This window comes from Hypanus sabinus, chromosome 8 (assembly GCF_030144855.1).
Source record: "Hypanus sabinus isolate sHypSab1 chromosome 8, sHypSab1.hap1, whole genome shotgun sequence".
Classification (NCBI taxonomy): domain Eukaryota; kingdom Metazoa; phylum Chordata; class Chondrichthyes; order Myliobatiformes; family Dasyatidae; genus Hypanus; species Hypanus sabinus.
The window spans coordinates 99,533,225-100,109,940 of record NC_082713.1 but is presented as its reverse complement, the minus strand read 5'-3'; the positions used below and the strand labels follow the sequence as shown (position 1 = coordinate 100,109,940).

Below are 576,716 nucleotides of genomic sequence, written 5' to 3'. Positions count from 1 at the left end.
GAGATTGACCAGGATGCTGTCTGGATTAGGGAGTGTGCAGAGGAGATTGACCAGGATGCTGCCTGGATTAGAGAGGGCGCAGAGGAGATTTACCAGGATGCTGCCTGGATTAGTGAGGGCGCAGAGGAGATTTACCAGGATGCTGCCTGGATTAGTGAGGGCGCAGAGGAGATTTACCAGGATGATGCCTGGATTAGAGAGAGTGTAGATGAGATTGACCAAGATGCTGCCTGGATTAGAGAGGGTGCAGAGGAGATTTACCAGGATGCTGCCTGGATTAGTGAGGGCGCAGAGGAGATTTACCAGGATGATGCCTGGATTAGAGAGGGTGCAGAGGAGATTTCCCAGGATGCTGCCTGGAATAGAGAGGGTGCACAGGAGATTTACGAGGATGCTGCCTGGATTAGAGAGGGCGCAGAGGAGATTTGCCAGGATGCTGCCTGGATTAGAGAGGATGCAGAGGAGATTGACCAGGATGCAACCTGGATTAGAGAGGGTGCAGAGGAGATTTACCAGAATGCTGCCTGGATTAGAGAGGGTGCAGAGGAGATTTACCAGGATGCTGTCTGGATTAGAGAGGGTGCAGAGGAGATTTACCAGGATGCTACCTGGATTAGAGAGGGCACAAAAGAGATTGACCAGGATTCTGCCAAGATTAGAGAGGATGCAGAGAGATTGACCAGGATGATGCCTGGATCAGAGAGGGTGCAGCGGAGATTTCCCAGAATGCTGCCTGGAATAAAGAGTGTGCAGAGGAGATTGACCAGGATGCTGCCTGGATTAGAGAGTGCTCAAAGGAGATTGACCAGGATGCTGTCTGGATTAGGGAGTGTGCTGAGGAGATTGACCAGGATGCTGCCTGGATTAGAGAGGGCGCAGAGGAGATTTACCAGGATGCTGCCTGGATTAGTGAGGGCACAGAGGAGATTTACCAGGATGCTGCCTGGATTAGTGAGGGCGCAGAGGAGATTTACCAGGATGATGCCTGGATTAGAGAGAGTGCAGAGTAGATTTCCCAGGATGCTGCCTGGAATAAAGAGGGTGCAGAGGAGATTGACCAGGATGCTGCCTGGATTAGAGAGGGTGCAGAGGAGATTTACCAGGATGCTGACTAGATTATTGAGGGTGCCGAGGAGATTTACCAGGATGCTGCCTGGATTAGAGAGGGTGCAGAGGAGATTTCCCAGGATGATCCCTGGATTAGAGATGTTGCAGAGGAGATTTGCCAGGATGCTGCCTGGATTAGAGTGGATGCAGAGGAGATTGAACAGGATGCTTCCTGAATTAGAAAGGGCATAAAGGAGATTTACCAGGATGCTGCCAGGATTAGAGAGGGTGCAGAGAAGATTTACAAGGATGATGCGTGGAGTAGAGAGTTTGCAGAGGAGATTGACCAGGTTGCTGCCTGGATTAGAGAGGGTGCAGAGGAGATTTCCCAGGATGCTGCCTGCAATAGAGAGGGTGCACAGGAGATTGACGAGGATGCTGCCTGGATTAGAGAGGGCGCAGAGGAGATTGACCAGGATGCTGCCTGGATTAGTCAGGGCGCAGAGGAAAATTACCAGGATGATACCTGGATTAGAGAGGGTGCAGAGGAGAATTGACAGGCTGATGCCTGGATTAGAGAGGGTGCAGAGGAGATCTGCCAGGATGCTGCCTGGATTAGAGAGGATGCAGAGGAGATTGACCAGGATGCAACCTGGATTAGAGAGGGCACAAAAGAGATTGACCAGGTTTCTGCCAAGATTAGAGAGGATGCAGAGAGATTGACCAGGATGATGCCTGGATCAGAGAGGGTGCAGCGGAGATTTCCCAGAATGCTGCCTGGAATAAAGAGTATGCAGAGGAGATTGACCAGGATGCTGCCTGGATTAGAGAGTGCTCAAAGGAGATTGACCAGGATGCTGTCTGGATTAGGGAGTGTGCAGAGGAGATTGACCAGGGTGCTGCCTGGATTAGAGAGGGCGCAGAGGAGATTTAACAGGATGCTGCCTGGATTTGTGAGGGCGCAGAGGAGATTTACCAGGATGATGCCTGGATTAGAGAGAGTGCAGAGGAGATTTCCCAGGATGCTGCCTGGAATAAAGAGGGTGTAGAGGAGATTGACCAGGATGCTGCCTGGATTAGAGAGGGTGCAGAGGAGATTGACCAGGATGCTGCCTGGATTAGAGAGGGTGCAGAGGAGATTTACCAGGATTCTGTCTGGATTAGAGAGGGTGCAGAGGAGATTGACCAGGATGCTGCCTGGATTAGAGAGGGTGCAGAGGAGATTGACCAAAATGCTGCCTGGATTACCGAGGATGCAGAGGAGTTTTCCCAGGATGATCCCTCGATTAGAGATGTTGCAGAGGAGAGTTGCCAGGATGCTGCCTGGATTAGAGTGGATGCAGAGTAGATTGAACAGGATGCTTCCTGAATTAGAAAGGGCATAAAGGAGATTTACCAGGATGCTGCCAGGATTAGAGAGGGTGCAGAGAAGATTTACAAGGATGATGCGTGGAGTAGAGAGTTTGCAGAGGAGATTGACCAGGTTGCTGACTGGATTAGAGAGGGTGCAGAGGAGATTGACCAGGATGCTGCCTGGATTAGTGAGGGCGCAGAGGAGATTTACCAGGATGCTGCCTGGATTAGTGAGGGCGCATAGGAGATTTACCAGGATGCTGCCTGGATTAGTGAGGGCGCAGAGGAAAATTAACAGGATGATACCTGGATTAGAGAGGGTGCAGAGGAGAATTGATAGGCTGATGCCTGGATTAGAGAGGGTGCAGAGGAGATTTACCAGGATTCTGTCTGGATTAGAGAGGGTGCAGAGGAGATTGACCAGGATGCTGCCTGGATTAGAGAGGGTGCAGAGGAGATTTACCAGGATTCTGTCTGGATTAGAGAGGGTGCAGAGGAGATTGACCAGGATGCTGCCTGGATTAGAGAGGGTGCAGAGGAGATTGACCAAAATGCTGCCTGGATTACCGAGGATGCAGAGGAGTTTTCCCAGGATGATCCCTCGATTAGAGATGTTGCAGAGGAGAGTTGCCAGGATGCTGCCTGGATTAGAGTGGATGCAGAGGAGATTGAACAGGATGCTTCCTGAATTAGAAAGGGCATAAAGGAGATTTACCAGGATGCTGCCAGGATTAGAGAGGGTGCAGAGAAGATTTACAAGGATGATGCGTGGAGTAGAGAGTTTGCAGAGGAGATTGACCAGGTTGCTGCCTGGATTAGAGAGGGTGCAGAGGAGATTGACCAGGTTGCTGCCTGGATTAGAGAGGGTGCAGAGGAGATTTCCCAGGATGCTGCCTGGAATAGAGTGGGTGCACAGGAGATTGACGAGGATGCTGCCTGGATTAGAGAGGGCGCAGAGGAGATTGACCAGGATGCTGCCTGGATTAGTGAGGGCGCAGAGGAAAATTACCAGGATGATACCTGGATTAGAGAGGGTGCAGAGGAGAATTGACAGGCTGATGCCTGGATTAGAGAGGGTGCAGAGGAGATTTGCCAGGATGCTGCCTGGATTAGAGAGGATGCAGAGGAGATTGACCAGGATGCAACCTGGATTAGAGAGGGCACAAAAGAGATTGACCAGGTTTCTGCCAAGATTAGAGAGGATGCAGAAAGATTGACCAGGATGATGCCTGGATCAGAGAGGGTGCAGCGGAGATTTCCCAGAATGCTGCCTGGAATAAAGAGTGTGCAGAGGAGATTGACCAGGATGCTGCCTGGATTAGAGAGTGCTCAAAGGAGATTGACCAGGATGCTGTCTGGATTAGGGAGTGTGCAGAGGAGATTGACCAGGATGCTGCCTGGATTAGAGAGGGCGCAGAGGAGATTTACCAGGATGCTGCCTGGATTAGTGAGGGCGCAGAGGAGATTTACCAGGATGCTGCCTGGATTAGTGAGGGCGCAGAGGAGATTTACCAGGATGATGCCTGGATTAGAGAGAGTGTAGATGAGATTGACCAAGATGCTGCCTGGATTAGAGAGGGTGCAGAGGAGATTTACCAGGATGCTGCCTGGATTAGTGAGGGCGCAGAGGAGATTTACCAGGATGATGCCTGGATTAGAGAATGTGCAGAGGCGATTTACCTGCATGATGCCTGGATTAGAGAGGGTGTAGTGGAGATTGACCAGGATGCTGTCTGGATTAGAGAGGGCGCAGAAGCGATTTACCAGCATGCTGCCTGGATTAGAGAGAGTGCAGAGGAGATTTCCCAGTATGCTGCCTGGAATAAAGAGTGTGCAGAGGAGATTGACCAGGATGCTGCCTGGATTAGAGAGGGTGCAGAGGAGATTTACCAGGATGCTGACTGGATTATTGAGGGTGCCGAGGAGATTTACCAGGATGCTGCCTGGATTAGAGATGTTGCAGAGGAGATTTGCCAGGATGCTGCCTGGATTAGAGTGGATGCAGAGGAGATTGAACAGGATGCTTCCTGAATTAGGAAGGGCATAAAGGAGATTTACCAGGATGCTGCCAGGATTAGAGAGGGTGCAGAGAAGATTTACAAGGATGATGCGTGGAGTAGAGAGTTTGCAGAGGAGATTGACCAGGTTGCTGCCTGGATTAGAGAGGGTGCAGAGGAGATTTCCCAGGATGCTGCCTGGAATAGAGAGGGTGCACAGGAGATTGACGAGGATGCTGCCTGGATTAGAGAGGGCGCAGAGGAGATTGACCAGGATGCTGCCTGGATTAGTGAGGGCGCAGAGGAAAATTACCAGGATGATACCTGGATTAGAGAGGGTGCAGAGGAGAATTGACAGGCTGATGCCTGGATTAGAGAGGGTGCAGAGGAGATTTGCCAGGATGCTGCCTGGATTAGAGAGGATGCAGAGGAGATTGACCAGGATGCAACCTGGATTAGAGAGGGCACAAAAGAGATTGACCAGGTTTCTGCCAAGATTAGAGAGGATGCAGAGAGATTGACCAGGATGATGCCTGGATCAGAGAGGGTGCAGCGGAGATTTCCCAGAATGCTGCCTGGAATAAAGAGTGTGCAGAGGAGATTGACCAGGATGCTGCCTGGATTAGAGAGTGCTCAAAGGAGATTGACCAGGATGCTGTCTGGAGTAGGGAGTGTGCAGAGGAGATTGACCAGGATGCAACCTGGATTAGAGAGGGCACAAAAGAGATTGACCAGGTTTCTGCCAAGATTAGAGAGGATGCAGAGAGATTGACCAGGATGCTGCCTGGATTAGAGAGGGCGCTGAGGAGATTTACCAGGATGCTGACTGGATTATTGAGGGTGCCGAGGAGATTTGCCAGGATGCTGCCTGGATTAGAGAGGGTGCAGAGGAGATTTCCCCGGATGATCCCTGGATTAGAGATGTTGCAGAGGAGATTTGCCAGGATGTTGCCTGGATTAGAGTGGATGCAGAGGAGATTGAACAGGATGCTTCCTGAATTAGAAAGGGTATAAAGGAGATTTACCAGGATGCTGCCAGGATTAGAGAGGGTGCAGAGAAGATTTACAAGTATGATGCGTGGAGTAGAGAGTTTGCAGAGGAGATTGACCAGGTTGCTGCCTGTATTAGAGAGGGTGCAGAGGAGATTGACCAGGATGCAACCTGGATTAGAGAGGGCACAAAAGAGATTGACCAGGTTTCTGCCAAGATTAGAGAGGATGCAGAAAGATTGACCAGGATGATGCCTGGATCAGAGAGGGTGCAGCGGAGATTTCCCAGAATGCTGCCTGGAATAAAGAGTGTGCAGAGGAGATTGACCAGGATGCTGCCTGGATTAGAGAGTGCTCAAAGGAGATTGACCAGGATGCTGTCTGGATTAGGGAGTGTGCAGAGGAGATTGACCAGGATGCTGCCTGGATTAGAGAGGGCGCAGAGGAGATTTACCAGGATGCTGCCTGGATTAGTGAGGGCGCAGAGGAGATTTACCAGGATGCTGCCTGGATTAGTGAGGGCGCAGAGGAGATTTACCAGGATGATGCCTGGATTAGAGAGAGTGTAGATGAGATTGACCAAGATGCTGCCTGGATTAGAGAGGGTGCAGAGGAGATTTACCAGGATGCTGCCTGGATTAGTGAGGGCGCAGAGGAGATTTACCAGGATGATGCCTGGATTAGAGAATGTGCAGAGGCGATTTACCTGCATGATGCCTGGATTAGAGAGGGTGTAGTGGAGATTGACCAGGATGCTGTCTGGATTAGAGAGGGCGCAGAAGCGATTTACCAGCATGCTGCCTGGATTAGAGAGAGTGCAGAGGAGATTTCCCAGTATGCTGCCTGGAATAAAGAGTGTGCAGAGGAGATTGACCAGGATGCTGCCTGGATTAGAGAGGGCGCAGAGGAGATTTACCAGGATGCTGACTGGATTATTGAGGGTGCCGAGGAGATTTACCAGGATGCTGCCTGGATTAGAGAGGGCGCAGAGGAGATTTACCAGGATGATCCCTGGATTAGAGATGTTGCAGAGGAGATTTGCCAGGATGCTGCCTGGATTAGAGTGGATGCAGAGGAGATTGAACAGGATGCTTCCTGAATTAGGAAGGGCATAAAGGAGATTTACCAGGATGCTGCCAGGATTAGAGAGGGTGCAGAGAAGATTTACAAGGATGATGCGTGGAGTAGAGAGTTTGCAGAGGAGATTGACCAGGTTGCTGCCTGGATTAGAGAGGGTGCAAAGGAGATTTCCCAGGATGCTGCCTGGAATAGAGAGGGTGCACAGGAGATTGACGAGGATGCTGCCTGGATTAGAGAGGGCGCAGAGGAGATTGACCAGGATGCTGCCTGGATTAGTGAGGGCGCAGAGGAAAATTACCAGGATGATACCTGGATTAGAGAGGGTGCAGAGGAGAATTGACAGGCTGATGCCTGGATTAGAGAGGGTGCAGAGGAGATTTGCCAGGATGCTGCCTGGATTAGAGAGGATGCAGAGGAGATTGACCAGTATGCAACCTGGATTAGAGAGGGCACAAAAGAGATTGACCAGGTTTCTGCCAAGATTAGAGAGGATGCAGAGAGATAGACCAGGATGATGCCTGGATCAGAGAGGGTGCAGCGGAGATTTCCCAGAATGCTGCCTGGAATAAAGAGTGTGCAGAGGAGATTGACCAGGATGCTGCCTGGATTAGAGAGTGCTCAAAGGAGATTGACCAGGATGCTGTCTGGAGTAGGGAGTGTGCAGAGGAGATTGACCAGGATGCAACCTGGATTAGAGAGGGCACAAAAGAGATTGACCAGGTTTCTGCCAAGATTAGAGAGGATGCAGAGAGATTGACCAGGATGCTGCCTGGATTAGAGAGGGCGCTGAGGAGATTTACCAGGATGCTGACTGGATTATTGAGGGTGCCGAGGAGATTTGCCAGGATGCTGCCTGGATTAGAGAGGGTGCAGAGGAGATTTCCCCGGATGATCCCTGGATTAGAGATGTTGCAGAGGAGATTTGCCAGGATGTTGCCTGGATTAGAGTGGATGCAGAGGAGATTGAACAGGATGCTTCCTGAATTAGAAAGGGTATAAAGGAGATTTACCAGGATGCTGCCAGGATTAGAGAGGGTGCAGAGAAGATTTACAAGTATGATGCGTGGAGTAGAGAGTTTGCAGAGGAGATTGACCAGGTTGCTGCCTGTATTAGAGAGGGTGCAGAGGAGATTTCCCAGGATGCTGCCTGGAATAGAGAGGGTGCACAGGAGATTGACGAGGATGCTGCCTGGATTAGAGAGGGCGCAGAGGAGATTGACCAGGATGCTGCCTGGATTAGTGAGGGCGCAGAGGAAAATTACCAGGATGATACATGGATTAGAGAGGGTGCAGAGGAGAATTGACAGGCTGATGCCTGGATTAGGGAGGGTGCAGAGGAGATTGACCAAAATGCTGCCTGGATTACCGAGGATGCAGAGGAGTTTTCCCAGGATGATCCCTGGATTAGAGATGTTGCAGAGGAGATTTGCCAGGATGCTGCCTGGATTAGAGTGGATGCAGAGGAGATTGAACAGGATGCTTCCTGAATTAGAAAGGGCATAAAGGAGATTTACCAGGATGCTGCCAGGATTAGAGAGGGTGCAGAGAAGATTTACAAGGATGATGCGTGGAGTAGAGAGTTTGCAGAGGAGATTGACCAGGTTGCTGCCTGGATTAGAGAGGGTGCAGAGGAGATTTCCCAGGATGCTGCCTGGAATAGAGAGGGTGCACAGGAGATTGACGAGGATGCTGCCTGGATTAGAGAGGGCGCAGAGGAGATTTGCCAGGATGCTGCCTGGATTAGAGAGGATGCAGAGGAGATTGACCAGGATGCAACCTGGATTAGAGAGGGTGCAGAGGAGATTTACCAGAATGCTGCCTGGATTAGAGAGGGTGCAGAGGAGATTTACCAGGATGCTGTCTGAATTAGAGAGGGTGCAGAGGAGATTTACCAGAATGCTACCTGGATTAGAGAGGGCACAAAAGAGATTGACCAGGATTCTGCCAAGATTAGAGAGGATGCAGAGAGATTGACCAGGATGATGCCTGGATCAGAGAGGGTGCAGCGGAGATTTCCCAGAATGCTGCCTGGAATAAAGAGTGTGCAGAGGAGATTGACCAGGATGCTGCCTGGATTAGAGAGTGCTCAAAGGAGATTGACCAGGATGCTGTCTGGATTAGGGAGTGTGCAGAGGAGATTGACCAGGATGCTGCCTGGATTAGAGAGGGCGCAGAGGAGATTTACCAGGATGCTGCCTGGATTAGTGAGGGCACAGAGGAGATTTACCAGGATGCTGCCTGGATTAGTGAGGGCGCAGAGGAGATTTACCAGGATGATGCCTGGATTAGAGAGAGTGCAGAGTAGATTTCCCAGGATGCTGCCTGGAATAAAGAGGGTGCAGAGGAGATTGACCAGGATGCTGCCTGGATTAGAGAGGGTGCAGAGGAGATTTACCAGGATGCTGACTAGATTATTGAGGGTGCCGAGGAGATTTACCAGGATGCTGCCTGGATTAGAGAGGGTGCAGAGGAGATTTCCCAGGATGATCCCTGGATTAGAGATGTTGCAGAGGAGATTTGCCAGGATGCTGCCTGGATTAGAGTGGATGCAGAGGAGATTGAACAGGATGCTTCCTGAATTAGAAAGGGCATAAAGGAGATTTACCAGGATGCTGCCAGGATTAGAGAGGGTGCAGAGAAGATTTACAAGGATGATGCGTGGAGTAGAGAGTTTGGAGAGGAGATTGACCAGGTTGCTGCCTGGATTAGAGAGGGTGCAGAGGAGATTTCCCAGGATGCTGCCTGCAAGAGAGAGGGTGCACAGGAGATTGACGAGGATGCTGCCTGGATTAGAGAGGGCGCAGAGGAGATTGACCAGGATGCTGCCTGGATTAGTCAGGGCGCAGAGGAAAATTACCAGGATGATACCTGGATTAGAGAGGGTGCAGAGGAGAATTGACAGGCTGATGCCTGGATTAGAGAGGGTGCAGAGGAGATTTGCCAGGATGCAACCTGGATTAGAGAGGGCACAAAAGAGATTGACCAGGTTTCTGCCAAGATTAGAGAGGATGCAGAGAGATTGACCAGGATGATGCCTGGATCAGAGAGGGTGCAGCGGAGATTTCCCAGAATGCTGCCTGGAATAAAGAGTGTGCAGAGGAGATTGACCAGGATGCTGCCTGGATTAGAGAGTGCTCAAAGGAGATTGACCAGGATGCTGTCTGGATTAGGGAGTGTGCAGAGGAGATTGACCAGGGTGCTGCCTGGATTAGAGAGGGCGCAGAGGAGATTTAACAGGATGCTGCCTGGATTTGTGAGGGCGCAGAGGAGATTTACCAGGATGATGCCTGGATTAGAGAGAGTGCAGAGGAGATTTCCCAGGATGCTGCCTGGAATAAAGAGGGTGTAGAGGAGATTGACCAGGATGCTGCCTGGATTAGAGAGGGTGCAGAGGAGATTGACCAGGATGCTGCCTGGATTAGAGAGGGTGCAGAGGAGATTTACCAGGATTCTGTCTGGATTAGAGAGGGTGCAGAGGAGATTGACCAGGATGCTGCCTGGATTAGAGAGGGTGCAGAGGAGATTGACCAAAATGCTGCCTGGATTACCGAGGATGCAGAGGAGTTTTCCCAGGATGATCCCTCGATTAGAGATGTTGCAGAGGAGAGTTGCCAGGATGCTGCCTGGATTAGAGTGGATGCAGAGGAGATTGAACAGGATGCTTCCTGAATTAGAAAGGGCATAAAGGAGATTTACCAGGATGCTGCCAGGATTAGAGAGGGTGCAGAGAAGATTTACAAGGATGATGCGTGGAGTAGAGAGTTTGCAGAGGAGATTGACCAGGTTGCTGCCTGGATTAGAGAGGGTGCAGAGGAGATTGACCAGGATGCTGCCTGGATTAGTGAGGGCGCAGAGGAGATTTACCAGGATGCTGCCTGGATTAGTGAGGGCGCATAGGAGATTTACCAGGATGCTGCCTGGATTAGTGAGGGCGCAGAGGAAAATTAACAGGATGATACCTGGATTAGAGAGGGTGCAGAGGAGAATTGATAGGCTGATGCCTGGATTAGAGAGGGTGCAGAGGAGATTTACCAGGATTCTGTCTGGATTAGAGAGGTTGCAGAGGAGATTGACCAGGATGCTGCCTGGATTAGAGAGGGTGCAGAGGAGATTTACCAGGATTCTGTCTGGATTAGAGAGGGTGCAGAGGAGATTGACCAGGATGCTGCCTGGATTAGAGAGGGTGCAGAGGAGATTGACCAAAATGCTGCCTGGATTACCGAGGATGCAGAGGAGTTTTCCCAGGATGATCCCTCGATTAGAGATGTTGCAGAGGAGAGTTGCCAGGATGCTGCCTGGATTAGAGTGGATGCAGAGGAGATTGAACAGGATGCTTCCTGAATTAGAAAGGGCATAAAGGAGATTTACCAGGATGCTGCCAGGATTAGAGAGGGTGCAGAGCAGATTTACAAGGATGATGCGTGGAGTAGAGAGTTTGCAGAGGAGATTGACCAGTTTGCTGCCTGGATTAGAGAGGGTGCAGAGGAGATTGACCAGGTTGCTTCTGGATTAGAGAGGGTGCAGAGGAGATTTCCCAGGATGCTGCCTGGAATAGAGAGGGTGCACAGGAGATTGACGAGGATGCTGCCTGGATTAGAGAGGGCGCAGAGGAGATTGACCAGGATGCTGCCTGGATTAGTGAGGGCGCAGAGGGAAATTACCAGGATGATACCTGGATTAGAGAGGGTGCAGATGAGAATTGACAGGCTGATGCCTGGATTAGAGAGGGTGCAGAGGAGATTTGCCAGGATGCTGCCTGGATTAGAGAGGATGCAGAGGAGATTGACCAGGATGCAACCTGGATTAGAGAGGGCACAAAAGAGATTGACCAGGATTCTGCCAAGATTAGAGAGGATGCAGAGAGATTGACCAGGATGATGCCTGGATCAGAGAGGGTGCAGCGGAGATTTCCCAGAATGCTGCCTGGAATAAAGAGAGTGCAGAGGAGATTGACCAGGATGCTGCCTGGATTAGAGAGTGCTCAAAGGAGATTGACCAGGATGCTGTCTGGATTAGGGAGTGTGCAGAGGAGATTGACCAGGATGCTGCCTGGATTAGTGAGGGCGCAGAGGAGATTTACCAGGATGCTGCCTGGATTAGTGAGGGCGCAGAGGAGATTTACCAGGATGCTGCCTGGATTAGTGAGGGCGCAGAGGAAAATTAACAGGATGATACCTGGATTAGAGAGGGTGCAGAGGAGATTTACCAGGATTCTGTCTGGATTAGAGAGGGTGCAGAGGAGATTGACCAGGATGCTGCCTGGATTAGAGAGGGTGCAGAGGAGATTTACCAGGATTCTGTCTGGATTAGAGAGGGTGCAGAGGAGATTGACCAAAATGCTGCCTGGATTACCGAGGATGCAGAGGAGTTTTCCCAGGATGATCCCTCGATTAGAGATGTTGCAGAGGAGAGTTGCCAGGATGCTGCCTGGATTAGAGTGGATGCAGAGGAGATTGAACAGGATGCTTCCTGAATTAGAAAGGGCATAAAGGAGATTTACCAGGATGCTGCCAGGATTAGAGAGGGTGCAGAGAAGATTTACAAGGATGATGCGTGGAGTAGAGAGTTTGCAGAGGAGATTGACCAGGTTGCTGCCTGGATTAGAGAGGGTGCAGAGAAGATTTACAAGGATGATGCGTGGAGTAGAGAGTTTGCACAGGAGATTGACGAGGATGCTGCCTGGATTAGAGAGGGCGCAGAGGAGATTTGCCAGGATGCTGCCTGGATTAGAGAGGATGCAGAGGAGATTGACCAGGATGCAACCTGGATTAGAGAGGGTGCAGAGGAGATTTACCAGAATGCTGCCTGGATTAGAGAGGGTGCAGAGGAGATTTACCAGGATGCTGTCTGGATTAGAGAGGGTGCAGAGGAGATTTACCAGGATGTTACCTGGATTAGAGAGGGCACAAAAGAGATTGACCAGGATTCTGCCAAGATTAGAGAGGATGCAGAGAGATTGACCAGGATGATGCCTGGATCAGAGAGGGTGCAGCGGAGATTTCCCAGAATGCTGCCTGGAATAAAGAGTGTGCAGAGGAGATTGACCAGGATGCTGCCTGGATTAGAGAGTGCTCAAAGGAGATTGACCAGGATGCTGTCTGGATTAGGGAGTGTGCAGAGGAGATTTACCAGGATGCTGCCTGGATTAGAGAGGGCGCAGAGGAGATTTACCAGGATGCTGCCTGGATTAGTGAGGGCACAGAGGAGATTTACCAGGATGCTGCCTGGATTAGTGAGGGCGCAGAGGAGATTTACCAGGATGATGCCTGGATTAGAGAGAGTGCAGAGAAGATTTCCCAGGATGCTGCCTGGAATAAAGAGGGTGCAGAGGAGATTGACCAGGATGCTGCCTGGATTAGAGAGGGCGCAGAGGAGATTTACCAGGATGCTGACTGGATTATTGAGGGTGCCGAGGAGATTTACCAGGATGCTGCCTGGATTAGAGAGGGTGCAGAGGAGATTTCCCAGGATGATCCCTGGATTAGAGATGTTGCAGAGGAGATTTGCCAGGATGCTGCCTGGATTAGAGTGGATGCAGAGGAGATTGAACAGGATGCTTCCTGAATTAGAAAGGGCATAAAGGAGATTTACCAGGATGCTGCCAGGATTAGAGAGGGTGCAGAGAAGATTTACAAGGATGATGCGTGGAGTAGAGAGATTGCAGAGGAGATTGACCAGGTTGCTGCCTGGATTAGAGAGGGTGCAGAGGAGATTTCCCAGGATGCTGCCTGGAATAGAGAGGGTGCACAGGAGATTGACGAGGATGCTGCCTGTATTAGAGAGGGCGCAGAGGAGATTGACCAGGATGCTGCCTGGATTAGTCAGGGCGCAGAGGAAAATTACCAGGATGATACCTGGATTAGAGAGGGTGCAGAGGAGAATTGACAGGCTGATGCCTGGATTAGAGAGGGTGCAGAGGAGATTTGCCAGGATGCTGCCTGGATTAGAGAGGATGCAGAGGAGATTGACCAGGATGCAACCTGGATTAGAGAGGGCACAAAAGAGATTGACCAGGTTTCTGCCAAGATTAGAGAGGATGCAGAGAGATTGACCAGGATGATGCCTGGATCAGAGAGGGTGCAGCGGAGATTTCCCAGAATGCTGCCTGGAATAAAGAGTGTGCAGAGGAGATTGACCAGGATGCTGCCTGGATTAGAGAGTGCTCAACGGAGATTGACCAGGATGCTGTCTGGATTAGGGAGTGTGCAGAGGAGATTGACCAGGGTGCTGCCTGGATTAGAGAGGGCGCAGAGGAGATTTAACAGGATGCTGCCTGGATTTGTGAGGGCGCAGAGGAGATTTACCAGGATGATGCCTGGATTAGAGAGAGGGCAGAGGAGATTTCCCAGGATGCTGCCTGGAATAAAGAGGGTGTAGAGGAGATTGACCAGGATGCTGCCTGGATTAGAGAGGGCGCAGAGGAGATTTACCAGGATGCTGACTGGATTATTGAGGGTGCCGAGGAGATTTACCAGGATGCTGCCTGGATTAGAGAGGGTGCAGAGGAGATGTCCCAGGATGATCCCTGGATTAGAGATGTTGCAGAGGAGATTTGCCAGGATGCTGCCTGGATTAGAGTGGATGCAGAGGAGATTGAACAGGATGCTTCCTGAATTAGAAAGGGCATAAAGGAGATTTACCAGGATGCTGCCAGGATTAGAGAGGGTGCAGAGAAGATTTACAAGGATGATGTGTGGAGTAGAGAGTTTGCAGAGGAGATTGACCAGGTTGCTGCCTGGATTAGAGAGGGTGCAGAGGAGATTTCCCAGGATGCTGCCTGGAATAGAGAGGGTGCACAGGAGATTGACGAGGATGCTGCCTGGATTAGAGAGGGCGCAGAGGAGATTGACCAGGATGCTGCCTGGATTAGTGAGGGCGCAGAGGAAAATTACCAGGATGATACCTGGATTAGAGAGGGTGCAGATGAGAATTGACAGGCTGATGCCTGGATTAGAGAGGGTGCAGAGGAGATTTGCCAGGATGCTGCCTGGATTAGAGAGGATGCAGAGGAGATTGACCAGGATGCAAACTGGATTAGAGAGGGCACAAAAGAGATTGACCAGGATTCTGCCAAGATTAGAGAGGATGCAGAGAGATTGACCAGGATGATGCCTGGATCAGAGAGGGTGCAGCGGAGATTTCCCAGAATGCTGCCTGGAATAAAGAGAGTGCAGAGGAGATTGACCAGGATGCTGCCTGGATTAGAGAGTGCTCAAAGGAGATTGACCAGGATGCTGTCTGGATTAGAGAGGGCGCAGAGGAGATTTACCAGGATGCTGACTGGATTATTGAGGGTGCCGAGGAGATTTACCAGGATGCTGCCTGGATTAGAGAGGGTGCAGAGGAGATGTCCCAGGATGATCCCTGGATTAGAGATGTTGCAGAGGAGATTTGCCAGGATGCTGCCTGGATTAGAGTGGATGCAGAGGAGATTGAACAGGATGCTTCCTGAATTAGAAAGGGCATAAAGGAGATTTACCAGGATGCTGCCAGGATTAGAGAGGGTGCAGAGAAGATTTACAAGGATGATGTGTGGAGTAGAGAGTTTGCAGAGGAGATTGACCAGGTTGCTGCCTGGATTAGAGAGGGTGCAGAGGAGATTTCCCAGGATGCTGCCTGGAATAGAGAGGGTGCACAGGAGATTGACGAGGATGCTGCCTGGATTAGAGAGGGCGCAGAGGAGATTGACCAGGATGCTGCCTGGATTAGTGAGGGCGCAGAGGAAAATTACCAGGATGATACCTGGATTAGAGAGGGTGCAGATGAGAATTGACAGGCTGATGCCTGGATTAGAGAGGGTGCAGAGGAGATTTGCCAGGATGCTGCCTGGATTAGAGAGGATGCAGAGGAGATTGACCAGGATGCAAACTGGATTAGAGAGGGCACAAAAGAGATTGACCAGGATTCTGCCAAGATTAGAGAGGATGCAGAGAGATTGACCAGGATGATGCCTGGATCAGAGAGGGTGCAGCGGAGATTTCCCAGAATGCTGCCTGGAATAAAGAGAGTGCAGAGGAGATTGATCAGGATGCTCCCTGGATTAGAGAGTGCTCAAAGGAGATTGACCAGGATGCTGTCTGGATTAGGGAGTGTGCAGAGGAGATTGACCAGGATGCTGCCTGGATTAGTGAGGGCGCAGAGGAGATTTACCAGGATGCTGCCTGGATTAGTGAGGGCGCAGAGGAGATTTACCAGGATGCTGCCTGGATTAGTGAGGGCGCAGAGGAAAATTAACAGGATGATACCTGGATTAGAGAGGGTGCAGAGGAGATTTACCAGGATTCTGTCTGGATTAGAGAGGGTGCAGAGGAGATTGACCAGGATGCTGCCTGGATTAGAGAGGGTGCAGAGGAGATTTACCAGGATTCTGTCTGGATTAGAGAGGGTGCAGAGGAGATTGACCAGGATGCTGCCTGGATTAGAGAGGGTGCAGAGGAGATTGACCAAAATGCTGCCTGGATTACCGAGGATGCAGAGGAGTTTTCCCAGGATGATCCCTCGATTAGAGATGTTGCAGAGGAGAGTTGCCAGGATGCTGCCTGGATTAGAGTGGATGCAGAGGAGATTGAACAGGATGCTTCCTGAATTAGAAAGGGCATAAAGGAGATTTACCAGGATGCTGCCAGGATTAGAGAGGGTGCAGAGAAGATTTACAAGGATGATGCGTGGAGTAGAGAGTTTGCAGAGGAGATTGACCAGGTTGCTGCCTGGATTAGAGAGGGTGCAGAGGAGATTGACCAGGTTGCTGCCTGGATTAGAGAGGGTGCAGAGGAGATTTCCCAGGATGCTGCCTGGAATAGAGAGGGTGCACAGGAGATTGACGAGGATGCTGCCTGGATTAGAGAGGGCGCAGAGGAGATTTGCCAGGATGCTGCCTGGATTAGAGAGGATGCAGAGGAGATTGACCAGGATGCAACCTGGATTAGAGAGGGTGCAGAGGAGATTTACCAGAATGCTGCCTGGATTAGAGAGGGTGCAGAGGAGATTTACCAGGATGCTGTCTGGATTAGAGAGGGTGCAGAGGAGATTTACCAGGATGCTACCTGGATTAGAGAGGGCACAAAAGAGATTGACCAGGATTCTGCCAAGATTAGAGAGGATGCAGAGAGATTGACCAGGATGATGCCTGGATCAGAGAGGGTGCAGCGGAGATTTCCCAGAATGCTGCCTGGAATAAAGAGTGTGCAGAGGAGATTGACCAGGATGCTGCCTGGATTAGAGAGTGCTCAAAGGAGATTGACCAGGATGCTGTCTGGATTAGGGAGTGTGCAGAGGAGATTGACCAGGATGCTGCCTGGATTAGAGAGGGCGCAGAGGAGATTTACCAGGATGCTGCCTGGATTAGTGAGGGCACAGAGGAGATTTACCAGGATGCTGCCTGGATTAGAGAGGGCGCAGAGGAGATTTACCAGGATGCTGACTGGATTATTGAGGGTGCCGAGGAGATTTACCAGGATGCTGCCTGGATTAGAGAGGGTGCAGAGGAGATGTCCCAGGATGATCCCTGGATTAGAGATGTTGCAGAGGAGATTTGCCAGGATGCTGCCTGGATTAGAGTGGATGCAGAGGAGATTGAACAGGATGCTTCCTGAATTAGAAAGGGCATAAAGGAGATTTACCAGGATGCTGCCAGGATTAGAGAGGGTGCAGAGAAGATTTACAAGGATGATGTGTGGAGTAGAGAGTTTGCAGAGGAGATTGACCAGGTTGCTGCCTGGATTAGAGAGGGTGCAGAGGAGATTTCCCAGGATGCTGCCTGGAATAGAGAGGGTGCACAGGAGATTGACGAGGATGCTGCCTGGATTAGAGAGGGCGCAGAGGAGATTGACCAGGATGCTGCCTGGATTAGTGAGGGCGCAGAGGAAAATTACCAGGATGATACCTGGATTAGAGAGGGTGCAGATGAGAATTGACAGGCTGATGCCTGGATTAGAGAGGGTGCAGAGGAGATTTGCCAGGATGCTGCCTGGATTAGAGAGGATGCAGAGGAGATTGACCAGGATGCAAACTGGATTAGAGAGGGCACAAAAGAGATTGACCAGGATTCTGCCAAGATTAGAGAGGATGCAGAGAGATTGACCAGGATGATGCCTGGATCAGAGAGGGTGCAGCGGAGATTTCCCAGAATGCTGCCTGGAATAAAGAGAGTGCAGAGGAGATTGACCAGGATGCTGCCTGGATTAGAGAGTGCTCAAAGGAGATTGACCAGGATGCTGTCTGGATTAGGGAGTGTGCAGAGGAGATTGACCAGGATGCTGCCTGGATTAGTGAGGGCGCAGAGGAGATTTACCAGGATGCTGCCTGGATTAGTGAGGGCGCAGAGGAGATTTACCAGGATGCTGCCTGGATTAGTGAGGGCGCAGAGGAAAATTAACAGGATGATACCTGGATTAGAGAGGGTGCAGAGGAGATTTACCAGGATTCTGTCTGGATTAGAGAGGGTGCAGAGGAGATTGACCAGGATGCTGCCTGGATTAGAGAGGGTGCAGAGGAGATTTACCAGGATTCTGTCTGGATTAGAGAGGGTGCAGAGGAGATTGACCAGGATGCTGCCTGGATTAGAGAGGGTGCAGAGGAGATTGACCAAAATGCTGCCTGGATTACCGAGGATGCAGAGGAGTTTTCCCAGGATGATCCCTCGATTAGAGATGTTGCAGAGGAGAGTTGCCAGGATGCTGCCTGGATTAGAGTGGATGCAGAGGAGATTGAACAGGATGCTTCCTGAATTAGAAAGGGCATAAAGGAGATTTACCAGGATGCTGCCAGGATTAGAGAGGGTGCAGAGAAGATTTACAAGGATGATGCGTGGAGTAGAGAGTTTGCAGAGGAGATTGACCAGGTTGCTGCCTGGATTAGAGAGGGTGCAGAGGAGATTGACCAGGTTGCTGCCTGGATTAGAGAGGGTGCAGAGGAGATTTCCCAGGATGCTGCCTGGAATAGAGAGGGTGCACAGGAGATTGACGAGGATGCTGCCTGGATTAGAGAGGGCGCAGAGGAGATTTGCCAGGATGCTGCCTGGATTAGAGAGGATGCAGAGGAGATTGACCAGGATGCAACCTGGATTAGAGAGGGTGCAGAGGAGATTTACCAGAATGCTGCCTGGATTAGAGAGGGTGCAGAGGAGATTTACCAGGATGCTGTCTGGATTAGAGAGGGTGCAGAGGAGATTTACCAGGATGCTACCTGGATTAGAGAGGGCACAAAAGAGATTGACCAGGATTCTGCCAAGATTAGAGAGGATGCAGAGAGATTGACCAGGATGATGCCTGGATCAGAGAGGGTGCAGCGGAGATTTCCCAGAATGCTGCCTGGAATAAAGAGTGTGCAGAGGAGATTGACCAGGATGCTGCCTGGATTAGAGAGTGCTCAAAGGAGATTGACCAGGATGCTGTCTGGATTAGGGAGTGTGCAGAGGAGATTGACCAGGATGCTGCCTGGATTAGAGAGGGCGCAGAGGAGATTTACCAGGATGCTGCCTGGATTAGTGAGGGCACAGAGGAGATTTACCAGGATGCTGCCTGGATTAGTGAGGGCGCAGAGGAGATTTACCAGGATGATGCCTGGATTAGAGAGAGTGCAGAGTAGATTTCCCAGGATGCTGCCTGGAATAAAGAGGGTGCAGAGGAGATTGACCAGGATGCTGCCTGGATTAGAGAGGGCGCAGAGGAGATTTACCAGGATGCTGACTGGATTATTGAGGGTGCCGAGGAGATTTACCAGGATGCTGCCTGGATTAGAGAGGGTGCAGAGGAGATTTCCCAGGATGATCCCTGGATTAGAGATGTTGCAGAGGAGATTTGCCAGGATGCTGCCTGGATTAGAGTGGATGCAGAGGAGATTGAACAGGATGCTTCCTGAATTAGAAAGGGCATAAAGGAGATTTACCAGGATGCTGCCAGGATTAGAGAGGGTGCAGAGAAGATTTACAAGGATGATGCGTGGAGTAGAGAGTTTGCAGAGGAGATTGACCAGGTTGCTGCCTGGATTAGAGAGGGTGCAGAGGAGATTTCCCAGGATGCTGCCTGCAATAGAGAGGGTGCACAGGAGATTGACGAGGATGCTGCCTGTATTAGAGAGGGCGCAGAGGAGATTGACCAGGATGCTGCCTGGATTAGTCAGGGCGCAGAGGAAAATTACCAGGATGATACCTGGATTAGAGAGGGTGCAGAGGAGAATTGACAGGCTGATGCCTGGATTAGAGAGGGTGCAGAGGAGATTTGCCAGGATGCTGCCTGGATTAGAGAGGATGCAGAGGAGATTGACCAGGATGCAACCTGGATTAGAGAGGGCACAAAAGAGATTGACCAGGTTTCTGCCAAGATTAGAGAGGATGCAGAGAGATTGACCAGGATGATGCCTGGATCAGAGAGGGTGCAGCGGAGATTTCCCAGAATGCTGCCTGGAATAAAGAGTGTGCAGAGGAGATTGACCAGGATGCTGCCTGGATTAGAGAGTGCTCAAAGGAGATTGACCAGGATGCTGTCTGGATTAGGGAGTGTGCAGAGGAGATTGACCAGGGTGCTGCCTGGATTAGAGAGGGCGCAGAGGAGATTTAACAGGATGCTGCCTGGATTTGTGAGGGCGCAGAGGAGATTTACCAGGATGATGCCTGGATTAGAGAGAGTGCAGAGGAGATTTCCCAGGATGCTGCCTGGAATAAAGAGGGTGTAGAGGAGATTGACCAGGATGCTGCCTGGATTAGAGAGGGCGCAGAGGAGATTTACCAGGATGCTGACTGGATTATTGAGGGTGCCGAGGAGATTTACCAGGATGCTGCCTGGATTAGAGAGGGTGCAGAGGAGATGTCCCAGGATGATCCCTGGATTAGAGATGTTGCAGAGGAGATTTGCCAGGATGCTGCCTGGATTAGAGTGGATGCAGAGGAGATTGAACAGGATGCTTCCTGAATTAGAAACGGCATAAAGGAGATTTACCAGGATGCTGCCAGGATTAGAGAGGGTGCAGAGAAGATTTACAAGGATGATGCGTGGAGTAGAGAGTTTGCAGAGGAGATTGACCAGGTTGCTGCCTGGATTAGAGAGGGTGCAGAGGAGATTTCCCAGGATGCTGCCTGGAATAGAGAGGGTGCACAGGAGATTGACGAGGATGCTGCCTGGATTAGAGAGGGCGCAGAGGAGATTGACCAGGATGCTGCCTGGATTAGTGAGGGCGCAGAGGAAAATTACCAGGATGATATCTGGATTAGAGAGGGTGCAGAGGAGAATTGACAGGCTGATGCCTGGATTAGAGAGGGTGCAGAGGAGATTTGCCAGGATGCTGCCTGGATTAGAGAGGATGCAGAGGAGATTGACCAGGATGCAACCTGGATTAGAGAGGGCACAAAAGAGATTGACCAGGTTTCTGCCAAGATTAGAGAGGATGCAGAGAGATTGACCAGGATGCTGCCTGGATTAGAGAGAGCGCAGAGGAGATTTACCAGGATGCTGACTGGATTATTGAGGGTGCCGAGGAGATTTCCCAGGATGCTTCCTGGATTAGAGAGGGTGCAGAGGAGTTGTCCCAGGATGATCCCTGGATTAGAGATGTTGCAGAGGAGATTTGCCAGGATGCTGCCTGGATTAGAGTGGATGCAGAGGAGATTGAACAGGATGCTTCCTGAATTAGAAAGGGCATAAAGGAGATTTACCAGGATGCTGCCAGGATTAGAGAGGGTGCAGAGAAGATTTACAAGGATGATGCGTGGAGTAGAGAGTTTGCAGAGGAGATTGACCAGGTTGCTGCCTGGATTAGAGAGGGTGCAGAGGAGATTTCCCAGGATGCTGCCTGGAATAGAGAGGGTGCACAGGAGATTGACGAGGATGCTGCCTGGATTAGAGAGGGCGCAGAGGAGATTGACCAGGATGCTGCCTGGATTAGTGAGGGCGCAGAGGAAAATTACCAGGATGATACCTGGATTAGAGAGGGTGCAGATGAGAATTGACAGGCTGATGCCTGGATTAGAGAGGGTGCAGAGGAGATTTGCCAGGATGCTGCCTGGATTAGAGAGGATGCAGAGGAGATTGACCAGGATGCAACCTGGATTAGAGAGGGCACAAAAGAGATTGACCAGGATTCTGCCAAGATTAGAGAGGATGCAGAGAGATTGACCAGGATGATGCCTGGATCAGAGAGGGTGCAGCGGAGATTTCCCAGAATGCTGCCTGGAATAAAGAGAGTGCAGAGGAGATTGACCAGGATGCTGCCTGGATTAGAGAGTGCTCAAAGGAGATTGACCAGGATGCTGTCTGGATTAGGGAGTGTGCAGAGGAGATTGACCAGGATGCTGCCTGGATTAGAGAGAGCGCAGAGGAGATTTACCAGGATGCTGACTGGATTATTGAGGGTGCCGAGGAGATTTCCCAGGATGCTTCCTGGATTAGAGAGGGTGCAGAGGAGTTGTCCCAGGATGATCCCTGGATTAGAGATGTTGCAGAGGAGATTTGCCAGGATGCTGCCTGGATTAGAGTGGATGCAGAGGAGATTGAACAGGATGCTTCCTGAATTAGAAAGGGCATAAAGGAGATTTACCAGGATGCTGCCAGGATTAGAGAGGGTGCAGAGAAGATTTACAAGGATGATGCGTGGAGTAGAGAGTTTGCAGAGGAGATTGACCAGGTTGCTGCCTGGATTAGAGAGGGTGCAGAGGAGATTTCCCAGGATGCTGCCTGGAATAGAGAGGGTGCACAGGAGATTGACGAGGATGCTGCCTGGATTAGAGAGGGCGCAGAGGAGATTGACCAGGATGCTGCCTGGATTAGTGAGGGCGCAGAGGAAAATTACCAGGATGATACCTGGATTAGAGAGGGTGCAGATGAGAATTGACAGGCTGATGCCTGGATTAGAGAGGGTGCAGAGGAGATTTGCCAGGATGCTGCCTGGATTAGAGAGGATGCAGAGGAGATTGACCAGGATGCAACCTGGATTAGAGAGGGCACAAAAGAGATTGACCAGGATTCTGCCAAGATTAGAGAGGATGCAGAGAGATTGACCAGGATGATGCCTGGATCAGAGAGGGTGCAGCGGAGATTTCCCAGAATGCTGCCTGGAATAAAGAGAGTGCAGAGGAGATTGACCAGGATGCTGCCTGGATTAGAGAGTGCTCAAAGGAGATTGACCAGGATGCTGTCTGGATTAGGGAGTGTGCAGAGGAGATTGACCAGGATGCTGCCTGGATTAGAGAGGGCGCAGAGGAGATTTACCAGGATGCTGCCTGGATTACTGAGGGCGCAGAGGAGATTTACCAGGATGCTGCCTGGATTAGTGAGGGCGCAGAGGAGATTTACCAGGATGATGCCTGGATTAGAGAGAGTGCAGAGTAGATTTCCCAGGATGCTGCCTGGAATAAAGAGGGTGCAGAGGAGATTGACCAGGATGCTGCCTGGATTAGAGAGGGCGCAGAGGAGATTAACCAGGATGCTGACTGGATTATTGAGTTTGCCGAGGAGATTTACCAGGATGCTGCCTGGATTAGAGAGGGTGCAGATGAGATTGACCAGGATGCAACCTGGATTAGAGAGGGCACAAAAGAGATTGACCAGGATTCTGCCAAGATTAGAGAGGATGCAGAGAGATTTACCAGGATGCTGCCTGGATTAGAGAGGGTGCAGAGGAGATTTCCCAGGATGATCCCTGGATTAGAGATGTTGCAGAGGAGATTTGCCAGGATGCTGCCTGGATTAGAGTGTATGCAGAGGAGATTGAACAGGATGCTTCCTGAATTAGGAAGGGCATAAAGGAGATTTACCAGGATGCTGCCAGGATTAGAGAGGGTGCAGAGGAGATTTCCCAGGATGATCCCGGGATTAGAGATGTTGCAGAGGAGATTTGCCAGGATGCTGCCTGGATTAGAGTGGATGCAGAGGAGATTGAACAGGATGCTTCCTGAATTAGAAAGGGCATAAAGGAGATTTACCAGGATGCTGCCAGGATTAGAGAGGGTGCAGAGAAGATTTACAAGGATGATGCGTGGAGTAGAGAGTTTGCAGAGGAGATTGACCAGGTTGCTGCCTGGATTAGAGAGGGTGCAGAGGAGATTGACCAGGTTGCTGCCTGGATTAGTGAGGGCGCAGAGGAAAATTACCAGGATGATACCTGGATTAGAGAGGGTGCAAAGGAGAATTGACAGGCTGATGCCTGGATTAGAGAGGGTGCAGAGGAGATTTGCCAGGATGCTGCCTGGATTAGAGAGGATGCAGAGGAGATTGACCAGGATGCTGCCAGGATTAGAGAGGGCGCAGAGGAGATTTACCAGGATGCTGACTGGATTATTGAGGGTGCCGAGGAGATTTACCAGGATGCTGCCTGGAATAAAGAGGGTGCAGAGGAGATTGACCAGGATGCTGCCTGGATTAGAGAGGGCGCAGAGGAGATTTACCAGGATGCTGACTGGATTATTGAGGGTGCCGAGGAGATTTACCAGGATGCTGCCTGGATTAGAGAGGGTGCAGAGGAGATTTCCCAGGATGATCCCGGGATTAGAGATGTTGCAGAGGAGATTTGCCAGGATGCTGCCTGGATTAGAGTGGATGCAGAGGAGATTGAACAGGATGCTTCCTGAATTAGAAAGGGCATAAAGGAGATTTACCAGGATGCTGCCAGGATTAGAGAGGGTGCAGAGAAGATTTACAAGGATGATACGTGGAGTAGAGAGTTTGCAGAGGAGATTGACCAGGTTGCTGCCTGGATTAGAGAGGGTGCAGAGGAGATTTCCCAGGATGCTGCCTGCAATAGAGAGGGTGCACAGGAGATTGACGAGGATGCTGCCTGTATTAGAGAGGGCGCAGAGGAGATTGACCAGGATGCTGCCTGGATTAGTCAGGGCGCAGAGGAAAATTACCAGGATGATACCTGGATTAGAGAGGGTGCAGAGGAGAATTGACAGGCTGATGCCTGGATTAGAGAGGGTGCAGAGGAGATTTGCCAGGATGCTGCCTGGATTAGAGAGGATGCAGAGGAGATTGACCAGGATGCAACCTGTATTAAAGAGGGCACAAAAGAGATTGACCAGGTTTCTGCCAAGATTAGAGAGGATGCAGAGAGATTGACCAGGATGATGCCTGGATCAGAGAGGGTGCAGCGGAGATTTCCCAGAATGCTGCCTGGAATAAAGAGTGTGCAGAGGAGATTGACCAGGATGCTGCCTGGATTAGAGAGTGCTCAAAGGAGATTGACCAGGATGCTGTCTGGATTAGGGAGTGTGCAGAGGAGATTGACCAGGGTGCTGCCTGGATTAGAGAGGGCGCAGAGGAGATTTAACAGGATGCTGCCTGGATTTGTGAGGGCGCAGAGGAGATTTACCAGGATGATGCCTGGATTAGAGAGAGTGCAGAGGAGATTTCCCAGGATGCTGCCTGGAATAAAGAGGGTGTAGAGGAGATTGACCAGGATGCTGCCTGGATTAGAGAGGGCGCAGAGGAGATTTACCAGGATGCTGACTGGATTATTGAGGGTGCCGAGGAGATTTACCAGGATGCTGCCTGGATTAGAGAGGGTGCAGAGGAGATGTCCCAGGATGATCCCTGGATTAGAGATGTTGCAGAGGAGATTTGCCAGGATGCTGCCAGGATTAGAGAGGGTGCAGAGAAGATTTACAAGGATGATGCGTGGAGTAGAGAGTTTGCAGAGGTGATTGACCAGGTTGCTGCCTGGATTAGAGAGGGTGCAGAGGAGATTTCCCAGGATGCTGCCTGGAATAGAGAGGGTGCACAGGAGATTGACGAGGATGCTGCCTGGATTAGAGAGGGCGCAGAGGAGATTGACCAGGATGCTGCCTGGATTAGTGAGGGCGCAGAGGAAAATTACCAGGATGATACCTGGATTAGAGAGGGTGCAGAGGAGAATTGACAGGCTGATGCCTGGATTAGAGAGGGTGCAGAGGAGATTTGCCAGGATGCTGCCTGGATTAGAGAGGATGCAGAGGAGATTGACCAGGATGCAACCTGGATTAGAGAGGGCACAAAAGAGATTGACCAGGATGCTGTCTGGATTAGGGAGGGTGCAGAGGAGTTGTCCCAGGATGATCCCTGGATTAGAGATGTTGCACAGGAGATTTGCCAGGATGCTGCCTGTATTAGAGTGGATGCAGAGGAGATTGAACAGGATGCTTCCTGAATTAGAAAGGGCATAAAGGAGATTGACGAGGATGCTGCCTGGATTAGAGAGTGTGCAGAGGAGATTGACCAGGATGCTGTCTGGATTAGGGAGTGTGCAGAGGAGATTGACCAGGGTGCTGCCTGGATTAGAGAGGGCGCAGAGGAGATTTAACAGGATTCTGCCTGGATTTGTGAGGGCGCAGAGGAGATTTACCAGGATGATGCCTGGATTAGAGAGAGTGCAGAGGAGATTTCCCAGGATGCTGCCTGGAATAAAGAGGGTGTAGAGGAGATTGACCAGGATGCTGCCTGGATTAGAGAGAGCGCAGAGGAGATTTACCAGGATGCTGACTGGATTATTGAGGGTGCCGAGGAGATTTACCAGGATGCTGCCTGGATTAGAGAGGGTGCAGAGGAGTTGTCCCAGGATGATCCCTGGATTAGAGATGTTGCAGAGGAGATTTGCCAGGATGCTGCCTGGATTAGAGTGGATGCAGAGGAGATTGAACAGGATGCTTCCTGAATTAGAAAGGGCATAAAGGAGATTTACCAGGATGCTGCCAGGATTAGAGAGGGTGCAGAGAAGATTTACAAGGATGATGCGTGGAGTAGAGAGTTTGCAGAGGAGATTGACCAGGTTGCTGCCTGGATTAGAGAGGGTGCAGAGGAGATTTCCCAGGATGCTGCCTGGAATAGAGAGAGTGCACAGGAGATTGACGAGGATGCTGCCTGGATTAGAGAGGGCGCAGAGGAGATTGACCAGGATGCTGCCTGGATTAGTGAGGGCGCAGAGGAAAATTACCAGGATGATACCTGGATTAGAGAGGGTGCAGATGAGAATTGACAGGCTGATGCCTGGATTAGAGAGGGTGCAGAGGAGATTTGCCAGGATGCTGCCTGGATTAGAGAGGATGCAGAGGAGATTAACCAGGATGCAACCTGGATTAGAGAGGGCACAAAAGAGATTGACCAGGTTTCTGCCAAGATTAGAGAGGATGCAGAGAGATTGACCAGGATGATGCCTGGATCAGAGAGGGTGCAGCGGAGATTTCCCAGAATGCTGCCTGGAATAAAGAGTGTGCAGAGGAGATTGACCAGGATGCTGCCTGGATTAGAGAGTGCTCAAAGGAGATTGACCAGGATGCTGTCTGGATTAGGGAGTGTGCAGAGGAGATTGACCAGGATGCTGCCTGGATTAGAGAGGGCGCAGAGGAGATTTACCAGGATGCTGCCTGGATTACTGAGGGCGCAGAGGAGATTTACCAGGATGCTGCCTGGATTAGTGAGGGCGCAGAGGAGATTTACCAGGATGATGCCTGGATTAGAGAGAGTGCAGAGTAGATTTCCCAGGATGCTGCCTGGAATAAAGAGGGTGCAGAGGAGATTGACCAGGATGCTGCCTGGATTAGAGAGGGCGCAGAGGAGATTAACCAGGATGCTGACTGGATTATTGAGTTTGCCGAGGAGATTTACCAGGATGCTGCCTGGATTAGAGAGGGTGCAGATGAGATTGACCAGGATGCAACCTGGATTAGAGAGGGCACAAAAGAGATTGACCAGGATTCTGCCAAGATTAGAGAGGATGCAGAGAGATTTACCAGGATGCTGCCTGGATTAGAGAGGGTGCAGAGGAGATTTCCCAGGATGATCCCTGGATTAGAGATGTTGCAGAGGAGATTTGCCAGGATGCTGCCTGGATTAGAGTGTATGCAGAGGAGATTGAACAGGATGCTTCCTGAATTAGGAAGGGCATAAAGGAGATTTACCAGGATGCTGCCAGGATTAGAGAGGGTGCAGAGGAGATTTCCCAGGATGATCCCGGGATTAGAGATGTTGCAGAGGAGATTTGCCAGGATGCTGCCTGGATTAGAGTGGATGCAGAGGAGATTGAACAGGATGCTTCCTGAATTAGAAAGGGCATAAAGGAGATTTACCAGGATGCTGCCAGGATTAGAGAGGGTGCAGAGAAGATTTACAAGGATGATGCGTGGAGTAGAGAGTTTGCAGAGGAGATTGACCAGGTTGCTGCCTGGATTAGAGAGGGTGCAGAGGAGATTGACCAGGTTGCTGCCTGGATTAGTGAGGGCGCAGAGGAAAATTACCAGGATGATACCTGGATTAGAGAGGGTGCAAAGGAGAATTGACAGGCTGATGCCTGGATTAGAGAGGGTGCAGAGGAGATTTGCCAGGATGCTGCCTGGATTAGAGAGGATGCAGAGGAGATTGACCAGGATGCTGCCAGGATTAGAGAGGGCGCAGAGGAGATTTACCAGGATGCTGACTGGATTATTGAGGGTGCCGAGGAGATTTACCAGGATGCTGCCTGGAATAAAGAGGGTGCAGAGGAGATTGACCAGGATGCTGCCTGGATTAGAGAGGGCGCAGAGGAGATTTACCAGGATGCTGACTGGATTATTGAGGGTGCCGAGGAGATTTACCAGGATGCTGCCTGGATTAGAGAGGGCGCAGAGGAGATTTACCAGGATGCTGCCTGGATTACTGAGGGCGCAGAGGAGATTTACCAGGATGCTGCCTGGATTAGTGAGGGCGCAGAGGAGATTTACCAGGATGATGCCTGGATTAGAGAGAGTGCAGAGTAGATTTCCCAGGATGCTGCCTGGAATAAAGAGGGTGCAGAGGAGATTGACCAGGATGCTGCCTGGATTAGAGAGGGCGCAGAGGAGATTAACCAGGATGCTGACTGGATTATTGAGTTTGCCGAGGAGATTTACCAGGATGCTGCCTGGATTAGAGAGGGTGCAGATGAGATTGACCAGGATGCAACCTGGATTAGAGAGGGCACAAAAGAGATTGACCAGGATTCTGCCAAGATTAGAGAGGATGCAGAGAGATTTACCAGGATGCTGCCTGGATTAGAGAGGGTGCAGAGGAGATTTCCCAGGATGATCCCTGGATTAGAGATGTTGCAGAGGAGATTTGCCAGGATGCTGCCTGGATTAGAGTGTATGCAGAGGAGATTGAACAGGATGCTTCCTGAATTAGGAAGGGCATAAAGGAGATTTACCAGGATGCTGCCAGGATTAGAGAGGGTGCAGAGGAGATTTCCCAGGATGATCCCGGGATTAGAGATGTTGCAGAGGAGATTTGCCAGGATGCTGCCTGGATTAGAGTGGATGCAGAGGAGATTGAACAGGATGCTTCCTGAATTAGAAAGGGCATAAAGGAGATTTACCAGGATGCTGCCAGGATTAGAGAGGGTGCAGAGAAGATTTACAAGGATGATGCGTGGAGTAGAGAGTTTGCAGAGGAGATTGACCAGGTTGCTGCCTGGATTAGAGAGGGTGCAGAGGAGATTGACCAGGTTGCTGCCTGGATTAGTGAGGGCGCAGAGGAAAATTACCAGGATGATACCTGGATTAGAGAGGGTGCAAAGGAGAATTGACAGGCTGATGCCTGGATTAGAGAGGGTGCAGAGGAGATTTGCCAGGATGCTGCCTGGATTAGAGAGGATGCAGAGGAGATTGACCAGGATGCTGCCAGGATTAGAGAGGGCGCAGAGGAGATTTACCAGGATGCTGACTGGATTATTGAGGGTGCCGAGGAGATTTACCAGGATGCTGCCTGGAATAAAGAGGGTGCAGAGGAGATTGACCAGGATGCTGCCTGGATTAGAGAGGGCGCAGAGGAGATTTACCAGGATGCTGACTGGATTATTGAGGGTGCCGAGGAGATTTACCAGGATGCTGCCTGGATTAGAGAGGGTGCAGAGGAGATTTCCCAGGATGATCCCGGGATTAGAGATGTTGCAGAGGAGATTTGCCAGGATGCTGCCTGGATTAGAGTGGATGCAGAGGAGATTGAACAGGATGCTTCCTGAATTAGAAAGGGCATAAAGGAGATTTACCAGGATGCTGCCAGGATTAGAGAGGGTGCAGAGAAGATTTACAAGGATGATACGTGGAGTAGAGAGTTTGCAGAGGAGATTGACCAGGTTGCTGCCTGGATTAGAGAGGGTGCAGAGGAGATTTCCCAGGATGCTGCCTGCAATAGAGAGGGTGCACAGGAGATTGACGAGGATGCTGCCTGTATTAGAGAGGGCGCAGAGGAGATTGACCAGGATGCTGCCTGGATTAGTCAGGGCGCAGAGGAAAATTACCAGGATGATACCTGGATTAGAGAGGGTGCAGAGGAGAATTGACAGGCTGATGCCTGGATTAGAGAGGGTGCAGAGGAGATTTGCCAGGATGCTGCCTGGATTAGAGAGGATGCAGAGGAGATTGACCAGGATGCAACCTGTATTAAAGAGGGCACAAAAGAGATTGACCAGGTTTCTGCCAAGATTAGAGAGGATGCAGAGAGATTGACCAGGATGATGCCTGGATCAGAGAGGGTGCAGCGGAGATTTCCCAGAATGCTGCCTGGAATAAAGAGTGTGCAGAGGAGATTGACCAGGATGCTGCCTGGATTAGAGAGTGCTCAAAGGAGATTGACCAGGATGCTGTCTGGATTAGGGAGTGTGCAGAGGAGATTGACCAGGGTGCTGCCTGGATTAGAGAGGGCGCAGAGGAGATTTAACAGGATGCTGCCTGGATTTGTGAGGGCGCAGAGGAGATTTACCAGGATGATGCCTGGATTAGAGAGAGTGCAGAGGAGATTTCCCAGGATGCTGCCTGGAATAAAGAGGGTGTAGAGGAGATTGACCAGGATGCTGCCTGGATTAGAGAGGGCGCAGAGGAGATTTACCAGGATGCTGACTGGATTATTGAGGGTGCCGAGGAGATTTACCAGGATGCTGCCTGGATTAGAGAGGGTGCAGAGGAGATGTCCCAGGATGATCCCTGGATTAGAGATGTTGCAGAGGAGATTTGCCAGGATGCTTCCAGGATTAGAGAGGGTGCAGAGAAGATTTACAAGGATGATGCGTGGAGTAGAGAGTTTGCAGAGGTGATTGACCAGGTTGCTGCCTGGATTAGAGAGGGTGCAGAGGAGATTTCCCAGGATGCTGCCTGGAATAGAGAGGGTGCACAGGAGATTGACGAGGATGCTGCCTGGATTAGAGAGGGCGCAGAGGAGATTGACCAGGATGCTGCCTGGATTAGTGAGGGCGCAGAGGAAAATTACCAGGATGATACCTGGATTAGAGAGGGTGCAGAGGAGAATTGACAGGCTGATGCCTGGATTAGAGAGGGTGCAGAGGAGATTTGCCAGGATGCTGCCTGGATTAGAGAGGATGCAGAGGAGATTGACCAGGATGCAACCTGGATTAGAGAGGGCACAAAAGAGATTGACCAGGATGCTGTCTGGATTAGGGAGGGTGCAGAGGAGTTGTCCCAGGATGATCCCTGGATTAGAGATGTTGCACAGGAGATTTGCCAGGATGCTGCCTGTATTAGAGTGGATGCAGAGGAGATTGAACAGGATGCTTCCTGAATTAGAAAGGGCATAAAGGAGATTGACGAGGATGCTGCCTGGATTAGAGAGTGTGCAGAGGAGATTGACCAGGATGCTGTCTGGATTAGGGAGTGTGCAGAGGAGATTGACCAGGGTGCTGCCTGGATTAGAGAGGGCGCAGAGGAGATTTAACAGGATGCTGCCTGGATTTGTGAGGGCGCAGAGGAGATTTACCAGGATGATGCCTGGATTAGAGAGAGTGCAGAGGAGATTTCCCAGGATGCTGCCTGGAATAAAGAGGGTGTAGAGGAGATTGACCAGGATGCTGCCTGGATTAGAGAGAGCGCAGAGGAGATTTACCAGGATGCTGACTGGATTATTGAGGGTGCCGAGGAGATTTACCAGGATGCTGCCTGGATTAGAGAGGGTGCAGAGGAGTTGTCCCAGGATGATCCCTGGATTAGAGATGTTGCAGAGGAGATTTGCCAGGATGCTGCCTGGATTAGAGTGGATGCAGAGGAGATTGAACAGGATGCTTCCTGAATTAGAAAGGGCATAAAGGAGATTTACCAGGATGCTGCCAGGATTAGAGAGGGTGCAGAGAAGATTTACAAGGATGATGCGTGGAGTAGAGAGTTTGCAGAGGAGATTGACCAGGTTGCTGCCTGGATTAGAGAGGGTGCAGAGGAGATTTCCCAGGATGCTGCCTGGAATAGAGAGAGTGCACAGGAGATTGACGAGGATGCTGCCTGGATTAGAGAGGGCGCAGAGGAGATTGACCAGGATGCTGCCTGGATTAGTGAGGGCGCAGAGGAAAATTACCAGGATGATACCTGGATTAGAGAGGGTGCAGATGAGAATTGACAGGCTGATGCCTGGATTAGAGAGGGTGCAGAGGAGATTTGCCAGGATGCTGCCTGGATTAGAGAGGATGCAGAGGAGATTAACCAGGATGCAACCTGGATTAGAGAGGGCACAAAAGAGATTGACCAGGTTTCTGCCAAGATTAGAGAGGATGCAGAGAGATTGACCAGGATGATGCCTGGATCAGAGAGGGTGCAGCGGAGATTTCCCAGAATGCTGCCTGGAATAAAGAGTGTGCAGAGGAGATTGACCAGGATGCTGCCTGGATTAGAGAGTGCTCAAAGGAGATTGACCAGGATGCTGTCTGGATTAGGGAGTGTGCAGAGGAGATTGACCAGGGTGCTGCCTGGATTAGAGAGAGCGCAGAGGAGATTTAACAGGATGCTGCCTGGATTTGTGAGGGCGCAGAGGAGATTTACCAGGATGATGCCTGGATTAGAGAGAGTGCAGAGGAGATTTCCCAGGATGCTGCCTGGAATAAAGAGGGTGTAGAGGAGATTGACCAGGATGCTGCCTGGATTAGAGAGGGCGCAGAGGAGATTTACCAGGATGCTGACTGGATTATTGAGGGTGCCGAGGAGATTTACCAGGATGCTGCCTGGATTAGAGAGGGTGCAGAGGAGATGTCCCAGGATGATCCCTGGATTAGAGATGTTGCAGAGGAGATTTGCCAGGATGCTGCCTGGATTAGAGTGGATGCAGAGGAGATTGAACAGGATGCTTCCTGAATTAGAAACGGCATAAAGGAGATTTACCAGGATGCTGCCAGGATTAGAGAGGGTGCAGAGATGATTTACAAGGATGATGCGTGGAGTAGAGAGTTTGCATAGGAGATTGACCAGGTTGCTGCCTGGATTAGAGAGGGTGCAGAGGAGATTTCCCAGGATGCTGCCTGGAATAGAGAGGGTTCACAGGAGATTGACGAGGATGCTGCCTGGATTAGAGAGGGCGCAGAGGAGATTGACCAGGATGCTGCCTGGATTAGTGAGGGCGCAGAGGAAAATTACCAGGATGATACCTGGATTAGAGAGGGTGCAGAGGAGAATTGACAGGCTGATGCCTGGATTAGAGAGGGTGCAGAGGAGATTTGCCAGGATGCTGCCTGGATTAGAGAGGATGCAGAGGAGATTGACCAGGATGCAACCTGGATTAGAGAGGGCACAAAAGATATTGACCAGGTTTCTGCCAAGATTAGAGAGGATGCAGAGAGATTGACCAGGATGATGCCTGGATCAGAGAGGGTGCAGCGGAGATTTCCCAGAATGCTGCCTGGAATAAAGAGTGTGCAGAGGAGATTGACCAGGATGCTGCCTGGATTAGAGAGTGCTCAAAGGAGATTGACCAGGATGCTGTCTGGATTAGGGAGTGTGCAGAGGAGATTGACCAGGGTGCTGCCTGGATTAGAGAGGGCGCAGAGGAGATTTAACAGGATGCTGCCTGGATTTGTGAGGGCGCAGAGGAGATTTACCAGGATGATGCCTGGATTAGAGAGAGTGCAGAGGAGATTTCCCAGGATTCTGCCTGGAATAAAGAGGGTGTAGAGGAGATTGACCAGGATGCTGCCTGGATTAGAGAGAGCGCAGAGGAGATTTACCAGGATGCTGCCTGGATTAGAGAGGGTGCAGAGGAGTTGTCCGAGGATGATCCCTGGATTAGAGATGTTGCAGAGGAGATTTGCCAGGATGCTGCCTGGATTAGAGTGGATGCAGAGGAGATTGAACAGGATGCTTCCTGAATTAGAAAGGGCATAAAGGAGATTTACCAGGATGCTGCCAGGATTAGAGAGGGTGCAGAGAAGATTTACAAGGATGATGCGTGGAGTAGAGAGTTTGCAGAGGAGATTGACCAGGTTGCTGCCTGGATTAGAGAGGGTGCAGAGGAGATTTCCCAGGATGCTGCCTGGAATAGAGAGGGTGCACAGGAGATTGACGAGGATGCTGCCTGGATTAGAGAGGGCGCAGAGGAGATTGACCAGGATGCTGCCTGGATTAGTGAGGGCGCAGAGGAAAATTACCAGGATGATACCTGGATTAGAGAGGGTGCAGATGAGAATTGACAGGCTGATGCCTGGATTAGAGAGGGTGCAGAGGAGATTTGCCAGGATGCTGCCTGGATTAGAGAGGATGCAGAGGAGATTGACCAAGATGCAACCTGGATTAGAGAGGGCACAAAAGAGATTGACCAGGATTCTGCCAAGATTAGAGAGGATGCAGAGAGATTGACCAGGATGATGCCTGGATCAGAGAGGGTGCAGCGGAGATTTCCCAGAATGCTGCCTGGAATAAAGAGAGTGCAGAGGAGATTGACCAGGATGCTGCCTGGATTAGAGAGTGCTCAAAGGAGATTGACCAGGATGCTGTCTGGATTAGGGAGTGTGCAGAGGAGATTGACCAGGATGCTGCCTGGATTAGAGAGGGCGCAGAGGAGATTTACCAGGATGCTGCCTGGATTACTGAGGGCGCAGAGGAGATTTACCAGGATGCTGCCTGGATTAGTGAGGGCGCAGAGGAGATTTACCAGGATGATGCCTGGATTAGAGAGAGTGCAGAGTAGATTTCCCAGGATGCTGCCTGGAATAAAGAGGGTGCAGAGGAGATTGACCAGGATGCTGCCTGGATTAGAGAGGGCGCAGAGGAGATTAACCAGGATGCTGACTGGATTATTGAGGTTGCCGAGGAGATTTACCAGGATGCTGCCTGGATTAGAGAGGGTGCAGATGAGATTGACCAGGATGCAACCTGGATTAGAGAGGGCACAAAAGAGATTGACCAGGATTCTGCCAAGATTAGAGAGGATGCAGAGAGATTTACCAGGATGCTGCCTGGATTAGAGAGGGTGCAGAGGAGATTTCCCAGGATGATCCCTGGATTAGAGATGTTGCAGAGGAGATTTGCCAGGATGCTGCCTGGATTAGAGTGTATGCAGAGGAGATTGAACAGGATGCTTCCTGAATTAGGAAGGGCATAAAGGAGATTTACCAGGATGCTGCCAGGATTAGAGAGGGTGCAGAGAAGATTTACAAGGATGATGCGTGGAGTAGAGAGTTTGCAGAGGAGATTGACCAGGTTGCTGCCTGGATTAGAGAGGGTGCAGAGGAGATTTCCCAGGATGCTGCCTGGAATAGAGAGTGTGCACAGGAGATTGACGAGGATGCTGCCTGGATTAGAGAGGGCGCAGAGGAGATTGACCAGGATGCTGCCTGGATTAGTGAGGGCGCAGAGGAAAATTACCAGGATGATACCTGGATTAGAGAGGGTGCAGAGGAGAATTGACAGGCTGATGCCTGGATTAGAGAGGGTGCAGAGGAGATTTGCCAGGATGCTGCCTGGATTAGAGAGGATGCAGAGGAGATTGACCAGGATGCTGCCAGGATTAGAGAGGGCGCAGAGGAGATTTACCAGGATGCTGACTGGATTATTGAGGGTGCCGAGGAGATTTACCAGGATGCTGCCTGGATTAGAGAGGGTGCAGAGGAGATTTCCCAGGATGATCCCTGGATTAGAGATGTTGCAGAGGAGATTGACCAGGATGCTGCCTGGATTAGAGAGTGCACAAAGGAGATTGACCAGAATGCTGTCTGGATTAGGGAGTGTGCAGAGGAGATTGACCAGGATGCTGCCTGGATTAGAGAGGGCGCAGAGGAGATTTACCAGGATGCTGACTGGATTAGAGAGAGTGCAGAGGAGATTTACCAGGATGCTGACTGGATTATTGAGGGTGCCGAGGAGATTTACCAGGATGCTGCCTGGATTAGAGAGGGTGCAGAGGAGATTTCCCATGATGATCCCTGGATTAGAGATGTTGCAGAGGAGATTGACCAGGATGCTGCCTGGATTAGAGAGTGCACAAAGGAGATTGACCAGAATGCTGTCTGGATTAGGGAGTGTGCAGAGGAGATTGACCAGGATGCTGCCTGGATTAGAGAGGGCGCAGAGTAGATTTACCAGGATGCTGACTGGATTAGAGAGAGTGCAGAGGAGATTTGCCAGGATGATGCCTGGATTAGAGAATGTGCAGAGGCGATTTACCTGCATGATGCCTGAATTAGAGAGGGTGTAGTGGAGATTGACCAGGATGCTGTCTGGATTAGAGAGGGCGCAGAAGCGATTTACCAGGATGCTGCCTGGATTAGAGAGTGCAGAGGAGATTTCCCAGTATGCTGCCTGGAATAAAGAGGGTGCAGAGGAGATTGATGAGGATGCTGCCTGGATTAGAGAGGGTACAGAGGAGATTTTCCATGATGATGCCTGGATTAGAGAGTGCTCAAAGGAGATTGACCAGGATGCTGTCTGGATTAGGGAGTGTGCAGAGGAGATTGACCAGGATGCTGCCTGGATTAGAGAGGGCGCAGAGGAGATTTACCAGGATGCTGCCTGGAATAAAGAGGGTGCAGAGGAGATTGACCAGGATGCTGCCTGGATTAGAGAGGGCGCAGAGGAGATTTACCAGGATGCTGACTCGATTATTGTAGGTGCCGAGGAGATTTACCCGGATGCTGCCTGGATTAGAGAGGGTGCAGAGGAGATTTCCCAGGATGATCCCTGGATTAGAGATGTTGCAGAGGAGATTTGCCAGGATGCTGCCTGGATTAGAGTGGATGCAGAGGAGATTGAACAGGATGCTTCCTGAATTAGAAAGGGCATAAAGGAGATTTACCAGGATGCTGCCAGGATTAGAGAGGGTGCAGAGAAGATTTACACGGATGATGCGTGGAGTAGAGAGTTTGCAGAGGAGATTGACCAGGTTGCTGCCTGGATTAGAGAGGGTGCAGAGGAGAATTCCCAGGATGCTGCCTGGAATAGAGAGGGTGCACAGGAGATTGACGAGGATGCTGCCTGGATTAGAGAGGGCGCAGAGGAGATTGACCAGGATTCTGCCTGGATTAGTGAGGGCGCAGAGGAAAATTACCAGGATGCAACCTGGATTAGAGATGGCACAAAAGAGATTGACCAGGATTCTGCCAAGATTAGAGAGGATGCAGAGGAAAATTACCAGGATGATACCTGGATTAGAGAGGGTGCAGATGAGAATTGACAGGCTGATGCCTGGATTAGAGAGGGTGCAGAGGAGATTTGCCAGGATGCTGCCTGGATTAGAGAGGATGCAGAGGAGATTGACCAAGATGCAACCTGGATTAGAGAGGGCACAAAAGAGATTGACCAGGATTCTGCCAAGATTAGAGAGGATGCAGAGAGATTGACCAGGATGATGCCTGGATCAGAGAGGGTGCAGCGGAGATTTCCCAGAATGCTGCCTGGAATAAAGAGAGTGCAGAGGAGATTGACCAGGATGCTGCCTGGATTAGAGAGTGCTCAAAGGAGATTGACCAGGATGCTGTCTGGATTAGGGAGTGTGCAGAGGAGATTGACCAGGATGCTGCCTGGATTAGAGAGGGCGCAGAGGAGATTTACCAGGATGCTGCCTGGATTACTGAGGGCGCAGAGGAGATTTACCAGGATGCTGCCTGGATTAGTGAGGGCGCAGAGGAGATTTACCAGGATGATGCCTGGATTAGAGAGAGTGCAGAGTAGATTTCCCAGGATGCTGCCTGGAATAAAGAGGGTGCAGAGGAGATTGACCAGGATGCTGCCTGGATTAGAGAGGGCGCAGAGGAGATTAACCAGGATGCTGACTGGATTATTGAGGTTGCCGAGGAGATTTACCAGGATGCTGCCTGGATTAGAGAGGGTGCAGATGAGATTGACCAGGATGCAACCTGGATTAGAGAGGGCACAAAAGAGATTGACCAGGATTCTGCCAAGATTAGAGAGGATGCAGAGAGATTTAACAGGATGCTGCCTGGATTAGAGAGGGTGCAGAGGAGATTTCCCAGGATGATCCCTGGATTAGAGATGTTGCAGAGGAGATTTGCCAGGATGCTGCCTGGATTAGAGTGTATGCAGAGGAGATTGAACAGGATGCTTCCTGAATTAGGAAGGGCATAAAGGAGATTTACCAGGATGCTGCCAGGATTAGAGAGGGTGCAGAGAAGATTTACAAGGATGATGCGTGGAGTAGAGAGTTTGCAGAGGAGATTGACCAGGTTGCTGCCTGGATTAGAGAGGGTGCAGAGGAGATTTCCCAGGATGCTGCCTGGAATAGAGAGTGTGCACAGGAGATTGACGAGGATGCTGCCTGGATTAGAGAGGGCGCAGAGGAGATTGACCAGGATGCTGCCTGGATTAGTGAGGGCGCAGAGGAAAATTACCAGGATGATACCTGGATTAGAGAGGGTGCAGAGGAGAATTGACAGGCTGATGCCTGGATTAGAGAGGGTGCAGAGGAGATTTGCCAGGATGCTGCCTGGATTAGAGAGGATGCAGAGGAGATTGACCAGGATGCTGCCAGGATTAGAGAGGGCGCAGAGGAGATTTACCAGGATGCTGACTGGATTATTGAGGGTGCCGAGGAGATTTACCAGGATGCTGCCTGGATTAGAGAGGGTGCAGAGGAGATTTCCCAGGATGATCCCTGGATTAGAGATGTTGCAGAGGAGATTGACCAGGATGCTGCCTGGATTAGAGAGTGCACAAAGGAGATTGACCAGAATGCTGTCTGGATTAGGGAGTGTGCAGAGGAGATTGACCAGGATGCTGCCTGGATTAGAGAGGGCGCAGAGGAGATTTACCAGGATGCTGACTGGATTAGAGAGAGTGCAGAGGAGATTTGCCAGGATGATGCCTGGATTAGAGAATGTGCAGAGGCGATTTACCTGCATGATGCCTGGATTAGAGAGGGTGTAGTGGAGATTGACCAGGATGCTGTCTGGATTAGAGAGGGCGCAGAAGCTATTTACCAGGATGCTGCCTGGATTAGAGAGTGCAGAGGAGATTTCCCAGTATGCTGCCTGGAATAAAGAGGGTGCAGAGGAGATTGATGAGGATGCTGCCTGGATTAGAGAGGGTACAGAGGAGATTTTCCATGATGATGCCTGGATTAGACAGGGTGTCGATGAGATTGACCAGGATGATGCCTGGATTAGAGAGAGTGCAGAGTAGATTTCCCAGGAAGCTGCCTGGAATAAAGAGGGTGCAGAGGAGATTGACCAGGATGCTGCCTGGATTAGAGAGGGCGCAGAGGAGATTTACCAGGATGCTGACTCGATTATTGAAGGTGCCGAGGAGATTTACCAGGATGCTGCCTGGATTAGAGAGGGTGCAGAGGAGATTTCCCAGGATGATCCCTGGATTAGAGATGTTGCAGAGGAGATTTGCCAGGATGCTGCCTGGATTAGAGTGGATGCAGAGGAGATTGAACAGGATGCTTCCTGAATTAGAAAGGGCATAAAGGAGATTTACCAGGATGCTGCCAGGATTAGAGAGGGAGCAGAGAAGATTTACAAGGATGATGCGTGGAGTAGAGAGTTTGCAGAGGAGATTGACCAGGTTGCTGCCTGGATTAGTGAGGGCGCAGAGGAAAATTACCAGGATGCAACCTGGATTAGAGATGGCACAAAAGAGATTGACCAGGATTCTGCCAAGATTAGAGAAGATGCAGAGAGATTGACCAGGATGATGCCTGGATCAGAGAGGGTGCAGCGGAGATTTCCCAGAATGCTGCCTGGAATAAAGAGAGTGCAGAGGAGATTGACCAGGATGCTGCCTGGATTAGAGAGTGCTCAAAGGAGATTGACCAAGATGCTGTCTGGATTAGGGAGTGTGCAGAGGAGATTGACCAGTATGCTGCCTGGATTAGAGAGGGCGCAGAGGAGATTTACCAGGATGCTGCCTGGATTAGTGAGGGCGCAGAGGAGATTTACCAGGATGCTGCCTGGATTAGTGAGGGCGCAGAGGAGATTGACCAGGATGCTGCCTGGATTAGAGAGGGTGCAGAGGAGATTTCCCAGGATGCTGCCTGGAATAGAGAGTGTGCACAGGAGATTGACGAGGATGCTGCCTGGATTAGAGAGGGCGCAGAGGAGATTGTCCAGGATGCTGCCTGGATTAGTGAGGGTGCAGAGTAAAATTACCAGGATGATACCTGGATTAGAGAGGGTGCAGAGGAGATTTGCCAGGATGATGCCTCGATTAGAGAATGTGCAGAGGCGATTTACCTGCATGATGCCTGGATTAGAGAGGGTGTAGTGGAGATTGACCAGGATGCTGTCTGGTTTAGAGAGGGCGCAGAAGCGATTTACCAGGATGCTGCCTGGATTAGAGAGAGTGCAGAGGAGATTTCCCAGTATGCTGCCTGGAATAAAGAGGGTGCAGAGGAAAATTACCAGGATGCAACCTGGATTAGAGATGGCACAAAAGAGATTGACCAGGATTCTGCCAAGATTAGAGAGGATGCAGAGAGATTGACCAGGATGATGCCTGGATCATAGAGGGTGCAGCGGAGATTTCCCAGAATGCTGCCTGGAATAAAGAGAGTGCAGAGGAGATTGACCAGGATGCTGCCTGGATTAGAGAGTGCTCAAAGGAGATTGACCAGGATGCTGTCTGGATTAGGGAGTGTGCAGAGGAGATTGTCCAGTATGCTGCCTGGATTAGAGAGGGCGCAGAGGAGATTTACCAGGATGCTGCCTGGATTAGTGAGGGCGCAGAGGAGATTTACCAGGATGCTGCCTGGATTAGTGAGGGCGCAGAGGAGATTTACCAGGATGATGCCTGGATTAGAGAGAGTGCAGAGTAGATTTCCCAGGGTGCTGCCTGGAATAAAGAGGGTGCAGAGGAGATTGACCAGGATGCTGCCTGGATTAGAGAGGGCGCAGAGGAGATTTACCAGGATGCTGACTGGATTATTGAGGTTGCCGAGGAGATTTACCAGGATGCTGCCTGGATTAGAGAGGGTGCAGATGAGATTGACCAGGATGCAACCTGGATTAGAGAGGGCACAAAAGAGATTGACCAGGATTCTGCCAAGATTAGAGAGGATGCAGAGAGATTTACCAGGATGCTGCCTGGATTAGAGAGGGTGCAGAGGAGATTTCCCAGGATGATCCCTGGATTAGAGATGTTGCAGAGGAGATTTGCCAGGATGCTGCCTGGATTAGAGTGGATGCAGAGGAGATTGAACAGGATGCTTCCTGAATTAGGAAGGGCATAAAGGAGATTTACCAGGATGCTGCCAGGATTAGAGAGGGTGCAGAGAAGATTTACAAGAATGATGCGAGGAGTAGAGAGTTTGCAGAGGAGATTGACCAGGTTGCTGCCTGGATTAGAGAGGGTGCAGAGGAGATTTCCCAGGATGCTGCCTGGAATAGAGAGTGTGCACAGGAGATTGACGAGGATGCTGCCTGGATTAGAGAGGGCGCAGAGGAGATTGACCAGGATGCTGCCTGGATTAGTGAGGGCGCAGAGGAAAATTACCAGGATGATACCTGGATTACAGAGGGTGCAGAGGAGAATTGACAGGCTGATGCCTGGATTAGAGAGGGTGCAGAGGAGATTTGCCAGTATGCTGCCTGGATTAGAGAGGATGCAGAGGAGATTGACCAGGATGCAACCTGGATTAGAGAGGGCACAAAAGAGATTGACCAGGTTTCTGCCAAGATTAGAGAGGATGCAGAAAGATTGACCAGGATGATGCCTGGATCAGAGAGGGTGCAGCGGAGATTTCCCAGAATGCTGCCTGGAATAAAGAGTGTGCAGAGGAGATTGACCAGGATGCTTCCTGGATTAGAGAGTGCTCAAAGGAGATTGACCAGGATGCTGTCTGGATTAGGGAGTGTGCAGAGGAGATTGACCAGGATGCTGCCTGGATTAGAGAGGGCGCAGAGGAGATTTACCAGGATGCTGCCTGGATTAGTGAGGGCGCAGAGGAGATTTACCAGGATGCTGCCTGGATTAGTGAGGGCGCAGAGGAGATTTACCAGGATGATGCCTGGATTAGAGAGAGTGCAGAGTAGATTTCACAGGATGCTGCCTGGAATAAAGAGGGTGCAGAGGAGATTGACCAGGATGCTGCCTGGATTAGAGAGGGCGCAGAGGAGATTTACCAGGATGCTGACTGGATTATTGAGGTTGCAGAGGAGATTTACCAGGATGCTGCCTGGATTAGAGAGGGTGCAGATGAGATTGACCAGGATGCAACCTGGATTAGAGAGGGCACAAAAGAGATTGACCAGGATTCTGCCAAGATTAGAGAGGATGCAGAGAGATTTACCAGGATGCTGCCTGGATTAGAGAGGGCGCAGAGGAGATTGACCAGGATGCTGCCTGGATTAGTGAGGGCGCAGAGGAAAATTACCAGGATGATACCTGGATTAGAGAGGGTGCAGAGGAGAATTGACAGGCTGATGCCTGGATTAGAGAGGGTGCAGAGGAGATTTGCCAGGATGCTGCCTGGATTAGAGAGGATGCAGAGGAGATTGACCAGGATGCAACCTGGATTAGAGAGGGCACAAAAGAGATTGACCAGGTTTCTGCCAAGATTAGAGAGGATGCAGAAAGATTGACCAGGATGATGCCTGGATCAGAGAGGGTGCAGCGGAGATTTCCCAGAATGCTGCCTGGAATAAAGAGTGTGCAGAGGAGATTGACCAGGATGCTGCCTGGATTAGACAGTGCTCAAAGGAGATTGACCAGGATGCTGTCTGGATTAGGGAGTGTGCAGAGGAGATTGACCAGGATGCTGCCTGGATTAGAGAGGGCGCAGAGGAGATTTACCAGGATGCTGCCTGGATTAGTGAGGGCGCAGAGGAGATTTACCAGGATGCTGCCTGGATTAGTGAGGGCGCAGAGGAGATTTACCAGGATGATGCCTGGATTAGAGAGAGTGCAGAGTAGATTTCACAGGATGCTGCCTGGAATAAAGAGGGTGCAGAGGAGATTGACCAGGATGCTGCCTGGATTAGAGAGGGTGCAGAGGAGATTGACCAGGATGCTGCCTGGATTAGAGAGGGTGCAGATGAGATTGACCAGGATGCAACCTGGATTAGAGAGGGCACAAAAGAGATTGAGCAGGATTCTGCCAAGATTAGAGAGGATGCAGAGAGATTTACCAGGATGCTGCCTGGATTAGAGAGGGTGCAGAGGAGATTTCCCAGGATGATCCCTGGATTAGAGATGTTGCAGAGGAGAGTTGCCAGGATGCTGCCTGGATTAGAGTGGATGCAGAGGAGATTAAACAGGATGCTTCCTGAATTAGGAAGGGCATAAAGGAGATTTACCAGGATGCTGCCAGGATTAGAGAGGGTGCAGAGAAGATTTACAAGGATGATGCGTGGAGTAGAGAGTTTGCAGAGGAGATTGACCAGGTTGCTGCCTGGATTAGAGAGGGTGCAGAGGAGATTTCCCAGGATGCTGCCTGGAATAGAGAGTGTGCACAGGAGATTGACGAGGATGCTGCCTGGATTAGAGAGGGCGCAGAGGAGATTGACCAGGATGCTGCCTGGATTAGTGAGGGCGCAGAGGAAAATTACCAGGATGATACCTGGATTAGAGAGGGTGCAGAGGAGAATTGACAGGCTGATGCCTGGATTAGAGAGGGTGCAGAGGAGATTTGCCAGGATGCTGCCTGGATTAGAGAGGATGCAGAGGAGATTGACCAGGATGCTGCCTGGATTAGAGAGGGCGCAGAGGAGATTTACCAGGATGCTGACTGGATTATTGAGGGTGCCGAGGAGATTTACCAGGATGCTGCCTGGATTAGAGAGGGTGCAGAGGAGATTTCCCAGGATGATCCCTGGATTAGAGATGTTGCAGAGGAGATTGACCAGGATGCTGCCTGGATTAGAGAGGGCGCAGAGGAGATTTACCAGGATGCTGACTGGATTAGTGAGGGCGCAGAGGAGATTTAGCAGGATGCTGCCTGGATTAGAGAGGGCGCAGAGGAGATTGACCAGGATGCTGCCTGGATTAGTGAGGGCGCAGAGGAAAATTACCAGGATGATACCTGGATTAGAGAGGGTGCAGAGGAGAATTGACAGGCTGATGCCTGGATTAGAGAGGGTGCAGAGGAGATTTGCCAGGATGCTGCCTGGATTAGAGAGGATGCAGAGGAGATTGACAAGGATGCAACCTGGATTAGAGAGGGCACAAAAGAGATTGACCAGGTTTCTGCCAAGATTAGAGAGGATGCAGAAAGATTGACCAGGATGATGCCTGGATCAGAGAGGGTGCAGCGGAGATTTCCCAGAATGCTGCCTGGAATAAAGAGTGTGCAGAGGAGTTTGACCAGGATGCTGCCTGGATTAGAGAGTGCTCAAAGGAGATTGACCAGGATGCTGTCTGGATTAGGGAGTGTGCAGAGGAGATTGACCAGGATGCTGCCTGGATTAGAGAGGGCGCAGAGGAGATTTACCAGGATGCTGCCTGGATTAGTGAGGGCGCAGAGGAGATTTACCAGGATGCTGCCTGGATTAGTGAGGGCGCAGAGGAGATTTACCAGGATGATGCCTGGATTAGAGAGAGTGCAGAGTAGATTTCCCAGGAAGCTGCCTGGAATAAAGAGGGTGCAGAGGAGATTGACCAGGATGCTGCCTGGATTAGAGAGGGCGCAGAGGAGGTTTACCAGGATGCTGACTGGATTATTGAGGTTGCCGAGGAGATTTACCAGGATGCTGCCTGGATTAAAGAGGGTGCAGATGAGATTGACCAAGATTCTGCCAAGATTAGAGAGGATGCAGAGAGATTTACCAGGATGCTGCCTGGATTAGAGAGGGTGCAGAGGAGACTTCCCAGGATGATCCCTGGATTAGAGATGTTGCAGAGGAGATTTGCCAGGATGCTGCCTGGATTAGAGTGGATGCAGAGGAGATTGAACAGGATGCTTCCTGAATTAGGAAGGGCATAAAGGAGATTTACCAGGATGCTGCCAGGATTAGAGAGGGTGCAGAGAAGATTTACAAGGATGATGCGTGGAGTAGAGAGTTTGCAGAGGAGATTGACCAGGTTGCTGCCTGGATTAGAGAGTGTGCAGAGGAGATTTCAAAGGATGCTGCCGGGAATAGAGAGTGTGCACAGGAGATTGACGAGGATGCTGCCTGGATTAGAGAGGGCGCAGAGGAGATTGACCAGGATGCTGCCTGGATTAGTGAGGGCGCAGAGGAAAATTACCAGGATGATACCTGGATTAGAGAGGGTGCAGAGGAGAATTGACAGGCTGATGCCTGGATTAGAGAGGGTGCAGAGGAGATTTGCCAGGATGCTGCCTGGATTAGAGAGGATGCAGAGGAGATTGACCAGGATGCTGCCTGGATTAGAGAGGGCACAGAGGAGATTTACCAGGATGCTGACTGGATTATTGAGGGTGCCGAGGAGATTTACCAGGATGCTGCCTGGATTAGAGAGGGTGCAGAGGAGATTTCCCAGGATGATCCCTGGATTAGAGATGTTGCAGAGGAGATTGAACAGGATGCTGCCTGGATTAGAGAGTGCTCAAAGGAGATTGACCAGGATGCTGTCTGGATTAGGGAGTGTGCAGAGGAGATTGACCAGGATGCTGCCTGGATTAGAGAGGGCGCAGAGGAGATTTACCAGGATGCTGCCTGGATTAGTGAGGGCGCAGAGGAGATTTACCAGGATGCTGCCTGGATTAGTGAGGGCGCAGAGGAGATTTACCAGGATGATGCCTGGATTAGAGAGAGTGCAGAGTAGATTTCCCAGGAAGCTGCCTGGAATAAAGAGGGTGCAGAGGAGATTGACCAGGATGCTGCCTGGATTAGAGAGGGCGCAGAGGAGGTTTACCAGGATGCTGACTGGATTATTGAGGTTGCCGAGGAGATTTACCAGGATGCTGCCTGGATTAGAGAGGGTGCAGATGAGATTGACCAGGATTCTGCCAAGATTAGAGAGGATGCAGAGAGATTTACCAGGATGCTGCCTGGATTAGAGAGGGTGCAGAGGAGATTTCCCAGGATGATCCGTGGATTAGAGATGTTGCAGAGGAGATTTGCCAGGATGCTGCCTGGATTAGAGTGGATGCAGAGGAGATTGAACAGGATGCTTCCTGAATTAGGAAGGGCATAAAGGAGATTTACCAGGATGCTGCCAGGATTAGAGAGGGTGCAGAGAAGATTTACAAGGATGATGCGTGGAGTAGAGAGTTTGCAGAGGAGATTGACCAGGTTGCTGCCTGGATTAGAGAGTGTGCAGAGGAGATTTCAAAGGATGCTGCCGGGAATAGAGAGTGTGCACAGGAGATTGAAGAGGATGCTGCCTGGATTAGAGAGGGCGCAGAGGAGATTGACCAGGATGCTGCCTGGATTAGTGAGGGCGCAGAGGAAAATTACCAGGATGATACCTGGATTAGAGAGGGTGCAGAGGAGAATTGACAGGCTGATGCCTGGATTAGAGAGGGTGCAGAGGAGATTTGCCAGGATGCTGCCTGGATTAGAGAGGATGCAGAGGAGATTGACCAGGATGCTGCCTGGATTAGAGAGGGCACAGAGGAGATTTACCAGGATGCTGACTGGATTATTGAGGGTGCCGAGGAGATTTACCAGGATGCTGCCTGGATTAGAGAGGGTGCAGAGGAGATTTCCCAGGATGATCCCTGGATTAGAGATTTTGCAGAGGAGATTGACCAGGATGCTGCCTGGATTAGAGAGTGCTCAAAGGAGATTGACCAGGATGCTGTCTGGATTAGGGAGTGTGCAGAGGAGATTGACCAGGATGCTGCCTGGATTAGAGAGGGTGCAGCGGAGATTTCCCAGAATGCTGCCTGGAATAAAGAGTGTGCAGAGGAGATTGACCAGAATGCTGCCTGGATTAGAGAGTGCTCAAAGGAGATTGACCAGGATGCTGTCTGGATTAGGGAGTGTGCAGAGGAGATTGACCAGGATGCTGTCTGGATTTGAGAGGGCTCAGAGGAGATTTACCAGGATGCTGCCTGGATTAGTGAGGGCGCAGAGGAGATTTACCAGGATGCTGCCTGGATTAGTGAGGGCGCAGAGGAGATTTACCAGGATGATGCCTGGATTAGAGAGAGTGCAGAGTAGATTTCACAGGATGCTGCCTGGAATAAAGAGGGTGCAGAGGAGATTGACCAGGATGCTGCCTGGATTAGAGAGGGCGCAGAGGAGATTTACCAGGATGCTGACTGGATTATTGAGGTTGCAGAGGAGATTTACCAGGATGCTGCCTGGATTAGAGAGGGTGCAGATGAGATTGACCAGGATGCAACCTGGATTAGAGAGGGCACAAAAGAGATTGACCAGGATTCTGCCAAGATTAGAGAGGATGCAGAGAGATTTACCAGGATGCTGCCTGGATTAGAGAGGGTGCAGAGGAGATTTCCCAGGATGATCCCTGGATTAGAGATGTTGCAGAGGAGATTTGCCAGGATGCTGCCTGGATTAGAGTGGATGCAGAGGAGATTGAACAGGATGCTTCCTGAATTAGGAAGGGCATAAAGGAGATTTACCAGGATGCTGCCAGGATTAGAGAGGGTGCAGAGAAGATTTACAAGGATGATGCGTGGAGTAGAGAGTTTGCAGAGGAGATTGACCAGGTTGCTGCCTGGATTAGAGAGGGTGCAGAGGAGATTTCCCAGGATGCTGCCTGGAATAGAGAGTGTGCACAGGAGATTGACGAGGATGCTGCCTGGATTAGAGAGGGCGCAGAGGAGATTGACCAGGATGCTGCCTGGATTAGTGAGGGCGCAGAGGAAAATTACCAGGATGATACCTGGATTAGAGAGGGTGCAGAGGAGAATTGACAGGCTGATGCCTGGATTAGAGAGGGTGCAGAGGAGATTTGCCAGGATTCTGCCTGGATTAGAGAGGATGAGGAGGAGATTGACAAGGATGCAACCTGGATTAGAGAGGGCACAAAAGAGATTGACCAGGTTTCTGCCAAGATTAGAGAGGATGCAGAAAGATTGACCAGGATGATGCCTGGATCAGAGAGGGTGCAGCGGAGATTTCCCAGAATGCTGCCTGGAATAAAGAGTGTGCAGAGGAGATTGACCAGGATGCTGCCTGGATTAGAGAGTGCTCAAAGGAGATTGACCAGGATGCTGTCTGGATTAGGGAGTGTGCAGAGGAGATTGACCAGGATGCTGCCTGGATTAGAGAGGGCGCAGAGGAGATTTACCAGGATGCTGCCTGGATTAGTGAGGGCGCAGAGGAGATTTACCAGGATGCTGCCTGGATTAGTGAGGGCGCAGAGGAGATTTACCAGGATGATGCCTGGATTAGAGAGAGTGCAGAGCAGATTTCCCAGGAAGCTGCCTGGAATAAAGAGGGTGCAGAGGAGATTGACCAGGATGCTGCCTGGATTAGAGAGGGCGCAGAGGAGGTTTACCAGGATGCTGACTGGATTATTGAGGTTGCCGAGGAGATTTACCAGGATGCTGCCTGGATTAGAGAGGGTGCAGATGAGATTGACCAGGATTCTGCCAAGATTAGAGAGGATGCAGAGAGATTTACCAGGATGCTGCCTGGATTAGAGAGGGTGCAGAGGAGATTTCCCAGGATGATCCGTGGATTAGAGATGTTGCAGAGGAGATTTGCCAGGATGCTGCCTGGATTAGAGTGGATGCAGAGGAGATTGAACAGGATGCTTCCTGAATTAGGAAGGGCATAAAGGAGATTTACCAGGATGCTGCCTGGATTAGAGAGGGTGCAGATGAGATTGACCAGGATGCAACCTGGATTAGAGAGGGCACAAAAGAGATTGACCAGGATTCTGCCAAGATTAGAGAGGATGCAGAGAGATTTACCAGGATGCTGCCTGGATTAGAGAGGGTGCAGAGGAGATTTCCCAGGATGATCCCTGGATTAGAGATGTTGCAGAGGAGATTTGCCAGGATGCTGCCTGGATTAGAGTGGATGCAGAGGAGATTGAACAGGATGCTTCCTGAATTAGGAAGGGCATAAAGGAGATTTACCAGGATGCTGCCAGGATTAGAGAGGGTGCAGAGCAGATTTACAAGAATGATGCGAGGAGTAGAGAGTTTGCAGAGGAGATTGACCAGGTTGCTGCCTGGATTAGAGAGGGTGCAGAGGAGATTTCCCAGGATGCTGCCTGGAATAGAGAGTGTGCACAGGAGATTGACGAGGATGCTGCCTGGATTAGAGAGGGCGCAGAGGAGATTGACCAGGATGCTGCCTGGATTAGTGAGGGCGCAGAGGAAAATTACCAGGATGATACCTGGATTAGAGAGGGTGCAGAGGAGAATTGACAGGCTGATGCCTGGATTAGAGAGGGTGCAGAGGAGATTTGCCAGGATGCTGCCTGGATTAGAGAGGATGCAGAGGAGATTGACCAGGATGCAACCTGGATTAGAGAGGGCACAAAAGAGATTGACCAGGTTTCTGCCAAGATTAGAGAGGATGCAGAAAGATTGACCAGGATGATGCCTGGATCAGAGAGGGTGCAGCGGAGATTTCCCAGAATGCTGCCTGGAATAAAGAGTGTGCAGAGGAGATTGACCAGGATGCTGCCTGGATTAGAGAGTGCTCAAAGGAGATTGACCAGGATGCTGTCTGGATTAGGGAGTGTGCAGAGGAGATTGACCAGGATGCTGCCTGGATTAGAGAGGGCGCAGAGGAGATTTACCAGGATGCTGCCTGGATTAGTGAGGGCGCAGAGGAGATTTACCAGGATGCTGCCTGGATTAGTGAGGGCGCAGAGGAGATTTACCAGGATGATGCCTGGATTAGAGAGAGTGCAGAGTAGATTTCACAGGATGCTGCCTGGAATAAAGAGGGTGCAGAGGAGATTGACCAGAATGCTGCCTGGATTAGAGAGGGCGCAGAGGAGATTTACCAGGATGCTGACTGGATTATTGAGGTTGCAGAGGAGATTTACCAGGATGCTGCCTGGATTAGAGAGGGTGCAGATGAGATTGACCAGGATGCAACCTGGATTAGAGAGGGCACAAAAGAGATTGACCAGGATTCTGCCAAGATTAGAGAGGATGCAGAGAGATTTACCAGGATGCTGCCGGGATTAGAGAGGGTGCAGAGGAGATTTCCCAGGATGATCCCTGGATTAGAGATGTTGCATAGGAGATTTGCCAGGATGCTGCCTGGATTAGAGTGGATGCAGAGGAGATTGAACAGGATGCTTCCTGAATTAGGAAGGGCATAAAGGAGATTTACCAGGATGCTGCCAGGATTAGAGAGGGTGCAGAGAAGATTTACAAGGATGATGCGTGGAGTAGAGAGTTTGCAGAGGAGATTGACCAGGTTGCTGCCTGGAATAGAGAGGGTGCAGAGGAGATTTCCCAGGATGCTGCCTGGAATAGAGAGTGTGCACAGGAGATTGACGAGGATGCTGCCTGGATTAGAGAGGGCGCAGATGAGATTGACCAGGATGCTGCCTGGATTAGTGAGGGCGCAGAGGAAAATTACCAGGATGATACCTGGATTAGAGAGGGTGCAGAGGAGAATTGACAGGCTGATGCCTGGATTAGAGAGGGTGCAGAGGAGATTTGCCAGGATGCTGCCTGGATTAGAGAGGATGCAGAGGAGATTGACCAGGATGCAACCTGGATTAGAGAGGGCACAAAAGAGATTGACCAGGTTTCTGCCAAGATTAGAGAGGATGCAGAAAGATTGACCAGGATGATGCCTGGATCAGAGAGGGTGCAGCGGAGATTTCCCAGAATGCTGCCTGGAATAAAGAGTGTGCAGAGGAGATTGACCAGGATGCTGCCTGGATTAGAGAGTGCTCAAAGGAGATTGACCAGGATGCTGTCTGGATTAGGGAGTGTGCAGAGGAGATTGACCAGGATGCTGTCTGGATTAGAGAGGGCGCAGAGGAGATTTACCAGGATGCTGCCTGGATTAGTGAGGGCGCAGAGGAGATTTACCAGGATGCTGCCTGGATTAGTGAGGGCGCAGAGGAGATTTACCAGGATGATGCCTGGATTAGAGAGAGTGCAGAGTAGATTTCACAGGATGCTGCCTGGAATAAAGAGGGTGCAGAGGAGATTGACCAGGATGCTGCCTGGATTAGAGAGGGCGCAGAGGAGATTTACCAGGATGCTGACTGGATTATTGAGGTTGCAGAGGAGATTTACCAGGATGCTGCCTGGATTAGAGAGGGTGCAGATGAGATTGACCAGGATGCAACCTGGATTAGAGAGGGCACAAAAGAGATTGAGCAGGATTCTGCCAAGATTAGAGAGGATGCAGAGAGATTTACCAGGATGCTGCCTGGATTAGAGAGGGTGCAGAGGAGATTTCCCAGGATGATCCCTGGATTAGAGATGTTGCAGAGGAGATTTGCCAGGATGCTGCCTGGATTAGAGATGATGCAGAGGAGATTAAACAGGATGCTTCCTGAATTAGGATGGGCATAAAGGAGATTTACCAGGATGCTGCCAGGATTAGAGAGGGTGCAGAGAAGATTTACAAGGATGATGCGTGGAGTAGAGAGTTTGCAGAGGAGATTGACCAGGTTGCTGCCTGGATTAGAGAGGGTGCAGAGGAGATTTCCCAGGATGCTGCCTGCAATAGAGAGGGTGCACAGGAGATTGACGAGGATGCTGCCTGTATTAGAGAGGGCGCAGAGGAGATTGACCAGGATGCTGCCTGGATTAGTCAGGGCGCAGAGGAAAATTACCAGGATGATACCTGGATTAGAGAGGGTGCAGAGGAGAATTGACAGTCTGATGCCTGGATTAGAGAGGGTGCAGAGGAGATTTGCCAGGATGCTGCCTGGATTAGAGAGGATGCAGAGGAGATTGACCAGGATGCTGCCTGGATTAGAGAGGGCGCAGAGGAGATTTACCAGGATGCTGACTGGATTATTGAGGGTGCCGAGGAGATTTACCAGGATGCTGCCTGGATTAGAGAGGGTGCAGAGGAGATTTCCCAGGATGATCCCTGGATTAGAGATGTTGCAGAGGAGATTGACCAGGATGCTGCCTGGATTAGAGAGGGCGCAGAGGAGATTTACCAGGATGCTGACTGGATTAGTGAGGGCGCAGAGGAGATTTAGCAGGATGCTGCCTGGATTAGAGAGGGCGCAGAGGAGATTGACCAGGATGCTGCCTGGATTAGTGAGGGCGCAGAGGAAAATTACCAGGATGATACCTGGATTAGAGAGGGTGCAGAGGAGAATTGACAGGCTGATGCCTGGATTAGAGAGGGTGCAGAGGAGATTTGCCAGGATGCTGCCTGGATTAGAGAGGATGCAGAGGAGATTGACAAGGATGCAACCTGGATTAGAGAGGGCACAAAAGAGATTGACCAGGTTTCTGCCAAGATTAGAGAGGATGCAGAAAGATTGACCAGGATGATGCCTGGATCAGAGAGGGTGCAGCGGAGATTTCCCAGAATGCTGCCTGGAATAAAGAGTGTGCAGAGGAGTTTGACCAGGATGCTGCCTGGATTAGAGAGTGCTCAAAGGAGATTGACCAGGATGCTGTCTGGATTAGGGAGTGTGCAGAGGAGATTGACCAGGATGCTGCCTGGATTAGAGAGGGCGCAGAGGAGATTTACCAGGATGCTGCCTGGATTAGTGAGGGCGCAGAGGAGATTTACCAGGATGCTGCCTGGATTAGTGAGGGCGCAGAGGAGATTTACCAGGATGATGCCTGGATTAGAGAGAGTGCAGAGTAGATTTCCCAGGAAGCTGCCTGGAATAAAGAGGGTGCAGAGGAGATTGACCAGGATGCTGCCTGGATTAGAGAGGGCGCAGAGGAGGTTTACCAGGATGCTGACTGGATTATTGAGGTTGCCGAGGAGATTTACCAGGATGCTGCCTGGATTAGAGAGGGTGCAGATGAGATTGACCAGGATTCTGCCAAGATTAGAGAGGATGCAGAGAGATTTACCAGGATGCTGCCTGGATTAGAGAGGGTGCAGAGGAGATTTCCCAGGATGATCCGTGGATTAGAGATGTTGCAGAGGAGATTTGCCAGGATGCTGCCTGGATTAGAGTGGATGCAGAGGAGATTGAACAGGATGCTTCCTGAATTAGGAAGGGCATAAAGGAGATTTACCAGGATGCTGCCAGGATTAGAGAGGGTGCAGAGAAGATTTACAAGGATGATGCGTGGAGTAGAGAGTTTGCAGAGGAGATTGACCAGGTTGCTGCCTGGATTAGAGAGTGTGCAGAGGAGATTTCAAAGGATGCTGCCGGGAATAGAGAGTGTGCACAGGAGATTGACGAGGATGCTGCCTGGATTAGAGAGGGTGCAGAGGAGAATTGACAGGCTGATGCCTAGATTAGAGAGGGTGCAGAGGAGATTTGCCAGGATGCTGCTTGGATTAGAGAGGATGCAGAGGAGATTGACCAGGATGCTGCCTGGATTAGAGAGGGCACAGAGGAGATTTACCAGGATGCTGACTGGATTATTGAGGGTGCCGAGGAGATTTACCAGGATGCTGCCTGGATTAGAGAGGGTGCAGAGGAGATTTCCCAGGATGATCCCTGGATTAGAGATGTTGCAGAGGAGATTGACCAGGATGCTGCCTGGATTAGAGAGTGCTCAAAGGAGATTGACCAGGATGCTGTCTGGATTAGGGAGTGTGCAGAGGAGATTGACCAGGATGCTGCCTGGATTAGAGAGGGTGCAGCGGAGATTTCCCAGAATGCTGCCTGGAATAAAGAGTGTGCAGAGGAGATTGACCAGGATGCTGCCTGGATTAGAGAGTGCTCAAAGGAGATTGACCAGGATGCTGTCTGGATTAGGGAGTGTGCAGAGGAGATTGACCAGGATGCTGCCTGGATTAGAGAGGGCTCAGAGGAGATTTACCAGGATGCTGCCTGGATTAGTGAGGGCGCAGAGGAGATTTACCAGGATGCTGCCTGGATTAGTGAGGGCGCAGTGGAGATTTACCAGGATGATGCCTGGATTAGAGAGAGTGCAGAGTAGATTTCACAGGATGCTGCCTGGAATAAAGAGGGTGCAGAGGAGATTGACCAGGATGCTGCCTGGATTAGAGAGGGCGCAGAGGAGATTTACCAGGATGCTGACTGGATTATTGAGGTTGCAGAGGAGATTTACCAGGATGCTGCCTGGATTAGAGAGGGTGCAGATGAGATTGACCAGGATGCAACCTGGATTAGAGAGGGCACAAAAGAGATTGACCAGGATTCTGCCAAGATTAGAGAGGATGCAGAGAGATTTGCCAGGATGCTGCCTGGATTAGAGAGGGTGCAGAGGAGATTTCCCAGGATGATCCCTGGATTAGAGATGTTGCAGAGGAGATTTGCCAGGATGCTGCCTGGATTAGAGTGGATGCAGAGGAGATTGAACAGGATGCTTCCTGAATTAGGAAGGGCATAAAGGAGATTTACCAGGATGCTGCCAGGATTAGAGAGGGTGCAGAGAAGATTTACAAGGATGATGCGTGGAGTAGAGAGTTTGCAGAGGAGATTGACCAGGTTGCTGCCTGGATTAGAGAGGGTGCAGAGGAGATTTCCCAGGATGCTGCCTGGAATAGAGAGTGTGCACAGGAGATTGACGAGGATGCTGCCTGGATTAGAGAGGGCGCAGAGGAGATTGACCAGGATGCTGCCTGGATTAGTGAGGGCGCAGAGGAAAATTACCAGGATGATACCTGGATTAGAGAGGGTGCAGAGGAGAATTGACAGGCTGATGCCTGGATTAGAGAGGGTGCAGAGGAGATTTGCCAGGATGCTGCCTGGATTAGAGAGGATGCAGAGGAGATTGACAAGGATGCAACCTGGATTAGAGAGGGCACAAAAGAGATTGACCAGGTTTCTGCCAAGATTAGAGAGGATGCAGAAAGATTGACCAGGATGATGCCTGGATCAGAGAGGGTGCAGCGGAGATTTCCCAGAATGCTGCCTGGAATAAAGAGTGTGCAGAGGAGATTGACCAGGATGCTGCCTGGATTAGAGAGTGCTCAAAGGAGATTGACCAGGATGCTGTCTGGATTAGGGAGTGTGCAGAGGAGATTGACCAGGATGCTGCCTGGATTAGAGAGGGCGCAGAGGAGATTTACCAGGATGCTGCCTGGATTAGTGAGGGCGCAGAGGAGATTTACCAGGATGCTGCCTGGATTAGTGAGGGCGCAGAGGAGATTTACCAGGATGATGCCTGCATTAGAGAGAGTGCAGAGCAGATTTCCCAGGAAGCTGCCTGGAATAAAGAGGGTGCAGAGGAGATTGACCAGGATGCTGCCTGGATTAGAGAGGGCGCAGAGGAGGTTTACCAGGATGCTGACTGGATTATTGAGGTTGCCGAGGAGATTTACCAGGATGCTGCCTGGATTAGAGAGGGTGCAGATGAGATTGACCAGGATTCTGCCAAGATTAGAGAGGATGCAGAGAGATTTACCAGGATGCTGCCTGGATTAGAGAGGGTGCAGAGGAGATTTCCCAGGATGATCCGTGGATTAGAGATGTTGCAGAGGAGATTTGCCAGGATGCTGCCTGGATTAGAGTGGATGCAGAGGAGATTGAACAGGATGCTTCCTGAATTAGGAAGGGCATAAAGGAGATTTACCAGGATGCTGCCAGGATTAGAGAGGGTGCAGAGAAGATTTACAAGGATGATGCGTGGAGTAGAGAGTTTGCAGAGGAGATTTCAAAGGATGCTGCCGGGAATAGAGAGTGTGCACAGGAGATTGACGAGGATGCTGCCTGGATTAGAGAGGGCACAAAAGAGATTGACCAGGTTTCTGCCAAGATTAGAGAGGATGCAGAAAGATTGACCAGGATGATGCCTGGATCAGAGAGGGTGCAGCGGAGATTTCCCAGAATGCTGCCTGGAATAAAGAGTGTGCAGAGGAGATTGACCAGGATGCTGCCTGGATTAGAGAGTGCTCAAAGGAGATTGACCAGGATGCTGTCTGGATTAGGGAGTGTGCAGAGGAGATTGACCAGGATGCTGCCTGGATTAGAGAGGGCGCAGAGGAGATTTACCAGGATGCTGCCTGGATTAGTGAGGGCGCAGAGGAGATTTACCAGGATGCTGCCTGGATTAGTGAGGGCGCAGAGGAGATTTACCAGGATGATGCCTGGATTAGAGAGAGTGCAGAGTAGATTTCCCAGGAAGCTGCCTGGAATAAAGGGGGTGCAGAGGAGATTGACCAGGATGCTGCCTGGATTAGAGAGGGCACAGAGAAGATTTACCAGGATGCTGACTGGATTATTGAGGTTGCCGAGGAGATTTACCAGGATGCTGCCTGGATTAGAGAGGGTGCAGATGAGATTGACCAGGATGCAACCTGGATTAGAGAGGGCACAAAAGAGATTGACCAGGATTCTGCCAAGATTAGAGAGGATGCAGAGAGATTTACCAGGATGCTGCCTGGATTAGAGAGGGTGCAGAGGAGATTTCCCAGGATGATCCCTGGATTAGAGATGTTGCAGAGGAGATTTGCCAGGATGCTGCCTGGATTAGAGTGGATGCAGAGTAGATTGAACAGGATGCTTCCTGAATTAGGAAGGGCATAAAGGAGATTTACCAGGATGCTGCCAGGATTAGAGAGGGTGCAGAGAAGATTTACAAGGATGATGCGTGGAGTAGAGAGTTTGCAGAGGAGATTGACCAGGTTGCTGCCTGGATTAGAGAGGGTGCAGAGGAGATTTCAAAGGATGCTGCCTGGAATAGAGAGTGTGCACAGGAGATTGACGAGGATGCTGCCTGGATTAGAGAGGGCGCAGAGGAGATTGACCAGGATGCTGCCTGGATTAGTGAGGGCGCAGAGGAAAATTACCAGGATGATACCTGGATTAGAGAGGGTGCAGAGGAGAATTGACAGGCTGATGCCTGGATTAGAGAGGGTGCAGAGGAGATTTGCCAGGATGCTGCCTGGATTAGAGAGGATGCAGAGGAGATTGACCAGGATGCTGCCTGGATTAGAGAGGGCGCAGAGGAGATTTACCAGGATGCTGACTGGATTATTGAGGGTGCCGAGGAGATTTACCAGGATGCTGCCTGGATTAGAGAGGGTGCAGAGGAGATTTCCCAGGATGATCCCTGGATTAGAGATGTTGCAGAGGAGATTGACCACGACGCTGCCCGGATTAGAGAGTGCTCAAAGGAGATTGACCAGGATGCTGTCTGGATTAGGGAGTGTGCAGAGGAGATTGACCAGGATGCTGCCTGGATTAGAGAGGGCGCAGAGGAGATTTACCAGGATGCTGCCTGGATTAGTGAGGGCGCAGAGGAGATTTAGCAGGATGCTGCCTGGATTAGAGAGGGCGCAGAGGAGATTGACCAGGATGCTGCCTGGATTAGTGAGGGCGCAGAGGAAAATTACCAGGATGATACCTGGATTAGAGAGGGTGCAGAGCAGAATTGACAGGATGCTGCCTGGATTAGAGAGGATGCAGAGGAGATTGACCAGGATGCAACCTGGATTAGAGAGGGCACAAAAGAGATTGACCAGGTTTCTGCCAAGATTAGAGAGGATGCAGAAAGATTGACCAGGATGATGCCTGAATTAGAGAGAGTGCAGAGTAGATTTCACAGGATGCTGCCTGGAATAAAGAGGGTGCAGAGGAGATTGACCAGGATGCTGCCTGGATTAGAGAGGGCGCAGAGGAGATTTACCAGGATGCTGACTGGATTATTGAAGGTGCCGAGGAGATTTACCAGGATGCTGCCTGGATTAGAGAGGGTGCAGAGGAGATTTCCCAGGATGATCCCTGGATTAGAGATGTTGCAGAGGAGATTTGCCAGGATGCTGCCTGGATTAGAGTGGATGCAGAGGAGATTGAACAGGATGCTTCCTGAATTAGAAAGGGCATAAAGGAGATTTACCAGGATGCTGCCTGGATTAGAGAGTGCTCAAAGGAGATTGACCAGGATGCTGTCTGGATTAGGGAGTGTGCAGAGGAGATTGACCAGGATGCTGCCTGGATTAGAGAGGGCGCAGAGGAGATTTACCAGGATGCTGCCTGGATTAGTGAGGGCGCAGAGGAGATTTAGCAGGATGCTGCCTGGATTAGAGAGGGCGCAGAGGAGATTGACCAGGATGCTGCCTGGATTAGTGAGGGCGCAGAGGAAAATTACCAGGATGATACCTGGATTAGAGAGGGTGCAGAGGAGAATTGACAGGCTGATGCCTGGATTAGAGAGGGTGCAGAGGAGATTTACCAGGATGCTGCCTGGATTAGAGAGGGTGCAGAGGAGATTTCCCAGGATGATCCCTGGATTAGAGATGTTGCAGAGGAGATTTGCCAGGATGCTGCCTGGATTAGAGTGGATGCAGAGGAGATTGAACAGGATGCTTCCTGAATTAGAAAGGGCATAAAGGAGATTTACCAGGATGCTGCCAGGATAAGAGAGGGTGCAGAGAAGATTTACAAGGATGATGCGTGGAGTAGGGAGTTTGCAGAGGAGATTGACCAGGTTGCTGCCTGGATTAGAGAGGGTGCAGAGGAGATTTCGCAGAATGCTGCCTGGAATAGAGAGGGTGCACAGGAGATTGACGAGGATGCTGCCTGGATTAGAGAGGGCGCAGAGGAGATTGACCAGGATGCTGCCTGGATTAGCGAGGGCGCAGAGGAAAATTACCAGGATGATACCTGGATTAGAGAGGGTGCAGAGGAGAATTGACAGGCTGATGCCTGGATTAGAGAGGGTGCAGAGGAGATTTGCCAGGATGCTGCCTGGATTAGAGAGGATGCAGAGGAGATTAACCAGGATGCAACCTGGATTAGAGAGGGCACAAAAGAGATTGACCAGGTTTCTGCCAAGATTAGAGAGGATGCAGAGAGATTGACCAGGATGATGCCTGGATCAGAGAGGGTGCAGCGGAGATTTCCCAGAATACTGCCTGGAATAAAGAGTGTGCAGAGGAGATTGACCAGGATGCTGCCTGGATTAGAGAGTGCTCAAAGGAGATTGACCAGGATGCTGTCTGGATTAGGGAGTGTGCAGAGGAGATTGACCAGGATGCTGCCTGGATTAGAGAGGGCGCAGAGCAGATTTAACAGGATGCTGCCTGGATTTGTGAGGGCGCAGAGGAGATTTACCAGGATGATGCCTGGATTAGAGAGAGTGCAGAGGAGATTTCCCAGGATGCTGCCTGGAATAAAGAGGGTGCAGAGGAGATTGACCAGGATGCTGCCTGGATTAGAGAGGGCGCAGAGTAGATTTACCAGGATGCTGACTGGATTATTGAGGGTGCCGAGGAGATTTACCAGGATGCTGTCTGGATTAGAGAGGGTGCAGAGGAGATGTCCCAGGATTATCCCTGGATTAGAGATGTTGCAGAGGAGATTTGCCATGCAGCTGCCTGGATTAGAGTGGATGCAGAGGAGATTGAACAGGATGCTTCCTGAATTTGAAAGGGCATAAAGGAGATTTACCAGGATGCTGCCACGATTAGAGAGGGTGCAGAGAAGATTTACAAGGATGATGCGTGGAGTAGAGAGTTTGCAGAGGAGATTGACCAGGTTGCTGCCTGGATTAGAGAGGGTGCAGAGGAGATTTCCCAGGATACTGCCTGGAATAGAGAGGGTGCACAGGAGATTGACGAGGATGCTGCCTGGATTAGAGAGGGCGCAGAGGAGATTGACCAGGATGCTGCCTGGATTAGAGAGTGCTCCAAGGAGATTGAATAGGATCCTGTCTGGATTAGGGAGTGTGCAGTGGAGATTGACCAGGATGCTGCCTGGATTAGAGAGGGCGCAGAGGAGATTTAAAAGGATGCTGCCTGGATTAGTGAGGGCGCAGAGGAAAATTACCAGGATGATACCTGGATTAGAGAGGGTGCAGAGGAGAATTGACAGGCTGATGCCTGGATTAGAGAGGGTGCAGAGGAGATTTGCCAGGATGCTGCCTGGATTAGAGAGGATGCAGAGGAGATTGACCAGGATGCTGCCTGGATTAGAGAGGGCGCAGAGGAGATTTACCAGGATGCTGACTGGATTATTGAGGGTGCCGAGGAGATTTACCTGGATGCTGCCTGGATTAGAGAGGGTGCAGAGGAGATTTCCCAGGATGATCCCTGGATTAGAGATGTTGCAGAGGAGATTGACCAGGATGCTGCCTGGATTAGAGAGTGCTCAAAGGAGATTGACCAGGATGCTGTCTGGATTAGGGAGTGTGCAGAGGAGATTGACCAGGATGCTGCCTGGATTAGAGAGGGCGCTGAGGAGATTTACCAGGATGCTGCCTGGATTAGTGAGGGCGCAGAGGAGATTTAGCAGGATGCTGCCTGGATTAGAGAGGGCGCAGAGGAGATTGACCAGGATGCTGCCTGGATTAGTGAGGGCGCAGAGGAAAATTACCAGGATGATACCTGGATTAGAGAGGGTGCAGAGGAGAATTGACAGGCTGATGCCTGGATTAGAGAGGGTGCAGAGGAGATTTGCCAGGATGCTGCCTGGATTAGAGAGGATGCAGAGGAGATTGACCAGGATGCAACCTGGATTAGAGAGGGCACAAAAGAGATTGACCAGGTTTCTGCCAAGATTAGAGAGGATGCAGAAAGATTGACCAGGATGATGCCTGGATCAGAGAGGGTGCAGCGGAGATTTCCCAGAATGCTGCCTGGAATAAAGAGTGTGCAGAGGAGATTGACCAGGATGCTGCCTGGATTAGAGAGTGCTCAAAGGAGATTGACCAGGATGCTGTCTGGATTAGGGAGTGTGCAGAGGAGATTGACCAGGATGCTGCCTGGATTAGAGAGGGCGCAGAGGAGATTTCTCAGGATGCTGCCTGGAATAGAGAGTGTGCACAGGAGATTGACGAGGATGCTGCCTGGATTAGAGAGGGCGCAGAGGAGATTGACCAGGATGCTGCCTGGATTAGTGAGGGCGCAGAGGAAAATTACCAGGATGATACCTGGATTAGAGAGGGTGCAGAGGAGAATTGACAGGCAGATGCCTGGATTAGAGAGGGTGCAGAGGAGATTTGCCAGGATGCTGCCTAGATTAGAGAGGATGCGGAGGAGATTGATCAGGATGCTGCCTGGATTAGAGATGTTGCAGAGGAGATTTGCCAGGATGCTGCCTGGATTAGAGTGGATGCAGAGGAGATTGAACAGGATGCTTCCTGAATTAGAAAGGGCATAAAGGAGATTTACCAGGATGCTGCCAGGATTAGAGAGGGTGCAGAGAAGATTTACAAGGATGATGCGTGGAGTAGTGAGTTTGCAGAGGAGATTGACCAGGTTGCTGCCTGGATTAGAGAGGGTGCAGAGGAGATTTCCCAGAATGCTGCCTGGAATAGAGAGGGTGCACAGGAGATTGACGAGGATGCTGCCTGGATTAGAGAGGGCGCAGAGGAGATTGACCAGGATGCTGCCTGGATTAGCGAGGGCGCAGAGGAAAATTACCAGGATGATACCTGGATTAGAGAGGGTGCAGAGGAGAATTGACAGGCTGATGCCTGGATTAGAGAGGGTGCAGAGGAGATTTGCCAGGATGCTGCCTGGATTAGAGAGGATGCAGAGGAGATTAACCAGGATGCAACCTGGATTAGAGAGGGCACAAAAGAGATTGACCAGGTTTCTGCCAAGATTAGAGAGGATGCAGAGAGATTGACCAGGATGATGCCTGGATCAGAGAGGGTGCAGCGGAGATTTCCCAGAATACTGCCTGGAATAAAGAGTGTGCAGAGGAGATTGACCAGGATGCTGCCTGGATTAGAGAGTGCTCAAAGGAGATTGACCAGGATGCTGTCTGGATTAGGGAGTGTGCAGAGGAGATTGACCAGGATGCTGCCTGGATTAGAGAGGGCGCAGAGGAGATTTCCCAGGATGCTGCCTGGAATAGAGAGTGTGCACAGGAGATTGACGAGGATGCTGCCTGGATTAGAGAGGGCGCAGAGGAGATTGACCAGGATGCTGCCTGGATTAGTGAGGGCGCAGAGGAAAATTACCAGGATGATACCTGGATTAGAGAGGGTGCAGAGGAGAATTGACAGGCTGATGCCTGGATTAGAGAGGGTGCAGAGGAGATTTGCCAGGATGCTGCCTAGATTAGAGAGGATGCAGAGGAGATTGATCAGGATGCTGCCTGGATTAGAGATGTTGCAGAGGAGACTTGCCAGGATGCTGCCTGGATTAGAGTGGATGCAGAGGAGATTGAACAGGATGCTGTCTGGATTAGGGAGTGTGCAGAGGAGATTGACCAGGATGCTGCCTGGATTAGAGAGGGCGCAGAGGAGATTTCCCAGGATGCTGCCTGGAATAGAGAGTGTGCACAGGAGATTGACGAGGATGCTGCCTGGATTAGAGAGGGCGCAGAGGAGATTGACCAGGATGCTGCCTGGATTAGTGAGGGCGCAGAGGAAAATTACCAGGATGATACCTGGATTAGAGAGGGTGCAGAGGAGAATTGACAGGCTGATGCCTGGATTAGAGAGGGTGCAGAGGAGATTTGCCAGGATGCTGCCTAGATTAGAGAGGATGCAGAGGAGATTGATCAGGATGCTGCCTGGATTAGAGATGTTGCAGAGGAGACTTGCCAGGATGCTGCCTGGATTAGAGTGGATGCAGAGGAGATTGAACAGGATGCTTCCTGAATTAGAAAGGGCATAAAGGAGATTTACCAGGATGCTGCCAGGATTAGAGAGGGTGCAGAGAAGATTTACAAGGATGATGCGTGGAGTAGTGAGTTTGCAGAGGAGATTGACCAGGTTGCTGCCTGGATTAGAGAGGGTGCAGAGGAGATTTCCCAGAATGCTGCCTGGAATAGAGAGTGTGCAGAGGAGATTGACCAGGATGCTGCCTGGATTAGAGAGTGCTCAAAGGAGATTGACCAGGATGCTGTCTGGATTAGGGAGTGTGCAGAGGAGATTGACCAGGATGCTGCCTGGATTAGAGAGGGCGCAGAGGAGATTTCCCAGGATGCTGCCTGGAATAGAGAGTGTGCACAGGAGATTGACGAGGATGCTGCCTGGATTAGAGAGGGCGCAGAGGAGATTGACCAGGATGCTGCCTGGATTAGTGAGGGCGCAGAGGAAAATTACCAGGATGATACCTGGATTAGAGAGGGTGCAGAGGAGAATTGACAGGCTGATGCCTGGATTAGAGAGGGTGCAGAGGAGATTTGCCAGGATGCTGCCTAGATTAGAGAGGATGCAGAGGAGATTGATCAGGATGCTGCCTGGATTAGAGATGTTGCAGAGGAGACTTGCCAGGATGCTGCCTGGATTAGAGTGGATGCAGAGGAGATTGAACAGGATGCTGTCTGGATTAGGGAGTGTGCAGAGGAGATTGACCAGGATGCTGCCTGGATTAGAGAGGGCGCAGAGGAGATTTCCCAGGATGCTGCCTGGAATAGAGAGTGTGCACAGGAGATTGACGAGGATGCTGCCTGGATTAGAGAGGGCGCAGAGGAGATTGACCAGGATGCTGCCTGGATTAGTGAGGGCGCAGAGGAAAATTACCAGGATGATACCTGGATTAGAGAGGGTGCAGAGGAGAATTGACAGGCTGATGCCTGGATTAGAGAGGGTGCAGAGGAGATTTGCCAGGATGCTGCCTAGATTAGAGAGGATGCAGAGGAGATTGATCAGGATGCTGCCTGGATTAGAGATGTTGCAGAGGAGACTTGCCAGGATGCTGCCTGGATTAGAGTGGATGCAGAGGAGATTGAACAGGATGCTTCCTGAATTAGAAAGGGCATAAAGGAGATTTACCAGGATGCTGCCAGGATTAGAGAGGGTGCAGAGAAGATTTACAAGGATGATGCGTGGAGTAGTGAGTTTGCAGAGGAGATTGACCAGGTTGCTGACTGGATTAGAGAGGGTGCAGAGGAGATTTCCCAGAATGCTGCCTGGAATAGAGAGGGTGCACAGGAGATTGACGAGGATGCTGCCTGGATTAGAGAGGGCGCAGAGGAGATTGACCAGGATGCTGCCTGGATTAGTGAGGGCGCAGAGGAGATTTAGCAGGATGCTGCCTGGATTAGAGAGGGCGCAGAGGAGATTGACCAGGATGCTGCCTGGATTAGTGAGGGCGCAGAGGAAAATTACCAGGATGATACCTGGATTAGAGAGGGTGCAGAGGAGAATTGACAGGCTGATGCCTGGATTAGAGAGGGTGCAGAGGAGATTTGCCAGGATGCTGCCTGGATTAGAGAGGATGCAGAGGAGATTGACCAGGATGCAACCTGGATTAGAGAGGGCACAAAAGAGATTGACCAGGTTTCTGCCAAGATTAGAGAGGATGCAGAAAGATTGACCAGGATGATGCCTGGATCAGAGAGGGTGCAGCGGAGATTTCCCAGAATGCTGCCTGGAATAAAGAGTGTGCAGAGGAGATTGACCAGGATGCTGCCTGGATTAGAGAGTGCTCAAAGGAGATTGACCAGGATGCTGTCTGGATTAGGGAGTGTGCAGAGGAGATTGACCAGGATGCTGCCTGGATTAGAGAGGGCGCAGAGGAGATTTCCCAGGATGCTGCCTGGAATAGAGAGTGTGCACAGGAGATTGACGAGGATGCTGCCTGGATTAGAGAGGGCGCAGAGGAGATTGACCAGGATGCTGCCTGGATTAGTGAGGGCGCAGAGGAAAATTACCGGGATGATACCTGGATTAGAGAGGGTGCAGAGGAGAATTGACAGGCTGATGCCTGGATTAGAGAGGGTGCAGAGGAGATTTGCCAGGATGCTGCCTAGATTAGAGAGGATGCAGAGGAGATTGATCAGGATGCTGCCTGGATTAGAGATGTTGCAGAGGAGATTTGCCAGGATGCTGCCTGGATTAGAGTGGATGCAGAGGAGATTGAACAGGATGCTTCCTGAATTAGAAAGGGCATAAAGGAGATTTACCAGGATGCTGCCAGGATTAGAGAGGGTGCAGAGAAGATTTAGAAGGATGATGCGTGGAGTAGTGAGTTTGCAGAGGAGATTGACCAGGTTGCTGCCTGGATTAGAGAGGGTGCAGAGGAGATTTCCCAGAATGCTGCCTGGAATAGAGAGGGTGCACAGGAGATTGACGAGGATGCTGCCTGGATTAGAGAGGGCGCAGAGGAGATTGACCAGGATGCTGCCTGGATTAGCGAGGGCGCAGAGGAAAATTACCAGGATGATACCTGGATTAGAGAGGGTGCAGAGGAGAATTGACAGGCTGATGCCTGGATTAGAGAGGGTGCAGAGGAGATTTGCCAGGATGCTGCCTGGATTAGAGAGGATGCAGAGGAGATTAACCAGGATGCAACCTGGATTAGAGAGGGCACAAAAGAGATTGACCAGGTTTCTGCCAAGATTAGAGAGGATGCAGAGAGATTGACCAGGATGATGCCTGGATCAGAGAGGGTGCAGCGGAGATTTCCCAGAATACTGCCTGGAATAAAGAGTGTGCAGAGGAGATTGACCAGGATGCTGCCTGGATTAGAGAGTGCTCAAAGGAGATTGACCAGGATGCTGTCTGGATTAGGGAGTGTGCAGAGGAGATTGACCAGGATGCTGCCTGGATTAGAGAGGGCGCAGAGCAGATTTAACAGGATGCTGCCTGGATTTGTGAGGGCGCAGAGGAGATTTACCAGGATGATGCCTGGATTAGAGAGAGTGCAGAGGAGATTTCCCAGGATGCTGCCTGGAATAAAGAGGGTGCAGAGGAGATTGACCAGGATGCTGCCTGGATTAGAGAGGGCGCAGAGGAGATTTACCAGGATGCTGACTGGATTATTGAGGGTGCCGAGGAGATTTACCAGGATGCTGTCTGGATTAGAGAGGGTGCAGAGGAGATGTCCCAGGATTATCCCTGGATTAGAGATGTTGCAGAGGAGATTTGCCATGCAGCTGCCTGGATTAGAGTGGATGCAGAGGAGATGGAACTGGATGCTTCCTGAATTAGAAAGGGCATAAAGGAGATTTACCAGGATGCTGCCACGATTAGAGAGGGTGCAGAGAAGATTTACAAGGATGATGCGTGGAGCAGAGAGTTTGCAGAGGAGATTGACCAGGTTGCTGCCTGGATTAGAGAGGTGCAGAGGAGATTTCCCAGGATGCTGCCTGGAATAGAGAGGGTGCACAGGAGATTGACGAGGATGCTGCCTGGATTAGAGAGGGCGCAGAGGAGATTGACCAGGTTGCTGCCTGGATTAGAGAGGGTGCAGAGGAGATTTCCCAGGATGCTGCCTGGAATAGAGAGTGTGCACAGGAGATTGACGAGGATGCTGCCTGGATTAGAGAGGGCGCAGAGGAGATTGACCAGGATGCTGCCTGGATTAGTGAGGGCGCAGAGGAAAATTACCAGGATGATACCTGGATTAGAGAGGGTGCAGAGGAGAATTGACAGGCTGATGCCTGGATTAGAGAGGGTGCAGAGGAGATTTGCCAGGATGCTGCCTGGATTAGAGAGGATGCAGAGGAGATTGACCAGGATGCTGCCTGGATTAGAGAGGGCGCAGAGGAGATTTACCAGGATGCTGACTGGATTATTGAGGGTGCCGAGGAGATTTACCAGGATGCTGCCTGGATTAGAGAGGGTGCAGAGGAGATTTCCCAGGATGATCCCTGGATTAGAGATGTTGCAGAGGAGATTGACCAGGATGCTGCCTGGATTAGAGAGTGCTCAAAGGAGATTGACCAGGATGCTGTCTGGATTAGGGAGTGTGCAGAGGAGATTGACCAGGATGCTGCCTGGATTAGAGAGGGCGCAGAGCAGATTTAACAGGATGCTGCCTGGATTTGTGAGGGCGCAGAGGAGATTTACCAGGATGATGCCTGGATTAGAGAGAGTGCAGAGGAGATTTCCCAGGATGCTGCCTGGAATAAAGAGGGTGCAGAGGAGATTGACCAGGATGCTGCCTGGATTAGAGAGGGCGCAGAGGAGATTTACCAGGATGCTGACTGGATTATTGAGGGTGCCGAGGAGATTTACCAGGATGCTGTCTGGATTAGAGAGGGTGCAGAGGAGATGTCCCAGGATTATCCCTGGATTAGAGATGTTGCAGAGGAGATTTGCCATGCAGCTGCCTGGATTAGAGTGGATGCAGAGGAGATGGAACTGGATGCTTCCTGAATTAGAAAGGGCATAAAGGAGATTTACCAGGATGCTGCCACGATTAGAGAGGGTGCAGAGAAGATTTACAAGGATGATGCGTGGAGCAGAGAGTTTGCAGAGGAGATTGACCAGGTTGCTGCCTGGATTAGAGAGGTGCAGAGGAGATTTCCCAGGATGCTGCCTGGAATAGAGAGGGTGCACAGGAGATTGACGAGGATGCTGCCTGGATTAGAGAGGGCGCAGAGGAGATTGACCAGGTTGCTGCCTGGATTAGAGAGGGTGCAGAGGAGATTTCCCAGGATGCTCCCTGGAATAGAGAGTGTGCACAGGAGATTGACGAGGATGCTGCCTGGATTAGAGAGGGCGCAGAGGAGATTGACCAGGATGCTGCCTGGATTAGTGAGGGCGCAGAGGAAAATTACCAGGATGATACCTGGATTAGAGAGGGTGCAGAGGAGAATTGACAGGCTGATGCCTGGATTAGAGAGGGTGCAGAGGAGATATGCCAGGATGCTGCCTGGATTAGAGAGGATGCAGAGGAGATTGACCAGGATGCTGCCTGGATTAGAGAGGGCGCAGAGGAGATTTACCAGGATGCTGACTGGATTATTGAGGGTGCCGAGGAGATTTACCAGGATGCTGCCTGGATTAGAGAGGGTGCAGAGGAGATTTCCCAGGATGATCCCTGGATTAGAGATGTTGCAGAGGAGATTGACCAGGATGCTGCCTGGATTAGCGAGTGCTCAAAGGAGATTGACCAGGATGCTGTCTGGATTAGGGAGTGTGCAGAGGAGATTGACCAGGATGCTGCCTGGATTAGAGAGGGCGCAGAGGAGATTTACCAGGATGCTGCCTGGATTAGTGAGGGCGCAGAGGAGATTTAGCAGGATGCTGCCTGGATTAGAGTGGGCGCAGAGGAGATTGACCAGGATGCTGCCTGGATTAGTGAGGGCGCAGAGGAAAATTACCAGGATGATACCTGGATTAGAGAGGGTGCAGAGGAGAATTGACAGGCTGATGCCTGGATTAGAGAGGGTGCAGAGGAGATTTGCCAGGATGCTGCCTGGATTAGAGAGGATGCAGAGGAGATTGACCAGGATGCAACCTGGATTAGAGAGGGCACAAAAGAGATTGACCAGGTTTCTGCCAAGATTAGAGAGGATGCAGAAAGATTGACCAGGATGATGCCTGGATCAGAGAGGGTGCAGCGGAGATTTCCCAGAATGCTGCCTGGAATAAAGAGTGTGCAGAGGAGATTGACCAGGATGCTGTCTGGATTAGGGAGTGTGCAGAGGAGATTGACCAGGATGCTGCCTGGATTAGAGAGGGCGCAGAGGAGATTTACCAGGATGCTGCCTGCATTAGTGAGGGCGCAGAGGAGATTTACCAGGATGCTGCCTGGATTAGTGAGGGCGCAGAGGAGATTTACCAGGATGATGCCTGGATTAGAGAGAGTGCAGAGTAGATTTCCCAGGATGCTGCCTGGAATAAAGAGGGTGCAGAGGAGATTGACCAGGATGCTGCCTGGATTAGAGAGGGCGCAGAGGAGATTTACCAGGATGTTGACTGGATTATTGAGGGTGCCGAGGAGATTTACCAGGATGCTGTCTGGATTAGAGAGGGTGCAGAGGAGATTTACCAGGATGCTGCCTGGATTAGTGAGGGCGCAGAGGAGATTTAGCAGGATGCTGCCTGGATTAGAGAGGGCGCAGAGGAGATTGACCAGGATGCTGCCTGGATTAGCGAGGGCGCAGAGGAAAATTACCAGGATGATACCTGGATTAGAGAGTGTGCAGAGGAGAATTGACAGGCTGATGCCTGGATTAGAGAGGGTGCAGAGGAGATTTGCCAGGATGCTGCCTGGATTAGAGAGGATGCAGAGGAGATTAACCAGGATGCAACCTGGATTAGAGAGGGCACAAAAGAGATTGACCAGGTTTCTGCCAAGATTAGAGAGGATGCAGAGAGATTGACCAGGATGATGCCTGGATCAGAGAGGGTGCAGCGGAGATTTCCCAGAATACTGCCTGGAATAAAGAGTGTGCAGAGGAGATTGACCAGGATGCTGCCTGGATTAGAGAGTGCTCAAAGGAGATTGACCAGGATGCTGTCTGGATTAGGGAGTGTGCAGAGGAGATTGACCAGGATGCTGCCTGGATTAGAGAGGGCGCAGAGGAGATTTCCCAGGATGCTGCCTGGAATAGAGAGTGTGCACAGGAGATTGACGAGGATGCTGCCTGGATTAGAGAGGGCGCAGAGGAGATTGACCAGGATGCTGCCTGGATTAGTGAGGGCGCAGAGGAAAATTACCAGGATGATACCTGGATTAGAGAGGGTGCAGAGGAGAATTGACAGGCTGATGCCTGGATTAGAGAGGGTGCAGAGGAGATTTGCCAGGATGCTGCCTAGATTAGAGAGGATGCAGAGGAGATTGATCAGGATGCTGCCTGGATTAGAGATGTTGCAGAGGAGACTTGCCAGGATGCTGCCTGGATTAGAGTGGATGCAGAGGAGATTGAACAGGATGCTGTCTGGATTAGGGAGTGTGCAGAGGAGATTGACCAGGATGCTGCCTGGATTAGAGAGGGCGCAGAGGAGATTTCCCAGGATGCTGCCTGGAATAGAGAGTGTGCACAGGAGATTGACGAGGATGCTGCCTGGATTAGAGAGGGCGCAGAGGAGATTGACCAGGATGCTGCCTGGATTAGTGAGGGCGCAGAGGAAAATTACCAGGATGATACCTGGATTAGAGAGGGTGCAGAGGAGAATTGACAGGCTGATGCCTGGATTAGAGAGGGTGCAGAGGAGATTTGCCAGGATGCTGCCTAGATTAGAGAGGATGCAGAGGAGATTGATCAGGATGCTGCCTGGATTAGAGATGTTGCAGAGGAGACTTGCCAGGATGCTGCCTGGATTAGAGTGGATGCAGAGGAGATTGAACAGGATGCTTCCTGAATTAGAAAGGGCATAAAGGAGATTTACCAGGATGCTGCCAGGATTAGAGAGGGTGCAGAGAAGATTTACAAGGATGATGCGTGGAGTAGTGAGTTTGCAGAGGAGATTGACCAGGTTGCTGCCTGGATTAGAGAGGGTGCAGAGGAGATTTCCCAGAATGCTGCCTGGAATAGAGAGGGTGCACAGGAGATTGACGAGGATGCTGCCTGGATTAGAGAGGGCGCAGAGGAGATTGACCAGGATGCTGCCTGGATTAGTGAGGGCGCAGAGGAGATTTAGCAGGATGCTGCCTGGATTAGAGAGGGCGCAGAGGAGATTGACCAGGATGCTGCCTGGATTAGTGAGGGCGCAGAGGAAAATTACCAGGATGATACCTGGATTAGAGAGGGTGCAGAGGAGAATTGACAGGCTGATGCCTGGATTAGAGAGGGTGCAGAGGAGATTTGCCAGGATGCTGCCTGGATTAGAGAGGATGCAGAGGAGATTGACCAGGATGCAACCTGGATTAGAGAGGGCACAAAAGAGATTGACCAGGTTTCTGCCAAGATTAGAGAGGATGCAGAAAGATTGACCAGGATGATGCCTGGATCAGAGAGGGTGCAGCGGAGATTTCCCAGAATGCTGCCTGGAATAAAGAGTGTGCAGAGGAGATTGACCAGGATGCTGCCTGGATTAGAGAGTGCTCAAAGGAGATTGACCAGGATGCTGTCTGGATTAGGGAGTGTGCAGAGGAGATTGACCAGGATGCTGCCTGGATTAGAGAGGGCGCAGAGGAGATTTCCCAGGATGCTGCCTGGAATAGAGAGTGTGCACAGGAGATTGACGAGGATGCTGCCTGGATTAGAGAGGGCGCAGAGGAGATTGACCAGGATGCTGCCTGGATTAGTGAGGGCGCAGAGGAAAATTACCAGGATGATACCTGGATTAGAGAGGGTGCAGAGGAGAATTGACAGGCTGATGCCTGGATTAGAGAGGGTGCAGAGGAGATTTGCCAGGATGCTGCCTAGATTAGAGAGGATGCAGAGGAGATTGATCAGGATGCTGCCTGGATTAGAGATGTTGCAGAGGAGATTTGCCAGGATGCTGCCTGGATTAGAGTGGATGCAGAGGAGATTGAACAGGATGCTTCCTGAATTAGAAAGGGCATAAAGGAGATTTACCAGGATGCTGCCAGGATTAGAGAGGGTGCAGAGAAGATTTAGAAGGATGATGCGTGGAGTAGTGAGTTTGCAGAGGAGATTGACCAGGTTGCTGCCTGGATTAGAGAGGGTGCAGAGGAGATTTCCCAGAATGCTGCCTGGAATAGAGAGGGTGCACAGGAGATTGACGAGGATGCTGCCTGGATTAGAGAGGGCGCAGAGGAGATTGACCAGGATGCTGCCTGGATTAGCGAGGGCGCAGAGGAAAATTACCAGGATGATACCTGGATTAGAGAGGGTGCAGAGGAGAATTGACAGGCTGATGCCTGGATTAGAGAGGGTGCAGAGGAGATTTGCCAGGATGCTGCCTGGATTAGAGAGGATGCAGAGGAGATTAACCAGGATGCAACCTGGATTAGAGAGGGCACAAAAGAGATTGACCAGGTTTCTGCCAAGATTAGAGAGGATGCAGAGAGATTGACCAGGATGATGCCTGGATCAGAGAGGGTGCAGCGGAGATTTCCCAGAATACTGCCTGGAATAAAGAGTGTGCAGAGGAGATTGACCAGGATGCTGCCTGGATTAGAGAGTGCTCAAAGGAGATTGACCAGGATGCTGTCTGGATTAGGGAGTGTGTAGAGGAGATTGACCAGGATGCTGCCTGGATTAGAGAGGGCGCAGAGCAGATTTAACAGGATGCTGCCTGGATTTGTGAGGGCGCAGAGGAGATTTACCAGGATGATGCCTGGATTAGAGAGAGTGCAGAGGAGATTTCCCAGGATGCTGCCTGGAATAAAGAGGGTGCAGAGGAGATTGACCAGGATGCTGCCTGGATTAGAGAGGGCGCAGAGGAGATTTACCAGGATGCTGACTGGATTATTGAGGGTGCCGAGGAGATTTACCAGGATGCTGTCTGGATTAGAGAGGGTGCAGAGGAGATGTCCCAGGATTATCCCTGGATTAGAGATGTTGCAGAGGAGATTTGCCATGCAGCTGCCTGGATTAGAGTGGATGCAGAGGAGATGGAACTGGATGCTTCCTGAATTAGAAAGGGCATAAAGGAGATTTACCAGGATGCTGCCACGATTAGAGAGGGTGCAGAGAAGATTTACAAGGATGATGCGTGGAGCAGAGAGTTTGCAGAGGAGATTGACCAGGTTGCTGCCTGGATTAGAGAGGTGCAGAGGAGATTTCCCAGGATGCTGCCTGGAATAGAGAGGGTGCACAGGAGATTGACGAGGATGCTGCCTGGATTAGAGAGGGCGCAGAGGAGATTGACCAGGTTGCTGCCTGGATTAGAGAGGGTGCAGAGGAGATTTCCCAGGATGCTGCCTGGAATAGAGAGTGTGCACAGGAGATTGACGAGGATGCTGCCTGGATTAGAGAGGGCGCAGAGGAGATTGACCAGGATGCTGCCTGGATTAGTGAGGGCGCAGAGGAAAATTACCAGGATTATACCTGGATTAGAGAGGGTGCAGAGGAGAATTGACAGGCTGATGCCTGGATTAGAGAGGGTGCAGAGGAGATTTGCCAGGATGCTGCCTGGATTAGAGAGGATGCAGAGGAGATTGACCAGGATGCTGCCTGGATTAGAGAGGGCGCAGAGGAGATTTACCAGGATGCTGACTGGATTATTGAGGGTGCCGAGGAGATTTACCAGGATGCTGCCTGGATTAGAGAGGGTGCAGAGGAGATTTCCCAGGATGATCCCTGGATTAGAGATGTTGCAGAGGAGATTGACCAGGATGCTGCCTGGATTAGAGAGTGCTCAAAGGAGATTGACCAGGATGCTGTCTGGATTAGGGAGTGTGCAGAGGAGATTGACCAGGATGCTGCCTGGATTAGAGAGGGCGCAGAGCAGATTTAACAGGATGCTGCCTGGATTTGTGAGGGCGCAGAGGAGATTTACCAGGATGATGCCTGGATTAGAGAGAGTGCAGAGGAGATTTCCCAGGATGCTGCCTGGAATAAAGAGGGTGCAGAGGAGATTGACCAGGATGCTGCCTGGATTAGAGAGGGCGCAGAGGAGATTTACCAGGATGCTGACTGGATTATTGAGGGTGCCGAGGAGATTTACCAGGATGCTGTCTGGATTAGAGAGGGTGCAGAGGAGATGTCCCAGGATTATCCCTGGATTAGAGATGTTGCAGAGGAGATTTGCCATGCAGCTGCCTGGATTAGAGTGGATGCAGAGGAGATGGAACTGGATGCTTCCTGAATTAGAAAGGGCATAAAGGAGATTTACCAGGATGCTGCCACGATTAGAGAGGGTGCAGAGAAGATTTACAAGGATGATGCGTGGAGCAGAGAGTTTGCAGAGGAGATTGACCAGGTTGCTGCCTGGATTAGAGAGGTGCAGAGGAGATTTCCCAGGATGCTGCCTGGAATAGAGAGGGTGCACAGGAGATTGACGAGGATGCTGCCTGGATTAGAGAGGGCGCAGAGGAGATTGACCAGGTTGCTGCCTGGATTAGAGAGGGTGCAGAGGAGATTTCCCAGGATGCTGCCTGGAATAGAGAGTGTGCACAGGAGATTGACGAGGATGCTGCCTGGATTAGAGAGGGCGCAGAGGAGATTGACCAGGATGCTGCCTGGATTAGTGAGGGCGCAGAGGAAAATTACCAGGATGATACCTGGATTAGAGAGGGTGCAGAGGAGAATTGACAGGCTGATGCCTGGATTAGAGAGGGTGCAGAGGAGATTTGCCAGGATGCTGCCTGGATTAGAGAGGATGCAGAGGAGATTGACCAGGATGCTGCCTGGATTAGAGAGGGCGCAGAGGAGATTTACCAGGATGCTGACTGGATTATTGAGGGTGCCGAGGAGATTTACCAGGATGCTGCCTGGATTAGAGAGGGTGCAGAGGAGATTTCCCAGGATGATCCCTGGATTAGAGATGTTGCAGAGGAGATTGACCAGGATGCTGCCTGGATTAGCGAGTGCTCAAAGGAGATTGACCAGGATGCTGTCTGGATTAGGGAGTGTGCAGAGGAGATTGACCAGGATGCTGCCTGGATTAGAGAGGGCGCAGAGGAGATTTACCAGGATGCTGCCTGGATTAGTGAGGGCGCAGAGGAGATTTAGCAGGATGCTGCCTGGATTAGAGTGGGCGCAGAGGAGATTGACCAGGATGCTGCCTGGATTAGTGAGGGCGCAGAGGAAAATTACCAGGATGATACCTGGATTAGAGAGGGTGCAGAGGAGAATTGACAGGCTGATGCCTGGATTAGAGAGGGTGCAGAGGAGATTTGCCAGGATGCTGCCTGGATTAGAGAGGATGCAGAGGAGATTGACCAGGATGCAACCTGGATTAGAGAGGGCACAAAAGAGATTGACCAGGTTTCTGCCAAGATTAGAGAGGATGCAGAAAGATTGACCAGGATGATGCCTGGATCAGAGAGGGTGCAGCGGAGATTTCCCAGAATGCTGCCTGGAATAAAGAGTGTGCAGAGGAGATTGACCAGGATGCTGCCTGGATTAGAGAGTGCTCAAAGGAGATTGACCAGGATGCTGTCTGGATTAGGGAGTGTGCAGAGGAGATTGACCAGGATGCTGCCTGGATTAGAGAGGGCGCAGAGGAGATTTCCCAGGATGCTGCCTGGAATAGAGAGTGTGCACAGGAGATTGACGAGGATGCTGCCTGGATTAGAGAGGGCGCAGAGGAGATTGACCAGGATGCTGCCTGGATTAGTGAGGGCGCAGAGGAAAATTACCAGGATGATACCTGGATTAGAGAGGGTGCAGAGGAGAATTGACAGGCTGATGCCTGGATTAGAGAGGGTGCAGAGGAGATTTGCCAGGATGCTGCCTAGATTAGAGAGGATGCAGAGGAGATTGACCAGGATGCTGCCTGGATTAGAGAGTGTGCAGAGGAGATTTCCCAGGATGATCCCTGGATTAGAGATGTTGCAGAGGAGATTGACCAGGATGCTGCCTGGATTAGAGAGTGCTCAAAGGAGATTGACCAGGATGCTGCCTGGATTAGACAGTGCTCAAAGGAGATTGACCAGGATGCTGCCTGGATTACAGAGGGCGCAGAGGAGATTGACCAGGATGCTGCCTGGATTAGAGAGGGCGCAGAGCAGATTTACCAGGATGCTGCCTGGATTAGTGAGGGCGCAGAGGAGATTTACCAGGATGTTGCCTGGATTAGTGAGGGCGCAGAGGAGATTTACCAGGATGATGCCTGGATTAGAGAGAGTGCAGAGTAGATTTCCCAGGATGCTGCCTGGAATAAAGAGGGTGCAGAGGAGATTGACCAGGATGCTGCCTGGATTAGAGAGGGCGCAGAGGAGATTTACCAGGATGCTGACTGGATTATTGAAGGTGCCGAGGAGATTTACCAGGATTCTGCCTGGATTAGAGAGGGTGCAGAGGAGATTTCCCAGGATGATCCCTGGATTAGAGATGTTGCAGAGGAGATTTGCCAGGATGCTGCCTGGATTAGAGTGGATGCAGAGGAGATTGAACAGGATGCTTCCTGAATTAGAAAGGGCATAAAGGAGATTTACCAGGATGCTGCCAGGATTAGAGAGGGTGCAGAGAAGATTTACAAGGATGATGCGTGGAGTAGAGAGTTTGCAGAGGAGATTTCCCAGGATGCTGCCTGGAATAAAGAGGGTGCAGAGGAGATTGACCAGGATGCTGCCTGGATTAGAGAGGGCGCAGAGGAGATTTACCAGGATGCTGACTGGATTATTGAGGGTGCCGAGGAGATTTACCAGGATGCTGTCTGGATTAGAGAGGGTGCAGAGGAGATGTCCCAGGATTATCCCTGGATTAGAGATGTTGCAGAGGAGATTTGCCATGCAGCTGCCTGGATTAGAGTGGATGCAGAGGAGATTGAACTGGATGCTTGCTGAATTAGAAAGGGCATAAAGGAGATTTACCAGGATGCTGCCACGATTAGAGAGGGTGCAGAGAAGATTTACAAGGATGATGCGTGGAGCAGAGAGTTTGCAGAGGAGATTGACCAGGTTGCTGCCTGGATTAGAGAGGGTGCAGAGGAGATTTCCCAGGATGCTGCCTGGAATAGAGAGGGTGCACAGGAGATTGACGAGGATGCTGCCTGGATTAGAGAGGGCGCAGAGGAGATTGACCAGGATGCTGCCTGGATTAGAGAGTGCTCCAAGGAGATTGAATACTATCCTGTCTGGATTAGGGAGTGTGCAGAGGAGATTGACCAGGATGCTGCCTGGATTAGAGAGGGCGCAGAGGAGATTTAAAAGGATGCTGCCTGGATTAGTGAGGGCGCAGAGGAAAATTACCAGGATGATACCTGGATTAGAGAGGGTGCAGAGGAGAATTGACAGGCTGATGCCTGGATTAGAGAGGGTGCAGAGGAGATTTGCCAGGATGCTGCCTGGATTAGAGAGGATGCAGAGGAGATTGACCAGGATGCTGCCTGGATTAGAGAGGGCGCAGAGGAGATTTACCAGGATGCTGACTGGATTATTGAGGGTGCCGAGGAGATTTACCAGGATGCTGCCTGGATTAGAGAGGGTGCAGAGGAGATTTCCCAGGATGATCCCTGGATTAGAGATGTTGCAGAGGAGATTGACCAGGATGCTGCCTGGATTAGAGAGTGCTCAAAGGAGATTGACCAGGATGCTGTCTGGATTAGGGAGTGTGCAGAGGAGATTGACCAGGATGCTGCCTGGATTAGAGAGGGCGCAGAGGAGATTTACCAGGATGCTGCCTGGATTAGTGAGGGCGCAGAGGAGATTTAGCAGGATGCTGCCTGGATTAGAGTGGGCGCAGAGGAGATGGACCAGGATGCTGCCTGGATTAGTGAGGGCGCAGAGGAAAATTACCAGGATGATACCTGGATTAGAGAGGGTGCAGAGGAGAATTGACAGGCTGATGCCTGGATTAGAGAGGGTGCAGAGGAGATTTGCCAGGATGCTGCCTGGATTAGAGAGGATGCAGAGGAGATTGACCAGGATGCAACCTGGATTAGAGAGGGCACAAAAGAGATTGACCAGGTTTCTGCCAAGATTAGAGAGGATGCAGAAAGATTGACCAGGATGATGCCTGGATCAGAGAGGGTGCAGCGGAGATTTCCCAGAATGCTGCCTGGAATAAAGAGTGTGCAGAGGAGATTGACCAGGATGCTGCCTGGATTAGAGAGTGCTCAAAGGAGATTGACCAGGATGCTGTCTGGATTAGGGAGTGTGCAGAGGAGATTGACCAGGATGCTGCCTGGATTAGAGAGGGCGCAGAGGAGATTTCCCAGGATGCTGCCTGGAATAGAGAGTGTGCACAGGAGATTGACGAGGATGCTGCCTGGATTAGAGAGGGCGCAGAGGAGATTGACCAGGATGCTGCCTGGATTAGTGAGGGCGCAGAGGAAAATTACCAGGATGATACCTGGATTAGAGAGGGTGCAGAGGAGAATTGACAGGCTGATGCCTGGATTAGAGAGGGTGCAGAGGAGATTTGCCAGGATGCTGCCTAGATTAGAGAGGATGCAGAGGAGATTGACCAGGATGCTGCCTGGATTAGAGAGGGTGCAGAGGAGATTTCCCAGGATGATCCCTGGATTAGAGATGTTGCAGAGGAGATTGACCAGGATGCTGCCTGGATTAGAGAGTGCTCAAAGGAGATTGACCAGGATGCTGTCTGGATTAGGGAGTGTGCAGAGGAGATTGACCAGGATGCTGCCTGGATTAGAGAGGGCGCAGAGGAGATTTACCAGGATGCTGCCTGGATTAGTGAGGGCGCAGAGGAGATTTACCAGGATGTTGCCTGGATTAGTGAGGGCGCAGAGGAGATTTACCAGGATGATGCCTGGATTAGAGAGAGTGCAGAGTAGATTTCCCAGGATGCTGCCTGGAATAAAGAGGGTGCAGAGGAGATTGACCAGGATGCTGCCTGGATTAGAGAGGGTGCAGAGAAGATTTACAAGGATGATGCGTGGAGTAGAGAGTTTGCAGAGGAGATTGACCAGGTTGCTGCCTGGATTAGAGAGGGTGCAGAGGAGATTTCCCAGAATGCTGCCTGGAATACAGAGGGTGCACAGGAGATTGACCAGGATGCTGCCTGGATTAGAGAGGGCGCAGAGGAGATTGACCAGGATGCTGCCTGGATTAGTGAGGGCGCAGAGGAAAATTACCAGGATGATACCTGGATTAGAGAGGGTGCAGAGGAGAATTGACAGGCTGATGCCTGGATTAGAGAGGGTGCAGAGGAGATTTGCCAGGATGCTGCCTGGATTAGAGAGGATGCAGAGGAGATTGACCAGGATGCAACCTGGATTAGAGAGGGCACAAAAGAGATTGACCAGGTTTCTGCCAAGATTAGAGAGGATGCAGAGAGATTGACCAGGATGATGCCTGGATCAGAGAGGGTGCAGCGGAGATTTCCCAGAATGCTGTCTGGAATAAAGAGTGTGCAGAGGAGATTGACCAGGATGCTGCCTGGATTAGAGAGTGCTCAAAGGAGATTGACCAGGATGCTGTCTGGATTAGGGAGTGTGCAGAGGAGATTGACCAGGATGCTGCCTGGATTAGAGAGGGCGCAGAGGAGATTTAACAGGATGCTGCCTGGATTTGTGAGGGCGCAGAGGAGATTTACCAGGATGATGCCTGGATTAGAGAGAGTGCAGAGGAGATTTCCCAGGATGCTGCCTGGAATAAAGAGGGTGCAGAGGAGATTGACCAGGATGCTGCCTGGATTAGAGAGGGCGCAGAGGAGATTTACCAGGATGCTGACTGGATTATTGAGGGTGCCGAGGAGATTTACCAGGATGCTGTCTGGATTAGAGAGGGTGCAGAGGAGATGTCCCAGGATTATCCCTGGATTAGAGATGTTGCAGAGGAGATTTGCCATGAAGCTGCCTGGATTAGAGTGGATGCAGAGGAGATTGACCAGGATGCTGCCTGGATTAGAGAGTGCTCAAAGGAGATTGACCAGGATGCTGTCTGGATTAGGGAGTGTGCAGAGGAGATTGACCAGGATGCTGCCTGGATTAGAGAGGGCGCAGAGGAGATTTACCAGGATGCTGCCTGGATTAGTGAGGGCGCAGAGGAGATTTACCAGGATGTTGCCTGGATTAGTGAGGGCACAGAGGAGATTTACCAGGATGATGCCTGGATTAGAGAGAGTGCAGAGTAGATTTCCCAGGATGCTGCCTGGAATAAAGAGGGTGCAGAGGAGATTGACCAGGATGCTGCCTGGATTAGAGAGGGCGCAGAGGAGATTTACCAGGATGCTGACTGGATTATTGAAGGTGCCGAGGAGATTTACCAGGATTCTGCCTGGATTAGAGAGGGTGCAGAGGAGATTTCCCAGGATGATCCCTGGATTAGAGATGTTGCAGAGGAGATTTGCCAGGATGCTGCCTGGATTAGAGTGGATGCAGAGGAGATTGAACAGGATGCTTCCTGAATTAGAAAGGGCATAAAGGAGATTTACCAGGATGCTGCCAGGATTAGAGAGGGTGCAGAGAAGATTTACAAGGATGATGCGTGGAGTAGAGAGTTTGCAGAGGAGATTGACCAGGTTGCTGCCTGGATTAGAGAGGGTGCAGAGGAGATTTCCCAGAATGCTGCCTGGAATAGAGAGGGTGCACAGGAGATTGACGAGGATGCTGCCTGGATTAGAGAGGGCGCAGAGGAGATTGACCAGGATGCTGCCTGGATTAGTGAGGGCGCAGAGGAAAATTACCAGGATGATACCTGGATTAGAGAGGGTGCAGAGGAGAATTGACAGGCTGATGCCTGGATTAGATAGGGTGCAGAGGAGATTTGCCAGGATGCTGCCTGGATTAGAGAGGATGCAGAGGAGATTGACCAGGATGCAACCTGGATTAGAGAGGGCACAAAAGAGATTGACCAGGTTTCTGCCAAGATTAGAGAGGATGCAGAGAGATTGACCAGGATGATGCCTGGATCAGAGAGGGTGCAGCGGAGATTTCCCAGAATGCTGCCTGGAATAAAGAGTGTGCAGAGGAGATTGACCAGGATGCTGCCTGGATTATAGAGTGCTCAAAGGAGATTGACCAGGATGCTGTCTGGATTAGGGAGTGTGCAGAGGAGATTGACCAGGATGCTGCCTGGATTAGAGAGGGCGCAGAGGAGATTTAACAGGATGCTGCCTGGATTTGTGAGGGCGCAGAGGAGATTTACCAGGATGATGCCTGGATTAGAGAGAGTGCAGAGGAGATTTCCCAGGATGCTGCCTGGAATAAAGAGAGTGCAGAGGAGATTGACCAGGATGCTGCCTGGATTAGAGAGGGCGCAGAGGAGATTTACCAGGATGCTGACTGAATTATTGAGGGTGCCGAGGAGATTTACCAGGATGCTGTCTGGATTAGAGAGGGTGCAGAGGAGATGTCCCAGGATTATCCCTGGATTAGAGATGTTGCAGAGGAGATTTGCCATGAAGCTGCCTGGATTAGAGTGGATGCAGAGGAGATTGAACAGGATGCTTCCTGAATTAGAAAGGGCATAAAGGAGATTTACCAGGATGCTGCCACGCTTAGAGAGGGTGCAGAGAAGATTTACAAGGATGATGCGTGGAGTAGAGAGTTTGCAGAGGAGATTGACCAGGTTGCTGCCTGGATTAGAGAGGGTGCAGAGGAGATTTCCCAGGATGCTGCCTGGAATAGAGAGGGTGCACAGGAGATTGACGAGGATGCTCCCTGGATTAGAGAGTGCTCCAAGGAGATTGAATAGGATCCTGTCTGGATTAGGGAGTGTGCAGAGAAGATTGACCAGGATGCTGCCTGGATTAGAGAGGGCGCAGAGGAGTTTTAACAGGATGCTGCCTGGATTAGTGAGGGCGCAGAGGAAAATTACCAGGATGATACCTGGATTAGAGAGGGTGCAGAGGAGAATTGACAGGCTGATGCCTGGATTAGAGAGGGTGCAGAGGAGATTTGCCAGGATGCTGCCTGGATTAGAGAGGATGCAGAGGAGATTGACCAGGATGCTGCCTGGATTAGAGAGGGCGCAGAGGAGATTTACCAGGATTCTGACTGGATTATTGAGGGTGCCGAGGAGATTTACCAGGATGCTGCCTGGATTAGAGAGGGTGCAGAGGAGATTTCCCAGGATGATCCCTGGATTAGAGATGTTGCAGAGGAGATTGACCAGGATGCTGCCTGGATTACAGAGTGCTCAAAGGAGATTGACCAGGATGCTGTCTGGATTAGGGAGTGTGCAGAGGAGATTGACCAGGATGCTGCCTGGATTAGAGAGGGCGCAGAGGAGATTTACCAGGATGCTGCCTGGATTAGTGAGGGCGCAGAGGAGATTGACCAGGATGCTGCCTGGATTAGAGAGGGCGCAGAGGAGATTGACCAGGATGCTGCCTGGATTAGTGAGGGCGCAGAGGAAAATTACCAGGATGATACCTGGATTAGAGAGGGTGCAGAGGAGAATTGACAGGCTGATGCCTGGATTAGAGAGGGTGCAGAGGAGATTTGCCAGGATGCTGCCTAGATTAGAGAGGATGCAGAGGAGATTGACCAGGATGCAACCTGGATTAGAGAGGGCACAAAAGAGATTGACCAGGTTTCTGCCAAGATTAGAGAGGATGCAGAAAGATTGACCAGGATGATGCCTGGATCAGAGAGGGTGCAGCGGAGATTTCCCAGAATGCTGCCTGGAATAAAGAGTGTGCAGAGGAGATTGACCAGGATGCTGTCTGGATTAGGGAGTGTGCAGAGGAGATTGACCAGGATGCTGCCTGGATTAGAGAGGGCGCAGAGGAGATTTACCAGGATGCTGCCTGCATTAGTGAGGGCGCAGAGGAGATTTACCAGGATGCTGCCTGGATTAGTGAGGGCGCAGAGGAGATTTACCAGGATGATGCCTGGATTAGAGAGAGTGCAGAGTAGATTTCCCAGGATGCTGCCTGGAATAAAGAGGGTGCAGAGGAGATTGACCAGGATGCTGCCTGGATTAGAGAGGGCGCAGAGGAGATTTACCAGGATGTTGACTGGATTATTGAGGGTGCCGAGGAGATTTACCAGGATGCTGTCTGGATTAGAGAGGGTGCAGAGGAGATTTACCAGGATGCTGCCTGGATTAGTGAGGGCGCAGAGGAGATTTAGCAGGATGCTGCCTGGATTAGAGAGGGCGCAGAGGAGATTGACCAGGATGCTGCCTGGATTAGTGAGGGCGCAGAGGAAAATTACCAGGATGATACCTGGATTAGAGAGGGTGCAGAGGAGAATTGACAGGCTGATGCCTGGATTAGAGAGGGTGCAGAGGAGATTTGCCAGGATGCTGCCTGGATTAGAGAGGATGCAGAGGAGATTGACCAGGATGCAACCTGGATTAGAGAGGGCACAAAAGAGATTGACCAGGTTTCTGCCAAGATTAGAGAGGATGCAGAAAGATTGACCAGGATGATGCCTGGATCAGAGAGGGTGCAGCGGTGATTTCCCAGAATGCTGCCTGGAATAAAGAGAGTGCAGAGGAGATTGACCAGGATGCTGCCTGGATTAGAGAGTGCTCAAAGGAGATTGACCAGGATGCTGTCTGGATTAGGGAGTGTGCAGAGGAGATTGACCAGGATGCTGCCTGGATTAGAGAGGGCGCAGAGGAGATTTACCAGGATGCTGCCTGGATTAGTGAGGGCGCAGAGGAGATTTACCAGGATCCTGCCTGGATTAGTGAGGGCGCAGAGGAGATTTACCAGGATGATGCCTGGATTAGAGAGAGTGCAGAGTAGATTTCCCAGGATGCTGCCTGGAATAAAGAGGGTGCAGAGGAGATTGACCAGGATGCTGCCTGGATTAGAGAGGGCGCAGAGGAGATTTACCAGGATGCTGACTGGATTATTGAGGGTGCCGAGGAGATTTACCAGGATGCTGCCTGGATTAGAGAGGGTGCAGAGGAGATTTCCCAGGATGATCCCTGGATTAGAGATGTTGCAGAGGAGATTGACCAGGATGCTGCCTGGATTACAGAGTGCTCAAAGGAGATTGACCAGGATGCTGTCTGGATTAGGGAGTGTGCAGAGGAGATTGACCAGGATGCTGCCTGGATTAGAGAGGGCGCAGAGGAGATTTACCAGGATGCTGCCTGGATTAGTGAGGGCGCAGAGGAGATTGACCAGGATGCTGCCTGGATTAGAGAGGGCGCAGAGGAGATTGACCAGGATGCTGCCTGGATTAGTGAGGGCGCAGAGGAAAATTACCAGGATGATACCTGGATTAGAGAGGGTGCAGAGGAGAATTGACAGGCTGATGCCTGGATTAGAGAGGGTGCAGAGGAGATTTGCCAGGATGCTGCCTAGATTAGAGAGGATGCAGAGGAGATTGACCAGGATGCAACCTGGATTAGAGAGGGCACAAAAGAGATTGACCAGGTTTCTGCCAAGATTAGAGAGGATGCAGAAAGATTGACCAGGATGATGCCTGGATCAGAGAGGGTGCAGCGGAGATTTCCCAGAATGCTGCCTGGAATAAAGAGTGTGCAGAGGAGATTGACCAGGATGCTGTCTGGATTAGGGAGTGTGCAGAGGAGATTGACCAGGATGCTGCCTGGATTAGAGAGGGCGCAGAGGAGATTTACCAGGATGCTGCCTGCATTAGTGAGGGCGCAGAGGAGATTTACCAGGATGCTGCCTGGATTAGTGAGGGCGCAGAGGAGATTTACCAGGATGATGCCTGGATTAGAGAGAGTGCAGAGTAGATTTCCCAGGATGCTGCCTGGAATAAAGAGGGTGCAGAGGAGATTGACCAGGATGCTGCCTGGATTAGAGAGGGCGCAGAGGAGATTTACCAGGATGTTGACTGGATTATTGAGGGTGCCGAGGAGATTTACCAGGATGCTGTCTGGATTAGAGAGGGTGCAGAGGAGATTTACCAGGATGCTGCCTGGATTAGTGAGGGCGCAGAGGAGATTTAGCAGGATGCTGCCTGGATTAGAGAGGGCGCAGAGGAGATTGACCAGGATGCTGCCTGCATTAGTGAGGGCGCAGAGGAAAATTACCAGGATGATACCTGGATTAGAGAGGGTGCAGAGGAGAATTGACAGGCTGATGCCTGGATTAGAGAGGGTGCAGAGGAGATTTGCCAGGATGCTGCCTGGATTAGAGAGGATGCAGAGGAGATTGACCAGGATGCAACCTGGATTAGAGAGGGCACAAAAGAGATTGACCAGGTTTCTGCCAAGATTAGAGAGGATGCAGAAAGATTGACCAGGATGATGCCTGGATCAGAGAGGGTGCAGCGGTGATTTCCCAGAATGCTGCCTGGAATAAAGAGTGTGCAGAGGAGATTGACCAGGATGCTGCCTGGATTAGAGAGTGCTCAAAGGAGATTGACCAGGATGCTGTCTGGATTAGGGAGTGTGCAGAGGAGATTGACCAGGATGCTGCCTGGATTAGAGAGGGCGCAGAGGAGATTTACCAGGATGCTGCCTGGATTAGTGAGGGCGCAGAGGAGATTTACCAGGATCCTGCCTGGATTAGTGAGGGCTCAGAGGAGATTTACCAGGATGATGCCTGGATTAGAGAGAGTGCAGAGTAGATTTCCCAGGATGCTGCCTGGAATAAAGAGGGTGCAGAGGAGATTGACCAGGATGCTGCCTGGATTAGAGAGGGCGCAGAGGAGATTTACCAGGATGCTGACTGGATTATTGAGGGTGCCGAGGAGATTTACCAGGATGCTGCCTGGATTAGAGAGGGTGCAGAGGAGATTTCCCAGGATGATCCCTGGATTAGAGATGTTGCAGAGGAGATTGACCAGGATGCTGCCTGGATTACAGAGTGCTCAAAGGAGATTGACCAGGATGCTGTCTGGATTAGGGAGTGTGCAGAGGAGATTGACCAGGATGCTGCCTGGATTAGAGAGGGCGCAGAGGAGATTTACCAGGATGCTGCCTGGATTAGTGAGGGCGCAGAGGAGATTGACCAGGATGCTGCCTGGATTAGAGAGGGCGCAGAGGAGATTGACCAGGATGCTGCCTGGATTAGTGAGGGCGCAGAGGAAAATTACCAGGATGATACCTGGATTAGAGAGGGTGCAGAGGAGAATTGACAGGCTGATGCCTGGATTAGAGAGGGTGCAGAGGAGATTTGCCAGGATGCTGCCTAGATTAGAGAGGATGCAGAGGAGATTGACCAGGATGCAACCTGGATTAGAGAGGGCACAAAAGAGATTGACCAGGTTTCTGCCAAGATTAGAGAGGATGCAGAAAGATTGACCAGGATGATGCCTGGATCAGAGAGGGTGCAGCGGAGATTTCCCAGAATGCTGCCTGGAATAAAGAGTGTGCAGAGGAGATTGACCAGGATGCTGTCTGGATTAGGGAGTGTGCAGAGGAGATTGACCAGGATGCTGCCTGGATTAGAGAGGGCGCAGAGGAGATTTACCAGGATGCTGCCTGCATTAGTGAGGGCGCAGAGGAGATTTACCAGGATGCTGCCTGGATTAGTGAGGGCGCAGAGGAGATTTACCAGGATGATGCCTGGATTAGAGAGAGTGCAGAGTAGATTTCCCAGGATGCTGCCTGGAATAAAGAGGGTGCAGAGGAGATTGACCAGGATGCTGCCTGGATTAGAGAGTGCAGAGTAGATTTCCCAGGATGCTGCCTTGAATAAAGAGGGTGCAGAGGAGATTGACCAGGATGCTGCCTGGATTAGAGAGGGCGCAGAGGAGATTTACCAGGATGCTGACTGGATTATTGAGGATGCCGAGGAGATTTACCAGGATGCAGCCTGGATTAGAGAGGGTGCAGAGGAGCTTTCCCAGGATGATCCCTGGATTAGAGATGTTGCAGAGGAGATTGACCAGGATGCTGCCTGGATTAGAAAGTGCTCAAAGGAGATTGACCAGGATGCTGTCTGGATTAGGGAGTGTGCAGAGGAGATTGACCAGGATGCTGCCTGGATTAGAGAGGGCGCAGAGGAGATTTACCAGGATGCTGCCTGGATTAGTGAGGGCGCAGAGGAGATTGACCAGGATGCTGCCTGGATTAGAGAGGGCGCAGAGGAGATTGACCAGGATGCTGCCTGGATTAGTGAGGGCGCAGAGGAAAATTACCAGGATGATACCTGGATTAGAGAGGGTGCAGAGGAGAATTGACAGGCTGATGCCTGGATTAGAGAGGGTGCAGAGGAGATTTGCCAGGATGCTGCCTAGATTAGAGAGGATGCAGAGGAGATTGACCAGGATGCAACCTGGATTAGAGAGGGCACAAAAGAGATTGACCAGGTTTCTGCCAAGATTAGAGAGGATGCAGAAAGATTGACCAGGATGATGCCTGGATCAGAGAGGGTGCAGCGGAGATTTCCCAGAATGCTGCCTGGAATAAAGAGTGTGCAGAGGAGATTGACCAGGATGCTGTCTGGATTAGGGAGTGTGCAGAGGAGATTGACCAGGATGCTGCCTGGATTAGAGAGGGCGCAGAGGAGATTTACCAGGATGCTGCCTGCATTAGTGAGGGCGCAGAGGAGATTTACCAGGATGCTGCCTGGATTAGTGAGGGCGCAGAGGAGATTTACCAGGATGATGCCTGGATTAGAGAGAGTGCAGAGTAGATTTCCCAGGATGCTGCCTGGAATAAAGAGGGTGCAGAGGAGATTGACCAGGATGCTGCCTGGATTAGAGAGGGCGCAGAGGAGATTTACCAGGATGTTGACTGGATTATTGAGGGTGCCGAGGAGATTTACCAGGATGCTGTCTGGATTAGAGAGGGTGCAGAGGAGATTTACCAGGATGCTGCCTGGATTAGTGAGGGCGCAGAGGAGATTTAGCAGGATGCTGCCTGGATTAGAGAGGGCGCAGAGGAGATTGACCAGGATGCTGCCTGGATTAGTGAGGGCGCAGAGGATAATTACCAGGATGATACCTGGATTAGAGAGGGTGCAGAGGAGAATTGACAGGCTGATGCCTGGATTAGAGAGGGTGCAGAGGAGATTTGCCAGGATGCTGCCTGGATTAGAGAGGATGCAGAGGAGATTGACCAGGATGCAACCTGGATTAGAGAGGGCACAAAAGAGATTGACCAGGTTTCTGCCAAGATTAGAGAGGATGCAGAAAGATTGACCAGGATGATGCCTGGATCAGAGAGGGTGCAGCGGTGATTTCCCAGAATGCTGCCTGGAATAAAGAGTGTGCAGAGGAGATTGACCAGGATGCTGCCTGGATTAGAGAGTGCTCAAAGGAGATTGACCAGGATGCTGTCTGGATTAGGGAGTGTGCAGAGGAGATTGACCAGGATGCTGCCTGGATTAGAGAGGGCGCAGAGGAGATTTACCAGGATGCTGCCTGGATTAGTGAGGGCGCAGAGGAGATTTACCAGGATGCTGCCTGGATTAGTGAGGGCGCAGAGGAGATTTACCAGGATGATGCCTGGATTAGAGAGAGTGCAGAGTAGATTTCCCAGGATGCTGCCTGGAATAAAGAGGGTGCAGAGGAGATTGACCAGGATGCTGCCTGGATTAGAGAGGGCGCAGAGGAGATTTACCAGGATGCTGACTGGATTATTGAGGATGCCGAGGAGATTTACCAGGATGCTGCCTGGATTAGAGAGGGTGCAGAGGAGCTTTCCCAGGATGATCCCTGGATTAGAGATGTTGCAGAGGAGATTGACCAGGATGCTGCCTGGATTAGAGAGTGCTCAAAGGAGATTGACCAGGATGCTGTCTGGATTAGGGAGTGTGCAGAGGAGATTGACCAGGATGCTGCCTGGATTAGAGAGGGCGCAGAGGAGATTTACCAAGATGCTGCCTGGATTAGTGAGGGCGCAGAGGAGATTTACCAGGATGCTGCCTGGATTAGAGAGGGCGCAGAGGAGATTGACCAGGATGCTGCCTGGATTAGTGAGGGCGCAGAGGAAAATTACCAGGATGATACCTGGATTAGAGAAGGTGCAGAGGAGAATTGACAGGCTGATGCCTGGATTAGAGAGGGTGCAGAGGAGATTTGCCAGGATGCTGCCTGGATTAGAGAGGATGCAGAGGAGATTGACCAGGATGCAACCTGGATTAGAGAGGGCACAAAAGAGATTGACCAGGTTTCTGCCAAGATTAGAGAGGATGCATAAAGATTGTCCAGGATGATGCCTGGATCAGAGAGGGTGCAGCGGAGATTTCCCAGAATGCTGCCTGGAATAAAGAGTGTGCAGAGGAGATTGACCAGGATGCTGCCTGGATTAGAGAGTGCTCAAAGGAGATTGACCAGGATGCTGTCTGGATTAGGGAGTGTGCAGAGGAGATTGACCAGGATGCTGCCTGGATTAGAGAGGGCACAGAGGAGATTTACCAGGATGCTGCCTGGATTAGTGAGGGCGCAGAGGAGATTTACCAGAATGCTGCCTGGATTAGTGAGGGCGCAGAGTAGATTTACCAGGATGATGCCTGGATTAGAGAGAGTGCAGAGTAGATTTCCCAGGATGCTGCCTGGAATAAAGAGGGTGCAGAGGAGATTGACCAGGATGCTGCCTGGATTAGAGAGGGCGCAGAGGAGATTTACCAGGATGCTGACTGGATTATTGAGGGTGCCGAGGAGATTTACCAGGATGCTGCCTGGATTAGAGAGGGTGCAGAGGAGATTTCCCAGGATGATCCCTGGATTAGAGATGTTGCAGAGGAGATTGACCAGGATGCTGCCTGGATTAGAGAGTGCTCAAAGGAGATTGACCAGGATGCTGTCTGGATTAGGGAGTGTGCAGAGGAGATTGACCAGGATGCTGCCTGGATTAGAGAGGGCGCAGAGGAGATTTACCAGGATGCTGCCTGGATTAGTGAGGGCGCAGAGGAGATTTACCAGGATGCTGCCTGGATTAGAGAGGGCGCAGAGGAGATTGACCAGGATGCTGCCTGGATTAGTGAGGGCGCAGAGGAAAATTACCAGGATGATACCTGGATTAGAGAGGGTGCAGAGGAGAATTGACAGGCTGATGCCTGGATTAGAGAGGGTGCAGAGGAGATTTGCCAGGATGCTGCCTGGATTAGAGAGGATGCAGAGGAGATTGACCAGGATGCAACCTGGATTAGAGAGGGCACAAAAGAGATTGACCAGGTTTCTGCCAAGATTAGAGAGGATGCAGAAAGATTGACCAGGATGATGCCTGGATCAGAGAGGGTGCAGCGGAGATTTCCCAGAATGCTGCCTGGAATAAAGAGTGTGCAGAGGAGATTGACCAGGATGCTGCCTGGATTAGAGAGTGCTCAAAGGAGATTGACCAGGATGCTGTCTGGATTAGGGAGTGTGCAGAGGAGATTGACCAGGATGCTGCCTGGATTAGAGAGGGCGCAGAGGAGATTTACCAGGATGCTGCCTGGATTAGTGAGGGCGCAGAGGAGATTTACCAGGATGCGGCCTGGATTAGTGAGGGCGCATAGGAGATTTACCAGGATGATGCCTGGATTAGAGAGAGTGCAGAGGAGATTTCCCAGGATGCTGCCTGGAATAAAGAGGGTGCAGAGGAGATTGACCAGGATGCTGCCTGGATTAGAGAGGGCGCAGAGGAGATTTACCAGGATGCTGCCAGGATTAGAGAGGGTGCAGAGAAGATTTACAAGAATGATGCGTGGAGTAGAGAGTTTGCAGAGGAGATTGACCAGGTTGCTGCCTGGATTAGAGAGGGTGCAGAGGAGATTTCCCAGGATGCTGCCTGGAATAGAGAGTGTGCACAGGAGATTGACCAGGATGCTGCCTGGATTAGAGAGTGCTCAAAGGAGATTGACCAGGATTCTGTCTGGATTAGGGAGTGTGCAGAGGAGATTGACCAGGATGCTGCCTGGATTAGAGAGGGCGCAGAGGAGATTTACCAGGATGCTGCTTGGATTAGTGAGGGCGCAGAGGAGATTGACGAGGATGCTGCCTGGATTAGAGAGGGCGCAGAGGAGATTGACCAGGATGCTGCCTGGATTAGTCAGGGCGCAGAGGAAAATTACCAGGATGATACCTGGATTAGAGAGGGTGCAGAGGAGAATTGACAGGCTGATGCCTGGATTAGAGAGGGTGCAGAGGAGATTTGCCAGGATGCTGCCTGGATTAGAGAGGATGCAGAGGAGATTGACCAGGATGCAACCTGGATTAGAGAGGGCACAAAAGAGATTGACCAGGTTTCTGCCAAGATTAGAGAGGATGCAGAAAGATTGACCAGGATGATGCCTGGATCAGAGAGGGTGCAGCGGAGATTTCCCAGAATGCTGCCTGGAATAAAGAGTGTGCAGAGGAGATTGACCAGGATGCTGCCTGGATTAGAGAGGGCGCAGAGGAGATTGACCAGGATGCTGCCTGGATTAGTGAGGGCGCAGAGGAAAATTACCAGGATGATACCTGGATTAGAGAAGGTGCAGAGGAGAATTGACAGGCTGATGCCTGGATTAGAAAGGGTGCAGAGGAGATTTGCCAGGATGCTGCCTGGATTAGAGAGGATGCAGAGGAGATTGACCAGGATGCAACCTGGATTAGAGAGGGCACAAAAGAGATTGACCAGGTTTCTGCCAAGATTAGAGAGGATGCAGAAAGATTGACCAGGATGATGCCTGGATCAGAGAGGGTGCAGCGGAGATTTCCCAGAATGCTGCCTGGAATAAAGAGTGTGCAGAGGAGATTGACCAGGATGCTGCCTGGATTAGAGAGTGCTCAAAGGAGATTGACCAGGATGCTGTCTGGATTAGGGAGTGTGCAGAGGAGATTGACCAGGATGCTGCCTGGATTAGAGAGGGCGCAGAGGAGATTTACCAGGATGCTGCCTGGATTAGTGAGGGCGCAGAGGAGATTTACCAGGATGCTGCCTGGATTAGTGAGGGCGCAGAGGAGATTTACCAGGATGATGCCTGGATTAGAGAGAGTGCAGAGTAGATTTCCCAGGATGCTGCCTGGAATAAAAAGGGTGCAGAGGAGATTGACCAGGATGCTGCCTGGATTAGAGAGGGCGCAGAGGAGAATTGACAGGCTGATGCCTGGATTAGAGAGGGTGCAGAGGAGATTTGCCAGGATGCTGCCTAGATTAGAGAGGATGCAGAGGAGATTGACCAGGATGCAACCTGGATTAGAGAGGGCACAAAAGAGATTGACCAGGTTTCTGCCAAGATTAGAGAGGATGCAGAAAGATTGACCAGGATGATGCCTGGATCAGAGAGGGTGCAGCGGAGATTTCCCAGAATGCTGCCTGGAATAAAGAGTGTGCAGAGGACATTGACCAGGATGCTGTCTGGATTAGGGAGTGTGCAGAGGAGATTGACCAGGATGCTGCCTGGATTAGAGAGGGCGCAGAGGAGATTTACCAGGATGCTGCCTGCATTAGTGAGGGCGCAGAGGAGATTTACCAGGATGCTGCCTGGATTAGTGAGGGCGCAGAGGAGATTTACCAGGATGATGCCTGGATTAGAGAGAGTGCAGAGTAGATTTCCCAGGATGCTGCCTGGAATAAAGAGGGTGCAGAGGAGATTGACCAGGATGCTGCCTGGATTAGAGAGGGCGCAGAGGAGATTTACCAGGATGTTGACTGGATTATTGAGGGTGCCGAGGAGATTTACCAGGATGCTGTCTGGATTAGAGAGGGTGCAGAGGAGATTTACCAGGATGCTGCCTGGATTAGTGAGGGCGCAGAGGAGATTTAGCAGGATGCTGCCTGGATTAGAGAGGGCGCAGAGGAGATTGACCAGGATGCTGCCTGGATTAGTGAGGGCGCAGAGGATAATTACCAGGATGATACCTGGATTAGAGAGGGTGCAGAGGAGAATTGACAGGCTGATGCCTGGATTAGAGAGGGTGCAGAGGAGATTTGCCAGGATGCTGCCTGGATTAGAGAGGATGCAGAGGAGATTGACCAGGATGCAACCTGGATTAGAGAGGGCACAAAAGAGATTGACCAGGTTTCTGCCAAGATTAGAGAGGATGCAGAAAGATTGACCAGGATGATGCCTGGATCAGAGAGGGTGCAGCGGTGATTTCCCAGAATGCTGCCTGGAATAAAGAGTGTGCAGAGGAGATTGACCAGGATGCTGCCTGGATTAGAGAGTGCTCAAAGGAGATTGACCAGGATGCTGTCTGGATTAGGGAGTGTGCAGAGGAGATTGACCAGGATGCTGCCTGGATTAGAGAGGGCGCAGAGGAGATTTACCAGGATGCTGCCTGGATTAGTGAGGGCGCAGAGGAGATTTACCAGGATGCTGCCTGGATTAGTGAGGGCGCAGAGGAGATTTACCAGGATGATGCCTGGATTAGAGAGAGTGCAGAGTAGATTTCCCAGGATGCTGCCTGGAATAAAGAGGGTGCAGAGGAGATTGACCAGGATGCTGCCTGGATTAGAGAGGGCGCAGAGGAGATTTACCAGGATGCTGACTGGATTATTGAGGATGCCGAGGAGATTTACCAGGATGCTGCCTGGATTAGAGAGGGTGCAGAGGAGCTTTCCCAGGATGATCCCTGGATTAGAGATGTTGCAGAGGAGATTGACCAGGATGCTGCCTGGATTAGAGAGTGCTCAAAGGAGATTGACCAGGATGCTGTCTGGATTAGGGAGTGTGCAGAGGAGATTGACCAGGATGCTGCCTGGATTAGAGAGGGCGCAGAGGAGATTTACCAAGATGCTGCCTGGATTAGTGAGGGCGCAGAGGAGATTTACCAGGATGCTGCCTGGATTAGAGAGGGCGCAGAGGAGATTGACCAGGATGCTGCCTGGATTAGTGAGGGCGCAGAGGAAAATTACCAGGATGATACCTGGATTAGAGAAGGTGCAGAGGAGAATTGACAGGCTGATGCCTGGATTAGAGAGGGTGCAGAGGAGATTTGCCAGGATGCTGCCTGGATTAGAGAGGATGCAGAGGAGATTGACCAGGATGCAACCTGGATTAGAGAGGGCACAAAAGAGATTGACCAGGTTTCTGCCAAGATTAGAGAGGATGCATAAAGATTGTCCAGGATGATGCCTGGATCAGAGAGGGTGCAGCGGAGATTTCCCAGAATGCTGCCTGGAATAAAGAGTGTGCAGAGGAGATTGACCAGGATGCTGCCTGGATTAGAGAGTGCTCAAAGGAGATTGACCAGGATGCTGTCTGGATTAGGGAGTGTGCAGAGGAGATTGACCAGGATGCTGCCTGGATTAGAGAGGGCACAGAGGAGATTTACCAGGATGCTGCCTGGATTAGTGAGGGCGCAGAGGAGATTTACCAGAATGCTGCCTGGATTAGTGAGGGCGCAGAGTAGATTTACCAGGATGATGCCTGGATTAGAGAGAGTGCAGAGTAGATTTCCCAGGATGCTGCCTGGAATAAAGAGGGTGCAGAGGAGATTGACCAGGATGCTGCCTGGATTAGAGAGGGCGCAGAGGAGATTTACCAGGATGCTGACTGGATTATTGAGGGTGCCGAGGAGATTTACCAGGATGCTGCCTGGATTAGAGAGGGTGCAGAGGAGATTTCCCAGGATGATCCCTGGATTAGAGATGTTGCAGAGGAGATTGACCAGGATGCTGCCTGGATTAGAGAGTGCTCAAAGGAGATTGACCAGGATGCTGTCTGGATTAGGGAGTGTGCAGAGGAGATTGACCAGGATGCTGCCTGAATTAGAGAGGGCGCAGAGGAGATTTACCAGGATGCTGCCTGGATTAGTGAGGGCGCAGAGGAGATTTACCAGGATGCGGCCTGGATTAGTGAGGGCGCAGAGGAGATTTACCAGGATGATGCCTGGATTAGAGAGAGTGCAGAGGAGATTTCCCAGGATGCTGCCTGGAATAAAGAGGGTGCAGAGGAGATTGACCAGGATGCTGCCTGGATTAGAGAGGGCGCAGAGGAGATTTACCAGGATGCTGCCAGGATTAGAGAGGGTGCAGAGAAGATTTACAAGAATGATGCGTGGAGTAGAGAGTTTGCAGAGGAGATTGACCAGGTTGCTGCCTGGATTAGAGAGGGTGCAGAGGAGATTTCCCAGGATGCTGCCTGGAATAGAGAGTGTGCACAGGAGATTGACCAGGATGCTGCCTGGATTAGAGAGTGCTCAAAGGAGATTGACCAGGATTCTGTCTGGATTAGGGAGTGTGCAGAGGAGATTGACCAGGATGCTGCCTGGATTAGAGAGGGCGCAGAGGAGATTTACCAGGATGCTGCTTGGATTAGTGAGGGCGCAGAGGAGATTGACGAGGATGCTGCCTGGATTAGAGAGGGCGCAGAGGAGATTGACCAGGATGCTGCCTGGATTAGTCAGGGCGCAGAGGAAAATTACCAGGATGATACCTGGATTAGAGAGGGTGCAGAGGAGAATTGACAGGCTGATGCCTGGATTAGAGAGGGTGCAGAGGAGATTTGCCAGGATGCTGCCTGGATTAGAGAGGATGCAGAGGAGATTGACCAGGATGCAACCTGGATTAGAGAGGGCACAAAAGAGATTGACCAGGTTTCTGCCAAGATTAGAGAGGATGCAGAAAGATTGACCAGGATGATGCCTGGATCAGAGAGGGTGCAGCGGAGATTTCCCAGAATGCTGCCTGGAATAAAGAGTGTGCAGAGGAGATTGACCAGGATGCTGCCTGGATTAGAGAGGGCGCAGAGGAGATTGACCAGGATGCTGCCTGGATTAGTGAGGGCGCAGAGGAAAATTACCAGGATGATACCTGGATTAGAGAAGGTGCAGAGGAGAATTGACAGGCTGATGCCTGGATTAGAAAGGGTGCAGAGGAGATTTGCCAGGATGCTGCCTGGATTAGAGAGGATGCAGAGGAGATTGACCAGGATGCAACCTGGATTAGAGAGGGCACAAAAGAGATTGACCAGGTTTCTGCCAAGATTAGAGAGGATGCAGAAAGATTGACCAGGATGATGCCTGGATCAGAGAGGGTGCAGCGGAGATTTCCCAGAATGCTGCCTGGAATAAAGAGTGTGCAGAGGAGATTGACCAGGATGCTGCCTGGATTAGAGAGTGCTCAAAGGAGATTGACCAGGATGCTGTCTGGATTAGGGAGTGTGCAGAGGAGATTGACCAGGATGCTGCCTGGATTAGAGAGGGCGCAGAGGAGATTTACCAGGATGCTGCCTGGATTAGTGAGGGCGCAGAGGAGATTTACCAGGATGCTGCCTGGATTAGTGAGGGCGCAGAGGAGATTTACCAGGATGATGCCTGGATTAGAGAGAGTGCAGAGTAGATTTCCCAGGATGCTGCCTGGAATAAAGAGGGTGCAGAGGAGATTGACCAGGATGCTGCCTGGATTAGAGAGGGCGCAGAGGAGATTTACCAGGATGCTGACTGGATTATTGAGGGTGCCGAGGAGATTTACCAGGATGCTGCCTGGATTAGAGAGGGTGCAGAGGAGATTTCCCAGGATGATCCCTGGATTAGAGATGTTGCAGAGGAGATTGACCAGGATGCTGCCTGGATTAGAGAGTGCTCAAAGGAGATTGACCAGGATGCTGTCTGGATTAGGGAGTGTGCAGAGGAGATTGACCAGGATGCTGCCTGGATTAGAGAGGGCGCAGAGGAGATTTACCAGGATGCTGCCTGGATTAGTGAGGGCGCAGAGGAGATTTACCAGGATGCTGCCTGGATTAGAGAGGGCTCAGAGGAGATTGACCAGGATGCTGCCTGGATTAGTGAGGGCGCAGAGGAAAATTACCAGGATGATACCTGGATTAGAGAGGGTGCAGAGGAGAATTGACAGGCTGATGCCTGGATTAGAGAGGGTGCAGAGGAGATTTGCCAGGATGCTGCCTGGATTAGAGAGGATGCAGAGGAGATTGACCAGGATGCAACCTGGATTAGAGAGGGCACAAAAGAGATTGACCAGGTTTCTGCCAGGATTAGAGAGGATGCAGAGAGATTGACCAGGATGATGCCTGGATCAGAGAGGGTGCAGCGGAGATTTCCCAGAATGCTGCCTGGAATAAAGAGTGTGCAGAGGAGATTGACCAGGATGCTGCCTGGATTAGAGAGTGCTCAAAGGAGATTGACCAGGATGCTGTCTGGATTAGGGAGTGTGCAGAGGAGATTGACCAGGATGCTGCCGGGATTAGAGAGGGCGCAGAGGAGATTTACCAGGATGCTGCCTGGATTAGTGAGGGCGCAGAGGAGATTTACCAGGATGCGGCCTGGATTAGTGAGGGCGCAGAGGAGATTTACCAGGATGATGCCTGGATTAGAGAGAGTGCAGAGGAGATTTCCCAGGATGCTGCCTGGAATAAAGAGGGTGCAGAGGAGATTGACCAGGATGCTGCCTGGATTAGAGAGGGCGCAGAGGAGATTTACCAGGATGCTGCCAGGATTAGAGAGGGTGCAGAGAAGATTTACAAGAATGATGCGTGGAGTAGAGAGTTTGCAGAGGAGATTGACCAGGTTGCTGCCTGGATTAGAGAGGGTGCAGAGGAGATTTCCCAGGATGCTGCCTGGAATAGAGAGTGTGCACAGGAGATTGACCAGGATGCTGCCTGGATTAGAGAGTGCTCAAAGGAGATTGACCAGGATTCTGTCTGGATTAGGGAGTGTGCAGAGGAGATTGACCAGGATGCTGCCTGGATTAGAGAGGGCGCAGAGGAGATTTACCAGGATGCTGCTTGGATTAGTGAGGGCGCAGAGGAGATTTACCAGGATGCTGCCTGGATTAGAGAGGGCGCAGAGGAGATTGACCAGGATGCTGCCTGGATTAGTCAGGGCGCAGAGGAAAATTACCAGGATGATACCTGGATTAGAGAGGGTGCAGAGGAGAATTGACAGGCTGATGCCTGGATTAGAGAGGGTGCAGAGGAGATTTGCCAGGATGCTGCCTGGATTAGAGAGGATGCAGAGGAGATTGACCAGGATGCAACCTGGATTAGAGAGGGCACAAAAGAGATTGACCAGGTTTCTGCCAAGATTAGAGAGGATGCAGAAAGATTGACCAGGATGATGCCTGGATCAGAGAGGGTGCAGCGGAGATTTCCCAGAATGCTGCCTGGAATAAAGAGTGTGCAGAGGAGATTGACCAGGATGCTGCCTGGATTAGAGAGTGCTCAAAGGAGATTGACCAGGATGCTGTCTGGATTAGGGAGTGTGCAGAGGAGATTTACCAGGATGCTGCCTGGATTAGAGAGGGCGCAGAGGAGATTTCCCAGGATGCTGCCTGGAATAGAGAGTGTGCACAGGAGATTGACGAGGATGCTGCCTGGATTAGAGAGGGCGCAGATGAGATTGACCAGGATGCTGCCTGGATTAGTGAGGGCGCAGAGGAAAATTACCAGGATGATACCTGGATCAGAGAGGGTGCAGAGGAGAATTGACAGGCTGATGCCTGGATTAGAGAGGGTGCAGAGGAGATTTGCCAGGATGCTGCCTAGATTAGTCAGGGCGCAGAGGAAAATTACCAGGATGATACCTGGATTAGAGAGGGTGCAGAGGAGAATTGACAGGCTGATGCCTGGATTAGAGAGGGTGCAGAGGAGATTTGCCAGGATGCTGCCTGGATTAGAGAGGATGCAGAGGAGATTGACCAGGATGCAACCTGGATTAGAGAGGGCACAAAAGAGATTGACCAGGTTTCTGCCAAGATTAGAGAGGATGCAGAAAGATTGACCAGGATGATGCCTGGATCAGAGACGGTGCAGCGGAGATTTCCCAGAATGCTGCCTGGAATAAAGAGTGTGCAGAGGAGATTGACCAGGATGCTGCCTGGATTAGAGAGTGCTCAAAGGAGATTGACCAGGATTCTGTCTGGATTAGGGAGTGTGCAGAGGAGATTGACCAGGATGCTGCCTGGATTAGAGAGGGCGCAGAGGAGATTTACCAGGATGCTGCCTGGATTAGTGAGGGCGCAGAGGAGATTTACCAGGATGCTGCCTGGATTAGTGAAGGCGCAGAGGAGATTTACCAGGATGATGCCTTGATTAGAGAGAGTGCAGAGTAGATTTCCCAGGATGCTACCTGGAATAAAGAGGGTGCAGAGGAGATTGACCAGGATGCTGCCTGGATTAGAGAGGGCGCAGAGGAGATTTACCAGGATGCTGACTGGATTAGTGAGGGTGCCGAGGAGATTTACCAGGATGCTGCCTGGAATAAAGAGGGTGCAGAGGAGATTGACCAGGATGCTGCCTGGATTAGAGAGGGTGCAGAGGAGATTTCCCAGGATGATCCCTGGATTAGAGATGTTGCAGAGGAGATTTGCCAGGATGCTGCCTGGATTAGAGTGGATGCAGAGGAGATTGAACAGGATGCTTCCTGAATTAGAAAGGGCATAAATGAGATTTACCAGGATGCTGCCAGGATTAGAGAGGGTGCAGAGAAGATTTACAAGAATGATGCGTGGAGTAGAGAGTTTGCAGAGGAGATTGACCAGGTTGCTGCCTGGATTAGAGAGGGTGCAGAGGAGATTTCCCAGGATGCTGCCTGGAATAGAGAGTGTGCACAGGAGATTGACCAGGATGCTGCCTGGATTAGAGAGTGCTCAAAGGAGATTGACCAGGATGCTGTCTGGATTAGGGAGTGTGCAGAGGAGATTGACCAGGATGCTGCCTGGATTAGAGAGGGCGCAGAGGAGATTTACCAGGATGCTGCCTGGATTAGTGAGGGCGCAGAGGAGATTTACCAGGATGCTGCCTGGATTAGAGAGGGCGCAGAGGAGATTGACCAGGATGCTGCCTGGATTAGTGAGGGCGCAGAGGAAAATTACCAGGATGATACCTGTATTAGAGAGGGTGCAGGGGAGATTTCCCAGGATGATCCCTGAATTAGAGATGTTGCAAAGGAGATTTGCAAGGATGCTGCCTGGATGAGAATGGATGCAGAGGAGATTGAACAGGATGCTTCCTGAATTAGAAAAGGCATAAAGGAGATTGACCAGGATGCTGCCTGGATTAGAGAGGGTGCAGAGGAGATTTCCCAGGATGCTGCCTGGAATAGTGAGGGTGCATAGGAGATTGACCAGGATGCTGCCTGGATTAGAGAGGACGCACAGGACAATTACCAGGATGATACCTGGATTAGAGAGGGTGCAGAGAAGATTTGCCAGGATGATGCCTGGATTAGAGAGGGTGCAGAGGAGATTGAGCAGGATGATGCCTGGATTACAGAGGGCACAAAGGAGATTGACCAGGATGCTGTCTGGATTAGGGTGTGTGCAGAGGAGATAGACCAGGATGATTCCTGGATCAGAGAGGGCGCAGAGTAGATTTACCAGGATGATGCCTGGATTAGAGAGAGTACAGAGGAGATTTCCCAGGATGCTATCTGGAATAAAGAGGGTACAGAGGAGATTTGCCAGGATGCTGCCTGGATTAGAGAGGGTGCCGAGGAGATTTACCAGGATGCTGCCTGGATTAGAGAGGGTGCAGAGGAGATTTGCCAGGATGCTGCCTGGATTAGAGAGGGTGCCGAGGAGATTTGCCAGGATGCTGCCTGGATTAGAGAGGGTGCAGAGGAGATTTCCCAGGATGCTGCCTGGAATAAAGAGGGTACAGAGTAGATTTGCCAGGATGCTGCCTGGATTAGAGATGTTGCAGAGGAGATTTACCAGGATGCTGCCTGGATTAGAGAGGGTGCAGAGGAGATTTCCCAGGATGATCCCTGGATTAGAGATGTTGCAGAGGAGATTTGCCAGGATGCTGCCTGGATTAGAGAGGGTGCAGAGGTGATTTCCCAGGATGCTGCCTGGAATAGAGAGGGTGCACAGGAGATTGACGAGGATTCTGCCTGGATTAGAGAGGGCGCAGAGGAGATTGACCAGGATGCTGCCTGGATTAGTGAGGGCGCAGAGGAGATTTACCAGGATGATACCTGGATTAGAGAGGGTGCAGAGGAGAATTGACAGGCTGATGCCTGGATTAGAGAGGGTGCAGAGGAGATTTGCCAGGATGCTGCCTGGATTAGAGAGGATGCAGAGGAGATTGACCAGGATGCAACCTGGATTAGAGAGGGCGCAGAGGAGATTTACCAGGATGCTGCCTGGATTAGTGAGGGCGCAGAGGAGATTTACCAGGATGCTGCCTGGATTAGTGAGGGCGCAGAGGAGATTTGCCAGGATGCTGCCTGGATTAGAGAGGGTGCAGAGGAGATTTACCAGGATGCTGCCTGGATTAGAGAGGGTGCAGAGAAGATTTACAAGGATGATGCGTGGAGTAGAGAGTTTGCAGAGGAGATTGACCAGGTTGCTGCCTGGATTAGAGAGGGTGCAGAGGAGATTTCCCAGGATGCTGCCTGGAATAAAGAGGGTACAGAGTAGATTTGCCAGGATGCTGCCTGGATTAGAGATGTTGCAGAGGAGATTTACCAGGATGCTTCCTGAATTAGAAAGGGCATAAAGGGGATTTACCAGGATGCTGCCAGGATTAGAGAGGGTGCAGAGAAGATTTACAAGGATGATGCGTGGAGTAGAGAGTTTGCAGAGGAGATTGACCAGGATGCTGCCTGGATTAGAGAGGGTGCAGAGGAGATTTCCCAGGATGCTGCCTGGAATAAAGAGGGTACAGAGTAGATTTGCCAGGATGCTGCCTGGATTAGAGATGTTGCAGAGGAGATTTACCAGGATGCTGCCTGGATTAGAGAGGGTGCAGAGGAGATTTCCCAGGATGATCCCTGGATTAGAGATGTTGCAGAGGAGATTTGCCAGGATGCTGCCTGGATTAGAGAGGGTGCAGAGGTGATTTCCCAGGATGCTGCCTGGAATAGAGAGGGTGCACAGGAGATTGACGAGGATTCTGCCTGGATTAGAGAGGGCGCAGAGGAGATTGACCAGGATGCTGCCTGGATTAGTGAGGGCGCAGAGGAGATTTACCAGGATGATACCTGGATTAGAGAGGGTGCAGAGGAGAATTGACAGGCTAATGCCTGGATTAGAGAGGGTGCAGAGGAGATTTGCCAGGATGCTGCCTGGATTAGAGGGGATGCAGAGGAGATTGACCAGGATGCAACCTGGATTAGAGAGGGCGCAGAGGAGATTTACCAGGATGCTGCCTGGATTAGTGAGGGCGCAGAGGAGATTTACCAGGATGCTGCCTGGATTAGTGAGGGCGCAGAGGAGATTTGCCAGGATGCTGCCTGGATTAGAGATGTTGCAGAGGAGATTTACCAGGATGCTGCCTGGATTAGAGAGGGTGCAGAGAAGATTTACAAGGATGATGCGTGGAGTAGAGAGTTTGCAGAGGAGATTGACCAGGTTGCTGCCTGGATTAGAGAGGGTGCAGAGGTGATTTCCCAGGATGCTGCCTGGAATAGAGAGGGTGCACAGGAGATTGACGAGGATTCTGCCTGGATTAGAGAGGGTGCAGAGGAGAATTGACAGGCTGATGCCTGGATTAGAGAGGGTGCAGAGGAGATTTGCCAGGATGCTGCCTGGATTAGAGAGGATGCAGAGGAGATTGACCAGGATGCAACCTGGATTAGAGAGGGCGCAGAGGAGATTTACCAGGATGCTGCCTGGATTAGTGAGGGCGCAGAGGAGATTTACCAGGATGCTGCCTGGATTAGTGAGGGCGCAGAGGAGATTTACCAGGATACTCCCTGGATTAGAGAGGGTGCAGAGGAGATTTCCCAGGATGATCCCTGGATTAGAGATGTTGCAGAGGAGATTTGCCAGGATGCTGCCTGGATTAGAGTGGATGCAGAGGAGATTGAACAGGATGCTTCCTGAATTAGAAAGGGCATAAAGGGGATTTACCAGGATGCTGCCAGGATTAGAGAGGGTGCAGAGAAGATTTACAAGGATGATGCGTGGAGTAGAGAGTTTGCAGAGGAGATTGACCAGGTTGCTGCCTGGATTAGAGAGGGTGCAGAGGTGATTTCCCAGGATGCTGCCTGGAATAGAGAGGGTGCACAGGAGATTGACGAGGATGCTGCCTGGTTTAGAGAGGGCGCAGAGGAGATTGACCAGGATGCTGCCAGGATTAATGAGGGCGCAGAGGAAAATTACCAGGATGATACCTGGATTAGAGAGGGTGCAGAGGAGAATTGACAGGCTGATGTCTGGATTAGAGAGGGTGCAGAGGAGATTTGCCAGGATGCTGCCTGGATTAGAGAGGATGCAGAGGAGATTGACCAGGATGCAACCTGGATTAGAGAGGGCACAGAGGAGATTTACCAGGATGCTGCCTGGATTAGTGAGGGCGCAGAGGAGATTTACCAGGATGCTGCCTGGATTAGTGAGGGCGCAGAGGAGATTTACCAGGATGATGCCTGGATTAGAGAGAGTGCAGAGGAGATTTCCCAGGATGCTGCTTGGAATAAAGAGGGTGCAGAGGAGATTGACCAGGATGCTGCCTGGATTATTGAGGGTGCCGAGGAGATTTACCAGGATGATCCCTGGATTAGAGATGTTGCAGAGGAGATTTGCCAGGATGCTGCCTGGATTAGTGTGGATGCAGAGGAGATTGAACAGGATACTTCCTGAATTAGAAAGGGCATAAAGGAGATTTAACAGGATGCTGCCAGGATTAGAGAGGGTGCAGATAAGATTTGCAAGGATGATGCGTGGAGTAGAGAGTTTGCAGATGAGATTGACCAGGTTGCTGCCTGGATTAGAGAGGGTGCAGAAGAGATTTCCCAGGATGCTGCCTGGAATAGAGAGGGTGCACAGGAGATTGACGAGGATGCTGCCTGGATTAGAGAGGGCGCAGAGGAGATTGACCAGGATGCTGCCTGGATTAGTGAGGGCGCAGAGGAAAATTACCAGGATGATACCTGGAATAAAGAGTGAGCAGAGAAGATTGACCAGGATGCTACCTGGATTAGAGAGTGCACAAAGGAGATTGACCAGGATGCTGTCTGGAGTAGGGAGTGTGCAGAGGAGATTGACCAGGATGCTGCCTGGATTAGAGAGAGTGCAGAGGAGATTTCCCAGGATGCTGCCTGGAATAAAAAGGGTGCAGAGGAGATTTACCAGGATGCTGCCTGGATTAGAGAGGGCGCCGAGGAGATTGACCAGGATGCTGTCTGGATTAGTCAGGGCGCAGAGGAGATTTACCAGGATGCTGTCTGGATTAGAGACGGCGCCGAGGAGATTTACCAGGATGATGCCTGGATTAGAGAGGGTGCAGGGGAGATTTCCCAGGATGATCCCTGAATTAGAGATGTTGCAAAGGAGATTTGCAAGGATGCTGCCTGGATGAGAATGGATGCAGAGGAGATTGAACAGGATGCTTCCTGAATTAGAAAAGGCATAAAGGAGATTGACCAGGATGCTGCCTGGATTAGAGAGGGTGCAGAGGAGATTTCCCAGGATGCTGCCTGGAATAGTGAGGGTGCATAGGAGATTGACCAGGATGCTGCCTGGATTAGAGAGGGCGCACAGGAAAATTACCAGGATGATACCTGGATTAGAGAGGGTGCAGAGAAGATTTGCCAGGATGATGCCTGGATTAGAGAGGGTGCAGAGGAGATTGAGCAGGATGATGCCTGGATTACAGAGGGCACAAAGGAGATTGACCAGGATGCTGTCTGGATTAGGGTGTGTGCAGAGGAGATAGACCAGGATGATTCCTGGATCAGAGAGGGCGCAGAGTAGATTTACCAGGATGATGCCTGGATTAGAGAGAGTACAGAGGAGATTTCCCAGGATGCTATCTGGAATAAAGAGGGTACAGAGGAGATTTGCCAGGATGCTGCCTGGATTAGAGAGGGTGCCGAGGAGATTTACCAGGATGCTGCCTGGATTAGAGAGGGTGCAGAGGAGATTTGCCAGGATGCTGCCTGGATTAGAGAGGGTGCCGAGGAGATTTGCCAGGATGCTACTTGGATTAGAGAGGGTGCAGAGGAGATTTCCCAGGATGCTGCCTGGTATAAAGAGGGTACAGAGTAGATTTGCCAGGATGCTGCCTGGATTAGAGATGTTGCAGAGGAGATTTACCAGGATGCTGCCTGGATTAGAGAGGGTGCAGAGGAGATTTCCCAGGATGATCCCTGGATTAGAGATGTTGCAGAGGAGATTTGCCAGGATGCTGCCTGGATTAGAGTGGATGCAGAGGAGATTGAACAGGATGCTTCCTGAATTAGAAAGGGCATAAAGGGGATTTACCAGGATGCTGCCAGGATTAGAGAGGGTGCAGAGAAGATTTACAAGGATGATGCGTGGAGTAGAGAGTTTGCAGAGGAGATTGACCAGGTTGCTGCCTGGATTAGAGAGGGTGCAGAGGTGATTTCCCAGGATGCTGCCTGGAATAGAGAGGGTGCACAGGAGATTGACGAGGATGCTGCCTGGATTAGAGAGGGCGCAGAGGAGATTGACCCGGATGCTGCCAGGATTAATGAGGGCGCAGAGGAAAATTACCAGGATGATACCTGGATTAGAGAGGGTGCAGAGGAGAATTGACAGGCTGATGTCTGGATTAGAGAGGGTGCAGAGGAGATTTGCCAGGATGCTGCCTGGATTAGAGAGGATGCAGAGGAGATTGACCAGGATGCAACCTGGATTAGTGAGGGCGCAGAGGAGATTTACCAGGATGATGCCTGGATTAGAGAGAGTGCAGAGGAGATTTCCCAGGATGCTGCTTGGAATAAAGAGGGTGCAGAGGAGATTGACCAGGATGCTGCCTGGATTATTGAGGGTGCCGAGGAGATTAACCAGGATGATCCCTGGATTAGAGATGTTGCAGAGGAGATTTGCCAGGATGCTGCCTGGATTAGTGTGGATGCAGAGGAGATTGAACAGGATACTTCCTGAATTAGAAAGGGCATAAAGGAGATTTACCAGGATGCTGCCAGGATTAGAGAGGGTGCAGATAAGATTTGCAAGGATGATGCGTGGAGTAGAGAGTTTGCAGATGAGATTGACCAGGTTGCTGCCTGGATTAGAGAGGGTGCAGAAGAGATTTCCCAGGATGCTGCCTGGAATAGAGAGGGTGCACAGGAGATTGACGAGGATGCTGCCTGGATTAGAGAGGGCGCAGAGGAGATTGACCAGGATGCTGCCTGGATTAGTCAGGGCGCAGAGGAAAATTACCAGGATGATACCTGGAATAAAGAGTGAGCAGAGAAGATTGACCAGGATGCTACCTGGATTAGAGAGTGCACAAAGGAGATTGACCAGGATGCTGTCTGGAGTAGGGAGTGTGCAGAGGAGATTGACCAGGATGCTGCCTGGATTAGAGAGAGTGCAGAGGAGATTTCCCAGGATGCTGCCTGGAATAAAAAGGGTGCAGAGGAGATTTACCAGGATGCTGCCTGGATTAGAGAGGGCGCCGAGGAGATTGACCAGGATGCTGTCTGGATTAGTCAGGGCGCAGAGGAGATTTACCAGGATGCTGTCTGGATTAGAGACGGCGCCGAGGAGATTTACCAGGATGATGCCTGGATTAGAGAGGGTGCAGGGGAGATTTGCCAGGATGATCCCTGAATTAGAGATGTTGCAAAGGAGATTTGCAAGGATGCTGCCTGGATGAGAATGGATGCAGAGGAGATTGAACAGGATGCTTCCTGAATTAGAAAAGGCATAAAGGAGATTGACCAGGATGCTGCCTGGATTAGAGAGGGTGCAGAGGAGATTTCCCAGGATGCTGCCTGGAATAGTGAGGGTGCATAGGAGATTGACCAGGATGCTGCCTGGATTAGAGAGGGCGCACAGGAAAATTACCAGGATGATACCTGGATTAGAGAGGGTGCAGAGAAGATTTGCCAGGATGATGCCTGGATTAGAGAGGGTGCAGAGGAGATTGAGCAGGATGATGCCTGGATTACAGAGGGCACAAAGGAGATTGACCAGGATGCTGTCTGGATTAGGGTGTGTGCAGAGGAGATAGACCAGGATGATTCCTGGATCAGAGAGGGCGCAGAGTAGATTTACCAGGATGATGCCTGGATTAGAGAGAGTACAGAGGAGATTTCCCAGGATGCTATCTGGAATAAAGAGGGTACAGAGGAGATTTGCCAGGATGCTGCCTGGATTAGAGAGGGTGCCGAGGAGATTTACCAGGATGCTGCCTGGATTAGAGAGGGTGCAGAGGAGATTTGCCAGGATGCTGCCTGGATTAGAGAGGGTGCAGAGGAGATTTCCCAGGATGATCCCTGGATTAGAGATGTTGCAGAGGAGATTTGCCAGGATGCTGCCTGGATTAGAGAGGGTGCAGAGGAGATTTCCCAGGATGCTGCCTGGAATAGAGAGGGTGCACAGGAGATTGACGAGGATTCTGCCTGGAGTAGAGAGGGCGCAGAGGAGATTGACCAGGATGCTGCCTGGATTAGTGAGGGCGCAGAGGAGATTTACCAGGATGATACCTGGATTAGAGAGGGTGCAGAGGAGAATTGACAGGCTGATGCCTGGATTAGAGAGGGTGCAGAGGAGATTTGCCAGGATGCTGCCTGGATTAGAGAGGATGCAGAGGAGATTGACCAGGATGCAACCTGGATTAGAGAGGGCGCAGAGGAGATTTACCAGAATGCTGCCTGGATTAGTGAGGGCGCAGAGGAGATTTACCAGGATGCTGCCTGGATTAGTGAGGGCGCAGAGGAGATTTGCCAGGATGCTGCCTGGATTAGAGAGGGTGCAGAGGAGATTTAACAGGATGCTGCCTGGATTAGAGAGGGTGCAGAGAAGATTTACAAGGATGATGCGTGGAGTAGAGAGTTTGCAGAGGAGATTGACCAGGTTGCTGCCTGGATTAGAGAGGGTGCAGAGGAGATTTCCCAGGATGCTGCCTGGAATAAAGAGGGTACAGAGTAGATTTGCCAGGATGCTGCCTGGATTAGAGATGTTGCAGAGGAGATTTACCAGGATGCTTCCTGAATTAGAAAGGGCATAAAGGGGATTTACCAGGATGCTGCCAGGATTAGAGAGGGTGCAGAGAAGATTTACAAGGATGATGCGTGGAGTAGAGAGTTTGCAGAGGAGATTTCCCAGGATGCTGCCTGGAATAAAGAGGGTACAGAGTAGATTTGCCAGGATGCTGCCTGGATTAGAGATGTTGCAGAGGAGATTTACCAGGATGCTGCCTGGATTAGAGAGGGTGCAGAGGAGATTTCCCAGGATGATCCCTGGATTAGAGATGTTGCAGAGGAGATTTGCCAGGATGCTGCCTGGATTAGAGAGGGTGCAGAGGTGATTTCCCAGGATGCTGCCTGGAATAGAGAGGGTGCACAGGAGATTGACGAGGATTCTGCCTGGATTAGAGAGGGCGCAGAGGAGATTGACCAGGATGCTGCCTGGATTAGTGAGGGCGCAGAGGAGATTTACCAGGATGATACCTGGATTAGAGAGGGTGCAGAGGAGAATTGACAGGCTGATGCCTGGATTAGAGAGGGTGCAGAGGAGATTTGCCAGGATGCTGCCTGGATTAGAGAGGATGCAGAGGAGATTGACCAGGATGCAACCTGGATTAGAGAGGGCGCAGAGGAGATTTACCAGGATGCTGCCTGGATTAGTGAGGGCGCAGAGGAGATTTACCAGGATGCTGCCTGGATTAGTGAGGGCGCAGAGGAGATTTGCCAGGATGCTGCCTGGATTGGAGATGTTGCAGAGGAGATTTACCAGGATGCTGCCTGGATTAGAGAGGGTGCAGAGAAGATTTACAAGGATGATGCGTGGAGTAGAGAGTTTGCAGAGGAGATTGACCAGGTTGCTGCCTGGATTAGAGAGGGTGCAGAGGTGATTTCCCAGGATGCTGCCTGGAATAGAGAGGGTGCACAGGAGATTGACGAGGATTCTGCCTGGATTAGAGAGGGCGCAGAGGAGATTGACCAGGATGCTGCCTGGATTAGTGAGGGCGCAGAGGAGATTTACCAGGATGATACCTGGATTAGAGAGGGTGCAGAGGAGAATTGACAGGCTGATGCCTGGATTAGAGAGGGTGCAGAGGAGATTTGCCAGGATGCTGCCTGGATTAGAGAGGGTGCAGAGGAGATTTCCCAGGATGCTGCCTGGAATAGAGAGGGTGCACAGGAGATTGACGAGGATTCTGCCTGGAGTAGAGAGGGCGCAGAGAAGATTGACCAGGATGCTGCCTGGATTAGTGAGGGCGCAGAGGAGATTTACCAGGATGATACCTGGATTAGAGAGGGTGCAGAGGAGAATTGACAGGCTGATGCCTGGATTAGAGAGGGTGCAGAGGAGATTTGCCAGGATGCTGCCTGGATTAGAGAGGATGCAGAGGAGATTGACCAGGATGCAACCTGGATTAGAGAGGGCGCAGAGGAGATTTACCAGAATGCTGCCTGGATTAGTGAGGGCGCAGAGGAGATTTACCAGGATGCTGCCTGGATTAGTGAGGGCGCAGAGGAGATTTGCCAGGATGCTGCCTGGATTAGAGAGGGTGCAGAGGAGATTTACCAGGATGCTGCCTGGATTAGAGAGGGTGCAGAGAAGATTTACAAGGATGATGCGTGGAGTAGAGAGTTTGCAGAGGAGATTGACCAGGTTGCTGCCTGGATTAGAGAGGGTGCAGAGGAGATTTCCCAGGATGCTGCCTGGAATAAAGAGGGTACAGAGTAGATTTGCCAGGATGCTGCCTGGATTAGAGATGTTGCAGAGGAGATTTACCAGGATGCTTCCTGAATTAGAAAGGGCATAAAGGGGATTTACCAGGATGCTGCCAGGATTAGAGAGGGTGCAGAGAAGATTTACAAGGATGATGCGTGGAGTAGAGAGTTTGCAGAGGAGATTTCCCAGGATGCTGCCTGGAATAAAGAGGGTACAGAGTAGATTTGCCAGGATGCTGCCTGGATTAGAGATGTTGCAGAGGAGATTTACCAGGATGCTGCCTGGATTAGAGAGGGTGCAGAGGAGATTTCCCAGGATGATCCCTGGATTAGAGATGTTGCAGAGGAGATTTGCCAGGATGCTGCCTGGATTAGAGAGGGTGCAGAGGTGATTTCCCAGGATGCTGCCTGGAATAGAGAGGGTGCACAGGAGATTGACGAGGATTCTGCCTGGATTAGAGAGGGCGCAGAGGAGATTGACCAGGATGCTGCCTGGATTAGTGAGGGCGCAGAGGAGATTTACCAGGATGATACCTGGATTAGAGAGGGTGCAGAGGAGAATTGACAGGCTGATGCCTGGATTAGAGAGGGTGCAGAGGAGATTTGCCAGGATGCTGCCTGGATTAGAGAGGATGCAGAGGAGATTGACCAGGATGCAACCTGGATTAGAGAGGGCGCAGAGGAGATTTACCAGGATGCTGCCTGGATTAGTGAGGGCGCAGAGGAGATTTACCAGGATGCTGCCTGGATTAGTGAGGGCGCAGAGGAGATTTGCCAGGATGCTGCCTGGATTAGAGATGTTGCAGAGGAGATTTACCAGGATGCTGCCTGGATTAGAGAGGGTGCAGAGAAGATTTACAAGGATGATGCGTGGAGTAGAGAGTTTGCAGAGGAGATTGACGAGGATTCTGCCTGGATTAGAGAGGGCACAGAGGAGATTGACCAGGATGCTGCCTGGATTAGTGAGGGCGCAGAGGAGATTTACCAGGATGATACCTGGATTAGAGAGGGTGCAGAGGAGAATTGACAGGCTGATGCCTGGATTAGAGAGGGTGCAGAGGAGATTTGCCAGGATGCTGCCTGGATTAGAGAGGATGCAGAGGAGATTGACCAGGATGCAACCTGGATTAGAGAGGGCGCAGAGGATATTTACCAGGATGCTGCCTGGATTAGTGAGGGCGCAGAGGAGATTTACCAGGATGCTGCCTGGATTAGTGAGGGCGCAGAGGAGATTGACCAGGATTCTGCCAAGATTAGAGAGGATGCAGAGAGATTGACCAGGATGATGCCTGGATCAGAGAGGGTGCAGCGGAGATTTCCCAGAATGCTGCCTGGAATGAAGAGTGTGCAGAGGAGATTGACCAGGATGCTGCCTGGATTAGAGAGTGCTCAAAGGAGATTGACCAGGATGCTGTCTGGATTAGGGAGTGTGCAGAGGAGATTGACCAGGATGCTGCCTGGGTTAGAGAGGGCGCAGAGGAGATTTACCAGGATGCTGCCTGGATTAGTGAGGTCGCAGAGGAGATTTACCAGGATTCTGCCAAGATTAGAGAGGATGCAGAGAGATTGACCAGGATGATGCCTGGATCAGAGAGGGTGCAGCGGAGATTTCCCAGAATGCTGCCTGGAATGAAGAGTGTGCAGAGGAGATTGACCAGGATGCTGCCTGGATTAGAGAGTGCTCAAAGGAGATTGACCAGGATGCTGTCTGGATTAGGGAGTGTGCAGAGGAGATTGACCAGGATGCTGCCTGGGTTAGAGAGGGCGCAGAGGAGATTTACCAGGATGCTGCCTGGATTAGTGAGGTCGCAGAGGAGATTTACCAGGATTCTGCCAAGATTAGAGAGGATGCAGAGAGATTGACCAGGATGATGCCTGGATCAGAGAGGGTGCAGCGGAGATTTCCCAGAATGCTGCCTGGAATGAAGAGTGTGCAGAGGAGATTGACCAGGATGCTGCCTGGATTAGAGAGGGTGCAGCGGAGATTTCCCAGAATGCTGCCAGGATTAGAGAGTGCTCAAAGGAGATTGACCAGGATGCTGTCTGGATTAGGGAGTGTGCAGAGGAGATTGACCAGGATGCTGCCTGGGTTAGAGAGGGCACAGAGGAGATTTACCAGGATGCTGCCTGGATTAGTGAGGGCGCAGAGGAGATTTACCAGGACGCTGCCTGGATTAGTGAGGGCGCAGAGGAAATTTGCCAGGATGATGCCTGGATTAGAGAGAGTGCAGAGGAGATTTCCCAGGATGCTGCCTGGTATAAAGAGTGGTCAGAGAAGATTGACCAGGATGCTACCTGGATTAGAGAGTGTGCAGAGGAGATTGACCAGGATGCTGTCTGGAGTAGGGAGTGTGCAGAGGAGATTGACCAAGATGATGCCTGGATTAGAGACGGCATAGATGAGATTGTCCAGAATGCTGCCTGGATTAGAGAGAGTGCAGAGGAGATTTCCCGGGATGCTGCCTGGAATAAAGAGGGTGCAGAGGAGATTGACCATGATGATGCCTGGATTAGAGAGGGTGTAGATGAGATTGACCAGGATGCTGCCTGGATTAGTGAGGGCGCAGAGGAGATTTACCAGGATGATGCCTGGATTAGTGAGAATGCAGAGGAGATTTGCCAGGATGATGCCTGGATTAGAGAGGGTGCAGAGGCGATTTACCTGCATGATGCCTGGATTAGAGAGGGTGTAGTGGAGATTTTCCAGGATGCTGCCTGGATTAGAGAGAGTGCAGAGGAGATTTGCCAGGATGATGCCTGGATTAGAGAGGGTGCAGAGGCGATTTACCTGCATGATGCCTGGATTAGAGAGGGTGTAGTGGAGATTTTCCAGGATGCTGCCTGGATTAGAGAGAGTGCAGAGGAGATTTCCCAGGATGCTGCCTGGAATAAAGAGGGTGCAGAGGAGATTGACCAGGATGCTGCCTGGATTAGAGCGAGTGCAGAGGAGATTTACCAGGATGCTGCCTGGATTAGAGAGGGTGCAGAGGAGATTTACCAGGATGATGCCTGGATTACAGAGAGTGCAGAGGAGATTTCCCAGGATGCTGCCTGGAATAAAGAGGGTGCAGAGGAGATTGACCATGATGATACCTGGATTAGAGAGGGTGTAGATGAGATTGACCAGGATGCTGCCTGGATTAGAGAGGGTGCAGAGGAGATTTACCAGGATGATGCCTGGATTACAGAGAGTGCAGAGGAGATTTCCCAGGATGCTGCCTGGAATAAAGAGGGTGCAGAGGAGATTTACCAGGATGATGCCTGGATTACAGAGAGTGCAGAGGAGATTGACCAGGATGCTGCCTGGGTTAGAGAGGGCGCAGAGGAGATTTACCAGGATGATGCCTGGATTAGAGAGAATACAGAGGAGATTTCCCAGGATGCTGCCTGGAATAAAGAGGGTGCAGAGGAGATTTACCAGGATGCTGCCTGGATTAGTGAGGGCGCCGAGGAGATTGACCAGGATGCTGCCTGGAGTAGGGAGTGTGCAGAGGAGATTGACCATGATGATGCCTGGATTAGAGAGGGTGTAGATGAGATTGACCAGGATGCTACCTGGATTAGAGAGAGTGCAGAGGAGATTTCCCAGGATGCTGCCTGGAATAAAGAGGGTGCAGAGGAGATTGACCAGGATGCTGCCTGGATTAGAGAGGGCGCAGAGGAGATTTACCAGGATGATGCCTGGATTAGAGAGAGTGCAGAGGAGATTTCCCAGGATGCTGCCTGGAATAAAGTGTGTGCAGAGAAGATTGACCAGGATGCTGCCTGGATTAGAGAGTGCACAAAGGAGATTGACCAGGATGCTGTCTGGATTAGAGAGAGTGCAGAGGAGATTTCCCAGGATGCTGCCTGAAATAAAGAGGGTGCAGAGGAGATTTACCAGGATGCTGCCTGGATTAGTGAGGGCGCAGAGGAGATTTACCAGGATGATGCCTGGATTAGAGAGGGCGCAGAGGAGATTGACCAGGATGCTGCCTGGATTAGTGTGGGCGCTGAGGAGATTTACCAGGATGATGCCTGGATTAGTGAGAGGGCAGAGGAGATTTCCCAGGATGCTCCCTGGAATAAAGAGGGTGCAGAGGAGATTTACCAGGATGATGCCTGGATTAGTGAGGGCGCAGAGGAGATTTACCAGGATGATGCCTGGATTAGAGAGGGCGCAGAGGAGATTGACCAGGATGCTGCCTGGATTAGTGTGGGCGCTGAGGAGATTTACCAGGATGATGCCTGGATTAGTGAGAGGGCAGAGGAGATTTCCCAGGATGCTCCCTGGAATAAAGAGGGTGCAGAGGAGATTTACCAGGATGATGCCTGGATTAGAGAGGGCGCAGAGCAGATTTACCAGGATGCTGCCTTGATTAGTGAGGGCGCAGAGAAGATTGACCAGGATGCTGCCTGGATTAGTGAGGGTGTAGATGAGATTGACCAGGATGCTGCCTGGATTTGTGAGGGCATAGAGGAGATTTACCATGATGATGCCTGGATTAGAGAGAGTGCAGAGGAGATTTCCCAGTATTATGCCTGGAATAAAGTGGGTGCAGAGGAGATTGACGAGGATGCTGCCTGGATTAGAGAGGGCACAGAGGAGATTTACCAGTATGATGCCTGCATTAGAGAGGGTGCAGAGGAGATTTGCCAGGATGCTTCCTGGATTAGAGAGGGCACAGAGGAGATTTACCAGTATGATGCCTGCATTAGAGAGGGTGCAGAGGAGATTTCCCAAAATGCTGCCTGGATTAGAGAGGGTGCAGAGGAGATTTACCAGGATGATGCCTGGATTAGAGAGAGTGCAGAGGAGATTGACCAGGATGCTGCCTGGAATAAAGAGGGTGCAGAGGAGATTGACCAGGATGCTGCCTGGATTAGAGAGGGTACAGAGGAGATTTACTATGATGATGCCTGGATTAGAGAGGGTGTAGATGAGATTGACCGGGATGCTGCCTGGATTAGAGAGGGTGCAGAGGAGATTTGCCAGGCTGCTGCCTGGATTAGAGAGGGTGCAGAGGAGATTTGCCAGGATGATGCCTGGATTAGAGAGGGTGCAGAGGCGATTTACCTGCATGATGCCTGGATTAGAGAGGGTGCAGTGGAGATTTCCCAGTATGCTGCCTGGAATAAAGAGGGTGCAGAGGAGATTGATGAGGATGCTGCCTGGATTAGAGAGGGTACAGAGGAGATTTACCATGATGATGCCTGGATTAGAGAGGGTATAGATGCGATTGACCAGGATTCTGCCTGGATTAGAGAGGGTGCCGAGGAGATTTGCCAGGATGCTGCCTGGATTAGAGAGGGTGCAGAGGAGATTGACCAGGATGCTGCCTGGATTAGAGAGGATGCAGAGGAGATTTACCAGAATGATGCCTGGATTAGAGAGGCTGCAGAGGAGATTGACCAGGATGCTGTCTGGATTAGAGAGGGCACAAAGGAGATTGACCAGGATGCTGCCTGGATTAAAGAGGGTGCAGAAGAAATTTGCCAGGATGCTGCGTGGATTAGAGAGGGCACAAAGTAGATTGATCTGGATGCTGCCTGGATTCGAGAGGGTGCAGAGGAGATTTGCCAGGATTCTGCTTGGATTAGAGAGAGTGCAGAGAGATTGACCAGGATGCTGCCTGGATTAGAGAGGGTGCAGAGGAGATTTACCATGATTAATCCTGGATTAGGGAGCGTGCAAAGGAGATTTCCCGGGATGCTGCCTGGAGTAGAGAGGGTGCAGAGGAGATTGACGAGGATGCTGCCTGGATTAGAGAGGGCGCAGAAGAGATTTACCAGGATGATGCCTGGATTAGAGAGGGCGCAGAGGAGATTGACTAGGATGCTGCCTGGATTAGAGAGGGTGCAGAGGAGATTTACCAGGCTGATGCCTGGATTAGAGAGAGAGCAGAGGAGCTTTGCCAGGATGATGCCTGGATTAGAGAGGGCGCAGAGGAGATTGACCAGGATGATGCCTGGATTAGAGAGCATGTTTTATGAAGTTAGTTTTTCTCTTTGGAACGAAGGATGAGATGTGACTTGAGGGAAGTGTGCAAGGTGATTAGAGGGATAGATTGAGTGAATAGACATCACCTTTTTCCGAAAGAGCAATATCAGAGTTATTTTTTCTACACATAAAGTGGTGTGTGCTGGAACACACTGGCAGTCATACTACTGGAGAAAGATACATTAAATGCATTTAAGACAACCACAGACAAACTTATAGATGAAAGAAAATGGAGGGCTTTGTGAAAAGGGAGCATTTTATTGATCTTGTAGTTGGTTAAAAGGTCAGCAGACTTTGAGAGCCGAAGAGGCTGTTCTGTGTTGTAGTGTCCAATGTTCAATGCTCTTTGAGGTAGCTTGACTGAACACATTGTTTAAAGAGTTTAACTATTTATAGCAAAGAGGGGTGAGGCCAGTCTTTGGTTCTTATGCAGAATTGAGGTGATGGAGCCCAACTCAATGCCTAACAACTTGACCATTTGGATTTTCTATCAGGTTGTGGGCAAAATTTTCAGATCAGAAAAGCAAAACCACGGACTTCTGGCACCAGTTCTGTAAATAAGGCTGATTTGGTCATGCACAGACCTCAGATTTAGCACTGAAGATTCAACACCACCACCAGGCACTTCAGCATAAAAGTTCAAGACTAATGTTGTTAATTATTATCTTTAGTTAGATATTGATGGAGTGTTACACTTTCGCAGGTGCTACTTATCAGCTGAGATACTTCACCCTGGTTCAGCCTTCTTGATCAGAGAGTTACAGAAAGGCCTGGTGACAGCACTTTGAAGAAGAATAGAAATCTCTTCCTGGGACAATAGCTGAAAGAACCACAGACAATGTCTGAATTCGTCAGAAAATGTTGATGGAGAAAGAAAAACAAAGTCAATATGATGGGAGATTATCAGCCTAAAATATTACATTTGTTCCTATCTCCAAAATGAACTGCTGAGTAATCCCATCATTTTCCACCAATTTATATTTTCACATCACATGTGCAAAGTGGCTGCTGCATTCCCTAATTGAAATATTGACAACACTGAAAAAGATACGATAGATTATTTGACATGCACATCATGCCATCAAAATGCACCGTGTCATGTCAGTAACAAGTCGAAGGATGTGCTGGGGGCAGCCACAAGGGTCACCATCATTCTGGTGCCCTCAAATTCCCATCCCTATCTTGTGCATCTTTACAACGTGGGAGGGAACAGAGCAGCTGGGAAAATTCATGCGATCGTGGGGAGAACATACAAACCCCATACAGACACCAGCAAGAATTGAACCCAGGTCACTGCAGTTTTAAAGTGTTATGTTAACTGCTACGGGAGCTTATTCATATCATATCCATAGTGCTGAGGATGGTTATGTCTGCAGAGGAACAGATAAATTGCAGGAATGAGCAAAGAATTGGCAGATAAGGAAAAAAGTGTCTTGTCATGCACTTTGGCTGAAGGAATAAAGGTGTGGACTATTTTTCTAAATGGGTACAATGCTCAAAAACTTAGAGGTAAGACCACAAGACCATAAGACATAGGAGCAGAATTACAAGAATCAGCCCATCAAATACTCTCCACCATTTTATCATGGCTGATCCCAGATTCCATTCAATCATATAAACATGCCCTCTCACCATAAGCCTTGATGCCCTGACCAATCAGGAATCTATCAACTTCCACTTTGAATATACCCATGAACTTGGCCTCCACTGTAGTAGGTAGCTGAGTATTCCACAGATTCATCACTCTTTTGCTAAAAAAAAATCCTCCATTTTTCTGTTCTAAAAGGTCACCCTTCAATTTTGACACTGTGCCCGCTAGGTCTGGATACCCCACCAGAGTGAACATTCGCCCTGTCTAGTCCTTTCAACATTTGGTAGGTTTCAATGAGTTCCCCATACATTCTTCTAAGTTCCAGTTAGTGCAGGTCCAGAGCTGCCTAATACTCCTCATATGTTAAACCCTTCATATCTGGAATAATTCTCATGAACCTTCTCTGGACTCTCTCCAATGACAATAAATCCTTTCTGAGATATGGGGCTCAAAAATGTTGATAATACTCCAAGTGCAGCCTGGTTACTGTTTAGAACCATAGAACATTACAGCACAGAAATAGGCCTTTTGACCCTTCTTGGCTGTGCCAAACCGTTTTTCTGCATAGTCCCACTGACGTGCACCTGGGCCATATCCCTCCATACCCCTCTCATCCATATACCTGTCCAAGTTTTTCTTAAGTGTCAAAAGTGAGCCCGCATTCACCACTTCATCTGGAAGCTCATTCCACACCCCCAACACTCTCTGTGTGAAGAAGCACCCCCCCCCCCAATATTCCATTTATACTTTTCCCCCTTCACCCTTAACCCATGATCTGTTTTTTTCCTCCACTAGCCTCAGTGGAAAAAGTCTGCTTGCATTTACTCTATCTATACCCATCATAATATTATACACCTCTATCAAATCTCCCCTCATTCTCCTACGCCCCAGGGAATTAAGTCCTAACCTATTCAACCTTTGTATGTAACTCAGTTTCTCAAGTCCCGGCAACATCCTTGTAAACCTTCTCTGCACTCTTTCAACCTTGTTAATATCCTTCTTGTAATTAGGTGACCAAAACTGTACACAATACTCCAAATTCGGTCTCACCAATGTCTTATACAACCTCACCATTACATTCCTACTCTTATACTCAATACTTTGATTTATAAAGCCCAATTACCAAAAGCTCTCTTTACGACCCTATCTACTTGTGAAGCCACTTTTAGAGAATTATGTATCTGTACTCCAGATCCCTCTGTTCTACTGCACTCCTCAGTGTCCTACCATTTACCTTGTATGCTCTACCTTGGTTTGACCTTACAAAGTGCAATACCTCACTGTAGCATTCTTACTCGGGTGTAATGGAAACGCCGAATTAAACGCCGAGATAAACCACAGTCAATGAAACAAGGTCGCAGTAAGATTAACCATTTACTGTTCACTCTTCACATTAACATATGGTGAAAACTGTTGATAAAACAATACAAGATTGATACAGTATTTGTTCATTTCTTGATATCACATTTCCATTGTAACTACTTCTAAAAGTAACTATAACTACATTACATTAAGGTGCAGTATACGGGCAGAGTTTACCTACGCCATTGACTACTTTAAATACACTTCAATGCAAACTATCCGCAACTCTTTAACTAACAAAATCATAAACATTATCGACCATTGTTACTTTTAACAGGATCGGCGTTAACATTTTAATTCAACATATCGATTATCTATTAACTTACAGCGTTGCTCTCACTGTGATTTCTAATGCTTACAAAACAACTTCTGCTCGGGTCTGCCTCGTGGTGAGCCCCCACCCTCGAGTCGATCTCAAACCTGTATTTTCCCACAAAACGCGGCGAAACCGGATGTGACATCATCGCATGCCGATATATTTTACAGGCAATGAATATACTTTAAACACTTCTAATTCTAACTAGAAAATACTAACAAATGAATTACTAAGCGAAAATATTATAAACTAAATAACTGTCATAAAGACAACACATTCCCCGCCTGACCTTCGTAAGGTCACAATGAACATAATACAAAACTTAGACTCTAATCACTCATTAGGTAGAAGTAGAATAACTTCTGTAACTGGCCTTTGGTAAATTTTCACATGGCCTTGGTCGGCAGTCTTCAACTCGATCTTCCTGACATGTCCATCCCCACTAGGGAATGTAGCAGAGATTCTGGCCATTGGCCAGCTGTTGCGGGCGATTTGCTTGTCCCTGAGCAGGACTAAGTCTCCAACTTGAAGATTCCTGTGGGGTTCTGTCCACTTTTGTCTCTGTTGCAACAAAGGTAGATATTCCTGTCTCCAGCGAGACCAGAACCGATTTGCCAGAGCTTGGACTTGTCTCCATTGCTTTGTGTACAAATCCTTATCAGAGAAGTCTCCTGGTGGAGGGGGAGCTCCTGCCTTCTGCGTAAGGAGCATTGATGGCGAGAGTATGAAGGGGTTTTCCGGGTCAGAAGACACAGGTAGGAGTGGTCGTGCATTTATAATGGCTGTGACCTCTGCCATTAGGGTGCACAGTATCTCGTGGGTCAATCGGGTGCATTGCTGCATCTCAGGTTTCCTTTTCAGGGTTTTTTGTAAGGACGTAACCGCTTGATCACTTGCTCTTTGTTATTTGGCAAGCACTGGCGGGGTTCTCTGAAAGGCAATGGGGCGACCCCATTATTTGCTTTATCTCTGAAGACCTTGGTGTCTTTTGTTTATAGGAAAATGGCGTCTTGAGCTGATTGAGCGAGTTAATTACCGTGCTCATTTTGAACGAAGACTGACTGACCCAGCGTCTCGTCAGTTACTTTACGCTTGTTAACGTCTTGGTGTGCTTCCTTAATGCACGGGACACTTGTGCAGGGTTGAAAAATTGGATGGCGGCCACTCTCTAGCACATTGGTCTTGAGTGTGCTAACCATCGGTTTGTGTCCATTGCCAGGGCACACCTCTCCTATCACCACCCAGCCCAGATCCAGGCGTTGCGCAAAGGGGGCGTCGTGTGGTCCATTGACCTGCTGCCTAACCTTGTGCACCCGGATAACATCTCTTCCTAATAGCAGGAGTATTTCTGCTTTCGGATCCAGTTCTGGGATGTGTTTTGCAATGTGGTGGAGATGTGGCTGGTGTAGTACCGCACTTGGTGTCGGGATCTCAGTGTGGTTATTCATGATTTCATTGCACTCTAAGAGCGGAGGGAGACAGATGACGACTTTACCATCCAGGGACTCGATCTGGACGCCTTCTGCCTTCCTTCCTTGAGTTTCCACATTGCCTGAGCAAGTTCTGAGGTAGTATGGGAACTGCTCACTCTCAATGTTGAACAATTTAAAGAACTCTGGACTGACTAGTAAGCGATTGCTCTGATCATCCAGAATCACATAGGCTTTGATGGCCTTGTCTTTGGCTCCTTTAGGGTACACCTTAGTGAGGCAGATCTTTGAACAAGAACGGCTTGACTGAGCTTGACCGCAAACTTCTGTACAGCTCGAGCTGACAACTGTTGTCCTGGAGTGAGCCTCTCTCTCCCTGCCGTCCTGTTGTGGGGGTGAAGGAGTGTTGTTGGTTTGAGGTAACGGGCCGGGATGCATGGCCCCATCGTGATTAGTGCTATTACATTCCGGACACTTCACGGCGATCGTACACTCTCTGGCAAGGTGAGAGGTTGAGGAACAGCATTTAAAACATATTCTTTTCTCCTTGAGAAGGGCCATCCTCTCTTCAAGGGGTTTTTCCCTAAATGTTCTGCATCCTTTGAGGAGGTGAGGTTTGTTATGCAATAGACAATACTTGCTAGGGTCATTGTTAATTGTAAAGGTTTCAGTCTTGAGCACTGAGACGGGTTTATCAATGTTGAAAGTATTCAAAGAGGATCTACCTGGTGTAAATTGTACTGCTTCTGTGAGGCTAGGGTCATTTCGCTTCTTCGCCTCCCTGCACACAAACCTAGTGAGGTGCTTAAAGGGAGGAAATCGACCATCGTGGTCTTCCTTGTACTCTAAGGCAACAGACAGCCACCTGTCCTGCAGCCCAAATGGAAGTTTGTCCACGATTTGTCTAATTCCGGATGGAGTATCCAGGTATACTAGACCAGCTAAGTAGCCATCTTCTTTGGCGCCTTGGATCTCCATGAGTAAATCTCCGAGTTCTCTTAACTTAATGTGATCTTTGGCTGACACCTTAGTAAAGTTTTCCAGACGTCGATATAGCGCCGCTTCAATAATTTCTGGGGCCCCATAGACCTCCCGAAGTCTCTCCCATGCTTTGCTTAAGGCTAGCTCGGGTTTGTTGATGTACACTGAACATATGCGTCTCACCTGTTCGCATCATTCTTTTCCCAGCCATTTCGCCATAAGGTCCAACTCTTGGGTTGCTCTGAGCTGGACTCCGTCGATAGCGTTGGTGAATCTGGAGTACCATCCACGGTAATTTTCAGGTTTATTATCAAACCGGTACAGACCTGAAGTGACGAGATCCCGTCGTGCTAAATACTGCATCGTGGGATCAATTGTAAGCGGCATGCGGGCTGGGGAAATACGTTGGCGCGTATATGACTGAGGGCGTACATTTCTTATGGAATTTGCTGTCCTGAATTCGACCTCTGCATCTCTTCTCCCCAAATCTTGTAAGTTTGGTGTCAAGAAGTATTGGTTATCAGCTCTTTCATTCTCAACTTCATCACGGAGTTGCGAGGGTACATTGTCTTCCTCGTATGGATGTGATGCAATCGGGCCTCCCTGAGGTTCCTCATGACATGGGATGTTATCGAATACGTATGGAGGGGAAGGACAAGCCTGCCTGCCTATTTGAGATTGGATATAGTCGATTGTGCGTTCCAATCTGGTCCTTTCTGAAGTAGATCTTACTTCGGTCAGATCGTGCATTCTTCAGCTTCTTCAATGTACTCTGCTTCCGCCTTGGCAGCTTCTTCTTCTCCTTCTAGCTGCAGCACTTGCAACTTTGTCGATATCCTTGCCATTTCCTTCTGGATTTCGGCTTCTCTGGTGGCCGCTTCCATTTCTCTGGCGGCCTTTTCCTTCTGGATTTTGGCTTCTCTGGCAGCCCATCCATTTTCAAATCTGCTTCTTGTCTGGCGTAGCGCAGTCGCACCCTGGCGGCTTCTGCCTTGGCCCTTGCATGGGTGGACTTACTTGATGTCGCTATACTGCCCTTGTCGCTGGGCGGCATCGACTTGATGCTGGATCGAGATGACATTGCAGCACTTGAAATACCTGATAATGCCGTTTTTTCACTGTAGTGTTCTCACTCGGGTGTAATGGAAACGCCGAATTAAACGCCGAGATAAACCACAGTCAATGAAACAAGGTCACAGTAAGATTAACCATTTATTGTTCACTCTTCACATTAACATATGGTGAAAACTGTTGATAAAACAATACAAGATGATACAGTATTTGTTCCCTTCTTGATAAACATTTCCATTGTAACTACTTCTAAAAGTAACTATAACTACATTACATTACGGTGCAGTATACGGGCAGAGTTTACCTATGCCATTGACTACTTTAAATACACTTCAATGCAAACTATCCGCAACTCTTTAACTAACGAAAACATAAACATTATCGACCGTCGTTACTTTTAACAGGATCGGCGTTAACATTTTAATTCAACATATCGATTATCTATTAACTTACAGCGTTGCTCTCACTGTGATTTCTAATGCTTACAAAACAACTTCTGCTCGGGTCTGCCTCGTGGTGAGCCCCCACCCTCGTGTCGATCTCAAACCGGTATTTTCCCACAAGACGCGGCGAAACCGGATGTGACGTCATCGCATGCTGATATATTTTACAGGCAATGAATATACTTTAAACACTTCTAATTCTAACTAGAAAATACTAACAAATGAATTACTAAGCGAAAATATTATAAACTAAATAACTGCCATAAAGGCAACACATTCACACTTGTCCGCATTAAACTCCATCTGCCATTTTTCAGCCCATTCCTCCAACTGGTCCAAATCCCTCTGCAAGCTTTGAAAACCTTTCTCACCATCCACTACACCTCCAATCTTTGTATCATCAGCAAATTTGCTGATCCAATTTGCCACATTATCATCCAGATCATTGATATAGATGACAAATAACAATAGACCCAGCACTGATCCCTGTGGTACACCACTAGTCACAGGCCTCCACTCAGAGTAGCAATCCTCCACTACCACTCTCTGGCTTCTTCCACTGAGCCAATGTCTAATCCAATTTATTACCTCTCCATGCATATCTAGCAATTGAATCTTCCTAACTAACCTCCCATGTGGGACCTTGTCAAGGTCCTTACTGAAGTCCATGTATACAACATCCTCTGCTTTCCCTTCATCCACTTTCCTGGTAACTTCCTCGAAGAACTCTAATAGATTGTTTAAACATGACCTACCACGCACAATGCCATGCTGACTTTTTCTAATAAGTCCCTGTCTATTCAAATACTTGTAGATCCTATCTCTTAGTATTCCTTCCAATAATTTACCTACTATCGATGTCAAACTTACCGGCCTATAATTTCCCAGCTTACTTTTTGAGCCTTTTTTAAACAACAGAACTACATGAGCTATCCTCCAATCCTCCGGCACCTGACCCGTGGATATTGACATTTTAAATATTTCTGCCAGGGCCCCTGCAATTTCAACTCCTTCAAGGTCCGAAGGAATACCCTGTCAGGTCCTGGAGATTTATCTACTCCGATTTGCCTCAATACAGCAAGCACCTCCTCCTCTTTAACCTGTATAAGTTCCATGACCTCCCTACATGTTTGCCTTGTTTCCATGGACTCCATTCATTTCCTCAGTAAATACAGATGCAAAAAAAACATTTAATATCTCTCCTCTTTCTTTTGGTTCCATACATAGCCGACCACTGTGATCTTCAAGAGGACCAACTTTATCCCTGACTATCCTTTAGCTCTTAACATACCTGTAGAAGCTCTTAGGATTATCCTTCACCCTGACTGCCAAAGCAACCTCATGTCTTTTTTTTGCCTTCTGATTTCTTTCTTAAATATTTTCTTACTCTTTTTATACTCTTCAAGCATCTTATTTCCTCCCTGTTGCCTATACATGTTATACATTCTTCTCTTCTTCTTTATCAGAATTCCAATATCGCTCCAGAACCAAGGTTCCTTATTCTTATTCATTTTGCCTTTAACCTGGACAGGAACATACAAACTCTGCACTCTCAAAATTTCTCCTTTGAAGGCCTCCCACTTACCAATCACATCCTTGCCAGAGAACAACCTGTCCCAATCTATGCTTTCTCATTTTTTCAAATTTGGCCTTTTTCCAGTTTAGACCCTCAACCTGAGGACCAGATCTATCTTTGTCCATGATCAAATTGAAACTAATGACGTTATGGTCACTGGAACCAAAGTGCTCCCCTACACACACTTCCATCACCTGTCCTAACTCATTTCCTAATAGGAGATCTAATATTGCATCCTCCCTAGTTGGTACATCTATATATTGATTTAGAAAACTTCCCTGAACACATTTTACAAACTCTAACCCATCTAGACCTTTAACAGTATGGGAGTCCCAAACAATGAATGGAAAATTAAAATCCCCTACAATTACAACTTTCTGTCTCCTGCAGTTGTCTGTTATCTCTCTGCAGATTTGCTCCTCCAATTCTCGCTGACTATTGGGTGGTCTATAATACAACCCTATTAATGTGGTCATACCTTTCCTGCTTCTCAGCTCCACCCATATGGCCTCAGTAGACAAGCCCTCTAATCTGTCCTGCCTGAGCACGGCTGTAACATTTTCCCTGCCTAGCAATGCCACCCCCGCCCCCCCCCCCCCACACCCTTCATCCCCCTGCTTCTATCACGTCTGAAACATCAGAACCCTGGAGCATTAAGCTGCCAGTCCTGCCCCTCCTGTAGCCAAGTTTCAGTAATGGCTATGATGTCATAATTCCACGTGTCAATCCAGGCCCTCAGCTTGTCAGCCTTCCCCACAATACTTCTCATATATATACATACCTCAGAAGATTATTACCACCACACACAACATTATTATTTGTGACTTTGCATGAACTACTAACATCATTTATTTTTACCCCAGTTCCACTATCTACTCTGGCACTCTGGATCCCATTCCCCTGCAAATCTAGTTTAAACCCTCCCCAATAACACTAGCAAACCTCCCTGCAAGTATATTGGTCCCCTTGTAGTTCAGGTGTAACCTGTCTCTCTTGTACAGGTCCCACCTGCCCCAGAAGAGGTCCCAATGATCCTGAAATCTGAAACCCTGCCCCCTACACCAGTTCCTCAGCCACGTGTTCATCCTCCAGAGCATCCTACTCTTACCCTCACTGGCACATGGCACAGGCAGCAATCCTGAGATTACCACCCTCAAGGTCCTGTTATTCAACTTCCTATCAAGCTCTCTGTTACTCACTCTTCAGGACCTCCTGACTCTTTCTACCTATGTCATTGGTACCAATGTGTACCACAACATCTGGCTGATCACCATCCCACCTCAGAATGCTGTTCACGCGATCAGAGACATCCCTGACCCTGACACTCGGAAGCCAACAAACCATCTGCCACAACCACAGAATCTCCTGTCTGTACCCCTGACTATGGAGTCCCCTATCACTACCGTTCTCCTCCGCAACAATCCCAACCTTACCATCAAACCCGGTGATAAGTGGGGTGCTGTTGATGTCTGACGCACCGACCTGTACATAGCGGAGGCACAACGACAACTCGCTGACACCTCCTCTTACCTACCCCTGGACCATGACCCCACTAGGGAGCACCAGTCCATTGTCTCCCAAACCATTTCCGATCTCATCAGCTTGGGAGATCTCCCATCCACGGCCACCAAACTTATAGTTCCCACACTCCACACTTCTCGTTTCTACCTCCTACCTAAGATTCACAAACCTGCCTGTCCAGGCAGACCCATTGTCTCTGCTTGCGCCTGCCCCACTGAACTCATTTCTGCCTATCTCAACTCTGTTTTATCTCCTCTTGTTCAATCCCTTCCCACCTATGTCCGTGATACTTCCCATGCTTTACATCTTTTCAAAGATTTCAAGTTCCTTGGCCCCCACTATCTTATTTTCACCATGGACGTCCAGTCCCTATATACCTCTATCCCCCACCAGGAAGGTCTCCAAGCTCTCCGTTTCTTCCTGGATTCCAAACCCAGCCAGTCACCCTCTACCACCACTCTTCTCCACCTGGTTGAATTAGTCCTCAACCTTAACAATTTCTCCTTTGGTTCCTCCCACTTCCTCCAAACTAAAGGTGTAGCCATGGGCACCTGCATGGGTCCTAGCTACGCCTGCCTTTTTGTTGGCCATGTGGAGCAATCTATGTTCCAAGCCTGCACTGGTATCTGTTCTCCTCTTTGCTTACGTCGTATCGACGACTGCGTCAGCGCTGCTTCCTGCACACATGCTGAGCTCGTCGACTTCATTAACTTCGCCTCCAACTTTCACCACGCCCTCAAATTCACCTGGTCTATTTCTGACACCTCCCTCTCCTTTCTAGATCTTTCTGTTTCTGTCTCTGGAGACAGCCTATCCACCGATGTCTACTACAAACCTACAGACTCCCACAGCTACCTAGACTATTCCTCCTCCCACCCTGTCTCCTGCAAAAATGCTATCCCTTTCTCTCAATTCCTCCGCCTCTGCCGCATCTGCTCTCAGGATGAGGCCTTTCGTTCTAGGACAAAGGAGATGTCTTCCTTTTTTTAAAGAAAGGGGCTTCCCTTCGTCCACTATCAACTCTGCTCTCCATCGCATCTCCCGTATTTCACGCACCTCTGCCCTCACACCATCCCCCCGCCAGCCCACCAGGGATAGAGTCCCCCGGTCCTCACCTATCACCCTACCAGCCTACAGATCCAACGTATAATCCTCCATAACTTCTGCCACCTCCTACGGGATCCCAACACCAGACACATCTTCCCCTCCCCCCCACTCTCGGCTTTCTGCAAGGATCACTCGCTACACAACTCCTTTGTCCATTCATCACCCCGCACCCCTCCCCACTGACCTCCCTCCAGGCACTTATCCCCGCAAACAAGTGCTACACCTGCCCCCACACTTCTTCCCTCACCACCATCCCAGGCCCCAGACAGTCCTTTCAGGTGAGGCACCACTTCACCTGCGAGTCAACTGGGGAGATATACTGTATCCGGTGCTCCCGATGCGGCCATTTATAGATTGGGGAGACCCTCCGAAGACTGGGAGACCATTTCGCCGAACACTGGCGCTCAGTCCTCCAGCAGTGGCGGGATCTCCCTGTGGCCACACACTTCAATTCCACAGACCAGTCCCACTCCGACATGTCTGTTCATGGCCTCCTCTACTGTCAAGATAAGGCCACACACAGGTTGATGGAACAATACCTTATCTCCCACCTAGGTAGCCTCCTACCTGCCGGCATGAACATTCAACTCACAGACCTCCGTTGATACCCCTTCCCACTCCCCCACCTTTACCCCATCCCTATAATTTTAGTCTGGTTCTCTTTCTCTGTCTTTTCCCCCCTCACTATAATCTCCCCCCAGCCCTACCTTTCTTTCTCTTTTATTTCCCATAACTCTCCACCTTCCCCCAGCCCATTTCCCTTCAGCCTATCACTTCCCAGCTCTCTACTTTATCCCTCCCCCCACTTCTTATCCCCCCTCGACTATCCCATGTTACTTCACTCCTGATGAAGGGTTTCGACCCGAAATGTTGTCACTACCCCCTCCCATAGATGCTGTCTGGCCTGCTGAGTTCTGCCAGCATTTTTTGTTTTAATCCAAATCGGTATTCCTGTTTTGGAGGGGAATGGCCACAGGGGAACCCTGCACTACCTGCCCTTTCCTCTTCCCTCGCCTGATGGTAACCTAATTACCTGTGCCTTGTTCCTTAGGTGTAACTACCTCCTGGAAGCTACTATCTATAAACTGCTCAGTCTCCCGAATGATCCGGAGGTCATCCAGCTCCTGCTCCAGTTCCCTAACACGGTCTGTTAGGAGCTGCAGCTGGATGCACTTCTTGCAGGTATTGTCAGGGAGACCTCTCCCACATCCTGCAAGAGGAGCATTCCAACATCCTGCCTGGCATATTCTCTAGTTTGAACAAAAAAAAGAAGAAAACAGAAACTTACCGGAACCTACTCTCGCCTCTGCCTGTTTCTCGCCGAAGCCTGATTGAGCCAAAGCCGTCCCACTCCGACTCAGTCCACTCCAACAATAGCCTCTACAATGATTTTATAAAGCTTCAGCATTACCTCCTTGTTTTTATATTCTATTCCCCTTGAAATGCCAAGATTGCACTTCCCTTCTGTACTACAGACTCAATCTGTAAACTAACCTTCTGGGAGTCTTGCACGAGAACTCCTAAGTCCCTTTGCACTTCTGAAGTTTGAACCTTCCAGCCCCCCCACACTTCTCCAAGATACATTGTGATACATTTCCCAACACTGTACTTTATCTTCCAATTAGTCTAAATCCTGCTGCAATCATATTGCTTCCTCAGCACTATCTACCCCTCCACCTATCTTTGTATAATCCACACACTTTGCCACAAAGTCATCAATTCCATTATCTAAATCATTGACAAACAATGTGAAAACTAGCAGTTCCAATACTGACCCCCGAGGAACACTAGTAGTCATTGGTAGCCAACCAGAAAAGGCCCCATTTATTGCCACTCACTGTCTCCTGCCTATCAGCCATTCGTATATTCATACCAGTATATTTCCAGTAACACCTGAGGATTTTATCTTATTAAGCAGCCTTGTGTGAGGCACCTTATCAAATGCTTTCTGAAAATCCAAGTAAATGACACCCATTGCCTTTCCTTTTTCCACCCTGCTTGTTATTCCTTCAAAGAATTCTAACAGATTTGTCAAATGAGATTTCCCTTAACAGAAACCATGCTGACTTAGACTTACTTTATCATTATCAGAATCAGAATCAGAATCAGGTTTATTATCACTGGCATGTGACGTGAAATTTGTTAACTTAGCAGCAGCAATTCAATGCGATATATCATCTAGCGGAGAGAGAAATAATAATAATAATAATAAATAAAATAAAACATAATAATAAATAAACAAGTAAATTAATTATGTATATTGAATAGATTATTTAAAATGTGAAAAAAACAGAAATACTGTATATAAAAAAGTGAGGTAGTGTTAAAAGCTTCAAAGTCCATTCAGGAATTGGATGGCAGAAGGGTAGAAGTCTCCAAGTTGCCCAAAACCTCATCCCTTAATAATGGACTCCAACACTTTCCCAACCACTGAGGTTAGGTTAACTGGACTCTTTTGTCTTTCTCCCTTCTTAAAGAATGGAGAGGCATTTGCAATTTTCCAGTCCTCTGGGACCATGCTAGAATCAAGATCATGCTTGAAAGATCATAATCAATGTATCCATTATCTCTTCAGCAATTTCTTTCAGAACTCTAGGATGTAGTCCAACAGGTTCAGGTGACTTATCCACCTTAAGACCTTTAAGTTTGCCTAACACTTTTTTCCTTTGTAATAGCTATGGCACTCACTCCTACACCCTGACACACACAGACCTCTGGCATACAGCTAGTGTCATCCACAGTGAAGGCTAAAGCAAAGCACTTATTAAGTTCCTCTGCCATTTCTTTGTCCCCTATTACTACCTCACTAGCATCATTTCCCAGTGGTTCAATATCAACTCTCACTGCCTTTTATTCTTTATATAACTGAGGAAAAAAAACTTATAGCACCCTGCTTTATAGTATTGGCTAGTTTGCCCTCATATTTCATCTTTTCCCTTCTTATAGCTTTTCTGGTTGCCTTTTTGCTGGATTTTAAAATGATGCAGAGTGACTTGGGAGTCCCCAAAGTTTAACCGGCAGGTTGAAATGATTCTAAGGAAGGCAAACATAATGTTAGCATTCATTCTGGGAAGACTAGAATCACAAAATTTCCAAGAGGACCACAACCTTTTCCTAGGGTTTTGAGGTTTTCATATCTCAATAATGCAGAGAGCTATATTGGCTAGAGTTAGGGCTTTATGCTTTGGTAGGGTCACCCATGCCAAACAGGTCAAAGGTAGAAACTAGACTAGCAGTCCTCCAGATTCAGGGATTCAGCTCAGGGCTAACAACTCTGACTGGTAAAGCAAAATTGTTACAGAAACAGCAATGAAGAATCCCTCTACATCTGAGTGTGACGGTGTTCCTGAGTCTCCACCTGGGACTTGCATGACTGACAGTTGTGAAAACCGAGAGGAAGCTACAGACACGATGAAGGAAGTGCTGAACACAGCCAGAGATGGAGAACTTTCATTGCTGCCCTAAACACCAGAGGTAAGAATACTGTGGTGAACTATGTGCCTGTCGGGACACGCCCCCTGCTGACTGCTCCTGTGGCTCCTCCCACAGGCCCCTGTATAAAGGAGATCTGAGGCCTGACACTCGGCCTCAGTCTCCAGGACATTGTATGATAGACACTCACTCCTGGTTCCTTCTTCCAGTCAATAAAAGCCGATATCTCGCCTTACGTCTCAGTGTGAGTTATTGATGGTGCATCAATTTTATTGACTGGAAGTTTTAAAACATGGAACCCGTTTTGCGTCCGGACCGGTTGGATTTGGACCCTCAAGACCCTGACGCAGCTTTTGCTTTTGAACACTGGCTTGCATGCTTCCAATCGTACTTGGCGGAGCTTCGTGCGACTGAACCCGCCGTTATGCACAGAATCCTACTCTCGAGGGTCACCCCCAAAGTTTACTCCATTATCCGGGACCTGCCGACCTATGATGGGGCACTGGACGCCCTCAAAAGACAGTACCTGCGGCCGGTGAACACCGTCTACGCAAGACATCGTTTAGCTACCCGGCAACAGCGGCCTGGCGAATCGTGCGCTGAGTTTCTCCGAGCACTACAAACGCTCGTCCGAGCTTGTGACTGCAAGACGCTCACGGCAGAACAGCATGTGGAGCTGCTGGTGCGAGACGCCTTTGTGACAGGACTGAGGTCAGTGTACATGCGCCAGCGACTGCTGGAAAACTCAGACCTTACCTTAAGCTCGGCGATCGAGATGGCCAACGCTCTGGAAGCTGCGCTGCATAACGCCGACGCTGTCCAGTCGCACGATTCCCCGCCGGTTCCGTGGACACCTCAGACCCCGCCACTGCCGGCTCCCGGGAGCGAATTCGCCAACGCCGCCGCCAGTCGCGATTCCACGAGCTCCCCGACCCTGACCACGGCGGTGGCCCGTCAGAAGCCCGTGTGTTATTTCTGTGGCCATAAAAAACATCCTCGACAACGCTGTCCAGCGCGAGAAGCGACCTGCTCCAGCTGCGGAAAGCGGGGCCACTTCGCCAAGGTCTGTAAGTCTCAACCTCGAGCGGAGTGCAGCGCTGCGGGTGAAACGTGGGGGCCGCCATCTTGCATGCCCGGATGTGGGCGGCCACCTTTGTCGACGTCAGCACACCCCGCCCCCGACCCTCGGGTGCTGACCGGGTACCCCGACGGCGATTCAACTCTGGCCACTGTGACCCTCGACCAAAGCGCCCCACACCAGCTTGCAAGGTCTATGATGGACATCCGGGTGGAGGGGCACAGGACTAGATGCCTGTTTGACACGGGCAGCACTGGGAGTTTTATTCACCCAGACACAGTGCAACGCTGTGGACTCGCAACGCGGCCGGTCAGTCGGAGGTTCCATTTGGCTTCTGGGTCGCAGTCCACAGACATCCGGGCGGGTTGTGTAGCGACATTGGTGGTGCAAGGCACAGAATATCGGGACTTTGAGCTGCTGGTCATGCCTAATCTGTGCGCACCTGTGCTATTGGGGCTCGACTTCCAGAGCCACCTCGAAAGTGTGACTATGGTATACGACGGGCCCCTCCCACCACTCACTGTCCGGAATCCTCAGTTTTGTGGGACTTCTTCACATACCCCGCTACTGACCACACACACACACACGGGCACACACATCCCATCCAGCACCAGGCCGACAGCTGCGCTTCCGACACCACTTGCAGCCTCTCCACTCTCAAGGTCCCTCCCCCACCGCTGTTCGCCAACCTGACCCCCGACTGTAAACCTGTGGCAACCAAAAGCAGGAGGTACAGTGCGGGGGACAGGGCCTTCATTCAGTCGGAGGTGCAGCGGCTGCTCAGGGAGGGGATCATTGAGCCAAGCTCAAGCCCTTGGAGGGCCCAGGTAGTTGTTGTTCGGACTGGGCAGAAAAATAGGATGGTGGTGGACTATAGTCAAACCATCAATAGGTTTACGCAGCTTGACGCATACCCCCTACCCCGCATCGCGGATATGGTCAACCAGATTGCTCAGTATAAAGTGTACTCGACAATAGATCTGAAATCCGCTTATCACCAGCTCCCCATCTGCCCAGAGGACCGCCCCTACACCGCCTTCGAGGCGGGCGGCAGGCTCTATCACTTCCTGCGCGTCCCTTTCGGTGTCACGAATGGTGTCTCTGTCTTCCAGAGGGAAATGGACCGGATGGTGGACCAGTACCAACTGCAGGCCACATTTCCCTATCTGGATAACATCACCATCTGTGGTCACGACAGGCCAGATCACGACGCCAACCTCCAACGATTTCTCCAAGTGGCCGCAGCTCTGAACCTTACTTATAACAGGGACAAGTGTGTGTTTGGTACCACCCGCCTTGCTATACTTGGGTATGTCGTGGAAAACGGGGTTATTGGCCCTGATCCCGAACGTATGCGCCCCCTGTTAGAACTCCCTCTTCCCACCACTCTCAAGGCCCTCAGACGGTGCCTGGGTTTTTTTTCCTATTACGCCCAATGGGTCCCCCATTACGCAGACAAGGCTCGCCCCCTGGTCAAGTCTACCTCGTTTCCCCTCTCTGCTGAGGCCTGCGCGGCCTTCAACTGCATTAAAGCGGACATTGCCAAAGCTACGATGCATGCAGTGGACGAGACCGCTCCCTTCCAAGTGGAGTGTGATGCCTCCGATTTCGCTCTGGCTGCTACCCTTAATCAGGAAGGCAGACCAGTAGCATTCTTTTCTCGCACCCTCCAAGGCTCTGAAATTCGGCACTCCGCGGTGGAGAAAGAAGCCCAGGCCATAGTGGAGGCTGTTAGGCACTGGAGGCACTATCTTGCTGGCAAAAGGTTCACCGTGCTGACCAACCAGCGCTCGGTTGCGTTCCTGTTCAGCAACCAACAGCGGGGCAAAATCAAAAATTTTGCGGCGGAGGATAGAACTCTCCACCTACACCTATGATATCCTGTACCGGCCTGGCAGACTCAATGAGCCCCCTGATGCCCTATCCCGGGGAACATGTGCTAGCACACAGCTCGACCAGCTGTACGCCCTTCATGCACAACTTTGCCATCCGGGGGTCACCCGATTTTACCATTTTGTGAAAGCTCGGAACCTGCCATACTCCCTGGAGGACATCAGGACGATGACCAGGGACTGCCAAATTTGCGCTGAGTGCAAACCGCACTTCTACCGTCCTGACACGGCACAACTTGTCAAGACTTTAAGGGCCCCCTTCCCTCCACTGACTGCAATGTCTATTTTCTCAGTGTTATCGACGAGTACTCACGGTTCCCCTTTGCCATCCCCTGCCCCGACACCACTGCCACGTCCGTCATAAAAGCCCTGCGCCAGCTCTTCACTCTGTTCGGGTATCCCTGCTATATCCACAGTGATAGAGGGTCCTCCTTTATGAGTGAGGAGCTGCGCCAGTACTTGCTAGCTAGGGGCATTGCTACCAGTCGGACCACAAGTTATAATCCCCGGGGTAATGGCCAGGTGGAGCGGGAGAATGCCACAGTGTGGAAGGCCACACTTTTAGCCCTTAAGTCAAAAGGGTTGCCGGTCTCTCGATGGCAGGAGGTCCTCCCTGAGGCACTGCACTCTATCCGCTCTCTGTTATGTACGTCCACCAATGCCACCCCTCACGAACGCCTATTCTCTTTTCCCAGGAAGTCTGTCACTGGGACCACCCTACCAGTTTGGCTGACGTCCCCGGGGCCAGTGCTGCTCCGGAAACATGTGAGGAGCAATAAATACTCCCCGCTGGTAGAGAGGGTTCACCTTCTACATGCGAACCCCCAGTATGCTTACGTGGTCTTACCTGATGGGCGGGAGGACACGGTCTCCATCCGCGACCTGGCACCCGCAGGTGCAGCAGACCACTACCCTGAAGGCTCTCCGGTAACTATGAACCCTGCACCAGAGTTGACACCGTGCTCACCAGGCCCTACACAGACTCCTCACGACACTTGTATACCGGGCGTTTCGTACGCATTTATACCAGGCGCCTCGCACATGCATGAGGGATCACCGGCGGCTAGTGGGCAAGAACAAGCGCAACCGGCGCCTAGTGGGCAAGTACAAGCGCAACCGGCGCCTAGTGGGCAAGAACAAGCGCAACCGGCGCCTAGTGGGCAAGAACAAGCGCAACCAGCGCCTAGTGGGCAAGTACAAGCGCAACCGGCGCCTAGTGGGCAAGAACAAGCGCAACCGGCGCCTAGTGGGCAAGAACAAGCGCAACCGGTGCCTAGTGGGCTGGAACAAGCGCAACCTCCGTCCCCTGTGCAATCACCAATGTTGCCGGCACCTATGCGGTCACAGCCGGTGCTACGTAGATCGCAGCGACAGATTCGACCACCTGATAGACTTGACTTGTAAGAAACTTCGCCACATGAGGACTCTTTCAAACGAAGGGGGGGTGAATGTGGTGAACTATGTGCCTGTCGGGACACGCCCCCTGCTGACTGCTCCTGTGGCTCCTCCCACAGGCCCCTGTATAAAGGAGATCTGAGGCCTGACGCTCGGCCTCAGTCTCCAGGACATTGTATGATAGACACTCACTCCTGGTTCCTTCTTCCAGTCAATAAAAGCCGATATCTCGCCTTACGTCTCAGTGTGAGTTATTGATGGTGCATCAAATACAAAAGAAAGAAAATAATGCTGAGGATTTATAAGGCTTTAGTCAAACTACACTTGAAGTATTGTGAGCAGTTCTACGCACCTTATCTGAGAAAGGATATGTTGGCATTGAAGACAGTCCAGAGGAGGTTCACGCAAATGATCCCAGGAATGAAAGGATTATCATATGAGGAGCGTTCGATAACTCTGGGACTGTACTCACTGCAGTTTAGAAGAATAAGAGGGGATCTTATTGCAACCTACTGAATATTGAAAGGTCTGCATAACGGGGATATGGAGAGGATATTTCCTAGTGGGGGGGAGTCTACAACCAGAGGGCACAGCTTCAGAATAGCTGAACAGAATTCAGGACACCCCTCAGAGATGAGGAGGAATTTATTTAGCTAGTCAGTGGGTGAATCTGTGGAATTCTTTACCACAGATGGCTGTGGAGGCCAAGTCATTGTGTATATTTAAGGTGGATTTTGATAGATTTTTGATTAGTCAGGGTGTCAAAAGTTATGGGGAGAAGGCAGAAGAATGAAATTGAGAGAGATAATAAATCAGCCATGATAGAATGGCAGAGAAGTCTTGGTGGGCCACGTGGCCCAATTCTGAAACTATATCTTATGGACTTAGGGTGTTATGACATATGACTGTCCATAAGTTAGGTGTTTGAAACATGGATACACCCAACTGATTTGCAACAGCTGCCTTTATATTTTGCCCTCATCTTCTTGCAGCTATTGCGAGCTAGTACAAAGTGAGTCCAATATTGGATCATTACAAGTATCATTATCCTGTAAGGACAACGTGCGAAAATGACGGCAATTCCGGCAGCCCGATCAGAGGCAGGAGCAGGCCACAGAGACAAGGTTTCTCACAAGTCAGCAACGCTTGTTTAAAAGGAGAGCTTCATGGGCATACAAGTGTAGCCCTCAGGTTTGGCCAGCGGCGTCATAATAGAATAGAGGGGCTTCCATTTAAAACAGAGATGTGGAGCAATTTCTTTAGCCATAGGGTGGTGAATTTGTGTTACCACAGGCAGTTGTGGAGGCCACGTCATTGGGTGTATTTAAGGCAGAGTTTAATAGGTTCACGATTGGCCACAGCATTAAAGGTTAGGGAGAGAAGGTCGGGGAGTGGGGCCGAGGAGGGAAACATAGTTGAATGCCGGAGCAGACTCAAAGGGCTAAATGGCCTATTTCTGTTCCTATGTCTTATGGACTTATGGTCTAAAACTGCTGTGCAGTATGTGTCTGTGTGTTTACATTTTTATTTCATGGAAAGTGGTATATTGATGGCAAAGTTGGGATTTTTTGCCCATCCCTAATTGTGCTCTGTGCTGAATGGCTTTTAGCTGGCACTTATGATCCAACCTATTGCTAAGGGCCTAGGTTTACAGAGAGGCCTGACCCTGAACAATGTTTTAATTTTATTCCCTTGAAAATGCTGGTGAAGCAGATGGGTTTTGCAACAATCCAGAGGTTTCATGGGCAACTTTAATAATGGAAGTTTTTTAATTAACTGATTTTAAATTCCTCACCTGCTATGGTGGGATTTCAACTCTTGTCTCTAACTCAGGCTTCTGAACTCACTTGTCTACTAAGTCATCTAATGCTGCCGTATTGCATTTATTATAAGCAAAGAGCTGAAAGAAAGGAGAGATCCTGTGCTCAAAATTCTCTGCACAAGAATTCAAATCAAATCTCTTGTTAGGCATTTGCTACCCCTTGTCCCCAACATGTAACCGAGCAACTCTGCAGTGAAATAACTCTATCCCCACCTACAGTTTGAATTTATATGCTGCATTTAGTTTTGCAGAAGATTACATGAGCAAAAGCACAAGCATTAAACAAGGGTCTTAGTGTTCAATATCACTTAACATAGGTCTAAATTAACTTTTACTTTGTCCTTACCTTATGAATAAAATATTAGTCTTATTAGTTTATAGAATACTATTAGGCAGGTGAGGATTTGAACTGTAAGCCAATTAGTCCTTCAGCTCTGGAGCTAGAATGGAGGGTGAAGGAAGTGCTGGAAATACCAGTTCTACTTGAATTGTATCATCGAGATTCCTGTCCGAGCAGCGTACACTGCTCAATATACTGCAGAATTTCAATGAACAGTGCCCAGTTTAAATACAGTGAAAATAAATGGGCTACAGGCACTGATGCTAAACTCACTGGTAAACATGAATCTACTTTCTGTAAATGCTATTCAAATAAAGTACAGTTGGGAAGAGAGCCTGCAGAAAGAAAACCTGCTGAGCTGAATCAATATCCTGGCACAATCAGGCAGTGTGTCCCCATGTGTGTCATTGCTGCAACATAAGCCAGTAAGATTCAAACAACCTGTGAGGGGCTTATCATATCCTGGAGCGTGCTTGTGCTATTCATCTGCATGAGGAAGAAAGAATCCCTTTTTATCAGCCTGTATAGATGCAAATCAAATATCTACTCCTGGCATCTTGTTTATGTACATCTGGTTTTCCATTATGTTGCAAGTACTTGAAATTCATTTGTTGACTGTGGCTTGAAAAATAAGTATGCTTCCACTTGTTGGTTTATCTGTGTTTGAATAGAAATTCTTTTCTTTTCTGGTTGAACGGTGCTGTTTTGCAGAGAGCTTCGGAAGTATAATCATTGGGTGTCAGCTCTACTTGTGTAATCCCAAAACACTAGCTCAGGAGCAGTGAGGATCTCGCGACTTCTCAGCCAGTATTTATCAGAAAGTAGCTGTATAGATTAGCTGATCATTAATTTTGTCGGTCACTGTGTGCTCTCTTTGAGGCTACATTAACTCCCATGCTTGCTTGCACTGGAGCAGACCCTGTTCTTCAGAAGTCCACTGTCAGAGGGTTCTTTCTACCTGGAACCTTCAAAAGGCAACATCATCATTAAGGACCTCCACCACCCACGACAAGCCTACTTCTCACTTCTACCATTGAGGAGATGGTATAGGAGCCTGAAGACGCACACTCAAGATTTTAGAAATAGCTTCTTCCCTTCAACCATCAGATATTGGAATGAACAATGAACCTATGAACACTATCTCACTATTTCTTGCTCTCTTTTTGAACTACTTACTTATTACATTTCTTATTATAATTTATGGTGTATGTATATAAAACACTGTACTACTACCTCAAAGTAAAAAAATTCACGACATATGTCACTGATAATAATCCTGATTCTGATTCTGATTCTATCTAGGCTGATCCATATCCTGCAGGAAAGCCATTTTTCCGAAAACTGAAATTGGATTATGACCCATGACTTCGTAAAGCTGCACTACCCACCAATGAAATCATTCTGGCTCTGCTTTCCCACTTAGTGTCCATGTCCTTTCCATCCAAATCTATTGAAAGGATGAATGATTCACTGGACACAGATCATGATATACCTTTGATACAGAGTCTTGAAATGCTGCAACTTGGCTGTTGGTGTATTTTACCTTACATCATTCCCATATCTTAGTTGCATTTATACAGGTTACATAATGGATAAAGGAAGGAATTTAGACAACAATGAATGGGGAGAAAGAAAAAATATATACCTTTTAATTCATGTGTCAAGGTCCAATATGACATTTGGTTGACCCAAGGATCCACCTAAGAACATTCACCTAAAGTTGTGGTGTTATTACCCCTCCTCAAATATCCCTGAATGGTGTGTCTTTCTGGGTCATTTCAGAAGGCAGTTAAGAGATAACAATATTGTGGCACACCTGGATTCACAGATAGGCCAGAACAGGTAAACACTGGCAGCTCCCTGAAGGTCCATTTTTACAGCAACTTGGTAGCTTCAAGGTCAGGGTTTTTTTTTCATTCCCAATTTATCATCCAAGTCCTTGAATTTAAATTCCCCAGTTTCAATGGTAGAATGAAGATGCATGTCATCAGGTCAATGGGCCAGCTCTCTGGATATTAATCCAGTAACTTAATCACTATGTTACCATAGACTCCTGCATTGTCTCAAGTTTAAACAGTAATGCTGACTTTTCAGCATAATCCCATAAGAATGAATACAGTTCAAGTTTTTCATCATTAGGCATCTCATGTGGAAGCAGCGTAACCCCCAACGCACCACCCTCTTTTATTGTTCACACAAGGAGATAATTTCCCATTTGTTTGTGTGAAACGTGCCCAGAATTGACCTTATACTGTTACAAGAAAATACTGGAGACAGCACAAGAACACAAGGAAAAAGGGACAGAAGTACACCACAAACTCGTTCATCCATTTAATATGACCATAGCTCTTCTATACTGGCCAGAACTCTTCTGTGCCATTTCTCCACACTCCTCAGTTCCTCAATCTATCAAATATTTATCCATTTCATCTAATGATGAATGCTTCACTTTGAATGCTTCTAATGATCCAACTTCCATCACCCCCAGGGCAGAGATTTCTGCAAGAAAAATGTCTACCTACCTCATTTTTAAATGGCTATCCATTTACCTTATTATGTATGAAACTCTGCTGTGAGTGCAACCATCCCAAAATCTGCTCTGTCAAGTCACCTTTGGATCTTAGATGTTTGAAGAAGATCACCTCTCATTCTTCTAAACTCCAAGGAATACAAACCTAAACTATCTAACCTTTCTTGGTAGGACAAAGGTCTCATGCTGGGAATTGGCCTGGTGAAGCTTACCTCATACACTAAGAGCTGTTACTATTGCCCTAATGACTTGTCATCTTACCTTAAACTATGAGAGTGGGATCATGTCATCCATCAACGCATCTTATAATGACACAAGAGATTCTGTAGATGCTGGAAATCCAGGGCACAAAATGATGGAGGAACACAGCAGGTTAGGCAGTATCTTCAGAAAGGAATAAACAGCTGCAATTCTGGGCCAAAACCTTTCATCAACTGATTGATTTATAATGTATCTTTATCTTCTCTCAATCACATTAAGCAAAAAAAATTGCATTTGTTTTACAAACAGATATGAACTACACTTAATCAGCTTAGTGATTAAGTGTCTATAAAAGTGCTCAATTATCTTCTCATTTGGTTTAGAGAATAATTGATTCATTTCTTTTGAAATAATACATTCACAGAGGCACAAGAATTATTGTACTGTTAAGCATCCATGAGAGAAAAGGGAACTAGAAATGAGGGTGTTTTATAGCAAACATCCCCATATAAGCTCTTCTATCCCTATCTCAGGTATCTTCTTCAGCCTTATAATCTCCTATATCTGTTTTCTTCAACTTTGATTATCCTTAAATTTAATCAGGAGTTGCCAAGACCCCAATACTTTTCTAAAAGCTCTCCAACCCTGTTTCCTCTCACTTTCCTCTATAAGCACACTCTTTACTTGAATATCTTTAGGGATGTGGCTGAGGAGGTAAAGGACAGGCTAGAGTGTGTGCTTGAGGCTGAGTGGGGGTTTTCTGCTTTCTATGTGAAGTGTTGTAATTCATTTGCTGGGGGTGCTCCCACAATGAGATTAGATGAACGAGGTCCATGAGTTTAGCCCAGCAGAGCAGACAATTGCTCAGAGTCTCAGGCTAAGTTAACAGGAAAACAATAAAACATGTAGCATAAACATGTAAAATAAGCAAACAATTAAAACATGTAGAATCAAAATTGAAAAAGGAGAGTAACATTGATATTTTTAATGTTGGGTGACTTCTTCTTCCCTTCCTGCTTTTTTCCATTCCCTATCCTAGCTTCCCCCTCACTCTTTCTTTTCTCTGCACCTGCCCATCACCTCCCTCTGGTGCCTCTTCTCCTTCTCTTTTTTTCCCTTAGTCCACTCTCCTCTTATCAAATTTTTTCTTCTTCACCCCTTTACTGCCCCCCACCTACCTTGCCCCTCACCTGGGTTTACCTATCATCTCAACCAACACACACAAAATGCTGGAGGAACTCAGCAGGCCAGGCAGCATCTATGGAAAAGTTTGCAGTCAACGTTTCAGGCCAAGGCCCTTCAGCAGAACTGGAGAAAAAAAGCTGAGGAGTGGATTTTAAAGGTGGAGGGAGAGGAGAGAAAAACACAGGGTGATAGGTGAAACATACAGGGACGAAGGAAAGAGCTGCGAAGTTGATTGGTGAAGGAGAAACAGGGCTGGAGGAGGGGTAGTCTGATAGGAGAGGATGGAAGGCCATGGAAAAAAGAAAAGAGGGGAGGAGCAACAGAATGAAGTGATGGGAAGGCAAGGAGATGAAAAGGGGAAAAGTGGATGGGAATGGTGAACATGGGCATAGGGGTGATTACCTGACATTCGAGAAATCGATGTTCATGCCATCAGGCTGGACACTACCCAGATTGAATATAAGATGTCATTCCTCCAACCTAAGTGTGGCCTTATCCTGACAGCGGAGGAGGCCATGGACAGACATACTGGAATAGGAATGGGAAGTAGAATTAAAATGGGTGGCAACTTTACTTTCTTCCATGGCCTTCTGTCCTCTTCTATAAGACTCTCCCTTCTCCATCCCTGTATCTCTTTCACTGATCAACTTCCCAGCTCTTTACTTCATCCCTCTCCCTTCAGGTTTCACCTATCACCTTGTGTTTCTCCCTCTCCTCCCCCACCTTTCAAATCTACTCTTCAGCATTTTTTCTCCAGTCCTGTCGAAGGGTCTTGGCCTGAAAAATCGACGGTACTTTTTTCCATAAACACTGCAAGACCTGCTTATGTTCCTCTAGCACTTTGTGTGTTTTGCTCGGATTCCCAGCATCTGCAGTTTTTCTCTTGTTTGTGATTGACTTCACATTCAGATTCAGATTCAGTTTATTGTCATTACCATTTATTGTTATAAACCACAAATACAATGCAGTTAAAAAATGAGACAACATTCTCCGGAATGATATCACGAAAAAGCACAAAACAGACCACACAAGAAAAACCACATAACATTTGGTAATCCCCAATCCAGAGTCCGGAGAGGCTGCTGCGTGTTGATATCGCGCTACCGTCTTAGCATATAACCATATAACAATCACAGCAGGGAAACAGGCCATCTCGGTCCTCCTAGTCCGTGCCGAACTCTTAATCTCACCTAGTCCCACTCAGCCCATAACCCTCCACTCCTTTCCTGTCCATATACCTATCCAATTTTACCTTAAATGACACAACTGAACTGACCTCTACTACTTCTACAAGAAGTTCATTCCACACAGCTATCACTCTCTGTAAAGAAATACCTCCTCGTGTTTCCCTTAAACTTCTGCCCCCTAACTCTCAAATCATGTCCTCTCATTTGAATCTCCCCTACTCTCAATGGAAACAGCCTATTCACGTCAACTCTATCTATCCCTCTCAAAATTTTAAATACCTCGATCAAATCCCCCCTCAACCTTCTACGCTCCAATGAATAGAGACCTAACTTGGTCAACCTTTCTCTGTAACTTAAGTGCTGAAACCCAGGTAACATCCTAGTAAATCATCTCTGCACTCTCTCTAATTTATTGATATGTTTCCTATAATTCGATGACCAGAACTGTACATAATATTCCAAATTTGGCCTTACCAATGCCTTGTACAATTTTAACATTACATCCCAACTTCTGTACTCAATGCTCTGATTTATAAAGGCCAGCGTTCCAAAAGCCTTCTTCACCACCCTATCTACATGAGACTCCACCTTCAGGGAACTATGCACTGTTATTCCTAGATCTCTCTGTTCCGCTGCATTCCTCAATGCCCTACCATTTACCCTGTATGTTCTATTTGGATTATTCCTGCCAAAATGTAGAACCTCACACTTCTCAGCATTAAACTCCATCTGCCAACGTTCAGCCCATTCTTCTAACCGGCATAAATCTCTCTGCAAGCTTTGAAAACCCACCTCATTATCCACAACACCTCCTACCTTAGTATCATCGGCATATTTACTAATCCAATTTACCACCCCATCATCCAGATCATTTATGTATATTACAAACAACATTGGGCCCAAAACAGATCCCTGAGGCACCCCACTAGTCACCGGCCTCCATCCCGATAAACAATTATCCACCACTACTCTCTGGCATCTCCCATCTAGCCACTGTTGAATCCATTTTATTACTCCAGCATTAATACCTAATGACTGAACCTTCTTAACTAACCTTCCATGTGGAACTTTGTCAAAGGCCTTGCTGAAGTCCATATAGACTACATCCACTACCTTACCCTCGTCAACATTCCTCATAACTTCTTCAAAAAATTAATGTTCCCAGGAAAGGAACTACAAACCCATCAGACAAACCTAAAGCTACAAGACCTACACAAAACCACATAGTTACATATAGTTATAGTTAACATATAGTTTCAACAGTGCAGACAATACCATAATTGATAAAAGACTAACTGATAAAGACCACATAATTAAAACACATAGTTTTAACAGTGCAAAGCAAAACCATAATCTGATAAAGAGCAGTCCATGCACAGTTTAAAAGAAAGTCTCAAAGTCCCGACAGCCCGTCATCTCACGCAGACGGTAGAAGGAAGAAAAACTCTTCCTGCCATGAACCTCCAGCACCGCAGCTTGCCGATACAGCACTCTGGGAGCTCCGACCACAGCCAACTCCAAGTCCGTCCAAAAACTTCGAGCCTCCGACCAGCCCTCCAACACCGAGCACCGAGCACCATCTCTGCCGAGCGCTTCGACCCCGGCATCGGCCACCAAACAACAGGCAAAGCCGAGGATTCGGGGCCTATCATCTGCCAGCTTGGCTCCTTCCACTTCCCTCACTTCCTCACTTAGGTGCCTTCCCCCTTCCTTTTCAATTCTGATAAGGATCTGAGCCTGAAACATTGACTGCTTATTCCTTTCCTGAGATCCTGCTTAACCTGCTGTTCCTCCAGACTTCTCTGTGTGTGTGTGTGTGTGTGTGTGTGTTGTTTGTGTGTGTGTGTGTGTGTGTGTGTGTGTGTGTGTGTGTTGTGTGTGTGTGTGTGTTGTGTGTGTGTGAGTGAGTGTGTGTGTGTGTTGTTTGTGTGTGTGTGTGTGTGTGTGTTGTGTGTGTGTGTGTTGTGTGTGTGTGCACGTGTGTTGTCTGTGTGTGTTGTGTGTGTGCACGTGTGTTGTGTGTGTGCACGTGTGTTGTCTGTGTGTGCACGTGTGCTGTGTGTGTGTTGTGTGTGTGTGCTGTGTGTGTGTTGTGTGTGTGTGTTGTGTGTGTGTGTGTGTTTTGTGTGTGTGTGTGTTGTTTGTGTGTGTGTGTGTGTTGTGTGTGTGTGTGTGTTGTGTGTGTGTGTGTGTTGTGTGTGTGTGCACGTGTGTTGTCTGTGTGTGCACGTGTGTTGTGTGTGTGTTGTGTGTGTGCACGTGTGTTGTGTGTGTGTGTGCACGTGTGTTGTGTGTGTGCACGTGTGTTGTCTGTGTGTGCACGTGTGCTGTGTGTGTTGTGTGTGTGTTGTGTGTTTGTGTTGTGTGTGTGTGCACGTGCATGTGTGTTGTGTGTGTGTGCACGTGTGTGTGTGTGTGTGTGTGTGTGTGTGTGTGTGTGTGTGTGTGTGTAAACTTATTCATCTTCAGGTTTAAGTTGAACTGACTTTTAATATGTTTTCCTTTAGTTCTTCAAAAGCATCCAGTTATAATTCAACACTCTGAAATATTCTCCAAGGGTTTTGGCACGTTCAGGAATTGCTCCAGAATAAGGTAAGAATGCAATGCCAATACAGAGCTCAGACAGGTGTGCTGACATTAACACTTAAAAACTAACAAGGTTATGCTTAGCACTAAACTCATATTTGTGCTTAAGCTCCACTGAGATAAAAGTAACCAGGCTGAATTAACTGCTTCACTGCCTTTCAATCCAACAGCACTTGTGGTTAGGATTCCCAAATAATAAACTCCCATGGTACATGATAAGATTAAGAATGAAGTGGTGAAGTATTACGTGGTGTGGAAATATCAAGAAGAGATGGAAATATACCCAGAACAATCAGAGGAGAAAACAAATTAATCAATTATTTTAGGTGTTTTCTGGTTGTCTTAATGCCTGATTCAGTATTATCTTGCTAAGTCATCTCACCATCTGTTTAGAAGGAAAATACTACATATTGCTGAACAAGCTCTGTAAATAATTTACTGTATTGAGCAGAGGACAGGAATTGTAATTTTGTTAAAAAAATCTATCAGGTAACTAACTGAATTGAAAGTCACAGCCATGATGTAATGAATAAATAATAGAACACAGGGTAAAACAGCAGAAAGTTATATTGCAACCAGAAGCTGGCAATGCAATAGAGAATTCAAAAAATCACCAAGCACCCATCAAGTATTATTTCATCCTCTGCAATTATTTGAAATAAACAAGCCAAAGGCCAGTAGGAGATACAAGATTTCCCTCTCAAAGATCTTTAAATGGTGCATTTAAGTGCATTTCCAATGGAATCTCACTTCATTTTAATTTAGAATATAAAACATAGAGCATAGAAAAACACAGCACAGTACAGGCTCTTCAGTCCACAATGTTGTATAAACATGTATAAGCTTATTCGATGAATAAATCTAACCCTTCAAACAAATAGAACCTATAAACCTCCAATTTCCATATGCCCATGTGCCTATCTAAGTCCCTTAAATGTCCCTATTATATCAGCAGCTACCACCATCCCAAGCAGTGCATTCCAGGCACCCAAAACTCTCTATGTAAAAAGCCTATCTCCGACATTACCCTTAACTTTTCCTCCACAAGCCTTAAATGGATGTCCTCTGGCACTAGTCATTCCCAGCCAGGATAAAGGCATCAGCTGCTGTTCTGTCTGTGGATCTTATAAGGCAATATCAAGTCATCTCTCATCCTCCTTCACTCCAAAAAGAAAAGCCCTAGCTTGTACAACCTTTCCACATAAGCCACGCTTTCTAATCCAGAGAGCATCCTGATAAATTTTCCTGGCATTCTCTCTAAAACATCCATGTTCTTACTATCTTGAGGTGACCAGGACTGAACACAATACTTCATATGTGGTCGAACAAGAGTTTTGTAAAGGTGGTACGTCACCTTACAGGGCTTGAACCTAATCCCTCAGCTAACAAAGGCCACACACCACTCACCTTCTTAACCACCCTATCAACTTCCACAGCAACTTTGAGGGATTTATGGTTTTTCACCCGAAGGTCATCCCTTCCCTCACACTGTTAGGAATCCCGCCATTAACTTTGATCTCTGGCTTCAAGTGTGATATTCGAAAGCAATTCAGTTCATACTTTTCTGGATTGAACTCCACCTTCACTGCCCAGTTCTGCATCCTGTCTGACCAATGCCTTATAAAGCGTCAGCATTACATCCTTGCTTTCATAAATTAATGTGAACATTGCATTAGCCTTCCTTATCCTGGACTCAACCTGTAAGTTACCTTTAGGGAAACTTGTGTGAAAACTCCCAAATCCACCCGCAGCTCTAGATTTTTGAATTTTCTCCTTATTTACAAAATAGTCTGTGATTTATTGCTTTGCCAAAGTGCATGACATGCACTCCCCTATGTTATGTTCCATCTGCCACTTCTTTGTCCATTCCACCAATAAGTCTAAGTCCTTCTGCAGACACTTTGCTTCCTCAACACTACCTGCCCTTCTACCTATCTTTGTATCATCTGCAAACTTGGCTAAAAAATCAATAATTCCTACATCCAAATCATTGTCATAATGAAAAGAGGCACTGGCCTCTGTGGTACACCACTAATCACTGGCAGCCAGTCACGAAGAACTCTTTTATTCCCACTCTTTGCCACCTGCCATTCAGCCAATCTTCTATCCATTCTAGTACCTTTCCCTCTTATTTTGTTAAGCAGCCTCATATGTGGCACCTTGTCAAAGGCCTTCTGAAAATCCAAATAAACAATATCCACTGATTCTCCTTTGTCTATCCTGCTGTTATTTCCTCAAAGGATTCCAACAGATTTCCTCATTTAAGGTTTCCTTGAGGAAACCTTGCTGATTTTGGTTTATTTTATCATGTACCTCCAAGTACCTTGAAACCTCATACTTAATACAAACTACATCGTTCCAACCATTGAAGTCTAGTTAACTGCTCTATAATATCCTTTCTCTACCTCTCTCTCTTCTTAAAGAGTGGAGTAAGTGACATTTGCAATTTTCCAATCCTCAGGAACCATTCTAGAATCTAGTGATTGCTGAAAGATCATTACAAATGCCTCAACATCTCTTCATCCACCTCTTTTTAGAACACTGGGGTGTAGTCATTCTGGCCCAGGTGACTTATCTGCTTACAAACTATTCAGCTTCTCAGACATCTTCTCCTTAGTAATAGCAACTACATTCACTTCTACTCCCTGGCACTCTCAAATTTCTGGTATTCTGCTAGTGTCTTCCACAGTGAAGATGGATAAAATATTTAATAATTTCATCTGCCATATCTTTGTCCCCCATTACTACCTCTCCAGCATCATCTTCCAGCAATCCAATATCTATGAGTCCAGTCTCATCTCTTTTTTCACTCCTTATGTGTCTGAAAGATCTTTTGGTATCTTTTTTATATTATTGGCTGGCTTACCTTCAAATTTCATCTTTTCTTGTTTTGTGGCTTCTTAGGTGCTTTCTATTGTTTTTTAAAAGTTTCCCAAACCTCTACCTCCCCACTAATTTTTGTTCTATTATATGCCTTCCCATTTGCTTTTTGGCTGTCTTTGACTGGCCTTGTCAACTATGGTTGCCTCACCTTCCCTTTAGAAAACTTCTTCATTGTTGGAATGTACCTTTCTTGTTCCAAAAATACTGTCAGAAATATATTGCTGTTCTGCCATCATCCATGCTAGTGTTCCCTTCCAATCAGCTTTGGTCAGCTCCTCTCTCATGTCTCTGTTATTCCCTTTACTTCACTGTAATACTGATACATCCAATTTTACCTTCTACTTCTCAAACTACAGGGTGAATTCTGCATTATTATGATCACTTACTCCTAAGAATTTCATTACCTTAAGCTTCTTAATCAAATCTGGGTCACTATATAACACACAGAATTACTGATCTCCTAGTGGACTCAACCCCAAGCAGTTCTGAAAATTCACCTCTTAGGCATTCTACAAATTCCCTCTCTTGGATTCCAGCACCAACCTGATTTTCCCAGACTACCTGCATATTGAGATCTGCTTGATTATCACAACATTGCTCTTTTTACATGGCTGTTCTAAGAATTCTGTCCCTGATGCTCTGCATCCTGTAATGGATAAAATACTGACCTTATACACGGGACACACATCAAGATCCCACATCTCTAATCTCCTCAACCCTGCCTCATCTGTCTATTTCCAGACTGAGTTGCAGACACTATTCCTTAATTTCCAATGGTGTACGTACTGTATTGCTGACACAGGGACACTAGACAACTACGCTAAAGCAAGGGATGCAGGTGTGATTCCTGAGGGATCTTCTACCAGCAGGCATGGTTAGTGATCACCGGGAGACTCACCAGTCCATTTACAATATAGTATGTACAGGCATATCTGGTGGTAAGTATTTTTCAGATATAGAAGAGATTCTGCAGATGCTGGGAGTCTTGAGCAGCATTCACAAAATGCTAGAGGAGCTCTTTGCAAATCAGACAACACCTATGGAGGAGAATAAACAGTCAACTAGAAACACTGACCATTATTTCCATTATTGATATTGCCTGCTCTGCTGAATACCTCGGGTAAGTGTCACCCAGTGAAAGGTGAAAAGTTGGAGCTCAAGTTCAAGTTTAATTCTCATTCAACCATACCAGAATACCGATGAATACAGCCAAATAAAACAGTGTTACTGCAGGGCCAAGGTGCAAACCACAGTACCAAAATCATGCACAGCACCAGGCACATACAGCACATACAAGACAGCATTAACATACAGTCACATGAAAAAATCTGGTCCAGGTCCCTGAGTCCATCAACATTGCAGCAGTCTGCAACCAAACACAATACTTCTTTTCTTCTGCTGAGTGAACTCTGGGGGACAGCACCAGCTCCAACATGGACCTTGTGCCACACAGCCTCTCTCACTCCGGTGGATTGCCCGACTCCAATGCTCTGCCCCAGGTGGCATTGTGGCTTGAGGATACACAGCTCCCTCACAGTCGCCAATAAACAGCATTCCACATTACCAATGTCCAACTATGATCACAAGTAAGTTAATGAAGGTGATCACTTGCAGTTAGATGGCATATTGCGTCTGCGCACTGACTCTAAAGCCTCTCTGATGCAGGCAGCAGCACGATCCACACTGTCTAGCTCCTTCAGTTTCTTTGCCAATCAGCAACTCTTGATGGGCTACACCGGCAGTAATTTGTTTTACTGTCCAGCAGTATTATTGTAATCAATAATAAAACAATAACACTTTTGGTTGACCCCAAAGAAGCCATTAATTCCAAGCATACCACCTTCTTACTAGAAGGTAACTCAGAAAGATACAGCACGAATTCTGACCCATCAGATAACCAAATATAAATGGACCATCAGCTGTCCATTCACATGAATCCTACGTTAATCCCATTTTTATTCTTCCCACGTTCTCATCTACTCCTCTGAAATTCTACTATTCACCCAGCAATTTACACTGGCCAAATCTACGACCAACCCACAGATCTTTGAATAGAGAGAAGAAAAAGTTTGAAAGGATAGTTTATTATCAGAGTATGTTTGTCATATGCAACTTTGAGATTTGTTCTCAATAGATATCAATGAAGCAAGGAAAACCATGGTAGTCAGATCAAAGAGAAATAGAAAACCGTCCACCACGCTAAGAAAGAACGGTAACAAGAAAACCGACTCTCAAATCACACCCCCCGCACAAATACTAACAAAGAACATCAACCCCCAAACCCTTACCCCGCACAAAAAAATGAGAAAGAATGGGCGAAAACACAGAATATAAAAACCATAAGATTAAAAGAGACATAGTCCACAGTCCAAATCTATTAATGCAAAACCTTGGTAACATCCTCCAACACCATCAAAAGAGAGAGACAGCACTGAAATGTAAAGGCCTACCCCCAGACCTCAGCAAACCGCCACACAGTAGAGGGATCTCATCAGTGATCAGAAAACTAGTGGTTGGCACTAAATCCTCACTCACCTTCTGCATTCGCCTCGATGTTTCCATCTTCCTCGATGCTTTAATCGGTTCTTGTCTCAGAGTTTCTTCACTTCAATGCCTTTAGGGGGGAGCTCGAGCTCACGTTCACTTCCCAGACTCCTCTCAAAGACAGCAAAGTGCTGGTTCTCTCAGTCAATCTCCGAACAGTAAATCGCAGTCCCAGAAACAGGGCAGACAAACAATCAATGTGAGAAAGACAACAAACAAGAAGAGACTTAGACAAGGACTGAAAGATCATCGTCAATAGACATGTCTGTCAGGAGCTAGAAAACACGAGCAAACGTGCACTGATCACGATGATCTCCAACAGTATGATAGTAACTTAGGAACCTACATTTCTTTGCTTAAAATCTACAGAATGAATGCAAATCTGTGGAATTTGTTACCAAAGGTGGTTGTGGAGGCCAGGTCATTGAATGTATTTAAAGTCGAGGTTGATAGGTTCTTGATAAACCAGGGTGTGTGCAAGGTTATGGGAGAAAGCAGGAGAATGGGGTTGAGAGGGAAATGATTCATTGGCAGAGCAAACTCGATGGTCTAAATAAAAGTGCGAACAGGAAAGTGAAACATCTGAGAATAAGCTGAGAGGGAAAGAAAAACTTAAACTTAATCTTGCTGAAAAGTATTTCTGTTACTGTATTATGACTGGATTTCACATGCCTTGTTTGTTTTGTAACTGGAGATTTGATTGAAGCTAATATGTAAATCCAGTCTTTGAGCACATTCTAAATTCATTTTGACTTCTTGCATAAGTGTGATCTGAGTAATTTGCACACAAAAGTTTCCCTTAATCTAATAGAGGGAAAATTATACTTTAGTTGAGGTTTTTAGTGTCAACACCACAATCAGTATGACATCACTTGATGATAAAATACTGTTAATTATCAGCTCAAAACAGATAAAGATGAATCTGTAGGTAGTTTTGCAGGTAATTAGCAGGTCTGTAAAAGTCTTTGTGTGAAGAAATAGAGGTGAGGCTTCTAATCAAAGGTCAAAAAATTCAGTTCAAAGTTCAATGTAAATTTATTATCAAAGTACATCTATGTCCCTGGCATTCATTTTCTTGCAGACATACACAATAAATCCAAGAACCATAATAGAAGCAATGAAAGACCATACTCAACAGGGGGACAATCAACCAGTATGCAAAAGACAGCAAACTGTGCAAATACAAAAGTTCCAAAAAACATTAAGTAAATAAACAACAAATATCATGAACATGCGAAGAGAGTTCTTGAAAGTGAGTCCATATGTTGTGGGAACAGTTCAGTGATCAGGCAAGCGAGGTTGAGTAAAGGTATCCTTGCTGGTTGAGAGGTAATAACTGTTCCTGAGCCTGGTGATGTGTGTCCTGAGGCTCCAGTACTTCCTTCCTGATGGCAGCAGTGAGAAGAGAGCAGTGAAAACTATTTACCCTTTTCCATAGATGCTGCCTAACCTGCCGAGTTCCTCCAGCATTTTGTGTGTGTTGCTTGGATTCAGAGCTGTCCTTTTTTCACACCATTATTGTAATGAGTAATTATTTGAATTAATGTCACCTTCCTGTCATCTTGAACCAGCCTGATCATTCTTTTCTGACCTTTCTCATTAACAAGGCATTTTCGCCCACAGAACTGCCACTCACTGGATGTTTTTTTTTGCTTTTCGTACCATTTTCCATAAACTCTAGAGACGGTTGTGTGTGAAAATTCCAGGAACGCAGCAGTTTCTGAGATACTCAAACCACTTTGCCCGGCACCAACAATCGTTCCACAGCCAAAGTCACTCAGATCACAATTCTTCCCCATTCCTATATTTGGTCTGAACGACAACTGAACCTTTTGACCATGTCTGCATGCTTTTATTCATCATCTGCAGCGTCCTTGTAAATTTTAAGGATCAACTTTATTTTTAAATATTTTTTTCTGTCCTGAAGAAGGGTCTTGGCCCAATACATCGACTGTTTATTCAAGCCCATAGATGCTGCCTGACCTGCTGAGTTCCTCCAGCATTTTGCTCAGATTTCCAGATTCTGCAGAATCTCTTGTGTTTATTTTTATCAAATTTATTCACCATGTACACTGTCATGCATTAGGAATTTGTTGTTGCATGTGTTGGTGCAGCATGCAACAAAAACAACATTCAACAATTATAAAGAATAAAGAGTTATATAGAAAAGTAAAGTTAGAGGTTAAAGGACAGATATGGAATAAAATGTACATAATTACATAAATACCAGCATGTATTTACAGGGTAAACAGTGTTATAAACAGTGGTTCAAAGTGTGTACAGTGCTGAGCAGTGACTATTGAAATAGATCCAGGGGGGCTAACTAGAATGGTTGATCAGATTAGCTGCCTGTGAGAAGAAACTTTTAAGATGGTGCAAAACATTTGTTTTAATAGCCCTATAATGCTTTTCAGAAGGGAGGTTGTGGAAAAGGGCAGCTTGCAGGTTGGGTGTCCATCATAGTTTTATCTGCCCACTTTTTGTCCTGGATACATACCAGTCCAGCAGTCAATGACCTATTCTGTTTCTTTTCTAGGGCTTCCCTTCCTCCAAATGAGATGTCCTCCTTCGTCAAAGAAGGGGACTTCCCTTCCTTGACCATCAAAGCTGCCCTCATCTGCACCTCTTCCATTTTGGGCACGTCTTCCCTCACCCTGTCCTCCTGCCGCTATACCAGAGGAAGGGTTCCTCTTGTCCTTACTTACCACTCCACTGCCTCTGTGTCCAGCACATAATTCTCCATAACTTTGCCATCTCCAATGGGACTTGGGATTCCACCACCAAGCACATCTTTCCATCCCCACCCCCACCATTTTCTGATCTTGTCTCTTGTTCCATTCATCCTATCCCACTGATTTCCCTCCTGTCACTTATCTTTGCAAACAGAACAAGTACTACATCTGCCCCTGCACCTCTTCCCTCACTACCATTTAGGGCCCCTTCCAAGTGAGGCAACACTTCATCTGTGAGACTGTTGAGATCATCTACTGTATCTGGTGCTCCTGGTGTGGCCTCCTGTATATCAGTGAGACTGGGAGACTGCTTTGCTGAGCACGTCTGCTCCATCCACCAGAAAAGGCGATATCTCCCTGCAGCCACCCATTTCAATTCCACTTCAAATTCCCATTCCAATATGACAGTCCATGGTCTCCTCTACTGCCACTATGAGACCACCCAGGTTAAAGGAACAACACATTATATTCTGTCTGGGTAGCCTCCAACTAGGTGATATGAACATTGATTTCTTGAACTTCTGGTAATTGCCCCCACCCTTCCTGTGCCATTCCCCATTCCTGTTTCTTTCTCTCACCTTATCTCCATACATGCCCATCACCTGCCTCGGGTAATTCTCCTCTTCCCTTTCTCCCATGGCTTTTTGTCCCCTCCTATCAGATTACCCCATTCTCCAGCCCTGTACCTCTTTCACCAATCCACCCCAGCTCTTTACTTCACCCTTCCCCCTCTCCCAGTCTCACCTATCACGTACCACCTTGTACTTCTTCTTCCCCTCCCCCTATCATCTTACTCTGGCTTCTCCCCTTCCTTTCCAGTCCTGGAGAAGCACCTTGGCCTGAAATATTGACTGTTTACTCTTTTCCATAGATGTTGCCTGGTCTGCTGAGTTTGTGTGTATAGCATTGGATCTCCAGCATCTGCAGACTGTCTGGAGTTTGTGACCTTTCTGTTAACCTGATTGTTTGCTGTGAAAGGATGCTGCACCAAACCAGACAGTAAGATACCTTCTGTGGTGAAGATGGAATTTTTCCAGCTGCTGAGTACATTCTCTGCTGAGCCTTTTTGTTAATGAAGAGATACGGTTCTCCCACAAGGTCCTGTGAAACAATGATGGCCAGGATCCTGAATGCTGGTGTGGTGCTGAATGTAGAGTTGTTGAAGATGAGTGGGTGGAGAGGAGACATTTCTCCTGAGGTTGATGTGCATCTCCATGGTGTTGAGGGCTTTCGGCTCCAAGTTGTTGTGGTTGCACCAGGCCACCAGCTTGTTTACTTCCTGGTGGTACTTGTAGTTGTCACCTCTGGCGATTCGTCCAATGATGGTGTGTCACCTGTAGAGTTTAACTGATGTATCACTGGACTCGCATTCCTTGGTTTATAGAGAAAATATGTGTAAAGGGGGTTTCTTTTTTTTTCTTTGTTACTGTTGGGAAAGGGTTTCCTTTTGTTAACTAGCAGGAATGCTAATTTACTGATAACGAGAATGGTATTCCTTTGTAAACCAAATGGGGATTAATGTTCTTTCTTCTGAGTCTGTAAGCTTTTGTTGACGGGCTTTTGGGCAGATCGGCGTGGGGGGGTCGAGAGAGAGGACGCAATGCTCTAAGCTGGGCGAGGATCGGACCCCAAAGGGGGGGTCAGAGGCCGGGAGATTCTCCGAGGACGGGGGGCGGGGGGGATGAAGCTAGATGTGCTTGGTTGACCACTCGGAGGATCCTGAGCTGTTTGGAGAGTCGAGGAGTTCGGAGGGTCCTGAGCTGCGAGTCGAGGAGTTTGGAGGGGATCGAATGGTGGCCAGAAGACTTCAGTAATTGAGCTCCAACGGTTGTGCATGAAGTGGTTTGGACTTTGATAAGTTTGGCGCCTTTTCTTTAATTTTCTCTTCATATATACTGTATCATTATTAATCACTTAGTTATAGTAACCTTATAAATTGTACTCATTTAATCGCATATGGTGTACTGTCTGGTTTTGGGCGAGGCGGGGACATCACACAGCATCCACACCAGCTGATTACCCAGTTTGGCGGGGCCGAAGGCTGCTCCCCCTAGACGAGAACGAGCTGAGTGAGCCTGAGGCGACCCAGGGAGTAACATTGTGGGGTGCTCGTCCGGGATTGATTTCTGTGGAAGCTGTGTGATCACCCTCTTTAAATTGTGTCTGCGGCGAAGAGCTGGTGTGCCTTTGTGGGTGTGCGATTGCTGGTTATCGCTGTGTGTGTGTTGGGTGGGGTGGTTGCTGTTGGTAGCAATTGTCGTTGTTCGAGTTCTGACTAGTGTTGATGAAATGGTGATGGGACCATGGGTTGTCCGTACTGTTTGGAGATTGAGGAGTGACGGGTTGGGATGTTTCAGCAGTGGTGAGCTCCGCCCGGTTATTGGAATAATGTCCAGCCCTAAAGGGGCGGAGGCGTGGGCGGAGCGGACCCCTCAGTTGTTGGGTGAGTGGCAGTGCTTGGCTGAGGAAAAGCGATAGGGACGGGCTGAAAGTTTGAGTAGGCGGGCTGGTGACTTTGTTAGAACTGTCAGGCGCAATTACCTCGAAGTGACCGCTGCCAGTTCTGGGAAAGTGTGGGAAAATGCGTGGGGTTCAACTGGAAGTCAAATGCCGCAGCTGGGGGGCTTATTATATCTGTGGCAGGAGATTGGTGGGAAGTTTTTAGGGTATCCCTTTTTGCCTAGGGGGGCAGATAAATTGCTTGTGGTGCCAAGGGGATCTGTCAAGGGGATCAGTTGTTCCATTGATTTGAAAGGTGTCGGGAAACTTAGAGGAGGCCCAGTGGGGGAACGGCTTGGGGTCTCTGGGGGAGCACGTTCCCAGCAATGTACCAAGGAACTCCCGAAAGGAGCAGACCCTATTCCTGAAGGCTTAGAGGGGCCATGCGCACAGGTGTTGTTACGGATGGATGGAAGTCAAGTTAAAGCCATCCTCGGCACCGGGGCGCCGGTGAAGTTGCTGTACAGTTTGTTTCATAACCGTTATTGGAAGCATTTACCCTTGACAACATTGAGGATACTGGAGATTCGGGGTACCAGTGCCGGTGATTATCCAGACAACGGTTGTTGGTCAGTGAAAATGGAGTTCTTAGAGGCAAATGTGGAGGAGACTGAGGTTCATGAATTGTTAATGCTGATGTGTCCAGACCCTGTTGAGACGGGCAGCGTTTCTGTTCTAGAGAGAACCAATATCCTGCTGGTGCGCTTGGGAGCCTGCCCAGAGGAGGCGGGTGAGCGCTGTTTGGAGGCATTGTCGATGCACCCAGAGTTTCGAGCTGCTTGTGCGGACGTGTGTAGCAGCATTGGGCTGATACCGAATTCAAACAAGAGCCAGTGGTGGTACGGCCTGGGGGAAGTATCTGAGGGTGAGACCCTCTTCGTGGACGCTGCAAAATACCACAAGGGAGGGGAGTTGACTGCTGAAGACACCTCGGAGAGAGAGAGGTTGCGGCAACTGGCCCTTACAGCCGTGGAAGACGTAGGCAGCGTGTGTATGGATTATATTGCGTTGAAGAGGCGCACTGTCAGTGACCAGAATATGGCCCTGAGGGCCAGAGAGGCGATGGCCTGTCTGAGTGGTGTGAAGTGGTTTAAGGTGCTGGATCTGAGGAGTGGATGTTGCCAGATCCCGATGAGTGGGGCCAACAAGGAGAAGATGGCCGTTATAAATTCCCTAGGAGTCTTCGGGTCCGAAAAGATGCCACAGGGCATATCTGGAGCCCTTGCAACCTTCCTGCGGGGCAGGTGGAAGACCATAGGGGATGTGGAGGCGTTTGGAGTTTTAGTGTATGTGGATGATCTCTTGGTATTTGGATTTGCCTCAGGAGAATATGAAGTGAGGTCGTTGCAGGAGCAGCTGAGAACTACCGAGTTAAAGTGTTTTCGGGACACGTGCCAGGGCTGGCGAAGGTCGCAGCTCTGAGAGACTGTCTCTACGGAATCAAGTTTGAAATGAAGACGGAGAGACTGGAGAAAGTGATCTGGAACCATTCAGAAGACTTACAAGTTGGAGAGAATGAAGAAAGTTGTTTGACTGAGGGTAATAGCAAACTGAGAACCCGGAGAGGGGAGTTTGCAGAGGTGAAGAAATTACAGACGAATCTCAGAAGAGAGAAGCGGAAGCTTGAAGGGAACCTGAAGATGACCATCGACAGTTCAAATGAAGTGCAAAACCTGAAAGTTGATCTGGAAGAAGTCATGAGGAAGAAAAAGCTGGAGAGAAGTGCAGTGAATACTGAACAGGAGGCTGAAGAGACTGCGGGAGCAGTGCAGGCCACGTGTTTCCGTTTGGAGAAGATCAAACAGCAGCTACCGATCACAGGAATGAGGAAGAATACAGATTCGATGGATGATGTGCTGGATGTGCGGTACATGCTGCCTTTTGCTGACTTTCCCTCGATTGAGGAAGAGACCTTTGGCCCTTCTCCCATTGAGTCAGGTGTAGCGGGGAGGGTTAACTGTGTGCAGTGTGGGGCATGAGTGAGAGGTTGAGAGAGGAGTTGGTAGTGGGCCCAAGGTATCCCCAGTTGTGTCCGAGCCTGAAGGGTTTAGGTGAGGGGGTACGGAGGCCTCAGAAGGGGTAGGGAACTCCCAGATAGTTGGCCTAAGTAGCGCCTGAGGAACAGGGCGTGAGGATTACTGTGTGGGGAGGAGATGTCACTGTTTGTGCTTGGTTTATGGTGTGTTGGCAGGAAAGGTGGCGAGTTATTTAGTAGTCATGAGGACATGACTTTTATTTGGTGAAGGAAGTGTGTAAAGGGGGTTTCTTTTTTTTTCTTTGTTACTGTTGGGAAAGGGTTTCCTTTTGTTAACTAGCAGGAATGCTAATTTATTGATAACGAGAATGGTATTCCTTTGTAAACCAAATGGGGATTAATGTTCTTTCTTCTGAGTCTGTAAGCTTTTGTTGACGGGCTTTTGGGCAGATCGGCGTGAGGGGGTCGAGAGAGAGGACGCAATGCTCTAAGCTGGGCGAGGATCGGACCCCAAAGGGGGGTCCGAGGCCGGGAGATTCTCCGAGGACGGGGGGCGGGGGGGATGAAGATAGATGTGCTTGGTTGACCACTCGGAGGATCCTGAGCTGTTTGGAGAGTCGAGGAGTTCGGAGGGTCCTGAGCTGCGAGTCGAGGAGTTCGGAGGGGATCGAATGGTGGCCAGAAGACTTCAGTAATTGAGCTCCAACGGTTGTGCACGAAGTGGTTTGGACTTTGATAAGTTTGGCGCCTTTTCTTTAATTTTCTCTTCATATATACTGTATTGTTATTAATCACTTAGTTATAGTAACCTTTATAAATTGTACTCATTTAATCGCATATGGTGTACTGTCTGGTTTTGGGCGAGGCGGGGACATCACACAGCATCCACACCAGCTGATTACCCAGTTTGGCAGGGCCGAAGGCTGCTCCCCCTAGACGAGAACGAGCTGAGCGAGCCTGAGGCGACCCAGGGAGTAACATAAGAGAGAGGAGAGAACACACTGCTGAGTGAGTGAGATATAGAGAAATGCCTGCCTGGTCTCATATACTGCCTCGAATCAGGCAGAAAGTTTGTGATCCACCAGCTGAGGTAATCTGGTATTTTCCATCTCACACTTCTCTACACTCTTTCCAGTTTAACAGCAGCTTTCCTCTAATAAGGTGACCAAAAAAAATGTTGCAAATAGTCCCAAGTGCAATCACACCAATACCTTGTAATAACGTTCCAGTACGCCAAACGTCTTCTATGCCCTCCTCTTTAGCTGTGACGCTGCATGCGCTTGTTCCAAGCTAAGTGAAACAGCCACTGGAACCAATAGCCCAGAGCTCAGTGATCATGTAATGGACTCAGCAAGTCTGTTCAAAGAAGCAAAGGAACAAAATAACATCTCCTATTGTCCATCCTTCTCCTCCCCAAAAAAATCTTCTGCAATGTTCACGCATCCCGTCTGGAGAGAATTCCAAGAACAATTTACAATGGTGAATTTTTGTGCAGAATCTCTGATATGGACTGTTCCTTTTACTCATGAACCATTTGGTCTACTCTCAAATTCAAAATTCATAGTTCAAAGTTCAAAGTACATTCATTATCAAAGTATGTATGTTTTACCCACCTACTGAAGGGTCCACTGTACTCCTTTCCATAGATGCTGCCTGGTCTGTTGGGTTCCTCCAGTATTTTGTGTGTTGCTTGGTTTTCCAGCATCTGCAGATTTTCTCTTGTTTATGCATGCTTTGTACAACCTTGAGTTTCATCTCTTCAGAGGCAGCTACAAACAAAGAAACCCAATAGAACTCATTAAAACAAAAGTAGACCATCGAACACCCAATGTGCAGAGAAAACAACAAATCATGCAAACAATAAAAGTAACAAATAATGTCCAGAATCATATTTATTACCTTTGTGTTACATAATCTAAAATCAGTTATTTTGTGGCAGCAGTAGAATGCAAAAAAAACATCACTATAAATTACAAAATAAATATAGAGTAAATAAAGGACTAATGAGGTAGTGGTAGTGTTTATGGATTCATCAAGCATTCAGAAATCTCAAGGTTGAGGGAAAAAAGCTATTCCTGAATCATTGAATGTTGGTGTTTGCAATAAGGCCTGATTTAAATTGGTAAAATGGTAAATTGGTTTACTATTGTCAAGTTTACCAAAGTAAAGAGAAAAATTTGTCCTGCATGCTGTTGATACAGATCAATTCTTTACATCAGCACATTGAGATAGTACAAGATAAAACATTAACAGATTGCAAAATAAAGTATTACAGTTACAGAGAAAGTGTGGTGCAGGCTGACAATAATATGCAGGGCCATAATGAGATAGATTGTGAGATCCAGAGTCCGTCGTGCTATAGCAGAAGAGCATTCAGTGGGATAGAGGCTGTCCTTCAGTCTTGTGATGCATGCATTTTGCCCAGTGGGAAAGGGCCGAGAAAATGTCGGGGGTGGGTTAGACAGCAAAATGTTTTAACAGTTTAGTTACTAGAAGCTCGTGCAATGCCTTAATTGTGGATGAGGAGTTAAGCTTTTAGACTAACAAACTGGAACCTGTGTTGGCAGAACTACTGTCTGTGCAGTGAGCGATCTCCATGAATAGTGTTTCCAGATGTCCGGTGAGTCGCAATAGGGTTGGTAACAGCTTTTCCCATTAAATTGTGCATTTTCATCCTATGGCAGGGAACATAAAGATGATAGATGTCATGACTACATTTCTAACCCAGAACTTTCAACAACTGGCCTTGCTCAGAGAGTAGGAACCAAGAGCCAAAGTAACACACACAAAATGCTGAAGGAACTCAGCAGGTCAGGCAGCATCTGTGGTAATGAATAAGCAGGGAACATTTTAGGATGAGGCACATCTTCAAAACTCACAATTAAATCAAGACCCAGTTCTATAACTTCTATAATGTTGATAACTTGACAAAAATAACTCATGTTTGAGATCTGATATTTGCTAAACTCAATTCAGATTGCTTCAGCCTTTTGATATATCCTTTATAATGATTTCATAGCTTCCAAATGGCAGCAGTTAATGGCTTTCAAGTTCAGTATTTAAACTACTACCTTGTATTTTGATGAAAAATGATATTACTGTTTCCTTTTGTAATAGCTGACCTTCAGATGCAATATATTGAATAAATTACACACAGAGTGATTGAAAGAGAAAATGTATCAGATAAAATAAGCTTCTCTTAAACCATTCCAACGTGCTTTACATTGGTGGTAAAAAAAAAGCCCTTTGGAATGGGATAACAGAAAGTTATTTCTCCCCAGGCTTTCCCCTTATGGAGTCTCAGTTAGTAACTGAGGTTCCTCAGTAAACACCGTGCCTGTGAAATGATGACAGCGCGGAACTGTAGCAGCTTGCGTAACGGTTTACAGTGCTAGCTATAAGATCAGAGTTTGATTTCTGCCACTGGTTTTAACGAGTCTGTACGTTCTCCCCATGACCAGGTGCTCTGGTTTCCTTCCATATTCAAAAAAATGTATGGATCGAGTCAGTGAGTCATGGGTAAGCAATGTGGAAGCTTGGTGAGACTTGTGAGCTGCTCCCACACACATGGCTCATTTCGCTGTATGTTTCAACACACATGTGACAAATGAAGCTAATCCTTTTTTACTCACCAGACGAGAACTGGCACATTTTTTAAACAAACATCATCAAGTTCACATTCATCAAGTGTGAGGGGCTTGAATTACAAGGTCAGCCTTAAGTCGTGTTAACAGTAAACCATTGAGAGCAAATGCTCCAGCTTCTGGGATGTGCTCTCTCTGCAACGTGTGACACTGATAGCTTATTTAAATTCTAAAAAGAATTCCCTGTGGCCAGAATGGGGTCTTGAAGTACAATATGGTACAGCATTTGTTGTGGCAATTTCATGGATAATGCCTAGTGCAGGGGTCGGCAACCCGCAGCTCCGGAGCCGCATGCAACTCTTTGATCTCTGTGCTGCGGCTCCCCGTGGTTTGTTAGTTTTTGAAATGTAATTCGAAATTTGAAGATTATGGTGATCTTGTACAATCTAAAAACGTTGTGGAGACCACATTTCCTGGCACATCTGAACCGGCTCACAATTAGCCACCATTCCGGCTAAGAGAGATAACCTACGGGGGTTTGTGAGTACGTGTCTTTTGGAGCATCCGCGCCCACGGGGGCGGGTTGAGGGAGGCTTTAAATCAAGGCTGTTTAGTTCAAATAAAGTTACCTTTGACTGCAGTGTCTTTATTTTAGCGCTGCGTGTAGCGCTACACCACTACAACGTGTTTTTTATCGCTATTAATATACATCACCACTGCCAATGCCTGACACCCACCAGTACGCGCTTTCTTTTAATTCTTCGATCCAAGGTAGGCTAACTATGGAGTAACCTTCAACCCAACGTCTTTTTTTCGGAGTTCAAAATGTTTTTGTTGCATGCAGAAATGTAATTTCGTTTTCTCTGCAGGAGTTCATCAATTTCATAAATGCAACACGTTATAGTTTGTTTATACATAGCATAAAGGCAAAAAAAAACATTGTATGCAGTGTTATTTCATTTTAAATGTCAAACGGGTTTTGTGGCTCCCGGTGTTTTCTTTTCTGTGGGAAATGGGTCCATATTGGCTCTTTCAGTGGTAAAGGTTGCCGACCCCTGGCCTAGTGGAATAGAAGTAAGCCAGGATGTCACTATTTTCATTGCCTCTTTTTTTCCACAGTTTATTGACTTCTGAACTTCTGTCTTACTGATTACAAATAGTGACTCACTCAACTTCATAAAAGGAACACTTACATTCTCACAGCCATCAGGTTCTTGAATTGACCTGCACAAATGTACTCATACCTCAGCACTGAAAGAATACGGGCCACCTCTCACATTGCCTTGGAATTGTCCTTGATTGTGTCTTTTTTTTTGCACTTTCAGTATGTTTTGTTTTTGCACTTATATTTTGCTTTTGGGGTGGCATGATAGCATATCACTTAGCGTATCGCTTTGCAGCACTAGCAATTATCAATCACGGATCAATTCCCGCCACTGGCAGTAAAGAGTTATACATTCTCCCCAGGATTCAGGGTTGTGGCCCAAAATATCGTCAGTTCCTTTTCTTCTCACAGATGTTGCTTAATTTGCTGAGTTCCTCCAGCAGAGTGGCATTGTTCCTTACTAATCCTTACTTGCTAGCAGGGTCAAGGAAGCACTTTCTAAACATTATTCTGCTCTCCCTTTCTTCCTTCCCTCTTCCTTCCTTGCTTCATTCAGGTCAACCCCTATAACTGACCCTTTGGCCAAAGATTCTTTGTGCTTATAATAAAGGATAATATATATCCTCAGATAACGTCTCACATTTTGATTGAAGACACTCATCTGTGCAAGGTTGGGAAATTTTGCAATGTTGAAGGCACTCTATAACATAAATTTCCGCTGTTGCATAAAGAATTGGGTGTCCACCCTGCTTTTCCAATACTCCTTCAATTCCCTCATCAGGGAAAGATTTGCAACTAGAGTTTCTGCTCTCTTTCTGGGAAGTAAATTATCCACAATCAATTCTGGCAATAGATTGCTTTAGGAATTCTAAATTTAGCCAAGGAATCTCTTTAACGTTGTTAAAATATGTTTTATGTTCCGTACATCCTAAGCAGTCACAACATGATTAACATACTACTTCTTCAGAAATGCAACAAAGTTAAATTTTAAGTTCTTTTTGTGCTCTCTCTTTCATCTTAAATCTTTGTCTCAGGCATTGATTAGACTCTGATCAGGATCTAAAATCCATGTAAAACTGACCCGTCAAGTCACTTCAGGACATAAATTTAAGTATCCATTCATGAAGCACACAATGTCACTGAATCAAATTACAGGCCTTAACTAATGAGACAATAGGCTGAGAGGCCAAACTGGATATTGATGGATCCAATAACAAACAAGCCTGTGTAAAGGGACCATAACATCAAGGTATTGATGTTGTGTTTCACTTAAATCCTGAATATTAGATTTTCTCTCTTAGTAACCATGGAAACCATCTCTAAAATTTACAACATGGGTTGAATACAGTTAATTAATATTTTTGTCAAATTAGCTCTAGCAAAGGCTGGTGATTAAAAATAAACACATCTTTGACAATTAATGCAATTAAATACAAACTCTTAATTCAATTTTTTCACCGTAGGATTTTACATTACAATGGGCTTGTTTAACTGATTACATCACGAGTAATGTTAATTTACAAATCTTGTGCTAGTCAGTACTCAGAACTTGTTTCCCTGCACTTTAGAGAAAACAGGAAGATGGTGAGCAGTAAAGCTTTGTTCATCTCTGTTGATCTCAACCCAATACTGGATACAATGGAGCTAATATAAAAAAGATGAGCGAAAAAGTGCATGGACATAGTGAGCCAGGCAGAAACCCTGAGGCTAAGCATGCCTAGACCAAGATATTTCCTGCTCCAGCGCACTTTTGGACAGATCTAGTAGACACCTCTGTGGATCCACGTCCTGTGCAGCATGGTAGAGTAGCAGTCAGAGCAGCGCTTTACAGCATCAACCAACTGTAAAATCATTTGGGGATCTATTCCTGGTGCTTTCTGTAAGGAGTTCCTACATTCCCCCTGTGACCACGTGGGTTCCTCCGGGTGCTCTGGTTTCCTGCCACATTGCAAAGACGTACGGTTCAGGTTGGTGGGTTGTGGCCATGCTAAGATATCACCAGAAGCATAGTGCCACTTGAAGGCTGCCCAGCACCATCCTCACTGACTTGATTTGATTTGGCACAAATGTTTCAATGTACAAGCTGCAAGTTAATCCATCTATCCCTATCTAATCTAGTATAAAACATCAAAAAGAGATCAGATGGAATTAAATTGTAAGCTTAAGCTCGATTATTATTGTCAGATGTACTGAGGATAGTGGACAACTATGTTTTTATTGCTATCCATAAAGATCACTTCATCACATCAATACATCAAAGTATTACAAGGGAAAACAATCCAGTGAAGAGTGTCCCAGAAAAAGAAAAGTGCAGCAGTAATAAGGTGCAAGTCCAAGTGTACTGCATTAAGTTAATTTTATTTCTTGCAGTCTAATGAAAATGTACACCAAGTTTTAATGCTATTTATACTTTTAAAAAGCCCGAAATCCTGGAAATACTCAATAAATCATGCAGCATCTGTGGAGAGAGAAACTGAGTTAGTGTTTCAGATCAATGGTGTTTCAACAAAACTGAGTTGATGTTTCTTTCTCTGCAGAATCCTTTTGGTCCATTGAATAGTTCGCAGCTCTTTCTTATTCTGGCTTCTTCCCACTTCCTTTCCAGTCCTAATTTTTCAATTTTTAGATTTAAGCTTCTTTAATATCTGGGTATACAACCTACAACCTCATCCCAGCCCCGACTGTGCAAGCAACAGCAAAAGCACCCAGAAAGACCTTGATCCAAAGTCTGTCAAAACTACAATCCATAACCCAGCATGGCAGTATCTCAGACAGGCTCTCTCTCAACAGAGTGAGAGGTTGCTTCTACAACAACAAGAGTGCAGACCAGTAACTCACTGTTCCAATGTTACAATCTTCTGCTTCACTTCTCCAAGCCCACCCACCACCCCCGTCCATCTCGAGGACCAACTGGCTCTCAGTTTCCATCGAGAGAGAGAGAGAGGGACGTTCGAGTACAGGGATCTTCATCCAACAATAACTTGCAATTAGCAAACTATTAGCCTGCTGTTTCAGTCTCCCATGATGCTTCAGTCGGCAAAATCAGCGAGGCACCACATCATCGACAGGGTCGCTCCCCAAGGGCATAAGTCTTCCATGATATTCCTGGGGACAGCGAAATGCCAGACTGCATAGCTGGTCTGACAACCCACCACTTGTGAAGAACCAAGTTTGAACTGGAGATTACAGACTTTGACGGAACCCCAATCACCTTGGAAAAAAAAAGAAAGAAGAAGAACAAACTGTTTCATGGACAAACTGGAAAAAGTCACCTGGATCTGCAAAAACCGCAGGTGCCACCTTTTCACGCTGCTCCTCCTTGAACGGTCTTGGCCCAAAACTTTGCTGCTTATTCCCCTCCATAGATGCTACCTTACTTGCTAAGTTCCTCCGGCATTCTCCAAGTGTTGCTCAAGATCTCCTTGTTGAAAATTTAAGGTAAATTTAATATTAAAGTACATATATGTCACCAGATACAACCCCAAGATTTGTTCCCTTGCAGGCATACACAGCAAATCCATGAACCATAATAGAATCAATAAAAGATAGCACCCAACAGGATGAACTAACAGTGTGAAAAAGCAAACTGTGCAAATACAGAAGAGAAAATAAAAACAATATTTAAAAAACAAGCAATAATATTGAAACATGAGATGAAGAGTTCTTGAAAATGAGTTCATAGATGATGGGAACATTTCACTGATGGGATGAATGAAATTGAATGACATTATCCCACTTGTTCAAGAACTTTTTGTTTGGAGGCTAATCCTGAACCTGATGCTCTTGTACCTTCTTCATGAAGACAGCAGTGAGATCATGTGGTGGATGGTGGGGGTCCATAATGATAGATTCTAGATGGACAGCATTTCATGTAGATGGGCTCAATGGTGGGAAGGTCTTTACCAGTGATTGACTAGGCCATATTCACTACTTTTGTAGGGTTTTTTCATTCAAGGGTATTGGTATTTCCATACCAGGCTATGATGTAGCCAGTCAATATACTCTCCACCACACATCTGTAGAAGTTTGTCAAAGTTTTAGATGTCAAGTCAAATCTTCACAAACTTCTAAGGAAGATTTCTAGCATCTGCAGAATATCTGGTGTTTATGATTTGCAGCATTTTCTATTTTATATCAAGTTAGAGCCTTGGCAATATTTATTTTGCTTTTGGATTGCCAATGTTTATCTTTGAAATGTGAGAGAATAAAAAAAGCTGCTTAAAGTTTATTCTTGATTGATAGAGTAGAGAATCACTGTAGTAATGTTTTAAAGAACTTATTTGTGAAGAATTATGTTGAAGGGTTCTGAAAGCTTACAGTGGTAAAAAATAATATCAGTAAAATGTGGTAATCACTTATAATAATAATGAAAAAAGAAAATTATGGAAACATTCAGCAGGTCAGGTTTCAGCTGTGGGATGAGGAACAGGGCTAATATTCCACATCAGCATTTTCTGCTTTTATTGCAGATTCCAGCAACTGTATTTTTTTGTTCAATCTGGTAATCACTTAACCGGTAAAATTAAAACTTGAATAAATTTCTTCTGTTTCCTCTTGGAAAGTCCCTCGGCATGGGGATCGACTTGTTTCCACTCCAGACTTGAGGGTACTGAGGCCAATGTGGAGGTGTAAACTCTCCCACAGTTGGGAAGGATGGTGGTTGATGGAAGGGTTAGTTATGTAGTTTGTGAAGTACTCAGTTCCCTCTGCTGTATGACTTCGGGTCTCACAACACCATCTTGAATGCTCCTCTGCTTTGAGCAGTCATCGGACAAAGATTCCTAGGAGATGGTAGGGATGGTGAATTTCTTCAAGGAGGCTTCAAGGACATCCTTTAATCTCATTCTCTGCTTGCCTGCCAATCTCTTCTCATAACAGACCCTTGACTAATCCACCATAAGCAGCAACTTAAACCTTATAACTTGCACTATTCAGTTAATTAGAATCAAAGGCCAGAGATAATGACAATGTCATGGTGACATATTCTACCATTGGTGGTTTTATAAAAGCAATGTTGAATCGTGAGAAAATCAATGTGAAGCAATGTCATTAATAAATTTCAAAAAGTTAAAATGAAAGATATCTTTCGAATCAGACTCCTCTTGATCCACATTACAATTATTTTTTTGCTTCTATGCAAGGAATATCTGTTCTGTCCTTTTTAATGAAAATGAATAAAAAGTCAGTTGATGCTGGAAATATAAGATAAAAAAATACAAACAGAAAACTGAAAATATTCAGCAGGTCAGACAGCATCAATGGGAAGAAAACCTGATTTATTATTTCAGTTCATTTCAAAGAAGGCTTATCAACTTGAAATATTAACTCCATTTGGCTTCTCACAGAAGAGCTCAAGCTGCTGAGTTTCCAGCATTTTCTGCTATTCTTAATGTTCACTTTCCCTTTTAGAATTTTAACTATCCTCTTGTTGCCAGGTTTTGCAATTTTCCTAAGATTAGTAAATGGAATGATAATGAGTGTGGTGTATTTAATATTTCAGTAATATTTGAGTAATACTCCTCATATATTCTTCAATTAAGCATTATTATAGGTATATGTAAGAAGCAAGGAAATAGCATTCAGCATTATGCCACCTTGTCATATCCGAGTGCCTCTGAAGGAAAACTAAATAAGGAAGTTCCTCGAGTCTCCTGTGTTTTTCCTTTGATTAGTTTCTGGAGTTACAAAACTTAACAGTGGCAGCAAGAACATTGTAAAATGAGCCTGAGACAACTAATTACCAGTTAAAATTAAGCACATTTTCCTTCAGAAGGGAAGAGAGAAGTATAAGTTAAAAAAAAGGTAGAAACTGAATTAATTTAACAAGCAACAAGAATGGCCACGAGTTCATAAACAGGGTTATTAAAATAAATACATTTTTAAGAAGTACAAAAGCTGGAAACATTAGAAAGATAGATGTGTTTGACTGCACAACTGTTAACTGGATGATGTATACTAAATGAACTGGGTAGTATTTTGAAGCAAATGAAATAACCAATGAAAAGTGAATGCAAATGTTACTGAGTGCCATGGTTGGAAAAGCATACAGTTTGCTTAGGTGTTTAACTTCCCTGAGCAAACCTGCCGAAATGAACTTTGCTGATATCATGAACATAATGCAGGAACATTTAGAACTAAAACGATTGTTGATTTAGAACACTTTAGCTTTCATAAACATAATCAATATGAAGGAGAATCCATTTCAAATTGCATGGCTGAATTGAAGACATTGCATGAGCATTCTTAATTCAGTATGGGCTTAATGATGCACTGAGAGATTATTTAGTTTGTGGAAAATAACAAGAAAGCATTTTAAAGTGGCTCCTAACTGAAGCATAACTCACATTTAAAACAGGCAGTTGCAATTGCTGTGTCAATAGAAACAGCAGCCAGAGACACAGCTGAGTTGTAGTTAGGAAGGAAAGTGAGCGTGAGCAAAATTGCAAAGTCTGAACAGAAACCTGCCTGGACAAACAAATTATTACTATTGTGGCAGAGGCTCACCGACACCAGCCTGAAGTGCAGCATGGTAGCATAATGGTTAGCACAACACCTTACAGTACCAGCAACTCAGATTCAATTCCCACAGCTGTCTGAAGGAGTTTGAATGGTTTCCCTGTGAACATATGGGTTTCCTCCAGGTGCTTGGTTTCCTCTCACAGTCCAAAAACTTACCAGTTGGTAGGTTAATTGGTCATTGTAAATTGTCCTGTGATTAAGCTATGGATACATCAGGGGTTGCTGGACATAGTGGCTCGAAGTATCTCAGTAAATAAATAATTAATGCAGGTTTTAAAGGTGAAACTTGCAGAAAATGCAACAAAGCAGGACACATACAAAGAGCATGTCAACAGTCAAAAATAAATGGACTGCACTGGGAAGAAAAAAAAGAAAAATACAAGTTGCAGTTTCAGAACGAGCACACTATTGATGAAAAGTTTGATAATGATGAGAGTGACCCTGGACTGGGTAACCGTGCGATTTACAATATGAAAGCTAGCAGGAGACAAGTAATATGGCTTGCATCAAAAGCGATGGGAAATAAATTAAAATGGAATTGGACACTACCTCTGCTGTATCAATGATTACACAGAATGAATTTGAATGGCATTTCAAAGATACTGAGCTGAAGCCTGCAGATATCCAACTTGTACTGAAGAAAAGATAAGTTCTGTGGAAATGACATTTGTACCAGTGAAATATAACATCTAACAAGCCACATTGGGCTTGCTTGTGGTAAAAATGGGAGGACCAGCATTGTGATTGGCTGAGACAACTACAACTTGATTGAAGATCCATCCACCATTTATATGCCACATCCCCTGCAATAGTCAGCTGAAAGCAGATTAATAAAGTTACTGGATGATGCCACAGCATTGTTCAGGGATTCCATTGGAACAGTCAAACATAAAGGTAAAATAGTGTTAAATGCAATTGCCACACCCAAGTTTTGAAAAGCTCTTCTGCTTCCTTATACCATCCATGATAAAATAACCAGTGAGTTAAATCACATGGACAGTGAGGTTGAGTGGAGCACATGGGCAATTTCAGAGGTCCCTGTAGCCAAGAAGGATGGGTCTGTCAGAGTTCAAGGTGATTTTAAAGTCATCATCAACCCAGTACAGAAAGTAGATTAATATTCTCTGCCAAGGATAGAGGATATCTTTGCAAATATTTCTGGAGGGAAATACTTCAGCGAAGTGGACTTAGCTGATGCCTACCTACAGATTCTAAAGTGTTTCTCAATATAAACACTCAGGAAGGGTTTCATTACTATAATAGGCATATCTTTGAAGTAGCGTCCGCACCTGTTCTCTGGCAGAAAGCTATGGACAAGGTACTACAAGGCTTTCCAGTGTCACCTGGATCACATCTCTGTTACCAGTGAGGATGATGAAAACATCTCCAAGATAGTGTTGAAAATATTGGAAGATTATAGACTCAGAACATTAACCTGGAAAATGTGAATTCTTTAAACCAAGCATCACTTACTGTGGTCATGCCATTGATGCATAAGGATTATACAAGTGTGGTGATAAAATTGAAACAGTAGGGGATGCCCCAAACCAAAGGATGTGTCACAGTTGTGGTCCTTTTTAGGATTTGTCAATTACTATAACAGTTTCCAGCCAAACCTGCTACTGTGCTCCACCCCTTGAGCTCATACTACAGATCAGGAAGAAATGGCAATGGACAAAAAAAAGGCAGTGTGAGGTGGCTTTCAAAAAGGTGAAGGAAACGGTGACATCAGACACTGTACTCAAATACTGTGATCCACAGCATCCAGTGAAGTTTGCCTGTGATTCTTCGTCTTATGACATAGGTGCAGTTATTTCATAATGTTATGAGTGATAGAATTGAACAGCCTATAACTTTGGCAGTATGTTCACTTACTGCTGCAGAGAAAAATTATGCACAGATTGAATGAGAGGCCCTGAGACAGGTTTGGGGTGTACAACATTTCAACCAGTACCTGTATGGGAGAGAGTTACTGATCATTAATACGCTCGGCAGAGGATGGTGCTCAGAGAAGCTGTGCCGGAGGCTTGGAGGTTCGACGGACTCAGAGTCTGCTGCGGTCGTGGCGCTTTCAGTGCGTGTTGTGTCTGCGAAGCTGGGTTCTACGGAGTTTTCATTGTGTGCTGCATCTGTGAGGCTGAGTCGGGCGGCGCTGTGGAAGTCCATAGCGGGGGTATTCCCTTCTGCCGCCGGTGTGGGATGGTGAGTCTGTCGGGACCCTGGGGACTTGTAGAAACTGTGTGGTGGTTTCTTTTGAACTTATAGTCTTTTAACATCTTTGGACTATTTTTACTGTGCCCATGGTCTGTCTTTTTTTTAATCAATTATGTTATTGCTTGCACTGTTGTCACTATATGGTTTTGTGCAGGTCTTGTAGCTTTAGTTTTTGGTGTTGTTTTGTCTGGTGGATTTGGAGCTCCTTTCCGGGGAACGCGCTAAGACGGTAGCGCGATATTAATACGCAGCAGCCTCTCCGGACTCTGGATTGGGGATTGCCAAACATTATGTGGATTTTCTGGTGTAATCTGTTTTGTCATGTGCTTTTGTGATATCATTCTGGAGGAACATTGTCTCATTTTTTAACTGCATTGCATTTGTGGTTTCTAAATGACAATAAACTAAATCTGAATCTGAATTAGCCTCGAGTGTCCATCTTCAATCCACAGAAGGGTGTTCCACCAACAGCAGCATCACAAATTCAGAAATGGGCTCTGTTTCTTGGAGATTGTAATTATAAAATCGAATTCAAGAGGACGTCTAATCATGGAAATGCAAAAGGATTGCCATTTAGCCTTGGAAAAGGAATAAGTAAAAATTCACAGAAGAGGAAACTCCCCTTAATGTCTTCTCCCTAATGCAAATCTGAAGCCTTTCTATTACAACAGAGATGATCCAAAAGGAACCCAGAAAGGACATTACACTATCCCAGGTCTACATTGTGACCCAAAATGGATGGGCAATGTGCAGCTGAAACTCTGATTACTCAATTTTACCAGCACTGGGATGAGCTTGCCCTTGATAGGCTTACCGTAAGTGGGGATTGAGAGCTGTACCATTTAAGCTGGGAGCTGAAATGTTGGAGGGGCTACATACTGGTCATCTGGGAGTGGTTAAAGTATTAGTTCAAAGTTTTGTCTGGAGGCCTGTGACAGATCAGCAGATCGAATAGATTATCATGCATTGTTCAGCATGGCAACTTATCCAGAAGAGCAGAGCCTCTCCATCCCTGGGAATTGCCTGCATTGCTCTGGCAGAGGATTCATTTGGATTTTTCCAACCATTCATGGGCACAAATTTCTTGGTAGTAGTGGATGCAGCTACAAAGTGGCCAAAAGTGTTTCCAATAGCCTCCACTACAGCCTCACGTTCAGTTGATGCATTGAGGAGAGTTCTCAAGGACTGGGGTTCCAGAACATTTAGCTGGCCACCATGGGACAGTTTCAATCATTCCTGAAAATGAATGGAATAAGACTTATTTCATCTGCACCATACTACCAAGCTACAATTGGCTTATGAAAAGGTTGGTCCAGAGTCTAAAGAATGCAATGCCAGAATCATCACCAGAATATATATCCTGGTACTGAATCAGAAGTTTGCCAGTTTCTTCCTCACGTATCGTGATGCAGCACACTCCACAGCCAATAGTTTATCGGCTATGCTGTTCCTTGTGCTCTCACTTGGATCTCCTCAAGCCCAATCTCAGAATGAGAATGCAGCACAATGGCTGAGACAAATTGAGGGTTCTCAAAGAAGGAGCTTTGAAGTTGCACTCCTGGACAAGTAGTCTGGGTGAGGAACTAGAGAGATGGTCAAAAATGGGTACCTGTAACATTAAGGACAGATTGGAACAGTCTTCAACACAGTAGAGACTGTGTCTGAGGTCATCTGGAAACGACACAATGATCAGTTCAGGAGAGCAGAGTCAATTGTTAGATTTTTCATTGCTCAAGGTCTGTGTCATGTGACCTCAGACAATAGTCTGAACACTCAGGAACAGTCTGTGCACTATTCCATCCACAGTCTTGTAGAACAGAGCAGGTCTTTTTCATAACGATCCACACCACTGACAAAAAACATTAACAGCTATTGAGGACCTTGACTCCACAGATATCAAAGCCATTTCCATGGAATTATTTGCATTCCAGTTATAAGGAGAGGCTATGCAGTCTATGTATAGAAAGGTTAGACTATAGGAAGTCTAACCGTACATCAGAGATAGTCAACACATAGATTCAAGGTCAGCAGTAATGATCTAGAGTAGAAAAAGAATGTGCAGGATGCAGGTCATTCAGCTCAGATGTGTTGTACTGGTATTTAAGATACATAGGTTTCTTTTCCCAGCTTCCTACTCCTCTCCCCCGTGCTTTCATTCTGAATGGTTTTGTCCTTTGGTAACATGTTCCACCTTCAAACAGGAAATGCTCAAACGACGCTGCAGGTCAGGCAGCTTCTGTGAAAAGCAAAACAGAATGGCTCAAGTCTTCATCAGAGTATTCTTTGACCTGAAATATCAACATTGGTACTTCCCATAACATGAAGGTGCAATCAAATGCAAAGGCCTCTTCTATTTTTAAAATACATTTTTTATGATCATAAAACTATACTGGACTCCAAAAGCAATGAATACAGAAACCTACCACATCAATGATCTGTTTGCTGCTCGCAGATGCCGGCCGCAGTGCCAAAAGAGCTGGTGTGACTTGGAGAAGGAGAAGCCGGTGGACGGCCGGGAGAAGGAGAGGCTGGGGGACGGCCGGGAGAAGGAGAGGCCGGGGGATGGCCGGGAGAAGGAGAGGCAGAGGGGATGGCCGGGAGAAGGAGAAGCCAGGGGACGGCCGGGAGAAGGAGAGGCCGAGGGACGGCCGGGAGAAGGAGAGGCCGGGAGACGGCCGGGAGAAGGAGAGGCCGGGGGACGGCCGGGAGAAAGAGAGGCCGGGGGACGGCCGGGAGAAGGAGAGGCCGGGGGACGGCCGGGAGAAGGAGAGGCCGGGGGGCGGCCGGGAGAAGGAGAGGCCGGGAGACGGCCGGGAGAAGGAGAGACCGGGAGATGGCCGGGAGAAGGAGAGGCCGGGGGGCGGCCGGGAGAAGGAGAGGCCGGGAGACGGCCGGGAGAAGGAGAGGCCGGGAGATGGCCGGGAGAAGGAGAGGCCGGGGGACGGACGGAAGGAGAGGCCGGGGGACGGCCTGGAGAAGGGCGGGGGTCGGCCGGGAGAAGGAGAGGCCGGGGGACGGCCGGGAGAAGGAGAGGCCGGGAGACGGCCGGGAGAAGGAGAGGCCGGGAGACGGCCAGGAGAAGGAGAGGCCGGGGGACGGCCGGGAGAAGGAGAGATCGGGGGACGGCTGGGAGAAGGAGAGGCCGGGAGATGGCCGGGAGAAGGAGAGGCCGGGGGACGGCCGGGAGAAGGAGAGACCAGGGGACGGCCGGGAGAAGGAGAGGCCGGCGGACGGCCGGATGAAGGAGAAGCCGGTTGCGGCTGGGAGAAGGAGAAGCTGGTTATTGCCAGAAGAAGAAGCAGGTTGGAAGGAGCTGACCTGGGTGCAGACCATGCTGTTGGCTGCTACTTGAAGACATCGGAGTGACAAGCAGCATGCAAAGTGACAGCTAGAATGTATCTTCTGCGATTGCCAGGCCCTTGATAATGTGAGATGCTGCATGTCAGTTTCCCTTGTTTGGTGGTGAGACAGGCGACGAGGCAGCAGGGTGGCCTTGGTTGTAATGAGGACAAGGCCTCCAGCAGGCTAGCCTGCTGCTGTAGTCCAGGTGAGACGATGCTGGAGCTAGTGTAATGTGGAGACCCTACTCAGTAGGGAGGTGGCCTCTCCTGCCAGTGCTGCCCTCCAGTGATCAACAGATTGAAGGACAGGCTGGACTACCAGGAGCTGTAGCATCAATTTGCATCTCAATCGGGGCTTGGACTATACACGTGTTACCTTGCATAACTATGTGTATGTTTGTTTTCTCTCTTACTGTTTTGAATATATGTAAAGCACCTTGGCCCCAGAACGCTGTCTCATTCGGTTGTATCCATGTGTGGTTTGAATGTTAATTAAACCTGATTTGATTAATTTGAACTGTATGTCTTTCCATAGACTTACTGACCATTCCCAGCACATTCTGGTTTTATTTCAGATTTATTTTCATCTGCATTCCAACTATTCTCTGAATTTCTTTCGTACCACCTGCTGAATTTATGATATCCTTGTGTTTGTGGCCTGTAATTTTGTTCTTTTCAAGGTGGAAACATTTTCTGTGTTTCCTTTTCCAAAGGCTTTCATCACTTGAAGCCCTTTATCCTCTCTTCCTTCAGTGCTCTCCACTCTTGAGAAGCATGCTGCAAAGTAAATAATTCCACTGAAGCAATCCACAAGGCAGCAAATCATAGTCCACATAATGTGATAAAACTATCAGAAATGGATTTAAAAACTCACAAACTGCATTATAAAGTATGTATTACAAATAAGTTTTCTTAAGAGAAAGAAATTTTATAACAGGCTCTGTGCTTACCAAGCAATTCTGCTATGAACCTTGCTCTGTACTGTTTCAATTTAATCTGTGGAACTATGATAATGAAGTGTCTGCACTGAAAAAGAGCTGATATTTGTCTTTCCCCTTGGAGGATTTGGTACAGCACTGAATTGTTTGCTGTGCTGCACAGAGATATTTAATTATTGCTTCAGTCCCTTAAATGTAGAGGCAAGTAATGAATCCACATGTACACAAATTAAGGTTGATCCTGGCCCTTGGTTGCTGACTCGATGAATCCGTACATGGCTGCACAGAAGAATTTCAGTGCACCACGACATTCATTGCCAGGTAAACTTTCAGTGAATGAAGTGTAGGAACCTTATGGTTAACTTAATAGAATGCCCTCATTAGGCCTGGGTCATTAAATCAGAGACATCTGGTCAAAACAATAACATCAGGGAGATCTCAATGCAAATAATTAGAAAAATCCGGAAGCCAGTGGCCACATTTTTAGGTACACCTGTGCTCCTGCTCAGAGAAACACAGAAAAACAACAGCACAATACAGGCCCTTTGGCCCACAATGCTGTGCTGAATGTGTACTTACTTGAGAAATTACCTAGAGTTAACCATAACCCTCTATTTTACTAAGCTCCGTGTACCTGTCCAGGAGTCTCTTAAAAGACCCTATCGTTTCCATCTCCACCACCATCACTGAAAATCTATTCCACACTCTTACCACTCTCTGGGTAAAAACCTTACCCCTGCCATCTCCTCTGTACCAACTTCCAAGTGCCTTAAAACTGCGTTCTCTCGTGTTAGACATTTCAGCCCTGGGAAAAAACCTCTGACTATCCACATGATCAATGCCTCTCATCATCTTATACATCTCTATCAGGTCACCTCTCATCCTCTGTCGCTCCAAGGAAAAAATGCCGAGTTTACTCAACCTATTCTCATAAGGTATCTTCCTCAGTCCACTTCTGGTTGCCTCACTACAGGAAAAATGGGGAAACCATAGATATGGTGCAGAGAAAATTTACAAGGATGTTGCCTGGATTGGACAGCATGAAATCTGAATCCTTGCCCACTGCTGCAATCCCTCAACCACGCATTTATCCTCCACCTCACTCTATTCCTATACTCACTGTCACGTGGCACTGGCAGTAATCCCGAGATGACTACCTTTAAGGTCCTGCTTCTCAACTTCCTTCCTAACTCTCTGTAATCTGTTTGCAGAACCTCCTCCCTTTTCCTAACTATGTTGTTGGTACTAATATGTACCACGACCTCTGAATGTTCACCATCCCACTTCAGGATATCGTGGACGTGATCAGAAACATTCCGGACCCTGGCACCTGGGAGGCAAATCCCTCATGGTAAAGCTCTCTTGATGCCGCTGAAAGGCCAGATACAATCGCTCATTAATGCAAATATTTAATCAGCCAATTACAAGGTAGCAACTTGATGTATTAAAGCATGCAAACATGGTCAAGAGGTTCAGACCAAACATCAGAATGGGGAAGAAATGGGATCAAAGTGACTTTGAGAATGGAATGACTTCGGGAGCTTGACTGGGTGGTTTGAGTATTTCAGAAACTGCTGACCCCCCCTGGGATTTTCACACACAACAGTCTAGAGTTTTACGGAGAATGGTGTGAAAAACAAAAACATCCAGTGAGTGGCAATTCTGTGGGTGAAAACGCCTCGTTAATGAGAGAGGCCAGACAAGAATGGCCGGACTGTCTCAAGCTGTCAGGAAGGTGACAGTCACTCAACTAACCACACATTAGAACAATGGTGTGCAGAAGAGCATGCACAACATGTCAAACCTTGAAGTGGATGGGCTACAGCAAGCAGAAGACCATAACATACACATCCTTTATTTAGTAATAAAGTGGCCACTGAGTGTATATTTTGATTAAGAAGTATATTTTGATTATATTTTGATTAAGTGTATATTTTGATTAAGAAGTAGTCACAGTTTTCTTCTTAGTCAAGACTCTCAATGTCAAAGATGACTAGAAGGTCATCCAAGATTGAAGTTATTACCTCAACCATCAGGCTCTTGAACTAAAGGGGATAACTTCATTCAACTTCACTCACTCCATCATTGAACTGGATACACACCTCCAGGTTCAGGTACAGTTATTACCCCTTCACCATCAGGTTCTTGAAATAGAGGAGATAGCTTCACTTAACTTCATTCACCCCATCACTGAACTTTGCCCACTACCTATGGATTCACTTTCAAAGACTCTGCATCTCATGTTCCCGACAGTTATTGCTTATTTATTTGTTAATATTATTTCTCTTTTACTCCTGAATTTACAGTTTGTTGTCTTTTGCACATTCATTGTTTGTCCGTCCTCATTAATTCTATTGTGGTTCTTAGATTTATTGAGGATGCCTGCAAGAAAACAAATCTCAGGATTGTATATGGTGACGTATATGTATTTTGATAATAAATTTACTTTGAACTTTTGACTTTATTTCACCCCACTTTTATGGAATGAAAGATATTTGCTTGTGAATTCTTACCATTGCATTCTAGCTACCAAATGGAATGGACAGAGAAAGACCTTAAACTCAAGAGATCTTGTGATGCTGGGAATCAAGAGTAGCACACAGACAAATTATTGGAGGCAGCATCTATGGAGTCAGTAGTTAAGGAAGGCTTTGCTTTTTTCTGGTTCTGGGCTCCATTTGCCCTTCACCTCCCCATATGGTTCCCAGATTCCACCACTGATAGTCCTTTGTGCTTACTTCTCTCCATCAGCCATCTCCAAACTCACCTCCTGCTCTCTCGCTCCTTATGCCTAATTAATTTTCACTTTGTGTATCTCCAGTTGTCATCCATCCACCATTCCCTCCCTACCCCATCTCCCCTCCCCCTCCACTATTGACCATTATCGTTCACGCCCACCACAATATAGATCATATTGAATACCTGCCTCATCACTCCTCCTGTCCTCATTATACTCATGGCCATGTCCCCTCTCAGCTCTTAGTCCAGATAGAGGTTTCAACCTGAAATGATAACAATTCCTTTCCTCCCCAGAGATGCTGCTTGACCAACAGATGGTTTGTTGCTGAAGGTCTTGGCCCAGAGGCAAAGAAGTCATGGATTTAGCATACTCACTCTCCCAAAGCACGTTTTGACCACACACATGGGTATAGACTCCCAGTTTTGCTGGCATCCCACCTTTGTTATCCTGCCCTCTCCTGATCCTCTCTCTCCCTCAAACAACGATCTCTCTTCTCTTTCCCCAACTCTTCCCCCTTCTGCTTCACTCTCCTCCTTCCCAATACTTCTTGAACCCTTAAAGTCACCACTAACTGATAGGGCACTGGAGAGTGTTGAAGAACAGAGGGACCTAGGGACAGGGTGTTGAAGTCATTTGGCACTCTGGCCTTCATTGATCAGGACAATGAGCGTAGGAATTGGGAAATAATATTACAGGTTATTGATGAGACCAGACTTCGAGTACTGGTCACCCAGATTGACGAAGGACATCATTAAACTGGAAAGGGTACAGAAAAGCTCCCTCAGCATTTTACTGGGACTGGAGGGCCTGAGTTATAAGGAGAAACAAGATGGCCTGAGATTGTTACTCCTGGAGTGAAGGAAGCTGAGGGATAACCTCATAGAGGTATATAAATCATGATGTGCATAGATGAGGTGGATAGCCACTGTCTTTGTCCCAAAGTAGGAGAGCCTAAAACAAGAAAGTATAAGAGGGAAGAGATTTAAAAGGGTCTGGAGGGGAACGTAGCTTGGTCAGCACAGCTGAGGTGGACCAGAGGACCTATTTCCCTACTCTCTGTCTCTGACTCTGTACCACCACCCTAACCTCCCCTCGGTGTCCAGTTGTACATACAACAGTACAGCATTGTGCAGGCCCTTCAGTCCACAATGTTGTACTAACCTCTATAACCCTTCCCTCCCACTTACCTCATAACCTCCATTTTTCCTTCATCAATATGCCTAAGAGTTTCTTAAATGTCACTAATGTGTCTGCCTCAGGCACCACTGTGAGTGACAGAGCATTCAAGACACTTACCACTCTCTCCTTCCTCCACTCACCTTAAAAGGATGTCCTGTATTAGCCAATGTCACTCTGAGGATGTCTACTCTAACTGTACCTCTTATCCTCTTATACACTTCTATCAAGTGGCCTTTTATCTTCCTTTGCTTTAAAGAGAAAAGCCCTAGCACATTCAACCTTCCCACATAAGACTTGATTTCTAATCCACACAGCATCCCGGTAAATCTCCTCTGCACTTTGCTGAAGCTTCCACATCCTTCCTATAATGAGGCAACTCTCACTGAACACAATACCCCAAATGGGGTATAACCAATTCTGTAGAGTTGCAGCATTACCTCGTGGCTCTTGATCTCAATCTCCCAGCTAACCATATGCCTTGTTAACCATTCTATAGGTTTGCATAGCAACTTTGAAGCATCTATGGAGGTGTATCCTAACATCCCTCTGTCCTTCCACACAGCTAGTAATCCTGATATTAACACTCCAAACTTCCAAAGTGTATCACCTCACACTTTTCTGGATTGAACTCCATCTGCTACTTCTCAGGCCAGCTCTGCATCTTGTTCCATGTCCTGTTGTAACCTATGTTAACCGTGTACACTATCCATAACCGGAAAACTTGATAAACCATCCTTCAACTTTCTCATCCAAGTCATTGATAAGAATCACAGAGAGCAGGTGTCCCAGAATGGATCCCCATAAAATGCCACAAGTTATAGATCTCCAGGCAGAATTCTCTCTATCTACCACCACCCTCTGCCTTCTGTGGGGAAGTCGATTCTGAATTCAAGCAGCCAAGTTTCCCTGGATCTCATTCCTCCTGACTTTCTGACTGAGCTTACCTTGGGAAACATGGTCGAATGCCTTATTGAAATCCAGATGCAAAACATCCAATACTGTACCCTTATCAAAGCAAACCACCATCCTTTGTCTCATCACATCCACTCACCACTCCCTCTTCAGGGCAGCTCTCCCAGTATTAATTATCTCCAGCTCCCAGTCCCATCTGCTGCACACCTGAAAACCTGTAGCATTGCTTAAAACTCTCAGACCTTCTCCAGTTAAACTCAGGAGAATCTCCATCCATCCACGGCAATGCAGAGCAGTATTAGAATGATATTCATTAACTTACTATCTAATGCCCTACAGACAAAGAGCAACAAGAACCACAAAATTACTGAGTTGTTGTAAAACAATCTGGATCATTAAAGCTCTTCAGGGAAGGAAACTCCACTCATCCTTATCAGGACTAGTTTGAAGAATAGACAATACAAACTTACTACTATAGGAAGTTGGAGCAGAAATAGGTCATTTGTCCCCTCAAGCCATTCAAGAAGAACTGAAACATAGACAGTGGGGTTTTGAGTAAGCCATCCAGCCGTTTAGGGTCTTCTCCATCATTGAAAATGATCTTGGCAAGTCCTTCACTTGTGCCATAAGGAATCATAGACATTTGTAAATGCAGCCCAATCCACAAACAAATTAGTCTCCCCTTCATTAACTTTGTCTACACAAGCAGCCAGTATACCAAGGACAAGCAGCCAAGGACTCCTCCCACCCCATTCATCTCCTCCGCACACTCTCTTTGGGCAGCACATTAAAAAAACTCGAGAACAGGCACCACTGGGCTAAAGTGCAGTCTCGGTCCTCTTTTCCTTCTGTATGATAAACATGAACTTCTGATCTCTCAGTCTACCTCTTCTTGGCCCTTGTACCTTAATTGTCTCTCTCCACTGCACTTCCCAGTGGCTTTGCCAACCACTACGCTTTGCATTCTGTGATTTTTTTTGTACCATCTCAATGAGCTTATGCACGTGGTGAATTGTCTGGACAGCATACAAAGCAAAAGCTTTTCACTATATCTTCAGAATCAGGTTTATTATCACCGACATTCTGCATGATGTGAAATTTGTTGTTTTGTAGCACTAGTACAGTGCAATATATAAACTATTACTATCAGTTACAATAAGAAATACATAATAAATGAATAGATAGATAGATAGATAGATAGATAGATAGATAGATAGATAGATAGATAGATAGATAGATGGATGGATGGATAGATAGATAGATAAAAAGAACAAAATAGCTTTTATGGGTCCATGGATGGCAGAGAAGAAGACGGTGTTCCTAAAATGTCAAGTGTGGGTCTCCAGGCTCCTGTGCCTCCTCCCTGATAGTGTTAATGAGAAGAGAGTGCATCCTGGGTGGTGGGTTTAATGATGGACACCACATTCCTGAGGCATCGCCTTTTGAAGGTGTTTTTGAATGGTCCAGTAATAAGCCAGTAATCCCTCCCCCCATGACCTTTGATCCTTTTAGAATTATATTCATAGCCTCATGAAAACCATTGTCAATAGCAGGAAGTCAGTCACTGGAACATTCATAGGTCACACCTGACAAAAGCCATTTAGTTCTACTCTCTGGTTCCTTTCTGTCAGACAAACCTCCCACCTTATTTCATTGTATTTAGAGATACAGCACAGTAACAAGCTCTTCTGGCCGAATAGACTGTACAGCCCGGTTACACCCATGAGAACAATGAGCCTACTAACCCGTACATCTTTGGAAAGGGGGAATGAAATGAGAGCACCCAGTGAAAACTCACACAGGTACAGGGGGAACATAAATAGCAGCAGACTTAAACCCAGATTGTTGGCATTATAATAGCATTGTACTAACCTCTACATTAACAGCACCCCAGCACTGTTTTCCCGAGCTGTTCCCTGAACTCCTGTAATATTCCGAAATCTATGGATCTCTCTTTAGAATACAATCAATAATATTGAGTTTTATTCATGATTTTGTAGAAGATGTTGGTGTGGGTACCGCTTGACAGGTAATGTAAAATCTAATTTATTGCTGTGCTTTGCACTGTGGTGCTATCTGGTGAATATTAACTACCACCAGCATCCTGCCACATAAAGACAATCATAAGAAGAGCAAGTCAGGAATGACCCCAACCTTCAGAATATAGTTCATCTCATGACCCTTCATTAACCCCTCGATAATCCATAAAACACAGTCCTGGAGAATGGTAGACTCCTTCCAGTAACTTTTCCCCTCCCACATCCCTCTTCTTCTATTCCCCACTCTAGCCTGTTGGCCAGAAGGAACTACAATCTACTAGTTAGTGGATTCGGATAAATCAAGGATAGGGGAAGAAGACAGACAATTGCCTTTGTTTTCCCCCATCTTGTGGACTCTGAACTGATTCTTGCTCTGGGATAATCTAATCAGAGCAACTGAATGTGGACACAAGGAGCTTCAGATAAACCTAAGACCATTCTCAGATGAGTAGCTATTCATTGTGTGAAGTACCAGACCTACCAAAGAAGCAACCTGTAATCTCATTAGATTCAGGGTCTAGGTCATTTAGTTTAATTGGTTTGGATGAGTCAGAGTTGAAAGGAACAAATACACAAGGCTGTGGGGCAGAAGCATAAATCACCTATGGTTGTAGACCTAGACGAGAGTTATTAAGAAGATGACCCAGGTAGGTCAGGAGACCTTGAGCCAATGGGATGAAGACCGATCAGCTCAACTGCTGAGGAACACTATAATAGTCAGGAGCCCTAAATATGTTGGGACAATAACCAGAGAGCAGGCGAATCAGGAGGGCCCCATGGAGATGTAAATATCGGCACCACAAGGAACGCCTGGCCAGTATAGACTCCTTTCCCAGGTAATATATTTTCTCTTCACTAACTGTTCATGGAGAGCCAGAGATTTTAGTGAGTGTGCACACAGGTAGTTAGTTTGTAAATCCACGGGCGTTTTAGTTGAGGCAATAAATACAGAGTCGATAAATACAGATTCTCCTTGTGCCTCACTGATCATTATTACAAGGGATAGATTCCTGTAACAAGCCTCTAACCTCCTCTCACCTGTCTATCACCTCCCCTGGTGCCCCTCCTGCTTTCCTTTCTCCCACGGTCCACTCTCCCCTCCTACCAGATTCCTTCCTCTCCAGCTCTTTTACTTTTCTCACCCACCTGCCTCTATCACCTTCTCACTATCCTCCTTTCCTTGCCCTACCTTTTTGTTCTGGTGTCTTCCCCCTTCCTTTCCAGTCCTGAGGAAGGTTAACTGTTTATTCTTTTCCAAATATGCTGCCTGACCTGCTGAGTTCCTCCATCATTTTGTGTGAGTTGCTCTCGATTTCCAGCATCTGCAAAATCTGTGTGTATTGTGAAATATGTTGCTTTGTGGCAGGAGCTAAGTGCAAGGTATAAAAATTACCCTAAGTTACAATAATAAATAAAAACTAAAAGTGCAAAACAAAGGAATAATGAGGTACTGTTCAAGGATTCACAGACTGTTTGGAAATTTGATAGCAGAAGAGAAGAAACTCTTCCTAAAATGTTGAGTGTGGGTCTTCAGGCTCCTGTACCTCCTCGTTGATGGTAATAATGAGAAGAAGGCATGTCCCACATGGTGAGGGTCCTTCATGAGGCACAGCCTTTTGAAGATGGTGGGGAGTATCTACACAGAACGCTAGCGCAGGAAAGCAGCATCCATTACCAAGGACACCCACCAACCAGGTCATGCTCTCCTCTCTTTGCTGACATCAGGAAAAAGGTACTGAAGCCTCAGCACTCACATCACAAAGTTCAGGAACAGTATTGCTCCTCAATCATCAGGCTCTTGAACCTGTGGAATAATTTCACTGTGGTATACCTTTTCCACTCTCCTGGCTTGACCTATCATCTTCTAGCTTGTCCTCCTTCCGCTCCCATACCTATTTTTTATTCTGGCCTCTTCCCCCTTCCTTTCTAGTCCTGAAGAAAGGTCTCGGCCCAAAACATTGACTGTTTATTCATTTCCATGGATGCAGCCTGATCTGCTGAGTTCCTTCAGCATTTTGCGTGTGTTACTTTCAACGGTAGATTATTCACTTAACTGGAAGAAGGCAGCTCCTTTAGCCTTTAGAGACCCCAGCATCATATGAGAAAAATAGGGTCCTAGACTGCCTCCACTTCCACAACATTTTACTCTCTGTGTTATGACTGCCTGCAACATGCACTGCAGCAACTTGTCCAGGGCTGTTCAGCAGCATCTCCCAAACCCTGTGACTTCAATCATCAGGTGTTAGAATAGCCTTGGAAGGGAAATCCAATACCATCAAGTCATGGGCCCATCCAGGCTTGGGTATAAACTCTGTGGCCACTTTGTTAGGTACACTGTACACCTGAGTGTTAATGCAAATATCTAATCAGCCAATCATGTGGTAACAACTCAATACATAAAAGCATGCTGACATGGTCAAGAGGTTCAGTTGTTGCCCATACTAAACATCAGAATGGGGAAGAAATGTGATCTAAGTGATTTTGACCCTGCTGACCTCCTGGGATTTTCACCACAACAGTCTCCACAGTTTACAGAGAATGATACAAAAACAAAATGAATCCAGTAAGTGGCAACTCTGTGCGTGAAATGTTGTTAATGAGGGAGGTCAAAGAGGAATGGCCAGACTGGTTGAAGCTGACAAGAAGGTGACAATAACCACAGGTTACAACAATGGTGTGCAGAAGAGCATCTCTGAATGCACAATATGCTGAACCTTGAAATGGATGGGCCACAGCAGCAGAAGACCATGAACATACACTCAGTGGCCACTTTAGTAGGTACAGGAGCTGAGCTGACCACTGAGTGCGAATGACAATTCTACATTCACCACAGCATCCAATTCCTGGAATGCATTGGCTTCAAACAGCACAGCGCAGGACAGGAACAGGTCTGCAGTCCACAATGCCTGTGCTGAACATGTGGTAAGTCTCTCCTGTCTGTGCACGATCCATATCCTTCCTTCCTCTGCATATTCAGAGTCATACAACATGGAAACAAGCCCTTCAGACCAACTCAATCATGCCACCAATGTTACCCAATAAAATGGTGCCATTTTCTTGCATTAAATTCAACTACATTAAATTGTAATTTCTTCACTTGTCACACGTACATCAAACCATACAATGAAATGCATCATTTGCATCAAATTTAATTACTGAGGATTGTGCTGGGGAAGAATTCAATTGCCAGCACACCTTCAGCATCAACATAGCATGCTCAAAACGTTCTAACCCTAAACGTACATCTTTGGAATGTGGAGGAAACCACACAACTCAGGGGAAACCCATGTGGTCATTGATAGAACGTACAAATTCCTTATACAGAGTAGTGGGATTCAAACCCTGATCAGTGAAAGCAATTGCACTAACTCCTATGCTACCATGCCACATTCCTCTAAGCCCTTTCTATCTACTTACTTCCAAATGCCCTTTATTATACCAGCCACTATCACTTTCTTTGTCAGCTAATTCCACCTTTGCACCACTCTCTGCATTAAGTTGCCGCTCAGTCTGTTTCCTTGCACCTAGAACTTATGCCCCTATTTTTAGTTCCCCTTTCCTAGAAAAAAATATTATGCGTGTTCACCCTATCATGATTTTCCACATCTCTGTAGTGTCACCCCATTCCAAGGAACAAGTTCCTAGCCCACCTAACCTCAGGCCCTTGAGGAAATCAGATATATAAAGGGAAAAAGTGAGGCAAGAGTAGGTACTGGACCACTGGAAAATGATGCCTGATAGGTAGTGATGAGGGACAAGGAAATGCCAGACAAACTGTATAAATATTTTGCAACAGTCTTCACTGTGGAAGTCACTAGCAGTATGTTGGAAGTTCGAGAGTGTAGGGGGCAGAAGTGAGTGCCGTTGCTATTACGAGGAAGAAGGCGCTTGGGACACTGAAAGGTTTGAAAGTAAATAAGTTCCATGGACTAGAGGGACTACACTCCAGGGCTCTAAAAGAGTTAGCTGAAGAGATTGTGGAGGTAATGATCTTACAAGAATCAATAGATTCTGGCATGGTTCTGGAGGACAGGAAAATTGCAAATATCACTCTTCAAGAAGAAAAAGGCAAAAGAAAGAAAATTATCAGCCAATTAGCCGGACCTGAATGGTTGGGAAGATGTTGGAGTCAATTGCTGAGCATGCAGTCTCAGGGTACCCGGAGGCACATGATAAAATAAACTAAAATCAATATGGTTGCCTTAAGGGAAAATCTGTTGGAATTCTTTGAAGAAATAACAAGCAGAATAGACAAATGAGAATAGGAAAGATACCAGCACAGATAGAGCACTGGCTGATTGGCAGGAGGCAAAGAGAAGGTATAGAAGCAGCTTTTTCTGATCGGCTGCCAGTGATTAGTGGTGTTCCGCAGGGGTCAGAGTTGGGACCGCTTCTTTTTATATCATATGTCAATAATTTGGATTACAGAATTGATGGCTTTATGGCCAGGTCTGCAGATGATACAAAGAGAGGTGGAGGGGCAGATTCTGTTCAGGAAGCAGGAAGACTGCAGAAGTGGTGAGCCAGATTAGACGAATGAGCAAAGAAGTGGCAGGTGGGATACAGCGTTGGGAAGTGTATACTTGTGCACTTTGGGATACAGTGTTGGGAAGTGTATACTTGTGCACTTTGGGATACAGTGTTGGGATGGGGATACTCGTGCACTTTGGGATACAGTGTTGGGATGGGGATACTCGTGCACTTTGGGATACAGTGTTGGGATGGGGATACTCGTGCACTTTGGGATACAGTGTTGGGAAGTGCATCCTCATGCGCTTTGGGATAGAGTGTTGGGAAGTGCATCCTCGTGCATTTTGGGATACAGCGTTGGGAAGTGCATCCTCATGCGCTTTGGGATACAGTGTTGGGAAGTGCATCCTCGTGCACTTTGGGATATAGTGTTGGGAAGTGAATCCTCGTGCACTTTGGGGTACAGTGTTGGGAAGTGCATCCTCGTGCATTTTGGGGTACAGTGTTGGGAAGTGCATCCTCGTGCATTTTGGGGTACAGTGTTGGGAAGTGCATCCTCGTGCATTTTGGGGTACAGTGTTGGGAAGTGAATCCTCGTGCACTTTGGGATACAGTGTTTGGAAGTGCATCCTCGTGCATTTTGGGGTACAGTGTTGGGAAGTGCATCCTCGTGCATTTTGGGGTACAGTGTTGGGAAGCGAATCCTCATGCATTTTGGGGTACAGTGTTGGGAAGTGCATCCTTGTGCATTTTGGGATACAGTGTTGGGAAGTGCATCCTTGTGCATTTTGGGATACAGTGTTGGGAAGTGCATCCTTGTGCACTTTGGGTTACAGTGTTGGGAAGTGCATCCTTGTGCACTTTGGGATACGTGTTGGGAAGTGGATACTCGTGCATTTTGGGGTACAGTGTTGGGAAGTGCACCCTCGTGCACTTTGGGATACAGTGTTGGGAAGTGCATCCTCGTGCACTTTGGGATACAGTGTTGGGAAGTGCATCCTCGTGCACTTTGGGATACAGTGTTGGGAAGTGCACCCTCGTGCACTTTGGGATACAGTGTTGGGAAGTGCATCCTCGTGCACTTTGGGATACAGTGTTGGGAAATGCAACCTCGTGCAATTTGGGATACAGTGTTGGGAAGTGCATCCTCGTGCACTTTGGGATACAGTGTTGGGAAGTGAATCCTCGTGCACTTTGGGATACAGTGTTGGGAAGTGCATCCTCGTGCACTTTGGGATACAGTGTTGGGAAGTGCATCATCGTGCAATTTGGGATACAGTGTTGGGAAGTGCATCCTCGTGCAATTTGGGATACAGTGTTGGGAAGTGCATCCTCGTGCACTTTGGGAAGTGAATCCTCGTGCACTTTGGGATACAGTGTTGGGAAGTGCATCCTCGTGCACTTTGGGATACAGTGTTGGGAAGTGTATCCTCGTGCACTTTGGGATACAGTGTTGGGAAGTGGATACTCGTGCTCTTTGGGATACAGTGTTAGGAAGTGCACCCTCGTGCACTTTGGGATACAGTGTTGGGAAGTGCATCCTCGTGCACTTTGGGATACAGTGTTGGGAAATGCATCCTCGTGCACTTTGGGATACAGTGTTGGGAAGTGCATCCTCGTGCACTTTGGGATACAGTGTTGGGAAGTGAATCCTCGTGCACTTTGGGATACAGTGTTGGGAAGTGCATCCTCGTGCACTTTGGGATACAGTGTTGGGAAGTGCATCATCGTGCAATTTGGGATACAGTGTTGGGAAGTGCATCCTCGTGCAATTTGGGATACAGTGTTGGGAAGTGCATCCTCGTGCACTTTGGGAAGTGAATCCTCGTGCACTTTGGGATACAGTGTTGGGAAGTGCATCCTCGTGCACTTTGGGATACAGTGTTGGGAAGTGCATCATCGTGCAATTTGGGATACAGTGTTGGGAAGTGCATCCTCGTGCAATTTGGGATACAGTGTTGGGAAGTGCATCCTCGTGCACTTTGGGAAGTGAATCCTCGTGCACTTTGGGATACAGTGTTGGGAAGTGCATCCTCGTGCACTTTGGGATACAGTGTTGGGAAGTGGATACTCGTGCTCTTTGGGATACAGTGTTGGGAAGTGCACCCTCGTGCACTTTGGGATACAGTGTTGGGAAGTGCATCCTCGTGCACTTTGGGATACAGTGTTGGGAAATGCATCCTCGTGCAATTTGGGATACAGTGTTGGGAAGTGCATCCTCGTGCACTTTGGGATACAGTGTTGGGAAGTGAATCCTCGTGCACTTTGGGATACAGTGTTGGGAAGTGCATCCTCGTGCACTTTGGGATACAGTGTTGGGAAGTACATCATCGTGCAATTTGGGATACAGTGTTGGGAAGTGCATCCTCGTGCAATTTGGGATACAGTGTTGGGAAGTGCATCCTCGTGCACTTTGGGAAGTGAATCCTCGTGCACTTTGGGATACAGTGTTGGGAAGTGCATCCTCGTGCACTTTGGGATACAGTGTTGGGAAGTGCATCCTCGTGCACTTTGGGATACAGTGTTGGGAAGTGGATACTCGTGCTCTTTGGGATACAGTGTTGGGAAGTGCATACTTGTGCACTTTGGTAGCATAGACTATTTTCAAAGTGGGGAGAAAATTCAAAAGTCTGAGGTGTAAAGGGACTTGGGAGTCCTTGTGCAGGATTCCCTACAAGTGAGTTTGAAGGCTGAATTGGTGGTGAGGAAGGCAAGAGCAATGTTAGCATTCATTTTGGGAGGTCTAGAATATAGAAGCAAAGATGTAAGGCTGAGGCTTATATCCAGGTGAGGCCTCACTTGGAGTATTGTGAGCAGTTTTGGGCCTCTTATCTAAGAAAGGATGTGCTGACATTGGAATGGGTTCAGAAGATTTTCATGGAGAATGATTTTGATAATAAAAAGCTTATTGTATGAGGAGTAATTGATAGCTTTGGGCCTGTACTCATTGGAATTCAGAAAAATGAAAGGCCTATCTCATTGAATGTTGAAAGGTCTTGTAAGAGTGGATGTGAAGAGAATGTGTCCTAGGTGGAGGAGTCTTGGACCAGAGGGCACAGCCTGAGAATAGAGGGATGTCCATTTAAAACAGAGATTATGAGGAATTTCTTCAGCCTGGGGTGGTGTATCTGTGGAATTTATTGCCATGGGTAGTTGTGGAGGCCAGGTCATTGGTTGCTTTTAAGGCAGAGGGTGTTAGATTCCTGATTAGTCAGGTTGTGAAAGGTTATGCAGAGAAGCAGAGAAATTGGGCTGAGAGGGAATATGGATCAGCCATGATCAAATAGTACAGCAGACTCAATGGGCCGAATGGCCTAATTCTGCTCCTATGTCTTATGGTCAAACTTCTATGTGAAAATGTTGCTTCTCTGGTCCCTTTCACTATAAACCTATGATCTTGATTTCATGATCTTACACCCATACCTGTAAGAGAAACTGTGCATGGCTGAGTCTAGTAAGCTGGTGGAGCTGGAGATAGGGGCCTCATTTCAGTGATGGTATTGTATAATTTTGCAGAGATGGGAAGCAGGAAGGTCCAGACAAGTTGTATGTCTGAAGAGATAAGTATGGCCTGATGGAAGGAGTTTAGGTGCAGCCTTGGGTTTTTACTGCCTGAGGGTTTTCCCAAAGTGCTTTCATGCATGCCAGTGAGTATGTCTGAAATAAAGTCAGCTGAATTGCAGGAGAAGTGTCTGAGGCATGGAGGCAGCGAAGAAGATGATTGATGAATGAGATGTTACAAATGATGGAGGCTCCACGAGTGCAGTTCAATGGTCAGGGTTGTAGGCTGCAATGACAGTAGAGTCAAGTGGTATTAGAGAAGTTAAAATAGGCAGCTTTTGTTCACATATGTGGTTCAAAAACAAAATTAGAGAATAATATCACAGCCAAATTGGGAAAAGTTTAATTTAATCTTAAAGAAAAAGATGGACAAACAAGCTAGGGAAAGGCTTACGAAACGAAACCAAGAACTTTAGCCCTGTGTTCTTGTTAGGGTGAAGGGCAAACATACCATGTTCAGGGAACCCTGGTAGATGAGAGATATCAAGGCTCTAGTAAAGAAGATAAAGAAGTCTTTATCACATTTAGACAACCAGCTAAGAACGAAATGCCTATTGAATATAAAATGTTTAAGACCAGGCTTAAGAAGGAATCCTGGATGGCAAAAAGAGGGCATGAGATGAATTTGACAGGCAGCATTAAAGATAACCTCAAGAGGTTCTTCAGCAAAAGGGAGACTTGGTTTTCTTAACATCATCCGGGCTACTGAAATGTGGATGTGGAGCTGATAATTTTATTGGATACTTTTTCATCAGTGTGTACTCAGGAGAATATCCTGGATGCCAAAGCAGTAAGAGTAATAAGTAGTGAGGCCTTGGATCATATGCACATTGCAAGGAAGGAGCTTTAAAGTGCATTAAGGTGGGTAAAACCAGATGCATCCCTGGACCTTATAGGAAGTTTGGGAGGAAGTTGTGGAGGCTCTTGTAGGGATATTTGTTCTGTTGTTAGGGCCTGGTGAATTTCCAGAAGACTGGAGGATAGTTAATGTTGTTCCATTGTTGAAGAAGGGGAGCAAGGACAGGCCGGTGTGCCAGACCCCAGTTATCGAAATGTTACTGGAGGGAATTCTGAGGGACAAGATCTATTGTCATTTGGATAGTGAAGCCTGATCTGAAATGTAGGAGGGCATGTCCAATGCATCTTTTGGCGTGTTTCGAAGAGGTAATTAAGGAAATAGAAGAAAGTAGGGCACTGGATGTTGTCAATATGGACTTTAGTAAGGCCTTTGAGAAGGTCCCACATGACAAGCTGATTTGCCATTCTAGCTGGCATTCAATTCATGGAGAGTTAACGAGGTGGATTCAAAATTGGCTCAGTGATAGGAAGAAGGGGTGATGATTGGTTGATTCTCCAACTGGAGGCCTGTGACTACTAGGATGCTGCAGGGGTTAGTGTTGGGACCTGATATTCATTATGATGATGATAAATGGCAAATGACGTCAACTTTGCTAAGTGTTAGGTGATGCCTTATGGCCAGTCGGACCAGGATAAGATTTGCACAATGGCAGGGTGCTGCCTAGTATTGTGGAACAGAGGAACACGTCTACAGTTCACTGAAAGCCGCTCTGAAGAAAGGGTTCAATATGCTGGCCTTCATCAGTCAGAACATCAGAATCAGGTTCATTATTTCTGGCATGTGTCATGAAATTTGTTAACTTACCAGCAGCAGTTCAATGCAATACATAATATCGAAGAAAAAAATAATGATAATAAATAAGTAAATCAATTACAGTATACGTACATTGAATAGATTAAAAATTATGCAAAACCAGAAATAATATATATTTAAAAAGTGAGGTAGTGTTTATGGGTTCAATGTCGATTTAGGAATCAGAAGGCAGAGGGGAAGAAGCTGTTCCTGAATGGCTGAGTGTGTACCTTCGGGCTTCTGTACCTCCTACCTGATGGGAACAGTGAGAAAAGTACATGCCCTGGGTGCTCTGCAGCTTCCTTTGTTCCTGTGCAGTAGCCCTCCCATACCTGCCTGTCGAGGTTAGGAGTAAAGCCATTATGCCGCAGTTATATAAATCACTGGTGAGGACACACTTGGAATACTGTGCACAGTTCTGGTTATCTTGGTGTAGAAAAGGCATGGTCAAGCTGGAGAGCATGCAGAAGAGATGTACTAGGATGCTACCTGAACTAGAGTTATCAGGAAAGTTTGACCATGCTCTATCTTTATTTTGGAGCACAGAAGAGGGAGGGGTGATCTCATAAAAGTTCAGAAAATCATGTGGGGTATGGAAAAGATGGACAGTCAGAATCTTTCCCCAGGCTTGGGGAGTCCAAAAGTCAAGGGCAGAGATACAACATAAGAGGAGAGAGATTACTGGAGTGCTGGGTGGGAACGCCTTTGCAAAGGGTGTAGTGAGTACCTGGGAGCAGCTGCCAGAGGAAGCGGACAATGGGGATACAATTCCAATGTTTCTGACTTTTGGGTAGATCCACCGAGTGGAGAGGCTTGGAGGTTGTGGGGTGCATGTGGCTAACTGGGACTAGCAGGAAGGATGCTGTGGTCAGCATGCACGAGTCGGGCTGAAGGGCCTGTTTTTATGCTGTGTTAATCCATGGCTCTATACAATGGGGTCCTGACTAATTAGAAGATGTAGAGAGGCAATGGTGGAGCAGAATTTAGTTAAGCTCATTAAAGAGTTCAGCTGGGTTTGATTTGTCTTCACGACTATCATATAGAAAATCCCGAAACACTGAACAGAGTCACAATAATTTTCTGGCACCATTAGAATTCCAGATCCCTGGGAATGAACAAGAATTATTTTATTTAAAATCTTCAAATATGAACATTTTTGACTCTGCCGGTATTTATTGTCAGTCCCCCTTATAGGTGTGTATGAATGAGGGAGAGGTGTGTATGAGTGTGTGTGTGTGTGTGTGTGTGTGTGTGTGTGTGTGTGTGTGTCTGTGTCTGTGTCTGTGTGAGAGAAAGAGAGAACAAGTGTGTGTGTGTGTGAGAGAGCGAGAAAGAGAGAGCCTGTGTGTGTGTGTGTGTGTGTGTGTGTGTGTGTGTGTGTGTGTGAGAGTGTGTCTGTGTCTGTGTATGAGTGTGTGTGAGAAAGAGAGAGAGAGAGCATGTGTGTGTGTGTGTGTGTATCTGTGAATATGTAAGAGAAGGATCAGCACAAATGTGTGTGTATGTGAATTTGTGAGAGAAATGTGTGTGAGAGAGAGAAAATATTCATCTATGTGAGTGAGCAAGAGAGGGAGAATACACAAATTTTGCTTGGTAAGCCCTTAATAATATAAAGGTGAACTTATTCAATTCTCTGCAGATTTTGTCCAAGTAAAAGCATTTTAAAATGCTGATCTTGTGAAGACCAGCATGTATTAAAATTCAATTGCTTAGAGAAGGACCAAGATCATACCTGTCCGGGTTTCTAATTGTGACCAGTTTTTGAGGGGCACATTGGGAATCTCTGGATTGCCCTTTAAACGGGTGGGTCTTTCACCTTACAGTTATCCTCTGTGCTCCCACAGATAATAATTATATTCACAGATTAAAATTATAATTCCCCTCCCCAGCAACTATTCACACTGTCTGAGCAAGCAAGTTTCTTACTGCCAGTGGGTGTTCCTTTGCTTTCTTGTACAAAAGGTGAGAATGATGTTGGTTATGGTTGTAATTTAATAACGCCGAAACAAAGACTTGCATGCTCTGAGAGAAATGGGGAGCCTGATTTCAAAGTTCAAAGTAAATTTATTTAAAAGTACATATATGTCACCATATACTATGCTGAGTCAAAATGGTTGTTGTGATGTGTCTAGTGTGGTAGTGTAGTGGGTAGTTCTTGTTGCTCTCACTTTCAGCTTCCTAACTGCTGGCTAGCGGTGTAAGTCTCTCTCTGCCAGTACATAGCGTCTCCAATAGCAAGCCTCATGTCGTGCCCCCTAGCTGGTGACACAAGGAAACTGAACTGCTTTTGGACTCGGTCTGAACTACAGAGGATGGGGAGGTGGTTTGGCCCCTGCATACATAGTACACAGGCCCACCGGTGTGTGGACGTGCCCTGCTGCTCGTGAACCAGATCCCCAGCTAAGGGTAAATAACCCCACTGCCTTGTGGAATCCTCGGGAGAGATGAAGGCTGCTGGAGTAAATCCGAACAGCAGATCCGGAGTGGAGCCCCTCAGGTGGCTGGATGTCATTGAGCATCCTTCCAGCAGCTTCTACAGCCAAGCTGGTGCCATATATTGCTTTCCTTTGGACTGCATCGGTGAGGCTGAGAGGGGGGGATCTTGATGACTGGGCATCTCAGGATCTCCATACCATCCACTCAGGCTTCTGATGATCATCATCATCACCTGTTGTCCTTCAAGACAGATGGATGCCAACCACTACGCTGAAATTCATTTCCTGCAGGCATTCACAGTAAATAGAAAGAAACACAATAGAATCAATGAGGAAACACGTGACAGATGGACAAACAGCCAGTGTGCAAAGGACAACAAACTGTGGAAATACAAAAAGAAAAGAAAATAATAATAATAATAAATAAATAAGCAATAAATATCAAGATATGGAGAACACAAGTTGTAAAGTCCTTAAAAGTGAGTCCCTAGTTGGTGGGAACAGTTCAGTGATGGGGTGAGTGAAGTTATCTCCTCTGATTCAGGAGCCTGATGGTTGAAGGGTAATAACTGTTCCTGAACCTACTAGTGTGAAATTTCAGACTCCTGTACCTTCTTCCAGATGGCAGGAGTGTGAAGAGAGCATGTCCTGGATGGTGGGGGTCCTTGATGATGGATGCTGCTTTCCTGCAGCAGTGTTCTTTGTACATGTGTTCAGTGGTGAAGAGGACTTACCTGTGATGGTCCATACATCTGGTCACATACAACAGCACAGCTCAGGAGCAACCACAATGCTGTGACAGGCTATTTGCCTTAGTAATCAAATGCCTAACCAAACTAGTTTGTTCTACTCACAAAATGCCCATGTCCTTACAATTTCTGCACATTTATGTGTCTATCTAAGAGCTTCTTGAACACCTCTATTATATTTCTCTATTATATTTCTCTATTATATTACCTCAGGTAGCACAGTCCAGGCATCAGGAAATGCCCAGAGATATTTTTGGATTTATGCAATATCCACAATGCACAAATGAGAGAGAACATGGCCGCCAATGTTTCAGTCTGAACTGCTTTCTGAGGAGGCAGATGAGGGCTAGTCTATACTCATGACCTTCTACAGATTTGCAGTTGAGAGCATCCTGACTGTGGTGACTTCCACTTTACAAAAAGACCACTCGACAACTTGATGGCCCAAAGAGCATCTTTATCTGGGACGGCAAATGATATTTACAATACAGAGGCTTCCAGGTACCTCGTGCGGCATGGGTGGTGGAACTATATACAATGCATACTGGGAATAAAAAGAACGGAAGTAAAGACCCCGCCAACCCCGGATTCCGCCTCTTGCTACTAACAGCTTCCCGCTGAGTATTAACTTACCATTAATAATATTCACATTACAACACTTCTCTCACTTTAAAATCCAACATTCCCCAAATATAGAAGAACTGGGAAATTAAAACAGTGGTATCATTAGCAACAGGTTACCAATACAAAAACACCTAAAAAAAAATGGCAAATTCAACATTCAATCTAACAACGAAAGAAACTATCCAATCAAAGATTCAGTCTGTCAGGAGGTTTGCAAGGGCGCTGCGATCTACACACTACCCCCGGTGACCCAGCAGGCACCGCTGGAGAGGATGTTTTGGGTGGATCTACTGTTGGGGACATGAGAGGGATCTGTGTGCGTGTGAGAATGTCCATCCTTTTTAGGGGACTCTGCCTCCTCTGCCAGTGTCTCTCCCTCTAGCAAAGTCACTGGTGGACATGCTTTCCTGGTATGCATTAAGTGGTCATTGCTCCTTCACTGTTTTGGACTACTGAGCTCCTTTGAAATCGGTGGCAAGCTATCCTCAGCATTATTGGGGTAAACAGCATCTGCAGGTTTGCCATCTGGCTTGGAACACACTGAAGAAGGAACTTTGGTTTTTGAATCATCGTCACGACTGTGGCTCAGAATAGACCCAATTGCAAATTTTTCATAGAGTTCCTTGTTATAACTTGGAGCTATCTGGAGTTCAACAGCAGGAAATCGAAAAGCGTTTTGGAAAACCTCTTGTGCTTGAACAAAGGTCTTGTTTGTTAAATCACAGTCATTGATTTTGATGATACATTCATTCTCCTGGAGCAGGTTCTCTTTTCTTGAATGGCTGTCCTCTTCAATACCATGAATATTCAGGCCAGGGAATCTTCCTCTCAGCGCAGTGTTAAAAGGCACCACATGGATTCCCAGGGGGCCACAGCCTCCAGAAAATTCTACTTTCTTTATCAAATCCCTTAGTGCTTTCTGAATGCTTGTCTGGTGGTCCTGGAGGCTCTGTTCTTACAGTGTCTGCAGGTGTCCCGTTTGCTACTCTTACGATTGGCTTCACATGCAGGTTCCTGTTAGAGGGATCATCAGGCTGAGATGCACCTTGCTGTAACTGGGCAGGTGGTACAAGAGCTGGGTCACTGCTTCGCCGTACTGGAAGTGGCGTGCTGGCTTTCAGTGCCGAGGGGGTAACTTCAATTGCTCCTGTAATAGACTGAAGCTGCCCCTAAATGAGGTATGGGCTGCTCCGTATAGGTCCTGAGTTGGAGCTTAGATGGTCTGATGGGAGGCAGGTTGGATCCCCATGTCCTCCTGTAGGTCTCTTCAGTAATGACCGATGCAGAAGCCCCTGAAACAACCTCGAACTTAATGTCCTTTCCCTTGACAGCGACTGTGGCGTAATATGGTTCAGGTGGTCCCTCATCCGTTTCCACCCCAAACGTGTTGTAGGCACACGCTGCCTCCTCGTTTGCTTCTCCTAGGTGGTGTGTGGCTGCCTGGGCCTGTTGAGCTTTCCCCTGCCCAGGCTTAACCTCACCCTTTATGCTCCTGCACTTTTTAACTAAATGTCCCTTCTTGCTACAAACATGACAGCAGTATCTTTGAATTTACAAACATTTGCATAGTGCGTTCCTCCACACCGAAGACATTCAACTCGCTTTGCCTGTTTACCAGTCTCCCTCCTGACTTGGAGCACTGCCATCGACTGCGACCCCCCCATATCCTTTCTGTATATCCTTGGTATTATCAGCAGCCAACTCCATGCCTTGAGCAATCTCTAGGGCTGTCTTGAAAGTCAACGGTGGGGTTTCCACCAACAAGCGACGTTGTACGGCATCATTATTAATGCCGCATACTAATCTGTCACAGAGCATGTCATCCAACACGGCTCCGAAATCGCAATGCTCTGATAGCTGCCAAACCTCAGCCACAAAATCGCTCACAGACTGACCTGGCTTCCGGACATGGCTGCGAAACTTGAACCGTTGAACTGTCATCGAAGCCTTTGGATTGTGGTGGTTCCCCACGAGCTTGACCAGTTTGTCGTATGGAATTTCTCCTGGTTTCCCCGGCGTAGCTAAGTTCCGTATCAGCTTGTACGTCCTTGCCCCACACACACTCAGGACAATAGAGCACTTTTTAGCCTCCTCAGTAATTCCATTAGCACAGAAAAAGTGGCCTATACTTTCCTCGTACTCTGGCCACTCCTCAATTTGCTCGTCGAACACACCGACCGTTCTGAACGCAGCCATATGAACACAAGGCTCCTTGCCCGCTCGCCGCTCCTGATCGAAAACGGAGCAGACCCGTCCACAAAACCAGTTTACCTCGTCGCCAAAAATATGTGGTAACTTCTACTTTATAAAAAGACAACTTGATGGCCCAAAGAGCATCTTTATCTGGGATGGCAAATGATATTTACAATACAGAGGCTTCCAGGTACCTCGTGCGGCATGGGTGGTGGAACTATATACAAGGCATACTGGGAGTAAAAAGAGTGGAAGTAAAGACCCCGCCAACCCCGGATCCCGCCTCTTGCTACCAACAGCTTCCCGATTAGTATTAACTTACTTTTAATAATACTCACATTACAACAGTAGCAGTACTGCATTACCATGTGGTGCAGAAACTGCACTGAGATGAGAGGAGGGCTCTTCGGCAGATAGTTAAAACTGCTCAGTGTATCACTGGCACCAGCATCAAGGTCATATACACAGGAAAAGGCCAGCAACCTCACAACGGTCCCACCCCCGTCAGGGAAGAGGCTGGGTAGCATCCACGCCAGGTCCAGCAGACACGAAAACAGTTAGCAGTCAGTCTGATCAACACCCCCCCACACACACCACTTCACCTAGTGCATGCAATCACATGGTGTTTATGTACATGCAATCAGGTTGTGTGCATAACAGCTACTTGTACATTCTGTTTTATACGATTGCTTTGATATTTATATTCAGTGTGGGTTTTTTAATGTTCTCTTATTGTGTTCTTTATGCTGCCTAGGATCCAGAGCAACAACCATTTTGTTCGCCTTTACATTCCAGTACTGAATAGTGACAATAAACAATCTTCAAATTTGAATTTTGATTGAACTAAATCCTATAACACAGTTCTGGCTTCCTACTTCAAAGTCAAATTCAAGTTTATTGTCATCTGCACAGATGTAATGAAAAACTCACTTGCAGCCGCATCACGGGCACAGAGCATCCAAGACACAACATTCACAAGAGAAACATAAATTAAATATAAATAATACAAATTTATAAAAGAAAGAACACAATCAGAACAAAATGTCATTGTTATGTGCGATAGTGCAAAGTGGTCGAAGTGTCGATCGTGTTGCTATAATGAGGCAGTGCTTGTCTTTTAGGAACAGCCTCCTCCCCTCCACCATGGGGATCTCTCAATGCTCCACGAAACCATGAACACTACCTCACTCTTCCATTTTTGCACTCTGTATTTATAACCTATATTAATTTTTATTTCTTGTGCTGTGTTTCTGCCACAAAACACCAGATTTCATGACATATGACAATGATAATTAAGCTGAGAGAACATACTAAAAGTAAAATCTTGGGTTTAAATAATGACCGAGTTTCATTGTGCTGTAAATGGAGATATCGCCTCTCCTGCTTGATTGGTTATTAAGTTTTGAGCACCATCTAGTGTTTCACCTTTAGGGGATTTAAATTAAAGATGTTCTGTCTCTCAGCTATTCAACGAAACATTTGCAGAAGGGTTCTTCCTCTTTCACTGGGCTTAGTTTTTGACTGACTGGGATTCTGCTCGTTGCCACTCATCACCTTGGTGCACGTTCCATGCTAATGTCTGTGATGGGAGTTGCTGATTATAAACTAGATCATTGGTAATAGAACAACAATGACTGGCAGGGACAGGAACTCAAAGGTCAATTTTGACAAGATAAGTCAAGGGGAAGGTTTTCGAGCTGTTTGATTCAATGACTCTTGTACTTTTTACCTCACTGCCTTGTACAATTTATGTATAAGTTATATCAGTGATAGAGTCACAGAGCATTGCAACACTGAACCGGACCCTTCAAACCTTCACATCCATGCCAAACTATTATTCTGCTTAGTCCAATCAAACAGCATCCGGACCATAACCTTCCCTAACCCTTCCACCCATGCAAATTTCCAAATTTCTCTTAAATGTTCAAACTGAGCCTTCATCCTCCACTTGGGCTGACAGCTCGTTCCATACTCTGACCAGCCTCTGAGTGAAGAAGTTACCCCTCATGTTCCCCTTAACATTTCCCTTTTCAGCCTTAGCCCATGACCGTTGGCTCTGTTCTCACCCAGCCTCAGTGGAAAGAGGTTTTAATTGTTGTGCCTGTGATGCTGTCACAAGCAAGTTTGTCATTCTCTCTGCACCTCACCATAACTGTGCATGTGACAACACATTCAACTTGACCTCAGTCACATTTGATGGACAAAATAACTGAACAACGTTCAAACAAATTACAAGTAGCAATGACAGTTGTGGCTCTGTTGCTCCCATCTCTGTAGTTCTCAAAAGGAAGGCACCAGTCTGCCATCTCAACCCTCCTGCAATTACCAAACTACCAGCTTTCCTCCCAGGTGTGGGAGTTCATGTCTAGGATCCTCTAGCACAGTTTTGAGGGAAAAGTAACAGATTTTAGGTGAAAATTATAAACATCTCCTAGAGGAAAACAAGTAAGCTCACCTAGAAGAGTAATTCCATAAGAATTTACCTCTATTGAACATCATTGCCAAGGCTGTTGTTTGAGTCCTTGTGTGCGCTAATTGATGAAAAATCAAGGATTATTGAGGACATTCTGCAATTCCAAGAAGCGCACGATTTTCTTATTTGGTTTTTTGTTGATAAGACACAGGTCCTGCAATTTCTAAGCTTTCTGGCCAGACAGGTATGTACCCTTGAATAGTGCAGTCTACTCATGGTCCTGATGAAGGGTCTCGGCCCAAAATGTTGCTCCTTGACTTGCTGAGTTCCTTCAGCGTTCTGTGTATGTTACTCCACATTTCCAGCATCTGCAGAACCTCCTATCTTCATGTTCTGCTACTTAGCAGCCTATTTGTTTACAGATGTCTAGTTCTTTTTTTTAAATTTTAAATCAATTGCACTAATAGGGAGCTTTGTTTTTTGTCCTTAAAATGCAGTGGAGGTCATCGTTGGAGAGATGTATTGCATGTATTGTTCCCTAAGTACACTTCCTCATCTGCTTCTATCCCTACTCAAACTCCCAGAAAAATAATTTAAAATTCACTTCAGTTGCAGTATGTAATTGAATCTGATGTAAGAAAATCCCCCATCTAACCTCTCCTCTATTGTGCTCTCTGGCAGAACCAGGGTTACTCTGGTAGATTTAAAATTCTTGAGCTTAAGTGATAATATCATAATAAAAGGCCTTTATAAATTTAACTGAATCCTTTAAAATCTTTTTGGGTCAGGGTAAAATTATTTTCATGAACAAAACAAATTGGATTTGGTGGAAATTAATAGCACAACTGGGAAATAATGGTTGTAATCTATGGTTATTTGTAAATGCCTTTCAGAGAGTGGGTAGGTATGATGGGGCAATTTTGGTTTTGAATGCTAATGTGAAATGGACAGTATTGATTCAGCCTCTCGTTATACATCTCTGCTGTTCACTCAGAGCCAAAATTATTCCCCCATGGCCTTTGTGTTCATCAGACAAGTATCTGATGAGTGCTTGGCTACAAACCATTTTCCATTTTCTGCATCCACTAGCAGCTTCAAGCTTTTCCAGGTCAGGTGGAATAGCCTGAGTTAAATAGAGATGAAACCCACTCAGCGCGGTCTCAAGCTGTGAAGAGCACCTTTGCTGCATTGTGTGAGACCCACAGGGCCATTAGAAGAACATTTTACCCCATTATCCTCAGCCAGGTTTGAAGGCAGGTAGTAGAGGTTAAGGAGATGGTCTCTGAGCTGCTCTCTATCACAATCACCATTTTTACATCTACAGTCATGTCGCTTTTGTTAAATCATGATGCTTGCTGCTTCTTAGCAACCAACATCAGGGCACAGAACATGTCTGTTTCTCAACTTGGTCTTAAAAGGAGGTCTCAATCTAAGGGAAGCTGAGCCCAAAACACCAGAAGTTCTCTGCCCATTATGAATGGAAATTTCTGCTTACTACCCATTTCCAAAGTGACGATTACAAATTCAAAGGTTTGAAATACGTTTATTATCAACTCTAGAGTCATCTTCCTGCAGATAGACAGGAAACAAAGACACCATGAAACCTGTTCAAAGAAAACATCAACAGCCAATGTAAAAAAATCAAATCGTGCAAACAGCAAAAACGAGTGAGAAGTACACATTAAACATCAAACCAGAAAGTCGTGAGAGTCTAGGAACGTTCAATTCAGTTTAGCATTCGCAGGCCACAGAGCCAGTCCTCCCTGATCAAAATAGCAATAAAAATTATTATTCATGTTGAAGTTCGTTTAATTGTTAATCAATCATATACATGCATATGGTTATACAAAACAGCATTCCAATGGGCCAAGGTGCAAAACACAGTACATCCAGTCACACACAGCACATATAGTTACGATAGCACATACAGCCACAAAATAATATTAGCACAAATATTATTATATGTTAAAAGTCTGTTGCGTCACTTCTTCCAAGCTCTGTGGCCAAAGAACTTGGGTCTCTGGGCACACAGTTAGCAGCCAGCTCGTTGCTTTCAATCTTCCATCTCCCTCGATGCATCAGGCCATGGCAGCACGGCCTTGGATCCACCTGCTTCCAGAGCCATGAAAATCCGGAACCCTGAAGGCATGCTAGTCTTCCAGACCACATCCTAGACCACACCATGTAACTCCGGGTCAGGGTCTTCAAAAGAACCTTGAAAAGAAAAAAAAAGAGAGATCAAAGATAGAAATAGAGCTGTTTCCGAAGACGCAAGAAACAAGTCACCATTAAGTGCCGTTATCCTCCTAATCTCCCACTCTTTGCCCCTGCCAATCAGTCACTGCAAGTTTCAAAAGTATATTTAATGTCAGAGAAATGTATACAATATACATCCTGAAATTCTTTTTCTTTGTAACCTTCCATGAAAGCAGATGCCCTAAAAGAATAAATGACGGTTAAATGTTAGAACCCTAAAGACCCCCCACCACGTGTAAGCAACAGCAAAGCAATGATCCTCCCTTCCCCCACCAGCAAGAAAAACATCAGCGCCCCCCCCCCCCCCCACCAAGCACTCAAGCGTGCAGCAAAGAATTCCAACAGATTTTTCAGGCAAGATTTTCCTTTGAGGAAGCTATGTTGACTATGGTCTACTTTATTATATGCCTCCAAGTACCCAGAAACCTCATCCTTAATAATCAACTCCAACTTCTTGCCAGCCACTGAGGTCAGACTAACTGGCCTATAGTTGCCTTTCTTCTGCCTCTCTCCCTTCTTGAGGAGTGGAGTCACATTTGCGATTTTCTAGTCTTCTGGGACCATTCTAGAATCTAGTGATTCTTGAAAGGTCATTATTAATGCCTCCACAATCTCTTCAGCCACCTCTTTCAGAACTATGGAGTGTTCATCAGCTGGTCCGGCTGACTTATCCATCTTCAGACCTTTCAGTTTCCCAAGAACCTTCACTCTAGTTATGGTAACTTCACACACTTCATGACCCCTGATACCTGGAACTTCCACCATACTGCTAGTGTCTTCCACAGTGAAGACTGAGGTAAAATACTTAATCAATTCATCTTCCATTTCCTTGTCCCCCATTACTCCCTCTCCAGCACAGTTTTCCATCGATCCAATATCTTATGGTCCGGTCCCTGAAATCCGCATTCTGGTTCATGGTCCGGTCCATGTTCCTTATTCCAGGTTTTCCGGGTTTCCCCAGTTTCTGTTGAGGCAGCTGACTCCGTTTCAGACTGGCTTCATAAATAGCTTCAGGATTTAGCCTCTGGCTGCTGGATTGTTCCTGCCCAAACCACCATTTGTATCCCTTCCCTTCACCTTCCTGCCTGGAGCCTCGCCCTGCCCCACCCCTGCCTGGAGCCTCGCCCTGCCCCACCCCTGCCTGGAGCCTCGCCCTGCCCCACCCCTGCCTGGAGCTTCGCCCTGCCCCACCCCTGCCTGGAGCCTCGTCCTGCCCCGTCGCTGCCTGGAGCCTCGCCCTGCCCCACCCCTGCCTGGAGCCTCGTCCTGCCCCTTCGCTGCCTGGAGCCTCGTCCTGCCCCGTCGCTGCCTGGAGCCTCGCCCTGCCCCACCCCTGCCTGGAGCCTCGTCCTGCCCCGTCGCTGCCTGGAGCCTCGTCCTGCCCCGTCGCTGCCTGGAACTTCACCCTGCCCCACCCCTGTCTGGAGCCTCGCCCTGCCCCGTCGCTGCCTGGAGCCTCGTCCTGTCCCGTCGCTGCCTGGAGCCTCACCCTGCCCCACCCCTGCCTGGAGCCTCGCCCTGCCCCATCGCTGCCTGGAGCCTCACCCTGCCCCGTCGCTGCCTGGAGCCTCACCCTGCCCCACCCCTGCCTGGAGCTTCACCCTGCCCCACCCCTGCCTGGAGCCTCGCCCTGCCCCACCCCTGCCTGGAGCCTCGTCCTGCCCCGTCGCTGCCTGGAGCCTCGTCCTGCCCCGTCGCTGCCTGGAGCCTCGTCCTGCCCCGTCGCTGCCTGGAGCCTCGTCCTGCCCCGTCGCTGCCTGGAACTTCACCCTGCCCCACCCCTGTCTGGAGCCTCGCCCTGCCCCGTCGCTGCCTGGAGCCTCGTCCTGTCCCGTCGCTGCCTGGAGCCTCGCCCTGCCCCATCGCTGCCTGGAGCCTCGCCCTGCCCCATCGCTGCCTGGAGCCTCGCCCTGCCCCGTCGCTGCCTGGAGCCTCACCCTGCCCCACCCCTGCCTGGAGCTTCACCCTGCCCCACCCCTGCCTGGAGCCTCGCCCTGCCCCATCGCTGCCTGGAGCCTCACCCTGCCCCACCCCTGCCTGGAGCCTCACCCTGCCCCACCCCTGCCTGGAGCCTCGCCCTGCCCCACCCCTGCCTGGAGCCTCGCCCTGCCCCGCCCCTGCCTGGAGCCTCGCCCTGCCCCGCCCCTGCCTGGAGCTTCACCCTGCCCCGTCGCTGCCTGGAGCTTCACCCTGCCCCGTCGCTGCCTGGAGCCTCGCCCTGCCCCGTCGCTGCCTGGAGCCTCGCCCTGCCCCGTCGCTGCCTGGAGCCTCGCCCTGCCCCGTCGCTGCCTGGAGCCTCGCCCTGTCCCGTCGCTGCCTGGAGCCTCACCCTGCCCCGTCGCTGTCTGGAGCCTCGCCCTGCCCCGTCGCTGTCTGGAGCCTCGCCCTGCCCCGTCGCTGTCTGGAGCCTCGCCCTGCCCCGTCGCTGTCTGGAGCCTCGCCCTGCCCCGTCGCTGTCTGGAGCCTCGCCCTGCCCCGTCGCTGCCTGGAGCCTCGCCCTGCCCCGTCGCTGCCTGGAGCCTCGCCCTGCCCCGTCGCTGCCTGGAGCCTCGCCCTGCCCCATCGCTGCCTGGAGCCTCACCCTGCCCCACAACTGCCTGGAGCTTCACCCTGCCCCGTCGCTGCCTGGAGCTTCACCCTGCCCCGTCGCTGCCTGGAGCTTCACCCTGCCCCACCACTGCCTGGAGCCTCGTCCTGCCCCGTCGCTGCCTGGAGCCTCGCCCTGCCCCACCCCTGCCTGGAGCCTCGTCCTGCCCCGTCGCTGCCTGGAGCCTCGTCCTGCCCCGTCGCTGCCTGGAGCCTCGCCCTGCCCCACCCCTGCCTGGAGCCTCGTCCTGCCCCGTCGCTGCCTGGAGCCTCGTCCTGCCCCGTCGCTGCCTGGAACTTCACCCTGCCCCACCCCTGTCTGGAGCCTCGCCCTGCCCCGTCGCTGCCTGGAGCCTCGTCCTGTCCCGTCGCTGCCTGGAGCCTCACCCTGCCCCACCCCTGCCTGGAGCCTCGCCCTGCCCCACCCCTGCCTGGAGCCTCGCCCTGCCCCATCGCTGCCTGGAGCCTCACCCTGCCCCGTCGCTGCCTGGAGCCTCGCCCTGCCCCACCCCTGCCTGGAGCCTCGCCCTGCCCCACCCCTGCCTGGAGCTTCACCCTGCCCCGTCGCTGTCTGGAGCCTCGCCCTGCCCCACCCCTGCCTGGAGCCTCGCCCTGCCCCACCCCTGCCTGGAGCCTCGCCCTGCCCCACCCCTGCCTGGAGCTTCACCCTGCCCCGTCGCTGCTTGGAGCTTCACCCTGCCCCACCCCTGCCTGGAGCTTCACCCTGCCCCGTCGCTGCCTGGAGCCTCACCCTGCCCCGTCGCTGCCTGGAGCCTCGCCCTGCCCCACCCCTGCCTGGAGCTTCCCCCTGCCCCGGCCCTGCCTGGAGCCTCGCCCTGCCCCGGCCCTGCCTGGAGCCTCGCCCTGCCCCACCCCTGCCTGGAGCTTCACCCTGCCCCGTCGCTGCCTGGAGCCTCACCCTGCCCCACCCCTGCCTGGAGCCTCGCCCTGCCCCGTCCCTGCCTGGAGCCTCGCCCTGCCCCGTCCCTGCCTGGAGCCTCGCCCTGCCCCGTCCCTGCCTGGAGCCTCGCCCTGCCCCGTCGCTGCCTGGAGCCTCGCCCTGCCCCGTCGCTGCCTGGAGCTTCACCCTGCCCCGTCGCTGCCTGGAGCCTCGCCCTGCTCCGCCCCTGCCTGGAGCCTCGCCCTGCTCCGCCCCTGCCTGGAGCCTCGCCCTGCCCCACCCCTGCCTGGAGCCTCGCCCTGCCCCGCCCCTGCCTGGAGCCTCGCCCTGCCCCGCCCCTGCCTGGAGCCTCACCCTGCCCCGTCGCTGCCTGGAGCCTCACCCTGCCCCACCCCTGCCTGGAGCCTCACCCTGCCCCGTCGCTGCCTGGAGCCTCGCCCTGCCCCACCCCTGCCTGGAGCCTCGCCCTGCCCCGCCCCTGCCTGGAGCCTCGCCCTGCCCCGCCCCTGCCTGGAGCCTCGCCCTGCCCCACCCCTGCCTGGAGCCTCACCCTGCCCCGTCGCTGCCTGGAGCCTCACCCTGCCCCACCCCTGCCTGAAGCTTCACCCTGCCCCACCCCTGCCTGGAGCCTCACCCTGCCCCACCCCTGCCTGGAGCCTCACCCTGCCCCGTCGCTGCCTGGAGCCTCGCCCTGCCCCACCCCTGCCTGGAGCCTCACCCTGCCCCGTCGCTGCCTGGAGCCTCACCCTGCCCCACCCCTGCCTGGAGCTTCACCCTGCCCCACCCCTGCCTGGAGCCTCACCCTGCCCCACCCCTGCCTGGAGCCTCGCCCTGCCCCGCCCCTGCCTGGAGCCTCGCCCTGCCCCGCCCCTGCCTGGAGCCTCGCCCTGCCCCACCCCTGCCTGGAGCCTCACCCTGCCCCGTCGCTGCCTGGAGCCTCACCCTGCCCCACCCCTGCCTGAAGCTTCACCCTGCCCCACCCCTGCCTGGAGCCTCACCCTGCCCCACCCCTGCCTGGAGCCTCACCCTGCCCCGTCGCTGCCTGGAGCCTCACCCTGCCCCACCCCTGCCTGGAGCTTCACCCTGCCCCACCCCTGCCTGGAGCCTCACCCTGCCCCACCGCTGCCTGGAGCCTCGCCCTGCCCCACCCCTGCCTGGAGCCTCGCCCTGCCCCGTCGCTGCCTGGAGCCTCGCCCTGCCCCGTCGCTGCCTGGCACCTTTCCCTGTTTTGAACTGTCTGTCAGTGTCCGCGCCTTTGCTAGGTAAGTCTGGCTGTTTTTCCCACTACCTAGCATTGGGAACTGTCTTGTCGTGTTCAGCATTCTGTGTAATGAGTTCCAGCCCTACGTCCTGTACCCAAGGAGGGCTCCCAGCTTGGCGTTACGTGTTCCTGTCTCTCCCTCGACCCAGGGTTCTGGATTCCTGTCTCTCCCTCGATCAAGGCTCTGCAGTCCTGTCCTAGCCACGGCTCTGTGTTCTTGTCTTGTCGATGTGCCTTGCCCAGCCCGGTGCTGGGATTCCCTTGTCCTGTGCTGGGGTTCTCTTGTCTCATGGTTGTCTCATGTCCAGTCCTTTGCCTCACCTCATCCTGTAGTCACGTCTTGTCCTAGCCACGGCTCTGTGTTCTTGTCTTGTCGATGTGCCTTGCCCAGCCCGGTGCTGGGATTCCCTTGTCCTGTGCTGGGGTTCTCTTGTCTCATGGTTGTCTCATGTCCAGTCCTTTGCCTCACCTCATCCTGTAGTCACGTCTTGTCCTCGCCTGGATCTGGAGTCCGAGCCTGAGTCAAGACCCAGGTTCTGGCTCAGAGTCCAAGCCCAGGTTCCTAGTTCCCAGTTCTACGTCCTGGTTTCACTATCTTCGTCAAGTCCTAGCCCAGGCCATCCAGTGCTCCTGGTGCAGCCTCCTCTACATCGGCGAGACCCCACGCAGATTGGGGGACCACTTCGTCGAGCACCTCCGCTCCGTCCGTCACAATAGACAGGACCTCCCAGTTGCCACTCACTTCAACTCCGCCTCTCATTCCCATCTAGATATGTCCATACATGGTCTCCTCTACTGCCATGATGAAGCCAAACTCGGGTTGGAGGAGCAACACCTCATCTACCGTCTGGGTAGCCTCCAGCCTGGTGGTATGAACATTGAATTCTCCAATTTCCGGTAATTTCCACCCCCTCCCCTTCCCCTATCCCAGGTCCCTCTCTGCCTCTCTCCCTTTTCAACTTTCTGCTTCTTTATCTCTACAGTTCTTTCATGCTTATCTCCTCCCCCCCATATCTTTCTTCTGTTTGATTTTCCACCTGGCGCCTCTAGGCCCTATCCACTCCCCTATCTCTATTACTGGGCTTCAGCTCTCTCTTCACCCCCCCCCCCCCATTCCTGATGAAGGGTCTCAGCCTGAAACATTGGCTACTCTTTTCTCACAGATGCTGCCTGACCAGCTGAGTTCTTCCAACGTTGTGTACGTATTCCGAAATCCTTGTCTCATCCAGGACCTTTGTCATGTCCAGCGTCCTTTCTTCCTCACTTCCCTTGCTTCCTTCTCATGTCTAGTCCTGTTCCTGGCAGCTCAGTGCCTGTGTCTTGCATTTGGGTCCGCTCCCCAAAGCCCACATCATGACACTCTTGCCTCTCTTACTTGCTATGTATCTGAAGAAACTTTGTGGATCCTCTATTATTGACCTGCTTACTTTTCTATACTATCTTTACCTTCTTAATGGTATTCCCACTCAGAAGGAGTTCAGAATAGAATGCCCAATTCAAGAGTCTGATATTGAGCTGGAGAGCAATTTAACCTGCCCAGAGGAGCCTAGATACTGAGGGAAAGGACGCTAATATTGATTTCCTTTCCCTTTTGCGGATTTGGAGGGTTGTGACGCTACACCATTTTGTTTTGATCTTTTCACAGTAAATCAATGCGAGTGGGTTGTCCTTGGAGGAACTTGCATCACCATTATATGATGAGAGGCATTGAGCCAGGGAGGGATTCAGGAAATGAGGAGACACTGCCTCAACTGACAGAAATAAGACTACACTGGGGCTATGTCACTGGTTAGTTAAACATCAGCCTCTTTGATTTGAGTTTATAACCACATTGTACACTCCAGACAGTGCAAGGAGCTTCCACATTCCCTTTGTGCTCTGACATTCAAGTTAAGTGCAGAATTGACTACTGTAATGTTTGACAGTGTTGATGCACCATCAATAACTCACACTGCGACGTAAGGCGAGATATCGGCTTTTATCGACTGGAAGAGGGAACCAGGAGTGAGTGTCCATCATACTATGACCTGGAGACTGAGGCCAAGCGTCAGGCCTCAGATCGCCTTTATACAGGGGCCTGTGGGAGGAGCCACAGGAGCAGTCAGCAGGGGGCGTGTCCAGACAGGCACATAGTTCACCACAAGTGTGTGGGTAAGGGTGGGGATAATTGATAATTGATGGTGTGCAGAGGATAAAGAAAATGAGATTGATGTAGGATTAGTTCAAATGGATGGCCGATGTTAAGCAGGCTGAAGTGCTCCTTCCTGTGCCACACATCTCTGTGACACAATGACTCTATGACAAAAGATTTCCGGCATGGCGATAGGAAAGAGCTTTGATTTTGATAACAAACTAGTTTTTTTCATGGTTGCATTATTGACATGAACTTCCCATTCCAGATTTTATTTACTTAATTGAATTTAATTTCTTCTCAACAGGTTACACCAGATGGATTTGGATCATTGTCCAGGCCGGGGGTTACCATTCATTTACAAAGCCCAAAGCTGCTGACTAGTTAACACATTGTAAATAGAGTGAGAAGCTGTTTTTTATTTCATTGACCTCACAGCTTGCAAAATAATCTTCCCTTTTACTGGATTTGATGACAATCAAAATGGAAAATTCTCCGTCAGCCTGTTCATTAAACAACAAAAGGGATAAATGGGAGGATCTTTTCCAGCACAAGCTAAAGGCTACATGGGAGGTTTGTCTAATGGTACGCTTTGAATTGACTGACCCAAAGCAAATCAGATGAAATGCCCTGCCAGTAATTGACTTAGAAGATCTAACTGAATTATATGGAAGCTCTTCCCTTGAAGACAGATACAGCAAAATTAAACTGGCGTGAGTTAACTAGACAGGCGATCTTTATCAATGAAAAGGTTTCCTCTAAAATAGGACTTCAAGAAAATGTGGGATCTACTGAATTATTTCTCAGGCTTGGTTGTTTTAACATGAGACAGCAATATACTGTATTTACTATTATTCCATCATAGCTTTGTTGCCTTTATTTTAAACTTTAAAAAGCTGCACTATAGAAGTATTTCAGTGGCTCTGGGTAGCAAAGGCACCTCCATATCAAATGGAAACCAGTAGGCCCTGTGATGATTGGGGTTGATCGTAGATGTTGTGTCCTAGCTATCTTCACAAGCCAGTACATTATCCAGAGCAGTACAATACAGAGAGCAAGCTGTTGCCCATGAAGCAGGCTCCCCTCTCCATGCAGCTGATGAATTCAAAGGAACAGCAGAGACCAATACACTTTGATACCAGCAACATCGTGGACCATGCCAGTCAGCACTGAACTCGACGGAGGACACCCTTAGGGAATCCAGCTCCGGATTATTCTTCGGTGTTTACTCCTAAAGCCTTCCACATGAATGAGTACAGCTGCAAGTCAGCGGAGGTTTGAGATCAGAATTTTTCTTCTCCTAGATGAACTGCCAATCACATTTGATGAGCTCTATCAGTCCAAAGTGACTGGTTTTATGGCACCAGTAACCCACCTTTCCCCTTCTCCTGTCGGTAGAAAGGGTTCCACGAGGCTTAATACATGAAGGCCAGGAGCTGGACTTTGTGTCAGAGGATATTTGAGAAGCATGCTATTGGGAACATTTAATAGGTAGTGGAAGCTTATCCCCACTACCCCTCCTCCCAGCTATAACAATCTTAAAAACAACTAATGGAATTAAAGGAACAAATGCAAGTTATTGTGTATTTAATATTTCAGTAATATTCAAGTGTAATTGAAAATGTACTGATTGATTCAATATTCTTTGTTAATAATTCTTTATAGGTTATATGTACGAAATACATGAATGGGAAATGTCATTACAGCACCATGTCAATATGTGCACCTCACTAAAGTAAAATAAAATAGACATGTTATCACCAGCTCCTGGTTTTCTTTAATCAGTTTCTAGATCAGCATTTCCTAATCTGGGGTCCACAGACCCCTTGGTTAATGGAAGGGGACCATGGTATAAAGAAGCTGGGAATCCCTGTTCTAGGGTTACAAAACTTAACGGTGGTGATGAGGTAGTTTTAAAGTGAATCCAAAACAACAGCCTATATGTTGAAGCACAGCAAGTAGTTTAAGTTACAAAAAATGCACAGAATGTTTTTCTACAGAAAGGGGAGAGAAAGAGATGTTCAACTTTTAAAAAGGCAGAAAATTCACAGCTTCATAAACAGTGAGTACTATTTGATAATAATAAATAAAATAAAAGCAGAAATGGCTGGCTACATCGGAAAGATAGACATGTTTGATTGCACAACAGATAACAGTGTGATGTATACTGAAGAAATAGAAGCAAACGAAATAGCCAATGAAAAGTGAATGCCAGTTTTGCTAAGTGTAATAGGTGGAAAAGAAGACAATTTGCTGAGAAGTTTGACTGCTCCAATCAAACCAGTTGGAGTGAGCTTTGCTGATATTGTGAACGTAATGCAGGAACATGTAGAACTGAAGCCACTGATGACTGCAGATCATTTTAGGTTTTATGTGGAATCAAGAAAGAAAGGGGCTCCATTTCAGTGTATGAAGCTGAATTGAAGAAATTATCCAAGCATTGCTGGTTTCATGATGGGTTTAATTGTATACTGAGAGATCCTTCAGTTTGTACAATCTTACTAGAAAGCATTCAGAAATGAATCTTAACTGAAGCACAACTCACATTGGAAAGAGCAGTTGAAATCACTGTATCGACGGAAATCACAGCCAGAGACACAAATGAGTTGCAGTCAGTAATGAAACTGAAGGTGAACAAAATTCAACATCAAAACAAAAGCCTACCTGGCTGAACAAATTGGCAGGGGCTCACATTCACCAGACCAATGCACATTTAAAGCCAAAACGTGAAGAAAATGCAATAAAGGAGAACATATACAAAGAGCATGTCGATCAGACAAAAATGGACTGCACAAGGAACAGAAAAAGATTGAAAAGTCAAGTTGCAGTTTCAAAATAGCACTAATCTGTATACTACTGATAAAATCTGATAATGATGAAATAATGAAGGACTGTGTAGCCTTGAGATTTATAATGTGAAAGCTAACAAGAGAAAAGCAAAATGGCATATGCCAGAAGTGAACAGCAAATTAATTGAAATGGGAATGTACACTGGCTCAGTTGTTCCAGTCATTCCACAAAATGAGTTTCAACAGCATTTCAAATATACTGAACTGAAGCTAGCAGATATCCAACTCAGAATATATAGGGAAAATTCATAATAATGAGGTAGAACAACCAACAAATCACATTGAACTTGTACATGGTAAAAACAGGAGGGCCGACATTGTGGGGCTGCGATTGGCTGAGATAACTGCAACTTGATTGAAGATCAATCCACTATTTGCATGCCACATTCCCTTCAATAGAGTTAACTGAAAGTGAGTTAAGAAAGGTATTAGATGATGCCATAATAGTGTTCAAGGATGGCACTGGAAAACTCAAACATATCAAGGATAAACTAGTGTTCAATGAAAATGTCACACCAAGTTTTACAAAGCCCATCTGGTTCCTTGTACCGTCTGTGATAAAGTAGCCAGTGAGCTCAATTGCATGCAAGCTGAAGGAATTCTTTTCAAGGTTCAGTGGAGCCTATGGGCGATGCCAGTGAAGAATGAGTCTGTCAGGATCTGTGGCGATTCTAAGTTCACCATCAACCCACTTCTGAAAGTAGATCAATATCCGCTGCCCAGGATAGAGGATATCTTTAGAAACCTTTCTGGGGAAAACACTTTAGCAAAGTGGACAGCTGAGGCCTACCTACAGATGGAGACAGAAGAAAAGCCCAATGTGTTTCTCACCATAAACACTCACAAAGGCCTTGATAACTATAAAAGGCTTATTTTTGTGTAGCATCTGCACCTGCACCCTTGCAGAAAGCTATGGACCAGGTGCTGCAAGACTGCCCAGGCACTCAATGATATCTGGATGACATCATTGAAGATACCAAGCAACATCTCCAAAATCTCAAAACAGTGTTAAAAAGTTTAGAAGACTATGGACTCAGAGCACAATGTTATATGTGTGAATTCTTTAAACCAAACATCACTTAGTGTGATTACACCACTGACACACAAGAATTACATAAGTGTGCTGAGAAAGTTCAAGCAGCTGTGGATACCCCAAAGACAAAGGACAGCTCACAGTTCTGGTCCTTTTCAGGATTTGTCAATTATTGTAACAGGTTCCTGCCAAACCTGGTTACTGTGATCCATTCCTTGAACTCACTGCTACAGAGTGGGCAGAAATGACAATGGACAAAGCAGTGTGAGGTGGCTTTCCAAAAGACAAAGGAAATGGTGACATCAGACACTGTACTCACACATTATGATCCACATCATTCAGTGAAGCCTGCCTGTAATGTCTCCAAAGAACCATAGAACATTACAGCACAGAAACAGGCTTTTTGACCCTTCCTGGCTGTGCCAAACCATTTTTCTGCCTAGTCCCACTGACCTGCACCTGGCTAATATCCCTCTCATCCATGCACCTGTCCAAGTTTTTCTTAAATGTTAAAAGAAAACCTGTATTTACCACTTTACCTGGCAGCTCATTCCACACTCCCACCACTCTCTGTGTGAAGAAGCTCCCCCACTGTTCCCTTTAAACTTTCCCCTTCACCCTTGACCCAGGTCATCTGTTTTTTTTTCCCTCTAGCCTCAGTGGAAAAAGCCTGCTTGCATTCACTCTATCTATACCCATCATATACCTCTATCAAATCTCCCCTCATTCTTCTACGCTCCAGGGAATAAAGTCCTAATCTATTCAACCTTTCTCTGTAACTCAGTTTCTCAAGTCCTGGCAACATCCTTGTAAACCTTCCAGGCAATCTGCGATCTTTCAACCTAATTAATATCCTTCCTGTAATTAGGTGACCAAAACTGCACACAATACTCCAAATTCGGCCTCGCCAATGTCTTATACAACCTCACCATTACATTCCAACTCTTATACTCAATACTTTGATTTATAAAGGCCAATGTACCAAAAGCTCTCTTTATGACCCTATCTATCTATAACACCACTTCTAGGGAATTATGTGTCTGTATTCCCAGATCCCTCTGTTCTACTGCACTCCTCAGTGACCTACCATTTACATTGTATATTCTATCTCGGTTTGTCCTTCCAAAGTGCAATACCTCACACTTGTCTGCATTAAACTGCATCTGCCATTTTTCAGCCCATTTTTCCAGCTGGTCCAAATCCCTCTGCAATCTTTGAAAACCTTCCTCACTGTCCAATCTTTGTATCATCAGCAAATTTGCTGATCCAATTTACCACATTATCATCCAGTTCATTGATATAGATGACAAATAACAATGGACCCAGCACTGATCGCTGTGGCACACCACTAGTCACAGGCCTCCACTCAGAGAAACAATCCTCCACTACCACACTCTGGATTCTCCCATTGAGCCAATGTCTAATCCAATTTAGTACCTCACCATGTATACCTAGCGACTGAACTTGCTAACTAACCTCCCATGTGGGACCTTGTCAAAGGCCTTACTGAAGTCCATATAGACAACATCCACTGCCTTTCCCTTCATCCATTTTCCGAAAAACTCCGAGAGATTGGTTAAACGTGACCTACCACGCACAAAGCCTTGTTAACTCTCCCAAGTAAGTCTCTGTCTATCCAAGTACTTGTAGATCCTACCTCTTAGTACTCCTTCCAATAATTTGCCTACTACTGACATCAAACTTACCGGCCTATAATTTACAAGATTACTTTTAGAGACTTTTTTTTAAACAATGGAATAACATGAGCTATCCTCCAATTCTCCAGCACCTCACCAATGGATATCAACATTTTAAATATTTCTGCCAGGGCCTCTGCAATTTCAACACTAGTATGGTCCGAGGGAATACCCTGTCAGGTCCTGGGGATTTATCTACTGATTTGCCTCAAGATAGCAAGCACCTCCCCCTCTTCAATCTGTATAAGTTCCATGACCTCCCTACTCATTTGCCTTATTTCCATAGACTCCATTCCAGTTTCCTTATGGAATAGGAGCAGTCATGTCACATGTTATGAGTGGTGGAAGTGAATTCCTGTACTGCTGCAGAAAAAAATTATACACAGATTGAAAGGGAGGGTGCAAAACATTTTAACCAGTACTTGTTTGGGATAGAGTTTACCACTAGTAACTAGTAACTCAGATACTAGCAACAACTAGTATCCATTTTCAATCCACAGAAGGATGTTTCACTAACTGCAGCAGCACAAATGCAGAGATAGGCTCTGTTTCTTGGTGGACACAATGACAAGATCAAATTCAGAATGACAACTAATCCTGGAAATGCTGATGCAATGTCCCATTTACCTTTGGAAAAGGAAATATCTGAAAAATTTACAAAAGAGAACACTTTTCCTGATGTATTCTCCCAAATGCAAATTGAAAGCCTCCTTTCAAAAATGGGCACTGGGAAAGATTAAGAACGGAACTGGACCACTCTTCTACACAGTGAAGATTGTGTTTGATTCTATCTGGAGATGACACATCGATCAGTTGAGGAGACCAGAGGCAATTGTTAGAAAACAAAGGTGTCCCAGAGCTGTGAGAACCACTTGTTGCAATTCTAGAGTCAATTCCTATGAACACTATGGAAGAGGCTCAAGATCCTGAGATTGTCTCACAGCCACAAGTATCACCTGTCAAGCAGAGTGACGCTGTTTGTCAGGAAAAACTTTATCCCTCAAGAATAAGAATTCCTCCACAGCGATTAAATCTTTAGTCCTGATGGGGCAAGTTAAAATGTACTATGCTGGAGAGTTGTGTGTGTATATGTGTGTATAGATGACTAGAGAGCAACAGTTAGCTACTCGAGTTGAAAAGTTATAGCTAAGTAGGAAGAAATGTATTTATATTTCAGTAATATTTGAGTTATATTGTAAATACTTAATTTTGTTTGCTTATATAGTTCATTATGGGTTATATGTAGGAAGTACATGAATAGCATATCTCATTACACCACGTTATATGTGCCTCCCCTCACTAAAATAAAATAAAGTTATTCTGGGCTTCTGTGTTTCCCTTTCACCTAGTTCATAGACTGACTAAACATAACCCAAGTGACGTCAGATGCTAGAATTGGAGTTACACCAAACGTGCTAGAGGAATTCAACAGATGAAGAAGCATGTATGGACGGAAAAGGACCATTGACACTTGGACTGAGGCCTTCATTCTGGTTCAGATGATGAATCTCAATCTGAAATGCTAACTATTCATTTCCCTCCTAGATGTTGCCTGGTGCACTGTGTTCCTCCAACAACTTTGTGTGTTGCTCCAAATACTTAGCAGCTCAGGCAAAATCAGTGGAGAGAGAAAGCAAACTAAAACTTAGAGTCAATGGGTTTTTTTTTAGCTGAAACTTTCACACTGTTTCTCTTTCCACAGTTGCAGTCCTGCCTGTAGAGAACTTGCAGCATTTTCTGTTGCAGTTTCTTACTTTCATGCAGGGCTTACTCTGTGGGAATGCTTGGTGAGTTGGGAGGGATTGGACAGAGACTCCCCTCCATGAACTACCCTGCTGAAGTAACCAACACAACCCACCCCAGGCATTCTATCTTCTTCACTTTTCCATCAGGCAGAAAACACAAAGCTAGAAAGCATGTTCCAAAAGGCTGAAGGACGGCTTCTTTTCCTCTGTTCCAAAACTATAAAATGGTACTTGGTACGATAAGAAAGATTCTTAACCTCACAAACTATCTTGTCATGGCCTTGCACCTTATTGTTTGCCTGTACTGTACTATCTCAGTAACTCTAACACTTCATTCTGCATTATTATTGCTTTTCCTTGTACCATCTTGATGTGCTGATGTGATGAACTAATCTGTGTGCAGAGCACACAAAAAAGTTTTTCACTGTACCTTCCTACATGTGATAATAATAAACCAATTTACTCATTTATCAACAATCGTAAGTTAATAAATATGTTCCCAAATTCTTATCTTAAGTACATTTTCTGCTCTGTTGCAGAGAAAAATACCTCATGTATGACTGGAATAAAATTCCAGACCCTTATTTTCTGATTTATGGTTTTCACTTTCAAATAATGTGATTATTCTAAGTAATATTAAGTACAGAATCATTGCAGACTTGATTTTACAGATTAGTACTTAGAATGTTTTTTAATGATCATACATTATGTTATCTTACTAGTTTTGCTATTAATAGAAATGGTCAAAGATTATCATTCCTACGTGTGCACATTTCCATCTTTCTGCCATTTATATGGGTATAAATCAGTTACTGTTCTCGTTAATTCTATTTGTCCTTGGTGTGACATTATATTTTCGAAGTATATGATTAATTTAATCAGAAATGTGTAATAAATTATGATCACCATTTTAGCTTTACTTTGGTATAATTCAAGAACCAGATTGCTCAAGGAAATAACACAGCTTCTAACAATAGAAGATTACCTGGTCAACAGTTGGAACCTAGATACCTAAAATATATAATTTTAAAAATTGTACTTAAACAGCACAGCTGGCATGCTGACTATCCTGCGTGATCTGTGTTGTCTTCAGCTACTCCAGATGTTTTTTTATAATTTTTATTTTATTTAGAGATAGCTTAGAGTAGTTTTTGATTGACTCTAGCTTGTAGTCTCTGGAGGCATTGCACTGCTTGCATGGTGGGTGGTGAGGGTTGATGCACACACAAACAGGTGAGTGGGAAGGGGACGGGGGCTTAAGTGGAGTTCTAGTGCTTTCTGTCATTCATTCTTTGGGATTTTTTTCTGCTTTGGGGATGTCTGTGAACAGTAAGAATTTCAGGTTGTAAACTGAATACATTCTCCGATATTACTTTGTAAATGGAACCATTGGTCTACATCGCAGAACAGGCCCTTCTGGCCCAACGGGCCGTGCCACTCAGCGATCCACCTATTAACACTAGCCTAATCACAGGACAATTTACTCATCAATAAGTCTTTGGACTGTGGGAGGAAACTGGAGCACCTGGATGAAACCCATATGGTTCACAGGGAGAACTGCCTGTTGGGGGTGGTCTTCCATTGATTCGATTGTGTTTCTTGTACTTGCTGTGATTGCCCACAAGAAAATGAATCACAGGGTTGTATGTGTTGCATTGCCTATGATGCCACTGGCATTTAGGGCAGCAATGAAGGTCCTCCATCTCTGGCTGTGTTCAGCACTTCCTTCATCATGTCAGTAGTTTGGTTTTCACTATAGTCAAACATGCAAGTCCGGGTGTAGGCTCAGGAATACCATCACACTCAGATGAAAAGGGATTCTTCATTGCTGTTTCTGTAACAATTTTGCTTTACCACTCAGGGTTGTTAGTTCTGAGCTGAACTCCTGAACCTGAGGACCGGTGACCACTCTTAGTTTGGCTTCTACTTTTGACCTGCTTGACATAGATGAACCTACCAGGAGACAAAGCATAAAGCCCTGACTCCAGACAACATAGCTCTCCAGTTCATTGAGGACCAAGCCTCCGAAGCATGATAAGGTTGTGGTCCTCTTGGAGGGACATACATGCACTTTGAGCTTTGAATGTACAAACTCCTTACAGATGGTGCTGGAATTGAACGTTGAACTCCATAATGCCCTGACCAGTGTAGCATTATCCTAACTGCCACTCTGCTGTGGTACCCAGTGGTCTTTGCTTATCCTTCTCTGTAACCTTTCCTAGCTGACTACCAAGTCAAGCCTTTACTTCACCACACTGCTAATAGGATAGCCATATCTGAATCCTAGGCTGTAGGCTTGGCACTTATCATTTCACCTCTTCTCCTGTGAGATCCTTCTCAAAGCCTAACCACACAGTCACCTACCATAACGTTTCCTTCTCTGTTTGACACACACATTTTTGTTTGGTTTTATGACTGCAGAATACTAAAGATGTATTGCTAAGTATGCTTGCCAAAGATGCAGCAGGCAACCCCTCTCCATGCAGCTGATGAATCCAAAGGAATGGCAGAGACTGAAACAGTTTGGCACCAGCAGCGTCGCAGGATTTGCCAGTCAGCATTGAACTCAACGTAGGACTGTTTTAGGGACTCCATCTCCAGATTTTTCCTTGGGGTTTACTCCCAAAGCCTTCTCCATGAGTGGGTATAGCCACAGGGCAGTGGAGGTTTGAGATCAGAGATTTCCTTTTCCTAGATGAGCTGCCAAACTCAGCTGATGAGCTCAATCTGGTTGAAATGACTGGTTTTAGGGCACCAGTAACCTGCCTTTGCCCCTTTTCCTGTCAGTAGAAATGATTTTGCCAGCTAAGCCACACGTGAAGCTGGACTTGGTTTTCAGAGACCATTTGAGCTGTACACCATTGGGAGCATTTAATAGTAGTGGGAAAATGTGCTTATGCCCGTTACTCCCATTCCAGCTCCAGCAAACTTAAGGAACCACTTCTTCTGTAACTAAAACTCAGTTCTGCATTCTGTTATTGTTTTTCCTTTTGTACTCCCTCAATATATTTATGTTTAGACTGTTTTGCTGGATGTCACACAAACAAATGTTTTTCTCTGTACCTCAGTTGCAATAATGAACCTGTAGCAATGCCAATGTCTCATTGTGTTCAGTCTCTGTGTTAGGGGTGAAAAGGCACTGAATCAAATGCCCACCACCCATTGCATCAGTGTTGGTTCCCTTTCATCTTCCAGATCAGTGCAGTGGTCTTCTGCATTTGTCAGTTCTTTCTCTTTTGTGCATGACTTGTTTGCTCTGCATCAAATTTAGTGCAGTTTCCTCCCATACCTATCTGCCTCTGCAGGCAGAATAACAACATTTAACAAGACATTTGGATAAGAAAGGCTTAGGGAGATATTGTTCAATCAGTGGGATAAAAGAACTAGTTCAGGTGGACAGCTTAGTTGTCATGAATGAGTTAGGTAAAGGGCCCATTTCTATCTATAACTCTCTGCCTCTTATTCTCTCCTCAAATTCATTTAGTCAGCCATTTTTTATTGCTTGGATTCAAATATTGCCTGCCAACACATCTGTGAAATCTCTTGCTGTGGCTTACCATGTTAAACCAGTGTTTGGATCTCACTGGGGCTTCCAAGTACTTCTCAGCTGTGGCAAATCTTTGTTGGCTTCTGAAGCAGCTTAATTCTGCTAATTACACCTTAATCCCTGTGCTGAATTTTTCAGAGTAAACCAAAGCACATTTTCCCAAAATCACACTTAGTAATTTGTAGGTTCCCTCAAAGCTTAACTGTAAAGTGTGGGAATGCCCACCCATACTCAGTCACCTTTTGTTTTCTGTATGGAGTCATGGCTGAGACGATGGCACATTGGGCCGTGAGCTAGAATGTTCTAGAAGCAGTTAGCTTGCTTCTCTTTAATATGCGTTGGGAGCCTGGAACGCACTGTGGTAGTGGAAGCAAATATGACAGATGTGTTTCAGAGACCCTTAGATGGGCACATGAACATGCGGAGAATGGAGAGACATGGGCATTGTGTGGGCAGAAGAAATTAGCTTAGTTAGACATTCAAGGTTTCAAAGCACCATATGAGGAACGTTTGACTGTTCCTTGGACTGTACTCCTTGGAGTAGAAGAATGAGAGGGGACCTCATAGAAACATTTTGAATAGACAATAGACAATAGGTGCAGAAGTAGACCATTCGGCCCTCGAGTCTGCACCGCCATTCTGAGATCAAGGCTGATCATTCATTATCAATACCCAGTCCCTGCCTTGTCCCCATATCCCTTGATTCCCCTATCCATCAGATATCTATCTAGCTCCTTCTTGAAAGCATCCAGAGAATTGGCCTCCACCGTCTTCCGAGGCAGTGCATTCCACACCTCCACAACTCTCTGGGAGAAGAAACTCTTCCTCAACTCTGTTTTAAATAACTGACCTCTTATTCTCAATCCATGCCCTCTGGTACTGGACTCTCCCAACATCTGGAACATATTTCCTGCCTTAATCCTATCAAATCCTTTAATTATCTTAAACGTTTCAATCAGATCCCCTCTCAATCTCCTCAATTTCAGCGTGTACAAGCCCAATCTCTCCAATCTCTCTGCATAAGACAGCCCTGCCATCCCAGGAATCAACCTAGTGAATCTACGCTGCACTTCCTCAATTGCCAGAATGTCCTTCCTTAAACCTGAAGACCAAAACTGTACACAATATTCCAGGTGTGGTCTCACCAGGGCCCTGTACAAATGCAAAAGGACATCCTTGCTCTTGTACTCAATTCCCCTTGTAATAAAGGCCAACATTCCATTTGCCCTCTTTACTGCCTGTTGCACTTGCTCATTCACCTTCATTGACTGGTGAACTAGGACTCCTAGGTCTCTTTGCATTTCTCCCTTACCTAACTCTACACCGTTCAGACAATACTCTGCCCTCTTGTTCCTGCTTCCAAAGTGGATAACTTCACATTTATTCACATTTTATGGACAGAGTGGATGTGGCAAAGTTGTTTCCCATGGTGGAGGAGTCCAATATAAGAGGATGTGACTTGAGGATTTCAGGGCTCCCATTCAGAACAGAGATGCAAAAAAAATTTTTTAGCCAGAGAGTGGTGAATCTATGGAATTTGTTGCCATGGGCGACAGTGGAGGCCAAGTTATTGGGTGTATTTAAGGCAAAGATTGATAGGTATCTGAGTAGTCAGGGCATCAAAGGTTATGGTGAGAAGGCAGGGGAATGGAACTAAAGGGGAGATTGGATCAGCTCATGATGAAATAGCGGAGCAGACTCGATGGGCCGAATGGCCAACTTCTGCTCCTTTGTCTTATGATCTTATGGAACCCCTTGCTCCGCATATCGTACTGCTCTGGCTTGAGTACTGCATTGCATCTCATGTAGCAGCTGGGACTCATGATCAACGATTGACCCCAACCAACAGTGCATGTCCAGATCTCTGGAACTCTCAGTTCTGTGTTGAGCCAGAATTTTCTGATGTAAAGAAGCTAGACAATAGAGCAGTGCTTTGGTAATGTTGCACATGTTTTCAAACTCTCTGCTATCTTTTACTTTCCCAACTATCATTGAATCATAGAAAGTTAATAGTTGGAGGAAGGTCATTCAGTCATCATCTCCGTGTTGCCAAAAACAGACATTAGGTTCAACTGTCGATCCACCTCCTGGTTATGGATCAACAGGTCATTGACTGCATAGTTCTGTCTTGTCAGCAAACTTGGAAAACTTTGGGGTCTGTAGAGTTGGTTGTAAAAGGGTATTGGTAATCTAAAGCTGTTATCTCTTTACCGACTGTCAATTGGTTACATACTCTAGTTTGCAATGGTTTTGGAGCAACATCAAGCATCAGCTTTAGAAAAATGATGTTTGATTGAACATTCCCACTGTAGACAGAGAACCCATATATTGTAGACGCAACACACTCTGCTCTTTCACCTCATTTGTTAGTGTATCTGAGGATCCAAACTGATTCCAGTGGCACTCTGTCAACCTATAACAATATCCTGCTTTTTCTAACTCATCGGTTTTCAAATAAATTAAACTTTTTCAATGAACATAGATTGTCCTTATTTTATGCGAACAAAACTTTATGCAGTAACTTAACAATTATATTCCCTTTATCTACCCTGCTAGTTGTATCATGTAAAATTCCTAAATTTTTCAAATTTCTTTTCCAAAACCCATGGCCTGATTTTATTATGGTTTTCTGTGTGCACTGCTATCACATTCTGAATAATTCATTTCAACATTTTGCCAACACTTGATGTTAGGTTAACTGGTCTTTAGTTCCCTGTTTTCTCTCTCTCCTTCCTTAAATATTGTTACATTTTCATCTTCTACTCCTGGCACTTCTCAAGCGTCCAGGGAATTTTGGAAGATTGTCAATAACACATCTACAGCCACCATGTTCCCAGCTCTGGCATTCAGACCCACACATCCAAGCTTTGCCAGCACCGAGTTCTCATAATTTCTCCACTACTTATTCTTCAGTGACACTAATTACACTGAGCTCCTTGCTGTCATTAAAATTAGTTATTATAGCTGTTTCACATTCATAGTCCAAACCAGATAGTCTGCTCAAAGCTGGATTATTCATTCTGTTTAGAATCTTATATGCTTTAATAAACAGAAGGGAAAAGCATCCCCTACATAATATTAATGTTTTATAATTACAAATTCAGATTTCTTGAAAAGGATCATAATCAAACCATAATAATGGTTATATTTCATTGCTTTAGTTTTTCTCTCATTCTATTGTTTTACCAAATGTGCATGAATTACTATTGTTAACATTATATTGTCTACACCCAGTGGCCACTTTATTAGAATTTAATTATCCTGTAATTTATTTATTTTATTTTTCCTCTTTATTTATCCTCTACCTAATAAAGTGGCCACTGACTGTATGGTTTTCTGCTGCTGTAGGTTCGACATGTTGTGTGTTCAGAGATGCTCTTCTGCTCACCACTATTGTAATGTGCGGTTACTTAAGTCACTGTCACCTTCCTATCAACATGAGCCAGTCTGGCCATTCTCCTCTGATTTCCCTCATTAACAAGGCGTTTTCATCCACAGAACGATCACTCACTGGATTTTTTTTTGTTTGTTTTTCACACCATTCTCTATAAACTCTAGAGACTGTTGTGTGTGAAAATCCCAAGGAACCAGCAGATTCTGAGTTACTCAAAACACCTCATCTGGCACCAACAATCATTTCTCTGTCAAAGTCACTTTAATCACATTTCTTCCCCATTCTGACATTTGGTCTGAACAACAACTGAACCTCTTGACCATGTCTACATGCTTTTATGCATTGATGTGCTGCCACATGATTGGCTGATTAGACATTTGCCTTAACGAGCAGGTGTACAGGTGTAGCCACTGTTTAGATGTTCCTATACAGTCCTTGCTTGTTTTGACTGTTAAAGTTCTGGTAAGATTTTGTACAGCCGATCAATGAACTGTTGCTACCTGGAAGTCAAGGAATAGCCAGGATTTACAAACTCATAGCTTGGTTTTGAATGGAGGGAAAACCCTGCATTGTAACTACATTCACAGAACTGTGTTCACCTTAGATAAAGGTGTAACTGATTAAAACCAAAGGGATGACAAACTTGTCCTTGTTCATAAGCACAAAATGGCTGCCTGCTTTACCCGTAGTATTGAGATGTGGCTCCATCGTAGTGAATGGAAAACGTCCTTGCATGCATTAGCAGCCATTTAGTTTAGAGAAAGACACATTTCTCCACTGCCTTTATTAATTGCTGAGATATGAATACAAATACCATTATGTGACTTACTTCTCAATAATCTATAGTACTATGCAAAAGTCTGAGGCACATGTACATAGCTAGGGTAGCTGGGACTGTTGTACAGTTCTGTATTTGTCAGCGTGAAGCAGAGAATGAGTTTGAAAATCTGGCAGGAGCAAAGGATGTTGGGAATGATGAGGGTGGAGCACAGCTGGAGGGGTGTGGGATAGGTGGCAGAGAAGGAGTGCTGGGGCAGAGGAGCAAGGTCACATCTACTCTGAGCCACCGGGCAAGGTCATTTGATTCTAAACAGTTGGTTATTGATCATTATAAAATGTCCCTGATGCTTCTCACTCCCTCCTGCCCCCTTCCCATTCTCAAATGCACTTTGCACATTTAGACGGAGACATACCATTAAGATTTTTACTCCTCATGTACATGAAGGATGTAAGAAATAAAGTCAATTCAATTCTACAATAGAGACCCATATCAGAATCAGGTTTATCATCACTCATGTATGTCGCAAAGTTTGTTCTGCAGCAACTGTGCAGTGCAATGCATAAAATTACGACAGTACTGTGCAAAAGTCTTGGGCAGCCCAGCTATACACGTTCCCAAAACTGTCATGAAATAATTAGGCTTGTCATTGTGATGTTATTGAGTTCTCTGTCTGCAAAACCCTAAACTCAGAAGGAGATTTTAAGCCCTATCCACTACAGGTATCTACGAGGACCCTCACTATAGGGAGGTTATACTGTTACCACCTACTCCTCAAAGACTAGCTTACTTCCCTATTGAGTCTCTGCAGTGAGGTCTAGCAGCCAATATCACCATCAGAGTGGCAGGTCCCCCTTACCTACCAAGTAGAAGATACTTCCAGCTAAGAAAGTAGTTTAAGCAAAGTTTATTTTATTTTTAATGATGTATATTTAAACTTAGACAATTTGTTCTTGACATATGTTTAACACTCACAGAGAATTTTTGATTTATAGAAACTTCTCAAATTCCAGAGGATTTATAAACTACCAAGGGTTTAAACGTAGGTACAATTCTTATGAAGTAAATAAAACAGATGAACAAGTTGTCCTTTATAGAAACTGGAGATTGAGGAATTAATTCCTGGTGTTCTTTTTTGTCAGAGTCTTTCTGTCATTCCTAACAATCGCTGATTATTTGCAACATTTATGCTGTTTTGCTGCTAGCTGACATTACCTGCACGTGTTGTTTTTCAGATACATTTGCTGGGACGAAGGAATTCACACAGATGATCTGTAGACAGAGAACCCAGGCGCCCAAAACTAATGTTGTAAAGGCCGGCTTTCGGGGCACCAAACACCCAGCCATTGATTGGCCAACTATACCTGTGGGCATGCTTGTTGTGCTAAGTTTCAAAATCAGTCTGGTCTGGAACCTTCCTGATCTCTGTCACAATGATGCAAATAACTCAGTCAGTGCTGTTTGTTTACATATCTGTCCTTTTAGCATCAGACTGATTGTTGCTTGCAATTTACATTCAGAATTGAAAACTAGTTCTTGCTTACAACAAGAAGCTGAACAAAGAATATTGGTTAGAAGTTTAACTTAGTCACAAGCACTTTGGAAAGGTCCTGTTGCTGTTCTAGAATGCTGAGGTTAGCACTAAGCTGCTTGGGGCCTAGGAAGTAAATATCCATCACACCTTACCTGATATAGCTGTCTGTAAGAGTGATACAATACCGCAGCTGGTGATGCTGCTGCCTCACAGTGCAGGTGACCCAGGGTTAATCCTGACTTCCAGGATGTCAGCGTTGAGTATGTATGTTCCCCTGGGGAGTGTGGGTGTGTTCTAGTCTTGTCCCTGATTGCCTGGTAATGAAATTATCCATAGTGTAGGAGGGTGGTAGATGGACCGGGGAGGGTTCAGAGAAGTAAATGGGGAAATGGGATTGATGAGAATGCCTATAGAGCTGACACAGACTTGATGCACAGAAAAAAATCCTTCCATGTCAAGAGAAAATATGAAAATCATAAGAATATAAGATATTGGTGCAGAATTACACCAGTCAGTCCATTGAGTCTACTCTGCCATTCAATTATGGCTGCTTTTTTAAAACCCACTCACCTACCTTCTGCATGTAATACTTACCAATCAAGAACCTGTCAAACTCTGCCTTAAAAACATCCACTGACTTGGCCTTTACAGCTCTCTGTGGAAACAAATTCCTCAGATTTACCACTCTCTGGCTGAGCAAAGTCCTCCTCATCTCCGTTGGAAAGAGACATTCCAAGACTGTGTCCTCAGATCCTCCACTCATACAGATGAAAGCATTCTACCCATGCCCACTCTACCCAGGCTTTTCAGAGCCTGTTAGGTTTCAATGAATCATTCTTCTCAATTCCCTTGAGTAAAAGCCCCAGAGACGTTAAATGTTCCATCGAAACTTCACTTTTAAAAAAACTTATTTTAATGATATAGCGCAGTAGTAGGCCTTTCTGGCCCAGTGAGCCCGCCCCGCCCAATGTGACCAAATAACCAACCTTTAGGTCTTTTGAGTGTGGGAGGAAAGTGGGGCACCAGCAGGAAACCCATGTGGTCGTGGGGAAATCTACAAACTCCTTACAGGCGCTGATGGATCTGGACCGGGTTGTTGCCTCTGTAGTAACATTTCGCTAACTGCTACACCACAGTGCTGCCTTTTCCTTTTGGACATATTCTAAACTCTCATTTTCCACTTATGCAAAACGTGCTTGTGCAAGAGTGATTTGAAAGATTGGAGCTAGCTGCACACAGCATTTCTACAGAGTAAGACCCCAAAGCTTCCTGTCTAAATAGCACCTGAAGTATGAGTCAGCAACCTGGTACATTCCAAGTGTGAGGGTCCAGCTGCATTGCAGTGCATTCAGGGATCAACATTACAGAACAATTCCTTCTCTTGCCGTGCTGCTAAACCATTGTTTTCCCCAAGTTATTTGGTAAAGAGTAAAGAGACAGTGTTGGGTTCATTTAAAGTCGTAAAGATTAGCTTTCTTTGTCACGTGTCTGGTGAAACGTATCGTGAAATGGATTGCTTGTGTCAATGACCAGCACAATCTGAGATGTTCTGGGGAAGCCCGCAGGTGCCATCCAAACTTGCCCAAAAATTATGAACCCTAACTCAGATTTCTTTGGAAAGTATGAAGAAACTCATGCAGAGCATACAGGCACATTCTGGACAGCAGCAGGAATTATCCCCGATCTTACAGCTGCTTTAGTAAAGGGTTACATCAACCGATGCCCCCTCCCTCTCCCATAAACCATAGAGAAAATACTGTTTCTAAATTACTGAGTATGGCTCTTCAGCGAGAAGAGGACATGTCCCTAATGGTAAAGATCATTAATGATGGATGCTACCTACTTGAGGCACCATGTTGGGAGATTTGTGGGCCATTTAGTGCCCAAGAAATAAGCATCACTCAGCCAAAGGTCCAGGCAGTCATATTTTTAACATGGCTGCCTCGTGCTAATGAGATGCATCGGTATAGTCAACATGTCGACACTACAATACAAATAACTGCAATTTATTCTTCTCATATGCTTGTAGGAATGATGTTTCTATAATCCTGTTGTTCTATTAAACAGACACTTAATATTTAATGTTGGAAGGCTTGAAATAAATAAATAACTCGATGTATCGTATTTATTAAAGGTTGCAACTGTAAAGTAAGAATCTTACTGTGCCTCTGTGAAGATTTCAAAGCTTTATCTTCCTCTCTCATTTTCTTTCGGGGAGACAGGCAATAATTTTTTTGACTTTTAAAATGTGAAATGATACTGAATTCTAGCTTACATCTGCAAACTGTTCCTCAATATCAGCCTGATTTGATGTATGTAGTAAGATGGCAAAATTAGAGCTGAGGTCCCTTTGTAAAATACTTGCCTTGCAAAGCAAAAAATAAAATGCTGAGCTATACAGAGCAGAAATGAGATATTCTGGCTTCTAGCAAGGATGCAATGAGTTTACCTTGGAAGAGGGAAAACTTCAGATCTTCCAAGAACTTCATTCCAGACTCATGAGGACCATTTGACTTTCCTTGAAGGATGGTGAGCTTAAGGTTTATTGTATTTCTTCCAAACAACATTTATTCGATTGCCAAGAATTATTACTCTTTACTAGAATCAAAATTTGAATGGTAAGATCTGTAAAGCAAATCAGTTACAGAGCATAGTCTAACTGAGCAACTCAGTGGCCACTACCTTCCAGCTCCTGAAATCCAGCGCAATCCTTGCAGAGTTTGCATGATCTCCTTGTCACTGTGTGAGTTTCCCCCAAGTGCCATGGTTTCTTCCCACAGACTAAGAAGTGTGGGTTGGTTGGTACCCCAATGTGGAGGTGAGTGCCAGAATCTGGGTATCTGGGTATCTGAGTTGGGGGGGGGGGGGGGGTTACCTAGTGTCAGGAGGAGGAGGTTGCAAGCTGACGAGAATGTGGGGAGAATAAATATTGGGATTAGTAGAGGATAGAATGTAAATAGGTGGTTGATGCTCAGCACAGACTTGGGGACAAAGGGCCTGCTTCTTTACTACCTCTCTGCATGACTATTGAGGTGAAGAGAGCAGCTATGGAAAGGCCTGAGTGAAATCTGCTGCCGAAGGCTGATGATCCATTGACTGGGTAAACTTCTCCACTGTTGCCTCTTGTCCATAAGGATTCCATTTACAACATGGTTTATTTAAGGGAACTTTGAGATCTGCAGCTTCTTCTGTAAAAAATGAAACTGTAGATCCCAAAGTTAAAGATAGCTAGAATTTTATATAAACGCAGTGGCCACTTTATAGGGTACACCTATACGCCTGCTTGTTGATGTAAATATCTAATCAGTCAATTATGTGGCAGCAACTCAATGCATAAAAGCATGCAGACATAGTCAAGAGGTTCAGTTGTTGTTCAGACCAGAAATGAGATCTAAGTAACTTTGACAGTGCGATACAATACACAAAATGCTGGCAAAACTCAGCAGGCCAAACAGCATCTATGGGAGGAGGTAGTGACAACATTTCAGGCTGAAACCCTTCATCAGGAGAGGCCTGATGAAGAGTTTTGGCCCAAAACATCGTCACTACCTCCTCCCATAGATGTTGTTTGGCCTGCTGAGTTCTGCCAATATTTTGTTCTTTTGTATTTCTTTCCAGCATCTGCAGATTCACTTGTGTTGACCGTGCGATAATTGTTGGTGCCAGACAGGGTGATTTGAGTATCGTAGAAACTATTTATCTCCTGGAGGTTTCACCCACAATAGTCTCTAGAGTTTACAGAGAATGGTACAAAAACCAAAATAAAACATCCACTAAGCATCATTTCCATGGGTGAAAATGCCTTGTTTGAAAGACAGGCCAGAGGAGAATGGCCAGACTGCCTGAAGCTGACAGGAAGGTAACAGTCACTCAAATAGCCACACGTTACAGTAGTGGTGTGCAGATCAGAAGCAGAATGGTGTAACTGTCCATTTCCGCATTCCACATTGCTAGGGCCACACTCAGCTTGGCGTTGATAAGTGCCACTTAATAAAGTCACAATTGACTGTTCTCTTTTTCTTTGTAATTTATTTTTTCTATTAAAGTTCATCATCAAACAAACATTTCCATAAGATGTATTTCAGACATTGTACATATATATCATATAATCATATGTATCACAAATCTCCACAAAGTATTTATCTGAGGTATACACTTATAGAAACGAGTGGAAAGAAAAAACAAGCAAAAGGAAAAAACCAGGGAGTGATCTTTTTTTTTTACAACATATTCATTGATTTGTGAGAATAAAATCAGGCCTATGAGGCATTATGTAGTTAAACCATTTTTCCCAGTATGAATCAAATTATTCCAGAAAGCAGATGCTGTTATCTTCTCCATTTTGTAAATGCCCATTGTAATTTCCATTCATGCATTTAAAGTTGGGCTCTCCTGTGATAATCATTTCCTAATAAGAGTCTTTTTACCAGCCACCAACAGTATATTCATTAAATATTTATCACTTTTCAACCATTCTTGAGGTATATATCCAAAATATATGGTCTTACTTTCTAAGGGTATTTCACATTTAAAGACGTCTTGTAGGGCATTGTGTATTCCCCTCCAATAGTCTTTGATAACAGGGCAGTCCCAAAAAATATGATAATGATTTGCATTTTGATTTCCACAATTTCTCCAGCAAACAGGGAGGTTACTATCATAATGGGATTTCTGAGAGGGTGTAATAAAATATCTTATCATGTTTTTCCATCCAAACTCCCTCCATTTCTGTGAACTGGTACACTTCCATTGTCCCTTCTTCCTTCTCCCATTTTGCATGAAGTCAAATGTGTTTTAAGATTTGACAAATTCTTATACATGCTTGAAATGATTCTACTACAATTATTTGAATTATATGCTTTTCTAAAGAGCTCTATCAAGCATGTACTTGCCTTGGTTACATTTTTAAGTGTCCTATTAATATATTGTCACATCTGTAAATACCGACAAAAATCTTGTTTTTCTATGTGTTTCTCTTTAAGCATTTCAAAACTGAACAGTGTTCCTTCTTTCATTATGTTGCAAAGAACTGTTATTCCTTTAGCTGTCCAGTCCTTAAACTTAGCATCCAGTTTATTCGGTGTAAAATCCGAGTCATATGCACACCATTTAAGAATTTCACTCTCCCTCTAGATTATATTATTTTATAGTAGTTTTCCATATTTTAAGAGTCAATTTCACCCATGGGTTATCAATAGTATTTATGTACCTTTGCAGGTTGTTATCAGCCAAAATTGCTTGTATGGGGATGGGAAGTACCCGCTCCTCAATGTTTTTCCATTGAGCGTCATATGATAGGTTGCACCAACATATCACAGCTCTCAACTGTGCTGTAAAATAATAATCTCTAAGAGAAGGTAGGCCCTATCCCCCCTTTTCCTTTGCTAATTGCAAAGATTTGAGATGAACGCTAGGCCTTTTACCCTGCCAAATATACCTTGATAACATCTTGTTCTATTCATTGAATTAATTTTCATTAATCTCTATTGGTAGGGTCTGAAAGAGATATAACAGTATGGGCAGTATATTCATTTTAATAGACTCAATCCTTGAACTAAGACTGAAAAAAAGGAATCAGGTTCCATCTCGCCATATCTTCCTTAATTTTTTACATAAAGGCTGATAATTACATTCTGATAATTTTGCCAAATCTTTTGGCATAATGATGCCCAAATATTTGAAAGACTCTGTTTGCCATACCCAAGGATATCTACTTTCAATTTCTCTTGGTGGGCTATAGTTATATGAAAGTAATTGGGTTTTATCTATGTTGATCTTGTATCCTAATAATTGACCATATTGTTCAAAGGATTGATTCAATTTAGGTAAAGAGTATGTTGGTTGCCCTAGATAGATCAAAATGTCATCCACGTAACAAGCCAGTTTATGCTCTGTCCCTTTAATAGTAATTCCCCTGATATCTTCATTTTGTCTGATGTATTGAGCTAATGGTTCCAGATATAACGCGAAGAGTAGTGGTGACCATGCACAACCCTGTCTTGTGCCCCTTTCTAGGGTAAGACTATTTGATAAATATCCAATTATTTTAATCCTAGCAGTAAGGTTGTCATATAGTGTCTGTATAGATTTAATAATTGTGTCTTGGAAAGCAAATCTATGTAAAACTCTGTAAAGAAAATTCCAATTAGCAGAATCAAATGCCTTTTCAGCATCCACGCTTATCACTATTGCTTTGATTTTATTTTATTGTATATGATCCATAACGTGAAGTGTCCTTTGTTTATTGTCTTGTGTTTGGCATTGTCGTATAAAACCTGTCTGATCGTTATGTATCAGTATGAGTAGAAACTCCTCTAATCATTTGGCCATGATGGAGGTAAATAATCCATAATCTTCATTAAGAACGGATATTGCTCTAAATGACCTGCATTCCATTTTATCCTTGCCTTCTTTCAGGATAGCTGAGATTATCACTTCCTTCCAACTGGGTGGCATTTGTGCCTTTTTTAGAGCCCAGTTCAGTGTGGGGAGTAGAACAGGAATTAACTCATTTTTAAACTCTTTATACCACTCTGCCGTATACCCATCTGATCCTGGAGACTTGCTGAATTTAAGCCTACTAATTGCAGCTTTTAATTCTTCAGCTTTAATAACTTCATTTATGTCAGCAGTCATCATTCTATTTTGTTCTTCGCTTAAAGTGGATAACTCTAGAGAATTCAAGAAGGTGTCAATTTGGTTTATGCTTCTCCCTGGAACTTTGGAATATAGAGTTTTGTAAAACACTTCAAAAGCTTGGATTTCACTTAGGTTATTTTTTTTTTATCATTTTTGTTCTTGGATCCCTAATTCTATGAATTGTATTTTCTGCTATCTTTTTTTCAGTTTCCACGCCAGTATTTTCAAAGACTTAGATCCACTTTCATAATGTCTCTGTTTCAGAAACATTAATTTTTTCTTGATTTCTTGCATAGCCAAACTATTAACTTCATTCCTAATTTCTTTTAATTTCCCCTAATGTATCCTGTGCCAAATTCAATTTGTGTTTTTTCTCTAATTCCTTCAGCCTATTTTGTAATTCATCTAACGTCTTATTCCTTTTTTTTTCTTATATGAAGATATCGCTATAATTTTCCCTCTTAAGACAGCCTTCAGAGTATCCCATAAAATGGGAGGTGAAACCTCTCCATTATCATTGAATTCTAAGTAGAGACCAATTTCTTTTCTAATTTGTTCCTTGAAGTATGGATCATTGAGTAGACTTGAATTTAGTTTCCAAATAGTATTCTTTGGTTGTAGGTCAAAATCAACAGATAAATATATAGGTGCATGGTCACTTACATCTATTGTCCCAATTCCACAGGTGTTTATTTTGCCTTTGTCTTTTCCAAATGTTATGAAATAGTCTATTCTTGCATATACAGAATGGGGAGCAGAATAATGAGTGTAATCCCTTCTGTCAGGGAAAAGGTCCCTCCATATATCAATTAAACCGACATCCTCAAAAAGTGTATTAACTTTCTTATGTAAAGATTTTGTTTCATAGGTTTTCCTATTGGAAGAGTCTAACTTTGGTTGTAATTATAAATTTAAGTCTCCCCCACATATCAGGAGACCTTCTATTTCCGCTACCATAATATCTGTAATTTTTTGAAAGAAACCAATATCACTTCCCAGGGGTGCGCATATATTCTGAATTAACAAAAATTGAATTGAATTGTAACTGAATTTCCATCTATATTCCCCCTTAACAGAATATATCTGCCCTCTTTATCTCCCATTTCAAATACTTTTTCAAAATTTAGCTTACTTAAAATAAGAATAGTAGCCCCTCTCCTACATCCTGATTTATATGAGGAGAAAAACAAATTAGTGAAGCCCATTCTCTTTAGTTTTCTATGCTCATTATCACTTATGTGAGTTTCCTGTAAATATACTACATGGGCTTGTTCTTTTTTCATTTTGGATAGAATTCTATTACCTTTGATTGGATTTAATAGCCCATCGACATTAAAAGAAATGATTTTACTTTGTCCTTAGCCATCTGTATTTATCTGTTAATGTATCATTGAAATTAGCAGAATAAAACTTAATCAATTAACCATTTAGCTTTTCAACATTTTTACAGTTAGCCAAACCTTGTAGCTCTTCTGGAGGGGGTGAGGGCTGTCTTTGGAAATCTCCCAGTCTCTTCCTGATATACTTCTCTCACTCTCCTCCCGTCTCCTGCCTTCTCGATTCTCACACTATTTCCCAAGCAGAGCGGGATAATTCCTCTGCCAGGCTTTCCCTCGGTTTGATCACGCTGACAGGCAACCCTCTGGTCTTCATGTCTGTAGTCGCCTCTTCCACTGTCAGATATAGTTGGATCCCATCTTGATAAAACACTCAAAGCTTAGCAGGGTACGGAGTTTGAAATCCAATCCTTTCCTGCTTTAGTATTCGCTTTACGTCAGAGTATTCTTTACGTTTCTGCAGGACCGCGCGGGGGGTGGTGTATTCTTGGTCAAGGTATATTAATTTATCATCTAAAAACACCCTCTTCTTACCCCAGGCACTTTGTAGAATCTCCACCTTGGTACTGTATCGAAGGAATTTAATTATTATTGAGCGTGGCTTATCTGCTCTATCTCAGGTAGGCTGCGGGACGATCGCGCGATGCACTGTCTCAATTTCCAGCTCTATAGTCGAGGGAAGATCCAGTGTGTCCCGCAGCAACTTTCCAACAAACTCCATCAGAGACGAACCTTCCACTCTTTCGGGAACGTTGTACACGTTTGTATATTCTGATATTTTTCCGGCGTGATCTTCCCTCCAGGTTAGGCAGTTTACTTTTGTTGATTTAATATTTTTATTGCCTTACTTAGTATCCGTTCCACATTTTGCACGCGATCTTCCACCTTCTCAATTCAAGTCTCTGCCACCGCTATTTTTTGATTGATGTTGGCAAGCTCTGATTTAATATCATGTAGCTGCTGTTTTATATCTTTCTGGAACTCCTGTATCTCTTTCAAAATTTCGATCATATTCACTGCTTCGCCTGAACGAGGCCCAGCATCAGCCTCGCTAGCACACGGTCGGTTAGGAGAGCCACTCGCTGCATTCCTCTTGTCTGCAGGCTCCGCAGTGTCGCATTTTTTATTTCCATTCCTTTTCCCCATTCTTGCCCCTCTTATCAGTTCAAATACTTTTGAAAATTACTATATTTTTTGGGTTAACGGGGCAAAATATGCATTTTTCTGGAGGAGCTAGTGACTTAAGCTGCCATTCTCAACAATGACGTCACTGGAACCCCGCAATTGACTGTTCTTAATGAAGGAAGTCCAGTTATCATACAGTGGAATTGCCATGGTCAGATTGCACATCATCAACATCCTGCATTCACCAAGTGTACATTTACAAGAAAACTGCTGTGAGAAAGCAGTACAGGGTATCAGTCATCAAAGACCTTCACCATGCTCCCTTTTCATTACTACCATTGGGCGGAACAGATATTAACAGAAAATTGGGCGGAAAAGTTTTAACAGTTAAAACGTTACATCCTACAGCACCAATACAGGGACAATTATTATACTTCGACCATCAGACTCCTGAACCAGTGTGGATATCTTCACTCACCTCAACACTGAACTGATACCAAAACCTACAGACTCACTTTCTAGAACTCTACAATTTGTGATTTCAATATTATTTATCATTATTATTTGCACAACTTGTCTTTTTGCACATTTTTTGTCAGTCTTTATGTATAGTTTTTCATAAATTCTATTGTATTTCTTTATTTTCTTGTAAATGCCTGCAAGAAAATGAATCTCAAAATAGTATATGGCGACATATGCGTACTTTGATAATAAATTTACTTTGACTTTGAATAGGTGATGATCACTCTCCAAATGCCTACCCAGTGCATATCCATTATTTTCCAAGCACAAGGCAGGGAATATTCCCATATTCCAGGAGAAATGCAAGCTCTGACAACGTTCAAATTGGTCAACACCATTCAGTTCAAAGCAGCCAACATGACTGTAACCCCATCCACCATTCCAAATATCTGTTCCCTTCTGAGCACTATCTTCTGGCCCACATTCTCCACCTCCAAGAAGAACACGAGCTACAGAAGTGCTTTCATTCTGTGAACTACTGAGTCTCACATGGCATCACCAGCACCTCCAAGTTCCCCTGTCCCCTTTGCAAATGTGTTGCCCATCCTACGTTATTGCTCTGGCAAATTCCTGGAGTTCTGTGGATGGTGAAACCTTCACCAGAAGGACCGCAGCCATTTTCAAAGGTGATAATCAACCATGAATCATAAACTTCAGGCTTGCTAGACAATCCTACATCCTGCTTGTGAATTAAAGAAAAGAACATTTGAGAATTCTTGTTGGTCATTGCATCATTTGACCTCTGTCAGACAGACTGTGCAGTACATCCTTTCACAAGTAGGAGCATTCTTAATTCAGAAGTTTGCAGTGTTCAGGCAAACTGTATCGTACAAATTTTCAATCAAGTACTAATGGATGATTTTTTTTGTGTGTGCCATACTCTGCCGGAGCCTCAGCGATCATTTTCTTTCAAGTGGTTGTCTTAGAGGGAAGATTCTGTGAGTGGTCCCCCACGTCCTTCTCACAACGCAGTTTTTTTTTTACAAGGCCGAATTGTGAGCTCGACACTCAACCCGGCACGGATGGAAAGTGTGTCCAGGAGCGGCCCAGCTGGGTTCGAACTCAGGAACCTTCGCTCCGGAGTCTGGCGCTGATGTCACTGCACCACCAGCTGGCCCAGTAGTGATATAGCAGCAAAGATATGTTTGTTGAGAAAATATACCAATATTTGACTTTATTGTTAATTACTGAATGACTTTGATTCAAGGGATGTATGACCCTATGATCATAATAATGGATTTCACCTACCCACTCTGGACATTCTCTCTTCTCCCCTCTCCCACTGGGCAGAAGATGCAAAAACCTGAAAGCATGTATGACCGGACTCAATGACAGCCTCTATCCACTGTTAGCAGACTCTTGACTGGCTGTCCTGTACGATAAGATAGACTCTTCACTTCACAGTCTACCTCGTTATGATCTTCCACTTGATCGTTTACCTGCCCTCCACGTTTTGGTAGTTCTTCCACTTTACTTCACATTGTTATTGTTTTCCCTTATTCTATCTCAATGTACTGTGCAATGATTTGATCTGTATCAACTGTGTCCAAGACAAGCTTCTCACTGTATGTGACAATGTGGCTACATGTGACAATAACAAAGCCAATTCCAAAACCAATACCAATCAATGTGTGCCTTTTGCAATACAAGGTAGAAGCTATGATGTTTATAATTTTTTTTGTATTCAGACAGCACACTGACATAGTGGTAATGTAACACTATTACCGCACCAACGACCCAGGTTCAATTCCCAAGGCTGTTTGTCTGTAAGGAGCTTGTCCATTCCGCTGGGTGCTCCAGTTTCCGCCCACATTCTAAACATGTCCAGATTAGAAGGTTAATTGGTCACATGGGGGTAACTGGTGGTGCAGGCTTGGTCTGTCGGAATGACCTGTTACTCTGTTGTATCTCTAAATAAAAGATAAAAAATAAAAAATCAAGGTTTGTGATCACAGTGACCTGACTCAGCTGATACCTTCTCTTATCACTTGCCATGATGACCCAGAGTTAGCTTGGGTAACAAAATCCAGTAGAGTTTGGACTGGAAAAGGTCCCACAATCCAGCACTGATCTGGTGATCTCACTAGTCACAGCAAGGAGTGGCTAGTGTGCTCACTGGGGACAGAGAAGGGTGTTCTAGCAAGGATAAATTCAGACAATTAGAAGCAGAATGGGGAGGTCTGCGGGATAAGTAACTCAGAAAAGTACTTGATGAAAGAGAACAAAAGCCTTCGGGACACTTTCTTTGCCGTTTGTACTGGACCTGTTGTTGCTATCATCATTTGACCTTTTTTTCAGGCACTGTCAGACAGGCAGTGTGTATTGTGCATTGTCTAATGAAGTAGGTTATACCAAATAACCATTCTTCTTCCACAAACCAATGCCACAATTGACAGCAGGTGTAAAATGGGAGTGTGTTCCATTGACTGATGACTTTCAGTGACCTAGTTTAAGAGGAGTACTGTTTGTCAAATACGTGCTGAAGGCAGATGAAGCTGTAACTCCTGAAGCTATTTGCAATTCTGTATTGTCGCCTCCACATCACTTCTTAAACCTGTGGTGTCTCTCCATCACTGTTTGCTTGTAAATTACTGGAAAATTAATGAATTTAAATTCCAGACAATGCAGCCTAGAAAATGGTTCGCTTAGGTCTGCTTCTTGGATGCTATATGATCCACTTTAATTCCCACCTTCATCCGTGACACTTCACACACACTCGATCTTTAAGTTACACACAAAAAATGCTGGAGGAACTCAGTCCTGATAAAGCGTCTCATCCCGAAATGTTCACTGGTTATTCCCCTCCATAGATGCTGCCTGACCTGCTGAGTATTTCTAGCACTTGTAGAAGCTCTTGTATTTAATCACTTTAAGTTCCCTGGCCTGATCATTTCAATTTCACTGTTAGCCATTTATCTCTTCCATCATTTACCTCCCAGCTTCTCACTTCATTCCACCCACCCACCTGATTTCAACTATCACCTGCCAGCTTGTACTCCCTGTCCTCCCCCATCTTTTTATTCTGGCTTCTTCCCCCTTCCTCGCCAGTCCCAACAAAGAGTCTCAGCATAAAATCTTGACTCTTTATTCCTGTGCATACGAACTGCAGACATGTTGAGTTCCCCCAGCATTTTGTGTGTGTTCTCTGGGTTTCCAGCATCTGCAGAATCTCTTCTGTTTATGATCCATGTCCAGCTTTACTTGGAGATGGAAATCATTTCCTGAAAATCAGGACAGTTCTGGGCATTGATCATGTCAGTGTGTCTCTAAATTTCCGTGTGTCAGTCGCTCATCAAATGTTAACAACATGCTCAGTTCTACCCACACTAACAGGAAAACCCATCCATGACCATTATGGAACAGTGTTAGAAAGACGAGGATCACTGTGTGGTAATCAAACCAGAAAATCCTAGAACTACTCATAGGTCGAGCAAATCCTCTGAAAGAGAAACAGCTATTGTTTCAGACCCATCACTGGACCTTCCATAACCAGGAACAGAAATTCTGTTTCTCCTTCCACAGAAGTTCTCTGATCTGCTGAGTATTCACAGCATTTCTGTCTTGATTTTCAGCAGCAAATGTAGATTTTCTTTGGTTTTTACATTGGTTGCTTTTCTCATGATTTAAAGAGATACACCCTGTTGGCGTTGCCATACCAACTGGGATTTCTCCAGCACAGTGTGCAAGCTGATCCACAGGGTGCTCTGTAACTAATGGAGTGTATTCTCCAGCCCACATACATGGGATATAACAAATGGAATAACAAATACTTGGTTCAATTACTTCAATGCCTTGCTAGATCCCTGCATTAGTGCACCCTGCTTAGTGAACTCAGACCACTGCCAAAAGAAATATTTACTGTGAGGATCCCAACCCTGCAGGTCGCGTGTAAGCTGAGGTGAGTGAATCGCCTTGGCAAGAGGTGATAACATTTTGTTCAGCACTTCTCCACTGTGTGGGGATTCTCTCTCCTGGATATGATTACTGCAACACACACAAAATGCTGAAGGAATTCTACAGGTCTGGCAGCATCTATGAAAATGAATAAACAGTCAACATTTTGGGCTGACACCCTTCATCAGGATGTGGCCCAAAAAGTCAGCTGGTTCCTTCCTCCCCTCTCAATAGATGCTGCCTAACCTGTTGAGTTCCTCCAGCATTTTGTGCATTTTACTCTGGATTTCCAGCATCTACCGAAGCTCTTGGGCTGAGGACTACTGCAGTCTCCTTCAGCCAGGCTACCCAATAGAACAACAGTATAGTAGAGGAGAGGAATAGGCATTTCATAATGTCTGTGTCAACCATGATGCCAAATTAAACTAATCTAATCAGCCTATGAATGGTTTATAACCCTCCATTTAGATGTTTCAGAAAGGACAGGGAGGGAGGCAAAAGAGGTGGGGGTGTGGCACTGCTGATCAGAGATAGTGTCACGGCTGCAGAAAAGGAGGAAGTCATGGAGGGATTGTCTACAGAGTCTCTGTGGATGGAAGTCAGAAATAGGAAAGGGTCAATAACTCTACTGGGTGCTTTTTTTTATAGACCACCCAATAGTACCAGGGACATTGAGGAGCAGATAGGGAGACAGATTCTGGAAAGGTGTAATAATAACGGGGTTGTCTTGGTGGGAGATTTTAATTTCCCAAATATTGATTGGCATTTTCATAGAGCAAGCGGTTTAGATGGGGTGGAGTTTGTTAGGTGCATTTAGGAAGGTTTCCTGATGCAATATGTAGATAAGCCTTCAAGAGAAGAGACTGTATTTGATCTGGTATTGGAAAATGAACCTGGTCAGTTGTCAGTGGCAGAGCATTTTGGACACAGTGATCACAATTCTATCTCCATTACCAGAGCATTGGAGAGGGATAGGAACAGACAAGTTAGGAAAGTGCTTAATTGGAGTAAGGGGAAATATGAAGATATCAGGCAGGAACTTGGAAGCATAAATTGGGAACAGATGTTCTTAGAGAAATGTACGGCAGAAATGTAGCAAGTATTCAGGGGATCTTTGTGTGGTGTTCTGCATAGGTACATTCCAATGAGACAGGGAAAGGATAGTAGGGTACAGGAACCGTGGTGTACAAAGGCTGTTGAAAATCTAGTCAAGAAGAAAAGAAATGCTTATGAAAGGTTCAAAAAACTAGGTAATGATAGAGATGTAGAAGATTATAAGGCTAGCAGGAAGGAGCTTAAGAAAGAAATACGGACAGCCAGAAGGGGTTATGAGAAGGCCTTGGTGAGCAGGATTAAGGAAACCCCCAAGGCATTCTACAAGTATGTAAAGAGCAAGAAGCTAAGACATGAAAGAATAGGACCAATCAAGTGTGACAGCGGAAAAGTGTGTACGGAACTGGAAGAGATAGCAAAGGTATTCAATGAATAATTTGCTTCAGACTTCATTACAGAAAAGGACCTCGGTGATTGTAGGGATCACTTACAGTGACTGAAAAGCTTGAACATACAGACATTAAGAAAGAGGATGGACTGGAGCTTTTGGAAAGCATCAATCTGGATGGATCACCATGACCAGACAAGATATACCCCAGTCTACTGTGGGAGGCAAGGGAGGAAATGCTGAGCCTCTGGCAATGATCTCTGCATTATCAATGGGGACAGAAAAGGTTCTGAAGGATTGGAAGATTGCAGATGTTGTTCCCTTATTTAAGAAAGGGAGTAGAGATGGCTCAGGGAATTTTAGACCAGTGAGTCTTACTTCAGTGGTTGGTAAGTTGATGGAGAAGATCCTGAGAGGTAGGATTTATGAACATTTGGAGAGGTAATATGATTAGGAGTAGTTAGCATGGCTTTGTTAAGGGCAGGTCGTGCCTTATGAGCCTGATTGAATTTTTTGGGGATGTGACTAAACATATTAATGAAGGTAGAGCAGTAGATGTAGTGTATATGGATTTCAGCAAGGCATTTGATAAGGTACCTCATGCAAGGCATATTAAGAAAGTAAGGAGGCATGGAATCCAAGGGGACATTGCTTTGTGGATCCAGAACTGGCTTGCCCACAGAAGGCAAAGTGAGGTTATAGGTGGGTCATATTCTGCATGGAGGTCAGTGACCAGTGGTGTGCCTCAGGGATCTGTTCTGGGACCCCTACTCTTCGTGATTTTTATAAATGACCTGGATGAGGAAGTGGAGGTATGGGTTAGTAAATTTGCTGATAACACAAAGTTTGGGGGTGTTGTGGATAGTGTGGAGGGCTGTCAGAGGTTACAGCAGGACATTGATAGGATGCAAAACTGGGCTGAGAAGTGGCAGATGGAGTTCAACCCAGATAAGTGTGAGGTGGTTCATTTTGGTAGGTCAAATATGATGGCAGAATATAGTATTAATATTAAGACCCTTGACAGTGTGGAGGATCAGAGGGATTTTGGGTCCATGTCCATAGGATGCTTAAAGTTGCTGTGCAGGTTGACTGTGTGGTTAAGAAGGCGTACAGTGCATTGTCCTTCATCAACCGTGCAATTGAGTTCAAGAGCTGAGAAGTAATGTTACAGCTATTTAGGACCCTGGTCAGAACCCACTTGGAGAACTGTGCTCAATTCTGGTCACCTCGCTACAGGAAGGATGTGTAAACTAGAGAAAGAGTGCAGAGGAGATTTACAAGGATGTTCCCTGCACTGGGGAACATGCCTTACCAGAATAGTTCGATGTCAGGTTGACGTCAGTGGTGGGTAAATTAATGGAAAGTATTCTTAGAGATGGTATATATAATTACCTGGATAGACAGGGTCTGATTAGGAATAGTCAGCATGGATTTGTGTGTGGAAGGTCATGTTTGACAAATCTTATTCAATTTTTTGAAGACATTACGAGGAAAGTTGACGAGAGTAAAGCAGTGGATGTTGTCTATATGGACTTCAGTAAGGCCTTTGACAAGGTTCTGCATGGAAGGTTAGTTAGGAAGGTTCAATCGTTAGGTATTAATATTGAAATAGTAAAATGGATTCAACAGTGGCTGGATGGGAGATACCAGAGAGTAGTGGTGGATAACTGTTTGTCAGGTTGGAGGCCGGTGACTAGTGGTGTGCCTCAGGGATCTGTATTGGGTCCAGTGTTGTTTGTCATATACATTAATGATCTGGATGATGGGGCGGTAAATTGGATTAGTAAGTATGCAGATGATACTAAGGTAGGAGGCGTTGTGGATAATGAAGTAGGTTTTCAAAGCTTGCAGAGAGATTTAGGCCAGTTAGAAGAATGGGCTGAACGATGGCAGATGGAGTTTAATGTTGGTAAGTGTGAGGTGCTACATTTTGGTAGGAATAATCCAAATAGGACATCCATGGTAAATGGTAGGGCATTGAAGAATGCAGTAGAACAGAGTGATCTTGGAATAATGGTGCATAGTTCCCTGAAGGTGGAATCTCATGTGGATAGTGTGATGAAGAAATCTTTTGGCATGCTGGCCTTTATAAATTAGAGTGTTTAGTATAGGAGTTGGGATGTAATATTAAAATTGTACAAGGCATTGGTAAGGCCAAATTTGGAGTATTGTGTACAGTTCTGGTCACTGAATTATAGGAAAGATATCAACCAAATAGAGAGAGTACAGAGAAGATTTACTAGAATGTTACCTGGGTTTCAGCACCTGAGTTACAGGTAAAGGTTGAACAAGTTAGGTCTTTATTCTTTGGAGAGTAGAAGGTTGAGTGGGGACTTAATAGAGGTATTTAAAATAATGAGGGGGATAGATCGAGTTGACGTGGATAGGCTTTTTCCATCGAGAGCAGGAGAGATTCAAACAAGAGGATATGATTTGAGAGTTAGGGGGCAAAAGTTTAAGGGTAACACGAGCGGGAATTTCTTTACTCAGAAAGTGGTAGCTGTGTGGAATGAGCTTCCAGTAGAAGTAGTAGAGGCAGGTTCGGTATTGCCTTTTAAAATAAAATTGGATAGGTATATGGACAGGAAAGGAATGGAGGGTTATGGGCTGAGTGCGGGCCAGTGGGACTAGGTGAGTGTAAGCGTCGGCATGGACTGGAAGGGCCGAGATGGCTTGTTTCCATGCTGTAATTGTTATATGGTTATAATAGTTTGAGTGAACTTGGCCTTTTCTCCTTAGAGCAATGGAGGGTGAGAGGGGACCTGACAGAGATGTATAAGATGATGAGAGGCATTGATCTTGTGGATAGTCAGAGGCTTTTTCCCAGGGCTGAAATGGCTAATATGAGAGGGTTTTAAGATGCTTGGAAGTAGGTACAGAGATGATGTCAGGGGTAAGTTTCTTTATGCAAACAGTGGTGCATGCATGGAATGGGCTACCAGCGGCAGTGGTGGAGGTGGATATGATAGGGTCTTTTAAGAGACTCCTGGATAGGTACATGGAGCTTAGAAAAATAGAGGGTTATGGGTAACCCTAGGTAATTTCTAAAGTAAGTACATGTTTGGCACAGCTTTGTGGGCCAAAGGGCCTGTATTGTTCTGTGTGTTTTCCGTCTGAATCCTTCTTAAACATTGCTGTCAAATCCACTTTCGTCATTCTTCTGGCAATGTGTTCCAGGTACCTATCACTCTCTGTGCAATAGAATCACCTTTAAATGTTCTCCTTCTTGTCTTAAAGGAATGCCTTCTCGTATTTGACATTTCCACTCTGGGGAAAATGCTATCACCCTATATAAGCACCTCATAATTTTATAAATTTACTTCAGATCGTCCCTGAGCCTCTGATGGTTCAGAGGAAACTATCCAAGTTTGCCTGCTTTCTCCTTATTGCTTAATACCCACTCTGAACCATTTAATATACCTTTTACATTTGACCTCTCAGTTGGCTGGAGTGAAATCTATCTGCCAATTCTCTGCCCATATCTGCAACTGATTTATAATCTGCTGTATCCTTTAAAAACCCTCTTTACTCTCCACAAATACACCAATTTTTATATTGTTATGAGTGATGAACAAACCTGATGGTCAATGGGGTGCAGAGTTAACCACTCCCCACCCCCGAGAACCACAAACTATTGCTGTTGCTATGCTGCTCATGAGAGAGAGAGATGAAACACAGGCAAGAACATCTGCTGCAGATAAGAGGGGAGAGAGACTGTTAATTTACTGTATTTTGACTCTTCCTGGATTATTTACCTTCCACTACAAGGACTTTACTTTGCTCGTTAACATTCCTCAGGAGACAGGAGGAGTGGCCTGATTTGATGGACACAGTCATTCAGACTTGATGGATAGCTGGGACCCCGTGAGTGGGGATCAATGACAGATCTGGAGACACACCCTTCAGACACACCAGTGGACACTGACTGAGTGTTGGGAACCCACAGAAAGGTGGGGGCTTCAGAGATCGAACCAGGAGATCGATCAGTAAAGCTCACAGTGTTACAGCAGGGCCGGTGGGGACTTGTGAGTGTGTCCACTCATGCCAGAGTGACGAGTCCACCACAGAAGAACGGCTTAGCTGAAGATCAGAGGGGTCATAACTGAATGACCACAACGATATGATGAATTAAAAAAAGCCACAAAAGGTTTGCCTGCCACAGCTGTTGCTGTTACATCTCGCTCGCTCTCTCTCCACCATTCTCTCTCTAACGATTTCAATACAACAACCATAACCACCTCAGCATTTATGAACTGAACTCTATACTTTCCTATGCCAATTCATTTACCCCTAGACATCGACAGAGCTTGTTTATTATTGATTATTATTATTCCTACACTTATAGGTTTATTACTGCTAACTTGTTTTATATGTATATTTGCATTTTTGATATTGTATTGTGTAGTTTACTAATAAACACCTTTAGTTTGGTACCACCAGACTCTAACAGATACTTCTTTCTCTGCTGGTCAGACACCCAGTTACGGGGTACGTAACAATATCATCTCATTTTAACTTTGCTAGTGGGAAGCTTCAATTAGAAAAGCATTGGTTAACCATGGACAGATTAGTTATAAGAAGTTTGCTTCTAATTAACAAATAAGTTTATATGGAAGCAATTTTGTAAACTGATGTGTCTGATGTAGTCTACTTGGATTTTACATAAGCTTTTTGACAAAAAAGTAGGCAGGTCAAAAAAGAATTTGAAGTCTAGGGAAAACAAGTTTCCATGGCAAATGTGGTCTAAAATGTGTTTAGAGTGAAATGGTTCATAGATGATGGATGTTCTGGTGACTGGAAGGCTTTTAGCAGTGGAGCTCTAGGGGGATTATTACTTGACCCCTCACTTGGTTGCTGCAATATGCTTCAAAGACACAGATGCAGGTGGAAGGGAGGGATATGATAAAGAAGTTTGCAATTGATTCAAATATTGGTTGTGTTGTTGGTAATAAGTGGAAAAACCCGAAAACTGTAAGAAGATATAAATAACATCATCACCTGGATAGAAAAGTGGAAGTGGAGTTTAACCTAGAGAAGCATTAGGAGAGATAGAATAGGGAAGGGGAAATGTGGTGGATATTAAGTACTGAGGAGGAATAGAAAGATCCCATATGGATATCTACACTTCCATAATATCAGCAGGGCAGGTTAAAACAGCATGGGGCACAGGGTGTAAAAGTTGTAAAGTCATGTTGGAACATAATTCGCACAAGTAGTTACACTGAGTGGACACTTACTTTTGGTCTTCTGCTGCTGTAGCCATCCATTTCGAAGCCTGACACATTACACCATCAGAGATGTTCTTCTGTTCCACTGTCATAGACCTGTGGTTATTTCAGTTACTGTTACCTTCTTGTCAGCTTGAACTAGACTGCCCTTCCTCATCTGACCTCTCTCAGTAACAATGTGCTTTCACCCACAGAACTGCCACTCACCGGATTTTGTTTTTTTTTTGTTTTTTTTACACCACTCTCTGTAAACTTTAGAGACCGTTCTGGAAACATAGAAAACCCACCGCACAATACAGACCCTTCAGCCTACAATACTGTGCCGAACATGTACTTACTTTAGAAATTAACTAAGGTTACCCATAGTCCTCTATTGTTATAAGCTCTATGTACCTATCCAGGAGTCACTTAAAAGGCCCTATCATATCCACCTCCACCACCATTGCTGGCAGACCATTCCACACACTCACCACTCTGCATAGAAAAGTTACCCCTGACATCTCCTCTGTACCTGCTTCCAAGCACCTTAAAACTGCACCCTCTTGTGGCAGCCATTGCAGCCCTGGGAAAAACCCTCTGACTATCCACATGATCAATGCCTCTTATCATCTTATACACCTCTATCAGTTCACCTTTTATCCTCCGCCGCTCCAAGGAGAAAAAACCGAGTTCATTTAACCTATTCCCATAGAGTATGCTCCCCAATCCAGGCAACATTCTTGTAAATGTCCTCTGCACCCTTTCTATCATTTCCACATTCTTCCTGTAGTGAGGTGACAAGAACTGAGCACAGTACACCAAGTGAGTTCCGACCAGGGTCCTATATAGCTGTAACGTTACCTCTCAGCTCTTAAACTCGATTCTACGTTTGATGAAGGTCAATGCACCATATGCCTTCTTGACCATACAATCAACCTGCACAGCAGCTTTGAGTGTCCTATGGACTTGGACCCCAAGATCCCTCTGATCCTCCCCACTGCCAAGATTCTTACCATTAATACTATATTCTGCCATCATATGACCTACCAAAATGAACCACCTCACATTTATCTGGGTTGAACTCCATCTGCCACTTCTCAGCCCAGTTTTGCATCCTATCAATGTCCTGCTGTAACCTCTGACAGCCCTCCACGCTATCCACAACACCTCCAACCTTTGTGTCATCAGCAAATTTACTAACCCATCCCTCCACTTCCTCATCCAGGTCATTTATAAAAATCACGAAGAGTAGGGGTCCCAGAACAGATCCCTGAGGCACACCACTGGTCACTGACCTCCATGCAGAATATGACCCACCTATAACCACACTTTGCCTTCTGTGGGCAAGCCAGTTCTGGATGCACAAAGCAATGTCCCCTTGGATCCCATGCCTCCTTACTTTCTCAATAAGCCTTACATGGGGTACCTTGTCAAATGCCTTGCTGAAGTCCATATACACTACATCTACTGCTCTACCTTCATCAATGTGTTTAGTCACATCCTCAAAAAATTCAATCAGGTTCGTAAGGCACGACCTGCCCTTAACAAAGCCAGGCTGACTATTCCTAATCATATTATGCCTCTCCAAATATTCATAAATCTTGCCTGTCAGAATCTTTTTCATCAACTTACCAACCACTGAAGTAAGTATCTCCCAGGAAATCAGCAGTTTCTGTGATACTCAAACCAATCTGTCTGGCATTGATAAATATCCCACAATCAAAGACATTTCAATCACATTTCTTCCCAACAACTGAGCCTCCTGACCAATGCTTTTAGGCATTGAGTTGCTGTCACACGATTGGCTAATTAGATACTTGCATTAACGAGCAGGTGTACAGCTGTACCTAATAAAGTGGCCACTGAGAATACTGCAGAAACTGATTTTCCTAAACACATGACAGGAAAGTCACGATCGCGTTGGAGAAGGTGAAGAGATTTACAAAGATATTCAATGTTCAACATTCCAAATAACTGTTTTATCAAAGTACTTATGTGTCACCAAATATAACCCTGAGATTTATTTTCTTATAGGCATTTACAGTAGAACAAAGAAATACAATGGAATCAATGAAGAACTACACACAGAAACTGACCAGCAAAAAAAGGACAAACATTACAAACCAAAAAGACAAATACTAAATAAATAAATATGTACATACATACATACATAAATAATACTGAGAACATGAGTTGTAGAATCCTTGAAATTGAATCTATAGGTTGTGGTCAGTGATTGGTTCTGTGTTGAGGTGAGTGAAGTTATCAACACTTGTTCAGGAGTTTGATGGTTAAAGGGCAATAACCATTCCTGAACCTCTGGCCCTGTGGCTCCTGTACCTCCTTCCCAATGGCAGCAGTGAGAAGTGAGCATGGTCTGGACAGTGGGGGTCCTGGATGATTGAGAGCATGACCTGGATGGTGGAGGTCCTTGATGTTACGAAGACTGGGAACTCATGGTATTGAGAATCCAAGATTTGCTTTGATTTTGCTGCAAAAGGCTTTCAGAGAAACTTAACTGAGATGTATAAAATTTATGATGGGCCTGGATAATATATAAATAAGGACACCATTTCCTTCGAAGAGTGGTCAGACACTGGGAGGTGCTGACTTCAGGTATTTGATGGAAAAGTCAGCTGGAAGAAGAAGAACTAAAGTTTCATCTGGTGTGTATTTGACTTCCTTAAAGACTGGTATCATCAGTCCAACTCAACACTACTTAAATGCCATGTTCATAAAGTAAATGAGCAGAGAAACAGACCTTTCAGCTTACTACATCCATTCCATCCCCTATGCCCACCTACGGTAATCCCAGTTGCCCACATTTGGACTGTATACTTCTATGCCTTGTCCAATTATGTCTGTCCAAATCCTCACTAAACATAGCAAATATATCGGAATTCTCTTGCAGTGCGCTTCAAATATCAACCACTCTGTGTAAAAAAATCCCGTAAGGTCTCCTTTAAATTGTAATTGTAATTGTTTAATTATTGTCACACGTACAAACACAGTGAAAAGCTCGTGTTGCAGTCCATCAATACAGATTAATCCACTACACAGAACATGAAGTAAAACAACAGCATGCACAATAAAGTGTAACAGCTGCAGAAAAAGTGTAGTGCAGGTGCACAATAAAGTACAAGATCATAATGAGATGGATTGTGAAGTCAATAGTACAACTTATTGCACGAGGGAACCTTTCAATATTCTTTAACAATAACGTAGAAGCTGTCTTTGAACTTGGTGGTACACTTCTTCAGGCTTTTCCTTCTTCTTCCTGATGGAGAGCGGTGAATGTAGAATGCCCATTGTAGTCACGGGTGTCCCTGATGGAGAGGTGTGAAGGGAGAATGCCCATTGTAGTCACGGGTGTCCCTGATGGAGAGAGGTGAGGGGAGAATGCCCATGGTAGTCAGGGGTGCCCCTGATGGAGAGAGGTGAGGGGAGAATGCCCATGGTAGTCAGGGGTGTCCGTGATGGAGAGGGGAGAAGGTAGAATGCCCATGGTAGTCCAGGGTGTCCCTGATGGAGAGAGGTGAGGGGAGAATGCCCATGGTAGTCAGGGGTGTCACTGATGGAGAGGGGTGAAAGTAGAATGCCCATGGTTCCCATGGTAGTCAGGGGAGTCCCTGATGGAAAGGGTGAAGATAGAATGCCCATGGTAGTCAGGGGTGTCCCTGATGGAGAGTGGTGAAGGGAGAATGCCCATGGTAGTCAGAGGTGTCCCTGATGGAGAGAGGTGAAGGGAGAATGCCCATGGTAGTCAGAGGTGTCTCTGATGGAGAGGGGTGAAGGTAGAATGCCCATGGTTCCCATGGTAGTAAGGGATGTCCCTGATGGAAAGGGGTGAAGGTAGAATGCCCATGGTAGTCAGGGGTGTCCATGATAGAGAGGGGTGAATGGAGAATGCCCATGGTAGTCAGAGGTGTCTCTGATGGAGAGGGGTGAAGGTAGAATGCCCATGGTAGTCAGAGGTGTCTCTGATGGAGAGGGGTGAAGGTAGAATGCCCACGGTAGTCAGAGGTGTCCCTGATGCAGAGTGCTAAAGGTAGAATGCACATGGTAGTCAGGGGTGTCCCTGATGGAGAGAGGTGAAGGGAGAATGCCCATGGTAGTCAGGGATGTCCCTGATGGAGAGGGGTGAAGGTAGAATGCCCATGCTAGTCAGAGGTGTCCCTGATGGAAAGGAGTTAAGGAAGAATGCCCATGGCAGTCAGCGGTGTCCCTGAAGGAGAGGGGTGAAGGGAGAATGCCCATGGTAGTCAGCGGTGTCCCTGAAGGAGAGGGGTGAAGGGAGAATGCCCATGGTAGTCAGGGGTGTCCCTGATGGAGAGAGGTGAAGGTAGAATGCCCATGGTAGTCAGGAGTGTCCCTGATGGAGAGGGGTGAAGGGAGAATGCCCATGGTAGTCAGGGGTGACCCTGATGGAGAGGGGTGAAGGGAGAATGCCCATGGTAGTCAGGGGTGTCCCTGAAGGAGAGGGGTGAAGGTAGAATGCCCATGGTAGTCAAGGGTGTCCCTGATGGAGAGGGGTGAAGGGAGAATGCCCATGGTAGTCAGGGGTGCCCCTGATGGAGAGCGGTGAAGGGAGAATGCCCATGGTAGTCAGTCGAGTCACTGATGGAGAGGGGTGAAGGGAGAATGCCCATGGTAGTCATGGGTGTCCTTGATTGGAGGGAGGTGAAGGGAGAATGCCCATTGTAGTCAGGGGTGTCCCTGATGGAGAGCGGTGAGGGGAGAATGCCCATGGTAGTCAGGGGTGTCCCTGAAGGAGTGGGGTGAAGGGAGAATGCCCATGGTAGTCAGGGGAGTCCCTGATCGGAGAGAGGTGAAGGGAGAATGCCCATGGTAGTTAGGGATGTCCCTGATCGGAGAGAGGTGGAGGGAGAATGCCCATGGTAGTCAGGGGAGTCCCTGATCGGAGAGAGGTGAAGGGAGAATGCCCATGTTAGTCAGGGGTGTCCCTGAAGGAGAGGGATGAAGGGAGAAAGCCCATGGTAGTCAGCGGAGTCCCAGTTCGGAGAGAGGTGAAGGGAGAATGCCCACGGTAGTCAGGGGTGTCTCTGATGTAGAGGGGTGAAGGGAGAATGACCATGGTAGTCAAGGGTGTCCCTGATGGAGAGTGGTGAAGGGAGAATGCCCATGGTAGTAATGTGTGTGCCTGATGGAGAGGGGTGAAGGTAGAATGCCCATTGTAGTCAGGGGTGTCCCTGATGGAGACAGGTGAAGATAGAATTCCCATGGTAGTCAGGGGTGTCCCTGATGGAGAGGGGTTAAGGGAGAATACCCATGGTAGTCAGGGGTGTCTCTGATGGAGAGGGGTTAAGGTAGAATGCCCATGGTAGTCAGGGGTGTCCCTGATGGAGAGGGGTGGAGGGAGAATGCCCATGGTAGTCAGGGCTGTCACTGATGGAGAGTGGTGAAGGGAGAATGCCCATGGAAGTCAGGGGAGTCCCTGATCGGAGAGAGGTGAAGGGAGAATGCGGATGGTTCTCAGGGATGTCCCTGATCGGTGCGAGGTGAAGGGAGAATGCCCATGGTAGTCAGGGGTGTCCCTGAAGGAAAGGGGTGAGGGGAGAATGTCCATGGTAGTCAGGGGTGTCTCTGATGTAGAGGGGTGAAGGGAGAATGCCCATGGTAGTCAGGGGTGTCCCTGATGGAGAGGGATAAAGGTAGAATCCCCATGGTAGTCAGGGGTGTCCCTGATGGAGAGTGGTGAAGGGAGAATGCCCATGGTAGTCAGGGGTGTCCCTGATGGAGAGGGGTGAATGTAGAATGCCCATGGTTGTCATGGGTGTCCTTGATTGGAGGGAGGTGAAGGGAGAATGCCCATGGTGGTCAGGGGTATCCCTGAAGGGCGCGAGGTGAAGGTAAAATGCCCATGGTAGTCAGGGGTGGCCCTGATGGAGAGGGGTGGAGGGAGAATGCCCATGTTAGTCAGTGGTGTCCCTTGATGGGGAGGGGTGAAGGGAGAATGCCCATGGTAGTCAGGGGTGTCCCTGATGGGAGAGAGGTGAATGGAGAATGCCTGTGGTGGTTAGTCTTGTTTCTCATGGAGAGGGATGAAGATAGAATACCTTTGGTGTTAAGATCATTGATTATGTTATCTGCTTTACACAGGCAGTATGAACAGAATTACTAGAAGGGAGGCTGCTTTCTGCGATGTGCTGAGGTATGTCCATAACTCTCTGTAGTTTCTTGCAGTCTTGGACATTGCAGTTGCCATTCTATGATATAATACATTCTGATCAGTGATGCATCAATAAAACTTGGTGAGAAGTAGAGGCATTGGTGAGTTTTCTTGGCCTCACCCTATTTTTGAGGATCTATAACTTCCATGTCCATGTACCCGGTCCTGCAAGGTGGGACGAATCATGGTAGCTCTATATCAATTGGTACGGACACAATAGGCTGTAGACTGTGCCAGAAATCTTACATAATTTCTAAGTCTTTCTAGGTGAATGTTTATGGGAAAGGAGGTTGACATATTTAACATCGATTTAAATGCATGAAAAATGTTTTTTATTCTAAAGAATGAAAAGCAGATTGGCTTTTCTTCTCAAAACAATTTGAAATTAGTTGAACTTGACATGTCTGGTTTCACATCATCAAGTTTGATGTCATGTTGCCAGGCAAACCAAAGTGTTTGCATTGCAGGAATCCTGTAGAGTTCAGGCTGCTTCTGATAAGCCAGGTTTTTTTTAGATAACACACAGCGTGGTGCAAAGATATCCATGTGAGTGGAGAACACCATGCTACTCCAGCTCTGCAATGGTGTCATTACATCCACTTTATTTTTATCCAGTTTCTTAACAGCCCAGATGGTTGAGCTTATATTAAAATTATTTATTGATGTTATTTTTTGTTTGTTCCCTGAGGAAAGAGATGTCAATGCTTGCAATGGGACATTTTCACTACTTGGCAACACACTTCTATTTTGATGAGCTCAAGAACAGGATGGAAAAAGCTGAGCAGAAGGAATTTTCCTTGTTCGAGACTACACTTTTGTCTCTGACACAAAAAAAATGATAGTTCTACTTTACTGGAAGGGTAAGTGTAAGGGTAATGGTAGGGCACTGAGGAGTGCGGTAGAACGAAAGGACCTGGGAACACAGATACATAATTCCTTGAAAGAGGTATCACAGATAGATAGGACTAAAAAGTGAGCTTTTGATATATGGGCTTTCATTAGTCTGAGTACAGGTGTTGGGATGTTTGGCTGATTTTGTCTAAGTCTTTGGTGAGTCTGAATTTAGGTTAATGTGTGCAGTTTTGGTCACATACCTCTTGCAAAGCTGTCAATGAGCTGGAAAGAGCACACATATTTACAAGAATATTTTCAGGACTTAAGGACCTGAGTTATGGAGTACTGTTGCATTGGTTAGGAGTTTATTCCCTGCAGCATAGGAAAATGAGGGGTGATCTTACAGAGGAATCCCCAATTATGAAAGGTATCGATAGGGTGAATGCTTGCAGGCCTTCACCCCTGAGGTTGGGTGAGACTACAATCAGAGGTGAAAGGTGAAATGTTTAATGGGAATCTGAAAAGGAACTTCTTAACTCAGAGGGTGGTGTAAATGAGGAACAAATTGTCAATGGAAGTGGTAGATATGGGTTCAGCAGTGACATTTAAGAGAAGTTTGTCTAGGTCCATGGATGCAAGGAGTATGGAAGGCTGAGGTCCTGGTGCAGGTTGATGGACGAGGCCAAAGACCAGGCCAGCACAGACTAGATAGGCCAAAGTCCTGTTTCTGTGCTGCCTCTGAATTTGTGTGCAACAATCACTATTTGTTTCTCTGAAGTACAATGCCTATATAATACTGATGATTGCCATTTTCAACCATATTCGGTAAGGTCCGAGCATGCTGACACTTCTCTCAAAAACACACATGGACGGTGTGCGGAACTCTTTTCCACAAAAGACAATAGGTACAAACCAGTGAAAGTTTCTAAGCGTGAGGATACGGTCCTTCTTTTGTGGAAGAATGTTCTACTCTCAGGGGACACATTACAAAGTACGTCCTGTACCTAGTAAAGTGGACACTGAGTGTATGTTTATGATCTTCTGCTGCTGTAGCCCATCCACTTCAAGGTTTGACATGTTGTGCAATCAGAGATGCTCTTCTGCACACCACAGGTTATTTGAGTTACTGTCACCTTTCTGTCAGCTTGAACCAGTCTGGTTCTTCTCCTCTGGCCTCTCTCATTAAGAAGGTGTTTTTGCCTACAGAACTGCCACTCACTGGATTTTTTTTGTTTTTCATACCATTCTCTGTAAACTGTATAGATGGTGTGTATGAACATTTCAGGGGATCAGCAGTTTCTAAGATAGTCAAGCCATCCCCCCGCACCACAATCCTTCCACGGTCAAAGTCACTCTGATCACATTTCTTCCCTAATGTTTGGTCTGAATAACAACTGAACCCCTTGACCACGTCTGCATGCTGTTATGCATTGAGTTGCTGCCACATTAGTGGCTGAATAGATATTTGCATTACTGGGCAAGTGTATAGGTGTACCTATTAAAGTGGTCACTTTGTATATTAAGTAAAGGAAGTCTAACAGAGTCTGTTATCGCTGAATGCTAGAACAGGTTTGGGGAGTTCAGTTGCTGCTCTGTGCTGGTAAAAGCCACAAGTGTTTCAACCTCTGGATTCCAGTGTTCTTGACCTGGGTGGAATGAGATGTCAGTGCAAGTGGTGAATGCAATTTCAATTTCAATGTTTAAGAGAAGTTTGGATAGGTACATGGATGGGAGGGATATGGATGTCTATGGTCCTGGTGCAAATCGATGAGACGAGGCAGCTTAAATGGTTCACCATGAACCACACATGCTAAAGGGCCTGTTTCTGTGCTGTTGTTTTCTATGACTCTACGACTCTAATTAATAACTTGGTTTCACTTTCCATAGATGCTGCCCAGAGGATTTCTAGCACTTATTTTATTTCAGTCTTCAGCACCTGCAGGAATCAGTGCCAATAAGTGTTCCTCCATTAGTGGAGCTCATTCATAGTTCAGAGTTCATAGTTCAAGTTTGTCATTCAACCATACATGAATATTCACGAATAAGGGCAAACTAAACAGCATTACTGATGGAGATTTCAAGCAATCTCAAGCTTTGCATGAATCACAAAAGGTTAGTTTGCAGGTGCTATCAAGAAGGCAAATGGAATGTTGGCCTTCAATGTTAAAGGAATTGAATTTAAGAGCAGGGAGGTTATCCTGAAGCTGTACAGGGTACTGGTGAAGCCACACCTGGAGTACTGTGTGTAGTTCTGGTCTCCTTACTTAAATAAGGATATGCTGGCTTTGGAGGCAGTGCAGAGGAGGTTCACCGGGTTAATTCCAGAGATGAAGGGAGTTAGACTATGAGGAGAGATTGACTGGACTGGGACTGTACTCACTGGAATATAGAAGAATGAGGGGAGATCTTACAGAAACATATAAAATTATGAAAGGGATAGATAAGGTAGAGGCAGGAAAGTTGTTTCCACTGGTACGAGAGACTAGAACTAGGGGATATAGCCTCAAGATTTGTGGAGTAAACTTAGGATGGAGATGAGAAGGAACTGCTTTTTCCAGAGAGTGGTGAATCTGTGGAATTTTCTGCCGAATGAAGCAGTGGAGGCTACCTCAGTAAATATATTTAAGACAAGGTTGGATAGATTTTTGCATAGTAGGGAAATTAAGGGTTATGGAGAAAGGGCAGGTAGGTGGAGATGAGTCCATGGTCAGATCAGCCATGATCTCATTGAATGGCCGAGCAGGCTCAACACCCACAGGTTGGTATATGTCTAGGGGAAAAAGGGGATCCAGCCACTCTCCAACCCACCTCCCGTACACGCAGGTGCTGTGAGAATCGAGTTTACGCCTCGAGCCCGCCAACAGTATCAAATCCACAACAAATACCGTTATGAAATACACTTTAAAGAGTTTACTAAAATTAAAAAGAGTAGTAAGCAATACAATATATATACACAAGGAAAAAAACAAAAGGCGCCACTTATCAAAGTTCAGTCTGTTTAGTGCACTCGTTGGAGCTCAATCCACGAACCAATCGACCCATCCGGCCGTCGCACCTGGGACCACCCCGGTGGTCTTACGAGCAGTCCAGCACACATCCACCTTCTTCAGTGTCTTCCTCGGCCTCTCCCAAAAAAACCCGCGAAAACCCCTCCCCCAAGTTCCCAGCATCACAAGACACAATGACATTCCCCATTGATTAACAAATGAATACAATTCCCATATCAGCCATTCTAAAGTGAAACAACGGCTAGAGAAACACTTATCCGACAAAGAAACATTCCTACATGTAACAAACCAAAGAGGCCATTTTGAGTAACATACCCAGGACATTGTACATTCTCTCCCCACCAGCAAATGTCATGCCCTCATGGCATTACTAGAGGTCCCCAAAGCTTCTTGCAACACACAAAACCCAACCCAGGTGCAGAAGGCAATGACATAACTACCCAGAGCAGTAGAAATCACACTCGGTTCTCCCGGTACCACATATGTCAACCGCTCCGGGGGATGCCTAATCCTCTGAGATCTCCATACCCCTTCTGCCCCACTGGGCTCCCTCGTCACCTGCGAACCCACTGTCTCGGACACCCCAGGTCTACCTGACAGACCCGCACCCCCTTCCTCACAGGGGTCCTCCCTCACCCGAGATCTCTCCGGCTCACGCTCAGATTTCACCCTCTCTCCCACCAATGTAGGCTGCCTCTCCATCTGACCCTCAAGACCTTCCCTCCTCTCACCCAATTCAGTATGGGAAGGGCCAGGAGCCTCCTCTCCTGGTACTGGAGCACCAGCGAATGGGAACAGGACCCACTCATCTGAGTCGTCCTCCTCTGAATCGGTAGCCATTCCCGAGTGAGGGACCCGTCCCCGCTCTTCAGCAGCGGGCTCTTCCCGTTCTCCGCTCCTTCGCAGAGTCCTTGTACTGGGCGTAACCTCCCACTCGGGCTCCTTATCCACCTGCACCGCTTGACCCAGTGGCAGCAGGTGATTCCTATGGAGTACCTTGATAGGCCCTTTTCCATCCTCGGGTTTCACCCGGTAAACTGGCAGGTTCGGCATCTGGCTCTCTATTACATAGGGGCTGGCCGCCCATCGATCTGCCAACTTGTGCTTACCAGGGAGTCCCAAATTCCGTAAAAGGACCCGGTCGCCCGGTAATAATTGTACAAACTTCACCTTTCGATCATACCGCATCTTATTCCGCTGATTTTGTTTGGTAGCCGCTGCCTCGGCCAACTCGTACGCCCGCTGTAACTCCCTCTTCATGTCGGACACGTACTTTAGATGGGACTTCCCGGGAAATTCACCCACTCCACCTCCAAAACACATGTCAATGGGCAACCTCGCTTCCCGCCCAAACATCAGATAATAGGGTGAATACCCTGTAGCCTCATTGCGAGTACAATTGTAACAGTGAACCAATTGTCCAATATGACGACTCCACCTGCTTTTCTGCCCAATCTCCAGCGTCCCGAGCATATCCAACAGGGTCCTGTTGAATCTCTCTGGCTGAGGATCTCCCTGTGGGTGGTAAGGGGTAGTCCTGGATTTCTCAACCCCAAGCATAGTCAGTAATTCCTGGATAAGGCGGCTCTCAAAGTCCCGCCCCTGATCACTATGGATTCGCCTGGGAAGGCCGTAATGCACAAAGTACTTCTCCCATAACACCTTCGCCACTGTCGTCGCCTTCTGATCCTTGGTGGGAAATGCCTGAGCATAGCGAGTGTAATGATCGGTGATGACTAATACATTCACGGTGTTGCTGGTGTCAGGCTCAATCGACAGGAAATCCATACATACCAGGTCCAGAGGTCCCGCACTCTGCAAGTGCGACAGTGGAGCTGCCAACGCTGGCAGGGTCTTCCTCTGGATGCAACGACGGCATCCCCTACAGTATTCTTCGACGTCCCCCCTCATCCGGGGCCAGTAGAACCGGTCTTTGAGTAATCCATATGTCTTTTCCACCCCCAAATGTCCAGAATTATCATGTAAGGCCTGGAGTACAGTCTGGCGATACTCCTCCGGCAGGACCAGTTGCCAACAGCGGGGTTGGTCCGGAGGCGTCGTTACCCGGTACAAGATTTTGTTCTTTAACTTCAACCGAGACCACTCTTTCAACAACAGAGGCACGTATGGGTGTTTCGCCTTCTCAGCCAACGCCCCATCCCCCTTCTCGACCGCTCTCCACACTGTGCCAATGCCCGGGTCATTTTGCTGAGCAGTTGCCACTTCCCCCGGACTCAGTTCCGGCAATTGTTTAGTCCCCAGAGCGGTCAGGTCACAGTAAACTAGGGGTATGGCGTCGTCAAAAACCCCCAAATGGTCCACGGCTCGTTCCAGCCTCCCTCTTCCCTCGGCCTTTACGGTGATAACAAACTGACACATCGCCTTCACTCCAGGGGCAGGGACACTCTCCCACTCCTCATCCCTCTCCTCCTCCCCCGGCTCCCGACGAGACAATGCATCCGCATCGATATTCTTGCTTCCGGGGCGGTACCTCAGGCTGAAATCATATACCGACAATGCCGCCAGCCACCGATGTCCTGTGGCATCCAGCTTCGCCGAAGTCAAAATATAAGTGAGAGGATTGTTATCCGTTCTCACCTCAAACTTGGCTCCGTAAAGGTAATCGCTCAGCTTGTCCACCACCGCCCACTTCAGCGCCAGGAACTCCAACTTGTGAGTGGGATAGTTTCTCTCCGATGGCGACAAGCTTCGGCTGACAAAGGCTACCGGCCTCAATGCTTTGCCATGCTCCTGGTACAGAACAGCCCCGAGACCCTCTCGGCTGGCATCCGTGTGCAGCACATATGGCTTCTGGGGATCGGCAAAAGCCAACACCGGGGCCTGGGTCAGTGCCCTTTTCAAAGATCGGAACGCCTCTTCACATTGATCATCCCATCTCGAGCCAAAAGGTTCCGCCGGGTTCCAGTATCCTCCAGCGTCCTGCCTCTGGTTCCCCATCCTCTTCTTCCCCACCGGGGGATAGCCACACAACAGCTGAGTCAACGGATGACACACTTTGGCGTATCCTTTCACAAATCGCCGGTAATACCCACAGAACCCCAAAAATGAGCGCAGAGCACCCACTTTCTGGGGTCTCGGCCAGGTGGTCACGGCCTCTATCTTGGTTGGATCAGTAGCCACTCCCTCTCGCGAAATAATATGGCCAATGTAGTTAACCGACGACTTGCAGAACTGGCATTTGTCCAGGGAAAGCTTCAACCCTTCTTCATTAAGCCGGCCCCACCTTCAACAGTCTCTCCTCATGTTCCTCCAAAGTCGATCCAAACACTATCAAATCGTCCAGGTACACCAGCACCTCCAACAGATTCATATCCCCCACAGTTCTCTCCATGAGCCTCTGGAAGGTGGCTGGGGCTCCGGATATGCCTTGGGGCATTCGTTCGAACTGAAAGAACCCCAGCGGGCAGATAAAAGCGGTCTTCTCTTTATCGGCCGCACTCATCGGGATCTGGTAATACCCACTTCTTAAATCCAGCACACTGAACCACTTTGCACCGCTCAGGCAGGCCAGCGCATCCTCGACTCTTGGGACAGTATATTGATCAGGGACAGTTCGCCGATTCAACGTCCTGTAGTCAACACACATTCGCACTCGCCCATTCTTCTTCCGTGCCACCACTATTGGGGACGCATAAGGACTTCGAGACTCAGCTATGATTCCGGCCTCCTTCAACTTGCACAAGTGCTGTCGCACGTCCTCAACATCTGCCGGAGCCAGCCGCCGGGATCTCTCTCGGAACGGGGTGTCCTCCGTCACCCGGATGGTGTGGCGAGTGCTTTTGGAGCAGCCAACATCAAACTCGCCCCGAGAAAAAACAGCTTCCATCTTCAGCATCTTCTCCACTAGCCGGCGTTTCCACTCCGGCGACACTGGGGAATCCCCGAAGTTAAAGGCTTCAGCGGTCAGCTCCCTTCGATGCTCCGATCCCTCCCCGTTAGGGGTCCGCACTGGTGCGCTGGACATTACCGTCACCGGGAACAGATGTGCCAGCGGCATTCCCCTCTTAAAGGTGATTTCTCTTGCCGTGGTGTTCCTGACACTTATAGCTATATGCCTCGCATGTACCACCCCTGGTCTCTGCACTTCGGGCCTCACCAGCGCCCCCGCTGGAAATCGTGTCTCCCCTTCAAGATCGTCTGGGGCGTCTACTAACAGGGCTTCTCCCGTCGGCACTCCTGGGAATCTGGGGGTCCCCATCACTAGGGCTACCTCCCCGGGTCGGATCACCTTGGGCCTCGCCTGCATACACCACACCGTCCCTCGTTTACACTCCGGGTCCAGCCCTTGGGAGGCAACCCCTTCTGCGAACACTGCTCGAAACACTGGATGCACCGAGAGGGTCTCCAGAAAGTCTTTCCCCCCTTTCTCCTTACAAACTCCCAGGAGCCGTCACACAACTGGGGAGTTAGTCCCCACCAGGAGGGCAGCACCACCGGTTTCCACCGGGTCAGGACACACCAACACCAACGTCTCAATAGCTTCCGACACTCCCACATCGCCCTCCGAGAACTCCAATCTCACCGATAGGTACCCATCGTACGGGTAGTCACCCTCGCTCACACCCCAAATCTGCAGGGCGTCAAATGGTGTTACGGGCAAATGCTTTAGATGTTGATTGTAGAAAGACCGGTACAATAAGGTCACCTGCGATCCAGTATCAAGAACGGCTTTTGCGTAAACTCCCTCTATCCGTAGACCCACACTGGCACGGGGTCCTACCAGCCCATCCGGAACAGAGGCGTGTGCACCCAGTGGTCTTCCGGCTGATCTCTGGGAACGTGTTCCTCCAGAGGCTCCAGTCCATTCCCTCACTGAGCCTCTCCTAAGTTTCCCCGACACCTCTCCCTTCTTAGTCGCAGGGGGGGCTTGTCCTCCGCGGGACTCCTTGTCTCTCACAATCCCACCTAAAGTGACCCTCCTCTCCACAGCTATAGCACACCCTCGGCCGCCCACAGTCCCGCCTGAAATGCCCCTCTTTCCCACAGTTAAAGCACACGCTGCCTGCCGCCCCTCCTCTCCCAGGATGGCTCCTGCTCCCAATCCACTGCACTGATCGCCCCTGAGAGTAGGTACCTCCCCTGTCCCTCCCCTCCAAAGGGGGTTCCCTACTCCCCGGGGTTTGTCATTCCTCCACTCAGCCACCACTTCCTGTATCGCTGAGGATCGCTCCCGTAGGCCCGTGCCCCTTTTCCGCCCCAATGCTCTCTCTTCCTCTCGCACCTCTCTAATCAGTTGCCCGAAGGATGGAGGGGGACCTTTCCTATAAGCCTGCCGGATAGTCCATGCCACCTTGTCCTCCTCCAGAGAGCCACTGAATAGCTGACTCATCCTCACGCTAGCCACGTCAGTTGCCTTCACTACCCCTCGGCGCCGCAGCCCCGAGAGCATCCCCTCCATCCTAAATATGTGCTCGGAGAGCTTTTCCCCTCTCCATTGTTCCAGGCGTTGAAACTCTGCTAAAAGCAGCCAGGGTTCCCCTGACAACCCAAACGCTCCCTCCAAAACTTCTAGGCAGTCCTCCACTGAGGCCCCAGGCTTCTCAGCTTTTAACTCCCGGATGGTTTTGGCTGCTAAACCCCTCAAACTTCCCACCAATCGCTGCCTCTTCTCCTCCTCCGAGCCTGGCCACTCCTCTAACATCAAAGACGTATGCTCGATCCAGGTCTCATAGTCTACCTCCCCGTCCGGAGTAGGCTTGGCTCCGGAGAACACCCCCAGCTTCAGCCGTGGCCTCTCGGCCACCCCCACCAGGGAGTTAAGTGCGGCTGCCAGCTCCGAGACTTCCACCCTACCTGGGGAGCGGGGCTTAGTCACGACTCCCTCCTCCCACCTCCCTTTACTAGTGCCGGGCACCTCTCTGGGGTCCACCTCTAGCTCTAGTTCCTCAGCCTCATCCTCGGAGAGGGTGTGGAGCCCCCACGGCCCCTCCTCCCCCGGTACACTGACCGTCGCCAGCAGTTCCACCGTCCTGACTTCAGCACTCGTACGAACCAACACCCAGCTAGACTCTACCTCTCTACCACACAGTCTAGCTACCAATTCTACCTGCCCAATACCCTTCACCGAACTTAAACCCCTCACTATCGCGTCTCCCGAAACTCGAACATCCACTCCGCTCACTACGCATGCGTACTGTACCGGTACACCTTCAAACTGGCACCAACAAACAAACTTGTCTCTGTCCATCTCCGCTCTGCTGCCTGCGCAATTCCACAGCCCCTGACAATCCAATCTGGGACGAGCACCCCACAAATGTAACCCTTACCCACAGGTTGGTATATGTCTAGGGGAAAAAGGGGATCCAGCCACTCTCCAACCCACCTCCCGTACACGCAGGTACTGTGAGAATCGAGTTTACGCCTCGAGCCCGCCAACAGTATCAAATCCACAACAAATACCGTTATGAAATACACTTTAAAGAGTTTACTAAAATTAAAAAGAGTAGTAAGCAATACAATATATATACACAAGGAAAAAAACAAAAGGCGCCACTTATCAAAGTTCAGTCTGTTTAGTGCACTCGTTGGAGCTCAATCCACGAACCAATCGACCCATCCGGCCGTCGCACCTGGGACCACCCCGGTGGTCTTACGAGCAGTCCAGCACACATCCACCTTCTTCAGTGTCTTCCTCGGCCTCTCCCAAAAAAAACCCGCGAAAACCCCTCCCCCAAGTTCCCAGCATCACAAGACACAATGACATTCCCCATTGATTAACAAATGAATACAATTACCATATCAGCCATTCTAAAGTGAAACAACGGCTAGAGAAACACTTATCCGACAAAGAAACATTCCTACATGTAACAAACCAAAGAGGCCATTTTGAGTAACATACCCAGGACATTGTACAAAGGGTTATGGAGAAAGGGCAGGTAGGTGGAGATGAGTCCATGGTCAGATCAGCCATGATCTCATTGAATGGCAGAGCAGGCTCAACAGGCCAGATGGCCGACTCCTGCTCCCGTTTCTTGTGTTCAGACCTGTAAGGAGCTCCTGGGAAGGCGCAGAAGAGATGATCACAGTAGAAAGCAGATCTGACTTTATGAAGCCAAGATGAGGGATCTCGGCCTGAGATATCAACTATTTATTCCGTTCCACACATGCTGCCTGACCTGCTGAGTTCCTCCAGTGTTCTGTGTGTGTTGCTCTGGATCTCCAACATCTGCAGAATATCTTGTGTTTCTAATTTTATAAAGACTTTATCTCCAGTTTAGTCCATAAACCCAATGACACAGAGAAAAGTCACTTCACAACTCTCAGCTCTGAACAAAGTGTATGCAGCACATTCATCTGCTGACTGATGACTGAGCTCGAGGGCAGTCCTGAAAAAGACAGGAGCACCTGGTTTGCATATTCATGTGGACACCTCTACCTTTGCAACTCAAAAATGCTGGACATCTGCCCAGCATTTGTAAAGAGTATAATGAATGTTTCATTCCTCCACATTAGAACCATAGAACATTACAGCACACAAACAGGCCTTTTGGCCCTTCTTGGCTTTGCCGAACCATTTTCTGCCTAATCCCACTGACCTGCACCTGGGCCATATCCATCCAAACCCCTCCCATCTATATATCTGTCCAAATTTTTCTTAAATGTCAAAAGTGAGCCCGCATTCACCACTTCATCTGGCAGCTCATTCCACACTCCCACTACTCTCTGCGTGAAGAAGCCCCCCCTAATGTTCCCTTTAAACTTTTCCCCCTTCACCCTTCATGTCCTCTGGGTTTTTTTCTCCCCTAGCCTCAGTGGAAAAGCCTGCTTGCATTCACTCTGTCTATACCCATCATAATTTTATACACCTCTATCAAATCACCCCTCATTCTTCTACGCTCCTGGGAATAAAGTTCAAACCTATTCAACCTTTCTCTGTAACTCAGTTTCTCAAGTCCCAGCAACAGCCTTGTAAATCTTTTCTGCACTCTTTCAACCTTATTAATATCCTTCCTGTAATTCGATGACTAAAACTGCATACAATACTCCAAATTCAGCATCACCAATGTCTAATACAACCTCACCATTACATTCCAACTCTTATACTCAATACTTTGATTTATAAAGCCCAATGTACCAAAAGCTCTCTTTACGACCCTATCTACTTGTGATGCCACTTTTAGGGAACAATGTATCTGTACTCCAGATCCCTCTGCTCCATTGCACTCCTCAGTAATAAACAGTGGATGCTTCAGGCCTTCATCGGGGCACTTGTAACTTCAGCCAGACATTTCTTGCTCACTTTCATTAAAATTCAGGGTGGGAAGTGCATTATGAAAATTCGTGATCACTAATTCAGGGGTTATCATTTAATTTCTCCTCTGAAAGTGGTGAGAACCTACTTTCATGCACCAGTGCACAGTGATGTGGTGAAAGTATTTCTACAGTGCCAAGTGGTATGACAAGTTTGGCATTTTATTTCCAACTCAGGATGCTGTGTTCTTGTAAAGGAACTTGGGAATAGTAATAACGGTAAAGGCCAATAAAGCTGACAATATTCTGCCAGCCAGGGAGCATCAGTGAACTAGGTCAATTCTCCTTGGAGCGGAGGGGAATGAGAGGTGACTTGACAGAGGTGTACAGGAGGATAAGAGGCATGGATAGCGTGGACAGCCAGGACTTTTTCCCAGTACAGAAATATGAGAGGGCATAATTTTAAGATAACTGGAGGAAAGTATAGGGGATATCAGAGGTTACTGTGTTGTAATGTTCTGTGTTCTATATTCTAAACAAAGTTAACATTTTGCCTCACTGACACCTGATCAGAACTGGTTCCTGTTTTAATTTAAGTTCAAGATCAGGATGGTTTATTGTAATTTTTCAGTACACAAGTGTAAAGGAGAAGGAAATGATTGTTCCAGCTAAGACCTCTGCACAGCACTATGGTAATTTTAAGTATTGCATTGTACTGCTGCCACCAAAAAAGATATTTCATGACATATACAAGTGATGATAAGCCTGATTCTGATCTGGCTCTCAGTTGGGAACTGAAACTGAGAAGGGAGCAGGGAGAGGGGCATCATGAATCATGCTTAGGAAAAGGGGAAAGGTGAGGGGAGGTACCAGGGAGACATTCCGTAATCATCAATTAACCAATTGTTTGGAATCAAATGACCTTGCCTGGTGTCTCAGGGCTGGGTAAGTCTGCACCCATGCCACCTCCCACCCTTGGTACTCCTTCTCTGCCACTTGTCCCACACCCCTCCCACTGCAATCCATCCTCACCATTCCTAACATCCTCTGCTCCCACTAGATTTACAAATTCGCTCTCCACTCCACATTGAAAAATACAGTAATATGCAAAACTCTTAGGCATCCTAGCTAAATATATGTGCCTCAGACCGCACATAAGATTAGTTGAAATACAGACAGATTGTATGTCCACAGAGTGATGCCAGGCACTGGAGTATTTGTACATAAGGGGTCTGACAGAAACTGATAAGTTAGCAGTGGACAGGAGTGCAGTGGGGTAGTGGTGAAGGGGAGTGTGGTGGGGGGAGTGGTGGGGGGAGTGCGGTGGGGTAGTGGTGGGGGGAGTGGTGGAGGGGAGTGCAGTGGAGGGAGTGTGGTGGGGGAGTGGTGGAGGGGAGTGCAGTGGGGGGAGTGGTGGGGGGAGTGCGGTGGGGGAGTGGTGGAGGGGAATGCGGTGGGGGAGTGGTGGGGGGAGTGCGGTGGGGGGAGTGCGGTGGGGGAGTGGTGGGGGGAGTGCGGTGGGGGAGTGGTGGGGGGAGTGCGGTGGGGGAGTGGTGGGGGGGAGTGCGGTCGGATAGTGGTGGAGGGGAGTGCGGTGGGGGGAGTGGTGGAGGGGAGTGCGGTGGGGGGAGTGGTGGAGGGGAGTGCGGTCGGATAGTGGTGGAGGGGAGTGCGGTCGGATAGTGGTGGAGGGGAGTGCGGTGGGGGAGTGGGGGAGGGGAGTGCGGTGGGGGAGTGCAGTGGGGGGAGTGGTGGAGGGGAGTGATGGGCAGGGGTTTGTGTTGGGATAGGTTAAAGGGTAGGTGTATTGATCATCCCTGATGGCTTGAGGGGTAGTAGCAATTTTTGAAGCTGGTGGTTCTGGTGTGCACACTACATAGCCTCTCCTCTGATGGGAGTGGGAGACAGACTGCAGGGCACATACCACATTTTGCACTTTACTAGGGTGGTGGAGTTCCCAGGTGTCTGCTGTCATGAGTCCATTAGCTGCTGGATGTTCCATGTTGGAAGGTGTGTCTCAATAGTCTTGGTGTGATGCTGCACTGCACTTTGTGAATGGCACGTACTATAACCATGGTGCTGCACTGCATTTTGTGAACAATATGTACTATAACCATACTGCTACACTGCACTTTGTGAATGGCACGTACTATAACCTTGATGCTACACTGCATTTTGTGAACGGTTGATGCTTTTGGAGCTGCACTAGTTACAAGCTGACATGGAGATAAAGCAAAGACTCTGAAGTACTTCCAGGTTTATAAAGGTCTCTGTCAGCCAATGCAAATAATTTTGGGAGTGTAGGTAATGCTGATAGAGTCAGAGTTTTAGAACAGTCCCTTTGGCCCATCCATTTCACTCCCTTTGACGTAACAAATTTCAAACCCATATCCATCACTTCTGCTGGCAGCTCATTCCACTCTCTTACCACCTTTGGGGGAATAAGCTCCCCTTCATGTCTCCCTTAAACATTTCACGTAGCATATTGGTTAGCGTGATGCGATTACAGCTCAGGGTGTCACAGTTAGGAGTTCACTTCTGGTGTGTGCTCCCGGAGTACATTCTCCCCGTGACCATGTGGGTTTCCTCCAGTATTCCAATTTCCTACCACAGTCCAAGAACGTACCAGTTTAAGTTGTTCCGTGATTGGTTAAATCGGTGGGTTGCTGGGCAGCGCGGTTTGTTGGCCTGGAAGGGTCTGACCCGCGCTGTAAGTAAATAAATTTCACCCTTGACACATGATCTCAAGTTCTGTAACACCACATTGTCATTTACAGCGCTGCAACATATATTTACATCCTTAATAATTTAACCATAATACAATTCCAGTTTTTTATTAGTGAGTGTAATGCATTCCCTTGATAATTTCAGCCCCTTCCCATACTGGCATAGAGTGTTGTTTACTAATTACAGTGGCACTGCAAGTGGCAAGGTTCAATCTCTGGTCCCTGATAGAACGGTAAGGTGGAATTGCTTAAAAGATTTGACACTTCTGGTCACTTAGTAGAACAGGTGGAAAGTGCAGATGACATCAAATATGATGATGGATTACGAGACAAACTGGAACAGAAAATGAATATTCAAAACAAACACTGTTTGTTTCTAGGATAATATTCCTAATTATCCAGATGCTCACTTGCCAAGGGCTGGACCTGAGGGATTTCTGGGAAAGGTGTTTACATCGAGTACTTGGCGGAGGAATCCATTACTCTGAAGTGGTGGGCATCATTCCCCTGGCTCTTTCATGACTATCCAATTCCCCAGTGAAACTTTCTCCAGAATATCAACATTTTAAGTAACCTAGAACACATCCGGTTATTGCCAAAACTAGTTTTCCCCTCAGTTGTATCCTGTTTCTTCAGGTAATTACATTAAATCTTAACTCCTTTAGTTTCAGACCCACCAGGTAGTGTTTTCTTTAATCTTACTGCCTTTATTTGTAACTTTGAATGATTCTTAAGCCACTGGTTCCTTAAAGTTATTACAGTCGGTGGGGGGGGGGGGGGGTGCTGGAGGGGGGTAGTGGGGATAAGTTTCCACTAATTATTAAATGCTCACAGTGGTGTGTGTCTCAAATAGCCTGACAGCCAAGTCCAGCTCCTGGCCTTCATATGTGGCTCAGCTACTAATTCCAGCAGAACTGTTTCTACTGAAAGAAGGGGCAAAGGTGATAAAACCTTAAAACCAGTCGCAAATGGGGCTCATCGGTCATGGCTGGCAGCTCATCGAGAAGGAAAGCTCTGATCCCAACCCTCCAATGCCTTGCGGCTGAACCCAGTCATGGAAAAGGCTTCAGGTAAACCCGAAGGAAAGACCCAGAGATGGAGTCTGAAGGCAGTCCTACTTTGAGTTTAACAATGACAGACAACTCCTGCGACACCACTAGTGCCAAACTGTATTGGTCTCTGCCATTCTTTTGGATTTATCAGTTACATGGAGGGGGGGAGCCTGCTGCATGGGTAACAGTTTGCTCTCCATATCACACTGTCAGTTTGTATACTAGCTTGCATTTCACATAGACTGCTGGGACACAATTTCCATGGTCAACCCTGAACAATAGAGGGCCTCCTTAAGCCACTCTGCTATTAGGAGAAAGACCCACTTCTTTTCTAGTTCCTAAACAAAATGAAAAGGCTTTTCAAGAAACAACTTACAGTTTTTGGAGTAGAGATCCACTGTATCAGTAATGGAGCACTGAGATGCTGAGGAGGGGGTGCAGGTGCACTTCACACCTGAGAGCTCCAGTGTGTGAACAGCCACCAACCAACCCACAACCCCTCGACAATGACCAGAGTAGTCAGTCCTGTGCCATGGTAAATGCAGGTAGGCGTTTGACCTGTAAGGTCACGTGGTCATACCCAGAAGAAGATATTCACTTAATAGAGCTGTTAGAAAGGATGCTTCAGAATGGCCGGCTCGCCATTCAGAATGAGGTGGGCTCGCAGCAGGTGGAGTATTCGGGGAAGTGTGCTCGCTCCACTGCTGTACGACATCTACACGAATGACCAACCTGTAGATGACGTCACACGCTGATTTATATATGCTGACGACTTATGCATCTCTGCCCAAAGCACTGATTTTAACACTGCGAAGAAAACGCTTTCTGAGGCCTGGGAGGGACTAACACCCTACGATGAAGAAAACTACCTCCGCGCAAGCCCATCAAAGACGAAAGTTTGTGCATTCCACCTCAGGAACCGTTAAGCCAAACGACAGCTTAAAGTAACCTGGTGTGGAGCCACCCTGACACATCGCGAGCACCCTGTCTACTTAGGAGTCACCCTTGACAGATGCCTCACTTTCAAGAACCATATCAATAAGACAAAGGCAAAAGTGAGCACACAAAACAACATCCTGAATAAGCTCACTAACACAAAATGGGGAGCAAGCCCGAAAACATTGAGATCCAGTGCACTTGCTCTTTGCTATTCCACTGCTGAATACGCCTGCCCTGCATGGGAAAGATATACTCAAGCTAAGAAGCTGGATGCCGTTCTGAATGCAAGCTGCCAACTTATCATAGGTTGTTTAAAACCAACGAACACCTGTATATCCTGGTGGGTATTGATCCCCCTGATATAAGAAGAACGGTAGCCAGCAAGAAAGAACGACTCCGTCAAACATTAGATGAGAGGCACCCTCTACATGGACATACACCCACACCCAGCCGCCTAAAGTGAAGGAAGAGCTTCAAGAACAGTGTTGTTCCGTTACAATCAACCCCATCTGAAGCCCGCATCGCCTTGTGGAAAGACCGGCTCGCCAGTCTCAAACAACCCCCAACGATGGAAATTCCACCGGATGAAAGCCTTCCCCCAGGAGCTAGTTGCAACTAGGCAAACTGGAAGTGCCTTAACAGACTTAGGACTAGTGTAGGTCGTTCAAAGGCGTCACTAAGCAAATGGGAATATACAACCAAGCCAACAACTTGTGAGTGTGGAACTGAGCCACAAACTACGCAACTTCTCCAGCAATTTCCATCGCTAGAGGTTGCAGATCTTGCCGAATTCAACAACAAGGTGCAGAAACGTGTCCAGTTCTGGCTGGGCCATGTACAGACTGTCTGTGAACACGATAAGACAACACAGAAGAAGCGGCCCTTTGGCCCTTCACATCATGTTAGCCATTGTACCACATCGGAATGTTTGCGAGAATGTAGTAACTGCACATGCGGCTGACTGATTGTGTGGAAAATTGACTGGGTCTCCTACATGCAGGGGACACTCTCTTTCGTGCATGGGCTTTCGAGTCTGCATGTTTTACAAATTCATTAACAATGTTAACAAATTTCCCATCACATGCTAGTGATAATTAATAATTCTGATTCTGATTTTTTATCTCAGCGGACCCAGTTTGCCATAAACAACTGCGTTGACGATAACTATCAGTAATATCCACATCCTGTAAGCAATTGTGAAAACCACCATGAGGTGATGAAATGGTCTTTCAGAAACTTGGTAAATGAGAACAGGAAAACCAAGCTAAAAAACACAGAAGTTTGAAATTTCATTAAATAACAGAATTAATAGAAACACTCAGGAGGTCAGGCACCACTGGGAACAGAAATGGTTAAAGTTTAAAGACCAAGACCCTTTGCCAGTTCTGATGAGGGATCCTGGACCTTAGACTTCCACAGAAGCTGTCTAACCTGATGAATTTAACAACATTTAAAAGGTACTCAACATGGACAAGTATGTTTACAGGAAAAATTTAGAGGAATATAGCCCAAACATTGGCAAATGGGACTAGTGTAGATACAGCTGGAGGACAACATCAGGTCTGACTATGGAGGGACAGTCAACATCTCGGCTCAAGACCGGATATGCATTGTCTGATCCCTGAATTCCTCCAGCCATTTGTGTGATACTCCACATTCCAGTACCTGCTGTCTCCTGTGTCTTAACTAAGATGGAAATCTTGACATAGACCAGTTGCACAAAAGGTCCTGTTTCTTTGCTGTATGAGTCATACTCTATGAAATTTTCCAGCTCAGGTTTTAATTGTCATTGTAGGATGGGGTGGGTGGAACTACAAATTACCACATGGATTTGTCAAATGAAACATTACATAATGAAAGGAACATTTCAATGGTCCATCAGAGAGGAGCATGAAACAACACAATAAAATCCGTGTGCAAGCTATCACTTCAAGAGAGTTGGATTGGGAAGCTACAGAGATCTCTGGGGAGACTTTAGCTAGGGTTAAACATTCAATTATCAACACCCCTTTGATTGGGCGCACTACAGATCAACCAACATGATGCTTGAGCTGAAAGTGTTAAAGCTTAAAACCCAACAACGTAGGGAACACTTACATTATTTTAATAACCAGTGAACAAATTGGTAAATTGTAGAAAGTAAAGGACTTGAGAGAATGGATGGAGAGAAAACTTCCTCCCCCATACAGAACCCAAGAGCACTGGACAGAATTTCTTTCATTTAACTTTTACCAAACATTCTCTGTAGATCAAGATCACCATTCAAAGACTGAAACAGATGGGTACGGATACATCTGCTGATGCACACTTTGAACTACTCCAACAAAAATAATGCTCACCATTTGTTAGTTTCCAAATTAAAATGCAATATATTGATCTCTGTATCAGAATACTGTACTGAATTCCCAAACCCCTACTTCTACCCTGGTTCCTCACGGTTGTCATAAAGGGGGGATAAGCTCCCACTACCTATTCAGTGCTCCCAATGGTGTGTGTCTCAAATAGCCTTTGACAACCAAATCCAGCTCCTGGCCTTCACATGTGGCTTAGCTACTTAACCCAGCAGAACTGCTTCTACTGACAGGAGAAAGGGAAAAGGTGGGTTATTGGCTTCTCAAAACCAGATGCTTCAGGCAGATGGGACTTGTCAGCCATGGCTGGCAGCTTATCTAGAAGAAGGAAAACTCTGATCTCAAACCTCCGCAGCCTGTGTCTATAATTATTTGTAGTGAGGACTTCAGGAATAACCCCAAAGAAAAATCTAGAGCTGGAGTCACTAAAGCAGTTCTACATGAGTTAAACACTGACTAGCAACTCCTGGTATAGTTCCTGGGAGTCAATATCTCTGAGGATCTACCCTAGACTCAACAGATTGATCCAGATACAAAAGAAGGCACAACAGAGGCTATATTTTCATTAGAAGTATGAGGAGATTTGTTATGTCGCCAAAACACTCATATTTCTACAGATGTACTGTGGAAAGCATTCTGACAGGCTGTGCACAAGATCGAAATAAGCTGAAGAGAGTTGTAAACTTTGTCATCTCCACCATGGGCACTAGCCTCTGTAGTATGGATATCTTAAAGGAGTGACATCTCAAAAAGGTGGTGTCTGTTACAAAGGACACCCATCATCCAAGTCACATCTTTTTCTCATTGTTACCATCAGGAAGGAGGCACAGAAGACTGAAGGCACACACTCAATAATTCAGAAACAACTTCTTGTCCTCTGCCATCCATTTTCTGAATGGGTATTGAACCCATGAGCACTACCTCACTGCTTTTTTATTTCTATTTTTATATTTAATTCAGTGATTATATATATACATACACACATATATACACTTACAGTTTTTATTATTATGTACTGCATTGTACTGCTGCCGCAAAGTCAACAAATTTCACAACATATGCTGGTGATATTAAACCTGATTCTGGTTCTGAAACTGTATTGGTCTCTGCCATTCCTCTGGATCCATCAGCTGTGTGGAGAGGGGAAGCCGGCTGCATGGGCAATGGTTTGCTCTCCATATCGAACTGCCCTGACTTGCATAGACAGTTAAGACACAATATCTATGGTCCACTCTGATCAACAGAGGCCCTACAGTTCTACCCTGAGAGACTTTCAGCTTGCCCTTCCCTATGGAACGCTCTGCATTTCCATGTTTTCTATTTAATAAATTTGCAATCCATTTCCCTTCCTAACTGGACATCACAGGCTTATTCGTGCAGTGCCTGGGGACCAAGCCTGATGCTAAAAGTGCCTTATAAATTGTTTGTTACTGTTGGTAACTTACTTCAATTATTGAAGCAAATTGCATAATTGCATTATAAATATTCAACACACCACAGTCATTCAGACTGGCCTCCATAAAGACCCCTAATGCATTCCCAAGGGTAGTCATTATAAACAGGTTCCTCCATCATGACAAAGAATGGAAGGGCAGAGAAACGACACTGCAGTGACCTATCCAGCAGCTGAGGGGATTGCAGGACAATTTGTTTTCTCAATGGCATATCTGCTGAAGAATTCACTTAAATTAACTATTCATTTATAAGCTGTTCTATTCCAGATTTATATGACAAAGCATGGGACTTCTTGCTCTAAATATTTTTACAGACATCACCCTTATAAAATTATTACTCTGATGGTAGATCTCCATTTACATCAACTGTGGCTTAGCTGTACATTGTTCTATCTAACTCTGTTGATGTCCATTTTCAACAACTGTGACCCAGCTCTACATTGTTCTACCTAACTCTATCTCCACTTACTACAACTGTGACCCAGCTCTACATTGTTCTATACAAGTATCTTCGTTTACAGCAACTCTTACATCTACATCTGCATCTAACTCCATTTTGCAATTCACTATGATGTCCTAATAGTCATGTTTGCATTTCTTGCTAAGATCTGCCCGTAATTTCCTTCTGGTTAGATCACTAAAAGCAGCAGGAGGGCAGCATCGCACAAGGCAAGACAATGTTCTCAATTCATTAAGCTTTTCATATATATCCCTGTGACAAACTTAACAGAGAAGGGGGGGGGAGAGGGAGAGGGACAGGGACAGGGCTGATGCTCCATTGGCACATAGACATTGTCACACTGTTGATCAGGGGCGATTGTTCATAACTACCCCCACTACTGAATACAGAGTACTGCCAGAAGAAAGCAGTAGCATTCATTAAAGACCCCACCATCCAAGCCATGCTTTATTCTCAGTACTTCCACTGGGAAAGAGTTACTGAAGCCTTGGTTACCACACCACCAGGTTCAGGAACAGTTATTTTCCTACAGCCATCAAACTCCTGAACCAGTATGGATAATGTCACTCACCTCTGAACTGATCCCACAACCTACAGATGGGCTTCAAGAACCTACAATTCATGTTCTCAGTAATATTTTTATATTTATTTTTAATTGCACACAATGTTCCCTCTATTTTGTTTTATATAGCTGCACGGACTATTGCTCTGAGCAGGAAATTATTATAGGGCCTGAAAACCATGTAACACTTCTATTAACATTATATAAAAGCAACTTGCAGCTGTGCGGCAACAAAGGCTATATGCGTGGGAGCATTTCAGTTACTGTGCGGCCGTACACCCGTGCAGCGTAGAGGGAACAATGTTTGCTCAATCTAGATTCCTACGCACAATGGTTGTTTGACAGTCTTTGCTAATGTACAGTTGTTGATAAAACTCCGTGATTTTTCATTTTTCTATAAGTGCCTGCAAGAATATGAATCTCAGGGCATTACAAAGCAACACAAGTGCACTTCGATAATAAAGTTACTTTGACTTTGATCTTATTTTTATTTCCACAGATGCTGCGTGACCTGTTGAGTGTTTTCAGCCTTTTCTCTTTTATGATAGATCTCCAGCATTTGCATTTGTTATAGAACCATATTGCACCAAAGCAGGCTTTATAATTCACCGTATCCATGCCGAAGATCAAGTGTAGGCTTAAGGGCTTTGGCTCAAAGGGCTTAGGCGGAAACGGGCGAGGCAAGGTAGGTTTAGGTTTCAGTTTTTCCTATTATATTGAGGAAAGGGGAAGTATGAGTGTGAGGGCAGCTTGTTGTTCTCGATGTCGGATGTGGGAGGTCCTGGAGTCTCCTAGCTTCCTGGATGTCCACATCTGTGCCAGATGCACCGAGTTGCAGCTCCTGAGGGACCGTGTTAGCGAACTACAGCTGCAGCTCGATGACCTTCATCTGGCCAGGGAGAGTGAGTAGTTGATAGAGAGGAGTTACAGGCAGGTGGTCACACCGGGGCCACAGGAGGCAGACAGGTGAGTCACGGTTAGGAGGGGGAAGGGGAAGAGTCAGGTACTAGGGAGTATCTCAGTGGCTGTACCCCTTGACAATAAGTACTCCGGTTGGGGGAACAGCCTACCATGGGGCAAGCAACAGTGGCCGTGCCTCTGGCACAGAGTCCTGCCCTGCAGGGTAGGGAAAGGAAGAGGAAGACAGGAGTAATAGGGGGACTCGATAATTAGGGGGTCAGATAGGCGATTCTGTGGACGCAGTCAGGAGACCCATATGATAGATTGCCTCCCTGGTGCCAGGGTCCGGGATGTTTCTGATCACACCCAAGATATCCTGAAGTGGGAGGGTGAGGAGCCAGAGGTCATGGTACATATAGGTACCATTGACATAGGTAGGAAAAGAGGTCCTGAAAGGAGAATATAGGGAGTTAGGAAGGCAGTTGAGAAGAAGGACCGCAAAGGTAGTAATCTCGGGATTACTGCCTGTGCCACGCGACAGTGAGAGTGGGAATGGTATGAGGTGGAGGGTAAATGTGTGGCTGAGGGATTGGAGCAGGGGACAGAGACTCAAGTTTCTGGATCATTGGGACCTCTTTTGGGGCAGGTGTGACCTGTACAAAAAGGACGGGTTACACTTGAATCCTAGGGGGACCAATATCCTGGTGGGAAGGTTTAATAGAGCTGTTAGGGAGGGTTTAAACTAATTTGGCAGAGGATGGGAACTGGAATGATGGAGCGGAGGAGAGGGAAAACAGAAATAGATCTAAGGTAGTGAGCAGTAAGGATGTCAAGAAGGACAGGCAGGTGATGGGGCAAATTTGCAGCCATTGGGATGAGTTGCAGTGCAATCAATGCAAAATGTGCCAAATACTGGACTTAAGGTGTTATATTTAAATGCACGCAGCATCAGGAATAAGGTGGATGATCTTGTTGTACAGTTACAGATTGGCAGGTATGATATTGCGGCCATCACTGAGACGTGGCTAAAGGATGCATGTCTCTGGGAGCTGAACGTCCAAGGGTACACAGTGTATCAGAAGGATAAGCAGGTAGAAGGGATGGCGTGGCTTTAATGATATTAAATCATTAGAAAGAGTTGACATAGGATCGGAAGATACAGCATCTTTATGGGTTGAGCTAAGAAATCGCAGGGGTAAAAGGACCCTGATGACAGTTACCTATAGGCCTCCAAACAGCTGCAGTGATGTGGACTCCAAATTACAACAGGAAATAGAAAAGGCTTGCCAGAAGGGCAGTGTTATGATAATTGTGGGGGATTTTAACATATGAATGGATTGGGAAAATCAGGTCGGTACTGGATCTCAAGAGAGAGAATTTGCAGAAATGAGATAGCTTTTTAGAACAGCTTGTTGTTGAGCCCACTAGGGGATCGGCTGTACTGGATGGGTTATTGTGTAATGAACCAGAGGTGATTAGAGAGATGGAAGTAAAGGAACTCTTAGGAGGCAGTGAACATAACATGATTGAGTTCACTGTGAAATTTGAGAAAGAGAAGCTGAAATCCGATGTGTCGGTATTTCAGTGGAGTAAAGGAAATTACAGTGACATGAGAGAGGAACTGGCCAAGGTTGACTGGAAAGGGACACTAGCAGGAAGGACGGCAGAGCAGCAGTGGCTGGAGTTTATGCGAGAAGTGAGGAAAGTGCAAGACAGATATATTCCAAAAAAGAAGAAATTTTCAAATGGAAAAAGGATGCAACCGTGGCTGACAAGAGTCAAGGCCGAAGTAAAATCAAAGCAGAGGGCATACAAGGAAGCAAAAATTAGTGGGAAGACAGAGGATTGGGAAGTTTTAAAAGCTTACAAAAGGAAACTAAGGTGGTCATTAAGAGGGAAAAGATGAACTATGAAAGGAAGCTAGCAAATAATATCAAAAAGGATACTAAAAGATTTTTCAAGTATATAAAGAGTAAAAGATAGGTGAGAGTAGATATAGGACAGATAGAAAATGATGCTGGAGAAATTATAATGGGAGATAAGGAGATGGCAGAGGAACTGAATGAGTATTTTGCATCAGTCTTCACTGAGGAAGACATCAGCAATATACCGGACATTCAAGAGTGTCAGGGAAGAGAAATATGCGCAGTCACAATTATAACAGAGAAAGTACTCAGGAAGCTGAATATTCTAAGGGTAGATAAGTCTCCCAGACCAGATGGAATGCACCTTTGTGTTCTGAAGGAAGTAGCAGTGGAGATTGTGGAGGCATTAGCAATGATCTTTCAAAAGTCAATAGATTCTGGCCTGGTTCCTGAGGACTGGAAGATTGCAAATGTCACTCCACTATTTAAGAAGGGGGCAAGGAAGCAAAAAATTATAGACCTGTTATCTTGACATCGGTGGTTGGGAAGTTGGCGGAGTCGATTGTCAAAGATGAGGTTACGGAGTACCTGGAGGCATATGACAAGATAGGCAGAACTCATCATGGCTTCCTTAAAGGAAAATCCTGCCTGACAAACCTAGTGCAATTTTTTGAGGAAATTACAAGTAGGCTAGACAAGGGAGATGCAGTGGATGCTGTGTATTTGGATTTTCAGAAGGCCTTTGACAAGGTGCCGCACATGAGGCTGCTAAACAAAATAAGAGCCCATGGAATTACGGGAAAGTTACATACGTGGATAGAGCGTTGGTTGATTAGCAGGAAACAGAGAGTGGGAATAAATGGATCCCATTCTGGTTGGCTGCGGGTTACCAGTGGTGTTCTACAGGGGTCTGTGTTGGGGCTGCTTCTTTTTACGTTGTATATCAACGATTTGGATTATGGAATAGATGGCTTTGTGGCTAAGTTTGCTGAAGATACAAAAATAGGTGGAGGGGCCAGTAGTGCTGAGGAAACAGAGAGTCTGCAGAGAGACTTGGATAGATTGGGGCAATGGGTAAAGAAGGGCAAATGAATTATAATGTCGGAAAGTGTACAGTCATACACTTTTGTAGAAGAAATAAGCGGGCAGACTATTATTTAAATGGGAAGAGAATTCAAAGTTCTGAGATGCAACGGGACTTGGGAGTCCTCATGCAGGATACCCTTAAGGTTAACCTCAAGGTTGAGTCGGTGGTGAAGAAGGCGATTGCAATGTTGGCATTCATTTCTAGAGGAATAGAGTATAGGAGCAGGGATGTGATGTTGAGGCTTTAAGGCTCTGGTAAGACCTCACTTGGAATACTGTGTGCAGTTTTGGGCTCGTTATTTAAGAAAGGATGTGCTGACATTGGGGAGGGTTCAGAGAAGATTCACTAGAATGATTCCGGGAATGAGAACGTTTGACCGCTCTTGGACTGTACTCCTTGGAGTTTAGAAGAATGAGGGGGGACCTCATAGAAACATTTTGAATGTTGAAAGACATGGACAGAGTGGATGTGGCAAAGTTGTTTCCCATGGTGGGGGAGTCTAGTACGAGAGGACACAACTTGAGGATTGCAGGGCACCCGTTCAGAACAGAGATGTGAAATTTTTTTTTTAGCCAGAGGGTGGTGAATCTATGGAATTTGTTGCCATGGGCGACAGTGGGGGCAAAGTCATTGGGCGCATTTAAGGCAGAGATTAATAGATATCTGAGTAGTCAGGGCATCAAAGGTTATGGTGAGAAGGTGGGAGAATGGGACTAAAGGGGAGATTGGATTAGCTCATGATGAAATGGTGGAGCAGACTCAATGGGCTGAATGGCTGACTTCTGCTCCTTTGTCTTATGGTCTTATGGTTTACTCTTTCCAGTGCAGATGAAGGATGCCAACCCAAAATGTCAGCTCTGAGTTGTTCTGTACAGGTGCTGCCTGATGTTCACTGGTTCCATGTATTGTCAGAGAATGTAAACAGTATACAACCTGAAACTCTTTCTCCTCACAGACATCCATGAAACAGAAGAAAACCCCATTGAATGAATGCCAGAAAAACATTAGACCCCAAAGTCCCCTCACCCCTGCCTATACACGAGCAGCACCCCACTGTTCCAGCAGGAAGCATTAGAACCCATCACCCACCAAGCAAGCAGTAGCAAAGCCCCTAGAGACCATGATCTGCAGTCCAACAAAAAGCGACAGTCCATAACCCAGCACTTCGACATACCACAGGCTTACTCCCTCATTAACAAGGGACAGAGAGTTATCACCCTTTCCACAGGGAGAGGCAGTCCAACAGGTCACTGTTTTGATGTTATAATCTGAAGACTGTTACAATCATGACTGCAGGCGGGGTCAAGATGGTGCTAAATGGCGACTCCTTTGCTTGCATATTCGGAAATAGCTCTATTTCTCTCTTTGGTATCTCTTTTTTCTCCCCCTTCCAGGGTGTGGGGGTTTCTTCTGAAGACCCTAACCTGGAGTTACACTCTGGCTTTGGTTCTTTGTGGGAATGGGACCCGCTGTCAGGGCCTGGAGATCAGCCGCTTTTTGAAATCCCACAGACGCAGTCTGAAGATGAGCGTGCCTTCAGGGTTCTGGAAACATGCTGATTCTAGGTCGGTGCCCCTGACTGAGGTATCATGGGAAAACATGGAACAACAGAAGCACTGGTCTAGCTGCCCGGGGTTGTGTGCCCAGAGACCTGCGCCTTTCTGGTGCCAGCTCTGGGCACAGAGCTCAGAAAAAGTGACCTTTAACATCATAAACCAGTGAGCTGTTTGTTATGTCTCTCCTCTTGCTGTGAAACGGGGACACCTCTTTTTCCCTTATTCGGGAGAGAGAGCGAGAGAGAGAGTCTGTAGTATGTTGAACTACCAGGTGAACAAGTAGTCTTTGGGGTGCTGTAGGTCTGTGTCTTTACTGATGCCTTGTGGCACGCTTAAGTGTTCAGTGAAGGGTGCTGATGCTTCTTTTTCTGGTGGGGGCGGGGAGGAGTCATTGCCTTGCTACTGCTTGTGTATGAGAGGGAGGAGTTGAGTAGGGCTTGGGGTTCTAACGTTTAACTGTCATTCATTCTTTGGGGCACTCCTCTGTTTTCATGGATGTTTGTGAAGAAAAAGAATTTCAGGATGTATATTGTATATATGTACCTATTGAAATCTATTGAGATGCTTATTTGAGCTTACCTGACTCAAGAACTAGCAGACTCTCCCCCCGCCACCCACATGGAAAGAGAGAGAGCGTGATCACTTGAGTTCAGAGGCCTCTGACAGCTGCCCCAAATGTACCAATGTTCCAACATCTGTGATGTTCCAGGGGGCAACACTGGTGAGGAATTGAGTTATCCACAGGGGCCGTCTGAGGCAGCACCTCAAAGGCCCCAAAGGCACATGTCTTCCAGGTGCTTCTGGAGATATCAGCAACAGCAGCCTTGATACCCTGAAAAGGGAAAAAAAGACATTAAAGAGAAGAATTTAAGCTATTTTGCAGATGAGCTCAAAGAGGTTACATGCAGAATTTTCACGCATTTGAAGCTACTTGTGTCTACAAGTTTGTTCATTAATTACATGTCGTGTCATATAATGTGGGCTATCATTGTCTTTCCATGACCATGAGTGTTCTTGGCAAATATTCAACAGAAGTAATTTGCCATTGCCTTCTTCTAGGCAATGTCTTTACAAGACAAGTGACCCCAGCCATTATCTATACTCTTCAGAGATTGTCTGCCAGGCACCACCTGTTCTTCTGGCTTCCCTTGACCCTGATCAGGGGCTAAGCAAGTGCTACAGCTTACCCAAGGGTGACCCGCAAGCTGGTGGATGGAAGGAGCGCCTTACACCCCCTTTGGTAATGATGCATCTCCACCTTGTCACACACATGTCTACAAGTACCCCTTGCTTTTGGATTAAGCAAAAAGCAGGTGCATTTTAATGCATTTCATAACCTCAGGTCCTTCCCAAATACTTTATGGTCAAGGATGTTTTGGAAATATTTCACCAATAAATGCCAACCAGCAGCTATACTTCACGAGGAGTTTGGGGAGATTTGGTATGTCACTAAAGAATCTGGCAAATTTCTACAGATGTATGTAGAGAACATTCTGACTGGTTGCATCACCACCAAGTAAGGAGATTCCAATACACAGGACAAGAAAGAGGGAAGCAGTACCATCAAGGACATCCTCAAAGTGCGCTGTCTCAAAAAGGCAGTATCCATAATTAATGACCCTCTCAAACCAGAACATCCCTTTTCTCATCACTACCATCAGAGAGGAAATGCAGGAGCCTGAAGGCTCACACACAACATGTTGGGAATTGTTTCTTCCCCTCCATCATCATGTCACTAGTCCTCTTTTACACCATGTACTTGTTTGTTGTTTATTGTGTGTTTTGCACTGTAATGCTGCCTCAAAACTACAAAGTTCATGACACTGACAGAGATAATTAATATGATTCTGATCACTTAGTGTGGTAGCATCAATTATTGTTGCTTGTCTCTTAGTGTTATCAGGAACCCTGAGGTGTTAATAGGGATAAGATCCCACCACCTATTAAATGCTCCCGATGGTGAGCATCTCAAGTAGCCTCAGACAACTAACTCCTGGCCTTCACATGTGGCTTAACTCCTGAGCCCGGCAGAACCATTTCCACTGAGAGGAGAGGGGGCACATGCCAGATGCTGGTGTCATAAAACCAATTGCTTCAAGCAGATGGGGCTATCGGCCATGGTTGGCAGCTTGTCTGGGAGAAGGAGAACTGATTTCAAACCTCTGCTGCCTTGTGGCTATACCCACTCATGGGGAAGGTTTCAGGAGTAAACCCTGAGGAAAAGTCCGGGGCTAGACTCCTTAAGGCAGTCCTACATTGAGTTCAACGCTGACTGGCAACTCCTGTGATGCCACTCGTGCCAAACTATACTGATCTCTGCTGCTCCTTTGGATTTATCAGCTTCGTGGAGAGAATGAGCTTTCTCTCCATATCATACTGCCCTGGCTTGTGTATCACATAGACAACTAGGACAAAATATCAACAGGCAACCCGGACCAACTGAGGGCCTCAGCTGTCATCAGTCTTTCAGTGGTAACACTCTCACCTGCGAGATGGATTTTTGTCATATTAGGTTTACTTCAGGAGTTCAAAAGCATCCAGTTGATCAATTGTTTTGAACCACTTATTGTACATGCAAATTCCCAGGCACCTATTCCGTCACCACAACAATGTTTTCCATATGACCATAAGTAGCAGAATTAGGCCAATTGGACTATCAACCCTGCTCCACTCTGTCATCATGGCTGATCCATTTTCCTCTCAGCCCCAATTCCTGCATTCTCCACATATCCCTTCATGCCCTGATTAATCATGGATCTAGCAGCTTCTTCCTTAAATATGTTCGATGACTTAGCCCCTGCAGTCACCCATGGCAATGAATTCCACATACTCACCACTTACTGACTGAGGAAATTCCACCTCTTCACTCGAAATGGATATTCCTCCATTCTGAGGTTGTGCTCTCTGGTCTCAGGCTCCCCCATCATAAGAAACATCCTCTCCATATCCTAGGCCTTTACCTAGGCCTTTCAACATGTGATAGGTTTCAATGAAATCCCCCGCTGACTTTGCTGACTTTGGCCTACTTTATCATGTGTCTCTAAATTCCCTGAAACTACATCCTTAACAATCAACTCCAAAATCTTTCCCAAGGCCTGAGATCAGAATCAGGTTTATTATCACTGGCATGTGATGTGAAATTTGTTAACTTAGCAGCAGCAGTTCAATGCAATACATAATCTAGCAGAGAGAGAAAAAAATAATAATAAATAAAACAAAATCAGACTAACTGGTCTATAATTTCCTTTCTTCTGCCTCTATCCCTTCCTGAAGAGTGTAGTGACATTTGTAATTTTCCAGCCTCCAGAGCCATGCCAGAATCAACTGATTCTTGAAAAAAAATCAGATTCAATTGGGGGGTGGGAGAGGGAGATCGCTCCTACACCAGTAATAGCAGAGACCACTGATTCACTGTTCCAATGTTACAATCTCATGCATCACTTCTCCAAGCCCACCCCCCTCCCTGACTTGAGGACCGACAAGCTCTCACTCACCACCAAAAGAGGAAAAGAGAGGGATCACTCAAGTATTGAGGCCTTCTTCTGACATCAAGGAACACGGGCTGCTGTACTGATGTTTCAGTTGGCAAATTTGGAAAGGAGCAGGTTTGCCTATGGGGCTACTCCTCAAAGGCGGATATCCTCAGGCCATTCCAGGCTGTACAGCGGGGGAAACCCACCATTTGCAAAGAACCATAGACTGAGCTGCAGATAACAGTCTCCATCAGAACCCCAGCCATCATGAAATAAAGAGAGACCCTTGGATGTCCAGAAAGATGATGAATTTAGTCAAGAGAAAGGAAAGAATGTAAAGTTTTGGAAGTTAGGGTTAAGAACAGAGTAGATGAGGACTATAAAGAAGCCAGAAAAGAACTAAAGAAGAGAATTAGGAAAGCTATGAGGGGCCATGAAAAATCCTTGGAAAGTAGGATTAAGGTAAATCCTAAGGCATTTTTAAGATACATCAAGAGCAAGAGGATAATTAGGGAGAAGATGGGACCAATCAAGGATAAAGGGGAGGAACATTTGCCTGGATGCAGAGAATGTGAGTGAGGTATTAATGAGTACTTTGCTTCAACATTTACCTCGGAAAAGATCTGCTGAAGGCTAGATCTGTGGCATTCAAGTTTTGCAACCCAGGCCTGTACCAGAAAACCAAGTATGAATTGCGGAAGGCTATTTCAAGGGCAAAGGGACAATTTTGAATGAGGTTGGAGGCGTTACCAGATGTAAGACAACTCTAGCAGGGCTTGCAAGACATTACTTCCTACCAGATCAACTCAACACATTCGAAGCACGCTTTGGAAAGGAGGACGCAACTAGAGCTGTGAAGATCCCTGCTGCACCTGATGACCCTGTGATCTCTGTCTCAGAGGCCGGTGTTAGGCTGTCTTTAAAGGGAGTGAACTTTCACAAGGAGGAACATCCCGATGGAGTATCTGGTAAGGCTTTGAAAACCTGTGCCAACCAACTAGCAGGAGTATTCAAGAACATTTTCAACCTCTCACTGCTATGGGCAGAAGTTCCCACATGCTGCAAAAAGGCAACAATTATACCAGTGCCTAAGAAGATTAGAATGAGCTGCCTTAACGACTATCGCCCAGTAGCACTCACATCGACAGTGATGAAATGCTTTGAGAGGTTGGTCGTGACTAGACTGAACTCCTGCCTCAGCAGGACTTGGATCCATTGCAATTTGCCTATTGGCACAATAGGTCAACGGCAGATGCAATTTCAATGGCTCTTCACACAGCTTTAGACCACCTGGACAATACAAACACTTATGTCAGGATGCTGTTCATCGACTATAGCTCAGCATTTAATACCATCATTCCCACAATCCTGATTGCGAAATTGTAAAACCTGGGGCTCTGTATCTCCCTCTGTAATTGGATTCTTGACTACCTAACCAGAAGACCACAATCTGTGCGGATTGGTGATAACATATCCTCTGCTGACAATCAACACTGGTGGCACCTCAGGGGTGTGTGCTTAGCCCACTGCTCTACTCTCTCTATACACATGACTGTGTGACTAGGTATAGCTCAAATACCATCTATAAATTTGCTGACGATACAACCATTGTTGGTAGAATCTCAGGTGGTGATGAGAGAGCGTACAGGAGTGAGATATGCCAAATAGTGGAATGGTACAACCTAGCAGTCGTCAGTAAGACGAAAGAGCTGATTGTGGACTTCAGGAAGGGTAAGATGAGGGAACACATGCCAATCCTCAGAGGGATCAGAAGTGGAGAGAGTGAGCAGTTTCAAGTTCCTGGGTGTCAAGATCTCTGAGGATCTAACCTGGTTCCAACACATTGATGTAGTCATAAAGAAGGCAAGACAGTGGCTATACTTTATTAGGAGTTTTAAGCAATTTGGCATTTTAGCAAATACACTCAAAAATTTCTATAGTTGTACTGTGGAGAGCATTCTGACAGGCTGCATCAATGTCCAGTATGGAGGGGCTACTGCACAGAACCGAAAGAAGCTGCAGAAGGGTGTAAATCTAGTAAGCCCTATCTTGGGCACTAGCCTACAAAGTACCCAGGACATCTTTAGGGAGTAGTGTCTCAGAAAGGCAGCATCCATTATTAGGGACCTCCAGCAACCAGGGCATGCCCTTTTCTCTCTGTTACCATCAAGTAGGAGGTACAGGAGCCTGAAGGCATACATTCAGTGATTCAGGAACAGCTTCTTCCCCTCTGTCATCCGATTCCCGAATAGACTTTGGACACTACCTCACTTTCTGGTTTTGCACATTTTTAAATAATCCATTCAAATGTGTAATTTACTTGTTTATTTATTATGTTTTATTGTATTTATTACAGTATTACTATTTTTTATGTCTCTGCTAGATTATGTATTGCATTGAACTGCTGCTAAGTTAACAAATTTCACATCACATGCCAGTGATAATAAACCTGACTCTGATTCTGATATGGAAGATAAGTGCTGAGTGTAAAAATTTGTTAGGGTGCTTGGAGGTCAGAGAGGAGGAAGTGTTGGGCCTCCTAATGAGTATTAAGGTGGATAAGTCCCCAGGGCCTGATGGGATTTATCCTGGTTATTGAAGGAGGCAAGAGACAAGATACCTGGAGCTTGACCAATATCCTTGTGTCCTCTCTAGACAAAGGTGAGGTCCTGGACGACAGGTGAATGCTTTATGTACCTCTATTTAAGAAGGGAACAAGGGAAAATCCTGGGCACAATGGACTGTTGAGTCCTATGTCAGTTGCAGGGATAGGGACATATGAGCATTTAGTCATCCATGGCCCATAAAGGAGAGCCAGCATGGTGACAAGAAGAGATTGATGAAGGTAGGGCAGCCACTCACTTCACAAGAGGCTGGGCTAACCTGCGTTGTTTTCTTTGGAGTGACAGAGGTTGAACAGAGATCTGAAAGATTTTTAAAAGATTATGAGAGGCATGGCTAGTGTAGAGATGGAGTATCTTTTTTCCTCAGGGTAGAAATATCTAATACCAGAGCGCATGCATCAAAGGTGAGGGGGGTAGGTTCAGGGGGATGTGAGGAGTAGATTGTTTACTCAGAGAGTAGTGGATGTCTGGGGGTAGGTTCAGGGGGATGTGAGGAGTAGATTGTTTACTCAGAGAGTAGTGGATGTCTGGGGGTAGGTTCAGGGGGATGTGAGGAGTAGATTGTTTACTCAGAGAGTAGTGGATGTCTGGGGGTAGGTTCAGGGGGATGTGAGGAGTAGATTGTTTACTCAGAGAGTAGTGGATGTCTGGGGGTAGGTTCAGGGGGATGTGAGGAGTAGATTGTTTACTCAGAGAGTAGTGGATGTCTGGGGTTAGGTTCAGGGGGATGTGAGGAGTAGATTGTTTACTCAGAGAGTAGTGGATGTCTGGAATGTGCTGGCAGAGGAGAATACGTCAGAGGCTTTTTAGAGACTTCTAGATAGGCACATGGATGTGAGGAAGATGGAGAAAATCAACATGGTGAGGGTAGGGGGAATAATTTCTGGGGTTTTTATAATTTACTTTTTAGCTAGTTTGGCACAACATTGTGGGCTGAAGGGCCTGTTCCTGCACTGTACTGCTCTATGTTCCAGGTAAAGATTGTTCCTTAGAGACACAAAAGTTTCTGCAGATGTGGAAATCTTGAGCTACACGTACTAAATGCTGGAGGAACTCAGCAGGTCAGGCAGCATCTATGAAGGGAAATAAACAGAGACCCTTCATCCGGACCTTGCTTAGACTCTTATGGAGATATCCTCGGTCACTCAGAATGCCAACCATCGTGACCTACAGCTTTATGAAGAGAGGTATGCTGCCAAGCATAAGCACATGTAGAATTGGTAGAAATTGTTCTCTGTGTTGCACCATACTAATTTGATTGAGGATGACAGGCTTCCACTCTGGTTTTGTGGTTCTTAAATGGCTCATCAGGCCACTAGAGAGATGGATAAATCCCTGAGTTGGATTCCAATGGACATGATGTTGGTGGCTGAAGTTTCTGGGAATAGTTCACAAGGTGCAGGATAAATACGTCCCACAGAAGAATTAGTTCTCAAATGGCAGGGTTAGGCAACTGTCTCTGACAAGGGAAGTTATGGACTTCATAAAAGCCAAGGAAAGGCCATATAAGGTAGCAAAAATGCATGGGAATTTGGATGATTGGGAAGCTTTTAAAATCCAATAAAAGGCAACCAAAAAAGCCATAAGGGAAAAAATGAAATATGAAGGCAGCCAAGCTGATAATATAAAACAAGATACAGAAAGTTTTTTCAGTTATATAAAGAATAAAAGAGAGGTGAGAGTTGATTTCAGACCGCTGGAAATTGATGCTGGTGAGGTAGTAATAGGGGAACAAAGAACTGGCGGGTGAACTTAATAAGTACTTAGCTTCAGGCTTTACTATGGAAGACACTAGCAGTGCGCCAGAGGTCTGTGAGTGTCAGGGAGCAGGAGAGAGTGCCATTGCTATTACAAAGTGCTGTTCAAACTCAAAGGTCTGAAGGTGGATGTCACCGAGACTAGATGAGCTACATCCCAGATTCCTGAGAGAGGTTGCTGAAGAGATAATGGATGCATTGGTCATGATCTTTCAAGAATCACTTGATTCTGGCATTGAGGACTGGAAAATTGCAAATGTCACTCCACTCTTTAAGAAGGCAGAAAGACAAAAGAGAGGAAATTATAGGCGAGTTAGCCTAACCTCAGTGGTTGGGGAAGTGTTGGAGTTCATTATTAAGGACAAGGTTTTGGGCAACTTGGAAACTAATGATAAAATAAATCAAACTCAGCACGGTTTCTGTAATAGAAAATCTTGCATGACAAATCTGTTCAAATTCTTCGAAGAGTAACAAGCAGGGTGGACAAAGGAGAGGCAGTGGATTTTTTTACTTAGATTTTTCAGAAGGCATTTGATAAGGTGCCTCAAATGAGGCTGCTCAACAAGATAACATCTATGGTGTTACAGGAAAAATACTGGCATGGATAAAGGAATGAATGGCTGACAGGCACAAGGCAGTGATTGGGAATAAAGGGGGTCGTTGCTGGTTGGTTGCCAGTGACTAGTGGTGTTCCTCAGGGGTCAGTATTGGGAGCATTACTCTTCACAATGTTTGACATTAATTTAAATACTGGAATTGATGGCTTTGTGACAAAGATTGTGGATGATACGAAGATAGCTGGGGGAGTAGATAGTGCTGAGGAAGCAATACTTAGACAAATTGGAAGAATGGGCAAAAGAGTGCCAAATGGAATACAAAATTGGGAAATGTATGATAATGCATTTTGGTAAAAGGAACAATAGTGCAGTCTATTATCTAAGTGGGGAGAAGGTTCAAACATTAGAGGTACCAAAGGACTTAGGAGACCTCGTGCAACGTTGGCATTTATTTCAAGGAGAATAGAACATAAAAACAAGGAGATAATGCTGAAGCTTTATAAGGCACTAGTCAGGCCACATTTGGAGTATTGTCAGCACCTTATCTCAGAAGAGATGTGTTGTCATTGGAGACAATCCTGAGGAGATTCACAAGGATAATTCTGGGAATGAAGGGGTTAACATGTGAGGAGAATTTAGCAGCTTTGGGTGTGTACTCACTAGAATTTAGAAGGATGCATGAGAATCTTATTGAAACTTACTGAATGCTGAAAGGACAAGATAAGGTGAATGTTTCCTATGGTGGGGGTATCTAGAACTAGCTGGCACAGCCTCAAAATTGAGCGGCAGCCTTTTAGAAGAGAAGTAAGGAAGAATTATTTTAGCTAAAGAGTGGTGAATCTGTGGAACGTTCCACTGCAGTGGAAGCTAAGTCTGTGGGTATACTTAAGGCAGAAGTTGATAGTTTCCTGATTGGTCCGGGCATCAAGGGATATGGTGAGAAGGCAGGTGGGTTGAATGTGATCTGGGATCAGCCATGATGAAATGGGGGAGTGGACTCGATGAGCTGAATGGCCTAATTCTGTTCCTATGTCTTATGACCTTCCCTGTGTGATAATTCCAAGAAAGCAACAACAGAGAATAGCACTAGCCACTTGATATTTCCTGTTTGACCTCACTTGATTGGTCACAAGGGACCTCCTGTCCATGGAAATATGCTTCTCACCTGTACCTGCTTGGTGATGGCATGGGAGCCATTCTACTATTTGACAGGTCTATAACGGGTGTCAAACAAGCCCTGACACTTTCCTCAATTTCAAAATCATCTGACCACTCACACTTATTACAATGTTTTGCTTTACGTTACCTTGTCAATGCAATATATTTATTTGTTCTGTCTGCATTATTATTTTTTTAACTTATGCAAATCACCTGCAGCTTTTTGTGTTCTTTGGATCTACCTGATAGGGCTTCACTTCAATATATGGTATTGCACTGGAATTACTGAACTACATTTAACTTTGCTGGAATTTCAGGGACCATTAGGAGGGGATACAGCACTGTAGACAAGGGGCACTTTCAGAACAAATCTCTCACCAGATGTTCCCTGATAAAATCGAGGTGATTTACTCTCTACCTGGCTGAATTTAATACTACGTTCTCAGCAAATTTATTCCTGCCCACAGTTCAATAATTAAGAACCCTGTTGAGCTGAACTGAAGCAGAGCAGTGAAATTGAAAGATTAAAGATGACTGCTCCAGCAATCAGCAATACAGATTTAAACTGAACAACTGGAACATGTATGGTTGGCTCTTGAAACAAGCAAGATGTTACTTGAATTTATTTTCCACTTATCAGTATAACAGAAGTAATAAACATGCATTGTTCTATTGAAACCATGATTAAGAATTGGTATCTCTATTGGTCAAGCACACAAGTCAGCTGTAGATCAATAAGTAATCTAATTGGCCACAAATCTGAGGTGAAATCTCATCATAAGCCGCAAGTATTATCCTGCAAGGTATAGAGATTAATCACTGCGTAGATTGCCACTGTACAAATTCTGAGGTGCATGAAAAATTGTCTTTGAATTTTGCAACTTTTATGTTTGTACATTACCGATTCGAGATGATTTAACACGAAATATCAACCTGCCATGGAGATTGTTAGTTTTAGCGTTTGGATCCTCTTTTGTTGGCTTGAAATAGAATAACAAGAAAACAAATTCAGTTCGCATTTTATATTGGTGTTAGACCCTTTAATCTATCTGAGGGCTTCTGTAAAAATGCCTTGCACATCAGGCAGGGAGGGGAAAAGAAAAATAAATGAAGCCATTCAGCTCTTGGTTTCATGTCAACCATTCAACAAGAACAAGTCTAATCTTTTACTTCATTGCCATTTCCCTTAATTCCATTAATATCTAAAAATCTACCCCTTGTCTTCATTCTTGAACTTTCTTTAATTCACTGAATCCACGGTAGAGAATTCCAAAAGTCCATCACCATATGGAAGAGAAAGCTTTTTCTTGTTTCTGTTCAAAATATCTAGTTTCTCAAGACTATGAACTCAGATTAATTTCATCACAAGGAATGGTCCCTCAGCTGTTCTGGAAAATGGTTCTGAAAGTGCCCATAACTTAAGCCAAGGGATTTTTTCCATTTTCCATATTTCTACAAGCATTATCCTTGAAACAGAACAGAAGTGAGTAGAAGTGGTAGATAACAGGTGCGTGCAAAGGAATCCGAAAAATAATTGATATAGATAAAGATAGCCATAGAATTTCATGTTACCACACATTACCCTGAGACCAAGTGTCCCCAACCTTGACCTCTTGCTTAATGGTGTTGGTCCATGGCATAAAAATAATGGGAACCCCTGCTAGTCAAATAAGATGAGATAAGTTCAAGGATTTATCAATGAATTAAGCAGACACTTCTTTCAGACAGCATTTCTTTCTCTGTAAACTAACTCTGTAGTCCTCAAAATAAACAGAACCTGAAGAAAATTTATACAACATGCATAAAATACTGGAGGAACTCTGCAAATTAGGCAGCATTTATGGAGGGGTATAAACAGTCAACATTTCAGGCTGACACCCTTCATCAGAAATGGAAAGAAAGACTGAAGAAGCTAGAATAAGAAGGGGAGAAGAGGAATGCAGTAGTGATAGGGGATTCCATAGAGGAGAAGACCCAAGGTTCGGTGGATATGACAGAGACACCCAGATGGCATGTTGCCTCCCAGGTGCTGGTTTCAGGAATGTCTCAGATTGGGTCCTTGGAATTTGAAAGGGCAACAGATACCTTGGTAAATATTGGCACCAATGACATAGGTAGGAAAAGGGAGGAAGTCCTGAAGATGAAAAGCAGGACCTCCAGAGTAGCAATCTCTGAATTGCTGCCTGTGGCACACACTAGTGAGGGTAAGAATTGGATGATTTGGCAGGTGAATGTGTGACTGACTAACCAGTGCAGGGGGCAGGGTTTCAGAATTATGGATCATTGGGATTTCTTCTGGAGAACGTATGACCTTTACAAAAAGGATAGATTACACCTGAATGCAAGGAGAATCAATATCCTTGCAGGCAGATTTGCTAGAGCTGTTGGGGAGAGTTGAAATTAATTTGGCAGGGATGGGAACCAGAGTGATGGGGCTGAGGATGGGGTAGCTGGTGTACAACTATATGCAGTGTGCAGTGAGACTCAGGAAGGACAGGCAGGAGATGGCCAAAATTGTAGTCAGTGGTACGAGTTACAGCGTGAACAGGATAAGAAAGATGATCTTGTTAGTATGATATTGTAGACATCACTGAGTCATGGCTGAAAGGTGGTCAGAGTTGGGAGCTTAATATCCAAGGATATACACTGTATTGAAAGGACAGGCAGGCAGGCAGAGGGGGTGGTGTGACTGTTGGAAAAAAAATGAAATCGAATCATTAGAAAGAGGTAACACAGGATTAGAATATGTAGAATACTTGTGGGTAGAGCTCAGGAACTAAGGTTAAAAAACCCTGATAGGAGTTACATTACTCTGAGCAGTAGCCAGGATGATGGCTACAGATTACAACAGAAAACAGAAAATGCATGTCCCAAGTTCCCAAGAGAGAGAAATTGTAGAATGCCCGCAAGATAGCTTTTCAGAGCAGCTTTTGGTGGAGTCCACTAGGGAATTGGGTATTATGTAATGAACCGGATGTGATTAGAGAGCTTAAAGTAAAGAACCCTTGGGGGCCAGAGGTCATAATGTGATAGACCTCACGCTGCCATTTGAGAAGCTAAAATCAGATGTATCAGTATTATAGTGGAGTAAGAGGAGTTATAGAAGTATGAGAGAGGAATTGGCCAAAGTTCATTGGAAAGGACATAATGCTGGTTGATGAGGGGTTATGTGCTGGTTAGTTATTGGTTCGGCATCATAGTAGGAGTATCAAAATTAACAGTACTGGGAATTAATACTCTGATGCATCTTGCAGGCTTGCTGCTTCATAATTCAAGTAATGTGAGTTCAACAAGTGTAGGTTCAAGGTACTTGTATTAGTCAATATGCAAGTTCTGCACTGTTATCTGGATCCACAAACCTGTAGAAACTTACACATTGCTCCTTCTGTAAAACCCGAAGTGTGATAGTTTTGAACAATGGACTTGTGACACAAGGAACTTTAGCAAATTTATTTCTAAATTGAATATTAAATGCAGTAAAAAAAGTAACTGGTATCAAATTATTTCATCTGGGTCTTGGCTCATGTTTTAGAGTATGGCCCAGGAGTCCAGACTGAAAGTTAAAGCTGTAGCCAAGCCAAATGTGTGGCCAAAGATAGGATCAGAGGGCCTGGGAGAATACCAGAGGTGAGGAACACGATGAGATTTGTGGCCAGTGCCAGGGTTAATATTTCTCTGTGCTCTATTGTAAACTCAAATGTTTTCATGGAAAATTTATTATGCTGCAGAATAATGTGCAAAATTAGTGAGATAAAAGTGTGTTTGAGTAGTAGGCAGAACATCCAAACATCTAGAAGCTGTGCTAGCTCAAGACTACCAAAGCCCTAAGGGCATCAGGTTATCTGAGTTTCACTGTACATCACAATCCAGTGATTACTCTGTTTTAAATTTCAATTTATGCACAGCAAGGCTCCACAGACTGCATTCTGATCATTATCAGGCAGTTAGTTCAGTAGTGCAGGCGAAGGGATAACTGTTAACTTGAGAGAACAATTCAGCCTAACAATAGGACAAAAAAAATCGTAAAATTCAATTAACCATAGAGTGAACCATATCTAATGACCCATGTTGGTTGAGCTGGAATAATTAGCTTGCGGTAAATACAAGGACAAAAAATGATAGTGGCAAGAAGGAACAAGGCAACATATTAGCTGAAAGCATTTTATCAATAGCAAACCTAAACAGATCTGAAAAGGTCCAGGGAATCCTAATAATGCATCACAAAATGATAAATAGCTAGCAACAGTAAATAAAAAAATGAACAGCATGATACATACTAAAAAAACAGTAGAAATTAATCACTAGACAAGGTGAATTTGGGGGTCAAAGACAAACACCAGGTGGGTGTCCACATATGCTAAGGCTAACACAGTCATCGACTGCTACAATTTAATAAGGATAATGAATGTAAATATATAGCTCAATTTCATAAGAATACTTATTTGACAGTTTCACCTCTGAATTGTTTCTAAGTTCTCAGTTTCCCTACAATTACAGCCAAATGTCTCCCTCTTATGTCTTTAAGCATTCACAAATTTGTGCAACCGTTTACGCAGCAGTTAGTGCTGATGTCATACCTCTGCAGTGACTCAGATTGTCACAGGAAAGTAGCAGAACCCCCGCCACACAAACCATGCTCTCTTCTCACTGCTGTCATCGGGAAGAAGGTACAGGAGTATCAGGACTCACACCACCAGGTTCAGGAGCAGTTATTACCCCTCAACCATCAGGCTCTTGAACAAAGGGGATAACTTCACTCAACGTCATTGAAATGTTCCCACAATATATGGTCACATTTTCAAGGACTTTTCATCTCATATTCTTGGTATTTATTGCTTATTTAATTTTTTTATTTGCGCAATTTGCTGACTTTTGTGCACAGGTTGAGCGCTCAAGTTGGTGTGGACTTTCATTGATTCTGTTATGGTTAGTCGATGGATCTATTGAGTATGCCCACAAGAAAATGAATCACAAGGATGTATATGGTGACGTATATGTACTTTGATAATAAACTTACTTTGAACTTTGATCCGCATCTCCCATGCCGTCTGTGTGCAGTTTGTACATTGGGTTTCCACCCACATTCCGAAGGCATACTGTTTGAACACAACATTGTGGATATGCTGTGTTGGGCTGGACTGTATGGCAATACTTAAAGGCTGCCTTCAGCACATCCTCAGATTTATTGTCTGTTAACTCTGTCTTTTTTAATGTACCTGTGAGAATTAAATCTGAATCTGAATCCAAGAAGAACATAGAAGAGTACAACACAGTACAGACGCTACCGCCCATGATGTTGTCCCAACTGCTACTCCAAGATCAATCTAACACTTCCACATTGCCCTCCATTTTTCTTTCATCCATGTATCTACCCGAGTCTCTTAAATGTCCCTAATGTATCTGCCTCTACCACCACCCCTGGCAGCAACTTCCGTGTACCAACCGCACTCTGTGTAAAATACCCATCTCTGACATTCCCCCCCCCCCACGCCCCCATACTGTCCTCCAATCATCTTAAAATTACGTGCCCTTGTTTTACCCATTTTCCCCCTGGAAGAAAGGTGCTGTTTGTCCTTCTATCAATGAGTCTTATCATCTTAAACATCTATCAAGCCAACTTTCATCTTCCTTCACTCCAAAATGAAAAGACCTTGCTTTCTCAACCTTTGCTTATAAAATGTGCCTTCTAATCCAGGTAGCTTCCTGGAAATCTCCTCTGTGCACTTTCTAAAGCTTCCACATCCTTCCTATAATGAGGTGACCAGAACTGAACACAATAGTCCAAATGTAACAGTTTGGTCGTTTAAATGTCCAGTGTAAACTAACTTTGATGGGTGGCAGTAGAGTTAGACGGAGTTCAAATGTGACAGGAAAGTGCATAATGATTGGTATAGAAACCGAGAGCTAAGCCTGTTTCTGTGCACCATGCCCATGCTCTATAAATATACATAAAATGATGCAAAAGTGAATGTATTGGATAAGTTCAGGTAGGCTTTTTTCACTAAGGTTGAGTGGGACAACTTGAGGTCATGGTTTGAGGGTGAAATGTTTAAGGGGAACATGAGGAAAACTTCTTCACTCAGAGGTTTTTGAGAGTGTGAAATGAGCAAGTGGTACATGTGAGTTGGATTTCAATGTTTAAGGGAAGTTTGGATAGGTACATGGGAGAACCTCGGAGTACGGAGGGCTCTGGTCCAGGTGCAAAGCGATGGGACTAAGCAGTGTAAATGATTGAGCATGGTCTGGATGGGCCAAAGGGCCTGTTTCTGCACTGTAATTTTCTATGACTTTTATGAATTTTATATGATGCAATTTTAATTCCATTTCTCTGCATACATAACATGCATCAACGGGAAAGTATTTTCTCTGTGTGAAAACCAGTTTCCTTGCCACTCCCAATCTCTATAAAGAAGTTTCAGGCATGTCTCAAGTGCCAATTGCATCCCCAGGAAGAGAAAATCGAAGTAGCTGAATTGTACATGGAATTCAAAGGCATTACTATCCTGAGACATCCTCATCCACACTGACTCATTGTCAGTTGCCAGGGTAGCCTAGCGGTTATCACGACACTATTACAACTTGGAATGTTCCGGAGGTCGGAGTTCAATTCCAGCACTATTCTGAGAGGAGTCTCTGTAGTTCTCCCTGTGTAATGTGTGGGGTTTCTCCGTCCTCTGGTTTCCTCTCACAGTCCAAAGACAAACCCAGTAGGTTAACTTTTCATGGTAAATTTTCCCATGATTAGGTTAGGGTCAATCAGGTTTGTCAGGGATTGCGTGGCTTGACTGGCCAGAATGGTCTACTCCACACTGTAACACTAAATAAAAGTAAAAGAAAATAAAATCATAGATACCATAGCTATATAAAGGTGAAGGACTAGGTATACTCTTCTAAATGACCTTAAACCATTAACAAGGCACAAGACAAGAACATGATGGAATATTCACCAGGTGTCTGGATGAATACAGTTCCAATGCCATACCACAACTCAGGGCAAAAGGTTTGTATGGCACTCGATGCACCCCCTGACCATTCACTCCCTCCACTGTAGCTGCTGGTTGTACCTTCTACTCAGTCAGCTAATCCAACAGCAGGTTAAAAACATCCTTTAGCCACCAAGAAGGCCAAGATAACCAAATTCTCACACCATCAAAAATTGGAATTTTCACGCTCTGTTGCTGAATCCAAATCCTGAAACTCTCTTCTCACGCGTCCTGCCAAAGTACCACCAAGACCCAAGTTATCAAGACTGGCAAAGCCCTAATCACTACAATTTAACACATTGCGATCAATCACATTGATCATTTTGCACTAACATGGTCTTTTTGTTTTTATTGTGTTCTTTCTTTTTCGTAAGAAAGTGTATATTTTATGTCTGACTTATATTTTTATTGTGAATGCTGCTTATATGATGCCATGTGTTGCTGCAAGTAAATTTTTCTTTGCACCTTTGCATATATGTACTTGTGTACCTGACAATACTCAACTTCAACTTTGGCTTTTTGATTCAAGCAAATTCCCTTCAGCACTCAATCTTGGGTGGTAAATATTGACGCCGCATCTCAAAAAATAAACTATACAACTCCTTCCTTCCCTGAACTTCCGATTATATATTCTAGTCTGGGACCTCTCCTGAAGGACTGTCACCTTCTCTGAATCTATTCAATGCTAACTGCTGAAGTGACATTAACATCCTCAATTTTTCCACTCCTCTTACTCGAACCTACCCCTTCTGAACTTACTGCTCTAAGAACTAATTCTGATACAGTCATTAAACTTGTAAACGGGGTGATACTGTTCTGGTATGTCAAATTGAACTTAATCTCACTGGGGCAAACTCAACCTGTAGATGTTTCCTTGTATGGCTTCTGGAACATCACTGCACATTTGGTCAATTTCCTTGGGAGATGTTTCTTCCACAAAGTCCATCCCTGTACTCTCCCAACACTTTATAGCCCATCTCTGTCTCCTGCCAATGATTTAGAAGCAAAATTGTCCAGACAGCCACAATGTTCAGCACACTCCTGCCCTTCTGAAATTATTTCCACCTGATACCATTTACCTCTTTCTGATGTGAACACTGAATTGCAATTATTTTTAAGGCAATGACCAATAAGAAACCAGGAAACTTTGGGATAATGTCTCTTGAATAAAAGAAACTGTTTAGGGAGTATTAGAAACTGTGAAATCAAAGATTTAGATGCCCTTGAATATATACCAAGGCTTTTTTTTTACTAATACACACAAAGGGCTGGAGGAATCCAACAAGTAGAGGGAAATGAACAGCCAATATTTTGGGCCAAGATCCTTCACCAGGGGTTACAGGTGAAGGTAAATCCTCCATATCTTCATAGTATGCATAATTACATCAGCAACTAACACAGTCCGAAGAGGTACTGGGGGAAGCCCACAAGGGTCACTAAGCTTCAGCTGCCAACACAGCTTGCCCACAACTTACCACCCGCATGCCTTTGGAATGTATGTGGGAGGAAACTGGTGCACTTAGAGGAAACACACGTGATTGCAGGAAGAACACGTGATAGACACTGCCTAAACTGTTGAGTTCCTCTTGCACTTCGCATGCATTTCTCAAGATTCTAAACTTATTATCAAAGTACATACATGTCACCATATACAACCTTGAGATTTATTTTCTTGTGGGCATGCTCAATAAATCTATAGAATAATAACCATAACATAATCAATGAAAGACCTCCCAAATAGGGTGTTGAACCAAAGTGCAGAAGACAACAAACTGTGCAAATACAAAAGAAAAAAGAAATAATGATAATAAATAAACAAACAATAAATATTGAGAATATGAGATGAAGAGTCCTTGAAAGTGATTCTATAGATTGTGGGAACATTTCAATGATGGGACAAGTGAAGTTATCCCTATTGGTTCATGATCCTGATGGTTGAGGAGTAATAACTGTTCCTGAACCTGATGGTGTGAGTCTTGAGGCTCCTGTACCTCCTTCCTGATGGCAGTAGGGAGAACAGAGCCTGTCCTGGGTGCTGGGGGTACTTGATGATGGATATTGCTCTCCTGTGACAACGTTTCATGTGCTCAGTGGTGAGGAGGGCTTTACCCATGATGGACTGGGTCATATCCACTACATTTGGTCAGATATTCCGTTCAAGTGCATTGACGTTTCCATATCAGGCTGTGATGCAGCCCGTCAATATGCTCTCCAGTATACATCTACGGAAGTTTGTCAAAGTTTTAGATGTTTTGCCGACTCTCTGCAAATTCTGAAGGAAGTAGAAGTGCTGCTATGCTTTTGTTGCAATTGTACTTATGTGCTGGGGCCAGGACAGGTCAATAACACAGGAATTTAAATTTGCTGACCCCCTCCAACTCTGATCTTCCGATGAAGACTGGCTCATGAACCTCTGGTTTTCTCCTCCTGGAGACAATAATCAGCACCTTGGTCTTGCTTGCATTGAGTAAGAGGAGGTTGTTGTTGTGGCTCTACTCAGCCAGATTTTCAATCTCCCTCCTATATGCTGATTCGTCACCACCACAGTGGTGTCATCAGCAAACTTGAATACAACATCCGCAGAATATCTTGCTTATATGTTTTGTTGCAAATGTGAACTCGTGGAATTTGTTCCTCTTCATTGTAAATTTTACTGTAGAAATAGAAATAAATATGCGAGAGAACTCCAAAATAGTATTGTGGCAAGCATTTTGTCCATTATGACATACAAAGAAGCTCTTTAACTCAACAACCATTTTATTGTGATAAACACAAACGGACCAGGCACTATGACCCGGAGAGTGAGCTCAACCAGTCTCACACCGACGGGGGAGGTGACCATCACACACCTCAGTTACCCACAAATACACAAGTGAATAACTGTGTAGCCCAAGCTAAAACGCAACAATCAATGAACGAGAACTTCCCACCACAATCCCACAAAAGCATTTTAACACAAGAACAATAAACAGTGCCGGTCATTAGAAATACCGGGGCAGGCTGTCAACCACCCCAGAGCGCCACAATATTTTGGATATTTTAGGTAATACATTCTGTGCAAAAATTTTAGGTACTTAGGATATTCTATATGTTAAGTTTGTTTTAGATGTTTATATTTTGCCTTCTGCATTAGTGTGTCAGTAGAAAAGAACAAACTTTGGATTTCCAAGGATTAATTTTCCTAAAATTAAATTTTACAGAGAAATTTTAGTTTTCTGTTAAAGAAAGTAACATATTAAGTAATAGATCACTTTTCAAATAAAAACAATGACTTTGTAGGTATAAAAGCCCAGAGTACAATTACACTAAGGTAACAAGCAGGGTGCTAATGATGAATGGCATAATTAGTCAAAGTGGTCAGTCATCCTGCATCAGCAAGGTCTTTTTCCAAGTAGAAATTTCATGGCACATAGGAGTTTTAAAATGAGCTGCCCAAGTTTTTCCAAAGAAGCACAAAGAAACAGGAAAGATTGAGGGCTGACAATGGTCAGCCATGGAAAATGAGTGCAGCAGAGGCAAAGTACACAAACTAATGTCCCTTTTATATCAGAAGAAATCCAGCACTGTTACCAGCTCTGAACTCACAGAAACCACTGGAACCCCAGTACACCCCTCTACAGTCCGGAGAAGTCTTGTCAGGAGTGGTCTTCATGGAAGAGTTACTGCCAAAAAGCCAAGACTCACCTATGCACAAAATCACAAGGACTGGGGTGCTGAACAACAGGAGCAAGGGCTCTGGACAGACAACATACCATTTGACATTTTTGGCTCAAACAGGAGGCAGGTTGTCCATGCTTGAGCGTCTGCTGCCAACTGTTAATCGTGGTGGAGGATCCCTGCATGTTTAGGGCTGCATTTCTGCAAATGGAGATGGCGATCTGGTCAGATTAATGTTGAGAAGTACAAGCATATCCTTATCCATCACACAATACCATTAGGGAGGTGTCTGATTGGTCCCAACTTCATTCTGCAGCAGGACAATGACCCCAAACAGACAGCCAAGGTTGAACAGAACTATCTTCAGTGCAAAGAACAAGAAGTTCTGTAAGAAATGGCATGTCTCTATAGAGCCCTGATCTCAACATCACTGAGGCTGTCTGGGATTATCTGGAGAGACAGAAACAAGTGAGACAGCCAAAGTCTGCAGAAGAGCTGTGGCAAATTCTCCAAGATGCTTGGAACAACCTACCAGCTGATTTTCTTATAAAACTGAACAACAGTGTACCTGAGAGAACTGATGCAGTTTTAAAGGCAAAGGGCACATATTGACTTGATTTAGATTTTTTATTGTCTGCTGTTCTTTATAGTCATTTTTTGATATTGAGCAATTTCATTATTTTTGAAAGCATCTTCACTTTACAGAATTTTTTCCACATGTTGCAAAGTACTGACAATTCTCTCAGGAGTCTCAAAGCTGAACTTTGTTAGTCAGTGACAGTGCTTGCTACTGATTTGGAAGAAGATTGCCATATATATATATATATGCAAATATATTCAAATTTGACCTCTTGTAAGAACATCCTTAATGTGCTTAATGATGACTATTGGGAGAGGCCCTGCCTTAATTACCGCTATCTTGTCCAAACCTTGTGATTCCCGCTCTCCAGTGTCAGTGCCAGACCACATGTCATTCGAAAGGATCTCCGCTATCTATTTGCATTGGCACATTGACTCAGCAGCATTAAAGAATTCTTGCAAATCAGTAAGCTAATTTCTATGAAATATTTTACAGGACATAAAATATGATTGTAACATGCACCTATGATTAAAGTAGTAATTTAATTTCAAATAATTAAATGTAGGATAAATGTAGAATATCTGCATCATCGCAGATACGATAGGGTCTTTTAAGAGACTTTAGGATAGGTACATGGAGCTTAGAAAAATAAAGGGCCATTGGTAACACTAGGTCATTTCTAAGGTAGGGACATGTTCGGCACAGCTTTGTGGGCCAACAGGGCTATATTGTGGTGTAGGTTTTCTAGATTTCTATGTATCAATATTAATGATAACCACAATGAGATTACAATTTCTTATAAATACCTATGTAGCTTACCCATGTTTCTCAAGGAGGGAAATCTTCCAACCTTACCCACAGTGTAGGTAGCATAACACATTACAGGGCCAGCGACACGGGTTCATTTCCCACCGCTGCCAGTAAGACGTCTGTACCTTTTCTCCGTGACCACATGGGTTTCCTTCGAGTGCTCCAATTTCCAAAGACTTACAAGTTAGTATGATGTAGGCAAGCTATGTCAGTGCCAGAAGCTGTCCTCGCACACTGTTGGTTGTTGAAACAAACATACCTCACTATATGTTTTGATGTACATGTGACAAACGAAGTTAATCTTTAATCTTACCATTTCTGGCTTTTAATGCAAATTCTCAGTTAAGGGAGGACGATAATGAGAGGTATAGTTATAGAGGAAAATTATAAGGGTATTGATAGCAGGCTTTTGCCATTGACGATGTGTGAGACTAGAACTAGAGGTCAGGTTAAGTGTGAAAGGTGAGGTATCCAAGGGGAACCTGAGGGAGAACTTCTTCACTCAGGGGGTGGTGAGAGTGTGGTCTGGGCTGCCAGTGCAGGTAAGGATGTGGGTTCAATTGTAACATTTAAGAGAAATTTGCAGGGCTATGGTCCAGGTACAGGGTTGATTGGACAATGTAGAATAACAGTTCATCATGAACTAGAAGGGCTGAAGGGCCTGTTTCAGTGCTGTACTGTTCTATGACTCAAGACTATATGAAAATAAATGCCACCTGTGATGTCTTTGTCATAAGACATATTCAAGTTTAAGTGTTTGAAATTAACTTTCAAAAATATGTCTTTTTTAAATGGTATTATTTTGAATATTATATTAAAGAATTACAATTCAGAAGCATAAAAATACTTTTTAAACATAAACCGTTGCTATGTGCTACGTGGTTAACTATGCCACGTACACTGAAGTATAACTTTTCAGGGTATTTTATAGCAAGTCTACTTCATAAAAAGTTTAAAAATGCAGCACTCCAAGTGAATTCCTTTAATTTTTGTAACTGAATTAACATAACTGATGACAGAGTGATGAATTATTGATGTTTTCTCCTTATATAGGCACATGAAAGATGCTTAAAAATTGTTATTGGTTTCAGAGTGCAGATAGAAAGGAAGGAAACAGGGTCCCTCAGCCCACTGATTATCATCCATCTGTTTATACCAATCCATTTTTATCTCCCTAACAGATTCTAACACTCACCTTCACATGAAGAGCAATTAATCTCCCAAACCGGATGTGGAACAAAACACGCAGACAGATGGATATAGAACCTCCATGCAGATTGCCTGAGGCAGTTGCACAACTCGTCGAATTTCTCCCAAACGTTTGTTGTTTGAACATTATTCCTACCCCACATCATGGAGGTTAATGTTGTATGTAGGAAACAAATGGAGTCTCAAAATCAGATGATTTTATTAACTTTTTTCAGCTGCAAATCACTGATTGAAGTGGTATTGCCTGGGTAAATTGTCCTTTCCAACCAATAGTCAGACACCAATTGAGATCACAGAAAAGCCAGCAAATAGTGATAGATACAGCCCAGTCTATCAAGGGAAAAGTCCTCACCACCATTCAGAACACCTACAAGGAGTGCTGTCACAAGAATGCCCACCATTCAGACCACGCTCTCGTCTCCCTGCTGCCATTGGGATGGAGATATGGGAGACTCAAGTCCCACACCACAAGCTTCACAAACAGTCAATGTTGTATTGTGAGTATTATTAAAAGTAAGTTAATACTAATCGGGAAGCTGTTGGTAACAAGGGGCTGATTCCGGGGTTGACGGGTTATTTACTCCTAGTATGCGTTGTATGTTGTTCCACCACCCGTGCCGCATGAGGTATGTGTGACAGATTAGTGTGCAGCATTAGTAACGACACCACACAACGCTGCTTGTTGGGGTCACCCCTCCGATGACTTTCAAGAAAGCCCTAGAGATTGCCCAAGGCATGGAGATGGTTGCTAATAAAGCTAAGGATATCCAGAAAGGACATGGGGGGGGGTCACAGTTGGCGGCAGTGCACCAAGTCAGGAGGGAGACTGATAAACAGGAAAAGCGGGTGGAAAGTTTTCGGTGTGGAGGAACGCACTATGCAAATGTTTGCAAATTCAAGTACACTGTCTATCATGCTTGTTGCAAAAAGGGACATTTAGCTAAAAAGTGCAGGAACATAAAGGGTGAGGTTAAGCCTGGGCAGGGGAAAGCTCAACAGGCTCAGGCAGCCACACACCACCTAGGAGAAGCAGACGAGGAGGCAGCGTGTGCCTACAACACGTCTGGGGTGGAAACAGATGAGGGACCACAGTCACTGTCAAGGGAAAGGACATTAAATTCGAGATTGATTCAGGGGCTACTGCATCGGTCATTAGTGAAGAGACCTACAGGAGGACATGGGGATCCAACCTGCCTCCCATCAGACCATCTAAGCTCAATCTCAGAACCTATATGGGGCAGCCCATACCTCACTTAGGGGTGTTATATGTGGATATTTCAGCCAGGGGTCAGAAGGCTGAAGCCAGGCTGGTGATAGCTAAGGGCAGTGGGCCCAGTCTTTTGGGCTGTGATTGGCTTTGCAAAATCTGGCTCAACTGGCATGAAATCAAGTATGGACACACGACGGAGGACATTCTGCATCGGTATAGTGACGTTTTCAGGGACGAGCTGGGCACACTGAAGGGTGTGACCGTGGAACTCCATGCCGATCCTGAGGCCACACCACGTTTTTTGTTAAGATCAGGTCGGTGCCCTTTGCCATGAAAGGCAAAGTCAAGGAGGAGCTGAAACTTTTACACGGGCTGGGCATCATTGAGCCTGTCCAGTTTTCAAGGTGGGTGGCTCCCATTGTTTCAGTTTTGAAGGCAGATAAAACGGTGAGGATATGTGGGGACTACAAGCTTACGGTGAATCGGGTCTCTAAGCGGGAGGAGTACCCATTGGCTCGGGTGGATGACCTTTTTGTGACCCTGTCGGGGGTAAGCTGTTCACAAAGTTGGACATGAGCCATGTCTACCAATAGCTGCTTCTCAACAAGGATTCAAAGGAGTATGTCACAACAATATGCACAAGGGATTATTCAAATACAATCGCCTGGTGTTTGGAGTGGCGTCTAGCCCCACCATTTTCCAAAGGACAATGGACTCTTTACTGCAGGGGATTCCGCACGTAGCAGTGTATCTTGATGATATTTTGATCACTGGAGCCACGGAGGTGGAGCATTTGTCTAACTCAGAACAGGTGCTGAAGAGGCTCTCAGATGCAGGGTTGTGGTTGAAATGCGGAAAATGTGTGTTCCTGGCTCCGAGTGTGACCTACCTGGGACACACGATTACAGCTGAGGGGCTTTGCCCAGGGGAGGACAAAGTAAGGGCTATCAAGGAGGCCCCAAGCCCCAAGAGCATCACTGAACTCAGATCGTTTTTGGGCATGGTGAATTATTACGGCAAGTTTCTTCCAGACCTCTCAAAGGTTTTGGCCCGACTGTATAAGCTGCTTCACAATGACACTAAGTGGCAGTGGGGTGAAGGGCAGGAGGAAGCTTTCAGGGAAGTGAAAGAACTCCTCCACTCAGCGAAGCTGCTTGTTCACTGTAACCCAGACAAAGAGATCACCCTTTCATATGACACTTCACCCTATGGAGTTGCGGCAGTTCTCTCACACGTAATAGAGGACCGTTCAAAAAAGCCTATTGGATTTGCTTCACGTACCCTAACGGCTGCTGAGAAGGGATATTCACAGCTAGACAAAGAAGGTCTGGCCATTGTTTTTGAAGTCCAACACTTTCATCAGTACCTCTATGGACGTGTATTCACAATTTATGCAGACTATAAACCACTGATGAGCCTTTTTAGTGAGACCAGATGCATCCCACCGCTAGCCTCAGGCAGGATACAGCATTGGGCTCTCACATTGTCAGCCTACCAGTATACTATAGTGTACAGAGCGGGGATAATGTAAATGCCGATGCGCTGAGTCGACTATCTTTACCTGAGACACCTGGTACAACATGTGTGCCTCCAGAGACTGTGTTTTCATTGGAGAGGCTGTCAGAGACACCTGTAAAGGCAACCCAGATCAAGCAATGGACAGAGAGGGACCCAGTCCTGTCTCAAGCCAAGACTTTCCTTTTACAAGGTTGGCACAGAGTCATGGAAGGAGAGGAACTGAGGTCTTATGCCAAACGCAAGACCGAACTGAGTCTGCAGGATGGTTGCATTTTCTGGGGGTCGAGGGTCATCGTGCCTCCCCCTGGCCATTCACAGATTGCGGAGGAAATTCATGAGACTCATCCAGGGGTGTCTCGAAAGAAAAGCCTTGCAAGATCCTACGTCTGGTGGCCAAGAATGGATCAGGATCTGGAGAACAAGGTAAAATCATGCATGCGATGTCAGACCAATCAGAACATGCCACCGCCAGCTCCTTTGCACCCATGGAAGTGGCCAGTCTATCCCTGGTCTAGGCTACATTTGGACTTCGCTGGCCCCTTTATGGGGCAGATGTTTCTTGTAATGGTAGATGAGCACTTCAAATAGATAGGAACTCACATCATGAGCAACATCACAGCCCCCTCAACCATAGACAAACTCAGGCAAGTGTTTGCAGTCCACGGGTTGCCTGACACTCCGGTCACTGATCATGGCCCAACGTTCACCAGTGAGCTGTTCGATGAGTTCTTGCGGCAGAATGGCATTCGTCACATTTGGACGGCCCCTTTCCACCCAGCCTCAAATGGTTTGGCTGAGCGGGCTGTTCAGACAGTGAAGGAAGGCTTGGTGGATGACAGGGGACTCTCTTAGCACCCGGCTTTCATGTTTCCTGTTTAAATACTGCCTCATGCCACAGACTACGACTGCACGTACTCCAGCAAAGATGCTGATGGGGCGTAGGCCTAAGTCAAGATTGGACCTGCTGCGCCTGGACATGAAGGCAAAAGAAAAAGCAGGAAAACCAAAAGGAGGGTCATAATCAACATGCGGGAGAGAGGCAGTTAGAACTGGATGACAATCAGCAATGACTACCTGGTGTTATTCTTGACCAGAGTGGTCCAGTCTCCTATGTTGTTAAGCTGACTGATGGGCGTGTTTTCCGCAGACATCAGGACCATGTGCACCTGCGTCATGATTCCGGCTCAGAGGTAGACAGTTCCATGGAGTTTCCAATGGTGAGTCAGACTACTGGGGAAGCATGTCCACCAGTGACTTTGCCAGAGGGAGAGAGAGAGAAACACTGGCAGAGGGGCCCGAGTCTCCTGAGGTGGATGGACATTCTCACATAGACGCACAGACCCCTCTCATGTCCCCAAAACCAGATCCACCCAAAACAGCCTCACTAGCAGTGCCTGCTGGGTCACCGGGGGTAGTGCGTAGATCACAGCACCCTCACAAACCTCCTGACAGACTGAATCGGATAGTTTTTTTTTTGTTGTTAGATTAAATGTTGAATTTGCCATGTTTTTTTTTAGGTGTTTTGACAATAGACAATAGGTGCAGAAGTAGACCATTCGGCCCTTTGAGCCTGCACCACCATTCTGAGATCATGGCTGATCAACCACTGTCAATACCCGGTTCCTGCCTTGTCCCCATATCCCTTGATTCCCCTATCCATAAGATACCTATCTAGCTCCTTCTTGAAAGCATCCAGAGAATTGGCCTCCACTGCCTTCTGAGGCAGTTCATTCCACACCCTCACAACTCTCTGAGAGAAGAAGTTTTTCCTTAACTCTGTCCTAAATGACCTACCCCTTATTCTCAAACCATGCCCTCTGGTACTGGACCCTCCCAGCATCTGGAACATATTACCTGCCTCTATCTTGTCCAATCTCTTAATAATCTTATATGTTGCAATTAGATCCCCTCTCAATCTCCTTAATTCCAGCGTATACAAGCCCAGTCTCTCTAACCTCTCTGTGTAAGACAGTCCGGACATCCCAGGAATTAACGTTGTGAATCTACGCTGCACTTCCTCTACAGCCAGGATGTCCTTCCTTAACCCTGGAGACCAAAACTGTACACAATACTCCAGGTGTGGTCTCACCAGGGCTCTGTACAAATGCAAAAGGATTTCCTTGCTCTTGTACTCAATTCCCTTTGTAATAAAGGCCAACATTCCATTGGCCTTCTTCACTGCCTGCTGCACTTGCTCATTCACCTTCAGTGACTGATGAACAAGGACTCCTAGATCTCTTTGTATTTCTCCCTTACCTGACTCTACACTATTCAGATAATAATCTGCCTTCCTGTTCTTACTCCCAAAGTGGATAACCTCACACTTATTCACATTAAACGTCATCTGCCAAGTATCTGCCCACTCTCCCAGCCTATTCAAGTCACCCTGAATTCTCCTAACATCCTCATCACATGTCATACTGCCACCCAGCTTAGCATCATCAGCAAACTTGCTGATGTTATTCTCAATGCCTTCATCTAAATCATAGACATAAATTATAAACAGCTGTAGTCCCAATACCGAGCCCTATGGCATCCCACTAGTCACCACCTGCCATTCTGAGAAACACCCATTCACCGCTATTTCTGTATTGGTAACCTGTTGCTAATGAGACCACTGTTTTTATTTCCCAGTTCTTCTATATTTGGGGAATGTTGGATTTTTAAAGGGGGAGAGGTGTTGTAATGTGAGTATGATTAAAAGTAAGTTAATACCAATTGGGAAGCTGTTGGTAACGGGAGGCTGGTTCCGGGGTTGGCGGGGTTTTTACTCCCGGTATGCGTTGCTTATGTAGTTCCTCCACCCATGCCGCACAAGGTACCTGCAAGTCTCTGTATTGTAAATATCATTTGCTGTCCCAAATAAAGATGTTCTTTTGGCCATCAAGTTGTCGAGTGGTCTTTTTATAAAGTAGAAGTTACCACAGTCAATACCTTTAACCATCAGTCTCCTGAACTAATGTGGATAATTTTGCACATATTAACATTTAACTGATTCCAATACCTATGGATCACTTTCAAGAACTCTACAACTCAAGTTTTCAGAATTATTTGTTTATTATTTATTATTAATATTATTGTTTTATTTTGCATTACCACAGTTTGTCTTTTGCACATTGGTTGTTTGCCAGTCTTTGTGTAGCTTTTCATTAATTCTATTATATTTCTTTGTTCTACAGTGAATTCCAACAAGTAAATGAATCTCAGGGTAGTATATTGTAACATATATGCACTTAAGTAATAAATGTATTTTGAACTTTGTGAACATTGAAAGTAGTACATAGTTCCATCACTGTCAGTGCAAGTTAGAGCACCTGGGGTAACATTGAACACAAACATTACAGCACAGTACAGGCCCTTTGGCCCATAGTGTTGTGCCGACCTTTTGACTGACTCTAAGATCAGTCTAAACCTTCTTTTCCATATAGCCCTTTGATTTCTGTCATCCCTGTGCCTATCTACAAGTTTCTTTAATGTATCCGGCTCTACAATTACCCTTGGCAGGGTGATCAACAACCCCTCCAACTCTCTGACATCCTCCCCCCATACTTCTCTCCAATGCTGATCACGGGCACAGCTGGGAGGGGTGCTGTCTCAGTTCAATCCTGACCTCTGCCACTGTCTGCCTTCAAGGTTGCGTGTTCTCCCTGTGAACATGCGTGTTACCGCAGGGCTCTGTTTACAGGCAGAAGCAGTGATTTGTATTGGGTGTTATTAGCTTAATGAGTTTGGCACAACATCATGGACCAAAAGGCATGTTTCTGTGCTATGGGATTAGTATTGGAATTGGGATTGGGGTGCTTGGTGGGCAGTGTGGACTCACTGAAGCTGAAGCATAGATGACAAATTGGATTCAATCTCACAAACTACCTCGTTATGATTTTTCACTTTATCGTTCACCTGCACTGTGCTTTCTCTTTAGCCTTCACACTATTCTGTATTGTTGTTGTTTTACCTTGTCCTACCTCAATGCAGTGACAATAAGATACAGAAGCAGAATTAGGCCATTTGGCCCATCGAGTCTGCTCCTCCATTTCATCATGGCTGATCCATTTCCCTCTCAGCCCCAATTTCTTCTCCCTGTAACCCTTCATGCCTTGACTAATCAAGAATCTATCAACTTCTGCCTAAAATATATTCAATAACTTGGCCTCTACAGCTGCCTGTGTCAATGAATTCCACAGTCTCCCCACTCTCTGGCTAGAGAAATTCCTCCTCGTCTCCGTTCATCACTGTGTAATGACTTGATCTGGGTGAACAGTAGGCAAGAGAAGCTTTTCATTGTTTCTTACTACATGTGATATTTTGAAGAAAAATCCTTGTAGCATGACTCTATGACACTTAAAGAAAATGGGGAGCACATCTCAGCAATTAGAATGTAAAACATAGAACATTACAGCACTCGCACCCACCAGGATATGCTGGAATCTAGTAGTAATTAAATGCCTGACTAAATGAATCTCTCTGCCTACACTATGTCTGTATCCCTCTATTCTCCGCACATTGATTTGATGAGACATCTATCACAGTAACTGCACTGTCTCGCACGGGGACTCCGCCAGCCTCAGTTTCCAAAGTTCAAGGATATAAAGCATGCATTTTCAGTGGCCATTGAACACTTTGTATAGCTTTCATCTTTCAGAGCTGTATACTCTGAGCATTACATTCCCTTTGATCTAATCCCTGATTATTCTTCCAATTAGCCTTTGAGTCAGTCTTCACTGGTAACCTCCTATGGAGAGCCCAGGCGTATGGACAATCTTTACATCACTCTTCCTGGGTTGGAGGAGAAACATCTCATATTCCATCTAGGTGGTCTCCCACCTGATGTCAGAAACATCAATTTCTCTTGTGGTAACCACTCCTCTCTGCTTCCCCCACCCAACCTTTTTGTTTTCCACCATTCTGCTGACACTCTTAACCCATCTCTTCTCCTGCCCTGCCCTCATGACTTGCCCATCACCTCTGGCTGTTTCGCTACCTCCTTCCCTTTCTCCCATGGTCCACTCTCCTCTCCTATCAGATTCATCACCCCATCCATCTTCCTTCCTTCACCCAACACCTGCAGTTTGTACTCTGTTCCCTCCTCCCACTTTCTCTTTCCAGTCCTGATGTCAAAACATCAACTGTTTACTCCTCTCCATGGATTCTACCTGCCCTGTTGAGTTCCTCCAGCATTTAGAATCTTAGAATCACAGAAAAAGACAGTCTATGGCATATTGTTATTCTGCTTAGCCCCTACCTCCTCCCCTTGTTTTGCATGGCCCACTCTCCTCTCATATCAGCTTCTTTCTTCAGCTATTTACCTCTTTCATTGATTACCTCCCAGCTTCTCACATCATCCTCCCCCATCCACCTTCCTCCTCCTCATCAGGTCTCACCTATCTCCTGCCAACTTGTACTTCCACCCCCCACACCATCCCCAACCTTTTTATTCTAGTTTCTGTTCCCCTTCTTTCCAGTCCTGATAGTGGGCCTCAGCCCAAAACATCAACTGTAGTGTTCTCGCTCGGCATGTAAGATAACGCTGAACTAAACACCGAGGTAAACCGTTGTTAATGAAGACAGGGTCACAGTAAGATTAACCATTTACTGTTCACTCTTCCACATTAATGTATGGTGAAAACTGTTGATAAAACAATACAAGATTTGTACAGCATTTGTTTCCTTCTTGATATTACATTTGCATCATAAATACTTGCAAGAGTAAAACTACAACAACTCCATTACATTAAAGTGCAGCATACAGTCAGAATCTACCTACGCCATTGACTGCTTTAAATACACTTCAACGCAAACTATCCGCAACTCTTTAACTAACGAAAACATAAACCTTATCGACCATCATTACTTTTAACGGAATCGGCGTTAACATTTTAATTCAACATATCGATTATCTCATGAATTACGGCATTGCCACATTATGTTTCTAGTGCGTAGAAAGACAACTTTTCTTGCGCTGCACTCGCACATGTCAGCCCCCACTTTCCCGTTTCTCCAAACTGGTATTTTCCCACAGGACGCGGCAAAACCGGATGTGACATCATCGCATGCCACGATATAACACAGACAAAGAATTTACTTTAAACAATCCTAACTTTAACTAAAATGCTAACAAACGACTTACTAAGCGGAAATATTATAAACTAAATAACTGCCATAAAGGCAACACATCAACCGTTTACTTCCCTCCATAGTGCTGCCTGATCTGCTGAGACCTTCCAGCATTTTGAGATTTACAGCATCTGTTGGGTCCTTTTGCATGCGGTAGCCTTCTTTACCACTGTTTAGTGGCATTTTTGTGGAGAGATTTCTAATCTGTGACTCACATCCTACTGCTCTGTGCAGCAATGTTGCATGTTCCTCACGCAGGAAGTGCTCATGCCCTTTTCTAGTGCATGGTTCTGTTTGTCTTTTTGCCCAACTTTCATGATCCTACAAGATGAAAGAAATGATTGGAATACAAGAGATTCTTCTTATTGGATATGAATTTGCAGCACTGAGGCAGAGGAGAAAATCAAAATATTTATTCAAATATTTGATCTTGCCAATGACAAGAATAATCAATCTTACATTGGATTCCAAGAGACCGCTGAGTGAACAAAAAAACATACCTGAAAAAATGATAGTTCTTATATTAATATCAAAAAATCACAAGACACTTAACACATTTAATAATAAAAGGTAATATTGAGAAACGTGAAATATAAAACAAAGAAAAATTTTAAGCAAGAGAGAGCAGATTTTTACATGGCTGCATTGTTTTCACTCTATTTTTACCACAGGAGCTGGTCTGCAATCTGTAAATAGGGGTGCTGTTAAAGGGCAAAGCTCTGCATGTTCCTATGTATAAGTGAAATGCAATGCACAGGACAAGATGAGAGGTAAATTCAGAGATTTTTTAAAAAAAAAGCAAAGCCAGAGATGGCCACATGACTGTGTCACAAAACAGACAAAGTACAGTGTGTGGGGTCAAATTAACAAGAAGAATCTTGTTTGAAGTAGTTTCTTTGTCACATTTTGCAGGGAGTTTTGCTACAATGCACATAGACTGGTTGTGTCTTTCCCTCTGATTATCTTCAATGGCTCTTGAAGATGGCTTTGTGGACAAGTATGCAGATGATGCAAAGATAGATGAAGGGGCGGGTAGTTCTGAGAAAGCTGGGAGGCTGCAGAAGGATTTGGACCATTTGGGAGAATGGGTAAAGAATTGGCAGATGGAATACAGTGTTGGGAAGTGTATGGTCATGCACTTTGGTAGAAGGAATAAAAGTGTACACTATTGTCTAAATGAGGAGAAAATTCAATAATCAGTGTTGCAAAGGGACTTGGGAGCATTCATGCAGGATTCCCTAAAGGCTAACTTGAAAATTGAGTTGGTGGTGAGGAAGGCAAATGCAATGTCAGCATTCATTTCAAAAGGACAAGAATATAAAAGGAAGGATGTAACACAGAGGCTTTATAAGGCACTGGTGAGACCTCACTTGGAGTAATCTGAACAGTTTTGGGCTCCCTATCTCAGAATGGAGGTGTTGATATTGTGCAGACAAGGTTCACAAGAATGATGCCTGGAATGAAAAGCTCATCATATGAGGAGTGTTTGAGATCTCTGGGTCTGTACTCACTGGAATTTAGAAGAATGATGGGGATCTCATTGAAACCTATCAGATTTAAAGGTCTAGACAGAGTGGAAGTGTAGAGGATGTTTCCTGTAGAGGGGGAGTCTAGCACCAGAGGACACAGCCTCAGGATAGAGAGATGTTCATTTAAAACAGAGATGAGGAGGCACTTTAGCCAGAGGGTGGTGAATCTGTGGAATTCACTGTCACAGGCAGCAGTGGAGGCCAAGTCATTGGATGTATTTAAGGTGGAAGTTGATAGGTTCTTGATTATTGAGGATGTGAAAGGTTATGGGTGAGAAGGTATGAGAATGGGGTTGAGAGGGAAAATGAATCTGCAATGATGAATTGGAAGAGCAGGGTCAATGGGCTAAATGGCCTGTGAGCCAGAAAGAAATACCGTCTACAAATTAGTGAATTCAAATAAATCAAGGAAAGTGGAAGTAGGCACCAGTTTTCTTTGTTCTTGCCATGAGGGAGGAGATGGATGTGGTGGGACAGAATTCGGAGCATGCGCGGAAATTACAGAATGGTTGAGAAGATTATATGGTTAAGACGTGGTTGCTGTTTGCTGTTAAATAAAAGTTCTAGTTATATTCTTACAGAATATGGTTTGTTCTTAATAACCCAAGATGCGTATCAAGAGCACAACAATGGAGGCTGCCATTTTATGAAGAGACTCATTTTGTGAGCTGAAGTCACTTGGCTTGGTCAGTGTTTTAAAGTAGACACAATGATGCCTTAGGTAAACTGCTGGTCTCGGGATCATTTCCAGATAAGAAGTTATTTATGAAGACTCCTTTGGTTGCATAAAACATGCAGGCTTGTGAATGTTGGGGTCTGTGCCTGCCCTGGGAGATTTGAGCTAGTTGTTGATTGAGAACAAAGAGCCATAAATTACTGATTGTCACTTGCTGGGAAGAGGGCAATAAATGGATGCTGGCCTGGATCAGAGCCAATAACAAGGTGTTAAAGGTCAGACACCTCAACCTGGAGCCAACGACAGTGAAATGTAATATTTAACTTGGTAAGAAATGAGTATAAAAGCAGAGATTTTCACAGATAAAACAGCTATGGTTCTCTGGGGACCCACCTTCAAGGAATGGAGATGCCCCATGAATATGGGGATACAAAATGGGACCAGGAAAATCTCCTTTATAACCAATCTATCTTTTCTCTGGCTTTTCATGGAAGGTCAGGAAAACATAATAGGTGTGAGCACAGGTACTTGATCATGTAAGTTCTCATGTTCTTCCACTGAGACAATAATGGTACTTGTTGGTAATTACAGATTCTCTCTGTGCCTCCCTGATAATTACTACAGGTGGTGATTCTGCTCTGAAGGTTTATGGTCCAACACTCAGACAGTTCATTTGCCCCATCCCCCTCTACTTCTACCCTGACGTGAATGGTCTCACAGGGAATGGATTAAAACCTCTCAGACTGAGATATCCTGTCTCAAAGGCCAGGAGTTGACAGCTGTAAGTGGGTTCCTGTGGGTTGATGAGATTGAATGGGAAAACGTCGGTAATATTGGCAATCATTCACCCACAAGCCCTTTAGCTCTGAAGTTGATTCAAGGACTTTGCTGTGTCTGCTGTCAGACTGAGAGTTGGTTTTTCTGACAACATAAACTTTTTTATGTTCCCATGGGTCATTGGGAAACTGCAATAGGCAACAAGTTTTAACACCTTTTGTTTACAGAATGTATGCAATTTGGTAATGCCCATTTTCCCCAATAATTCTTTAATTATTTATTAAAGATACTGTATATGTTATAACTCCACCAAAAGTATGTCTGAATATTTTACTGGCAATAATCTGAGAGTCTATAATTTTGGTATATCAGCACTTAAGGGGTAGATCTTTAACTCTTTATTCAACAAATTTCACAACATTCAAACGAGAGATACACAAAATGTAAATCTGTTATTTTCCCTAAATTTAACAATACAAGGGAAAATATTGCTAAGAAAAGCAACTCTCTTCCCCAGCCTTAAGCAACCTCAGGGCTATGTGAATGTATCTATATACTTTCCTTAAGACTTGCATTACCGTCACCTGTTTAATTTATCCTAAATAGATATAATTGCAGGGTTTGCTCTGATGGGAATTGCACCAACTTTACCTCAGTGGGATTTCCTAATTTTTCTAGATGAGTATTCCTATAGATTAATCTGTGGTGTCCTTTCTAAGTCTAACCACTTGGGCTGTCCCTGAGAGATCAAAAGGAGAAGGGGCCACTGTTCCCTCTGAACTGTGTGGGTAACTGAAATGCTCCCTTTGTTACTGCGGAGCTGGAATGTTCTATTATATAGTGTTTTATGAAAGTGGCACACAGGCTGTTTTAAAAACTTCCTGCTCAGACCACCTGCAAAACAAAATTAGAGAGAATATTGAAGAGAGCAATTCCTAAATGGCTGAAGTAATTTCCATGTTTTCTAGCACCTTAAAGATCGATTACTCCCAAAACAAACGGTGAGGGTTTTGATCTTAAGGGCATGTGGAATGTATTGAATTTCATCCACAGCCAATTGAGTTATACATATCACAAATAAAAACTAATGCAGCAGCACATTTAAGAAGCTTAGAAAGACTCCATATCCATCACTATGGGAAATAAAAGCCAACAAAACCCAAACCAAATGTAATCTTGTATTTAGATATTAATATTCATAGAAAATTGGGTAGATTTCGCACACACATACATTCACATTAGGTTATAATATACGTATGGGGGGGTCAAGCATTTTGGGAAGAAGGCAGGAGAATGGGGTAAGGAATAATAAATCAGCCATGATATAATGGCAGAGGAGACTTGATGGGCTGGATAGCCTATTTCTGCTCCTATGTCTTATGGTCCTATGTCCAAGATAGAAGCTTTTTTATTATGAAATGATAAAAAAGAAATAATAATGCATCTTATTTCAATGTTTGTGGTAGTGAAGATTTTAGTAGCTATTGTACACTCAATGGCCACTTTATTAGATACATCTGCTTGTTAATCCAAATATGTAATCAGCCAATCACGTGGCAGCAACTCAATCCATAAAAGCATTCAGGCATGGTCAAGAGGTTCAGTTGTTGTGCGGACCAAACATCAGAATGGGGAAGAAATGCGGTCTCAGTGAATTTGTCTGTGGAATAATTTTTGGAGTATCCCAGAAGCTGCTGATCTCCTGGGATTTTCATTACAACATTCTCTAGAGTTTACAGAGAATGGTATGAAAAAAAACATCCAGTGAGAGGCAGCTCTGTTGGTAAAAACACCTTGTTAATGAGAGAGGTTGGAGGAGAATGGCCAGACTGGTTCAAGCTGATAGGAAGGTGACATTAACTCAAATAACCACACATTACAACAATGGTGCGTGGAAGGGCATCTTTCAATACACAATAATACAGTAGCAGAAGACCACAGCGGGTTCCCCTCCTGTGGCCACTTTGTTTAGTACACTCCTGTTCCTAATAAAGTGTAAGTCTATTATTGCTGGTAAAACACAGAAAAAGGGATTGGAATTCAAACAGAGTATTTTTTGTGCAATGTGCTTCACAGTCTCTACAGTAATTGACCTCCATCTTTCACTGCCTTATTATCCCATTTCTGCATTATGATAAAATGAACACATGCTATGACTTGGAAAGTCACTAATATAACTTTAAAAGAGGCACTATCATCACATATCTATGATGTGCTGGCATCAGAGAAGATGAAGAGGAGCATTATGAGAATGATTCCAGGTATGGAGCAGTTACTTGTAATAAGTGTTTGATGTCTCTGGGCCTGTACTCACTGTCATTTAGAAGAATGAGGGGGAGAGCATTCTCATTGAAACCTACAAAATCTTGAAAGACCTAAATAGAAAGCACGTAGGGAGGAAGCTTCCAATGGTGAGTGAATCTAGGACCAGAGGGCACAGCCTCTAATTAGAAGAATGTCCACTTAGAACAGAGATGAAGAAGAATTTCTTTAGTCAGAGGGTGTTGACTCTGTGGAATTCATTGACACAGATGGTTCTAGAGAGGTTGCTAGATTCTGAATTAGTAAGAATTAAAGTTACAGGGTGGAAGCAGGCAAATAGGGTTGAGAGGAAAATAAATTGGTCTTGATCAAATGGATTAGCGGGCTTGATGGACCAAATGGCTTAATTCAAATGCGTATGAATTCACCATCTGACTAGTTCAATCCTTATCCCAGTTGGAAGGCTTAGGGTCCATCCAGCAATGTTAACAATAGCTTCTTGGACTATACTGAAAGTATTTTGCAATAGGCATTTAGTAATTGTAAATCCATACTCAGACGGTGAGTTGGCATCAGTGGAGAAAGAAATAGTGTTAATATTTCATATTGACAGTTATTTATCAGTTAAAATTGAACATGATTTGCATTTTAGAGAGGGAAAAAGATAATTGGTTCATTTTGTTATCAAAGTTCGTATGCAGAATACAACTCCGAAATTTGTCTTCTCCAGATAGCCCTAAAATGCAAAAAACATAGAAGTCATTGATTTGCGCCCTCCCCCATTGCATGAGAAAGGGGAAGAAACTAAACCCTAACCCCAACCTCTCCCTTGCACAGCAACTAATGGATCTCCCACTTGGTCACAGCAGATAAAACACCAAGCCCCTCCCACACAAAAACTGCCTGTGACTAACTAGAAACTGAATGACTGTGATGGTGGTGGTGTTCACTGAGGAAGAATTGGAAAGGTAGGTGCATCACTGCTGATATCTCTGGAGGTGAAAATACAATGAGATTGAAGGAGAGGGGAAAGCAATTAAATTATTAGGGATAAAACACTGCAGTTGTAGGTCTGAAATCTAAGACACTATTGGAAATACTTCATAGGTGCAGATTCCATCTGGAGATAAAGAGACAAACAAGTTACTGTTGAACATTCAACAGAGATGCCACTTCTGATGCAAATTGGAAAGACTTTGTTGAAATCATTGAGTCCTGGGGGCTACAAACTCCTTGTGGGTTTCATTGGAACAGTGTAAGAGGTCAAAAACAGGAAGATAGACAATAGGTGCAGAAGTAGACCATTCGGCCCTTCGAGCCTGCACCGCCATTTTGAGATCATGGCTGATCAACTGTTATCAATACCCGGTTCCTGCCTTGTCCCCATATCCCTTGATTCCCCTATCCATAAGATACCTATCTACCTGCTTCTTGAAAGCATCCAGAGAATTGGCCTCCACTGCCTTCTGAGGCAGTGCATTCCAAACCCCACAACTCTCTGGGAGAAGTAGTTTTTCCTTAACTCTGTCCGGAATGACCTACCCCTTATTCTCAAACCATGCCCTCTGGTACTGGACTCTCCCAGCATCTGGAACATATTTCCTGCCTCTATCTTGTCCAATCCCTTAATAATCTTATATGTTTCAATCAGATCCCCTCTCAATCTCCTTAATTCCAGTGTGTACAAGCCCAGTCGCTCTAACCTCTCTGCGTAAGACAGTCCAGACATCCCAGGAATTAACGTTGTGAATCTACGCTGCACTTCCTCTACAGCCAGGATGTCCTTCCTTAACCCTGGAGACCAAAACTGTACACAATACTCCAGGTGTGGTCTCACCAGAGCTCTGTACAAATGCAAGAGGATTTCCTTGCTCTTGTACTCAATTCCCTTTGTAATAAAGGCCAACATTCCATTAGCCTTCTTCACTGCCTGCTGCACTTGCTCATTCACCTTCAGTGACTGATGAACAAGGACTCCTAGATCTCTTTGTATTTCTCCCTTACCTAACTCTACACCGTTCAGATAATAATCTGCCTTCCTGTTCTTTCTCCCAAAGTGGATAACCTCACACTTATTCACATTAAACGCCATCTGCCAAGTATCTGCCCACTCACCCAGCCTATCCAAGTCACCCCGAATTCTCCTAACATCCTCATCACATGTCACCCTGCCACCCAGCTTATTATCATCAGCAAATTTGCTGATGTTACTCTCAATGCCTTCATCTAAATCGTTGATGTAAATTGTAAACAGCTGTGGTCCCAATACCGAGCCCTGTGGTACCCCACTAGTCACCACCTGCCATTCCAAGAAACACCCATTCACTGCTACCCTTTGCTTTCTATCTGCCAACCAGTTTTCTATCCATGTCAATGTTTTCCCCCCGATGCCCTGAGCTTTGATTTTACCCACTAATCTCCTATGTGGGACCTTATCAAATGCCTTCTGAAAATCGAGGTACACTACATCCACTGTATCTCCCCCGTCTAACTTCCTGGTTACATCCTCAAAAAACTCCAACAGATTAGTCAAGCATGATTTACTCTTGGTAAATCCATGCTGGCTCGGCCCAATCCTATCACTGCTATCTAGATATGCCACTATTTCATCTTTAATAATGGACTCTAGCATCTTCCCCACCACCGATGTTAGGCTGACAGGTCCATAGTTCTTTGTTTTCTCCCTCCTTTCTTAAAAAGTGGGATCACATTAGCCATTTTCCAATCCTCAGGAACTCATCCTGAATCTAAGGAACATTGGAAAATGATTACCAATGCATCTGCAATTTCCAGGGCCACCTCCTTTAGTACGCTAGGATGCAGACCATCTGGACCTGGGGATTTGTCAGCCTTCAGTCCCACCAGTCTACTCATCACCGTTTCCTTCCTAATGTCAATCCATTTCATTTCCTCTGTTACCCTATGTCCTTGGCCCATCCATACATCTGGGAGATTGCTTGTGTCTTCCTTAGTGAAACCAGATCTAAAGTACTCATTAAATTCTTCTGCCATGTCTCTGTTTCCCATAACAATTTCACCCAATTCATTCTTCAAGGGCCCAACATTGTTCTTAACTATCTTCTTTCTCTTCACATACCTAAAAAAGCTTTTGCTATCTTTTTTTATATTCCTGGCTAGCTTGCGTTCGCACCTCATTTTTCTCCCCATATTGCCTTTTTAGTTAAGTTCTGTTGTTCCTTGAAAACTTCCCAATCATCTGTCCTCCCACTCATCTTAGCTCTGTCATACTTCCTTTTTTTTTAATGCTATGCAATCTCTGACTTCCTTTGTCAACCACTGTGGCCCCTTTCCTCCCTTTGAGTCCTTCCTTCTTTGGGGGATGAACTGATTTTTCACCTTGTGCATTATTCCCAAGAATACCTGCCGTTGCTGTTCCACTGTCTTTTCTGCTAGGCTATCTGTCCAGTCAACTTTGGCCAGCTCCTCCCTCATGGCTCCATAGTTTCCCCTGTTCAACTGCAACACTGACACTTCCGAGCTGCCCTTATCCTTCTCAAATTGCAGATAAAAGCTTATCATATTATGATCACTACCTCCTAATGGCTCCTTTACTGCAAGATCGCTTATCAAATCCTGTTCATTACATAACACTAAATCCAGAATAGTCTTGTCCCTGGTCGGCTCTTGTACAAGCTGTTCCAAGAATGCATCCTGTAGGCACTCTACAAACTCCCTATCCTGTGGTCCAGCACCAACCTGATTCTCCCAGTTCACCTGCATGTTGAAATCCCCCATAACTACTGCGACATTACCTTTGTCACATGCCAATGTTGCCTCCCTATTCAATTTGCACCCAATATCCATGCTACTGTTTGGTGGCCTGTAGACAACACCCAATTGGGTCCTTTTGCCCTTACTGTTCTTCAGTTCTATCCATACAGACTCTACTTCTCCTGACCCTATGTCCCCCCTTGCAAAGGACTGAATCTCATTCCTCACCAACAGGGCCACCCCACCCCCTCTGCCCACATTTCTGTCCCTACGATAGCACGTATACCCTTGTACATTCATTTCCCAGGTCTGATCTCCCTGCAGCCATGTCTCTGTTATCCCAACAACATCATAGTTACCCATTCGCACCTGGGCTTCAAGCTCATCCGCATTATTTCTGACACTTTGTGCTTTCGGATATAGAGTTTTTAGCCCATTTCTCCTCTCTCTCTTTGAATCGCTGCCTATTGTGCTTAACCCAGCTCCCCAAACTCCCATCAGGCTATACGCCCCTAGAATTTTGTTGTCCTTCTTAAATTTACTTATTCTTTCAACACGTTTAACTCCATGTTCTGTCAGAGCATAACTCTGTTCATGTGTCTTCCTGATCACTTGTTCCGCCTCACCTTTCTCTACTACACACTTAATATTCCGGAACCATGTAGTCCCCACCTGTCCTTTATTCTTCCTTTCGCTATCCTCTCTCACATTCTGGATCCCCGCCCCCTGCAAGTTTAGTTTGAAACCCCCAAGAAGCACTAGCAAACTTCCCTGCAAGAATGTTAGTACCGCTCCAGTTCAGGTGTAAACCGTCCCTTTGGAACAGATCCCACCTTCCCTGGAACAAAGCCCAATTATCTACAAATTTTGTTCCCTGGAACAAAGCCCAATTATCTGAAGCCCTCCCTCCTGCACCATCCTCTCAGCCACGTATTAATCTTTATAATCTTTCTGTTCTTTGCCTCACTCGCACGTGGCACAGGTAGCAATCCTGAGATTGTTATCCTGGAGGTCCTGCTCTTCAGCTTCGCACCTAACTCACTGAAATCCCTGAAGATCAAAGTGGAAGTGATACAGATGAACGATCAATGTGCTGGACAACTGAAAACTCAGGGTCACCATTATGGACCAGCACGAGATGCTTTGCAAAGCAGTTACCCGATCTGTATTTGCTTTCTTCAGTGCGTTTAGTTTAAGATATTCAATATTCATAGTATTCTGCTTTTCCATTGCTATGTGATTTAGTTTTGCTGTTGTTTAAAAGCTTCCTTGGAGGTATCAAGTGCAAATTCTCATAGAATTCCCTCAGACTAGAATGTAAAACGGAGCAGCAGCTGCTGTCAGCCTTTGATTCTGTGTATTGCCATTTAGCAAAAATGATATGGTATAGTTTACAGTTAGTAAAGCATCCAGAGTGAAGAGAGCTGCACTGAAGTTACAGCAACATTCATGAGCCTGGAAGAACTCTGGCAAAATAGTGATATTTGAATGGAGGTATGATTAAACATAACTTGTAATCAATCCAGGTCAATTCTGCCTCTGCCCAAGAGAAGGGAAATTTTCCATGAAAGTGATGCATCCTCATCCTTCACCCCATAGATTCAGCTCCAGCTGCAGATATGTCCAGTAATCCAATATATTGTAACCTGCTGTGTCATCCCCTCAGCTGCAAGTTGATCCCAGGGAGATAAATTGCAGCTGAAAAAGCAAGGAGGCAGAAATATAATCATTTTGGTCACTCAGTGGCACTTGGCTTCTATCCAGACGGGTGAGCAGTGCAGACAGTTCACTCTGATTGAGGTTGTGGATTTGGAACCTTATCATTAGTATAATTGGAAAGGGATTTGACCTATTCTGAAGCTGAAATGCACACATGGGGGAGGAAAACCTTGGTGCATGATTGTGGAAGAGGCCTTTACCAATATATTGAATTGGTTGCCTTTAGTTTGATTTGATCGTAAAACTTTGATACTTTTCCTGATAGAAAGCAGGAAGTACATTTGCACCAGAGGTTTCATTTTATTAAAGGTAGTCTGCAGTGGGTGCCCCGGAGCATCTTTTGCTGAGAATAAGCCCATTTTGTTGGCATTCAGCCAAGTCCTATGAATGAAGGGAAGCCTTTTCACAGCCAATGTTGTTGCCTGATCTTAATTAATTCATAACAACTGGAGTATGCAGCCTCTGCACCTTATGATGGAGTTGACAAGTTGCACATTAACAAACTAAATCTAAAACCAATGTAAGTTCAAAACTCATTGCCCATTAATATAACAACAATACATATGCAAAACAATTAAACATTTTGCATAATTTGATAATTAAAAAACATGGAAAACAATTTATGTTTGTGTTAAAAGAGTATTTGTTTTTAATTGAAAGTTTTGGAGCAGCTATTGCACACATTACATAGTCATCTCAGTGTTTAGCATCATCACTGTGCAAGTCTTAAAGAATTCACACATACAAGGGGTGATTGATAAGTTTGTGGCCTAAGGTAGAAGGAATCAATTTTGGAAAACCTAGCACATTTATTTTTCTACATAGTCCCCTCCTACATGTACACACTTAGTCCAGTGGTCATGGAGGATAGGGATCCCTTCTTTGTAGAGGTGGTGAGTTATTAACTTCCAGGTTTCTGCATTATCACTCAGAGTTGAACTGCACATGCATGTAACAAGAGCATCTTGGACCTCTAGGTGGTCCACAGCAGGGGTGATCAATAAGTTGCGACCTAAGGTAGAAGGAGATGAGTTAAACAGCTCTCGTTACATGCATGTGTAGTTCAACTCTTTGAGTGAAAATGCAGAAAATTTGAAGTTAATAACTCATCTCTTTCTACCTTAGGCCACAAACTTATTAATCACCTTATGCTGTGGACCAGTTCTGGAGGTCCAAGACACCAACTTTTACAAAGAAGTAATCTGTATGCCCCACATCCGCTGGACTAAGTGTGTAGGAAAAATAAATGTGCTAGGTTTTCTAAAATTGATTCCTTTTAACTTTGGCAATGAACTTAACAATCACCCCTCGTGACTTACATCACAACATTGTACCTGCCCCCTCTCAGTTTCAATTGTTGGATGAAATGTCACTCATCAGTCAGCTGCTCAGCTTTGGCTTTGCTTACAGTAAACTCATTGTCCATTCTCTTTAATTCTAAAATGAAGCCTCACCAGGAAATGGTGTTTCTTCAAAGCAAGTACTAACTACCCAATAGTAACAGAGGTTTGTACCATTGGTGTGGTTCATTGAACTGTAAGTCTATGTGTGACTCTGTAATTGAAAGGTACCACATTGGTCCATTGATGCTGAACGTTTCTTAAGCCAATAATATTTACATCTACTGAAACTGGGAAGATTTACTTAGGCATACAGAGCTGCCATATAATTAACTCACCAGAATGGATTTTTTAAGAATGAGATCATATTTTCAAACAGTTTCTGAAGTCTGTCAGAAAAATACACAAATTTAAAGCAAATAATCCCAAAACACGCAAAAAAAACTTAGGAAAAACTGTTTCAGCTTCTGCTGTATGCTGGAATATCAATTGCTAATGTACTTGCTTCCCAGTATTTGGTACGAATACACATACTGGGGCAAGTACTACTGAAGCTCAATTCTCCCTCATCTGTTTAGTAGTAGCAGTCAAAAGATTAACTTTTCTTGCACTCATTCTTCAATGACTACTCATTACAGGAAGATTTAACCAGTTGTTGATTTTTGCATGCACAGCAGTGAATTCAAAAACAAATGCAATGAAAGATAAGAAATGAACCCTTTGATATGTTGTAACCTCATGCTGGAAAGAAATTCCAGTTTGCAAGATACCGAGTAGTGAAGCTTTTGCAAATTATAAATATTGCCAAAATGGCCCATAGATTTTGTCCAATCTATTCCATTACTCTGTTCACAACATGATTTCCCTAGATTGCAGGGAAACTCCACTAAAGATTAAAACATTTCCCATAGTTTCCTACTAACACCAAACAATGGGAATAGCTATTCTCCACAAAGTTTACATGTACACAACAGGTATTTGTATTTACTGAAAAATACAGACCATACTCTGTTCTTCCCATGTGCTAGCATGTTTTTAAGTGAAAGACTTTCCAATCATTATGAATTTCTTTCTCTAACCAAAGTGAGTACAATATAAGTGTAAGAGGCCACATATTTCTATAAGGACCACTAATGTAGAACTTCATTCCTAGCTCCAAATGTATCAAATCAGGGCTTTGTACTATTACACCAATGTTAATGGAATGAATTTCAAGGCAGACCACAATTTGCAAGCAAAACTACATGAAGGGTTTAGCGTGATCAACAAGGAATGAGTTTCAAGGTTTTTATTCCCAGTTACTATAGGATATGAATATTGTTGGCAAGGTTAACATTTATTGCTTGTTTCAGTGTGCTCTTAACAAGGTTGTATTAACCTTTTTGAACTTCTGGAGTGAATTTTGTCACCTCCCAGTCCAACTGAATGGCTTGCAATTGATTCTTCAGTAACCTTTATTGGCCACTTCAGATCGAGGTTAACGACCAAGCTGGAGTTGGAGTCACATATCAAACAGGATGGATATGCATACCAGATTTGATATTAGCAACCTAATTAGATTTTTATGGTAATTAAATAGTTTCACCATTATTGATATTGGCTTTTTATGACAGGTGACATAATTAATAATTTAAATTCCCCAGCAGCTATGAAAGGATTTGAATGCACATCTCCAAACCTTTTGATTACAATGTAAGAGTACAATATCAAATCTCCAAGAATTTAAATAATACTTGTTAGATAATGATTAGTATATTATTTTTCCCTATTTTGATATTACCTTCAAATATGTACAAAGTTCTTGAATTTGAAAAACTTTTTGTGATTAGAGTTATTAATTCATGGATTTCAGTACACTGATGGCCCTTCATGCCACTTCATTCATGCTGACCTCTTTACTAATTCTATTTGCTCGCTCTAGGACGACAACATTCAATATGTTGCTTGTAGGAGCAGATCGCTCTATATGTTGTCTGTCCCAGTATCTTAAATGTAGTAATTATGTATTTCCGCGACCTCCTCTGGCATCGTGTTCCTGATATTAGTCACCCTCTGTAAAACTAAAACTTACCCCTCAGACCCCCTTTAAAATTCCTTCCTCACAGCTTAAATTGATACTTCTTTTACTTTGATACTTGCTTGGAACAGTATATCTCTATTTTGCATGGTTTTAGACACATTTGTCAGCCTAAATGCTGGGATCAGATGCAATACTTTTAGGTGCCTCCTCCCTAATTGGAAGTGATATTGGTGGGACAAGAGGAAGAGGGTGACTAATCCTCCATCTAACCCCTTTCAGTATCAGCGTAGACTCTCAACTGTTAAACTCACAGTGTGTCCTATATGGTTGCAGAAACCAAAATCAGTCAGAAGCAATTTCAAATTCTGCAAGTATTTCTAGCACCCTCTAGGTGAAGAAAGGAAATTAAATTTGGTTAGTGCCCCAGGTTAATGGTGGCCATTATCGTACTGTGATTGTTTACCAGTGCATAAGATTAATAACAGTACTGCAACCATGGTCTTCAAGCCTTGGGAGGTCACTCCCAGTTTTATTGCTGTTAAGAAAGTGCAAATACTTTCCCACATGGAAGTTGAAGAGAAGACTCCACCAAGTTGTCCTGTTGCAACTCCTCACTCCCAATGAATCGCAATTACTCTGCAACAAAGTTTTCCAGATAACTCACTCACAATTTATTTGCTTGGAATGCAAATGTTATTCCACAAAAAATTGCTATTGGTTAAAAGAATTGCTAAATTTTGTCCTGCATCTTGAAAATACCAGAATATAAAATTTAAATACAATCTATAACCCTCGGTTCGTTCCAAAACTAATGTACTTGATATTAATTTAATTGAATTACAATATAAACAACTTTGATAAAAAGAATCAGTTTACCTGTGAGACGTATTTGGTGAAGGCAAGAGAATTTGGTAAAAGGTAATGGAATTATTTAATAGGCACCCAGTGTCTCTGGTTAGCAGCCTCCGATCAGAATTGGCAAAAGTAACTATAGTTTAAAATGTATCTCAGTACCAATCTAAAGAGAGTGTCAACGTGCTTATCTGTATTTAGTACAAATCCTGTGGTAGCTTTTGAGTGTATTTGCCAAATATGTGGCATTCCTTAACATAATAAACTGTCCCACAGGTGATTATCAAAATGTTCCAGTCTTGCTGTTAAAATGAGGTGATATAGTCCTATGGCTGACCAACACAGGTGGTCCTTGCCCAATTCACTTCACCAAGGAACTTCAAAACCTAAGGTTAATTCAATGTTGATTTCATTTGCAGATGAATACTCAAGCTTAGATTTTCCCATTGACATTATCTTAAAAATAAATAGGTCACTGTCATTGCTGAATCAGCATTGATTAGAAAATCTAGGCTTAAGAGTCAATGTCCCACAAGCTCTCTCTTCCATCTAGTTAAAATCTTTTTTGAATGGCAAAGCTCATTTTGGATTGTTTACCAGAGTTTAATGTATTTAATCTAAGAACAAGAGACTAGTGCTGGTGAGGCCTTTTGCTTTTCATTACGTTTATTTTTCTGAAAGTCAAACTTAATGAAAGGCTGTAGTTGAGTCTGTAGAGACTTGATTTGGAAGGGTCATGTCTTTGTGAGGAAGAATGTCAGTTCTGTGTTTAGCATATACTGCTGCCATTTTTATATGCAGCTTGCAGTCTGCTCTTATGTTAATTTATGCAGTTCCTAGCACAGATACCTTGGATTGTTTATACAAAGAAGTTATTAGTGCATAGTAACATCAAGTTGTGCTTGGTCAGGAATGAACTACTGGCTGCAAATTGTTTTTTGCTGACTTATTATTCATATTTCCTGTCTGCAACAATAACATTTTTATTTATAGATGCAGCATGGAGTAGGCCATTCTGGCCTTTTGAGCAGCATTGCCCCAGTAACTCCCAAAAACACCAATTTAACCCTAACCTAACCACGGGACAGTTTACAAAGACCAATTAAATTACCTGGTACGTCTTTGGAGTGAGGGAGGAAACCAGAGCACATGGGGAAAACCCCCCAATTCCATGAGGAGGACGTTCAGAGACTCCTTAGGAGTAGCGCTGGAATTGAACTCTCAACTCCGACACCCCGAGCTGTAATAGTGTCACACTAACCGCTATGCTACCTTGGCGACAAACACGGCAATATTGGTGTTGATCTAAAGTATCTGCAGTGAAAGTTGGTGACTACCTGGATGAAAAAATATTGGAGAATTTCTCCTCTTGCATATTAATCTTTTTAAACATTTCAATTCCCTGCTGTACCATGGCATATCACAGAAACAGTTCATCGAAAACTGCAGAAACATCTATGAATACAAGTATAGAGTAACACCCGGGACTAGGAAGGGTCATTCTGTATATCCCAAGGTTTAGTAAGCAATTTGCAGCTGAACATACTGACTCCTATTAGAGCCCTGGATATCTACCTAGAGACTGACATATACTCTAACATTCAATTTCAAGTGAACACTCAGAGAAAGGTAACAACAGATGAGTTTTTTCAGTTAAATATTAGTTTCTTTCTCAGCAGTATTAGCCAAGAGCGTCTGGGGATTGATGTGAATATCGTCATCGTCATCATCACCAGCCATGTTCTCCGGGACATCTTTCAGTTCTGCATCATTCAGAGATGCTTTTGCTTTATCTTCCTCCATCTTCTTCTCTTTTGCCAGCAGACGATAGTTGATGGCATTTGCGATAAACAGAAAGATGCTGGCCATGATCACAATGGTTCCACATACAAAGTACATGTACCTGTAATCTTGTGTGACATCCACCAACCATCCTGCAAAACAGAAACAAATACTTTCATGTATGCATTAGTCAGATAGACTGGTGTTGGTTTCCATGGATAAAATTCTCACAGAATGTTTTTATCAACCTAGAGCCCCTTTTTCTGATTGGCTTATGGTTAACATCAGCGATAATATAGCCAACCAAGGTAGATGGCATTAGAACGAACAGGAGTAGTCCATTGACCCACAGTGTCTGTCCTAAGCACAATGCTGAATTATACCAATGTGCATGATGCATATCCTCCATTCCCTGTACATTCATCTGTCTATCTAACACCATAAACAATTTCTCTAACTTCCAGTGAGCACTCCCCTCTGTTCCCCCCACTTTATTTCCCTAATCCCTCTGGCCCTTTTGACTATTGTCTTTCCGTCTTCTCACTCTCATGATCTGTCTATCATTTATACTTTCCTCTTGCTCTTTGTTCGATGATCTACTGTCCTCTCCTATCAGATTCCTCCTTCTTCAGTCCTTCACTTCTACCTATCATTCCCCCCACCTTCCTACCTTCCCCCCTCACCTGCATTCACCAATCACCTGCTTGCTCATGGTCCCTCCCCTTCCCTGCCCCCATACTTGCATTCTCGCCTTTGTGCTCCATCCTTCCAGTCCTGTCAAAGTGTCTCAGCCTAAGACGTTGACTGTTCATTTCCCTCCATAAATGCTGCATAGACCTGCTGAGATCCCCCAGCATTTTGTGTTGCTCTTAAATAGCACTGTCATATTTGTTCCACTGTTCCCCCCCCCCCTCAGCAATCTGCTCCAGACACCTTTCACACTCTGTATCAAAGATTTGCCCATATTTTATCTTTAAACTTCTCCACTACCACCACCACCACCCCCCATCTTAAATGCATGTCCTCCAGTGGTTGACATATTCACCACTATGATTCTGAACATTTAACCTCACTACGCCTCTCATAATCTTACAAATCTCTCTCTTATCTGGCCTTCGCTTCTGCCACTCCACAGAAGACAAGCCAAGATTGTCCAACATCTCCTAAGAGCTCAACTTCTAATCCACACAGCAACCTGCTAAAGTTCTTCTGCCCTCTTCCCAAAGCCTCCACATTCTCCCAGTAATGGGGAAACCAGAAATGCACACAATACTCTCAAGTGTGGTCCATCCAAACCATTATATAGAACAAATAGAGGAAGGAATATGCCATAAACCACAGATTTTCAGAATAGAGAGATGTCCCTATAAAACAGAGATGATGAATTTATTTTACCAGGGAGTAGTGATTCTATGCCACAGATGGCTGTGGAGGCTATGTCATTGGGTACATTTAAGGTGGAGCTTGATAGGTTCTTGATTAATCAGGGCTTCAAAGGAGAAAGAAGGAGAATGGGGTTGAGAAGGACAATAGGTCAGCCATGATGGAATCGAATGGCCTAATTCTCCTGCTAGTTGTTATGGTTTCTTCCTGGTGTTCCAACTTCCTCCCATATTGCTAAAATATGTAGGTCAGTAATTTAATTGCTGGTTGTAAATTACCTCTAGTGTTTAGGTGGGGGATGTTTAATAGAAATTTGGAAAGAATAAAAAGTGGGCGTTGATGTGGAGAGAATGTTTTGTGGGGGGAGTCTAGGACAGAGGGCATGGCCTCAGAACTGAAGGTCGTCCATTTAGAACAGAGATTTCTGGACATGAGGGAATTAAGGGATATAGTGATAGTGCAGAAAAATAACACTGGAGAAAAAATCTCGATGAATGGCAGTGTGGGCTTGAAGGCTAGATGACCTGCTCCTGGTTTTGTTTCTTGTATTAAACTTCTAATAAACTGATTTACTGTATTGAGATGAGATGGAACGTTGCTCTACGTTAGCTCTGCTCTTCGTGACTTGGGAGTATTTGACATTGACACCATGTGTTTGAAACGTTAAGTACTGCTTCCTAAGTGTTAACAGCACATACCTCATAAGACTACTATTGTAAAAATTCAGCTTTCTTATGGGACTTATACAGAGTAAACAGGCAATGTGGCTACCTTCAGCATGGAAGGTCAGCATCCAAATAACCCTGGAAAATTGAAAGCTGCTGACAGGCTGTAAAGTTATAACCAGCTGTCCAATGACACCACTTACTTTGTTATTCCAAGGTCTTTGCATATCACCTAAATTCATGTCATTTCATATGAGTGTAAAAAGGTTCCCAAGTCCTCACATCCACTCAAATGTCTGACGTGCTTCATTCTGCAGGCGCAAGAGTCACTCAAACGTGTAGTGTGGTGACTGCATGGTAAGTGTCACGCTGAAGGAAATGGAGAGGATGTCCTAGACCTTTTTCATATTGTATTGTGAGTTTTGTATCAGTCAGATGGAAAAAGAAATTGAAGTAAGTGGCTAAGGTGTAAGCAACTTCATTTCCTTGGCATGTTTAAGAATTAGAAGGTTCACTCTCCCAAATGTTCTTGTTCAGAAAACCTCTCTGTTTATAGTAGATAAAACAGTGCAGCATAGTACAGGCTCTTCCTCCCTCCATGTTGTGCTGACCTTTTTAACCTACTCCAAGATCAATCTAACCAAGATCAATCAACCTTCCTTCCTACAGAGCCCCCATTTTCCTTTCATTCATGTGCCTGTCTAGACATATCTCTACCACCACACCCCAACAACAACCTGTTGTGTCAGCAAGTCCAAGAAGCTGAATATTGACCTCTGCAGGAGGAAACCAGATGTCTATGAGCCAATCCTCATTGGAGGTTCAGAGATGGAGATGGCCAACAACTTTAAATTCCTCAGTGTTATCATTTCCGAGGACCTGTCCTGGGCTTAGCACGTATGTGTAATTATAAATAAAGCATAGCAGCACCTCTGCTGCCTGAAGAGTTTGTGAAAGTTCAGCATGACATCTAAAATCTTTGACAAACATCTATAGATGTGTATATAGAGTATATTGACTGGCTGCAGCAGTCTGGTATGGATACAACAATGCCCTTGAATGGAAAATCCCACAAAAAGTAGGGATACAGCCCAGTCCATCACAGGTAAAGCCCTCCCCACCATTGAGCACAAAGCGTTGTCTTGAGAAAGCACCACCCAGGAAATGCTCTCTTCTCATTGTTACCATCAGGAAGGTACAGGAGCCTCAGGACTCACAGTACCAGATTCAGGAACAGTTAATACCCCTCAACAATCAGAATCTTGAACCAACTTCACTTGCCCCATCATTGAAATTTTCCCACAACCAATGGACTCACTTTCAAGGACTCTTCATCTCATGTTATCAATATTTTTGCTTGCTTGCTTGTTTGTTTGTTTGTTTTTGTGTTTGCTTAGTTTGTTGTACAAAAGCCTAAAGACACACACTTAACGATTTAGAAACAGTTCTTCCCCCTCTGCTAAAGCAATTTCTAAAGAGACATTGAACCCATGAGCACTACCTCACTGTTTTTATTTCTATTTTTACATGACTTATTTAATTTAACTATTTAATAAATATACATTTATTGTAATTCACAGTTTTTTTTCCGTTATTATCTGTTGCATTGTACTGCTGCCACAAAGACAACAAATTTCACGACACATGCCAGTGATATTAAACCTAATTCTGGTGTGTACTCCCAGAAACTCGGTGCATGTGAATCTCTACACGCAGGTACTCATTTGTGCAGTGAGAAGTAACTCCTGAACTGGCATGGATAAATTTACTCACCACAACACTGAACTGATTCCACAAGCTACAGACACACTTTCAAGGACTCTACAACTCTTGTTTTCAGTATTTTTGTTTAATTCCACAATTTGTCCTGTTTTGCACATTAGTAGTTTGTCGGTCTTTGTTTATATACAGTTTTTAAATAAATTATCTTGTATTTCTTTATTTTCCTCTAAATGTCTTCAATAAAATGAATGCGAAGGTAGTACAAGGTAACATGTAGGTACTTTGATAATAATTTCATTTGGACTTTGACTATGGGAAATGTACCAACTGACAGGCAGCTAATTAAATTCAGGGCACACTCAGAACCTCCATTTATTCATTTGCAAAGGAAGGCAGGTAAGAGGCAAGTAATTTTTTTTCCAGTTAATTTTGTCTCCTAAAGCTTTTAATCATTTTAATACTGTAATTTTTAATGCAAAACTATTGACTGTAATTCTGGGCCACAGAATCTATTTGCAGCTTAAGTGTAGTTTTGCTGTTGAATCTACACTGGAATATAAAGGAGGTGTGTTTAACAGCAGCAAGCTGTGTGTAAACCAATATAGAACCTACAGTAACACAGAGAATGCTGGAGAAACTCAACAGGTCAGGTAGGTAGCATTTATGGAAGAGAATATAGTCTCATTTAGCTTTATACTCTCATACGCACTTGTGAACCTCTTGCACGTAATAACTGAGTGTAAGTTAGTCATCTTCTGCTGCCATGGCCCTCCCACTTCAACGTTTAATCAGAGGTGTTCTGCTGCTCACCACTGTTATAACACGTTGTTATTTGAGTGACCGTTGCCTTCCTGTCAGGCTAGTCTCCTCTGACATCTCTCGTTAATGAGGGATTGTCAGCCACAGAGCAGCTGCTCAGTGGATGTTTTGTTGTTTTTCACGTTATTCTCCATAAATTCCAGAGACTGTTGTGTGTGAAAATCACAGGAGACCAGCAGTTTTCTGAAATACTCAATCCACCCTATCTGGCACCAACAATCATTCCACAGTCAGAGTTACAGAGTTACATCTCTTCCCCATTCTAATGTTTGATCTGAACGACATCTGAACCTCTTGACCATGTCTGCATGCTTTTATGCATTGAGTTGTTGCCACATGATTAGCTATTATTTGCATTAAGCAGGTGTACAGGTGTACCTAATAAAGTGGCCACGGACTGTAGGCTAGACTATGTAGGAATGGCTGATTTATTTGTTAGCGAGACATTTGTGAACTAGGTAAAGTAAGTGAAATACAGGTACAATGAAAACCTGCTTGTGGCGGCATCAATTGGAATTGATAACGGTTTGGTTTGGCAGCTGCTGTAAGAGACTGCTGAGGGTTCTGGACACATCTCAACATCATGGAAACCAGCTTCCTCTCCATGGAGACTGTCCATATGCCTCACTGTCTCAGTACAGCAGCCCAGCATAGCAAGTTTTTCCTAAATCAATATATTCTACCATCGTGAAATTAAAGTCCTTAGCCTTCTTGAATGCTTGATGCATTTTGCTTCTATCATTTACCTGATGTTTTCTTACCTGATGAAGTTTTCTTCAGTTACCTGATGAGGTAACCGTAGCCTTTGCCCAGGGGCAGATGTCACCATCTGGTGCCCAACCTTCATAGAGTGTTTCAACCCTTTACCACTACACCCTCCATTTGGCTTATCGGCAGAGGTGGTCAAGTCACCGCCCATCTGCTCCTGATTTCCAGCTCAACTCCTCTCACCTGCTCCATATCCAGCAAGAGGCTCTTTCTGCTTCCTCCCCCATCCCGTGAGCTACTTGGTTCGTGCTCTTTTCATCAAGACCCAGCGCAGATAGCAACCTCCATACTGACGTTGCTGGGACCCCTCTACAGTCAATTTCCATGTCAGCAAGGGACAGCGGGACCTTGTCACGATGCCACCTATACTGTCCTTAAGTTAAAGCTGTTTTGCATCCTGACAGTATGTGTGCCAGAGAATAAGCTGGCTTTACTTTTCAGGTAGGAGACTCCAATTCCTTTATCCTGCAGCTTTCTGTAGTTATTCCCATTTAAGTATGAATTCACTTTCTCATTCATCGCTGCAATATGAAGAATTTCATATTTCCTCACATTATTCTCCATTTGACAGCTTGTATCCACCCACTCTACCTATCTACATCTCTCTGTAAACTGTGCCTTCTTCACTTAATCACTCCCACCTACTTTCAGATCAACAGTAAATTTGTCTGCAGTCCATTTAGTCCCTGCATCAAATTCATTCACATGTTGTTAGCAAGAGCATTCCAAGCACTGATCCCTGCAACAGTGTGACCTCTTTGCAAGTGATAGAAGATTGAATTTCAGCATAAGAAGTAAAAAGATTGGTGATATAAAGATCTTAATCCATCCTTCTGTAAGATATATTGGTCATAATATAATTATTAGTGTGTTACAATCAGACACAAGTTGAAATTCCATCACAACATTGGACATTTAATAAAAATATGTCTGCAGGGTGTGTATGGAGATAAAGAGCATTCCTAGCCTCCCCTGATTTCCCTTCAGCCTGTTCAGAAAGCCTAAATAGTCTATTATACATTTAATTGGCCTAAAGTTTTACGGTTATGGGATCATAGAACACTGCAGCACAGAAATTAGCCATTTGGCCCATCTTGCCTATGCTAGCTTCCATAAGGAAGTTATGGAACCTATGACAATTAAAGAGGTGGAAGTACTGGCGCTTTTAAGAAAAGTGGATAAATCTCCGGGTCCTGGCAGGATATTCCCCAGGACCTTGAGGGAATTTTGTGTAGAAATAGCAGGAGCTCTGACGGAGATCTTTTATTCAAACGAGAGGCCATGATTTGAGAGTTAGGGGGCAGAAGTTTAAGGGAAACACGAGGGGGTATTTCTTTACTCAGAGAGTGATAGCTGTGTGGAATGAGCTTCCTGTAGAAGTAGTAGAGGCCAGTTCAGTTGTGTCATTTAAGGTAAAATTGGATAGGTATATGGACAGGAAAGGAGTGGAGGGTTATGGGCTGAGTGCGGGTAGGTGGGACTAGGTGAGATTAAGAGTTCGGCATGGACTAGGAGGGCCGAGATGGCCTGTTTCCGTGCTGTGGTTGTTATATGGTTATATGGTTAGCTTGGTCTTTTGTCTAGTCCCATCTACCTGCACTGGACCAGAACCCTCCATATCTTTCTCATCTATTTACCAAACCAAACTTCTACTAAATGTTACAATTGAACATTATCTAAACCCACATCTGGTGCTTCCACTGTCAGACTTGCGATGATCATTTGCCAGAAAAAGTGTGGTTAAGAAAGTATTTAGTTGCCTTATCCTTGCTTCGCTAGTCACCAACCAGAAGTTCACCAGCACCATTTTACACTCATCAGAGGAGAACAGTCAGACTGTTCAGGAAGGCAACAGTAACTCAAAGAAACAGTGGTGTGCAGAAGAGCATCTCCGAATGCACAACACGTCAAACCTTCAAGTGGATGGGCTACAGCAGCAGAAGATCATGGACATACATTTAGTGGCCACTTTATTAGGTAAAGAAGATATCTATTAAAGTGGCCAGTGAGTGTATGTTGCCATTCTGACCGTGACAACGATGTACACTAAAGATCCTGAACCACGTACCAAGATCACATAAACAAAATATGTTGGCAAATCTGTTGAAGATCTAGATCGGAGTTATTCAATCCATATGTGTGCGTTATCCTCGGGGGGGGGGGGGGATCATTGACTGGAGACAGAGACTGAATTAACAGTGTTAATCTTTGTGTGTTAATTCAGCTTCTGAAGCAGTCTGTCAGCTTGGAACAATTGTGCAAATTGAAAGGGTGAAGCTTTCAGTAAAGAAGTGGGGTCCCTATAGCTCACCACATCTGTTTTCCAGGACCCTCAACATGAAAGGGATGTTCACATGTTTTGTACAAAATGCATCATAGTAGGAATGACAATCATTATCAATGACATGGGATGTTAAATTTAGTTGTCATATTAGTTGGGCCCTGCCAAGTTGGTGCTAGTCTAATTTATGTTTCTGCCTTTTTACATTCTGTACAGATTTGAACTGAAGAACTGCAATTTTGCAATGACCTGCATATTATTTACTGTAGAGTTTAATAATATCTGGTAGAGAGTGTAGATCTCAACAACAACATTGTCATAGAGTCAAACAGCAGAGAAGGCGACCAATTCTGACCACTAAGTATCCAGCATTTTGTCCATGTCCCTTTATGCCTTGGTGGTTCAAGTGCTGGTCTAGATATGTCTTAAATGTTGTGTGAGTACCTTTTTCTGGTCTTCCTCAGATCCCCTCTAAACCTCTCACCCTTAAAGTATGCCCTCTAGTCTTAACATCCCTGCTAGCTACCCTATTTATATCTGTAAAAAATATTGTAATTTTTTTATTTAAATCAAGTTCCCCCTCAGCATCCTTCTCACCAAGGGAAACAAACATTGTCTATTCCAGTCACTCTTCAGAGACAAAGCTTTCCACCCCAGGCGGTAATGTCATAACTGACCTTTGTCCCCTCTCCAATGCGATCTCATCTTTCTGTAATGTGGCCGTCAGAACTGCACAAGGAACACTAACTGTGACATCACCGGATTGTGATCTTTATATAGTTGTACCACAGCCTCTCTGCTCTTACATTTTATGACTTGGCCAATGAATTTAAATATTCCATATAACTTCCTTACCACCTAATCCACCTGCACTACATGTTTCAGGTGTTGTTGGACCAGGGCTCTACCATTCTGTGCGTATTGCTAATTCTTCTTGGTGCTCCCAAAGTGAAACATCTCATGTTTATCAGCATTAAATTCCATTTGCCATGGCCCATTTTACCAACTGAACATTATCTTTCTGAATCCCAAAAGCAGCACCACCACTGTTTGTGTCAACTGTGAATTTATAAATCAAACCTCCTATATTCATTGATGTATAACTAGAATGATGAGGCTCTCCACACCAGTAAACTATTGGTCATGCATTTCTAATCACTCAAGCTACCTTTCACCATTATCCTCTGTCTTCTCTAACCAAGCCAATCTTGGATCCATTTTCCCAACCTACCGCAACATGCTTGGGCACTAACCTTATGGAACAACCTCTCATGTAGGAATTTATCAAAAACTTTACTGAAATACATGTAGACTTCAAATATCAGATGACACTGTTGCTGAGACGCTGAGGTATTTTGAGCATAAGATACACTGGTTGCAATTTTGACTGAACAGGCACACAGTTTCAGTTTTCAGTGTACACAAATATGCAATTCCAGGTATATTATATCTTCCACTTCTATACAGGTTTATGATTGGAAACTAAGAAAAAAATAATTAAATGTAAAAGAAATCATCATAGCAAAATAAACATTAATACAATATAACCACAAGATGGCATTCTTCGAGCCCATGAAACATTCGCTCAATTAACTGCTAGTGCAGTATTATGCATGTTCTTTAGCCAATCTCTGCTCTAACACTTTTGCTGTAGATGACACTCAAATGAATTCCTGTTTAGCTGTGTCATTGTAAACTTTTGCAGAGATTTATAAATGTGAAGAGACTCAATAGAAGTGAATATTATTTAAATTAGACAATTACTTCCAGTGAAATGAAATGAGGCTTGTTAAGTGTTAACTTAGTAGTTAGCTTGTCTTGATAAGGATACACACAGGCAGACACACAGACAGAGACAGAGAGAATAGTACGATGTAAAAATCTTAGCCAGATATATATAGCAAGGAAGCTTAAGACTTTTGCAGAGTACTCTAGTCATTTTATGTACTGCTGCTGGAAAAAAACAAATTTTATGACATATGTGAGTGATGATTAACCTGATTATTGCAGCAATAACCTTGCACTCAATGTCAGCAAGCCCTGAGGGCTGATTGTGAACTTCAGGAAGGGTAAGATGAGGAAGCTTAAACCAATCCTCATAGAATAATCAAAAGTGGAGAGTGAGCAATTTCAAGTTCCTGGGTGTCAATATTTCTGAGGACCTAACCTGAAAGCAACATATTGATACAGCTATAAAGAAAGCAAGGCAGCGGCAATATTTCATTAGGAGTCTGAGGAGATTTGGTTTGTCAATTAAAACTCTCAAACTTTTTCAACTGTACCATGGAGAGCATTCTGACTGGCTCCATCACAGTTGGGTATGGGGCAGGGGGTGGAGGTGGTTGCTACTGCACAAGATTGAAGGAAGTTGCAGAAACTTATAAAATAAGTCAGCTCCAACATGGGTACAAGTTTTGTAGTATCCAGGACATCTTAGGAAGGCAGCATCCATCATTAAGGAAACCCATCTCCCAGGACATGCCCACTTCACACTGTTACCATCGGGAAGGAGGTACAGGAGCCTGAAGGCACACACTCAGTGATTCACGAACAGCTTCTTTCCCTCTGCCATCCGATTTCTGAATGGATATTGAATTCATGAACACTACCTCAATACTGTCTTTAAAATTTCTGTTTATTTTTTGCACTGCTTATTTTAACTTCACTACTTAATAGACATTTATACTTGTAATTCTGTTTTTTGTCTATATTTATTTATCTTGTATTTCATAGAAACATAGAAAACCTACAGCACAATACAGGCCCTTCAGCCCGCAAAGTTGTGCCGAATATGTCCCTACCTTTGAAATTACTAGGTTTACACATAGCCCTTTATTTTACTAAGCTCCATGTACCTATCTGAAAGTTTCTTAAAAGACCCTATCGTATCCACCTCCACCACCATTGCAGGCAGCTCATTCCACTCACTCACCACTCTCTGAGTAAAAAACTTACCCCTGACATCTCCTCTGTACCTAATCCCCAGCACCTTAAACCTGTGCCCTCTTGTGGCAACTATTCCAGCCCTGGGAAAAAGCCTCTGACTATCCATATGATCAATACCTCTCATCATCTTATACACCTCTATCAGGTCACCTCTCATCCTCCATCACTCCAAGGAGAAAAGGCCAAGGTCACACAACCTCTTCTCATAAGGCATGCTCCCCAATCCAGGCAACACCCTTGTAAATCTCCTCTGCACCCTTTCTGGATGAAACGCTGAAATGTCTCCACCCAAGCAAGGCTGCAGGCCCGGATGGTGACAGCCCCAGGGTGCTCAAAGCCTGTGCCCCCCAGCTATGTGGAGTACTTCACCATGTCTTCAACCTGAGCCCGAGTCTCCACAGGCTTCCTGTGATGTGGAAGGCGTCCTGCCTCGTTCCTGTACTGAAGATGCCGCTCCCCAGTGGCTCCAATGACTACAGACCAGTGGCATTGACCTCCCACATCATGAAGACCCTGGAGAGACTTGTTCTAGAGCAGCTCCAGCCTATGGTTAGGCCACACTTAGACCCCCCTCCAGTTTGCCTATCAGCCCCGACTAGGAGTTGAGGATGCCATCATCTATCTGCTGAACCATGTCTACACCCACCTGGACAAGCCGGTGAGCACTGTAAGGGTCATGTTTTTTGACTTCTCCAGTGCATTCAACACCATCCGCCCTGCTCTGCTGGGTGAGAAGCTGACAGTGATGCAGGTGGATGCTTCCCTGGTGTCATGGATTATTGATTACCTGACTGGCAGACCACAGTACGTGCGCTTGCAACACTGTGTGTCAGCAGCACTGAGGCTCCACAGGGGACAAACCTGTCTCCCTTTCTCTTCACCATCTACACCTCAGACTTCAATTACAACACAGAGTCTTGCCATCTTCAGAAGTTTTCTGATGACTCTGCAATAGTTGGATGCATCAGCAAGGGAGATGAGGCTGAATACAGGACTACGGTGGAAAACATTGTCACATGGTGTGAACAGAATCATCTGCAGCTTAATGTGAAAAAGACTAAGGAGCTGGTGGTGGACCTGAGGAGGGCTAAGGCCAAGGGGTCAGTGTGGACATAGTGAAGGATTACAAATACCTGGGGATACAAATTGACAATAAACTGGACTGGTCAAAGAACACTGAGGCTGTCTACAAGAAAGGTCAGAGCTGCCTCTATTTCCTGAGGAGACTGAGGACCTTCAGCATCTGCTGGATGATGCTGAGGATGCTCTACGAGTCTGTGGTGGCCAGTGCTATCATGTTTGCTGTTGTGTTCTGGGGCAGCAGGCTGAGGGTAGCAGACACCAACAGAATCAACAAACTCATTCATAAGGCCAGTGACGTTGTGGGGATGGAACTGGACTCTCTGAGGTTGGTGTCTGAAAAGCGGATGCTGTCCAAGTTGCATGTCATCTTGGACAATGACTCCCATCCACTTTATAATGCACTGGTTAGGCACAGGAGTACATTCAGCCAGAGACTCATTCCACCAAGATGCAACACTGAGAGTCATAGGAAGTCATTCCTGCCTGTGGCCATCAAACTTTACAATTCCTCCCTCGGAGTGTAAGACACCCTGAGCCAATAGGCTGGTCCTGGACTTATTTCCACTTGGCATCATTAACTTATTATTATTTAATCATTTATGATTTTATATTGCTATATTTCTTCACTATTCTTGGTTGGTGCAGCTGTAACAAAACCCAATTTCCCTTCGGATCAATAAAGTATGTCTGTCTGTCTATGGTTTCCACATCCTTCCTGTAGTGAGGCAACTAGAACTGAGCACAGTACTCCAAGTGGGGTCTGACCAGGGTCCTATATAGCTGTAACATTACCTCTCGGCTCCTAAATTCAATTCCACGATTGATGAAGGCAAACACACTGTACGACTTCTTAACCACAGGGTCAACCTGCGCAACTGCTTTGAATATCCTATGGACTTGGATCGCAAGATCCCTCTGATCTTCCACACTGCCAAGAGTCTTACCATTAATACTATATTCTGCCATCATATTTGGCCTACCAAAATAAACCACCTCATACTTATCTGTGTTGAACTCCATCTGCCACTTCTCAGCCCAGTTTTGCATCCTATCAATGTCCCGCCGTAACCTCTGACGGCCCTCCACACTATCCACAACACCTCCAACCTTTGTGTCATCTCCAAACTTACTAAGCCATCCCTCCACTTCCTCATCAAGGTCATTTATAAAACTCACGAAGACTAAGGGTCCCAGAACAGATCCCTGAGGCACACCACTGGTGACCAAACTCTATGCAAAATATGACCCGTCTACAACCACTCTTCGCCTTCTGTGGGCAAGCCAGTTCTGGATCCACAAAGCAATGTTCCCTTGGATCCCATGTCTCCTTACTTTCCCAATAAGCCTTGCATGGGGTACCTTATCACATGCCTTGCTGAAATCCATATACTCTACATCCACTGCTTTTCAATAGACAATAGGTGCAGAAGTAGACCATTCGGCCCTTCGAGCCTGCACCACCATTTTGAGATCATGGCTGATCATCTACTATCAATACCCGGTTCCTGCCTTGTCCCCATATCCCTTGATTCCACTATCCATAAGATACCTATCTAGCTCCTTCTTGAAAGCATCCAGAGAATTGGCCTCCACTACCTTCTGAGGCAGTGCATTCCACAACCCCACAACTCTCTGGGAGAATAAGTTTTTCATTAACTCTGTCCTAAATGACCTACCCCTTATTCTCAAACCATGCTCTCTGGTACTGGACTCTCCCAGCATCTGGAACATATTTCCTGCCTCTATCTTGTCCAATCCCTTAATAATCTTATATGATTCCATCAGATCCCCTCTCAATCTCCTTAATTCCAGTGTGTACAAGCCCAGTCTCGCTAACCTCTCTGCATAAGACAGTCCAGACATCCCAGGAATTAACCTCGTGAATCTACGCTGCACTCCCTCTACAGCCAGGATGTCCTTCCTTAACCGTGGAGACCAAAACTGTACACAACACTCCAGGTGTGGTCTCACCAGGGCTCTGTACAAATGCAAGAGGATTTCCTTGCTCTTGTACTCAATTCCCTTTGTAATAAAGACCAACATTCCATTAGCCTTCTTCACTGCCTGCTGAACTTGCTCATTCACCTTCAGTGACTGATGAACAAGGACTCCTAGATCTCTTTGTATTTCTCCCTTACCTAACTCTACACCATTCAGTTAATAATCTGCCTTCCTGTTCTTACTCCCGAAGTGGATAACCTCACACTTATTCATATTAAACGTCATCTGCCAAGTATCTGCCCACTCACCCAGCCTATCCAAGTCACCCTGAATTCTCTTAACATCCTCATTACATGTCACACTGCCACACAGCTTAGTATCATCAGCAAATTTGCTGATGTTATTCTCAATGCCTTCATCTAAATCATTGACGTAAATTGTAAACAGCTGTGGCCCCGATACCAAGCCCTGTGGCATCCCACTAGTCACCAACTGCCATTCCGAGAAACACCCATTCACCGCTACCCTTTGCTTTCTATCTGCCAACTAGTTTTCTATCCATGTCAATGTTTTCCCCCCGATGCCCTGAGCTTTGATTTTACCCACCAATCTCTTATGTGGGACCTTATCAAATGCCTTCTGAAAATCGAGGTACACTACATCCACTGGATCTCCCCCGTCTAACTTCATGGTTACATCCTCGAAAAACTCCAACAGATTAGTCAAGCATGATTTACTCTTGGTAAATCCATGCTGGCTTGGCCCAATCCTATCACTGCTATCTAGATATGCCACTATTTCATCTTTAATAATGGACTCTAGCATCTTCCCCACCACCGATGTTAGGCTGACAGGTCCATAGTTCTTTGTTTTCTCCCTCCTTTCTTAAAAAGTGGGATAACATTAGCCATTTTCCAATCCTCAGGAACTCATCCTGAATCTAAGGAACATTGGAAAATGATTACCAATACATCTGCAATTTCCAGGGCCACCTCCTTTAGTACGCTAGGATGCAGACCATCTGGACCTGGGGATTTGTCAGCCTTCAGTCCCATCAGTCTTCTCATCACCATTTCCTTCCTAATGTCAAACTGTTTCATTTCCTCTGTTACCCTATGTCCTTGGCCCATCCATACATCTGGGAGATTGCTTGTGTCTTCCTTAGTGAAACCAGATCTAAAGTACTCATTAAATTCTTCTGCCATTTCTCTGTTTCCCATAACAATTTCACCCAATTCATTCTTCAAGGGCCCAACATTGTTCTTAACTATCTTCTTTCTCTTCACATACCTAAAAAAGCTTTTGCTATCTTCTTTTATATTCCTGGTTAGCTTGCGTTCGTACCTCATTTTTCTCCCCATATTGCCTTTTTAATTAAGTTCTGTTGTTCCTTGAAAACTTCCCAATCATCTGTCCTCCCACTCATCTTAGCTCTGTCATACTTCCTTTTTTTTTAATGCTATGCAATCTCTGACTTCCTTTGTCAACCACTGTGGCCCCTTTCCTCCCTTTGAATCCTTCCTTCTTTGGGGGATGAACTGATTTTGCACCTTGTGCATTATTCCCAAGAATACCTGCCATTGCTGTTCCACTGTCTTTTCTGCTAGGCTATCCGTCCAGTCAACTTTGGCCAGCTCCTCCCTCATGGCTCCATAGTTTCCCCTGTTCAACTACAACACTGACACCTCCGAGCTGCCCTTATCCTTCTCAAATTGCAGATAAAAACTTATCATATTATGATCACTACCTTTTAATGGCTCCTTTACTTCAAGATCGCTTATCAAATCCTGTTCATTACATAACACTAAATCCAGAATAGTCTTGTCCCTAGTCGGCTCTTGTACAAGCTGTTCCAAGGATGCATCCCGTAGGCACTCTCCAAACTCCCTATCCTGTGGTCCAGCACCAACCTGATTCTCCCAGTTCACCTGCATGTTGAAATCCCCCATAACTACTGCAACATTACCTTTGCCACATGCCAATGTTACCTCCCTATTCAACTTGCACCCAATATCCATGCTACTGTTTGGTGGCCTGTAGACAACACCCATTTGGGTCCTTTTGCCCCTACTGTTCTTCAGTTCTATCCACACAGTCTCTACTTCTCCTGACCCTATGTCCCCCCTTGCAAAGGACTGAATCTCATTCCTCACCAACAGGGCCACCCCACCCCCTCTGCCCACATTTCTGTCCCTACGATAGCATGTATACCTTTGTACATTCATTTCCCAGGTCTGATCTCCCTGAAGCCATGTCTCTGTTATCCCAACAACATCTTAGTTACCCATTTGCACCTGGGCTTCAAGCTCATCCGCCTTATTCCTGACACCATTCATTCAGATAATGAATTTTTAGCCCATTTCTGTGTTTAGTCACATCTTCAAAAGCATCAATCAGGCTCGTAAGGCATGACCTGCCCTTGACAAAGCTATGCTGACTACTCCTAATCATATTATACATCTCCAAATGTTCATAAATTCTGGCTCTCAGGATCTTCTCCATCAACTTACGAACCACTGAGGTAAGATTCATGGTCTATAATTTCCTGGGCTATCTCTACTCCCTTTCTTGAATAAAGGAACAATATCTGCAACCCTCAAATACTCCAGAACCTTTCCTGTCCCCATTGATGATGCAAAGATCATTGCCAGAAGCTCAGCAATCTCCTCCCTCGCCTCCCACAGTAGCCTGTGGTACATCTCATCTGCTTCAGGCAACTTACCCAACTTGATGCTTTCCAAAAGCTCTAGCACATCCTCTTTCTTAATATCTACATGCTCAAGCTTTTCAGTCCACTGCAAGTCATCACTACAACCACCAAGATTCTTTTCCATAGTGAATACTGAAGCAAAGTATTCATGAAGTACCTCTGCTATCTCCTCCGGTTCCATACACACTTTTCCACTGTCATACTTGAAAGGCCCTATTCTTTTATGCCTTATCCTCTTGCTCTTCACATACTTGGAGAATGCCTTGGGGTTTTCCTTAATCCTGCCTGCCAAGGCCTTCTTATAGCCTTTTCTGGCTCTCCTAATTTCATTCTTAAGCTCCTTCCAATTAGCCTTATAATCTTCTAGATCTCTAACACTACCTAGCTCTCTGAACCTTTTGTAAGTTTTTCTTTTCTTCTTGACCAGATTTATTACAGCCTTTGTACACCATGGTTCCTGTCCCCTATCATAACTTCCCTGTCACATTGGAATGTACCTGTATAGAACTCCACACAAATATCCCCTGAATATTTGTCAATTTCTTCTGTACTTTTCCCTGAGAACATCTGTTTCCAATTTCCAATTTCCTGCCTGATGGCCTCATAACTCCCCTTACTCCAATTAAACACTTTTCTAACTTGTCTGTTCCTATCTGTCTCCAATGCTATTGTAAAGGAGATTATAATCACTATCTCCAAAATGCTCTCCCACTGAGAGATCTGACACCTGACCAGGTTCATTTCCCAATACCAAATTAAGTACGACCTCTCCTCTTGTAGGCTTATCTACATATTGTGTCAAGAAACCTTCCTGAACACACCTAACAAACTGCACCCCATCTAAACCCCTTTCTCTAGCGAGATGCCAATCAAAATTTGAGGAATTAACATCTCCCATCACAACAATATTATTATTAACCTTTCCAGGATCTGTTTCCCTATCTGCTCCTCGACATCCCTGTTACTATTGGGCAGCCTATAAAAAGCACCCAGTAAAGTTATTGACCCCTTCCTGTTCCTAACCTCCACCCACAGAGACTCCATAGACAATCCCTCCATGGCATCCACCTTTTCTGCAGCTGTGACACTATCTCTGATCAACAGTGCCACATCCCCACCTACTTTGCCTCCTTCCCTGGCCTTTCTGAAACATCTAAAACCCGGCCCTTAAAGTAACCATTTCTGACCCTGAGCCATACAAGGCTCTATAATAGCCACCACATCATATCTCCAAGTAATGATCCACGCTCTAAGCTCATCCGCTTTGTTCACAACACTCCTTGTGTTAAAATAGACACATCTCAATCCTTCGGTCTGAGCGCATCTCTTCTCTATCACCTGCCTACCCTCCCTCTGCACTGTCTACAAGCTTTCTCTATTTGTGAGCCAACCTCCAACCCAGTGTAAACTCTCCCCAGTAGCCTTAGCAACCCCCCTCCCCCACCAGGATATTGGTCCCCCTGGGATTCAAGTGCAACCCGTCCTTTTTGTACAGGTCACACCTGCCCCAAAAGAGTTCCCAATGATCCAGAAATCTGAATCCCGGACCCCTGCTCCAATCCCTCAGCCACATATTTATCCTCCACCTCATTCTATTCCTATTCTCACTGTCGCGTGGCACAGGCAGTAATCCCGAGATTACTACCTTTGTGGTCCTGCTTCTCAACTGCCTTCCTAACTCCCTGTAGTCTGCTTTCAGGACCTCTTCCCTTTTCCTACCTAAGTCATTGGTACCAATATGTACCATGACCTCTGGCTGTTCGCCCTCCCACCGCAGGATATTTTGGACGCGATCCGAAACATCCCGGACCCTGGCACCTGGGAGGCAAACTACCATCTGAGTTTCTTTACTGTGTCCACAGAATCGCCTGTCTGACCCCCTCACTATAGAGTCCCCTATCACTACTTCCTTCCTCTTCCCTTCCCTACCCTTCTGAGCCACAGGGTCAGACTCTGCCAGAGGTATGGCCACTGCGGCTTCCCCCAGATAGATGTCCCCCCCAACAGTACTCAAACAGGAGTACTTATTGTTGACGGGTACTCTCTAGTACCTAACTCTTACCCTTCCTCCTCCTGACTGTGACCCACCTGTCCGTCTCCCATGGCCCTGGTGTGACCACTTGCCTGTAACTTCTTTCTATCATCTCCTTGCTTTTCTGACTAGGTGAAGGTCATTGAGCTGCATCTCCAGTTCCCTAACTCGGTCCCTCAGGAGCTGCAGCTCAGAGCACCTGGTGCAGATATGGCCATCCGGGAGGCTGGGAGACTCCAGGACCTCTCCCAATTGACACCGAGCACAGAAAACTGGCCTCACACACATACTACCTCCTTTCCGCAAATAACACAGTTAAACCCACCTCGCCTCGTCCCGTTACCACCTAAGCCCTTCGAGCCAAAGCCCTATCACTTCACTGTCCGCGCAAACGCTGCCCACTGGTTAGGGTGGTCCCCTTTTCAAACTTTTCACACTCTACTGGCTGACATCACGCGCCTGTGCAGTCTCGCCTCTCTGTTACCCCGGTTAGTAAAAAAACTCCCTTTTCGCTTCGAAAAATCAGCCGTTCGCTCGCAACCTTCTTGTACTGCTGCTGTAAAGTTAACAAATTTCTTGACATATGCTGGTGATGTTAATTCTGATTCTGATATGGGTCTCTATTGTGGACTGAGAGTGGGACAGGAGCAGGGAGAGGGGAATCATGATTTGGAAAAGGGAAATAGAGGTGGGGGGGAAGAGGAAAATACCAGAGAGACATTCTGTAATGATCAATTGTTTGGAATCAAATGACATTATTTGGTGTCTCAGGGCTACGTGTGTCTGCACCCACAGTACCCCCACCCCTGGCACTCCTGCTCTGCCACCTTTCCCAAATATCCCACAGCACTCCACCCTCACTATTCCCAACATCTTTTGCTCCTGCCAGATTTACAAGCCAGTTCTCCCAATACAGTACTGTGCAAAAGTCTTAAGCACCAGAGCCATATATTGTATATGTGCCAGACTTTTGCATTTACAATACATTTCTGGAATTGTTAGAGATTTTAAGGTTTTTTTAAACTCTTTCAAGCACTGGATAAGATATTTGTTGCCCAGTTCCATCAAGTTATGTGTATCCCAGCTGGTGCAGAGTTTGAATAAAGCGGCACTGTACTAAACAACTGTCTCAAAGTGACAAACTTTGACCCTGAGCTCTGGGGAGCAACTGGAAGCCTGGTGGCCAATAATGAAATTAATTTCAAGTTATGTCCAAGAAACCAAATTTGAAGTGTACAAAATGTTGTTAGACTGAAGTAAATATTGAGATAGGGAGTTCCTCAGGGTAAGATTTAAAATATGCCTTTTTATGTTTGGGGTTGTTCTTTTTCAGCAAGTTCCAGCAGGAATTAATTAAAAAATATGATTTCTTTTTAAAGAAGTAATCATCAAGATATAAAACTCTGATGTAGCAATAGAATATACATGATATTTCTCTTTGCCTCTCACTGTAATAACTTGCCCAAGTCTTAAAGTGCCTTACAAGATCATAAAATTCACTTTGGAATGACACATCAAAACTCTGCCACACAATATAATCTTTGAAACTACAGAATATGAATGGAACCAACCCTTCTTGCACGCAAGCAAATGAATTCCTAAGCTCAAATCTTCCACATAAAGGTGGAAATTTGATTGTCTGGTGATTATAACTCACATCAGGAACAAAGTCCCTGCAAGTAAATGACAATAAAAGTGCCAGAGTTTTTCACAATCGTGATGTGACTAGAATTTCAATTGTGCCACTGCTAGCATCAGGTAGGATGTGCCCAAATCTGAACACCCACACTACCTGTTCAAACAGCTACTTTCCTACAACCATTGGGTTCCTGAGATGACCTGCCCCACCCTAACCCTTCCTCAGCAATGGAGTAAGTTGGACCAGCTCTTACATTACCATGGATTTGTCTCTGATTATGACTTGTTTTTGCACTGTCTTATTTTTACACAGTGCTCCCTCTCTTCACTGTATTGTAGAAGGTACATATATTCTGTGTGTTGTCTGCTCCTATATGTCTATGATTGGTATTGGAAATGTTTTATTATTGTTGCATAGACCAAGTTAAATAAAAAGCTTGTCTTGTGTACTGTTTATCCAGATCAAACCATTGCACAATGTATTGAGCTAGAAAAAGATAAACTAATAACAATGCAGAACGAAGTATAAAATCTACCAAGAAAGTACAGTGCAGTAATAAACTACAAGGTCATAACAAAGTAGATTATGGGGCCAAGAGTCCTCCATATTGTATGAGGGCCATTCAAGATAGAAACTGTCACTGAGCCTGGCTGTTTTCAGAATTTTGTATCTTCTGTCTGACGGGAGGGGCGAGAAGAGAGAGTGTGGGTTAGAAGGGGATTTTGATTATGCTGGGCTGCTGTACTGAGACAGTGAGGCATATGGACAGTCTCCATGGAGGGGAAGCTGGTTTCCATGATGTTGAGCTGTGTCCAGAACCCTCAGCAGTCTCTTACAGCAGCTGCCAAACCAAACCGTTATCAATTCCAATTGATGCTGCTGCAAGCAGGTTTTCATTGTACCTGTACTTCACTTACTTTACCTAGTTCACAAATGTCTCGCTAACAAATAAATCAGCCATTCCTACATAGTCTGGCCTACAGTCCGTGGCCACTTTATTAGGTACACCTGTACACCTACTTAATGCAAATAATCAGCTAATCATGTGGCAACAACTCAATGCATAAAAGCATGCAGACATGGTCAAGAGGTTCACATCAGACAGGAGCAGAAATGTGATCTAAATGACTTAGACTGTGTTGATGCCAGATAGGGTGGTTTGAATATTTCAGAAACTGCTAATCTCCTGGGATTTTCTTTTGCACACAACAGTCTCTAGTTTGCAAATAATGGTGGGAAAGACAAAAAAAAATCTAGTAAGCAGCAGTTCTGTGGGTTAATGCCAATCAGAGGAGAAAGGCCAGACTGATTCAAGCTGACAGGAAGGTGATAGTAACTCAAATAACCACGCATTACAACAGTGGTGTGGAGAAGTATATCTCTGAAAGCAGAATACATCGAACCTTGAAGTGGATGGGCTACAGCAGCAGCAGATCATGCACATGCATTCAATGGCCTCTTCATTACCTAATAAAATGGCCAATGACTATATGTCATTCCAGAACACAGCCATGACATTGCTTCTTTAAGATTTAAAGTAAATCTATTAAAGTATATGTTACCATGCATTACCTTGTGATTCATTTTTCTTGCAGTTAAAAGAACAAAATAAATATAATAGAAATTTACAAAAATGAAGACTAACAAACAGCCACTGTGTAAAAGAAGACAAACTGCAAATAAAAATAATACCGAGAACATGTAAGTGTTGTTGAAAGTGAGTCTGCACGTTGTATAATCGGTGCAGAGTGGTTATCCATCAGGAGACTGATGATTGCAGAGTAATAACTGTTCCCAAAGCTGGTGGTGTGGAGCCTGAGGCCTCCGTGTAACCTGCTTGATTGCAGTTGCAGGAAGAACTGGGTGGTAGGGGTCCTCAATGATGGATTCTGCTTTTTTGTGACAGCGCTCCGTGTGAATGTGCTCAATGGGTGGGTGGGCTTTAACTGGGATGGACTGGGCTGTGCCATCTCTTTCTGCAGACTTTTCTATACCCAAGCATTAGTTTTACCATGATACAACCAGTCAGGATAATCTCCACTGTATGTGTCTAGAAATTTGTCAACGTTTTTGGTGAAATGCCATATCTATGCAACCCTCTTGTAAAATGGAGGTGTCGCAGGGTCAGAAAAGTACAGCACAGAAACAGACCCTTCAGCCCATCTAGTCCACGCTGAAACTATTTAAACTGCCTAGTCCAGTCAACCTACACTGGGACCATATTGTCCATGTGCCTATCTAAATTTCTCCTATAAGTTGAAATTGAGCTCATATGCTCCATTAATGCTGGCATCTCATTCCACACTCTCATGATCCTCTGTGTAAAGAAGCTTCCCCTCATGTTCCCTTAAATTTTTCTTGTTTCACCCTTAAACCATGACCTCACTGGAAAAAGCCTTGTTTTTGCCCTATCTATACCACTCATTATTTTGTATACCTCTGACAAATTTCCTTTCAATCTTCTATATTCTATGGAATAATGTCCTACCCTATTCAGTCTTTCCTTATAGCTCATGTCCTCCAGACCCAGCAACGTCATTGTAAGTTTTCTCTGCACTCTTTCCACCTTGTTTACATCTTTCCTGTAGTTAGGTGACCAAAACTGCACAAAACACTCCAAATTAGGCCTCACCAACTTCTTATAGGATTCAACCATAACACCCCATCTTCTGCACTCAATACGTTGATTTATGAAGGTCAATATGCCAAAGGCTTTCTTTATGACCCTATCTATCTGTGACACCATTTTCAATTAATTATGTACCTGTATTCCTAGATCCCTTTGTTTTACCACACTCCTCAGTGCACTACCATTCACTGTGTAAGACCTACCTTGGTTGGTCATACCAAAGTGCAATACCCCACAGTTGACTGCATTAAAATCCAGCTGCCATTTTACCAGCTGATGCAGGTCCTCCTGCAAGCCATGATGGACTTCCTCACTGTGCACTACACCCCCAATCTTGGCGTCATGAACTATTTTGTTAAGCTGGTTAACCACATCATCATCCAGATCATTGATATACCCCTTGGAAGTTTCCATGTTTTACTGTTTTACAACATTGTATCAGTGTGGATTTAATTTGGCTTTTTGACACTGATCAACAGTAAAGGACTCTTCTATGTCAAAGTGAAAACAGATCTCAAAGTGATCTAAATTAATTAAAAATATAAAACACAAAATAATTGATTGCATAAGTATTCAATCCCTTCTAGTCAGTATTTAGTTAGATGTACCTTTGGCAGCAATTCAAACCTTGAGGCTGTGTGGATAGGTCTCTATCAGTTTTGCACATCTGGACACTATAATTCTTCCCCTTTCCGCTTTACAAAACTACTCAAGCTCTGTCAGATTGCACGGGGGTAATGAGTGAACAGCCCTTTTCAAGTCTAGCCACAAATTCCCAGTTGCATTGAGGTCTGGACTGTGACTTGGCCATTCCAGGACATTATCTTTGTTGTTTTTAAGCCACTCCTGTGTAGCTTTGGCTTTATGCTTGGGGTCATTGTCTTGCTGGAAAACAAATCCTCTCCAAAGTGCAAGTTCTCTTGCAGACTGCATCAGTTTTCCTCCAGGAGTTCCCTGCATATTGCTACATTCATTTTACCCGCGACCTTCACAAGCCTTCCAGGGCCTGATGCAGTGCTGCATGCTTCATGGTAGGGATGGCGTGTTTTTGATGATGTGCAGCATTAAGCATTGTGTTAGTCTGATGGCCAAACAGCTCAATTTTGGATTTATCAGACAATACAGCCTTCTTCCAGCTGACTCCAGAGTCTCCCACATGCCTTCTGGCAAACTCTAGCCGAGATTTCATGTGAGTTTTTTCAGCAGTGGTCTTCTCTTTGCTACTCTCCTATAAAACTGCAACCCAGACAACAGTTGTATGCACAGTCTCTCCCATCACAGCCACAGAAGCTTGTAACTCCCCCAGAGTTATCATAGGTTTCTTAGTGGACTCTCTCACTAGCCCCTTCTTGCACAATCATTCAGTTTTTGAGGATTGCCTACACGAGGCAGATTTACAGTTTTGCCATATGCTTTCCATTTCTTGATGATTAACTTAACTGCATTCCAAGAGATAGTCAGTGACTTGGAAATTTTATTTTATCCATCTCCTGACTTGTGCTTTTCAATAACCTTTTTACAGAGTTGCTTGGACTGTTCTTTTGTACTCATGGTGTAGTTGCCAGGATGCCAGTAGTGGGACCTTCCAGACACAGGTGTATTTTTACCACAATCAATTCAAACACCTTGACTGCACTCAGGTGATCTCCATTTATCTGATAATGTGACTTCTAAAGTCAATTGGCAGCAGTGGTAATAATTTGGTGTGTTGTATTAAAGAAGGTGAATATTTGCACAATCAATTATTTTGTGATTTATACTTGTAAGTAATTTATATCATTTTGTAGAGACCTGTTTCCACTTCAACATGATACAGTCTTTTTCAATTGATCAGTGTCAAAAAAGCCAAATTAAATCTGTGATTTAATGTTGTAAAACAATAAAATATGAAAACTTCCAAAGGGGGGGGGGGTGAATATTTTTTAGAGGCACTGTAGATGAAAAACAACAATGGACCCAGCACCAAACCTGGCAGCACACCAACTTGTCTTAGGCCTCCAGTCAGAGAAGCAACCTTCTACTACCACTCTCTGGCTCCTCACACAAAGCCAATGTCTAATCCAATTTTCTATCTCATCTTGAATGTTGAGCGATTGAACCTTCTTGACCAAATTCCCATGTGGGACCTTGTCAAATGCCTTGCTAAAGTCCATGTGGATAACATCAATTGTCTTGCCTTCATCCATTTTCCTGGTAACTCTATAAGACTGGTTAGTCATGAAGGCTTTGGCTCAACAGGCTTAGGTGATAACGGGATGAGGCAAGGTAGGTTTACCTGTGTTAACTGCAGAAAGGAGGAATATGTATGAGGCCGGTGTTCTGTGCTCAGTGTCAAATGTGAGAAGTTCTGAAGTCTCCCAGCCTCCCGGATGGCCATATCTGCACCCGGTGTGTCGAGCTGCAGCTCCTAAGGGACCACGTTAGGGAACTGGAGTTGCAGATCGATGACCTTCATCTGGTCAGGGAGAGCAAGTAGGTGATAGAGAGGAGTTACAGGCAGGTGGTCACACCGGGGTCACGGGAGACAGACAAGTGGGTATTAGTCAGGAGAGGAAAGGGGAAGAGTCGGGCACTAGAGAGTACCCCTGTGGCTGTACCCCTTAACAATAAGTACTCCTGTTTGAGTACTGTTGTGGGGGGGGGGGGGCAGCCTACCTGGGGGAAGCAATAGTGGTCGTGCCTCTGGCACAGAGTCCGATCCTGAGGCTCAGGAGGGTAGGAAAAGGAAGAGAAAGGCAGTAGTGATGGGGTCTGTATAGTTAGGGGGTCAGACAGGTGATTCTGTGGCTGCAGGAAAGGAACTCAGATGTTAGTTTGCCTCCCAGGGTCTGGGATGTTTCAGATCATGTCCACGATATCCTGCAGTGAGAAGGAAAACAGCCAGAGGTCGTGGTACATAGTGGTACCAATGACATAGGTAGGAAAAGGGAAGAGGTCCTGAAAACAGACTACAGGGAGTTAGGAAGGCAGTTGAGAAGAAGGACCGCAAAGGTAGTAATCTTGGGATTACTGCCTGTGCAACGTGACAGTGAGAATAGGAATAGAATGAGGTGCAGGATAAATGCGTGGCTGAGGAATTGGAGCAGGGGTCCGGGATTCAGATTTCTGGATCATTGGGAACTCTTTTGGGGCAGGTGTGACCTGTACAAAAAGGACGGGTAGCACCTGAATCCCAGGGGGACCAATATCCTGGCGGGGAGTTTGCTAAGGCTACTGGGGAGAGGCAGTTGGCTCACAAATAGAGAAAACTTGGAGACAGTTTGTGAGGGAGGATAGGCAGGTAATAAAGAAGGGGCGCACTCAGACCGAAAGATTGAGATGTGTCTATTTTAACACAAGGAGTGTTGTGAACAAAGTGGATGAGCTTAGAGTGTGGATCAGTACTTGGAGCTACGGTGTTTTGACCATTACAGAGACTTGGATGGCTCAGGGACAGGAATGGTTACTTTAAGTACCGGGTTTTAGATGTTTCAGAAAGGACAGGGAGGGAGGCAAAAGAGGTGGGGGCATGGCCCTGTTGTTCAGAGATAGTGTCGCAGCTGCAGAAAAGGTGGACGTCACGGAAGGATTGTCTACGGAGTCTCTGTGGGTGGAGGTTAGGAACAGGAAGGGGTTAATAACTCAACTGGGTGTTTTTAATAGGCCGCCCAATAGTAACAGGGATATCGAGGAGCAGACAGGGAAACAGATACTGGAAAGGTGTAATAATAATAGAGTTGTTACGGTGGGAGATTTTAATTTTCCAAATATCGATTGGCATCTCTCTAGAACAAGGGGTTTAGATGGGTGGAGTTTTTAAGGTGTGTCCAGGAAGGTTCCTTGAGACAATATGTAGATAAGCCAACAAGAGGAGAGGTTGTACTTGATTTGGTATTGGGAAATGAACCTGGTCAGGTGTCAGATCTCTCAGTGGGAGAGCATTTTGGAGATAGTGATCATAATTCTATCTTCTTTACAATAGCATTGGAGAGAGATAGGAACAGACAAGTTAGAAAAGTGTTTAATTGGAGTAAGGGGAATTATGAGGCTATCAGACAGGAACTTGGAAGCTTAAATTGGGAACAGATGTTCTCAGGGAAAGGTACGGAAGAAATATGGCTAATGTTCAGAGAATATTTGTGCGGAGTTCTGCATAGGTACGTTCCAATGAAACAGGGAAGTTATGGTATGGTACAAGAACTGTGGTTTACAAAGGTTATAGAAAGTCTAGTCAAGAAGAAAAGAAAAACTTACAAAAGGTTCAGAGAGCTGGGTAATGTTAGAGATCTAGAAGATTATAAGGTTAACAGGAAGGAGCTTAAGAAGGAAATTAGGCGAGCCAGAAGGGGCCATGAGAAGGCCTTAGTGGGCAGGATTAAGGAAAACCCCCAAGGCATTCTACAAATATATGAAGAACAAGAGTATAAGACGTGAAAGAATAGGATCTATCAAGTGTGACTAGGATAATTAGGAGTAGACAGCATCGTTTTGTAAAGGGCAGGTCGTGCCTTACGAGCCCGACTGAATTTTTTGAAGATGTGACTGAACACATTGATGAAGGAAGAGTAGTAGATGTAGTGTATATGGATTTCAGCAAGGCATTTGAGAAGGTACCCCATGCAAGGCTTATTGAGAAAGTCAGGAGGCATGGGATCTAAGGGGACATTGCTTTGTGGATCTAGAACTGGCTTGCCCACAGAAGGCAAAGAGTGGCTGTAGACGGGTCATATTCTGCATGAAGTTTAGTGACCAGTGGTGTGCCTCAGAGATCTGTTCTGGGACACTCACTCTTCATGATTTTTATAAATGACCTGGATGAGGAAGTGGAGGGATGGATAGTAAATTTGCTGATGACATAAAGGTTGGAGGTGTTGTGGATAGCGTGGAGGGCTGTCAGAGGTTACAGTGGGACATTGAAAGGATGCAAAACTGGGCTGAGAAGTGGGAGATGGAGTTCAACCCAGTTAAGTGTGAGGTAGTTCATTTTGGAAGGTCAAATATGATGGCAGAATATAGTATTAATGGTAAGATTCTTTTGAGTGTGGAAGATCAAAGGGATCTTGAGGTCCGAGTACATAGAACACTCAAAGCAGCTGCACAGATTGACTCTGTGTGTCATGGTCCCATCTGGCAATTCCCCATTACCTCTTTAATTGGGCCCTAACCCCCTTGCCTGATTTCCAATTGTTCTCAATTCAGCAAATTACATACACCTGCTTCCCATCAGGAACTGCAGGATAAAAACCCTGGAAACACAACAAGCAACTGCCATTTTGTTGGTTGACTCTGGTGTGAGTAACTATGTTTCATGCTTCTTAGGACTGCCAATTCTAAGTCTAGCATTGCTGCTGGATACTGATTCCATGCTTGCTATGTCAAGAATACCTCCTGACTCTGCCTCCATGCCTGTGTTCTGCACTTGGGTCTGTTCATGGCCACACCTATGTAACAGAATGAACTTAGTGGACATGGATCCTATGCAACAGGCCCCTGCCAGTCTGGGCTACCTACTGTGTGCCCATGACCAACTACTTATGGGGGTCATGGAAAACCTTAGGATGCTGCCCATGAATGTACGGAAGGTCAGTGAGCAAGTGGACTGAGTTTCTGCTTACCTTTCTCCATCCCCTCCAAGAATCCTGACTACCCAAACTACACGGCTTGGGATGGTGTCACCCCTGGGATCAGCAACACTGTCCCCTTGAGAGCCATACGTCCCCAAGCCTGATCCCTAGTTGGGGACCTAGGGAGGTGTTGGACCTTCCTGTTACAATGCTCTCTGGTCTTTGAGCAACAGCCACGTACCTGCACTTCAGATAAATTCAGGATTGCATAAATTATGGGGCTGTTACAAGGGGATGCCTTGGCTTGGGTATCTGTGATTTGGGATAGCTAACCAGAGGTTTGTTCCTCCCCCTCCTTTGTTGCTGAAATGAGGAAGGTCTTTGAACAACCCATTTGCAGTAAGGACGCCGCTAAACGCTGCCGACTCTTTGTCAGGGTTCGCGAACCATAGCAAAGTATTCCATTGAGTTCCCAACCTTAGTTGCAGACTCAGGATGGAATGACAAGGTCCTACCGGAGGTGTTCCAACAGGGCCTCTCAGACATGATAAAAGATGAACTGGCAGCGAGGGACAACACGGACTGTCTGATCTCTCTAGCCACTAGATTGGATAATCAACTTCAAGAGCAGCTGAGAGAAAGAACCAGTCACCCCGCTCCTCGGGGAAGCCCACGGTCCACCTTATCAGCCCCAGTCAGCCTCCCTTCCTCAGCCGCTCCAAGTGTAGCTGGGCTCCGACTGTCCCCACCACCCTGGGGGAGGAACTGATGCAGCTGGGACAGAACCAGCTCTCCCCGGCCAAACGACTGGAGGTGGGGAGCTGGGGATTGTTTCTACTGTGGCCAGCCAGGACATTTCTGGGATATCTGCCCTTAGTGGTCAAAAGAGAGGGTACCAGTGAAAAAGGTCCTGCTGAGCCAGAAGACACTCCCTTCAGCCCCCCAGACCCGGCTACCGTGAATTACCAATGACAGTCTCTGTCCCCATCTGCTTTGGTGGATTCTGGAGCCGAGGGCAATCTGCTGGACAAGGACATAGTTACCTCGCGAGCTGCTAATTACCCCCCTGGAGGCCCAGGCCCTGGACGGAAAATTGCTGGCTTGGGTGACCCACTCTATGCTGCCCCTGAACTTGATCCTATCTGGCAACCGTTGGGAGGAGGTATGATTCAGTTTCATTCGTTCACCTCAAGCCCCGGTAGTTGTAGGCTATCTATGGCTGACCCAATGTAATCCCCACATTGACTGGTCTACCGGGAGCATAGCCAAATGGAGCCAGTCTTGCCATGCCAACTGTCTGCCATCAGCCCCATCTACCAGGGAAGCTACCGGAACCCGTCGATTTGTCCCGAGTCCCCACAGAATACCATGACCTGGGACCAGTATTTAGTAAACAGCTGGCCCTTTCCCTGCCTCCGCACCACCCGTATGATTGTGCCATTGACCTTCTCCCTGGGGCCTCGCTACCCACCAGTCGCCTTTTTAACCGATCCTGACCGGAGAGAGGCCATGGAGAAGTACATCAGCCATTCCCTCACAGTGGGCATTATCAGGCCTTCATCTTCCCCTGTAGGCGCCAGTTTCTTCTTTGTAGAAAAGAAGGAAGAGTCGGTTCATCCTTGTATTGATTACAGAGGCCTAAACAGTATGACAGTTAAGAGTAAGTAGCCTCTACCCCTCATTAGTTTGGCTTTTGAACCACTGCATGGAGCCACCATTTTCTCAAAGCTGGACCTTTGTAATGCCTACCATCTAGTCAGGGTGAGGGAGGGAGTAGAAGACAGCCCTTAATACACCCCTGGGCCACTTCGAATATTTGGTCATGCCGTTTGGCCTCACCAGTGCTCCTGCCATTTATCAAGCCCTCATTAATGACGTACTGAGGGACTTTATTAAATGCTTCGTATTCGCTTACCTCGATGAAATCCTGATATTTTCTAGCACCCCCCAAAACCAAGTTCACCATGTCCGTCAAGTCCTCCAGAGACTGAGAAAACCAGTTATTTGTGAAGGTGGAGAAACATGAGTTCCGAGGGGGCCCGAACCCCCTTGCCTGTTTTCCAATCATTCCCAATTCAGCAAATTACACACACCTGCTTCCCAGAATAACTGCAGGATAAATACAGCAAGGAACTGCCAGTTCATTGGTCAACTCTGGTGTGAGTAACCTCGTTTCATGGTTCTTAGGACTGCCAGTTCTAAGTCTAGCATCACTCCTGGATACCGATTCCACGCTCTCTACGTCAAAAACGCCTCCTGACCCTGCCTCCGTGCCCATGTTCTGCACTTGGGTTCATCCACCACCACGCCATGTAACGCTGGTTAAGAAGGCATATGGTGTATTGGCCTGCATCAATCATGGAATTGAATTTAGGAGCTGAGAGGTAATGTTGCAGCTATATAGGACCCTAGTCAGACCCCACTTGGAGTACTGTGCTCAGTTCTGTTCTCCTCACTACAGGAAGGATATGGAAGCCGTAGAAAGGGTGTAGAGGTTTACAAGGATGTTGCCTGGACTGGGGAGCATGCCTTATGAGAAAAGATTGAGTGAACTTGGCTTTTTCTCCTTGGTGCGATGGAGTGGGACCTGATAGAGACAAGATGTGACAAGATGATGAGAGGCATTGATCGTGTGGATAGTCAGAGGCTTTTTCCCAAGGCTGAAATGGTTGCCACAAGAGGCACAGGTTTAAGGAACTTGGGAGCAGATACAGAGGAGATGTCAGGGATAAGTTTTTACACAGAGAGTGGTGAGTGTGTGGAATGGGCTGCCGGCAACAGTGGTGGAGGCAGATACGATAGGGTTTTTTAAAAGACTTTTGAATAGGTACATGGAGCTTGGAAAAATAGAGGGCTATGGGTAACCCTAGTAATTTCTAAGGTAGGAACATGTTTGGCATAATTTTGTGAGCGAAGGGCATGTATTGTGCTGTAGGTTTTCTATGTTTTTATGGTACAGTTTTACCGCTGGCTGGTGGTGATGTAGTAGGGTACAGTTTTACTGCCTACTGATGTTATTGTATTTTGCATTCTTAGCTTTCAGAAGGCATCATTAAGACTTGGAAACACTGGAAAGCAAGGGAAAGATAAGATTATACTGCTAATATTCTGCTGCCATTATTTTTGTGACTGTATGTACCAGTGTAGCTACGGTATATATACTGGGTGCTGTGCTTGACTGTGTTTTGCACCTTGGCCTGGAGGGAGACATTTCTGTTTAGCTATAACCGTGTGCATGGTTCAATGTCATTTGCACATCAACTTGAATGTAAACTTGTACTTGCCACCAGTTAACATAATATAATCTCATTCCAGCTTAAGAAGATGATGCAGATGACTATTGATGACGTGGGGATTGCTGAACTGTTGGAGATAAGGTGCATGGGGAATGCTGAGCTGTTGGAGAATACTTGCATGCTGGTTTATATAACCAAATAATGAGGAGTATAGATAGGGTAAATGCAAGTATGTTTTTTCCCCACTGAGTTTGGGTGAGATTAGAACTAGAGGTCTTGGTTTAATGGTGAAAGTTTGCCCTGTTTCCTTCAACAGTGGCTACACAGAAAATCCTTAGGTTAAAACAGGATTCTATTCCTGAGGACTGTTCATCAGCTGAACTGTTAAAAATGGGAAATAGACAGAAACAGCTGCGATGGGAGAACAAGCAGGCACTGGAAGAACTGCAGCCAGCCCATCATAGTGTGTGAGTGAGCCTGCTCTGCCTATCACTATCCAGGTCCCAGAGGTTTTGAGGAGGGAAGGTACACAGAATTACCCCATTCCCACTCACAGAAAATGTTTGCAGGCCCACAGCAGTTGGAAAATCCATCCCTGTCCATCCTGCGGGTCATCTGAATGATGGTTTATAAGTACAGACTATCCATCAGCTGGCATTTAAAAATCAAGGCAGACCTGCACTGGGGTTTCTTAAATGGAAAACCTGCTTGGGGTGTATTGATGCCATGAAAGGTGCCATGTAAGTGTAAGTTTTTCTTTCATTTTGAGGATTCGCTTTTCAAAGCTGCTTTAAGCTAAAATCCCAGTTGAAGCATCAGCTCACTCTGCAGGGCCAGTTACAGATTTGGTTTCCAAATGACTGCATTATCTTTCAAAGTGCAGAAATATGCATCAGGCTTGAGAAAAAGATTCATTTTCTAATTTGGGTTTCTAGCTATCTCATCAGCTAAAACTATGAAAAGTAACATTAATGATAAAATATGTCACTATTACAAGTAGATAAAATTTATGGTATGAGTAACACAGAGAAGATCCTTTTGTTACATGAACCTTGATATAATTTTGCTCTTGAAAGCACTGGTAGCTGGAAGCCATTTAAACAAACCTATCATACTGGACATTCCAAACCCATCCTGGATGTTCTCTCTCCCGCGGAGCTAGCTGAAGACGATGGCACATCACAACGGTAGTGAAGGAGACGGAAAGCTGCAGCAGTGAAGGGTCCCCAGTCATCTTGCATTCCATGCCACTGGACCCTGACCCGATCCGTCAAGGACCATGTGTTGATTGCCCACACATCAGCCTCTCCATATTAACCAAAGTCACACCCAGTCATTCTCCCCATGAGGGAATCTACCCTAACATCATCGGTGTGGATCCCGGATTGGCCTCTACAGCCATCTGAATACCCAATAGACAACCCCTTTGGAGAACTTCAAACACAACTCAAGTGATCGCTATACTATTGTCATATGTATGTACAGACTCAATGACAAACCTACCTAGTGTTGCTGCCTCACCAGCTCAGGCCTCTGTTGTGTGTGGAGTATGTACATTCTCCCTGTTACTGCTTTGTTTTTCCCAAGGTGCTTCAATCTTCTCCCATTTCCCAAACTCAGTTAACTAGCCACTGAAAATTACTACTTGTTTATATAGTTGACAAGTGAAAAAGAGCAGGTTGCAGGGTTATGGGGGAAATGAGGAAGAAAAAGTGACTGGTAAAATTATTCTGATGGACAGGATGTACTGAATATTTCATTTCTGGTGGTAGTACGGGAGTCAACAATATGTATCAGCAAAGCAATGCCTATTTTCACACTAATTGTGCCACCGTCCCAAGTGTGCATTTCTTTTTTGGAAATATTGATTTTGTGAAACTATAGATTAAAGTATAAACCTTCCCAGGTAGAACAATATTTTAAGACTTGGGGGTAAAATGATGCCAGAGAAGTTTCATCTTTTAGAACAGGGGTTCCCAACCCTTTTTTACAAATGGGACCCCCACCATTAACCAAGGGGTCTGTGAACCCAAGGTTGGGGACCTCTGTTTTAGAAAAATGTTATCTTGGGTCAGAGCTGAAGATCCATATCACAGAGAGAAGATAGTAAATCATGTAAACACACATTAATTTCATGTCAGTAGATTATCTGAGCTACATTCCATTCCATGTATTTTAATAAGAGGTACCTGCTCTGGATGCATTTCTGAGAACATACTGTACTGTGCAAAAGTCTTAGGCACATATAAAAATCTGTAAAGTGAAGATGCTTTCAGAATAATGAAGTTTCTAAATATCAAAAAGATACTATAAGGAGCAGTAAACAGTAAAAAACTAAATTAAATCAATAATTGGTTTAACTACCCTTTGAATCAAAACTGCATCAATTCTCTTGGGTTACACCGTCATGCAGTTTTATAAGAAAATTGGTAGGTTTTTCCAAGCATCTTGGAGAATTTGCCACAGTTCTTCTGCAGACTTTGGCTGTCTTGTTTTCAACAGGTTTACTATACACCATCAGGATAGATCTATAGAGCCTCTCAAACTCAGAGGTGGAGGAGTATGCCTCCTGATCAACTCTTCTTGATGCACAAATATATCAGTGCTGTCACAATTCTGCTCACCAGACCTGGAATATCTAACCACAGGAGTTCTCTGGGGTCATTTTCGTAGCAGTTTACATTCCACCTCAGGCTAATGTTAACCAGGCTTTAGATGATCTGAGCAATGGAATCAACATGCACAAAACAGTGCAGCCTAACGCCTTCACCATTGTTTTGGAAGATTTTAACCAGGACAGTCTGGAAAAAAAAATCACTAAGTAACGACCATCAACAAATCACTTGCAATACCAGAGGAAACAAAACACCAGACCATTGTTACACCACCATCAAAAATGCCTGCTGTGCTATTCCACTCCCTCACTTCAGGAAGTCTGATCACCTGGCTGTACTTCTACTCCCTGAGTATCAGCAGAGAAGGAAAACTGCAGCACCAGCAGTGAGGACCAAGGAAGTATGGACAAGGGAAGCACAGGAGGGCCTAGAGGACTGCTTCGAATTTGTAGACAGGGATTCATCTTTGAACCTGGATGAGTATAATGCGGTTGTTACCAACTTCATTAAAACCTGAGTGGATGAGTGTGCGCCTACAAAGACTCACTGTATATTCCCAAACCAAAAGCCGTGGATGAACCAGGAGGTTTGTCATCTGCTGAAGGCTAGATCTGTGGCATTCAAGTCTGGTGACCCAGGCCTGTACCAGAAAACCAGGTATGATTTGCGGAGGGCGACTTCAAGGACGAAGAGACAATTTCATACCAGGTTGGAGGCAACATTGGATGCACGGCAACTCTGGCAGGATCTCAAGACAATACTTCCTACAAAGTGAAACCCAATAGCATGAATGGCAGTGATGCTTCACTATCAGATGAACTCAATACCTACTATACCTGCGTTGAAAGGGAGAATATAATTACAGCTGTGAAGATTCCTGCTGCACCTGATAACCCTGTGATCTCTGCCTCAGAGGCCGATGTTAGATTGGCTTTAAAGAAAATGAACCCTCACAAGGCGGAAGGTCCCAGTGGAGTACCTGGTAAGGCTCTGAAAACCTGTGCCACCCAACTAGCGGGAGTATTCAAGGACATTTTCAACCTCTCACTGCTACAGGCGGAAGTTCCCATTTGCTTCAAAGAGGCAACAATTATACCAGTGCCTAAGAAGAATAATGCGAGTTGCCTTAATGACTATCGCCCGGTAGCATTCACATTGACAGTGATGAAATGCTTGGAGATGTTGGTTATGACTAGACTGAACTCCTGCTTCAGCAAGGACCTGAACCCATTGCAATTTGCCTGTCACCACAATAGGTCAACGGCAGACACAATCTCAATGGCTCTCCACACGGCTTTAGACCACCTGGACAACACACACCTATGTCAGGATGCTGTTCATCAACTATCGCTCATATTTAATACCATCATTCCCACAATCCCGATTGAGAAGTTGTAGAATGTGGGCCTCTGTACCTCCCTCTGCAATTGGATCCTCGACTTCCTAACCGGAAGACCACAATCTGTGCGGATTGGTGATAACATATCCCCCTCTCTGATGATCAACACTGACGCACCTCGGGTGTGCGCTTAGCCCACTGCTCTACTCTCTCTATACCCATGACTATGTGGCTAGGCATAGCTCAAATACCAACTATAAATTTGCTGACGATACAGCCATTGTTGGTAAAATCAGAGGTGGTGATGAGAAGGTGTACAGGAGTGAGATATGCCAACTAGTGGAATGGTGCCGCAGCAACAACCTGGCACTCAACATCAGTAAGACGAAAGAGCGGACTGTGAACTTCAGGAAGGGTAAGACAAAGGAGCTCATGTCAATCCTCAGAGATCAGAAGTGGAGAGAGTGAGCAGCTTCAAGTTCCTGGGTGTCAAGATCTCTCAGGATCTAATCTGGTCCTAACATATCGATGCAGTCATAAAGGAGGCAAGACGGTGGCTGTACTTCATTAGGAGTTTGAAGAGATTTTGCATATCAACAAATACACTCAGTAATTTCTATAGTTGTACTTTGAAGAGCATTCTGACCGACTGCATCATTGTCTGGTATGGAGGGGCTACTGCACAGGATCAAAAGAAGCTGAAGAAGGTTGTAAATCCAGTTAGCTCCATCTTGGGAACTAGCCTACAAAGTCCTCAGGACATCTTCAGGGAGCAGTGTTTCAGAAAGGCAGCGTCCATTATTAAGGACCCCCAGCACCCAGGGCATGCCCTTTTCTCACTGTTACCATCAGGTAAGAGGTACAGAAGCCTGAAGGTACACACTCAGCGATTCAGGAACAACTTCTTCCCCTCTGCCGTATGATCCCTAAATGAACATTGAAGCTTTGGATACTACCTCACTTTAAAAAAAAATACAGTATTTCGGTTTTTGCACATTTTTAAAAATCTATTCAATATATGTAATTGATTTACTTGTTTATTATTATTTTTGCTCTGCTATTTTGAACTGCTGTTAAGTTAACAAATTTCACGTCATATGCCGGTGATAATAAACCTGATTCTGACAGCCTCTGTGGAGATGTTACCATCCAAAATCATATAAAAATCTATGGTGTCCATGTCTTTTGCACAGTACTGTACTTTACTGGTGTTATATTTCCATGAGGTCTGAATTGAAATGCCCTCTGAAAGCCTTATTAAATTCACAAGCATTCAATATTGTGCTATACTCCAAGATTTCCTTTACAATCTTGATAAAAACCGCAGAAAAAAAACTTTTGCTAAATGCTGCCCACTGATTATTTCCAAAGTTAAAGTCAAGTTAAGTTTATTGTCATCTGTACTAGTACATGCACAGTGTGCATAGGTACAATGAAAAACTTACTTGCATCTGCATCAGAGGGTCATAGCATTAGAGAAGCAGCATTCACAAGAAAATTCTAAATTCATCATGCATTTTACATCATTTTACAGTATTTCTTTCAGATTTCTGGTTTTCAGAATCTTCAGGTTTTTAATTTTCATTTGGAATTAGATAATTAGATAATACCTTGTAGTTAATACTATTTGAATAACAGAATAAACAATTAGCATTTTGGGTTGAGATCATTCATCAGGACCGGAAAGGAAGGAGGAAGAAACCAGAAAAAGAAGATGCGGGTGGGGGATGGGGGCAAGGAGTACGAACAGTTCCTCAAGAATTTTGTGTGTTGCTCTGGATTTCCAGCATCTGCAGAAACTGTGGTGTTAAGAGACTATCTCAACACATTTGTGGATAAAACTGCACAACAGCCTTTGATTATTTACCCACTGTTGAATTTACAGAATAAGAAAGAATTATGATATCCATTTGTTCCCATTTTCCTTTTGTCTGTTCTCTGAACCTCGATTTCTATGATTTATGTCCTGTATTCTGATTCTTCACACCATTGCTTCCTTTGGTTTCTTTTTTTCCTAAAAATACTAGGAATAAATAACTGTTGAAATTACTGTACAAACCTGGCATACTCAATGGACTACAGTTACTTTTCAGGAAATTTCACAGTATAAGATTCCTACCTCCAAGTGGTGGTCCCAGAAGAACAGGACAGCACTCGACGATGGTGACCAGTCCCACTGCACTGGAGAACCTCTTGGCACCAACCAGGTCCATCAATGTTTCAAAAAGAACAGCACTCACCATTCCAAAAGCAAAACCAAAGAATATTGCATAGACCACAAGGCCTGTATAGTCACTTGCCAACGGGCACATGATGTGACAAAAGCCATTGTAGAAGACAGCAAAACTAAAAAAATACTGTATCTTTGGTCTAATCCATTTAGAGTTTGCAAGCAGCCCCATGCTGGGCCTTGCAAACATGTCTACAAAAGCTAGTATAGAGAGCAGGAATGCTGCAGAATACTCATCTATTCCCATGTGTTTGGCATAAGGAGCCAAAAATACAATGGGGGCAAAAAAGCCAAAAAACATTATGACGTTGCCGAAGAGATAAATTAAAAATCCCCGATGTTTGAAGAGGCTGAGATCTAGCTGCTTATTAATTATGTCAAAGACACTTTGCTTTTCCTTCTTTCCCTGCAATACTCCATCAGCCACACCTTTGTTCTCATCCTTCTTTAGAGCATCTTTCACAGCAACGGACTTTGTAGGCTGTAGGGGTCTCATAAAGGATCCGGCTACACAGCAGTTCAGCAGAATTCCACCAAGGATAAGAAAACTGCCTCTCCAGCTGAAGATATCGACCAAGTACTGATTTAGAGGTGCAAATGTGCTCAGGAACACTGGGCTACCAGCCATGGCGATTCCATTAGCAATGGGGCGTTTCTTGTAAAAATACTTCCCAATCATTGTTAAGGCTGGCTGAAGGTTGAAAGCCAATCCAAGACCTAGGAAAAATAAGGAATATATACTCAGTGGTCATTTTATTGGAATATATATTCAGTGGTCACTCTGTACAGCTACTCATTAATGCAAATATCTAATCAGCCAATCATGTGGCAGAACCTCAGTGCATCAAAGCATGCAGACATGGTTGAGAGGTTCGGTTGTTGTTCAGACCAAACATCAGAATGGGGAAGAACACGATCTAAGTGACTTTGTAGAATGAATGTTGGTGCCAAACGGGGTGGTTTGAGTATCTCATGAACTGCTGATCTTCTAGGATTTTCACACACAACAGTCTATTACAGAGAATGGTATGAAAAACTTTTTTTAAAAATCCACTGTGCAGCAGTTTCTTGGGCAAAAATGCCTTGTTAAGTGAAAGAGTTCAGAGGAGAATGGCCAAACTGGTTCAATCTGACAGGAAGGCAACAGTAACTCAAATAACCACACGTTACAACAGTGATGTGCAGAAGAGCATCTCTGAATGCACAACATGTTGAACTTTGAAGTGGATGGGCTACAGCAGCAGAAGACCATGAACATACATTCAGTGGCCAAACTCTTAGGTGCAGGAGGTACCTAATAAAGTGGGCATTGATATAGGTTTTGTTCTTTAATAGATAGGGATTTTACAGTATCATTGGAGCTGGAGAGAAGAGGGGATCATGGGATGGGAGGCCTAGGGATGGAGAAAGGGGGAGGGGAGCACCAGAGGGAGATGGAAAACAGGCAGAGTGATGGGCAGAGAGAGAAAAAAAAGGGGGGGGAGAAAACTAAATATTATCAGGGATGGGGTACGAAGGATGCCCTTCTTAAATTGGAGGCTTAAATTGGAAACAAATGTTCTTGGAAACTTATGGAAGAAATGTGGCAAATATTCAGGGGATATTTGTGTGGAGTTCTGTATAGGTACATTCCAATGAGACAGGGAAGTTATGGTAGGGTACAGGAGCTGTGGTGTACAAAGGCTGCAATAAATCTAGTCAAGAAGAAAAGAAAAGCTTACAGAAGGTTCAGAGAGCTAGGTAATTTCTCAAAATGGCGGTGCAGGCTCGAAGGGCCGAATGGTCTACTTCTGCACCTATTGTCTATTGTCAAAAGAGGATGAGAGATGGCTTGATAGAAGTGTACAAGATAATAAAAGGCATAGATCAAGTGCACAGCCAGAGACTTTTTCCCAGGGTGGAAATGGCTTAGACACAAGGGCAAATTTTAAGGTAATTAGAGGAAAGTATAAGGAAGGATTAGATTGATCTTATAGTAGTTTTAAATTTCAGCACAATATTGTGGGCCAAAAGTCCTGTAGTGTGCTGTAATGTTTTGTGTAATGTGGGATTAGAATGGATAAAAGGGTGCATTTACGAAGTAGTTGCAATGGTGTGAGATTGAGATGTGGAAGTTGATACTCAGTGGCTTGTGCTGAGTAAGTCTGAGGTGGGAGGTTAAGTTATATTTCTGGATCTATGTGCATGCAGCATTAGGCTGCCCTGTATTCTATCTGACTGGCTTTTGGTGAAATGTTCCATTTGCCAGATAAAGGTTCGGCACAATTAATTGTTCTATTTAAATGTTAAGTCAGGAATACTATCGCTTCAATATGTCAACATGTCCGTTGTTTCAACATTAGCAAACATTTCAACATTCTACCCCATAATGACTTGCTCTTTTCATCATGTGCCAGTTCCTCATTAATCAGTGGCTCGCATGCCACAATTCCATGACAAACTAAAAACAGATTGTAACCTCCTTCAACAAAGTCTGAATGGCACTGACCGATGCAAATGATGTAAGAAGCAGTATCGGTAAGAAAAGTAAGAGGTAAAAGTTATAGGATCATATAATCGTTGAATTGTTGTCACCAGTAAACCCTATTCCATAACCTTTTTCCATGGCCCTACAAATTATTCTACAAATAAGCTGCTACCACTGAACCACTAATTCAAGCACTTCCATTATCATCACTTCAATGTTTCTTTTGCACTGTTTCAGATTGTATTACTCTGCTTGTTTTGTGATGAAGTGCTTTGAGAGCTTGGTAGTAAAACATATCAGCTGCTGCCTCAGAAATGAATTCATCCTCTCCAATTTAACAACCATTATAAGAGATCAAGAACGGATGTCATCTTATTGGCTCTTCACCTGGAACATCTGGACAATGAAGATGTTCTTCATTGACTACAGTTTAGCATTTAAAATTATCATCCCCCTAAAAGCTAATCAATAGGCTTCAAGACCTTGGCTTTAAAACTTCCTTGTGCAACTGGATTGTTGATTTCTTCACTTGCAAACTCCTTTCAGTTCAGATTAGCAACACCATCTCCTCCACAATCTCCATTAGCACAGATGCACTACAAGACTTTGTGTTTCACTGGATTAAACTTATGACTGTATGGCTAAGCACACTTCCAATGCCATATTTAAGTTTGGTGAGGACACCACTGCCATTGACAAAATCAAAGCTGGTGACAAATCAGCATATAGAAAGGAGATTGAAAATCTGGCTGACTGGCGCCACAACACCAACCTCGCACTCTAAGTCAGCAAGACCAAGTTGCTTTTGGTTGGTGGGTCAGACGTGGAGAAGGTCAACTTTAAATTCCTGACTGTTATCATGTCAGAGGATCTGCTCTGGATCCTGCAAATAAGTGCCATTATGAAGAAAGCACAGCACCACCTCTACTTTCTTAGGAGTTTGTAAATATTTTGCATGTCATCCAAAACTTTGACAAACTTCTATTGATGTGTGGTGGAGAGTATACTGACTGGTTGTATCATGGCTTGGTATGGAAACTCCAATGCCCTTGAACAGAAAAGCTTACAAAAAGTATATAGCCCAGTCCATCACTGGAAAGCCCTCCCCACCATTGAGCACATCTATACGGAGTGTTGTCGCAGGAAAGAAGCATCCATCATCAGAATCCACCACCACCACGCTCTCTTCTCGTTACTGCCATCAGATAGAAAGTAGAGGAGACTCAGGACCCATATCACCAGGTTCAGAAACTGTTGCAACACACATAAAATGCTGGTGGACGCAGCAGACCAGGCAGCATCTATAGGAAGAAGAACAGTCGACGCTTCGGGCCGAGACCCTTCGTCAGGACTAACTGAAAGAAAAGATAGTAAGAGATTTGAAAGTGGTAGGGGAGGGGGAGATCTGAAATGATAGGAGAAGACAGGAGGGGGAGGGATGAAGGTAAGAGCTCGAAAGTTGATTGGCAAAAGTGATACACAGTCACCAGCATTTTGTGTATGCTGTTTGAATTTCCAGTATCTGCAGATTTCCTCGTGTTTGCGTCAGAAACTGTTATTACCTCTCGATCATCAGGCTCCTGAATCAGTGCGGATAACTTCACCCACAACCTATAAACTCATTTTCAAGGACCCCTCATCTCATGTTTGCACCGCTTATTGGTTAGTTATTTATTTATTTTTCTCCTTTTGTATTTGCACAGTCTGTCGTTTTTTTGCAGGTTCGTTGTTTGTCCATCCTGTTGGGTGTGGTCTTTCGTTGATTCTATTGTGTTTCTTGGACTTACTGGAGTATGCCTGCAGAAACTGAGTGATGTATATCATCACATAATATGTATTTTGATAATAAAGTTACTTTGAACTTTGTGTTTTGTGCTATAATTACAACTGTATTTTTATACCATAGGTACTTTTTCCATGTGAACTTCAATGAAACAAGGAATTTCATTGCATTCTTGTGGGTGACGAGAAATTATACTAACTAAATAACTCCTCTATTAACTAACTAACTTCTAATTCTGTTTTGATTCAGTGAAGGAGCAGTCCAATGGGGGCTTTCCTCCTTTTCCCTACTCCAATAGAAACGCTATTTTAAAAAAGGAAGCAAGTGGGGGCAGTTGAGACTTTCTGCACGGCACAGTTCCTGAGGAGACAATGGATTGTGCTTTTATTGGCAAAGACCAATAAAAAGAAGTTAGGTTGAGGTGGAGCAGCCATATTGTGGGTGGGCTGGTGTTAGAGTAGGGAGCTCAGTGCAGCTTCAGTAAGGAGAGGCAAAAACTGTAGTTAGCTTTTTTTTGTATATTTTTTCTTTTCATTTTATTACACAGTTGGAGACAGCAGAGATGCCAGGCAGGATAGTAGAATGCTCTTCTTGCAGGTTGTGGAAGGGCATGGAGACTTCCAGTGTCCCTGATGACTACACTTTCAGAAGAGCATTCAGCTGTAGCTTCCTTCAGACCACATTCAAGAATTGGAGTTAGAATTGGATGAACTCGGAACATTTCAGAAGCTGAGGGATAAAGATACAGGACATATAGGGAGGTAGTTACACCCGAAGTGCAAGGCACAAATAATTGGGTGACTGTCAGGAGGGGGAAAGGGGTAGATTGCCAGTGCAGAGTACTCCCGTGGCCATTTCCTCAACATCAGGTATACTTCGGATACTGTTAGGGGGCTGACTTAACAGAGGAAAGCCACAGTGATCAGGACTCTGGCACTGTGGCTCAGAAGGAAGGGGGCAGAAGAGGAGTACAAATTACAAAGGGAGTTAGAAGAAGAATGTTAAAATGGCAATGTTGCAATAGTCATGGTTTGCAGATGAACATACTAAGTTTTTTGTGTCAGTCTTCACTGTGTTAGATATAAGCAGTATACCAGATGTTTGAATGTCAGCAGGCAGAATTGAGTGTAGATGCTACTAATAAGGAGGCGTTTGGAAGCTGAAATATTTGAAGGTAGAGAAGTCAACTAGACCAGATGAGGGTTCTGGAAGAGGTAGCCGAAAAGATTGTGGAGACATTAGTAATGATCTTTCAAGAACTACTAGATTCTGGAATTGAAGATGACAATCCATTCTTTAAGAAGGGAGGGAGGCAGAAGAAAGGAAATTATAAGCCAGTTAGCCTGACTTCAATGGTTAGGAAGATGTTAGAGACCATTACGAAGTTTGGGGTTTCGGAATACTTGGAAGCACATGATAAAACAAGCCAAAATCAACATGGTTTCCTAAATAGGATATCTTGCCAGGAAAATCTGTTGAAATTCTTTGAGAAAATAACAGGGAGGTTAGACAAAGGAGAATTGGTGGATGTTGTTCATTTGGATTTTCAGGAGGCCTTTGACAAAATGCTGCTCATGAGGCTGCTTAACAAGTTAAAACCCATGGTAGTACAGGAAAGATACTAGCCAGGATAGAAGATTGACTGACTGGCAGGTGGCAAAAATTGGGAATAAAGACAGCCTTTTCTGGTTGCTTGCCAGTTACAGGTGGTGTTCTGCAAGGTTTGGTGTAGGGAATGATTCTTTTCACTTTATATGTCATTGATTTGGATGACAGAATTGATGGCTTTGTAGCCAGGTTTGTAGATGATACAACGATAGGTGGAGGAGCAGGTAGTGTTGAGGAAGCAGCCAGTCTTCAGAAGGACATGGACAGATTGGGAGAATGGGCAAAGAAGTGGGTGATGGAATATAATGCAGGGAAGTGCATGGTCATGCACTTTGGTAGAAGGAATAAAGCTGAGGACCATTATCTAAGTGGGGAGAAAATTCAAAAATCAGAGGTGCAAAGGGTCTTGGGAGTCCTCGTGCAGGATACCCTAAAGGCTAATTTGCAGGTTGAGTCAGTGGTGAGGAAGACAAATGAGGACTAGAATACAAAAGTAAGGATGTAATGCTGAGGCTTTAAAAGACATTGGTCACAGCACACTTGGAGTATTGCAAGCTGTTTTGGGCCCCTTATCTAAGAAAAGATGTGTTGGCATTGGAGAAAGTCCAGAGGAGGTTCACAAGAATGAATCCATAAATGAACAGATTAGTGCTGTGGATCTATACTTGCTAGAGTTTAGATGAATGAGGGAGGATCTGATTGAAATCTGTTGAATATTGAAAGGCCTCACTTGAGTGAATGTGGAGAGGAGGCTTCATATAGTGGAGGAGTCTAGGACCAGTGGGGACAGCCTCAGAATAGAGGGATGTCCACCGGCTATCTGTAAGGAGACGCTTCTCAAGGTCGTTAATGGTGGTCATACTTTGATAATGGATGTACTTGGAACTTTTGAATATTAAAACAGATATTGCTAATTATTTGTTAAAAGCCCTAGCAATCACATGGAGAAATTTATCAGCCATCATTCAATCAAAGTCATAGTAAATTTATTATCAAAATATATTTATGCCAGTAGATTCCCTTTCCTGTGGGCATTCACAGTAGATACAAAGAAATGCAATAGAATCAGTGAATAACTGTGTGGAAGCATTTCAGTTACAGTGCGGCTGCACACTCACCCAATTTAGAGGGAACATTGACAACAACCAATGTGCAAAACAAGACAAACCGTACAAATAAAAAACATAACATATTATAAAGTAATAAATCATACTGAGGACATTAGTTGTACAGTCCATAGGAATCAGTTCGGTGTTGAGTTAAGTGAAGTTATCTAAGCTGGTTCAGCAGCCTGATGGTCGAAAGGTAATTACCATTCCTGAACCTGGTGGGACCAAAGGCTCCTGTACCTTCTTCTGGCTGGCAGCAGTGAGAAGAACATCTCTTTTTTAAGCATCCTTTTTAACTAATGTGGCCAGATACTGTACTCACCTGTAATACAGCCCACACACATAAAAAGCCCAAGAACATTATTGCAAAACGACGCAGCTATCATTCCAATGGAGCACAATATTCCTCCCCCCATCATCACTGGACGGCATCCATACTTGTTTACCATGATACTGCTTATGGGCCCTGCAGGGAAACAATGAGATAGGAATAAATGTCAAACTCCTTTACAGGACAGAAAGATTGCTATTCAAGTTATTCATAGTCTTGATGAATATTCAAGAAAATGCAAAATTATACATCAAACCAAATGTCTCCAATTATTTTGCACCATGTTCAGTGTGAAATTGAGCTGATTGAGCAGCTTTTGAAGCACCAACAGGGGATATATTTAAAGTAATGTTCTACGTGGAAACCATTTCAATCATATTATTTGAAGAATTATCCCACTGAAATCAAACCAAGTGGATTAATATCCAAAGGCCTAGAGCAGTGATCCAGTGGAACATGTTTCAAATCCTGTAGCAGCAGGCACAGTTCAATTATGCATAGATTCTCACTGACTGCCCAATTGTCAGTGATGAATGAGACTCTTACCTATTCTCTGCATCAGATTCCCAATGTTCCACTCACCTCAACATAAGAGAGGTCTGAATAAATACATGGAGGGGAGTTTGGAGCACTATGGACCAGGAGCAGGTCATGCCAGGAATTTTGATTGCTCTTGGGTGGACAGATCAGGCCAATGCTTAACAATACCATGTGAGTTATATGTGAATCCATAGCCCTAAACTTTTTTTTATTTAAAGAGTGAAAGAGCAGCACTGGAACATACTCCGATCCACCTGTTTACTCAGCTTTGCACACCTCGGCATTCATAGTTAGTAGTCTAATGATGCAATTATTTACATTACCAAAGCCTAGATACAAATAGTTAAGATTCATTCTGAATTATTGGAATAAATTACCATAAGGCCATATGACATATGAGCAGAATTAAACCATTCAGCCCATTGAGTCTGCTGCTCCATTCCATTTTGGCTGATTTATTATCCCACTTAACCCCATTCTCCTGCCTTCTCCCCTAATCTTTGATGCCCTTAGTAATCAAGAGTCTATCAACCTCCACAGCCATCTGTGGTAATGAGTTTCACAGGTTCACCACCCTCTGGCTAAAGAAATTCCTCTTCATCTCTGTTGTTAAGGAACATCCTTCTATTCTGAGGGTGTTCCCTCTGGTCCTAGACTCCACCACCGTGGGAAACGTCATTTCCATGTCCACCCCATATTCAATAAGTTTCAGTGAGAATCTCCCCTCATTCTTCTAAATGGCCCAGTGCCATCGTTCGCTCCTCATATGTTAACCCTTTCATTCCCAGGATCAATTTCGTGAACTTCTTCTGGACACTCTCCAACATCAGCACATTCTTTGTTAAATGTGGGTTCCCAGAACTGCTCACAATACTCCGTGCAGTCTGACCAGTGCCTTATAAAGTCTTCACATTTCATCCTTGCTTTTGTATTGCCTTTAAATGGTTTGAGACTAAGTGTGATAATATCTTTAATGGAAAGTCAGAGAATTTAGTAACCTGCTTTTTATGATGCAGCCTTAAGTTGTTTTCCACAGTCGGCTGAACTAGCTGAATACATAAACCCTGTTGCAGGAGAGTTGAGCAAGGGAGTTAGTTGTGAAACCTGCTTACACCAGCACAAAGTTACAGGTCCCATATTTGCCGTATGTTGTAACATGGGTGAATGTGAATGTGAATGTGAATGGGTTAAGTTGTGGACACACTCACTCAGCTGACTGGAAGCCAAAGATTAAATAATCAAATGTAGGAAATCTGAAATAAAACTGAATACTCAGCAGGTCAGGCTGCATCCATGGAGACTGAAAACAGGTTCACGCTTCAGGTTGATCACCTTTCATCAGAATTGAGAAGAGTTAGATCAAAAAAGATTCAAGTTGCAGAGAAGAGGCGGGGGGGGGGTTGCAAGGAATGGAAGGGGAGGTGTGTGGATTTGGGAGGACAGAGCTGAGAGCAGAACAATGCAAGTGGTGGTGCTGCTGGCTGAAAAAGAGAGGTGAAGGCTAGTGTACATGTGGAGCTGTGAAAGCAGGAGATCGACACAACTGAAGTTACCAAAGGATTTTCAAAGTTCAAAATAAATTTGTTATCAATGTACATATAGTCACAATATACAACCGTGAGATTCATTTGCTTCAGGCTTACTCAATAATCTATAACAGAAATAGAATCAATGAAAGATCACAACAACTTGAACATTCGACCAGTGTGTAAAAAACAACTGTGCAAATACAAAAATAAATAATCAGTAAATAAGCAATGAATATCAAGAACATGACATGAAGAATTTTGAAAGTGAATCTATAGGTTGTTGGAACTTTTCAATGATGGGGCAAGTGATATTGAGTGAAGTTATCCCCTTTGGTTCAAGCGCTTGATGTTTGAGGGGTAATGACTATTCCTGAACCTGGTGGTGTGAGTCATGATACTGCTGTACCTTCTTCCTTGAAGGCAGCAACAAGAAGCAAGAAGAGGAGGGGAGAAAATGAATGCTGGAAATGAACAACGCTAGGCTAAAACATTGATCTGTCCATTAAATTGGGCATTTTGCTCTCTGCCGTCAATGCTGGGTAGCTGTAATATTTCCTTTAAGTGCTTCTTTAATCTATTTTTAACCTGATAATATCAGCACAGAGACAGAGAAGTCAGTCTGGAGAGCTGGTTGGAAAATCAAAGTGACAGGCAAATGGAAGCCCAGGACCACAAGAGTATCCTAAAAAAAATGATGCACATCCTGCTCCTGGCACTCCAGTCAAGAAGGAGTCAGCAAATTGTGACTTCTTGGAAACAACTCTGCGTTGAAAATCTTCTAGATATTCTTCCACTCAGTATCATCAACCATATTACTCAACCTTACTTAATCCATGGAGTGAATAGAATTGGAATCTTGCTAACTAGCATTGCGTTATATACTGTATGTCTACAATGTAAATTGTGATATATTTATAGAGTATACATCAGGCCTGTACACGCAGCCTCTTCCCAGTCTCCACTCAGCTAACAGAAGTTACCTACCACTCATTTCCATCCCATCACCTACAGCCTATTTATACCCAACTCTTATCCACAGTCCTTGTTCACTCATTCGAACCAGCCAGTCTCAACCAGTGCTCCCAGCCCTCAGCTACTTTGTTACCTTGTCATGTTAAGTATCTGTTCTCTCTTGTTTTGTGACTCCTTGTGCTTTGTTATTAAGCAGTTTATTATTAAAGTTATGGCTGACTGCTAAATTGTCTCCACTGCTTTACGTCTGGGTCAAGCCTCCTCCACATTTCCTGACAGAGTGAGAAACCCAGCAGAGTTTCCTCGCCTAAAGGAAGTCGCCATCTTAGCGAGTACACAATCCATAGGCAGCAGGAAACCACTGACCATCTGCTCACCACTCTCAACCAGCTCTCCATCTCGTAACAGCAACCCACACCCGTTAACCTCCTCCCTCAGAGCCTCAGATTCCAATAACCAAACACATCAAATGATCTCCAACTTCCCGTCCCAGTGCATCTTACAATTCAGGCAGCAGCCGTCTCTGTAATCTATGGACTGAGCCAAGATTACCTTCATCACCTCTCCTAACTGGAAGGGTTCTGACCTGGGCTGCTGCCAACTGGGACAATAAAACCACCATCTGAGGAGTTCACCGCTGAGCTATGCCAGGTTTTTGACCAACTGGGAAGTGGAAGTGAGGCAGCCGATTTGTTACATCAAGGCTCACGCTTGGTGCTGAATCATTCAGGAACCTCGCGGTAGAGCACAGCTGGAACGCAAAGGCTCATTACCATCATGAACTCTCTGAGCACTTGAAAGATGAGCTGTGTGCTGGGAGATGCCCACCAACGTTGAAAACCACATCACTCTGGCCCTTCGTGTTGTCAAGCACCTTATGGAAAGACCTTCCAGATCACATACCAGAACCCTAGTTCCATTCCCAGAAACATTTCAGGCTGCAAGACCATCATCAGCAACGCCTCTAGAATCTATGCAGTTAAGGAGAGCTTCCTCAATCTCCCAAGATCATGAGCATCAACAGATAAGCAAATTGAGTGTTTATTGTGTGATCACCCACACATCAAATGCCCACTGCATCGAGGAAATAGCATTCAGGTAGAGATGAGGGGCCTTCTATCTGCAAAGCTCCCCCCAGCCCCTCATTCCAGCATGGTAGTCTGACTCACTCTCCGTGTCCTTCACACTCCGACAGCTCCATGTGCAAGGGAGGCTCTGGTGGATTCGGAGGCTGTGTGTGTGTGTGCAGTTTGGACTCCCTACTGAGTCCATCTCTCATTACATCTGCCCCATGGCTATTGATGGACATCCCTCGGGGTCTGGGGTGGTCAGAGCATGGAGATGGCCTGTGTACCTGAGCAACAGAGAGCACTGCAAGTCCATCCAATTCCTCAACCAATATTCCTCTCATCTTGCATTATCCACTCACAACCCTCACTTCACCTGATCATCCAGTTCACTGCTGCATGGAGATCCACCAGCCTGTAGCCTCTGTGGATCTCACCCCGTGAATCTGTGATGACCTCACCAAACTGCCACAGGAGCCATCACCTTCAGTAAGAGGGATGTCTGCACCCTTCAACCTCACAGACCACATGACTGCATGATTCATACCCTCCTGGGAACAACCCATCTCCAAGGTCATCTCTTCTCCCTCTCCCCTCCTGACACTCAAGCCATAAATTACTATGTTGCTGATGTTCTACAACATGGCTTCATTCAACATTCCTTGTCCCCAGCTGGTGCAGGATTCGTCTTCATCAGGAAGAAAAATGGAGCTCTGTGTCACCACAATGACTCCTGTGGGCTCAGCAAACTCACTATTAGGAACCACTACACTCTCCCCTTGATGAACGGCACATTGAAACGCTTTGCGGGGCCCAGATCTACAGACAGGGTACAACCTGATCTGCATCTCCCAGAGGGATGAGTGGATAATGGCACCCACTGGTCAATTTGATTACCTGGTGATGCCTTTCAGATTTTCCAACAGTCTAGCCATTTTCCAAGCCTTTATTCACAAGATCCTCTGAGATATGCTACACAGGTATAAGTTTTTCTACTTCGATGACACCCCCAAGACCACACCACTGCGGTAACGTGCAGTTACTGTTGCCTTCCTTTCAGTTTGAAAGGTCTGGCTATTCTCCTCTGACCTCTGTCATCACCAAGCCATTTTCAGCTACAGACCTGTCACTCCCTGGATGATATATTGCTTTTGCACCATTCTCTGTAAACTCTAGAGAATGTTCTGTGTGAAAATCCTTAGATCAGCATTTTCTGAGGTACTAAAACCACCCCATCTGACACCAATTATTAATCCACTGCAGATGGTGATACCCCACGTCATTGTCCTTTATCAGGAGGCCCATTGCTTTGCATTAATGCACATTATAAAGCATGTTAAGAACTTCAGATAGAGATAACTGAATTGGTAATCACGAGCTTCTAATTTTAATTGGGTGGACTATTAAAGTTAGTCAGTAAACATAAGTACTTGTTAGCAATTTGTAGACCCAAGTGCAGGTCACTTCCATCATAACAGTTTCAAACATGCAACTGAAGGCAGTGACTTTCCTCCCATTCTGGTACATACTGATTAACAGCTCAAGGCTTAGCTCTTTCCCACTAAAGTAAAGCACCATCTCAGAAGGAAGGGTCTCAGCCCAAAACGTCAAGAGTTTTTTTTTTCCACAGATGCTGTCTGTCCTGCTGAGTTCCTCCAGCATTTTGTGTCAGTTGTTTTGGATTTCCAGCAACTGCAGACTTCCCCATGTTCTTAGAAAGCAGATTGGCAGAAAGGTTGATTTCTGGAGCATAAAATTCTCCGCCAATTTGATACCATTGCACTTGCTGAAGGAAAACTAGTCAAATATTAGATATGGCTGAAAATCAAAGTGTTGCAGGTCTAAAATGAAAACAAAAAATGCTAGAAATACTTGGCAGGTCAGCCTGTGTCTGTGGCAAGAGGAAAGAAGTTAATATTTCAAGTCAAAGGCTTCAACTGGGAAGAAGAGAAATGTATTTTATTAATGACCTGGATGTGGGGGCAGAAGGGTGGGTTGGCAAGTTTGCAGAAGACACAAAGTTTGGTGGTGTTGTAGATAGTGTAGAGGATTGTCGAAGATTGCAGAGAGACATTGATAGAATGCAGAAGTGGGCTGAGAAGTGGCAGATGGAGTTCAACCTGGAGAAGTATAAAGTATAAAGTAAATGGCAGGATACTTGGTAGAGTGGAGGAGCAGAGGGATCTGGGGGTACATGTCCACAGATCCCTGAAGGTTGCTTCACAGGTAACCATTTAAACATATAACCATATAACAATTACAGCATGGAAAAAGGCCATCTCAGCCCTTCTAGTCCATGCCGAACACTTACTCTCACCTAATCCCACTGACCCGCACTCAGCCCACAACCCTCCATTCCTTTCCTGTCCATATACCTATCCAATTTTACTTTAAATGACAATACCGAACCTGCCTCTACCACTTCTACTGGAAGCTCGTTCCACACAGCTACCACTCTCTGAGTAAAGAAATTCCCCCTTGTGTTACCCTTAAACTTTTGCCTTGTGTTACCCTTAAACTCAACTCATGTCCGCTTGTTTGAATCTCCCCTACTCTCAATGGAAAAAGCCTATCCACGTCAACTCTATCTATCCCCCTCATAATTTTAAATACCTCTATCAAGTCCCCCCAACCTTCTATACTCCAACGAATGAAGACCTAACTTGTTCAATCTTTCCCTGTAACTTAGGTGCTGAACCCAGGTAACATTCTAGTAAATCTTCTCTGTACTCTATTTTGTTGACATCTTTCCTATAATTCGGTGACCAGAACTGTACATAATGCTCCAAATTTGACCTTACCAATGCCTTGTACAATTTTAACATTACATCCCAATTACTATACTCAATGCTCTGATTTATAAAGGCCAACATACCAAAAGCTTTCTTCACCGCCCTATCCACATGAGATTCCACCTTCAGGGAACTATGCACCATTATTCCTAGATCACTCTGTTCTACTGCATTCTTCAATGCCCTACCATTTACCATGTATGTCCTATTTTGATTAGTCCTACCAAAATGTAGCACCTCACACTTAACAGCATTAAACTCCATCTGCCATCATTCAGCCCATTCTTCTAACTGGCCTAAATCTCTCTGCAAACTTTGAAAACCTACTTCATTATCCATAATACCACCTATCTTAGTATCATCTGCATACTTACTAATCCAATTTACCACCCCATCATGCAGATCATTAATGTATATGACAAACAACATTGGACCCAGTACAGATCCCTGAGGCACACCACTAGTCACCGGCCTCCAACCTGACAAAGTTATCCACCACTACTCTCTGGCATCTCCCATCTAGCCACAGTTGAATCCATTTTACTACTTCAATATTAATACCTAACAATTGACCCTTCTTAACTAACCTTCTGTGCGGAACCTTGTCAAAGGCCTTACTGAAGTCCATATAGACAACATCAACTGTTTTACACTTGTCAACTTTCCTTGTAACCTCTTCAAAAAATTCAATAAGATTTGTCAAACATGATCTTCTACGTACAAATCCATGTTGACAATTCCTAATCAGACCTTGTCTATCCACATAATTATATATATCATCTCTAAGAATACTTTTGATTAATTTACCCACCAGTGACATCAAACTGACAAGCCTATAATTGCTAGGTTTACTCTTAGAACCCTTTTTAAACAATGGAACCACATGAGCAATACACCATTCCTCCAGCACTATCCCTGCTTCTAATGACACTTGAAATATTTCTGTCAGAGCCCCTGCTATTTCTACACTAACCTCCATCAAGATCCTAGCGAATATCCTGTCAGGACCCGGAGATTTATCCACTTTTATATTCCTTAAAAGTGCCAGTACTTCCTCCTCTTTAATTGTCATAGTTTCCATAACTTCCCTACTTGTTTCCCTTACCTTACACAATTCAATATCCTTCTCCTTAGTGAGAACTGAAGAAATAGTTCAAAATCTCCCCCATCTTTTTCGGCTCCACACATAGCTGTCCACTCTGATTCTCTAAGGGACCAATTTTATCCCTCACTATTCTTTTGTTATTAATATAACTGTAGGAATCCTTCGGATTTATTTTCACCTTACTTGCCAAAGCAACCTCGTATCTTTTTTTAGCTTTTCTAATTTCTTTCTTAAGATTCTTCTTACATTCTTTATATTCCTCGAGCATCTCATTTACTCCATGTTGCCTATACTTATTGTAGATCTCTCTCGTATTCCGAAACAAGTTTCCAATATCCCTTGAAAACCACGGCTCTCTCAAACTTTTAACCTTTCCTTTCAACCTAACAGGAACATAAAGATTCTGTACCCTCAAAATTTCACCATTTCTCTATTACATCCTTCCCATAAAACAAATTGTCCCAATCCACTCCTTCTGAATCCTTTCACATCTCCTCAAAGTTAGCCTTTCTCCAATCAAAAATCTCAACCCTGGGTCCAGTTCTATCCTTCTCCATAATTATATTGAAACTAATGGCATTGTGATCACTGGACCCGAAGTGCTCCCCAACACATACCTCCATCACCTGACCTATTTCATTCTCTAAAAGAAGATCCAACACTGCCCCTTCTCTAGTTGGTTCCTCTATGTATTGCTGCAAAAAATTATCCTGCACATATCTTACAAACTCCAAACCATCCATCCCTTTTACAGTATGGGCTTCCCAGTCTATGTGTGCAAAATTAAAATCTCCCATAATCACAACCCTGTGCTTACTACAAATATCTGCTATCTCCTTACAAATTTGCTCCTCCAATTCTCGCTCCCATTTGTGTGGTCTATAATACACCCCTGTAAGTGTTACTACTCCTGTCCCATTCCTTAATCCCACCCAAATAGTCTCCCTAGATGAGCCCTCTAATCTATCCTGCCAGAGCTCCGCTGTAATATTTTCTCTGACAAGCAATGCAACACCTCCCCCTCTTGTCCCTCCGATTCTATCACACCTGAAGCAACGAAATCCAGGAATATTTAGTTGCCAATCACACCCCTCCTGCAACCATGTGTCACTAATGGCTACAACATCATATTTCCAGGTATCAATCCATGCTCTAAGCTTATCCACCTTTCTTACAATGCTCCTAGCATTAAAATAAATGCATTTAAGAAATTCTCCACCTCTTCCTCTCTGTTTATCTCTAACAGTACAAAGAACTTTACTGTCTTCTTTTTCTTCCTTCTCCCATATATCTGTTCCTACACTCTGGTTCCCCTTCCCCTCGTATCTAGTTTAAATCCACTGGAGCCTCTCTAGCAAACCTAACTGCAAGAATATTTGTCCCCCTCCAGTTCAGATGTAAACCGTCCCGCCGGAACAAATCCCACCTTCCCTGGAAAACTGCCCAATTATCTATAAATCTGAAGCCCTCCCTCCTGCACCTTGTCTTCAGCCACATGTTGATCTGCACTACCTTACTAATTCTAAACCCACCTGCACGTGGCACTGGTAGCAATCCTGAGATTGTTATCCTGGAGGTCCTGTCCTTTAACTTGGCACCGAACTCCCTAAACTCACCTTTCCTCACTCTTCCTACCCACGTCATTGGTCACTACATGGACCAAGACATCCGGCTGCTCACCCTCCCTCTTGCAAATACTGAAAACTCGATCCGAGATATCGCAGACCCTGGCACCAGGGAGGCAACAGACCAGCCAGGGCTCCTGATCTCTTTCACAGAACCTCCTATCTGTCCCCCTATCAAATCCCCTATCACTATTGCTCTCCTCTTTTCCCTCCCCTTCTGAGCTGAGGGTTCAGTCTCGGTGCGAGAGACGCTACCACTGCAACTTGTCCCTGGTAGGTCATCCCCACCAACAGTATCCAGAATGATATACTTATTGTTGATGGGAATGGCCACAGGGGTGCTCTGCTCTTCCTGTCTATTCCTCCTCCCTCTCCTGACAGTCACCCAACTACCTGTCTCCTGACTCCTAGGAGTGACTATCTCTCTGAAACTCCTGTCTATTTCTGCCTCTGCCTCCCGAATGACCCAAAGTTCAACCAGCTCCAGTTCCCTAACTCGGTTTGTCAGGAGCTGCAACTGGATGCACCTTTCGCAGGTGTAGTCATCAGGGACAACAGTGCTCGCCCTGACTTCCCACATACTGCAAACGGAGCACTCAACTGCCCTAACTGCTGCCTCCATTACCTACACCTAAGCTAATTAGATTAATTAAAAGAGCTTACCCAGCCTTAGCTCACCTGGAGTGAAGCTGTCCTCAGTCTCTGCTCACTTTTTAAAATCCTCCGCTGATCTCAGAGGCCGACTTTCACACACTCGTGCAGTTGTGCCCTGCTCAAACCTTGCCTCTGCCTGTTCTCGCCGAAGCCTGATTGAGCCAAAGCCTCACTCTGCCTCAGTCCACTCTGACGATGGCCGCTGTATATGGCAGTCTTACTTTTTAAACCTTTGGCGCACTATGTCCCGCGCCTGCGCAGTCTAGCCTGTTTGCCACGATCAGTTAAAAAAAGCTTCTCTCCGAGCTTCTTTTACTTAGAAACATAGAAAATAGGTGCAGGAGTAGGCCATTCGGCCTTTCAAGCCTGCACTGCAATTCAGTATGATCATAGTTGATAATCCAACTCAGAACCCTGTACCTGCTTTCTCTCCATACCCCCGATCCCTTTAGCCACAAGAGCCATATCTAACTTCCTCTTAAATATAGCCAATGAACTGGCCTCAACTGTTTCCTGTGGCAGAGGATTCCACAGATTCACCACTCTCTGTGTGAAGAAGTTTTTCCTCATCTCGGTCCTAAAAGGCTTCCCCTTTATCCTTAAACTGTGACCCCTCGTTCTGGACTTCCCCAACATCGGGAACAATCTTCCTGCACCTAGCCTGTCGAATCCCTTTAGAATTTTATACGTTTCAAGAAGATCCCCCCTCAATCTTCAAAATGCTGGCGAGTATAAGCCCAGTCGATCCAGTCTTTCTTCATATGAAAGTCCTGCCATCCCAGGAATCAATCTGATGAACCTTCTCTGTACTCCCTCTATGGCAAGAATGTCTTTCCTCAGATTAGGGGACCAAAACTGCACACAATACTCCAGGTGTGGTCTCACCAAGACCTTGTACAACTGCAGTAGAACCTCCCTGTTCCTGTACTTGAATCCTCTTGCTATGAATGCCAACATACCATTTGCCTTTTTCACTGCCTGCTGTACCTGCATGCCCACCTTCAATGACTGTTGTACAATGACACCCAGGTCTCGTTGCACCTCCCCTTTTCCTAATCGGCCACCATTCAGATAATAATCTGTCTTCCTGTTCTTGCCACCAAAGTGGATAACCTCACATTTATCCACATTAAATTGCATCTGCCATGAATTTGCCCACTCACCTAACCTATTCAAGTCACCCTGCATCCTCTTAGCATCCTCCTCACGGCTAACACCGCCACCCAGCTTCGTGTCATCTGCAAACTTGGAGATGCTGCATTTAATTCCCTCGTCTAAATCATTAATATATATCTTGTAAACATCTGGGGTCCCAGCACTGAGCCTTGCGATACCCCACTAGTCACTGCCTGCCAATCTGAAAAGGTCCCATTTATTCCCATTCTTTGTTTCCTGTCTGCCAACCAATTCTCTATCCACATCAATACCATAACCCCAATACTGTGTGTTTTAAGTTTGCACACTAATCTCCTGTGTGGGACCTTGTCAAAAGCCTTTTGAAAATCCAAATATACCACATCCACTGGTTCTCCCCTATCCACTCTACTAGTTACATCCTCAAAAAATTCTATAAGATTCGTCAGAAATAATTTTCCTTTCACAAATCCATGCTGATTTTGTCCGATGATTTCACCGCTTTCCAAATGTGCTGTTATCACATATTTGATAACCGACTCCAGCATTTTCCCCACCATCGATGTCAGGCTAACTGGTCTATAATTCCCCTGTTTCTCTCTCCCTCCTTTTTTAAAAAGTGGGGTTACATTAGCCACCCTCCAATCCTCAGGAACTAATCCAGAATCTAAAGAATTTTGAAAAATTATCACAAATGCATCCACTATTTCTTGGGCTATTTCCTTAAGCACTGTGGGATGCAGACCATCTGGCCCTGGGGATTATCTACCTTTAATCCCTTCAATTTACCTAACACCACTTCCCTACTAACATGTATTTCCATCTCACTAGACCTTCGGTCCCTTACTATTTCCGGAAGATTATTTCTGGCCTCCCTAGTGAAGACAGAATCAAAGTAGTTATTCAATTGGTCTGCCATGTCCTTGTTCTCCATGATCAATTCACCTGTTTCTGACTGTAAAGGACCTACATTTGGCTTAACCAATCTTTTTCTTTTCACATATCTATAAAAGCTTTTACAGTCAGTTTTTATGTTCCCTGCCTGCCAGCTTTCTCTCATAATCTTTTTTCCCTTTCCTAATAAAGCCCTTTGTCCTCCTCTGCTGGACTCTGAGTTTCTCCCAGTCCTCAGATGTGCTGCTTTTTCTGGCTAATTTGTATGTTTCTTCTTTGGACTTGGTACTATCCCTAATTTCCCTTGTCAGCCACGGGTGCACTACATTCTCTGGTTTATTCTTTTGCCAAACTGGGATGAACAATTGTAGTTCATCCGTGCGATCTTTAAATGCTTGCCATTGCATAGCCACCATCAACCCTTTAAGTATCATTTGCCAGTCTATCTTAGCTAATTCACGTCTCATATCTTCAAAGTTACCCTTCTTTAAGTTCAGAACCTTTGTTTCTGAATTAACTATGTCACTCTCCATCTTAATGAAGAATTCCACCATATTATGGTCACTCATACCCAAGGGGCCTCGCACGACAAGATTGCTAACTAACCCTTCCTCATTGCTCAATACCCAGTCTAGGATGGCCTGCTCTTTAGTTGCTTCCTCAACATGTTGGTTCAGAAAACCATCCCGCATACATTCCAAGAAATACTCTTCCTCAGCACCCTTACCAATTTGGTTCACCCAATCTATATGTCAATTGAAGTCACCCATTATAACTGCTGTTCCTTTATTGCACGCATTTCTAATTTCCTGTTTAATGCCATCCCCAACCTCACTACTACTGTTAGGTGGCCTGTACACAACTCACACCAGCGTTTTCTGCCCCTCAGAGTTATGCAGCTCTACCCATATCAATTCCACATCCTCCAGGCTAATGTCCTCCTTTCTATTGCGTTAATCTCCTCTCTAACCAGCAATGCCACCCCACCTCCTTTTTCTTTCCTGTCTATCCCTCCTGAATATTGAATAGCCCTGGATGTTGAGTTCCCATCCTTGGTCACCCTGGAGCCATGTCTCTGTGATCCCAACTATATTATATTCATTAATAACTATCTGCACATTCAATTCACCCACCTTGTTACGAATGCTCCTCGCATTGACACACAAAGCCTTTAGGCTTGTTTTTACAATGCTCTTAGCCCTTATACAATTATGTTGAAAAGTGGCCCTTTTTGATTTTTGCCCTGGATTTGCCTGCCTGCCACTTTTACTTTTCACCTTACTACTTTTTGCTGCTACCCTCATTTTATACCCCTCCGTCTCTCTGCACTTGTTCCCATCCCCCTGCCACATTAGTTTAAATCCTCCTGAACAGCAGGACTTGCTTGACTTATTTCTATTTTCCTCTTCCTCGACCCTAATACCCTGGTTTCCTTCCCCTTGCCAATTCAGTTTAAACCCTCCCTACAGCTATATTAAACAATCCCACCAAGATATTAGTACCCTCTCTTCCCTCTCCGCCTCTTCCTGCGATTTCTAGATAGATAGGGTAGTTAAGATAAGGTAGCTAAGATAAATAGGGTAATTAAGAAAGCTTATGGAGTGTTAGCTTTCATAAATCGAGGGATAGAGTATAAGAGTTGTGCGGTAATGATGCAGCTCTATAAAACCCTGGTTAGGCCACATTTGGAGTACTGTGTCCAGTTCTGGTTGCCTCACTATAGGAAAGGGTACAAAGGAGATTTGCCAGGATGCTGCCTGGTTTCGAGAGTATGCATTATGATCAGAGATTAAGGGAGCTAGGGCTTTACTCCTTGGAAAGAAGGAGGATGCAAGGAGACATGATAGAGGTATACAAGATAGTAAGAGGAATAGATAGAGTGGACAGCCAGCGCCTCTTCCCCAGGGCACCACTGCTCAATACAAGAGGACATGGCTTTAAGGTAAGGGGTGGAAAGTTCAAGGGGAATATTAGAGGAAGGTTGTTTACTCAGAGAGTGGTTGGTGTGTGGAATGCACTGCCTGAGTCAGTGGTGGAGGCAGATACACTAGTGAAATTTAAGAGACTACTAGACAGGTATATGGAGGAATTTAAGGTGGTGGGTTATATGGGAGGCAGGGTTTAAGGGTCGGCACAACATCGTGGGCCAAAGGGCCTGTACTGTACTGTGCTGTATTGTTCTATGTTCTATATGAATCTTGTTAAGCTGAAGGGAAGGTGGGAAAGGGTCTTCAAGTGTAGTTACAGTATTTTGCTATAAAAATATTTTGGGATGTCCTGATGTTATCCACTTTATGACTGTAATCTTCAATAATTTGATATGTGATTGTTTGGAAATCCTGATATAATCAATCCAGTGCCTTTAGGAGACTGAGGAGATTTGGCCTGTCACCAAAGACTTGCCAATTTCCACAGAGTGCATTCTGACTGGTTGTATATCTGCCTGGTATGGAGGCTGCAATCACAGGATCCTAAGAGACTGCAGAAGGTTCTAGACTCAGCCAGCTCCATCACAGACACATTCCTCCCCACCATTGAAGACATCTTCAAGAGCTGGTGTCTCAGGGTGGTTGCATCCATTACCAAGGACTCTCACCATCCTGGACAAACCCTCTTCTTGGAACTGGCATCAAAGAGGAAGTCCAGGAACCGCATTTAATGCTTTAGGAACAGCTTCTTCCCTCCACTACCATATGCCTGAATGGTCCATGAATACTACCTCTTATTCCTCGTTTGCACATTTTACTTTATAGCACAGTAATTTTTAAGTCTTGCATAGTACTGCTGCCATAGATTTCACATCAAATAAGTCAGTAATAATAAACCTTATTCTGATCCTGGTCCTGTATTTGGCACAGTCACTAGCCAGGCATATGAGCTATCAGCCCAGAGTTCTAGCATCTTTTAAATTTGTATCCAATTTATAATGCCAATAGGCTTCCCACTTGGAATTAAGTGTTTTACTTTATCAGTTCTAAAACAAAAGACAACTTCCATCAAATTTAACAAGCTCAGTGACAGGTTTTGTGTTGGCTGCAAAATCAAATTAATAAATTATCATGGTTCATGAGTGAAAGTCCTGCAAGGCTGGCAGTCACAGGCCAGTACAAGGTCTGATTCGCAGTGATCGCTGTAGCCTTGGCTTACGAATAGTATCTCATGATACCACATCTACACTCATTGGCCTCTTTATTCGGTACCTTCTGCACCTAATAAAGTGGCCACTGAGTGTATGTTCATGGTCTTCTGCTGCTGTAGCCCATCCACTTCAAGGTTTGATGTGTTGTGCATTCAGAGATGCTCTTCTGCACATCACTGTTGTAACAAATGGTTACTGAGTTATTGACACCTTCCTGTCAGCTGGAACCAGCCTGGCCATTTTCCTCTGACCTCTCTCATTAATAAATCATTTTAGTTCACAGAATTGCCGTTCATTGGATGAGTTTTGGGTTTTGCATCACATTTTCTGTCAACTTTAGAGACTGTTATGCATGAAAATCCTAGGAGACCAGTAGTTTTTAAGATACTTAAACTACCCCATAAGGCACCAACACTCATTCCACAGTAAAAGTCATTTTGCTCACGATTCTTCTCCATTCTGATGTTTGCTAAGAACAGCAACTGAACGTCTTGACCATGTTTATTGGACTCTCTTTCAAGGAAGATGGGACCTGTACAGAACAGATGGTTTGCACCTGAACCAGAGGGAGACTAATATCCTAGCGGAAAGGTTTGCTAGTATTGCACAGGGGTGGTGGGGGTGGTTAAACTAGAGTTGCAAGGGAATGGGAGCCAGAGTGCCAGAATAGATAATGGAGTGACTGTGGAGATAGATGTTACTAAGACATCCAACAAAGTCAGGAAGCAAAAGATTTGAACATGGTGGGACAAATGTTTTGAGATGCAAGAAGTATTGTAGAGTACAAAGCTTGTACGTGCTTGTCAGAATAAAAGGCAAGGATAACATGTTCAGGGAACCGTGTTTTTCGAGAGATATTAGACCATAAGATATAGAAGCAGAAGTAGGCCATTCAGCCTATTGTGTCTGCTCTGACATTCCATCATAGCTGATCCTGGATCCCATTCAACCCCATACACCTGCCTTTTCGCCATAAGACCATATGTTTGAGGCCCTGGTGAAAAAAGAGGAAGTGAATCAGCTATGACAATTAGGAACAAATAAGACCATTAGATCATAAGAGAGAGCAGAATAAGGCCATTTGACCCATTAAGTCCGCTCTGCCATTTTATTATGGCTGATCCAATTTTTCATTCAGCCCCAATCTCCTGCCTTCTCCTCATATCCCTTCATACCCTGACCAATCACAAATTGATCAACCTCTGCCTTAAATATACATAAAGACTTGGCCTCCAGAGCTGCCTGTGGCAAAGAATTCCACTGATTCACCACTCTCTGGAAAAGAAATTCCTCTTTATCACCATACTAAAAGGACACTGCTCTATTCTGAGGCTGTGTTCTCTGATGTTAAGGAAGCATCACTGGAAACGTCCTCCCCACATCCACTCTATCAAGGCATTTCACCGTTCGATAGGCTTCAATGAGGTCACCTTCCCCCCGTTCTAGTAAATACAGGCCCAGAGCCATTAAATGCTCTTCATATAGAAACATAGAAAATAGGTGGAGTAGGCCATTCAGCCCTTCGAGCCTGCACCGCCATTCAGTATGATCATGGTTGATCATCCAACTCAGAACCCTGTACCTGCCTTCTCTCCATACCCTCTGGTCCCTTTAGCCACAAGGGCCATGTCAAATATCTAACTATAATAAGCCATTCGATTCAGGAATCATTTCGTGAGCATCCTTTGAACCCTCTCCATTTTCAGCACATCTCTTCAAAGATAAGGGGCCCAAAACTGCTCACAATACTCCAAGTGAAGCCTCAACAGTGCTTTATAAAGTCTCAACATTACATCCTTGCTTTTATATTCTGGTCCTCTTGAAATGAATGCTAACATTCCATTTGCCTTCCCCACCACAGACTCAACCTGCAAATGAACCTTCAGGAAATCCTGCCCAAGGACTCCCAAGTTCCCTTGCACCTCAGTTTTTTGTATTTTCTCTCTATTTAGAAAATAGTTTACCCTTTCATTTCTTCTACCAGGGTGCATGTCCATACACTTTCTGACACTGTATTCCATCTGCTATTTCTTTGCCCATTCTCCTAATCTGTTTAAATCCTTCAGTAGCCTCTCTACTTCCCTCAAAACTACCTGGCCTTCTACCTATCTTCATATTATCTGCAAAAATTGCAACAAAACCATCAATTTCATCATCCAAATCATTGACATATAAGGTAAAAAGAATCTGTCCCAACACAGACCGCTGTGGAAGTCCACTAGCAACCAGCAGCCAGTCAGAAAAGGCTCCCTTTATTCCCACTCTTTGCCTCCTGATAATCAGCCACGGCTTTATCCATGCTAGAATCTTCCTTGTTAAACGATGGGCTCGTAGCTTATTAATCAGCCTCACGTATGGCACCTTGTTAAAGGTCTAAAACTACAAGTACACAACATCAACCAATTCTCAACCACGAGGAAATCTGCAGATGCTGGAAATTCAAGCAACACACACAAAATGCTGGTGGAACACAGCAGGCCAGGCAGCATCTATAAGAAAAAGTACAGTTGACGTTTTGGGCCGAGAGAGACCCTTCCTCAGGACTAACTGAAAAAAGAGATAGTAAGAGATTTGAAATTAGGAGGGGGAGGGGTCAAGCTAAGAGCTGAAAAGGTGATTGGCAAAAGGGATATAGAACTGGAGAAGGGAAAGGATAATGGGACAGGAGGGCTAGGGAAAAAGAAAGGGGAAAGGGGAGCACAAGAGGGAGATGGAAAACAGGCAAAGAGTGATTGTGAGAGGGGCAGAGAGAGAAAAAAAGGAAGAGAAAAAAGGGGGAGGATAAATAAATAAGGGATAGGGTAAGAAGGGGAGGAGGGGCATTAACGGAAGTTAGAGAAATCAATGTTCATGCCATCAGGTTGGAGGCTACCCAAACGGAATATAAGGTGGTGTTCGTCCAACTTGAGTGTGGAACAACACCTTATATTCTGTCTAGGTAGCCTCCAACCTGGTGGCATGAACACCAATTTCTCTAACTTCCGTTAATGCGCCTCCTCCACTTCTTACCTCATCCCTTATTTATTTAGTTAGTTAGTTTTTTCCCTTTTTTTCTCTCTCTGCCCCTCTCACAATCACTCTTTGCCTGTTCTCCATCTCCCTCTGGTGCTCCCCTCCCCTTTTTTTTCTCCCTAGGCCTCCCATCCCATGATCCACTCCCTTCTCCAGCTGAGTATCCCTTTTGCCAATCACTTTTCCAGCTCTTAGCTTCACACCTCCCCCTCCTGTCTTCTCCTATCATTTTGGATTTCCCACCCCCTCCTACTTTCAAATCTCTTGCTACCTTTTCTTTCAGTTAGTCCTGACAAAGGGTCTTGGCCCGAAATGTCGACTGTACTTCTTCCTATAGATGCTGCCTGGCCTGCTGCATTCCATAAGCATTTTGTGTGTGTTGCATCAACCGATTCTCCTTTGTCTATCCTGCTTGCTACTCTTTAAAGAATTCCAACTGATTTATCAGGCAAGATTTTCCCTTGAGGAAACCATGCTGACTACAGCCAAGTGCCTCCTGAGACCTCATCCTTAATAATTGGCATCAATATCTTCTCAACCACTGAGATCAGACAAAATGGCATACAGTTTCCTTTCTTCTACCTTTCTTCCTTCTTTAAGAGTGGAGTGACATTTGTGATTTTCCAGTTTTCCGAAACCATTCCAGAATCTGGTGACTTGTGAAAGATAGTTATTAATGCCTCCGCAATCTCTTCAGCCACCTCTTTCAGAACTCTGGCGTGTACACCATCTGGACCAAGTGACTTACCTACCTTCAGACCTTTCAGTTTCCCAAGAACCTTCACTCTAGTTATGGTAACTTCACACACTACATACCCCCTGACATCTGGCACGTACACCATACTGCTAATGTCTTCCACTGTGGATGCTGATACAAATCACTTATTCAGTTCATCTGCCACTTCCTTGTCCCCCATTATCACCTCTCCAGCATCTCTTTCCAGTGGTCCAATATCTGCTCTCACCTCTGTTTTATACTTTATGTAACTGAAGAAACTTTTGATCTACTCTAATATTATTGGTTACCTTACTTTCATATTCCATCTTTACCTTCTTAATGACTTTTTTTAGTTGCTTTCTGTTTGTTTGTAAAAGCTTCCCAATCCTCTAACTTCCTACTAAATTTTGCTCTGTTATATGCCATTTCTTTGGCTACAGTTGAGTCATCTTTCTCTTACAATACCTTGTGGGAATGTAAATCCTGTGCCTTCAAAATTGTTTCCACAAATTCCAGCCATTGCTGCTCTGCCATCATCCCTGCCAGTGTTCTTTTCCAATCAATTCTGGCCAACCCGTCTTTCAAGCCTTTGTAATATTGTTACGTCTGACTTTAGCTTTTCATTCTCAAACTTCATGATGAATAAATCACTTTCTCCTAAGGGTTCTTTTACCTTAAGCTCTCAAATCAGTTCTGGTCATTTCACAATACCCAGACCAGAATTGCAGATTCTTTAGTGGACTCAACCACGAGCTGCTCTAAAAAGCCAGCTTGTAGGCACTCTAGGAATCCCCCCTCCTGTAATCCTACTCCAACCTGGTTTTCTCAATCCACCTGCATATTGAAGTCCCTCATAACTCTTATAATATTGCCCTTTTGGCATGCATTTTCTTTCTCCTGGTGTAATTTGTAGGCCACATCTTTATTACCATTTTGGAGTCTATCTACAACTCACATCAGGGTCTTTTCACCTTTACAGTTCCTTAGCTCTATCCACAATAATTCCAACCCTATGTCACCTCTTTCTGATGATTTGATTTCATTTTTTACCAACAGAGCAACACCACCCCCTCTGCCTTTTTGTCCATACTTTCAATACAATGTGTATGGTTGGTCATTAAGTTTGCAGCTATGATCTTTCAGCCATAATTCAGTGATGCCGACAACATCATTACTGCCACTCTGCAACCGTGCTGTGGATTAGCATGAGGTATAAGGGCTCTGAGGCAAATGAGGTGCTTATGGACTTTAAGAAATGTAAGAGAACATTTAAGAAAGAAATCAGGAAGGCTAAAAGAAGACATGAGGTTGTCCTAGCAGACAAGTTGAAGGAGAATCCTCAGGGCTTTGACAAATGTGTTAAGAGCAAAGGGACTGCAAGAGAGAAAATTTGTCCTCTGGAAGATCAGAATGGTAATCTATGCACACAGCCGGAAGAGATGGGGAGATCTCAAGTGGATTTTTTGCACCTGTATTTACTTGGGAGATGGACACGGAGTCTATAGAAGCGAGATAAAGGAGCATCGACTTAATGCACTTCATACAGAAGAGGAGGTGCTTGCTTTCTTAAAGCAAATCAGCGTGGATAAATCCCTGGCAGAGATATTTAAATCATCCTTAGAGACAGCTGAGGTACCAGAGGATTGGAGGATAGCTAATGTTGTTCCGCTATTTAAGAAAGACTCTAAGAACAATCCAGAAAATCATAGGCCAGTGAGCCTTTCATCAATATTTGGAAGCATTCTAAGAGACTGGATATATGAGTATTTGAATAGACAGGGATTGATTAGGGATAGACAGTAAGAGTATGTGCATGGTAGGTCATGCCTAACCAATCTTATAGAGTTTTTCAATGAAATTACAAGGAAGCTTGATGAAGGCGAGGCAGTGGATGTTGTCTACTTGGACTTTAGCAAGGCACTTTACAAGCTCCCGCATGGGAAGTTGGTCAAAAAGGTTTGGTTGCTTGGCATTCAAGATGAGGTATTAAATTGGATTAGACACTGGCTTTGTATGAGAAGCCAGAGAGTGGTAGTAGAGGGTTGCCTCTTTGATTGGAGGCATGTGGAGTGCCGCAGAATCAGTTTGAGTAGGTACATGGATGGCAGAGGTTATGATCTGGGTGCAGGTCAATAGAATTAGGCAGTTTAAATGGTTTGGCATGAACTAGATGGGCTCAAGGGACTGTTTCTGTGCTGTAGTTTTCTCTGACTATGTCTGCATGCTTTTATGCATTGCGTTGCAGTCACATGATTGGCTGATTAGATAGTTGCATTGACAAGTAGGTGTAGAGGTGTACCTAATAAAGTGGCAACTGACTGCACATTAAAAGTTCCCTGACTTGTGCAAAAGTTTTCTGTGAACAGACTAACCAAGTTTATAATATGGAAGTGAAGAGAGAACCCTTAAATTTCAAAACCTAATCATAAATCTTCTCAAAGGTTACCTTTTACCTCAATGGTATTAGATATGTTGGAATGAGAATGGGAAGTTGATTGGAAATGGGGGGCCCCCAGGAGATGTTGCCTTTTGTAGTGGATGGAGCAAAAGTGCTCGATGAAGTGATTCCCAATCTATGCCAGGTCTCACTGTCGTACAGGAGCCTGTGCCAGGGCACCAGATGCACAGTAACACTGACAGACTCATGGGTGAAGTGTCCAATTGGAAATGGCACAGTGATAAACTAGTTGAGCTGCTGCCTCAAATGTTCAGTGACCAGGTTCAGTCTGTGTTCGATGCTGTCTCTGTGGAGTCTGCATATTTTTTTCTTGTGTACATATGAAATTCTTTCAGAAGCTCAGTTTTCCATCCACATCCCAAAGCTCTATGGGCTGGTTGGTTAACTGGCATCTGTAAATTACCACTAGCTTGTAGTTAAATGGTTAAAATCTAGGGGAGTGGAAGGGAAAATGTGAAAAATAAAATGGGATTAGTGTAAGATCTGTCTACACCGGCTGGTGGGCACTCGATGGGCGGAAGGGTTGCTTTGGTGCAATGAAATCAGGAAATTGCAAGCTAGTTAGATTAACACCTATCATCAGGATTATGTTATGTTATAATAGATGTTACAGCAGGATAGGGTGATGGAGTGGAGATACGGCTCTACCGAAGGAGATTAATGCATTCCTTCTTTCTGCAAGTCACCCTTGGGCAGGGTGTAGCCCCTGCTTAGCCCCCCGATCAGGGTTACATGAGGCCATGGGAGCAGGTAGTGCATGGTTGTATGAGCAGTCGGTCCATATCACAATTCCTAGTTATGTGACCACTGCTGCCAGGCAGTCTCTGAAGAGTATTGACAATGGCTGAAGTCACCCGTCTTGGATAGACATTGCCCTGAAGAAGACAAAGGCAAACCACTTCTGTAGAAAAATTTGTCAAGCACAATATTGGCCATGTGACCATGATTGCTCATGTCATAAGACACGGCACATGATCATGATGATAGCAAGGCACTTAAAAAATCAAGCTTATTAGACAAAGTCAACATTGTCATGTGAAGGTGAAGTCATGTTTGATCATTTTATCAGGCTTCTTTGTAGAAGGAATTTGTGCTGTAGATAATGGCAAAGCACTGGTCATGTTAGAATTCCTTTCCCAAAAGGAACCCGAGAAGGTGTATTGATAGTGTAACAGACAGTGTAGGATAGAATATCAGCTGGCTGACAGAAAACCAGGAGATTGGTAGGATGTTTCATGTGCGTCTCAACCTCTTCCAACTGATATAAGTGACTGAGATGGGAGAAGCAAAAATAACTTGCTAAGTTTGTTCTTGATATTAGAATTGGAACTGGTTTATTGTTGTTATGTACACTGAGGTACAGTGAAAAGTTTGTCTTGCATACTGTTCATACAAATCATAACATTACACAGTGCACTGTGGTAGTAAAAGACAGAGCAAATACAGAAGGCAGAATAAAGTGTAAAAGCTGCAGAGGAAGTGCTGTACATGTAGACATCAAGGTGAAGGATTAAAGTTATGTAGATTGTGAGATCAGGAGTCCACCTAGGGAACCATTCAATAGTCTATGACAGTGGGATAGAAGCTGTCCTGGTGGTGTATACTTTCAGGCTTTTGTATCTTCTACCTAATGAAGCAAGGGAGAAGAAAGAATGAGCAAGGTATGTGGGGTCTTTGATTATCTTGGCTGCTTTACTGAGACAGTGAGAAGTATAGACAAAGCCCATAGATGGGAAGTTGGTTTCCCTGAAATGCTGAACTGTGCCCACAACTCCACAATTACCTCTGTCACAGGCAGATCTGCTACCACAACAAGCTGTGATACTTCTACATAGGATCCTTTCCATGGAGAGATGATAAAAAATAATTAGGGTTGACGGGACATGCTAGATTTCTTTGACCTCCTGAGGATGCAGATGCATTGGAGAGACTTCTTGGCCATGGCTCTACAGTCCTGCACCTGGACTAGTGATGTTCACTCCTCAGAACTTGAAGCTCAGTACTTTCTCAGCAGCGTTGATGAAAACAGGCGCGTGCCCCACACCCTCCCTTCCTGAAGTCAATGAACAGCACTTTTGTTTGGTGGACAATGAAGGAAAGGTGATGGTCATGACACTAAGCCATTAAGCTCCCTATCTTGTTCTGACACTTTGACTCATTGGTACTTGAGATACAGCCCACTATGGTGATATCAACTGCAAACTTGTCAATGGAATTACAATGTTAGGTGGAAAAGATAAATAGGGGAGCAGTTTTAAGGAGATTGCAAAAGGGTAAAGATTTGAAAAATGGCATGGAAAAATACTAATTTTTCTTTTCACAGCAAAGTAAATATTGTCTGAATGGTGAGAGATTGGAAAGCTCTGAGATGGGAAGGAGTCAGCCATCCCAGTGATGATTCACAAGAGACATATATGCAGGTAGAGCTAGAAATTAGGAAAACCACTAAAAATTTTATAGTTTAATTCTGGGAAGCTGAACACAAAAGTAGGAAGTTAAGTTGTAAAAAGTACTGAAGAAAGCACAGGAGATTCTACAGATGCTGGAACCCAGAGTAACACACACAAAATGTTGGAGGAACTCAGCAAGTCAGGCAGCATCTACAGAGAGGAATATATGTTTCAGCCCAAGAACTTTCTTCAGGACGAGAAAGGAAGAGGACAAAGATGGTATACGAAGGTTGGGAGAGGTGAAGAAGTACTTGCTAGAAGGTGCTCAGTGAAGGGGGAAGGTGGGTAGGTGTGTGAGTGGGAAAGGGGGATGAAGTGGGAAGCTGGGAGGTGATAGGTGGAAAAGATAAAGGGCTAACAAAGAAGAAATTGGATAGGAGATCAGAATTAACCTTGCAAGAAAGGGAAGGAGGGTGAGTCCATGGGAGTAGGTGATAAATTCAGTTCAGAATTATGGTGAATGGAGTTACTCCTGCTGGTTCAGGAGTCCAGTGGTTGTAGGGTAATAACTGTTTCTGAACCTGCTGATAGTAGCAGTAAGAGGAGGGCATAGCCTGTACTATTTAAAACAGAGGTCTCCCAGTTGAGCAGAAATTAGTTTCTTTTTTCTCCCAGAGGGTCGCTGAACTTTGGATCTCTTCCAAGGGCAATGGAAATAGAGTCAGTAAATATTTTAAATGCAGAATGATACATAGGAAACAGGGGAATGACTGGTTACTAGAGGTATGGAGGTTCCTTGAGCCAGGGGAGGGGGGATAATGAGGACAAGGTTCCACTACTGGTTAAATGCTCCCAGTGGCATGCATTTCAAATAACCTCCGACAACCAAGTCCAACACCTGGCCACAAGTGGCTTAGCTACTAAGCCCACCGGAACCATTTCTACTGACAGGAGAAGGGGCAAAGGAGGGTTACTGGTGCCTTAAAACCTGTAACTTCAGGCAACTGGGGCTCATCAGACGTGGTTGGGAGCTCATCTAGGGGAAGGAAAACTCTGATCTCAAATCTCCGTTGCCTTGCAGTTGTACCCACTCATGGGGAAGTCTTTGGAAGTAAACTCCAAAGAAAAATCTGGAGCTGGAGTTCCTTAGGCAGTCCAACGTAGAGTTCAACGCTGACTGGCAACTCCTGCAATGCTGCTGATACCAAACTGTATCCGTCCCTGCCGTTCCTTTGGGTTCATCAGCTGTGTGGAGAGGGGGAGCCTGCCATATGGGTAACAGCTTGCTCTCCACATTGTCCACTCCTGTCTTGCATAACGCATGGACAGCTAGGATGCAATATCCACTGTCGATCAAACCAATGGAGGGCCTCAAGAGGAATGCAATGTTGATGTTATAATTAGATCAGCTAGGACCTCATACAGTAAATGCTGGAGAGGGTTGAAGAGCCAGTTGGCTTGCTCCTGCCCTGATAAGTTTGCACATGAAATTTTTTAACATTTATTTATATGAGTATTTATTAGAGAATTAGAGCAGAGCAGGCCCTTCTGGACCTTTGAGCGACCCAGCAACCCTGATTTAATCACAGCCTAATCATGAGACAACTCACAATGACCAATTAACCTACTAATCAGTGCACCTTTGGGGTGTGGGAGGAAACTGACAGACTTGGGAAATCCACACTTACCGTGGGGGAGACGTACAGACTCCTTACAGATGATATTGGAATTGAACTCGGAACTCTGATGCCCTGAGCTGTGATGGTGTCCACCACATTACTAAGGTGTCCTGGATCATGAGGGATGTGATCAAAGGGGCAGAGTGGATGTAATATATATAGATCACTAACTAGAATTTGACAAACTCATCAAACAGTTTAGATAGATGATAGAACCCAAGAGAACCCTACTGCTTAAAACTTCCCCATGATCCCCTTTCTCTAAGTCATTGGGGAACTGCAGAGAGTAGGTCAGTATTGTCTCCAGAATGTATACAGACGTACAGAAACTAAACATGCTTCCATCCACACACAGCCTCTTTATCCAGAGAGGTCAAGTACTACTGCCTGGAGCAGCCCAAGTGGGACAAGCAGGAGCCAAAGAAACCTTCCAATATAAGGGTCTATGGGCTTGAGTTATGGTCCTATGCACGTTAATCCTCCCATGTGTATGACTTCATTTAAGTTCTTGCATTGACTTAGCCTGTGTGGAACTGCTGGAGGCTCCTGCACTTTGCCACCAGAGCAGCAATTTAATGCACATTTTTATTTCTTAGGCACTGGTGGACTGTGACCTTGAGGTTTCCTGTAACTCTGCACACTTTCCTTCTGCACCTTTCACGTTTCAGGCCAATTCTCTGGATGCTTTTAAGAAGGAGCTAGATAGGTTTCTTATGGATAGGGGAATCAAGGGATATGGAGACAAGGCAGGATCCGGGTATTGATAGTAGTTGATCAACCATGATCTCAAAATGGCGGTGCAGGCTCGAAGGGCCGAATGGTCTACTTCTGCACCTATTGTCTATTGTCTATCAGCAAGCAATTATTTCTATAAATTTAAGTTGCACCAAAGATTATAAAGAATATTGATTCTGTGTTCTGGTGTCTTCTTAGAACTGGGGTGGAAGCACTCAGCATTGTGATGAAAGTTTAATGCCAAAGAGTTTTCACGCTATGCATCCTTGTATGAGTTACAGTCAGGACCGCACGCATTTTCAATCCAATTTAAATGTAGGAGCATTTCTGGGAAAACAAATTGTGAGGCCGTGATATAGTGCTTTCAACAGTTAGTTTCTGCATGTTATGAGCTCATGATTCTTTGACAATATGTGCGTGTGACTGTGGAAAGAATCTGACCTCATTAGCACTGAATATATGCCAAAGGACAGAGGCTCTTGGCAACGATCCAGGCTTAAAACAATTTGCTACCATTGAAACTGGTGACAAGTAAGAGTGGGTGGGAAGCTATAGAAGATCCTGGGCTGTGACCGGGACATGGAAATGAAAGGTATGACAAAGGTTGCAACTTCTCCAGCTTGAGACAATATTGGTAGAATCAAACAAAGCTGGTATAGTGATAAATGGCTGGCATTACTCCAGTGCCCCCGATTTGCAGGCAATCACTCACTTTGCACCTCTCATGTAGCCATGAGAGCTGGCAGTGAGTGAACTGTAAGACCACTTTCACTACTGAAAGTGAGCAGTGAGCAGTGAGCAGTGAAGGAGCTTCCACAACGGCAGCAATGGAACCCTTCTGTGAATGAGGAGCCCCTGGTGACAATGCACCTCCTGGTCCTGGGGTTCCCAACTATTTTTAAGCCATGGACTTCTACCATTATCATTCTGGAGAAGGCAGGAGATTGGGGCTGAGAGGAAAATGGATCAGCGGTGATGAAATGCCAGAGCAGACTCGATGGGCCAAATGGCCTAATTCTGTTCCTATATCTTATGGTATTAATCAAGCGGTCTATGGACCTAGATAGACTAGTGGATGACTGGGAGGTGAGATAGAGGCAGTGTCACCTGTCCTCCTACTGCCTTTATCCAGAATGGCACTCTAAGAGGGTGTGTAGCATTGTCTGGGGAGCCAACTGAGTTTCAATTGCTTTCTCAGGCGTGTGCCTGAGAACCATTCACATCACTCGATAAGCAGCAAGGGAATTTTCCCAGTACCCTGAATAATAAGTAAAGTTATTATCACGCACAGTGAGTATGCTTCGTAGTGTATTTTATTAGCTGTAAAATATGTTGCTTCCTTCAGAATTGATGAAAGGGGCTCCAAAGCAGTTATATAAATGCAAACTAACATGTCTATGTTCATGTATATATGTCTGTTCATGGGTGTATGTGTTTGTTGTGTATGTATATGTGTATATCAACTTGTCTATGTATTGTCTACATATACTCAGTGGCTATTTTATTAGGTACTTCCCATACGTAATAAAGTGTCCACTGAGTGTACGTTAATGGTCATCTGCTGCTGTAGCCCATCATCTTCAAGGTTCGACGTGTTGTACATGCAGAGATGCCCTTCTGAACACCACTGTTGTAACGTGTGGTTATTTGAGTTACTGTCGACTTCCTGTCAGATTGAACAGTCTGGCCATTCTCCTCTGACCTCTGTCACTTAACAAGGCATTTTTGCCCAAGGAACTGCTGCTGACATACCATTCTCTGTAATAGACTGTTGTGTGTGAAAATCCTAGAAGATCATTAGTTCATGAGATACTCAAACCACCCCGTTTGGCACCAACATTCATTCTACAAAGTCACTTAGATCGCGTTCTTCCCCATTCTGATGTTTGGTCTGAACAACAACCGAACCTCTTGACTGTGCCTGCATGCTTTTATGATTTGAGCTGCCACCACATGATTGTTTTATTAGACACAATGGATTTCACTTAGTTTAGTCATTAGTTAATTGGGACAGCCTCTTATTGGGGACATCGTGTTGAATATTTTACAGTTACTGTCAGTTGCATGCACATCATGTGGCCATTTGACACTATACCACGCTTAGAGCAAATGTTTTATAAATAGTCTCAGTTGCATGCATTTGCATTCAAAGAGCAGTGATTTTTGTCACTGATAGTTGGTCAGAAATAAACAATCAGACAATTCAGAACTGTTTTGCTCACTGCGATTTCAAGCATTCTGGCTTGGAGATGCCAGAAACAGTCAGGAATGAAAATAAAACTATCACTACTTCCATAAGTTAGGAACTACAAAGAATTTGAGGGTATTGACAATCATTTTGAATGTTACCTTTGATCCCCACTGGACACTCAGCTCTCAGCTGTAGCTCCAAGTAGCCCACTGCATGAGACAGTAGACACACCTTGGTACATCACCTTGACAGATGGGCTAAGTCAGGTGAGAGTGGCTGGTGGATTTCATGCCCCAGTGAGCCCATCCTAGTGCGTTAAATCAGTTCTGGAGGACGGCATCTACAGTGAGATCCAATTGCCAGGAAGGGGGTTCATGCAACTCTACGTGGAGAGCAAATGGCATGACAAGGCACATATGAAGTCATGATTATCCACTGCAACCAGAAAAACTTCAGTTGTGATGTCTACTTGTCCCACTGGACACAGACTTCCGAGGTGAAGTGAGTAGAGCTACCCTGTGCAATGGCTTTTCCACATTAAAAACTCTCCTATGTCTGATCAAATTTTCCCGTCCACTTCTCCACTCTATCGTCATAATGCTCGATTCGTTTCTGGGTTCAATGGAACAAAAAATTCCAAAGATTTGCAATAAGGAAATGTTTCCTCATCTAATCTTGAATCTTCAATCTTATTGTAGCCCTCAGATTTCTGAACAGTCCCTGAACACCATCTCACTATTCCTCTTTTGCGCTATTTATTTATTTGTTTTATTTTAACTTATAGTCACTTTAATATGTGCCTTGGTTAAGTTTGAAGCTTAATTCCATTCAACCATATGTGAAAGGGGTGAAGGGTGGAGCTATGATGACTAGAGAGCAGCTTCTTCGAGCTCATCTGTGGAAACAGCCTAACTTCTACTCTTAATGTCTCTGCTTTTCTTTTTCAACGTAGATGGGGTTCTGTCAGTGCCCTTGACCTGCAGCTACACTCAAACTGCAGTTCTTTGTGGTGATGTGACACACTCCTAGGGCTCACCGACCAACCATGTTTTGATATCCCAAGGGCATGGTCTAGGACAAGAGTATCTTTGGGGTCATGGCCAGTGTCACTGACTGGACCATTGTGGGAGAAAACGAAATATCAGGAACAGTGAATCAGCTGCCGGAGGTCTCAATACTCAATGGATCGCTCTCTGTCTCTCTGTCTCTCTCTCTCTCTCTCTAAATGGTGGGGGAAGAGTTTGAGTACAACTCTCAAGTTAGAGAACTTGAAAAACAGTGTTGTGCCAGACTTTAACACCATAATCAGTGAGTTGCTTTGTTTTTGTCTCCCCTCTCGCTGAATGACACCTCTCTGCCCCTTTATTAGAGAGAGAGAGCCTGCGGCATGTCAAATTATTGAGTGGCTGATTAGTTTTTATTGTACTGCAGATCATGGTCTCTCTTGGGGGCTTTGTTATTGCTTACTTGGTGAGTAGAGCGTGCTGATGCTTCTTTACTGAAATTATGTGGCGGACGGTCGATGCTTTGCTGCTGCTTGTGTGTGGGAGGGGGAGTGGGGGGCTTTGGGGTTCTAATGTTTTTACTGTCTCTCATTCCTTGGGGTACTCTTCTGGTTTTTTCTGGCTGTCTGAGAGGATCAAAAATTTCAGGTTGTATATTGTATACACTCTCTGATATTAAATGGAACTATTGAACTACGGAATATATAGCCAAACAAAACCTTTGCGGCCAAGAAATAAAACATTACCAACATTACATATGGTGACAGTTTAAGAAAAACATAATGTTAACATAAAGTTAAAAATATTTATTTTAAATGTTCTGATAAAACATAAGAAAACATAAAGCACAAGTCCATGGGTTGGCCTGTTCAGTGATAATAAACCTGATTATGATTCCCTTAAAACCTTAAATTTTTGATCAGAATTCTTTTTCATGCCTCTAAATTCCAATGAATACAGATGTACTCTGTTCATCAGAATCCCTCTAAACCCAAGACCAGTCCAGCAAGCCTACTCTGAACTGCCCTTTGTGACAATGTACCTTTCCTTAAATAAGAGCACTAGAACTGTATATCGTACTCAAAAGTACTGTTGCTTATGCTAGTTGGACTAGCTAAGGGTTTGTAGCTGGTGCTCCTGATGTGGCCTCCTTGTCATTGCTGAATTAAATTGAAAGAACACTTTGTTGAACACCTCTGCACCATCCACCAAAAGCAGAATTTCCTGATGGCCAACTATTTTAATTCCTAACTGACCTGTCAGTCCATGGTCTCTACTTTTGCCACAATTCCATCAAGGTAGCCTCCAACCTGATGGCATGAACATCAATCTCTACTTCTGATAACTTTTATTTATTTTCCCCTCCACCTCCTCTTTCATTCCCTACTTGCCTCTTTCCTCTATTCCCCACCTGCTTATCACCTCCCCCAATGCCCCTCCTTCTTTCCTCTCTCCCATGGTCCACTCCCCTCTCCTATTAGGTTTCTTCTCTTCCAGCCCTTTACTTTTCCCACTCACATGGCTTCACGTATATCCTTCTAGCTATCCCCCTTCACCTTCCCCAGGCTTTTTATTCTGGTCACAAACAAGAGAAAATCTGCAGATGCTGGAAATCTAAACAATACACAAATGCTGGAGGAACTCATCAGGCCAGGCAGCACCTATGGAAAAAAGTACAGGCCATTGACAGACATGTTAGAATAGGAATAGGAAGTGGGTGGCCACTGGGAGATCCTATTTTGTTTCTGGCGGACAGAGTGTAGGTGCTTGGCAAAGCAGTCTCACATTCTACATTGGTTCCAATGTACAGGAGGTCACACCGGGAGCACCAGACACATCATATGAGCCCAACAGACTCACAGGTGATGTGTCGCCTCACCTGGAAGGAGTGTTTAGGGCCTTGAGTGGTAGAGAGGGAAACGGTGCAGGGACAGGTGAATCACTTGTTCCGCTTGCAAGGATAAATGCCTGGGGGAGATCAGTGGGGAGGGACGAATGGACTCGACAGTCACATAGGAAGCGATCCCTGCAGAAAGCAGAAAGTGGGGGGAAGGAATGATGTGCTTGGTGGTGGGATCTGTTGGAGATGGTCATGCCATCAAATTGGAGGCTACCCAGACAGAATATCATCCCAGCAGGTTGGAACACTGACTTCTCGAACTTCAGGTAACATCCCCCCCCCCCCCCCCACCATTCTCCTTTCCCTTTTCCCTCTCTCACCTTATCTCCTTGCCTGCCCATCACCTCCCTCTGGTGTTCCCTCCTCCCCCCCTTCTTTCTTCCATGGCCTTCTGTCCTTTCCTATTAAATTCCCCTTCTCAAGCCCTGTATCTCCTTCACCAAACAACTTCCCAGCTCTTTAATTCATCCCTCCCTCTCCTGGTTTCACCTATCACCTTATGTTTCTCTCTCCCCTTCGCCACCTTTTAAATCTACTCCTCAGCTTTTTTTCTCCAGTCCTGCCGAAGGGTCTTGGCCGGAAACATTGACTGTACTCTTTTCCATAGATGTTGCCTGGCCTGCTGAGTTCCTCCAGTATTTGGTGTGTGTTGCTTGGATTTCAGCATTTGCAGATACTCTTTTGTTTGTGACTGCTGGCAAATGTACAGCCGCTGCAGAATAATACTAAGGGGAAGATTGCTGTATCGGAGGGAAATCAGGAATTGCTGCATTCTGTGTTTCAAAGAGACATGTCTCACTCCTGACATACCAGATATGTTGTACTTCTCAGTACTTCCTGATACTTCAGATGGACCAGGCTGCTGACTCGAAGAAGATGGCTGTGGTTTGTGATAAACTCTTCATCATGCTCGGACGTAGTGGTCTGGTTGCACTCTTGCTCCCCCCCCCACCCAACCTGGAATATCGACTGATTAAATGCTGACCATTCTGCTTACCAAGAGATCTTTCCTCCACGGTCATGACCACAATTTATATATCACCAAAGGTACTGTGTGTCACCATTAACAAACAAGAAACAGCCTACCCCAATGCCTTTCTAATTATTGTTGGGTTGTTCGAAGAAACCTCTGCCAAATTATCATCAACATATCACCCACAGACCAGGGGTCCCAGCACACTTGACCACTGTTACACTACGATCAGGAATCCCTACTGTTCCATGCCATTTCAGGAATTCTGATCACTTAGCAGTCCTTCTCCAACCAGCATACAAGGAGAGGCTAAAGAGCAAAATGCTCTGGAGGTTAGGACAACAACGTGGTGGTTTCAGGAGGCAGAGGTACAGCTATGGGGTTGCTTCCTAGATGGACTGGGCCACGTTCAAGGAGTCATCGGAGGATCTGATACACCACACGTGTCACGGACTTTATAAAAACAGTAGGAGACAAGTATGTCCCCACAAAGTTAATCAACCCTCCCCAGTGAGAAGCCTTGAATGAAACATGAGATGTGCAATCTGCTGAGGGCCAGATCAGTGGCATTCAGGTCTGCTGACCAAGAGGTCCAGGTACAATCTCCAGAAAGCCATATCATGTGTGAAGTAGCATTTCTGGACCAAAGTTGAATCACTGACAGGGCTTTGCTCCCAGATGAGCTCAAAGCCTTTAATGCTCGCTTTAACTGGCAAAACATGGAGGCACCCACAAACTCCCACATTGCACGATGACCCTATGATTTCAGTCTCTGAGGCCAATGTGTGAGCATCCTTCAGGAGGGTGAATCAGTGGAAAGCAAAAGATTCAGGGTAGTTCGATCAAAGAATGTATAAATTGTACAACCTTGTGATTTGTCTGCTTACAGGCAACCACAAAGCAAGAAACCCAAAAGAACCCAATTAAAAAAATAAAGACCAACCAGCAATGAACTGAGAAACAGAACCAAGTAAACACAAATCATGCCTACCTTTTGCCCCAGAGGGCATGTTTGGTCGAGTTCTTAAAGACCTGCGCTGATCCACTGGCTGGAGTGTTCACCGATATCTTTAACCTCTCACTTCGACAGTATGAGGTACTCACCTGCTTCAAGCAGGCTTCAGTTATATTGGTGACAGAGAAGAACGTGGTAACCTAACTCAATGGCCATCCAGAGGCACTTACATCCACTGTGATGCAGTGATTTGAGAGGGTGGTGATGAAACATATCAACTTTTGCCTGAGAAGTGACCTGTATCTGCTCCAATTTGCCTACCAGTATTATAGGTCAACAGCAGATTTCATTGGCTCTTCCCTCAACCTTGGAACATCTGGACAGCAAAGTTGCACACATCAGGATACTCTTCATTGACTACAATTTGGTATTTAAAACTATTATCCCCTCTAAACTAATCAATAAACTCTAAGACTTGAGCTTCAATCCTTGTACAATCAGATCCTCGATTTCCTCACTTGCAAACCCTAGTCAGATTGGATTGGCAACAACATCTCCTCCACAATCTCCAGCAGCACAGGTGCACCACAAGGCTGTGTGCTTCACCCCCTGCTCTACTCACTTTACACTTATGATTGTGTGGCTAAGCACAGCTCCAAAGCCATATTCAAGTTTGCCGATGATACCATTGTCATTATTTGAATCAAACATATCAGCATAGAGGAGGGAGATTGAAAATCTGGCTGAGTGGTACCAGGACAACCACTTCTCACTCAGAGTCAGCAAGGCTAGGGAGCTGACTATTGACTACAAGAGGAGGAAACTAGAGGACCATGAGCCAGTCCTCATGGTTAGCACAGAGCTAGAGTGGGTCAGCATCTTCAGATTCCTCAATGTTATCATTTCAAAGGTTCTGTCCTGGACCTGGCACATTAGTGCTGTTTTAAAGAAAGCACAGCAGCAACTCTACTTCTGAAGTTTGTAAAGAATTAAGTGTCATCTAGAACTACTTAATTTCACTTGCCCCATTATTGAAAAGTTCCAATCTGTAGACTCACTTTCAAGGACTTTTCATCTCAAGTTGTTGATACTTATTGTATGTTAATTAATTAATTAATTAATTAATTAATTTTTGTATTTGCGCAGTTGTTTTTTACACATTCTATTTCTGTTATGGATTATTGAGTAAGCCTGAAGCAAATGAATTTCAGGGTTATATATGGTCACTATATGTACATTGATAACAAATTTATTTTGAACTTTGAAAATCCTTTGGTAACTTCAGTTGTGTCGATCTCCTGCTTTCACAGCTCCACATGTACACTAGTCTTCACCTCTCTTTTTCAGCCAGCAGCACCACCACTTGCATTCTTCTGCTCTCAGCTCTGTCCTCCCAAATCCACACACCTCCCCTTCCATTCCTTGCAACCCCCCCCCCCGCCTCTTCTCTGCAACTTGAATCTTTTTTGATCTAACTCTTCTCAATTCTGATGAAAGGTGATCAACCTGAAGCGTGAACCTGTTTTCAGTCTCCATGGATGCAGCCTGACCTGCTGAGTATTCAGTTTTATTTCAGATTTCCTACATTTGATTATTTAATCTTTGGCTTCCAGTCAGCTGAGTGAGTGTGTCCACAACTTAACCCATTCACATTCACATTCACATTCACCCATGTTACAACATACGGCAAATATGGGACCTGTAACTTTGTGCTGGTGTAAGCAGGTTTCACAACTAACTCCCTTGCTCAACTCTCCTGCAACAGGGTTTATGTATTCAGCTAGTTCAGCCGACTGTGGAAAACAACTTAAGGCTGCATCATAAAAAGCAGGTTACTAAATTCTCTGACTTTCCATTAAAGATATTATCACACTTAGTCTCAAACCATTTAAAGGCAATACAAAAGCAAGGATGAAATGTGAAGACTTTATAAGGCACTGGTCAGACTGCACGGAGTATTGTGAGCAGTTCTGGGAACCCACATTTAACAAAGAATGTGCTGATGTTGGAGAGTGTCCAGAAGAAGTTCACGAAATTGATCCTGGGAATGAAAGGGTTAACATATGAGGAGCGAACGATGGCACTGGGCCATTTAGAAGAATGAGGGGAGATTCTCACTGAAACTTATTGAATATGGGGTGGACATGGAAATGACGTTTCCCACGGTGGTGGAGTCTAGGACCAGAGGGAACACCCTCAGAATAGAAGGATGTTCCTTAACAACAGAGATGAAGAGGAATTTCTTTAGCCAGAGGCCTCTGTACCTTGCAATATTGATTTTTTAATCTTTACCCAAATGAGGTCCACATCTCCTGGCTCTGGATCCTTCTAATTTCCTATGAGAATAAAGATTAGCTACATTTTTCATATGCACAGCGAAGCATTAAATTATACAGTGAAATATGTTGTTTGCATCAACGACCAACACAATCTGAGAACTGTGCTGGGGGCAGCCGACAAGTGTTGCTACACTCCCAGCGCATACAGAACAAGTCAACACTCATTAACACTAACTGCACACCTTTGGAAAATGTACCACACCTTTGGAAAATGTCCCACACTCACTACCCCTAACTGTACACCTTTGGAAAATGTCCCACACTTACTAAACCTAACTGTACACCTTTGGAAATGTACCACACTCACTAACCCTAACTGTACACCTTTGGAAAGTGTCCCACACTCACTAAACCTAACTGTACACCTTTGGAAAGTGTCCCACACTCACAAGCCCTAACTGTACACCTTTGGAAAGTGTCCCACACTCAATAACCCTAACTGTACACTTTTGGAAAGTGTCCCACACTCACTAACCCTAACTGTACACCTTTGGAACATCCCACACTCACTAAACCTGACTGTACACCTTTGGAACATCCCACACTCACTAACCCTAACTGTACACCTTTGGAACATCCCACACTCACTAACCCTAAATGTACACCTTTGGAAAGTGTCCCACACTCACTAACCCTAACTGTACACCTTTGGAACATCCCACACTCACTAACCCTGACTGTACACCTTTGGAACATCCCACACTCACTAACCCTAACTGTGCACCTTTGGAAAGTGTCCCACACTCACTAACCCTAACTGTACACCTTTGGAAAGTGTCCCACACTCACTAACCCTAACTGTACACCTTTGGAATATCCCACACTCACTAACCCTAACTGTACACCTTTGGAACATCCCACACTCACTAACCCTAACTGTGCACCTTTAGAAAGTGTCCCACACTCACTAACCCTGACTGTGCACCTTTGGAATATCCCACACTCACTAACCCTAACTGTACACCTTTGGAACATCCCACACTCACTAACCCTGACTGTGCACCTTTGGAAAGTGTCCCACACTCACTAACCCTAACTGTACACCTTTGGAAAGTGTCCCACACTCAATAACCCTAACTGTACACTTTTGGAAAGTGTCCCACACTCACTAACCCTAACTGTACACCTTTGGAACATCCCACACTCACTAAACCTGACTGTACACCTTTGGAACATCCCACACTCACTAACCCTAAATGTACACCTTTGGAAAGTGTCCCACACTCACTAACCCTAACTGTACACCTTTGGAACATCCCACACTCACTAACCCTGACTGTACACCTTTGGAACATCCCACACTCACTAACCCTAACTGTGCACCTTTGGAAAGTGTCCCACACTCACTAACCCTAACTGTACACCTTTGGAAAGTGTCCCACACTCACTAACCCTAACTGTACACCTTTGGAACATCCCACACTCACTAACCCTAACTGTGCACCTTTAGAAAGTGTCCCACACTCACTAACCCTGACTGTGCACCTTTGGAATATCCCACACTCACTAACCCTAACTGTACACCTTTGGAACATCCCACACTCACTAACCCTGACTGTGCACCTTTAGAAAGTGTCCCACACTCACTAACCCTGACTGTGCACCTTTGGAATATCCCACACTCACTAACCCTAACTGTGCACCTTTGGAACATCCCACACTCACTAACCCTAACTGTGCACCTTTAGAAAGTGTCCCACACTCACTAACCCTGACTGTGCACCTTTGGAATATCCCACACTCACTAACCCTAACTGTACACCTTTGGAATATCCCACACTCACTAACCCTAACTGTACACCTTTGGAACATCCCACACTCACTAACCCTGACTGTGCACCTTTGGAAAGTGTCCCACACTCACTAACCCTAACTGTACACCTTTGGAACATCCGACACTCACTAACCCTAACTGTACACCTTTGGAACTTCCCACACTCACTAACCCTAACTGTACACCTTTGGAAAGTGTCCCACACTCACTAACCCTAACTGTACACCTTTGGAACATCCCACACTCACTAACCCTAACTGTACACCTTTGGAAAGTGTCCCACACTCACTAACCCTAACTGTACACCTTTGGAACATCCCACACTCACTAACCCTAACTGTACACCTTTGGAAAGTGTCCCACACTCACTAACCCTAACTGTACACCTTTGGAATATCCCACACTCACTAACCCTAACTGTGCACCTTTGGAACATCCCACACTCACTAACCCTAACTGTGCACCTTTGGAAAGTGTCCCACACTCACTAACCCTAACTGTACACCTTTGGAACATCCCACACTCACTAACCCTAACTGTACACCTTTGGAACATCCCACACTCACTAACCCTAACTGTACACCTTTGGAACATCCCACACTCACTAACCCTAACTGTACACCTTTGGAACATCCCACACTCACTAACCCTAACTGTACACCTTTGGAACATCCCACACTCACTAACCCTAACTGTGCACCTTTGGAAAGTGTCCCACACTCACTAACCCTAACTGTACACCTTTGGAACATCCCACACTCACTAACCCTAACTGTACACCTTTAGAAAGTGTCCCACACTCACTAACCCTAACTGTACACCTTTGGAATATCCCACACTCACTAACCCTGACTGTGCACCTTTGGAATATCCCACACTCACTAACCCTAACTGTACACCTTTAGAACATCCCACACTCACTAACCCTGACTGTGCACCTTTGGAACATCCCACACTCACTAACCCTAACTGTACACCTTTGGAACATCCCACACTCACTAACCCTAACTGTGCACCTTTGGAACATCCCACACTCACTAACCCTGACTGTGCACCTTTGGAAAGTGTCCCACACTCACTAACCCTAACTGTGCACCTTTGGAACATCCCACACTCACTAACCCTGACTGTGCACCTTTGGAAAGTGTCCCACACTCACTAACCCTAACTGTGCACCTTTGGAATATCCCACACTCACTGACCCTGACTGTGCACCTTTGGAACATCCCACACTCACTAACCCTAACTGTACACCTTTGGAACATCCCACACTCACTAACCCTAACTGTACACCTTTGGAACATCCCACACTCACTGACCCTAACTGTGCACCTTTGGAACATCCGACACTCACTAACCCTAACTGTGCACCTTTGGAACTTCCCACACTCACTAACCCTAACTGTACACCTTTGGAACATCCCACACTCACTAAACCTGACTGTACACCTTTGGAAAGTGTCCCACACTCACTAACCCTAACTGTACACCTTTGGAACATCCCACACTCACTAACCCTAACTGTGCACCTTTGGAACATCCCACACTCACTAACCCTAACTGTACACCTTTGGAAAGTGTCCCACACTCACTAACCCTAACTGTACACCTTTGGAACATCCCACACTCACTAACCCTAACTGTACACCTTTGGAAAGTGTCCCACACTCACTAACCCTAACTGTACACCTTTGGAAAGTGTCCCACACTCACTAACCCTAACTGTGCACCTTTGGAACATCCCACACTCACTAACCCTAACTGTACACCTTTGGAACATCCCACACTCACTAACCCTAACTGTACACCTTTGGAAAGTGTCCCACACTCACTAACCCTAACTGTGCACCTTTGGAAAGTGTCCCACACTCACTAACCCTAACTGTACACCTTTGGAACATCCCACACTCACTAACCCTAACTGTACACCTTTGGAATATCCCACACTCACTAACCCTAACTGTGCACCTTTGGAACATCCCACACTCACTAACCCTAACTGTACACCTTTGGAACATCCCACACTCACTAACCCTAACTGTACACCTTTGGAACATCCCACACTCACTAACCCTAACTGTACACCTTTGGAACATCCCACACTCACTAACCCTAACTGTACACCTTTGGAAGGTGTCCCACACTCACTAACCCTAACTGTACACCTTTGGAACATCCCACACTCACTAACCCTAACTGTACACCTTTGGAAGGTGTCCCACACTCACTAACACTAACTGTACACCTTTGGAACATGGGAGAAAACCGTAGCACCCAAAAGAAGTCCACACCTTCACAGGAAGAAGTGCAAACTCCTTACAGTTAGCAAATTATAAATTACAAAGTAAGCAAGAATCTTTACTGATATACCCAGATACAGTACTGTGCAAAAGTCTTTGGCAGAAATATATAGCTAGGGGGCCTAAAAATTTTGCACAGAACTGTAGGAATTTTATTTTATTACACAGTATTGCTGCAAAAAAAAAAATCATGACATATGCTCTAACTCCATCCAGCCGCTACCCTACCAAGGATAAGGTTACATAAATCTCCGAAACTTCCGTTACCTCGAATGGGCTCCCGCCACCAAACATCTTTCCATCCCCCCACTTTCTGCTTTCCACAGGGATCACTCCCTATGTGATTCCTTTGTCCATTTGTCTCTCCCCACTGATCTCCCTCCTGGCACTTATCCTTGCAGGTGGAACAGGTGCTATACCTCCTCCCTCACTACCATTCAGAGACCCAAAAAGTCCTTCCAGGTGAGGTGACACTTTACCGGTGAGTCTGTTGTGGTCATATACTGTGCCTAGTGCTCCCGGTGTGGCCTCCTGTATATCGTTGAGACCCGACGTAGATCAGGAGACCGCTTCACCGAGCATCTATGCTCTGTCCACCAGAAAAAGCAGGAGCTCCCTGTGGTCACCCATTTTGATTCCACTTCCCATTCTCATATGTCCATCCATGGCCGCCTACACTGTCGTGATCAGGCCACACTGAGGTTGGAGGAGCAACACCTTATACTCTGTTTGGGTAGCCTTCAGACTGATGGCATGAACATCGATTTCTCTAACTTCTGGTAATGCCCCCAACTCCCACCCCTTCTCCATTTCCCATCCACCTTTCCCTCTCTCACCTCTTCTCCTTGCCCACCCATTCCCTCCCTCTGGTGTTCCTTTTCTTCCTTCCATGGCCTCCTGACTCTTTCACCAATCAACTCCCAGCTCTTTACTTCATCCCTCCCCCTCCAGGTTTCACCTATCACCTGGTGGTTCTCTCTCTCCTTCCCCACACCTTTTAAATCCACTCCTGAGCACTTTTTCTCCAGTCCTGCCAAAGGGTTTTGGCCTAAAATGTCGACTGTACTTTTTTCCATAGATACTGCCTGACCTGCAGAGTTCCTGAGCATTCTGTGGGTATTGCTTGGATTTCCAGCAGCTGCAGATTTTCTCTTGTTCATGACATATGTCCTCTTCTCTTTGTTACCATCAGGCTGGAGGTACAGATGCCTGAAGGCACACACTCAGTGATTCAGGAACAGCTTCTTCCCCTCTGCTATCCAATGTCTAAATGCACATTGAACTCATGAACACCATCTCACTACTTATTAAATTCTTTTTTGCACTTCTTATTTTAATTTCACTATTTAATAAGACATATATATATATATATATACTTAATGTAATTCAGTTTTTTTTCCTCTATATTTATTTATCATGCATTTCTTTGTACTGTTGGTGTAAAGTTAATAGATTTCATGACACAATAAACTAATTATTTGGAATCAAGAGACCTTGCCTGGTATCTCAGGGCTTGGTCTGCCTTCACACTGCCTCACCCCACCACGCCCCAGCTCTCCTTCTCTGCCAATTCCCCCAGATTTCTCCACTCCACCCTTGGCATTCCCAACATTCACTGCTCTCACCAGATTTACAAGCATGCTGTCTGCTCCACATTGACAAATACACGACAAGTACAAAGGCCTTAGGCACACTAGCTATGTACTCAAGACTTTTCCAGAGTACTGTATATGCCAGTAATCAACTGACTTGTTCCATTTTGGAATCAGAGCTGTGACTGTCCCATTCTGTGTGTTATAGTAAATGTTCGATAAACTCACTCTTTATGTCATATGTCTGATGAGACTTGCCCCCTAAATGCTTATCTACCAATTTACCTCAAATGTGATAGGAGAACATAGAACATAGAATAGTACAGCACAGTACAGGCCTTTTGGCCCACAATATTATGCTGACCCTTAAACCCTGCCTCCCATATAACCCCCCACCTTAAATTCCTCCATATACCTGTCTATCACAGGTTTTGCATTCTGTGTAAAAGATTCTGCTTCTGACACACTGAACTGATTCTTATGGTGGACCTTCTCATGTGTAGAGATAGGCACCCTAAATCAACTATGAAGAACTTTCCACTCAGCTAACTTACAGGTTGTCACTGCATTGGACATGATTCTTTGAGTGAGAGGCCAGTATCCAGACTGAACATATGGTGCATCTAGAATTCATCAAACATAACTGACTGGAAATGGACCAAGGTTACCACAGATGAAGATTTATCCCTCAATCAACATTGCTGAAACAATTATCTAGTCAGTATCTCAATGCTGTTTTGATGAGTTTACTCAGTTGATGTTCCCTATATTGCAGCAAAAGCACATTTCGGAAGTACTTCACCAATTGTAACAAGTTTCTTAACATATTGTGGTTGTCCAATGTGGTATACAAAGCCAAATATTTCTTTTAAAACCAGTGGAGTGCATCATAATTCCCTCTTTGTCAGAGATACGGAATTCAAAATGCTCTGCCCAGTTTGTGTATTGACAGGATGGATCGATCATGATTAATCTGCTATCAGGACACTGCAGAGTTGGCAGTCAGAAGCTCAGCAACTCTGGAAGGGAACCATCAAGAGAAAGTTGGCAATGCTGTGAAGTGAAGTGATACTATAATTCGATGATGCCATTGCAATATTTCACCATATTACAGGAGATCCACTATTTGCAGAACTTGAATGATGCCATCCATGCCTCCTAACCCCAGTTCCCCACCCTCCACCACTAAGCCTTGCTTTACATTATCCTGTGAAGTGCCTTGTGGTTTCTTTGGCCAGTGTCAAAGAGCTGACATCTGATGACTTAACCTTTTCCACAATATTGATATCTTTCTCCTCGCTGTGATATATTTACAACTTTCTTAGTATGTCTACTGGCTACTGCTTTAGATTGTCAAAACCAATGTAGTGCCCTTAAATGCACTTATTAGTAGTGATAACAAAGAAGTAAAGGATCTGGCCTAATGTCTTCATGTTGAGGCTTCTCCTATCCCTCACCTAAATCCATCAACATGTCCTTTTGTTTATATGTACGTTCAGTCAGTGGCCAGCTTATTGGGTCAGGACATGCCTGCTTGTGTACATTGTGTGTACTTCTGTATGCTCATGTTCTGCTGCTGTAGCCCATCCACTTCAAGTTTTTGAAAAGTTGTCATTTCAGAGGTTACAACGCGTGACTGTCAGCCTGAACCAGTCTGGCCATTTCCTACAACCTCCTTCATTAACAAGGAGTTTCCGCCTCCCCCCCCCCCCCCCCAGAACTGCCACTCACAGGATATTTTCTGTTTGTTTGTTTCTCGCATCATTTTCTGCAAACTGTGGAGACTTGCACATAAAAATCCCAGGAGACAACAGTTTCTGAGATACTCAAACCACCCCACCTGGCACCAACAACCATTCCTGGTCAAAATCATTTAAATCACATTTCTTCCCCATTCTGATGTTTGGTCTGAACAACAACTGAACCTCTTGACTATGTCTGCCTGCCTTTATGCATTGAGTTGTTGCCTCGTGACTGGCTGATTAGAAATTTTTACTAATGAGCAAATTTACCTAATAAAGTGGCCACTGGGTTTATGTCCTTACATGACTTGTACACCTCTGTCAATTAGCTCAGCTGTTGCTTGCATACCAACTTCATATTCTAATTGAATATGTTAAATATTTAAGTTGAATATGAATTCAAATTGTATTCTCTGGATAAAGACTTTGCTCTCAAATTCACTTTTGCATTTGTGACTGATCATCTTATACTTATAGTCTGTTCCATAACAGAAACTCTTCCTGACATTTGCTGTTTCAAGGTTTCTATAATCTTAAAGATTTATATTAGAGCTCTCCTCACCTTTACTAAATTCTTTGTAAAGAATACTGGCCCTTTTTTCGTTCTGGGCAAGTAGGAGGAGTCTGTTCTGATTTCATTTCAGAAAATCTCTTTCCAATCATTTCCCTTGCATCCATATCCTTTTCTCCTACTTGTTTTCAAAGTTCAAAGTAAATTTATTATCAAAGTACATATATGTCACCATATACAACTCTGAGATTCATTTTCCTGTGGTCATATTTAATAAGTCAATAATAGAATTAATGAAAGACTGCACCAAAGTGGGTATGCAAAAAATTGTGCAAATATAAAAAGGAAGAAATAATAATAATATTAAACAAAATAAGCAATAAAGATTGAGAGCATGAGATAAAGAGTCCTTGAAGCTGAGTTCATAGGTTGTGGGATCATTTCAGTGATGGGGCAAGTGACGTGAATCCCTTTGGTTCAGGAGCCTGATGTTAAGGGGTACTAACATCTGGCACAGTTTTTCTTTTAATCATCAGGAATTAAACCCACAATTGCCCCTGACTGAACTTATGAGAGCAGGGAGTGTGACATGCTTGTAAGGGATGATGCTGTTCCTCTCTACATCTCTCTTTAGGGCTTGATGGAATACAGTGCTGTTTGTCTCCACAATTGAATCCAAGTGTACAGGATCCTCAATCAAAGCCATAGAGAACTAAAGATCATTGACTGGAAGGTTGTTGTCTGGACTATGTAAGATTGGGCTACAAAATTGTTATTTTTTTTTGTAGTTTACCATCTGTATGCTTAATAACACACACAAAATGCTGGAAGAAATTAACAAGTCAGGCAGTATCTATGGTAAATGAATAAACAGTTGATATTTCAGGCCAAGACCCTTCATCAGTCCTGTTGAAGGGTTGGTTGGCTGTTTACTCTTTTCCATAGATGCTGCCTGGCCTGCTGAGTTACTCCAGCATTTTGTATGTGTTGCTTTGGATTTCCTGCATCTGCAGATTTTCTCTTGTTTCCAATGCTTGTATGTGTCTTTATATAATAATCTATATACGTGGAATTGTTCAGTGAGTTTATCAGTGGTTACATTGCCACTGTATCTTCCTAGAAAATCCAGAATCTGGCTATGTAATTGGTTGACTATTACCATTCAGAACGTAGAAACATAGAAAATCTGCAGTGCAATACAGGCCCTTCGGCCCACAAAGTTGTGCCGAACATGTCCTTACCTTAGAAATTATTAGACTTCCCCATAGCCCTCTGTTTTACTAAGCTCCATGTAATTATCCAAAAGTCTCTTAAAAGACCCTATCGTATCCACCTCCACCACCATTGCTGGCAGCCCATTCCACGCACACACCACTCTCTGAGTAAAAACCTTACCCCTGACATCTCCTCTGTACCTACTCCCCAACACCTTAAACCTGTGTCCTCTAGTGGCAACCAGTTCAGTCCTGGGAAAAAGCCTCTGACTATCCACAGGATCAATGCCTTTCATCATCTTATACACCCCTATCAGGTCACCTCTCATCCTCCATTACTCCAAGGAGAAAAGGCCGAGTTCACTCAACCTGTTTTCATAAGGCATGCTCCCCAATCCAGGCAATATCCTTGTAAATCTCCTCTGCACCCTTTCTATGGCTTTCACATCCTTCCTGCAGTGAGGTGACCAGAAATGAGCACAGTACTCCAAGTGGGGTCTGACCAGGGTCCTACATAGCTGCAACATTACCCAAGTTCAACTCCACCATTAACTGTTCTTTCACTTTCTTAGTTCTCTCCTTGCTTCTTCTTTTCTGTTCTTTGCTCTTGTAACACCTCATAAAATGATTGCAAGTCCCATGTTTTAGCCCTCATTCTTAACTTCCAGCAAACTTTTCGATCGCAATAGCATCAGGATCCAACAACTGTGAATTTCACAGAAAAAAGATATTCAAATATTTCTTAAGCTTTATAGGTGTGCCTATTTATTTTGCAGTGGAATGTGATTCTTATCACAGCATTCTTGACCTTGGCAGTTCTGATTATTTAACAGTCCTCTTGCTCTTGTCATGAGAAATGAGAACAAATGAAGTGGAAAAGATTGACAGCAGCTTTGCCAAATGTTCACAGAAAATCAACAGCCTACCTACACCATGTCTGTTTTACTTCAGCAGAATTGTAATGTATAGTTTAAACTCCTTTTTTCCCAGGGTGGTAATGGCTAATATGAGATGGCATTCTTTTAAGGTGATTGAAGGAAAGTATAGGGCCAATGTCAGAGGTAGGACTTTCTGGTTTACACAGAGTGGTAGATATGTGGAACACACTGCCAGGGATGGCAGTAGAAGCTTAGTAACATTAGTAACATTTAAGAAACTCTTAGATAGGAACAGGGATAGAAGAAAACTGGAGGGTATGTGGGAGGAAAGGGTTAATTGATCTTGCAGAAGGTTAAAAAGGTCAGTACAGCATCATGGGCCAAATGGCCTGAACTGTACTGTTCAGTGTTTTGAAAACAGCAGGAGTGCTACATAAACTGTTTTAGGATTTAGCCCCTTCTCAGCCAAGTCAAAGTACAAAAGTGAAGTCAGGAATAACATTTCTATTGAGATTCACAGTTCACAATTGCCATGATAAAACACACCTTCACAGAATAAAGACCAACAAAATAGCAGAGTTCAAGCTTGTTCAATTAGTTCTGTTAACTATCGTTGCTCTGCAGAATCAAGTCATGAGAGAACATTTGATAGCTGCCACATTTCATTTGGTCAGTTTGCATGAAAATGCAAGCTCACTTGGGCTGTTGTAATGTAACAGCTGACAGATCGATGATTGTTATTATTGAAATACATTTCAATTACAGCCCCCTTTATAAAGTCCTATATATCAGTCCTGTGGCACAGCAACTAATTAAACACCAACACTGTAATTTCAGCTAAAGCCGTTCACCGAACAGTCCAATTTAAACAGAGATATATCGTTTAGCCCGTTATGGCCTATTTGAAACCATTCATCTGCGTAACTGGTAAGTCCACAAAGTCAATTCTTCTCTCCAATTCTCTTCTTGGGGATGCACTGAAAAGATAAAACAACTGCCCAAAGTTGGTCACAGAGTCAAAGAAACATCCAGCATTGAAACAGGCCCTTTGGCCCATCCTACCTATGTGGGACATCAAACAACTTTCTGCAGTCATCCCATTTACTAATACTTGACCTCTGGCCAACAGTCTCTTGGTGAATCAAGTACACATCCAAATGACTCTTAAATCTTGTCAGTGTACCCTACTTCACCACTTTAATAGGTGGTGGCTCCTAGGCTGCACCCAGCCTCACAGTAGAAAGAAACATCTTCCTCAGATCATTTCTATGTCTCTTACTCCTCAACATAAAAATGTAAGTGTTCTGCTTTTGGAACCTCCGCCGTGGAAAAAGGTTTCTTACTATCTCCCTTGTCCTTGCCTCTCAAATTGTTACATACCTTTATCTGGTTAAGGCTAACAACCCTCCCAACCCAATCTCTCATTGTACATGAAATGTTCCATCTCAAGCAGCATTGTGGCCAGTGTTTTGTACATCGTCTTCACTGTAATCGCAATCAGGTTTATTATCACTGACAAACTGAGAGTGTTTTACAGCAACAGGTCAGTGCAGTACATTCAATTTACCCTCCAGTAGGGTGCACAAGTCTTAGGTACATACCTTATTTGTTAAAGTGGCTTGGGGAGTGAGTTTGTAAATCCAGCAGGAGCAAAGGATGTTGCGAATAGTGAGGGTGGAGTGCTGAGGGAGGGGTGTGAGACAGGTGGCAGCGGAAGAGTGCCAGGGCGAGGGCAGTGGGGGTGGCTGGTTGGTGTGGTTGCTGACACACCCATATCTAGGATACCAGGCAAGGTCATTTGATTCCAATCAAGTGGTTTATTGATCATTACAGTATGTCTTTCTGGTGATTCCTGATCTCCCCCCTCTCTGTTCCCCTTTTCCCAAACATGATTCCCCTCTCCCTGCCACTTTCCCACTCTCAGTCTACAATAGAGTCCCATATCAGAATCAGGTTTATCATCACTCACATTTGTCATGAAATTTGTTTTGAAATAAGCAGTCCGATAGGAAGGCAGGAATCCTTCCTATAGTGTGGCAAACAGATCTGCATAAAAGTAGTTTAAACAATTTTTTAGGGGGTTGTACCAAGTCCTCCCTGCTTGTACAATTTATGCCCCTTTAAATGAAGCCAAACATGTTACACACATCCTTTATTGCCCTATCTACCTGTCCTGGCACCTCCGGGGGTCTTTGGGCCTCTACACCAAGGTCATTTTGTTCCTCTGTTCACCCTAGTGCCCCACCATCATAGTACATAACTACCTTTATTAGATCTTACAAGTCGCATCACCCCACTCTGATTACACCTACTCTACCTGGTGTATGTGGTTGAATCTCTCCAGCACCCTACAAAAAAAGAAAAAGATGTTTAGGCGATCCAGAGTTTGAATGTAATAGAAGCATTCCTCACCTCGTTGATGGATCCCATTCCTGTTCTGAAGGTAAGAAACCAATTTTTTGAGAAAACAATCATTCTATTTTTGCTTTGTATCGACTGCAATTAAATGCTCCAAGATTTAAGAGGGTATTCCATTAGGATTGTCAAATTAGACAGGGTTTGCACAGTCAGTGAATCGATAAGTAGAGGGTAAAAAAAATGTTTTAGGCATCATCATGAAAGAGATGAGGGGAATTTGCTGTTTTTGCAGAAGAATTTGTTAGTGTGCCTGAAATGGGAGCCACGGTAGTGTAGCGGTTAGCATGACGCCATAGCAGCGCAGGGTGTCAGATTTCAGAGTTTAATTCCAATTTCATCCATAAGGCAATTTGAAATTTCATCTCTACATTCTTCCTGTGGAATGTATGGGTTTTCGCAGGGTGTTCTGGTTTTCTCCTACAGCCAAAGGCTTCCTAGTAAGTAGGTTAATTGGTCATTGTAAATTATCACATGATTAGGCTAGGGTTGAATTCGGAGTTATTTGGTGGCGTGACTCGAAGGGCCACAGGGGCCTATTCTACACTGTATCTCAATAACTAAATAAACATATGTAAAGTCTCTGCTGGATTTTAAAAGGAAAGCAGGTAAGTGTACCTAAAAAAATTAAAAATATGGCTGAGGCCTCCCGTCCCATGATCCTTTCCCTTCTCCAGCTCTGTATCACTTTCACCAATCACCTTTCCAGCTCTTAGCTTCATCCCACCCCCTCTGGTCTTCTCCTATCATTTTGCATTTCCCCCTCCCCCCACTACTTTCAAATCTCTTACTATCTTTCCTTTCGGTTAGTCTTGACGAAGGGTCTCGGCCCGAAACGTCGACAGCACTTCTCCCTATAGATGCCACCTGGCCTGCTGTGTTCTACCAGCATTTTGCGTGTGTTGTTGTTTGAATATTTGGATGTGTGTTTTAAGAATTAGTGCAGGTACAATGTGCCAATGGCTTAAATTTAGGTTAACTGACAACTATAAATTGGCCCTCATGTAGGTAGGTGACAGGAGAATTGAAACAGAGAGGAAAAATGGGTCTCGCAAAGAAAGGTACTTTACAATTGACATGGAGTTGTCCTGAAGAAGGGTCCTGGCCCAAAATGTCAACTCCTTATTCATTTCCATAAATGCTGCTTGACCTGCTGAGTTCCTCCAGCATTTTTTGTCTGTTGCCTTGCATTTCCAACATCTGCAGAATTTCTTCTGTTTGTGATATGTTGTTCCAGCCCTCCGAGTTTATTACAAATGATCAGACATGACCTTAACAAATGCCCAGTCTAATTCTGCCTTGCTCACAAAACTTAGCTCCACAGCCTCACTGTGCGTTTGCCAGCCAATTTCATATGTTAGCAACCTCAAAATGGCAATGTTTGAAATCTCACATTAAAACAGAAAATGCATTGGACACTCAGGGGGCAGGCAGTGTCATGAAAAGAGAAACAAGTAATGTTTCAGGCCAAAGACTTTTGTTTGGAAATGGGAAAGAGAGAGGACAAGTAGCTTTAAAGAGGTAAAGGAGGGAAGCATAGATAGAGCATAAGGTGAGACCAGGGTTGTCAGTGATATAAGCTGCAGAGGTCACCCAGTTGCTCAGTTAAAAGACGGTGTTTATTTTAAGAAATAACAAGCCAAAGCCACCCAATTACCTCTGTGTGATCGATAAAATGATTAACCTGCACGTGTTTGAAATGTGGGAGGAAACTGGAGCACTCATGTGACCACATGGAGACAGACTGTACCAACTCATAACAGACAGCAAGACAATTGAATTTGGTCATGGGTACTGCCGTTGCGTTACACTAGCTGCCGTGCTACTGTGCCGCCAAAGTTGGAATGAATGCAAACAAAGGGATTTAAAATCTGTGGAATGAGGATTATTATACAGTGAGAACACAAAAAAAACTGAACAGTTGCAAAGTGCAAAGCTGCAAGACAGCCTGTGTAAATACGATAAAAACTGAGGCCCTGCCCAGTTTTGACCTGGACATGGTGACTTACTTGTAATTGCAGTGTGTCAATGGCTCCATAAGAAATTATAATGCTCCAAGTTGTAGATTTGACATGTTGCCTTGTTTGTGCTTGCTCCATTTTTTATATGGATCTCCACTGGGCCGTCAGTATCCCCTGATTTCACTATCATATGATGAAGCCCATTCACTCTGTGAACTACCAACGTCCAGGTTTGACATGAGCAAATAATTCCACATGGGGGAGAATGTGCTGCCTTGACAGGGACACATATGCATATTGTTAATGTTGCTGAAAGGATCATAAACCACAACAACGTGCCACTTGGCCCATCGAGACAATGCCGACCATCAAGTCTGCAATCTCAGTTTCGCCATTTAAAGTTTTTAACATTCCCTTCAAATTTACCTGTACCCCCAATCACCCACATACTATAGACAATTCCCCAGTTCCCATCGTTCACCAACACACAATGGACAATTCCCCAGTTCCTACCATTCCCCCACACACAATGAAAAATTCTCTATTTCCCACCATTCATGCACACACAATGGACAATTCTGAATTCCCACCATACCTCAACACATGATGAACAATTCCCCATTTCCACTATCTCCCCATTTCCACCATCCCCCAATTCCCACCATTCACCAACACACAATGGACAATTCCCAATTTCCACCATTCCCCCACACACAATCAACAATTCCTCGGTTCCCACAATTCCCTAACACACTATGGACAACTTTCCCAGTTCCTGCCATTCATCATAGTACACCAGTATATTGCTCATTGATGCAATTATCTAATAAGCCAATCACATGACAGCGACTCATGCAGACATGGTCAAGAGATTCAGCTGATGTTCAGAACAAACATCGGAATGGAGAAGAAATGTAATCTCAGTGATTTTGACTGTGAAATAATTGTTGGTGCCAGATGGGGTGGCTTGAGTATCTTAAAAATTGTGAGCATATGAGCATACACTCTTTGGCCACTTTATTATGTACTGCAGGTACCTAATAAAGTGGCCACTTGAGGTATATGTAGAACATCTCCCATTAGCCACATCTCCAACCAGCCAGAAAACATATACGGTATGGTGGTATAGCAGTTAGTGAATCTGCGTGCTGCCCAGCACAATCCTCACTGATTTGATCTGATCCAAACAAAGCATTTCACTATATGTTTTGATGTACATGTGACAAATACAGCTAATCCTTAACTTTATCTCTTTATCATTCCTACAGATGTCCAAAATATTTAAAAACTATTTGAACTAGGTAGTAAATACAGTTATCTTCATTTTTAAAAGAAATTAACCATCTGGAATGCAACAGGAAATCAGAGCAGTTCTGATCAAATGACTGTTGTTTCTATATTATAGAATGTCTCAGCTGAACTTTGTTTCAAGGGCATTCTATTTTAAGTTAACAAGAGTCAGCATTTGATAAAACATAAAGTGAGAAAAAAACTGGTCTTGTGATCAGCAGTTGGTGATATGGGAGTCTGCTCTATTCTGCATAGTTGGCAAACAGGTTAAACTCTTCATGGTGCCATGGTTAACTGTGTACAAGCATGACATAGTTTCCATAAATAAAACTTGCATCAGGGCTCAGCACCCATGACTCTGACACTTGGTCTTTTAAACTGATATCTTAAAATGACTTTTGCCATGTTAACATGATGTGTTCAAATAACAATTCAAAAAAGTGTGAATTACTGCAAAAGATCACCTTGCCATTATTTTCAAAGCTCTTCATTATAAACTCATGTTCTGCCAATTTCTTTAGCTGAGGAAAGATCTCCTGGCATTACTTTGAAATTAGTAAAATTATTATTGGCTAAAAACTAATGCTTTTACTGCTCTCATTATAAAAAGACTACCTAGCCGATATCTCAGGAGATGGTTGTGTCCGTGATAATGACAGGTACATTGCAACACTTCCCAAGTACTATATTAACTTTGGGGGCATTTTGAGAGGAAGATGAAAGATATTATAGAAATACATGTTTTTCTTATAAAGATGCTTTGTGGTAGTGAAAATATGAACTGACATGCAATACCCCTGAAAAGAGTCAACGTGAATTAGTATGTGCAGCCTCTGCCAAGGTCGGATGGACTCCAGTGATCCCTGAGCTTGGAGGACAAGTTGACAGTTGCTGAGGATGAAGACTTGTGATCTCCAAGGTCAAGGACTGCATGTCAGAGGGCTCCGAGGATGAGGCCTTGAGAGGGTGAGCAGCAGGCTGGCAAGTCCGGGCCCATAGCCTGGAGTTCAGTGGCTTCAGAGGCTCGAGATTGAAAGGCCTGGATGTCGAGGCATTCCAACCTGGTGGGGATGAAAGGGGTTTGTTGTCCTGTCTGGCTGGATGTTAGTTGCACATTGTTCTTCTGAACATTGTGTGGGCATGCTATGCTGTTGCCGGAAGTGTGGTGACTCCTTGCGTTCTGTCCTTAGAACATCCTTAGTCTGTACTGGTTGTTAATGCAAATGACACATTTCACTATCTGTTTCCATGACCAATTAGCCTGAGGCACCATCATGGGAAAGCAGTGTGCTATTTAATTGTCTTCAGCTCTGAATCAGATCCATTTATATTAAAATAGTCACCCTTGAAAAATATCCATTAAGTTAGCTGAGCATTCAACAAATGTGTTGCACTCCATATTGTATTTCATCTGGGAATTATGTCACTCCTTTAGTAAGTCTAATTATTGATGACTACTGGGTATTGTAAAATAAAAAGATTGGTCTATACATTTTGTAAAGGGAGTACTAACACTTTGAAATCAATACTGCAAGCCTACAATTTTGATAATGGTCATTGAAATGGGCTGTAATGTTTCAACCCACATATAGATCAATCAGGTGCTCCCAATATACAGTGCACTCAGTGATCACTTTATTAGGTGCCCTCTGCAGTCTGTCCACTTCAATGTTTAATGTTGCACATTCAGAAATGCTCTTCTGTACACTAGGGTTGTAATGTGTGGTTATTTGAGTTACTGTCACCTTCCTATCAACCAGTCTGGCCTCTGACCTCTCTCAACAACAAGGTGTTTTTGCCCACAGAACTGCAATTCACTGGATATGCTTTCTTTTTGTTTCTGCTCCATTCTCTATAAACTCTACAGGCTGTTGTGCATGAAAATCCCAGGAGATCAGCAGTTTCTGAGATACTCAAACCACCCCGTTTGGCACCAACAATCATTCCATAGTCAAAGTCACTTAGATCACATTTCCTCCCCATTCTGATGTTTGGTCTGAACAACTGAACCTTGTGACCACGTCTGCATGCTTTTATGCATTGAGTTACTGCCTCATGACTGGCTGATTAGATATTTGCATAAGTGAGCAGGTGTACATTGAGTGTATTATTAAGAGAGACAGAGGTTTTGGGATTGAGTGAAGAACCCATTCAAAGTCTGAGATTTCAGAAGCTTCAAGCTCAGAGAAGAACAGATTGGCCTTAAAGACTTTGTTCAACTAGAAAACTGCTACAGATTAGCAACACTGTGAGTTTGATCACCTTGCAGTAAAAATTGTCTTTGCACTAAAATGTCTTTTTGGTCTGATTATTTCTTATAATGTTTTACATATTTTATGTTCATGTTTTCTTGTGAAAGTTGCTTATATGATGCCATGCACTTTAGCTTCCATTGCACCTGTGGATTCATTTCCATTGCACCCATGCATTAGTTTCCATTGCACCCGTGCATTCGTCTCCATTGCACCCGTGGATTCCTCTCCATTGTACCCGTGCATTCGTCTCCATTGCACCTGTGCATTCGTCTCCATTGCACCCGTGGATCCATCTCCATTGCATCCATGGATTCGTTTCCATTGCACCTGTGCATTCGTCTCCATTGCACCCGTGGATTTGTTTCCATTGCACCCGTGGATTTGTCTCCATTGCACCTGTGCATTCGTCTCCATTGCATCCATGGATTCGTTTCCATTGCACCCGTGGATCCGTCTCCATTGCATCCATGGATTCGTTTCCATTGCACCTGTGCATTCGTCTCCATTGCACCCGTGTATTTGTTTCCATTGCACCCGTGGATTTGTCTCCATTGCATCCATGGATTTGTCTCCATTGCACCTGTGCATTAGTCTACTACTGCACCTATGCATATGGAAAGCAGCCAGCGAGTGAGTGGGCCAGTGAAGGAGTGGAGCTTTGAGGCTTTGATGAGAAGAGGCTGAGGATGAGCTTGTTCCCAGTTAGTCTTTACAATGCCTCCTGAGATGGTGATGTGCCTCTCCTGTGAAACGTGGCAGTCTTGGGGGAACTCCCCTCTCCCACAGAGTCACATCTGCCAGAAGTGCTTGCAGCTGGGCGATCTGGAAGACTGTGTGAGGAATCTGGAGCAGCAGCTGGATGACCTTCGACTCATAAGGGAGAATGAGGCAGTCATAGATGAGAGCTACAGGGAGTTTGTCACACCTAGGCTGCCGGAAGCAGGTTGTTGGGTGACAGTCCGAGGGGGGAAGCGAAGGTGAGTAGACAGGTAGTGCAGAGCACCCCTGTAGCCATTCCCCTGAATAATAAGTTTACCGTCCTGTATACTGTTGGCGGGGATGACCAACCAGTTGTGAGCCACGGTGGCAGGGCCTCTGGCACTGAGTCTGACCCTGTGGTGCAGAAGGGTGGGACGGTGAAGAGGAGAGCTGTCGTCATTGGAGACTCTATAGTCAGGGGAGCAGACAGGAGAGTTTGTGGATGTGAGAAGGACACCCGCATGGTTTGTTCCTTCCCGGGTGCCAGAGTCTGGGATGTCTCTGACCGGGTGCATAACATCCTGGTACAAGAGGGAAAGCAACCAGAAGTCGTGATACATATTGGTACCAACAACATTGGCAGGAAGAGGGATGAGGTCCTGAAGTGTGAGTTTTGGGAACTAGGCAGAAGGCTGAAGAACAGGACCTCAAGGGTGGTATTCTCAGGATTGCTGCCAGTGCTACGTGATAGTGATGTTAAGAATTGGAGGAGATGGCAGCTAAATGCGTGGCGAAGGAGTTGGTGCAGAGGGCAGGGTTTTAGATTTTTGGACCATTGGGATCTCTTCTGGGGAAGGTGGGAACTGTACAGATTAGGTGGGTTGCACCTTAACTCGAGGGGGAGCAATATTCTTGCTGGTAGGTTTGCTAGCATGGTTCAGGAGGGTTTAAACTAATTTGCAAGGGGGATGGGACCCAGAGCGATAGAGCAGTGAAAGAAGTGCATGGAGTAAAGCCAGATCTAACATAACTAGAGGCTTTGAGGAAAGAGAAGCAGAATAAAGGGTGTAAAGGTAGTAAGATAGAAGGGATAAAGTGTGTGTACTTCAATGCAAGAAGCATTAGGAACAAAGGTGATGAACTGAGAGCTTGGATACATACATGGAATTATGATGTAGTGGCCATTACGGAGACTTGGCTGGCACCAGGGCAGGAATGGATTCTCAATATTCCTGGATTTCAGTACTTTAAAAGGGATAAAGAGGGGGGGAAAGGGGAGGAGGGGTGGCATTACTGGTCAGGGATACTATTACAGCTACAGAAAGGGTGGGTAATGTAGCAGGATCCTCTTTTGAGTCAGTATGGGTGGAAGTCAGGAACAGGAATGGAGCAGTTACTCTATTGGGAGTATTCTATAGGCCCCCTGGTAGCAGCAGAGATACTGAAGAGCAGATTGGGAGGCAGATTTTGGAAAGGTGCAAAAATAACAGGGTTGTTATCATGAGTGACTTTAACTTCCCTGATATTGATTGGCACCTGATTAGTTCCAATGGTTCAGACAGGGTAGAGTTTGTTAAGTATGTCCAGGACAGATTCCTGTCACAGTACGTTGACAGGCCGACTAGGGGGAATGCCATATTAGATCTAGTATTAGGTAATGAAGTGGGTCAGGTCACAAATCTCTCAGTGGGTGAGCATCTGGGGGACAGTGACCACCACTCCCTGGCTTTTAACATTATCATGGAAAAGGATAGAATCAGAGAGGACATGGAAATTTTTAATTGGGGAAGGGCAAATTATGAGGCAATAAGGATAGAACTTGCAGGTGTGAATTTGGATGATGTTTTTGCAGGGAACAGTACTATGGACATGTGGTCAATGTTTAGGGATCTCTTGCAGGATGTTAGGGATAAATTTGTCCAGGTGAGGAAGATGAAGAATGGTAGGGTGAAGGAACCATGGGTGACAAGTGAAGTGGAAAATCTAGTCAGGTGGAAGATGGCAGCATACGTGAGGTTTAAGAATTAAGGATCAGATGGGTCTATTGAAGAATATAGAGTAGTAAGAAAGGAGCTTAAGAAGGGGCTGAGGAGAGCAAGAAGAGGGCATGAGAAGGCCTTGGCGAGTAGGGTAAAGGAAAACCCCAAGACATTCTTCAATTATGTGAGGAACAAAAGGATGACAGGAGTGAAGACAGGAATGATTAGAGATAAAAGTGGGAAGATGCACCTGGAGGCTGTGGAAGTGAGCGAGGTCCTCAATGAATACTTCTCTTTGGTATTCACCACTGAGAGGGAACTTGATGACGATGAGGACAATATGAGTGAGGTTGATATTCTGGAGCATGTTCATATTAAGGGAGAGGAGGTGTTGGAGTTGTTAAAGCACATTAGGACGGATGAGTCTCCAAAGCCTGACAGAATATTCCCCAGGCTGCTCCACAAGGAGAGGGAAAAGATTGCTGATCCTCTGGCTTGGATCTTTATGTCCTCGTTGTCCACGAGAATGATACCCGAGGAATGGAGGGAGATGAATGTTGTCCCCTTGTTCAAAAAAAGGTAGTAGGGATAGTCTGGGTAATTATAGACCAGTGAGCCTTACGTCTGTGGTGGGAAAGCCGTCGGAAAAGATTCTTAGAGATAGGATCTATGGGCATTTAGAGAATCATGGTCTGATCAGGGACAGTCAGCATGGCTAAACAGAGTTCTTTGAGGAGGTGACCAGGCACAGAGATGAGGGTAGTGCAGTGGATTTGATCTACATAGATTTTAGTAAGGTATTTAACAAGATTCCACATGGTAGGCGTATTCAGAAAGTCAGAAGGCGTGGGATCCAAGGAAGTTTGGCCAGGTGGATTCAGAATTGGCTTTCCTGCAGAAGGCAGAGGGTCGTGGTGGAGGGAGTACATTCAGATTGGTGAGTTGTGACTAGTGGTGTCCCACAAGGATCTGTTCTGGGACCTCTACTTTTCATGATTTTTATTAACAACCTGGATGTCGGGGTAGAAGGCTGAGTTGGCAAGTTTGCAGACGACACAAAGATTGGTGGTGTTGTAGATAGTGTAGAGGATTGTTGAAGATTGCAGAGAGGCATTGATAGGATGCAGAAGTGGGCTGAGAAGTGGCAGATGGAGTTCAACTAGGAGAAGTGTGCAGTGGTACACTTTGGAAAGACAAACTCCAAGGCAGAGTACAAAGTAAATGGCAGGATACTTGGTAGTGTGGAGGAGCAGAGGGATCTGGGGGTACATGTCCACAGATCCCTGAAAGTTGCCTCACAGGTAGACAGGGTAGTTAAGAAAGCTTATGGGGTGTTAGCTTTCATAAGTTGAGGGATAGAGTTTAAGAATCACAAGTTAATAATGCAGCTCTATAAAACTCTGGTTAGGCCACACTTAGAGTACTGTGTCCAGTTCTGGTCGCCTCACTATAGGAAGGATGTGGAAGCATTGGAAAGGGTACAGAGGATATTTACCAGGATGCTGCCTGGTTTAGAGAGTATGCATTTTGATCAGAGATTAAGGGAGCTAGGGCTTTACTCCTTGGAGAGAAGGAGGATGCAAGGAGACATGATAGAGGTGTACAAGATAGTAAGAGGAATAGATAGAGTGGACAGCCAGCGCCTCTTCCCCAGGGCACCACTGCTCAATACAAGAGGACATGGCTTTAAGGTAAGGGGTGGAAAGTTCAAGGGGAATATTAGAGGAAGGTTGTTTACTCAGAGAGTGATTGGTGCGTGGAATGCACTGCCTGAGTCAATGGTGGAGGCAGATACACTAGTGAAATTTAAGAGACTACTAGACGGGAATATGGAGGAATTTAAGGTGGGGAGTTATATGGGAAGCAGGGTTTAAGGGTCAGCACAATGTTGTGGGCTGAAGGGCCTGTACTGTGCTGTACTATTCTATGTTCTATATGTGCACTTGTGCATTTAACATTAAACTCAACTTCTAAGTGTCTCAGGCCTCAAAGCAAAAGCTGGAAAACTGTTAAGGTTTCAGCTGCATTTGCGAGAGCAACTCTTCAAAGTTCCCAATTAGGATAGATTGCTTCCAACAATGTTCAAAGAGCCATGAAAATCTGATGATGACTTTAGGCAAATGTCTATCAGAAACCACCAGGGACAACATGTCAACATTTCTTGCCACATTTTTTGCTGGGTTATGACAAGTTGCCTTGAGCACTTCCTACTGATCATTGAAATTCTTCTACCTGGAACTGCATGACACAGCTGTGAATCATTATCACCTGATTAAGTTTCAGTCAAAGGTATCTAGTAATCAGAAGATACATTTGTATATCACTGGGGACTTCAGGCATTTACTCAAGGAGTTCTTCAAGGGCTATGAAGAACCTGATGATTATTCTTTGGCTCTGGGTGTTTTTCACAAGGGTTGCCTTGGTGATATGTACATTTTGGAGAGCCTTCTGGTGACAAAACAAGATTTTCTCCCCCCACATTAAAAACAGACATTAGAAATGTTCTTCAGGTCAGGCACCATCTGTGGAGGGAGAATAAGAGTTAATGAACCTTTAGATCTAATTTAATTATTGCTTTTTTCTCTTAAAATGTTGACTGTCCTGAGTAGTTTCAGCTTTTCCTGTTATTATTTCAGACATCCAATATCTGCAGCTTCTAGTTTTTTTTTTGCTTATGTAAAAACACCATAGAATTTAGGCATTTTTTTTTACAAATGGATTTAACCTGCAAAATATATGTAACAGTACCTGGTGAAATTACTTTAAATTGGCATGATAATGGGAGTTTCATTGGATGTGTTTGTCAGTACATAGAATATAGCTGAACAAGTACTGGCAAGCTATATTTAAGTCTGATAGTTTTTCCATCCTGCCAGCCAAACCTTTGGAATAGCTGTAAATTGTAAGGGCACATTGAACAACAAAGCCTTGGTACACCAGAGTTTAGAAAAGTGATCTTTTGAATGGGTTGTAGTTCACATTGATAGCATCAATCCACACTGTTTGTTAAATAAAGTTTAATTGACAAAAGAATGCTAATTAAGTGGGTTTTTGTATTTCCTCATATAGTGTGATTTCCATGTAATTGCCAGATTACAGTGTCAGAAATAAGGATATTTATTTTTAACTAGTGACCAATTAAAATGAGCTGAAAACAAAAAGGTTTACCAATGTGGAAATCCCTAAAAAAGTTACAAATATTGGAAATCTGAAAGTTAGGAATATGTTCCTGCTCTGTTTTTCAAAACTCCTACATTCTTACAGTTCTCAATCTTCAACTGCTCCCATTTACTAGTGGACAAGACAGCCTTATTTACATCTTATCTCCATGGTTACCCTGGTTTCACTCTCAGATTTTGAAGCTACTTCTGTCAAGTGATATTGAAAACAAATGAATAGGTTTAAATGTTAGGCTATTAAAAATAAATTGCCTTGAGAACATTGCAAACAATTATTGCTCTCTGCACTATAAATTTGTAAGTAGTAAATATTGATGCATGTTTATGTAATTATAAAAGAGTAATATTATAGAATATCTCATTTTAAGAGTAATGCAAAACAATTGTAAAAATTAGTGTTTTTTCTAATTTTCCAAACATTTCCAAACATGGTGCATTATTTGAGACAATTAGGTTACATTTTATTTGTTTAAGACACTGTAGTTTTGATTATTACAATTTAGAATTTAAATACGAGGAGGTTAACTATATCATGGCTATTATGAAAAGATGTGACTTTAATTACATCTGAAGCATAAAGGTGTTGGATTATTGGACCAAATGATACATACACAAGAAAACATTTACTAGTTGCCTTTTAAGCTGCACCTACGCCAATTAAAGAAGTAAGTGCATGCATTTATATAAGCATGCATCATTATATAGGTATTTATATAGGCATGTATCATAACTTCAGGGCATCCCAATGTGCAGTTTTTAGTGACATTTATGCCATATTGTGGCCTATATTTGCAGTGAAGTCACTGTTGTAAAACAGGAATAAGACAAGCCTCACAAACCGCCTCTAGTTTTAGACTGTCACCTTGGAATCGAGGATGACTTCCCATCAGTCTTTATGGGTTCTAAGGTCAATGTGGGAAGCAACCACTCTTCCAGAAGGCAGCTGATGGTAGCTGATCTGCTCCTCCCATCTCCCTCACGCAGGGCTTTTGCGTGTTCCCAGTACCATGTCATTCTCTATACCATCCATTGACATATAAAAGCACTGTATTTCCAACACACAGGTCAATACAGCCAATGAAGCAAATTGAAGTTTGGAAAATATCCTAACGTGGAAAAGAATATGCACAGAGCACACTCAGATAAACACTAAAGTTTTAAGAATGTTCAGTCTGGGTTGGAATTTGTCCCAAACAATTAGGATAACTATTTTTCTTTTTAAAAGTATTATGGGCTCTTTTAGATAACTTTTTAACTGAGTGGAGTGTCAATCTGAAATTATATTCCAATCTCTGGAGCTGGAATTGACCCCATGGCTCTCATTGGGAGGCAAGAGTGCTATGCTACCCACAAAAGCAAACCTGCTGCAGCAACATAAATGTTTCTCTGTTTGTCTGCCTTCTTTCATTCACTCAACAATGAAAATTCACTCTTTATGCTCAAGGAGACATTGCCCCTTTAACAAATAGTTTAAGATGCAGACTCAGCCAAACAAAAGAATACAAAGTGTAAATTTACTGAAGGCATAATCTTGGCTGTGGGCATGAGGCAGATAAAATCAAATTTCTCATACAGGAATGTGGTGCATTTAAATTGTGCACAGAAAATCTATCCTAGGATCCCGACTCACACTAAGAGCGATGAACAGAGCTTGTAACATTTCAAATCTTTGCCACTCCACAAGAGATTTTATGACCTAGAGGATCAAACTAAAAGTGGGCCAGTCATTTAAGTACTTCACAAATTGAGTTTTTATTGTAGCTCCCAGTAGTTACAGACATGTACCAATTATGAAACTTCATTAGTAACCTCAATTAGTTACCGTGACCTCTGTAACAACCTTCAGTAGTGGGAGGAGGTCAGGTTACATGAGACAATGAAATGGAAATGTGACAGTGAGTGGCCATTTGAGCAGTTTTGGCATCCACCCACGGCACGAATTAAATTGCTTTGAGACATAAAAACATTAGGGAAGCATAAGGCAGAGAAATATATTGCTCATGGACGGCACAATTTAAAAGTACTCCTCCCTCTCCAAGCTCAGGCTGCAATGAGTGGCCCACTCAGCAGAGAAGATCAGTAGCAGAGCGAAGAACAGAGATGAAAAAAATTACTGCTGACTCCACCCACCCCAGCAGTCATCTAATCACTAAATTGCCATCAGGGAGACGCTAGCAGTCCATCTCCACCAAGATCACACATCATCTCCAAAGCTTCTTTCCTGTAGCTATCCAGCTTCTCAACAAAATTCACTCAGGAGTAAGACCCTGACAGCCCCTGCACAGCATCTATTAAATGGTCTCTCCTGCTCTCCTTGTCTGTTGATAATTATCAAGTCTGTTCATTTGTCACATTTATTTAAGTTTGGTTATTGATGTTTGCATTAATTGTTGATTGCTTATGGCTGTTTTTATTATTGTCTTGTAAATTGCTAATTGCTGTGGTGTTGCCTGTTCTGGTATAGTCCTATGCTTGACACTGAACCACAATCAGTTCTGGTATGTTTCACATACTGGCAATAAAGTGATTCTGATTCTGATTTTAGTTGTTTTGAGCATGAACTAAAGGACTCAACTTTTGAATTTAGTCCATTGTCTGGAGATGATACATTTCTGTTCACCGTCTCTATACCCCATGTGTGTGAGGTCCCAGCAGTGCAAAAGATTGTGCTGAATGACCAGCTTCTTAACCATGTCCACATGATTTCATTCATTGAGTTTCTGCCACATGATTGTTTGGTCAAATATTTGCATTAATGAGCAGCAGTACAAGTGTACCTAATATAGTGGCCACTGGCTATATTTTGCAGGGGTTCAAGAAGGCAGCACACCATCTCAAGAGTAATTAGGAATGGCTCTCACTACAAATCCCTTAAATCAATTTTTTAAAGCTATTTTTCTGAGGTTTGTTTTCAGATAAATCAGTACGATTTCCATTTGAGAATCTGGCCAAGACATGACCATTCATCCTGCCTGCAGAGACTAGTTTTATATTATATTTTTGTAGGACTTGAATGGGTTTTATCAGAGCATTGGATCTATGTATGTTTGATCTTAGAATCAGAATCATATTTATTGTCACTGATGTAGGTTATGGAAATTGTTGCTTTGTGGCAACAGTCAATAAAAAAAATTACTGCAAATTACAAAAATACATTATGCAAAAGAGAAATATTGAGGTAGTGTCCCTGGGTTCATGGATGGTTCAGGAATCAGATGCCAGAGGAGAAGAAGCTACCTGAAAGAAATCCCATCCATCCCTTCATTTACTTCTTTGTAATTTATCCTTTCTCAACAGCCTGCTAAATCTCCTGCCATTAGGGATCATGTATCCGTAACCTATCAGCACATCCTTTGGATGTGGGAGGGAGATGAAGCTCCCATAAGAAATTAGCATAATCTCAAGAACAGTGTGCAAACTTGACACAGACAGTGCAAAGGATTGGGATTGTTTGCAGGTCACAGAAAATGTGCAATGCAGGAGCAGCATTAACTACAACATTCTGAATTTATGTCCTTTAATCAACAGTTCTGTTTCATTTCCTTGGTCATGGTGAGATATATCCTGCAGGTTTTGTTTCATTTCATTTCATTGGCCAAGATCCGATATCTCCTGGAGGTTTTGTTTCATGCATTTCATTGGTCAAGATCTGATATCTCTTGGAGGTTTCATTTCATTGGTCGTGATGAGATATCTCCTATAGGTTTCATGTCATTTCATTGGTCGTGATGAGATATCTTCTGCAGGTTTCATGTCATTTCATTGGTCGTGGTGAGGTATCTCCTGGAGGTTTTATTTAATCCCATTGGTCAGGGTGTGATATCTCCTAAATATGTATTATCCAGATGCTCTGAATTTTTTAAAACTATGATTATCTTTCCCACTGTGAACAGGTGTTCACACTCTCAGGTGTTCGCTGAAAGCATTTTCCATGTTTTCCTTGTTAACTTACAGGTTTCCCTGGAATTCCTAGATTCCTAGGTTTCTTAAAGTTGTCATTGCCAGTGGTGGTAATGGGGATAAACTCCCACTACCCATTAAATGCTCCCAATAATGTGCGTCTCAAATAGCCTCTGACAACCAAGTTCAGCTTCTGGCCTTCACATGAGGTTCAGATATGAAGCCCACCTGAACCATTTCTGACAGGAGAAGGGGCAAAGGTAGGTTACTGATGCCTGAAAGCCAGTCACTTTGGGCAGTTGGAGTTCATCAGCCGTGGTTGGTAGATGATCTAAAAGAAGGAAATCTCTGATCTTAAACTTCCACTGCCTTTCGGCCATACCCAATCATGGAGAAGGCTTTGGGAGTAAAGCTGAGGAAATATCTGGAGCTAGAGACCCTAAGGCAGTCCTACATAGAGTTTAACGCTGACTGACAACTCCTGTTGGTACCAAACTGTATTTGTCTCTGCCATTCCTTTGGATTCATCAGCTCCATGGAGAGGGGGGCCTGCTACATGGGCAACAGCTTGCTCTCCATATTGTACTGCCCTGGCTTGCACACTGGTTTGTGTATTATGTAGACAGCTGGGTCACATGGTTGACCCTGACCGACAGAAGGCCTCTACTTTATTAACTGCATCCCAGTTCTACGTGGATTTTTTGCTTTATTGACCCATGGAAATTGCCTCTTAAAGTAATTCCATTAGTCTGCACATTTTCTATTTCCTTCCATTCCTTGCCTGATCATGTGTCTCTCCAAATGCCTCTTAAATATTACCGTTGTGTCTGCATCCACCAACTTCCCTGGCAACCTGTTTCAGACGACTGCCACTCTGCCTAAAAAGCCCTTGCCTTACAAATAGCCTTTAAAATTTCCATCTCTTGCCTTAGAGCAATGTCCTCTAGGTTTAACATTTCGACCTCTACCCTCTGAATTCCTCACATAATTTAATGTACTTGTATCAGGCTCCACCACTCCAGAGAAAATAATCCTCGTTTGGATACCCTATCCTTATAACCAACACTCTCTAATGCAAACAAGATCTTGGTGAAACTCTTCAGTGCCCTCTTGAAAGCTTCCACATCCTTCCTTTAATGTGGTAATCAGAACTGCAAACAGATCCAAATCAGAATCAGAAACAAGACAAATTCTGCAGATGCTGGAAATCCAAGCAACACATGCAAAATGCTGGAGGAACTCAGCAAGCCAGGCACCATCTCAGTTGACGTTTTGGGCCGAGACCCTTCATCCGGACCGGATAAGAACGTGAGAAGTAAGAGTGAGAAGTTGGGAGAAACACAAGGTGAGAGGTGAGACTGGGAGAGGGGGAGGGATGAAGTAAAGAGCTGGGAAGTTGATTGGTGAAAGAGATACAAAGCTGGAGAAGGGAGAATCTGCCAGGAGAGGTTAGAAGGCCATGGAAGAAAGAAAAAGGAGAGGAGCACCAGAAGGAGGTGATGCCAGGTATCAGAATGAGAATCAGATTCAGGTTTAATATCACCAGCACATGTCATGAAATTTGTTGTTATGCAGCAGCAGTACATGGCAATTCATAGTAATAAAAACTGTAAATTACAGGAAGAAGTGTGTGTTGATATATATATTTAAAAAGTAAAATTAAATAGTAGTGCAAAAATAGAAAATAAAGTATTGATGTAGAGTTCATGGGTTCAATGTCCATGCAGAAAATGGATGGCAGAGGGGAAGAAGCTGTCCTGGATCTTTGAGTGTGTGCCTTCAGGCTTCTGTATCTCCTTTCTGATGGTAGCAATCAGAAAAGGGTATGTCCTGGGTAGTGATGGATGCTGACTTTTTGAGTCTTCGCTCTTTGAAGATGTCCTGGATTCTGGGGAAGCTCATGCCCAGGATGGAGCTGACTAAGTTTACAAACTTTTGCAGCTTATTTCAATTCTGTGCAGTAGCACCCCACCTCCCCCATACCAAACGGCAATGTAGCCAGTTAGAATGCTCTCCATGATACATCCATGGGGACATACCAAATCTCCTCAAATTCCTAATGAAATATAACCACTGTCTTTGTAACTGCATTGATACATTGGGCCCAGAATAGATCCTCAGAAATGTTGACACCCAGAAACTAGAAACTCCTCACCCTTTCAAATGGTTCAATTGGATCAATTTAGTATTAGAGAATATATAGAGTATACAACCTAAAATTCCTGCTCTTCACCAAGAATTATACTCCACTTCTAATCCAGAAATGGCTTACTCAAAATTTATACAGCACCAACATGACTTTTATTATAAATGCCCTGATTGATGAAGGCCCTCTGGTTTTAATGCTGAAAAGCAGTCCTAAATTTGGTAAAGTCCAGGTAAGAATTGGGGAAGTTAGTAGAATTCTTTTTTCTATGACCTTTGAGAAAGAGAATGATTGAAAAAATTTGAAGATCAGGGAAGTACGACTAATTAGCTGTATTGTTCAGTCTGAGGATTGTTCTAGGGACAACCCACAAGTTTTGCCATGTTTCTGAAGTCAATGCAGCATGTCCAATGTTAGCATGTTACTAACCTTAAGTGCAATCAGTACATTGTTGGAATGTGGGAGAAAACTGGAGCTCCCAGAGGAAATTCACATGGTCCTCAGGGAGAATACACAAACTCCCTATAGACAGTGGCAGAACTCAATACCACTCGCTGAGGCGCTGCAACTATTGCGCTAACCAGTATGCTACTGTGCTACCGAATCAGGCCTTTTGTCACCAGTCTCTCTTGCACAAATTGAAAATGCTTAAGTTTACAAGAGAATTCCTATTAAAAGCACTTTAGAAGTCTTGCCACACAAACCCACAACTTGGAATATAAAAATGTAAAAGAATATGAGTGGATGTAGGCCACTTGGCCCCTCAAGCCTAGCCCATCATTAAAAATGGTTGTGGCTGATCTGTCCCAGGCTTCGCCTTCTGCCACATTCCCCTTAATTTCTTCATCAACCTCCCCTTTAAATACCCCCAATGTTCTTGCCTCCATAGGGGGAGGGGTGCTAAACAATTCCAAGGATTCAGCACCCTCTGCTAGAAGTTATGCATTGCAAATTTAAATAACTGGCCCCCAGTCTTGTATTATGTCTCCCCATTTGGGATTCTCCCACCAGTAGAAACATTGGGGTAGCATGATGGCGTATGGTGAGTGTAACGCGTTACATCAGCAACCCGGGTTCAATTCCCGCTGCTGTCTGTACATCCTCCCAGTGGTTTTCCTCTGAGCGCTCCAGTTCAAAGACATGCAGGTTACTAGGGTAATTGGTCACATGGGTGTGTTCAGGCAGCAGGGGCTCATTGGCTGAAGGGCCTGTTGTAAATAAATAAGTTTTAAAAATCAACTATGTCCCTCATAATCTTAACTTTTTCAATAGGATCATCATCCCTCATTCATCTATACTCCAAGGAATATAGATTTAATTTCAATCACAGAGATTACTTTTGCTTTCAGAAAGTGGAGCAGACTCATGGTCTGTGGCAAATAAAGGAATGTACAGGCAAAATGAACAAATTGCCCAATCGTACAGCAAGAAAACAACATACAGTGGAATATTCAATAGAGTAAGTGTGATTGTGTTGGCTAAGGAGCTAACTCCATCGATAAGCCACTGCTTTCTTGTTAAACACTTGATCACATGTCACTATCACTCTTGAAAACCCAAGCAGTGTAAGTTAATAATGTTTGTTTTTCCACTCTCAAAGTTCTTTAATCAATAGTCTCATTCCTCAACAGTTGAGCATTAACTTCAAAGAACATAGAGCTGTGTGGATTTTAATGTAAATTTAAATTCAACTTATTAAGCAAAGCATTTATTTAAAAAAATAACATTCCATTCACAGTAACAATGGAACAACTGGTTTGTTGTAAAAGCTGACCTAGTTTGCTCATGTCCTCTGGGGAACATTATCTGATTCAGTTACCCATTCTGGCCTATATGTGACTGCACACCTATCAATGTGCCTTACCTTTAACCCTCCTTCAAATACCATGGGGATGGACATAAATCGATGGTGTCCACATCCGAGGAGCAAATAAAAAGACCATTATTACCATTCATATTCCTGAACATATAAGATCATACGACACAAGAGCAGAATTAAGCCATGCAGCCCATCGAGACCACTCCACCATTCGATCAGTCAACCCCATTCTCCTGCCCTTTTTCCATAACCTTTGATTCACATTCTAACTGCTTTAAATACACCCAATAACTAGGCTTCCACAGCTGTCTGTGGCAATGAATTCCACAGATTCACCACCCTCTGGCTAAAGAGATTCCTCCTCATCTTCATTCTCAAGGGATATCCTTATATTCCAAGGCTGTGACCTCTGGTCCTAGACTCCCTCGCTACAGGAAACATGCTCTCAACATTCATTCTATCAAGACCTTTCAATATTCGATAGGTATCAATGAGCTATTGATGTGAGTGGACCTTTTGGATGATAAGATGGACTCTAAACTTCCCAGTTCACCTTACCTTTCACCTTACTACCAACAGTGCAGTTTCTCTCTAAGTGCAACCCTTTATTCTTCCCTTTCTAAATGCAACCATTTCTTCGTGCTTTGCTCACACTACCCCAGCACACTGATGAAATGGAATGGTTTGGATGCAAGGTAGGCAAAGCAAAGCTTTTCTCTGTACCTCAGCACATGTAACAATCAATCATTTAACAATAGTGCTCCATCTAATTAATTAGATATTGTAGCGGTGTGCTACACGCAGCGCTAAAATTACGACACAGAGTCGGTAACTGCAGTCGAAGGAAAAAACTTTATTTGAAATCTTCAGCCTCACTTTTAAGCCTCCCTCAACCTGCCCCCCGTGGTGCAGAGGCTCCAAAGCTCTGTGCTCGCAAACCGCCGTAGGCTATCTAATTGTGAGTCGGTTCGGATGCGCCAGGAAATGGGTCGCCACATAACCCCCCTCCCAGAACCGGCGATACACCCCCCAATGTCCACAGTCTGGGCCAGAACCCGCTTGGGAGGTCGGCCTCTGCGCCGAGGTGCCGGAAACTCGGCCGGTTGCGCCAGGTCCACATGGGCCAGTTTGAGGCGGTCCACTGTGAAAACCTCCTCTTTCCCCCCAACGTCCAGCACGAACGTGGACCCGTTGTTCCGGAGCACCATAAACGGCCCCTCGTATGGCCGCTGCAGCGGTGGCCGATGCCCGCCCCTTCGTACAAACTCAAACTTACAGTTCTGTAGGTCTTTGGGTACGCAGGTCGGGTGCCTCCCGTGCTGTGAAGTGGGTATGGGGGCCAGGTTACCGAGCTTCTCGCGTAGTCTGCCCAGGCCTGCTGTGGGATCTTCCTCTTGCCCCCTTGGGGCTGGTAGGAACTCCCCGGGGACGACCAGGGGTGCGCCGTATACCAACTCGGCCGACGAGACGTGCAGGTCGTCCTTGGGCGCTGTGCGGATGCCGAGTAGGACCCAGGGAAGCTCGTCCGCCCAGTTGGCTCCTCGCAGGCGGGCCATGAGGGCTGACTTCAGGTGACGGTGGAAACGCTCCACTAGCCCGTTCGACTGCGGGTGGTAGGCAGTGGTGTGGTGCAGCTGAGTCCCCAAAAGGCTGGCCATAGCTGACCACAGGCTGGAGGTGAACTGGGCGCCTCTGTCGGAGGTAATGTGGGCTGGTACACCAAAGCGAGATATCCAGGTGGCGATCAGGGCTCGGGCGCAAGATTCGGAGGTGGTGTCGGTGAGCGGGACCGCCTCTGGCCATCTTGTGAACCGGTCCACAATAGTCAGGAGGTGCCGCGCTCCGCGCGACACTGGCAGGGGGCCCACAATATCCACATGAATGTGGTCGAAATGCCGGTGGGCGGTATGGAACTGCTGCGGTGGGGCTTTGGTGTGCCGCTGCACCTTGGCCGTCTGGCAGTGCATGCACATTTTGGCCCATTCACTGACCTGTTTGCGGAGTCCATGCCAAACGAACCTACTGGAAACCATCTGGACAGTTGTCCGGATGGAGGGATGCGCCAAGTTATGAATGGAGTCGAAAACGCGGCGCCGCCAGGCTGTCGGGACGACGGGACGGGGCTGGCCGGTGGTGACGTCACAGAGTAGGGTCCTCTCACCCGGGCCCACGGGGAGGTCCTGGAGCTGCAAACCGGAGACTGCGGTTCTGTAACTCGGAATCTCCTCATCCGCCTGCTGCGCCTCTGCCAGTGCCTCAAAGTCTACCCCTTGGGAAAGGGCATGAACGGTAGGGCGAGAGAGCGCATCCGCCACGACATTGTCCTTACCCGAGACGTGCCGGACATCCATCGTGTATTCAGAGATGTAGGACAGGTGGCGTTGCTGGCGGGACGACCAGGGGTCGGACGCTTTCGTAAACGCAAAGGTAAGCGGTTTGTGGTCCGTGAACGCGGTGAAGGGCCGACCTTCTAGGAAGTACCTGAAATGCCGGATTGCCAGGTACAGCGCCAACAGTTCCCGGTCGAATGCACTGTATTTGAGCTCGGGTGGTCGCAGGTGTTTGCTGAAAAACGCCAGGGGTTGCCAGCGACCTGCAATGAGTTGCTCCAGCATCCCACCGACTGCCGTGTTTGATGCGTCCACTGTGAGGGCGGTAGGGGCGTCCATTCTGGGATGTACTAGCATTGCGGCATTCGCCAAAGCTTCCTTCATTTGAATGAAAGCGGCGGCGGACTCCTCGTCCCAGGTAATGTCCTTGCTCGGACCCGACATCAGGGCGAACAGGGGGCGCATGATCCGGGCAGCTGAAGGGAGGAAGCGGCGGTAGAAATTGACCATACCTACGAATTCCTGAAGGCCTTTGATCATGGTGGGTCGGGGAAAGAGGTGGACCGCATCTACCTTAGCGGGCAGAGGGGTTGCCCCGTCTTTAGTAATCCTGTGGCCCAGGAAGTCAATGGTATCGAGTCCGAACTGGCATTTGGCGGGGTTGATTGTAAGACCGTACTCACTCAGTCGGGCACAGAGTTGACGGAGGTGGGACAGATGCTCCTGATGACTGCTGCTGGCTATGAGGATGTCATCCAAATAGATGAACGCGAAGTCCAGGTCCCGTCCCACCGCGTCCATTAACCGCTGGAACGTCTGTGCGACATTCTTCAGGCCGAACGGCATGCGGAGGAACTCGAAAAGGCCAAACGGGGTGATGAGAGCCGTTTTGGGGACGTCGTCAGGATGCATCGGGATTTGATGGTACCCTCGGACGAGGTCTACCTTGGAGAAGATCCGTGCGCCGTGCAGGTTTGCTGCAAAGTCCTGAATGTGCGGCACAGGGTAGCGGTCCGGTGTGGTAGCCTCGTTCAGCCTGCGGTAGTCGCCGCACGGTCTCCAGCCCCCCCGTCGCTTTGGGCACCATGTGCAGGGGGGAGGCCCATGGGCTGTCGGACCGCTGGATGATCCCCAATTCCTCCATCCTCTGGAACTCCTCCTTCGCCAGTCGGAGCTTGTCCGGGGGAAGCCGCCGAGCGCGGGCGTGGAGGGGTGGTCCCTGGGTCGGGATGTGGTGCTGTACGCCGTGCCTGGGCATGGCCGCTGTGAACTGCGGTGCCAGAACCGATGGGAAATCCGCCAGGACCCTGGTGAAGTCGTTGTCGGACAGCATGATGGAGCCGAGGTGAGGGGCTGGCAACTGGGCTGCACCCAGGGAGAACGTCTGAAAGGTCTCGGCGTGTACCAGTCTCTTCCTGGGCAGGTCGACCAGTAGGCTGTGAGCCCACAAAAAATCCGCACCCAGAAGCGGTTGGGCTACGGCGGCCAGTGTGAAGTCCCACGTGAACTGGCTGGAGCCGAACTGTAGCTGCACCTGACGGGTGCCATAGGTCCTTACTGTGCTGCCGTTCACGGCCCTCAGGGGGGGACCCAGTGCCCCGCTGCGGGTGTCGTAACTTGTCGGAGGTAAAACGCTGATCTCAGCCCCAGTATCGACCAAAAACCGGCGTCCCGACCTTCTATCCCACACATACAGGAGGCTATCCCGATGGCCAGCCGCCGTAGCCATCAGCGGCGGCTGGCCCTGGCGTTTCCCGGGAACTTGCAGGGCGGGCGACAACGGCGGGCTTCCGCGCCCCACTGCTGGTGGTAGAAGCACCAGTGTTTATTGGGCCGGGGGTTGGCGGGCTCTGCAGCCGGGCCTGGACTGGTTTGCTGCCGGGAGCGTGGCTGGGAGATCTGTGCGATGGACGCCCCGCTCACCTTTTTGGCGTTCCACAGCAAGTCCGCCCGGGCTGCCACCTTCCGGGGGTCACTGAAATCCGCGTCGGACAGCAGCAGGCGTATGTCCTCGGGCAGCTGCTCCAGGAATGCCTGCTCAAACATGAGGCAGGGTGTGTGTCCGTCGGCGAGGGACAACATCTCATTCATTAAAGCCGATGGAGGTCTGTCTCCCAAGCCATCCAGGTGCCCAAGCCATCCAGCAGCCCGCTCACGCCGAGAGTCCGAAAGTCCTGAGGAGCAGGGCTTTGAATTCCGTGTACTTGCCGTCTGCCGGGGGTGACTGTACGAACTCCGCGACCTGGGCCGCTGTGTCCTGGTCGAGGGAGCTCACCATGTAGTAGTAGCGGGTGTCTTCTGAGGTGATCTGGCGAACGTGGAATTGGGCTTCGGCTTGCTGGAACCATAGGTCCGGGCGCTGTGTCCAGAAACCCAGCAGTTTCAACGAAACCGCATGAACAGAGGCGGCGTCGGTCATTTCTGGTCCAAAAATCGTTTGGACTGTCGGGGTCACCAATTGTAGCGGTGTGCTACACGCAGCGCTAAAATTACGACACGGAGTCGGTAACTGCAGTCGAAGGAAAAAACTTTATTCGAAATCTTCAGCCTCACTTTTAAGCCTCCCTCAACCTGCCCCCCGTGGCGCAGAGGCTCCAAAGCTCTGTGCTCGCAAACCGCCGTAGGCTATCTAATTGTGAGTCGGTTCGGATGTGCCAGGAAATGGGTCACCACAATATATCATTTACCAAGATAAAAATATTTGATGTGGGGACCTCAGAGTTGGGGGGCTCTTAATCTACAATACAATATGTCCGAATAAAAACATCATCCAATAATATCGTAAATCTTTAAAAGTAAAATATATTCAGAATATTAACAGGATCTTATTAAACATAAATTGCCTAAGATACAGGCCACATTCGAATGAACAGGAGCTGAAGGTTAGCAGGTGAAATTAACCTCACAAGATATAAACTAGTTGACATAGAGATCACCCCCTTGGAGCTGAAGCCAGACCCTCTATTAGAGAGGGGCAAGGATTCTGCTCAAAGTTGAGTCAATACTCTGCTCTTCCCCAGTGGAATTGCTTTGCCTGCATTGACTGAATCAATGGCATTCATAAGGAGCAAACACTAATAATAAGCAAAGCATGTCAACCAATTCCTTTTTGAAAAAAACAAGTCAGCAATAAATGCATACAATGACTTTATTTTATATACACACAGTGGCTACTTTATTAGATACAACAGTATACCTGTTAGTTAATGTAAATACCTAATCAGCCAATCATGCGGCAGCAACTCAATGCAGAGATGGTCAAGAGATTCAGCTCTTTTTCAGGCCAAACATCAGAACGGGGAAGAAATGTGATCTAAGTGACTTTGACCATGGAATCATTATTGGTGCCAGACTGGGTGATTTGTGTATTTCAGAAGCTGCTGATCTCCTGGGAATTTCAGCACAACAGTCTCTAGTGTCTACAGAGATGATGTGAAAAACAGAAAAAAAAATCCAGTGAGACAATACCCAGAGCCTGGACTGACACCTTGCCCTACTGTCCTGTTTATTATTTATTGTAATACCTGCACTGTTTTTGTGCACTTTATGCAGTCCAGTGTAGGTCTGTAGTCTAGTGTAGCTTTCTCTGTGTTGTTCTTTTTAATCACATAGTTCAGTCTAGTTTTTTTGTACTGTGTCATGTAACACCATGGTCCTGAAAAACATTTCATTTTTACTATGCACTGTACCAGCAGTTATGGTCAAAATGACAATAAAAGTTGACTTGACTTGACAGAGGTCAGAGGAGAATGACCAGTCTGGTTCAAGCTGACAGGAAGGTGACAGTAACTCAAATAACCGCACGTTTCAACATTGGTGTGCAGAAGAGCATCTCTGAACGTACAACACATGAAATGTTGAAGTGAATGAGCTACCTCAGCAGAAGAAAACAAACATACGCAGAGTGGCCACTTTATTAGGTACAGGAAGTACTCAGTGAAGAGGTCGCTGATGGTAGATTGTACACTCAAGAACGTGAGGTTAGGCTTATTAGCATAATGTTTGATGTAGCATCGGAAAGCTACAATTGACATCCCTAGAATGTGCTTTATTACCATTGAGGAATTACGGATGTGACTTCAGAAATAGTCTGTGGAATTGAAGGAATCTTCTGTTTTTATCGATCTGGGTGACACGGTAGTGCAGTGGTTAGTATAACACTTCAGAGTACCGGCTCCTGTCTGAAAGGGCATGTGCTCCCCATGACAATGTGGTTTGCTCCAGTTGCTTACATTTTCTCCCACATTCCAAAGGTTTAGAGAGTTGTGATCATGTGATGTTGCTGCTGGAAGAGTGGAGTCTCTTTGGGCTGCCCAGCACAATACTCACTGTTCTGATTTGAGGTCATTTCAATTTGTTGCAAAGTACATGTAAGAAATAAAGCTAATCTGATTTTTTGATGGAAGAGATGCGACAGGGTGAGCAGCTGTGGCTAAATATGTCCAGTCAATGAAACAGACTGATACTATTCGAGTCTGGTGACCTCTCTTTGCTAGGGGTGGTCTGGATTTGCCTGCACTGGAGAGGATAATTCTCACTTCATCTATCTTGGTAGTTCTTCTTTTGAGGTACTTTACCTAATAAAGTAGCCACTGAGTGTATGCTCATGGTCTTCTGCTGCTGTAGCCCGTCCACTTCAAGGGTCAACATGTTGTGAGTTCAGAGATGCTCTTCTGCACATCACTGTTGTAACACGTGGTTATCAGAGTTACCGTCACCTTTCTGTCAGCTTGAACCAGACTTACCATTCCCCTCTGACCTCTCTCATTAACAAGGCTTTTTCACCCACGGAAATGCCTCTCACTGGATTTTTGTTTGTTTTTCACACCTGAACCATACAGCCTACTGTATAATATGGGACAATTTTATGTCATAGTAACACATTATTGAGCATGTGCTTTTGGGCGTGTATTGATCTCTCTCTCTCTATATATATATGTGTATGTTCAGTTCAGGTTCCATAAGTTAAAAAGGTTCCATAAGTTAGCTCCAGTCTCTAGCATTTTTATTAATGATATTGTTGTGTAAACAGCCACATAAACAACAAATTGGCGACGAGGTTAATGAACCTACATTGTATCAGAACGCCGCGTTTATTTGATAACGGCACTCAGAAGAAGAGTGAAAGGTACGAGCCAAGAAGCAGGCGAGGCCACGGCAGTCCAAAAGGGAACAGAGATAGTCAGAGACAGTCGGAGCGGCAGCACATCGGAAAAACAAGAGACCACAGCCGGTGCTGACCCCAGGGGCTGAGGATCTTCCTGCCCCAGAAGGAAATAAAAGGAGTGATACACACATCTAGCCACATGATCCTGATGGTTGTTGGTTTAAAGATAAGGAATGCTGAAACTGTGGCAAACAGGGCCACACTGTCAGTGTATTCAAAGCTAGTAAAAAGCAGGAAAAGGACAAAATACAGAGAAACAAGAAACCCCAGAAAGGAAAATACAACAATGTGTACAAAATGAAAAAAGCAATTCTGACGAAAATGACTCAGACAAAAGTGAATTGTCTTGTCTGCCACCTCACAGCGTGGAAGAAACAGATGATCGAAAAGTACTATGGATCACTCTACAAGTGGCAGGCGTGAGACTGAAAATGTAATTGGATACATACAGGCTCAGCTTTAACAGTGATCTCTGTATATGACTATGAATAACTGTTTTCGCACATAACTGAAATGAACTAAACTACTGTTAAAGACTTACACAGGACAGAAAGTGCATCCCAAAGACAAAACCCATGGAGATAAAACACAGCAACTGAACCTCTATGTACTGGAAACTGGAGGACCACCATTGCTGGGACATGAATGGGTCAGGAAAATCCAGTTGGATTGACACACCATCAAAGCACAGGAGGGCAGCTCAGCAGGGAAGATGTCCGCAGCTCTCCTCTCACCCATTGTCAACTATTACAATGATGAGGAGGAGCTAGACAGCGTCAACAGGGAGACAGATTTTGCCAATAAGCAGGATGGTGAAGACTACCTGGAAGTAAAAGAGCAGATGTACCAGGAGAAATTGACATCTGTCAAAAGCCAGCTACAACAGTTACAGGAAAGCACTTTGCAGGAGTAGCAGAAAAGGATGAAGAATCTAGATCAGGGGTCGGCAACGTTTACCACTGAAAGAGCCAATATGGACCCATTTCCCACAGAAAAGAAAACACTGGGAGCCACAAAACCCATTTGACATTTAAAATGAAATAACACTGCATACAACGGTTTTTTTGCCTTTATGCTATGTATAAGCAAACTATAATGTGTTGCATTTATGAAATTGATGAACTCCTGCAGAGAAAACAAAATTACATTTCTGCATGCAACAAAAACATTTTGAACTACAAAAAAAAAGACGTTGGTTTGAAGGTTACTCCATAGTTAGCCTACCTTGGATCGAAGAATTAAAAGAAAACGCGCACTGGCGGGTGTCAGGCATTGGCAGTGGTGATGTATATTAATAGCGATAAAAAACACGTTGCAGCGCTAAAATAAAGACACTGCAGTCAAAGGTAACTTTATTCGAACTAAACAGCCTTGCTTTAAAGCCTCCCTCAACCCGTCCCCGTGGGCGCGGATGCTCCAAAAGACACGTACTCACAAACCCCCGTAGGCTATCTCCCTTAGCCGGAACGGTGGCTAATTGTGAGCCGGTTCAGATGTGCCAGGAAATGTGGTCTCCACAACGTTTTTAGATTGTACAAGATCACCATAATCTTCAAATTTCGAATTACATTTCAAAAACTGACAAACCATGGGGAGCCGCAGCACAGAGATCAAAGAGTTGCATGCGGCTCCAGAGCCGTGGGTTGCCGACCCCTGATCTAGATCAACAATACAAGGAAAGAATATGAAATGCAGAGCTTTTTCTGCAACTGGAGACAGAAAAAGTGGAAAGGAATTATATTAGAGAGAAGAAAGAAATGGAGAGAGCACAGGAGCCCCCACCTCAGACAGGCACAAGCCACAACCACCTCACGCAGCCTGTCCACACCGTGAGCGAGGCCGAGACGGAGCCACAACCACCTCACACAGCCTGTCCACACTGTGAACGAGGCCGAGACGGAGACACAACCACCTCACACAGCCTGTCCACACCGTGAACAAGGCCGAGACGGAGCAGCAACCTCCTCACACAGCCTGGTCACACTGTGAACGAGGCCGAGACAGAGCGACAACCACCTCACACAGCCTGTCCACTCCGTGAACGAGGCCGAGACGGAGCAGCAACCTCCTCACACAGCCTGGTCACACTGTGAACGAGGCCGAGACAGAGCGACAACCACCTCACACAGCCTGTCCACACTGTGACCGAGGCCAAGACGGAGCAGCAACCACCTCATACAGCCTGTCCACACTGTGAACGAGGCCGAAACGGAGCAGCAACCACCTCACACAGCCTGTCCACACTGTGAACGAGGCCGAGACGGAGCAGCAACCACCTCACACAGCCTGTCCACATTGTGAACGAGGTCGAGACGGAGCAGCAACCTCCTCACACAGCCTGTCCACACTGTGAACGAGGCCGAGACGGAGCAGCAACCACCTCACACAGCCTGTTAACACTGTGAACGAGGCCGAGACGGAGACACAAACACCTCACACAGCCTGTCCACACTGTGAACGAGGCCGAGACGGAGCAGTAACCACCTCACACAGCCTGTCCACACTGTGAACGAGGCCGAGACGGAGCAGCAACCACCTCACACAGCCTGTCCACATTGTGAACGAGGTCGAGACGGAGCAGCAACCTCCTCACACAGCCTGTCCACACTGTGAACGAGGCCGAGACGGAGCAGCAACCACCTCACACAGCCTGTTAACACTGTGAACGAGGCCGAGACGGAGACACAAACACCTCACACAGCCTGTCCACACTGTGAACGAGGTCGGGACGGAGCCACAACCAATTCACACGGCCTGTCCACACTGTGAACGAGGCCGAGACGGAGCAGCAACCACCTCACACAGTCTGTCCACACTGTGAACGAGGCCGAGACGGAGACACAACCACCTCACACAGCCTGTCCGCACTGTGAACGAGGCCGAGACGGAGCAGCAACCACCTCACACAGTCTGTCCACACTGTGAACGAGGCCGAGACGGAGACACAACCACCTCACACAGCCTGTCCACAGTGTGAACGAGGCCGAGACGGAGACACGACCACCTCACACAGCCTGTCCACACCTTGAACGAGGTTGAGACGGAGACACAACCACCTCACACAGCCTGTCCACACTGTGAACGAGGTCGAGACGGAGCAGCAACCACCTCACACAACCTGTCAACACTGTGAACGAGGTCGAGACGGAGACACAACCACCTCACACAGCCTGTCCACATTGTGAACGAGGCTGAGACGGAGACACGACCACCTCACACAGCCTGTCCACTCTGTGAATGAGGCCGAGACGGAGCAGTAACCACCTCACACAGTCTGTCCACACTGTGAGCGAGGCCGAGACGGAGCAGAAACCACCTCACACAGCCTGTCCACACCATGAACGAGGCCGAGACGGAGCAGTAACCACCTCACACAGCCTGTCCACACCGTGTACGAGGCCAAGACGGAGCAGCAACCACCTCACGCAGCCTGTCCACACTGTGAATGAGGCCGAGACGGAGCAGCAACCACCTCACACAGCCTGTCCACACTGTGAACGAGGCTGAGACGGAGCAGCAACCATCTCACACAGCCTGTCCACACTGTAAACGAGGCCGAGACGGAGACACAACCACCTCACACAGCCTGTTAACACTGTGAACGAGGCTGAGACGGAGACACAACCACCTCACACAGCCTGTCCACACAGTGAACGAGGCCGAGACGGAGACACGACCACCTCACACAGCTGGTCCACACTGTGAACGAGGCCGAGGCGGAGCAGCAACCACCTCACACAGCCTGTCCACACTGTGAACGAGGCCGAGACGGAGCAGCAACCACCTCACACAGCCTGTCCACACTGTGAACGAGGCCGAGACGGAGCCACAACCACGTCACACAGCCTGTCCACACTGTGAACGAGGTCGAGACGGAGACACAACCACCTCACACAGCCTGTCCACACCGTGAATGAGTCCGAGACGGAGACACAAACACCTCACACAGCCTGTCCACACTGTGAATGAGTCCGAGACGGAGACACAACCACCTCACACAGCCTGTCCACACTGTGAACGAGGCCGAGACGGAGCAGCAACCACCTCACACAGCCTGTCCACACTGTGAACGAGGTCGAGACGGAGACACAACCACCTCACACAGCCTGTCCACTCCGTGAACAAGGCCGAGACGGAGACACAACCACCTCACACAGCCTGTCCACACTGTGAACGAGGCCGAGACGGAGACACAACCACCTCACACAGCCTGTCCACTCCGTGAACAAGGCCGAGACGGAGACACAACCACCTCACACAGCCTGTCCACACTGTGAATGAGGCCGAGACAGAGCAGCAACCATCTCATACAGCCTGTCCACACTGTGAACGAGGCCGAGACGGAGCAGCAACCACCTCACACAGCCTGTCCACACTGTGAACGAGGCCAAGGCGGAGCAGTAACCACCTCACACAGCCTGTCCACTCCTTGAACGAGGTTGAGACGGAGCAGCAACCATCTCACACAGCCTGTCCACTCTGTGAACGAGGCTGAGACGGAGACACAACCACCTCACACAGCCTGTTAACACTGTGAACGAGGCTGAGACGGAGACACGACCACCTCACACAGCCTGTCCACACTGTGAACGAGGCTGAGACGGAGCAGCAACCACCTCACACAGCCTGTCCACACTGTGAACGAGGTCGAGACGGAGCAGCAACCACCTCACACAGCCTGTCCACACTGTGAATGAGACCGAGACGGAGCAGTAACCACCTCACACATCCTGTCCACACTGTGAACGAGGTCGAGACGGAGACACAACCACCTCACACAGCCTGTCCACACTGTGAACGAGGCCGAGACGGAGCAGCAACCACCTCACACAGCCTGTCCACACTGTGAACGAGGCCGAGACGGAGCAGTAACCACGTCACACAGCCTGTCCACACTGTGAACGAGGTCGAGACGGAGACACAACCTCCTCACACAGCCTGTCCAAATTGTGAACGAGGTCGAGACGGAGACACAACCACCTCACACAGCCTGTCCACTCTGTGAACGAGGTCGAGACGGAGCAGTAACCACCTCATACAGCCTGTCCACACTGTGAATGAGACCGAGACGGAGACACAACCACCTCACACATCCTGTCCACACTGTGAACGAGGTCGAGACGGAGACACAACCACCTCACACAGCCTGTCCAAATTGTGAACGAGGTCGAGACGGAGACACAACCACCTCACACATCCTGTCCACACTGTGAACGAGGTCGAGACGGAGCAGTAACCACCTCATACAGCCTGTCCACACTGTGAACGAGGCCGAGACGGAGACACAACCACGTCACACAGCCTGTTAACACTGTGAACGAGGCTGAGACGGAGACACGACCACCTCACACAGCCTGTCCACACTGTGAACAAGGCCAAGACGGAGCAGCAACCACCCCACACAGCCTGTCCACACTGTGAACGAGGCCAAGACGGAGCAGCAACCACCCCACACAGCCTGTCCACACAGTGAACGAGGCCAAGACGGAGCAGCAACCACCCCACACAGCCTGTCCACACTGTGACCGAGGTCGAGACGGAGCAGCAACCACCTCACACAGCCTGTCCACACTGTGAACGAGGCCGAGACGGAGCAGTAACCACCTCACGCAGCCTGTCCACACTGTGAACGAGGTCGATACAGAGCAGCAATCACCTCACACAGCCAGTCCACACTGTGAAAGAGGCCGAGACGGAGCAGCAACCACCTCAGACAGCCTGTCCACACTGTGAACGAGGCCGAGACGGAGCAGTAACCACCTCACACAGCCTGTCCACAGTGTGAACGAGGCCGAGACGGAGACACAAACACCTCATACAGCCTGTCCACACAGTGAACGAGGTCGAGACGGAGCAGTAACCACCTCACACAGCTTGTCCACACTGTGAACGAGGCCGAGACGGAGACACAACCACCTCACACAGCCTGTCCACTCCTTGAACAAGGCCGAGACGGAGACACAACCACCTCACACAGCCTGTCCACAGTGTGAACGGGGCCGAGACGGAGACACAACCACCTCACACAGCCTGTCCACAGTGTGAACGGGGCCGAGACGGAGACACGACCACCTCACACAGCCTGTCCACTCCGTGAACAAGGCCGAGACGGAGACACAACCACCTCACACAGCCTGTCCACAGTGTGAACGGGGCCGAGACGGAGACACGACCACCTCACACAGCCTGTCCAAATTGTGAACGAGGCTGAGACGGAGCAGTAACCACCTCACACAGCCTGTCCACACTGTGAACGAGGCTGAGACGGAGCAGCAACCACCTCACACAGCCTGTCCACAGTGTGAACGAGGCCGAGACGGAGACACGACCACCTCACACAGCCTGTCCACACTGTGAACGAGGCTGAGACGGAGCAGCAACCATCACACACAGCCTGTCCACACTGTGAACGAGGCCGAGACGGAGCAGTAACCACCTCACACAGCCTGTCCACACTGTGAACGAGGCTGAGACGGAGCAGCAACCACCTCACACAGCCTGTCCACATTGTGAACGAGGCCGAGTCGGAGCAGCAACCACCTCACACAGCCTGTCCACACTGTGAACGAGGTCGAGACGGAGCAGCAACCACCTCACACAGCCTGTCCACACTGTGAACGAGGCTGAGACGGAGACACAACCACCTCACACAGCCTGTTAACACTGAGAACGAGGCCGAGACGGAGACACGACCACCTCACACAGCCTGTCCACACTGTGAACGAGGTCGAGACGGAGACACAACCACCTCACACAGCCTGTTAACACTGAGAACGAGGCCGAGACGGAGACACGACCACCTCACACAGCCTGTCCACACTGTGAACGAGGTCGAGACGGAGCAGCAACCACCTCATACAGCCTGTCCACACTGTGAACGAGGCCGAGACGGAGCAGTAACCACCTCACACAGCCTGTCCACACAGTGAACGAGGTCGAGACGGAGCAGCAACCACCTCACACAGCCTGTCCACTCCTTGAACGAGGCCAAGACGGAGCAGCAATCACCTCACACAGCCTGTCCACACTGTGAACGAGGCCGAGACGGAGACACAACCACCCCACACAGCCTGTCCACTCCTTGAACGAGGTTGAGACGGAGCAGCAACCACCTCACACAGCCTGTCCACACTGTGAACGAGGCCGAGACGGAGCAGCAACCACCTCACACAGCCTGTTAACACTGTGAACGAGGCTGAGACGGAGCAGCATCCACCTCACACAGCCTGTCCACACTGTGAACGAGGCCGAGACGGAGCAGCAACCACCTCACACAGCCTGTCCACACTGTGAACGAGGCCGAGACGGAGCAGCAACCACCTCACACAGCCCATCCACACTGTAAACGAGGCCGAGACGGAGACACAACCACCTCACACAGCCTGTCCACACTGTGAACGAGGCCGAGACGGAGACACAACCACCTCTCTCAGCCTGTCCACACTGTGAACGAGGCCGAGACGGAGCAGCAACCACCTCACACAGCCTGTCCACACTGTGAACGAGGCCGAGACGGAGCAGCAACCACCTCACACAGCCTGTCCACACTGTGAACGAGGCCGAGACGGAGACACAACCACCTCACACAGCCTGTCCACACTGTGAACGAGGCCGAGACGGAGCAGTAACCACCTGACGAAGCCTGTCCACACTGTGAACGAGGCCGAGACGGAGACACAAACACCTCACACAGCCTGTCCACACTGTGAACGAGGTTGAGACCGAGCATCAACCACCTCACACAGCCTGTCCACTCCTTGAACGAGGCCAAGACGGAGCAGCAACCACCCCACACAGCCTGTCCACTCCTTGAACGAGGTTGAGACGGAGCAGCAACCACCTCACACAGCCTGTCCACACTGTGAACGAGGCCGAGACGGAGCAGCAACCACCCCACACAGCCGGTCCACACTGTGAACGAGGCCGAGACGGAGACACATCCACCTCACACAGCCTGTCCACACTGTGAACGAGGCCGAGACGGAGCAGCAACCACCTCACACAGCCCATCCACACTGTAAACGAGGCCGAGACGGAGACACAACCACCTCACACAGCCTGTCCACACTGTGAACGAGGCCGAGACGGAGACACAACCACCTCTCTCAGCCTGTCCATACTGTGAACGAGGTCGAGACGGAGCAGCAACCACCTCACACAGCCTGTCCACACTGTGAACGAGGCCGAGACGGAGCAGCAACCACCTCACACAGCCTGTCCACACTGTGAACGAGGCCGAGACGGAGCAGCAACCACCTCACACAGCCTGTCCACACTGTGAACGAGGCCGAGACGGAGACACAACCACCTCACACAGCCTGTCCACACTGTGAACGAGGCCGAGACGGAGACACAACCAATTCACACAGCCTGTCCACACTGTGAACGAGGCCGAGACGGAGCAGCAACCACCTCACACAGCCTGTCCACACTGTGAACGAGGCCGAGACGGAGCAGCAACCACCTCACACAGCCTGTCCACACTGTGAACGAGGCCGAGACGGAGACACAACCACCTCACACAGCCTGTCCACACTGTGAACGAGGCCGAGACGGAGCAGTAACCACCTGACGAAGCCTGTCCACACTGTGAACGAGGCCGAGACGGAGACACAAACACCTCACACAGCCTGTCCACACTGTGAACGAGGCCGAGACGGAGACACAAACACCTCACACAGCCTGTCCACACTGTGAACGAGGTTGAGACCGAGCATCAACCACCTCACACAGCCTGTCCACTCCTTGAACGAGGCCAAGACGGAGCAGCAACCACCTCACACAGCCTGTCCACACCGTGAACGAGGCCGAGACGGAGCAGCAACCACCTCACACAGCCTGTCCACACTGTGAACGAGGCCGAGACGGAGCAGCAACCACCCCACACAGCCGGTCCACACTGTGAACGAGGCCGAGACGGAGACACATCCACCTCACACAGCCTGTCCACACTGTGAACGAGGCCAAGACGGAGCAGCAACCACCTCACACAGCCTGTCCACACTGTGAACGAGGCCGAGACGGAGCAGCAACCACCTCACACAGCCTGTCCACACTGTGAACGAGGCCGAGACGGAGACACATCCACCTCACACAGCCTGTCCACACTGTGAACGAGGCCAAGACGGAGCAGCAACCACCTCACACAGCCTGTCCACACTGTGAACGAGGCCGAGACGGAGCAGCAACCACGTCACACAGCCTGTCCACACAGTGAACGAGGCCGAGACGGAGCAGCAACCACCTCACACAGCCTGTCCACTCCGTGAACAAGGCCGAGACGGAGACACAACCACCTCATACACCCTGTCCACACTGTGAACGAGGCCGAGACGGAGCAGTAACCACCTCACACAGCCTGTCCACTCCTTGAACGAGGCTGAGACGGAGACACAACCACCTCACACAGCCTGTCCACAGTGTGAACAAGGCTGAGACGGAGACACAACCACCTCACACAGCCTGTCCACACCATGAACGAGGCCGAGACGGAGCAGCAACCACCTCACACAGCCTGTCCACACTGTGAACGAGGTCGAGACGGAGCAGTAACCACCTCACACAGCCTGTCCACACTGTGAACGAGGTCGAGACGGAGACACAACCACCTCACACAGCCTGTCCACTCCGTGAACAAAGCCGAGACGGAGACACAACCACCTCACACAGCCTGTCCACACTGTGAACGAGGCCGAGACGGAGCAGTAACCACCTCACACAGCCTGTCCACACTGTGAACGAGGTCGAGACGGAGCAGTAACCACCTCACACAGCCTGTCCACACTGTGAACGAGGTCGAGACGGAGCAGTAACCACCTCACACAGCCTGTCCACTCCTTGAACGAGGTTGAGACGGAGCAGCAACCACCTCACACAGCCTGTCCACACTGTGAACGAGGCCGAGTCGGAGACACAACCACCTCACACAGCCTGTCCACACTGTGAACGAGGCCGAGACGGAGCAGCAACCATCTCGCACAGCCTGTCCACTCTGTGAACGAGGCCGAGTCGGAGACACAACCACCTCACACAGCCTGTCCACACTGTGAACGAGGCCGAGACGGAGCAGCAACCATCTCGCACAGCCTGTCCACTCTGTGAACGAGGCCGAGTCGGAGACACAACCACCTCACACAGCCTGTTAACACTGTGAACGAGGCTGAGACGGAGACACGACCACCTCATACAGCCTGTCCACACTGTGAACGAGGCTGAGACGGAGCAGCAACCACCTCACACAGCCTGTCCACACTGTGAACGAGGCCGAGACGGAGCAGCAATCACCTCACACAGCCTGTCCACACTGTGAACGAGGCCGAGACGGAGACACGACCACCTCACACAGCCTGTCCACACTGTGAACGAGGTTGAGACGGAGCAGCAACCACCTCACACAGCCTGTCCACACTGTGAACGAGGTTGAGACGGAGCAGCAACCACCTCACACAGCCTGTCCACTCCGTGAACAAGGCCGAGACGGAGCAGCAACCACCTCACACAGCCTGTCCACATTGTGAACGAGGCCGAGATGGAGCAGCAATCACCTCACACAGCCTGTCCACATTGTGAACAAGGCCGAGATGGAGCAGCAATCACCTCACACAGCCTGTCCACACTGTGACCGAGGCCGAGACGGAGCAGCAATCACCTCACACAGCCTGTCCACACTGAACGAGTCCGAGATGGAGCAGCAACCACCTCACACAGCCCATCCACACTGTAAACGAGGCCGAGACGGAGCAGCAACCACCTCACACAGCCCATCCACACTGTAAACGAGGCCGAGACGGAGCAGCAATCAACTCACACAGCCTGTCCACACTGTGAACGAGGCCGAGACGGAGCAGCAATCACCTCACACAGCCTGTCCACACTGTGAACGAGGCCGAGACGGAACAGCAATCACCTCACACAGCCTGTCCACACTGTGAACGAGGCAGAGTCGGAGCAGCAACCACCTCACACAGTCTGTCCACACTGTGAACGAGGCTGAGACGGAGACACAAACACCTCACACAGCCTGTCCACTCCTTGAACGAGGCCAAGACGGAGCAGCAACCACCTCACACAGCCTGTCCACTCCTTGAACGAGGCCAAGACGGAGCAGCAACCACCTCACACAGCCTGTCCACACTGAACGAGGCCGAGATGGAGCAGCAACCACCTCACACAGCCTGTTAACACTGTGAACGAGGTCAAGACGGAGCAGCAACCACCTCACACAGCCTGTCCACACTGTGAACGAGGTCAAGACGGAGCAGCAACCACCTCACACAGCCAGTCCACACTGTGAACGAGGCCGAGACGGAGCAGCAACCACCTCACACAGCCTGTCCACACTGTGAACGAGGTCAAGACGGAGCAGCAACCACCTCACACAGCCTGTCCACACTGTGAACGAGGCCGAGACGGAGCAGCAACCACCTCACACAGCCTGTCCACACTGTGAACGAGGTCAAGACGGAGCAGCAACCACCTCACACAGCCTGTCCACACTGTGAACGAGGCTGAGACGGAGCAGCAACGACCTCACACAGCCAGTCCACACTGTGAATGAGACCGAGACGGAGCAGCAACCACCTCACACAGCCTGTCCACTCTGTGAACGAGGCCGAGACGGAGCAGCAACCACCTCACACAGCCTGTCCACACTGTAAACGAGGCCGAGACGGAGACACAAACACCTCACACAGCCTGTCCACACTGTGAACGAGGTTGAGACCGAGCATCAACCACCTCACACAGCCTGTCCACTCCTTGAACGAGGCCAAGACGGAGCAGCAACCACCCCACACAGCCTGTCCACTCCTTGAACGAGGTTGAGACGGAGCAGCAACCACCTCACACAGCCTGTTAACACTGTGAACGAGGTCGAGACGGAGCAGCAACCACCTCACACAGCCTGTCCACACTGTGAACGAGGCCGAGACGGAGCAGTAACCACCTCACACAGCCGGTCCACACTGTGAACGAGGCCGAGACGGAGACACATCCACCTCACACAGCCTGTCCACACTGTGAACGAGGCCGAGACGGAGCAGCAACCACCTCACACAGCCTGTCCACACTGTGAACGAGGCCGAGACGGAGCAGCAACCACCTCACACAGCCTGTCCACTCCTTGAACGAGGCTGAGACGGAGACACAACCACCTCACACAGCCTGTCCACACTGTGAACGAGGCCGAGACGGAGCAGCAACCACCTCACACATCCTGTCAGCACCATGAACGAGGTTGAGACGGAGCAGCAACCATCTCGCACAGCCTGTCCACACTGTGAACGAGGCCGAGACGGAGACACAACCACCTCACACAGCCTGTCCACTCTGTGAACGAGGCCGAGTCGGAGACACAACCACCTCACACAGCCTGTTAACACTGTGAACGAGGCTGAGACGGAGACACGACCACCTCATACAGCCTGTCCACACTGTGAACGAGGCTGAGACGGAGCAGCAACCACCTCACACAGCCTGTCCACACTGTGAACGAGGCCAAGGCGGAGCAGTAACCACCTCACACAGCCTGTCCACACTGTGAACGAGGCCGAGACGGAGACACAACCACCTCACACAGCCTGTCCACACTGTGAACGAGGCCGAGACGGAGACACGACCACCTCACACAGCCTGTCCACACTGTGAACGAGGTTGAGACGGAGCAGCAACCACCTCACACAGCCTGTCCACACTGTGAACGAGGTTGAGACGGAGCAGCAACCACCTCACACAGCCTGTCCACTCCGTGAACAAGGCCGAGACGGAGCAGCAACCATCTCACACAGCCTGTCCACACTGTGAACGAGGCCGAGACGGAGCAGCAACCACCTCACACAGCCCATCCACACTGTAAACGAGGCCGAGACGGAGCAGCAATCACCTCACACAGCCTGTCCACACTGTGAACGAGGCCGAGACGGAGCAGCAATCACCTCACACAGCCTGTCCACACTGTGAACGAGGCCGAGACGGAGCAGCAATCACCTCACACAGCCTGTCCACACTGTGAACGAGGCAGAGACGGAGACACAAACACCTCACACAGCCTGTCCACACTGAACGAGTCCGAGATGGAGCAGCAACCACCTCACACAGCCTGTCCACACTGTGAACGAGGCCGAGACGGAGCAGCAATCACCTCACACAGCCTGTCCACACTGTGAACGAGGCCGAGACGGAGCAGCAATCACCTCACACAGCCTGTCCACACTGTGAACGAGGCCGAGATGGAGCAGCAACCACCTCACACAGCCTGTCCACAGTGTGAACGAGGCTGAGACGGAGACACAAACACCTCACACAGCCTGTCCACTCCTTGAACGAGGCCGAGACGGAGCAGCAACCACCTCACACAGCCTGTCCACACTGTGAACGAGGCCGAGACGGAGACACAAACACCTCACACAGCCCATCCACACTGTAAACGAGGTCGAGACGGAGCAGCAACCACCTCACACAGCCTGTCCACACTGTGAACGAGGCCGAGACGGAGCAGCAACCACCTCACACAGTCTGTCCACACTGTGAACGAGGCCAAGGCGGAGCAGTAACCACCTCACACAGCCTGTCCACACTGTGAACGAGGCCGAGACGGAGCAGCAACCACCTCACACAGTCTGTCCACACTGTGAACGAGGCTGAGACGGAGACACAAACACCTCACACAGCCTGTCCACTCCTTGAACGAGGCCAAGACGGAGCAGCAACCACCTCACACAGCCTGTCCACTCCTTGAACGAGGTTGAGACGGAGCAGCAACCACCTCACACAGCCTGTCCACACTGTGAACGAGGCCGAGATGAAGCAGCAACCACCTCACACAGCCTGTCCACACTGTGAACGAGGCCGAGACGGAGACACAACCACCTCACACAGCCTGTCCACACTGTGAACGGGGCCGAGACGGAGACACAACCACCTCACACAGCCTGTTAACACTGTGAACGAGGCCGAGACGGAGACACGACCACCTCACACAGCCTGTCCACACTGTGAACAAGGCCGAGACGGAGACACAACCACCTCATACAGCCCGTCCACACTGTGAACGAGGCCGAGACGGAGACACGACCACCTCACACAGCCTGTCCACACTGTGAACGAGGCCGAGACGGAGCAGCAACCACCTCACACAGCCTGTTAACACTGTGAACGAGGCCGAGACGGAGCAGCAACCATCTCACACAGCCTGTCCACACTGTGAACGAGGTCGAGACGGAGCAGCAACCACCTCACACAGCCTGTCCACACCATGAACGAGGCCGAGACGGAGCAGTAACCACCTCATACAGCCTGTCCACTCCTTGAACGAGGCCGAGATGGAGCAGCAACCACCTCACACAGCCTGTCCACACTGTGAACGAGGCCGAGACGGAGACACAACCACCTCACACAGCCTGTCCACACTGTGAACGAGGCCGAGACGGAGCAGTAACCACCTCACACAGCCTGTCCACACTGTGAACGAGGCCGAGACGGAGCAGCAACCACCTCACACAGCCTGTCCACACTGTGAACGAGGCCGAGACGGAGCAGTAACCACCTCACACAGCCTGTCCACATCGTGAACGAGGCCGAGACGGATCAGCAACCACCTCACACAGCCTGTCCACACTGTGAACGAGGCCGAGACGGAGCAGTAACCACCTCACACAGCCTGTCCACATCGTGAACGAGGCCGAGACGGATCAGTAACCACATCATACAGCCTGTCCACACTGTGAACGAGGCCGAGACGGAGCAGTAACCACATCATACAGCCTGTCCACACTGTGAACGAGGTCGAGACGGAGCAGTAACCACATCATACAGCCTGTCCACACTGTGAACGAGGCCGAGATGGAGACACAACCACCTCATACAGCCTGTCCACACTGTGAACGAGGTCGAGACGGAGCAGCAACCATCTCGCACAGCCTGTCCACACTGTGAACGAGGCCGAGACGGAGACACAACCACCCCACACAGCCTGTCCACACTGTGAACGAGGCCGAGACGGAGCAGCAACCATCTCATACAGCCTGTCCACACTGTGAACGAGGCCGAGACGGAGCAGTAACCACCTGACGCAGCCTGTCCACACCATGAGCAAGGCCGAGATGGAGCAGCAATCCAAACAGCAGCAGCAACAGTAAGACAAACCCAAATTTCCCTGGGGAGAAGAAAGTCATTGCAACAAAGGTTCTTGGAACAGTAAAGTGGTTCAACGTACGAAATGCATACGGATTCATCAACAGGAATGATACAAAGGAAGATATGTTTGTACCTCATACTGCTATAAAAGTGAATAACCCACAGAAGTACCTCCGCAGTGTTGGAGACAGTGAAGCTGTCGAGTTCAGACAGACAGACAGACTTTATTGATCCCGAGGAAAATTGAGTTTTGTTACAGTTGCACCAACCAAGAATAGAGTAGAAACACAGAAAAATAAAAACCAGAAATAATTAAATAATAATAAGTAAATTATGCCAAGTAGAATTAAGTCCAGGACCAGCCTATTGGCTCAGGGTGTCTGACATTTCGAGAGAGGAGCTGTAAAGTTTGATGGCCACAGGCAGGAATGCCTTCCTATGACGCTCAGTGTTACATCTCGGTGGAATGAGTCTCTGGCTGAATGGACATTATGGAGTGGATGGGAGACATTGTCCAAGATGGCATGCAACTTGGACAGCATCCTCCTTTCAGACACCACCATCAGAGAGTCCAGTTCCACCCCCACAACATCACTGGCCTTACGAATGAGTTTGTTGATTCTGTTGGTGTCTGTTACCCTCAGCCTGCTGCCCCAGCACACAACAGTGGAAGGTGAAAATATAGTGGAATTCGACATAGTGGAAGGTGAACAGGGTGCAGAAACAGCAAACGTAACTGGTCCCGGAGGAGATCCAGTCCAAGGAATCAATATGCTGCGGACAGAAATTGTTATCATCACAGCAACCCTCACCACTGAGCTCCACTACATAATTACCAACAGAAGATTGAAGGTGGAGAGAAAGGAGATGGAGCAGAGTCAGCATCAGATGGGGGAAACCAAGATAATCAAAATCAGCATCAGCATCCTCCTTACAGAAGACAGTGTTACCCACCTTACTTTGTTCATCGTTGCTATGGTCGCCGCCCACAATATAGCAACCAGCCTCAGGGAGAAATTACTGAGGGTGGTGAAATAAATGAAAACCAAGTTGCTGGGGAAGAAGGTAAACCTAACAGGGGGACAAAATCAATTCCATTCAAACAGAACAGCTTTCGCACAAGGTAAATCTTGAACCAATTTTTCCTCCAATGAGGATCATACACTTAATCCTTTGTGGGAACGTTTCTTTTGCACGTACATATTTTGAATCCTCAGCCAATGTGCCTTGTTTTTTACAAAGAAGTTGGGAAACAGCATCAAAACAGAGGTGAATTCTGGCAGCAAACTGTAATGGTTCTATTGTTGTATTTTCACACTTCTGCTGAACGTACATCCGAATGAATTCTCCGTCTTGAGCCAGACATAGCACTGCAGGTAATCCTTAATATCAGCAAAACTGTACTTCAACAGCAGCTTAAGAACAATGGAACGAACAACAGGATTTCAATCAACTGCTACACTAAATGGTGAAAGATTACTGGTAAAGTACTGTGAGTCATTGGATTACCCCAAATTTTGAATAACTAGTAGAGACAACAGATCACCAACCACTTCTTTTGTTGGCGGCAAGTCATCTTTGAAGCAGACCATGGAAACTCCCTATGCTCAGAGGTCAACTTTTCATGACTTTTATATGGAAATCTATATTAAAACAAACAAGTTTACTGACAGATGTTACTCAGAGGGACAGAGAAGAACCCCCAAAAGACTTGAATAATAATAATAATTATTATTATTGCATTACTTTGTTATAATTTCATATTATTAAGTTACTATTTAAACAGTGTTTGTATATTTGTATATTAAGGGTACACATACAGTACTTAGCATAAAAAATAAAGCTCATACATTTTTTAAATGAAAGGGGAGGAGTGAACCATATAGCCTACTGTATAATATGAGACTATTTTATGTCGTAGTAACACATTATTGAGCATCCGCTATTGGGTGTGTATTGATCTGTATATATGTGCTCAGTTTGGGTTCCATAAGTAAAAAGCCCTGTTAAATTAGCTCCAGTTTCTTTATTAATGATATTGTTGTGTAAACAGCCACATACAGAACAACACCATTCTCTGTAAACTCTAGAGACTGTTATACGTGAAAATCCCAGGAGATCAGCACTTTTTGACATGCTCAAACCACCCTGTTGGCATCAACACTCATCCATGGTTAAAATTGCTTGGATCACACTTTTCCACTATTCTGGTGTTCAGTCTGAACAACAACTGAACCTCTTGACCATGTCTGCATGTTTTTATGCATCGAGTTGCTGCCACGTGATAGGCTGATTAGATATTTGCATTAACGAGCAGGTACAGGTGTACCTAATAAAGTGGCCACAGATTGCATACAGATGCTTCAGTGACAGAGCTTCCAGAGAAGCTGCTAACACCATTCATCAACCAACTCCTACCCCAGCTGGGTTTATGGGAAAAAATAATCCTCTAGTCCAGGGCAACATTGTAATTTAAACAGCTTATATCATAATTATTAGATTGTTATTTGGGAAACAAGGTTTACATCTGGGATTATACTTGATTTTGGCAGAATCTGAGCTTTGGAGGGGACCATTCAAATATTAGTGAATATGATATTTTGCCCATCTGCAGCGATGCTTGGTAAAAAACAATCAGAGAACTGTGCAGCCCTGCCCAGCCACTATACAGGTCTTGAGACTCATCTGTGCTTGGTAGATTGAATTCTGCAGTTCCCTCCAATGTTTGATTCTTGCAGAACTTTAGGCAACTTCTACTTCCCAATGGCTCACTGGAAAATATATGTTGAGGGAAAAGCAACCTGCAGAGCTCGATGGAAACATCAAAGAGTGTTTGTAATCTGTCACACTTAGTGAAGGAAATGGTCTTCCCATCTGATCATTCCAGGAGAAAGTAACGAGAAAATTGCATGAGAAACATCTGCACTGAAATCCCTTCTAAAGTGTCACAGATGTGATTCATGTACAATTTAGAAAAGGATCAAAGTAATATCTTTAGATGAAACTGTTCTGTGGAAGAAAACATATCGTTTGTTATAGCACTCATGAAAAGAGGTAAAAAAATAAAGCTGGAAAACTACAAACTACATTGCATAATACTTTTCTGTCGACAGTTTTCAAACCTACTGTGGGAAATATACTTTGGGCAACAAATGGTGTTCTCAGTGTAAAAGGAACAACAGATTACCATTTTGCTTTGGTAGCTGAAACCATCCATTCCAGTGGCCGCACAGTTTTCGACAAGTGTAGAAAGGGTGCTAAGATACATGCATAGAACAAAAGCTTGACTAAAACACAATTATCTTAAAACCATTTACTTCCATTTCACAAACAATATGTCTTATTAGTTGATTTCTTGTTCTAGTACAGGCAACCATTATATTGAATACATCAGAGATTGTGTTTTCAAGATTAAAGTCACAGAGGCATACAGCATAGAAAGAGAACCTTCAGCCCATTTAGTCCATGCTGGCCAAGCAAGTTGAAACTAATCCAATCCCATCTTCACTGATAGGACATCGACAGGTTGCAAAACTGGGCTGAGAAGTGGCGGGATGGGTTAGTAAATCTGCTGATAACACAAAGGTTGGAGGTGTTGTGGATAGTGTGGAGGACTGTCCAAGGTTACAGTGGGACATTGATAGGATGCAAAACTGGGCTGAGAAGTGGAAGATGGAGTTCAACGCAGATAAGTGTGAAGTGGTTAATTTTGGTAGGTCAAATATGATGGTAGAGTATAGTATTCATGGTAAGACTCTTGGCAGTGTGGAGGATCAGAGGGATCTTGGGGTTCCAGTCCATAGGGCGCTCAAAGCAGCTGCACAGGTTGACTCTGTGGTTAAGAAGACATACGGTGCATTGGCCTTCATTAACCGTAGGATTTAGTTTAGGAGCCGAGATGTAATGTCGCAGCTATATAGGACCCTGGTCAGACCCCACTTGCAGTACTGTGCTCAGTTCTGGTCGCCTCACTACAGGAAGGATGTGGAAACCATAGAAAGGGTGTAGAGGAGATTTACAAGGATGTTGCCTGGATTGGAGAGTATGCCCTATGAGAATAAGTTGAGTGAACTTGGCCTTTTCTCCTTGAAGCGATGAAGGATGAGAGGTGACCTGATAGAGGTGTATAAGATGATGAGAGGAACTGATTGTGTGGATAGTCAGAGGCTTTTCCCCAGGGCTGAAATGGCTAGCATGAGAGGGCACAGTTTGAAGTTGCTTGTAAGTAGGTACAGAGGAGATATCAGGGGTACGTTTTTTTACGCAGAGAGTGGTGAGAGTGTGGAATGGACTGCCAGTCATGGTGGTGGAGACGGATACAATAGGGTCTTTTAAGAGGCTTCTGGATAGGTAAATGGAGATCAGAAAAATAGAGGGCTATGGGTAATCCAAGGTAACTTCTAAAGTAAGTACATGTTCAGCATAGCATCATGGGCCGAAGGGCCTGTACTGTGCTGCAGCTTTTCCATGTTTCTTTGCTGGAAATCCAGAACAACACACACAAAATGCTGGAGGAACTCAGCAGGTCAAGCCGCATTAGGGAAACGAATAAATAGTCAACATTTCAGTCCAAGACCCCTTCAGGACTGGAAAGGAAGTGGGAAGATAGCAGAATAAAAAGTGGGGGGAGGGGAAGGAGAACAAGATTGGTGAAGCCAGGTGGGTGGGAAAGGTAAAGGGCTGGAGAGGAGGGTGGACCGTGGGAGAAGTGTGCCGCTGCCACTTTATTGCATCTGTGAAGCCACTGAGAATGAATTTTCCCACCGTCACAATTCCTGTCACACATCAACAAGTCACAACAGGCTCTGAACAGTAGGACAGTCTGTAACTGACATCCAACACGTCCTCGGTCCTTCACTAAACTTGGCTCAAAGGGATATGCTAAGATATATATTGCTTGCTTTGCAAAGCAATCAACATGCTGTGACACTCAGCAGGAAGGTGAAGACCAAACTATGTATGGAAAGCCCTCGGGCAACCAGTTTGTACAATTATATCACTAAATATCAAGCATTCAGTTTCTGAAGTTCTACAAGCCATTTTTCTTGGCCCTTGACTTGAATCTGTTAGAAAACTGGCAAAAGATTTTGTTGACAGATGAGCAAAAAATACAGATATTGCAACTGAAAAATTCTTTCATTCTCCTGAAACTTTCTCTCTCAATAGTTGCTGCCTGACCTGCACATTCACTATGCAGCATCTCAGGGCAAAAAAAGGGCTGTTTTCACCACACAGTGGGAATTTCACCACTTATCTAAAGTATGTTTGATTCCAAGATTGAATCAAACCTGCAGATACAATGGTCTTTCTGGTTTTCAGTTCCCCAATTGTCTCCATTTTCACTCTGACTGCAAAGTACAAATAGCAATGAATTTAGCCCATGGGGTATTTTTGGAAATTCACTACTCAAAATGGACATTAACAATAGCTCACTTCCAACTTATGTTTTAACTTTCTAAGGTCAATTCCAGTCCCAGCTAGTGATCCCAAATGAATTTAAATACGGCCTGGTCTTCATGTATCCCCTCAAACCATATTTGCTCCAACTAAAAAAAAAATTACTTATATACCTGGCCAATATTTGACCTTGATGGATTACCTTAGAGCCTAATTCTCGGAAAGTAACCAATTGCACTCGAACTTTTCATAGACTTAAAGCTGACAGGGAAAAAACGGACAGAGTTGGAAGTGTAGGAGTGGACATTAGACATTTAACAGTTAATGCATTCCTCACATAAAATGCCTCCTCGAATCCCATAAATGAGCAATAAAGCCAGGCCTATCACTAACCAATTAAACCTTTCTGGTTCTGGCCAGTAGCTGACAGAAAGCTTCCCCACTGTTTCTCAGTGTTCATTTTACAAGATATTAAAATGCAATGAGCTCCTTTGTACAAAATAGCTAATAATAATGGGGAAAGGGCTTTACATTTCCAGCAAATTCAATCAACATAATTCAATATTAATATAGATTGGAACCAATGCCCAAGAAGTACACTATGTCTGAGAAAAAGATATTAAAACATGCTTCTTATCATCAGGTATATTCTGAAAAGGGGAGTATGCATGGCACAGTGTTTCCATTTTCTGCAGATTGCCCAGGGACTTCCAATCCCATGGGCCAAAATGTGAAACTCAATCCATATGTCTACACAGCCAGAGGGTCAGTTTGGGAGGTAATGGTCAATAAGGCAAGTGTTGCATAGAAAGGTACAACTTCATATGAAGCTGCACCAGAGATGGACAAGACCATTTGGAAGGCAAGTTATGTGTTTTTTCTGAAGGGATAGAATTGGACAAATGTTTATTCTAAATGAAAATGAGAAGGTTTTATTGATCTTCTCAGGGAAGCTTGGTTAGTCACAACTTGGGGGCGTAGCATACAGTTCAGGTTACCATAGCCTACCACAGGTAAACAGGAGCAACGGTCTGCTGGAGGAATGTAGCATGGTGAGGAAAAAGGAATTGTTTATTGTTTGTGCATAGTTTTACATTGACTCAATTGTATTTTTTGTTCTAGTGTGAACACCTGCAAGAAAAGGAAGCTCGAGGTAGTATATGCTAACATAGAATTACGTTTACGTATAATAAGTTTATTTTGAATTTTGAATTGCCGATGTTTGAAACCCTGCATCAAGACTGAGAGTGGAATAGTGGAATACATACTGGCTACCTCATGTCTCCATTCTCTATCCTGATGCAAGATTTTGACTTGAAACATAAATAATTCCTTTCCTCACACAGGGGATTTTGCTCCAACTTGCCGAGTTCCTCCAACAGACAGCTTGTTGCTCCAGATTCCAACATTCCTGGTCTCTTGTGTCCCCAGAAAATAGACACACTGAAAAAGTGCAGAGATTTACAAAGATGCTATCAAAGATGTAAGGGAACACCAATTTGAGGGAGCCTGAGGAAAAGGATCAAGAATTAATTTCTGACTGGATTGCACTTTCAGTAAAGTTTTAGTCATTTTATAAACATTGTTTGTTTAAATAATTAATTTGTAAGAACACTTGAGTTTCATATGTCATGATGCAACCAAGTCATTCGTATGCAACTCACTAAAGTAAATCCGAAGTACACACGTTTACCTCCCATCTCCTTGTTTTGTTTTCAATTAATTTTAATGTTTTGGAGTTACAAAACAAAACCGTGGTGGGCACAAAGTTTGAAATGAACCTGAAATGACTAGCTACACGTTGCAGTGCAGCAAGATGTTCAAGTTTTTTAAAGAGTGCAGTGAGAAACAGTCAAGTTACAAAAAATCACAGCACATTTTTTACCTTTAGAGCAGCTTGTGTTTTCACAAAAGGAAAGCTGATCAAATTTTAAAAAAACAGTAGAAAATGGAAGGATTCACGGGTTCATATATAGTGAGTACTGGGTCATAACACTGGAAAACAAAGATTCCTGAGTACTTTTAGGTGTATATTATGGATTTTGGGCTGCTGATCATGAAGATTCCCTATCACACAATGGGCTCAAAAATATCCGTCTTTCACAGCTATCAAGAAGATTTGATGCAATTCTTTGGTCAGGTTGATAATTTTTGTTTGTGCACTGACATTAATGGTTTTTTTACTGCTTTGGGTTGCCAGAATGACCCACAACAACGCTGTCTTTTTATTGATTCTTCAGTGTTAAACCTGAAAACTGTACTATTACAGAACAACAATATCCATTTTCAATACCAATCGGCAATGTCCATTTTCAATTCCAATCAGCAATGTCCACTCTTCAATACTGATTGGTTATTCAGTACACATGAAAGAAAACTACCGAAATTTGGATGACCTGTTGAAATACATGCAGTAGAGCAACTACAACTGTGGTGATCTGAAAGTAGTTGTGCTGCTACTTGGAATGCAGCAAGCACTGTTGTTTCATCTGTAAATGGGACAGCTGTGCTAAAGAATCTCAGTACATTAAAAAGCGATTTGTCACTCTGTAAGATTTGGTTCCAGGGCAGAAAACTATGGCACACAAGCCACTTGCGGACCCAGATGAGATATTTTTGCCTCCTCTTCATATAAAACTGGGGTTTATGAAAACTTTTGTGAAAGTGATGAACAAAGAAGGTGAATGATTTCAATATTTGAGATAAATGCTTCCCAGAACAACTGATGCCAAGATTAAGGAAGCATTTTTTGGTCCATAAATCAAATAGGTCACCAATGACAGGCAATTCAAAGAACTTCAAGTGCGATTGGAGAAAATCACATGGGAGACATTCAAGGATGTTGTTGAAAATTTTCTTGGCAACTACAGAGCACCAAACTACAGGCAGCTGGTTGACAACATGCTTCAAGTACAATGTGTCACTAAAGATTCATTTTCTACATTCCCATTTAGACTTCTTCCCTGCAAATCTTGGCACTGTCAATGACGAACATGGTGAAAGGGTTCACCAGGACATTTTGCTCATGGAGAAATGATATCAGGGCATCTGTAATCCATCAATACTGGTTGATTATTGTTGGATGATTAAGCGAGGAAGCCTCAGGCACTGAATACAAGTGAAAATCATCAACTAAACGTTTTTAGTTAGGTCGAACTATTGCAAGATGTCAGCACAATTATATGATTAAACACATTACATTCAATAAGACAAACACGAGGAAATTTGCAGATGCTGGAAATTCAAGCAACACACACAAAATGCTGGTGGAACACAGCAGGCCAGGCAGCATCTATAGGGAGAAGCGCTGTTGATGTTTCTGGCCGAGACCCTTCGTCAGGACAAAGGGTCTCGTCTTTCGTCTTTCACAAAAAGACGGAGAATCCATTTCAACTTTCAAGACTGAATTTAAGAAATTGTCTGAGCATTATCAGTTTGGTGATGGACTTAATGATGCACTGAGAGATTGCTTAGTTTGTGGAATCTTACAAGAAAGCATTCAAACTCACTCCTAACTGAAGCACAGCTCACATTTAAAAGTGTATTTGAAATAGCTCTTTCAATTCAAACAGCAGAGAGAGACACAAATGAGTTGCAGTCAGGGTCAAAAGTGAGTGTGAACAAAATTGCAACATCATTGCAGAAAATGCAATAAAGTAGGACACATACAAAGAACATGTCAGGTAGACAAAAGTAAATGAATTGCACAGGGAAAAGAAAAAGATAAGTCAAGTTGTAGTTTCAAAAAGAACACTAATCTGCATTTTGTTGATAAAATATCTGATAATGATGACAGTGACACAGGACTGAGTAACTTCGAGATTACAATGTGAAAACTAACACAAGACAAGCAATATGGCTTGCATCTGAGGTGAATGGAAAATTAATTAAAATTGAATTGGACACAGGTTCAGTTGCATTAGCCATTCCACAAAATGAGTCTGAACGGCATTTTAAAGATGCTGTTCTGGAGTCTGCAGATATTTAGCAAAGAAATTGTACTAGAAAAAACTTAACTACTGTGGGAATTATATTTTTAACAATGAAATACATCAACCAATTAGCCAGATTGGGTTTGTATGTGGCAAATACAGGAGGGCCAGAATTGTGGGGACATGATTGCCTGAGACAACTACAACTTGATTGGAGATCCATCCACCGTTTGCATGCCACATGCCCTGTAATAACATCACCTGAAAGCAAACTGGATGAGGCCACTGTGGTGTTCAGTGATGGTATTGGAAAATTCAAACATATTAAGGGTAAAAAATGTTGAATGAAAATACCACACTCAAGTTTAACAAAGACTATCTACTTCCCTAGACCATCAGTGATAAAGTAGCCAGTGAGCTAGGTCACATAGAGACTGAAGAAGCTACTTCCATGTTTGAGTGGAAGCCATGGTTAATGCCAGTTGTCTCAGTAGCCAAAAAGAATGGGTGTGTCAGTATCGGTGGTGATTTTAAGGTCACCATCATCCCAGAACTGAAAGTAGATCAATACCCTCAGCCCAGGATACAGGATATCTTTTCAAATCTTTCTGGAGGAAAACACTTCAGCAAAGTGGACTTAGCTTAGGCCTAACTACAGATGGAGATTGAAGAAGAGTCCAAAGTGTTTCTCACCATAAACACTTTATCACTATAATAGGCTTATTTTTGTGTAGCATCTGCACCTGCACCCTGACAGAAAGCTATAGACAGGGTGCTGCAAGGCTGCCCAGGCACTCAGTGTTACCTGGATGACAAGGACAACAAGGAACATCTCCAAAACCTCAAGATTATGTTAAAAAGAGAAGATTATGGGCTCAGAGCACAAATACACCAATTGTGAATTCTTTAAACCAAGCATTACTGAATGTTGTAACATTACTGATGGACAAGCATTACACAAGTGTGCTGAGAAAAGCAGTGATGGATGCCCCAAGGCCAAAGGATGTGTCACCATTGTGGCCTTTTTAGGATCTGTCAGTTACTATAACAGGTTCCTGTCAAACCTGCTTCTGTGCTCCACCCCTTGAGCTCATTACTACAGATCAGAAAGAAATGGCAATGGACAAAGCAGGGTGAGGTGGCTTTCAAAAAAGTAAAGGAAATGGTGACACCAGACACTGTAACATTCACAGATTATGATCTACGAGTTTGTAAATCTGGTGGGAGCAAAAGATGTTGGGAATGGTGAAAGTGGAAGGCCGCGGGAGGGGTGTAGTTCGGGTGACAGAGAGGAAGGCCAGGAGTTTGGGTGGCACAGGTAGAGTCGCTCCCAGCCTTGAGAGATCAAGCAAAGTCATTTGATTCCAGACAACTGGTTTATTACAAAATGTCTCTCTGGTGCTTCCTGTTCCCTCCCCTTATCCTTTTCCCAACTGTGATTCCCCTCTCCCTGCCCCTTCCCACTCTCACTCCACAATAGAGGCCGATACCAGAATCAGGTTTATCATCATTCATATATGTCATGAAATGTGTTTCTTTTTTAGCAGTGCAATAAATAAAATTACTATTGCAGAAATATTAAATGCACAACTTAGAAAATAGTAAAATCTTAGGAACCATATATATATAAATATATTTGTCTGTGTGTCTCTAAGACTTTTGCACAGACCTGTTTATTATATGTATATAATTGAGATGCATTCTCTATTGAGTAGGAGTTTATCGCTACGCAGGGAGGAGCATTGTGTATTTAATATTTCAGTAATATTACAAAGATATTACAAAAATATTAGTTGATTTAAACATTTTTGTTCAATTAAATATTTCCTTATGAGTTATATGTAAAAATACATGAATTCCATACATCACAGTGATATCTCATCATAGGTGGGCATCTTGCTTAAAGTAAAAATCAAGTACACACATTTGTCTCATGGCTCCTTGTTTTGTTTTCAATCAGTTTTAATGTTTTGAAATTACAAAACATAACAGACTGAATGGCATGTTCCTTTGCCATATATCCAACTGAATCCTGTTTAAATTTTCATTCGAGTCAGGAGTCTAGAGGACTGGAAAGTTGCAAATGTCACTCCACTCTTTAAGAAGAGGAGGAGGGAAAATACAGGAAATTTCAGCCAGTGAGCCTGACTTGGTAAGATTTCAGAGTTCATTTTTAGCGTTTAATTGGAGTAAGGGGAAATATGAGGCTATCAGGTGGAACTTGGAAGCATAAGTTGGAAATAGATGTTCTCAGGGAAATGTACGGAAGAAATGTGGCAAATGTTCAGGGGATATTTGCGTGGAGTTCAGCATTGATACGTGCCGATGAGACAGGGAAAGGGTAGTAGGGTACAGGAACTGTGGTGTACAAAGGCTGTTGTAAATCTAATCAAGAAGAAAAGAAGAGCTTATGAAAGAATCAAAAAACTAGGTAGACAGAGATCTAGAAGATAATAAAGCCAGCAGGAAGGAACTTAAGAATGAAATTAATAGAGCCAGAGCAGCCATGAGAAGGCCTTGGTGGACAAGAATAAGGAAAACACCAAGGCATTCTACAAGTACGTGAAGAGCAAGAGGATAAGATGTAAGAGAATAGGACCAATTAAGTGTGACAGTGGAAAAGTGTGTATGGAACCGTAGGAGATAGCAGAGGTACTTAATGAGTACTTTGCTTCAGTATTCACTATGGAAAAGGATCTTGGTAATTGTAGGTTTGACTTACAGTGGACTGAAAAGCTTGAGCATGCAGATATTAAGAGAGAGGCTGTGCAGGAGCTTTTGGAAAACAGCAAGTTGGGTAAGTCACCGGGACCAGCTGAGATGTACCCCAGGCTACTGTGGGAGATGAGGAAGGAGATTGCTGAGCCTCTGGTGATGAATTTTGCATCATCAATAGTGACGGGAAAGGTTCTGGAGGATTGGAGGGTTATGGATGTTGTTCCCTTATTCAAAAAAGGAAGTAGAGATAGCCCAGGAAATTATAGACCAGAGACTCTTACTTCAGTGGTTGGTATATTGAGAGGCAGGATTTATGTACATTTGGAGAGGCATAATATGATTAGCAATACTCAGTATGGCTTTGTCAAAGGCAGGTTGTGCCTTACTAGCCTGAATGAAGCTTTTGAGGATGTGACTAAACACATTGATGAAGGAAGAGCAGTGGATGTAGTGTATGTGGATTTTAGCAAGCCATTTGACAAGGTACCCAATGCAGGGCTTATTCAAAAAGTAAGGAGGCATGGGATCCAAGGGGAAAGCGCTTTGTCGATCCAGAACTGGCTTGCCCACAGAAGGCAAAGAGTGGTTGTAGATGGGTCATATTCTGCATGGAAGTCAGTCACCAGTTGGGTGCCTCAGGGATCTGTTCTGGGACCCCTACTCTTCATGATTTTTATAAATGACCTGGATGGATTGATAAATTTGCCGATGACATAAAGGTTGGAGGTGTTGTGGATAGTGTGGAGGGCCGTCAGAGGTTACACTGGAACATTCATAGAATGCAAAACTGGGCTGAGAGGTGGCAGATGGTGTTCAACTAAGATAGGTGTGAGGTGGTTCATTTTGGTAGGTGAAATATGATGACAGAATATAGTATTAATGGTAAGACTCTTGTCATGTGGAGGATCAGAGGGATCTTGGGGTCTGAGTCCATAGGACAGTCAAAGCTGCTGTGCAGGTTGACTCTGTGGTTAAGAAAGCATACGGTCTTCTTAACCAATAGCCTTCATCAATTGTGGGATTGAGTTTAGGAGCCGAGATGTAATGTTGCAGCTATATAGGACCCTGGTCAGACCCCACTTGGAGTACTGTGCTCTGGTCACCTCACTATAGATAGGATGTGGAAACGCTAGAAAAGGTGTAGAGGAGATTTACAAGGATGTTGCCTGGATTGGGGGGCATGCCTTATGAGAACAGGTTGAATGAACTTGGCCTTTTCTCCTTGGAGCAATGGAGGATGATAGATGACTCGATAGAGGTGTATAAGATGATGAGAGGCATTGATCGTGTGGATAGCCAGAGGCTTTTTCCCAGGGCTGAAATGGCTAACACAAGAGGGCATAGTTTTAAGGTGCTTGGAAGTAGGTACAGAGTAGGAAGTACCATGGAAGTAGGCCCATGGTCCTCCTTCTCTGCCACCTGTCCCACATCCCTCATGCGGCGCTCCATCCTCACCATTCCCAACATCCTTTGCTCCCACCAGATTTACAAACTTGCTCTCCACTCCACTCCACATTGACAGATATAGTATTGTGTAAAAGTCTTGGGCACTCCAATTATATATATGACAAAGGCTTTTGTACAATACTAAGTGGTCAGACCCCACTTGGAGTACAGTGTTCAGTCTGGTCACCTCACTACAGGAAGGATGTGAAGACTATAGAGAAACTGCAGAGGAGATTTACAAGGATGTTGCCTGGATCAGATGGTGTACCTTATGAGAATAGGTTGAACGTATTTAGCCTTTTTTCCTTGGAGCAACAGAGGATGAGAGGTGACCTGATAAAGGTGTATAAGATGACGTGGGGCATTGGTTGTGTGGATAGTCAGAGGCTTTTTTCCCAGGGCTGAAATGGCTAGCATGAGAGGGCAGAGTTTTAAGGTGCTTGGAAGTAGGTACAGAGGAGATGTCAGGGCTAAGTTTTTTTACACAAAGAGTGGCGAGTGTGTGGAATGTGCTACTAGTGATGGTGAGGGAGGGGGATACAATACGGTCTTTTAAGAGACTCCTGGATAGGTACATGGAGCTCAGAAAAATAGAGGGCTATGGATCACCCTCAGTAATTTCTAAGGTAGGGACATGTTCAGCACAGCTTTGTGGGCTGAAGGGCCTGTATTGTGCTGTAGGTTTTCTATGTTTCTATGAGACAAAGGTATGTCAAAGCACATCATACTATAGGCCAAAGTCAGCATGGTTTCCTTACAGCAGGGGCTCCCAACCTGGCCTCTACAGTTCCCTGAGCTAATGGTAGGAGTCCATAGCATTAAAAAAGTTGGGAGATGCCTTAAAAGGAGCTGTTGCCTGAGAAACCTGTTGGAATTCCTAGAGGAAGTAACAAGCTGGAAAGGCCAATGAGAGTCAGTGATGTTGTTTCCTTGGATTTTCAGAAGGCCTTTGACAAGGCACCACAGACAAAGTTGCTGAATGATATAGGAACCCTGGTATCATAGGAAAGGTACGAGCATAGATAGAAGATTGGTTGTCCTGAAAATTTGGAATGAAGAGGTCCTTTTCAGGTTGGCTTTTAGTTACTAGTGGTGTTCCCCAGGGATTCGTGTTCAGGACTGCTTCTGTTCACGTAAAATGTAAATGCTCTGGATGACAGAATTGATGACTTTGTGGCCAAGATCATGGTAGCTACAAAGATAGGTGGAGGGGCAGGAAGAGATGAGGAATCAGAGATGGACTTGGTCAGATTAGGAGGGTGGGCAAAAAAGTGGCAGATGGAATCCAGCAGTGGGAAATGTATGGTCATTCACTTTGCCTGAAGGAATAAATGTGAAAACTACTTTCTAAATGGGAGAGAATGCCGGAACTGCAGATGCAAGGAGACTTGCAGATCCAAGGCTAGAATTTTCTAATGGTTAACAAGCCAGTTGAGTTGGTAATAAGGAATGTAAATGCATTCATTTTGAGGACCAAAAATGTAAAACCAAGATTGTAATGCTAAGGTATTGGTCAGAAAACATGTGGAATATTGGACGGCATAATAGTGATGTGGTTAGCACAACGCTTTACAGTACCAGCGACCAGGGTTCAATTCCCATCACACAGTAGTGCAGTGGTTAGCACAATGCTTTACAGTACCAGCGACCCGGGTTCAATTCCCATCACACGGTAGTGTAGTGGTTAGCACAATGCTTTACAGTACCAGCGACCCGGGTTCAATTCCCATCGCACGGTAGTGCAGTGGTTAGCACAACGTTTTACAGTACCAGCGACCCGGGTTCAATTCCCATCACACGGTAGTGTAGTGGTTAGCACAACATTTTACAGTACCAGCGACCTGGGTTCAATTCCCATCACACAGTAGTGCAGTGGTTAGCACAACATTTTACAGTACCAGCGACCCGGGTTCAATTCCCATCACATAGTTGTGTAGTGATTAGCACAAAACTTTACAGAACCAGCAACCCAGGGTTCAACTCCTTCCTGCTGCCTGTAAGTAATTTGTATGTTCTTCCCATAACCACTTCAAGTGCTCCAGTTTTCTCCCATGTTCCAAAGATGTACAGTTTGTAGGTTAATTGATGATTGTAAAATGTCTTGTGATTAGACTAGGATTAAATTGGGAGCTGTGGGACAGTGCAGCTTGAAGAGCCAGAAAGGCCACATTGTATCTCAATCAATCAATAAATAAATAAACATCATGAACAGTGTTGGGCCCCATACCTGAGGAAGCGTTGGAGAGGGTTCAAAAGATGTTTATGAGAATGATTCTGGAAATGAAAGAATTAACGTATGAGGAAGCATTGGATGGCTCTGGGCCTGTACTGGCAGGAATTTAGAAGGACAAGGGATGTCATTGAAACCTCCAAAATCTTGATGGGCACAGACAGAGTAGATGTGGAGAGGCTGTTTCCAGTAGCTGGTGAATCTGGGACCAGAGGGTACAGCTCAGAATAAAAGGACATCCCTTTAGAATAGAGATGTGAAGAAGTTCCTTTAGCCAGAGGGTGGTGACACTCATTGTTCATATGGCTCTCGAGGGCAAGTCATTGGGTATACTTGAAGGAGAGGTTATTAGCCTCTTGATTGGTAAGGGTATCAAAGGTTATAGGGAGTGGCAGGGGAATGGGGATGAGAAGGAATAATAAATTAACCATGATCGGATGGTAGAACAGACTTAGTGGTTCTAAAATTAAAGTCTTAGAACCTTACACCTTAAAACAAAAAACATCTTAACCTTCACAGGCAATTAAGAAATGTTCTAACACATTGTCACTCATGTAATACTGGAGACAACCAGACAGAATGTCACAGTAAACAAAAATTACAAAAAAAAACATCTGCAGATACCAGAAACTTAAAATGAAGGCAAATGTATGCTCCCACAAAAAGCAACATGATAATGTCTGGATTGTACTGTATGCTTTGATAATGTGACACCATCCATAACTTCTTTATTCTTCTTTGAAACAATGCCAGGAGATTATGGTTTATTTATTAGACAGTACAGGCAGGATTTTAACCTCCCAGGGTGCACCATTTCCTCTCACTGAAAAGTTAGAAGACATTTTTGTGTTTAATTCACCTGTGGGATTTGAACACGCAATGTCTGAACTCAAAGGGAGGAATTTATCACCTGAGCAATTGTTAACATAATGTGACGAGCTATGGGTGAGGGTACTACACACTCACCTTACAGCTGTTACTGGCTAAGATAATATTTCACCTCTTGGCATTGTATTCCACACTTATTCACCCAATATTACTCAGCATCCAATGCCTGGTTGCTGACAACACAGTAAATTGAAACCAGAATTATATCAGCTGATTGAGATTAAACAATATTATTCATTACTAGTACAGCACCAAAACAAAAATTGTCCAACAAAAAAAAAGAGCTGTGCAATTTGAGAAGTCATAGAAATGTGTGAATCATTAAGTATCGACTTGAAGCAAGACATTGTATTATAGTCATCCTCATTCTTTACAGCACTGGGCGCAGCTTAAAACCAATATCGATTATACAGGAAGGACTAACCTCTCAGGAGTAAAATTCAGTAATCATTAACTCCAAATATGTTCAAGATATAAAATTATACTCAACATAACTACAAATGTTCTCAGTAACTTGCAACTAAGAGTGTTGTATCATTCTAATTTTTTCAGTACTCTCCAGATTTCTTGGTGTAGTTTTCAATGAATATTCTACTAAATATTTCGCAAGAGTACCAATGGATATACCAAACATCCTTCACATAATCTCTATATATGCACAGATGTATTTGTGTCAAGTTGGCACTGGAAAGGGTTGGTGAGAGCCAGCTGCAAAATTCCATCAAATAAAAGTTTGTTATCCTACCTCCAGCATACATGACTGCAAGTGTCAGTGAAGAGATCCACGCAATTTCACTGTAGGAGGCATTAAAGATCGTCTGGATTTCTTTGAAGTACACAGTGATAGCTTTAGGAAATGCGTATGAAAATCCAATAGCGATGAAAGCTCCAATGACCACAGCCCATCCCCAGCCACCATCTGGAGGGACAATTTCCTGGGATGTCATCTTCCACTTCTTCTTTCTTAACTGGAAGAAGCAAAAGTCTTTTTTTGTTAGAGAAGACAATAACCTTTTGTCTTTAGGTCAAATGCATTCTACAAGTTAAAGAGAAGCATGTTAGATGTTAAGACTATACCTGATATAATGTTTCTTGAATAGAGAGACTGTATCATAACATCAGGAAAAGTAGACTGATCTTTTCAGCTCTGCATTGATCAATATAAACACACACACTGTAGGAGGAGTTGTACCACGTCACACAAGAGATTGTATCACTGCACACACTGTTATTTAATTCATTTAAGTTATTGCATTCTCAACATATCACCCCATTCACAAAATTATTGCTAAAAAAAAATAAAATTCAAACGACCACAGCCTGAGGAGCTGAAAAAGCAAGATAAACTACAGGTTAATTTAAACCAGCTCCTTACAGCTTATCAGTGGTCTGAGCATACTAGTTGGACTCTTTCTAATTTAGGACTAAATTGCTAAATTAGGACAAGCCTGGAAATAAGACCCTTAGATGCATGTGACTTTTGCTTGGAAGTTAAATAAAAAATACAATTGGATCACAAGGACTGGAGTTTCTCTATAAATGGTGATTCAAGACTCAGAAGAACAGTAACTTTGTCCGAAGGTCAGCGATGAGGCAGCACAAAGCACAAAAGGACAACACATACTTTTAATTCAACAGCATATTCATTTCCACAAGATTCCAATCAATACCATTCTGGCTCATCTCATTACCCACACACACTTATGAATATTCTGCAGTCAACAGCTGTTGTGCACATTCTTATTAACAAAATTGCATCTCACCAAATGAATCAAGCCTGCTCAAGGTGACCTTCCTCAGTAACATTCAAGGACTCAACGTAATTCGTTGCCTGGTAATTTGACAACAGTCAGAATTCACCTTAGAGTCAAACGTGCCACTGGGCAGAGTTGATAAAATTATTTATTTGGCTCATGTTAGCACTTCACTCAAATCTTAAAATATTGTACACTTTGGAGGTGCATTTCATTTCTCTCTACTTTTCCTGAGGGTTAGTGACTCCTGCTGAATGATCAGGGTGAAGCTCATTATCATTGACATATGTTGTGAAATTTTACCAGCCTCTGCATCCAGCATATAATTCTCTGAAACCTCTGCCACCTCCAACTGGATCCCACCACCAAGCAAATCTTTCCCTTACTGCCACTTTCTGTTTCCCGCAGGGATTGCTCCCTACATGACTCCCTTGTCCATTCGTTCCCCACCCCACTGATCTCCCTCCTGGCACTTATCCTTGCAAGCAGAACAAGTGCTACACTTGCCCCTACACCTCCTCCCTCACTACCATTCAGAGACCCAAACTGTCAATCCAGGTGAGGCAACACTTCACCTGTGAGTCTGTTGGGGTCATATACTGCGTTCGGTGCTCCCGGTGTGGCCTCCTGTATATCAGCGAGACATAATGTTGATTGGGAGATGGCTTCCCCGAGCATCTATGCTCCATCCACCAGAAAAAGCAGAATATCCCAATGAGCACCCATTTTAATTCCACTTCCCACTCCCATTCCGATATGTCCATCCATGGCCTCCTGCACTGTCGTGATGAGACTATACTTAGGTTGGAGGAACAACACATTAAATTCCATCTGGGTAGTCTCCAACCTGATGGCATGAACATTGATTTCTCAAACGTCCGGTATTGCCCACCACCCCCGTCACTTCCCATCCCTTTTCCCTCTCTCACTTCATCAGACCAATCAACTTCCCAGCTCTTTACTTCATCCCTCCCCCTCTAGATTTCACCCATCGCCTGGTGTTTCTCTCTCCCTTCCCCCCACCTTTTAAATCTACTCCCTAGCTTTTTTCTCCAGGCCTGCCCAAAGTTTTCGGCCCGAAACGTCAACTGTACTCTGTTCCACAGTTGCTGCCTGGCCTGCTGAGTTCTTACAGCATTTTGTGTGCATTTGTCGTGAAGTTTGTTGCTTTGTGCCAGCAGTACAAAAGAAGACAAAACATTACTGTAAGGGACAAAATAAATAAACGGTGGAAGAGACAACTGTTGAGGTAGTGTTCATGGACTGTTCAGAAATCTGATGGCGGAGGGAAAGAAGCTGTATTAAAGCTTTGAATGTGGGTCCACAGAATCAGAATCAGGTTTAATATCACTGGCATATGTCATGAAATTTGCTGTTTTTCAGCAACAGTACTTCGCAATATATTCTAATAAAAGCACTAAATTACAAGGATTTTTTAAATTAAGTATACAGTGCAAAAAGAAAGCAAAACAATATTGAGGAAGTGTCCATGGGTTCAGTGTCCATTCAGAAATCTGATGGCAGAGGGGAAGGAGCTGGTCATGAAACATTGAGTGTGTGTCTTCAGACTCCTGTACCTCCTCCTTGATGGTAGCAATGAGAAGAGGGCATTCCTGGGTGATGAGGATCCATTGTGATGGATGCCGCCTTTTTGAGGCATCATATTTTGAAGATGTCCTCGATGCTGTTGAAGCAATTGCCCATGATGGAGCTGACTGAGTTTGCAACCCTCTGCAGCTTTTTCCGACCCTTTGCAGTGGCCTCTATATAGCAGATGGTGATGCAACCAGTTAGAATGCTCTCCACGGTACATCTGTTGAGTGTCTAATCAAGGTACAGTAGATTGTGAGGCAAACAGTCTATCTTATCATACAAGATCTTATACAATTGCAGCAAGAGGCGGAGAGTGAAGAGGTAAAAGAAGCTCAGAGAGAAGCTGCTTCTTTTTAACTGATCAGGGAAAAAAGGCTACACTGCGCAGGCGCGTGACGTAGCGTGCCAAAGGTTTAAAAAGGAGAGGGTTTTCAACGGTTATTTAAATCGCAGCAAGAGGCAGGAGTGTGGTGAACTACATATACCTGTCTGGACACACCCCCCTCTGCTGACTGCTCCTGTGGCTCCTCCCACTGACCCCTGTATAAAGGCAATTGGAGGCCCAGCTCCTCCCTCAGTCTCCAGGATGTCACGTGGGGATCTCTTGCTGCTGACTGCTCTCTTCCAGTGAATAAAAGCCTATACCTCACCGCACATCTCCGAAAGTTATTGATGGTGCATCAATTTTATTCGCTGGAAGTTTTAAAACATGGAGAGTATTTTACGTCCGGAAAAATTAGACTTGGACCCTCAAGCTCCAGAAGCAGCTCTTGCCTTTGAACTCTGGCTTGCATGATTCCAATCATACTTCGAAGTGATTCCCGTGACTGAGCCTGCCACAATGCACAAAATCCTCCTTTCCAGGGTCAGCCCGAAAATATTCTCCCTTATCAGGGACCTGCTGACCTACCAAGGGGCACTGGACACCCTCAAAAGACAGTACCTGCGGCCGGTGAACACTGTCTACGCAAGACATTGCTTAGTGACATGGCAGCAGCCGGCCACAGAGTCGAGCGGGGAGTTTGTCCGGGCCCTACAGACACTCGTGCAGGCCTGCGACTGCAGGGGACTGACGGTGGAACAGCATGCGGAGCTCCTGGTACGAGACGTCTTCGTTACGGGGATCAGGTCAGTGTACATGCGCCAGCAGCTGCTGGAAAACGCCGACCTTACCTTACGCTCGGTGATCGAGCTGGCAGACACATTGGAGGCTGCTCTGCACAACGCTGACGCTATCCAGCCGTGCGATCCCCCGCCGGTTCCATGGACACTGCAGACCCCGCCACCCACGAGCGAATCAACCTCAGCTGCTGCAAGTCGCGAGTCCGTGAAGTCCCCGCAACCGATTACAGCTGTTGCCAGTCGCAAGTCCGCGCAGTGTTACTTCTGCGGACTCGAAAAGCACCCCTGAAAATGCTGCCCGGCCTGAGAAGCGACCTGCTCCAGCTGCGGAAAGAAAGGCCATTTCGCCAAGGTCTGTAAGTCTGAACCATGAGCGGGGTTGGGCAGTGCCACATGTGAGGCATGGGGGCCGCAATCTTGGTCGCCGCCATCTTGCCTGCCCACCTCGCGCGAGACATGGGGGCGGCCATCTTTGTCGGCACCACCTCACACCGCCCCGACCCACGGGTGCTTACCGGGCACCAAGACGGCGATTCAACTCTGGCCTCCGTAACCCTCGACCAAAACGCTCCACACCAGCTTGCAAGGTCAATGATGGACATTCTGGTGGAGGGGCACAGGACTAGATGCCTGTTTGACACGGGCAGCACTGAGAGTTTTATTCACCCAGACACGGTGCAACGCTGCGGACTCATGACACGGCCGGTAAGCCAGAGGGTCACCATGGCTTCTGGATCGCATTCCACAGACATCCAGGGGGGTTGTGTAGCGGTGTAGGGCACAGAATTTCGGGACTTTGCGCTACTGGTCATGCCTCAACTGTGCGCACCTGTGCTATTGGGGCTGGACTTCCAGAGCCACCTGAAAAGTGTGACTATGGCATATGACGGGCCCCTCCCACCAATCATTGTCAGAAATCCTCAGTTTTGTGGGACTTCATCACTACTGATCACACACACACACGGGCCCACACGTCCCATCCAGCACCATGCCGACAGCTGCTCTACTGACACCACTTGCAGTCTCTCCGCCCTCAAGGCCCCTCCCCCACCGCTGTTTACCAACCTGACCCCCAACTGTAAACCTGTGGCAACTAAAAGCAGGAGGTACAGCGCGGGGGACAGGGCCTTCATTCAGTCAGAGGTTCAGCGGCTGCTCAGGGAGGGGATCACTGAGCCAAGCACAAGTCCTTGGAGGGCCCAGGTGGTTGTTGTTTGGACCGGGCAGAAAAATAGGATGGTGGTGGACTATAGTCAAACCATCAATAGGTTCACGCAGCTTGACGCGTACCCCCTACCCCGCATCGCGGATATGGTCAACCAGATAGCTCAGTACAAGGTGTACTCGACCATAGATCTGAAATCCGCTTACCACCAGCTCCCCATCCGCCCGGAGGATCGCCCCTACACCGCCTTCGAGGTGGGCAGCAGGCTCTATCACTTCCTGCGCGTCCCTTTCGGTGTCACGAATGGTGTCTCTGTCTTCCAGAGGGAAATGGACCGGATGGGGGACCAGTGCCAACTGAAGGCCACATTTCCCTATCTAGATAACATCACCATCTGTGGTCACGACTGGCCAGATCACAACACCAACCTCCATCGATTTTTCCAAGAGGCCAAAGCCCTGAACCTTACTTATAATAGGGACAAGTGTGTGTTCGGAACCACCCGACTCGCTATCCTTGGGTATGTCGTGGAGAACGGGGTCATTGGCCCTGATCCCAACCGTATGCACCTACTGTTGGAACTCCCTCTTCCCACCACCCTCAGAGCCCTCAGACGGTGCCTGTGCTTCTTTTCCTATTACGCCCAATGGGTCCCTCATTACGCAGACAAGGCCCGCCCTCTGGTCAAGTCCACCACATTTCCCCTCTCTACCGAGGCCCGCGCAGCCTTCAGCCGCATTAAAGGGGACATTGCCAAAGCAACAATGCATGCGGTGGATGAGACCATTCCCTTCCAGGTAGAGAGTGACGCCTCCGACTTTGCGCTGGCTGCTACCCTCAATCAGGCAGGCAGGCCAGTAGCATTCTTCTCTCGTACCCTTCAGGGCCCTGAAATTCGGCACTCCGCGGTGGAGAAAGAAGCCCAGGCCATAGTGGAAGCTATTAGGCACTGGAGGCACTATCTCGCCGGCAGAAGGTTCACCTTGCTGACCGACCAGCACTCAGTTACGTTCATGTTCAGCAACCAACAGCGGGACAAAATCAAAAATGATAAAATTTTGGGGTGGAGAATAGAACTCTCCACCTACAACTATGATATCCTGTACCAGCCTGGAAGGCTCAATAAGCCCCCTGATGCCCTATCCCGGGGAGCGTGTGCCAGTGCGCAGCTCGACCAGCTGCAGCCTCCATGCAGATCTTTGCCACCCGGGGGTCACCCAATTTTATCATTTCATGAAAGCCCGGAACCTGCCTTACTCCCTTGAGGAAATCAGGACGATGACCAGGGACTGCCAAGTCTGCGCTGAATGCAAATGGCACTTCTACTGTCCTGAAAGGGCACAACTTATCAAGGCCACCCGCCCCTTTGAGCAACTGAGTGTTGACTTTAAGGGTCCCCTTCCCTCCACCGACCGCAATGTCCACTTTCTCAACATAATCAACATGTACTCATGGTTCCCCTTTGCCATCCCCTGCCCCGACACCACTGCCACGTCTGTCATAAAAGCCCTGCACCAGCGCTTCACTCTATTCAGATATCCCTGCTATATCCACAGATAGTGGGTCCTCCTTAATGAGTGACGAGCTGCGCCAGTACCTGCTAGCTAGGGGCATTGCTACTAGTCGGACCACGAGCTATAATCCCCGGGGAAATGGACAGGTGGAGAGAGAGAATGCCATAGTGTGAAAGGCCACACTTTTAGCCCTTAAGTCAAAGGGATTGCTGGTCTCTCACTGGCAGGAGGTCCTCCCCGAGGCACTCCACTCCATCCGCTCTCTGTTATGTACGTCCACCAATGCCACCCCTCATGAGTGCCTCTTTTCTTTTCCCAGGAAGTCTGCCACTGGGACTACCCTACCGGCTTGGCTGATGTCCCCAGGGCCAGTGCTGCTCCGGAAGCATGCGAGGAACAATAAATACTCCCCGCTGGTCGAGAGTGTTCACCTACTACATGCAAACCCCCAGTATGCTTACGCGGTCTTACCTGATGGGCGGGAGGACACGGTCTCCGTCCGTGACCTGGCACCCACAGGAGCAGCAGACCACTACCCGGAACACTGCACGGTAACTATGAACCCTGTACCCACCTGACACCGCGCACACCAAGCCCTACAAAGACTCCTCACGACACTCCCATACCAGGCGCCTCGCACACGCATGAGGGATCACTGACGCCTAATGGGCCGACACCTCAAGTCAGGCCGGAGCCAGCAGAACCACCTTCTCCGATGCAAACACCACCGGTGCTACATAAATCGCAGCGACAGATTCGACCACCTGATAGACATAACCTGTAAATATACTTGTAAGAAACTTCACCCCATGTAGACCCTCTTTTAAAACAAAAGGGGGGGTGAATGTGGTGAACTACATATTCCTGCCTGGACACGACACCCCCTGCTGACTGCTCCTGTGGCTCCTCCCACGGACCCCTGTATAAAGGCGATTGAAGGCACGGCTCCTCCCTCAGTCTCCAGGATGTCGTATGGGGATCTCTTGCTGCTGACTGCTCTCTTCCAGTGAATAAACGCCCACACCTCGCCTCACGGCTCCGAGACTTATTGATGGTGCATCAGGCAGAGAGTGAAGAGGTAAAAGAAGCTCGGAGAGAAGCTTTTTTTTAACTGATCGCGGCAAAGAGGCTAGACTGTGCAGGCGCGGGATGTAGTGCGCCAAAGGTTTAAAAAGGAAGACCACCATATACAGCGGCCATTGTCGGAGTGGACTGAGGCAGAGTGGGACGGCTTTGGCTCAATCAGGCTTCGGCGAGAACAGGCAGAGGCAAGGTTTGAACGGGACACAACGGCACAAGTGCATGAAAGTCAGCCCGTGAGGCAACGGGAGAATTTAAATAGCCAGCAGAGGCTGAGTACGAGCTTCACTCCAGGTGAGGTAAGGCCAGGTAAGCTCCTTTAATTAATCTAATTAGTTTAGGTGTAGGTCAGGGGTCGGCAACGTTTACCACTGAAAGAGCCAATATGGACCCATTTCCCACAGAAAAGAAAACACTGGGAGCCACAAAATGAAATAACACTGCATACAACGGTTTTTTTTGCCTTTATGCTATGTATAAACAAACTATAATGTGTTGCATTTATGAAATTGATGAACTCCTGCAGAGAAAACGAAATTACATTTCTGCATGCAACAAAAACATTTTGAACTCCGAAAAAAAGACGTTGGGTTGAAGGTTACTCCGTAGGTAGCCTACCTTGGATCGAAGAATTAAAAGAAAGCGCGCACTGGCGCGCATTGGCAGTTGTGATGTATATTAATAGCGATAAAAAACACGTTGTAGCGGTGTGCTACACGCAGCGCTAAAATAAAGACTGCAGTCAAAGGTAACTTTATTCGAACTAAACAGCCTTGCTTTAAAGCCTCCCTCAACCCGTCCCCGTGGGCGCGGATGCTCCAAAAGACACGTACTCACAAACCCCCGTAGGCTATCTCCCTTAGTCGGAACGGTAGCTAATTGTGAGCCGGTTCGGATGTGCCAGGAAACGGTGTCTCCGCAAAGTTTTCATATTGTACAAGATCACCATAATCTTCAAATTTCGAATTACATTTCAAAAGCTAACAAATCACGGGGAGCCGCATCACAGAGATCAAAGAGCCGCATGTGGCTCTGGAGCCGCAGGTTGCCGACCTCTGGTGTAGGTAATGGAGGCAGCAGTTAGGGCAGTTGAGTGCTCCATTTGCAGTATGTGGTAAGTCAGGGCGAGCACAGCTGTCCCTGATGACTACACCTGAGAAAGGTGCATCCAGCTGCAGCTCCTGACAAACCGTGTTAGGAAGCTGGAGCTGAATGAACTTCGGATCATTCGGGAGGCAGAGGCAGAAATAGACAGGAGTTACAGGGAGATAGTCACCCCTAGGAGTCAGGAGACAGGTAGTTGGGTGACTGTCAGGAGAGGGAAGGGGAATAGACAGGAAGAGCAGAGCACCCCTGTGGCCATTCCCATCAACAATAATTATACCATTTTGGATACTGTTGGTGGGGACGACCTACCAGGGACAAGTTGCAGTGGTTGCGTCTCTGGCACCGAGACTGAACCCTCAGCTCAGAAGGGAAGGAGGGAAAAGAGGAGAGTAGTAGTGATAGGGGATTTAATAGTTAGGGGGACAGATAGGAGGTTCTGTGGAAGAGATCGAGAATCCTGGATAGTCTGTTGCCTCCCTGGTGCCAGGGTTCATGATATCATGGATTGAGTTCTCAATATTCTCAAGAAGGAGGGTGAGCAGCCGGATGTCGTGGTCCATGTAGGGACCAATGACGTGGGTAGGAAGAGTGAGGAGGTCCTGAAAGGTGAGTTTAGGGAGCTAGGTGCCAAGTTAAAGGAGAGGACCTCTAGGATAACAATCTCAGGATTGCTACCAGTGGAACGTGCAGGTGGGTTTAGAAATAGTAAGATAGTGCAGATCAACACGTGGCTGAAGACGGTGCAGGAGGCAGGGCTTCAGATTTATAGATAATTGGGCAGTTTTCCAGGGAAGGTGGGACCTGTTCCGGTGGGACGGTTTACATCTGAACTGGAGGGGGACAAATATTCTTGCAGGTAGGTTTGTTAGAGAGGCTCCAGTGGATTTAAACTAGATATGAGGGGGGAGGGGAACGAGAGCATAGGAACAGATATATGGGAGAAGGAAGAAAAAGAAGACAGTAAAGTTCTTTGCACTGTTAGAGATAAACAGAGAGGAAGAGGTGGAGAATTTCTTAAATGCATTTATTTTAATGCTAGGAGCATTGTAAGAAAGGTGGATGAGCTTAGAGCATGGATTGATACCTGGAAATATGATGTTGTAGCTATTAGTGAAACATGGTTGCAGGAGGGGTGTGATTGGCAACTAAATACTCCTGGATTTCGTTGCTTCAGGTGTGATAGAATCGGAGGAACAAGAGGGGGAGGTGTTGTGTTGCTTGTCAGAGAAAATATTACAGTGGTGCTATGACAAGATAGATCAGAGAGCTTGTCTAGGGAGGCTATTTGGGTTGGATTGAGGAATGGGAAAGGTGTAGTAACACTTTAAGGAATATAAAGAATGTAAAAAGAATCTTAAGAATGAAATTAGAAAAGCTAAAAGAAGATATGAGGTTGCTTTGGCAAATAAGGTGAAAGTAAATCCAAAGGGTTTCTACAGTTATATTAATAGCAAAAGGATAATGAGGGATAAAATTAGTCCCTTAGAGAATCAGAATGGACAGCTATGTGTGGAGCTGAAAGAGATGGGAGATTTTGAGCAATTCTTTTTCTTCAGTGTTCACAAAGGAGAAGGATATTGAATTGTGTAAAGTAAGGGAAACAAGTAGGGAAGTTATGGAAACTATGATGATTAAAGAGGAAGAAGTACTGGCACTTTTAAGGAATATAAAAGTGAATAAATCTCTGGATCCTGACAGGATATTCCCTAGGACCTTGAGGAAGGTTATTGTAGAAATAGCAGGAGCTCTGACAGAAATATTTCAAATGTCATTAGAAACGGGGATGGTGCCGGAGGATTGGCATATTGCTCATGTGGTTCCATTGTTTAAAAAGTGTTCTAACAATAAACCTAGCAATTAAAGGCCTGTCAGTTTGACGTTAGTGGTGGGTAATTTAATGGAAAGTATTCTTAGAGATGGTATATATAATTATCTGGATAAGTAGGGTCTGATTAGGAACAGTTAACATGGATTTGTGCATGGAAGGTCCTGTTTGACAAAACTTATTGAATTTTTTTAAGAGGTTACGAGGAATGTTGACGAGGGTAAAGCAGTGGATGTTGTCTATATAGACTTCAGTAAGGCCTTTGACAAGGTTCCACACGGAAGGTTAGTTAAGAAGGTTCAATCGTTAGGTATTAATATTGAAGTAGTAAAATGGATTCAACTGTGGCTGTATGGGAGATGCCAGAGAGTAGTGGTGGATAACTGTTTGTCAGGTTGGAGGTCGGTGACTAGTGGTGTGCCTCAGGGATCTGTACTGGGTCCAATGTTGTTTGTCATATACATTAATGATCTGCATGATGGGGTGGTAAATTGGATTAGTAAATATGCAGATGATACTAAGGTAGGTGGTGTTGTGGATAATGAAGTAGGTTTTCAAAGTTTGCAGAGAGATTTAGGCCAGTTAGAGGAGTGGGCTGAGGGATGGCAAATGGAGTTTAATGCTGATAAGTGTGAGGTGTTACATTTTGGTAGGAATAATCCAAATAGAACATACATGGTAAATGGTAGGGCATTGAAGAATGCAGTAGAACAGAGTGATCTAGGAATAATGGTGCATAGTTCCCTGAAGGTGGAATCTCATGTGGATAGAGTGGTGAAGAAAGCTTTTGGTATGCTGGCCTTTATAAATCAGAGCATTGAGTATAGGAATTGGGACGTAATGTTAAAATTGTACAAGGCATTGGTAAGGCCGAATTTGGAGTATTGTGTACAGTTCTGGTCACCGAATTATAGGAAAGATGTCAACAAAATAGAGAGAGTCCAGAGAAGATTTACTAGAATGTTACCTGGGTTTCAGCACCTAAGTTACAGGGAAAGATTGAACAAGTTAGGCCTTTATTCTTTGGAGCATAGAAGGTTGAGGGGGAACTTGATAGAGGTATTTAAAATTATAAGGGGGATAGATAGAGTTGACGTGGATAGGCTTTTTCCATTGAGAGTAGGGGAGATTCAAACAAGAGGATATGAGTTGAGAGTTAGGGGGCAAAAGTTTAAGGATGACATGAGGGGGAATTTCTTTACTCAGAGAGTGGTAGCTGTGTGAAATGAGCTTCCAGTAGAAGTGGTAGAGGCAGGTTCGGTATTGTCATTTAAGGTAAAATTGGATGGGTACATGGACAGGAAAGGAATGGAGGGTTATGGACCGAGTGCAGGTCAGTGGGACTAGGTGAGAGTAAGCATTCCACATGGACTAGAAGGGCCAAGATGGCCTGTTTCTGTGTTGTAATTGTTATATGGTTATACGGTTATAAGAGGTTCATTCAAGAAGTCTGATATCAGTGGGGTAGAAGCTGTCCTTGAGCCTGGTGATATGTGCTTTCAAGATTATGTATCTTCTGTTCATTGGGAGAGGGGAGAAAAGAAAATGTCCAGGGTGGGTGGGGTCTTTGATTATGCTGGCTGCTTTATTGAGGTAGCAAGACATATAAACAGAGCCATAGATGAATCTGAATAGAAAAGAGATACAGTGGTATGCAAATGTTTGGGCACCCCTGGTCAAAATTTCTGTCACTGTGAATAATTGAGTAGAAGATGAACTGATCTCCAAAAGTCATATAGTTAAAGATGAAATATTCTTTTCAACATTTTAAGCAAGATTAGTGTATTATTTTTGTTTTGTACAATTTTAGAATGAAAAAAATGAAAGGAGCACTATGTAAAAGTTTGGGCACCCCAAGAGATTTAAGCTTTCAGATAACTTTTACCAAGGTCTCAGATCTTAGCTTATTAGGGCTATGGCTTGTTCACAATCATCATTAGGAAAGGCCAGGTTATGCAAATTTCAAAGCTTTGTAAATACCCTGACTCCTCAAACCTTATCCCAACAATCAGCAGCCATGGGCTCCTCTAAGCAGCTGCCTAGCACTCTGAAAATTGAAATAAATGATGTCCACAAAGCAGGAGGTGGTTATAAGAAGATAGCAAAGTATTTTCAGGTAGCCGTTTCCTCAGTTTGTAATGCAATTAAGAAATGGCAGTGAACAGGAATGGTGGAGGTCAAGTTGAGGTCTGGAAGACCAAGAAAACTTTCTGAGAGAACTGCTCATAGAATTGCTAGAAAGGCAAATTAAAACCCGTGTTTGACTGTAAGAGACCTTCAGGAAGATTTAGCAGACTCTAGAGTGGGGGTGCACTGTTCTACTGTGCAGCGACACCTGCACAAATATGACCTTCATGGAAGAGTCATCAGAAGAAAACCTTTCCTGAGTCCTGACCACAAAATTCAGCATCAGTAATTTGCAAAGGAACATCTAAACAAGCCTGATGCACTTTGGATACAAGTCCTGTGGACTGATGAAGATAAAATATAACTGTTTGACCGCAATGAGCAAAGGTATATTTGGAGAGAAAAAGGAGCAGAATTTCATGAAAAGAACACCTCTCCAACTGTTAAGCACGGGGGTGGATCGATCATGATTTGGGCTTGTGTTGCAGCCAGTGGCACGGGGAACATTTCACTGGTAGAGGGAAGAATGAATTCAATTAAATACCAGCAAATTCTAAAAACAAACATCACACTGTCTATAAAAAAGCTGAAGATAAAAAGAGGATGGCTTCTACAACAGGATAGTGATCCTAAACACTCCACAATGGACTACCTCAAGCTGAAGGTTTTGCCGTGTCCCCCAACCTAAACATCATTGAAAATCTGTGGATAGACCTCAAAAGAGCAGTGCATGCAAGACGGCCCAAGAATCTCACAGAACTCGAAGCCTTTTGCAAGGAAGAATAGGTGAAAATCCCCCAAACAAGAATTGAAAGACTCTTAGCTGGCTGCAGAAAGCGTTTACAAGCTATGATACTTGCCAAAGGGAGTGTTACTAACTTTATGCTTTTGGAAATCAGGTCATCTTTTACTTGCTTAGCTATTCACACTAACAGAAATTTTGACCATGGGTGCCCAAACTTACACATGCCGCTGTACCACACCCACCTGCATGAATACAAGAACATCTGCAGATGCTGAAAATCCAAAGCAATACACACAAAATGTTAGCGAAACTCAGCAGGTCTGGCAACATCTACGGAAAAGAGTAGTCAATGTTTCGGACCCTTCTTCAGGATTGAGAAGGAGCAGGGAAGATGCCAGAATAAAAAGGTGGGGGGTGGGGAAAGTGGCCAACTAGAAGGTGATAGGTGAAGCCAAGTGGGTGGGAAAGGTCAAGGACTGGAGAAGAAGGAATCTGAGAGGAGAGGAGAGTGGACCATAGAAGGGGAGGAGAAAGGGATCCAGGGAAATAATAGGCAGGTGAGAAGAAGTAAAAGATCAGAGTGGGGAAAAGGGGGGGGGGTGGAGTTTGTACACTGGAAGGAGAAATCAGTGTTCATGCCATCATGTTGGAGTGTACCCAGATGAAATATAAGGTGTTGATCCTCACCTTTCAGGGTGGCCTCTTCCTGGCACAAGAGGTGGCCATGGATCGACATGTCACACCAGACATGGAAATCAGAATTAAAACTTTTGGTCAGAGGAACGTCCCACTTATGACAGATGGTGTGGAGGTACCCAATAATATGGTTCCGCAATTTACAGTGGGCCTCACCAGTGTAGAGGAGGCCACATCTGGAGCACCGGATACAACAGTTGACCTTAGTAGGCTTGTAGGTGATATGTTGCCTCACCTGGAATGGACTGTTTGGGGCCCTGAATGGACATGCAGGAGGAGGTGAATAGGCAGGTGTAGCACTTTGGCCACTTGCAGGGATAAGTGCCAGAAGGAGGTTAGTGGGGATTGATGAATGGAGGAGGGAATGGGAGAGGATCCCTACAGAAAGTGGCAAGGGGAAGGAGATAAAGATATATAGTAAGGTCACTGCATAAATTGCATTTTTCCAAAATGACTGAATTGATGACATTTGTGAGTCCATCTACAGTACTGTACAAAAGTCTTAGGCTTAGTTTATAATCCTGGCAGGAGCAAAGGATGTTGGGAATGGTAAGGGCAGAGTGTCGCTGGAGTGGTGTGGGACAGGTGGCAGAGAAGAGGTGCCAGGGCAGGGGGCTGGCATGTCTGCAAACATGCCCAGCTTTGAGATAGCAGGTAAGATCATTTGATTTCAAATAATTGGTTTGGAGCAGGTAGTTTTGAGGAAATAGAGAGACTATAGAAGGACTTAGGCAGATTAGGAAAATGAGCAAAGAAGTTACTTCATCTAAACTACCTGTCCCTCCACCTATCTTTATATCGTCTGCAAACTTTACAACAAAGCCATCAATTCTGTCATCCTAAAGAATCGATCCCAACACAGACCCCTGTAAAACACCAGTAGTCACTGGTAGTCAACCAGAAAAGGCTTCTCTTATTTCCACTCTTTGCCTCCTGCCAATCAGCCACTGCCTTATCCATGCTAGAATTTTTCCTGTACTCCCATGGACTTCGAGCTTGTTAAGCAGCCTCGTGTGTGGCACCTTGTTAAAGGCCTTCTGAAAATCCAAATACACAACTTCATCCAATTCTCCTTTGTCTCTCCTGCTTGTTATTTCTTCAAAGAATTCCAACTGATTTGTCAGATGGAATATAATGTGCATGTTGGTAGAAGAAATGGAAAGTTGATTATTTTCTGAATGAGAAAAGATACAAAAAAACTGAGGTGCAAAGGATCTTGGGTGTCCTTGTGCAGGTTTCACAAAAGGTTAATTTGCCAGTTGAGTCTGTAGTGAAGAAGGCAAATGCGATGTTAGCATTCGTTCCAAGAGCACTAGATATAAAAGCAAGGATGTAATGTTGAGACTTTATAAAGCAATGGTGAACCTCACTTGGACTATTGTGAGTAGTTTCAGGCTCCTTGTCTTAGAAAAGATGTGCTGAAACTGGACAGGATTCAAAGGAGGTGCACAAAAATCATTCCAGCATTGAATGGTTTGTCATATGAAGAGCATCTGATAGCTCTGGGCCTGTAATCACTAGAATTCAGAATGCCATGTGACATCATTGAAATCTATTGAATGGTGAAAAGCCTCAATAGAGTGGATGTGAAGAGAATGCTTCCTATGGCGGGAGAGTCTAAGACCAGACACAACCTCATAGAGGGGCATTCCTTAGAACATAGATGAGGAAATTCATTAGCCAGAGAGTGGTGAATCTGGGGAATTCTTTGCCATAGGTCGCTGCGGAGGCCAAGTCTTTATGTATATTGAAGGCAGAGGTTGATAGATTCTTGATTTTCATATGGTATGAAGGGATACGGGGAGCAGGTAGGAGATTGGGGTTAAGAGGAAAATTGGTTCAGCCAGGATGAAATTTCAGAGCAGATTTGATGGGCCAAATGATCTAATTCTGCTCCTATATCTTATGGTCATGTGGTCTTAAGTATAAAGTGAGGGTAAATTGTGGGCATGTTTATGTTGGCGCCAGAAACATGGAGACATTTGCGGGTTGCCCAGCAGAATCCTCGCTGATTTGATTTGATTTGACGCAAACAATGTATTTCACAGACACCAACAGAATCAACAAACTCATTCGTAAGGCCAGTGATGTTGTGGGGGTGGAACTGGACTCTCTGATGGCGGTGTCTGAAAAGAGGATGCTGTCCAAGTTGCATGCCATCTTGGACAATGACTCCCATCCACTCCATAATGTACTGGTTAGGCACATTCAGCCAGAGACTCATTCCATTGAGATGTAACACTGAGCGTCATAGGAAGTCATTCCTGCCTGTGGCCATCAAACTTTACAACTCCTCCCTCAGAGTGTCAGACACCCTGAGCCAATAGGCTGGTCCTGGACTTATTTCCACTTGGCATAATTAACTTATTATTATTTAATTATTAATGGTTTTATATTGCTATATTTCTACACTATTCTTGGTTGGTGCAACTGTAACAAAACCCAATTTCCCTCGGGATCAATAAAGTCTGTCTGTCTGTCTGTCTGTCTGTCTGTCACTGTGTGTTTCGATGTACCTGTGACAAATAAAGCTAATCTTTTCTCATTTAAAATATTAAATTTTCAGTTTCTTGATAAGCAATATTAGTGGACAGGTGTCATAAAATAACCTCTGATGTACATCTTTTATATTAATTCAATAAATCTTATCCTAAAATATCTTATCTTATAGTAAATCTTTTTTCACAATTAACGGGGCAATTGAACAGCAATCAAATTACCTATTCAATTCTACAGAGATTCAATGGAAGTTTTGAAAACAACTGTAACATTTGTCAGAATTTCACTACTCTCAGTGAAACCACAGCTCTTTCGTGGCACCTCATTTGACTCACTTGTGAAACTGTTTATGGCAAGCCCTAAAAGTGGGGCAGGCAGTTGCTTAATGGCTGACCAAGAACAGTTCTGGCAATGTCGACTTTTCATCCCATGTTAAACTCTTTTTCTCAAACGAGATGCAGGACTGGAACAGCAGACATGACAGTTCCATTTCCTGTAATAAATCTGCAGCCCTTGTTCCTGGTCAGCCTCCTTTGAACTGCTTTCAGCCGGTCTGCAGGTATAATGGGGCAAATGTTATACAGTTCACATCACTGTTCAAAAAATTAATCAGGCCAAGCGGTTGTTTCATAAAACTAAGTTATGGTATTCTTTAAGACTAGATTTTCATAGCTTTATGTAGTAAATCTTTTACAATGACTACATTTTATTGGCTATTGTAACCAGGTTGCAAAGCGACGAGTCATGTTTGCTGATCATATAAAAGATATCAATGCCAGATTATTATAAAAAGACTCTGAAGGACTAACAAGGACAGCCAGCATTCTGTGGGAAAGAACCCTCATACTGTAGCGGTGTGCTACACACAGCACTAAAATAACGACACGGAGTCGGTAAACTGCAATTAAAGATGATTTTATTCGAACTTCATAGTCTTGCTTTAAAGCCTCCCTCATCCTGCCCTCCCCGGGCGCGGATGCTGTAAGGGACACCTACCCACAAACCCCTGCAGGCTTTTTCCCTTTGTTGTGGACCTGGCCTTTGTGCCTGCGCACTGGCTATTTGTGAGCTGGTTCGAGTGCGATAGGAAGTGGATCACCACATAACCCCCCCCCAGAACCGGCGATACACCCCCAATGTCCACAGTCTGGGCCGGACCCTGTTTGGGAGGTCGGCCTCTGTGCTGCAGTGCCGGAAACTCGACCGGTTGCTCCAGGTCCACGTGGGCCGGTTTGAGGTGGTCCACCGTGAAAACTTCCTCTCTCCCCCCAACGTCCAGCACGAACATGGACCCGTTGTTCATGAGCACCGTAAATGGCCCCTCGTATGGCCGTTGCAGCAGTGGCCGATGCCCGCCCCATCGTACAAACACAAACTTACAGTTCTGCAGGTCTTTGGGTATGCAGGTCGGGTTCTGCCCATGCTGCGAAGTGGGTATGGGGGCCAGGTTACCGAGCCTCTCGCATAGTCTGCCCAGGACTGCTGCGGGTTCTTCCTCTTGCCCCCTTGGGGCTGGTACGAACTCCCCGGGGACGACCAGGGGTGCGCCGTACACCAACTCGGCCGACAAGGCATGCAGATCATCTTTGGGTGCCGTGTGGATGCCGAGTAGGACCCAGGGAAGCTCGTCCACCCAGTTAGCTCCTCGCAGGTGGGCCATGAGAGCCGACTTCAGGTGACGGTGGAAACGCTCCACTAGTCCGTTCGACTGTGGGTGGTAGGCAGTTGTGTGGTGCAGCTGAGTCCCCAGATTGCTGGCCGTAGCTGACCACAGGCTGGAGGTGAACTGGGCGCCTCTGTCGGAGGTAATGTGGGCCGGTACACCAAAGCAGGACACGCAGGTGGCGATCAGTGCCCGGGCGCAAGATTCAGAGGTGGCGTCGGTGAGCGGGATCGCCACTGGCCACCTTGTGAAATGGTCCACGATAGTCAGGAGGTGCCGTGCTCCGCGCGACACTGGCAGGGTCCACGATATCCACATGAACGTGGTCAAAACGCCGGTGGGTGGGATGGAACTGCTACGGCAGAGCTTTGGTGTGCCGCTGCACCTTGGCCATCTGGCAGTGCATGCATGTTCTGGTCCATTCACTGAACTGCTTGCGGAGTCCGTGCCAAACAAACCTGCTGGAGACCACCCGGACAGATGTCCTGATGGAGGGTGCGCCGTTATGAATGGAGTCGAAAACGTGTCGCCGCCAGGCTGTCGGGACGATGGGGCGGGGTTGGCCGGTGGTGACGTCACAGAGTAGGGTCCTCTCACCCGGGCCTATGGGGAGGTCCTGGAGCTGCAAACCGGAGACTGTGGTTCTGTAACTCGGAATCTCCTCATCTGCCTGCTGCGCCTCTGCCAGTGCCTCAAAGTCTACCCCTTGGGAAAGGGCATGAACGGTAGGGCGAGAGAGCGCATCCGCCATGACATTGTCCTTACCCGAGACGTGCCGGACATCCGTCGTGTATTCAGAGATGTAGGACAGGTGGCGTTGCTGGCGGGATGACCAGGGGTCGGACGCTTTTGTGAACGTAAAGGTAAGCTGTTTGTGGTCCGTGAATGCGGTGAAGGGCCTACCTTCTAATAAGTACCTGAAATGCCAGATTGCCAGTTATACTGCCAACAGTTCCTGGTCAAAAGCACTGTACTTGAGCTCGGGTGGCCGCAGGTATTTGCTGAAAAACACCAGGGGTTGCCAGCGACCCTCGATGAGTTGCTCCAGCACCCCACCGACTGCCGTGTTAGATGAATCCACTGTGATGGTGGCAGGGACATCCATTCTGGGGTGCACTAGCATCGCGGCGTTTGCCAAGGCTTCTTTTGTTTTAATGAAAGCGGCGGCGGACTCCTCGTCCCAGGTAATGTTCTTGCTCGGACCCGACATCAGGGCGAACAGGGGTCGCATGATCCGGGCAGCTGATGGGAGGAAGCGGTGGTAGAAATTGACCATCCCTACGAATTCCTGAAGGCCTTTGATCGTGGTGGGTCGGGGGAAATGGCGGACCGCATCTACCTTAGCGGGCAGAGGGGTTGCCCCATCTTTAGTAATCCTGTGGCCCAGGAAGTCCATGGTGTCGAGCCCGAACTGGCATTTAGCCGGGTTGATAGTTAGACCGTACTCACTCAGTCGCGCGCAGAGTTGACGGAGGTGGGACAGATGCTCCTGACGACTGCTGCTGGCTATGAGGATGTCATCCAAATAGATGAATGCGAAGTCCAGGTCGCGTCCCACCGCGTCCATTAACCGCTGGAACATCTGTGCGGCATTCTTCAAGCCGAACGGCATGCGGAGGAACTTGAAAAGGCCGAACGAGGTGATGAGAGCCGTTTTGGGGACATCGTCTGGATGCATCGGGATTTGATGGTATCCCCGGACAAGGTCTACCTTGGAGAAGATCCGTGCGCCGTGCAGGTTTGCTGCAAAGTCCTGAATGTGTGGCACAGGGTAGCGGTCCGGTGTGGTAGCCTCGTTCAGCCTGCGGTAGTCGCCGCACGGTCTCCAGCCCCCGTCGCTTTGGGCATCATGTGCAGGGTGGAGGCCCATGGGCTGTTATACCGCCGTATGATCCTCAATTCCTCCATCCTCTTGATCTCCTCCTTTGCCAGTCGGAGCTTGTCTGGGGGAAGCCACCGAGCACGGGCATGGAGGTGTGGTCCCTGGGTCGGGATGTGGTGCTATACTCCGTGTCGGGGCATGGCTGCCATGAACTACGGTGCCAGAACCGATGGGAAATCCGCCAGGACCCTGGTGAAGTCGTTGTCGGACAGCGTGATGGAGTCGAGGTGAGTGGCTGGCAACTGGGCTGCACCCAGGGAGAACGTCTGAAAGGTCTTATTGGAGTATAAAAGTTGCAACTTGCTATTTGCTAGAGAATGAAATCTTAGGAATGTAGAAGACAATGGTGTGTTAATAAGAGGAAGCTAAGAGATGTAGATTATGTAGTTTGAACTTGCTATTTGCTATGCATGTACCCAATTTAGTAGGAGAATGAAATCTTAAGAATGTAGAAGACAATGGTGTGTTAATGAGAGATAGCTAAGAGATGTAGATTAGAACAGGATTAAGTCAATGGGTAGAAACAATAGTGGCAGATACGCAACTGTAGACCGATTGGATATGCTAATGCAACTAAACCAGAAAATTGCTATACAAAATGCTATGTACAAGGATCGGTGGGCAATCAGCGACAAGCTCACTGACTGTCTGAGCTTTGATTTGCAAATTAAAGTTTAATACTTCTTGAAGAATCTTCTGCGTCTCCTGGTTGTTTGTGGGGCACGAGAATCCACGACAAAATTGGCGACCGCGGCAGGACCGGAAAGAGATCCGCAGAAAGGAAATGGCAGATCAGGGACCCTTCCCAGTCCTCTAGGGACCCTTCCCAGTCCTCTAGGGACCCCCACAAGGCTGACAGAATAAAGGGTGCACCCAAACAAAAGGTAAGCGCTTTTTGCGACAACTTGGACTAAGAATTCTGTTGGCTTTGGGGAGGTCTCGGAGTCTCAGAAGTGTGGAACCACTGCCGAAGGGTCTCTCCGGTCCAAAGAATCTGGCAGAATTGGGGGTTAACAGGAGGCTCAGAGGATTGATCACGAACACTGCAGTGAGGGTAAGTACAAATAAGTTAATAAGAAGTTGAGAAAAATTCCACGTGGTGTTGGTAAATCCCTGTATGAAACGAAGATCTGAACAGGCAGGGAAAGGAAAATAGAGAAAATCCCTGTGGATGCCGCTTCGTATGAAATGAAAGTCTGAACGGGCAGGGAAAGGAAAATAGAGAAAATCCTCGTGGATACCGCTTCGTATGAAATGAAAGTCTGAACGGGCAGGGAAAGGAAAATAGAGAAAATCCTCGTGGATACCGCCTTAAGAGATAAGGGTCTGAATAGACGAGGTGCAAAGAGAAAGTTCTGTGGATACCGCTCTGAATAGAGGTCGGTATGGGCAGAACAGAATAGGAAACAAGGACAGTCCAATATATAGTTTAAAGCGCTGGTAGATAGATGATAGACTAGGCATAGAATTAGAGTAAATAATATTATCCAGTAAACGAACTGTGAATCTCTGAAATACCTTAAAAAGAGAGAACAACATGACAGGTAAAGGAACGGCAGTAGAGATTCTGAGCAAAAAAAAAATCCCAGTAAATAAATATGAGATCACAAAAACTTCAGAAAAATGGGAAAAGAGAACCAAAAACCTGGTCACAAAGTGGCCAAGAGAAGGAACGTTTGATGTAAGCTTGTGCAAAGAAATGGAGGGACTAATTAAAAATTACAAACCAAGAGATAAATCAAAGAAAAGAGGGCAAAAAAGAGAACAAGAAATGGAAATGCTGAAACTCTTCAGAACGGAGGGAGAAAGGCTGAGGAGGACAGGTAGAATATTGATTACAAGTGAGGAAGACACTAAGGTGCTGGAGAAACAGCCTGTTAGAGAGAGAGGAAGGTACAGTGAGAAACTGGCTTCAGCTCCGTACCCGGATGTGAAAGAAACAGAAAAGCCCCCTCCCTATAATGAGGAAGGAACCCCTAAGCAGTGCCCCCTGCTGACGGGAACAGTAAACATGCAGGGAGAAGCCCAAGTTTGGGATAATGAGGAGGGGAAAAAACAATACGAGAAGGAAAAAGCGGAAATATGAAAGGAAATACAGGCAGAAAGGATAAAGGTGGAACAGGCACAGAGAGAAATGGAAGAAGGGATTGAACGGATGAAATACTTGAGAGAGGAAAAGGATTATGAGGAGTATCGGTTATACTATAGAAATAAACAGACTAGAAAAGAAAGTGGCTCATCAGGGCAGGAAGAGATGAGGCATTCAAGAAGAAGTGGAGATGAGAGTCTTGGAGAAACACAAGAGAGAAGGGAATCAAGCACGAGTAAGGATCATGAGGAGTCCCTGCCACAGATGTACAGACACGGACAGGAAGAAAGAGAAGGTGACTCTTTGGAGGAGCAAGAGTTAAGTGGAGAGAGAGAGGATGTGAGAATTTGTGGGGAAGAAGTAGGAGGCAGAAGCCTAGAAGAGCAGAAGGAGGTGGTAGGGAAGCGACTTGTGGAAGTAGAGAGAGAGCCAGATAAGTTACTGAGAGGGGATTGCCAGAGGAGATGTGAAAAGTACTCCAGGGGCCAACCAAGTATTGAATTAAGACAGAAAGGCAGACCGAGGGAAGAAGAGGACCCTGGAGAAATTTGTGTGGGAGGCAGTAAAGACGTACCCTGAGACAGATGGGGAGTCAGGCGAGGAGGAGGGCCAGGGCAGGTGGGAAAGAGGAGGAAGAATGCTGCCATTGTTAGTTAAAGGATCAGGACAAGTGCAGTACATCCCTTGGGGATCCCAGGACCTAGAAGGGCTGAAAAACACTGCCCAATCTACATGAAGGAGCAGGGAAATGGATTAAAGCCTTTGAAGAAGAAATGGCAGGACGATTATTGGCTATGGGAGATTTGAAGGCACTATTGATAAGGTTGATGGGAACCTCCAAATTTAATGAACTAATGGAAATGGCTGGCATAGTAAACTCGAATGACCCGAGAACTGATGGAGATGGGTTTGACAGAGTGAGGCAGAGGGTATGGCAGGCCCTCAGGAACCTTTACCCACCCAAAGTGGACCCAAAAGCCTTAAAGGGGGATCCACTGGGAGACACTGAAAACCCAGCAGCCTACGTAGAAAACCAGTTGAAAAGGTGGAGACTGGAGACTGAGCAAGAGGTGGAAAATAGCTTATTTATGACCTCACTGTTCCGACATAGCATTTTGGATGCAATGCCTCCACAAGTAAATTCCAAACTGGAGGAAGTGGTTGGGCTGACGTCAATGACCCCACAAGAATTTAGAGACCGTGTAGTTCATGTGGTTGAGAAATACCGAAAAGACAAATGAAGGTTGGCTGAGCAGCAGGAAGAGGTGCAAAGAAAGTTAATACAAATGCAGCTCGAAGAACTCAAAAAGAAGGAAAAACAGAAAAACAAAAAGATGCTGCCAGCAACCACCGGTCCGAGTACAACCATCGAACTGGATGAAGCACCGCTATGTGGAGGAACTGATCATACTGTAAGACAAGGGCCGGAAAACCCCATGCCAATAATCGTCTTTGGAGGAGCATTCCCACAAATGCCCTATCAGGAACAGACTAAATTCAAACAGCCCAGTCAGGACTGGAAGTCCTAAGGAGGGGGACAGAGGAGCTATGGGCAGAGGGGACCAGTGAGGAAACAGGGGGAAAGAGAGGTAGAGAGATTGTGCTGGGGATGTGATCAGCCAGGTCACATGAGAAGAGATTGTCTGTTTACACCATTGCCTGTCACACACCAGCAGGAACCGATAAGAAGGGAACTGAAGTTTAGCCAAGGACCAGCTCCCACAGGCCCAAGCGGACCTGTGAACCCCTATGCGAGGTATTAGGGGTGCCCCGAGAACTTGAGTGGGAAGGGACATTACCCAATGATAACAAGGGAGGCAGACGAGGAACCCATTGTTCAGGTTATGTTAGAAGGGCAACTGACACCAATGATGACAGATACTGGAGCCACGTACACTTTTGTACAGCCACAGTGTGCCCTTCACCTTCCCATGTCAGGAAAGTTTACTAAGACGGTAGGGATCTCGGGGAAAACACAGCTGACACAGTGCACAACTCCAGTGCAATTGAGAATGGGAAATAAAGGAATTGTTTTGCCGGTGCTAGTATTTAAAGGAACTCCGATTAATTTGTTAGGCAGAGAAGCCTTATTGAAACTGGAATTAAAATTAGAATGCACCAGAAATGGGCTGAGTGTGGAAAGAGCAGGGGCTCAATTGATAGTGCGAGAAGACAAGAAGGCTAATGTCTTTTGGATAGGAGACATCGCAGATCAGAATCAGGAAACCTGGGAAAAATGGAAAAAGGGCATGCAGGCTATATTACCCAGGGTGGTAATGCCCAAATCTGAGCTACATTGTACAGTGATTTTTGACGAGACTCAGAACAGGGAGTTAGAGGAGAGATGGCACCTGGACGCATGTACCCAACAGCACCTGGAAGGGGAGGCTGTGATAATTGGAAAGCAAGGGGCAGCTTTACAAGTTAAGTGGAACACCTTTTTAGAAAAATGGTACAGGATACCGTAGGCTGTGCCCCACGTAACATTGTTGGTAAACAAGGGATATCAGTCTAAAGACTTAGGACCCTTAGTTAAGAGTGCTGAAATTGTAACAGCGTGGAGGAAAATCACGCCAGAGGTGTGGATATGAGAAGACAACAATTGCATTAAAATAATGGTAAGTGTAGATATGGTAGGGACAGGAAGAGAGGTCGAAATAACTCCCCAACCACACCTGCCATTGCTGGGAAAGGAAAGAGGCCAGCAGAAAGATAAAAGGTTAGATGAGTTGCCGTCTATTCTGTGGTCACAGCATGACACGGACGTAGGGAAAATAAAAACAGCTAGCCCGGTGGAAATAAGGCTGAAAAGGGGAGCAGTTCCACCCAGGAGACCACAATACCCTCTAAGACCAGAAGCAGAAGAGGGAATAGCATCAACAGTGCAGGGGTTGCTTGAAATAGGAGTGCTTAAAAGAACAAACAGTCCATGCAATACCCCATTGCTGCTGGTCTTAAAAGCAGATAAATCTAAGTGGAGAATGGTGCATGATTTGCGAGTGGTAAATGATGTGGTAGAGGACTGGCCAGCGGTAGTCCCCAACCCACACACGCTTTTGACTAATGTTCCACCAGAAGCAAGTTACTTTTCAGTGATTGATTTGTGTTCGGCTTTCTTCAGCATTCCTCTAGCCGACCAGTGTCAGTATCTGTTTGTATTTACTTACAGAGGTGCTCAGTATACCTATACCAGAATGCCACAAGGGTTTAAACATTCACCACATGTTTTTAATCAGGTATTGAAGGCAGACCTAGAGGACATACCATTGGAAAGTACATTGTTACAGTATGTGGATGACCTGTTGATTTGCTCCCACAATAAGGAACAGTGTGAGCAGGACACTATAACTCTGTTAGAGAAGCTGGCGCACGGAGGACATAAAGTATCCAAAAAGAAACTGCAATTTTGCATGCAGCAAGTGGAATACTTAGGCAGGGTAATATCCAAGGGAGTGAAGGCAATAGCACCAGATCAGATTGAGGCAATAACTAAGGTCCCAAAACCCCAGACTGTAGGGCAGATGATAACGTTTTTGGGAATGGCAGGGTACAGCTCAGATTGGATAGGAGAATATACTGAGATTGTGGCACCTTTGAGAAAGATAATGAAAGAAGCAAGACATACAAATTTGAAGAACGGCTTACAGTGGAATGCAGAGGCGGAGATAGCTTTCAATACAATTAAGCAGGAATTGCAGTCAGCACCAGCATTAGCTTTGCCTGACTACGAGAAGGTTTTTCATTTGTATGTATCCAACCGACAGGAGGGTTATGTCACAGTGGTTCTAACACAGGAGACAGGCACAGGAAAAGCAAAGTAGCCGATAGCATACTACAGTACGAGACTAGATGAGGTGGCTCAGGGGTATCCACCCTGTTATCAGGGATTGGCGGCGCTGTACTATGCATATGGAAAGGCATCATCTGTAACCCTGGGCTATCCTGTGACTCTGTACATACACCACAAAGCAGCAGAATTGCTGGAAAGAGGGAAATTTGTGCTGACGTCAGCCAGGATAGCAGTGTATCAGATGCTATTGCCATTTCCAGACATAACTATACAGAGATGCACTACCAGTAATATAGCCAATTTTGTCCCTTTGGGCTATGAAGGAGAACCCCATGATTGTGTAGGGAAGATGATGACATTTGCCAAATAGAGAGCAGTTTTCCAGTCAGAACCACTAGAGGCTGCAGATAAAAAGGTGCTGTTCGTAGATGGCTCTTGTTATAGGGATTATGATGGAAATCATGCAGGGTTCTCAGTAGTGCAGGAGGATCAGTCGAGCTATAAGATTATTAGGATGGAATCCTGTCCCCAACCGTGTTCCGCCCAACAAGCGGAAATCGAAGCCCTGACAGCTGCGTGTGAAATGATGGAAGGGGAGAAAGTAGACATCTATACTGATTTGGCATATGCTCATGGAGTATGCCATTTGTTCGGGGCAGTGTGGAAGCAAAGGGGTTTTAAAAAAAGCAGTGGAGATCCCATACAACATTGTCAGCAAACTCTAGACTTAATAAAAGCCATAATGAAACCTAAAGCATTGGCTATAGTAAAATGCCAGGTACAAAAAAAGGGAAATGATGTAAAAACAAAGGGAAATCAAGCTGTGGACGAGGCAGCCAGAAAAGCGTCTGGGTGTACATCAGCTGTCATTGCCCCCCCCACCCTACCCCCAGGTAAGCCTAGCTCCAGAACCTGTGGTAGAGGACCTAATTGAAATACAAGGTAGGGAATTTTGGCAGAACAGACGATGTGGAGAAAAAGGGGGGCCAAGCAGAACCCGGAAGGCTTGTGGAGCATGGAAGATGGTTTGTTGGTCGCGCCCACCCCTCTACTGACGATTCTGATTTCAGAAGCGCATGGGATTGACCATTGTGCAAGGGGGGAAGTGATAAAGCAAATAAAGAAGGATGGTTTTTGGTCACCTTATTTACATGCTTCCGTGGACTTTGTCTTGTCACAGTGCGAGGTATGCGCACAGAATAATGTTCGGAAGGGCATTACAACTCCAATAGGTCACATTCCTGTACCTGAAGGACCATTTAAACATCTAGTGATCGATTATGTAGACATGATAAAGACCGTGAGAGGGAAAAGATACATGCTGGTAGTAATTGATCGATTTAGCAGATGGGTGGAGGCAGTACCTTCAAAAGATCAAGGGGCAAAGACAGTGGTAAAATTTCTGACAAATGAAGTGATCCCAAGGTTTGGATTACCTACAGAAAGTTAGCTCATACAATGGTTCAGCTTTTATCCAGAAAGTGGTCAAACTGGTACTACAAGCGCTGAGGATAAAGCAAAGATTTGGATGTGTATACCACCCTCAGTCGCAGGGTACGGTAGAGAGAATTAATGGAACCCTGAAAGCCAAACTGAACAAGATTTGTGCCGACACTAAACTTAATTGGGTCGATGCTTTACCGTTAGCATTGATGAGTTACCACATGCAAACTAATCGAATAACATGCCTGACACCGCATGAGATGCTCACTGGGAGGCCCATGCCAGTGCCCCAGTGGAGAGAGCCGTATAAAGGACCTAGTTTGGAACAATTATAAATAGAATTGAAACAATACATGCAGCAGCTAACTATGATACATAGGTCTATTTATGCACAGGAAAAACAGAAAGAGCCGGAGACCGTACAAGGGGAAGGACCGATCAAACCAGGAGACCAGCTTTACGTGCGAGTTTTTCGGAGAAAGTGGAATGAACCAAGAAGGGAAGGAACTTTTACGGTGACCAAGGCATCACCCACCGCAGTTCAGGTAGAAGGACGCTCCACCTGGTACCATCTGAACCACTGCACGAGGGCAGTCCCGCAAGGACAATCAGGGGAGGAGTCCGAGGTAAGTGATGCGGAAGAGCAGTTAGCAGGAGACAGACAGGGGAAACAAGAAGCTGACACTGCACCTCAGGAGTTTGATCAATTGGTAAGGGAAATTTTTGATTCTGAGGACGGGCCTGAAGACCCTCAGGATGTGGTGGTGGATAGTAGGGCTTCTTCAGATAATAGGGATGAGCTGGGAATGACCAGTCATGCCCCTGGGGACAAAGCACCCACATACTCCAGTGCAGACTTGGGAACCATTAGTGTGGCAGATATGGAATGGGACTAAGTCCCCACAGAACTTACAGAAAAGAAGTAAGAGGAGCACAACACTTACCTCCTCACCATGGTTACAGACAAGTACTAATCAGTGGTATCAATGGGCAACATACACAGCAGGAATGATGAAGAGACAGGCTTGTTACCTGTGCTCAAGGGAAAGCCCCACTCAGCATGTAGTTCCCATGCCTTATAACTCCTCCACTTGCACGCAGTGGCAAAGAGAGTATAGGGAGCAATGTGAACGACAGTGTTCAGGTTCGATTAAGGCTTGCTTCCTGAAGCTTTGTGTTATAACAGATCCCTGCTATCAAAGCTGTATGAGGAACGCACCAATGTGCCCATATTGGTGTATGTTATATCAGGCTCCCTCGCAGTTTGTGTGATGTTTGGAGAGAAGTGCTGTACTTTTATACCAAATAACACTAGTCCAGAAGGATCGTTTACTAAGGCAATGTATAAGTTGAAAAGTCTAAGAAAGGAAGTTAAACAGAATGCAGGGTCCGGACATCAGTTATTTGATTGGTTATAAAGTGGACTCGGAGGATGGGGAGCATGGCTGACTAAAATGGCAATAACTGTCAGTATTGTATTGTTGAGCTGTGTGCTTGTGCTGTGCTGTTTTCTTCCTTGTCTCAAGTCTCTTGTAGTGCGTGCTGCAACCAAACAATTTCCGATGCTCGTGGCAATTACTGAAGCAAGCTTAGTGGAGAAAGAAACACCGAAAATGTATCGTTACAGCCTACAACACTTTCAGGATGAACAAGAGCAAAACGACAATGTGGGAGTAGATTGTAAGTTGCTTCTGAGTTTTTTTCCCTGTCTCAGGTACAGAGGGACAGGTTTTTGGCTCAATGGCCCAGGGTAACAGGGAGAGAATACTTTGAAGTCTTGGCACAGAAAATTATAGTTTAACCTGAGATTTGGGAATAAGTGCTTGAGTTTATTGGGGCTTTTGTGCACAGACTCTTAGTCTTCTTTCTCTGTGTGAGACCCTCTGGGTCTCAAAGGGGGATATATTGGAGTATAAAAGTTGCAACTTGCCATTTGCTGGAGAATGAAATCTTAGGAATGTAGAAGACAATGGTGTGTTAATAAGAGGAAGCTAAGAGATGTAGATTATGTAGTTTGAACTTGCTATTTGCTATGCATGTACCCAATTTAGTAGGAGAATGAAATCTTAAGAATGTAGAAGGCAATGGTGTGTTAATGAGAGGTAGCTAAGAGATGTAGATTAGAACATGATTAAGTCAATGGGTAGAAACAATAGTGGCGGATGTACGTGTGATACGCAACTGTAGACCGATTGGATATGCTAATGCAACTAAACCAGGAGATTGCTATTAAAAAATGCTATGTACAAGGATCGGTGGGCAATCAGTGACTAGCTCAATGACTGTCTCAGCATTGATTTGCAAATTAAAGTTTAATACTTCTTGAAGAACCTTCTACGTCTCCTGGTCATTTGTGGGGCACGAGAATCCACGACAGTCTCGGTATGGACTAATCTCTTCCTGGGCAGGTCGACAATAGGCTGTGAGCCCGCAAAAAGTCTGCACCCAGAAGCCTTTGGGCTATGGCAACCAGTGTGAAGTCCCACGTGAACTGGCTGGAGCCGAACTGTAGCTGCACCGTACAGGTGCCATACGTCCTTACTGTGCTGCCGTTCACGGCCCTCGGGGGGGACCCGGTGCCCTGTTGTGGGTGTTGTAACTCGTCGGAGGTAAGACGCTGATTTCAGCACCGGTGTCGACCAAAAAACGGCGTCCCGACCGTTGGTCCCACACATACAGGAGGCTATCCCGATGGCCAGCCACTGTAGCCATCAGCGGTGGCTGGCCCCGGCGTTTCCTGGGAACTGGCAGGGCGGGTGACAACGGCGGGCTTCTGCACCCCATCGCTGGTGGTAGAAACACCATTGTTCATTGGGCTCCCCACCCCTGCCTCTGGGGTTAACTGGTTCTGCGGCCGGGCCTGGACTGGTTTATGGCTGGGAGCGTGGCCTGGTGATCTGTGCGACGGACGTCCCACTCTCCTTCTTGGCATTTCACAGCACGTCCGCCCGAGCTGCCACCTTCCGGGGGTCACTGAAATCCGTGTCGGACAGCAGCAGGCATATGTCCTTGGACAGCTGCTCCAGGAATGCCTGCTCAAACATGAGGCAGGGTTTCTGTCCGCCGGCCAGAGACAACATCTCATTCATTAAAACCAATGGAGGTCTGTCTCCCAAACCACCCAGGTGCAGTAAACGGGCAACCCGCTCGTGCCGTGAGAGTCTGAAAGTCCTTATGAGCAGGGCTTTGAATTCAGCGTACTCGCCGTCCGCCAGGGGAGACTGTACGAACTCCTCAACCTGGGCGGCTGTTTTCTGGTCGAGGGAACTCACCACGTAGTAGTAACGTGTGGTATCCGAGGTTATCTGCCGAATGTGGAATTGGGCTTCTGCTTGCTGGAACATAGGTGAGATCGCAGCGTCCAGAAGCTTGGCAGTTTCAATGAAACCGCATGAACAGATGCAGCGTCGGTCATCTCTGGTCCAAAAATCGTTTGGACCGTCGGGGTCACCAATTGTAGCGGTGTGCTACAAGCAGCGCTAAAATAACAACACGGAGTCGGTAAACTGCAATTAAAGATGATTTTATTCGAACTTCACAGTCTTGCTTTAAAGCCTCCCTCATCCCGCCCTATCCGGGCACGGATGCTGTAAGAGACACCTACCCACAAACCCCCGCAGGCTTTTTCCCTTTGTTGCAGACCTGGCCTTTGTGCCTGTGTGTTGGCTATTTGTGAGCTGGTTCGAGTGCGCTAGGAAGTGGGTCGCCACAATATCTTACTTAGGACTAGCAATATACCTGCATGTTTACAATGAACGCAGCACAACACCAGAGAGAAATGTTTATGTATGGCAAGACTACCCTAATTGAAAGATTGTTTCAGACAGAGGCAGGAATTCAACACAATCCGCAAAAAGAAAACTCTTGCAAAATTGCAAACTGAGGCAGGAAGTATCAAAAGAACGACACAAAGCTACAGCAACACGACAGTAGTGAAACTATTGGAAGATGTGAGTACTCCCAAATACAGTGCAGTAGGGTTTAAAAATATCACAGAGACATATAAATAACCGGAGCTTGATGGGTTCATTAATTGGGGTTAAGTATTACTTGTTACAAATCCACGCTGTCGTTAATGGACAATAATATCTCATTAGAATTCAATCCTAGTGCGTAGAACGTCCTGAATCGCATGGCTATTCCAAGGGCCCGAAACATTGTTGAGGACTCCCACCAGCCATCCCACAATCCTTTTGACCTACTACCATCGAGAAGGAGGGACAGGAGCATCAGGACCAGGACTGCTGGACTGGGTAACAGCTTCTTCCATCAGGGTATGAGACTAATGAATACCCTGCCATCACTGAGGTCTCACCAGAACAGTAAGATGTTTACTGTACTATTGAGTGTTTACTGTTTTTTGTTTACTTCTGCTGCCTACTACATGTATTTTGTATTATTTTTATCAGTGTAATTGTGGTAATGTTTTGTTTAATGTGAGGTATGTTTTCTAGTTGCACATGGTCCAGAGGAATGTGTTTCATTTGGTTACATATACTGTATGGACAGTCAGTTGACAATAAAGTTGAACTTGAACTGATATGAGGCATTTCCATGGTGCTGTCAGATGGATTTAAACTTATAACATTGAATGAATGACAATTCATTTTCAGTTGAGATATGGTGATCACCTGCCTCCAGATAAAAGTCACAGGAACTGTTAAAAAAAACTTTACAGAATTGCTTGTTCTTTATACTCTTCACAAACCTGAGGTCATAGAACATAGAAACATAGAAAACCTACAGCACAATACAGGCCCTTCGGCCCACAAAGTTACGGCAAACATGTCCCTACTTTAAAAATTACTAGGGTTACCCATAGCCCTCTATTTTTCTAAGCTCCATGTACTATCTAAAAGTCATCCAATATTCTACTGTCCACACCCTTATATCTTATATAGGAAAAGAAACACAGCCTCTTGTTATAATTTAAACCTTTCAGTTCAAGCATCATTCTCGTGATTCATTTCTGCACCCCTTTTTACCGTAATCACATCCTTCCTACTGCCTGCTGACTAGAGCTACACACAGTGTGGTCTTATCAACGTCTTGTAACATGGCTTCTCAAATCTCATGACAAACGCTTTTACTGATGAAGGCAAGCATGCCAAATGCTTATTTGTCACCCTGTGTTTTTGCCTGTGTTGCCGTTTTCAGGAAACAATATACCGTACTTATGCTCCTTGGTCTTTCTGTTCCACAACACACTCCAGGGCCCTGTCATTCACTATGTTGGTCCTTCTCTGGTTTAACTTATCAAAATGCAACCTTGCATACACTGTCAAAGTCACTTTCAAATCCTTCCATTGCTTCCCAAGGCCTACCTCTGAAATGCCGTCCTGTAACTGGAATTTAACACTCCACCATTGGTAACTTTGCTTTCAAACGCTGGGATGCCAACAGCCCCAAATTCCTTCCTTAAACAGCATCGTCACTCTACTTTTTCTCTTAAAGTGCTCTTTGAAAACTATAACTGTAACCAAACCTCCAGTTTTCAGTGCCAATACCTCATAATTCAAGTTAAATTTTATTTGAATTACCTTTGACCATTTTACCACATGAATGATACAGGGAGAACTGTTCAGAAAAAAGCCTTTCCTTTTAGACTGTCCATGCCCATGCTGACCAAAATGTCCTGTATGTTCAAGCTAATCCATCTCCTAGCACTTGGCCCATATCTCTCTAAACTAGGGGTCCCCAACCTGGGGTCCACAGACCCCTCGATTAATCGTAGGGGTCAATGATATAAAAAAAGGGTTGGGAACCCCATTCTAAATTCTTTTTCATCCATCTGCCTGTCCATATCTTTTAAATGCATCTCACGTACCTTCCTCAACCACTTGCTCTAGCAGGTGGCCCCATTTCACCTAAACATGCTGTCTAAAAATACTTGCCCTTAGGACCTTATTAAGTTTTTCACCTCTAACCTTAAAAACTATGCCCTCCAGCTTCTGATTTGCCAAATTTGGGGAAAAGAGACTGCTCGTCCTATTTACTTGCTCATCATTTTATATACTGAACCTCGTAGAGATGACATTTCAGTCTGCTACACTCCCAGCCTGTCTAACGTCTCCCTACCACTCAGTCACTCACACAGATGCTGGAGGAACTCAGCAAGTCAGGACTGAGGAAGGGTCTCGGCCCATAACATCCACTATTTATTCACCTCCATAGATCAAATCAAATCAAATTTCATTATCATTCATACCATACATGGACACAGCCAAATGAGACAGCATTCCTCTGGGGCCAAGGTGCAAAAACATACATGTGCTTTCAAAATAATGAAAGAGAAAAAAAGAACTTAGTCATGCAAAAGCACATTTTTAGTCCAAGATCCTGAGAGACAAGTCCCGCAAACTGATGTTTCCTGTCAATCCAACCTGTAATTCCATCTGTCCAACACTGGAGGGCAGCACAGAGAGGAGAAACGAAGCACAGATGCCACGCTACACTGTCTATGGCATCTCCTCCTCGACTGGACTGCAGCAACAGGCAAGGCTGTGGCTTGATGCCTACTCTTCACTACAACAGAGGCAACGCTGCTGCCTTGCCTCCTGTATCACCACTAAACAAGGGAAACTGGCCTACATAATCAATGTCCAACAGGGTCTTGCGATCGCAAAAGAAACATCCAGAACAATAGACTTGCCCAGCACCACAAGCGTGTATGTACAGGGAAGGCTTCTCTTCACAGCACGTTCTAACTTCAGCATCGAGCTGAGCACTGGTGTTTCCAGTCTGGCCAGACTGGCACATTTGAAGCTGTATCCAGTGCCAAGTGGCTGCCTGAGTCCACCTTTTCCTCTCATTATCCTCTTGTCCCTCAATTCCCTCACTATTCACTCTGTATTGCGCAGACACCAGGCACAGCTGGCCTCATTTTGTGCAGGAACATCCAACAATATGCAGAGAGGGGAGGAGAGGGAGAGTGCACCAGCGTTGTGGGCTGCCTCTCAGTTTGTCTTCACCTCCTTTCAGGGCAGACAAGGGATCTTGCTAATTTGCCAATTGCTGGGCAGGTGCAGTGTAGCTCACCAGTCCAAGTACAATCCACCAATAGTTTGACATAATATTTGCATTAATTATAAATTAGGGGTATAATGAATCACAAATCTGCCTGGGAAACAGAAAGCTGAAAGAAACAACATATTAACAGTTTTATTTCTAATTCCAAGTCAGAATCACAAAGAATAACTTCCCCAGGAAAAGGAAAACTTCTGATTACCTGCACTGCAGTTTTCTTGAAGATTCACGTACCTAGTGAATAAAGCTAAATTCTCAGATTTCTCAACTCCTGCTGCCCAAGGTGTGCCTCCAATGGGTTGTACCTCAGAAAGGAAGTGAAGCTGAGTCAGACCTGAGCAGCTCCTTACGTGGAAATTGAAAGATCATAAGCACAGTAATTAAGCTATAAAAAGTATTCACCTTCTTTGGAGGTTTTTATGTTTTATTGTTTTACAACATTGAATCACAGTGGATTTAATTTGGATTTTTTGACACTGATCAACAGAAAAAGACTCTTTTGTGTCAAAGTGGAAACAGTTCTTTACAAATCTAAATTAGTTATAAATATAAAACACAAAATAATTGATTTTCATAAGTATGCATAAGTATTTCATAAGTATGACACACCAAATCATCACTGGTGCAGCCAACTGGTTTTAGAAATCACTTAATTAGTTAAATGGAGATTACCATGTGCAGTCAAGGTGTTTCAACTGATTGTAGTAAAATACACCTGTATCTGGAAGGTCCAACTGCTGGAGAGTCAGTATCCTGGCAAAAACTACACCATGAAGACAAAAGACCCACTCCAAACAACTCCATGAAAAGCTTATTGAAAATCACAAGTTGGGAGACGAATACAAGAACATTTCTAAGTCACTCGGAGTACAATTAAGTCAATAATCAAGACTACCATAATCAAGAATATGGCACAGCTGTAAATCTGCTTACAGCAGGCTGTCCTCAAAAACTGCATGACTGTGCAAGAAGGGGACTAGTGAGAGAGGCTACCAAGAGACCGATGAAAACTGGAGGAGTCACAAGCTTCAGTGGCTTAAATGGAACAGACTGTGCATACAACAACTGTTGCCCGGGTGCTTCAACAGACGCAGCTTTATCAGAAAGTGGCAAAGAGAAAGCCACTGTTAAAAAAAAATCACATGAAATCTTGGCTAGAGTTTGTGAGAAAACATGTGGGAGACTATGACATCAGCTGGAAGAAGGTTCTGATAAATCCAAAATTGAGCTTTTTGGCCATAAGACTAAACGTTAAGTTTGGCGTAAGCCAAACTTCACACCTCATAAAAAAACACACCATCCCTACTTGTGAAGCATGGTGGTGGCTGCATCACGCTGTGGGGATGCTTCACTGCAGCAGGCCCTGGAAAGCTTGTGAAGGTAGAGGATAAAATGAATGCAGCAAAATTCAGGGAAATCCTGGAGGAAAACCTGATGCAGTCTGCAAGAGAACTGTGACTTGAGAGATTTGTTTTCTGGCAAGATAATAACCCCAAGCATAAAGCTAAATTTACACAGGAATGGCTTAAAAGCAATAAAGTCGATGTCCTGGAGTGGTCAAGTCAGAGCCTAGACCTCAATCCAATTGAGAATTTGTGGCTGGACTTGAAAAGAGTTGTTCACTCACAATCCCCAAAGCAATCTGACAGAGCTTGAGCTGTTTTGTAAAGAAGAATGGGGGAAAATTGTAGTGTCCAGATGTGCAAAGCTGATAGAGACCGATCGACACAGACTCAAGGCTGGAATTGCTGCCAGAGGTGAATCTACTAAATACTTACGTGAAGGGGGTGAATAATTATGCAATCAATTATTTTGTGTTTTATATTTGTAATTAATTTAGATCACTTTGTAGAGATCTACTTTTACTTTGACACAGAAGAGATTTTATCTGTTGATCAGTGCCAAAAAAGCCACATTAAATGCACAATGATTCAATGTTGTAAAACAATAAAACATGAAAACCTCCAGGGGGGTGAATACTTGTTATAGGCACTGAACAGAAGTTAAAAGATCCTTCAGGTGAATGTCAAATGTAGTAACTACTACTTGGTAAATTTTGCTGTATATTTCTAAAATATTAGTCATTGGAATGATAACAGTTGCAACAAACATGATAAACACATTCAGATTTAACTGGCCAGATTCCAATAAAAACAGCTTACATTCCAGATCAAATGAGATGACTGCAGATTTGGAAATACGATGCTGAATGGATTGAAATTGCACAGCAAGTTTGTGGCATTCAGAAAGAGGGCACAAAGTCTGTAAAACATTTCAGTTGTTGAATGAACTCTCCAAAACATGGACCTTCCTTCTTGTTCCTCAGATGCTATTGGGGAGTATCCATGTATTGTGCAGAACCTTTTAAAAATTTGTTGATGTAGCAACTTAATGCTTCAACAGACAATGTTGCAACATCCAGAAATAAACTCTGTGGCCATTCTTTGACCTGTACACCTACATGCGAATGCAAATATCTACTCAGCCAATTGTATAGCAGCAACTCAATGTATAAAAAGAGATGGACATAGACAAGAGGTTCATTTGTTGTTCGGACCAAGCATCGGAATGGGGAATGAGTGTGATCGACCATGGAATTATTGCCGGTTCCAAATGGGATGTTTTAATTAAGTCAGAAACTGTGATCTCCTGGGATTTTCACACAACAATCTCTAGTGTTTACAGATGAAACCTCCTTTTGCTGGGCATCTCTGGAAATGTGGCTTGTTAGTCCCTCACTAACAGCCGCCAGATTCTGCAGTGATGAACCCACCTGTTTCCAGCTTCGTATGTCTAAGACTCCGTCAAATGGCAGTGTTGGGATGTCTCACCCACCCAGGCTCCAGTGTGTGTGACTTACTGCCTGTTGACCTACAATGACAGATCGCTCACTGCACACAGTTATAAAGTACATTTGTGAAATGTTAACTTAGCCAAAGAGTTAATAAAGAGAGTAAAAAAAACAAAAGGGCCATTATAATTAAGCAGTCAAGTGTGCACAGGTTGGAGCTCAGATTTTCCAAAGCCATATTCCCCGATCCTCGGCAGACCCCCTTGCCTGGCTCCATTGAATCGCGTTCCACACCGGATCGAAACCTACAACCACCTCTCCCCAGTGTCTGCTCTCTACCTCTTCCACCCAACAAAGACAAAGACCCAACACCAGTGTCAGTCACAAAAACCTTCCCTCAAACTTCACTAGAATCATCCTCCCATTCCAACCTAATGATTGGATGGCGCACGTTGCAGAGCATCATTTACCTCCAACAGTAACCCAAACACCGCTTCTGCACAATGGCCATTACATCAAATACCCTTCAACACTACAGTATGACTCTCCCGGTTGACATCAATTCTCTCTCCTGCCCGACATCGGAGTGACCCTCCTCTCCGACGTCGGAGTGACCCTCCTCTCCGACGTCGGAGTGACCCTCCTCTCCGACGTCGGAGTGACCCTCCTCTCCGACGTCGGAGTGACTCTCCTCTCCGACATCAGAGTGACTCTCCTCTCCGACATCGGTGTGACCCTACTCTCTGACATCGGTGTGACCCTACTCTCTGACATCGGAGTGACCCTACTCTCTGACGTCAGAGTGACCCTCCTCTCCGACATCGGTGTGACCCTACTCTCTGACATCGGAGTGACCCTACTCTCTGACATCGGAGTGACTCTCCCGGCTGACATCGGTGTGACTCTACTCTCTAACATTGGTGTGACCCTCCTCTCTGACATTGGAGTGACTCTCCTCTCCGACATCAGTGTGACCCTACTCTCTGACGTCGGAGTGACCCTCATCTCTGACGTCGGTGTGACCCTCCTCTCCAACGTCGGAGTGACCCTCCCGGCTGACATCGGTGTGACCCTCCTCTCCGACATCGGTGTGACCCTCCTCTCCGACATCGGAGTGACTCTCCTCTCTGACATCGGAGTGACTCTCCTCTCCGACATCGGTGTGACCCTCCTCTCCGACATCGGTGTGACCCTCCTCTCCGACATCGGTGTGACCCTCCTCTCCGACATCGGTGTGACCCTCCTCTCCGACATCGGTGTGACCCTCCTCTCCGACATCGGTGTGACCCTCCTCTCCGACATCGGAGTGACCCTCCTCTCCGACATCGGAGTGACTCTCCTCTCCGACATCAGTGTGACCCTACTCTCTGACGTCGGAGTGACCCTCATCTCTGACGTCGGTGTGACCCTACTCTCTGACATCGGAGTGACCCTCATCTCTGACGTCGGAGTGACCCTCCTCTCCGACGTCGGTGTGACCCTCCTCTCCGACGTCGGTGTGACCCTCCTCTCCGACGTCGGTGTGACCCTCCTCTCCGACGTCGGAGTGACCCTCCTCTCCGACGTCGGAGTGACCCTCCTCTCCGACATCGGTGTGACCCTCCTCTCCGACATCGGTGTGACCCTCCTCTCCGACATCGGTGTGACCCTCCTCTCCGACATCGGTGTGACTCTCCCAGCTGACATCGGAGTGACCCTCCTCTCCGACGTCGGAGTGACCCTCCTCTCTGACATCGGAGTGACTCTACTCTCCGACGTCGGAGTGACCCTCCTCTCTGACATCGGAGTGACTCTACTCTCTAACATCGGTGTGACTCTCCCCTCCGACATCGGTGTGACTCTCCTCTCCGACATCGGTGTGACCCTCCTCTCCGACATCGGTGTGACCCTCCTCTCCGACATCGGTGTGACCCTCCTCTCTGACATCGGTGTGACCCTCCTCTCCGACATCGGTGTGACTCTCCTCTCTGACATCGGAGTGACTCTCCCAGCTGACATCGGAGTGACCCTCCCGGCTGACATCGGTGTGACTCTACTCTCTGACGTTGGAGTGACCCTCCTCTCCGACATCGGTGTGACTCTCCTCTCTGACATCGGAGTGACTCTCCCAGCTGACATCGGTGTGACTCTACTCTCTAACTTCGGAGTGACTCTCCCAGCTGACATCGGAGTGACCCTCCCGGCTGACATCGGTGTGACTCTACTCTCTGACGTTGGAGTGACCCTCCCGGCTGACATCGGTGTGACTCTCCTGGCTGACATTGGCTTTCACTTTCAATGACATTTTTCTCTGGCACTGGACAACGCTTGTAAAACCTTCTGCTGACCAGCACCGTAATGCTGGTCTCACCTTCAATGATCCTTTTTAAAGGAAGGTGTGAGGCAATTAATCTGTTATGAGGTAATTTGACCCTCAACTGCGGCACTTTGCAAAATAAAAACACAGTGCATTAAACAACAATGTAACAAATGATATTTGACAGTCACCCTACACAGTCAGCAAGGTCACAAATCCTGGATTGGGCCCTAATTGGGAAATACACTGGAGTTCGGATGTTTGATTATCTCACACCCATTAGTCCGGGCACTTCTGTTACATGTTTGTTTATCTCGTGTACATTGAAAATTACAGTGCAAAATGATGTTTGCGTTAACACATTTAGGGATACGCTTGGGTAGTCTGCAAGTGTTGTCGAACATTCCATCTTCAACACTGAATGCCCGCGATGGTTGGCAGGACAAGCAATGAAACAAACACAGGAAAACAAACCATTTTACCTCCTCCCTCCCCCACACTGGCATGGACAGCCCTCCAACTCCACACAGGCTGTCTTCAAACATCAGGTTTCCACTTTCGGACTTACAATTGATCTTTGTACTCCAATCCTCAGTATTTTTGACGAATGGCAGGATCCGGAACTCCAGGTTCCAACTCTGGGTGTATGGGCCAGCTGGCCCTCCTCAGTACTTGTCACACAGAGGATTCATCCTTGCTGTTCCCTGACTGGACTCAGCGGTGTCCTCTGTTTATCATGAGGATTAACACAGTGCTCCATCATCTCTATTGGCAAGTATTGGGTTAAGTTAGATTACACTCAGTGAAGTCCTACTCCACCCCAATGTGGCCAGAACTTGTCTCTTCCTGAAAGAGAAAGCAATTGAGAATGGTAACAGACATTTTCCAATGTAGCAACAGAGACTTTGATCAGCAAAGATGACATGGGTCCTTAACATCTGAGGAAGATAGAACTCAATTCAAACCCCCAGCAAATGAGGGGGAGGAGAAGGGAATCGCTCAGAGTTTTAGAGGCAAGCTCAAGGTCACTGTTGTAATATATTCACTGACTCAAACATGATCGTGTCAAAGGAAACTTCTTCAAATGCCAAATGTCTCAGTAGTCATGCCTTTCAGTCACATGACAACAATCTCAAACCAGCAGGAAGGGAGGATGGGATCCAATACCCTTTGAGGGGTAGGTGGTTATTAGCTAATGGTGTCAGGAATACAGCTCAAATTTAAACAAGACACATCTTTTACAAGAAATACAAATCACAGTCAGCATGTGTCCTCTTGCCATTGTGAATCCTAGTTAGCAACCTTACTTCACTCTACCAAGCAACACACACAAAATGCTGGAGGAACTCAGCAGGCCAGGCAGCATCTGTGGAAAAGAGTAAAGTCAATGTTTCAGGCCGAGACCCTCTATCAGGACTTCCACGATGCAAGACTTTGCATCCATCAAGACTTTCCAGCATCTGCAGATTTTCTCTTGTTTGTAATTGGACTATTCTGAAACAATTTGTTTTCAGTTTGTTGATATGATTAGCATAAACAGTTCCTGCAATTGCTCTTTTTAATGTTGGAGTTATGCCATCAGAAATGGCAAAAAGAGAAAATGGATAAACTGGTCATGCAAAAGGATGACATTGTGGGGACCCACTTCCTAGCGCACTCGATCCGGCTCACAAATAGCCAGCGCGCCGGCACAAAGGCCAGTCCCAAAAGGGCACCAGGTCTGCTTCACCAACAAAGGGAAAAGCCTGCACGGGATTGTGAGTACATGCCCCTACAGCATCCACGCCCGGGGAGCGCGGGATCAGGGAGGCTTTAAAGCGAGGCCGCGTAGTTCGAATAAAATCTTCTTTAACTGCAGTTTACCGACTCCGTGTCATTATTTCAGCGCTGCATGTAGCACACCGCTACAATTGGTGACCCCGACGGCCCAAACGATATTTGGGCCGAAGATGACCGACGCCGCATCTGTTCATGCGGTTTCGTTGAAACTGCCAAGCTTCTGGACGCTGCGACCTCACCTATGTTCCAGCAAGCAGAAGCCCAATTCCACGTTCGGCAGATAACCTCGGATGCCACACGTTACTACTACGTGGTGAGATCCCTCGACCAGAAAACAGCGGCCCAGGTTGTGGAGTTCGTACAGTCTCCCCCAGCGGACAGCAAATACACAGAATTCAAAGCCTTGCTCATAAGGACTTTCAGACTCTCACGGCGCGAGCGGGCTGCCCGTTTACTGCACCTGGATGGCTTGGGAGACAGACCTCCATCGGCTTTAATGAATGAGATGTTGTCTCTGGCCGGAGGACACAAGCCCTGCCTCATATTTGAACAGGCATTCCTGGAGCAGCTGCCCGAGGACATACGCCTGCTGCTGTCCAACGCAGATTTCAGCGACCCCCGGAAGGTGGCGGCCCGGGCGGACTTGCTGTGGAACGCCAAGAAGGAGAGTGGGGCGTCCGTTGCACAGATCACCAGGCCACGCACCCAGCAGCAGACCAGACCAGACCCGGCCGCAGAGCCCACTAACCCCAGAGGCAGGGGTGAGGAGACCAACGAACAATGGTGCTTCTACCACCAGCAGTGGGGTGCAGAAGCCCGCTGCTGTAGCCCGCCTTGCAAGTTCCTGGGAAATGCCAGGGCCAGCCGCCGCTGATGGCTACAGTGGCTGGCCATTCGGATAGCCTCCTGTATGTGTGGGACAAGCGGTTGGGACGCCGTTTTTTGGTCGACACCGGTGCCAAGATCAGCGTCTTACCTCTGACGAGTTATGGCACCCACAACAGGGCACCGGGTCCCACCCTGAGGCCTGTGAACGGCAGCACAGTAAGGACCTATGGCACCCGTACAGCGGAGCTACAGTTCGGCTCCAGCCGGTTCACGTGGGACTTCACACTGGCCACCATAGTCCAACCGCTTCTGGGTGCGGATTTTTTGTGGGCTCACAGCCTACTGGTCGACCTGCCAAGGCAGAAACTGGTCCACACCGAGACTTTTCAGACGTTCTCCCTGGGTGAAGCCCAGTTGCCAGCCCCACACCTAGACTCCATCACGCTGTCCGACAACGACTTCACCAGAGTCCTGGCGGATTTCCCATCGGTTCTGGCACCACAGTTCACAGCGGCCATGCCCAGGCACGGCGTACAGCACCACATCCCGACCCAGGGACCACCCCTCCATGCCCGTGCTCGGCGGCTTCCCCCGGACAAGCTCCGACTGGCGAAGGAGGAGTTCCAGAGGATGGAGGAATTGGGGATCATCCGGCGGTCCGACAGCCCATGGGCCTCCCCCCTGCACATGGTGCCCAAAGCGACGGGAGGCTGGAGACCATGCGGCGACTACCGCAGGCTGAACGAGGCTACAACACCAGACCGCTACCCTGTGCCGCACATTCAGAACTTTGCAACAAACTTGCACGGCGCACGGATCTTCTCCAAGGTAGACCTCGTCCGAGGGTACCATCAAATCCCGATGCATCCGGACGACGTCCCCAAAACGGCACTCATCACCCCTTTCGGCCTTTTCGAGTTCCTCCGCATGCCGTTTGGCCTAAAGAATGCTGCACAGACGTTTCAGCGGTTAATGGACGCGGTGGGATGCGACCTGGACTTTGCTTTCATCTATTTGGACGGCATCCTCATAGCCAACAGCAGTCGTCAGGAGCATCTGTCCCACCTCCGTCAACTCTACGCCCAACTGAGTGAATATGGCCTGACAATCAACCCGGCCAAATGCCAGTTCGGGCTCGACACCATCGACTTCCTGGGCCACAGGATTACTAAAGATGGGGTAACCCCTCTGCCCGCTAAGGTAGATGCGGTCCGCCATTTCCCCCGACCCACCACAATCAAAGGCCTTCAGGAATTCGTGGGTATGGTAAATTTCTACCACCGCTTCCTCCCTTCAGCTGCCCGAATCATGCTGTTCGCCCTAATGTTGGGTAAGAGCAAGAACATTACCTGGGACGAGGAGTCCGCCGCCGCTTTCATTAAAACAAGCCTTGGCAAACGCCGCTATGCTAGTGCACCCCAGAATGGACGTCCCTACCGCCCTCACAGTGGACGCATCTAACACGGCAGTCGGTGGGGTGCTGGAGCAACTCATCGCGGGTCGCTGGCAACCCCTGGCATTTTTCAGCAAACACCTGCGACCACCCGAGCTCAAATACAGTGCTTTCGACCGGGAACTGTTGGCGCTATACCTGGAAATCTGGCATTTCAGGTACTTCTTAGAAGGTAGGCCCTTCACCGCATTCACGGACCACAAACCGCTTACCTTTACGTTCACGAAGGTGTCCGATCCCTGGTCGTCCCGCCAGCAGCGCCATCTGTCCTACATCTCTGAATACACGACGGACGTCCGGCACGTCTTGGGTAAGGACAATGTCGTGGCGGACGCACTCTCTCACCCTAACATTCATTCCCTTTCCCAAGGGATAGACTTTGAGGTGCTGGCAGAGGCGCAGCAGGCAGATGAGGAGATCCCAAGTTACAGAACCGCAGTCTCCGGTTTGCAGCTCCAGGACCTCCCCGTAGGCCCAGGTGAGAGGACCCTACTCTGTGACGTCACCACCGCCCCGTCGTCCCGGCAGCCTGGCGGTGGCGCGTTTTCAACTCCGTTCGCAACTTAGCGCACCCCTCCATCAGGACAACCGTCTGGATGGTCTCCAACAGGTTCGTTTGGCACGGACTCCGCAAGCAGGTCAGTGAAAGGGCCAGAACGTGCATGCACCGCCAGACGGCCAAGGTGCAGCGGCACACCAAAGCCCCACCGCAGCAGTTCCATCCCGCCCACCGGCGTTTCGACCACATTCATGTGGGTATCTTCGGCCCCCTGCCAGTGTCACGCGGAGCGCGGCACCTCTTGACTATCATGGACTGGTTCACAAAGTGGCCAGAGGCGATCCCGCTCACCGACACCACCTCAGAATCTTGTGCCCTGGCACTGATCGCCACCTGGGTTTCTTGCTTTGGTGTACCGGCCCACATTACCTCCGACAGAGGCGCCCAGTTCACCTCCAGCCTGTGGTCAGCTACGGCCAGCCTTTTGGGGACACAGCTGCACCACACCACTGCCTACAACCCACAGTCGAATGGCCTGGTGGAGCGTTTCCATCGTCACCTAAAGTCGGCTCTCATGGCCCGCCTCAAAGGGCCTAACTGGTGGACGAGCTTCCCTGGGTCCTGCTTGGCATCTGCATGGCGCCCAAAGACGATCTGCACACCTCGTCGGCTGAGTTGGTGTATGGCGCACCCCTAGTCGTCCCTGGGGAGTTCATACCAGCCCCATGGGGGCAAGAGGAAGATCCCGCAGCAGTCCTGGACAGACTATGCGAGAGGCTCGGTGACCTGGCCCCCATACCCACTTCACATCACGGACAGAACCCGACCTGCGTACCCAAAGACCTGCAGAACTGTAAGTTTGTGTTTGTACGACGGGGCAGGCATCGGCCACCACTACAGTGGCCCTACGAAGGGCCATTTACAATGGGTCCACGTGCGTGCTGGACATTGGGGGGAAAGAGGAGGTTTTCACAGTGGACCGACTCAAACCGGCCCATGTGGACGTGGCGCAGCCGGTCAAGTTTCCGGCACCGCGGCGCAGAGGCCGACCTCCCAAACAGGGTCCGGCCCAGACTGTGGACATTGAGGGGTGTATCGTAGGTTCTGAGGGGGTGCGGGGGTTATGTGGTGACCCACTTCCTAGCGCACTCGAACCGGCTCACAAATAGCCAGCACGCCGGCATAAAGGCCATTCCCAAAAGGGCGTCAAATCTGCTTCACCAACAAAGGGAAAAGCCCGCGCGGGACTGTGAATACATGCCCCCTACAGCATCTGCGCCCGGGGAGGGCGGGATCAGGAAGGCTTTAAAGCGAGGCCGCAAAGTTCGAATAAAATCTTTTTTAACTGCAGTTTACCAATTCCATGTCGTTATTTCAGCGCTGCGTGTTGCACACCGCTGCAACATCAAATTTATTGGTGCAACTTTACCCAAAATAACTTGTGGTTATGGTGTGGCGACCCACTTTCTGCGCAGGCGAACCAGCTCACAAATAGCCTGTGCACGGGTGGGGGGAGACTTTGGTAATGCACCTCTGATGTCATTTCCGCCCGGAGAGGGCGGGCGCTAGGGATTAAAGGCCAGCGCCGTGAAGTTTGAATAAACTAGTCTCGAAACGACTTACCGACTGCATGTCATTATTTCAGCGCTACATTGCTACATTGTCATTGCTACATTGGTGACCCCGATGGTCCAAATGGGGTTTGGACCAAAGATGGCCGATTCTTCATCTGTTCACGCAGTTTTGCTAAAACTGCCGACTTTCTGGATGCTGCGAACACGCGTGTGGTTTAGCCAAGCAGAAGCCCAGTTCCAGATTCGGCAGATATCCTCTGATTCCACGCGTTACTACCATGTGGTGAGCGCCCTTGACCAGGAGACGGCCGCCCAGGTTGCGGATTTCATACAGTCGCCCCCGGAAGAAGGCAAATATGAAGCATTCAAAGCGCTGCTCATTGGGACCTTTGGCCTCTCACAGCATAAGCGGGGTGCCCGCCTGCTTCACCTGGATGGTTTGGGAGACAGATTGCCGTCAGCATTGATGAATGAGATGCTGGCCCTGGCTGACGGTCACAAGCCCTGCCTCATGTTCGAGCCAGCGTTCCTAGAGCAACAGCCCAAGGACATACATCTGCTACTGGCCGACGCAGATTTCAGCAACCCCTGGAGGTGGCGGCCCGGGCAGACGTGCTGTGGAAAGCCAAGAGGGAGAACGTGGCGTCAGTCAGTCAGATTACCAGGCTATGCGCCCAACAGTGGATCAGACCAGGCCCGGCAGTGGGGCGCACACAAAGAGGCAGGAGTGAGGAGGCCAGTGAACAGTGGTGTTTCTACCACCAGTGGTGGGGCACAAAAGCCCACTATTGTCGCCCGCCCTGAAAGGGCCAGGGCCAGGGCCAGCTGCCGCTAATGACTATGGCGGCTGGCCACCAGGACAGCCTCTTGTACGTCTGGGACAAACAGTCGGGATGCCGCTTCTGGGTTGACACTGGAGCGGAGATCAGCGTTTTGCCCCCGACTGGGTATGACACCTGCAACAGGAAGCCGGGACCCACCCTGAAAGCCGCAAACGGCAGCACGATACGGACCTATGGCACCCACACAGTGCAGCTGCAGTTCAGCGCCAGCCAGTTCACGTGGGACTTCACACTGGCTGCCGTGGCCCAACCACTCCTGGGGGCGGACTTCTTGCGAGCTCACAGCCTGCTGATCGACGTTCAAGGGAAAAGACTGGTACGTGCCGAGACTTTCCAGACGTTCTCCCTGGGTGAAGCCAAGTTGCCGGCCCCACACCTGGACTCCATCGTGCTGTCAGACAATGAATTCACCAGAATCCTGGCGGACTTTCCATCAATTCTGGCACTGCAGTTCACGGCAGCCATGCCCAGACACAGGGTTCAGCACCACATCCCGACCAAGGGACCACCCCTTCACGCCCGCGCACGAAGGCTCCCCCCGCAAAAACTCCGCCTGGCGAAGGAGGAGTTCAAGAGGATGGAGGAATTGGGGGTCGTACGGCGGTCTGACAGCCCATGGGCCTCCCCCCCTGCACATGATGCCCAAAGCAACAGGGGGCTGGAGACCATGTGTCGACTACCGCAGGCTGAATGAGGCTACAACACCGGACCGCTACCCTGTGCCACACATTCAGGACTTTGCAGCAAACCTGCACGGCGCACGGATCTTCTCCAAAGTAGACCTCGTCCGGGGATACCATCAAATCCTGATGCATCCTGACGACGTCCCCAAAACGGCTCTCATCACCCCGTTCGGCCTTTTTGAGTTCCTCTGCATGCCGTTCGGCCTGAAGAATCCCGCACAGACGTTCCAGCGGTTAATGGACACGGTGGGATGCGACCTGGACTTCGCTTTCATCTATTTGGACAACATCCTCATAGCCAGCAGCAGTCGTCAGGAGCATCTGTCCCACCTCCGTCAACTCAACTGAGTGAATATGGCCTGACAATCAACCCGGCCAAATGCCAGTTCGGGCTTGACACCATGGACTTCCTGGGCCACAGGATTACCAAAGATGGGGCAACACCTCTGCCCGCCAAGGTAGACGCGATCCGCCACTTTGCCCGGCCCAACGCGGTCAAAGGCCTGCAGGAGTTTGTTGGTATGGTGAACTTCTACCACCGTTTCCTCCCCTCAGCAGCCCGTATCATGCACCCTTTATACACCCTGATGTTGGGTAAAGGCAAGGACATTACGTGGGACGAGGAGGCCGCAGCCGCTTTCGTTAAAGCCAAGGTAGCCTTGGCAGATGCCGCGATGCTGGTGCACCCCAGAACGGATGTTCCAACTGCCCTCACGGTGGACGCATCTGACACAGCAGTCGGTGGGGTGCTGGAGCAGCTCATCGAGGGGCACTGGCAACCCCTGGCGTTCTTCAGCAAGCACCTACAACCACCCGAACTCAAGTACAGTGGTTTCGACCGGGAGCTATTGGCACTGTATCTGGTAATCCAGCATTTCAGGTACTTCTTAGAAGGCAGGCCATTCACCGTGTTCACGGACCACAAACTGTTGACCTTCGCATTCACGAAGGTGTCCGATCCCTGGTCGGCTCTCCAGCAGCGACATCTGTCCTACATCTTCGAGTACACGACGGACATCCAGCATGTCTCGGGAAAGGACAACATCGTGGCGGACGCACTCTCCAGACCAGCTGTCCAGGCCCTGTCCCTGGAGGTGGACTATGCAGCACTGGCAGAGGTGCAGCAGGCAGACAACGAGATGCCCAGCTACAGGACCGCAGTCTCGGGTTTGAAGCTGCAGGACTTTCTCATAGGCCCAGGTGAGAGGACCCTCCTGTGCGATGTGGCTACTGGCCAACCTCGCCCCATCGTCCCGGCAGCCTGGAGGCAGCGAGTTTTCGACTCCATACACGGTTTGGCGCACCCATCTATCAGGACATCTATCAGGACTTGCTGGTCTCCAGCAAGTTCACATGGCACGGACTTCGCAAGCAGGTCAGTGAATGGGCCAGAACGTGCCAAACAGCCAAGGTGCAGCGGCACACTGAAGCCCCGCCGCAGCAGTTCGAACCCACCCACCGGAGTTTCGACCACATTCATATGGATATCGTGGGCCCCCTACCAGTGTCCCGAGGAGTGCGGTACCTCCTAACTATGGTAGACCGGTTCACGAGGTGGCCAGAGGCGGTCCCGCTCACCGACACATATGTCGATTCCTGCGCCCGAGCACTGATTGCAACCTGGGTAGCACGCTTCGGGGTACCGGCCCACATTACCTCCGACAGAGGCGCCCAGTTCACCTCCAGCCTGTGGTCGGCTGTGGCCAGCCTGTTGGAAACGCAGCTACACCACACAACTGCCTACCACCCACAGTCGAACGGTCTAGTGGAACGCTTCCATTGTCACTTGGAGTCAGCTCTCATGGCCCGCTTGAGAGGACCTAACTGGGTGGACGAGCTTCCCTGGGTCCTGCTTGGAATTCGTACAGCGCCCAAAGAGGATCTGCATGCCTCATCAGCTGAGTTGGTGTACGGCACACCCCTGGCCATCCCGGGAGAGTTCATACCAGCCCCAAGGGGCAAGAGGAAGAACCCGCAGCAGTCTTGGACAGACTATGCGAAAGGCTCGGCAACCTGTCCCCCGTAACGACTTCACAGCACGGACAGACCCCGACCCATGTACCCAAAGACCTGCAGAACTGTAAGTTTGTGTTTGTACGAAGGGGCAGACACTGGGCACCGCTACAGCAGCTGTACGAGGGGCCGTTCAAGGTGATCAACAACAAAGGGTCCACGTATGTTCTGGACATTGAGGGGAGAGAGGTTTTCACGGTGGACCAACTCAAACCAGCCCACGTGGACTTGGCGCAGCCGGTCGAGGTTTAGGCACAGCAGCCTACTGACAAATAGCCAGCACACGGGGGGAGAATTTGGTAATGCACCTCTGATGTCATTTCCACCCGGAGAGGGTGGGCGCTAGGGATTAGTCTCGAAACGACTTACCGATTGTGTGTCGTTATTTCAGCGTTGTGTGTAGCATATCGCTTCAATGGAATTAAATATTACTGTCAGTAAAGCTTGTTTACTAAAGAACTGTCAACCACTCCCTCAAACTTATGACTGAACCATCTGCTCTGTGTCACTGCACTGTGGATCCTGAGCATGTAACAGTGAGTATGCTGATGGAATGTAACCCCTTGCATTCAGACCTCGTAGCCCATGAATCTAAAGCTTATTTAAAAATCGCAATGAAAGATGAAGTCTTCTGTTCAATACGACAGTAAAACCTAGGAGCAGTGTTAGGTCATTTGCCCCATCAAGTCTTCTGAGCCATTCCATCACAAATAATAATAAATAAATCATTATCTCTCTCAACCCCATTTTCCCACCTTCTCCCCACAACCTTGAATGTCATGATTGATCAAGAACCTATCAATCTCCACCTTAAATACACTCAATGACGGCCTGCATAGGCATTTGTGGCAATGAATTCCACAGATTCAACACCCACCGGCTAAAATTTTTCTAATCTCTGTTCTAAATGGACATCCCTCAGTTCTGAGGCTGTGCCCTCTGCTCCTAGACTCCCGTACCATAGAAAACATCTGTTCTATCCAAGCCTTTCAATATTCGATCGATGTCAATGAGATTCTTCATTGGAATGGGGCCCCATTATTCTAAACGCCAGCAAGTACAGGCCCAGAGCCATAAATGAACCTCAAGCTTTAACCCTTTCATTTCTCAGATAATTCTCATGAACTTCATCTGAACTCTCTACAATGCGAGCACATCCTTTCCTAGGTAAGTGTCCAAAACTGTTGACAACACTCCAATGCAGTCTGACCAATGCCTTATAAAGCTTCAGCATTAAAACCTTGCTTTTATATTCTAGTCCTTGCAAAATGAATGCTAACTTTGCATTTGGCTTTCTCACCACCGACTCAACCTGTAAGTTAAAGATTAGGGAATCCTGCACGAGGATTCCAAAGTCCCTTTGTACCTCAGATTATTGAATGTTCTCCCTATTTATGAAATAGTTCATGCCTGTATTCCTTCTGCCAAAGTGCACAACCATGCTCTTCCTCACACTACATTCTATTTGCCTCATCTTTGACCATTCCCCCAATCTGTCCTTCTCCAGACACCCTGCTTCTTCAACCCTACCTGCTCTTCCACCTATCTTCATATCATCCACAATCTCGACACAAAGCCATCATTTCCTCTATCCAAATCATTGACATACAACTTGAAAAGAAGTCCCAACACCAACCCCTACAGCACACCACTAGTCACCAGCAGCCAACCAGAAAAGGCTCTCTTTATTTCCACTCTTTGCCTCCCGTTGGTCAGCCAGTCTTCTGTCCATGCTAGTACCTTTCTTGTAATACCAGGAAAGCAGCCTTATCTTGTTAAGCAGCCTCATGTGTGGCACCTTGACACAGACCTTCTGAAAAACCAAGTACACAACATCAACCAATTCTCCTTCATTTATCCTGCCTTATAACATTTTTATTTGCCTTCTGTTGGTTTTTAACAGCTTCCCAATTTTCTACCTTTTCACTAATATATGTCTTCTCTTTTGCTTTTAGGCTGCATTTGACTTCCCTTGTCACCCATGGTTGCCTCATCCTCCCTTTAGAATACTTCTTCATCTTTGTGATGTATCTTTCCTGCACCTTCCAAATTGCCCCTAGAAACTGGAGAAGTTATTGCTGTTCTGCCGTCACCCCTGCTAATGTCCCCCTCTAATCAGCTTTGGCCAGCTCCTTTCTCATGCCTTAATAATTGCCTTTACTCCATTGTAATACTGATATATCTCATTTTAGCTTCTCACTCTCAAACTGCAGGGTGAAATCTATCATGTTATAATCTCTGTCTCCTAAGGGTTCCTTTACCTTAAGCTTCCTAATCATGTCTGGGTTATTACATAACACCCAAACCAGAATTGTCATTACCCTGGTGAGCTCAACTATGAGTTGCTCAAAAAAGCCATCTCATAGGCATTCTACAAATTCCCTGTCTTGGGATCAGGCACCAACCTGCTTTCCCAATCTACCTGTATATTTAAATCCCATATGTTTATCATAACTTAGCCCCTTTTGCCTACATTTTCTGACTGCCATTGTAATTTGTAGCCCACATCCTGGCTTCCATTCAGTGGCCTTTATATAACTACCTAAAGAATCTTTTTATCCTTCCAGTTACTTAACTCCATCCAGAAGGATTCTACATTTTACGATCCTATGCATCCCTTTCTAAGGATTTGATTACAGTTTTTCCAATAGGGCCACCCCAACTTCACTGCCTACCTGCCTGTCCTTTCGATACAAGTTCCCACCTCTGATCTTCTTTCAGCCACAACTGAGTAATGCCCGCAGCGTTGTTCTTGCCAATCTCTAATTGTGCTATTAGATAATCTACCTTATTGCATATATTTGCATGCATCAAATACAACACCTTTGGTCCTGTACTCACCACCCTTTTTGATTTTGGACCCCTGTTACATTTTAAGTCATCCCACTGACTGCAATTTTGCCCTGTCATCTGCCTGTCCTTCCTCACAGTCTCACTACACACTGCATCTACTTGTATACCACAGCCCTATCACTCCAGTTCCCATCCCCCCACCAAATTAGTTTAAGCTCTCCCCAACAGCTGTAGCAAATGTCCCCAAGGATATTGGTTCCCCTCAAGTTCAGGTACAGGTCATACCTTCCCCAGAAGACATCCCAATGATCTGAAACCTTGTCCCAATTCTTCAGCCAAACATTCATCCACCAAATCATCCTATTCTTGCCCTCAATGGCACACGACACAGGCAGCAATCCAAAGATTGCTACCCTGAAGGTCCTGCCTTTCAGCTTTCTGCCTTACTTCCCATATTCTCACTTCATGACCTCCTCTCTCTTTCCTACCTATGTTGTTGGTAACCGATAAGTACTACAACTTCTTGCTGTTCACCCTTACCCTTTAGAATGCTGTGGACCCAATCTGAGACATCCCTGACCCTGGCAACTGGGAGGCAACATCCCATCCAGATGTCTCTCTCACATCCACAGAATCTGCTTTCTGTTAGTCTAATTATGGAATCCTTTTCTCTACTGCACTCCGCACCTTCTCCCTTCCTTCCTGAGCCACAACACCAGACCCAGTGCCAGAGCCTGCTTGCTGAGGCTCCCTCTGGTAGGTTGCGTCGTGCACAGTATACAAAGCGGTATTACTGAGGGGAGAGGCCACAGGCATACTCTACACTGGCTGCCTTCTCCCTTTCCCTCTCCTGACCGTCACCCATAACCTGTGTCCTACACCTGGGTAAACTACCTCCCTGTAGCTCCTGTCCATCACCTCCTGGTTCTCCCCTATGAGCCAAAGGTCACTGACCTGCAGCTCCAGTTTCTTAACACAGTCTCCCAGGAGCTGCAGCTCAATGCACATCATGCAGAAGTAGTAATCTAGAGGACTGGAGAGTTCCCAAATTTCCCACATTTCACACACGGCACGTAGCACTACTTCCATATTGATTCTCAGCGCACTAGCAATGAACTAACAGAGAAAAACAAACTAGAAACTTTCTTACTTACATACAGAACCCCCGCCTCATTCCCCAAGCCTGTTGAGCAAAACCAAACCACACCTCTCTAACAACGTTCTAATTGTCCTTTCTCAGGTGGTCACAGGGAGCTTATGCTGGACTCACACTTCCAATGTTACCAACAATTCATTAAGCAATTGATTAACACTTTTGAATTTATATTAACGATAACTTTCATCACTAAAATGCACAAAATTAGAAAACAGCAAGTTATAAACTGTTCGAGCTTCCATTTTGCTTTCATCTGTGAACACACACACTTCAAAAACCTTTTTCACATTGGTTTGACATGAGAAACAATCAGAGTTCTGTCTCTCCCTCACCTAAGATGTTTTTGTTAAACCTCAAAGCTGTGTAAGTAATTGTGGATGTCCCAGGCAGACTGGATGCATCTGCTGTCAATCATACAATCGGAGTGGTGAAGTCAGGCGCTCCACTGGAGTGCTGGAGGCTGTGTGGCGCCACGTCCGTACTGGAGTCGGTGCTGGTCCCCAGTGTTCGCTCGGCAGAAGACAAGCTGCATTGTGTTCAATTGCAGACTGCTACAACAGTCATGTACTCAGGGACATAGACTATATTTTGTTTATTGTGTGATTATTTTACTGCCATCTTTTATGCTATCTTATATGTACAGGCAGCCCCCGGGTTATGTACAAGTTCTATTCCTGAGTCTGTCTTTAAGTTGGATTTATACTTAAGTCGGAACAAGTACATCTGGTATTATTTAGCATCAGTCAACCGTTTGACTTAGTATATAGTATATATTTAACCTTTCTATGTGTATAAAACACTTAAGAAATGTATGTATTTCAATAATTAAACCATTGCGTTGCTTAGTAATAATTGTAGCTTTCATTGGGGCAGGGCCTTTCACGTGCTCCATTGTTCTCACTTTATCCTTTATAATTGTTCCGATCGTTGACCGAATGTAGCCTAACGCTTTTCCAATGACCGATGGCATTTCACCTCTTTCCAAACACTTTATTATTTCCACTTAATTTTCTATCGCGATCGCTTCCCATCAATGGAACAGAAACACTGCAGGCGGCAGGTCCCGAGCTGCTTTGTCTCCCGAGGTCCACTGGGCCCTAAGGACCTCCGCAATCTCCTTGAATTCCCCGGGTCTTAAACTCTACTGCACTGAGACAGGTTAAATAGGACAAGTGGGGGCTGTGCTGGGTTTGGGTATTTGATCCTCCACAATATTCCGTGTGGGAATTTAAACTGCAGGTGGCAGTGTTTTTTTTATAAGGTCAAGTTGTGAGCTCGACATCAACCCAGCACGGATGGTATGGGAGTCACTGGATCGACATCAACCCGGCACGGGAGCGGTCTATCACTGGATCGAACTCAGAAACCTCCATTCTCGAGTCCGGCGCTGATCTCACTGCGCCACCAGTCGACTGGAACAGGGGTGCCGGGTCAGGGTGAATCTTACTAAGAAAATTAAGTCAAATACTAAGTTAATAACTCAACACAGTGTCAATGGCAACGTCTTAAAATGGCGGACGGCATCATGATCTGACTTAAAATGGCAGACGGCATTTTCCTTCCTCAGTTCGTAAGTACGAGTTGTCCATAAGTCGGACGTTCATAACTCGGGGACTACCTGTACTAAAGGTGCCAGGTGCTGCGTATGACTGTTGGTAATGCGTTTTACACCTTTACCCCAGAGTAACACTGTTTTGTTTACCTGTATTCATGGGTAATCATGGATGGTTGAATGATAACTAAACGGACTTGAACAACAAGGCTAAAATAAAGACAGAAAATGCTTGGAATAGTTATCACTCACTCTGCACCTGTGGAAAAGGAAATGTTTCGGGTCAAAGGCCCTTCATCAGATATTCACATGCATGGATCCTTGCTAGTAGTAAGACATTGCAAATAATTTCACTTTGATCATTTGTAACTGACCAATAGTTATGTTTTATAAATAACAGGAAACTCTGCCATGAATTCAGTTGTCTGTCTCCTCTGTTCATATGTAATCCTATAGAATGCTGAAATATATTCCACTTGCTATCTATGCCTGGTGTGAGACAACATGATTGATTTTTATAAATGACCTGGATGAGGAAGTGGAAGGATGAGTTAGTAAATTTGCTGAGGACACAAAGGTTGGAGGTGTTGTGGATAGTGTGGAGGGCTGTCAGACATTACACTGGGACATCAATAGGATGCAAAACTGGGATGAGAAGTGGTAGATGGAATTCAACCCAGGTAAGTGTGAGGTGGTTCATTTTAATAGATCAAATATGATAGCAGAATATAGTATTAATGGTAAGATTCCTGACAGTGTGGAGGATCAGAGGGATCTTCAGGCCTGAGTCCATAGGACACTCAAAACTGATGCACAGGTTGACTTTGTGGTTAAGAAAGCGTACGGTGTATTTACCTTCATCAATCTTGGAACTGAATTTAGGAACCGAAATGTAATGTTGCAGCTATATAGGACCCTGGTCAAGAGACCACTTGGAGTACTGTGCTCAGTTCTGGTCACCTCACTACAGGAAGGATGTGGAAACCATAGAAAGGGTGCAGAGGAGATTTACAAGGATGTTGCCAGGAATGGGGAGCATGCCTTATGAGAATAGGTTGAGTGAACTCAGCCTTTTCTGCTTGAAATGACAGATGATGAGAGGTGATCAGAGGCTTTTTCCCAGGGCTGAAATGGCTAGTATGAGAGGGGACAATTTTAAGGTGCTTGGAAATGGGTACAGAGGAGACGTCAGGGGTAAGTTTTTTAACGCAGAGAGTAGTGAGTGCGTGGAATGGACTGCCAGTGATGGTGGTGGGGACAGATATGATAGGTCTTTAAAGAGGCTCCTGGACAGGTACACGGAGCTCAAAAAAATAGAGAACTATGGTTAACCCTAGGTAATTTCTAAAGTAAGGACATATTCGGCTCAGCATTGTGGGCTGAAGGACCTGTATTTTGCTGTAGGTTTTCTATGTTTCTATATTTCTATGATTGAAGAATTTGGAAAGGTAGGCATCTGCTTCAAAATGTCGACAGTCATACCAGTGCCCATGAAGAGCAGGATGAGCTGCTTCAATGACTATTGCCCAGTGCCACTCACCTCTCTCTTTCTCTGAACCCCTAGTGCTTAGGTGGCACATGGGGCCTCTCAGTTTCTGTAATGAAATACTGACGGTCAACACTGGCACATCACAAGGATGTGTGCTCAGCCCACTGCTCTACTCTCTATTCCCAGGATTATATAGCTAGACACAGCTCAAACACCATCTATGAATTTGGTGATGACACAACTATTGTTGGAAGAATTTCAGATCATAATGAGAAGGCATACAGGAGTGAGTGGTGTTACAGCAACAAACTCACACATAGCATTAGTAAGACAGAGGAATTGATTGTGGACTTCAGGAAGGTGAAATTGAAGGAACACATATCAGTCCTCATCAAGGGATCAGAAGTGGGAAGGGTGAGCAGTTTCAAGTTGCTGGGTGTCAACATCTCTGTGAATCTATCCTGGCCCAGCATATTGATGCAGTCAGAAAGAAAGCACGGCAGCAGCTGTATTTCATTAGTAGTTTGATGAGACTTGGTATGTCACCAAAGACACTTGCAAATTTCTGCAGATTTATCACCGAGAGCATGCTAACTGGTTGCATCACTGTGTGGTTTGACGGGCTACTGAAGAGGATCAAAATAAGCTGCAGAGAGTTGTAAACTCCATCATAGACACCAACCTCTCCAGTGCCAGGATACCTTCAAGGAGTGATGCCTCCAAAAGGTGGCATCCATCATTAAAAACCCCATCACCCAAGGACATGCCCTCTTTTCATTGCTACCATCAGGAAGGAGGTACAGGAGACTGAATACACACACTCAACTTTAGAGGAACAGCTTCTTCCCCACAGCCATCAGGTTTCTGAATGGACATTGAACCCATGAACACTTCCTCAGTATTTTTCCCTCTCTTTTTGCACTACTTATTTAATTTAATTTAATTTTATATATTGACAGACAGACATACTTTTTTGATCCCGAGGGAAATTGGGTTTCATTACAGCCGCACCACCAAGAATAGTGAAAAAATATAGCAATATAAAACCATAAATAATTAAATAATAGTAAGTTAATCATGCCAAGTGGAAATAAGTCCAGGACCAGCCTATTGGCTCAGGGTGTCTGACACTCCGAGGGAGGAGTTGTAAAGTTTGATGGCCACAGGCAGGAATGACTTCCTATGACTCTCAGTGTTGCATCTCGGTGGAATGAGTCTCTGGCTGAATGTACTCCTGTGCCTAACCAGTACATTATGGAGTGGATGGGAGTCATTGTCCAAGATGGCATGCAACTTGGACAGCATCCTCTTTTCAGACACCACCGTCAGAGAGTCCAGTTCCACCCCCACAACATCACTGGCCTTACGAATGAGTTTGTTGATTCTGTTGGTGTCTGCTACCCTCAGCCTGCTGCCCCAGCACACAACAGCAAACATGATAGCACTGGCCACCACAGACTCGTAGAACATCCTCAGCATCGTCCGGCAGATGTTAAAGGATCTCAGTCTCTTCAGGAAATAGAGACTGCTCTGACCCTTCTTGTAGACAGCCTCAGTGTTCTTTGACCAGTCCAGTTTATTGTCAATTTGTATCCCCAGGTATTTGTAATCCTCCACCATGTCCACACTGACCCCTTGGATGGAAACAGGGGTCACCGGTGCCTTGGCCCTCCTCAGGTTCACCACCAACTTCTTAGTCTTTTTCACATTAAGCTGCAGATGATTCTGCTCGCACCATGTGACAAAGCTTCCCACCGTAGCCCTGTTCTCAGCCTCATCTCCCTTGCTGATGCAAGCTGATTGTAAACTCCTAGTTACAATAAGTGTAATATTCATACACACACACACACACACACACACACACACACACTTATTGCAACTTAGTTTTCAATATTACGTGTTGTAATCTACTGATGATGTTGCATGACATATGCCACTGATGTTAAACTTGATTCTGATTAACAGTAAGCACAACATTCTTCTGGAACGATGCCCAAAAAGTGCATTCACAACCTTAAATTGGAGCATGGCTGTTTATCATTTCAGATGTTTTCTTCACATAAAGAGTGAAATCTGCAGATTTCATGAATTCCATTTTCTGCGCAGAGTGAGTGGAACTGAGAACTTCAGACTTGATATTGATGGAATATTGATTACGGAAGAGATTAAGATCTTTATGTGAATTATGATTAGCTGCAATCTTATTAAGTAGTGGAACATGTGTGAAGGACAGAAGTACATATTCCTGGTCTAATTCCTCAATATAAACAAATACATGGTATAACAACTTTAATAAGTTACAAAGTTTTTTATAGCCATTTAACACTGAACTGCCTTGGCAACCTGTGAAATCACTTTCAGTTCTCTGCAGTTTATCTACCAGGTAATATTTCTATACTTATTTTACTATTTCCACAATTTGTCCTCTTTTAGAAACATAGAGTCGGTGGTGAAGAAGGCAAATGCAGTGTTGGCATTCATTTCTAGAGGTACAGAATATAAGAGCAGGGACGTGATGTTGAGGCTCTATTAGGTACTCATGAGACCACACTTGGAGAATTCTGTGCAATTTTGGGCTCCTTGTTTTAGAAAGGATATACTGACATTGGAGAGGGTTCAGAGAAGATTAACGAGAATGATTCCAGGAATGAAAGGGTTACTATATGAGGAACATTATATGAGGAACATCTGGCAGCTCTTGGGCTGTATTCCCTGGAGTTCAGGAGAATGAAGGGGGATCTTATAGAAACATTCCAAATGTTAAAAGGCCTGAACAGATTAGATATGGCAAAGTTATTTCCCATGGTAGGGGAGTCTAGGACAAGAGGGCACGACTTCAGGATTGAAGTTGTGTCCATTTAGAATAGTGATACAGAGAAATTACTTTAGTCAGAGGGTGGTAAATCTGTGGAATTTGTTGCCATGAGAGGCTGTGGAGGCCAAGTCATTGGGTGTATTTAAAGTAGACAGGTTCTCGATTAGCCAGGGCATGGAGTGAAAGCAGAGGAGTGGGGATGACTGGAAGAATTGAATCAGCCCATTACTGAATGGCAGAGCAGAGTCTATGGGCCGAATGGCCTACTTTTGCTCCGAAATCTTATGGAACTCAATGAGTCAGGCAGCGTCTACGGAAAGAAAAACAATTGGTGCTTCAGGCTGAGACCCTTCGTCAGGACTGGAAAGGAAGGGGGAAGAAGCAAGAGGAAGAAGTATATTCTGGCAGGTGATAGGTGAAGCTAGGTGAGTTGGAAGGGAGGTGGGTGGGGGGTGGGGATGAAGTGAGTAGCTCGGAGTTGATAGCTGGAAAAGGTAAAAAGCTGTAAAGAATGAATATAGTAGGAGAGGAGAGTGGGCCACTGGAAAAAACGGAGAGAGGCACTAGAGAGGCAGGTGAGGGCAAGAGTTAAGAGAAGCGCTGGAATAGGGAGTGGGAGAGAGAAGGGGGAGAGGAGAGAAAGTACTGGAAGTTAGAGACATTGGTGCTCAGGTCGTAGGCTATTCAGGAATCACCTTGCTCTATACGATTTCAGGTTTGCCTTAGCTCATTCAAGGCTGCAGATCAGTGCAAACACCTCTTCAACGCCACTTCTGCTGCCATAAACAGTGAAAGTTAAATCCACACATTTTGCTTGAAATTATAGGCCAAGTGTGCTTTGACAATCCACCTTTAATTAATAGGAAACAAAATTCTGCCCAGAGATCAAGATTAAGGAGCGTCTTAATTTTTCACGGTGCAAGTGCACTCACCTTGATATCAAGATGCACTTCTCAACCTGGTACCCTGGTCTTGTCAGCTTGAAGAGTAATAGAAACTGTTCAAAATGAAACTTACTCAGGACCCAATGACAGGTCTCCCGGGAGCCTTGAAGGACAAATTCCTGGGTAGACCCAGAAATACATGGAAGCTCCAACTGCAACAGCTTAAGGACACCATGAACGTAGAGTAAGGATGTTTGCTTTGTTGACTAAAATCAACTAAACAGAACTCAAGCTATAGAGTACTACAGTAGAGAAACATTTGGTCCATGCTGAACCAGTAATCTGCCTAGTCGCTTGACGTGTACAAGGATCATAGAACTCTATACCCTCCCATCCATGTTCCCATCCAAATTTCTTTCCAATGTTAAAATCAACCCTGCACCCACCACTTGGGCTGGCAGCTCATTCCATATTCCCACCAGCCTCTGAGTGAAGAAGTACTCCTTAAACATTTCACCTTTCATCATTAACCCATGGCCTCTAGTTGTAGTCTAACCCAACTTCACTGAAAAAAGCTTGCCTGCATTTACCCTCATAATTTTGTACACCTCTATCAAATCTCCCCTCAATTGCAGGATATATGATGCTTAAATCAAATAGACATACACTTGATGACTTTCAACCCACATGACATATTTACAAATCATATCTTGATAGGTTCCTTAAAGGCCAGGGATGGTAGTGAAGGTAAGTTTCCACCACCTATTAAATGCTCCCAAAAGCATGCATCTCAAATCACCTCTGACAATATCATTTTGTACTTGGAATGTTCCTTCAGTGTCTCAGTTCTGTGCCTTGATTTTGCTCACAGATGATTTTACTTGCGACTCTTTTACTATGTGAATATGTTTACTTTAATTGTGTAATCTCTAAGCGAAATTGGTTGGACTTGGCTCTATTTCATGTAAGGGCAGCAATGCGTTGACATATCAGCTTAGACAAAGCCTAAGATAGATTCTTAGGTGGAAAACAAATAAAAAGTGAAAACAAAATCAGAAATGCTGTAAGAACTCAGCCAGCCAAGCGGTACTGGTGGAAAAAGCAATGAGCTAAGTTTTGGATTACAGACTCTTCATCAGAATTGAGAGAGTTGCAGCATGGGATTTTTGACTGTCATCCACGACTACATCTATGGCTGGCCGAAATGAAATGGATTTAAGAAATTCGTAGGCACTTTATTTATAGGGCAACGTCTTCACTGAAATCCTACATCCTGCAATCCAAAGCAATTCCATTTGCCATTTGTGCCTGAATTGATAAATGGTTATTTTGATGAATACACCACAAATGATCAATTGAATGATACCGACCAACAATCTGTTGGAGGAATTAAATGGATTGAGTGTCATTGCTGTTTGTGGGAAGAAAGGAATTGTCGATGTTTCAGGTCATTTTCAGCAATTCCCTCCCCCCAAATCAATCCACAGACTATTTCCAGTAGATTGTTTCTTCCTCCATAATACAGTATCTGCAATTCCTAGTGTATTCATGAAAAATACTCTTGATAACTCTTCCAACACAACAATGTAATCTCTCGTGATTTGTGACTGCATGTGCCATATTTATTGGAACAGAATTCTGGTACATTGTTCCTGCAATGTTAAATTTCTTAATGTTTCTATTTCAGAGGACCTGTCCTGGGCCCAGGACATACTGTAAGTGCATTTACGAAGAAAGCACAGCAACACCTCTAATTCCTTTGGTGTTTGCAAAGATTTAGCATGACGTCTAAAACTTTGACTAACTCCTACTCTATAGATGTGTTGTGGAGAGTCCATTGACTGGCTGCATCACAGCTTGGTATGGAAACACCAATGCCTTTGAGTGAAAAATCCAACAAAAAGTAATGGATTCGACCCAGTCCATCACAGGTAAAGCCCTCCCCACCATTGAGCACATCTAAATGAAATGCTGTCGCAGGAAAGCAGCATCCATCATCAGAGACCCTACCACCCAGGACATGCTCTCTTCTCGCTGCTGCCATCAGGAAGAAGGCACAGGAGTTTCAGGACTCACACCACCAGGTTCAGGATCAGTTATTACCCCTCAATCATCAGGCTCTTGAACCAAAGGGGTAACTTCATTTGCTCCCTGACTGAAATGTACCCGCAGTCTATGGAACCACTTTCAAAGACTCTTCATCTCATGTTGTTGGTATTTATTGTTTATTTACTTAAATTATTACTTCTTTCTTTTTGTACTTTCACAGTTTAAAGATCCTTTGCACACTAGTTGAACGCCCAAGTTGGTGCGGTCTTTCATTGTGTATTGTGGTGATTATTATATGAATTTACTGAGAATGCCTACAAGAAAATGAATCTCAGAGTTGTATGTAGTGTTACGTACTCGTGACACATGACAGTGGAGCCCTTGTCATGTGACTGGGGTTGAAGCTGTACTGGACTTGAGGTGATGGTCTTGTGATGGTGGAATGACGTCATTTTCCCGCCAGTAGAGATCATGTGATGGGTTTTTTACAGGTTATAAAAGGTAGACCCCACCCTGTGAGGAGGGGCAGTTCGTGGCTGGATTTGCCAAGTTGACTTCATGCCACTGCGTGTTTGAAGTGATGATGCAGTTTAGTTGAAGGATGAAGTTTTTATTTAATGCCTAAAGTTTAAAAGGTTAATGCCAACAGGTTCTTTATGATTCTGTTAGTTTGAGAATTAAAGGAGAGTGAAGATTCAAGGTTGGAAGTTAAAGATCGAGGAGAATCGCTTTCTACGGTGAAACGGGGGCGACCTTTGTTTGATCCTTATTTGGAAGGATTTCGTTGACTATCTTCGTGTTAATCCCTAGGTTTACCTAGAAAGGATTGAAGGTAGTGGAGAAGGAAAGGTCAGTGCCTTTAAGCCGTTCTGTTTCGTAAATTCTTCATGGGAAGTTCGATGTCGGGGATGGAAGCAAGCGACGTGAAAGAGAACCTAAATCGTCCTGTAAAGTCTCTCCTTTTAAATGGACTGTGAGCATATCGAACTTTTGGCAATACCACTTTAAAGAACTGTTTTGGAATATCACTTTACGAACTGTTTGAACAGCCGCTCAGCAGCTGTTTCCGGTTACGGTAGTGTTTGTTTACTTTTGGGGGGTTTGTTTTCTGTGTTTAATAAACGTGTTGTTTTATTATAAGAAACCCTTGCCGAACTCATATATTTATTGTTGCCTGAATACGTAACATTAAATATGGGGGCTCGTCCGGGATCGAATCTTTTGAGTTTACATGCTTGCTAACTTTTAAATCGGTGTTTTGGAAACGGGGATTACTCGGTTCTTTTGTTTGGCTTGTTGTGGTATTCGGCAGCAATGAATATTGATGAGTTTCTGGCTTCGCCAGCTGCAGAGGTGTTGGCGAAGGCGAGAAAAACTGAGGTGTTTGAGATAGCTAGTAGATTGCGACTTAAAGGTATTTTGCAGACTACTTCTAAGGCTGTGATACAGAGAAAAATCGCGTCACACTATGTGGATTCGGGTGTTTTTGATGAATCGATTTTAGAGTCGTTTCCAATAAGTAATCTGGAGATGCAGTTGCAAATCGAACAAATGAAATTGGAGAGGTGTAAATTGGAGGCGGAACAAAAGCAGAGAGAATTTGCATATGCAATGGAGGAATTAAGGACTGGAAATCAGTCTTCTGGTTCTAAAAAAACGTTTGTTGCTAGTCAAGAAATTAAATTGGTCCCTCCATTTAGTGAAACAGAAGTGGAAAGGTATTTTCAACATTTTGGAACTATTGCTCTGATGTCAGAGTGGCCGAAAGATAAATGGTCAGTGTTGTTACAAAGTGTAATTAAAGGCAAAGCACAACAAGTTTACACAGCTTTAACAGCTGCACAAGCTCTTGATTATGATATTGTAAAGAGTCATATTTTAAACGCATATGAGTTAGTCCCAGAAGCATATAGGGAAAGATTCAGAAGTTTGAAAAAGTCTGTGGAAAAAACTTATGTGGAATTTGCCTATGATAAAGCTATGTGTTTTGAGAGATGGGTTTCTTCTAAAAATGTAAATGGGGACTATGATACATTGAGAGAGCTGATTTTAATGGAGGAATTTAAAAGAAGCATTCCTGTTGAAGTAAGGACCTACTTAAATGAGAAGGATACTGATAAATTGCAGGACTGTGCTAGATTAGCTGATGAGTATGTTTTGATCCACAAGAACAAATTTCCTCAGGGCAGAATTTTTAAGAGGAAAAATAACACGGAGACTCCAGGTAAATTTGAAATTAAATCGGAGGTTGATGAGAAAGGAAAGCCTGTGAAGGAAAGACAGTTTGGTCTTACTTGTAACTATTGTAAGAAGCCTGGCCATGTAATAGCTAACTGTTTCAAATTGAAAAAGAAAGAGAAGGAAGCAGTTCCAGATGCTTGTGTGCAACATACTGAAGCACCTGTAAAGTTACAGGGTTTGATAAACATAAATGAGTCTTTGTTAGAGTCTGACCAAGTTAGAAAGGGATATGATCATTTTATAACTGAAGGGTTTGTATCCTTGAAGGAAGGATCTACTCTGGTGCCAATAAAAATCCTTAGGGATACTGGTGCTTCTCAATCATTGATGTTAGACAGTGTGTTGAAGTTTAATGAAGAGTCTGATACTGGTGAGGTAAATTACATAAGAGGTGTTGGAAGTGATTTTATGCCTGTACATTTACATAAAGTAAATTTAAAGTCAGGGTTAGTTACTGGATTTGTTAAAGTAGGATTACAGCATAGCTTACCTGTGAATGGTATTTCTTTATTGTTAGGTAATGACTTGGCAGGTGGACAAGTTTTTCCTGAAGTGCATTTGACAATGGAGTCAGAGGAACCAGAGATGAATTCTAACACAGATTCTTCCTGTGTAGTGACTAGAGCTATGGCTAAAAAGATTGATGCGCAGAATGAGGTTGTTATTCAGGACTGTTCAACTCAGGATTCGAGTTTTGAGGATGTGTCAGAGACTTTCTTATCTTCGTTGTTTGAACAAGATTCTGGGAGTAAGTCTGACTATAAAGATTTATCTTTGTCTAGGAAGGAGATGATAGCAGAGCAGAATAGAGACACTGAGATTATAAAATTAAGAGAGCAGGTTTTACTAGATAGTGAAATTGAGAAGGTGCCAGTAGGATATTACTTGGAAAAAGGAGTGTTGATGAGGAAGTGGAGATCGCCTACAATTCCTGCAAGTGAGGATTGGAATGTTGTTTACCAGGTAGTTGTTCCAAAAGCTTATCGAAATGAGATTTTGACTTTAGCTCATAGTGTGCCTTTAGGTGGACATCAAGGGGTAAGGAAAACTGTGGACAAGATTTTAAAACATTTTTACTGGCCTGGTCTAAGAAAAGATGTGGCGATGTTTTGTAAAACGTGCCATACTTGTCAAATTGTGGGTAAACCAAATCAGGTTACACCAGTAGCTCCATTACAACCTATCCCAGCATTTGGTGAACCATTTTCTAAAGTTATTGTAGATTGTGTTGGTCCATTACCAAAGACAAAAACTGGTTATCAGTATTTGTTGACTATCATGTGTACTTCTAGGTTTCCAGAGGCAGTACCACTTAGGAATATAAAAGCTAAGACTGTGACAAAGGCCCTTATAAATTTTTTTACTTATTTTGGATTACCTAAGGAGATACAAACTGATCAAGGCAGTAATTTTATGTCTGGATTGTTTCAACAGATAGTTTATAAATTGGGAGCTAAGCAAATCACTTCGTCTGCATACCATCCAGAATCGCAGGGTGCCTTGGAGAGGTTTCATTCTACCCTCAAGAATATGATTAGGACATTTTGTGTGGAAAATGAAAGTGACTGGAATGAGGGTATAAACTTACTTTTATTTGCAGTAAGGGAATTGGTACAGGAATCTTTAGGTTTTAGTCCATTTGAACTTGTGTTTGGGCATAGAGTTAGAGGACCTTTAGCTTTGTTGAAAGAACAGTGGATTAATAAGGAAGTGCATACTAATTTGTTGGACTATGTGTTGAAATTTAAGGACAGGTTACATAAAACTTGTAGCTTAGCTAAGGAAAATTTAAAGTTGGCTCAGGAGAAAATGAAGACTTGGTATGATAAAGACGCTAGGATGAGGATGTTTAAGCCTGGAGATAAGGTGTTCTTTTCCCAGTGCAGACAAATCCTTTACAAGCTAGATTTCATGGTCCTTATGAAATTGTGTCTAAAATTAATGATGTGGATTACGTGGTAAAAACTCCAGATCGTAGAAGGTCAACACAACTTTGCCATATAAATATGTTGAAACCATATTTTGAGAAACAATCTGATACTGTGACTGTTGTGGTTAGTGAGAATGAGTTTGATTTAACTAGGAACATGATAGATGATTCATCTGACTTTCATTCTAAATCCAACATTGTTTCTGTTAGGTTACCAAATTCAACCATTCTGGAAAATATTGATGAAAAATTAGCACATTTACAGTTAGATCAGAGACAACAGATGAAGGAGTTTGATGTTACAAGAGTACAATATTGTGATAACTCATATTAAAGGTAAAGATAATGTGATTGCTGATTGTCTATCTCGATGTTGAATGTACACTGTAATTTTTTTTTATGGAGTGGTTTTTTTTTCCAATTGTAACACTCCTACTGTATTGTGACTTATAAGCTGTTATATGATGGTGTTGTGTATTGTATATGTTATAAAATTTATACCTTTGTTTTTCTTGTAAGCAATTGTTAAAAATTTTTGTTCTTGTCAGTCCAAAAATGTTTTTTTTGGAGGGAGGTGTTACGTACTCGTGACACATGACAGTGGAGCCCTTGTCATGTGACTGGGGTTGAAGCTGTACTGGACTTGAGGTGATGATCTTGTGATGGTGGAATGACGTCATTTTCCCGCCAGTAGAGATCATGTGATGGGTTTTTTACAGGTTATAAAAGGTAGACCCCACCCTGTGAGGAGGGGCAGTTCGTGGCTGGATTTGCCAAGTTGACTTCATGCCACTGCGTGTTTGAAGTGATGACGCAGTTTAGTTGAAGGATGAAGTTTTTATTTAATGCCTAAAGTTTAAAAGGTTAATGCCAACAGGTTCTTTATGATTCTGTTAGTTTGAGAATTAAAGGAGAGTGAAGATTCAAGGTTGGAAGTTAAAGATCGAGGAGAATCGCTTTCTACGGTGAAACGGGGGCGACCTTTGTTTGATCCTTATTTGGAAGGATTTCGTTGACTATCTTCGTGTTAATCCCTAGGTTTACCTAGAAAGGATTGAAGGTAGTGGAGAAGGAAAGGTCAGTGCCTTTAAGCCGTTCTGTTTCGTAAATTCTTCATGGGAAGTTCGATGTCGGGGATGGAAGCAAGCGACGTGAAAGAGAACCTAAATCGTCCTGTAAAGTCTCTCCTTTTAAATGGACTGTGAGCATATCGAACTTTTGGCAATACCACTTTAAAGAACTGTTTTGGAATATCACTTTACGAACTGTTTGAACAGCCGCTCAGCAGCTGTTTCCGGTTACGGTAGTGTTTGTTTACTTTTGGGGGGTTTGTTTTCTGTGTTTAATAAACGTGTTGTTTTATTATAAGAAACCCTTGCCGAACTCATATATTTATTGTTGCCTGAATACGTAACAGTAGTAATCTGTATATACTTTGATACTAAGTTTACTTAGAACTTTTGAAGTGAAGTCACAGATTGACTGAGTGAAGGCTTTGGGCAAGGTATTGGCCTTGGTTGATGATGGTGTGTGTTGTAGAAGGCACTGGAGAGACCACTTGGAGGATTGTGTTCAGTTTTCATTGCTACAGGAGAAATGTTTTTAAACTGGAGTGAGTGCAGAAGATTTTGCTAGGACTTGAGGCACTGAGTTAGTGGAAGAGATTGGACAGGCTAGGATCTTTTTACTTTACTGTATAGGAAAGCAAGAAGTAACCTTTAAAGGCATATAAAGTCATGTGGGACATGGATAAAACTGGATACATCAGTCATATTGCACAATTCAGGAAGAACTCAAGGGCGCATGTTTAAAGTGAAAAGGCAAGAATTCAACAGAAATTTGATTTTACACATGGAGAATGGGATTTCTGAAGAGTGAGCTGACACAGGAAATGTTTGAACTGATACAATAACAATTTTTTAAAAAGCTGGACAGGTTCATGGATAGGAAAGATTTCAATAGATATGGGCCAAACTCTGACAAATGGGACCAGCTAATATCTTATTTAGCGAGCGATACACCACAGTAACAAGCCCTTTTGGCCAACAGCCCCACACTGCCCAACTACACCCAGATGTGCGACAGGTTGCTGATCCGGTGGTGGCCGTTGTCCGGTGGTGACAGTCTCTTGCAGCTGGTGGTCCTTCCGGGGGTTCCACTCCATGATGCTGTGGTCAGTGCACGGGCTGGTGGGGGCTGGCCATTTCGGTGCTGCAAAGACTTTGGGCAGGCTGCATGAACACTCTGCTGGCCTAGGTACAGGCAGGACATGGAGCTGTTTGTGCACCGCTGCAATGCTTGCACATTCCAGAAAGGGCTGGGCTGCCAGTCTATGGTGCCAACGCAGCAGTACATGGGGGGGGGGGGGGCCCAGTATGCCCCGCCTAGAAGGAGGGACTATCCCACAGGTTTGGAAGTCACAGGAAGGGTCTGGGAGAGGTGCTTGACTGCATCTCTGATGTGGTATATCGGGTGCAGTTTCCTGAGTGGAAGAAGGCACCATGCTCAACTGGCACCATATCAGCCCTTGGCCAGCACTAACCCAGTGAGGCTGAAGGAAAGAAGTGACACTTCAAGTGCCCTGTCTCTTGCCTCACACAAACAGGTGGCAGCGTCCATGCCAACTGGAACATTTCGACCCTTGCTATTGCCTCTGGAGTTACTGGGACACTGACCCCTCGGGTAGGAGCAGTGTGACGTTCTGGGTGGGGTGTGGTCTACAGCCCACCCCTGCATTTCTGATTACCAGAACTGTTTACCGTACTTGTGTTAAAATGGGGTTATGGTAGAAAGTTTCAGTTTGTTTATTGGTGCATTTTAGCTTGGGTTATACAGCTTGTGTATTTGTGGGTCACCTGGACCGTAACTGGGGTGTGTGATGGTCACCTACCCCGTCGGTGTGAGACTGGCTGGGTTCACTCTCTGGGTCATGGTGCCTGATCTGTTTTGTGTTTATCACAATAAAATGGTTGTTGAGTTAAAGAGCTTCCTCGTCTGTCATTATGGACCAAATGCCCGCCACAATATATTAAAAAATATAATAAGCGTGACATGTGAATTGACATTTTGGTCAGGGCAGACCAGTTTGGCTGAAGGCCCCATTTCCATGTTGTACAAGTCTATGGCTCAATGGTTTAAGATAGCAGAGAACTGAATGTTAAACGAACATTTCCATCCTCTGTATTACCTCTTCAAATGATATATCTTCTTCAGCAAGATGGCATTGTTACCAATGGTGACATCTTACAAAATTACTGAAAACTCTTCTTCTTTAAATATACTTCTGCATCTTCTTCAGAAGTGTGATCTTTCACAGCCTGTAATTTCTCGTTTAAGAGTGTATTTCTTGGTGACTGAATAATCTGGCACTTCTGTGATCTCCTGGGGGATTCACTGTGGGGTGCTGCTACAGATATTGCTAGCGGCGTATGCTGCATTGATTCCTAATGGTGGCCATGAACCCATGGTCGGCTTCATTACTCTGTGTTGAGCAATGTTAAAATCATCAAGGACGAGAGCGGAAAACAAATGGGTGTTCAGCGTTTAACCATTCTCCATCACACCGTTCTCCCTCACATCTGTCTGCGTCTGACCAGTCTCCATCACACCACTGCCAGCAGAAGCCTTGGGTCCTACAGTGCAAGGGTCAATCATCTCGGTGGGTTGTGACTGTGGATTCTGCAGTTCGATGTTTAACATCCTCAGAGCAGAATGCACATTGCTATTTGTGCAATCTGATCGAAGCGCTTTGGTGTGAAACCACCGAAACAGCACTGAACTGACTGACTCGGTGCCTGTGGTCACAGCCATGGCTGCTGGACCAGCCTCACTCATCTCGGGGACTCTGTGATTTGATATTTAATGTTCTCTGTGTTATTAATTTGCTTTTTGTTGTTCACACAATCTGTTCTTTTTTCCTCATGTTGAGTGTTTGATGGTCTTGTTGTGAGGGAATTTTCTTTAAATAGGTCCTATGGGGTTTCTTTGTTTCATGGCCGCCTGCAAGAAGATGAATCTTCAGGTTGTATAGTGTATACATACTTCGACAATAAATGTATTTTCAACTACATAATTGAGCCAAATTCTGCGAATGAAATTGTTATCTTGCCTGCAGGAATTATTGCCTTTGGATGGTTGACAGCGTATTCCACCTAAAAACATGCCATTGTTTAGGAAAGACCGTTCTATGCTCTCAATATGCTATGAATGATTCTGAAAGCTGCATGTGAATCTTCGGCTGTCTAAGAAGCCTCTCTACATCTTTATCCTGCCAAGTTGCTCAAGCCTTCTGTGTGTTAGTATTTAAACCCAATATTTCTCACCTTGTCGCAGACCAACATAACATTTTTTAAGAGCCACTCTTCTGTCCGCACTCTTGCTCACTACGCCAGTCCCAGGCAAATTCAATGTCTGAGGAAGTCTGTTCTTTCTCGTTGCCATGGAGTCTTTTCTCAAGGTCCTGAAATCCCTGCAAAGAGATGCACTTCTTTGGAGAGGCAACAATGATTCCTTTTTGACAACTTTTCCCAGCATGCCAATCTACACTGTAAACTAAGATGACTGTTTTTCACTATTTGTTATGGGCTGGAGGCAACAGAGAGTTCTGACTACATTAATTAATTAAGGCCACCAGAAGTTTAAAAGAAGAATAGGAACTTTAGTTTCAGAACATGTGGTTCCTGCAACATATACAGTACTCTGCAAATCGCTTAGGCACATCTGTAGTGAGGATGCCTAAGACACTTGCACAGTACTGTAGAAATTTTATGTATTGCACTGCACTGCTGCCGCTACGTCAAAAAAATAAGATTCCTGACATGTGTGAGTGATAATAAACCTGATTCTGAGATGGGTCTCTATTGTGGACTGAGAGTGGGAAGGGGACAGGGAGAGGGGGATCATGGTTGGGTAAAGGGGAAGGGAGAGAGGAGGGAGCGAGAAGCACCAGAGAGACATTCTGTAATGATCAATACACCCATTGCTTAGATTCAACTGACATTGGGGGAGGCGGAGCGAAGTTAAGATGGCGTTAAACAGCGACTCCTTTATTTGCATCTTTGGAAACAGCTCTATTTCCATCTTTAATAACTCTACTGTTCCCTTTCAGGGTTCTTTTGAAGACCCTGACCTGGAGTTAGATACTGACTTTGGCTTTTTGTGGGAATGGGACCCATTCTGGGGATTTCAGGACTGTTCGCTGTTTGGCACGCCAAGGGTCCGTCCTGAGAAACCAGCTCAGATTTGGAAGCTTAAGATCTTGGAGCTGTGTAGATGGATGGATCGAGGGTTAGTGTCAAGCCAGGAGACACACGTGTCAACAGGGGAGTCAGAAAATCTACTGCTGTGGGCCTGAAGACCTGGGATCTTTGCGATCTTCAGGCGCAGAGCTCAAACATCATAAACCAACAAGTTGTTTGTTATGTCTTCCCGCTCGCTGGGAGAGAGAGAGAGTCTGTGGTATGTCAAATGCCAGGTCAAACGCAAAGTCTTTGGGGTAACTGCAAGTCTGTGTCTTTGCTATTGCTTTGCTCACGCTTGAGTGCTCAGTAGCGGGTGCCGATGCTTGTTTTTTTCCCAGTGGGGGAGAGGGGGGATTGTTGCTTGCTGCTGCTTATGCGTGGAAGGGAGGGGAGCTGGGGGGTGGACTTTGGGGTTCTTACATTTAACTGTTGTTCATTCTTTGGGACACTTCTCTATTTTTGTGGATGTTTGCAAAGGAAAAGCATTTCAGGATGCATATTCTATACATTGCTCTGAACTTAAATTGGACCTTTGACCTTGCCTGGCGTCTCAGGGCTGGGTCTGTCTGCATCTCCACTACCCTACAACCATGGTCCTCCTTCTCTGCCACCCATCCCACATCCCTCATGCGGCGCTCCACCCTCACCATTCCCAACATCCTTTGCTCCCACCAGATTTATAAACTCGCTCTCTACTCTACATTGACAGATACAGTATTGTGTAAAAGATTTAGGCACTCTAATTATATATGTGACAAAGGCTTTTGCACAATACTAAGTGGTCAGATCCCACTTGGAGTACAGTGTTCAGTCTGGTCGTCTCACTACAGGAAGGATGTGAAGACTATAGAGAAACTGCAGAGGAGATTTACAAGAATGTTGCCTGGATCAGATGATGTACCTTATGAGAATAAATTGAGTGTACTTGGCCTTTTCTCCTTGGAGCGATGGAGGATGAGAGGTGACCTGATAGAGATGTATATGATAATGAGAGGCATTGATCATGTGGATAGTCAGAGGCTTTTTCCCAGGCCTGAAATGGCTAGCATGAGAGGGCACAGTTTTAATGTGCTTGGAAGAAGGTACAGAGGAGATGTCAGGGGTAAGTTTTTTATGCAGAGAGTAGTGAGTGCGTGGAATAGGCTGGCAGCAATGGTGGTGGAGACAGATATGATAGGGTCTTTTAAGAGGCTCCTGGATAGCTACATGGAGTTCAGAAAAATAGATTATGGGTAACCCCAGGTAATTTCTAAAGTAAGGACATGTTCGGCACAGCATTGTGGGCTGAAGGACCTGTATTTTGCTGTAGGTTTTCTATGTTTCTATATTTCTGTGATCACGTGGATAGCCAGAGGCTTTTTCCCAGGGCTGAAATGGCTAATACAAGGGTCATAGTTTTAAAGTGCTTGGAAGTAGGTACAAGGGGGATGTCAGGGGTAATTTTTTCACACAGAGAGTGGTGGGTGAATGGAATGCACTGCCAACGAAGGTGGTACAGGTGGATACAATAGGGTCCTTTAAAAGACTCTTAGGTAGGTACACGGAGATTAGGAAAATAGAAGGCTATGTGGTAGGGAAATTCTAGGCAGTTTGTAGGGTACATGGTTGGCACAACATTGTGGGTCAAAGGCCACATAACGTGCTGTAAATTTCTATCTATTTACTGTATACTGGTCTTGTTATTTTTTATGCATGAATGTCTTAACAAAACAGAACTGATGAAATTGGATTTGAGATAGACTGGTGGCATTGTGGAGGCACGATAGTGTAGGGGTTAGCACTATGTTTTAGTACCAGCTATAAGACTGGAATTTGATTCCTCCCACTGTCTCTGAGGAGTCTGTAGATTCTGCCCATGACCGCATGAATTTCCGCTGGGTGCACTGGTTTCCTCCTGAGACTTACAGTCAGGGTTAGTGAGTTACGAGCATGTTGTGCTGGGGCTGGAGCGTGATGACACTTGTGGGCTGCCCAGCACAATCCTTGTTGATTTACTTTGATGCAAATGACACATTTCACTTACATTTTGATGTGCATGTGACAAATAATCTTTTAATCTTTAAAGTTCTCCAAGTCAATGGCACTGATGTTAAAGGGAAAGTTAAAATCAGTTCAATGAGATATACATAGTCTGCTTAATACTCTGCATCAATGTTAGCTGGTTTGCCCCTAATCTTCTTGTGCAGTTGGATTATAAATCTTCCATCATGGTAAATGATAGTAAAACATAGTAAAACTCACCTATTGTCTGTTCTGAGCACTATGTTGATTTCATAGATGTGCAAATCAAAGACAGCTACAATACTGTAACACAGACTAGCTCGTCTCTAGTCCCTTTAAGCACAGTGTGGGAGATGGGTGAAATCTGTTATTCACCAAACTCATTACAGTAACAATCACCTTGCCCAGGTACATGTCATATGTTTCAATCTGTTGACATATTTTGCCAAGTTCCTTCCCTCCTTCCTCTCCATATTGTTTCCTCAATCTGCAAGGTATGGCAAGGATATTATGGAATAATCTCAGTTTGACTGAATGACTCCACCCCATCCAACAGTCAAGAAATTCAGCTTCATTCAGTATAGAGTCTCTAACACTCAATGTATTCACTTCTTCCTACAGAGAACACCTTGACTACAGTATGGACAGTTGGGAAGATACCCTGCAGTAAATGGTCAAGGGTAGTTCAACAGTATTTCATAAAGCTGCCCAGCAAGAAAGTTAAAAAGAGAAGGCAACCGCACAACTACCTGCAGATTCCTGTGTTGACTTCAGAACACATTTCTATGCATCTCCAACTCTGAGATAAAACACCGAGACGCGATTTCTATGGCTCATCCATTTGTTCTGGACCATTCGGACAACAGAAACTTATACGTCAGGCTGTTCGTCAAATACAACTTGGTATTCAATAACACCACCTCATCCAAACTCATCCACAAGCTTGAAGACCTGGACCACTATACCTCCCTCTAAAACTGCGTGGTTGACTTCCTGATTACCAGACCAGACCTCAGACTGTAGGGATAGGTAACATCATCTCCCCCTCCTCACTCATCATCACAGGCTGCATGCAAAGCTCCATTCTCTATATACATGTGACTGTGTGGCTAAACACAACTTCAATGCCTAGTCTATACTCAATGGCCTCTTCATATTGACTAATGCAATATCTAATTTGCCGATCATGTGGCAGCAACTCAATGCATAAAAGCATGCAGACAATGGTAGCGGTTCAGTTGTTGTTTAAACCAAACATCAGATTGCAGATGAAATGAGAGCTAAGTGACTTTGACCATGGAATGATTATTGGTGCCTGACTGGGTGGTTAGAGTATCTCAGAATTTGCTTTCATGTACAACAGTCTCTAGTGTTTACAGAGAATAGCGTGAAAAACAGAAAAAAAATCCAATGAGCAGCAGTTCCGTGGGCGAAAATGCCTTGTTAATGAGAGAGGTCAGAGGAGAATGGCCAGACTGGTTCAAGCTGACAGGAAGGTGACAGTAACTGAGATGAGCACAGATTACGACAGTGGTGTGCAGAAGAAAGCACGATTTGTCAATCCTCAATGTGGATGGGCTACAGCAGCAGAACACCATATTGGGTTCCACTGCGTGCAGAAGAAATGTTCCATATTTTTCATGGTCTCAGAATTAGATTCAGATTTATTATGACTGACATATGATGTAAACTTTGTTGCTTTGAAGGAATACAGTGAAAAAACATAAAACTATTATGAACTACAAAAATAAATAGTGCAGACAAAGGAATAATGCAATAGTGTTCATGTGTTTGTGGACTGTACAGAAATCTGATGGCGCAGTGGAAGAAGCTGTCCCTGTAGTGTTGAGTATGGGTCTTCAGGCTCCTGTCCTTTGCCCTTGGTGGTAGTTAATAGGTATCAATAGGTATATTTAATGTCAGAGAAATGTATATAATATACATTCTGAAATTCTTTTTCTTCACAAATATCCACAAAAACAGAGCAATGCCCCAAAGAATGAATGACTGTTAAATGTTAGAACCCCAAAGCTCCAGCTCCCCTCCCATACATAAGCAACAGCAAGGCAAACCCCCCCCCCCACCCCCACCAGCAAAAAAGCTCCAGCACCCTCCACCGGGCACTCTAGCATGCAGCAAAGCATCAATAAAGACATAGACTTGCAGTATCCCAAAGACCACTCGTACACCTGGTAGTTCAACATGCCACAGACTCTCTCTCTCCCTAATAAGGGAAAAGGAGGTGTCCCCATTTCACAGTGACGGTGAGACATAACAAACAACTCGCTAATTTATGATTTAACAAATGCTCCCGATGTTCTGTGTTCTCCCACGATGCCTCCGTCAGGGGCACTGGCCTTGGATCAGCCCATTTCCAGAGCCACGAAAATCCAGCACTCTGTTCACCTTCCAGGCCACGTCCTTGGCATATCAAAAAGTGGCCGGTTGTGAGGCACTGAGAGCGGATCCCATTCCCGCAAAGAACCAAAGTCAGCGTGTAACATAGTGGTGGTCATGATAGGAGTGCACACTCTGGATGGTGTGGGTCTTTAGTGATGGAAGTCACTATCTCTTGAAGATGTCCTCTCTAATGGTGGGGAAGGTTGTGCCCATGATTGAGCTGACTCAGCTTAAGGTTCAATGTAAGTTTGTTAACAGAGTACATATATGTCACCATGAGATTCATTTTCTGGTGGGCATACTCAGCACAAACATATTAGACTAATAACCATTACAGAATTAATGAAAGACCGCACCTACTTGAGTGTTGAACCAGTGTGCAAAAGACAACAAACTGTGAATATACAAAAAGAAAGAAATAATAATAAATAAATAAGCAATAAGAATCAAGAACATGAGACGAAGAGTCCTTGAAAGTGTGTCCATTGGTTGTGGAAACATTTCAGTGATGGAGCAAGTGAAGTTGATGAAGGTTCTCCCCTTTGGTTCAAGAGCTTGATGGTTGGAGTAATAACTACTCTTGGACCTGGTGATGCGAGTCCTAAGGCTCCTGTCCCCTCTTCCTGATGGCAAAAGCAAGAAGGGAGCATGTCCTGGGGTGGGGTGAGTTCCTGATGACTGATGCTGCTTTCTTGCGGCAACACATCAAGCAGAAGTGCTCAATGGTGGGGAGGGCTTTACCCATTATATACTGGGCCATATCCACTTGCACTTTCTGGTCAAGGGCATTAGTGTTTCAGTTTATGATGCAGCCAGTCAATACACTCTCCACCACACATTCATAGAAGTTTGTCAGATTTTTAGATGTCATGCCAAATCTCCGCAAACTCTTAATGAAATAGAGCCATGCATCCTTTATAAATTTATAACCTTCTGCAGCCTCTAGCAATCATATGGATTGGATGCTCCATGTTCAGTCGTTAAGTTCATTCCGACTCTGTGGACCGCATGGCAAGATACGAAGTAGATAGCCAGGCCTTTCTTCCGCGCAGACACTGCTGCTGCCCAGGTTGGGACCCGGCTGGGTTTTAAACTCACCACCATCTGTCTTGAAATCCTGTGCTGATGCCACTACACCAGCAGCCAGCCCATACCAGGCAGTTAGAATGCTTTTCTGAACCTGAATTTTCATTGGTAGAGGATAGTGGTGTATGAAAGGGGCAGATTGGTAGAGGAGCTTTGTTCTGCAACCTTCCTGTTCCACTTACCTGTGAACAATCTGGTTGTTTGATGCACACAACAGCTGATAGCAAGTTTTTTCAAATAACCACCAAATCACTTACTGATTGCAATGTAAATATTTTAGCCATTTCTAATTCAATTTTGTTCCACTTAGTGCAAGCCACGTGTTTAGGATATTATTGACAAAATATATCTTTGTTAAAATGCATCAGTTATAAAATTAGAACGTTCAACCTCTTCAGTCTGTCAAAAGAGTCCCATATGTCCTCTCATACCCCACAGCGTTACATGAAAGAGGTGAAAGGGAGTTAACTTCTGTCTATACAGCAACGAGCGAACAAACTGCCCTAGCTTTGACAAAGGTTTGACACAAAGCCGTTGGCATTCCTCAGCGTTATTGACTGGAGGTTTCAGGACACCCAAAAGTCTTGAAACATACAAGGTGCATTTCCTCCTGTGACTTCCTAGGTGCATTTCTCTGCTTTACTGTGCATTCACACTTCAAATTTCATGCAAATTTATTATCAAAGTATATACATGTCACTATATTCTACCCTGATATTCATTTTCTTGTGGGAATTCACAGCAGAACAAAGTAAGTGTCAACGTTTCAGTGTCAGTGGTCAAAGAACACTGAGGCTGTCTACAAGAAGGGTCAGAGTCGTCTCTATTTCCTGAGGAGATTGAGGTCCTTTAACACCTGCCGGACGATGCTGAGGATGTTCTACAAGTCTGTGGTGGCCAGTGCTATCATGTTTGTTGTTGTGTGCTGGGGCAGCAGGCTGAGGGTAGCAGACACCAACAGAATCAACAAACTCATTCGCAAGGCCAGTGATGTTGTGGGGGTAGAACTGGACTCTCTGACGGTGGTGTCTGAAAAGAGGATGCTGTCCAAGTTGCATGCCATCTTGGACAATGACTCCCATCCACTCCATAATGTACTGGTTAGGCACAGGAGTACATTCAACCAGAGACTCATTCCACCGAGATATAACACTGAGTGTCATAGGAAGTCATTCCTGCCTGTGGCCATCAAACTTTACAATTCCTCCCTCGGAGTGTCAGACACCATGTGCCAATAGGTTGGTCCTGAACTTATTTCCACTTGGCATGATTAACTTATTATTTAATCATTTATGGTTTTATATTGCTATATTTCTTTACTATTCTTGGTTGACGCAGCTGTAACGAAACCCAATTTCCCTCAGGATCAGTAAAGTATGTCTGTCTGTCTGTTTCAAAGTAAAGTAAATGTTATTATCAGAGTATATACATGTCACCATACACAACCCCGAGATGCATTTTCCTGTGGGCATACTCGACAAATCTATAGAATAGTAGCCATAACAACATCAGTGAAAGGTCATCCAGAGTGCTGAATACAGCAAACTGCGCAAATGCAAATATAAATAAATAGCAATAAATAATGAGCTAATGAGATAAAGAGTCTTTAATTTAAGCTCATTGGAAGTGAGAACATCTGAATGGATGGGCAAGTGAGTGCAGTTATTGTTGGACCCCTTTGGTCCAACCGCCTGATAGCTGAGAGGTAGTAACTGTCGTTGAACCTGCTGGTAAGAATCCTAAGGCATCTGTACCTTCTGTCGGATGGTAGCACTGAGAAAAGAGCCTGTCCTGGGTGGTGGGAATCTCTGATGATGGACACTGGTTTTCTATCACAGTATTTCATGTAGATATGCTCAATGGTTAGGAGAGCATTACCCATGGTGGACCGGGCCAAATTCACTTCCTTTTGTAGGATTCTCCATTCAAGGACATTACTGTTTCCATACCAGGCTGTGATGCAGCCAATAAATACACTCTCCACTACACATCTATAGAAAATTGTCAGTTTTATATATCATACCAAATCTCTGCAAACTCCTAAGAAAGTAAAGGCACAACCGTGCTTTCTTTGCAATTGAACTTACATGTTGGGTCCAGGACAGATCTTCTAAAATAGTAACACCCAGCGATTGTTTAATCCTCTTCACCGCTAATCCTTTGTTCATGGACCTCTGGTTTACCTCTCCTGAAGTCCACAATCAGTTCCTTGGTCTTGCTGACACTGAGTGAGAGTTTGTTGGTATGACACCACTCAGCCAAGTTTTCAATATTTCTCCTATCTGCTGATTCATCACCAATTTTGACAGCCCACAACAATGATGTCATCATCAAATGATGTCATGATCAATTCATAAGTGTGTCACGCTGTGGGCGGGTGCTGGGGGAGGACCCAAATGCAGGACATAAAACACTGTTTTGTGGGGTTAACTAAACAGAGTTTATTACTAGATACAAGGAGAGCTGTGACACAAGGATAGAACTGAGAGAAATCAAGGAGAGCAAAGTGGAAATGGGAATAGATGTAATGGACAAGGACTCAGGGTCTGGGCTAGGACTTGGAGCTCAGGGATCGGAACCAGGATTCGGAGCTCGAGGATCAGAGCCAGGGCTTGAAACACGGACCTCGGAGCCAAGACTCGATACTTGAACACCAGAGCCAGGACTTGATACTGGAACCTTAGAGCCAGGACTTGATATTCAAACACAGGACATAGGACACTGAGCTGGGACTCCTCCTTAGACACAGGACGGAGTCGGAACTCTTCTTATTCACGGGACAGACTCAGACACAGGACATAAAACACTGAGCCGGGAATCCTCCTTAGACACAGGATGGAGCCGGGACTCTTCTTGACGCAGGGTCAGGACCCTTCTAGGGTACAGGGCAGGGACCACTTTTAAACACAGGACACGAATACGGAGACCACACAACGATAGATGGTACTATAACTGGGCACAAGTTTGCTTCAAGCAGCGGTGAGCTCCTGACTCACCCTGGTGGGTTAACCTGCTCTGGCAAGGGGAGGCAGCTTGCTGGCACTTGCTTCAGGAGGAGACTTGGCTTGCTCCGGTAAGAAACTTAGTTGGCTCTGGCTAGATGACTTTGGCTCGCGGTAGCTTTGGTGACTTTGTACACACTTCATAATGCTCTTGCCCCGAACAGCTGAAGCCGGAGATTTAAATTGTCGGTTCAGTTGAGAGTAAATTGCCTTTAATCACCAAGCCCGAGGGACATGGGAAAACAGGGAATTAATGGGGAACAAGGAATTAACAGCCCGTATCGTAACACAAATAAGGTAAATTTAAAGGGAACCCAATTCGGACTATGACAAAGTGTAAATTGAGTAGAGCAAGGAACTAGGCACACAGCCTTGTGGTGCACCTGTGCTGATGGAAGTTGTGAAGAAGATGCTGTTACCAATCAAACTGACTGGGGTCTGCAAGTGAGGAAATCGAGCATCTAATTGCACAAGAAAATACTGAGGCCAAGGTCTTGGAGTTTATTCATTAGTTTTGAAAGGATGATGATATTGAATGCTGAGCTGTAGTTGATAAAGAGCATTATGATGTATACATCTTTGGTGTCCAGATGTCCCAGGATTGTGAAGAGCCAACAAGATGGTCTCTGCTGTGGACCTGTTGCTCCAGTAGAAAACTGGAGTGGATCCAAGTCATATCTCAGGCAGGAGTTGATATGTTTCATCGCCAACCTCTCAAAACACTTCACCATTGTGGATGGGAAGTGTAACTGGGTGATAGTCACTGAGGCAGGTCACCACGTTCTTCTTAGGCACAGGTATAATTGAGGCCTGCTTTAAGCAGATGGGTACCATATACCACCAAGGTGAGAGGTTAAAGATCTTAGTGGCCACACCAGCCAGTTAGTCAGCACAGGTGTTTAGCAGGTGGCCAGGTACCCTATCTGGTCCAGGTGTTTTCCATGCATTCACCCTCCTGAAGGCAACCTGCCTTGCACTTCTTTTAATTGGTAAAAAACACCAATGTCCTTGAATGGAAAATACAACAAAAGATAGTGGTTTCGGCCCAGTACATCACAAGTAAAGCCTTTCCAACCATTGAGCACATCTAAGTGAAATGCTTTCAGCTTCGGGTACTTAGATGAAAGGATCTTTGGGAGATGTGGGGTTTGAGATGATTCATCCATGTTCTGGTGGTCAAGGTGAGCACAGAAGGTATTAAGCTCATCTGAGAGCAAAGCTCTGCTGTCTCCCGTGTCAGCTGATTCAACTTTGTAGGAGGTCATAGCAGTCAAGCCCTGCTGCAGCTGTCGGGCATCCCTCATTGATTCAAGTTTGGCCTGAAATCTCCACTTCACCCAAGAGGTGGCCTTCCAGAGACCATACCCGCACCTCTTGCAGCTTTCTTGGTCTCCAGACGTGAATGTCTCTGATCTGGCCCCCAGCAGATTTCAGATCTCATGGGTCATCCAGGGATTCTGATTGGGGAAGACTCAGAATGATTTACTGATTTGAATATAATAGAATCAATGATAAACTATTCATAAACAGAAACTGACATAAACAGTCAATGCACAAAAGCCAAACCATGCAAATACAAAATATCAAATAATAATAATAATAATTAAATATAAAACTGAGAACATGAGTTGCTGAATCTTTGAAAATGAATTAATAGGCTGTGGAATCAGTATTGAGGAGAGTTGAGTTACTACACTGGTTCAAGAGCCTCACAGTCATAAGGAGAAAGTGAATAGAGCAGGGGCTAAGCACACAGCCTTTTGGTGCACCAGTGCTGATGGAGATGGTGTTGCCAATCCGAACTGACTGGAGTCTGCTATGATAAAATCAAAGATCCAATTGCAAAATGAGGTATTGAGGCCTGCGTCTTGGAGCTTTTTGATTAGTTTTGAAGGGATGATAATGTTGAATGTTAAGCTGTAGTCAATGAAGAAAATCCTGATGTATGCATCTTCACTGTCCAGATGTTTCAGAGCTGACTGAGTGAAGAGCACATGAAACGGCATGTGCTGTTTACCTGTTGTGACAACAGGTAAATTGGAGCAGATCTAAGTTACTCCTCAGGCAGGAGATGATAAGCTTCATGACCAAACTCGCAAAGCTCTTCATCACAGTGGACAATGGTCATTGTGACAGGTTACCATGTTCTTCTAGGGCACTGGTATGATTGAAGCCTCTTTGACGTAAGTGGGTTCCTCAGGCAGACAATGTGAAAAGTAAAATATGACTAAACACTCCAACCAGTTGATAGGACAGGTACAAGAAAATCTGCAGCTAATGGAAATCCAAAGCAACAACACAAAATGCTGGAGGAACAGCCTTTTCCAGTCCTGATGAAGAGTCCTGGCCCGAAATGTCATCTGTTTACTCCTTTCCATGGATGCTGCCTGGCCTGCATTCCTGGCCTGAGTTCCTCCAGCATTTTGTGTTATTGGGTAACATGGATCTTCAGTACTCAAACAGGTACTGGGCCAAATTAGACCACTGTCTTGGCCTTGTGGTTCAGTGAAAAAGGTATTCCTCACCGTTGTTCTAAAGGATATATTATTCTGAGTCTGTGCCCTCTGGTCCTAGACTCTACAACTATAGACTCTTCACATCCATTCTATCTAGATCTTTCAATATTCAATAGAATTCAATAAGATCCCCCCACACTCTTCTAAACTTCAGCACGTGCAGGCCCAGAGACACCAAAATGTTCCCCATACATTACCCCTGTCATTCCTGGAATCTTTCTTGTCAATCTATTCTGGATCCTCTCCAATGCCAGTACATATTTTCTTAGATAAGGGGCCGAAAACTCCTCACAATACTCCAAGTACGGCCTGACCAATGCCATATCAAGACTCAACATTACATCCTTGTATCCTGTAACCCAACTTCTACCTGCAGGCTACTGAACATTAACCATAGCATGAAGCAACATCCAATCATCTAAAACACTTCCATCAGTTAAGTTCCCATCTATGAAAAATTACTCAGAATTCAAGCACAAAGTTCCCACTTGCTATTCAGTGATGATCATATGTTGCAGAGATTTGCTAAAAGATATTTTACATGGATCAGGTAATGTCTAGTCCAATATTATTAAAACTTACTGATCTAATGAAAAGTCATCAACTTGAAACTTCTCTCCACTGATCCTATGTAACATGCTGAGAACTGTCACAAGTTTCTGTCTAATGTCTTTAATGAATTTTAGGTGAGGATACCTGAACAGAAACATTCCATGATAAAACCACTCACATTTACAAAAGTAATCCAAACTCATAATGACTCCTGCATTCAGCAAGGTAATTGGCCTCATCTTTGCTGTTGAATTAGATTGGTGAAGAGGCCATTTTCAGATGTTGGAAATTAAAAATAGAGAAGATGTCCCCTTAGAGAGTCAGAGTGGTCAGCTATGTGTGGAACCGAAGAAGATGGGAGAGATTTTGAATGATTTCTTGTCTTCGGTATTCACTAAGGAGAAGGATATTGAATTGTCTAAGGTGTGGGAAACAAGTAAGGAAGTTATGGAACCTATGACAATTAAAGAGGTGGAGGTACTGGCGCTTTTAAGAAATTTAAAAGTGGATAAATCTCCGGGTCCTGACAGGATATTCCCCAGGACCTTGAGGGAATTTTGTGTAGAAATAGCAGGAGCTCTGACGGAGATCTTTAATATGTCATTAGAAACGGGGATTGTGCCAGAGGATTGGCGTATTGCTCATGTGGTTCCATTCTTTAAAAAGGGTTCTAGAAGGAAGTCTAGCAATTATAGACCTGACAGTTTGACATCAGTGGTGGGTAAATTAATGGAAAGTATTCTTAGAGATAGTATTTATAATTATCTGGATAGACGGGATCTGATTAGAAGTAGCCAGCATGGATTTGTGCGTGGAAGGTCATGTTTGACAAACCTTATTGAATTTTTTGAAGAAGTTACGAGGAATGTTGACGAGGGTAAGGCAGTGGATGTAGTCTATATGGACTTCATCAAAGCCTTTGACAAAGTTCCACATGGAAGGTTAGTTAAGAAGGTTCAGTCGTTAGGTATTAATGCTGGAGTAATAAAATAGATTCAACAGTGGCTAGATGGGAGATGCCAGAGAGTAGTGGTGGATAATTGTTTATCGGGATGGAGGCCGGTGACTAGCGGGGTGCCTCAGGGATCTGCTTTGGGCCCAATGTTGTTTGTAATATACATAAATGATCTGGATGATGGGGTGGTAAATTGGATTAGTAAGTATGCCGATGATACTAAGGTAGGAGGTGTTGTGGATAATGAGGTGGATTTTCAAAGCTTGCAGGGAGATTTATGCTGGTTAGAGGAATGGGCTGAACGTTGGCAGATGGAGTTTAATGCTGAGAAGTGTGAGGTTCTACATTTTGGCAGGAATAATCCAAATAGAACATACAGAGTAAATGGTAGGGCATTGAGGAATGCAGAGGAACAGAGAGATCTAGGAATAACTGTGCATAGTTCCCTGAAAGTGGAGTCTCATGTAGATAGGGTGGTGAAGAGGGCTTTTGGAACGCTGGCCTTTATAAATCAAAGCATTGAGTACAGAAGTTGGGATGTAATGCTAAAGTTGTACAAGGCATTGGTAAGGCCAAATTTGGAATATTGTGTGCAGTTCTGGTCACTGAATTATAGGAAAGATATCAATAAATTAGAGAGAGTGCAGAGACGATTTACTAGGATGTTACCTGGGTTTCAGCAATTAAGTTACAGAGAAAGGTTGAACAAGTTAGGTCTCTATTCATTGGAGCGTAGAAGGTTGAGGGGGGATTTGATCGAGGTATTTAAAATTTTGAGAGGGATAGATAGAGTTGACGTGAACAGGCTGTTTCCATTGAGAGTAGGGGAGATTCAAACTAGAGGACATGATTTGAGAGTTAGGGGGCAGAAGTTTAAGGGAAACATGAGGGGGTATTTCTTTACTCAAAGAGTGATAGCTGTGTGGAATGAGCTTCCTGTAGAAGTAGTAGAGGCCAGTTCAGTTGTGTCATTTAAGGTAAAATTGGATAGGTATATGGACAGGAAAGGAGTGGAGGGTTATGGGCTGAGTGCGGGTAGGTGGGACTAGGTGAGATTAAGGGTTTGGCACGGACTAGGAGGGCCAAGATGGCCTGTTTCCCTGCTGTGATTGTTATATGGTTATATGTCACAGGTGCAGCAGACTAGTGATGTCTTTCCAGCATTTTCTGTTTTTAGTTGCTAACTAATGTGTTTTATTATAAGCAAAACTGAAGAAACAAAATTCACCCTGCAATATCAAGACAGTTAATAATACAAAATACTGCAAATGAAGGGTGAAATTCACAAACAATACTGGCATGGAAGTAAACGGATTAAATTGATAAATGAATGAAATTTATCTCTTCATACATTCAGATTAGTTTATTGCCAAATACACTCAGTACACCTGCACACCTGTTCATTAATGCAAATATCTAATCGGTCAATTGTGCGTCAACAACTCAATGCATAAAAGCATGCAGACATGGTCAAGAGGTTCAGACCAAACATCAGATTAGGGATGAAATGTGATCTAAGTGACTCTGACCATGGAATGATTGTTGGTGTCAGATGGGATGGCTTGAGTATTTCAGAAACTGCTGATCTCCTGGGATTTTCATGCACAACAGTCTCTAAAGTTTACAGAGAATGGTGCGAAAAAAAAATCCAATGAGCGGCATTTCTGTTAACGAGAGAGGTCAGAGAAGAATGGCCAGACTGGTTCAAGCTGATCGGAAGGCAACAGTAACTTAAATAGCTATGTATTTGTGTCCCAGCTGTCCATAGCCAGGGCAGTATGACATTGAGAGCAAGCTGTTGCTCATGTAGCAAGCTCTGCCTCTCCATGCAGCTGATAAATCCAAAGGAACTGCAGAGACTGATACAGTTGGGGACCAGCAGCATTGCAGGAGTTGTCAGTCAGTGTAAGACTGCCTCAGGGACTTCAGTTCCAGATTTTCTCTCAGGATTTACTCCCAAAGCCTTCCCCATGAGTGGGCATAGCTGCAAGGCAGTGGAGGTTTGAGATCAGAGATTTCCTTGTCCTGGAGGAGCTGCCAACTACGGCTGACAAGCTCCATCTGCCCAAAGCGACTGGTTTTAAGGCACCAGTAACCCACCTTTGCCCCTTCTCCTGTCAGTAGTAACGGTTCCACCGGGCTTAGTAGCCAAACCACACACTTAAAGGTCAGGAACTGGACTTGACTGTTAGAAGGTATTTGAGACACATAGCATTGGTAATATTTAATAGGTTATGGGAGTTTATCCCCACTGCCTCTCCCAGCTATACCAAGCCTAAGGAACCATTAGTACAGTATTTATTGGTCCTCTTTAACTGTCCCTTTTACTAAGTGTAGCAGACATTCCAATATCTGCAGTACCTTGTGTCTCCTTTACTAAGTTGTCTACTGGGTTATCTGAAAGGATGTGTCTGGACTTGCATTGCCAAGGTAGGGTGAAAGATTTCCGCCACTAAAGGAGAAGTTCCATATTATACAGGAACAAAACTCCTCCATTCAAAGCATGTGTTTTAAAAATAGTTCTGGCCATAATTTGTAATGACTGAAAAACAGCCAAGTTGTTGAACAAGTTAGCTTCTGTGCGGAAGACGAGGGCGGGGGTGGGATAGAACGACATGATCCTACCCAGGTTCGGCAAACCAAATGTCAAACCTCAGACCTGCCCACTCTGACGCTTCGGAAAGTCGCAGAAAAAATGGGACGTTAGTACTATAAACTCCGCCTTCCAATCATTCTAACAGGAACACACACACACACACACACACACACACACACACACACACACACACACACACACACACACACACACACACACACACACACACACACACACACACACACACACACACACACACACACACACACACACACACACACTCCTTAGCATGTTTTTAATATCAAAGGGTTATTCTACACACTGGCATCTATGAAACCCAACGACCACAGTTCTCACAGATGACTGAATAATTAATTTTAACCTGTCGAGGTATTTTCAAGGACTCTGTGTCACGCAGTCGGGATCCTCGCCACAGTTAACAAAGCGTACGCCCGATAATAAAGAAATTAAAGGCAAAGAGAGCAGATCCACGCTGGGAAGAACACGGAAGGACAGGATGATGCCCCTGCCCTTTCGACCTTCACTAAAATTGCAAGAGCGAAAATCCACATCTGCCCCCACTGGGGGGCCTGACGGCGAGAACATAACAGGGCACCGTTTCCCCCAGCTCCGCTACGACACTCGCTGCCTTACCCTGTCCGTAAAGACGGTCGCCAGTGATGTCAGCTTTGTTCCTTATCCTTAGGCAGCTTCCCCTCTTCCAGCTTCCAGTCTGATTGATTAATGCTTAGAGAGTCTGTGACGTTCGAGTAATGGTCGGCATCGTAACCCGGCACTTTTTTTTTCTTAGTTATGGTTTCCCCCTCCCTCTTACCATCATCCACCCCTCCCTTCAATGTTACAATTACAATTTACAGCGTGGATTGAGAATACCACACACACACACTCTCTCTCTCTCTCTCACACACACTCTCACACACACACACTCATACCCACACATTCTCTCACACACACACACACACACACACACACACACACACACACACACACACATTCTCACACACACACACACACACACACACATTCTCACACACACATACACACACACACTCTCTCTCACACACACTCACACACACACACTCATACCCACACATTCTCTCTCTCACACACACACTCACTCACTCACTCATACACACACACTCATACCCACACATTCTCTCACACACACACACACACACACACACACACACACTCACTCATACACACACACACTCATACCCACGCACACTCACACACACTCACTCATACACACACTCACTCTCACACACACTCTCTCTCACACACACACACACACTCTCACACACAGTCTCAACAGTTTGCACAGTCTGTTCTTTTGTGGCAGTGGTTATTACATGTAAATGAAAGTGTCCCTACAGCATTACAATCTCAAAGGCTGCTGTAATTTAAAGGCTTGTATCACTTCATAGCTAATCCACTACTTTTACACTGTCCTCAGAGGAATGTTGGTTACATAGGAAGATCCCATAAATAACAAACGTTTTGAGAGCAGCAAACCATAACAAGTTGTTTGGCCTAACACTTGGAAAGATTACACAAAATGCTGGAGGAACTCAGCAGGCCATCGAAATGAATAAAAAGTCAATGTTTTGTGCTGAGACCCTTCTTTGGTCTAAGACTTCTATGCTTGACCATCAAAACATGGAGGAACTATCACAAACTCCCACATCCCCCAATGGGTCTATGATTTCAGTCTCTGAGGCTGACATATGAACATCCTTCAGGGGGGTGAACCGACAAAAAGCATCCAGCCCAGACAGGGTGCCTGGCCAAGTCCTAAGGACCTGTGCTGATCTACTGGCTGGAATGTTCGCTGAGACCTGCAAATTCTCACTTCAGCTGTCTGAGGGACCCACCTGCTTCAAGCAGGTTTCAATTGTATCAGTGTCCAAGAAGAGTGTGGTGACCTGTCTCAATGACTATCATCCAGTTGCACTTACATTCAGAGTGATGAAGTATTTTCAGAGGTTGTGATGAACATAAAACTCCTGCTTGAGAAGGGACTTAAATCTGCTCCAATTTGCCTCCTGAAGCAACAGGTCCACAACAGATGCCATCTCAGTGTCTCTTCACTCAATCCTGGAACATCTGGACAGCAAATATGCATACATCAGGATGGTCCTTATTGACTATAGTTCAGCATTCAATACCATCATCCCCTCAAAACTAATCAATAAGTTGTTTGTGGCCTCAATACCCCCTTGTGCAATTGGATCCTGGATTTCCTCACTCGTAGACCCCAGTCAGTTCAGATTGGCAACAACATCTCCTCCACGATCTCCATTAGCACAAGTCCACCACAAGGAGGTAGGATTAGCCCTCAGCTCTACTCCATTTACACTTATGATTGTGTGGCTAAGCACATCTCCAATACCATATTCAATTTTGCTGTTGTGATGACGAATCAGCAAATAGAAGGGAGATGGAAAATCTGGCTGAGTGGTGTCATAACAACAACCTCTCACTCAGTATCAGCAAGACCAAGGAGCTGATTACTGACTTCAGGAGATTGACTTCAAGTTTGCAGAGATTCGGCAAGACACCTAAAAACTCTGACAAACTTCTATAGATGTGTACTGGGAAGTATATTGACTGGCTGCATCATGGCTTGGTATGGAAGCACCAGTGCCCTTGAATAGAAAATCCAACAAAATGTAATGGATATGGTCCAGTCCATCACTGTTAAAGCCCTCCCCACCACTGAGCACATCTCACATGAAATGCTGTTGCAGGAAAGCAGTATTACTCGTTGAAGACCCCCACCACCCAGGACATGCTCTCTTCTCATTACTGCCAACAGGAAGAAGGCACAGGAGCCTCAGGACTCACAACATCAAGTTCAGCCACAATTATTATTGCTCATGAACCAAAGGGGATAACTTCAACCAACTTAGCTTACTCCATCAGTGAAATGTTCCCATAACTGATGGGCTCTTTCTCAAGGACTCTTCATCTTATGTTCTCAATATTTATTGCTTACTTATTTATTATTATTTTCTTCTTGTATTTGCACAGTTTTTTTGTCTTTTGCACTCCGGTTAAATGTCCTAGTTGGTGCAGTCTTTCATTGATTCTGTTATGGTTATTATTCTATGCCCACAAGAAAGTGAATCTCAGATATATACACACAAACTTTGGTAATAATTTTACTTTGAATTTGAAGATGCCAGAATAAAAAGGTGGGGAATGAGGGGAAGAAGAATAGCTAGAAGGTGATAGGTGAAGCTAGGTGGGTGGTAGAGGAAGGAATCTGATAGGAGAAGAGAGTGGACCATGGGAAAAAGGGAAGAAGAGACACCAGGGAGAAATGATAGGCAGGTGAGGAGAAGAGGAAAGAGGCCAAAGTGGGGAATAGCAAAAGATGAAAGGGGCAAGGACATTTTTACTGAAAGGAGAAATCAATTTTCATGCCATCAGATTGGAGACTACTCAGACAGAGTATGAGGTGTTGCTGCTCCACACTGAGAGTGGCCTTATTGTAGTATAAGAGCAGCCATGGACTGACATGATGGAGTGGGAACTGAGATCAGAATTAAAATGTTTGGCCACCAGGAAATTCTACTCTGAGCAGATCTGTGCCCGACAAAGCGATCCCTAAATTATCTCAGGTTTCACCAATTGGGAGCACCGAATACGGTAGATGTCCCCAGCAGATTTGCAGGTGAAGTGCTGCCTCACCTGGAAACACTGTTTGGGGGCCCTGAATGGAGGTAAGTAGGTGTAGCAGAGCCTTCAGGTGCGTGTGCTATGAGGGAGATTAGAGGGGAGGAGTCATGGAGTGAGCGATCCCTGTGGAAAGAGGATGTGTTTAGTGGTAGGATCCTGCTGAAGATGGCTGAAGTTGCAGAAAATGATGTGTTGCATTTGGGGGGGCTGACAAAGTGCTAGGTAGGGACAAGAGGAACTCACTCATCATTAAGGCAGCAGGAAGATGGGTTGAGCACAGATGTTGGGAAATGGAGCAGATGAGGGTGAGGGCAGAATCAATGGTAGAAACTTTGAAATTGATCCCTCTCTCCTGTTCTTTTTCTTCTGTCCCTTGTAAATGTGTTGTTTTTCCCGAGCTTGTATTCAATTACCTTTTGAAATGTTCTATTGATTATGTTCCACCTTGCTTTCGCAAGAACACAACAAATAAAAGCAATAGGCCATTAAGCTTTTGGCCTGGCCCATCACTCAAAAGATCAATAGCTAACCTTTTACCTCAACACCACTATGGAGTAAGCCCATATCCCATGATTGTTTTAAAATATAAAAATGAATGGACTGCAGTCTTGAGTATGTTCAGTAACTGAGCCTTCATGAGTGGACATTTCCAAAGATCCACAACTCCCAAGCTCCAATTTCTTTCTCATTCTTTGTCCCTTTTATTTTAAGTCTGTGATAACCCAGCTATGGCAACAGCTCTGTACATGACTGCAAGAGACTGTAGAGAGTTGTGAATGGGCTCAGTACATCATGGAAACCAAGGACTCTATCTACACTTCTTGCTGCATCAGTAAAGTAGCTAATATAATCAGAGACCCCACACACCCCAGTCTTTCCCTCTTCTCCCCTTTCCCATCAGGCAGAAGATAAAAAGGACTGAAAGCACAGACCACAAGGCTCAAGGACAGCATCTACCCCACTGTGTCTGACTGTAGTAAGACAATTGGGCTCTAAGAAGAATTGTATGATTGACTCATTTAATCATCTTCTACCCTGCTATTATGGCAATCAAATGATTCCCTAGTACGATAAGGTGAACTCTTGATGTTACAACCCACTTCATTATGATCTTGCAGCTTATTGTTTACCTGTACAGCACTTCCTCTGTCACTGTTACACTTTATTCTGCATTCTGTTATTGTATTATCTTGTTCTACCTCAATACACTGTGTAAAGATTTGATCTGTAAGAACAGTAAAGAAGAGAAGTTTTTCACTGTAAAATTCACTTTACATCAGTCATTAATAAATAATTCCAATTGCTGACATCTTTCCTGCATCCATTTTGTCAAGTTTAATAAGAATTTTGTGCAATTCAATGAGATCCCATTCTTCTGAGTGGATGCTTAATCCATTGTATCTTATAGGTTCAGTAGGAACATTTAATGTCAGCGGAATCTATACAATATACATCCTAAAATTCTTGTATCTCTCCACAGACAAAAAACCCTGCAACTCCAGGAAGCAAGGGTGATTGGCTCTTTACAATCACAATCACCGCATATCCTTCACTAGATAAGGATGCAAAACCTTACCAAGGACACAATGTACTTGTAGAATTAAAACCAAGAGAGATAGTGAGAGAGTTTAAAGGGAACTTCAGAGGAAACTTTTTCACTCAGAGGGTCACGAGAGTGTGAGATGAGCTGCCAGGGAAAATGCTAGATGCAAGTTCAATTTTAATGCTTAAGAAAAGTTTGGATGGTAGGGATCTGGAAGACTATGGTCCCAGTGCAGGTCGATGGGAGTAGGCAGCTTAAATGGCTTGCCACAAACTAGTTGGGCTCAAGGGCTCAAATCTGTGGTGTATTTTTCTATGACTTTATGACACTAAATGAGTGAAGAGAACCAGCAACTTTAAATCTTAGCCCAGCATATAGTTGCAAACATAAGAAAAGCCCACCAGTGTCTTTTTCTTTGGGTATTAAGGAGGTTCGGCTTGTTACCAAAACCTTTGACAAAAGTATAGTGACTGATTGCATCAAGAGCTGGTTGAGAATTTTAAAGCACAGAAACACAAGAAGTTGCAGACTTCAAGGACACGTCTCTCCCCACCATTGATAGCACCTACAGGAGGTGCAGCCTACATCCAACGTCAAAGATCCCCACCATCCTAACCATGACTTATAACCATATAACCTTATAACAATTACAGCACGGAAACAGGCCATCTCGGCCTTTCTAGTCCGTGCCGAACGCTTCCTCTCACCTAGTCCCACTGACCCGCACTCAGCCCATAACCCTCCATTCCTTTCCTGTCCATATACCTATCCAATTTTACTTTAAATGACAATACTGAACCTGCCTCTACCACTTCTACTGGAAGCTCATTCCACACAGCTACCACTCTCTGAGTAAAGAAATTCCCCCTGGTGTTACCCTTAAAATTTTGCCCCCTAACTCTCAACTCATATCCTCTTGTTTGAACCTCCCCTACTCTCAATGGAAAAAGCCTATCCACGTCAACTCTATCTATCCCCATGATAATTTTAAATACCTTTATCAAGTCCCCCCTCAAACTTCTACACTCCAAAGAATAAAGACCTAACTTGTTCAACCTTTCCCTGTAACTTAGGTGCTGAAACCCAGTTAACATTCTAATAAATCTTCTCTGTACTCTCTCTATTTTGTTGACATCTTTCCTATAATTCGGTGACCAGAACTGTTCACAATACTCCAAATTTGGCCTTACCAATGCCTTGTACAATTTTAACATTACATCCCAACTCCTATACTCAATGCTCTGATTTATAAAGGCCAACATACCAAAAGCTTTCTTCATCACTCTATCCACATGAGATTCCACCTCCAGGGAACTATGCACCATTATTCCTAGATCACTCTGTTCTACTGTATTCTTCAATGCCCTACCATTTACCACGTATGTCCTATTTGGATTATTCCTACCAAAATGTAGCATCTCACACTTATCAGCATTAAACTCCATCTGCCATCGCTCAGCCCACTCTTCTAACTGGCCTAAATCTCTCTGCAAACTTTGAAAACCTACTTCATTATCCACAATGCCACCTACCTTATTATCATCTGCATACTTACTAATCCAATTTATTACCCCATCCTCCAGATCATTAATGGGTATGACAAACAACATTGGACCCAGTACAGATCCCTGAGGCACACCACTAGTCACCGGCCTCCAACCTGACGAACAGTTATCCACCACTACTCTCTGGCATCTCTCATCCAGCCACTGTTGAATCCATTTTACTACTTCAATATTAATACCTAACGATTGAACCTTCCTAACTAACCTTCCGTGCGGAACCTTGTCAAAGGCATTACTGAAGACCATATGGACAACATCCACTGCTTTACCCTCATCAACTTTCCTCATAACCTCTTCAAAAAATTCAACAAGATTTGTCAAACATGACCTTCCACGCACAAATCCATGAATAATCAGAACCTGTCTATCCAGATAATTATATATACCATCTCTAAGAATACTTTCCATTAATTTACCCACCACTGACGTCAAACTGACAGGCCTATAATTGCTAGGTTTACTCTTAGAACCCTTTTTAAACAATGGAACCACATGAGCAATACGCCAATCCTCTGGCACCATCCCCGTTTCTATTGACATTTGAAATATTTCTGTCAGAGCCCCTGCTATTTCTACACTAACCTCCCTCAAGGTCCTAGGGATTATCCTGTCAGGATCCGAAGATTTATCCACTTTTATATTCCTTAAAAGCACCAGTACTGCCTCCTCTTTAATCATCATGGTTTCCATAACTGCCCTACTCGTTTCCCTTACCTTCCGCAATTCCAAAGAATACCGAAGAAAAGAATTTGTTCAAAATCTCCCCCATCTCTTTTGGCTCCACACATAGCTGTCCACTTTGATTCTCTAAGGGACAAATTTTATCCCTCACTATCTTTTTGCTATTAATATAACTATAGAAACTCTTCGGATTTATTTTCACCTTACTTGCCAAAGCAACCTCGTATCTTCTTTTAGCTTTTCTAATGTTTTTAAGATTCTTCTTACATTCTATATATTCTTCGAGCACCTCATTTACTCCATGCTGCCTATATTTATTGTAGATCTCTCTCTTTTCCTAACCAAGTTTCCAATATCCCTTGAAAACCGTGGCTCTCTCAAAATTTTAACCTTTCCTTTCAACCAAACAGGAACATAAAGATTCTGTACCCTTAAAATTTTTCCTTTAAATGACTGCCATTTCTCTGTTACATCCTTCCCATAAAACAAATCATCCCAATCCACTCCTTCTAAATCCTTTTGCATCTCCTCAAAGTTAGCCTTTCTCCAATCAAAAATCTCTACCCTGGTTTCCAGTCCTATCCTTCTCCATAATTATATTGAAACTAATAGCATTGTGATCCGAAGTGCTCCCAAACACATACCTCTGTCACCTGACCTATTTCATTCCCTAACAGAAGATCCAACATAGCCCCTTCTCTAGTTGGTTCCTCTATGTATTTCTGCAAAAAACTATCCTGCGCACATTTTACAAACTCCAAACCATCCATCCCTTTTACAGTATGGGCTTCCCAGTCTATGTGTGGAAAATTAAAATCTCCCACAATCACAACCCTGTGCTTACTACAAATATCTGCTATCTCCTTGCAAATTTGCACTTCCAATTCTTGCTCCCCATTAGGTGGTCTATAATACACCCCTGTAAGTGTTACTACACCTTTCCCGTTCTTCAATTCCACCCAAATAGCCTCCCTAGATGAGCCCTCTAATCTATCCTGCCAGAGCACTACTGTAATATTTTCTCTGACAAGCAACGCAACACCTCCTGCTCTTGTCCCTCCGATTCTATCACACCTGAAGCAACGAAATCCAGGAATACTTAGTTGCCAATCACATCCCTCCTGCAATCATGTTTCACTAATAGCTACAACATCATATTTCCAGGTATCAATCCATGCTCTAAGCTCATCCACCTTTCTTACAATGCTCCTAGCATTAAAATAAATGCATTTAAGAAATTCTCCACCTGTTCCTCTCTGTTTATCTCTAACAATACAAAGAACTTTACTGTCTTCTTTTTCTTCCTTCTCCCATACATCTGTTCCTACACTCTGGTTCCCCTCCCCGCCTCGTATCTAGTTTAAGTCCACTGGAGCTTCTCTAGTAAACCTACCTGCAAAAATATTTGTCCTCCTCCAGTTCAGATGTAAACAGTCCCGCCGGAACAGGTCCCACCTTCCCTGGAAAACGAAAGTTAGAGAAGTCAATGTTCATGCCATTCTCTAACTTCCGTTAATGCCCCTCCTCCCCTTCTTACCCCATCCCTGACGATATTTAGTTGTTTGTTTTTTTTCTCTCTCTCTGCCCATCACTCTGCCTGTTCTCCATCTCCCTCTGGCGCTCCCCCCTCCCCCTTTCTTTCTCCCGAGGCCTCCTGTCCCATGATCCTTTCCCTTCTCCAGCTCTGTTTCACTTTTGCCTTTCCAGCTCTTATTTTCATCTCACCCCTTTCGGTCTTCTCCTATCATTTCGCATTTTCCCCTCCCCCCACTATTTTCTAATCTCTTAGTATCTTTCCTTTCAGTTAGTCCTGATGAAGGGTCTCGGCCCAAAACGTTGACTGTACTTCCTCTTATAGATGCTGCCTGGCCTGCTGTGTTCCACCAGCATTTTGTGTGTGTTGTTTGAATTTTCAGCGTCTGCAGATTTCCACGTGTTTAATGTTATATTCCCTTGATACAGATGCAAGATTTTCATTGTAGTCATGCTTAAATGTGCTTGTGAATATGATAATAAATGACTTCTACTTGTACACAAATCCTCTTACAAAGCACCATTTCCCTTCCTAATTGCTTGGTGTATCTTCATGTTCACTCTTAATGATCTATGAATAAGGACACTTAGACCTTTCTGAATACCAGTTCCTTTCATAATAGCAGGAGTGTAGCTTTCTGCCTTTTTAACAGATGAACATGGATTGTCCATCTCAATCCATATTCCTGCTGTCTTGCCATCCACCTTAATGGGGTTAGACATTCATCCTTTTCTTGAAATGTCTTCAGTGAATTGTCTCTGCAGTTTTTGGAGTAATGAATTCCCTTGGTTCACTATCCTCTGCGTGAAGAAATGTCTCCTCTTGTCAGTCCTAACGCTCTTGCGTTAGAATCTGACACTAACTTTGGGTTCTATGAACAGTTTCTGGGACTTGCCTTCCCATAAATGTGTTTGCTGCAGCCAAGCCAGGATTTTGTATATTTCAATCCGATCCCCTCTCATTCTCTCTGGATGTACCAACCTTATATCTCCTTACACATAACTGGGCTGTCCTTCATTCAGATTACTAGTGGAAATTTGAAGAGCTGCACACAGCACTAATCCCTACAGCACAACAATTACGCACAGCTTCTCAACTACATTTATTTCTAATCTTTGCTTACCTTCCATTAACAAATCCGCACTCAACACCTGCAGGTGACACAGATTCTTCCACTCTGCCATCAGTCCGTGAACCCATGAACACCAACTCACAATTCCTCTTTGGCATTATTTATTTATAAGTAATTTATCATGTCTGCACTGTATTGGTGCTACAAAACAATAAGTTTTGTGACTAGTTACAGAAAATAAACCTAACTTTGATTCTGATTCTGAAAGGCAAGATTTTACTTGAAGTTATTTATTTCCTTATTTGGCAAGTTCATCCATGTATTCATTTCTTCAATGCAAGAGATTCTGCAGATGCTGAAAATCCAGAAAATGCACACAAAAGGTTGAGGAACTCAACAGGTCAGGCAGCATCTATAGAGGAAAACAGACTGCCAACGTTTTGGGCTGAGACACTTCATCAGGACTGGAAAAAAATGTTTTCTTTCCTTGATTTTGTTTTACCCTTCCACAGTTCAAATGTTTTCAAAGTTCTCCAAAATAACTACTCAGTATATTGCCTGAGTAGCTTGCAACCTGATGGAAATGGGAAAGACAAGCAGCTTCAGAGATACAAATCCAAAATTCCCCAGCACCGGGAGACACAGGCCAATTCAACTCGGTAACTTCCCCTCTAAAATTATCAATATATTTCTGTCAATGGTATTTTAGTCAGAATATTAAATGCTATCCACATCCTATCAATGAAGAATGTTAAAATCTGTCCACAGGACATTAAATACTCTCTGCAGGACATTAAATGCTCTCCACAGAACATTAAATACTGTCCACAAGACATTAAATACTGACAACAGAACATTAAGTACTGTCAACACATTAAATATTCTTCACAGAACATTAAATACAATACCCAACATGAAATGCTCTCCACAGAACATTAAATATTCTCAAGAGGACGTTAAATACTGTCCATGCGACATGAAAGACTCTCTACAGAACATTAAGTACTCTCAACAGAACATTAAATACTGTCCACAGAACCTTAAATACTCTCCACAGAACACAAAATACTCTCAAGAGAACATTATATGTTTTCCACAGAACATTAAATACTGTACACAGGACATTAAATATTGTCGATGAAACATTAAATACCTTTGCCAACATTAAGTACTGTCCACAGGACATTAATTATTGTCAACAGAACATTAAGAATCCTGCAAAGATAAATACACTCCACAGAGCAATTATTACTCTTGACAGGAAATTAAATACTGTCCACAGAACATTAAATACTGTCAACAGGATTTTAAGTACTCTCCAAAGGATGTTAAATACTGTGCACAACATTAAAAACTGTCCAAAGGACATTAAATATTTTCCACAGAACATTATTTACTCTCCACAGAACATTAAATACTGTCTACAGGACATTAAATACACTCTGCAGGACATTAAATACTGTCCACAACAATAAATACTGTCTGCAGGAAATTAAATATTCTCTACAGGACATTAAATACTCTCTGCAGAATGATAAATACTTTCCACGGGACATTAAATACTGTCCAGAAATCATTAAATACCATCAATAGCATTAAATACTCTCCACAGTACATTAAATACTGGCCACAGAACATTAAATGCTGTCCACAACATTTAATACTGTTCTCTGGACATTAATTACTGTCCACAGAACAACATTAAATAATGTCCACCGCATATTAAATACTGTCAACAGAACATGAAATACTCTGCAGGGGACATTAAATACTATCCACAGAACATTAAATACTGTCCACTGGACATTTAATTCTGTCCACAACATTAAATAATTTCAACAGGACATTAAATATTCTCCACTAAACATTAAATGCTGTCCAAAGGACATTAAAATCTGTCCACAGAACATTAAATGTTGTCCATATCATTAAATGCTGTGCACAGAACTTTAAACACTGTCCAGGGGACATTAAGTACTCTCCACAGAACATTAAATACAGTCCACAGAATACTAAATACTTCCCACGGATATTAGATACTCTCTAGAGAACATTAAATACTGTCCACAGGACATTAAATACTCTCCACAGAACACTAAATACTGTCCACATCTTACCAATGAAGAATAATAGAATAAGACTGAGCGGAATCTTATTGCAACTTATCGAATATTTGTGGACGAGGATAGAGTGGATGTGGAGAGGAAGTTTCTTATAGTGAGGAAGTCTGGGACAAGTGACCGTGGCCTCATAGTAGAAGGCTGTCTCTTTAGAACAGAAATGAGGAGGAACTTCTT

General features: G+C 45.7%; 1 protein-coding gene across 7 annotated transcripts; it reads right to left on the bottom strand.

Annotated features, from left to right (window-relative positions):
* Nucleotides 1–320,239: 320,239 nt before the first annotated feature.
* LOC132398301 (monocarboxylate transporter 2-like) lies at nucleotides 320,240–565,120 on the bottom strand. 7 transcript variants are annotated; one of them, XM_059977513.1, is made up of 6 exons: nucleotides 564,974–565,105; nucleotides 548,294–548,439; nucleotides 477,930–478,152; nucleotides 370,477–370,620; nucleotides 363,077–363,904; nucleotides 320,240–325,758 (listed from the first exon to the last, which is right to left on the bottom strand). In XM_059977513.1, exons 2-6 carry the CDS (start codon nucleotides 548,309–548,311, stop codon nucleotides 325,478–325,480), a joined length of 1,494 nt encoding a protein of 497 aa, XP_059833496.1. In that variant the 5' UTR covers nucleotides 548,312–548,439; nucleotides 564,974–565,105; the 3' UTR covers nucleotides 320,240–325,477. The 7 variants fall into 7 exon arrangements, with proteins under 7 accessions (XP_059833496.1, XP_059833501.1, XP_059833498.1 ...); XM_059977518.1 differs by lacking the exons at nucleotides 477,930–478,152; nucleotides 548,294–548,439; nucleotides 564,974–565,105 and adding exons at nucleotides 418,619–418,649; nucleotides 420,726–420,951; nucleotides 424,230–427,741; XM_059977515.1 differs by lacking the exon at nucleotides 548,294–548,439 and having other exon boundaries at nucleotides 564,974–565,120.
* Between the last annotated feature and the right edge of the window lie 11,596 nt (nucleotides 565,121–576,716).

Bases quoted from the DNA above. Each gene is read 5' to 3' on its own strand.
- LOC132398301 (XM_059977513.1), bottom strand. The intron at 363,905-370,476 runs GTGAGTACAGTA...TATTTTTCCTAG, and splicing joins GTGTGTGGGCTGTATTACAG to GTCTTGGATTGGCTTTCAAC. The intron at 325,759-363,076 runs GTAGGAATCTTA...TCTGTTTTGCAG, and splicing joins TCTGGGACCACCACTTGGAG to GATGGTTGGTGGATGTCACA.